The 576,716-nt window shown below is 37.6% G+C and overlaps 2 protein-coding genes, 2 long non-coding RNA genes and 1 other non-coding gene across 8 annotated transcripts; 3 read left to right on the top strand and 2 right to left on the bottom strand.

Annotated features, from left to right (window-relative positions):
- Window positions 1-209,733: 209,733 nt before the first annotated feature.
- On the top strand, window positions 209,734-229,192 carry LOC147368932 (uncharacterized). 2 transcript variants are annotated; one of them, XR_015166919.1, is made up of 3 exons: window positions 209,734-209,813; window positions 211,563-211,679; window positions 227,455-229,192. It is a non-coding gene; the product is annotated as an uncharacterized LOC147368932 (long non-coding RNA). The 2 variants fall into 2 exon arrangements; XR_015166920.1 differs by lacking the exon at window positions 209,734-209,813 and adding an exon at window positions 209,853-210,267.
- Window positions 229,193-267,533: 38,341 nt separating this feature from the next.
- ADAMTS19 (ADAM metallopeptidase with thrombospondin type 1 motif 19) lies at window positions 267,534-544,194 on the top strand. Of its 2 annotated transcripts, XM_086410488.1 has the most exons (24): window positions 267,534-267,605; window positions 269,314-273,089; window positions 273,735-274,378; window positions 335,266-335,431; window positions 347,146-347,318; window positions 348,813-348,896; window positions 349,563-349,720; window positions 367,377-367,420; window positions 407,457-407,562; window positions 431,383-431,523; window positions 432,943-433,093; window positions 447,732-447,833; window positions 453,361-453,491; window positions 454,414-454,586; window positions 460,624-460,751; window positions 464,569-464,689; window positions 471,659-471,739; window positions 491,715-491,872; window positions 496,082-496,235; window positions 505,542-505,677; window positions 510,866-511,070; window positions 513,896-514,048; window positions 540,391-540,568; window positions 542,903-544,194. In XM_086410488.1, the coding sequence occupies exons 2-24, from the start codon at window positions 273,017-273,019 to the stop codon at window positions 543,052-543,054; spliced, it is 3,612 nt and encodes a 1,203-aa protein (XP_086266614.1). In that variant the 5' UTR covers window positions 267,534-267,605; window positions 269,314-273,016; the 3' UTR covers window positions 543,055-544,194. The 2 variants fall into 2 exon arrangements, with proteins under 2 accessions (XP_086266614.1, XP_086266615.1); XM_086410489.1 differs by lacking the exons at window positions 267,534-267,605; window positions 269,314-273,089 and having other exon boundaries at window positions 274,233-274,378; window positions 347,146-347,377.
- Window positions 539,551-539,622, bottom strand: TRNAQ-UUG (transfer RNA glutamine (anticodon UUG)). Its single transcript has one exon. It is a non-coding gene; the product is annotated as a tRNA-Gln (tRNA).
- Window positions 544,195-550,072: 5,878 nt separating the features above from the next.
- Window positions 550,073-555,693, bottom strand: LOC147368929 (uncharacterized). Its single transcript, XR_015166918.1, has 2 exons — window positions 555,128-555,693; window positions 550,073-552,297 (listed from the first exon to the last, which is right to left on the bottom strand). It is a non-coding gene; the product is annotated as an uncharacterized LOC147368929 (long non-coding RNA).
- On the top strand, window positions 553,533-568,406 carry MINAR2 (membrane integral NOTCH2 associated receptor 2). 2 transcript variants are annotated; one of them, XM_086410487.1, is made up of 4 exons: window positions 553,533-554,047; window positions 554,427-554,603; window positions 564,094-564,321; window positions 568,155-568,406. In XM_086410487.1, exons 1-4 carry the CDS (start codon window positions 553,934-553,936, stop codon window positions 568,332-568,334), a joined length of 699 nt encoding a protein of 232 aa, XP_086266613.1. In that variant the 5' UTR covers window positions 553,533-553,933; the 3' UTR covers window positions 568,335-568,406. The 2 variants fall into 2 exon arrangements, with proteins under 2 accessions (XP_086266613.1, XP_086266612.1); XM_086410486.1 differs by lacking the exon at window positions 553,533-554,047 and having other exon boundaries at window positions 554,110-554,603; window positions 564,094-564,399; window positions 568,155-568,291.
- Window positions 568,407-576,716: the final 8,310 nt, after the last annotated feature.

The raw sequence follows: 576,716 nt of genomic DNA, 5'->3' as shown, positions 1-576,716 counted from the left end.
GAACATTGGAATGTGCTCAGTTTACCTCTGCTTGCTGGCATTTTCCTGTGTCTGCTTATGGGTTTTACAACAGAGAAGGTTCTTTTAAAATCTGAAGACCATTTTAGAAATGCTTTGGCACTGAAAACGCATGAAGTCACTCTCAGGTCTCTCTGCAAGGTAGACAATGGTAATAATCTTGATTGTGTCCTGGCTCAGGCACTTGCTGGAAGCAACTCTCCTGAAGCAGTGCATCAGATAGTTTCAGGGCCAAGTGTGAAACCAAGAATCTGACCCCCTCTCTGCTACCATCAAGAAACCGCTGCGTGTGAAAACACTGACCGTGGGTGGGTCAACAGGAAAGGAACTGTGGAAACGTGAGGCTCACAGGCTAGCCTGAGATCAGCAGAAGGAAGTTATGATTTAAAAGGGAGTTCCTTGGTGCTCACTCATGCTCAGATGCCTTTCTCTCTCCTTCCTGAGATAATAAAGGAACACAACAATGAATGAAGTTTTGAAAGTGAAGAAAATTATAGCTGATCATGGAGATTTAGTAACAATTTTCTGCAAATCTGAAAGTACATACGTGGAAGTCTGCTAGTGATACAGACAGACAATAAGGAAACCAAAATGGAGGTGAAAGCCAAGATCCCCAAAGAACCCCAGAATGGCCCAAGCTCAGTGTGCAAGCATAGAGCATAGAAGTGAAAAGAACAAAATAAAATAGTTTTCATTAAATGCCCCTATAGAGCAAATATTTTGATGTGCACACACATATTGTTCTACCTCCTTCTTTCCGTCAGAAAACACATTTAATCTCTCCTAAAACTGTAAAGAGCTGCCTGGAGAAAGCTGTGGTACTGGGTGGGTGCAGATATCCCAGAAATAGTCTTCATTCTGGCACCAGAGGATTTTCAGAGCTGTGAAAATACTCTGTATGGTATTACGTGTGTCCTTAATCATTCATTTGTGTCCAACTCTGTGCGTCTCCATGGACTGTAGCCCACCAGGCTCCTCTGTCCATGGGATTTTTCAGGCAAGAATATTGGAGAGGGTTTCCATGCCCTCCTCCAGGGGATCTTCCCAATCCAGGGATCGAACCCGTGTCTCCTCCATTGCAGGCAGATTCTTTACCCACTGAACCACCATATATGTGGTATTATAATGATGGATATATGGAATTTAAGATACATGAAATTTACATAGAAAACTCATAAAATAGACACCACCAAAAGGGAACCACAAGGTAAACTACAACTTTTGGCAATTATGATGTGGGGATGTACATTCATCCTTGATTTTAAAAAAAGTACGATTCTGATAAGTACCATGATGGTAATGTGGGGAGGCTACACGTGTGTGTATCTCCCTCTCAATTTTGACTCCTTTGAGCTCAAGCTGAGTACGCTTTAGTAGAAGGGTCAAGAAGAACTAGCCATGAGGCACAACAGAATGACTCTATAAAGGTACAAGTTGCCATGGAAACAGTGAGAGAGGTGCAACTGATTCCATTTGCAGTGGTACCCAAAGCTACCTATGGTTTTTCTAGTAGTCAAGTACAGATGTGAGAGTTGGACCACAAAGAAGACTGAATGCCAAAAAATTGATGCTTCTGAACTGTGATGGTGATGGAGAAGACTCTTGAGAGTCCCTTGGACTGTAAGGAGATCCAACCGGTCAATCCTAAAGGAAATCGACTCTGAATATTCACTGGAAGGACTGATGCTGAAGCTGAAGCTCCAATACTTTGGCCATCTGATACAAAGAGACAACTCACTGGAGAAGATCCTGATGCTGGGAAGGGCTTCCCTAATAGCTCAGTTGGTAAAAAATACACCTGCAATGCAGGAGACCCCTGGTTCGATTCCTGGTTCGGGAAGATCTGCTGGAGAAGGGATAGGCTACTCACTCCAGTATTCTTGGGCTTCCCTTGTGGCTCAGCTGGTAAAGAATCTGTCTGCAGTGCAAGAGACCTGGATTCAATCCCTGGGTTGGGAAGATCCCCTGGAGAAAGGAAAGGCTACCCACTCCAGTATTCTGGCCTGGAGAATGCCATGGACTGTAAAGTCCATGGGGTCACAAAGAGTTGGGCATGGTTGAGTGACTCACTTCACTTCGCTTCACTTCCAAAACTACCCAGAACCTGTATCTGAGCCAAGATTGTGCCTTTCTCTTAACAGACATCTCTAGTTTCGGGAGATACAAAAGGAGAGTACCACATTTCTTACTGTCTGTACTCAGTCAAATTCAATTCTTGTTTCTATCCTCAGTTTCCTGCACTGTACAATTCCAAAGAACTAATATTGTACGTCTGGAATTCCTTGCTAATCTGGACACAGGATGTACAGGATATAGTAGACTTAAACCTTCTGTACTTCATGTACAAGACAATGAAGGCCTTTGCTGTTTGGCCAAGAGTGTATCATGTTTTTTTTTTTTTTTTTAAGAAATTCTTAAAATAAATATAAAGATAATTAAAACTCATGATTTTGACAAAAAAAAAAAAAAAACAAGAAAACACCAAAACACATATTTTTAACTTGAGTTAACAAGTTAATCTCACATGCATTTACTGTGAAGTTAAAAGTGACATAGTGTGGTGAACATGTATTCCTGTGACTAAGTTCTCAAGAATGATATCATTTTGATCCTCACTCCAAAAGGTAGACCCTAAGTTTCATAGCTGCACAGAACTTTCTGCCCTGTTACACTCCATTGTCTTCTACTTTGATCACCTGTTCATCCTCATAACTGTCCTATTTGATTATTATCTCTAAGTGGAAAAGAAGGCAAAGTTAAAGCCAAAAATATATAAAGATCTGGAGTGGATAGAGTTGGAGGTGTGGATGTAAAGGGGGAAGAGGTGACATTTTCAGCTGTTTATCTGACGAGATGCCAAGCCTCTCAGTGACTCAGGTGGTAAAGAATCTGCCTGCAGTGTGGGAGACCCGAGTTTGATCTCTGAGTCAGGAAGATCCCCTGAGGAAGGGAATGGAAATCCACTCCAGCATTCTTGTCAGGAGAATTCCCTGGACAGAGGAACCTGGAAGGTTATAGACTATGAAGTCATGAAGAGACTGACACAACTGAGAGACTAACACACACACACACACACACACACACACACACACCCACACCCACACCCACCCACCCACCCCTCTAGCTTAAAATCCTTTGTGTCTTATCTAATAAAATCATGATTTTTTTTCTTCTCCCAAATGTTTCTATTATTAAATAATTAGAAACATTTAATTTTATTAAGCTTACTTAGTCTTTATAACTTAGACTTGAAAAGTCAATGCAAGAAGATACTTCCAAATGATATATTTGTTAAGAGGCTATTATCCAAAATATACAAAGAACTCTTAAAACTCAACATTAAAAAAAAATTGATTTAAAACCTGAGCATCATACCCAAATAGACATTTTTCCAAAGAAGTCATACAAAAAGCCAACAGGCATCATTAAATATCGAGGAAATGCAAGTCAAAGGCACAAGGAAATACCCTCTCATACTTGTTAGAATGGCTATTATCAAAAAGACAAGGGTTTATGAGAATGTTGAGAAAGGGTTGCACTGATGATTCAAATGTAAATTGGTGAAACTAGTATGGAAAACAGTATGGGGTTTCCTCAAAATATTAAAAATATGATCCATATGAGCCAGTTGTTTTACTCCTGGATAGTTATCCAAAGAAAGCATTTAAGATAGAGGCACCTCAATGTTCATAGCAACATTATTTGCAGTTGCTAAGATATGGAAGCAACCTAAGCATCCATCAGCGGATGAATTGATAAAATATGGTGTTTATATATGCAATGCCATATTTAGTTCAGTCGCTCAGTCGTGTCAGACTCTTTGCCACCCCATGAATCGCAGCACGCCAGGCCTCCCTGTCCATCACCAGCTCCCGGAGTTCACCCAGACTCACGTCCATCGAGTCAGTGATGCCATCCAGCCATCTCATCCTCTGTCGTCCCCTTCTCCTCCTGCCCCCAATCCCTCCCAGCATCAGAGTCTTTTCCAATGAGTCAACTCTTCGCATGAGGTGGCCAAAGTACTGGAATTTCAGCTTTAGCATCCTTCCTTCCAAAAAACACCCAGGACTGATCTCCTTTAGGATGGACTGGTTGGATCTCCTTGCAGTCCAAGGGACTCTCAAGAGTCTTCTCCAACACCACAGTTCAAAAGCATCATTTCTTCAGTGCTCAGCCTTCTTCACAGTCCAACTCTCACATCCATACATGACCACTGGAAAAACCATAGCCTTGACTAGATGGACCTTTGTTGGCAAAGTAATGTCTCTGCTTTTCAATACGCTATCTAGGTTGGTCATAACTTTTCTTCCAAGGAGTAAGCGTCTTTTAATTTCATGGCTGCAGTCCCATCTGCAGTGATTTTGGAGCCCCCCAAAAATAAAGTCAGACACTGTTTCCACTGTTTCCCCATCTGTTTCCCATGAAGTGTCATATTACTAAGCCATAAAAAAGAACTGAATCTTGCCATTTCCAACAACATGGATGGACTTAGAGGCTATCTACTGATATTCTAAATTTGCCAGAATTGACTAATGTGTCATAAGTCATAATCATAAATCAGAAAACTTATACTCATGTCATTATAAGTCATAATCATAAGGTATTATCCAATGCAAGGTTCATCTTTTCCCTTTAACCTTGCACTGGATAGTGTCTTATGATTTCCCTTACTTTTTGAGCAGAGAAATAAATGATACTAAATTTTTGGGGGGTGGGGGTGGACAAAAAATGGTCTTTATTTCACCAGCAAATAAATTCAGGTTGTCTCAGGTTTAGTAACTAAATGGATTATAAGAAAACATGTCTGCCCTCAGAGTTTTTAAATTGTAAAATGAAAAAAAAAGGGGGACTGTGGACATATATATACACATAGGCCTTAGAAATTTATAAAAGTATAAATGTATAAATAGATAACTGTGTTGTTGTTGTTCAGTAACTAAGTCGTGTCTGACTGTTTGCGACCCCATGGACTATAGCCCGCCAAACTCCTCTGTCCATGGGATTTCCTAGGCAAGAATACTGGAGTGGGTTGCCATTTCCTTCTCCAATGATAATAAAATTTTAACTCAACTGTTTGTGTGAAAAAGACTCACAGAAAAACAGAAGTTATAGATATTCAGTAATTTTTGAACTTACTGTTCTTATGACCATTTCACATGATACATAGGATATGAAGAACTCAGTGAGAGGTAATTCAATTGGAATTCCAAGGGACTTTGCAATTTAAAGGAATGTTTATTGTGTCACAAGTCTTGGGTCAGAGGTCACCTATGGATAATGCATTCTTAGCATCTGTTTTGTGCTGAAAATATCTTAAAAATTCTGGTGTGATGGGAAAATAGTTGATGAGTATGAAGATTTCATACATACAGTTCTTTCACTCTTGATATCTCTTACTTTGGTTTGCTTTTTTTCTTTTCCCCAGTGCACTTATTAATTTCTATTATATCAGATATTTTACTAATTTATCATCTTATTAATACCTTTCTCTCCATGCCAGCATATAAGCCCCATGCAGGTGGAGATCTTTATCACTTTTTTCATTGTTGAATCCTAAGCATGTTAACAGTGCCTCCTAGAGACATTGTAGGTGTTCAACCCACAGATATTTGTTGAATGAGTAGATTAATAAAGATAATGGGATATTTTTTCCTCAAAAAGGATCATCATCTTGACTGTTATTTTTCTTTTAAACATTTTAGGAATAGATATTTAAAACACTATGGTAACTTGAGTTATTTAATATTAAAATGCTTATTGAATTTATATTTAACTATTCTAATATAAATATTCAATTGTTCTTTAATTTTTATGAGATAATATTGGCTCCTTTATATTTCATGCTAATAAGAAAAATGAATTTATGATATATAATTTGCAATTTATAGACTTCATTTTTCACTCAACAGTGATATTTTTAACCTCAAATACTTTGTTTCCTACTTTAAAGCCCCGAGATTATTTCTATTAAATTGTATTTCTCTGGAAATAAAAGGTTACTCTTGACAAGATCAAGAAAAATTTCATTGACTAAAAGGTAATCTACTCTAGATAAAAATAAGAAATTTAATAATATTCACAGAAAAATACAATGGAAACTTCCTAGCCAATATTGAGATTTTTAATCTAAGATTCTTAACATGATCTCCTTTAAGGAAGGCTGCTTCAAGTGGTGCTCTTAAAAATACAATAATGGTTAAGAATGTACTGTTTTAAACTAGAATATGTATAATCTATTAGGAGATACTACGAATTGACATGCTCTGGTTTATTTTAGAACTACTGCCTATTGCTACTATAAATCACAATATGTTTTCAAGTGTCAGTTCTGATGACAACTGGCAATATGAAGAAGCTAAGATTCACCTATCTGGAAACCAAGTGACTTTAGGTCTATGACTGTGTTCATTTTGGCTCCTAAAACAAAATTATATAAACAGGGTGGTTTATAACAAACATTTTCTTATAGTTCTGAAGGCTGGAAAGTCCTAGGTTATGGTATCTGCAGACTTGGTGTCTAACGAGGGCCTGCTTTGCTATAACCTCACGTGGTGGAAGGGTCAAGGAAGCTTTCTCTGGTCTCTTTTATAAGGGCACTGATTCCATTCATAAGGGGTTTCCCCTTGTGTCCCAATGACCTCCCAAAGTCTCACCTTCTAATACCACCACATTGGGAGTTCGATTTTCACCATAAAAATTTTGGAGGGACAAAAGCATTCAGACCATAGCAGTGGCATTGCTATGAGATGAGATCATTGGGTATCCATTGCAGGCAGTATAACCAACATGGCTAATGTTTCTTGTCTTATGTGCTATTATTCTTCTTTTACTTAATTTATTGGGGAACATAAAAATCAACATCAGAGGAATCTAAATTAAAGATTAGAAAGAAAGATACGGTTAGTCAATAAAGTAACTGCTCTTTCTGACTAATCATTTTTTAACTTGTTGGAAATGAATACCTACCTAAGTTGGCCACGAAGCCTGGTACCATTCACTGATTTTCAGTAAAACTAAAAAAACTTGAGAGCTCCTTTCGAATAAACTTCATTGAGGGATTCTATTACATGTGTGTAGTTTATGTGTGTGTGCTTAGTCGTGGCTGACTCTTTGCCACTGCATAGGCTATAGTCCCCCAGGCTTCTCTGTCCATGGGATTTCCCAGGCAAGAATACTGGAATGGGTTGCCATGCCCTCCTCCAGGGGATCTTCCTGACCCAGGGATCCAACCAACGTGTCTTGTGTCTCCTACATTGGCAGGCTGATTCTTTACCACTAGCACCACCTGGAAAACCTGTGTGTAGTTTGGGGAGCCCAGTCATGACATTTTTATTACCACCACGAAGTTCCCTCAATCCCATTTGCAGTTACTCTTTCCTGCTGCCCCAAGCATCAGGCAACCACTCTAATATAATACTGTCAGTTCTAGAAATTCATAAACTGGAATCATACTGTGTATGCTGGCTGTCTGGGGAGGCCTTACAAATAGCTGTGAAAAGAAGAGAAGTGAAAAGCAAAGGAGAAAAGGAAAGATATAAACATCTGAATGCAGAGTTCCAAAGAATAGCAAGAAGAGATAAGAAAGCCTTCTTCAGCAATCAATGCAAAGAAATAGAGGAAAACAACAGAATGGGAAAGACTAGGGATCTCTTCAAGAAAATCAGAGATACCAAAGGAACATTTCATGCAAAGATGAGCTCGATAAAGGACAGAAATGGTATGGACCTAACAGAAGCAGAAGATATTAAGAAGAGGTGGCAAGAATACACAGAAGAACTATACAAAAAAGATCTTCACGACCCAGATAATCACGATGGTGTGATCACTGACCTAGAGCCAGACATCCTGGAATGTGAAGTCAAATGGGCCTTAGAAAATATCACTATGAACAAAGCTAGTGGAGGTGATGGAATTCCAGTTGAGCTATTCCAAATCCTGAAAGATGATGCTGTGAAAGTGCTGCACTCAACATGCCAGCAAATTTGGAAAACTCAGCAGTGGCCACAGGACTGGAAAAGGTCAGTTTTCATTCCAATCCCAAAGAAAGGCAATGCCAAAGAATGCTCAAACTACCGCACAATTGCACTCATCTCACATGCTAGTAAAGTAATGCTCAAAATTCTCCAAGCCAGGCTTCAGCAATATGTGAACCGTGAACTTCCTGATGTTCAAGCTGGTTTTAGAAAAGGCAGAGGAACCAGAGATCAAATTGCCAACATCTGCTGGATCATGGAAAAAGCAAGAGAGTTCCAGAAAAACATCTATTTCTGCTTTATTGACTATGCCAAAGCCTTTGACTGTGTGGATCACAATAAACTGGAAAATTCTTCAAGAGATGGGAATACCAGACCACCTGATCTGCCTCTTGAGAAATCTGTATGCAGGTCAGGAAGCAACAGTTAGAACTGGACATGGAACAACAGACTGGTTCCAAATAGGAAAAGGAGTTCGTCAAGGCTGTATATTGTCACCCTGTTTATTTAACTTATATGCAGAGTACATCATGAGAAACGCTGGACTGGAAGAAACACAAGCTGGAATCAAGATTGCCGGGAGAAATATCAATAACCTCAGATATGCAGATGACACCATCCTTATGGCAGAAAGTGAAGAGGAACTCAAAAGCCTCTTGATGAAAGTGAAAGAGGAGAGTGAAAAAGTTGGCTTAAAGCTCAACATTCAGAAAATGAAGATCATGGCATCTGGTCCCACCACTTCATGGTAAATAGATGGGGAAACAGTGGAAACAGTGTCAGACTTTATTTTTCTGGGCTCCAAAATCACTGCAGTTAGTGAATACAGCCATGAAATTAAAAGACATTTACTCCTTGGAAGGAAAGTTATGACCAACCTAGATAGCATATTCAAAAGCAGAGACATTACTTTGCCAACAAAGGTTCGTCTAGTCAAGGCTATGGTTTTTCCTGTGGTCATGTATGGATGTGAGAGTTGGACTGTGAAGAAGGCTGAGCGCCGAAGAATTGATGCTTTTGAACTGTGGTGTTGGAGAAGACTCTTGAGAGTCCCTTGGACTGCAAGGAGATCCAACCAGTCCATTCTGAAGGAGATCAGCCCTGGGATTTCTTTGGAAGGAATGATGCTAAAGCTGAAACTCCAGTACTTTGGCCACCTCATGCGAAGAGTTGACTCATTGGAAAAGACTCTGATGCTGGGAGGGATTGGGGGCAGGAGGAGAAGGGGACGACAGAGGATGAGATGGCTGGATAGCATCACTGACTCGATGGACGTGAGTCTGAGTGAACTCCGGGAGTTGGTGATGGACAGGGAGGCCTGGCGTGCTGCGATTCATGGGGTCACAAAGAGTCGGACACGACTGAGCGACTGATCTGATCTGATCTGATCTGATGCTGGTTTTGTCTGCCTAAGTATGCTTTTTAAATTTGTCTGTATATTTGCGTGTTTTATAGTTTAATGTCTGGTTTTGTTACTGAGTAGTACTCATACAAACTTTTCAGTCATTGATTTACCTGCTCATGGACACTGAGATGATTTTTAGTTTTGAGATAGGAAATATTTATAACTGTTTGTCAGAGAAGGCGATGGCACCCCACTCCAGTACTCTTGCCTGGAAAATCCCATGGATGGAGGAGCCTGGTAGGCTGCAGTCCATGGGGTCGCTAAGAGTCGGACACGACTGAGCGACTTCCCTTTCACTTTTCACTTTCATGCATTGGAGAAGGAAATGGCAACCCACTCCAGTGTTCTTGCCTGGAGAGTCCCAGGGACAGGGGAGCCTGGTGGGCTGCCGTCTATGGGGTCGCACAGAGTTGGACACGACTGAAGCGACTTAGCAGCAGCAGCATAACTATTTGTGTACATAACTCTTGACGTAGCCACGTTTGTATTTCTTTTAAGTAAACAGTTGGATGGAATTTTTGAATCATATGGTAGGTGTATCTTTAAAAGAAACTCTCAAATGACTTTACCATTTTACATCATGACAAAGTTTCAAATTTCAGATAGTTCTACATTCCCTCCAAAACTTGGTAAAATCAGTCTTAAGGTTTTTAACCTTTCTAAAGGTGATATCTTCTCATTGTTGTTTTAATTTGTATTTTCTTGATGACTATCAGTGTTGAACATCTTTCTTGTACATACATATTCATGTACGTACAATGTATTTGGTGAAGAATCTACTCAAGTCTATTACCCATTTTTAAATAATAGGGTGTTTGTCTTATTTTTGAGTTGTAGAGTATATCTTGTCAATATTTTCTTCTAGTCTAACATGGTTTTCCCAATGGTGTTTTTTAAAGAACTGAAGGTTTGGATCTTGCTGAAGTAAAAATTTTTTTATTTTTATTTTATTGTTAGTATTTTTGTATCTTGTGTAAGAAATCTTTACCACTATTCACTAGTATTTTCTCTAATGCATAATTCTAAAACTTATGTGGTTTAAATTTTTGTTTGGTCACTAAGATATCTCAAATGAAGTTTTGTGTATGGCATGAGGTGGAACCCGAGGTGGTGGTTCTTTTTTTTGGCTGTGTACCGTACAGCTTATGAGATGTTAAATAGCTCTCTGAACCAGGAATTGAACCTGGGCCCCGAGCTGTGAGAGCAGGAAGTTCTAACCACTAGGGAATTCCCTCTTTTTATTTTTAATATAGTTTCTGCAACATGATTTATTGAAAAAAATAGTTTTTTTCCCTTTAGAATTATATTGGTACCTTGGTACCAATGTCAAAAGGCAATTGACCGTATATGCTTGTGAATTTATTTCTGGACTCTCAATTCTGTTCCATTGTTCCATTCTATACTTTCTGGGAGTTTGGGGGAGACTGTATTAAATCCATAGATAAATTTGAGTAAACTGATATCTTAACACTATCAACTTCCCTTTCCTTGGCTGCTAATTATATTTTGCTCCCTTAGCTGGACCTTAAGGTCTGAAGTCACCTTCTGCTCAAGGAGACCTTGAGAGATGCTGGACAAAAACTCATGTCACTTTTCACCATTGGGCTTCACTATCTTCACACTCCAACTAAACACATTCTCCTTACTGAGCAATGGCCTAGGAAGAGAACACCTCTTTTTTTTTTTTTAATAATTTTCCTACAATGGAGTATTACTCAGCCATTAAAAAGAATACATTTGAATCAGTTCTAATGAGGTGGATGAAACTGGAGACTATTATACAGAGTGAAGTAAGCCAGAAGGAAAAACATAAATACAGTATACTAATGCATGTATATGGAATTTAGAAAGATGGTAACGATAACCCTGTGTACGAGACAGCAAAAGAGACACTGATGTATAGAACAGTCTTATGGACTCTGTGGGAGAGGGTGGGAAGATTTGGGAGAATGTCATTGAAACATGTGAAATGTCATGTATGAAACGAGATGCCAGTCCAGGTTCAGTGCACGATGCTGGATGCTTGGGCCTGGTGCGCTGGGAAGGCCCAGGGGGATGGTATGGGGAGGTTGGGAGGGAGGAGGGTTCAGGATGGGGAGCATGTGATTTTTTTTTTAAAAATAAAATTAAAAAAAAAAAAAAAAAGAAAAAAAAATAAATAAATAAAAAAAAAAAATAATAATTTTCCTAGCAATGTGTGAGATATAATCAGATATTGCTATTAAAAAGATAACCAGTGAGGCTACATTTCAGTTTATAATACATTTAATCAACACTGTTTTTTAATATCAGTCAAATGTACCCATCCTCTCTAACTTCACTCCCTCAGTCTCTGTCCCAGCTCTTAGAATTACTTGTCTGGTTTACTGGTCCCTTAGGATCTACTCTGGAAACCCAGTAATTCATTTTTTACATAGCAGTTATAGACAGGATTTTAAAAAGGAAAATGTTACCACTTGGAGTGTGAACACTTGTAATCTCCCTCTGTATTTAGTAGTGGAAATTATTTATAGATGTAAGAATAGAGAGAGGGAGGAGGGGGAAATATCCTTGAAAGAGAACAAAACATAACATTATGAACAGTTGAGTTTGTTATTCCTTGAACCATACATTGCTAAGGCTTCAGACTTCTCTTCACAAGGTACAGTTGATCCTTGAACAGTGTAGAAGTTACAGTTGCTAACCCTCTGCTTATAACTTTATAGGCAACCCTCACTATCATGACTTTGCATCTGTAAATTCAAATTCAACCAACTGTGGATTATATAGTACTGCAGTATTTATTTAGTGAAAAAAAAAATCAGATATAGTTGGACCCACACAGTTCAAACCTGTGCTGTTTAAGGGTCAATTGTGTGTTCTATGACTCAGTGAATTTTTCACCATCTCTGCCCCACTTCCAGCCTCCTTGTTCCCATCTGATTTACTCAGCATCTTCCCCATTTGTGCACACCTCAGTCTCCCATAACCACTGCCACTCTCAGCTTCATGACTTCCTTGACAGATTACCTGGCTTTGGATTTATCATCTGGGACACTGCCTTCAGAATTACCTCCTTTTACGAACTGCATGTCAGTGACTACCTGAGGACGTCCTTCTACTACATTCAGCCTAGGTTTCCAAATTAGGTTTCCTGGAAGTTAAAAAATTACAAAATAACTTCTCTACAGTTTAGCAGGGGTGGGAGGGAACCAACTAAGCTATCATGTATATTGTCAACATTTATTTAGTAAATATCTATTGTACATTTAATATGTGCCAATTTTCAGTGTTGGATATGCAATAACTAACATATTAAAGTAGTTTTCTATTTTTAGCATGCTTTCCATATGCTGGAGGATATAGTCTGTTACAATAGTGAGGGAATTTCTATGGTAAGGAAGTATAGAGTGTCATTACAATACCTACTTGACATACATATCTCAGCTTAGGAAAAATTTCTTGGGAGAATAATTGAAATGAGTTGGAGTTAACAAGGAAGAAGATGGCGGTAAAGAATCTGCCTGCCACTGCAGAAGGCACAAGAGATGTGGGTTCAACCCCTGGGTTGGGAAGATACCCTAGAGTAGGAAATGGCAACTCACTCCAGTATTATTGCCTGGGAAATCCCATGGACAGAGGAGCCTCGCAGACTACAGTCCATGGGGTCACAAATAGTCAGACACGACTTAGGACACATGCACACACAGAGTTAGCTGATGCAGTCTGAAATAAGATCTGAGAGCTGGAGATCCAAGCAAGTGTAGGCTGTCAATGTGTTAGGACATAGCCATCCAGTATGCCCTGGTAACTTCCTGGGGGAGGTAGCAAGGAAGAATTGGGGGAATGTGTGGAAGAGTATTCAGGAAAAGTAAACAGACATTTGAAAATCTAGGTGAAATGGACCTCATAGCATCTTTATAGTTTGGATGGATGGAAGTCGTCAAGAGAAGAGCCAAGAAAGCTAATTTGTGGGTAGTTCATCAAAAGCCTTTGAGTCATGTATTTGGATTTTATCCTAAAGTAGCAGTTCTTATTTTCTCCCCAAGTCTCAGATTTTTTATTTAAAAAAACACTAAGATAATAAACTTTCTAGACTTTTAGCAGTAATGTGCTGTGCTTAGTTACTCAGTTATGTCCATCTCTTTGAGATGCCATGGACTGTAACCCACCAGGCTCCTCTGTCCATGGGGATTCTCCAGGCAAGAATACTGGAGTGGGTTGCCATACCCTCCTCCAGGAGATCTTCCCAACCCAGGGATCAAACCAAGGTCTCCCGCACTGCAGGAGGATTCTTTACTGTCTGAGTCACCAGGGAAGCCCTTTAGCAGTAAGAGTAGATGCCAAAGTACATGGAACTGTATCAGAGTTTTGAGTGAATATAAATTAGAAATCTAGTGTTCTATTCATAATAAGTCAAAAAAGAATCAATGTCATAAAATTTTTAGCTAGGCAAAAATTCATTAGTTTTCTAAAATATATATTATACATACTATACATACACATAATATATGTACATATATACACACACACAAAAGCTTTTCTACTACACTTGATAAAGGCTTGAGAAAGAATAACAACAAAAAAAAGAGAAATTGGAAAACATAAAATAAATGAAATGGGAGCACTGAATATGAAATAGAAAATGTGAGGCAAACTAGATAAAAAATAAAAGATCATCATAGGGTCCAGTTGCTTTTAAACATGGCTGCTCCTTACGTAGCAGTTCTTGAACCTCAATGCACATTTAAACCAAAGAGAAATTTTGCATTGTAGAGTCTTTCGAGGTTAGTAGTGGAGCTTGCTATTCTGCATTTCTCCAAATTTCTTAGGTATTACTGATGCTCATGGACCACACTTTAAATAGCAGGCCCTGAGGGAAGTAGTAAAGGTTTGAGAGATTTTAAGCAGAACATAAACTATGATCAAAATTGTCTTCTAGAAAGGTCACTTTGATTACAGAATAGAGGATTAACTACAGAAGGGCAAGCTTAGATGCAGGAAGATTTTTGTAGACTATTTTATATTAATTGTAATCTGATATAACAACACCTTAGGCTAGTTGATGGCACGGGTATGGAGAGAACTAAGAAGATTCAAAGATGTTTGGGAACTTAAAATGAAAATCTTGAAAATAGATTGTACTTTGGAATTGGAAGAAAACATAGAAGATGAAAGTTTACTAGGTTTTTGGTTCAGTCAAATCTGTTGCTTTTCACTGTGATATAGGAGATCTGTGGAAGATGTGTAGACTAAAAGATCAAGACATTTTTTTCCTGTGGTTTCACTGAAAACTTTTTCTTGAGTTTTAATGAATTTGGTGTGAGGCACCCAAGGAACCAATCCCATCCACATAGGCCACAGTTTGATATTCTAGTTGGAACATAACTAGTTTTCAATGTAAACTACACTTTGTTTCCACTTTGGATAGAGCACATCAGTGGAGTTTCAGTAAGTAGGAGAAAATGCCTGGATTATCTGCTATGTGAGACTACAAGTTCTGGTCCTGTTACTCACAGATCACATAGGCAAAATGTGGTTAGTTTGAAGGGCAACTTTGCAGTCTTACAACAGGAGCTAGAAATGTCCAACATAAGGGAGTATTGAAGAAGAGGATTTCACCCATGAATCAAGTCTTAAATATGAGCTGGCAAAAGCCCTAACCATCTACCTCCTTCCTAAGCAGCCCATTCCTGGACAATCTGCCTATTTACCACTCAGAAGGCTTTTTGTTGCTCAGTAGCTAAGTTGTATCTGACACTTCACAACCCCATCGATTACAGCATTGCCAGGTTTGCCTGCCCTTCACCATCTCCCAGAATTGGCTCCAACTCATGCCCATCGAGTCGGTGATGCCATCCAACCATCTCATACTCTGTTGTCTCCTTCTCCTGCCCTTCACCTTTCCCAGCATCAGGGTCTTTTCCTGTGAGTTGGCTCTTCCCATCAGGTGGCCAAAGAACTGGAGTTTCAACTTCAGCATTAGTCCTTCCAAAGAATATTCAGCACTGATTTTCTTTGTGATTGACTGGTTTGATCTCCTTGCAGTCCAAGGGACTCTCAGAGTCTTCTCCAACACCACAGTTGAAAAGCATCAATTCTTCAGTGTTCAGCTTTCTTTTATAGTCCAACTCTCACATCCATACATGACCACTGGAAAAACCATAGCTTTGACTAGATGGACCTTTGTCGGCAAAGTAATATAATGTGTCTGCTTTTTAATATGCTGTCTAGGTTAGTCATGGCTTTTCTTCCAAGAAGCAAGTGTCTTTTAATTTCATGGCTGCAGTCACCATCTGCAGTGATTTTGGAGCCCCCAAAAATGTTCACAATTTGATCTCTGGTTCCTCTGCCTATTCTAAATCCAGCTTGAACATCTGGAAGTTCACAGTTAATTTACTTGAGAGAGTCAATTCCTAGGCAGATTGGTAAGAAGTCCAGGGTCCCCAAGGAGGAGAAAGGGGCCTGGGGCTCTCAAAGTGCAGATAAGGGTCTGGAATTCTCAAGGAGGAGGAAAGGACAAACATTTTTGTCTACATTCATTCAGTTCAGTTCAGTTCAGTCACTCAGTCATGTCCGACTCTCTGCGACCCTATAAATCACAGCACGCCAGGCCTCCCTGTCCATCACCAACTCCTGGAGTTCACGCAAACTCATGTCTGTTGAGTCAGTGATGCCATCCAGCCATCTCATCCTCTGTCGTCCCCTTCTCCTCCTGCCCCCAATCCCTCCCAGCATCAGGGTCTTTTCCAATGAGTCAACACTTCGCATGAGGTGGCCAAAGTATTGGAGTTTCAGCCTCAACATCAGTCCTTCCAATGAACACCCAGGACTGATCTCCTTTAGGATGGACTGGTTGGATCTCCTTGCAGGCCAAGGGACTCTCAAGAGTCTTCTCCAACACCACAGTTCAAAAGCATCAATTCTTCGGTGCTCAGCTTTCTTCACAGTCCAACTCTCACATCCATACATGACCACTGGGAAAACCATAGCCATGACTAGACAGACCTTTGTTGGCAAAGTAATATCTCTGCTTTTCAATATGCTATCTAGGTTGGTCATAACTTTCCTTCCAAGGAGTAAGCATCTTTTAATTTCATGGCTGTATTCACCATCTGCAGTGATTTTGGAGCCCCCCAAAATAAAGTCTGACACTGCTTCCACTGTTTCCCCATCTATTTCCCATGAAGTGATGGAACCAGATGCCATGATCTTCATTTTCTGAATGTTGAGCTTTAAGCCAACTTCTTCACTCTCCTCTTTCACTTTCATCAAGAGGCTTTTGAGTTCCTCTTCACTTTCTGCCATAAGGGTGGTGTCATCTGCATATCTGAGGTTATTGATATTTCTCCCAGCAATCTTGATTCCAGCTTGTGCTTCTTCCAGCCCAGCATTTCTCATGATATATTCTGCATGTAAGTTAAATAAGTAGGGTGACAGTATAGCCTTGACGTACTACTTTTCCTATTTGGAACCAGCCTGTTGTTCCATGTCCAGGCCTAACTGTGGCTTCCTGACCTGCATATAGGTTTCTCAAGAGGCAGGTCAGGTGGTCTGGTATTCCCATCTCTTTCAGAATTTTCCACAGTTTATTGTGATCCACACAGTCAAAGGCTTTGGCATAGTCAATAAAGCAGAAAGAGATGTTTTTCTGGAACTCTCTTGCTTTTTCGATGATCCAGTGGATGTTGGCAATTTGATCTCTGGTTCCTCTGCCTTTTCTAAAACCAGCTTGAACATCTGGAAGTTCACAGTTCACGTATTGCTGAAGCCTAGCTTTGAGAATTTTGAGCATTACTTCACTAGCATGTGAGATGAGTGCAATTGTGTGGTAGTTTGAGTATTCTTTGGCATAGCCTTTCTTTGGGATTGGAATAAAAACTGACTTTTCCAGTCCTGTGGCCCCTGCTGAGTTTTCCAAATTTGCTGGCATATTGAGTGCAGCACTTTCACAGCATCATCTTTCAGGATTTGAAAGAGCTCAACTGGAATTCCATCACCTCCAACTAGCTTTGTTCATAGTGATGCTTTCTAAGGCCCACTTGACTTCACATTCCAGGATGTCTGGTTCTAGGTGAGTGATCACACGATCATGATTATCTGTCGTGAACCTCTTTTTTGTACAGCTCTTCTGTGTATTCTTGCCACCTCTTCTTAATATCTTCTGCTTCTGTTAGGTCCACCATTTCTGTCCTTTATCGAGCCCATCTTTGCATGAAATGTTCCCTAGGTATCTCTAATTTTCTTGAAGAGATCTCTAGTCTTTCCCATTTTATTGTTTTCCTCTATTTCTTTGCATTGATCACTGAGGAAGGCTTTCTTATCTTCTCCTTGCTATTCTTTGGAGCTCTGCATTCAGATGCTTATATCTTTCCTTTTCTCCTTTGCCTTTCACTTTTCTTCTTTTCTCAGCTATTTGTAAGGCCTCCTCAGGCAACCATTTTGCCTTTTTGCATTTCTTTTTCTTGGGGATGGTCTTGATCCCTGTCTCCTGTACAGTGTCACAAACCTCCATCCATAGTTCTTCAGGCACTCTGTCTATCAGATCTAATTCTTTGCATCTATTTGTCACTTCCACCGTATAATCATAAGGGATTTGATTTAGGTCATACCTGAATGGTCTAGTGGTATTCCCTACTTTCTTAAATTTAAGTCTGAAGTTTGCAGTAAAGAGTTCATAATCTGAACCACACAGTCAGCTCCCAGTCTTGTTTTTGCTGACTTGTTTGCCCCAGGTCAGTCTATCTTAAACTAGCCACTACTTTTTTCATTTAAACATCCAACATTTTCCAAGTAAGGCTAATTTTTCACTGATTTTTCTCCTAATAGTTGTGGGGCATTGAATTTTTAGCATCTGAAGGCTCTTAACTAATGCAATTACAGCTAAAAATCTCTTTATTTTCTCCTGGTTATTGCCTTTCTGCCCTGACATTGTTTAGTTATGCTCTTTGAGTAGGTAAAGGATTATGACAAACATCTAGTTGTAAAACACTAAATTCTTATTTCCCAAACCTACTGATGTTGAAAGATTTTTTTTCTCCAAATATTTTTTAAGACTAACATACTTATTTTACAACTATTCATAGTCTAGTGGGATAGCTACTTGTTAGTTCAACAAGTAATTGTTAGTTCAACATTTCTGACTAAGTAAAACAAGTTATCCAATATGTAAAAATTCAGTTATCACCTGGGCTCACTTTCCAAAAATATTTTATTTTGGAAAATGCATGTTCATGAAGGAAGGTTCTTAGAGAATATGTAATGATTGGAATTTATTATAGTTCCCATATTTTTCTTCCAAAGAACAGAGTTTTAGAACAGTTATTTGACCTTGTTAGACTCACTGAGCCAATTATGGATAAATCCCAAGATGAATAGTTTGCTTAAGTCAGAGCTTTGGAACTTTCCTTATCATGACCATCACTTGGGGTGCTCCTTAAAAAACACTTTTTCCTGATTATTCCAGAAATGAATTAGAATGTTTAGGAGATAAACCTAGTGTTAGGGTTTTCCATAGAAACTGAACCAATAGGATATGTGTGGCTGTGTATTTGTATACTTATGTGATTTATTATGAGAAATTGGCTTACATGATATGGAGACTGAGAAGTACAACAATATGCCATCTGCATGATGGAGAACTAGGGAAGCTGGTCATATATTTCAGTTCAGGTATGAAGGACTGAGAACCACAATAAATGATGATATGAATTCAGACTGATGCTGGAGATAAGATGTCACAGCTCAACTAGTGAGGCAGGAAAAAGAGGCAAATTTTGCTCCCTCCACATTTTGTTCTAAGCAGCCCTCAGCAGATTGGATGATGCCCAACCACATTGGGCAGGGCCGTTTACTTTATTAGGTTTGCTGATTCAAGAGCTAATCTTATTTAGAGAAACATACTCAAAATTATTTTGAGAAACATACTCAAAATAATCCCCCCTCAATGAGATAGAATGAAACAGAATCTAGGCACCCATGGCTCACTCAAACGGACACATACAGTTACCCTTCACATCTCCTCCTTTTGTTAACTTGGCACACATACTCATCTCCTTAAATTATACTTAATATGCAACCAATGAGATTAATAAGACCACAATTCTGGCTATTATGCCGCAATTATCCTGTGTACAAGCTTCCCTGGTAGCTCTGCTGGTAAAGAATCTGCCTGCAAAGCAAGACACCAGGGTTCGATCCCTGGGTTGGGAAGATACCCTGGAGGAGGGAAAGGCAACCCACCCCAGTATTCCTGCCTGGAAAATCCCCATGCACAGAGTAGCCTGGGAGGCTGCAGTCTGTGGGGTTGCAAAGAGTCAGAAATGACTGAGTGACTAAGCACAAGTACGATCCTGTGTACAATTGAAAATGCACTGACTGCTTCACCAATAAAGTAGGTAGAGTTCTTGAGTGATAGTCTTCTCTTTAATAATCTATAGCTTATATGATGATGTTAATACTTAAATATATGTTATAAAGTCAGTATGTTTTGAGGACCTAAACAGCCTCTTGATGAATGTAAAAGAGGAGAGTGAAAAACCTGGCTTAAGACTCAACATTCAGAAAAACAAGATCATGGCATCTTGGTCCCATTACTTCATGGCAAATAGATGGGGAAACAATGGAGACAGTGAGACACTTTATTTTGGGGGGCTCCAAAATCACTGCAGATGGTGACTGCAGCCATGAAATTAAAAGACACTTGCTCCTTGGAAGAAAAGCTATGACCAACCTAGACAGCGTATTAAAAAGCAGAGACATCACTTTGCCGACAAAGGTCCATCTAGTCAAAGCTATGATTTTTCCAGTAGTCATGTATAGATGTGAGAGTTGGACCATAAAAAAGGCTGAGCACCAAAGGATTGATGCTTTTGAACTTTGGTGTTGGAGAAGACTCTTGAGAGTCCCTTGGACTCCAAGGAGATCAAACCAGTCAATTGTAAAGGAAATCAGTCCTGAATATTCATTGGAAGGACTGATGCTGAAGCTGAAGCTCCAGTACTTTGGCCACCTGATGCAAAGAACTGACCCTGATTCTGGGAAAGACTGAAGGCAGGAGGAGAAGGGGAGGACAGAGGACAAGATGGTTTCATGGCATCACTGACTCAATGGACGTGAGTTTGAACAAGCTCTAGGAGATGGTGAAGGACAGGGAAGCCCGGCATGCTACAGTCCATGGGGTTGCAAAGAGTCAGATACAACTGAGTGACTAAGCAACAACAGCAGTATATTTTACCTTACATGATGAGGAACTAAGAGAGGAAGGAGAGCAAGCCTGCCTATGTGTATATATATATATCTGAGAAACAGCTCTAATTTCTGCAACTGGTCACATGGTTTTAGCTAGTATTTATAGCTACTTTTTCCTTCTGTGTTCCCTTTTCTTCACCAGGCACCTCAGCTGGTCATGGCTCTTTAACCAGTAGGGTAATCCGAACGTTCATTCCTGAAGGGTCTTGACAATTACTGGTCCTGCCTGGATTTTGGTTAGTTTAGTGTAGTTTTCTATTGACTTTAATCACAAGATATGGTGATGCTAAGTGTCACCCTAAGAGATTGACTGTATTCAAGACTTACTCTTCCTTACTTCCATTGTAGAGAGGTACAATTTCCTCTTGGTGTGAGATGTTTCCCAAGCTTATACTGAAATTCCCTTCTTTGTTGATTCAGAAGCATGAGGAGTCAAACGTGGCCAGTGGGGTGGCAGCATTATTAACTTCCTGGTCAGTGGAATAATTGTTGTCACCTGGTGAAAGCATTCCTTCCTCTAAGACCTTCAGTCCAGTGGAGTATATAGTCTCAAGAACACACAGCAAAAATTTTACTAGTAGGTACCAAGGGTAATATTGAATGGACCCATGACCATTTGTACTCCTTGACTTCTGGACCTGTGACTCCTGGCTTTGGGAGAAATAGCACCATATATTGGATGTTGATTTAGAGCTTATGCAGCATTATGGAGGAGCTTCCCTGATGGCTCAGCAGGTAAAGAATCTGCCTGCAATGTAGGAGACACAGGAAATGTGGATTTGATCCCTGGGCCAGGAAGATCCCCTGGAGATCAAGCCACTCCAGTATTCTTGCCTGGGAAATCCCATGAACAGAGGAGACTGGTGGGCTCCAGTCCATGGGGTCACAAGAGTTGGACATAACCTTAGTGACTAAACTACCATAGCCCGTGCTACAGCTTTACAAGGTATTGCAACCTTGCTGGCACTGTAACTGAATCTTCAAAAGACCATTACACCATTTGATCAAGCCAGCTGCTTCATCATGGTGAGAAATATGGTAAGACCAATACATTCCATTAGCACGGGCCCTCTGTTGTCCTTCTTTTGCTGCAAAGTGACTTCCTTGATCTGAAGCAATGCTTTGTGGAATACTATGATGATGAATAAGCCATTTGTTAAGACTGTGGATGGTAGTTTTGGAAGAAGCATTGAGTGCAGAGAAGACAAATTTGTATCCAGAGTGTCTGTCCCCAGAAGTACAAAGCACTGCCTCTTGCATAATAGAAGTGGCCCATTGTAATCAATCTACTACTAGGATGCCATAGTAAGGGCTCAGAATTGACCTCTGTTGCTAGCAGATGAGGAACTCAGTGGTGGTCATAGCCAGATTGGCCTCAGTGAGTGGATGGCCATATCGCTGAGACCAAGTCTAAACTCCATCCCTGTCATCATGGCCCCTTTGTTCATTGAGCCCATTTGGTGATGACACGGGTGGCTGGGGAAAGGGACTGACTGGCATCCACAAAACAAGTCATCTTATCCACTTGATTATTAAAATCCTCCTCCACTGAGGTCACCCTTTGCTGAACATTTACATTGGATGCAAATGTCTTAATGTTTTTGCCCAATCAGAGGGGTCCACCGTGTACTTCTTCCCCAGGTTTCCTCATCATAAATTTTCGCATCATATTTCTTCCAAATCCCTGTCATCTAGCCTAACTATTGACCACAATCCATGAGCCAGGTTATAATTGCACATCTGACCATTTCTCCTTCCAAGCAAAGTCAACAACCATGTGCCTGCCTGAGGCCACTCATGTATATACCACTTCCATTTGATTAGAGAGTGTTGCTATCCATGCCCAACTGTGTAACTTGGTGGATCAGATAATACCTAGGCTAAACTAGTTATTTCTTGCTCACTAGTTCCAATAAGCAAAATATCATCAGTGTAATGGACCTGTATATTTTCTTACAGAAAATGTGATCAGCATCTTGGTCTGTGAGCTAAGTTATGATACAGGGCTAAAGAAAGGTGATATTCTCTTGAGATATGACAGTCAAGGTATAATGCCAGCCTTGCCAGCTGAAAAAAAATCTGCTCCTGGTGGAATTTATTTATGGACAGGAATGGAGAAAAGGGTATTTGCCAGGTCAGTAGCTGAACACTTGATACCATGGAATGTGCTAATTTGCTCAAGCAATGAAGCCGCATCTGGTGCAGCAGCTGCAATTGGGTTCACTATAGTAGTCAAGCTTACAATAATCCACTATCATTCTTCAGAACCCATCTTTCTTTCGCACAGGCCCAAATAGGATTGTTGAATGGAGATGTGGTGGGAATCACCAATCCTGCACCTTTTAAGTCCTCAGTGGTGGCACTGTTCCCTACAATCCCTCCAGAAACATGATATTATTTTTTGGCTTACTATTTTTTTAAATAGGGAGAGAGTGCTAATGGCTTCTGGTTGGCCTTTGCTACCATAATAGCCCTCACTCCTCAGCAGATGTTGATGTTGTGTATACAAGTTTGGGTATTACTGACTTACATTATCGGTAGGCACCAAATTTGTTGTAATGTTGTGTAAAAGTTTAGTAAAATGATGTCCCAGATATGCATGGTCTAAGAAGTAGACAAAATTAATGAAACTATAAGCTCTTGAGAAAAGAAATGTTTGGGTGCTTAAGGTTGGAAGATTCACTTGGCTACTTGTATTATAAAGGAGTACCTAAGCAGAGATGATAGCACAGTTAGGAAGTACAGTTTAGAGTGTGGCAAGTCAAAGTAGTTATAATTGTAAGCTATATTGGTAATCCTTTTATTTGCTTCCCGTTTTAGGATTGCTATACTGTGAATTACTGAAAAACTTACCAGCAGGTGGTAGCACTGTTTAACAAATATATCCTGATCACAAAACAAGCATTTGTGAATGAATTATTAGCTACAAAAGCAGCAAAATTCAAACATGTCAGAATATTGGATTGTGACCCAAAAAATCCAACTCCTGGTCCCAGTGGTGTTTTTAATTATTGGCCTTATAACCTTGCAAAATAAATATCATAGGGTTTAAATAACATTGTAAATAAAATTAGTATAATAATAACTATCTTGGCATTTGCTATTTTAAGGATGGGAATAGAAAATGATTTTTAAAATTATTAAGAGAAGGGTAGGAGGCTATGTTGGAGAAGGCAATGGCATCCCACTCCAGCACTCTTGCCTGGAAAATCCCATGGACGGAGGAGCCTGGTAGGCTGCAGTCCATGGGGTCACTAAGAGTCGGACACGACTGAGCGACTTCACTTTCACTTTTCACTTTCATGCATTGGAGAAGGAAATGGCAACCCACTCCAGTGTTCTTGCCTGGAGAATCCCAGGGATGGTGGGGCCTGGTGGGCTGCCGTCTGTGGGGTCTCACAGAGTCAGACACGACTGAAGCAACTTAGCAGCAGCAGCAGCAGCAGCAGGAGGCTATGTAAATGCAAATATCATTTCTCTGTGTTTGTTTTTTATTTAGGCATTAATTTTCATGCATTAATTTTAAGGTATTTTCTTGCTAGTTAACAATGATGGCCATCATGTTGGACCTTAGAAGATCTAACATAAATGTAAAATGATTTCTCATTGGTCATGTAGTCAACTGTTTTTTGACCATTTTCCCATCCTGTTTCATTTCCATGTGGTATAAGATGTCAAAACCCCAGATTTGTTAGGTCTGAGGAGGAGTAGCTCAAGCCTCTCAATCCTGTTTTGCACATCCACTGCTTGCCTAACCTTTGTGTGTTCACGAGCTAAGGAGGAAAAATCCAATGGGAGCCCAAATAACTTCAAGGTTTTTTTTTTTTTTTTAACGGAAGTAACATCTATTTAAAGTATAAGGAGCATAGTGAGCCAGCAGTTTACTGAGCATTTACTGTGTAGAGAAATGTACTAACCACTGAAAGGATTAAAAAATACAGACTCCTAAAAGTGAAGAACGCTTTTTTTTGTTGTTATTTTGTTTCTTCACAGATATTTACTGATCACTATCAGTAGGCCAGGAACTTTACTAGGTGCTGGGGATCCAGACCGTATGAGACATACATATTTTCAAAAGCTGACATTTCTCTAGTTGAGTTGAGGATTACCTATCAATAAGAGTAAACAGATATAGTATATGAGACAGGAGATAAGAGTTGTCAAAGGGAATGCACAGCTGGAAGGCAGTTTAGATTAAAGCCAACCCGGGCAAAATTGAAGAGGAGAAGAGATTCTAGGTGTATAATGAAACTTACAGATACGTGAGGTAAAGGTGGTAGAGTATACAGTTAAGACTATAGTCTCTGGGTCAGAGTGATCTGTCATAAAATAATAATTCTGCCACTTACAAACTGAGTGAATTGTGGCAGGTTACTCTGATTTTTTAAGTCTTGGTTTCTTCCTCTGTAAAATGTAGGTGATAGTAGGACATCTATTTTGTAGGGTTATCGTGAGAATCATATGTGAAAATTAGTGTACAGTAAACTCTAAATAAGAAAGACAGATTTTTTTAAAGTCTATAAAACATAAGAACAGTTGACATAATGCACTGAATGCTGGACACTTAAGTTTGTATTTATTATAGCAGACAAAGGGAAGTGTAGATTCTTGCATAGCAAGAGATGTAGTGAAAAGATACTTAAAAGGTTTTATAGGAGTTTGTACAGAGTGTTTTAGAACAGAGAAGTGGAGGCAGAAGAATCAAGGTCATTCAAAGAGTTTGAGTATGAGATCATAAAAGCTTACATTTGAGTAAAGCACTTGGAATGATTTGGTAATGAATTGGATATGAGATCAAAGGAGAGAAAGGATTAAGAAGTCATTCCATTAACTTGAGCCTGGGGAATTGGGGTCTCTTCCATCTCCTGCATTGGCAGGTGGGTTCTTTACCACTAGCGCCGCCTGGGAAGCCCAGGGAACTAGGGGGATGGTTGTACCTTTGGCAAAAATAGGAGTTTCTTTATGTGTGAGTAAAACAAATATATTTATATTCTTATGGGAAAGAAGGTATAAGAAGACACATGACTAAAAGAAGAAGGGTCCAAGATCAAGGCTGGACATTTCAGTTGGGAATAATCTGCTGATTTTGAAAGTGTTCAATGAAACCAGCTGCTATAGAGTGGCTGAAGGTACTAGAAAAGAAAGAAAAGGGAAAGTCACATAAGTATATTCTAAGAAAGAATATCCTTTGTGCTGACAGAACATTTGAAAAAGTGATAAACTTACAAACATCACAGCAGGTCAAACTCTACTTACGTGAGCTCAGAAGAGCAATTTCCTCTTCCTGTGCAGGGTTTTTGCCCAGGTCCTTAAAGTCTCTGTAATGAGGACATGAGTTGACTAATAATTCTCATACTAACACATTATAATGAGTTTAGTATCTGGCTAAGGCATGTACAGTAATGTCAAATAGCTGATACTTCATTTTCTGTTAAAATGAGGTATTTTCTGTTTGTGTTCTTTAGAAAAAATTTAGTTTCCCCAGGTTTTCCTTGTAAAGGGAACGGACCATCTCTCTGGAAAAAGTTGACCACCGATAAAGCCTGCAAAAAGATGAAACAGTAAAATCCCTTTCAGAGGCTCTGGGAAGACTTCTCTAAGATGCTATCCCCATCGCCGTGTTGGGCAACGATCCTCAATATCAGAGTGACATGCCACTTTTACCAGCATGCTTACAATATTGTGTAGGTATTATCTTCTTAGATGAGACTGTGACCCTGATGTGAAAGGCCTTAAGGACAATAAAGACTTGAAAATAGCAGTATTAAAATCTGATTTATATAAAGTCACCAACTTTGCACTCTCCCTCTCTATATATATACACACATATATGCATATATATGTGCACTCTAGTGACCACTATGATAGTGGTTTGTGGTGTAGACCACCTCCATGACTCTGAAAATTCCCTAATACTCCTTTGTCATCAATGCCCCCCCACGTCTGGCCACTGGCAATCATTATTAAGCCTTCTGTCTCTATAGTTATAACTTTTCTAGGATTTCATATCAACAGAATGGTACAGCATATATTCTTCTGCCTGATTTCTTTCACTTATCATCTTACTTTTACAATTCAGCTTTATTGTTGCCTATTTCAGTAATTTGTTCCTTGTTTTTCATTGACTAAACTTCATACTTGAAATTAATTTTTCCATAATATACGTTTCCAGGATCCAATCCGGAATATCATATTTCATTTAGTTGTTATGTCTCTTTAGACTCATTTGGGCTATAGCGATTCCTCAAACTTTTCTTATTTATGATGACCTTGACTTTTTTGAGGAGTACTAGGGCTGCCATCTCTGGGGTCGCACAGAGTCGGACATGACTTAAGCGACTTAGCAGCAGCAGCAGCAGTTGGGTATTTTAAACAGTATCTTGTTTTGGTTTCTCTGGTGGTTTTCTCATGGTTAAGGGTTTTTCAGAGTATAACCATAGAGTGAAGTAGTTCTTAATCTGTCTTGTCAAAATGACTTACTATTAATGATAATAATTTCTATCATTTGGCCAAGGCAGTGCTTTTTTATTTTTTTAATTTAATTTTATTTTTTAACTTTACAATATTGTATTGGTTTTTAATATTCTGCTCTGAAAAGTCACTTCTTCTGTTTCCATTCTGTACTCTAGAAGCAAGTTTCCAAGTATAGCCTGTATTTAAGGGTGGAGAGTTAAGCTTCACTCTCTTTAAGGGGAGAGTGTCTATACAACTTACTTAGAAATGTCTTGCATGAGATATTTGTCTCTTATCCCCTATTTATTTATATAATCATTTATTATATCCATATGGTGGTGGTTTAGCCACTAAGTCATGTCTGATACTTTTCGACTCCATGGACTATAGCCTGCTAGAATCCTCTGTCCATGGGATTTCCTAGGCAAGTATACTAGAATGCGTTGCTGTTTTCCTTATGCAGGGGATCTTTTGGACCCAGGGATCGAACCCACATTATTATATCAGTATAGACTCATGTTTTTATTTTATAATTTGGGTTATCATGCTAATACTACATTATGTATTTTATTGCTCAGGTTTTTTCAGCTTTGGCAGTTGGGAACTCTTTCACTAAATAAACATTCATTCTTTCATTGTTAATTATAGTATTGGCTATAGAGATTTTGTATATGTGTTTTATCATTTTGTAAAAGTTTGTTTCTATTTCTAATTTGTTGAGATTTTAAAAATTTGGAATAGATATTGGATTTGGTAAAATAGTTTTTCTGCATCAATTGAGTTGATCATATGATTTTTTTCTTTTTAATTTGCAAATATTGTGAATTGTAGTCACTTTTTTTTTCTTTTTTGGAATGTTGAATCAACCTGATATTCCTGGGAAAAACTCCACTTGTTTATCATTCTTAACCTTTTTTGTATAGCTTTATTTATTGAAAACTTTGGAACTTTTGCATATTTATTCATGAGAAATATTGGTCTTTTTCTTGTGTGTCTTCGTCTGATGTTGGTATCAGGGCCTCATAGAATAAGCTGGAAAGCATTCTTTCCTCTTCAATTTTTTGAGACAATTTTGTGTAGAATTGGAATTAATATTTCTTAACTGTTTAGTAGAATTCACCTTTGAAGTAAACTGGGCCTGGTATTTTTAATGTATGGAGGTTTTTAATTATGTTAAATTTCTTCAATATATTTAAGGCTATTCAGATAAGCTATTTCCTCATTAGTGAGCTTTGTTTGTCTCTATATTTCAAGGAACTTGTCCAGTTCATCTACATTTTTGGGCTTATTTCTGTGAAGTTTTTTCATAATATTTTATTTTGCTTTTAATATCTATAAATCAATATTGATGTCATATCTCATTTCTCTTTTAAAATTTAATTTTTGAATAAATAAAATAAATAAAATTTAATTTTTGAATAAATAAAATTTAATTTTTGAATGGATAAAGAAGATGTGGTACATATATAAATGAAATATTACTCAGCCATAAAAAATAATGCATTTGAGTCAGTTCTAGTGAGGTAAATGAAACTAGAGCCAGTTATACAGAGTGAGGTAAGTCAGAAAGAGAAAAACAAACATAGTGTATATTAATGCACATATATGGAATCTAGAAAAATGATATTGATAAATTTATTTTTACTTGGAGAATAATTGCTTTACAATGTTTTATTGGTTTCTGCCATACATCAACATGCTGTTGCTGCCAAGTCGCTTCAGTTGTGTCGGACTCTGTGCAACTCCATAGATGGCAGCCCACCAGGCTCCCCTGTCCCTGGGATTCTCCAGGCAAGAACACTGGAGTGGGTTGCCATTTCCTTCTCTGATGCATGAAAGTGAAAAGTGAAAGTGAAGTTGCTCAGTCGTGTTCGACTCTTCGTGACCCCATGGACTGCAGCCTACCAGGCTCCTCCATCCATGGGATTTTCCAGGCAAGAATACTGGAGTGGGGTGTCATTGCCTTCTCCAATACATCAACATGAATCAGCCATAAATCTACACATGCCCCCTCTCTCTTGAACCTCCCTCTTACCTCCCAGCCCCCACCATACCCCACTAGATTGTTACACATATCTCATTTTTGATATTGGCCTTACTTGCTCAGTCTGGCCAGATATTTATGAATTTTATTGAACTTAAAAAACATTTTTGGTTTAGTGATTTTTCTCTATTTTTTCTCTTTTATTTATTTCATTGATTTTTTCCCTCTAATCTTTTATCTTCATGATTTGAGTTTAATTGGCTTTTTCTAATCTTCATCTGGAAGCTTAAGTCATTGATATCTAATATCTTTTTCTTTTCTAATATAGGCATTTACTGCTATAAAGTCTTCATGATCAACAGCTTTAACAGCATGTCATATGTTGTCTTTTCATTTTTGTTCAGAGAAAAATATTTTGCAATTTGCCTTTTGATTTCTTCTCTGAACTATAGACTATTTAGAAGTGTTAAGTGCTATATAGGCTTTTGTTGTCGTTCAGTCGCTAAGTTGTGTTTGACTCTTTGTGACCCCATGGACTGCAGCACACCAGGGTCCTCTGTCCTCCACTGTCTTCTGGGGTTTGCTCAAATTCATGTCTTTTGAATCAGTGATGCTATCTAACCATCTCATCCTCTGCTGCCCCAAAATTGTCTCATTTAAATCTTAGAATTCAATGACTTGTTTTGTATGTTTACAGAGATAACCATAGCCACGATCTAGTTTGACATTTCCATCACCTAAACAGATTCCTGATGTCTGTTTGCAGTAAATCCTGGTTCTCATTCCCAGGTGCTGGTGATCTGATCTACATTCTATCTCTATAGAGTTGCCTTTTCTGTGTATTTCATATCAACAGAAACATAATGTGTCATTTAGAAGTATGTTGTTTAATTTCTAATATTTGTGAATTCCATGAATTTCTTTCTGTTATCGACTTGTAATTATATGCTTTGTATGATTTTTATTCTTTTAAATTTATTGAGGCATGTTTTACAGCTTAGTATATCATTTATTCTGGAGAATTTTGCATCTGCACCTGAGAAGAATATGTGGTTTTGTGTGGTGAATGGAGCATTCTAGAGATGTCAGTTATGTCAGGTTGAGTGATAGTGTTGTTCAAGTCCTCTACAACCCTGCTGATTTATTGTCTAGTTCCTCTCTTCTTTATTGAGAGTGTAGTACTGAGACCACCGATTTTCATTGTTGAGATCTGTAGTCTTCCCTTTAATTTTGTCATTTTTTTTAATGAGATGTGTTTTGGGGATATGATGTTAGGTACTTACGTTTTTATGTTTTATATTTTTCCGTTGAATCAACCATTTTTATCATTTTTTGGTCTGATGGTAGAGTTTCTTCTGATACTGGTATATTCATCTCAGTTCTCTTATGATTACTGTTTGCCTGGTTCAGCTTTCCCTATTCTTTCACTTTAAATCACTTTGTGTAATTGAATCTAAAGCTTATCTCTTGTGGATAGAGTACAGTTGGTGGTGTTTTCCAGTCGTTAATTTGTGTCCGACTCTTTGTGACCCCGTGGACTGCAGCACTCCAGGCCTCCCTGGCCCTCACTATCTCCCAGAGTTTGCCCAAATTCATGTCCATTGAATTGGTGATGCTATCCAACCATCTTATCCTCTGCTGTCTTTTTCTCCTTTTGCCTTCATTCTTTACAAGCATCAGGGTCTTCGGAGTTGTATTGCTGTTGCTCAGTCGCTCAGTCATGTCTGACTCTTTGTGACTGCATGGACTGCAGCATGCCAGGCTTTCCTGTCCTTCATTGTCTCCCAAAGAGTCTCCTTTGACTTTTGTTCACAAAGTGATTCTGCTTTTTAATACACTGTCTAGGTTTGTCATAGCTTTTCTTCCAAGGAACAAGTGTCTTTTAATTTCATGGCTGCGATCAGTTGTATTACATTATCTATTTGGTCTCAATTTTGCCAAACCATGCCTTTTGATTAGATTGTTAATCCATTTAAATTTCATGTAATTATTGATATGGTTAGATTAATGTCAGCCCTTTTGCTATTTACTTTTCCTCCTTTACTACCTTATTTTGCTTTAAGTGGGTTTTGAGGGTATCGCTTTTTAAAGTTAGTTTCTCAAAAAAAAAATAAATAAAGTTAGTTTCTCAATTATACATCTTAATTTAAAATAACCTGCCTCAGATTATTTCTAACTTAATTGCTATGAAATGAATTCTGCTCCAGTATAACTCCTTCCTCTCTCTTGTTCTTTGTGATATTACTGTCGTATATATTTATCCTGAAGTATTATATGATAGAAGTTATAAAATATAGTTTTGCAATAATTTTTATACTTTAACATCAGTCAAATGAAGAAAAAAGTATTCTTACTTTCTCTTATATTTATCTAAGTAAACTTTCCTAGGGTTCTTTATTTCTCCATGGATTTAACTTACTGTCTGAGGACACTTCCTTTATGCCTCAAAGACTACCTTTCGTATTTCATGCAAGGCAGGTTTGGTAGCAACGAATTCTCTGGTTATTTGGAAATGTCTTCATTATTTCCTTCTTTGAATAATTGTCTGAATTCTCGATTGTCTTCTTTTTTATATCATCTAGGCCTTATTGTTGTTAGGAAGGTCTGGTCTGGTTCTTACAAGTAGTCTATGGTATTCTCCTATTAAATATAACAATTTCGCAGAGCACCAGCATCACAAAGTCATTCTGTCACTATATGAATTGAGAAAAATGAAACAATTCTCTAGTCATGTCTGAACACAGATGAAAAAGAGAACACTGCCAAAACCACAAAAATGCTCAGACACATCCCACCCATGGTTAGTATGAGTAACTAATGCTACTTCACCAATTATAGGTTAGTCTTGTTTCATTCTTCCTATTTTGCAGATAAAAAACTTTTAAGATATGATCACAAAATTTCCTCTGCTCATGAAATCATCTAATTCTTAGCCAAGCCATATTTCCTTGAGCTTTCTTCCAAATCACTTAACACAAACCCAAATCCTGTAATATCCTCTTACTGAGACACTCTGTAGTTCCCCATGGTGTGTGGTCTCCCCCACTACAACACATTATAAACCTAATTTTGTTCAATTACACATGAATTCCCGGTCTCTTTGGCCAAGGGGCATTGACACCTGAATTAGAAGGGATAAAAGTTAGGATGGGCAAAAGACATACCAGTTAAATGCAACCAAAACTAAATTATGGATAGTAACATTAATATCAGAAAAGTATTAATTCAAAGTTAATAAAAGTGAACAATAAAGGATAAAGCTTACAAAAAAGATTTGCTGAAAATCTGTAGTTATTCAAAATGACATAAAAATGAGAAAGAAGATATGCCTGGATTACTGTAGTTCAAGATTAGCATTGAGCAAGATTTTTTGGTAAAGGGCCAAATTAGTAGACATTTTCAATTTTGCAGACCAGGTCTCTTCAAGTACTCAGCTTTGTCATTTTAGTGTAAAAGCCACCATAGACAATACACATGCAAATGAACATGATTGTGCTTCAGGAAAACTTTATATATGGATATTGAAATTCAAATTTTTATATAATTTTCATGTGCCACAAAGTATTCTTTTGATTTTTTAAAAAAATAATTGCAAGATGTGAAAACCACCTTTCCTCATGGGATGGTACAAAAACAGGTGATGGGGACCTGTGAATCTTGCTTGCTACTTCTTCTCTAGTCATTGTATAGCTCACAGCCTCATATCTTACTGTAATGTTACTTCTTCAGTGGGCTCACAGCCTCACATCTTTACCATAATGTTCCTTTCTCAGTGGGCTTACCTGGTGGCTCAGATAGTAAAGATCTGCCTTGCAATGCAGAAGACAGGGTTCAATTCCTGGGTTAGAAAGATCCCCTGGAGAAGGAAATGGCAACCCACTCCAGTACTCTGGCCTGGAAAATCCCATGTATGGAGGAGCCTGCTAAACTCTTTGTGATAGGGTCACAAAGAGTCGGACATGACTGAGTGACTTCACTTCCTTTTCTCTCTTTCTTCTACTTTCTCAGTGGGTGCCTTCTCTAATTACCTTTTAATACCACTCTTTTCTACTTTTCTACTTTTTGTTCCGCTATTGGACTTAAAAAAAAAATTAAAGCAATTAAATAAAACTATATGTTTAATTCATTTGTTTGTTCTTTGACCCCTGCCTCCCACCTCCACTAAAATGTATGCTGCTGCTGCTGCTAAGTCACTTCAGTCGTGTCCGACTCTGTGCGACCCCATAGACGGCAGCCCACCAGCCTCCGCCATCCCTGGGATTCTCCAGGCAAGAACAGTGGAGTGGGTTGCCATTTCCTTCTCCAATGCATGAAAGTGAAAAGTGAAAGGGAAGTTGCTCAGTCGTGTCTGACTCTTAGCGACCCCATGGACTACAGCCTACCAGGCTCCACATACTTCTTGAAAATTAAAATTTTCAGTTTTGTTTACCATTTCAGCCCCTTTGCCTAAGAGTGTCTGGTGTGTTGTAAGCACTTAATGAATATCTATACAATGGGAACATCAGAATGGGAAGAATCACACAACAGATGACAGTAGTCACGTGGGTCTAGGGTTGGTCAAATGTCAGTGTCTCCAGTTTTTGAGAATATATTTAGGAGACCCCTTTACATTGCTGTTTTGAGAACTCAGGAAATAGTTTGGGGAAACCAAGGGCAGGAGCATGAGAGCTAAAAAAAATTAAACTTTTATTCAATGGTCTGAGATACCAGAAGAGATTTTTCAAATCAGAGAGTTTAGCCTAAAGATCTAGTCTGGATTAAATATTTGTTTCTTTATTACTAGCTGTAGTCATAAAGAAATAGATATAAACTATATAGATAGAAAGATATAGATAAAAACTATAATTTTATTTTCTGAGTTCTCATATCAATAATTTATTCATTCTTATCTTAATTAAAAAATAAGGAAAGAGTAGAAAGAGCATATTAGTAGTGATTGCCTTACAGGAGCACTGGGGATTTAACTCAGGAGAACTCTTCATTTGTGCATACATGCTCAGTCACTCAGTCGTGTCCAACTCTGTGATCCCATGGACTGTAGCCTGCCAGGCTCCTCTGTCCATGGGATTCTCCAGGCAAGAATACTGAAGTGGGTTGCTATGCTCTCCTCCAAGATATCTTCCCAACCCAGGGATTGAACTTGTGTCTCTTCTGTCTTCTGCACTGGCAGGCATGTTCTTCATCACTAGCACCACCTGGGAAGTCACTTTTCATTTGAATTATTTAAACAGCATTTAAAGGGAGGCTTCTGTGTGTTAGAGTCTTAGATTGCTACTCTGATTTGAAGATGTGCAGGTAGTAAGCTTTTTTGGGTATGTTTGTATAGCAAACACACTTTAATTGCCTAGAGCAATAGCTTAGGAAGTGTGATGGATACCATGAAGATCTAAAGCCACTTGAAACCACTTTGTGGGGCTGGATATAACAATTTGCATATTTTTTTTTAATTTTTAAAAGCTAATTTTCTAGAAGTAGACATGAAAATAGAAAGTAGATCGAAGTATACAAATCAGAATGTCAGATATCCAGGAAAAATATCTTCAGTGATCACAGTCCTTATTTCTAGAACAACAAAGAGTAAAATATGTTAGTTTCTAACGTGTATTCCTCATTTGCCTGATAAGCAAAGTTAGGGATTTTTTCCTGCAGATCTACTGTTAAGGAGTATAAGACTTTCTAAGTAGATCCACTCCTGGTTTATGAAGTGGACTATGACTCTGGGTCGGAGGACAGAATTCTGAAACTTCTTTGTCTTTGAGAAGAACTACTTACTTTCTTAATCAATTTAAGAACAAATCAGGCTAGCAAATCAGATGCATTCAGAGAGGTCTGTTCATATAGATGCAGGGAACACGGCTGGCTGTAGGATGAGGAGGAAGTGGCAACCTGGACGGGGGCACCACCATTGGAAAAACTTAGTTGTGTCCTCTGTCCATGTCACTCCTTGGAGTTAGTTGCCATTTCCTCGTCCAGGGTATCTTCCTGACGTAGGGAGCGAACCCAAGACTCTTGCGTCTCCTGCATTTTCAGGCAGATTCTCACCACTGAGCACCTGGGAAGCCCCTCTTAAACAACTATCAAAGTGCATTCACAACACAGGCCTGGTCTCACCAGTCTTGCCATTTAGTAAAAGAAGGTATCTAAATTTGTATGTGAGATCTTTCCAATTTTTAGATGTCAATGAGTAATTCAAGATATTTAAAAATTCTATGTAGGTTAAATACAGTTCCATGTAGGACTCAATCTTCTGGCTTCCAGCTGGATGGGAGACTTCTGAACAAGTTTATTGTTTAAGCTAAGATTACAGTTTGAGCTATGGTTATGTTCTTTGACATGATCTTAGAGCTACAGTGCAGTACCAAGTTTATAGTATTTGGGAGTATCTTTGCCTTTCTGAGTGTCATTGCTAAGGAAAAACAGAAAAAAGGAAAAAAAAAGGGATGTGGATTTGAGTACATTTGTGTTTCTGGAGTCTTGAGTTAAAATTCTGACTATCTAGGTAAAGAGATAGGTATAAGCCTAGATGTAGATTATAGATAAATTCACTTCTTATTCCTGTGTTTATCTTCCTTGGCAATGGCCATCTGTTAGGGTGGGAAAGACATTTCAGGCAATGTAAACTTCAAATCCTAGTATACTCATGCAACTATGTGAAACAACAACAAAAAGATGTTTTTTTTAGAGTTTAAAGTTTTTGATAGATATCTTGTAAACATTTAAAGTGCTGTGTTGTTCTGTTAGTAGCTCAGTTGTGTTGGACTCTTTGCGACCCCATGGATGCAGAGTAGCCCCCCAGGCTCCTCTGTCCATGCAATTCTCCAAGCAGTAATACTGAAGTGGGTAGTCATTACCATCTTCAGGGAATCTTCCCAACCCAAGGATCGAACCCACATCTCCTACATCACAAGCAGATTCTTCGCTGTCTGAGCCACCAGGAAAGCCCATTTAAAGTAGCAGGTAGTTGTAAATAAAATAGTATAATTGAAACCATGTTTTCAGAACTATATAGGTTAAATAAACTTTTGAAAACCTGAAAGGGGAGTGAATCTGTTACAGCATGGTTTTGGGGAGAGTAAATTCCAAGTAATAAACTATTTATATTCCAAGGAACATTTAAAATGCAGTCCTTTCATAAGGTACAGACTGCCTGCCTGTGGTCTCTTCTCCCAGAGAACAAGATTTGGCCACGAGGAATATTTTCACCATTCTTGGAGCTTAGTGTAGCTGTTGAGCCAAGTTACTTAGAAAGGAAAAAAAAAAAGAACGTGATGTAGGGGTTGGGGGAGCATATTTAATGCTACCTGGGCACCTTAGAAACACAGGACCACACTACATTTGAAAAGCCTGACTGCGATATTTCCTTTTTTTCCTGACCTCCTGATTGGAAACTTCCCTGGTCCTTTTAGGAGACACTTGGTGGAGACCCAGCAAAGAATGACCCCACACAGATCTCACGGGGACCCTGGGGCAGTAGACGGAATTTCACAGGCAATCCATCCTCCCCTTCCCTGGACTTCTGATGCTTGATTTTCCTATCTCACTGCCAGTTTCTGGAGGCTGAGAAAAGTTTTCAGTGTGTCTGGAGTCCCTAGAAATGTGTCAGTCTTGGATAACACATTTCCCTCATTCTAACTTGTACATAGTGGTTCCGTTTAATAATATAGATGTGGCTGTAAAGATACATTTCCATTTACCGTATGGCTATTTCTCACCTCAGTAAGACCATATCCTACATTTTTTATGTCATTGTAAAAGCTTCTTAATAGGTTTCTTCCTAATACTAAAGTGTTAAATAGGCAGTCATCTTTTAGCAAAAAGCATGATAAAGGCACTATGTCAAAATATTAAAACGATCAAAATGCATACTATTCTCTATTGCAGCCTGCAGGTTCTGATACCACATTAACAAGTTGATTGTTTAAGTAGATAGCAGTATTGCTCATCTCCAGGCTTGAAACTTGTCTGTATGGTTTCCGACTTTAAAGCGCTATTCTAGTTTTTTGTAGTATTTCAGGCTCTGTCCTTCCACAGTCCTGCTTAAACTGGACGTGGATCCTATTTACTAAGCAGTTTAATCATGCTCCCCTGTACAAGCTCTTTCAGTCAGCAAATAAAATCCAGTTTCAGACTTTCAAACTTCTCCCAGTTTCCCACGATTACATTAGAAATCAAGCTCTTGAAACAAAGTTTTAGACTAATCCAGTTCCCTTTTCACTTTATATCCATTCCATAGCTGCTTCTCCTTTAAGACCATGTATTTCAACCCCTCCATGGGAAATTTTCAAAATTTTAATCTCAAAAGGTTTTGCTCACTGTGTTTAGAAGCTGGGTTCATCAGCTCAGCAGACATCGGTTGCCTTTCTCATCTTGACCTGTCTGCCCAGCTCATCTCTTCATCTTAAAATGACACGTCTCCCTCCTCCCAAGAAGGCTCATGTCAAAAGCATGCTTCATCTAAAGTGCACACAAAACAGTTTCCCCTTGAATATTCAAATCAGAAACCTCACTCATACAGGGCTATAGAAGAATTATTCTAGGTGATCCTCTGCGCTTCACTTCAAGGAGGCTTCTTTGGTATTAAGTCAGCTCTTTGTTTCTCCTCTTCTCTCTTTAAAAACAACCACACAAGCAAAATCCTTATTTTGGAATTTGCCTGACAACACAAGTAGAAAAATGAACCTGAATAAAGGGGTGTGGTAAGCAGAAATATGGCCCCTCCAGAGAAGTCCGTGTCCTAGTCGGTGGCCCCTGTAAACATGTCACCTCACATGGCAAAATGGATTTTGCACGTGTGATTATGGCCCTTGAGATGGGGAGATGATCCTGAAATATCCAGGTGGACCCGATGTAATCTCCATAGTCCTCCTAGGTGGAAGAAGGACGTAGGAGACTGGGTGTCAGAGTCAGAACTTTGAACATTCTTCTGCCTTTAAAGATGGAGGGAGGGGCCAAAAAGCTAAGGAATGTATGTGTCCTTTAGAAATTAAAGAAAACAAGGAAAGATTCTCCCCTAGAGACTCCAGAAAGGAAAGTGGCTTGCTGACACCTTGCTTTTTAACTCAGTGAGAGTTGTGTCAGAATTCTGACCTCTAGAAATGTAAAATAATAGATTGGTGTAGTTTTAAGCTACTACATTTATTGAAATTATAATTGAAATCTAGTAAAATTGAAATCTAAGGGAATAAGGATACTTTAGATTTCTTTAGTAAGAAGTATGCTTATAGTATAAATATTCTAATTCTTCAAATAGTAAGAAGCCATCTGCCATATAACCATATGTGTATATGTGCATATTTGTATGTACATATTATATATATGCATATATATACATATGAGTTTAGATATATAAATATATATACCATAAATGATAATGTTCTGAAAACATTTCAAAATTTAAAATATACTACCTTAAGATATGCTGAAATGATAATTGTCTTCTTAGTTTCATAGTCCGTTCTGGCCAACAAAATAAAACATCAGGCATATGTCTACACACTGTAACTTAGAGCTCTGTCACTCTGTCAAAGATCTAGGCCAGGTATTCTGTTCAGTTCTGCAGTAAGCCAGCTGTCACAGTTTCAGTTCCGTTCAGTTCAGTCGCTCAGTCATGTCCAACTTTTTGCAACCCCATGAACCACAGCACGCCAGGCCTCCCTGTCCATCACCAACTCCCGGAGTCCACCCAAACCCATGTGCACTGAATCGGTGATACCATCCAACCATCTCATCTTCTGTCGTCCCCTTCTCCTCCTGCCCTCAATCCCTCCCAGCATCAGGGTCTTTTCGAATGAGTCAGCTCTTCACATCAGGTGGCCAGAGTATTGGAGTTTCAGCTTCAACATCAGTCCTTCCAATGAACACCTAGGACTGATCTCCTTTAGGATGGACTGGTTGGATCTCCTTGCAGTCCAAGGGACTCTCAGGAGTCTTCTCCAACACCACAGCTCAAAAGCATCAATTCTTCGGCACTCAGCTTTCTTTCTAGTCCAACTCTCACATCCATACGTGACCATTGGAAAAAACCATAGCCTTGACTAGATGGACCTTTGTTGACAAAGTGATGTCACAGTTTACAAACCATTATTTACACTTGGAGTTTGGATAAGATTCAAATGTAATAATTCATGTGTCTTCATAGTCTGAAAATTACCTCTAAAACTTTTGCTCCCTGATGATAAGCTAAAAATATAAAAATTCAGAAGCACTGTAATGGTAAAAGTTAATTTTTCAATTTTTTAATCAAATAATTAATTCTAACAATTTAACAATTTTAATTAGGATTTCTGTTTTATTTATAAGTGTAACTGTTTTTAGTGAACCCAAGACAATCATTTACATTCTAACCTCTGTTGTTTTTCTTAGCTTTCTTTCCAGTCACTTATTAATAAAATGTTGTTAAACATTCATTTTGAGTAACACTGGGTAATACTAACTTTGTAAGTTTTGGTAGCTATCAAGTGCTCAATGAAGTGTAATCTGGTGGAATAGCCTTGTTTATAATAAATACCATAATATCGTTGATAATATAGTAATAAGAAAGCTAAATTAATTATGATGCAGACATAATATAGGAGTTATTTTTTATAAAAATGGTACATGTCCATTATAAAATTTAAATAAAATGAAAGACTAAAAAAAGGGCAAAACAAATTATTTCAAATGTTGATGTATTACATACATTTGGGTAGAAAATAGAAAAAATGTAACAATGTAATTATATTGCATATGGTATTTCCAGTAAGAATTTTAGATTTTATTTCACTAAAATGTAATAGTTGACTGCACAACTTAAGTTGAAACAAATGCTGATGTTTGACCATTTTTTCTATATCACAAAAGCTGTCAATTTTTTAAGAAGTGCTTTAAGGTCATGAAAAATGGTTAGAAGAATGTTCAGATTGGAGTTATTGGACAGTATGAACATTCATTATGATAAAAGATGAGAAAACAGTGTTCTTCTATTTTTGTTTTCACTCCTTTGATTGGTGCAGACCCACCTCCCACTGCTCTTGCCCTTGTGTGGTTCCCTCCAGCCCTGACTCTCAGGTAATCAGGAGGATACAGTGAAGGTTAAAGGGTATTATCTCCATGATCACATTGTATAGGATTTTAATGTCCATCTTGTGAGGTGTCAGATCCTTGCAGAGTGTTACAATAAGAGCCTCAGTTTCTTGCTGGTTATCCCCACTAGTGCTGCCTTCACTTTCCTCCTCATGAGTCTTTTTAGAAGACAGTTCACAAGATACCTTCTTGATTTGTCAAAGTCAACATGGGAGAGAGTTTTAGTAAGACAAATTGTTTCACTTATGGGTGGTTTTATTTCTGACAAATGAATGACACTGACTCCTAAGTCTCATTCCATCCTTAAAATTCACCCTGTTGAGAAATGCTGGGCTGGAAGAAGCACAAGCTGGAATCAAGATTGCCGAGAGAAATATCAATAAGCTCAGATATGCAGATGACACCACCCTTATGGCAGAAGTGAAGAGCAACTAAAAAGCCTCTTGATGAAGGTGAAAGAGAAGAGTGAAAAAGTTGGCTTAAAACTCAAGATTCAGAAAACGAAGATCATGGCATCTTGTCCCATCACTTCATGGCAAATAGATGGGGAGACAGTGGACACAGTGTCAGACTTTATTTTTTGGGCTCCAAAATCACTGCAGATGGTGACTGTAGCCATGAAATTAAAAGACGCTTACTCCTTAGAAGGAAAGTTATGACCAGCCTAGATAGCATATTCAAAAGGAGAGACATTACTTGGCCAACAAAGGTCCGTCTAGTCAAGGCTATGGTTTTCCCAGTGGTCATGTATGGATGTCATGTATGGTCATGTATGGAGAGTTGGACTGTGAAGAAAGCTGAGCGCCGAAGAATTGATGCTTTTGAACTGTGGTGTTGGAGAAGACTCTTGAGAGTCCCTTGGACTGCAAGGAGATCCAACCAGTCCATTCTGAAGGCGATCAGCCCTGGGATTTCTTTGGAAGGAATGATGCTAACGCTGAAACTCCAGTACTTTGGCCACCTCATGCGAAGAGTTGACTCATTGGAAAAGAGTCTGATGCTGGGAGGGATTGGGGACAGGAGGAGAAGGGGACAACAGAGAATGAGATGGCTGGATGGCATCACTGACTGGATGGACGTGAGTCTGAGTGAACTCCGGGAGTTGGTGAGGGACAGGGAGGCCTGGCGTGCTGCGATTCATGGGGTCGCAAAGAGTTGGACATGACTGAGCGATTGAACTGAACTGAACTGAACTGCTTACCCTAGGGACTGGAGATGATAAGAGTCTGGGTAATGGGGGGCTCAGAAGTTGTTAGACTTCATATACAACTTGGCAGGCAAGCTCCTTACAACCATAAATATTGTTAATTTAATACTTATTCATCTCTTAAAATGTCATCAGTCATTTGAGCAATCTCAGGGCTGTCTGAGAATTTACTTATATTTGGAAGAATCTGCAGTAAAAATCTGTGAGTTTTTCTTAATTACAGCGGTCATAGTTATTTAATTTCAAAAATGAAAAGATCTATCTGCTAAATCAGGCTTCCCTGATAGCTCAGTTGGTTAAGAAACTGCCTGTAATGCAGAAGACCCTGGTTTGATTCCTGGGTCAGGAAGATCTCCTGGATAAGGGAATGGCTACTTGCTCCAGTATTCTGGCCTGGAGAATTCCATGGACTGTATAGGCCGAGGAGTTGCAAAGAGTCAGATATGACTGAGAGACTTTTACTCTCATCTGCTTAATCAGGGAACTTAATTTGTGTAGCTAACATTTGAAATTTTCCCAGGACCCTCATCCATTCTCCCTTTGTGAGTTTAGCTTCTGTAATTTCACTAGATTGCTGTTGGGCTGTCAATCATGTGGTCCCACTTCTCCCACCTTAGAGGTGTGAACACCAGTAGGTGTGATCATGCCCAACACCCCCACCCCAGGCAGTGACTGAATGAGAGAGTGTTGGTGTGCTCCAGAAAGACCACGCATGGCAACTTTGGAAATTGCTATAAACTTTGGGGAAGTTATTGGAATTTTTGTTTAAATAAGTTTTAGTGAAGTTTCTGTCACTTGCAACTGAAATAATTGTGACAAATATAATTTGTTTTGCACTTGGAATTCTTGATAAGAAACACTTTTGCTTTTGGCTTCTTCATTAAACTAGATATATTTGATTTGATTCTCTGAGAATTGTGCCCTAATTTAATTAGTTAAATGTTGGCTACTCAAGTGAAGATGTGTGATTGGATCTCTTATTCTGTGTTCCAGACTGCATGAGAAATATTCAATGAAAGCGTTATTAGTTCTTCATGTCCTCAAATATTTATAGAAATTACATTTAATATAACTCAGTATCTTTATAATTTTTAGAGCATGATTGATACTCAAATTCAAAAGCTAATTTGTTTTTAATAGTCTAAAACATATTTTTTATAATGATTAATCACACATACATTTTCAACTCTCACAAAAATGAGATTAAATAGAAAGAGAACATTTTTAGTATGGAAAGTGGACTTTGAGATGAAATGGTCAGAAATATTTGTCAAATATAATACCATGAAAATAGTAATCTTACATTTTCCAGGATATTTTGATACCGTGTCAACATAACTATGTATTTTCCTTGTTTGGTAAGCATTATGTTTTTAAACATTGTGTAGTGTCACTTCACTTCATAAGTGCTAAGGAGATAGTTTTTATGATCAGAAGAGAGATGTTAAAGGTTTGCTTAAGTAAAATTTTAAGTCTTGGTCTTTTTCATGTTGCTATTTTACCTTCAGATACTACTCATCCTTTATGTTAAGTGCTTCCGTCTCTATTTTTCATTCCTCTATTCATTTATTAAGCAGCTTTCCTGGCAGCTCAGTGATAAATAATCTGCCCGCAAATCCAGGAGACCCAGGTTTGATCCCTGGGTTAGGAAGATCCCTTGGAGAGGGGAATGGCAACCCACTCCAGTATTCTTGCCTGGGAAATCCCATGGACAGAGGAGCCTGGTGGGCTACAGTCCATGGGGTCACAAAGAGTTGGACGTGACTGAGCAACTAACATAATTGATGGTGGGCTGGATGGGCATGAAGGTAGGAAGGAAGAGCTTTCAAAAATGATTGTTAGGAGTCTAACTTTGTGCCAAAAAAATGGATACTGATCTCATTGACTCAAGTAAAGAAACATTCTCCTCTCAAGTATCACAACCTTAGAACCGGTTTTCCTGCGAACTGTCTCCCCTTCTCTCACTTGATCAAAATTTCCATATTCTCCTACATAAAACTACCCAGACCAAACTAATATGTTACCGTGTGGATGACTGATTCACCAGATGGTGCAACAAACTTAAATGAAATATTTTGGGTACTGCAGGGCAGAAATTTCAGGACATGAGAAATTTCAGTTTTTTTCTTTCTTGTTATTTAGATTCATCTAGAAGCCTTGATAAAGGTCCCTAGATGTCATGAGAATAAATATATTGAGGTGCTATGTTATTTGTTCAATATATTTCTCTTTCAGTATCTTACATTACTGACACATAGTACTTTTAAAGTATTGGCTGTTTATTATTCCAAACAAATAATATATCATTGAGTGAATATATCATTGAGTGTGAACAGAAAGTAAATAGAAAGTCATATTAAGTCTCACAGCACCGTCACTTGTTTGATAGATAAAAATTTGAGAATCCATTTTTCATTTTCTCCCAGACTTACAAAAACCAAGCTTCAGTTCAGTTCAGTCGCTCAGTCATGTCCGACTCTTTGCGACCCATGAATCACAGCATGCCAGGCCTCCCTATCCATCACCAATTCCCAGAGTTCACTCAGACTCACGTCCATCGAGTCAGTGATGCCATCCAACCATCTCATCCTCTGTCATCCCCTTCTCCTCCTGCTCCCAATCCCTTCCAGCATCAGAGTCTTTTCCAGTGAGTCAACTCTTCGCATGAGGTGGCCAAAGTACTGGAGTTTCAGCTTTAGCATCATTCCTTCCAAAGAAATCCCAGGGCTGATCTCCTTCAGAATGGACTGGTTGGATCTCCTTGCAGTCCAAGGGGCTCTCAAGAGTCTTCTCCAACACCACAGTTCAAAAGCATCAATTCTTCGGTGCTCAGCCTTCTTCACAGTCCAACTCTCACATCCATACATGACCACAGGAAAAACCATAGCTTTAACTAGACGGACCTTTGTTGGCAAAGAAATGTCTGCTTTTGAATATGCTATCTAGGCTGGTCATAAATTTCCTTCCAAGGAGTAAGCGTCTTTTAATTTCATGGCTGCAGTCACCATCTGCAGTGATTTTGGAGCCCAAAAAAATAAAGTCTGACACTGTTTCCCCATCTATTTCCCATGAAGTGATAGGACCGGATGCCATGATCTTTGTTTTCTGAATGTTAAGCTTTAAGCCAACTAACTCTTTGTAAATTACTTTTCTTTTTCTACTATTTAAATCAAGATGAGTTTAAATCATTAAGACCCTCAGTGTCATGAAACACTTATTTTAAAACTGTTGAAATCTGGGGCTGCTTTGTCAGCAAATCGCTCTGGACATATACCCCAAAGACACTGTCTCCTAGGCTCCTGAGAGAACATGAGTGAGGATGTTCAGTGTGGTGTGATTGTTGGGTGGGGGGACTGGAGAGTCACTGGAGTCATGGGTAGCTGAAATGGGGTATGTAAGTGAAGGAGAATTGTGCAGCAGTTAGAAGCACTAGAATATATACACACACAGGGCTGTATGGTGCACCTTAAAGCATGATGCTCAAGGGGAAGAGGAAGGACAGTATGAAATACATAACCCAGTAGCATTTATTAAATCAACTAATATAGTTTTCAGTTCAGTCATTTAGTTGTGTCCAACTCTTTGCAACCCCATGAACTATAGCATGGCAGGCTTCCCTGTCCTTCCTTCACCAACTCTCAGAGCTTGCTCAAACTAATGTCCATTGAGTCGGTGATGCCATTCAACCATCTCATTCTCTGTTGTCCCCTTCTCCTCCCACCTTCAATCTTTCCTCAGGGTCTTTTCCAATAAGTCAGTTCTTCGCATCCAGTGGCCAAAGTATTGGAGCTTCAGCTTGAGCATCAGTCCTTTCAATGAACATTCAGGATTGATTTCCCTTAAGATTGACTGGTTTGATCTCCTTGGAGTCCAAGGGACTCTTGAAGAGTCTTCTCCAACAACACAAAAGCATCCATTCTTCAACATCACAAAAGCATCAATTCTTTGGTGCTCAACTTTCTTTATGGTCCAACTCTCACACCCATACATGACTACTGGTAAAACCATAGCTTTGACTATATGGACCTTTGTTGGAAAAGCAATGTCTCTACTTTTTAATATACTGTCTAGGTTGGTCATAATTTTTCTTCCAAGGAATAATTGTCTTTTAATTTCGTAGTTTTCAGAGCACACCAAAACTAAGACACACCATAAACACAGAGGAATAGTTACCTATGAAGAAGGATAAGGGAATGAGAGCAGGGACTGAGGATCAAATGGACTGAGTAGTAATGCAAACAAGAGGGAGCATGAGCAGATCTGTACATTGAGGTTTCTGCCTGATTCTTTTCTCCTAATCTGAGGTTCCCACATCACAAAAGATAAAATGCTTGTGTTAGAAATTACATAAAGGTGCAAAGAGAAAAATAAGATAGCCCTACCATCCTTAGGAATTCCTATTTAGATACTGCTTTATTCCTTTCAAATATAATTTAATGCATTTTTTACAGTTAAGAACATGATAAATACACACGTTTATATCTTTTTTTCTCTACAATTTTATATCTCACCCCCCACCCCAATTTACAGAGTAAGAGGTAGTGAAGTCTGATATAGAGTTTTCTAGTTTTGGCATTTAGTAGCTTTGTTACCTTGGGCAAGTTGAGTAACCCTGCTGGTGACAGTTTCTTTATCTATAATAACAGGTAATAATATCTACCTCCCAAGGTGGAAATCTGAAGATTAAATGAGATCATTTCTGAATGGTACCTAATTCACTGCTGGCACAGAGTTTGGGCAGCTTCTGCTTCTAGAAACATTTCCTCATGCTAGTCTTAAAAATAAATATGTTGTAATGTTTCTCTTACAATAAACACTCATATCTCTCATTCCTGGATATTTGGATTGCTTTAAATATTCTATTATTATAAATAAACATTTTAAAATCATCTATATGCTTACATTTTTATCACATCTTATTTCCATAGGAGATTTTTAATTACTGACCAGACATTATTGACATATTTAAGGCTTTGATAACAAAAATGCTCCATTTTCTCCAACAAGCTAATACCAATACATCTCCTTAGTCTCCTTTTTTCATAAAATGCAGATTTCTTATTTTCCTTCTTAGATTTTTTTGTCATTGTATCTTTATCCCTTCTTTCTAAAAGATTTGACTCCAATAAATTATTATTGCTACTTTTATATACCTCTCTCCTTTTTCCTCCCTGCTTTCTTAAGTTCCAGATGCTCTTATTAGTTTGGGGCTATAACTCCATGTTTGATAAGAACTCTATTCTATCTTTTATTGAAAAAAAAAAAGCATGTAATTGGGAATGTTTTCCTAAGTTATTTTTAATCTTGAAAACTACATCTTCATGATTTATTTTCTTTAGCCTTTTGGGGAAAACCTTGAATACTGTCATCGGCCTATTTGTATATAAATTTTATACAAGACAGAGACAGGCTGTAATATTCTTTGTTCTAATAGCCACTATGTTAGCGTTTTGAATAAGTACACTTGAAAACTTTATAAGCAGTTGGCCATTCATTCGTAGTCTTCATATATAATATTTAAGGTAGCAAAGCAGTGCTTAAGATCACTTCTTAGTCTATAGGGAGATACTACACTTGTATTTCCACCCCAGTGTCAAAACATCCAGGAAAAGGTGCCTAGATATCTTTCCTTCATCTGCAAACTGACAAAATCAGCGGGTATGGTTATCACAAGATAAATTTATGCACAGGAATTAATCAGCCATCACTTATTGCGTATAGAGTGTGGGCAGCAGATTATGTGCACTACAGCAGAAGAACTGAAGGAAACAAAAGGCTTGCGCCTTTCCTTCCAAGAACTTTTAATCTGGTTGGGGTAGACAGGACAAAATAGAGAAAAGAGAACTAAGCTTATGAGGTAGCATGTGTGGTGTCCAGGAATAGAAGAGATGGTGCTATAGGGCTTTCAATGAGAAGGCGTACAGACTAGAGGGGTCAGAGAAAGTGTTAGGCCAGCTGAAGTTTGAGGAACAGATAGGATGTAGATGAACGAAGGGAAGGATGATGTGTGCAGTGGGTAAGAGTGGTGGGGGATTGGAGGAGGAAGGTCAAAGTAGATCATAGTGTTTTGGGAATCCTAGCAGTATGACCAAACCGGACAGCAGCAGCCAAAAGCCTTAGTGAGGCTGTAAAATAGAATGCAGCAGGGCTCTAGGGGCAAAAATTCCGCCTAAACACAGAGGTCTCTGCCACATATGTGAGGGAGCATTGTCCAAGCAATTCAAACTTGCAGGTTTATGAGTGAATCAGTTTAGTCACTGGTCAGTGTACATATGGAAACCAGAACGCTTTCTATACTTGGTATTTGATGTGGGTTTTGACTTGTTCGGTAATGATTTGTCTTATTCACAGATGTTATCTGTTCCAAGTAATTTTCAGTGAGCAAGTGAGGGAGGGTAAACAGCAAGGAAAAGGAGTGAACTAACAGGAGTAGAAAAAGACCTAATAAACTATGCCAAGAACAGCTGTGCTTTGGCCTCATAAGGGCATATGTTCTGGGAAAAAAGTACTTTAAGAAAATGAGATTAAAACCAGTGAGATTATGCAGATAGAAATCAAACTGGAACTTGGAATTTCCCAAAGATTGACAACCAAAGATTTTCCCAAAGAAGGAAAATCTACTCCCTACAAAAAAATCACTCAAAGCCAAGTTCAGCCAGGAAAATCCAAGTGACGGGGTGCTGCTTCAGCATTTTCATTCATTCTTAACAAAATGGGCCATTTACCAGTAAGTTTCACAGCGTGATTGATGAGAAAGGGGATAAACTTTTGCCATGAATTACTCAAGTTCTGTTGTAGCGAAGCTTCTGTGGTCAGCTTCTGTGCTTCATTGCTGAAACTTTTAGTAGTTTTAGTGGTGCTGAAACTTTTGTACTGCTTACCTCATGTCTTAGGTTACAGTATAGGACTTTAGCTGGGAATGGAGAAGGTTGGAATCTTGAAGTCTACTTAGTTGAGTTTTTAATCAACGGTTACACAGTTTGCTTGTGACAATCCTCAAAAGGAAACTTGTGTTCTGGAGCTTTCGTAGAGTATGCTTTAGAAATTTTACATAAAAATCGGCCATTTAGTTATAGTTTTCACATACAGTATTTAAGATAGCAAAGCAATGTTTTAGATACCTTCTTAGTCTGTTGGAAGACATCATCTGTAATATTTATTATTACTGATATTAGTATTAGAAAATAATTCACTTAATATTTGAGTCACTTTTAGAACAATGATTGTTCATTTACACTGATTCAAAATGTTACAAGTAAAAGAAGACAAGACTTCTGAACATTTCAAATCTAGGCTTTCTTTAAGTGAATTCAGATTTACTTTCTGCTTCTGTTCGTTTGACTATTTGTGATATGAACTTGAACAAGGTCATCTATGGCATCCCTCACAGTGTCTTTTAGAGATCAGCAATCCTTTTCCATAAAAAAACAGATAGTAAAAATTTTAGGCTTTCTGGGGGGAGTAGGTGGTCCCCATCACAACTACACACCTCTACTATTAAAACCCAAGAGCAGCCATAGACAATAAGGAAATGACTGAGTATGACTGTGATAATAAACTTGACAAAAACAGATAGTGGGTCAGATTTTCCCAGCACATTGTAGATGCCCTTTCTGATCTATGTTTTAAAACCTTAAATAGAGACTTAAGTGAAAGAAACAGAGAATTGGGTTGTTAGTTCAATATTTCAGCTTATTTCCCATTGTATATTTTTCTATTCTTAATGCTAAATTAATGTGATTTCTAAAAATCTATATGAATTATTTATATTACTTATGAAAAGATCTCCATTGGAAGGAAAAGTTGCAAGAAGATAAAACTCTTAATTTTAATCTTGCCTATTTCTTAGCCAGAAAAAGCATCATTTTCTAGAATATGTATGTTATACATATTTAAATCTAGGCTTTCTTTGAGTGAATTCAGATTTAGTTAGCAGTCCAACCAGTCCATCCTAAAGGAGATCAATCCTGGGTGTTCATTGGAAGGACAGATGTGGAAGCTGAAACTCCAATACTTTGGCCACCTGATGCGAAGAACTGATTCCTTGTGAAAGACCCTGATGCTGGGGAAGATTGAGGGCAGGAGGAGAAGGGGACAACAGGGGATGAGATGGTTGGATAGCATCACTGACTTGATGGACATGGGTTTGTGTAAACTCCGGGAATTGGTGATGGACAGGGAGGGCTGGCATGTTGTGGTTCATGGGGTCACAAAGAGTCAGACAAGACTGAACGACTGAACTGAATTGAATCTGCCTTTCTACAAGATTCAAATCAATCGTTTCATGCCCTGGGATGACTGTCCTGGTGCCAAGATTATCTCAGAATACATCTTGTGGGTGAGGGGCCTGGTACCATTCTCTGATTTTTGAGACACTCCTTTCTTTCATTAACAGACTGCTAGTAACTTCTCCTGGAGAAGGCAATGGCACCCCACTCAAGTACTCTTGCCTGGAAAATCCCATGGATGCAGGAGCCTAGTAGGCTGCAGTCCATGGGGTCGCTAAGAGTCAGACACAACTGAGCGACTTCACTTTCACGCATTGGAGAAGGAAATGGCAACCCACTCCAGTGTTCTTGCCTGGAGAATCCCAGGGACGGGGGAGCCTGGTGGGCTGCCATCTATGGGGTCGCACAGAGCCGGACACGACTGAAGTGACTTAGCAGCCTACTTATTGCTCACACACACGTGCTCAGTTGGTCAGTTATGTCCAACTCTCTGTAACCTTATGAAAAGTAGCCCACCAGACTCCTCTGTCCTTGGGATTCTCCAGGCAAGACTACTGGAGTGGGTTGCCATGCCCTCCTCCAGGGGATCTTCTCCTGCCAGGAATTAAACCCACATCTTCTGTGATTCCTGCATTGCAGGTGGATTCTTCATCTGCTGGGTCAATGGAGAAGCTGGGTCAATGTTTATCTTTTGCAATTTCTGAAAATTCTAATAGTATTTTGATTTCCTTATTTTAGTTTGTTAAAACTGTAGGACAAGCTCTCACTTCCAATTTGGATAACGTGTGCCTTAGTTCTTAGTAGAAATTGTGGTGGTGGTGAAGCAGGACCTGGAAAAACATGAAGGAAAAAAAGGGAGAGAATCAATGACATAGCTTAATGCCTTTGCTATTTTTGAAACCAGGGGTTAAAACTTGTGACTACAATGAGTGAATTGTGTGTAAATGGTAAAAGGTGAGTCTGTAAAGTGAAGATATTTTATGGTTTCCCTTATGGTAAGAAGGAAGGGAAGAAGCTAAGAACCACTGAATGCATATATGTCATAGGCATTATGTTAGAGATTTTTTAACTATAAGAGCAAAGTAGATACTTTTAGCTTAATATTTGCAGTTGAGGAAACTGAAGCTTGGAAAAGTTAATATCATAATTAGTTAATAGCTGAGCCAGTAGTGAAACATGAACTATAAAATTAAGAAGCCCAAACTTCTTCCATTGTACTTCATTGTAGAGATTTGACTCACTAAGACAAGTCTGATGAATGAGTCATCAGCATCTATGAGAAGTTCAGTGATGGCTTCGCTATGCAGCCTAGGCTGACTCTCAGTGGTACATGAAAGGAATGATGTTCAGGAATAGCACAGGCTAGGTGATGGCACAAATCTACCAGAGGCAAAGTGGACATAACTGAAAAGTGAGAGATAAATGACTAATTTGGATGTGACTGGCTTGTATGAATGTTTCTTCCCCCGAATCAAATCTTAGCAAGCAAAAGGCTGATGTCAGTTCTTCAATGGAAAAATCACAATTCTTCACTCTGTTTCCAAAGCAAAGCCATTCACTACCCAGATCCCTCTGATTGAAGATTCTTCTGGAAGACCTTGCAAAGCCACAAGTACAAATGATAAACATTCTTCTGATCCATTCCCAAAAGAATGTACAGCCTATTACCAGGCTTACTATGCACTGAAATAAGGGGAATATTCAGCTTGATAAAGGCTTCTCAGCTACAATTTCTGAGCTAACACTGCTACCAGGAGATCTGAAACACCATCATGGTTCTCCAGTTAGGAAGCTCTGGAGGCGCTGGAGTTTGGCACAAGTTAAAGTGGATGGAGTGAGTACCTGTGTGTGGGAAAATAGGGATACACAACCTGATTCAGTAACTGACAGAAGCCTTACATTTTTTCACTGACCTATGAAATAATAGCTAATAAGGGCCAAGTGAGAATGGCCAAATAGAAAACTTTCCATCCTTTCAAACAATTGTCTGAAACAATTTCACATTTCACACAGAATTTCAAGAGATTATTCTGATCTCCAAAGAGTTAAAGGATATAAGATTAGCTGTTCCCAAGATGTCCCCTTTTAATTCACCTACTTGCCCCTTGTCCCCAATACTAGATGAATCCTTGTAGATGATGGTGTCTAAAAGTTCATCCCAGTAGTAATATTTCCAATCCCAGAAAATATACTGAACCTGATATTTTTACTGAAATAGACTGGCAAGTGCTCTGGCATTTGAAATGTGCTGTTCATCCATTATAAGCAGAGTACATAATGAGAAACACTGGGCTGGATGAAGAACAAGCTGGAATCAAGATTGCCAGGAGAAATATCAATAACCTCAAATGTGCAGATGACACCACTTTTATGGCAGAAAGCGAAGAAGAACTAAAGAGCCTCTTAATGAAAGTGAAAGAGAAGAGTGAAAAAGTTGGCTTAAAGCTCAACATTCAGAAAACGAAGATCATGGCATCTGGTCCCATCACTTCATGGCAAATAGATGGGGGAACAGTGGAAACAATGGCTGACTTTATTTCCTTGGGCTCCAAAATCAGTGCAGATGGTGACTACAGCCATGAAATTAAAAGACGCTTACTCCTTGGAAGGAAAGGTATGACCAACCTAGACAGCCTATTAAAAAGCAGAGACATTACTTTGCCAACAAATGTACGTCTAGTCAAGGCTATGGTTTTTCCAGTAGTCATGTATGGATGTGAGAGTTGGACTATAAAGACAGCTGAGTGCCAGAAAATTGATGCTTTTGCGCTGTGGTGTTGGAGAAGACTCTTGAGAGTCCCTTGGACTGCAAGGAGATCCAACCAGTCCATTCTAAAAGAGATCAGTCCTGAGTGTTCATTGGAAGGACTGATGTTGAAGCTGAAACTCCAATACTTTGGCCAACAGATGCAAAGAGCTGACTCATGTGAAAAGACCCTGATGCTGGGAAAGATTGAACGCAGGAGGAGAAGGGGATGACAAAGGATAAGATGGTTGGATAGCATCACCGACTCAATGGACATGCTGCTGCTGCTGCTAATTCACTTCAGTTGTGTCCAACTCTGTGCGACCCCATAGATGGCAGCCCACTAGGCTCCTCTGTCCCTGGGATTCTCCAGGCAAGAATACTGGAGTGGGTTGCCATTTTCTTCTCCAATGCATGAAAGTGAAAAGTGAAAGTGAAGTCACTCAACTCCAGGAGTTGGTGATAGACAGGGAATGCTGTCTGGCATGCTGAGATCCATGGGGTTGCAAAGAGTTGGACACGACTGATTGACTGAACTAAACTGAACTGATTCATCCATTAAATGTATTCTTCTCAATTCCCTTAAGAAGGATCAACAATAATTTACACTTACATGAGAAGAGAAGTGAGACATATGTTCTCTTGCTTTTGGCTGTTAATTCTCCCTGATTTATGTCCCAACAAAGCTTGAAGGGACCTTTCTCATCTTGATATTCTATGGAACATCATGCTGGTAAACTATGTTGATGGCATCATGTTAATTAGACCAGGTAGAAGGATGTGACAAGTAATCTAGAAACATTCTAGAAGTACTAAGAAGTCACATGCATTTGAAAACATGGGTAATAAATCCCATGAGAATTCAAAGGCCGGTTATAACAATGAAGTCTGCAGCTTGGCAGATAATCCCTACAACTGTCCACTAATAAAGTGACAGGATATACTGGGCTTGGCAATAATGCTCATTCCTACTTATTCAGTGACTTAGAAGATCGCCAAGTCAGAGTGGAGCCCAGAGTAGGGAGAACAGGTTTTGTACCCTAGAATATCTATGGTGTTAGGAGTTTCCATGATAGGAAAGAAAGCTATCCCTGACAGAAAGATGCTTCATAAACTTTTAGAAATCTAGACCAAGGTTTTTTTCCTCTTGCAGGAGAGAACTACTCACCATTTTGTAAATATCTCCTGGCATACCATAGGCCTTGGTAAACACTGAATGCCTGACCATGGAAGACCAAATGACTATGCAACTGCGATTTCATATCATGACTTGAGTTTTATTATTAACAGTTACTCTGGGATACCTAGCTTATACTAGAATTATTACAGGCAAACTGGGGTTTAAGGACATTGTACTTCTAGATGACAACTTATGATCAACTGAAAGACTAGGAAACAATTGAGTTTAGTTCTCAGATAAGTTGAACACCATGTTGGTATCAGCTATAAGTGAACTCTGGCACAATACAGACCATTAGAGAAGGGAAATTCCCCTAGAGGGCAAAGCTGAGACCTGTACACTTAGAGGTTCACTTTGCATGTCTCAAGAAATTGCATGAGGTATGCGTATATGTGGACACCTAAGATGTGGCTGATGGCACAAATGGTAAGTCAGGAGACTTGAAGGAGTAAAATTGGAAGATTAGAGTCAAAAGTATATGGAAAATACATTTTGAATGGTCTTACGGGAGTGACTGTTAAGACATGGGTTTTTGTGCCTCATGTTCAGTTCACTTCAGTTCTATCACCCAGTCGTGTCCAACTCTTTGCAACTCCATGGACTGCAGTGAACCAGGCCTCCCTGTCCATCACCAACTCCCAGAGTTTACTCAAACTCATGGCCATTGAGTCGGTGATGCCATCCAACCATCTCATCCTCTGTCGTCCCCTTCTCCTCCTGCCTTCAATCTTTCCCAGCACCAGGGTCTTTTCATATGAGTCAGTTCTTCGCATCAGGTGGCCAAAGTATTGAAGTTTCAGCTTCAACATCAGTCCTTCCAATGAACACTCAGGACTGATTTCCTATAGGATGGACTGGGTGGATCTCCTTGAAGTCCAAGGGACTCTCAAGAGTCTTCTCCAACACCACAGCTCAAAAGCATCAATTCTTTGGCACTTAGCTTCCTTTATAGTCCAACTCTCACATCCATTGGGTCACAAAGAGTCGGACATTCACATTCATACATGACTACTGGAAAAACCATAGCTTTGACTAGATGGACCTTTGTTGGCAAAGTAATGTCTCTGCTTTTTAATATGCTGTCTAGGTTGGTCGTAACTTTTCTTCCAAGGAGCTAGTGTCTTTTAATTTCATGGCTGCAGTCACCATTTGCAGTGATTTTGGAGCCCCCAAAATAAAGTCTGTCACTCTTTCCATTGTCTCCCATCTATTTGCCATGGAGTGATGGGACCAGATGCCATGATCTTAGTTTTCTGAATGTTGAGTTTTAACGCAACTTTTCACTCTCCTTTTTTACTTTCATCAAGAGGCTCTTTAGTTCCTCTTCACTTTCTGCCATAAGGGTGGTGTCATCTGCATATCTTAGGGTATTGATATTTCTCCTGGCAATCTTGATTCCATCTTATGCTTCACCCAGTCCATCATTTCTCATGATGTACTTTGCATATAAGTTAAATAAACAGGGTGACAATATACAGCCTTGACATACTCCTTTCCCTATTTGGAACAGTCCATTTTTCCATATGCCTCATGTTAATACCTGACAAAAAAAGCTCACTATCAAGACATCATTAATCAGTGGAAAGACAGAAAGACTTGCTCTGTGAGATCAGACTTGGCCTCTCTGCTGCTGGAACAATGTCCTGCTCATGATGTGAGATCTTTGATGGCTAACAGCTGGGATTAAAGGGAGAAATATCAATAACCTCAGATACGCAGATGACTATAGGTTCAGATCAATTCAGTTCAGTCACTCAGTTGTGTCTGACTCTTTGCGACCCCATGGACTACAGCATGCCAGATTTCCCTGTCCATCACCAACTCCTGGAGCTTGCACAGACTCATGTCCAATAGAGTCAGTGATGCCACCCAACCATATCATCCTCTGTCGTCCCCTTCTCCTCCTGCCTTCAGTCTTTCCCAGCAGCAGGGTCTTTTATTATATCATTATCATAGGTATCTCTCTCTCTCTGTCTCTCTTTAGTCACTAAGTCATGTCCAACTCTTGCGACCCTGTGGACTGTAGCCTGCCAGGCTCCTCTGTCCATGGGATTCTCCGGTCAATAACACTGGAGTGGGTTGCCATTTCCTATGCACAATTCTGCTCTCTGCAAATGTATAGTCTCAGTTAAACACATTTTACATTAGGAAGTGTGATAATTGGTCCATGGCCAGAGACTCTACTTGTCTTTCGGTCCACCTATGACTTAGATGTGTGTGCATGCTAAGTCTCTTTAGTCGTGTCTGACTCTTTGCAACCCTATAGACTATAGCCCTCCAGGCTTCTCTGTCCATAGAATTCTCCAGGCGGGAATACTGGAGCGGGTTGCCATTTCCTTCTCCAGGGGATCTTTCCAACCCAGGGATTGAACCCGCCTATGACCCAGATGTAGATTTATGGGACAGCTGTTATAGATAAGAAACTAGTTGGAGCAGCTGTTATAGATAAGAAAATAGTTGGAACAGCTGTTATAGATAGGAAAATAGCTTGAGATAAAAACTCTGAGACTTTGAGTTTCTGTCCTACAGGCTGTGGTACATGCCATGAACCAATTAACTAGAATATATTGCTTTGAGAACTAAAGGGGTAGAAGCAAGACTGACTCCTCCTCATCACCTGGAAGTGACCCACTTGTAGAATTGTCATGTTTTTGCCCACAGTTAGTGATATTTCTGGATTCCCAGAAGAATGCTTCTATGAGAGGACATGGTGAAGTTCTTCTGAACTTGAAAGTGTTCAGCTGATGGTCATATGTGCAAATCCTCATGCCAGTGGACCATCATGCCAAGAAAGGACTTAACATATTGGCAACTCAGGTTGCCACAGGGATCTGTTTGATGCCATATAGTGAGAGCAAAGAATCCTGTGTCTGGAAGCCAGGAGAGTCACTGGAGCATCCTTTGATGCCTCTGTGCCCAGTGATAATGGCCATCAAACAATTGCAGCAACCATGGCCTGACAAAAACACAGCCTTATAATTTTCTAATATTAGCATATTATTTGCTTACATTCAATGTGTATTTTCTTATCTACTCTTTTTAGAATGTAAATACAATGCCAGGGTATTTATTTTGTTCATTAGTTTATCTTAAGTGGCTAGAACATAGTAGAGGTTCAATAAATATTTTTTTCAATATGAAATTATTTTCCAGTGGTCATGTATGGATGTGAGAGGTGGACTATAAAGAAAGCTGAGTGCCAAAGAATTGATGCTTTTGAACTGTGGTGTTGGAGAAGACTCTTGAGAGTCTCTTGGACTGCAAGGAAATCCAACCAGTCCATCCTAAAGGAAATCAGTCCTGGGTGTTCATTGGAAGGACTGATGTTGAAACTGAAACTCCAATACTTTGGCCACCTGCTGTGAAGAGCTGACTCATTTGAAAATACCCTGGTGCTGGGAAAGATTGAAGGCAGGAGGAGAAGGGGAGTACAGAGGATGAGATGGTTGGATGGCATCACCGACTCGATGGACATGGGTTTAGGTGGTCTCCAGGAGTTGGTGATGGACAGGGAGGCCTGGCGTGCTGCTGTTCATGGGGTCGCAAAGAGTTGGACACGACTGAGCAACTGAACTGAACTGAAATAAATAATAATATAACTAATGTTGACAGGAGAAGGAACAGAACTGGAAGGTAGCATAAATGTACAAATTGATCATCTTTCAAGTACTGGAATCCTGCTTTCCTCCCTCCTGTTCTCCTAGATATATTAACAGGACACGTTCCAAATCAACTTCTGATAACTTAAATATTTATCTTTGGAAAACAAGGAGTGAGAATTGGATTGGATTTTTTGTAGATTCTCTGCCTTTCTTTTTCTTGGTTTACTCCCTTGCTTGATTTTAAAACATTTTTCTGGGTGAATACTTAAGAAAGCATGGGAGATAATATGTTCGAATGCTTACTTGACTGAGAAATATGTTCATTCCGTCTTCTCTTAGGAATGATAATGTCACTGTATATAGAATTATGGGCTTTGGACTTTGTATTACTTTCTAGCACTCATTGTTTGATTGAGTAGCCAAAAGCATTTCTGATTTCCATTCTCTTTATCGATGCCCCTCTCTGTCCCCCGTCCCTGCCCTAAGAGATTTAGGAATCTTAATCAGTCAATAAGTGACTATATCATTTTCTCTTCCATTCATTATATCAGGCACTTGGTGATCATTTACAGTTTTAAGTTCTCTATCCTTTAGTTCTGATGAAATTGCCTGCAGACCTCCCTTATAATTTGAGAAGTCTTTTACTTTCCTTTTCATGTGTTGTTGTTTTTGCAATCTTCATGCATTACTTCTAAAATTCAGGCTTAAACTCAGGGATTCTAGTGGCATGTCTTTGATGATATGAAAGAAACTAACTAGATGGTAGGAGAGCATGAAGCCCATGTGCAAAAGAAACAAGTGTTAGAAATGGGAAAAGCCTGTACCTCCTGAGTTCCCAATGATCTCTTTGGTTCCTGGTTCTGCTTTTTCTTCCATTTTATGGAGATTCCACACATTGGTTGAACTAGTTTGACTTCTGTTCCTGCTAAAGTGAGTCTTGAATATTACACAGTGTTTTACTGAAATGTGAAAAGGCACTCATTTATGCTATTTGTTTTCCAGAGATGTACAATTTGGTTAAAATTCCCTTGACTCTCCAATTTCCAGCCATGACTGGGAAGCTGGTCCTCACCGAGGTAACGTCTGAGAAGAGACGCTTGTTTTAAAGAATCTTCCTTGGTATTAATTCCATGCCAGGACTTTAAAGTTTAGAAAGAGTGTGTCAAGGAAATTGAAATTAGCATTCTCAGTGTCTTTGAAGTTAAGATAATGTAAGATAATTTAGTCATTAGTATTATTCACTCAATTGCTCAGTTGTGTCCGACTCTTGGAGACCCCATGGACTGCACCCTGCCAGGCTCCACTGTCCATGAAATTCTCCAGGCAAGAATATGGAGTGGGTAGCCATTCCCTTCTCCAGGGTGTCTTCCCAACTGAGATTGAGCCTGGGTCTACTGCACTGCAGGCAAATTCTTTACCATCTGAGTTACCAGGGAAGCCCATATTCCTGCCCAAAGGCTGAAAACTAGATTTAATAATCTTTAAAATGTTTTCCAGGGAGAGAAGTAGAAGGTTTCAATGATAAAAATCCATATACATACTTAAAAGAAAACGTCATGATAAACATACTAAATTGTTTTTTCATCACATGAAATCTAATCAAATATGCAGAAAAAATGCTTAAATCACCAAACATAACTAAACATAAGCATGTTAAATTCTATCTTTATAATTCCATAAACTTTTGACAATTTATAGTATGTATGTGAAAAGAAGAGACGCGAAAAGCAAAGGATAAAAGCAAAGATATACCCATTTGAATGCAGAGTTCCAAAGAATAGTAAGGAGAGATAAGAAAGCCTTCCTCAGTGATCAGTGCAAAGAAATAGAGGGAAACAATATACTGGGAAAGACTAGAGCTCTCTTCAAGAAAATTAGAGATACCAAGGGAACATTTCATGCAACGATGGGCTCAATGAGGGACAGAAATGGTATGGACCTAAGAGAAGCAGAAGATATTAAGCAGAGGTGGCAAGAATACACAGAACCGTACAAAAAAGATCTTCACGGCCTAGATAATAACGATGGTGTGATCACTCATGCTCACCTAGAGAGAGACATCCTGGAATGTGAAGTCAAGTGGGCCTTAGGAAGCATCACTATAAAAAAAGTGGAAGTGATGGAATTCCAGTTGAGCTATTTCAAATCCCAAAAGATGATCCTGGGAAAGTGCTGCAATGTCAGCAAATTTGGAAAACTCAGCAGTGGCCACAGGACTGGGAAAGGTCAGTTTTCATTCCAGTCCCAAAGAAAGGCAATGCCAAAGAATGCTCAAATTGCCACACAATTGCACTCATCTCACACGCTAGTAAAGTAATGCTCAAAATTCTCCAAGCCAGGCTTCAGCAGTATGTGAACTGTGAAATTCCAGATGTTCAAGCTGGTTTTAGAAAAGGCAGAGGTACCAAAGATCAAATTGCCAATATCCGCTGGATCATCGAAAAAGCAAGAGAGTTCCAGAAAAACATCTATTTCTGCTTTATTGACTATGCCAAAGCCTTTGACTGTGTGGATCACAATAAACTGTGGAAAATTCTGAAAAGATGGTAATACCAGACCACCTGACCTGCCTCTTGAGAAACCTGTATGCAGGTCAGGAAGCAACAGTTAGAACTGGACATGGAACAGACTGGTTCCAAATAGGAAAAGGAGTACGTCAAGGCTGTATATTGTCACCCTACTTATTTAACTTATATGCAGAGTACATCATGAAAAACACTGGGCTGGAGGAAGCACAAGCTGGAATCAAGATTGCTGGGAGAATTATCAATGACTTCAGATATGCAGATGACACCACCCTTATGGCAGAAAGTGAAGAAGAACTAAAGAGCCTCTTGATGAAGGTGAAAGAGGAGAGTGAAAAAATTGGCTTAAAGCTCAACATTCAGAAAATTAAGATCATGGCATCCAATCCCATCACTTCATGGCAAATAGATGTGGAAACAGTGGCTGACTTTATTTTTCTGGTCTCCAAAATCACTGCAGATGGAGATTGCAGCATGAAATTAGAAGACGCTTACTCCTTTGAAGGAAAGTTATGACTGGCCTAGACAGCATATTAAAAAGCAGAGACACTACCTTGTCAACAAAGGTCCATCTAGTCAAGGCTATGGTTTTTCCAGTGGTCATGTATGGATGTGAGACTTGGACTATAAAGAAAGCTGAGCGCCGAAGAATTGATGTTTTTGAACTGTGGTGTTGGAGAAGACTCTTGAGAGTCCCTTGGACTGCAAGGAGATCCAACCAGTCCATCCAAAAGGAGATCAGTCCTGGGTGTTCATTGGAAAGACTGATGTTGAAGCTGAAACTCCAATACTTTGGCCACCTGCTGTGAAGAGCTGACTCATTTAAAAAGACCCTGATGCAGGGAAAGATTCAGGGCAGGAGGAGAAGGGGATGACAGAGGATGAGATGGTTGGATGGCATGACCGACTCAATGGACATGGGTTTGGGTAGACTCCAGCAGTTGGTGATGGACAGGGAGACCTGGCATGCTGCAGTTCATGGGGTCGCAAAAAGTTGGACACAACTGAGCGACTGAACAGATGTGATGTCAAAATGTGAATATCAAAATTATTTTTACTATGGTATGTTTGCTTATATTTAAACAATTATTTGGTTCATCAAAATATATGCCGCAAAAAATTAGAATAATCTGTTTTAAATTTTGAATTTTCCATCAATATTTTCTATGTAAAGGGCATAAAACTCCATAGAGTTTTTTTTACGATATTGAGAAAGTGAAATAACTTCCATGAATGGATAGCAAATCAATTTGCAAGTGAGATGCATTCCAATTCCTTGTTGTCCACAAAGCAGGGCACAAAGACAAGAATTCTTTCAGCTTTTAGATTATTAAAAATAATTTCCAATGATAAAATCATCAATCATAAATCATTAGGTGTTATTTGGCATAAAACTGGCAATGAATTCAAAGAATTGAGTGACATTGCTAAACATAACTACTTCTATTCCTCTATTAATAACAACAAGGATTCTTAGCACTTACATCTATAAAAACAATAAATAGGAATAAAAGTGATGCTTTATTCTGTCCATAGACTACTATTGATGGAATTAAATTTATGAAGTCATGCTGAATGGATTTAAAAAAATGTTTAAACAATCCTTTTTAAAAATTATAACCATAGAAAACTTTTAAAATGAAATATTTACAGGTTTGTGTCACCACTAGCAGAGATGTCATTTAAAGATTATCTACCACCCAAACAACAGCAGGTTTCTTTCTTTTATGATTGATGCATGATAGACTCTGGTGGATGATGTGTTTTTATAGGAGAGGATCAGCCTGTTTAAAAAAATAAAAAGGGAGTGGAGAGAAGAAAAATTGTTTTTATCAACATACTAAATCTTTTTCAGTGTACTCACTATTGAATCCAAAATAAATACTTCAACTTTCATTTTTCATCCTTAGATTTCAGTAGCACAGCATTGATCATTTTATGTCACAGTTTTTCTGGAACATCAGTTAAAAGAAGGATTTAGTTCAGGAATGTGCTGTGCTAACATAGTTAGTAGGAGTAATGAATGGAGTGAAACATATCCACACTGTATACTTTCCATCTGTAGAACTTTTAGGAAAAGGAGGATAAGTGGTCATTGGAGCCAAGTGGATACAAGATTTTTTAGTCATTGTGTGAATAAGGAAAATCTTTAAATCAGAGGATGGATTTTGTTAGATGGTAATTGGCATTTTTCAGGAGAAAACGATATTCTATTTTGCAACATTGAACCCTGGCCAATTTGGCAAGAACATAAATCCTACTTCTCTTTCACTAGGTTTTCATACCTTGTGATATGTTTTTAGGTTCATCCAGATTTAAAATTTAGAATAGTCCATTCTGAAGGAGATCAGCCCTGGGATTTCTTTGGAAGGAATGATGCTAAAGCTGAAACTCCAGTACTTTGGCCACCTCATGCGAAGAGTTGACTCATTGGAAAAGACTCTGATGCTGGGAGGGATTGGGGGCAGGAGGAGAAGGGGATGACAGAGGATGAGATGGCTAGATGGCATCACTGACTCCATGGACGTGAGTCTGAGTGAACTCCGGGAGTTGGTGATGGACAGGGAGGCCTGGCGTGCTGCAATTCATGGGGTTGCAAAGAGTCGGACATGACTGAGCGACTGATCTGATCTGATCTGATCTGATCTTCTTGGGGAATAGAATTTCTTTCACTATGAAGGGGTCATCTTTGTTTTTTTCCTTAATGTTTACTTCATCTGATATTAGTTCTATGACTCTCCTTTGGTGACTCTCTGTTTAGTAAAGCTTACTCTATCATTTTACTTTCCTCCTTATGTTTTGATGTGTCTTCTTATAATATACTAAAATTAATTTTTGAAAAATTGAGCCTGACAATCTTAAATGTATTTCATACTGTTTGTCCTGCATGTTGTAAGTTCATCTTTCCTTTGGAGATGATGAAATGTTTTTTGTCCATTTTTTGATGCTGCTAATTTGGAAGTTAAAAACTTTGCTTCTATAATATGAGGTTACTCTTCCATCCTCAGCTATATAAAAATATAGAGCTACGTTTTAAAATTTCCTTATAGACAATACAAGAATATTAGAAAAGGTTGACTTCATTTATTTATTAACCTATTCAAGAACTCAGGTTGCTGTGCATTTTTGACTTGTTTTAATAGCTCAACAAGACTTTGCTATTTTTGTTGTTTTAAATGCCAATGTTTATTTATATTTTTAAATTTTTTCTGAGGTATAATTTGTATACAGCTATTTGCACTGAAATATTTTCTTCTAGTCTGTGTTTTATCATTTTGTTTTCTTACAATAACTTTAGAAGAGCAAAATTATCTTGTCTTTCATACTTTTAGTTTCCCATCTAAAAAAATTCATCTACTCCAAGTTTGTGAAATCTTTCTCCTACTTGTTCTTTGAGGAATTTTATATTTTTAACTTTCATAATAAATCTATAATACATTAAAAGTTAATATTCATATATATGCTATGGCGGAAAAGAAAGTTTTACTGTTGTTTCTACATAAAAGTATCTGGTTGTTTCACTATCATTTGCTAGAAATGTTTTCCGTAATACTTCGGTGTATCTTAAAAACATAATGGAAAATCGATTGACCACGTATATGTAGATACATATCTGAACTTCCTGTTTTGTTCAATGGATCTGTGTAACTATTCTTATGCAGTCTCGATTATTGTAGCATTATTATAAGCTTTGAAATGAGATAATATAATGCCCACAACTCTATTTCCTTTAAAAATTTGTTGTAAGCTACTTTAAATCTTTTGCATTTCCACATAAATTTAAGAATCAGATTTTTATGTGAATAAGTATGCAAGGAATTTGCAAATTTTGTTAAATTTATAGACGAAATTGAATAGAAATGACATGTAAATAATAGTAAATGTTCCAAACTGTGAGCATGATATACTTCTCCAATTACTTAGATCATGTTTAATATCTACAATATTTTTAGCTTAAATTGTTCAGTTCTTGCATATTATTTTAAATCTACTCTCTTATATGTCATATGTTTTGATGTTATGATAAATGATATTTTACAATTTCAATTAATTTAATTTAGATTTTATACTTAGGTCCATTTTCTATATAGTGTGAGGTAATATTTAGGTCCTCTTTTTTCATGGGTCTGTTTCTGGGTGTTGCATTCTGTTCATTTGACCTATGTATTTATGCTCTACTAGCACCATTTCACTTTCATGCATTGGAGGAGGAAACGGCAACCCACTCCAGGTTTCTTGCCTGGAGAATCCCAGGGACGGGGGAGCCTGGTGGGCTGCAGTCTATGGGGTCGCACAGAGTCGGACGCGACTGAGGCGACTTAGCAGCAGCAGCACCATTCTGTCAGATTATACTTTTATATTGAGTTTTAAGATGAAGTAATGGGAGTTCTCCATTTTTTTCATCATCCTTTTGGATATTCTAGTTCGTTTGACTTTTCAGATAGATTTTAGAATAAGCATGTCAATGTTTTTAAAAAATTCTTGCTGGGACTTTGATTAGGATGTATTGAATCTGCAGATTAATTTAAGGAGAGTTGGCATCTCAAATAGTGAGTTTTCTAATTCATAAACATGATATAGTTCTCAATTTATTTAACTCTTCTCTAATATCTTTTATCTTATATGTTTTCAATTTGTATCTATAGATTTTTGGTGTCCTGGTGTAACTGGGGATGATATTGGTTTATTTCTTTTTTATTTTTTAATAGGTTTTTTTTTTTAATGTGAATCAGTTTTTAAATCTTTAAAAGTATGTTTAAAGTATGAAGTATGTGGGATCTTAGCTTCCTGCACTGGAATAGGGAGTCTTATTCACTTGACTGCCAGGGAAATCCCACTGTTCTCTTTTCTTTTTTAATTTCAGGTTTAAATATTTTATGACTAGTATATGGTAATATATTGATACATCTGTTTATTCTTTCATTTGTATTGATACATTGGTCTTATATTTCAATAACTTGATAAACTCAATTATAATATTATTTCTATATATCCTTTTAGGTTTTCTACATAAAGAATCATAATCAGTGAATAAAAATGGTTTCCTTTCTTATTGCACAAATTGAATGCTTTAAACTTCTTTTTCTTGCCTCATTGCACTGGCTAGGACATTGAGCAAAAGTAATGAAAGAGGACATCATTAACTTACTCATGATACTCGTGAAAAATCACTCAATCTTTCATTATGAGATATCATATTAAATGGGGGTTTGGCAGGTGTTCATTAGCAGTTTCCTCTGTTCTTAATTTGCTGAGTTTTTATAATGAATGAATGTTGAATTTTAGCAATTCTTTTTTCTGTATCTACTGAGCTGAACATTGATTTTCCTTTAGACTGTTGATATAATGAATTCTGTTTTCTGAACTTCGAGTGTTAAACCAGTCTTGTAGACCCAGGATAAAACCCACTTGATTATGAGACATGATCTTTTTAATATTTTGATGGATTAAATTATATTAATAAATAATATTACATTAAGGATTTTTTGCAATTATGTTCATAAAGCGACTTAAATTTTATTCTTATATTATTTACTGGTTTTATTTCATAAAATACATTTTTAAGTGTTTCTAATTTCTTGAGAGTTGGTATAAAGTCAATATTATTCTTTAATGGTTTGGTAGAATTCATCAGTGAAATTAAGCTTGGGGATTGCTTTGCTGGAAGTGTTTTAACTATAAATTTAATTCATTTGGTTGATATAAGACTAAATTATTTATTTCTTCTTGAATAAGCTTTGGTGTAGGTTGTCTTTGTTCAAGGATTTATATATTTTAATAAGTTATTGAATTTATGACCAAAAATCAATAATATATCTTTATATCCTCTTAATACCTTTCAGAGTCACAAAAAAACTTCTCCTTTTATTCCTAATATTGGTATTTTGTGCCTTCTTTCTCTCATATGGCTTTTCCTTGATCAGTGTGTCAATTATATCAATTTTATTAATTTCTATAAGAATTCAACTTATGGTTTCCTTGATTTTTTTTTCTTTTTTTGATTTGCAGTTTCATTGATTACTGTTCTTCATTTTCTTTTCTACTTGCTTAGAGTTTAATTTGCTCTGTTTTAGGTCCTTCAGTTTCAAATCTTAAGCACTTAATTCTATAACTGCTAGTTGTGATGGGGCAGCTCTCTGCTCAGCGGCCATCTCTGCCCTATTGGCATGGGGTCTGATCCCAAGTTGCCAGAGCAGAAGCCCTTAGCCCCAACAGACTCTGTTCCCTTTGTGAGTGTATTTTTCCCTTTCTCTGTGGTGGGACCTCCCACCTCCCTGACCACAGTAAGGAAATGCTGAAGCCAGTAGGGCTCCTGTCAGTCACAGACAGAGGTCAGAGTTGTCTCTGATGAGCTATCTCTGCAGGGGTCCGTATTTGCTTCCCTCACTTGGGTCAGCCCATCCCTGTCTCCAGTCTCCAGCACCATGCTGTGAAGCCACCTCCAGAAACACCACCTATTGTACTGCAGAGCCAGTAGGGTTGTGTGGACTCTTGATATGTATTGGCAGGTGAGCTGTGGTGGGGTGGCTGCTGTTAGAAATCTGGGCTGCGTCTACTGTGCTTCTTGAGTAATTACCAACAATGGCTGCTACTGCCTGACCCCAGCGGACTGGGGGACTGGTTTGCCTCTGCCTCCTAGAGTCTTCTCTCTGTTTGTGGCCACCACAGGTCCAGTACTGTGCTATGATGTGGAGTGAGCAGGGCCTCAGCGTTCACTCAGCTTGGGCTGGGTATGTGCCAAGGCAGTTGCCTGCAACCTGGCAGTGGCTAGAGTAGATCTATCTCTGCCTGCCTAATAGGCAAGTCAACATGAGCACTCCTTGTGAGTGGAATCCAGGCTTCTCATAGCCTTTTTGTTAGTCCCCACATTCCTCCCACTAGCTAAGGGTGCTTGTCTCCCCTGTGTATGTAGGACCCCAGGACCAGAGCACTTAGTCTGTAGCTCTCATGGCTCATCCTTTAGGGCAAATCTCTACCTATGTATTCTTCCATTTTCTTGGAGACCCTGTCAGGGACACATGTCCCAATATCACTTTTCTCCCCTTCCTACAGGATTATATGTGCATCTTTCTTACAGTTTTGATTGCACAGGAGTCTTTCTGCCAGTTTCCAGTTAGTTTTCAGTGAGACTTGTTCCACATGTAGATGTATTTTGACATGCTCATGGAGTACCCACATCCTTATAGTCTACCATCTTGATGGATCTCTTCCCAATGATGTTGAATTAATATTCAGTTTTGGGGGTTTATCATCATGAACACAAGGGTTTTTAATATAATCAATGTGTATTCAGTTGCATTCAATATTCATTAGATGCTTAAATTTTTCTATTTTTGTTTAACAAAAGTCCCTGCATGTTCATTTCTATGTCGTTCTAAAATAACTTATTAGTCTTTGATACTTCCTTTGCTTTTCAGTATCGGCTATTTCTTGTTTTATCCATTTGACTTACTATTTACTCTTGACTATTAAAAAATGAAGATATTAGTAAGCTTCTCTCCATATGTGAACAGGAAATATTACCTTTCTTTGAGGATATTCTACTTTCCCACAATACTGATGACTTCAACTCAACTCTCACAAATTGCCCTGCTTGTATTCCAATTCTATTTGGTTTGGGATGATGGTTAATTATAGTAGTGCCAGTTTTGGAAACTTTTAGGAAGCCCACAGGGAAGATTTCCAGTTCCAGACATTGATGGTTCTTTTTAGAATAAGTGATGCTTAGCATCTGTGCTTTTACCTGGGACCCAGTCATCAACTCTGGGGCAAAAGAAATCCCATTTAACCTCCTGTCACAATTTCTGCAAAACATCCAGGCTCATTGGTTGAATTTTTAGTCCCTGTACTACAGGTAAGGTAATACTTGGTGATAATTGCTTTTATGGAGATGGATCAATTCCAGGCACCTTTCCCACACTGGTATGAGGCCCAATTTCCTTTACATTCACAGGTGATATGCCTAATCCTCCTATGAACAATTTTGTGTTAGCTCTGATTACTTTTCCGATTTTGAATTCTCTTTATCCCTGGCATCTAGCTGTGAAGAAGGCTGAGCACTGAAGGATTGATGCTTTTGAACTGTGGTGCTGGAGAAGACTCTTGAGAGTCCCTTGGACTACAAGGAGATCCAACCAGTCCATTCTGAAGGAGATCAGCCCTCGGTGTTCTTTGGAAGGAATGATGCTAAAGCTGAAACTCCAGTACTTTGGCCACCTCATGCAAAGAGTTGCCTCATTGGAAAAGACTCTGATGCTGGGAAGGATTGGGGGCAGGAGGAGAAGGGGACGACAGAGGATGAGATGGCTGGATGGCATCACTGACTCGATGAACGTGAGTCTGAGTGAACTCCGGGAGTTGGTGATGGACAGGGAGGCCTGGCGTGCTGCGATTTATGGGGTCGCAAAGAGTCGGACACGACTGAGCAACTGAACTGAACTGAACTGAACTGAGATGTTTTTTGGTTTCAAGCTCGGTGTAGCATTAAATTTCATTTTTAGCGATAAGCTATCTGTGGTCCTTATGTTTCTTGGTATAGAAGTCCATTCAGTTTCCCATAATGACGGGAAGTTATGAACATCCTAACAAGAGATGAAAATTAGACATTTAAAAGCCTTCTAAATATTTCCTGGCAAAGAAGGGTAAAAAAGTTGATTAAAAACTTTTTTTAACCACTGAATATTTTGAAAATTTGTGAGCGCCATCAAGTAAAACAAAACATAAGTTATTTTAGTAATTATATAGTGAAATACTTCCAGCTTAATATGAAACAGTTAAGATGTTTCTAGTTTACTCCATTTCTAACAACAGTTAAAATGATGCAAAAAACAAAAGTCTCCACCTTTGATGACACTAGTAGATAGCCAACACCCAGTCTGCTTATTGCAAATGGTAGTAGCCACTCCAGTAACTTTGCCTGAAAAATCCCATGGACGGAGGAGCTTGGTGGGCTGCAGTCCATGGGGTCGCAAAGAGTTGGACATGACTCAGCGACTTCACTTTCACTTTTCACTTTCATGCATTGGAGAAGGAAATGGCAACCCACTCCAGTGTTCTTGCCTGGAGAATCCCAGGGATGGGGGAGCCTGGTGGCTGCCGTCTATGGGGTCGCACAGAGTCGGACACGACTGAAGTGACTTAGCAGCAGCAGCAGCAGCAGCAGAAGCCAAGCAGTGTGCGATTCTGACCAAATGAAGTAACGTGCTGAAAACCGTGTATATTTTAGACACAATGACGTAGACAGGAGAATCTTACTTGGAACATGGAAATCTGAGGACATAAGTAGGCCATGTGATTGCTCCATAGTGAAAATTGACATGCATTGAATATAATCTGATACCTTGATTAGAGATGGATACTTCCTTAATGAGGTAGCAATTGCATCTCTGAGCAAATACTGGTATCATGCTCAAGGCTGAATTATTTGAGCTTTTCCATCAAAGTGTCTTTTACTTTTAGTATTATGTAATATTATTGTGGGGTGTGTGTGTGTGTGCTAAACTGCCTCAGTCATGTCCGACTCTTTGTGACCCTATGGACTGTAACCCACCAGGCTCCTCTATCCAAGGAATTCTCCTGGCAAGAATATTGAACTGCGTTGCCATTTCCTTCTCCAGAGGCTCTTCCCAACCCAGAAACTGAACCCGGGTCTCCTGCATTACAGGCAGAGTCTTTACCACTGAGTCACCTTGCAAGCCCAGTATTATTGTAAACATATCAGTAAATGATATTCAAAGTTTTTAGAGTTCTAAAAATTGAAAAGTTGGGGAGGAGCTAAGACGGCAGAGGAATAGGATGGGGAGAACACTTTCTCGCCCACAAATTCATCGAAAGAACATTTAAATGCTGAGTAAATTCCACAAAACAACTTCTGAATGCTGGCAGAGGACATCAGGCACCCAGAAAAGCAACCCACTGTCTTCAAAAGGAGGTAGGAAAAAATATAAAAGACAAAAAAAAAAAAAAAAGAGACAAAAGAGGGAGGGATGGAGCTCCATCCCTGGAAGGGAGTCTTAAAAAGAGAGACGTTTCCAAACACCAGGAAACATTCTCACTGCCAAGTCTGTGCTGAGCCTTGGAAACACAGAGGGCAACATAACAGGGAGGAAAAATAAATAAACAATTAAAATCCACAGATTACGAGCCCTACGGTAATTCCCCCAGTGGAGAAGCAGCACAGACGCCTGCACCCACCACTAGCAAGCGGGGGCTGGGCAGGGAGGCGCAGCATGGGCTGCATCGCTTAGAGTAAGGATCTGGCCTGAATGCCCCGAGTGCTATCTGAGCGAAATAATCTGGGCTAGCAACCCAGACTGTGGGATATCTACCACATGAAAAGCCAGCCCTAACCTAAGACACCACCAGGCCCGCGCTCAGAACAAAGGACTGAACAGAGATGCCGGCTACAGACCATCCCCCTCAGGTGACAGGCAGCCTGAGCCAGAAGGGGGCAATCGCAGCCCCAGAGAGACATTATCTACAAAACTGTAAGCAGGCTTCTTTGCTAACTAAGACTTCTTGGGGTTCTGGACGGTCAACATCCACCAGAGAAGGTGCTCCGGTTGTACACCCATATAACCGAGCAGCGGGGAGGTGATAAGTCGCAGCAACCGCACTCGCCAAACACCTCATCACCTGAGCTGCTCGGACTTGGGAAGGGCACAAAACGCAGGCCTAATCGAGTCTGCGCCTCTGAGGACTACCCAAGTGCCTGAGCCTGAGTGGCTTAGACCTGGGAGGTGCAAGCAGCCCAGGGCTGGCTGCGGATGGTTCCTGGAGGAGCAGCCTAGAGCCTGAGCAGTGTGGGCAGGGAGGCTACGCGCCGTGAGTGGGGGCATGCCAGGTGTGGCTGAGGCACTGTGAGCACATGCCAGTGTTATTTGTTTGCAGCGTCCCTCCTTCCTCACAGCGAGACTGAACAAGTGAGCCTAAAAAACAAAAAAGTGTCCACCACCGCCCCCTTTCTATCAGGGCAGAAATCAGACACTGAAGAGACCAGCAAACAGAAGAAGCTGTAACAGAGGGAACCGCCTTGGAAGCAACAGGCAATAGATTAAAACCCTGTCATTAGTACCGACTACATAGGAAGGGGCCTATAGATCTTGAGAAATATAAGCCAGACCAAGGAACTAGCCCAAAATGAACTGACCCCACAATACCCACAACAACACCAGAGAAAGTCCTAGAAATATTTTTACTATTTTTACGATCTTTCTTTCTTTTCTTTTTTTTTTAATTTTTTAAAAAAATTTAAGTCCTCTATTACTCCTTTAATTTTCACTTTTATAACCTTCTATTACTTTGCAAAAAAAAGACCCTATTTTCTTTAAAAAGCAAACTTCATATATATATTTTTTATAATTTTTGTGACCTTGTTTTTTTTTCTTTTTCTCTTTCTTTCTTCTTTCCTTTTTCTCCCCCTTCTTTTCTTTAACATTGTGTTTTTGAAATTCCAAACTCTACTCTAGATTTTTAATTTTAGCTTTTTGGTATTTGTTATCAATTTTGTACCTATATTTTTTAAAATAATTTTTGTGACTTTTTTTTCCCTCTCTTTCTTTCTCTTCTTTTCTTTAACATTGTATTTCTGAAATTCCAAACTCTACTCTAGATTTTTAATTTATGCTTTTTGGTATTTGTTATCAATTTTGTACCTATATTTTCTTTATAATTTTTGTGACTTTTTTTTCTTTTTTCTTTTTCTCTCTTTCTTTGCCTTCTTCTTTTCTTTAACATTGTATTTTTGAAGTTCCAAACTCTACTCTAGATTTTTAATTTTTGCTTTTAGGTATCTGTTACCAATTTTGTACCTTTAAAAACCCAATCTACAGTACCCATTTTTTAATAGGGAGCGAGATTACTGGCTTGACTGCTCTTTCCCCCTTTGGACACTCCTTTTTCTCCACCAGGTCGCCTGTGTCTCCTCCCTAACCCCTCTCTACTCTACCCAATTCTGTGAATTTCCGTGTGTTCCAGACGATGGAGAACATTTAGGGAACTGATTACTGGCTGGATCTGTTTCTCTCCTTTTCATTCCCCCCTTTTATCCTCCTGGCCACCTCTGTCTCCTTCCTCCCTCTTCTCTTCTCTGTATAACTCCGTGAACATCTCTGAGTGGTCCAGTTGTGGAGTGCACATAAGGAAGTGATTACTGACTAGCCCACTCTCTCCTCTATTGATTCCACCTCATCTCATTTGGGTCACCTCTAACTCCCTCCTCCCCCTTCTCTTCTCCATGTAATGCTATGAACCTCTCTGGGTGACCCTCACGGTGGAGAAACGTTTCATCTTTAACCTAGATGTTTTATTAATGGTGCTGTATAGAAGGAGAATTTTTGAGACTACTGTAAAAATAAGACTGATAACTGGAAGCAGGAGGCTTAAGTCCAAACCCAGACTCCAGGGAACTCCTGACTCCAGGGAACATTAATTGACAGGAGCTCATCAAATGCCTCCATACCTACACTGAAATCAAGCACCACACAAGGGCCAACAAATTCCAGGGCAAGACATACCAAGCAAATTCTCCAGCAACACAGGAGCACAGCCCTGAGCTCCAATATACAGGCTGCCCAAAGTCACCCCAAACCATAGACATCTCATAACTCATTACTGGACACTTCATTACACTCCAGAGAGAAGAAATCCAGCTCCACCCACCAGAACACTGACACAAGCTTCCCTAACCAGGAAACCTTGACAAGCCACCTGTACAAACCCACACACAGTGAGGAAATTCCACAATAAAGAGAACTCCACAAACTGCCAGAATACAAAAAGGACACCCCAAACTCAGCAATTTAAACAAGATGAAGAGACAGAGGAATACCCAGCAGGTAAAGGAACAGGATAAATGCCCACCAAACCAAACAAAAGAGAAAGAGATAGGAAATCTACCTGATAAAGAATCCCGAATAATGATAGTTGAAATTGATCCAAAATCTTGAAATCAAAATGGAATCACAGATAAATAGCCTGGAGACAAGGATTGAGAAGATGCAAGAAAGGTTTAACAAGGACCTAGAAGAAATAAAAAATAGTCAATATATAATGAATAATGCAATAAATGAGATCAAAAACACTCTGGAGGCAACAAATAGTAGAATAACAGAGGCAGAAGATAGGATTAGTGAATTATAAGATAGAATGGTAGAAATAAATGAATCAGAGAGTAAAAAAGAAAAACAAATTAAAAGAAATGAGGACAATCTCAGAGACCTCCAGGACAATATTAAACACTACAACATTCGAATCATAGGGGTCCCAGAAGAAGAAGACAAAAAGAAAGATCATGAGAAAATACTTGAGGAGATAATAGTTGAAAACTTCCCTAAAACGGGGAGGGAGATAATCACCCAAGTCCAAGAAACCCAGAGAGTCCCAAACAGGATAAACCCAAGTCAAAACACCCCAAGACACATATTAATCAAATTAACAAAGATCAAACACAAAGAACAAATATTAAAAGTAGCAAGGGAAAAACAACAAATAACACACAAGGGAATTCCCATTAGGATAACAGCTGATCTTTCAATAGAAACTCTTCAAGCCAGGAGGGAATGGTAAGACATACTTAAAGTGATGAAAGAAAATAACCTACAGCCCAGATTATTGTACCCAGCAAGGATCTCATTCAAGTATGAAGGAGAAATCAAAAGCTTTACAGACAAGCAAAAGCTGAGAGAATTCAGCACCACCAAACCAGCTCTCCAACAAATACTAAAGGATATTCTCTAGACAGGAAACCCAAAAATGGTGTATAAATTCGAACCCAAAACAATAAAGTAAATGGCAACGGGATCAGACTTATCAATAATTACCTTAAACGTGAATGGGTTGAATGTCCCAACCAAAAGACAAAGACTGGCTGAATGGATACAAAAACAAGACCCCTACATATGTTGTCTACAAGAGACCCACCTCAAAACAGGGGACACATACAGACTGAAAGTGAAGGGCTGGAAAAAGATTTTCCATGCAAATAGGGACCAAAAGAAAGCAGGAGTAGCAATACTCATATCAGATAAAATAGACTTTAAAACAAAGGCTGTGAAAGAGACAAGAAGGTCACTACATAATGATCAAAGGATCAATCCAAGAAGAAGATATAACAATTATAAATATATATGCACCCAACATAGGAGCACCGCAATATGTAAGACAAATGCTAACAAGTATGAAAGGAGAAATTAACAATAACACAATAATAGTGGGAGACTTTAATACCCCACTCACACCTATGGATACATCAACTAAACAGAAAATTAAGAAAGAAACACAAACTTTAAATGATACAATAGACCAGTTAGTCCTAATTGATATCTATAGGACATTTCATCCCAAAACAATGAATTTCACCTTTTTCTCAAGCGCACACGAAACCTTCTCCAGGATAGATCACACCTGGGCCATAAATCTAGCCTTGGTAAATTCAAAAAAATAGAAATCATTCCAAGCATGTTTTTGACCACAATGCAGTAGGATTAGATCTCAATTACAGGAGAAAAACTATTAAAAATTCCAACATATGGAGGACGAACAATACGCTGCTGAATAACCAACAAATCACAGAAGAAATCAAAAAAGAAATCAAAATTTGCATAGAAACGAATGAAAATGAAAACACAAAAACCCAAAACCTGTGGGACACTGTAAAAGCAGTCCTAAGGGGAAAGTTCATAGCAATACAGGCACACCTCAAGAAACAAGAAAAAAGTCAAATAAATAACCTAACCCTACACCTAAAGCAACTAGAAAAAGAAGAAATGAAGAACCCCAGGGTTAGTAGAAGGAAAGAAATCTTAAAAATTAGGGCAGAAATAAATGCAAAAGAAACAAAAGAGACCATAGCAAAAATCAACAAAGCCAAAAGCTGGTTCTTTGAAAGGATAAATAAAATTGACAAACCATTAGCCAGACTCATCAAGAAACAAAGGGAGAAAAATCAAATCAATAAAATTAGAAATGAAAATGGAGAGATCACAACAGACAACACAGAAATACAAAGGATCATAAGAGACGACTATCAGCAAGTATATGCCAATAAAATGGACAACGTGGAAGAAATGGACAAATTCTTAGAAAAGTACAACTTTCCAAAGCTGGACCAGGAAGAAATAGAAAATCTTAACAGACCCATCACAAGCACGGAAATTGAAACTGTAATCAGAAATCTTCCAGCAAACAAAAGCCCAGGTCCAGAAGGTTTCACAGCTGAATTCTACCAAAAATTTAGAGAAGAACTAACACCTATCCTGCTCAAACTCTTCCAGAAAATTGCAGAGGAAGGTAAACTTCCAAACTCATTCTATGAGGCCACCATCACCCTAATACCAAAACCTGACAAAGATGCCACCAAAAAAGAAAACTACAGGCCAATATCACTGATGAACATAGATGCAAAAATCCTTAACAAAATTCTAGCAATCAGAATCCAACAACACATGAAAAAGATCATACACCATGACCAAGTGGGCTTTATCTCAGGGATGCAAGGATTCTTCAATATCTGCAAATCAATCAATGTAATATACCACATTAACAAATTGAAAAATAAAAGCCATAGGATTATCTCAATAGATGCAGAGAAAGCCTTTGATAAAATTCAATATCCATTTATGATAAAAACTCTCCAGAAAGCAGGAATAGAAGGAACATACCTCAACATAATAAAAGCTATATATGACAAACCCACAGCAAACATTATCCTCAATGGTGAAAAATTGAAAGCATTTCCCCTAAAGTCAGGAACAAGACAATGGTGCCCACTTTCACGATTACTATTCAACAGAGTTTTGGAAGTTTTGGCCACAGCAATTAGAGCAGAAAAAGAAATAAAGGGAATTCAAATTGGAAAAGAAGAAGTAAAACTCTCACCGTTTGCAGATGACATGATCCTCTACATAGAAAACCCTAAAGACTCCACCAGAAAATTACTAGAGCTAATCAATGAATATAGTAAAGTTTTAGGATATAAAATCAACACACAGAAGTCCCTTGCATTCTTATACACTAATAATGAGAAAAAAGAAAGAGAAATTAAGGAAACAATTCCATTCACCATTGCAACAAAAAGAATAAAATACTTAGGAATATATCTACCTAAAGAAACTGAAGACCTATATATAGAAAACTATAAAACACTGGTGAAAGAAATCAAAGAGGACACTAATAGAAAACACTCTCCGACATACATCACAGCAGGATCCTCTATGACCCACCTCCCAGAATATTGGAAATAAAAGCAAAAATAAACAAATGGCTCCTAATTAACCTTAAAAGCTTCTGCACATCAAAGGAAACTATTAGCAAGGTGAAAAGACAGCCTTCAGAATGGGAGAAAATAATAGCAAATGAAACAACCGACAAACAACTAATCTCAAAAATATACAAGCAACTCCTACAGCTCAACTCCAGAAAAATAAATGACCCAATCAAAAAATGGGCCAAAGAACTAAATAGACATTTCTCCAAAGAAGACATACAGATGGCTAACAAACACATGAAAAGATGCTCAACATCACTCATTATCAGAGAAATGCAATTCAAAACCACTATGAGGTACCATTTCACACCAGTCAGAATGGCTGTGATCCAAAAGTCTACAAATAATAAATGCTGGAGAGGGTGTGAAGAAAAGGGAACCCTCTTACACTGTTGGTGGGAATGCAAACTAGTACAGCCACTATGGAGAACAGTGTGGAGATTCCTTAAAAAACTGGAAATAGAACTGCCTTATGATCCAGCAATCCCACTGCTGGGCATACACACTGAGGAAACCAGAAGGGAAAGAGACACATGTACCCCAATGTTCATCGCAGCACTGTTTATAATAGCCAGGACATGGAAGCAACCTAGATGTCCATCAGCAGATGAATGGATAAGAAAGCTGTGGTACATATACATAATGGAGTATTACTCAGCCATTAAAAAGAATACATTTGAATCAGTTCTAATCAGGTGGATGAAACTGGAGCCTATTATACAGAGTGAAGTAAGCCAGAAGGAAAAACATAAATACAGTATACTAATGCATATATATGGAATTTAGAAAGATGGTAACAATAACCCTGTGTACGAGACAGCAAAAGAGACACTGATGTATAGAACAGTCTTATGGACTCTGTGGGAGAGGGAGAGGGTGGGAAGATTTGGGAGAATGGCATTGAAACATGTAAAATATCATGTAAGAAACGAGTTGCCAGTCCAGGTTCGATGCATGATACTGGATGCTTGGGGCTAGTGCACTGGGACGACCCAGAGGGATGGTATGGGGAGGGAGGAGGGAGGAGGGTTCAGGATGGGGAACACATGTATACCTGTGGCGGATTCATTTTGATATTTGGCAAAACTAATACAATTATGTAAAGTTTAAAAATAAAATAAAATTAGGAAAAAAAAACAAAAAACAAACAAACAAACAAAAAGAAATATACCATGTTCATGGATTGGAAGAATCAATATAGTGAAAATGAGTATACTACCCAAAGCAATTTATAGATTTAATGCAATCCCTATCAAGCTACCAATGGTATTCTTCACAGAGCTAGAACAAATAATTTCACAATTTGTATGGAAATACAAAAAACCTTGAATAGCCAAAGCAATTTTGAGAAAGAATGGAACTGGAGGAATCAACCTGCCTGACTTCAGGCTCTACTACAAAGCCACAGTCATAAAGACAGTATGGTACTTTCACAAAGACAGAAATATAGATCAATGGAACAAAATAGAAAGCCCAGAGATAAATCCACACACCTATGGACACCTTATCTTTGACAAAGGAGGCAAGAATATACAATGGATTAAAGACAATCTCTTTAACAAGTGGTGCTGGGAATACTGGTCAACCACTTGTAAAAGAATGAAACTAGAGCACTTTCTAACACCATATACACAAATAAACTCAAAATGGATTAAAGATCTAAACGTTAGACCAGAAACTATAAAACTCCTAGAGGAGAACATAGGCAAAACACTCTCCGACATACATCACAGCAGGATCCTCTATGACCCACCTCCCAGAATATTGGAAATCAAAGCAAAAATAAACAAATGGGACCTAATTAAACTTAAAAGCTTCTGCACAACAAAGGAAATTATAAGCAAGGTGAAAAGACAGCCTTCAGAATGGGAGAAAATAATAGCAAATGAAGCAACTGACAAACAACTAATCTCAAATATATACAAGCAACTCATACAGTTCAATTCCAGAAAAATAAATGACCCAATCAAAAAATGGGCCAAAGAACTAAATAGACATTTCTCCAAAGAAGACATAAGATGGCTAACAAACACATGAAAAGATGCTCAACATCACTCATTATCAGAGAAATGCAAATCAAAACCACTATGAGGTACCATTTCACACCAGTCAGAATGGCTGCGATCCAAAAGTTTACAAGCAATAAATGCTGGAGAGGGTGTGGAGAAAAGGGAACCCTCTTACACTGTTGGTGGGAATGCAAACTAGTACAGCCACTATGGAGAACAGTGTGGAGATTCCTTAAAAAACTGGAAATGGAACTGCCTTATGATCCAGCAATCCCACTGCTGGGCATACACACTGAGGAAACCAGAATTGAAAGAGACACGTGTATCCCAATGTTCATCGCAGCACTGTTTATAATGGCCAGGTCATGGAAGCAACCTAGATGTCCATCAGTAGATGAATGGATAAGAAAGCTGTGGTACATATACACAGTGGGGTATTACTCAGCCATTAAAAAGAATACATTTGAATCAGTTCTAATCAGGTGGATGAAACTGGAGCCTATTATACAGAGTGAAGTAAGCCAGAAGGAAAAACACCAATACAGTATACTAACGCATATATATGGAATTTAGAAAGATGGTAAGAATAACCCTGTATACGAGACAGCAAAAGAGACACTGATGTATAGAACAGTCTTTTGGACTCTGTGGGAGAGGGAGAGGGTGGGATGATTTGGGAGAATGGCATTGAAACATGTATAATATCATATATGAAACGAGTCACCAGTCTAGGTTCGATGCACGATACTGGATGCTTGGAGCTGGTGCACTGGGACGACCCAGAGGGATGGTATGGGGAGGGAGGAGGGAGGAGGGTTCAGGATGGTGAACACATGTATACCTGTGGCAAATTCATTTTGATATATGGCAAAATCAATACAATATTGTAAAGTTAAAAAATAAAATTTAAAAAATAAAAAATAAAATAAAAATTGAAAAGTTGAGGGGAAAATATTTTCATAGAAAATGTGATTGAATTCTCAGACAATTCAAAAATAAACTGAAAAAAAATATTGAAACTAAGAAGAAAATTAGCAGTAATCAGCCTGATTACAAAACCAATTTGTAATTATTAATTATAGCTAGTTGGAAACTATATTAGATAAAACTTTCTATTCATAATAGCAATAAAAGAGTAAAATACTGAGAGATAAATTTGATAATAAAACAGGACTTATTTAATTGAAACATAAAATGAGATTTGAGTAAATAAAATGAGTTTATTGTTTTTAGACAGCAAATTGTTGTTCTAGAGATTGTTGTGCTATTTACTTGCTAAGTTGTGTCCAACTCAGTCACGTCCAAACTCTTTTGCGGCCCCATGGAGTGTAGCCCGCCAGGTCCTCTGTCTCTGAGATTTCCCAGGCAAGAATACTAGAGTGGGTTGGGTTGCCATTTCCTCCTTTAGGGGATCTTCCTGACCCAGGGGTTGAACCCGTGTCTCCTGCATTGGCAGGCCAATTCTTTACCACTGAGACAGCAGGAAAGCCTGTTCTAGAGATTGCAATGCTATAAGTCACATAAGTTTGATGCTGTGACACTAAAAATAGGAAAGTGATTTTTTGTAACTAACAATGATTAGAAAACTCAGAAAAATAAGCACTTAAGTAAAAATACAGAAAACTTAAGTGGTATTGAAAATCTAGTGGACTTGTAAGATTTATAATATTTCATTAAGTTTCACTGTTGACAGTTTTGTTGTGCTTTATGAGAATATAGATAGATCAATGTATAAAAGAGATAAACTATAAAAATAAACCAACACAGATATAGAAATTTAGTATATGAGGATTGTGAGAAACTTGGTAGGTATTTGGGAAAAGAAAGTTAGAAATCTATTCAGACATTCTACTGAGCACAGAGTTCACACACACTTACACACACTCTATTTCCTATTAGATCACAAACTGAAGAGTTAAAACTAAAACAAAACAAAACTGTGTCTTTGAAACTATGGGCAATTTTTTCTGTAATACTGGTGTAGGGAAGGTCCAAACACAAAATTCATACTCCATAAGGAATAAAAAAATGATACACTTGACCACATGACAATGTAAATGTTATCAATGATATTACAACTCCTAAGGCAAAGTCTAGGTCTTGTAATATGATTGAGGATTGCATTAATTGTAATTCACATCTTTCCCATGTTTCAGCATCTCTAGAATGGGGATGTAGGGAAGCTTCCTAAAATGGCATCACTGTAGAAAGTCCATGGCTGTGAGAGGCAGGGGAGGTGGGGTACCCAACTTGCTTAGCAGCTTTTCTGCAGCTGGAGTCAAAAGCAGGAGAGCTCTACTTAATTGCAGTGTCAGTTTAAGAGCCAAAGACTGGTAACTTGTATATCTTGTAGGGACTGCTTGTAAGGGAAGCTTTAATACCAGTACTCTTGATTGCAGGGAAGACACTTTTATGGAGAAAATCATAGACATAGAGGACTCAGTGTTGTAAGCTGATTCTGAAGAGTCAGACATTGAATTAGAGACAAATATTTTGCTTTATTTCCTGTATATAAATATAGCAAACATTTGCTATGTTTGCTAGAGTGAAAAACGACTAAAACACCTGTTTACTTAAGTGTAAAAGGATTATTTTAATATGTGCGAATTAAAAATTATAAGTGATAAGAAAGCATTTTTTCTTAGTGTAATGAACAGGGAATTTTTTTCCCCTTGTTACAATTAATGATGTCTTAGGTTTGGTGAAATATGGAATATAACGGATTCCAGTGAATCAGTAAAAGATGAAAAAATCCAAATTCACATTTAAAGAAATACAAATGGCCCTTAAAATATAAATGGATGTTAATATTGTTCATAGTTTTGAAAGTTAAAATTAAAACAAAACCCAAAATACCATTTTACCTATCAGATTCACCAAAGATCAAATATAGTGTGCATGACAGTAAGTATAAGCAAAATATCCTTATACAGTTTTGGTGGCAGATTAAACACTTTTCAAAGGACAAAATTATCCTTTTAAAAGATAATTTGATGCCTACCAAAATTAGGGACACCGAGAGCTTTTCACCAGCAACTCAGTATTTGCAAATTTATGTTATAGCTATATTCATAAACATGCATAGATATAACCCCAGAGAGTCCCTGCATTATTTTTATTTGCAAAGAATGAAAAATTAATAGCAAGTTAAATAAATGAAGGAATATCCAATCAACATATTGTCTTGTTCCTTAAAAGTGAGGCAAATGTTTATGTGCTACCAAAGAAATGTCTCAAATATAGTTGCACCAATATGAGACCAGGGTCAGAATAGACCCTGGTGGCTCAGTGGTAAAGAATCCACCTGCTAATGCAGGAGATGCAGGTTCAATCCCTGGGTCAGGAAGATCCCCTGGAGAAGGGAATGACAACCGATTCCAGTATTCTTGCCTGGAAAATCTCATGGACAAAGGAACCTGGTGGACTATAGTCCATGGGTCACAAAAGAGTCAAACACTAATTAGTGACTAAATAACAATAAACAAAATGTGCTTTCATTTGTGGAGAAACCAAAAAATGAAAGTAAACAAATACAGACATCTACATGTACACACACAATTTTCTAATTTTATATACCAGAAAGTATACATTACTTAGAAGTTTAAGTGTTAGATGTGCAGTCGTGGCTGACTCTTTGCGACCCCAAGGACTGTAGCCGGCCAGCTTCCTCTATTCATGAGATTTTCCAGGCAAGAATGCTGGAGTGGGTAGCCATTTCCTTCTCCAGGGGATCTTCCCCACCCAGGGATCGAACCCCGGTCTCCTAATTGCAAGCAGATTCTTTACTGTCTTAGCCACCAGGGAAATATAACTTTGAAAAATATTACATTTCAATCAAAAACACTTGTTCAAAAAAAAGAGTAGACAAAGGTCATTCCTGTGACTTTCTGCACTTTTGGGTAAGTGGCCTCAGCTAGCATTTGGTGTGCATACCCAGTGACTCATACCTGTGAGATCAAGCTGACATCTAACTATTTATCTTGAACCTCTTTAACATCTTTTGTTTCCGTGGTGCTTCCATCAGGGGAAAAGCAGACCTGTGTCACCCCCGTGCCCTTGTAATTCCTTTCTCTAGTTCAGCCAAAGGTGACTGCTATGCTTGGTGCTGTTATGTTTCATAGGTATTTCAGGGATATCTCTAATCAAAGACAGTTCTGGTGTTGTGGTTTTGTTTTGTTTTTCTCTTAAGATTAGTCTTTGGGAGTATGTCAGAGAGTTCCACCCCTTAAGATGGATATTTCTCTTCTTTGTCCTACCTAGGCTCCCAAACACACTGCTGTTAGAGACTAGAGGAAAAAATGTTGTCACTGTAGCTGGAATGTGTCCTTTCTTGCTGGTGATTGTTAGGACAAGCAGTATTATTCTTTCCATTGCCTGAGTTGAATGATTTATGAGTGAACTATTTAATTTTTGGAGCACTTGACATTTTTGACCTCTCATCCATCAACCCTTTGGAATTACTCTGCTTGGGAGATTGAAATACTGCTTCTTTCCTCTGTGGATATTTTCAGTCTTCCTTGTCATAGGAATTACTGCCCTGGGTTTACCCAAGGGAGTTATCTGAGCGGTAAGCAGATAGATGGCTTTCAGAGGCAGCATCATCGGGACACTGCAAAGAACGTCTGTGAAGAACATTGTCCCTGTTTAAGTGCTTTTACAAAGTAACTTTCCTTTCTCTTATACGTTCCACTTTTGTCATCATAACACGACTTTTCAAAAATATTAGCATGATCTTCCTTACAAAGTAATCAAGTTTTATTAAAAGTAAATTTTGCTGTTGTCATGAATATGTCCTTTAATACAGATGGCTTTGTTAGACAACCCACAGGGGCTTCCCTGGTGGTTCAGATGGTAAAGAATCCATCTGTCAATGCAGGAGACACAGGATCAACCCCTGGGTCGGGAAGAATCCCCTGGAAAAATGGCAACACACTTAGTATTCTTGCCTGGGAAATCCCATGGACAGAGGAACCTGATGGGTACAGTCCATAGGGTTGCAAAAAACTGGACATGACTGAGTGACTCACACTTTCAATTTTAATTTTTGTGAGACACTAATGGAAATTGTCTTGCTTTTATTTCGGCTATTAAGCCAAAAGCATCTTGAAATTTCTCAATGGAAAAAAGAATGGTGGTTTTTAAAAACATTTTTATGGAAGTATAGTTCATTTACAATGCTGTGTTAATTTCTGCTGTACAGCAAAATGAATCAGTTATATATATATATACATATATTCACTCTTTTAGATTCTTTTCCCAGATAGGACATTACAGAGTATTGAGTCAAGTTCCCTGTGCTATTCAGTAGGTCCCGGTGAGTTATCTATGTTATGTATAGTAGTGTGTATATGTCCCAACCTCCCAATTTCTCTCTCCCCTTTGTGCCACTGTCCCCTGGTAACCGTGTTTGTTTTCTATGTCTGTGACTCTATTTCTCTTTTGTAAGCAAGTTCATTTATATGATTTTTTAGATTTCAAATATAGTGACATTATATTTGTCTTTGTCTGACTTACTTTACTAAGTATAAAACTATAAAGATTTTTTTTTAGATCAAAATGCTAAGGGAATTTTATTAATTTATTTATTTTTGGCCATGCCTTGTGGCATGTAGGATCTTAGCTCCCTGACCAGGGATCCAACCCACACCCTCTCCTGTGGAAGCTTGGGGTCCTAGCCACTGGACTGCCAAGGAAGTGTAAGAATTGTTATTTGTGCTAAATCTCTAGAATAGACTTGCCCTTCCTTCACAGCACTGATGGTGAAGGCAAGATATTTAAACCTTGGCAACCTCTGTAACTTTCTAAAAGAGAAAGTGGCAAAAGAAACAGATAAAGTCAATGAAGGATAATAAGAAATCTTGGTTATCCACATGTAATTAATGAGACGATACCTTTCATATCTATGTTTTTTCTGTTTACCTATGAGCAGTTCAGTCACTCAGTCATGTCCAACTCTTTGCAACCCCATGGACTACAGCACATCAGGCTTCCCTGTCAATCACTAACTCCGGGAGCTTACTCAAACTCATGTCCATCAAGTCGGTGATGCCATCCAACCATCTCATCCTCTGTTATCCCCTTCTCCTCCTGCCCTCAATCTTTCCCAGCATCAGGGTCTTTTCCAACGAGTCAGATCTTCGCATCAGGTGGCCAAAGTATTGGAGCTTCGGCTTCAGCAGTCCTTACAATGAATATCCACGACTGATTTCCTTTAGAATTGACTGGTTTGATCTCCTTGCAGTCCAAGGGACTCTCAAGAGTCTTCTCAAACACCACCATTCAAAAGCATCAGTTCTTCAGGGCTCAGCTTTCTTTATGCTCAAACTCTCACATCCGTACATGACTACTGGAAAAACCATAGCTTTGACTAGACAGACCTTTGTTGGCAAAGTAATGTCTCTGTTTTTTAATATGCTGTCTAGGTTTGTCAGAGCTTTCTTCTAAGGAGCAAGTGTCTTTTAATTTAATGGCTGCAGTCACCATCTGCAGTGATTTTGGAGCCCAAAAAAATAAAGTCTGACACTGTTTCCACTGTTTCCCCATCTATTTGCTGTGAAGTGATGGGATCCAATGCCATGATCTTGATTTCCTGAATGTTGAGTTTTAAGCCAACTTTTTCACTCTCCTCTTGCACTTTCATCATGAGGCTCTTTAGTTCTTCTTCACTTTCTGCCATAAGGGTGGTGTCATCTGCGTCTCTGAGGTTACTGACATTTCTCCCTGCAATCTTGATTCCAGCTTGTGCTTCATCCAGCCCGGCATTTTGCAAGATGTACTCTGCATATAAGTTAAATAAGCAGGGTGACAATATACAGCCTTGACATGCTCCATTCCCAATTTGGAAACAGTCTGTTTTTCCATGTCCAGTTCTAACTGTTGCTTCTTGACCTGCATACAGATTTCTCAGGAGGCAGGTCAGGTGGTCTGGTATTCACATCTCTTTAATAATTTTCCACGGTTTGTTGTGATCCACACAGTCAAAGGCTTTGGTGTAGTCAATAAACAGATGTTTTCCTGGAACTCTCTTGCTTTTTCAATGATCCAACAGATGTTTGCAATTTGATCACTGATTCCTCTGCCTTTTCTAAATCCAGCTTGAACATCAGGAATTTCACAGTTCACGTGCTGTTGAATGAAGCCTGGCTTCAAGAATTTTGAGCATTACTTTGCTAGCGTGTGATAGGAATGCAATTGTTCAGTAGTTTGAAGATTCTTTGGTGTTGCTTTTCTTTGGGATTTGGAGAAGGCAATGGCACCCCACTCCAGTACTTTGCCTGGAAAATCCCATGGATGGAGGAGCCTGGTAGGCGGTAGTCCATGGGGTCGCTAAGAGTCGAACACAACTAAGCAACTTCACTTTCACTTTTCACTTTCATGCATTGGAGAAGGAACTGGCAACCCACTCCAGTGTTCTTGCCTGGAGAATCCCAGGGATGGGGGAGCCTGGTGGGCTGCCGTCTATGGGGTCACACAGAGTCGGACACTACTGAAGCGACTTAGCAGTAGCAACATTCCATTGCTTCCACTAGCTTTGTTCATAATGGTGCTTCCTAAGGCCAACTTGACTTCACATTCCAGTATGTTTGCCTCTAGGTGAGTGATCACACCATCGTGGTTATCTGGGTCATTATGATTTTTTTTTTTTATATAGTTCTTCTGTGTATTCTTGCCACCTCTTCTTAATGTCTTCTGCTCCTGTTAGGTCCATACCATTTCTGTCCTTATTGTGCCCATCTTTACATGAAATGTTCCCTTGGTATCTTGAATTTTCTTAAAGATATCTATAGTCTTTCCAATTCTATTGTTTTCTTCTTTTTTTTTTTTTTTTGCATTGATCACTGAGGAAGGCTTTCTTATCTTTCTGTGCTATTCTTTGCAACTCGGCATTCAAATGGGTATATCTTTCCTTTTCTCCTTTGCCTTTAGCTTCTCTTCTTTTCTCAGCTATTTCTAAGCCTCCTCAGATGACCATTTTGCTTTCTTGCATTTCCTTTTCTTGGGGGATGGTCTTGATCTCTGCCTCCTGTACAGTGTCACGCACCTCCATCCACAGTTCTTTAGGTACTCTGTCTATCAGATCTAATTCCTTGAATTTGTTTGTCACTTTCACTGAATAATAGTAAGGGATTTGATTAAAGTCATACCTGAATGGTCTAGTGGTTTTCCCTACTTTCTTCAATTTAAGTCTGAATTTTGCAAATAAGGAGTTACCTGTAAAGTCAGGGACTAATTAGACTGTCTGTGGTTTAGTATCTGGACATGTTTGTTGTTTTTCTTTATAATACAGTCAGAATTGTATCTCTGGCCTTGAAGCTTAATTCAGAAGATGTGACACACTGCAAGAGGTCATCCTTACAAGTAGATGCTGGATTGAAAACAGCTGTTCTCTTTATACTGGTGGAGCAAGAGGTCTGGCTTCATTCTTGGCCATGTTTGAGATGTGTTCCCTTGTGTCCAGAAATAGGTGCTGAATTATTCATCTGTCCTAAGGACAAACTCTTGGGATAATATTCAAAGAACAAAATCGAGAGCTTTTTATGGTTCGAGAGTTTTCTAAAATGAGGAAATAGAATGGATACCTAGTCACCAGGAAAAGATGATTTTTTTTCCTGTTTTGTAATTTATAATTGTCCCTTATATAAGACATGTTAAGGAATTAGCATAGTGTTCTGTTCACCTCTATGTCCTTCTTAGTGGCAAAAATCTATTCCATATTAGGACATTTAGGAAAAATCACATCTCTAAAGTTTGAGCCAGTAGAACCCTAAAAAGTTATTCCTGTTTCCAGTCCTACTCTTTGAAGAATATACACACATTTCCCTAAGAATTTAGGGACATAGATTTATTCATCACTAAATATCTGTTGTGTTCCTACTTTGTGCCAGACACTTTCTGTGCATTGAGAATATAGCAATAAATGAGACAAAAATTACTTTCAGGATGCTTATACCATATTAATAGAATTAATTAGAGTCTTTCATGTGCTCAGGAACTAAGAACATTTTTCTACTTGAAACTTCTAAAATAAATGAAGCATATCATTTAAAAATAAGTTCTCAAAAACTTATTCTTACACTTTCATTCCATATTTTACTCTATGACCTCTTAATACTTATTAGTGGAAAACACCTCCCTAAGTGCAAAAAATTCATTTATTCTTAAGAAGTGGAGAACTACTGTTACATGACCTCTATACAAATGATTCTTAAACTGGAAAACTTATGAAAATACAGATTCAGTGTATCTGGGATGGGGCCCCCAAGATTGCTCTCCATTCCCCAGGTTTCCAGGTAATGCTAATGCTGCGGACCCATAGCTATCAAGGCACTGAATATCAAGGCACTATTCAGCATCATCGGGTATTCTCTGGTAGCCCAGACACTGAAGAATCTGCCTGCAATGCAGGAGACCTGGATTCAATCCCTGGGTTAGGAAGATCCCTTGGAGAAGAGTCTGGTTACTCACTCCAGTATTCTTGCTTGGAGAATCTCCATGGACAGAGGAGCCTGGCAGACTTCAGTCCATGGGGTCACAAAGAGTCGGACACAACATACAATAGCATTATGGACTAAATACATGTATTTTATTCTACTACTCAATTATAAAATTCTTTAAACTTTATTTTATTCTTCATAATAAAAGTGGTTCAACATGTCTCTCCAAGACAAGTAGTGATTATTTATAATGTTCCCATCTCATAGCAAAGACTATAAAAATATTTATAGTAAAGATTATGATGATTCAATTTATCATTCAATACATTTATGGTATAGCAAGTAGGGGATTGTATAACATGGTGGTTGAGAGTTTCTGATTTAGAATCAGAAAATCCCTATGAACTACATAACATCAAGCAAGTTACTTAATCTCCCTAAACCTGTTTCTTCATTTATAAAGTGTGGATGACTAATACTACTTGCCACATAGGGTGATTATAAGATTAAATGAGAAAATGCATATAAAAATCTCTCATAATTCCCTGGGTCAGGAAGATCCCTGGTGTAGGAAATGGCATCCCCCTCCAGTATTCCTGCCTGGAGAATCCCATGGACGGAGAAGCCTGGTGGGCTGCAGTCCATGGAGTCACAAGAGTCAGACATGACTGAGTACACACACACCCACACACATACTTTCTGACACATACTGTGTGGTTAATAAATGCTAGTTTTCCCATTATTATATGCAAGGGCTGTAAATGATAAAAAGCAAGGACGACTATTACCCTGTCCTCAGAGAAGGCACACTTTGGCATGAAGATATAACGTGTGTGTTAATAACTAATTCAATGTGGAAAGAAAGAAGAGCAAAAGTGCAGCTGGAGTCTAAAGAGGAAGCGATGAATTCCACTTGGGGAACATGACAGCTGGCCCTTACTGAGGACTCACTGTGCATCCCTCGGTCAGCATTCAAGCGCTTTTTATTAATTCATTAAATCCTCACAACACCCCTGCAGTAGGTTACACCTTTGATCTTCATTTTGTAGAGGAGGAAACCACAATGGAGTAAGGTTGACTTGCTCGCAACCAGGCAGTGGTTGTTTAGGTGCCAAATTGAATCTGATATCTGGGTGTACCTATTAACCACTGCATTTCTGTTGCTGTCCAGTCACTAAGTCATGTCTGAAGCTTTGCAACCCCATGGACTGGAGCCCGCCAGGCTCCTCTGTTCATGGGATTCTCAGGTAAGAATACTGGAATGGGTTGCCATTTCCTTCTCCAGGGATCTTCCCCAACCAGGGATCGAACCTGTGTCTTCTGTACCTCTTGCATTGGCAGGTAGATTCTTTACCACTGAGCTACCAGGGAAGCCAGCCACTGTACTGCTTCTGCTGCTGCTAAGTCGCTTCGGTTGTGTCCGACTCTGTGTGACCCCAGAGACGGCAGCCCACCAGGCTCCCCTGTCCCTGGGATTCTCCAGGCAAGAATACTGGAGTGGGTTGCCATTGTAGTAGTCTCACCTAAAAACAAAACAAAGCTGAGGGTAATCCCTAAGTTTGCCTTTAGGAACCAGGCAATCTCAATTCCTGGGGTGGAAAAAGATGATTGAAGAAAGGGATTACAGAAGCTGAGAATGACATAGAAAAGACAGAGACTGGAAAATTGAAGCAAGTATGGAAAACAGGATAATTTGGGATTACTAGAGTACATAGTAGTAGGAGAACATGAGTGTATGGGCTGGATAACTTGATTTCTCTGAGATTTTATTGACATGATGTTAATCCCCAGGAAATACAGATCGCTTTAGAGCTTGGATTCACGCACATGGTGTTCTTTAGAAAAGACTTCAATGGAAAAGGCCACAAAAGCCTAGCTGCTGATGTATATGTCAGAGAAACATTTTCTATCAGACTATGGAAAATCCAGAATCTTTCTTGGTTAGATTTGAGTGAAATGTGTGTTGTTTTCCTTTCCAGGTCTAAAGAATGGTTTATTCATCCATATATACTTTCAAACCATCTAATGCTGTTTTAAGAGGAATAAATACTTGCCAAACATTAGCAGCAATTTTCATTTTACCATTGGGGTAATTTTGTTTCTTCATCCAGTAGCTAAAGACTTGCGTGGACGGGCTCTGTCCAATCTGTCTGGCTTATTAGCTTGGAACTTCAGCTATGGTTCATATATATAGTCTCTGGCCCATTGCTTCTCTGTTTTCCCACTTCTAAAACTAACTAACTAACTAACTCTCTTTCTCTATCTCTCATTTTCCTGTCATTCCTTCTCTCTCACACAATGGCCATACACACATGATTCAGGAGATTTAAATAGGTTTATAGCTCCAATATTCAATATCAGAATAATGTTGAATGAATAGATTATATTCTCTGGGATCTATTGAAATGCAGTGATACTGACTTTAAACCAAACCAAGATATTTCAAAGTATCATTTGAGAAGAACTTTACATTTCTCAGGAGAACATAATTTCTGGTCTCAGGTGTTATTTCATTTCCAATATTCATGATCTTTTTTTTTTCTTTACAGATGTCATGTTCTAGGAAACACAGCAGATAAATACCCTAGGTTATGCCAGTTTTATATAGGAAAGGCGAGTCTCTAAGCATTTATCATTGAAACATTTGTCTTAGAGACTTGAATCTGGAGAAGGTTTATGTCCCTCCTCTGCTGTTTGTGCAATTGTATCTAATGATGTGTATATACATATATATATATATATATATATATATATATATATATATATGTGTGTGTGTGTGTGTGTGTGTGTCAGAAGTAAACAAGAGGTCTACCTTGGAACTCAATTCAGCAGAACAGTGAACTGAATTTTATCCACTCATCCTTTTCCCATCTTCCTTTTTAGCTATTTTCTACTTTAGAAGAAAATTGTAAATGTTAACAGAGAGAAGTTAAAATATCAGCTCATTTTCATATGACATTTTCATATGTGTATTTTCATGTGGCATTGGGAGCTGAATAATGGCCCCAAATATGTCTACATCCTAATCTCTAGAGTCTGTGACTATGTTACCTTACATGGTAAAAGAGACTTCACAGATGTTAATTAAGAATCTTTGCATGGGATGAGAATTCTGGATTATGGATGTGATTGCAATGTATTCACAAGGATCTTTATAAGAGGGATACAGGAACATTAGAGTGAGAAGAGATGTGATGAGCTAAGTTGGGTTGGAGAGAGGTGGGCCATGAACCAAAGACTACAGGCAGCCTCTAACAAGCTGGGAAAGTCAAGGGAAAAGATTCTCTGTAATAGCCTCTAGAAGAAGTGAAACTCTGTTGACACCTTGATTTTAGACCCCTTTTGGAGAAGGCGATGGCACCCCACTCCAGTACTCTTGGCCTGGAAAATCCCATGGATGGAGGAGCCTGGTAGGCTGCAGTCCATGAGGTGGCTAAGAGTCGGACACGACTGAGCGACTTCACTTTCACTTTTCACATTCATGCATTGGAGAAGGCAATGGCAACCCACTCCAGTGTTCTTGCCTGGAGAATCCCAGGGACGGCGGAGCCTGGTGGGCTGCCGTCTATGGGGTCACACAGAGTCGGACACGACTGAAGTGACTTAGCATTGGAGTTCTGACCTCCAGAACTACAAGATAAGAAATTTGCTTTGTTTTAAGCTCCAATACTTTGGTCACCTGATGTAAAGAGCTGACTCATTGGGAAAAAAAAGCAAAAAACAAAAAACCCAATGCTGTGAAAAGATTGAAGGCAGGAAGAGAAGTGTTGAGGAAGGATGAGATGGTTGGATGACATCAAAGACTCAATGAACATGAGTTTGAGCAAACTCTGGGAAATGATGAAGGCCAAGGAAGCCTGGTGTGCTGCACTCCAGGGGTTACAGAGTTGGACCTGACTTAGTGACTGAAAAACAAGCCATTGCATTTGTGGCAATTTGTGGGAGCAAAAGTAGGAACCAAATACAGCTGTTAGGGGATGCATTGCAAGTATTAGTGCAAACACAAACCTAATCGTTGAGTTTCTACCCCTGTATGTGTACTGTGCTTAGTTGTTCAGTCGTGTCCGACTCTTTGTAACCTCATAGACTGTAGTCTGACAGGCTCCTCTGTCCATGGGGATTCTCCAGGCAAGAACACTGGAGTGGGTTGCCATACCTTTCTCCAGGAGATCTTCCCAACCCAGGGATTGAACTCAGGTCTCCCTCATCTGAGCTAACAGGGAAGCCCTCTACCCCTGTATAATTAGCTACAAATTATTGTTCAAGACAATGTCAAATGTAAAGAATGTTAAAAGTTGTATTATATTTGATCCACTGTAGTTGTCAGGAATACATAATTATATAACCATATTAATGTTATAAAAGAAATCATGAATGTAATAGAAATGGAACAACCAGAACATTCTATCAACAATAAATAGATAATTGAAATTTATACTGATAAAGTTGTATGTTCCTTTTTCATATTTTAATTACAAGATTCTTGTGATGGGATTCAATTTGTTTTTTCTTATATTAGTCCCTATGGTAGCCAGCAAGTGTCATAGGTTGAAAAATATCAGCATTTTAAAAATTACAAGGATGATAGTCATCAAGGTTATGAAAGAAATGATCAAACTCTAGAGCCATAATGTGCTTTACATTTCTTCTGTCATGACTCCCTGTTTCAATTAGATTTTTTTTTTGTACACTCTGGGCTTTGATATTACTCAGTGGAATAAAACAGTGAAAATCTTGAAGAATTTTAAAATTACTTAAACTGACCATATTAATGCTGCTAAACCATAAATTTAAGAGCTTCAGAGACCCTATCTGAATTTCCCATATGGATGAACTAGTGTAAATTATATCAGTTAATTTTAATTCAAGTACAATTTAGGCCCAAGTGTATACATATTAGGGGCTTCCCCAATAGCTCAGCAGGTAAGGAATCTGCCTGCAATGCAGGAGACACAGGAGACACGGGTTCAATCTCTGGTTCAGGAAGATCCCTTGAAGGAGGAAATGGCAACCTGCTCCAATATTCTTACCTGAAAAATCTCATGGACAGAGGAACCTGGAGGGATATAGTCCAATTGGGCACAAAGAGTTGGACATGACTAAACACAGGACACAGCACTGTATACAGATTAAGGCAACCCTACAGATAGAGCCTCCACCTTGGCCAAACACAATCATTGTTGAAATAACTTGTGCACTCAGGTATCAAGAAATACTTAAATAAAACATTACTATTGCACATTATTAACTTAACTGATTTGGGAAGAACAGGTAGGCAACTTTCTGTCTCTTTTATTCCATAGATGTGGTAACCTGGAGAATTGTCACAATAATTTTTCTTAACACTTTATACTTAGAAGTGATATTTTCTTAATCCTTTGAGGTGACTGGAATGAATTTAAAGAAAACGAGCTTAATTTTTATTTTAAGAGTGTATTTCAAGTTATTAATGGAGTTACTGGGTTTTCTAAACCTCTTTCAAGGTTCCTGATACTTAACTGTTCTCTGATAACATGTAACCCATAAATAGTGTGACTATGGGTCTTGGTTTTCACAAGTCAGGCCTGTTACCTATTGTCCCACTGTAATTATTAATGGTTACCTCTTTCAGTCTCTCCCCTTACCCGTGAGCATTCTGGACAACTTGAATAAAACTGGAACTTCGTTCTGGAATTAATATTTCAAAAAATGTAATTGCTTTGTGTAGAAAATATATATTCACTTGTGTGGAACTTTAATAAGAGAATAACTTGTCAAGGTTAATCTTTTTTTCCTTGGCTAAGCTCATAAATTATTTTTTCCAGGTGAACTTCTTTTTTCATTTCTTAAGACTCCATATACACTGCACAAACTATCCCTTCAACCCAAGATTGGCAGTCATATTTGTATTATATTTATTTTTCTCTTAATTTGGAAAGAATCTGCTTCCTTAGAGTCTTCTCATTTAGGAAGATTTGTTTGCTTACATAGGCTTTATGTCCTTTAGTAAAGCTTTAAATATTTTAAAAATAGATCTAGTATATTTTATGTTGACTTTATTCCTGGGAAGCTTATAATTTTTGTTGTACTGCGAGTGGAATCCCTATCCCACTACCTTCTCTAGCTAATTGCTTTTCTTATAAAGAAAAGCTATTGATTTTTCTTGTAGTTGAGCTCAATTAATTTAATTGAGCTAATTATGAATTAGCTCAAATAATTTCCCAGTTGGATCCTTCAAATATTCAAGCTAATCAAATGATCTGCAGATAATTATAATTTTGTTTCTTTTCTTCTAATGGCTGTTGTTGCTTTTGCTTTCTTCACTGTACTGATTAGAACTTTAAATAACCTTTAATGATGGTGATGAATTTTGGATATTCCTATCATTTGTTGAATCCTTTGAAGATAAGACCTCAAGATACTCTTTAACTCAGGCAAATTCCTTTTATTTCTTTGAGTATAATTTCTCCTCTAGTCTTTACTTTATCTCTTTCTGGAACTCTTATTCATATACTACATATCTGAGCTTTCCATCTTCCATCTCTATTTCCTTTATATTTCTTTACTTTCCTCTCATATTTTAGATTTGATTCCCTGGAAGTAGAGTTGGAGACAGGGACTCTTGTCCAGGCACTTACTGAGGGAATGTTCTCAAGGGGAATGTGTAAGAGTGAGCAAAGCTGAATAAGACAGGGTAAGAAGCTAGGCAAAGATGGGGTTCAACTGCAGTCTGGCCTTGGCCTAAGACCATGGGGAGCTCTGATGTATGAATGAGACCACCAAGTTACCCTCTGAAAAACAAGCCCCACTTAAGTACCTCCTTATCAGGAAGTTCCTCCCTGGGAGCCCTGCCTGAGGCTGAGGTTGTGACCTCTCAATTTACAGGGGAAGAATGTGAACTCTTAGCAGCCAACACTTAATAGTAGCTGGAGAGTAGGTACATCAGCCTAACACATTCACATGAGTCAGAAAAATCATCTACTAAACAGTCTACATTTACACATAATATGTACTTGTAAAATATATAAATATTCTATACTAAGAAATCCTCAACAAAAAATAAAGATAATAACAGCATTCATTTCTTCATATTTATGATCTCTAATTGTGCTCCACTTTCATCAAAAGAATATTTTTCTATTCTTAAAATTTTTTCTTAATAAATGTGCTGTAGTTCTAAACCACAAAAATAGGAGCTTTATTCTGTCATCCTGAGCATCAGTTTAATGTTTCACTCATAGTGGAAACCTGCTGATCTTAAAATGGTCTAACTAGCTTTCCTTATTTCCTCTGAGCAACGTCCACAAGGCTAGTTATTTTTAATCACAGAATTAGTAGGGACAAAATTTCTTGATGGGGTCCATTTAGTCTTCTTTTACTGGGTGGTGCTAGTGGTAAAGAACCTGCCTGCCAATGCAGGAGACTCAAGAGACTAGGGTTCTATCCCTGGGTTGGTAAGATCCCCTGGAGAAGGAAATGGCAACCCGCTCCAGTATTCTTTTCTGAGAAATCCCATGAACAGAGGAGCTTGGTGGGCTACAATATTAGAGGAACAGTTTTAGAACTCCCCTGTGCCTATTATAAAATTATCACTTATTATGAAACTATTGCTCAATGAAGCTTCTTTGCTGATAATGAAAATATGAAATAAGGTAAAAGGAACAAAAATGTATCCTCAGTATGAACATACACATATACATGTGAAATATAATGTTTTGCTAAGGATGGTAAAATCAGTTAAATAATAAAGTGTTATTTTATCCAAATATTCAACATTCAGTTAGATCTTCCATCTCTCACTTTTGACTGTGGTTGAGCAGTAAATTTCCAAAAAGAGTCTCATCTTTTCAGTGTTCAAGGAGACATTTTAGTACTGAGCAACCTGAATGAGAAAGGCTTTGTGTAGAACACAATGAGATGATTTCAAAGCTTTCTTCTCCTTAATAGGTGAATGTATTGTTTAGTGGAGTGCTTAAAATAAATCAATACTTTTAGATTACAAAATACCAATGGAATTAGGTAAATATCCTGTATCGTATTTCTTTGGGGTAAAGATACATTTCTATGATCTGTAGATAATGGTCTTTTAGAAAGAATTTAGTTACATTGCTGAGATCTTCAGATAACATTTGACTAGGTCATTTGCCTTACATGAGAGTAACATATTTTGTGGAATGTTAAGCTTATGATGGGCTCAATAAAAGACAGAAAAGATATGGACCTACAGAAGCAGAAGATACTAAGAAGAGATGGCAAGAATACACAGAAGAACTGTACAATAAAGATCTTCACGACCCAGATAATCACAATGATGTGATCACTGAGCTAGAGCCAGACATCCTGGAATGTGAAGTCAAGTGGGCCTTAGAAAGCATCACTATGAACAAAGCTAGTGGAGGATATGGAATTCCAGTTGAGCTATTTCAAATCCTGAAAGATGATGCTGTGAAAGTGCTACACTCAATGTGCCAGCAAATTTGAAAAACTCAGCAGTGGCCACGGGACTGGAAAAGGTCAGTTTTCATTCCATTCCCAAAGAAAGGCAATGCCAAAGAATGCTCAAACTACCACACAATTACACTCCTCTCACACGCTAGTAAAGTAACGTTCAAAATTCTCCAAGCCAGGCTTCAGCAGTACGTGAACCGTGGACTTCCAGATGTTCAAGCTGGTTTTAGGAAAGGCAGAGGAACCAGAGATCAAATTGCCAACATCTGCTGGATCATCGAAAAAGCAAGAGAGTTCCAGAAAAACATCTATTTCTGCTTTATTGACTATGCCAAAGCCTTTGACTGTGTGGATCACAATAAACTGTGGAAAATTCTGAAAGAGATGGGAATACATGACCACCTGACCTGCCTCTTGAGAAACCTATATGCAGGTCAGGAAGCAACAGTTAGAACTGGACATGGAACAACAGACTGGTTCCAAACAGGAAAAGGAGTACGTCAAGGCTGTATATTGTCACCCTGCTTATTTAACATATATGCAGAGTACATCATGAGAAACGCTGGGCTGGAAGAAACACAAGCTGGAATCAAGATTGCTGGGAGAAATATCAATAACCTCAGATATGCAGATGACACCACCCTTATGGCAGAAAGTGAAGAGGAACTAAAAGCCTCTTGATGAAAGTAGAAAAGGAGAGTGAAAAAGTTGGCTTAAAGCTCAACATTCAGAAAAATAAGATCATGGCATCTGGTCCCATCACTTCATGGGAAATAGATGGGGAAACAGTGGAAACAGTGTCAGACTTTATTTTGGGGGGCTCCAAAATCACTGCAGATGGTGACTGCAGCCATGAAATTAAAAGACGCTTACTCCTTGGAAGGAAAGTTATGACCAACCTAGATAGCATATTCAACAGCAGAGACATTACTTTGCTGACAAAGGTCCGTCTAGTCAAGGCTATGGTTTTTCCAGTGGTCATGTATGGATGTGAGAGTTGGACTGTGAAGAAAGCTGAGCGCCGAAGAATTGATGCTTTTGAACTTTGGTGTTAGAGAAGGCTCTTGAGAGTCCCTTGGACTGCAAGGAGATCCAACCAGTCCATTCTAAAGGAAATCAGTCCTGGGTGTTCATTGGAAGCTGCTGCTACTGCTAAGTCGTTTCAGTCGTGTCTGACTCTGTGCGACCCCATAGATGGCAGCCCACCAGGCTCCCCCGTCCCTGGGATTCTCCAGGCAAGACCACTGTAGTGGGTTGCCATTTCCTTCTCCAATGCATGAAAGTGAAAAGTGAAAGTGAAGTTGCTCAGTTGTGTCCGATCCTCAGCAACCCCATGGATCGCTGATGCTGGGAGGGATTGGGGGCAGGAGGAGAAGGGGACGACAGAGGATGAGATGGCTGGATGGCATCACTGACTTGATGGACATGAGTCTGAGTGAACTCTGGGAGTTGGTGATGGACAGGGAGGCCTGGCGTGCTGTGTTTCATTGGGTCGTGAAGAGTTGGACACGACTGAGTGACTGAACTGAACTGAAGTATATGTATTGAATATGATATATGAATATATATATAATTATGTATATATCATATACATTATATATACATAATGTATAATATACAAAATATATTATACATAATATACATAAATGTGAATTTAAGGATTATATTACCTTTAACAGTGAAGTTTTAAAATTTAAAAGCCTTATAGATACAATAAGTTAACTCAACTTTAAATGCAAGGACACTGGAAATCTGAATTAGCCACAAAGCTTATTTTTCATACTGTAACTCTATTCTAATCTTAGATATGTGAAGAGAAGAAAGGAAAATATTTAACAAAATGGACAAATTTATAGATCTCACAATATTGATTTATTAATATTTAATAAGCACAATATTTGTTTCCTATTGCTGCTGTAAAAACTACCACAAAATTTGTGACTTAAAATAACACAGGTTATTATCTTAAACTTTTTTAGATCAGGAGTCTCACAGGGCTAAAATCAGAGTGTAGGCAGAGCTGTATTCCTTTTGGAGGCTCTAGGAAAGCATCCAGTTTCCTGTCTTTTCCAGTTCCTAGAGGTACCTACATTCTTTGGTTTATGGTCTCTTCCTCCTCTTTAAAGTCAGCAGTATTACATTTCTCCGACCCTTATTCCATCTTCATCTCTTTCTCTCAGACCTTAGCCAAGAAAGGGTCTCAGGTGTTAAGAACTCATGTAATTAACTTGAGCCCACATAGATAATTCAGAATAGTGTCCCAATCTCAAATTCCTTGATTTAATCACATCTGTAAAATCCTTTTTGCCATGTAAGGTAACATGTTCACAGATTCAAAGAATTAGCATGAAGACATCCTAGATGGGGAATGCATTGTTCTGCTTACTACATAGCAGATCATTTCTAGGTGGAGTAAAAAAAGATTGAGGCTTTACCACAAAAGTGTCTATTTTTCCTAATACAATCAACCTTCATAGCATGTTTCTAATAATCACATCACTGTAGTGTCTCACATAAAGTTCATAATCAGCTGAAACTGCAAGACAGTTTTCTATCATCATTCAAGGCTAACTCCCGAGTAGATAATATTTATTGCAATGTTTTTTGAAAGAAACTCTGTTTTTCAATCAATGGAATAAAAATGAAAGTTATGATTGATTATTCACTGTAGCTGATGTTCAATGAAGCTTCAAAGTTAGTTACAATCAAAGAAGGAATAACTTCTCAGTCTTGAAATAAATACTTACCTTTGGTTCTTAGAAATGAATTTTAGTGGAACACAATTTAATTTTATGTAAGAAATTGTCACCCTGCTTATTTAACTTATATGCAGAGTACATCATGAGAAATGCTGGACTGGATGAAGCACAAGCTGGAATCAAGATTGCTGGGAGAAATATCAATAACCTCAGATATGCAGATGACACCACCCTTATGGCAGAAAGTGAAGAAGAACTCAAAAGCCTCTTGATGAAAGTGAAAGTGGAGAGTGAAAAAGTTGGCTTAAAGCTCAACATTCAGAAAACGAAAATCATGGCATCCGGTCCCATCACTTCATGGGAAATAGATGGGGAAACAGTGGAAACAGTGTCAGGCTTTATTTTTTGGGGCTCCAAAATCACTGCAGATGGTGACTGCAGCCATGAAATTAAAAGATGCTTACTCCTTGGAAGGAAAGTTATGATCAACCTAGATAGCATATTCAAAAGCAGAGATATTACTTTGCCAACGAAGGTTCATCTAGTCAAGGCTATGGTTTTTCCTGTGGTCATGTATGGATGTGCGAGTTGGACTGTGAAGAAAGCTGAGCGCCGAAGAATTGGTGCTTTTGAACTGTGGTGCTGGAGAAGACTCTTGAGAGTCCCTGGGACTGCAAGGAGATCCAGCCAGTCCATTCTGAAGGAGATCAGCCCTGGGATTTCTTTGGAAGGAATGATGCTAAAGCTGAAACTCCAGTACTTTGGCCACCTCATGCGAAGAGGTGACTCATTGGAAAAGACTCTGATGCTGGGAGGGATTGGGGGCAGGAGGAGAAGGGGACGGCAGAGGATGAGATGGCTGGATGGCATCACTGACTCAATGGACGTGAGTCTGAGTGAACTCCAGGAGTTGGTGATGGACAGGGAGGCCTGGCGTGCTGTGATTCATGGGGTCGCAAAGAGTCGGACACAACTGAGTGACTGAACTGAACTGATGAAAGTTTGCCAGGCTCTTAAAAAGCCACGGCATTCTCATGGCTTACAATAAAGGTAAATAAAATCATGCTGCTTTCACTGTTTACCAAATCCAGCTGGTTTGCAAATCCGTCTATTTTTTTCAGCTTTAAAAACAGTTCTTTAATTTCCTCATTTGCACCTCCCACTTCTGAATTTTCTTTAAAGTCTGGAGCAATCGGCTCTTCCAGACTTTGAGCCATGCTTTGTTGTCAGGCTAATGTTGTAAAGACCAGAAGCTAATCACTCCCACAGCACCACACATCTTTTGCTGGGCTTGCCTCCAGGCAGAAGGAAGAGGCTGTAGGTCAAAGACCCAGGCAAGCAAACTGACATTCTTCAAGGCAGGGTTCGTTAGATTTCGGCAATGACAACCAGCTCTGTTAATGTAAACTGTAAAATTTAGCCTTCACTGACCTTTTTAAGTTTAATGAAAAACAGTCCAGAATGGAAAATAGGACTAGACATTAATATGCACAACTGTATGAGTAAAACTGGCAGTTAACAATTGAAGACAGGAAAACTGACTCATTCTATGATATCTTTAGGCAACTTATATCACAAGTAAACCACAAGAGACAAGAAAATATACAGGAAATGTGTAATGTCAGTTATGGATTGTAGTCCAGTAGAGAAAAGAAGGATAAATCTGCTGAAAATCCTCACTCTTGTTCAAAGATTTTTGTGTATTATTTTATTATTTTAGCTGCAATATTTCTTACATGCAGCCAGGTTGGGCTGAGTGAAAACCACAAAACAAATAACCCAAATTCCTTCTAGGCATTTAAATTTCTTCTGTCCAGACTATTTTTCTTTAATAAATTCTCCATCCCCATATAGGCAGGGCTATAATCACACTTTTCCCTCTTGTAAGGTGACCAATAGTCCCAGTTTGAAGCTGGACTTTCAGTTTTACACCTGAGACTGTCCTAATGGATTCCCAAGATGCAGGACTTTTCATGCTAAAACCAGGAAATTCCTGAGTCAACTGGTACAAGTTGTTTACCCTACCAAGTCTTTTGCCTTGGATCACACTTTAGGACTCACGCTGAAGCTTTGGGGAAGAACTGCCTTTGCTTACTTTAAGGGTCAGTGCCCCGCCACCTTATTACAAGGGTCAATGTCCTGCTACTTGGGAAAGACCATGTCTGGAGAATGAGACAATACTGTGAAAAACTCTACTGGAATGGCAAATTCAAGGGGGGATTTGAATTTAATGGTTGCCTCCCTAAATTCTGGATATATTACCTGGATTTTCAGTTTCTCTTAGCCAGTAAGTTCCATTTATTTTCCTTCACTTAAATGGTTTAATTGCACCATTCTAGGTCATGTCCATTTTACATTTTCTGACATAGTGCCAAATTACATTTTAAAGAGGCTAGGTTAACTATTTTTATATCAGGTAATGAGTGTTTTAAGCAATATTTGATGTTGTCAGGATTTAGCTTTTGCCAGTGGTATTAATGGTGATTGTTGTTGATATAGTTTGAATTTCCTTGAATAATAGTCATATTAAACATTATTTCAATTGCTTACTTTTCCTTAAGAAAGTGTAAATGAAGACTAGTGTTCCAAATCCTTTGACCATTTTGATATTGGTTGTTTACCGTTTCCTAATTGATTAGTTGGGTTTGATTTTTTATGTAATTCTAGATTGTTACCTGTCTTTTAACACTGATTACAATATCTTTAAATATATATAAGTGTTGTATATTGGTATAGTGAAATTTACTGACCTCTTTTTATAGCTTTGTTTTGTGTATGTTATTTGATAAATCTTACCATAACCCTAGTCAGAGATATTATGAATAGTTTTTTTTTCTAAAATTTGTGTTGTTTTTCATATGCAGGTCTTAATTACATCTGAATTTTATTTGTGATCTAGACATCTACACTTATTCCTATGGAAAGTCAGCATCATCTATTCCATCACCAATTGTTATAAAATAATATCTTTTTAAACTAAATACAGGGTGTATCATTGGGTCTATTTTTGAGGCCTGTAGTCTGTTCCTCAGGAAGAAGTTTAAGTTCATTTTATAAAATCTTTTTGATATTTTTGTCAGAACTGCCACTGCTTTGTGGATTTATTTAGGGAAAATTGACACCTTTAGGTCAGTGCTTCTGGTCTTCTTTTCTGTTGTTAGTATAGTTTTACAACTTTCTCCATTAAGACCTTTTCTAACTTTTGTGATTTCTGAGTGAATCCCCAAATTTCCTAACACTAACCGAAGTGTTAGGAAATTTTCTTATTTCTATTATCTTTTTTTAGAAATAAAATTAGAAAAAAAAATTTTCTATTTTCTTATTTCTGGTAGATTGCAAGACTATTTCTTTATGTATTAGTTTTAGATCCTATTTCTAGCTTCACTGACTCTATTTGTTGTCTTTATTTTTTTAACGTAGCCTATTTAAATTTGTGATCATATCATTTTTAAGTAAAGTCAGTGACCTTTATTTCAGGTGTGTGTATGTGTATACATAGATACCATTTTATTTTATTGGCAGGGATCAGTAAAATAGTTTTGAATAATAGTGATTATAGTGAGTATTCTAGCTTTGTTCTATTCAATATTTTGTTTGATGTTAATGAAGGTTTTTGATCCATGTACGTGAAATCTATCTCCATTTATTTAGAACTTTTATTTCTTCCTAAAGTGTTTCATAGTTTTCAGTGTAAGAGTCTTACTCTTCTTTTGTTAAATTTATTAAATATTTTTCAATGCTAATGTGATTGGCGTGCATCCCTAGTCAAATTTCTTGCACTTAATCCATAAATAATATGAATTCCCATCCCATTTTGGGCTTCCCTGTGGCTCAGATGGTAATGAATCTGCCTGTAATGAGGGACCTGGACTCGATCCCTGGATCAGGAAGATCCCCTGGAGAAGGGCATTGGCAACCCACTCCAGTATTCTTGCCTTGAGAATTCCATGGAGAGAGAAACCTGGGGTCTAGAGAGTTAGACAAGACTGAGTAACAAACATTTTCACTTTCATATTTCCCCATCCCTACATACTGCATAAGAAATTCACAAATAACATAAATCAAACGTGTCTTTCTGATGGCAGCAAGAGGAAAGAACTCCAAATTTTAGGCTTTTATCTTTTTGTATTTAGTTTTGCTTTCTGGATTCTCTTCTTAACCGTCCTGCTCAAATTTTGGTGATTTTCAAAGTTGTCTCTTTGGTCCTATTACAATCCAGATCTGTATACATTCTATGGTGATTGGCCCAATGCCTGGGACTTCTCTTATGACAGGGATTCCCAGATGTAACTCTGCCTCTGAATGCATTCATAATCTTGACCCATATTCTCCATCTCCTATTAGAAATTTTCATTTCAACATACATCTGACCTCTCAACCACATCACATTCAAAGCTGAACTCATTATCGTCTACTCAAAAAGATTGCTTAATTGTCTTGGTTAATACTGTTACACACTTCACAGATTGCTTCTTCATGGGCTACCTTTCAGTTCAGTTCAGTTCAGTTCAGTCACTCAGTCATGTCCATCTCTTTGTGATCCCATGGAATGCAGCGTGCCAGGCTTCCCTGTCCATCACCAACTCCCAGAATTTACTCAAACTCATGTCCATTGAGTCGGTGATGCCATCCAACCATCTCATCCTCTGTCATCCCCTTCTCCTCCTGCCTTCAATCTTTCCCAGCATCACAGTCTTTTCAAATGAGTCAGATCTTTGCAGCAGGTGGCCTAAGTATTGGAGTTTCAGCTTCAGCATCAGTCCTTCCAAAGAACATTCAGGACTGATTTCCTTTAGGATGGACTGGTTGGATCTCCTTGCAGTCCAAGGGACTGTCAAGAGTCTATTCCAACACCACAGTTCAAAAGAATCAGTTCTTCAGCGCTCAGCTTTCTTTATATTCCAACTCTCACATTCATGCATGACTACTGGAAAAACCATAGCTTTGACTAGACAAACCTTTGTTGGCAAAGTAACGTCTCTGCTTTTTAATATGCTGTCTAGGTTGGTCATACTTTCTCTTCCAAGGAGCAAGTGTCTTTTAATTTCATGGCTGCAGGCACCATCTGCACTGATTTTGGAGCCCCCCAAAATAAAGTCTGTCACTGTTTGCACTGTTTCCCCATCTATTTGACATGAGGTGATGGGATCTGATGCCATGATCTTAATTTCTTGAATGTTGAGTTTTAAGGCAACTTTTTCACTCTCCTCTTTCACTTTCATCAAGAGGCTCTTTAGTTCTTCTTCGCTTTCTGCCATAAGTGTGGTGTCATCTGCATATCTGAGGTTATTGATATTTCTCCCTGCAATCTTGATTCCAGCTTGTACTTTATCCAGCCCAGCATTTCTCATGATGTACTCTGCATATAAGTTAAATAAACAGGGTGACAATATACAGCTTTGACGTGCTCCTTTCCCGATTTGGAACCAGTCTGTTGTTCCATGTTCATTTCTAACTATTGCTTTAGTGATCAGCAAAAATCCTATTTGCAGAAATTTAAATTCTCATCTTCGTGATTCAGGAGAATTAAATAAAGAACAAGAAAAGAAATGAAGAGAGATTAAAAGTCAAGGTCTTTTTATTGAGAAGTTTCAGAATATAGTTATTTTGGGATGCATGCCCACAAATGACAATAGGATTCTGGTACCTAAATCTCAGGGTCTTCCTGGGTGGCTCAGTGGTAAAGAACTAGCCCTGCCAATGCCAGGGTTCAGTCCCTGGTTTGGGAAGATCCCCTAGAGAAGGAAATGGCAACCCACTCCAGTATCCTTGCCTGGAAAGTCCCATGGGCAGAAGAAGCTGGCAGGCTACAATCCATGGAGTCACAAAGAGTTGGACAGGACTTAGTGACTGAGCATGCATGTACCCAAAGAGCAAAAAAAGATCAGCCAGCTTTTTTTCCATAATGTCTTCAGACTTCTTCCTATTCCTGGAAAATATCCTGGCTGTAGGGTTAACTAGTACTATGCAACCCCAGGTTGTGATCAGGGCTTAGACTTTTTTAAAGTGCTCTCCCACCAAGTTCTTGTCATTACACATGAATTGTCTTCTCATTTACTGCTTCCCTTAAAGTATTTTATTATTCTTTGTAAATAAGTCAGTTTTTATCTCTTATTAACTAATTTCTTCCCAAGACCCAGTTAGTGAAGTCAACTATTATCAATTGCTATGTCTTCTTTAGAAAGGAAATATTAAATAAATTAGAACATAGTCCAGTCTGGGTCATGTTGACCATGGAAATATTACTGTTTATTCATCTACATTTGGAGACAAATATTTCTATTATATAAGTTTTAAATATTACTGTGGTCCTTGTTTTCATCTTCTGATGGAGAAAAAAATTAAAATTCCTAACTCTCCTCCTCTTCTTTTTGATTCTAATCCCAGACAGAGATAATCACCAAAAGAACTTTAAAAAATGTTTTCTAGATTAACCTTTATTCCTTAAAGTAGAATCTTTGTTGTCATTCTCAGCTTCCCTTTCTCCTTCCTCTCTATACCTGATTTATTTTAAAACATGTTGATTCAACAGCAAAAAGATGCTTGCATCTGGTTGATACAATACACTCCATAACTTGGCATATTATGTCTGAAAATCCATCTTCTAGATCTTCTCCCTATGTCCTGTATTGTTGCCTCCTGTTACCCAGACAGGACTTTCTCATTTACTACTGATTTATATGTATCGGTTACTCATCCTGAAAAGCCAACTTCACAATCTCTACTTTACTGTCAAAAACTCACTCCACAGGACTGAACTTAAATGGGGCAGGTAAAGAGGGGAAAACATACTATTGGTCACTGTAGGATGATTTTTCACTGTAATTTCCAAAAAAGCAGGAATCATGTCTGTAACATCTTTGATATATTTTTATTTTTTTCATCTTTCATATATAAAAGAGTCAGATGAGGAAAGGAGTCCCTGGGATTTGCAAAGTGTCAAGGAAAAAGCAGAAAGGAAGGACCTTAAAAAAGTGATTCCATAAAGTTGTGTGTGTACTTCTGAGTTACAGCTGTATGAGTCTGACCTAACCAGCATACCAAAGGCTTTGAGAATTAAACCACTTGAATAGATGACTCTGCATGTCCTAGAATGGCCACTGTGTGGCACACACACAGGACAGATCTGAGTAGCACCAAAAAGGCTTTGACAGTCCAGGAGGACAAACAGGAAATTATAGTCTGAACCTGACCAGGCCAATTGCCTGCTATAATAACAGCAAAAACAGCAAATGAACATTCTTCACAAAACTTAAATTAGACCAATAGTCTCAATAATTTTCAGAATGCCCAATATACAGTCAATATTACTAAACCTATGAAGGATTGGAAAAATAGCAACTGTTCACGAGGGAAAAGAAAATCAACAGACTCCAAACCAGAGATACCATAGATGTTGAAATTGTCATATAAAGACTTTAAAACAACTATTTTACCTGAGCTGTATGAAATATGGGTCACCATTCTAGAAATGAAGTATTGAAAGTCTCAGTGGAGAAACAGAAGCTATAATAAAAGACCAAATGGAAATTTCATTATTGAAAAATATGATACCTAAAATAAAACATTCATTGGATGAGCTCAATGGCAGAATGGAGATGACAGAAGAGTCAGTAAATGTGAACATAAGTCAGTAGGAATAACATACACATGTTACATCTCCACACATTTTAAAACCAAAAAAAAAAAAAAAAAAAAGAGTACAGGACACATTTTTCTAAAAACCGCAATGCAAACAGTAAGAAATTTATATTGCTTTACAACTAAATATTCATATCTGTTTTCTTTTTTTTCCTACTTGTGTTTCCTCCTTTCCTATCGCCCTATTTAAGTGTTTTGTCAGTTTTCCTGATCATTGCATAAGGGATGGAGCTGGGTCAAGCAGAAATTCTAGCTTTAATGGTGAAAAATTTAAGCTTTGAAATGAGATTGATCAAATGTCTTGGACAGAATCAGGGGTTAGTGGAGGTCATCTCAAACCAGAGAGAAATTCTCTAGGATTGAGAGAAGGAGAGCCATGAAAAGAGGCTTAGGACAGATGGTGGTGCAGCCTTCCCAACATGCCCTGAGCCAGGCAGCAGCGCCCCAGGGAGGAAATGCCTGGGGATTGCATCTAGGTACATGAGGTCATGGACAGTTTTCAAACAAAAGATTCCTACGTCTTAAGCAGGGCAGTTTTGTGAGTTCTGAATTGCTGTGTTTATGGGAGGCAAAGCTTGTTTGGCCAAATGAATCAATGAATCAATGATATGGACTGTTTTCCCAAACTTTGGCATTGTGAGAGTCCCTGGAACCTTTCACATTCTCAAGGAGACTAGAGAGAAACAAAAAGACTGACATGAGGTTTCCTAGCAACCAAGCAGGATAGGGATTAAAATTAAAAACTGAGTCAAGAAAAGCAAAATTATAGTTTCAACACTTCTGAATTTGCAAACTGAAATTTACATCTATTATGAAATTTTTTAAAATGCAAGAGTATTAACATTTCAGAATAAAATAAGGACTTTTTAAAAATACGGATCTTAATGAAGCTATTCTAAAAGAAACATCAAATCCAGAAATGCAGCAATCAAAAGATTGGTATATTTAAGATTTAAAATATTTAAATTTCTACACAGTAAAGGATGTCATATAAAGGATAGCTTTTTAAATATATGGGGCTTCCCTGTTGGCTCAGTGGTAAGGAATCTGCCTCCCAGTGCAGGAGATGCAGGTTCAATCCCTGGGTCTGGAAGATCCCCTGGAGAAGGACCAAGCCTGGCAGGCTATGGCCATGGGGTCACAAAGAATTGAATATGACTCAGAGACTAAACAAAAATAATTTTAAATGTATACAGTGCTTTTACAAAGTATTCAGAGAAGACCATTAGGCAGTAGAGAGATGAGCTAAGTTATAAAGCAGTCACTTGCAACAAAATAAATTCGAATTTTAAGAATTTATAAACATATTTAGTATTAGTAAAATTATTAAAGTAGAAATTAAAACATTGAGAATTTTTTTCTTTTGTTCAAGTAATATCGATGATAGCAATATAGTAAGTTGTTGTTGTTGTTTTGTTGCTGAGTCATGTCCAACTCTTTGCGACCCCATGGACTGTAGCCCACCAGACTCCTCTGTCCATAGAATTTCCCAGGCAAGAATATTGGAGTGGGTTGCCATTTCCCTCTCCAGGGCATCTTCCCAACCCAGGGATCAAACCCACATCTCTTTTATTTCCTGCTTTGCAGCCGGATTCTTTACCACTGAGCCATCAGGGAGTAGGAGTAATAGTAATAAAAATATATGACAATAGTAAATGCTTACTGAGCATTTGCTATGTGCCAGACACTAAATTCTTAACATGAATTGATTCCACACACCCTAAGGGGCAATTAATTGTTATTGCCCTCTAGAGTTTAACCTTCATGGACATAGGTATACTTGTCTGTTTTGTTCACTGTTGAATCCTCAGTACTTAGAACAATACCTAGCTCACAATATGTCCCCTGTGAATGTTTATTCATTGAATAAACTTTTGTTTTACAAAAGAGGTAACTGAGGCACAGAGAAGTTTTCACCCAAAAATACATAGCTGATGAGTAGCTGAATTCATTTTGCTCCCAAGCAATCAGTCACCAGATTTTGTACTCTAAATAACTATACAAAACTACTTCACAGAAAAACATTTCAGAATATAATAATGCAGCATCCAGAAGATATGAGTGGGAAGATGTTATCAAAACTTTTCTGACTTCTTTGCAGAGCAATATATACCTAAATGAAAAATATACCTTTTAACTCAACAATTCTACTGCAGATATACTCACTCATGTATACAAAGATATACTACGAACTCTGTTTAGTGATGACAAAAGACTTTAAAGAACCTAAGTGTTTGTCAATGGCATTGGGCAAATTAAGATACCACTCTGCTATGCAGCAGTTAAAAATAATGTCATTTTCCACGTGCTGATTTGGCAAGATCGTTAAGAGGAAAATGCAAGGTCCAAAAATTAATATATTCTGCTCCTCATTGCCTAAATTAATCCAGTATACTCTCTCTTTTCCTATCACTATGCACACACCTTTCATATATACATATAACACATATATCCATGTACAATCTCACATATATAAGCTTACAATTTTTCTTGGAGAGGGACTTGGAGTCTGTTTATGGAAAGAGGTCTATGTTTGTATATGCTTTGGTAGTCTTTGAACTTTTCCATGTGTAAGCACTACTTTTAAACAAAAAAGCTAAAGCATAAACTAAATATTTTCGTATACTCAAATGTATTTATATTAATCTATGAAAATTTTCTCCCGGAAAAATGAGAACAGGAGGAGGGTGGTGGATTAGAGGCATGGATGCAGACGGAGGAAGTTTTCTCTTCATGGATGCTGTTTAGTTGTTTTATAATAAAAACTTATAAATGCAATATGAATTCTGTTTTAGAATAAACTTACAACTTTTCCTTTTAGTCTGGAGATGTCCACTTGCATATATAAGGTTAAACTTGAAATATTAAAAATTTAGAATACTAGGTTAAAACTGTAAAACTTGAGTTGTTTTTAAGGATATAGATAAGATTTTTCAAATGTGGAAAATATTTATTCTAGCAATTTAAATCTGGATGATATTAAGTAATTTGTGAAAGCAAGATTACTGTATACTCAAATTCTATGTTGTATTGGTGTTTATTTAAGATATTACAGTTTATTAGGTTGGGATCAGTATTACTATATTATGATTAACATGTGAGACCTAGGACAATACTATGGAAAAGTTTAAACAACACAGATTTTGTGGCTGTGATTTTTTTTCTGTAGGACTTTTTTTATTGTAATTAAGGAAAAAAAGGTAAAAATAAGTGTTCAAATTTCACGTATTTCTTCCACTCTGTGAAACATTATTTCTTATGCAATAGTAAAGAAAAGAAACAAAGACATTTTTTTAAAAAATTCAAATGATGTCAACCTTCCTGTACTTTATTTTTACAAGAAAGGATCCAAGTGAATTATTTAATTTTTTTTATGACAGACTGAAAGGTAAAATGTAGATATACAAGCAAGGTACTCGCAATTAATATTTATCAATTATTTAATCTTGCATTCATCCATTCATGTATTTAGCCACTGGGCCACCAGTAGAGTCAAGAAGGATTTTCAGGATCTGACAATCTGATACAACTCATCTAAGCCAGAATAAAGAGAAATAGCAGAGCATGTACTCTCGCTCCTATAAGCTTAAGTTCAAGTTTAGGAGATAATATAAAGAAAATAGATGTAAAAGTGGAAAAATGGAGTAATAGAGTAGTCTTATAATTTTTGAAATTATAATAGCAAAGAGTAATTTGAAATACAGGGTGATTTTCTGAGTGAAAACTGTCAAGGAAGACTTACTTCTTTGTAGAAAATTTAGTTAGATAAAATTTATAATTCAACTCAATCAAGATCTAAGATATTTTATACCACAAAAAAAGAATTCTCAAGTACTGGGGAAATAAATGTGAGAATATCTTTCATTTCTTAAAAGAATTTTAATCTTAGGACTAAAAATGCTATCATTGAAAAGTTCTTTGGAGACTGACATAATTGACTTATAGGTACAGTAAAAGAGTGTGGCCATTTATGGGGATGAAAACATGTCAACTGAACAGAGAAGCTGGAGCAATCAGGTGTGAGATAAGGAGAGGGCTGGCTTCACAGATGACGAGCTGTGCTGGGTCAATGTAGAAAGGAGATGCGGTGGTTTCAGGCCAACCAAGAATGCTAGATGAGATCTTTACAATTTAATCCAAAAGACAATAGTGACTCATTATTGCTCTTGAGCAAAGCAGAATTATGAAAGGGCCATTTTGAAGATCAATTCATGTAGCCAGGAAGACCAAGTTAAGCCAATGAGGATTGTTTTACAACATAGAAAAAAAGAAAATGATAAAAAGTTACAACAGTGAGATGGCTCTAAACTCAGAAAAGTAAAAATTCAGGTACATTTTAGAGAAGGAATTGGAGTAATCTCCAATCACAGAGGCACTGCTTGCTATATAATTCGTTTGCTTTTATGGAGAATCTCTTCAGACAGCCTATGTTCTTTGGTATATATCAAAAAATTGGATGCGGGAACAGGAGATAATCCAAGAGATATGAAGAAAAGTGGAAAAGAGTAATGCATAGGGAAATATAAGAAAACAGAAGTAGAGCAAGATGCAGACAGAGGCAAAAAGGCCAAGAGGTGAGTGGAGAGAAGAGAAGAGATTTTCTTACCTTTCTTCCCCAGCCTCCTTTTCAGATTCCCCCCAAATCTCTGTACAGCTCCCGTTTTCTTCTGTAACTCCATCTGTATCTGGTACATACAGATCATATGTACCACGCTAGCTAATACTGGTTAGTGTGGGATGGAAAGAAAGCTTATGAGATGACCATCATACACTAGATCTTCCTCATCTCCAGAGATGATCTTTGAGATATTATTTACTCTTGGAAGACATTCTTGTCTTACAAACTTCTGGGACCAGGAGGACAAATTTCAAGGTTTTCTCTATAAACTCAGAAAATGGTTTCTCCTGATGATAGATGTGGAAATCTGAGCCAGTTGCTTGCTCTGTATCTCTTAAGGGGTGAAGCAGGAACAAGACCAGTTAATCTGGATATACCAGTTACTGATGGTATTTACCAGGCTTTAAAGATCTTAGATGGCTGTCAAAGTGGGTTTAGTTGACATAATCTCCTATATGGTAGCCAGTTAGGGGCTTTATAAATCTATCCCATCATTGAGAAAACTGAAGCATAAACACATTAAAAATTGGCTTGGCAATAAGGTTCATTTGGGTTTTCCCATAACATCTTATAGAAAAACTCGAATGATCTTTTAGACTAACCCAAGACTTTGCTCCAAAGATAGAAAAAGCTTCACAGACAGTGAGGTATGCAGTCAGAAGTAGAATTCTGCCAATCTGAGTCGAGTGCCTCAGTAGCATATGCATGAGTATGATTATATATCAGGTAAAGAAGTGGCAATAAAATTTAGCAAAATCATCATCTTGGCATAATCATATGAATGTTTTAGAGGTCTTGTAAGAATTTGTTTTCAAATTAGAAGTAAAAGAAAATTGCCTAAATGAAAAGGTAACATTTTCTCTGTTAAATGTCCTATCCTCACTGTTTACTGGGAATTAGTGTAAGTTACTTTAAAATGTTACTTTTTTACATTGTCATTCAGTGTTCATTTCAAACCAATCTATAAACTTTTAGAAATTTGTTCCCTTTTGAGAAATATTTCCTTAGGATTTGCTTTCAGTTTTGTATGAAGCTATTATGAAATATAAACTATATTAACCATGTTCTCTTTGGTAAAATAATATTTATTAAGCACTTATGATATGCCATGAAAGCATAGCACTGTGCTAAATTAAATGCTAAATAGATAGGTATGTGAGTGTATTTGTGTGTGGTGTGTGTATATGCTCAGTTGCTCAGTCATGTCCAACTCTTTACAACCCTATGGACTGTAGCCTGCCAGGCTCCTCTGTTTATGGGATTCTCCAGGCAAGAGTACTGGAAGGGGTTGCCATTTCCTTCTCCAGGTGTGTGGTATATACATATGCATAATTTAGCCTCATTTAGTTATCATTATAATTCAGCAAAGTAGGTGCTATATCGGAGAAGGCAATGGCATCCCACTCCAGTACTCTTGCCTGGAAAATCCCATGGATGGAGGAGCCTGGAAGGCTGCAGTCCATGGGGTCGCTGAGGGTTGGACACGACTGAGCGACTTCACTTTCACTTTTCACTTTCATGCATTGGAGAAGGAAATGGCAACCCACTCCAGTGTTCTTGCCTGGAGAATCCCAGGGACAGGGAGCCTGGTGGGCTGCTGTCTATGGGGTCACACAGAGTCGGACACGACTGAAGAGATTTAGCAGCAGCAGCAGCAGGTGCTATATGCTATTTATTTAACATATGAGAAAAATGAAGCACAGAGGTGTTATGAACTCGGGCTGTAAAGACAGTCACAGAGCTACTACTGAAACCTAGCCAGATCACCAGAGGCAATGATCTTAGTTATTACATTTATCTAAGATGTAGGACTGTCTTTGCATTATATATTCATCATACTGATTTTCTAGATACAATTTTGTCTTTTCTGTTTTTTTAAAAAATGTTAGTAGAATAGTTAGCCTTGTGATTTCTGGGACAAAAGAAAAGTCTGTCCTGCTAAGATTCTAAGTAATTGGATAATATCTGAAATTCCACATTGAGTGTTTGATTTATTTTATCTAGGCTTTCTTTAAAATATCAATGACATTGTGAAGCACTTCAAATGTTTTTACTCATTTCTTAGCTAATACAGATGGATTTGGGGAACTTGTATGACGGCTCCTTTTTATGGGAAAGAGGGAGGGAAAGCAGGGAGCATGCCAAGTGCAGACAGTAGCAGAAGAGTAGGAGGAAAGGGAGAATGGGAACAGATGTTCTTATATCTGGCCCCAAACTTCTGTCTCTGGCTCTCTTGAAACTCATTGTAATGCTTTATAATTAGCACACTAAGGTTGAATCACTAGTTTGGCTTCTCAGTGACCTAACGTATTTGCCTTTTCCTAATGTTCCATAAGACCATAATATAGGGGAATTCCAGGAGTCATCAAAAAGTGTTTAAAGATTACTGTATGTTAAGAATAATTTAGTTTTTAACTGGGTGTTAGTGGTTAACTTAAAAAATATTTTGCTAAAAATAAACAAATGGGACCTAATTAACCTTAAAAGCTTCTGCACATCAAAGGAAACTATTAGCAAGGTGAAAAGACAGCCTTCAGAATGGGAGAAAATAATAGCAAATGAAGCAACTGACAAACAACTAATCTCAAAAATATACAAGCAACTCCTACAGCTCAACTCCAGAAAATTAAATGACCCAATCAAAAAATGGGCCAAAGAACTAGACATTTCTCCAAAGAAGACATACAGATGGCTAACAAACACATGAAAAGATGCTCAACATCACTCATTATCAGAGAAATGCAAATCAAAACCACTATGAGGTACCATTTCACACCAGTCAGAATGGCTGCGATCCAAAAGTCTACAAATAATAAATGCTGGAGAGGGTGTGGAGAAAAGGGAACCCTCCTACACTGTTGGTGGGAATGCAAACTAGTACAGCCACTATGGAGAACAGTGTGGAGATTCCTTAAAAAACTGGAAATAGAACTGCCTTATGATCCAGCAATCCCACTGCTGGGCATACACACTGAGGAAACCAGAAGGGAAAGAGACACATGTACCCCAATGTTCATCGCAGCACTGTTTATAATAGCCAGGACATGGAAGCAACCTAGATGTCCATCAGCAGATGAATGGATAAGAAAGCTGTGGTACATATACACAATGGAGTATTACTCAGCCATTAAAAAGAATACATTTGAATCAGTTCTAATGAGGTGGATGAAACTGGAGCCTATTATACAGAGTGAAGTAAGCCAGAAGGAAAAACATAAATACAGTATACTAACGCACATATATGGAATTTAGAAAGATGGTAACAATAACCCGGTGTACGAGACAGCAAAAGAGACACTGATGTATAGAACAGTCTTATGGACTCTGTGGGAGAGGGAGAGGGTGGGAAGATTTGGGAGAATGGCAATGAAACATGTAAAATATCATGTAGGAAACGAGTTGCCAGTCCAGGTTCGATGCATGATGCTGGATGCTTGGGGCTGGTGCACTGGGACGGCCCAGAGGGATGGTATGGGGAGGGAGGAGGGAGGAGGGTTCGGGATGGGGAACACATGTATACCTGTGGCGGATTCATTTTGATATTTGGCAAAACTAATACAATTATGTAAAGTTTAAAAATAAAATAAAATTGGAAGAATTAAAAAAAAAAAAACTAAAAAAAAAAAAAAAGATACCATCTGTCAGATTTAGAAAATACTTGAAGAAAATACTTGCGGTATGAATAATAAAAGCCTTGATGATATTTAAGATCTGGAAATCAGCAATGTATCAGTGAAATGTAAAACAAAATTAAGCAGCTCTAAGACAAACCTATCATCTGATTTAAAATGTTTATGAAACCTGGTATTATTAAGATTGTGGAGAACTAGATACTTATAGACACTCTAGTGTGTGAATGCAGGCTAAGTTGCTTCCGTTGTGTCTGACCCTTTGTGATCCCGTGGACTGTAGCCCACCAGGCTCCTGTGTCCATGGGTATTCTCCAGGCAAGAACACTGGAGTGGGTTGCCACACCCTCCTCCAGGGGATCTTCTCCACCCGGGCATTGAACCCACGTCTCTTACGTCTCCTGCATTAGCAGATGGGTTCTTCACCACTAGCACCACCTGGGAAACCCACAGACACTCAAGTATCAACATAAAATTGTAGAGTACATGCATGTCTTATTCTGTTGCACTTTGCTTTATTATGTTTTGCAGGTATCGAATGTTTTTTTCTTCTTATAAGTTGAAGGGTTGTAACAAACCTGAGTTGTCAGATGATTAGCATTTTTTAGCAATAAAGCATTCCAAACTAGGATATGTGCATTGTTTTTTATGTGCTATTTATTACAGCAGTGCTATCAAACACTTAATGAATTACAGTATAGTCCATAAACGACAGAGGTCAGTCTTTTCATTTTGATCTTTTAAACTTTCTCTCTTATTTATAGATAGAGATAGTCTATAAATTATAGGGGGGGAAAGGAATCTAGTTCATCTCTTTTTAGTCTAATAGCTTCATCATATATCTTCACCATTTTGTTATCTACATACTTCCCAGAAGATTTGGACTAGTTCTTAATATACTATATAAACAGGAGCTGTAATTTTCTAGAAGACTTCTTGGTCTTGTACACTTATACCAAGTAGCTTCCTTTAACTGAAAAACAAAAGCAGCAAAAACTCTTCAAGTTCCTTGTCTCACTGAGTGTCTTTTGAACCATGTCTCTCCATACTTGCCTCTGAGGTCATGTTGTCTCATTCTCTCCTTTTTAAGTTTATATATGTTAGATCACATCTATAGAGATCCATTTATAATCTACAGGTAAATTTGAAGCTTCATCTATTTGCATTGACATTATTATTTCATTACATTTTATATCATTGTTTTTCCTGTTCAGTTGGAGAATGTATTTGGTATATAATGCATATACATAAGTAAGATAAATGTTTTAATTTGGGTAGAAAACAGCACAGGGCATACTGTGCAAACTGCACAACATACAATTAAAGACTGTCTTAGAGGATTTTCATCTATCCATTCATGCAAAACAATGAGGACTTGCACTTCTTGAGATGGTGGAGTAGTTTACTGGAGATCAGCACACACACACACACACACACATATGTGTGTGTGTATGTATTCTGTTTGCGTTTTAAACAGTCAGAACTGCCTGGTGACTAGAAGTTGAGGGTTCTATCTTCCCCAGAGTTGCTAACCACAGAGAGCTACTTTAGTCCCAGGTATTCAAGGCAAGAGGCTGAAGACAAAACCCTGGCTGAGAGACAGAGGACACAGAAAAGCTTCAGGCAATTCTTGGTGACACGTGACGTTTGGATCTGCCAAACAAATCCCCCAAGGCTGGAGGACCAAAATATCATGAAAAGAGTAGAAAATGATACACTTCAATCTGGACTGTTCCCTTAGGGAACTGGCCAAATTCTTCAACTCTACAGGACAAGAGGCTTAGGTATTAAACAGAAAACCTCTGAAAAGCAGAGTGGGGGTGTTCAATATTCTCACATAGTACTGAGGAAAGAAAATTGGAGTTTAGGATCAGCCAGGAGAGAGAGGTTCTATTCCATACTCTATGCTCTTTGTTTGGAGCTCTGAAGAAGTTTCAAACTTCTGTCTACTTGTAGACAGAAATTTGCAATAGTAATATCTAGTCCAAGTCAGCCTGGTCTCTGATTGGATTAAAGTGCTCTGTACTCACAGGATAATCCCTCTCTGAAAGAAACATTATCCAGAGTCTCTAAAATTTTTTTAATATATAGGGTCTGTTAATTTTCAAATTGCCCATAATACTTCAAATGAAAGAAGACTGAGAGGCAGGGGGAAAAGTCAGGAGAAAACAGTCAGGTGAGCCAATTTAGGATTGCATCTGTGATAAGAGGCTCTGATCACACCAACCACCCATGCATCAGGTCTGCGCATTGGAACCATGACACCATCTGTGTGCACATACATACTCTCTTTGAGTGCCACCCATGAATGGGGTTGTGATGTAGATACCATGCATGTTTGAGCAGCACCAACATATAGAGTTAACCCATCTTTCATTCAGCTATGTGTTTTCTCATCCTCTGTTTAATTGTGTCCAACTCTGCAGCTCCATGGACTGTAGTGGACCAGGCACCTCTGTCCATGGAATTCTCCAGGCAAGAACACTGGAGTGGGTAGTCTAGCCGTTCATCAGTGGATCTTCTCGACCCAGGAATTGAACCCAGGTCTCCTGCATTGCAGGCAGACTCTTTACCAGCTGAACTACCAGGGAAGCCCCTGTAACTCCTAGAGCTCTGTATAAAGGTCCCCTGGAGCTTGCAAGAGCCTCTGTACTGCATTTTTTAAAATCTATCCCACATGTGTTCAACATCATGGGAACCACTAGTATATGAGCCCTAAGAGGACATACTGTGTAGTCTTCCACTGGTCTGTGCCCCTCTCAAAATTTGTAGTAAAAATAGATAAGGATAGTAGTCTCTAAAAGTATATACGGCCTTCAAATCTGAATCAGATTGCCAAATTCTTTGCCTCTTTCTTAGCAATTGACAGTATGAAGTGCTCTGGACCTTGAGAGGCCTATCGCAGTATAACTAAGACCTTGAAGTCATTGAGTGTGCAACTGCCTCTGTTGTGATTAGACCTCAAACAGTGATGATTTTTTGGGAAAAAATATCCACTTGGAATATCCTAACACAATACTTTACTCTATGGGACAAGAAGCCATTGTGGAGGTTTTGCCAGCCCCTAAGTTTTGGACTGGCCAAAAAGTTGGTTCAGGTTTTCCATGACATCTTATGGAAAAACCTGTGTCAACTTTTTGGCCAACCCAATGCATCCATTCTGATTATGCATTCAGACAATGACTGCCAGGTAGACTTTTGGATCCAATGGCCTCACTATGAAATGGATATGAGCCAGAACTTAAAAAAAAAAAAGAAAGAAAGAAAAAAACAGCATCTAGGGTCTTTTGGTATCAATGATAGCTCAGATGCTGCATACACAGGCATTGGAAAGATCTAGACATTTTCTCATGGATACCCTTTTATAACTGCACACACTTTCCTTAGTATTACAGTGTCTCTCCTTAACCTTTAATCCTCTCTTTCTATCAGGGCACTGACTCTGAGAACCTGCTCAAGAATGGAAACTATGCAAAAAGGAATTGGAATTCTCTCTATATTGGGAGAATGACATCAGTGTATAAAAAGCAAGGACTTGCTTGGCTTCCCATCTTCATTTTCTCTGTGTTTCAGTCAGTCAGTCAGTCGCTCAGTCATGTCCAACTCTTTGCAACCCCATGGATTTCAGCACGTCAGGCTTCCCTGTCCATCACAACTCCCAGAGCTTGCTCAAACTCATGTCATCAAGTAGCTGATGCCATCTAACCTTCTCATCCTCTGTCATCCCCTTCTCCTGCCTTCAATCTTTTTCAGCATCAGGGTCTTTTCTAATGAGTTGGTACGTCATGTCAGCTGGCCAAAGTGTTGGAACTTCAGCTTCAGCATCAGTCCTTCCAAAGAACATTCAGGACTGATTTCCTTTAGGATTGACTGGTTTTATCTCCTTCCAGTCCAAGGAACTCTCAAGAGTCTTCTCCAACACCACAGTTCAAAAACATCAATTCTTTGGCACTCAGCTTTCTTTATAGCCCAAATCTCATATCCATACATGACTACTGGAAAAACCACAGCTTCGACTAGACGGACTTTTGTTGGCAAAGTAATGTCTCTGCTTTTTAATATGCTGTCTAGGTTGGTCAGAGCTTTTCTTCCAAGGAGCAAGTGTCTTTTAATTTCATGGCTGCAGGCACCATCTGCACTGATTTTGGAGCCCCCCAAAATAAAGTCTGTTACTGCTTTTACCTTTTCCCCACCTATTTGCCGTGAAGTGATGGGACCAGATGCCATGATCTTAGTTTTCTGAATGTTGTGTTTTAAGCCAGCTTTTTCACTCTCCTCTTTCACCTTCATCAGGAGGCTCTTAAGTTCCTCCTCTCTTTCTGCCATAAGGGTGGTGTCATCTGCATATCTGAGGTTATTGATATTTTTCCCTGCAATCTTGATTCCAGCTTGTTCTTCATTCAGCCCAGCATTTCTCATGACACACTCTGCATATAAGTTAAATAAGCAGGGTGACAGTATACAGCCGTGATGTACTCCTTTTCCAATTTGGAACCAGTCCATTGTTTCATGTCCGGTTCTAACTGCTGCTTCTTGACCTGCATACAAATTTCTCAGGAGGCAGGTAAGGTGGTTTGGTATTCCCATCTCTTCAAGAATTTTCCACTGTTTGTTGTGATCCACACAGTCAAAGGCTTTGGCATAGTCAATAAAGCAGAAGTAGATATTTTTCTATAATTCTCTTGCTTTTCTGATGATCCAAAGGATGTTGGCAATTTGATCTCTGATTCCTCTGCCTTTTCCATTAAAGTCCCTTGGTTAGCAATAGTCTTGTTGAAAGCTATAGTAATTCCATCATACTTGTATCTACCTCTCCAATTCCAGGATCCTATCATGCCAGTTGTCAGTACAGATCTCAGTTCTGTAACACCATTCATACCATCAATCCCATCCATCAAAGGACAGCAATCATGGAGCTGCTCATTGTTGCACATTTTTTTATGTATTAGTGAAAAGGATTTTCTACTTGTCCTCCTGAAGAACATAAACCTGTGATATGTTCTTGTGTCTTATATGACAGGTACATTCTAGCAAATTGCATTTGTGAGGCTGTTGTTCCCTTTGCCAACAATGCCAAGGCAGTTCTAGCACCTTCACTTCATCAGGATTCACCTCTGTATGAGTTTTTGCAAGTACATTGTATGTAAGTTGGGGAGAATATCTCCAATCAGAAAACCCTCCATTATTCAGCTATACATCTACTCTGGTTTAGTCCTCTCAGGTCTCATTACAAGGTTCATTCTCTCAGTTCCTGTTGGAACTGATTTGCAAGGTCCTGAGGAAAGATAGTTGGAGAAGACACTTGAGAGTCCCTTGGACTGCAAGGAGATCCAACCAGTCCATTCTGAAGGAGATCAGCCCTGGGATTTCTTTGGAGGGAATGATGCTGAAGCTGAAACTCCAGTACTTTGGCCACCTCATGCGAAGAGTTGACTCATTGGAAAAGACTCTGATGCTGGGAGGGATTGGGGGCAGGAGGAGAAGGGGACGACAGAGGATGAGATCGCTGGATGGCATCACTGACTCGATAGACATGAGTCTGAGTGAACTCTGGGAGTTCAGCATGCCAGGGAGGCCTGGTGTGCTGCAATTCATGGGGTCGCAAAGAGTCGGACATGACTGAGTGACTGAACTGAACTGAACTGACTGAGGAATGATATACCCATTTGCATGCAGAGTTCCAAAGAATAGCAAGGAAAGATAAGAAAATCTTCCTCAGTGATCAATGCAAAGAAATAGAGGAAAACAATAGAATAAAATACTAGAGATCTCTTCAAGAAAATTAGAGATACCAAGGGAACATTTCATGCAAAGATGGGCACAATAAAGGATAGAAAAGGTATGGATCTAACAGGAGCAGAAGATATTAAGAAGAGGTGGCAAGAATACACAGAAGAACTATACAAAAAAGATCTTCATGACCCAGATAATCATGATAGTGTGATCACTGACCTAGAGCCAGACATCCTGGAACGTGAAGTCAAGTGGGTCTTCGGAAGCATTACTATGAACAAAGCTAGTGAAGGTGATGGAATTCAAGTTGAGCTATTTCAAATCCTAAAAGATGATGCTATGAAAGACCTGCACTCAATATGCCAGCAAATTTGGAAAACACAGCAGTGGCCATAGAACTGGAGAAGATCAGTTTTCATTCCAATCCCAAAGAAAGGCAAGGCCAAAGAATCTTCAAACTACCACACAATTACACTCATCTCACATGTTAGCAAAGTAATGCTCAAAATTCTCCAAGCCAGGCTTTAACAGTACGTAAGTGGTGAACTTCCAAATGTTCAAGCTGGACTTAGAAAAGACACATCCGCTGGATCATCAAAAAAGCAACAGAGTTCCAGAAAAACATCTACTTCTACTTTATTGACTATGCCAAAGCCTTTGGCTGTTTGGATCCCAACAAACTGTGGAAAATTCTGAAAGAGATGGGAATACCAGACCACCTGACCTGCCTCCTGAGAAATCTATATGCAGGTCAGGAAACAACAGTTAGAACTGGCCATGGAACAACAGACTGGTTCCAAATAGGAAAAGGAGTTTATCAAGGCTGTATATTGTCACCATGCTTATTTAACTTACATGCAGAGTACATCATGAGAAATGCTGGGCTGGATGAAGCACAAGCTGGAATCAAGATTGCTGGGAGAAATATCAACAGCCTCCAATATGAAGATGACACCACCCTTAGGGCAGAAAGTGAAGAAGAACTTGAAGAGCTTCTTGATGAAAGTGAAAGAGGAGAGTGAAAAAGTTGACATAAAACTCAACATTCAGAAAAATAAGATCATGGCATCTGGTCCCATCACTTCATGGCAAATAGATGGGGAAACAATGGAAACAGTGACAGACCTTATTTTCTTGGGCTCCAAAATCACTGCAGATCATGACTGCAGCCATAAAATTAAGAGACGCTTACTCCTTGTAAGAAAAGTTATGACCAACCTAGACAGCTTATTAAAAACCAGAGACATTACTTTGCCAAAAAAGGTCCATCTAAGTCAAAGCTATGTTTTTTTCCAGTAGTCATGTATGGATGTGAGAGTTGGAACGCAAAGAAAGCTGAGTGCTGAAGAACTGATGCTTTTGAACTGTGGTGTTGGAGAAAACTCTTGAGAGTCCCTTGGACTGGAAGGAGGTCCAACCAGTCCATCCTAAGGGAAATCAGTCCTGAATATTCATTGGAAGGACTGATGTTGAAGCTGAAACTCCAATACTGTGGCCACCTGATGTGAAGAGCTGACTCATTTGGAAAGACCCTGATGCTGGGAAAGATTGAAGGTGGGAGGAGAGGGAGATGACAAAGGATGAGATGGTTGGATGGAATCACTGACTGAATGGACAGGAGTTTGAGTAGACTCCGGGAGTTGGTGATGGACAGGGAGGCCCAACGTGCTGCAGTCCATGGGGTTGCAAAGAGTCAGACACGATTGAACAACTGAACTGAAATGAACTGAACAGATCTTTATGTGAATAATCCTTTATGTTTTGGTGAAGTCAGGACTTTTCCATTTGGACTATGCTGAGTTTTTGATCCTAGTTACTGGTATAGTAGCTAGAAGGAGAGATGGGTGGACTTTGGGTAAAGCAAATATTTTCTTGCAAAAGATATACTTGAACTGAGGCTTACGCATGCACTCTAAGTTGGGTGTTTGTGTGTGTGTTGGGGGGTGAGTTGTGTGTGTGAGGAGGGGCCACTTATCCTCCAGCTTGTTAATTTCACCTGTCAGTGCATGTTCTCCTTAGTGAAAATTCTTGAAAAATAATATCTGCTTGGGCCAGCCTCCCTCATAGAACTCTCTAAGTTCTATGTTCTATCACAACTGTGATCAGGAAGGCACTAACTTGATCCTAGGGTTCAATAAATCAGCAGAGAATGTATGAAAGCTCAGTTCTACAGAACTGGGTTTGGGCTTGGTTAACACCCTGAAACACATCTGTGACAACAGTAACGATGGAGACCTTTTCTCAGTACAGGGACATGTGGAAGCTTTTTAACTGCCGTACTAAGGTACAAGGTAGGTGATGTTTGTTCTTTTCCCAAGATTAAGGCATTTGGGAACTGTGTAGATTCTGGGGTTAGTTTTGAATTCTAAATCATGCCTGCTATTTCTATTCCATATTAACACTAACAAAATGAAAAGCCAGTGAAAAAGACTTTGAAGTATCTTCCAACTAGGTTTTATAATGCTTGAATGATCATAAAACAAAGTTGATTTTAAAAAATATATTTATGATTCATTTCAATATTTGGCAAAACCAATACAATATTGTAAAGTTTAAAAATAAAATAAAATTAAAAAAAATAAAAATAAAAAATATATTTAAAGTAGTAATGATAGGGTCAACTATTTTTTCATAATTCTTGTCTTTTTAGGAATTTGACCCAATACTTTTGGCTGTGACCTATTTTTAGCAGTTTTTCAGAATATCTGGTGCCAGGAAGTAATTTTTAAAGTGGCAAAGTGTCTGAATAAGAAGCTAGGTCTTATAAGTTCCTGAACTGTGCTCAGCCTCTGAGGAGCTTGGATAAAACAATGAGTAGGTCTTGTGGTCAAGGAGGGCAGTGCTTTCTCAGTAAACAGCATACTTTGGCCACCTGATGCAAACAGCGATCCATTGGAAAAGACGAGGATGCTGGGAAAGATTGAAGGCAGGAGGAGAAGGGGATGACAGAGGACGAGATGGTTGGATGGCATCACTGACTCGGTGGACATGAGTTTGAGCAAACTCTGGGAGAGATGAAGGACAGGGAAGCCTGCTGCAGTCCATGGGGTCACAAAGAGCTGGACATGACTGAGCGACTGAACAACAACAAAACAGGAAACCTCTCACTACACCTAGCAGCTATGTGGAGTAGAAACAGCAGAAATCAGCTTTACAGATGAATGTTAGCTTATTGATACAGTGCTTACAGAGAAGGCAATGGCACCCTACTCTAGTACTCTTGCCTGGAAAATCCCATGGACGGAGGAGCCTGGTAGGTTGCAGTCCATGGGGTTGCTGGGAGTCGGATACAACTGAACGTCTTCACTTTCACTTTTCACTTTCATGCATTGGAGAAGGAAATGGCAACCCACTCCAATGTTCTTGCCTGGAGAATCCCAGGGACAGAAGAGCCTCATAGGCTGCCATCTATGGGGTCGCACAGAGTCCGACATGACTGAAGCGAGTTTTAGCAGCAGCAGCACAGGGCTATAGCATTTTTTTCTTTCCAGCTGTTTTTAAGGTGGGTAGAATATAGGAAATTCCAAAGAAATTTAAAACTAAGAAGCTAATTTTTTTTCACTGACTATTAACCTACAATTGATTGGATGGTCAACACTGACTGATTGTTTGCCCTCAAACTTCATAGCAAATGACAGCCCTGATAGTTTCTCAGAAGTTGCCTATTTTAGCTCATTCTATATAGAAAATGAATATCTTCAAAAGTTAGATTTTTTTGGTTTATGTTTTCATTTTCTTCTCTCACACATTGGTCCTTAGACCAACTATCATTTGTAACATATAAATGTTTATATATTATAGAAACCACAAAATATCTGCAGAAATTCCTTAACTTCTTATACAGTGTACTAAAATGGTTAGTTATAAAAATAAAACTATGTGCAATATGTTCAACTTTGAAGGTAGGTGAGAATAAAAATCCAAATTGGAGGCTAAAGGGAAGCTACACTGCTAACCTTCCCCTTAGAAAGATTTGTGTGGTTTTGGTATTAGGGTGATGGTGGCTTCATAGAATGAGTTCAGAAGTGTTCCTTCCTCTGTAATTTTTTGAAGTAGTTTCAGAAGGGTAGGTATTAACTCTTCTTTAAATGTTTGATAGAGTTCAGCTCTGAAGCCACCTGGTCCTGGACTTTTGTTTATTGGGAGTTTTTAACTCACAGATTCAGTTTTAATGCTTGTCATTGATTTGTTCATATTTTCTATTTTTTCCCGGTTCAGTCTTGGGAAATTGTACCTTTCTAAGAATTTGTCCATTTTTCCTAGGCTGTACATTTTATCAGCATTTGGTTTCTTGTAGGAGTCTCTTTTGTTAAAATGTATTTGGGGCTGTGTTTGGTCTTTGTTGCTGTGCAGGCTTTTCTCAGGTGGTGGCAAGCGGAGGCTACTCTCTCATTGCAGTGCATGGGCTTCTCATTGCAGAGCCTTCTCTCATTGTGGAGCACAGAGTCTAGGGCATGCAGGCTTCAGGAGTTGTGGCTCCTGGGCTCTAGCGCTCAATAATTGTGGCTCACAGGCTTAGGTGCTCCAAGGCATGTGGGAGCTTCCAGGATCAGGGCTCAAATCTCTGTTTCCTGCACTGGTAGGCAGGTTCTTTACTGCTGAGCCACCAGGGAAGCCCTGTAGTAGTTTGTTAATGGTCCTTTGTATTTCTGTGATGAGAGTTGTAACTTCTCCTTTTTCACTTCTGATTTTATTGATGTAAGTTTTCTCCCCCTCTTTTTTTTTTTCTTAATTGCAAGGAGTTGGACATGACTGAGTAACTAACACAGACACAGACATAAGTCGCTTCAGCTGTGTCCAACTCTTTGCGACCCCATGGACTGTAGCCTGCCAGTCTCCTCTATCCGCGGGATTCTCCAGACAAGAATACTGGAGTGGGTGGCCATGACCTCCTCCAGGGGATCTTCCCAACCCAGGAATCTAACTTGCATCTCCTGTGGCTCCTGAATTGCAGACAGATTCTTTACCACTGAGCCACTGGGGAAGCTCAGTCAGTCAGTCAGTTTAGTCACTCAGTCGTGTCTGACTCTTTGCAATCCCATGGACTGCAGCACACCAGGCCTCCCTGTCCATCAACTACTCAAGGGGTTCCCAAACCACTACTTTGAAAAACACTGCTTGGTACCTTGTTTGGAAAATGATGTTTGAGCAAAAGGATGTTGACTTTATCAGATTTATCAATATTGTTTATTATCTTTATTGCAAAAATAGTATATTTCATTTATGGAAGAACATGTTACATTCATATGGGAAGTGTGTGTGTGCGTGCGTGTGTGTGTGTGTGTGTGTGTGTGAAGTAGGAAAAAAATAGCAATACAACAAACCTGTTTCAGGAAGACAAAAAAAGCATATCTTTACCTCATAGAAGTAAACACTCTTCAGCATACCAGGCTTTGGGCCCCTGAGTATGGAGCGCCTCCTCCAAACTGTAGTCTTTTGCTGATGAACCCTGAAGTATTACAATTCTGTACTCAGGAATTCAATTTGGGGGAATGAATAAAGTATAGGACTTGCAGAAAGGACTAGATTCCCAGGTCAGAATTTCCTCTGAAGGTAAAAGACTAATATCTCTTGAAGAGGGGTAGAGAGTTTCACAGAGAAGATTAAAAACAGAATTTACTTTTCACAGAGTGGAGAGTAGATTGTTATACAGAAAGGTAACAGCTATAAGATGGAGGTTTGCCATAAGGAGCTCCTTTGTGGAAAGCTAACTCTTCAGTTCAGTTCAGTCGCTCAGTTGTGTCCGACCCTTTGCGACCCCATGAACTGCATCACGCCAGGCCTCCCTGTTCATCACCCACTCACAGAGTTTACTCAAACTCATGTCCATTGAGTCAGTGATGCTATCCAACCATCTCATCCTCTGTTGTCCCCTTCTCCTCCTGCCCTCAATCTTTCCCAGCATCAGGGTCTTTTCAAATGAGTCAGCTCTTCACATCAGGTGGCCACAGTATTGGAGTTTCAGCTTCAACATCAGTCCTTCCAATGAATATTCAGGACTGATTTCCCTTAGGATGGACTGGTGGGAACACTTTCCAGTCCAAGGGACTCTCAAGAGTTTTCTCCAACACCACAGTTCAAAAGCATCAATTCTTCAATGCTCAGCTTACTTTATAGTCCAACTCTCACATCCATACATGACTACTGGAAAAATCATAGCCTTAACTAGATGGACCTTTGTTGGCAAAGTACTGTCTCTGCTTTTTTAATATGCTATCTAGGTTAGTCATAACTTTTCTTCCAAGGAATAAGTGTCTTTTAATTTCATGGCTGCAGTCACCATCTGCAGTGATTTTGGAGCCCCCAAAATAAAGTCTGTTACTGTTTCCACTGTTTCCCTATCTATTTGCCATGAAGTGATGGGACCAGATGTCGGACCTTTTTTTCCTGAATATTGAGCTTTAAGCCAACTTTTTCACTCTCTTTTTTCACTTTTATCAAGAGGCTCTTTAGTTCTTTGCTTTCTGCCATAAGGGTGGTATCATCTGCATATCTGAGGTTGTTGATATTTCTCCTGGCAATCTTGATTCCAGCTTGTGCTTCCTCCAGCCCAGCGTTTCTCATGATGTACTCTGCATATAAGTTAAGTAAGCAGGGTGACAATATACAGCATTTCCTTATTTGGAATCAGTCTGTTGTTCCATGTCCAGTTCTAACTGTTGCCTCCTGACTAGCATACAGATTTCTCAAGAGGCAGGTCAGATGGTCTGGTGTTCCCATCTCTCAGAATTTTCCACAGTTTATTGTGATCCACACAGACAAAGGCTTTGGCATAGTCAATAAAGCAGAAATAGATGTTTTTCTGGAACTCTCTTGCTTTTTCAGTGATCCAGCGGATGTTGGCAATTTGATCTCTGGTTCCTCTGCCTTTTCTAAAACCAGCTTGAACATCTGGAAGTTCACGGTTCACGTACTGCTGAAGCCTGGCTTGGAGAATTTTGAGCATTACTTTACTAGCTTGTGAGATGAGTGCAATTGTGTAGTAGTTTGAGCATTCTTTGGCATTGCCTTTCTTTGGGATTGGAATGAAAACTGACCTTTTCCAGTCCTGTGGCCACTGCTGAGTTTTCCAAATTTGCTGGCATATTGAGTGCAGCATTTTCACAGCATCATCTTTTAGGATTTGAAATAGCTCAACTGGAATTCTATCACCTCAACTAGCTTTGTTCATAGTGATGCTTCCTAAGGCCCACTTGACTTCACATTCCAGGATGTCTGACTCTAGGTGAGTGATCATACCATCATGATTATCTGGGTAATGAAGATCTTTTTTTGTACAGTTCTTCTATGAATTCTTGCCACCTCTTCATAGTATCTTCTGCTCCTGTTAGGTCCATACCATTTCTGTCCTTTATTGAGCCCATCTTTGCATGAAAGATGGGCTTTTTTTTTTCTAGGACTCCCCATAGTATCATATTTAGCGTATATTTGTAAAGGTATCTCTACATGCATCTTTGTTATAATACTTTCTAGATATTCCTGATATTTTATTAGAGTGGAGGTTTCAATATGTGGAGAATGAAATTCAGAGGTTAAGAGAGAAATGGCACCATGTTCCATCCTCTTTAACTGACATGGGCATAGCAGAAGCAGCCTGGTGTCAAGGAGAGCCCTCCTGGGAGTTGACCATGAATTCTATCAGTGAATTATGCAGTGATCATGGACCAGAGAAACGGGAGCAGTGGGGGTCGATGTAGAGCAATAAATGGAATAACTGGTGAGTGCCTGTGAGACAGGCTCTTCTTTCTCAAATAGTGCACCAAAGAATATGACCCCTGACAGCAGGAAAGGAGAGTAGCAAGGAGAATATTCTGGTGCTTAAATTTTCTTTTACTGTCACTGCCCTTAAAAAGTGACTTCCTTAGTTACATCTTGGTACTTGCAAACCATTGTCATCTTTTGGCCTTTAATTTATGCAGATCTACAACCTGCAATCTTTCAACTAACAATATGAAAAACTAGCATGCTGGTTTTGAAGGGATTTGTTTTGCATTTAACTTTGAATTGATTGTCCTTTTTCACCTGTCTATTCAAAACACTCTCATCTCTCAGTTATGAACTTATTTAAATAGCAGATTAATTAGCTTAGTATCTGTGCTGATAAGAGAAATAACACGGCTACAGATCTAACAATATTAAAAATTCTTTAATCTATGAACTGTTTCTCTTTATCCTTTCCTAAAAATTGTTCTCTATCGCTAATAATGGCATTGTGATAGAAATCAAATATTATAGTAAAAAATTATATATATCTACCTATATCCTTTTTTTATATAAGGACATCAGATCAGATCAGTCACTCAGTCGTGTCCGACTCTTTGCGACCCCATGAATAATAGCATGCCAGGCCTCCCTGTCCATCACCAACTCCCGCAGTTCACTCAGACTCACGTCCATCGAGTCAGTGATGCCATCCAGCCATCTCATCCTCTGTCGTCCCCTTCTCCTCCTGCCCCCAATCCCTCCCAGCATCAGAGTCTTTTCCAATGAGTCAACTCTTCGCATGAGGTGGCCAAAGTACTGGAGTTTCAGCTTTAGCATCATTCCTTCCAAAGAAATCCCAGGGCTGATCTCCTTCAGAATGGACTGGTTGGATCTCCTTGCAGGCCAAGGGACTCTCAAGAGTCTTCTTCAACACCACAGTTCAAAAGCATCAATTCTTCCGCGCTCAGCCTTCTTCACAGTCCAACTCTCACATCCATACATGCCCACAGGAAAAAAACCATAGCCTTGACTAGACGAACCTTTGTTGGCAAAGTAATGTCTCTGCTTTTGAATATGCTATCTAGGTTGGTCATAACTTTCCTTCCAAGGAGTAAGCATCTTTTAATTTCATGGCTGTAGTCACCATATTTAATTTTTATTTTAGCTTTAATCTATAAAACACAGATAATAGAATGTATTATATGTTAAACATATTTATGTACTCTTTTTCATTAAAAAACAGTGATAAGCAGCATTGACCATCAGGAAATAATATATACTACATTCAGTGCAGCCCTTCAGGTCTTCAGTCTCTCCAAAACTGTAATTACAAATCCAGATGGCATTTGGAGCAGGTATTATAGCCACATCTGTCCAATGCATCTTGTTGCATCTATTAATCTTTTATGCAGGATACTTAAAAATTTGCTAAAAATAAAGCATTCTTTACATGTAACTAGAGTATGATTCATTTATTTTTATATTTCTAGGGGCCATTTCTAATTAAAAATAACATTTAAATCCTCTTGTACAGAGTGTTCCAGTATTAATTAAAATATACTCTCTCAGATTACTCTTAGAAAACTATTTTTTTCCACAGCCTCACTTTAATGGTGCAGTCCTGTACTTCTACTACAACAGTGCATGTGAATAAGTGGAAATAAGTCTCTCTTTTTCTTTATTCTAGTGTTGCATATCAGGAGTTAATCATAAAACAATGGACTCAATATTAAAAGATACTTTAATGAGTCAAGACCACTCAAAACCTCAAATCCTTTTTGAATTGAAGTACGGTTAAATGAAAACTGCTCAAAATACATTAGGTGGCAGTATCATGAAACATAATGAAGCTATTCTTATATGATCACATCATATTCATCACTCATTATTAAAATTCTTCACCGATGTGCAGTGCTTCGTGAGGACATTCAGTACTTCCTCTCTTTTCATCATTTTGTGTACAAAGCTTTCCCTGTGAGATTTTAATTAAGTGATTAGGAAACTAAGCTAAAAGCCATTATACTTTCCCCCCAAAGGGGAAATATTGTTATTAATAAGTCTTAAATTGTCAAAAATGAAAACCTTACTCCTCGTGGAAGACTCTGAAGTGGTTTAAATACTTTTCCTCCTATAAAGACTAAAATACCACAGAATATTTAGAGTTCCTTCACTGTTCTTTGAGAGAGAAGTGGAAAGCAGAAAGGAAAAGAAAAATATTAGCAGAGCAACTAGAAATCATATTAATACTAAGGTATTAATGCTTTATCAAGGGATTACTGTAACTTGGAACAAACCCTGTATTTGTTTTTCTTCTTTTACATTATAAAAAATACATGAATATCATTTGCCCACAAGAGAAAATCTTTTCCCATAATCTTCCACCCTATTATATTGTATCATATTCACTTGGGAATACAAGTAGATGATCTTTCTCCTTTCTCATTATTTTGACCAGCATTGTGGGCACTCTTACTGGTCGCTAAGCACTCTGCAGGCCCTCTTTCTAGACTCTCAGATGGTAGATTGCATTACTGGTCTCAATTCTTCACACTTCCCCGAAACCACTCAGCCATGTGCACTCCTACCTCCTCTAAATAAAGAGATGCAATTGAATTCCCTAACCCTTGAGTCTGGACTTTCCTTTGGCTGACTGTGGCCAATAGTGTGAGCTGGAAATGACTGTGTCAGTGCCAAGCTTAACTCAAGAGGTATTGCATGTTTTCCTCTCACTCATGCACTTTGCCATTACTGTGAGAACGTGCTTGGTTTAGCTGCCTGGAGAGCGAAATAGCAAAACCAAGTCATCTCAGTTACCCCAGAGAGGGCCAGCCTAGGTTAGCCAATGAGCCACTGATTCCTGTCAATGTGAGTAAGCTTATTGTTTTGTGGACTTCTGATGTTATTCCTTTTTGTCACATAAATGCCTCCTATAGGGGTCAGCTTTTTAGAATTTTAATTTACTTTGTGATAGCTTATTACTTGGTCATTTTTTATCAATATCCAATACATGTTTTAAATGAGAGTGTATTTCCTATTGTATGCAGAGCTATCTTTATATCAGATAAATCTTAAGCATATTATTTAATCTGCTTTATACTTGCTTAATTTGGATCTGTTTGATTTATAATTTCTTGATATGATTTATATAACATTTTCTCAATATGATTTCTAATTTCTTCCAGTAGAATCTCAGTTTTAGCTTTAGATATTTTAAAACTTTGATGTTACATGCCTCAAGTTGTATGACTGATCATTTTCCTAATTAAATAGTAGTTTTCTGATGACCATTTTCATGGTTTTAATTTTATATTTCATTTCATCTTTATGGTATTTTTTTTTTAGTTAAGAATATCCTGGGGATTTACCTATTTGTTAATCATTTCAACCAATTTTTTAATAAAAATACTGAAGGACTTACAGTAAAAGATTTGAGAAATATTAACTTTGTGTCTTTTATGAAGGAAATTATTGGTACTTTTTTTAAAAGATTAATGCAAATAGACAAACTTTCTCTGAAGTTGAGAAAGAGAAAATTTTAAATTCAAAGTAAAAAGGAATAGTTACAAACAGCAGAAAGTACAAATTATTTATAATATAGTATACAGTATAATATAGTAGATATAATAGTATACAGCAAATTCCCATTGGCTTTCTATTTACAAAAAAAAAGAATAGTATAAGAAACCATACTAGAATGATTAAAATCCTGGGTGAGAAATTTTAAAGGGAGAAATATGAAATGCCAGATTGGCACAAGAAGAAAACACAAATAGACCAATAGTTCTTGAAAATCTTGGATTGGTAATCGGGAGCCTTTCCAAGACAGAACCAGGCAAACAGATTACAGCTCAGTTTTAGCAGATGTTAAATTTATAAATTTATAGGATAACACTTCTAAAAGTTTTTCTGAACACAGGATATCTAATATTTCTGTGATACTAGAGAATATTTGAAAACAGAATTACATGAAATAAAATCATATTTAATTTCATAAATAACCATAGTGATAAAAATTCTATACCAATTACAATATACTTTTAATGACTAATATACCAAGAGTTTATCCCAGTAATGTAAAGATATTGCAAAGTCATAAAGTTGTATTAGTATAACTCATCATGCCAACAGAGCAGTTAGTTAGCACTTTTCTTTTTCTAATTAGCACTTTTGAGTATTATCTTTCTATGTGTAATCTGTCATTTGCATGATTTTGAAGTCCTTTAAGCTTACTAAAGCATCTTCTCACTATGTCGCTTAAAGGCAAGTAGCATTAATCAATTTTCTAATGTTAAATAATCCCTGCTTTCCTGGGAAAATATTCATTTGGCCATTGTGATTTTTAAAATATATTGTATATTTTAAATATATGATGTTTTATATAGAATTTTTTCTATTTGTGTTCTTTAAAAAGATTCACTTATAATTTTATACTCCCTTATTACCTTGTCCAGTTTGGATATCAAAGAAACTTATATCTCTAAGAGCTGTTTGATTTCAAATTTAATACTATTTCTACTTAGATTCTATAGAAGATGCAAAAACAAGATATATTAGCCCATTAATTCTATGTTCCTTAATTTTACATTCTGTAGATGAGCTTATATTTTAGGATTATTTATTCCTTGATTGAATATGGGTACTCACTTCTAAAATTATTTGGGTCCATGTTTTCTTTTAGGAGGAAGGGGAAATAGTATACATTTTGAGTTGTTTTCCTTAGTGGTTATGATATACTCTTTTTTGCTGTCTTTTTGAACTAGTTTTAATAGATCATATCATTCTAAGATAAATTTTAGATTTAAAATCTATTTGTACTCATTTTAATGTTTATTACCTATGTTTGTTATTCCGTTAATTTTAAAAATATGCATGTATCTTCAGTAAAGTATTTTTTATTCCATATATTATTTGCCTTCTCTTTTTGATTTCTTACTGAATCATGCCAAAGATTCATTCTTATATTAGTCTTTCCTAGGAGGACTTTGAAAAAATTTTGCATATCATAGATGCCAATTAATAACAAAAGGCACTTTGACTCATGTGTTATTTAGAAGTGTATCTTAAAATTTTCCCCAAATGGACTATTTTGAATGTTGCCTTTATATTGATAACCCACTTAATTTTGTTGTGGGCAGAGTTTAACAGCTGTTGAGACTTACTTTGGTACATGGTACATGTTTGCCAGTGTTCCATTTGTGCCTGAAAAATATATATTTTCCTCATTTATTAGGTTTGGTGTTGTACTTAGAGTCTTTACATCAAGCTTATTTGGCTAGTGTGTATGCCCAAGTTTTAGTAATTACTGGGTATTATACAGATGGTGACTGCAGCCATGAAATTAAAAGATGCTTACTCCTTGGAAGGAAAGTTATGACCAACCTAGATAGCATATTCAACAGCAGAGACATTACTTTGCCAACAAAGGTTCGTCTAGTCAAGGCTATGGTTTTTCCTGTGGTCATGTATGGATGTGAGAGTTGGACTGTGAAGAAGGCTGAGCCCTGAAGAATTGATGCTTTTGAACTGTGGTGTTGGAGAAGACTCTTGAGAGTCCCTTGGCCTGCAAGGAGATCCAACCAGTCTATTTTAAAGGAGATCAGCCCTGGGATTTCTTTGGAAGGAATGATGCTAAAGCTGAAACTCCAGTACTTTGGCCACCTCATGCGAAGAGTTGACTCATTGGAAAAGACTCTGATGCTGGGAGGGATTAGGGGCAGGAGGAGAAGGGGACGACAGAGGATGAGATGGCTGGATGGCATCACTGACTCGATGGACGTGAGTCTGAGTGAACTCCGGGAGTTGGTGATGGACAGGGAGGCCTGGCGTGCTGTGATTCATGGGGTCGCAAAGAGTCGGACACGACTGAGCGACTGATCTGATCTGATCTGATATTAAAATTCTTACTATGATGATCTGTTTATCAGTGTTTCCCTGCATTTGGGTCAACTTTGATTTTTTGAGGTTGTGTTATTAAGTATATATAATTTTAGGAGTGTTTTATCTTCCAAATGATTTGAATTGCTTTTATTATGTATTAACTCTCTCTCTATGCCAGCTTTTACATTAATAGTCATATCAGTCTTTATTTTGTTAATATTTGCATGCTATCTCTTTTTCAATAATTTGACATTCACCCTTTCTCTTGTCTTTATGATTTAGCTTTGTCTGTTGTGAGCAGCATATGGCTAGATAAAGATTATCAGATTTGGAGGAAATGTCTAGTAGATGGTCATGCTAACCCATAATGACTGAATGTCAATCTTAATATTCCAAATAATATTTCTTGTATGAGAAATATTCTTGTATAAGTTTCAACATGTAAAAACTTTATGTCTTACATTATATTTCATTTCTGAATCAAAATACAGACTTTCCATGATACATCACGTTTTTTAAACAGAAAAGAATTAATAGAATTTAATAGTAGAGCTAAAGCTAGTTAAGCTTTGAGGTATTAGAAAAAAATTATCAAAAATTAATGTTAATTTCCCCTTCTCTTCTGGATATTTTAGATTGGCATTCAAACGTGCTATGAACGTATCCCCTTATTAAAAACTCTCTGCCATCTCCCACCCCACACTCCCCAGCCTCTACTCCATCTCTCTGCTCTGCTTCACAGTAAAATTCCTTGAAAAAGTTTCCATAATACTTATTTCCAATTCCCTCTCTCTTTTTTTCTTGAACCCTTTCACATCCTCTCTCCCACCCAAATTGCTCTTTCAAAAATCATCATGATTAATATTCCATCTTCATCTTACTGACTTATCAGTGTTTTACATAATTGATCATCTTGTTTTCCTTAAGGCACTTTTTCATTAGCTTCTGGGATATCCAATTGATTTTCTTTCCACTTACTGCTACTTCTTGGTCTCATTTGTTGATTTTTCTTTTTCTTCCTAAATTGCAAGCATCAGAATACTGTAAGACTTAATTCCTAGAATTCTTTATTCTTATATATACACTCCCTCTGTGAGCTTATCCATTTTACAAGCTTGAATTCCCAAATTTGTATCTCTTTTCCAAAACTCTCTTCTGATCTAGTGAAAATCTCTACTTGACTGTCAAATAAACATCTTAAACTTAATACGCTCAGAAAGAACTCCTCCCCTCACCCTCCCACCCCCCAGCTTTTGACAAACAAGTTCCACCAGTAGTTTTTCCTAATAAGGTTAATGCAACAGGATCCTTCTAGTTAATCTGACCAAGAAGCTTTGGAGACACTATTTGCAGAGATACCTAACTATCTCCCATTTTAAATCCTCCATTTACTTATGGATTCTTCTCTACCCATGTTTTATTTAGCTGCATATATTCCCAGCTTGAGACTACATTCCAGATTCTTTATAGCTGTAAATAGCCATATGGCTAGCCATTCCTCCAATGAGACATGAATTAATGTGAAGCATGCAATTTTTACTTCATGTTCTTAAAATTGTTTTTGTTTGACCTCTGTATTTTCCCTCCCTTTCTACAAGTTGAAAATTGACTTTAGTTCTTCTGAGCTACCTAGTAGATTAGATACATTTAGGAAGGCAGAGCCCCCTTCCAAGCTGGTCCCAGGTTGACTCATTTGAACAGTGCTCACCAACACACTCTGGATTATTTGTTTTATGTGTGCAACTCTTTTTATCTTATGAAACAAAAGTTAACTGTCCTTCAGCTAACACATCATACTTGAGTCAAATCGTTCCAGTCATTTTGATTTTGCTTATGAAATACATCTAGAATAAATCCTGTCCATCACCAACTCCCAGAGTTTACCCAAACTCATGTCCATTGAGTCAGTGATGCCATCCAGCCATCTCATCCTCTGTCATCCCCTTCTCCTCCTGCCCCCAATCTCTCCCAGCATCAGGGTTTTTTCCAATGAGTCCACTCTTCTCATGAGGTGGCCAAAGTATTGGAGTTTCAGCTTCAGCATCAGTCCTTCCAGTGAACACCCAGGACTGATCTCCTTTGGGATGGACTGGTTGGATCTCCTTGCATGAGTTTGCGTAAACTCTGGGAGTTGGTGATAACCAGGGAGGCCTGGCGTGCTGCAATTCATGGGGTCACAAAGAGTCGGACACGACTGAGCAACTGAACTGAACTGAACTGAGGATCAACTTTCCACTCCTGGAAATGTTGGGAGACATATTTAGTTGTCACAAATCAATTGAGAGTTTGTTACTGGCATCTCATTAGAGATCAGAGAGGCCAATAACCATCCTACAGTGCATAGGACAATCCTCACAAAACAAAATTATCTGGCCCAAAACGTCAGTAGTACCAACATAAAGAGATCTTGCTCTAGAATGGGATCATTTCTCATCACCTCTTTTCCTACTTCCTGCTGCCTTCTTTTCTCACCCATTATTGCTGGGTTGCTACTGAGAGTTCCTATGTTCACTCTCACTCCTTATAATCTATTCACTATAGCAGCCTAGTGGCCTGCTAAAAATTATCATCTCACATATTCATAATCTTCCTATGGTCACCCAACTCATTCAGAATAAAAGTCAGAGTCTTCTTGTTTGTAGCTGTACCATACAGCTTACAGGCTCTTAGTTCCCCCACCAGCAATTGAACCTGGTTCCCTGGCAGGGAAAGCACAGAGTCCTAACCACTGGACAGTCAGGGAATTCCCAAAAGACAAAGTCATCTACAGGGCTCTCCATCATTTGAACCCTACTCTCTCACCTACTTTTTACAACATTTCAGTCACATTGGTTTCCTTGTTCTTCCTCAAACCAGCCAGACACATTCCTGGATCAAGAGTTCGCTTTGCCCTTCTCTCTGTCTGGACCACTCTTCCCACAGAGGTCTACATGGATTGCTTACTTCTGTTAGGTCAATGGAAACTTTCTTGATCCTACTCCCTTTTCCCTTTCCACAACACTTCATAGCAGCTTTAACTTGCTTTGTTTCTTCCATTGCACTTGCCATTACCTAACAAACTGTATAACTTACTTTTTGCTATTTATTTTCTGTCCCCTGCTACTAAAATGTAATGTGCATGAGGACAAAGATCTTTGTTATTTTTCAGCACTGATATATTCCCAGAGCCTTCGAATAGTACCAGGGTACATAGTAGGCACTCACTAAATAAATATTTGTTGAATGAATGAATGATCAAAATTATCTTGGCTGTTAGTACCATACATTAAATAGTGTGGTATTTGTTCAAGAGAGTTTACCTAATCTACCCTTGTCTCTAGCCATAGGCAATTTGCATCTGGTTGCTCGGACTTTATTTCTAGCCTGCAAGGCTTGGGTTTTGTTTCAGTAACAGTTTTTTTCCGACCTAATTCAGAAGTTAAGTGTTTTAGGATAGACTTGCCTTCTGACTTTATTATGGGCTCAAATTGGTTTTATGATGTGGCTCTTCAGCTCCTGAGGCAGTTTGAGTCAAGATTTTCCTTGCAAAATTTGCCATCAAGTCTCTTCCCGTCTAAGACCACCCGGATCTGGCTGCTGTGGTTTTGTGCCTGCATACCACGGCCACCATGATCATCAGCAATTTTATGCATTTACTGCTTAAGCACTTCAATAGGCACGTGAAGTTACTTAAGAAGTTCTCCTAAACATTGAACCGTTTATACTTTTTCCTCTCATTTGTCTTCCCATTTAGGACCCCCTGGTCTGCCCCAGTTTTATGTAAAAAGAAAAAAGGAGGACATGACAGGATGTATTATTTCACAGTGTTTGAACAGGGTTGCTTTGGTGTTGTACTCAGCTATTTCATCTCCAGATGGTTTTAAAGGCACAGCTAGAACAATTGGACAAAACTGATGTTAATGTCTGTTTTTTCCCTAAACGGTCTACACTAGCCCATGAAAATCGATTTACCTACATGCCTCCGTGAAAAAAATCTGATGTTGCCTGTGTTATAAATTGTCTTAAAAATGCTAACCGTTGAATGATTCTGTTTGACTGTCCTGAACCCTTCCGGGAATAATGACTTTAGAGTGAAGTCCTCTGTACCCCCAGTATACCAGTTGTATATGTGGGCTCAGTCGTATCTGACTCTTTGCAACCCTGTGGACTGTAGCCTGCCAGGTTCCTCTGTCCGTGGAATTCTTCAGGCAAGAATACTGGAGTGGGTTTCCATTTCATCTTCCAGGGGATCCTCCTAGCCCAGGGATCAAACCCACATCTCCTTCATCTCCTTGCACGGGCAGATTCCTTACCACTGAGCAACTGGGAAAGTCCTGTACACCAGTGCCGTTATCTTATGTTCATTTAAGATAACGCAAGTATGTCTTTTATAGATATGCCTTCTTATCAGAAGATAATATAAATAGGAACATAAGTTGCCTTTTTCAGGCTCAGGGCATAATATCAATGAAATTCAATTAAATTCTTCAAATTTCAGTCTGTGCCAAAACAAAATTTTATGTTTGGGGCACATTGTTCATGCAAGATTTGATTTAGAAAGGTAAATTAGAATCTATATGTATAATTTGAGAAACATTTGGCTTAAATTATGGCACGGGTAACATAATGCAGTAGCTTTTATTCTGGAATATAGGCATTTGGATTTTATAAAGTAATTTTACAGTTTTGATGTAACAAGAAAGTAAAGGCTTTTTTTCTTTTTTAAGATGACATGATTAAAAGGACTCTGATCTGTTATTCATCAGTGCACAACTGCTGGCTTTTTATTTGTTTTTGACATTATGAGAAACATGATACTCTTCTATTGTTTAATGAAAAGAACCATTCATTTTGAGTTACTTTGCTTTGAGGTGAAATTAGAAATCCATGAGGCCTAAATGAATATGAGATAGAAATTCATATCAAAATGTATTTCTTCATAATAATAACAAATATTAAAAAGCATCTTTGGTCTCTATATTTCTTATCTGTTTAAGGAGCAAGGTTAACCAGGGATAGGAAGGCTAAAAAACTAGTTTGGCATGGGAAATAAAACATGTGGTCATAGTCCATAAATTCATAGAAAACATATTTATTGAGTAACTGTGAAGTCATTTTAAGCTTTCATTTTGGTCCCCCACGAATTTAATGTCTTGCTCTTCTAAAAATTTTTAGTGGCTAGTCATCATAATTTGTTCTAAATTTTCTTAACATTTGGATGTATTATTAATACTTAAGCAACTCTCTTAATTTTTCAATTTCACCTTTCCAAATCATATCACTGACCAAATAGTTTCTCTTATAACCAGCCACTACTTACTAAAGACTAGGACAAAATCATGGTTGCTATTTTTTTCTTATAAAATTTCTCTAATAGGTTCTCTTTGGTAGGTGGGTGGCTTTAAGTAATTAATGGAAAGGACAATCCCTGCTCTTCTACCAAAGTGCTCAGTGACCAAAGGGAAGGCCCAGCATTTCATTTGTAATTTTTGAAAGTAGGATTTGATCAGTTATTTTCACTGACAAGGAAAAGAAGAGTTGGAACAACTAAAAGATTTTCAGAAACACTACTTCATCCAAAAGTTACCAACCTTTAAAACCTAGTAGGGCTATGGAAATGTGAATCTTTTTGCCATTTATTGCCAAAATAATACAGATAATATTTTGTTTTTGTTGTAATAAAGCAACATAAACAGACTATGCTCAAGTGTTTGATTTCCCAAGTGACCTTTGAATCATATTTGAATTTTAAATACCAACCCTTGAGCAATATAAGTACAGTGTTTAACAATAACACAAAGCATAGTGTGCTGCTAAGTCACTTCAGTCATGTCCAACTCTGTGCGACCCCTAGACGGCAGCCCACCAGGCTCCCCTGTCCCTGGGATTCTCCAGGCAAGAACACTGGAGTGGGTTGCCATTTCCTTCTCCAATGCATGAAAGTGAAAAATGAAAGTGAAGTCGCTCAGTCGTGTCTGACTCTTCGCGACCCCATGGACTGCAGCCTACCAGGCTCCTCCATCCATGGGATTTTCCAGGCAAGAGTACTGGAGTGGGGTGCCATCGCCTTCTCCGTGTAAATAAAGGGAATTTCATATGGGAAGTTCTCCTCTGTGAAGAATAGTACAAAGGAGATATTAGGAAAAACTAGATGGGCAGATGGTAAATGAGTGTGTGCTCAGTCATGTCTGACTCTTTGTGACCGCCTGGACTATAGCCTGCCAGGCTCCTCTGTTTGTGGGATTATTCTGGTTGCCATTTCCTCCTCCAGGAGATCTTGACCCAGGGATCGAACCCACATCTCCTGTGGCTCCTGCATTGGTAGGCAGATTTGTTTGTTTGTTTGTTTGTTTAACCACTGAGCCACCTGGGAAGCCTGAGCCATCATTGGAAAAGAAATTCTGGAGAAGTTGAGGAAGAAGTTGAGGAAGACTCTAAGAATATTCAATTCAATTCACTGTCTTGTCCAACACAATGTGGGAGTGGAAGAACCAGGGCAGATGGCCTAACATCCATAGCCTACAATTAGTGTGCCAGGTCCAGGAATTCCCATTTGTCTAGTGTAGAGACATAACAGTGCTAAGAAAATCAGTGGAACAACTGAAGCTTGTATCCAATGTTAGAAAACCATCAGGAGACAAACATTTTGTGCACTACAAACTTCATCATGAGAGCTGGTTTGACAGTCCAAAAGGCCAGATAAATGAGTCACGTGAGTCACGCATGAAATGCAGGAATCGTATGTGTCTCGGGGCACTTGTGATCACCAGGAAAGCACAGCACATGCACCAGGGTCCTTTCCCCAGCCACACATAAGCTTCCCAACATTTGGTCTTGGAGGAAAGGAGTGGGCAAGTGAGCCCTTTGAGAGGAGACAGAATCAAATAGCGAAATAGTGCATCTCTAATGGTAGATGTTTAATTAGAAACAAAATAAGCAATAAAATACCATCTTTGTGGAATGGGAGCTCTCCTAATTGCCCCAAAGATTACATCTTGCTAATTCCAAATTAAAAGATGACCTATTAATTTTCTTTGTATTGCTAGCTAATTTACAAATGACCACACTCAGGTTCTTCAATGTCAACAAACTTCTGAAGATGAGTGTTAGAAACATGGAGTTTCCTGGTTGCAGTGAAGGCTGACCTGGAAGTATTTTTGGAGGCCAGCCTGGCTGCTAAGGAAGGGTGTGAGTAACAGCCGCAAATACTCACATAGACAGCATTTTGGTCCCTTCTACTCAAGTAGTTCCTCTGCAGCTGCTGCCTCTGAACTTAGTTGAATCAACTGCTTCCCACTACTTAGGGAGACAAAATTTAGTAATACAAGCCATCAAGGTCTTTTTTTGGCCACCTGGTAATTGGTAGTTCAATATTACATCTGATTTTTTATTTTGTAAGGTACATTCTTAATAAAAGTATATTTAGTATGATCTTCAAACTCTGTTTTCTCAACATGAAATAATCAAAATAATATTCTTCTTAAAAAACTCTCCATATAACTAGCCACATAGGTTAACATAATCACACAGGTAACTCATGCAAACATGTTTACACATGGATACTTATCAAAAATTAGATGAAATAGTTCCATTTAACTCAAACATATTTATTTAACTCATAAATAATTGGTTAAAAGTCAAACATTTAAATACTATAAACATGTATTTAGTGCTGCTGCTGCTGCTGCTGCATCATTTTAGTCATATCCAACTCTGTGCAACCCCATAGATGGCAGCCCATCAGGCTCCTCTCTCCACAGGACTCTCCAGGCAAGAATACTGGAGTCGGTTGCCATTTCCTTCTCCTATTTAGTGCATACACAGATATAAACAGCACCAGATTTCAGGGATATTACTACTGAATAATTCCAGGATTGTCAATTCTTTTTTTTTTTTTTTTTTGGTCTCAAAACAAGCAAAATGAGTAAAATGTTTCCTAGTTGTGCTTTGTATATGCATGGCTTAGTCAAATAAATGATTCTGTTTTTATGATGAAATGTTCTGTGCCTTAAGTTAGCGTCTCCAAAAGCTGAGCCAAGACAGGGGTGAAGGTACATGAAGTTTATGAGAGGTGTACCTGTAGGAGATGGGAGATATAAAACAAAATGATCTTTTAAAGATTTGTTTTTAAACAGGTTACCCCTTGGGCAACTAGAACTTAATCCTTCTAGGAATGCCAAGAGATGGTGTGCAACATCCCTTATTCCTTGGAGAAGAAAATGAACCCACTCCAGTATTCTTGCCTGAGAAATCCCACGGACAGAGGAGCCTGGCAGGCTATGGTCCATGGGGTCACAAGAGTTGGACATGACTTAGTGACTAAACCACCACCACCACCACTCCTTATCCCAGCTGAGGGTGGGGATGCTGGGGTGAGTGGACAAACTCCCATCAGCCCTTGCTTGAAGGTTGTTCCTAGAATGAAGAGGGAGAGAATTCATTTCTCAGGACAAAAAGCCTAGGACTTGTGACCTGTCTCTTGCATGGCCTGTGATGGCCAGAGAATAGCTTCAGACAAGAATTTCTGGTCAAAAATAGCAAAATATCTTGGGATATAGGGCAGGAAGTGGTATTTAAGTCAGCCTGATCATGCTCAGTCCCTCAATTGTGTCTGACTCTGTGACCCTGCCAGACTCCTCTGTCCATAGGATTTTCCAGACAAGATTACTGGAGTAGGCTGCCATTCCTCCCAGGGCATCTTCCCCACCCAGGGATCGAAACTTTATCTCCTACATTGCAAGCAAATTCTTTACCTCTGAGCTACGGGGGAAGTCAGCATGGTAAAGATGTTAAAAGAGTATGCCATGCAGAAGGAAATGTATATACTAAGGCAAATAGATTGAAGGTGTTGGCTATCTTGAAAAACTGAAAGATCAGCTTGGTGGATTCTGGCAGGCTACTGGAAGCATATTATAAAGTAAGGATGGAAAGATTAAAGACAGATTATGTAAGACTTTGCTGACTCTGTTTATAATCTGGATCATATTCTATATGTGACAGGGGACTAGAAAAGAATTTTCAGTAGTGAATACCATTAAATTTTGAGACCATCTTTGCTATTATGTGAAAATGGGATGGAGGGAGGCAAGAGTACATAGAATAGGAAGATGGCAAAGGAGACATTTGTACAGTCCAGGATGTAGGTGGCAGAAATTTGAAGTAGATGGAGACTAGGAAAAGTGAACAATTGTGAAGTACATTTTGGAAGTAAAGTTGAAAATGTTTATGATGGTGATGACAAGGAGAGAGCACAGTTTTCTGATTGTACTAGTGGATTCATGAAGGTGCCATTGATTCAGATGGAGAAGTCTAAAAAGGAAAAAAAAATCTAGAGATCAGATTTGGAAAACTTAAAGCTGAAGTGACCCTGAGACATACAGGGAAAATGTGAAACAAGTAGTGAGGTATATGAATGCTCTGGGTTGAGAAGTAATTCTAGTTCAGTTCAGTTCAATTACTCAGTTGTGTCCGACTCTTTGCGACCCCATGAATTGCAGCATGCCAAACCTCTCTGTCCATCACCAACTCCTGGAGTTCACTCAAACTCACATCCATTGAGTGGGTGATACCATCCAGCCATCTCATCCTCTGTCGTCCCCTTCTCCTCCTGCCCCTAATCCCTCCCAGCGTCAGAGTCTTTTCCAGTGAGTCAACTCTTTGCATGAGGTGGCCAAAGTACTGGAGTTTCAGCTTTAGCATCATTCCTTCCAAGAACACCCAGGGCTGATCTCCTTCAGAATAGACTGGTTGGATCTCCTTGCAGTCCAAGGGATTCTCAAGAGTCTTCTCCAACACCACAGTTCAAAAACATCAATTCTTCGGCACTCAGCTTTCTTCACAGTCCAACTCTCACATCCATTCTAGAAGTTAGGGAGTACTTTTCTGTAAATCATGAGTGTGTCAGAAATTACTATTCAGAATTACTGTTCATTCTCTAATGTAGAGAATTCAACAAAAGAAAGGGAGTCAAATATTTTAAAAAGGAAATAAAGCAAAAGGAGAATCTTACATTTATGTATGCTATTTATACATATTTATGTATTTATCTGTATATAATTTCCTATGTGTGTGTGAGTCATTTACTTAAAAGGCTCACTGTGTTGAAATATTGTTCTCAAACTCAATGTCTTAACATTTGTCTTGGTTTTTTAGTGACAATAATGACTATATTCTCTTCACAAGCTCTATTTAACATGTGAGCTTCATAGTACATGGTATAGCAGTAAAAGATGGTAATTTTGAAATTTTCTGTAATTGAGTAGGATCTGTTCTTCGGGAATTATCTTGTAATGTACAAAAGGAAATCAACCCTGCATATTTATTGGAAGGACTGATGCTGAAGCTGAAGCTTCAGTACTCTGGCCACCTGATGCGATGAGCTGACACATTGGAAAAGACCCTGATGCTGGGAAAGATTGAAGGCAGGAGGAGAAGGGGATGACAGAGGATGAGATGGTTGGATGGCATCACTGACGCAATGGACATGAGTTTGAGCAAATTCCGGGAGATGGTGAAGGACAAGGAAGCCTGGCATGCTGCAGTCCATGGGTTACAAAGAGTCAGACATGAGTGACTGACCAACAGCAAATGTATAAAAGTAATCCCTCAATTATAAACATAATTTATATGTAAAAGGGGTTTATACAATTATAAACCCTGCCCTTCAAGTCCTAGGCTGATTAGGGAATCCCTGATGCTGGCAGAGTAGGTGGGAGAAATTATAGCTTAAGACAATGATTCCCTGGATCTGAGGAAATGGTGTTGAGCATATACTATGAGGGTTAATACCTAAGCCCATAAACCAGAAAAACAGCCTCAGAAACCTAGATGGTCAGGAGCAAGTGTTGATGTAGGGCAAGCAGTTTAGAAGTAAAACACAAACAAAGCTGGCTTATCAGAAACTGGCTTGTTTTTGTTGGTCATATGTAAGACGGAAGAAGGCTGGACAACTCCCAGGAGCAATAGCTGACCTACTAGAAATCAGAGTTGACATTTTGTGCTTAACACATTGTGATCTTTTGTTAGTAGAATGTTTCATAATCTTCCCATATACTTAATACCTGATGATAACACATAGCTCCATGAGGTTCAATCTTTTTTTTTTTTTTTAATTTTTTAAAATTTTTGGCTGTGCTGAGTCTTCATTGCTGTGTATAGGTATTTTCTAGTTGTGGCAAGCAAGAGTTACTCTCTAGTTGGGGTGGGCAGGCTTCTCACTGCAGTGGTTTCTCATGTGGAGCGTGGGCTCTAGGTACATGGGCTTCAGTTCTTGAGGCACACAGGCTCAGTAGTTGCAGCTCTCAGGCTCTAAGTGCTGACTCAGGAGTTGTGGCACACGGGCTTAGCTGCACCTCAGCATATGGCATCTTCCAGGATTAGGGATCAAACTGGTGTCCCCTGCACTGCAAGGTGGATACTTAACCACTGAACCACCAGGAAAACCTGAGGCTCAATCTTGAAGTGGTGCCACGTTCAGAAGAAATGTATCCAGCTCCAGGAGTTTTGAAAATACAGACTTGTATTTGGGGCTTCTTTAAGAGGGCTAGCTTGAGTAGTTTATGCTGCATGTCACATGGAAAGCTTCTTTAAGAATCTTGTTTGGAGACTCTTCCTTAACACCATGGCATGCTCAAAACTTTTCACTGTTTCTCCTCTCTGTCTGATCTCTACTCCCACTCTTTTTTGTGTGCTTAGGCCCTTTACCTTCACAGTCTACCACAAAAGGATTCCAGAAATGAAACCAATACACAGCGATACATATTCACTGCGGAGAGAAAAGACAAGGAAAACTCACAAAGGGGATAATTTTGGATCCCATTATTTTTTAGTAATTTTATACAAATTTACACATGACAAATATTAACCTTACTTTAGCACACATTTCTGATGATTCTCCCACCCAAAGGGGACACTGGTGCTGAGTCAGCACTCTACTCTTGAGAAATCCTGAGAAGTCTTATCATTCAGCGAGTCACTCTATATTTTTTAGTCTTAGTTTCCTAATTCAGCAGTTTAGGAATACTTGTCTATCTTGAATCAGTCAGTTCAGTCGCTCAGTCGTGCCCAACTCTCTGCGACCCCATGGACTGCAGCAACACCAGGCCTCCCTGTCCATCACCAACTCCTGGAGCTTGCTCAAACTCATGTCCATCGAGTTGGTGATGCCATCCAACCATCTCATTCTCTGTTGTCTCCTTCTCCTCCCACTTTCAATCTTTCTCAGCATCAGGGTCTTTTCCAATGAGTCAGTTCTTTGCATCAGGTGGCTAAAATATTGGAGTTTCAGCTTCAGCATCAGTCCCTCCAATGAATATTCAGGACTGATTTCCAATCTCAAATAAAAACATTTAAAAAACATTTTTCAAAAGTGTAATATCTTAATGTTTTAAAAATATAATGTATGGAATTATATGAATCCATACTATGAAAGTATATTTAGTTTATGTGTAGCACTCAGTATAAAATCTGGCACAGAATTGGCCTGTAGTAGGTATTTATAAGTGAATAGAAATCCTAAAATAAAAAGTAACAAGTTAATCACTTTATACCTTTGTAAAAATACCATTAACTCAATTCCAATTACTACTAATGGAATGTTTTATTTTTAGGATAAGCCATCACACTTGTAGCTCAAGATATCAAGCTGAATAGCATATATTAATACATACATATGTATGTATATGCACATATATTTGTACACATATCTGTATATACATACACATACATACTGTCTTTGGAGAAGCTCTGATAAGCAAATGGAGGAAAAATAATACCACAAATAAGTGATTTATTAGCCTTAAAAGTTTCATTGTCAGAGACTTTTAAAAAAAGTCACCGTTTCTCCTCTTACATCTATAACTTAGGACAGCAGCTGACAGCTCACCACAAAGATCCTGTCTCTCTCAGAGTATCTATATTCTAGAAAGTGAAAGTGTTAGTCACTCAGTCAGGTCCAACTTTGCGACCCCATGAACTGTAGCCTGCCAGGCTTCTCTGCCCATGGAATTCTAAGGCAAAAATACTGAAGTGGGTGGCCATTCCCATTTCTAGGAGATTTTTCCAACCCAGAGATCGAAACCAGGTTTCCTGCATTGCAGACAGATACTTTACCATTTGAGTCACCAGGGAAGCCCAATATTCTAGGAGTCCTTCTGTAAACTTAGACTGTGAATGAAATAATTTCTGCTTTTGTTATGTTTCTTTGTCTCTCGGTTTGATTGCACAGTATCCCCGCATGGGTTGTTTAATTAGAATTCAAAGGTAAGACTTAACGATCCTCTACTAAAGAAGCTGAACTCAGATTAGAAAGGAAAAGACCTTAGACCAGGAAACACTTCAAAGCACACTCTGTAAACAAGATTGCAGCCCAGCAACTGTCTCAGAGATGGGAAATGCCTCTTTTGGTTTAGCTGGAAAGTAGATGGCACCGCAAGTCAGTATTTGTTTTTTTAATCTCTTCTCAACGGTCTGCGGGTTTTGGCTCCTGTGTATCTGCTAAGTGGTAATTCTAATCTTTGAAAATCCATTTTCTTCCCTCTCTAAGAAGGCTTCCTGTGATCTGAAGCCAAGAAGAGCTGGACAGAACTCAAGGTTGTTATCACATTTATCGTATAGCACATAGAGTTTCAGGACAGATTACAGACTGATTTAAATGTTAAGGGGAGGGAAAGGGGTTGGAAGGGATGGGGCTGAGAGGAACCGGAGAAAGGAAAAGATACTTCAGTGAAGCTGTTCAGGAAACAAAAAAAGCCTTTTACCTCATATTAAAAGTAATCACAGAATTCCCCTGCTCAAGTAAATGAAGTAAGATCCAGTTCAACCCTCTTTATTGTTTTATCAATATCACACAACCTGTACTACTATCCTAGTGAATTCTCAGCCGAGTCTCAGAAAACTACCATCTGCATTAGCTTGTGAGCAAATTTAAAGGAGATAGTTACAGAAGACCTGAGCAGAAACAGAACTGAGGGACTGAAAACATAGACAGCCAATCCCTTAAAGATTGTACTAAGATTGTACTAAAGATTGTACTTACGTGTGTCCTAAGATACATAGTTAGGTAAGTACACAGCTATTAAGAGAATTTTGTATCAAATGTGTTTGATGATTTCTGATTCCACTACTGAATTATAAAGCCAACCAAAATAGTGATTGGGCACTTGCTCAAACAAAACACTGATTCACTTAGTTCTAATTAGGAGGTTTATGCAAAAGCTCATCCCTTGTGTTATACTGGTTTGAGAAATACATAAACAAAACCAAAAGGGGAATGGGTACAAGCAGTGATGCAAATTGTGGCATACCATTGGAATAATATTTATTTTCTAATCATAAATTTGCATGTTTGTAAATTTTTGCAGTATAAACTTAAAATAAACCATTTTCCTTATAGTGATTTGCTTACTCCTGAACACTTGAAGTTTTGAAGAATTTTCAAATAAAGGTCAGGTTCAATAACATTCTGATTGCCACGTTGCATGAAACTGCATGTGAGGCTAAATCTTGTGCGGCTTATGCAAGCTCCCGTGGTATAGAAGATACTTAATATCATGTGTTAATAAGAATGCTTCAAGTTTTATATAACAGAAATCAGATTATACTAGCAGAAAAATGAAGAACTTAAAAATTTTGCCTTTTTAAAATAATATACCCACAAATAGAGCTGGTTTCAGATGAGGCTAATTAAGTGGTACTATTTTGGTGTCTGGGGCTTCCCAGGTGGTTCAGTGGTAAAGCATCCACCTGCCAATGCAGGAGATGCAGGAGATGTGTGCAGTCCCCGGGTAGGGAAGCTCCCCTGGAGTAGGCAACCCACTCCAGTATTCTTCCCTGGAAAATTCCATGGACAGAGGAGCCTGGTGGGATACAGTCCATGGGGTAGTAAAGAGTCGGACATGACTGAGCACACACACACATATCCTGGTATCTAAGACCTTTATTTTCATCTCTGTGCTCAGATTTCCCGGAGAAGGCAATGGCACCCCACTCCAGTACTCTTGCCTGGAAAATCCCATGGACGGAGGAGCCTGGTAGGCTGCAGTCCATGGGGTCGCAAAGAGTCAGACACGACTGGACGACTTCACTTTCACTTTTTACTTTCATGCATTGGAGAAGGAAATGGCAACCCACTCCAGTGTTCTTGCCTGGAGAATCCCAGGGACGGGGGAGCCTGGTGGGCTGCCGTCTATGGGGTCTTACAGAGTCGGACACGACTGAAGTGACTTAGCAGCAGCAGCAGCAGCTCAGATTTCCATGATTTAGCTATATACTTTGGCTGACTACTTCTGGGGATCTGAGATGGCTTTCAGCAACTCTGTGTGCTAATTGTGCAACTAACTAAAAAGTCAACAATAGCTTTTCCAGCATTCACAGCAAATCACTGGTATTCTTTCCACTTGCACTGCTTCAGGTCACATGGTCAACTTTCAGCCAGTTACAGGGATATGAGGTTTGCTGCTTGGCTGAAATTAGATAATGAACTGGGTGGAGTCAACCTTACCAGAAACTATCTAAAGAGTTTCCCAAAAGGAATTAAAGATTGTTGAGAAGGAAAAAGAGGTGAAAGAGAAAATGAATGCTAAGAAAGTAACAAAAAAGTACCTGCTACAAGAGTCTTAATTTTGGTGACAATTATTGATATTCAGGGTTCTTATTTTCAAACAGTGCTATGATTAAATTTTGAAACAAAGATGGTAGAACTCTGAATTAGGCCATGTACAAGTTGTATAAATTGTTATTTTAAAAGAAACTGAGAACATAGATGATAATAAAATAATACTGTTTTGAAGGTGACATTTTTAGTGATGACTTTTAGTTGGGCATATTTATATGCTTGCTTGCTAAGTCACTTCAGTTGTATCTGACTCTTTGCAACCCTATGAACTGTAGCCCACCAGGCTCCTCTGTCCATGGGATTCTCTAGGCAAGAATATTGGAGTGGGTAGCAACATTCTTCTCCAGGGGATCTTCCTGACCGAAGGACTGAACCTACATCTCTTAGGTCTGCTCCCTTGGCAAATGGGTTCTTTACCACTAGCACCACCTGGTAAGCCCCTTATATTTATGTCACTAAATACATGAATGCCAAAAAAAACCCAAAACACCTTTAAGGTTGTTGATGAACAAATCATGCATTATATTTACTGTGAGATTATGTGGATTTAGTTTGCTTTAACTGTCGTAAATTTCAAACAGAAACTATGTACTTATTTTTGTAGCATGAGCTAAACTAATTTTTGGCTTCTGAAATTGTTTGATATTATGGTTAAACTCTATCAGTTATAATTCTAAATCCTTACTCCGAGATCATTAGCCAATGTTTATACTATCATTGAAAGAGATTTCATACTCAGTTTAATCACTATCTCCCTTATCTTCAAAGCTATGCATAAATTGCCTATCTGGTTCAGAATTTTCTTTCTTACTAGGGGTTGTTGTTGTTCAGTCACTGACTTGTATCCTCCACTTTGTGACCCCATGGACTGCAGCACTCCAGGCTTCCCTGTCCTTCACCATCTCCTGGAGCTTGCTCAAACTCGTCCATGGAGTTGGTGATGCCATCCAACCATCTCCTCCTCTGTTGTCCCCTTCTCCTCCCACCTTCGATCGTTCCCAGCATCAGGGTCTTTTCCAATGAGCCAGCTCTTCATATCAGGTGGCCAAAGTATTGGAGTTTCAGTTTTAGCATCAGTCTTTCCAATGAATATTCAGGGTTGATTTCCTTTAGGATTGACTGGTTGGGTCTCCTTGCAGTCCAAGAGACTCTCAAGAGTCTTCTCCAACATCACAGTTCAAAAGCATCGATTCTTTGGTGCTCAGCCTTCTTTATGGTCCAACTCTCACATCCATACATGACTGCTGAAAAAACCATAGCTTTGACTATACAGAACTTTGTTGGCAAAGTATAGCCAGCAGATTATAAGAACCACCAACTTTATAGTTCTTACAAAATTAAAAAAAGATGAAAACAAAAAATGGAACTCCTTGTAGCCACTGATACATAGTTAAATATATTCTTACTGTTTTAACTTTGGCACTTAAAGGCCTATCTAGATTAGCTTCCAAAAGTATTTCACATATGAACAGAAATATATGGGCTCTATGGACAAACCTGTACTGAGAATAATTTGGGAATGCTGAATAATAACAAGATATATTTGTAGCCACTAAGTGCTGGATTCTTCATAAAGTAGTTATTAGTATTATTACTATTTTACATATGAGGAAATGAAGCCTAGAAATGTGAGATAACATTTCTCAAGATAGTAAATGGTAGAGAAGGACTCAAACTCAGTGTGACTTTCAGGAGAGAATCCTTTCTGTCTTTTTTTCCTTTTGCTCATTTGTTTGGTAAAAATTTTCATACATGAGACTGAAAATATTGTATAATAAATGACTACTTACCACCTTTTAGCATGTTATAATATTTGTTGTATTTATATTAATATTTCTATTTTAAAGCATTTTAATACTTTCTAAGCATTTGAAATGTGGGCAACATGACATTTCATTGTTACATATTTCAATATGCATTTCCTGCAAATGGCATTCTTTTACATTTCCACAAGAAAATAACTCACCTAATAAAAGTAATATTTCCTTAATATTGTGTCCAGCCAGTGCTCAAATTTCTACCCTTTTCCTCTAAGTAGATTTCACATCTGGCTTGTTGGAATCAGGATTTCATTACAGTTAATGCCCTGCGTGTGGCTGTGATGGGAAACTGTTCTAAACCACTACATAAAACAGTCTTGAGGGTTTCTCAGATTGTTAGTAGGAGAACTCAGAAAACTGCACTTGTAGGCTACCTCTATAAATACAGAACTCTGCTAGAGTAAAACAGATCTGGTTATTAATTACAATTAACCAGTTACTACTAGATTTATGTCTTTGGGCGAGTTGTTTGATCCCTCAAAGCCTTTTTTTTTTTTTTATCTGATAGTTGTTAAAGGAGTTATTGTAGGCTCTGTACTTAGAAAAATAACTTGGTTTGTGTGGATTCAGATTAGGGGTGGGGCAACCCACTCCAGTACTCTTGCCTAGAGAATCCCATGGACAGAGCAGCTTGGTAGGCTACATTCCATGGGGTCACAAAGAGTCAGACACGACTGAGTGACTCCATTTTCACTTTCTTTATAACCTTGATTAAAGGTATAAGTATATGGGAGGAAATTTTTAGTCAGCATTTGGTAATCTTAGCCATGAAGATGATACTAGTAGGGAAAAGGAGGAAAACAGTCCTATAAACTCACAGCTGTGGCCCAGATAGTCATGAAGGGTGGGAAATTGTTTCTAGCAGTGCTGCACTAGTGTGTGTTGGGTTTTTTTAATTTATCTATTTTTGGCTGTGCTTGGTCTTTGTTGCTGCATGGACTTTTCTCTAGTTGTGGAGAGTGGGAGTGACTCTCTAGTTGTGGTGTGCAGGTTTCTCATTGTGATGGCTTCTCTTGCTGTGAAGCACGGGCTCCAGAACACAGGCTCATGAGTCATGGCACACAGGTTTGGTTGCTCCATAGCATGTGGGGTCTTCTCGGATCAGGGATCAAACATGTGTCTCCTACATTGTCAGCTGGATTCTTTGCCACTGAGCCATCAGTGAAGCCCTGGGCTTACGTTTTTGATATATGTGAATTCTAAATGACAAAGGAATTTAGAATTCTAAATTATAAATGACATCTTTACATTTTCACCACCTGGTGAGTCAAGACAGTAGGCAACTCCTTGAATTAGGGTAAAGGATCTTGATTGGCATTTCATTATGCAATAATCTATTTTCCTCTTTCGAAGTGGAATTAAAAAACAATTTTCTTTCAGTTCAGTTCAGTCGCTCAGTCACGTCCGACTCTTTGCGACCCCATGAACCGCAGCACGCCAGGCCTCCCTGTCTATCACCAACTCCCAGAGTTTACTCAAACTCATGTCCATTGAGTCAGTGATGCCATCCAACCATCACATCCTCTGTTGTCCCCTTCTCCTCCTGCCCTCAGTCTTTCCCAGCATCAGGGTCTTTTCAAATGAGTCAGCTCTTCGCATCAGGTGGCCAAAGTATTGGAGTTTCAGTTTCAGCATCAGTTCTTTCAATGAATAGCCAGGACTGTTCTTTAGGATGGACCGGCTGGATCTCCTTGCAGTCCACAGGACTCTCAAAAGTCTTCTCCAACACCACACCAAAAGCATCAATTCTTCAACTCAGCTTTCTTTATAGTCCAACTCTCACATCCATACATGACCCCTGGAAAAACCATAGCCTTGACTAGACGGACCTTTGTTGACAAAGTAATGTCTCTGCTTTTGAATATGCCATCTAGTTTGGTCACAACTTTCTTTCCAAGGAATAAGCGTCTTTTAATTTCATGGCTACAATCACCATCTGCAGTGATTTTTGAGCCCCCCAAAATAAAGTCAGCCACTGTTTCCACTGTTTCCCCATCTATTTGCCATGAAGTGACGGGACTGGACGCCATGATCTTAGTTTTCTGAATGTTGAGCTTTAAGCCAATTTTTTCATTTTCCTCTTTTACTTTCATCAAGAGGCTCTTTAGTTCTTCTTCACTTTCTGCCATAAGGGTGGTGTAATCTTCATATCTGAGGTTATTGATACTTCTCCCAGCAATCATGATTCCAGCTTGTGCTTCTTCCAGCCCAGCATTTCTCGTGATGTACTCTGCATATAAGTTAAATAAGCAGGGTGACAATATACAGCCTTGAACCTTTAGAAAAATATAGTAAATGTATCACAATAGCATAAGAAAGAGATGCCTATCAGAGTGATGAGATAGGTAGTCACAAAGAAAATAGGTCTAAGTTTTTTCATTTGTATTGTTGAGTGTTTCAACAGTGGTGTTCATCTCATCTTTTTAGCCTGTGTGTGGTACCGTACCTGTGTTTATCATGATACCTGTGATAAACCTATGAGAGGTAAACATGAGGTAAACATATAAGAATCACGTGGGGAGTCTGCATCCACTTAAATCATGTATTTTTATGCCTTAATATGCCAATGAAAATTCACTTTTTATTTGGCTGGCAGACAGGGAATACATTGTTTATGTATTCTACACTTGTAGTAGAAGCAAAATGTTATAGTACCATGATATAAGGTCCACTTAATCTGTAACCCGGTAGGAACTGATATTTCATCATGGCCCCAGATTCAAAAGTTAGCTTCTATAGACATAAAGGTAAAATATATTAATTTCAAAACCAGGCAAATATAATCTTCATCATTGTACTGATTCCTTTAAATTCTTCTGCCTAAAACAATGTAACATCTGATAAGCCACCAGCTATTTAAAATGTGTACTTTGGGCAAATAAAGCATTAAAATAAAAGCTTATATGGCTTCATTTGAATGCTGTTCAAGGACTGTGGTTGCTCATTTTTCAGAAACTCCCTCTATATCATCAAACTGTTACATCTGGTCTCATCATGGACACTGTGAAGCTGTTTCTCCAGACTATTGGACACAGGTCCAAAATTCTTACTCTCTTACTAGCTGTTCCTGCCAAGTCAGGGGAATATTTCACAATCAAGGCAGTACAAAACCCCCATTTCTACTTTGGGGGAAGAAAGTCAATACAGCTATCATGGTCACAGAGGAGAGATGTTGCAAATTCCAGAGAAGGCTGAATGGATATGGTTCTACCACAGGCTCACTTATACCTTAGCTTTGAAGTATTGTTTTCTAGGACTTTGTTATATAGACCCTATTGTGTTTTTATGTGTTTCTTCTTGAAAAAACTGTACAAGCCCAATGAGTGATGTAGTTGGGTTATTTGAGTGTTTGTTTTGCTTTTGTTTTTTGTTAGGTGAATGCTAGTCAAAATGTTTAGTTAGGTTTCATTAGTTTTATCACTGTTATTTTTTCTATGTTTAACTTAAATGAACCCACTTAATTCTGGTGTGACTCTGAAAAGTAAAATAAATTATACAATAGGGAATGAACTGCTGATGAATAAAATATAGAGTAGCACAAAAATCTGAATGTCTTAAAATCTCTCAGGTTTTAAAAATTAATTTGAAGAGAGGACGAATCATCATAAAAACAATTAAAAAATTATAAACAGGGAAAAATGAAACAATCACAGACATATCATTAGAAATCATCAGAATGAATACATACACATGGCTATATACTTATGGGTTTGGGAATTACAGGTTAATACATGGAAGGAACCCTATACTGGTCACAAAGATTTATGATTTTGAAGACAGCACTGAAGAATTCATAAAAAACACAGTAGAAAGATTCATAGGAAATACCATAGAAGGATGTTAAGAGAGGAAAAGAATAAAAGAACAAGTTAACAAACAGAAAAGCTAGATTGAAAGATCTCAAATGTACATATATGAGGTAGAGTGTATGCAGAAATGTAGAGACTATATTTTTAGACATTGAAATTATTAGAAGAAAATACAAGATCTTCTCTGTATGACCCTTGATATGGGTAAGAATTTCTAATGGGATCAAAATCTAAAAACCAATAATAAGACAATGCCCCAAAATGGATTTTTAAATGTTTTTGCTGCTTATGGTATTTTCATTAGCACCATTCACTTTTAGTCAACATGTGCGTGCACGTGCTAAGTAGCTTCAGTCGTGTCCGACTCTGCAGCCCTATGGACTGTAGCCTGCCAGGTTCATCTGTCCATTGGGATTCTCCAGGCAAAAATCCTGGAGTGGGCTGTCATGTCCATCATGGGATCTTCCCGACCCAGGGATCAAAACTGTGTTTCCTGCAGCTCCTGAAATGTAGGCAGATTCTTTACTGCGGAGCCACCAGGGAAGCCCCTTTAGTTAACATAGGTCATTTAAATTTTATTAAACTTGTTTTGCTTTTCTCTTCGAGACTTATCAGCATTGTATTTTTATATGGAATTTTGATGAGCCTATGGAACTTTTAATATTGTGATTTTTACTCATAGTTTATGATATATTGATATATGTTTTCCTTTTCTTTTAGTTAAATATATTTTATCATTTCCTTAGTGATATTTTGACCCCATGGATTATTTAGAAATACATTTTTCAGTTTCCAGTTTAATTCCATTTGGACCAGTATACATAATTTGTATGATCTAAGTCCTCTTAAAGTTATTTTCAATTGTTTTATGGACCATGAAGTTGTTTATTTCTGGACTTTCTATGTGTACTTCAAATGATTATGTGTTCTGTGGTTGGGTGTGGGATTTTATGTATGAATTAGAAAAAGCTAGTAGACAGTATTAGTAGGATCTTCCATAGCCTTACTAACCTTCAGAATTCTTATGCTCTCTGTTACTGAGAGTTGTGTACAGGAAGCAACAGTATAATTGTGGATTCATCATTTTTAAAATTCTGTCAGTACTTTGAATTCCTATTAGTAAGTGCATATGTTTTGGAATCTTTAATTCTTCTTACCAATATATTATTATGAAATGTCACTTTCTAGACCTGACTATATTTTTGTCCTAAACTCTACTTTGCCTTATTAATAAAGCCATTCCACCTTCGATTTTACAGTATGTGTGGTATATATTTTAATACACACATGAGATTTTCAGGTAGCTTATTAGAGAGTATGCATATTTGTAAAAATAAATTGTGTGAGACCAATACTAAAGTTTGTATCCATCACTAGTTTACAATATATAAGTGAGTTCCTATGAGAAAATTAAAAAGTAGAAAGACATGAATAATAAGTAAGATTAACAATGTACTGCGAAGAGTTGACTCCTTGGAAAAGACTCTGATGCTGGGAGGGATTGGGGGCAGGAGGAGAAGGGGACGACAGAGGATGGGATGGCTGGATGGCATCACCGACTCCATGGACGTGAGTCTGAGTGAACTCCGGGAGATGGTGATGGACAGGGAGGCCTGGCGTGCTGCGATTCATGGGGTTGCAAAGAGTCAGACACAACTGAGCAACTGAACTGAACAATTGTTGAAACTGAGTGATGGATATATGGGGGTTTATTATGCTAGTCTTTCTTCAAGGTTAGTTTTTCCAATAAAAACTTAAAAAGTAAAAGGACATATGTAAGGTAAGGGACTATAATAGAAGATGAAAAATACTAATTGGATTGTAGCAGGCAGAAAAATGTTAAGTAATATAATTTAGCAAGGGGAAAATGGTTTTTGCATTGAAGAAAGTGACAAAATTAGTCACAAAAGAAAAAGAATAGGATTGTAAAAACAAATCAAAGTAGTTCTTTTTAATAAGGAATTAAAAATCAATTAAAATGTAGACAAACATGTGGAAACACTGGTCAGTAAAATAATGAGGGGTCAAACTGATCTAATGTGTTAGGAAAACTACAGGTTCTCAGTAAGAATAGAACTCAAATTATAAGGAAAGTAAAACTATGTGAACAAATATCCTGACTGTCAGAAAATACATCTTCAAACATAATGAAAATGATATCATAAATTGTTAATGATAGTTAAATACAACCATTTTTTTGTCACTTTCTACATAATTCAACCAACTCAATGGACATGAACTTAAGCAAACTCCAGGGGATAGCGGAGGACAGAGGAGCCTGGCGTGCTGCAGTACATGGGGTTGCGAAGAGTTAGACACGACTTAGCAACTGAACAACAGCAAGAGCATTCCTGAGACTTTGCACACTATAGCTGTAATCATCGAAAACTCCCTGTGAAGGCCGGTGGTAGCTAGCTTACTACAGACAGGAAGTTCCCTTCTCCATTTCAGTCCAGAGGACTTCTCCAAAGCTCATCTAGTTAAAATAAAGTCAGTGCAGAACTATGTATTTTCCTTTATTTGCAAAAAAATATGCTTGCAGAAATTCGGCTGCTGAATTAGTCAGCCAGACAAGTTCCATTTTCTTAATATAAACAATGAAATATTCTATAATCAATGAAATATTCTAACCTGAAGGGATTTCCTTTGCTTTGTTTTAGCTTTGTCTAATAGAATATCAAACTCAGAGGCATGATTGCAGGATTAGCATGACTTCTCCTTTGTTATATTGCAGTCGTAAAGAATTTACTTACAAAAAAATTAGCGTCACAGACAGGATATTCAAACTCCACCACCAACCTCTTCGAGAATCACATTGATAATTCCTTCTACTTATTATTGCTTCTCAGTAGCTCAAGCCTATAAGCTGCAAAGAGTTTCTTTTTGATATCTAGTTTTAAATGTTTAGCTTGCCCTTCTGTATTATTTTTTTTCATAGAAGTCTGGAATGGAGCATGTACAAATTATTTAGAGTTATTCTAGCATTTCTTTTCTGATTACTTGAAATTAAACGTAAAATGAACCTTTCCAGGTACAGAAACATTAAATCAAACAACTGCTAAGAATATATACTTCCAAATTAAGCAACTATGACTTTGGAAATGGAAGCTTCTGATATGAAGCTATAACACACCAGAAGAAAACTGCTGAATTCAAGTATCCTAACCTTATATACACCTATACTATAAATTTAGCACTAACTTTAACCTTCATGCTTGCTAAGTTGCGCCAGTAGTATCTGACACTTTGTGACCCCATGGACTATAGCCCGCCAGGCTCCTCTCTCCATGGGATTCTCCAAGCAAGAATATTGGAGTGGGTTGCCATGCTCTTCTCCAGGGGATCTCTCCCACCCAGGGATATAACCCATATCTCTTGTCTCCTGCATTAGCAGGTGGGTTTTTGATCACTAGCGCCACCTGGGAAACCCAACTCTAATCTAGTTGTAGATTAATTTTGTTAACTCATTTTTATGGGAAAAAAAAAAAAGTAAGTTCTTCTCTCAACATAAAACAAAGTACCTCTGTGGAGTGATTATTTTATCATCAGAACACCTCTGAATCTTAAATTTTTTTAAAGCACACCCTCCTTCTCTTGAACGCATACCCCGTATGTATATTTTTAAAAGCTTTGAAAAAGGATCTACTGTGGCCTTTATGTTAATGCTCTATTTCTGTCTAAATCTTGTTTATTCATTAAATGTGTAGCTTGTATAAAAGGCTAAGGTGATTTTTTTTCAGAGCTTGTATTTTAAAGCCTATTGCTACACTACAGCATGAGAATAACATCCTGTTAATTTCCTAAGTGTTTTTTAGGTGAAGCTTTATCCTTCACAAATATTATATTCATAAGATATTTAATTTCCTTTTGTATCTGCAAGTAGTCATCAGAGTCATTCTGAGATTTTGCTAAAACCAGATGAATTTATTGTTTGTTCCAAAAGTAGTACTAACATAGCTGGTTTAGATGAATCCTGTTTTATGGCATAATAGCTCTGATACTGCATATATACTCTCTCTCTCTTTTTTTATTGTTTTGTTAGTTGCTATAAATAGTATGGGCTTCCTCGGTGGCTCAGTGGTAAAAGAATCCTCCTGCAGTGTAGGAGACTTAACAGAACCTGCACTTTTGATCCCTGGGTTGGGAAGATCCCCTGGAGAAGGAAATCACAACCCACTCCAGTATTCCTGCCTGGAGGATCACATGAGCAGAGGAGACTGGCAGGCTGCCGTTTGTGGCATCCCAAAGAGCTGGACATGACTTAGCGACTAAACATAAACGCACACACACAGACAGAGTATATATTAATATTAAATGGCTATACACAAGTAGAAAAAAGAAATAGAATTATTTTTTAGTTGTATTAAATCAATTAAAATTTATAGGCATAAGAAACATATGATACCAGAAATAAAATAATTCAAAGCAAATGTTTTGTATTTCCTTTACAACTTTTTTTCCACACTGTTTTTTTCATATTTATCTATGTCTACATGTACATTTTCTTCCTTTATTTTATATGTTTAAGGAGTCAGAAGTTGGCAAAGAGATATTGTTCGGTATAATACATTATCTGACTGTATCCCAGTGTATGTTTGAATAAGAGAGTTTTCTAAGTTTTATACCCATAGGGAGAACTGCTAAGTCAGAAAACTGCATTTTCAACCTATTGATATTTAGATCAGTCACAGTGTTCTTGACCTTGATACACTAATTAAGCTCCTGAGCAGACCAGCCCCTTATTTTCTTAAATAAAAGCAGTACCCTTTTTTTTTTTTAATTAACAATCTTAAAATTTCTGGTAAGAATGAGCATCTTTAAACAGTTCTGGCCAGTTGTATTTCTTATTTTAACTCATTTTCATCACCATTAAGTACAGTAGGTTTTTAAAATTCCAGTGTAAGTTCTACTCTGGACTGTACTCCATTTGTTTGTTGTTGGTGGTGGTGGTTTTCTATTGGTCAAAGTTTATTACAATATCATGAGATATAATAATCTCATGTTTTTATACTTTTAAAAATTCCTCACTAGAGTACATGTTGCTCTTGTTATTACTGTTGAGTTGCTAGGTTGTGTCTGACTCTGAGTCCCCATGGACTGCACCACACCAGGCTCCTCTGTCCTCCACTAACTCCAGGAGTCTGATCAAATTCAAGTCCTTTCAGTTAGTGAGGCCATCCAACTATCTCATCCTCTGTTGTCCCCTTCTCCTCCTGCCTTCAATCTTTCCCAGCATTAGGGTCTTTTCCAATGAGTTGGCTTTTCACATAAGGTGGCCAAAGTATTGGAGATTTAGCTTCAGCATCAGTCCTTCCAATGAGTATTCAGGTTTGATTTCCTTTAGGATTGACAGGTTTGATATTCTTGCTGTCCAAGTACTCTCAAGAGTCTTCTCCAGCACCACAATTCAAATACATCAGTTCTTTAGTGCTCAGACTCCTTTATGGTCCAACTCTCATATCTATGCATGGCTATTGAAAAAACCACAGTTTTGACCTTTGTCAACAAAGTGATGTCTCTGCTTTTTATTAAAAAAGCATATTATGCTGTCTAGGTTTGCCATAGCTTTCCTTCCAAGGAGCAAGTGTCTTTTAATTTCATCACTGCATTCTCTGTCTGCAGTAATTTTGGAGCGCAAGAAAATAAAATCTGTCACTACTTCCACTTTTCCCCCTTCTATTTGCCATGAAGTGATGGGACTGAATGCAGTGATCCTCGTTTTGTTAGTGTTGAGTTTCAAGCCAGCTTTTTCATTCTCCTCTTTCACCCTCATCAAGAGGCTGTTTAGTTCCTCTTCACTTTCAGCCATTAGAGGGGTATCATCTGCATATCTGAAGTTGTTGATTTTTCTCCAGCCAATCTTCAGAAACATAATGATTTTCAGTATATACATTCCGGCATCTTCTGGCTCGAATTTTCTTTTAGCAATAGTCATCTTGCATTTGGATTGACAATCACATTCATAAAACACATCATGCAGCAGAGTTTTCTCAGCTTTAAGAAAGACTGTAGAACAAAACATACCAACAACACAGCTGAGGTCTCATGACTCCTGGGCATAGTGTCTCATGCCCTTTCATACTTGAGGAACGTGTGGTTAGAGATATGAGATTGATTGGAGATGGGCAGTCTCATTTTGAGGAAAGCCACCAGCTCTAGGATTGCTTCAGTTTTTGTATAATGTTAGTCACATGCCATCCGCAAGTGAACATGACTCTTGACCAGTCTCTAATTGTAGTTGAATCTTCTTCAGTACTGATTATTCATTACTTGAAAAGGAATGCCAATAATGAGGAGCAGGTGCTTAGTTTGGTACATTATCCTCAATTAGATTCTGATTTATCTTGGATGAAGTATGCAGGTACTAAACCATGAACTTCCAGATGTTCAAACTGGATTTAGAAAAGACAGAGGGACCAGAAATCAAATTTCCAACATCCATTGGATCATAGAAAAAGCAAGAGAGTTTCAGAAAAACATCTACTTCTGCTTTATTAACTATGCCAAAGCTTTTGACTGTGTGGATCACAACAAACTGTGTAAAATTCTTAGAGAGATGGGAATACAAGGCCACCTTCCTGCCTCCTGAGAAGTCTGGATGCAGGACAAGAAGCAACAATTAGAACTGGACATGGAACAACAGATTGGTTCCAATTTGGGAAAGGAGTATGGCAAGGGTGTGTATTGTCACCCTGCTTATTTAACATCTATGCAGAGTACATCATGCAAAATTCCAAGCTGGATGAAAGAACAAGCTGGAATCAAGATTGCTGGGAGAAATATCGATAACCTCAGATATGCAGATGACACCACCCTTATGGCAGAAAGTGAGGAGGAACTAAGGAGCCTCTTGATGAAAGTGAAAGAGGAAAGTGAAAAAGTTGGCTGAAAACTCCGCATTCAGAAAACAAAGATCATGGCATCCAGTCCCATCACTTCATAGGACAAGATAGGGAAACAATGGAAACAGTGAGAGATTTTATTTTGGGGGGCTCCAAAATCACTGCAGATGGTAACTACAGCCTTGAAATTAAAAGACTCTTGCTCCTTGGAAGAAAAGCTCTGACCAACCTAGACAGTGTATTAAAAAGCAGAGACATTACTTTGCCAACAAAGGTCCGTCTAGTCAAGGCTATGGTTTTTCCAGTAGTCATGTATGGATGTGAGAGTTGGACTATAAAGAAAGCTGAGCACTGAAGAATTGATGCTTTTGAACTGTGGTGTTGAAGAAGACTCTTGAGAGTCCCTTGGACTGCAAGGAGATCCAGCCAGTCCATTCTAAAGATCAGCCCTGGGTGTTCATTGGAAGGACTAATGTGGAAGCTGAGACTCCAGTACTTTGGCCACCTGATGCAAAGAACTGAATAACTGGAAAAGACCCTGATGCTGGGAAAGATTGAAGGTGCGAGGAGAAGGGGATGACAGGGGATGAGATGATTGGATGGCATCACTGACTCGATGGATGTGAGTTTGAGCAAGCTTCAGGAGTTCATGATGATCAGGGAAGCCTGGCGTGCAATCCATGGGGTCACAAAGAATCAGACACAACTGAGTGACTGATCAGAAGTATGCAGGAGATGGGGGTCGGGAAGATCCCCTAAGTAAGAAATGGCAACCCACTCGAGAATTCTTGCCTGGAAAATTCCATGGACAGAGGATCCTGTCAGGGCTGCATTCCACGAGGCCACAAAAGTCGGACGTAACTGAGCAACTGAGCGCACTTGCGCGTGCACACACACACACACAAGTATAGGTACACTCCTATTAATTTTATGAGCTAATGTTACAAGGAAGATTAAGCCAATGCCTAAATACTCAGGTGTCCCTGAAGCTATAAGAAAGGCTACAGAATCATCTATCTACCTGTATTTCAGTTCCTTCCCAATCCTTGTCAATATTTTTGTTACTTTTCATCCATCTTTGCCTTATAATCCTTAATATAGCACTTCTAAAGTATTTGTTGCATAAAAGAAAACATATTAACATATTAAACCATCAACAATTACCCCGACCTTTAGTATCTAATGAAGAGTTGGGGTAAAAAGTATATTAATTTGATTATACAAATTTCTGATATTTCCTTACCAATTGGACTACCCTTTTACCCCATTTAAGCATAGTTGTTTGTAGCTTTGTAAAGGTTTGTACTGAGGCATTCACCTGTATGTGCAGCTTTTTCAAAACTAGATTTGTGCTTTGATTCAGTCCCATGATTTAATACATGGGTTCCCCAAACCCCAGCTTTTTCTCATGGTATAATGGGGTCAGTGTTGAGTGAAATGCCAAAAAGTGTTTGCTTCTGAGTACTTATGGCATGAAATTAAAAGACGCTTACTCCTTGTAAGGAAAGTTATGACTGATCTAGACAGATTATTAAAAAGCAGAGACATTACTTTGCCAACAAAGGTCCGTCTAGTCAAGGCTATGGTTTTTCCAGTAGTCATGTATGGATGTGAGAGTTGGACTATAAAGAAAGCTGAAGATGCTTTTGAACTGTGGTGTTGGAGAAGACTCTTGAGAGTCCCTTGGACAGCAAGGAGATCCAGCCGGTCCATCCTAAAGGAGATCAGCCCTGGGTGTTCATTGGAAGGACTGATGCTGAAGCTGAAACTCCAATACTTTGGCCACCTGATGTGAATAGCTGACTCATTTGAAAAGACCTTGATGCTGGGAAAGATTGAGGGCAGGAGGAGAAGGGGATGACAGAGGATGAGATGGTTGGATGGCATCACCAACTCAATGGACATGGGTTTGGGTGGACTCTGGGAATTGGTGATGGACAGGGAGGCCTGGCATGCTGTGGTTCATGGAGTCACAAAGAGTCGGACATGACTGAGCGACTGAACTGAACTGAACTCAACTTATGGCCTGGGTGCAAATCAGGTGTCTTGTGGAGGACTTCTAGTTCTGATCCAGCATGGAAGGAACAGTAAAAGGCCAAATAAGTTGGAAAACCAACAGCTCTTCTTATATATGTTGAGTAGTGAGATCACTCTCCTGACAGCTGCAGAGACAGACAGGCAGATATGAATCACGACTTCTCAGGGTGAAAATCCATGAGTAGAAACCTCTGTGGTAATTACCAGTGTAGGAAAACTTGCAATGTAATCGATGAATTGTTGGAGGCTTAGTGTAGACAACTCAGACTTAAAAACTTCAAGGGAATTCCCACACTTGTAAGTTTTTCCTTGGAGCACTCTATCAGGTTCTCTAAGAGAATAAAAGAGAAAAACCTCCTGTGCTTTCAGCCAGGAGAAGGCAAAAATAATCAATTGGGAGGATATCAGGATATTCTGCTCTTAACAAGGCCAGCCCTCAGGACAAAGTAACCAATTAGAGCCTAGAACCTAACCAGTCAGAATTTTATAACAGCATAACCAATCTGGGGAACGGGAAATATCCAACTCTAGCTCAAGGACTGAAAAGCACTTGGGAAATTCACAGCCTAGGAACACAGGTCCGCTGAAAGACTGAGATATAATCATAGGACTGTAGAAAGCTCCCCTTTGCCACACCCTTCACTATTACATCGCTGAAGGCCTACTTACTGGAGTTTCTTTCACCCATTATATAATGCACAGCTTTCAATAAAATATCACAATTACATTAAGAGACAATAAAAAGCACAGTTTGAAGAGAGGGCAAATATCAAAACAAGAGTCACATCTGACAAAGATATTGAAATTATCAGACCATGAATTTAGAGAAACTATGTTTAATAGCTCTAGTGGAAAAGTAGAAACATGCAAGAACAGATGGAAATGTAAGCAAATAAAGGGAAAGTCTAAGAAAGTGGCAAGTATATTGTATATCCCCCCAAATATTAAGTGTTCCGTGAGATTATCAGTAAAGCATGTTCTACTTCGACTTGCTGTTCAGTTTGATAATTGTCACAGGACTTCCAGAATAATCTATTACACGAACTGGGGCAAATTGCCAGTGATGTGTGACTGCGATATCACGGCAATAGTCACCATTTTGCATGTCTAATTCTTTAAACTCCCTTTTGCGTAGCATCTTGTATACATTCACACACAGTAAAGCTTTTGATAAGTATACAGAGCAAGTGCTAACACATGCTACACTTCATACTCTGGGTAGTCACTTTAACAAACAACATCCTGATTCATACAAACACGTGAAATTAGTCTTAAGCTAGCAGCATCAAGGGATGCTGGTTGGTATCTTTCCTCTGAACCTTCCAGAGAGACTTCTTGGATAAATCTTATAGACATCTTCATTCAAATACCTTTCTCAGCAGAATATGAATCCATGGATTTCTTCCAGCAGTGGCCATGAACTTGTCCTACATCTAAAGGAAACAACTGAGAAAATTACTCTTCTGACTAGAGATGTTCTCTTTCTTTAAGACATTATCACCAATTTAAATGGCCACCTGCTGGGGACACTGTGAGACTTTTCTAAAGCCATTGGTCTCCAGCATTCGAAGCAGAGACTACCTTACCTTTACAAATTATTGTGATAGGACCCCAGTGATGGAAGAACAATATTGAATGTAGGTGGCAGAGGCAACCGTATTTTTAAATTATCTGTGAAAAAGGTGGGGAAATACTGAAGACTTACGGTGGTATAATATGAAAATGACGCTGTAGATGTGTTTGCAAAATATTTCAAATTCAGTTAGTCATTCCTACATACCTTTCTACACATATCAGACCTTCCATAAAACAAAATACATGTTTCCACTCAATATGAAGCAGTTAATGACCTTCCTTCTCACAAACATGCTCTTAGAATTAGGAAGCATCACTATGAACAAAGCTAGTAGAGGTGATGGAATTCCACTTGAGCTATTTCAAATCCTAAAAGAGGATGTTGTAAAAGTTCTGCACTCAATATGCCAGCAAATTTGGAAAACTCAGCAGTGGCCAAAGGACTGGAAAAGATCAGTTTTCATTCCAATCTCAAAGAAAGGCAATATCAAAGAATGCTCAAATGCACAATTGCATTCATCTCACACCCTAGCAAAGTAATGCTCAAAATTCTACAAGCCAGGCTTCAACAGATGTGAACCGTGAGCTTCCAGATGTTCAACCTGGATTTAGAAAAGGCAGACGAACCAGAGACCAAATTGCCAACATCTGTTGGATCATCAAAAAAGCAAAAGAGATTCCAGAAAAACATATACTTCTGCTTTATTGACTATGCCAAAGCCTTTGTGTGGATCACAACAAACTGTGGAAAATTCTGAAAGAGATGGGAAGACCAGACCACCTGACCTGCCTCTTGAGAAATCTGTGTGCAGGTCAGGAAAAAACAGTTAGAACTGGACATAGAACAACAGATGGTTCCAAATCAGGAAACGAATACGTCAAGGCTGTATATTGTCACCCTACTTGTTTAACTTATATGCAGAGTACATCATGAGAAATGCTGGGCTGGGTGAAGTACAAGCTGGAATCAAGATTGCAGGGAGAAATATCAATAACGTCAGATATGCAGATGACACCAGCCTTATGGCAGGAAGTGAAGAAAAACTAAGGAGCCTCTTGATAAAAGTGAAAGAAGAGAGTGAAAAAGTTGGCTTAAAGCTCAACATTCAGAAAACTAAGATCATGGCATCCATTCCCATCACTTCATGGCAAATAGACGAGGAAACAATGGAAACAGTGAGAGACTATTTTGGGGGGCTTCAAGATCAGTGCAGATGGTAACTGCAGCCTTGAAATTAAAATGCTTGCTCCTTGGAAGAAAAGTTATAACCAACCTAGACAGCTTATTAAAAAGCAGAGACATTACTTTGCCAACAAAGGTCCCTCTAGTTAAAGCTATGTTTTTCCAATAGTCATGTATGGATGTGAAAGCTGGACTATAAAGAAAGCTGAGTGCTGAAAAATTGATGCTTTTGAGCTGTGGTGTTGGAGAAGACTCTTGAGAGTCCTTTGGACTGCAAGGAGATCCAACCAGTCCATCCTAAAGGAAATTGTAAAGGGTCTTCCCTGGTAGCTCACATGGTAAAGTGTCTGCCTGCAATGTGGAAGACCCAGGTTTGATCCTTGGGTTGGGAAGATCCCCTGGAGAAGGAAATGGCAACCTACTCCAGTACTCTTGTCTGGAAAATCCTATGGACTGAGGAGCCTGGTAGGCTACCGTCCATGGGGTCACAAAGAGTCAGGCATGACTGAGCAACTTCACTTTACTTTTACTTTACATTCGTTGGAAGGACTGATGCTGGAGCTGAAAACTCCAGTATTTTGGTCACCTGATGCAAAGAATTCTCATTGGAAAAGACTCTGATGCTGGGAAAGATTTAAGGCAGGAAGAGAAGGGGATGACAGAGGGTGAGATGGTTGGATGGCATCACTGACTCAATGGATGTGAGTTTGAGTAAACTCCGGGAGTTGGTGATGGACAGGGAAGCCTGGGGTGCTGTGGTCCACGGTGTCACAGAGTCGGACGTGATTGAGCAACTGAACTGAAAGAGGGAAACAGAAATCTCAGTAGTCCTTAGGCTCATCTTTGGAATGTGGTCCTGACACCTATCTCTACAATTAATTCCTCTTTAGTTTAGTCAAAATCTCATCTCAGTTCTCTCCAATGCAAACACCAAATCATTTTGTTAATTAGTACCACTTTGCTATACAAAATGAAAAAAGGGAGCATTAGTTAGAACATATTCTATATATGAGTATGTATAATATTCAGTTGGTGTGTTAGGTATTTTTGCCCAGAGACTTTTAAATAGGAAAAATTCATATCTTCTTTCCCTTTCTACTTTTTATTTCACACACACACACACAAATGATTTCACAAGTCCTGGTCATCTTCATGATAATGTCACATCCACCAGAAGTTTAATGACCTACATGTTCTCTTCTTTCCTCTCCTACTAAGGAGAGTATATGGGCTTTATTTCCTATACCTGATCAAGTTTATTGTTTCTAAAATAGTTTTTCCATTCCTACATTTTACTTTTAATGATAAGGTCATTATTACCCAAATATGCAGGCTGTTCTATGAAAGAGAAGGAGGGTTATTAAACTGTTTTTTTTTTTTAATTAATGATCTACCAAGATTCCTTTTTAAAAAGGACTCACGGTGATGTTGTTGATAACTGTTGCAGGCTGGGAGGAGACTATTTCAAAAATATTGGTGTTCTGACCACAGATTTTGGAGGAACTCCACAATTTCCTTTTAAAACTCTAAGAATGCCTGTATGGGAATAAAAGAGAATATGGTCATCTGGGAAAAATCAGCGCTGGCCTAATCCAGGAGAAGGATGCCTGAAAGTAGGTCACTTGACTAATAGCTTGAGGGGTGACTTGTATTATTTTCTCTTCTTTTAAAATGAGAAGTAAAGAGGAATCACAACTGAAAACGTGCTTAATAAATAAAACAAATGAAATTTGTCTCTCCAGCTCTTGAAGTCATCTGATTTTTATCATGTGGGAAAACACCAATACCATTGCCATCGTTTTCCCGTTTGGATCTAAGTGCACAGTGTATAATTGAAGGAGACAGAAACAGTATTAATCTGTTAAATCACTCGGGATGCCAGTCTCCTAGATACTATATATAAGAAATCATTTAGGGATTTCTTTAGGTGGATTATATGGAACCATGAATAGATCAAGAGACTAATTGGAATTTTTTAAGTTCCAAAATTTAATATGAAAACATACACATCTCAAGGATAATTTTTATGGCAACATTATTTCAATATTTTATTTTATTCATACTTTTATGTGGTAAGATCATATCATCTGTGTAGGGGCTGACTGGTTCTTTAAAAGGAAAGCATTTACTTGATTAAAACCATAATTCTACTCTGTGTGTCCTTAGGGAAATTGTTTGCCAACAAAATTCTAGAAAACACACTAAGAAATCAGTTCGAAGTTTACATTCAAATTAATTTACCTAAAAAGAAAATGCTTATGATGATCAGCTTATTAGTCCTTCTCAAAGAACAGAATGAGATTTAGGACTTATTTCTCAACTCCAAGAGACTGCTTCATATTTAAGATCAAAATAGTTGCTTAAATTAGACCATAGATTTGTTAAAAGCAATCTCTTTTCTCTTTGTCTTTTTTTTTTTCTTAAGACTCAAACTTAGCCCACCTTGGAGAGAATGTAAGTCACATGTTAGCAAAAGAAAGAACCTCTGGCAAGAGGATTCCTGCGTACTGAAACTGGTCAACTTACTTCAAAACATACACAGCTGCTGTTTCAGTTATAATTGAGGGCTTTGATTTCTGAACTCTGGAGAGAGAATTATTGTCTTTGATTTTAATTGTATTTCACTACAGCTCAAGGCATGCCTTACTATAGGGATTAATGTTTCCTTTAATTTAATGAAAACCTAGTGAACTGATAAAAAAAATACACAAATGCATAAACAGCATAAAAATACATAAATTTTTCAAATTTAGTACTCTTTTTATTTTATTTTTATGCTATTCCATTAATGAATAAAAAGACTGATTTTAAAACATTTATTCTTTTATTATTATTTTACATGACAAATATAAGCTCCAAACATGAGTAAGAGCTATATTTTCTAGTATTTCTGTAAAGAGTTGATTGTAGAGAAAACTTTTTATATATATATATTTTTTTTTTTTTAACAGTATAACAGGATTTCAGATTTAGTACTAACTGATTCACAGTAATATTTTTAATAATTTTACACCTCTTCTTGAGCATGAAGTATCTCTTATATGATGTTCTGGGATCAGTGATTGGAGAAAGAAATGGCAACCCACTCCAGTATTTTTGCCTGGGAAACCTCACGGACGGAGAAGCCTGGTGGGCTACAGTACATGGGGTGGCAAAGAGTTGGGCCCAACTTAAAAACTAAACAACAACAACAATGCTTCATAGTAGTCTCTTATAATCCTATGTATTTCTGTGATATAATTTGCAATGTTTCTTTAATTTTTAATTTTATGTATTTGATTCTCCTCTTGTTTCTTAGTCTAGCTTGTTTTGTCAGTTTTATCTTTTCCAAAATCAGTTCTTAGTTTCATTTATTCTGTTTTTCCCTAGTCTCTATTGCATTTATTTTCCTCTGATCTTTTTTATTTCCTTCCTTTAGCTAACTTTGGGCTTAATTTGTTCTTCTCTTTCTAGTTCAATGAGATGTACAATTAGGTTGTTTGAGATCTTTCTGATTTCTTAATATACGCAATTTTTTGCTATAAACTTTCCTCTCAGAACCACATTTACAGCATCCCCTAGCTTTGGTATGCTGTATTTCTACTTTCATTTATTTTTAATCTTTTAACTTCCCTCTTGACTTCTTCTTTCATCCATTGGTTATCCAAAAGTATGTTGTTTAGTTTTCACATATTTGTAGATGTTTCATCTTTCCTCTTTTTGTTGATTTCTGTTTTCATAGCATTGTGGCCAGAAAAGATAGTTGGTATGATTTCAGTCATCTTAAATTTACTGAAACTTGTTTTGCATCCTGCTATATGATCTATTCTAGAAAATGTCCTGTGTACACTTGAACAAAATGTGTATTCTGCTGCTGTTGGATGGAATGCTGTATATAAGTCTATTTGGTCTAAAGCCTGGTTCAATTGCAATGTTTCTCTGTTGATTTTTCTGCCTCTAAGATCCGGAACAAGACAAGGATGCTCACTGTCACCACTCTTACTCAATATAGTGCTGGAAGTCCCTGCTGGTGCAGTTAAGCAAGGCATCCACATCAGAAAGGAAGGAGTAAAATTGTCATTATTTGCAGATGTTACAATTTTGATTTGTTAGTGCAGTGAGGTAAATAAGGACTCAGTTGTCTGCTGTTTGTTTGTTTTATAGCTTTCTGGACTGACTATCTTTGTATATTAGTGATAATCATATTCTTGCATGATAGCGTTTCAATCAGGAAGGAAAGAACTTTTATGTTCTCTTGACTTCACTCTGACCTTTTATCTTTTCCAGGAAGACTTCCACTTTTATTTCACTAGCAAGGAATGGGTTAGGTCCTACCCTACTGCCAGTGATGCCACCTGTAATTTTCTTGGGCCCTGAGGCTAGGCACACTGTTGTTCTGTTGGCTGGAAAGTAGAGAGAATGGCTGCATGGAAGACAAAAGGGGTATTTGACAACTTCAGCAATCAATAAACCTAATTTTATTCAGATCAACAAGAATATATTAAATTTCCATTGTTCCAGAGGCTCAGATATTAAAATGAAAAAAACCCATAGTCCCTGTGCTTAAGGAGCTCACAGTATGTCCATGCATTTAGAAAAATAAGTAAAGTTGTGATAAATCTATTCATAAGTGAAAACGGAGTTGTGAATGGGGCTGAGGAGAAAGGGACTCACATTGACAAGTGGGAGGGGGAACATATTACCATTTACTAAACTTCTTGTTTCCAACTTTATAAGTATATATTGAATAAATTAGTTGAGTGGAAAATAATCATCACAAAGATATGTCATTTGGAGAGCTGAGATCATTAATAAATATTGGTATAGAACTCATGACTCTAGACCCAGGGCCAGAATACTTTTCATCATGTATTCATTCATATGCTTAAAAAAAATCACATTGTAAAATTTTTCTAATTGCCTAACCATAAACCCACACTCCCCTTTTGGTTCAGGATGGGGAACACATGTATACCTGTGGTGGATTCATTTTGATATTTGGCAAAACTAATACAATTATGTAAAGTTTAAAAATAAAATAAAATTAAAAAAATAAATAAATCAAAGTGTAGACATTCTACTTTACATATAAACATTTTTAACAGAATTAGTGCTTTGGATCAGATCAGAATGGAGCTTATTTAACTGGATTTTGGTCACACCCAGTAAATTCACCAACCCAGTATAACACTATTGGTCTCAGTTTCCCATTGGGATAATCAAAGGACACTGGGCTTTATCAGAGATGAGAGTTGATTCATATAAAGGAAGAAAGAAACATATTCATAAAATTAAATGACCTTAAAGTTTTCTACAGTTTATCTCAAAAGTATCTTGTTGAAGGGCTACTTTAAAAAATGAAGAAAATTTTATGTTAATTGGAAGAACTATTATGTGATGCCAATTACATCAACACAGTGTGTTTATTCTTAGTGTATAATATTCATTAGATCTTCTAAGTCCCACAGAAAAGTTCTGAAACAGGAGAAAAGGCTCAATTCTAATTAGAAGTGGGTCGATCAGAGGAATTTATTTAAGGGGGATTAACTATCCACTCAGAAACAAAGGGCCAAATGCTTATTCCTTCTTAGCTTCAAAAGGATCTCCAAGCAAGTGAGACAAGTGGAGTGAAGAGAAGGAAATGGACTCTGGCTCCATTTCTCATCTTTCTAAAAGTGCAAAGGGATAAGTGACTGCCTTGAGCTAGATAATTAGAAGTCTGAGTTGCAAACATCAAGCAGTAACATTGGATATTACACTTTCAGCTCATCTTGAAAGTTTAAATTAAAATGTTGCTTGGGAGCAAAACCTTCAAAACAGCAAATACTCTTAGTGATTTTTCCAGGTCATTGACTCAATATATATTATTTGTCTTTTGTCTGGAATTTTCAGAATATATTTGCTGTTTTACAATATAATATTATATTGTGCTGCTATGTACTAACTTGGAAGATGATGGCTACTAATGATTTTATGTTTGACATTTTAAAGTAAGTGTTTCAAACTATTACTGTTAAATTAACATATTTGAAGTGTGTTTTCACTTGCAAAATTAACTTTTTTCTACAATATGAAAACTTCAAAATAAATAAGCAAAAACAGTAAAAGGCTTTTAGAAGTATTGACTTCAAACGTTATGGTGAATTAATTTATTACAAGAATAGTCTTTTCACAGAAGAAATAATAACTATACCTACTTTTGATCAAAATATATAATGATTTTTAAAACTGCAGTGATTATTGGTATCTATTACAGAATGAAAAATCAATCAAGTTCTAAACAAAGTAATAATCCACTCAGTTAAGTACCAAAGGAAAATGTTCTAATAAGCTTTTCCCTATGTTTTCAGAAGATCTCAGGTCTTCCTTCTCAGGCCTTCCTTCCTTCTTTCCCTAGAGAGATAATATTAAACTTCAGATTTCTGACAGGTGATAGAGAATATATTCCAAATTAGTTTTTCTCATGAGAAGAATGATTTCCCTTGAAGAAATTCCTACATGGAATGTCATAAATAATTGTTACTGTAAACATCTTCACTATTTTCAGGCAACTATGTGAATACAGAATAATAAATTTACTTTCAAAATAGCATTGGCTTGAGATGAAACCCCTGTTAAACTTGCTATGGGGCTTTACAGGTGGCTCAGTGGTAAAGAATCCACCTGTCAATGCAGGAGACGCAGGAGATGTGGGTCAGGAAGACCACCTGGAGGAAGAAATGACAACCCATTCCAAAATTCTTGCCTGGAAAATCCCATGGACAGAGGAGCCTGGCAGGCTGCAGTCCATGGGGTCGCCAAGAGCCAGACACGACTGAGCACACACACAGACTTGCTGTGGCTGAAAAGGGATAAAGAAGTGTCATTTCAAAATTACAAAAGAATAAGATACCATTAACAAATAAGACCCATTTTTCCATTTAACATGGCAGATGGTTTTCATCCTTTTAAAAAATACATAGAAGTAATAAGTGCCTTTTGTGAAAAAATGTTAACACTCTGAAGTATTACATAAATATTACAAATCCTCTCTCCCAAGCTCAAACTGCTCACCCAGGGTATGTTTTCTTCTGTATCCCTCCAGACCTGTCAGTAAAACCACACTATAAATAATGTTTAGGAACTGTCTCTTTTCACCTGACATAACTTATAATTCTTTTCATTGCTAAAAAAATTTTATTTTAATGATTATCAAGTATAAAATGGTGTACAGATCATACGATTTATCTAACTAATCCTGTTTCCAGGCTACCACCTTTCCAAAGGTGCTGCAGATAATCTCTATGAATTGTTAAGCTATTTATATGGATAATTTGTAGAAATTAAATTTCTTGGGGGCTGAAACAATAACAACAAAAACCCTTTGCTTATACCGTAGTAAAAATTTTTCCTTGATCTTTTTCAACTTATTTCTGGTAGAGTTCCTTAAGTGAGTTAGTAATAAAATTTTAATATTTATGTAATTAAATGCACCTTGTGGATAGCTTTTAGGTTTCTATTGTCCTTGTGAAGGATATACTGTGCCTTTAGATTAAAACAACATTACCTCTTCTTTTATTTTTTAAAGGACATATACAGTTCACTGCTTTGGTGTTAATATTAAGGTAATAGTTTAGAATGTCAGAAAATTAGCATTGAGAACATCTCACAGTTCGCTGAACTTGGAACATAGATATCCTTGAATTCAACTTTCTTTTATTAGCCCAGTAATATTCTTAGGAAAGGAGTGTCATAGATTAAAATGGTTTTAAGATTTCTAGTGAGGCTCTCTTCTTGTTTGATTTGTCTTCAACATTGACTTAACAATTCCTTAGATGAGAAATCAGTCAGAATATTTCTAAATATATGAAATTTATCAAAAATTTTATTCACAGATATAGTTTCTGTGTTCCCATGAGATAAAATAGCCAATAGTAAATATTTATTGAGTGCTTACAAAGGGCCAGATACTGCGGTAAACGATGAAATGGGATACACTTAGCAAAAGAAGAACAAGAGCTGCATTCCTGGGTTCTTATCCATGGACCTATAAGATTTACAATTCATTCAAAAGTATCATCTTTCCCTTGACATTTGTCCTTGGAAAAATTATCTATATTTTCTAATGGAAAACTAAATCATCAGTCCAAAAGTGATATCTAAATCATAATAAAATATTAACAACCTTTTAACCATTTATTGATATGTGCAAGTACCTATACTTTGCATATCACATTTGTCACTGCCTACAACCTTAATTCGTCAGAAGTGGGTTTCTAGTTTAGAGATGTTACATTTAGAAAGCCTAAATATTTTACACAAAGATACAAAATACCTCTAATCTGTATCTTTGGGTAAAATGATTTTGAGATGTAAATTAAGTCTACGCCAACACAGTTAATTCCTGCATGTTGTCAAGAATAGACCACAATTCTTTATTTTTGGAGTTATGCAGTTTTAATGTTGACTTTCAAATTAAACTGGCTTGGGATCTATTTCCATCTCAGTTCTACCTTTACAGGCTTTTTAGCAAGATTCTGACATTTTATGACTTTAAATGACTTGACATATGATATCAATCTAAAAACTAGACCAGGTTTTTATATATTTTGAATCTTTATGATAGTTGAGAAAATATAAGACATCAAGAATGTTTATAAGTATGTATGTATTTCTGGGAATGGTTATGTATTTTACTTACTATTTCTATAATGCATATGTTCATATATTAAAGTAAACTTACACAAAACTTTGGCTTTCCTGATAGCTCAGTTGGTAAAGAATCTACCTGCAATGCAGGAGACCCTGGTTTGATTCCTGGGTCAGGAGATCCACTGGAGAAGGAATAGGCTATCCACTTCAATATTCTTGGGCTTTGCTTGTGGCTCAGCTGGTAAAGAATCCCTCTGCAGTGTGGGTGACCTGGGTTCGATCCCTGGGTTGGGAAGATCCCCTGGAGAAGGGAAAGGCTACCCACTCCAGTATTCTGGCCCAGAGAATTCCATGGACTCTTCCAAGGTATACATAAAACTTTGAAATGTAGTTTCATAAGCCACTAATTTTCTGTAGATTGCTGATACTGAAAATTTTTTTACCAGTTTTGATGATGTTTCTTAAGTTGGAAGGCTATAATAGTGGTTCACTCCCTTTGGGGAAAATTTAAGGAACAGTACTATTTTCATTTGAAATAAACATTTTTATTTTATCCAAGTAACATATAATTCTAAAGCTTTAGTATTTCTAAATATATACTGTTAAATACTTCACCTATTCTCTAGTCAGGTATTTTAGTTCTCTGAAACTCAATTTCTTTTCTGTAAAAAGAGAATAACACATCATATGGCTTGCCATGAAACTGAAATAAAATATCTACTTAAGTATATATAGTGCCTTATACTTACATGCTCAATGAATGGAAATGACCATTCTCCTTGACAAGGACCAAATTTTTCTCTGAGGTACTATTTACAAAAGAGAAAACTTCCTGACAATTAGAAGCATACATTAAAATTATTAAGTTTTGATTTAAAAATTGATGCTAATTTTATATTTAGCTCCATCATAAGAAAGGGATGCAATAAAAGGTGGTGATTAAACCATAGACTTTGGAGCAGAACAGATAAGAATTCAAATCTAGGATATGACCCATCTAGCAAAACTGACAGAGAGATATCTCACATTTACCTTGGCAAATACTAATAGACAATGACAGTATTTTCATAAAAAATTTATTATATTGATGTTATGATTTTAGATTTTCTCCAAATGCATTGGAGATGAGAAGATTTAGCATGGAGCTACTTGATTCCACAAATGTTACATGTAAAAATATTTGGTTTTGTAGATTACTCTAGTCTGTGACCTACAGAACTGATTTTACTGCTCTAACAGACTGAGTAAACAAGAACTTTAGAAACAGACATTTCTTTCTCTCTTGTGTAAAATTACAGCAGTTGGTCCAGGACTATAGGGATGCATCACAGTTAGGAGAAACCCAGCATCTTCCTACTGGGTTGCTCTGCCCTGTGTAACAAGAATCTTCCATCTAGTAGTCAGTAAAAGTTGCCCCAGTTCTTACTATTATGTTTCACTCTAGGTAATAAAGTGGGACATACAGAGAGAAGGGCATGATCCTTTTAGGACATTCTGTCCAAGTTGCACATGTCCCTCTGGGTCACTTTTCCTTGGCCCTTACTTTCTGCAGTGGAGAGTGGAAATTATAGTCTTTAATTTAGTAGCTATGCACACAGGTAACAAGTGAGGAGCCTGTAATTAATGCAAGAAGGGGAGCATCCATAATAGAGGGACTCTACCACCTCAATTACAGTCTCATTTATGTCCATGCCAGACAAGAAGAACTCTGAAGGTAGGGGTCAACATTATTCTAGATTACATTCTGCTTTGATTTCTACTGCCAGTTCCCACCAGATTCCTGAATCACCCAGGGAAAAACACCCAGGCATGGCTGCCTTGACTTGTGGCTCTTCTCTATACTGACATTTTCAAAACATCATGGACAAATTGGAATATACTCTAAAGAGCTAATTGAAAGAGGAACTTCAGTAAAACTAAACAAAACAATGAAAGCATTTAGAGAGTTGAAAATGAAGTAGATCAAATAACATGAAACAAGCAACGGAATGGTTGACTGGATAAATATTCCTTAATTGGCCTTGATGTTAGATAAAGATATACATCCAAATTCAGAGTACGCAGTGTTCAGGTCTACTAGAAATGTCATTCCATCTGAGAAACTATGAATTTTCTTAGTTAAATCTTGTGCCAATTCACCAGATTTCTGTTCTTACATCCCTGGGACCTCTGGTTACATCTTGACTCTTTTGCTGATTTTTTTTTTAAACTCTTGAAGCCTGTCCTTATCGCTGGGTTCCCCCCACAAATATTTTTCTATATATTATTTTAAAAAGTTTATTCATTTTTAAAATGTTGGCTCTGCTGGGTCTTTGTTGCTGCCCACAGGCTTTCTCTAGTTGTTGTAAGCAAGGACAGCTCTCTAGTTGTGGTGTATGGGCTTCTCGTGGTGTCTTCTTTTGTTGCAAAGCACAGGCTCTAATGCCCAAGCTTCAGTGGTTGTGGTACACAGGCTTACTTGCCATGTGGCATGTGGAATCTTCCTGGACCAGGGATCGAACCCATGTGCCCTGCATTGGCAGGTGACTTCTTAACCACTGGACCACCTGGGAAGTTCTATACATTATTTTAACCTGTTCTTTTGTTAACCTGAATTTCTTCTTTTTTGTTTATTTGAGATCTTCTGGTCTTTGTTTTCTGAAAACCTACTGTGAATCCTACCTATGACCTTCAGTCATATTATAGCCTCTGAAATTGCTGATTATCCAGTTTTGAGGCCTGGTGAAATGATTTTCTTTAACTCTTCTCTACAGCAATAGGACTACTTAGTTCTCCTTGACAAACATCATTTTCTAGAGCTGACTACTGTGATCTGAATGTTTGTGTCATCTCAAAATTCATATTTTAAAATCCTAACCTCCATAGATGTCAGTATCAGGAAATGGGGCCTTTGGGAGGTGCCTTGAAGGCAGAGCTCTTCTGAATGGGATTAGTGACTTATAAAAGTGGTTCCAGGGGGATCCTGGTCCCTTCCACTATGGAAGGACACAGGACAAAGATATCATCTGTGAACTAGGAAAAGAATCCCTCACCAGAACACATCATGTTGGCACCTTGATCTTTAAGTGCCCAGCCTCCAGGACTATGATCAGCAAATTTGTCTTTTTATGAAGGCACCTACTCAATGGTGTTTTGTTATAGCAGCCAGAATGGACTAAGATGCTAACCATTCTTGATCAGGCCTTCCAGGAAACCAGAGACTGACTCTAATCCCTTCCTATTTCAAAGCCTATGGGAGTTTTTAGAATGTCAATGATCTTTACCTCTGAGATACTTAAAACTCTAAACTAATTTGAAAGGATTTAGCTTCAGATTACCAGACTTCCTCGATCACCCATGGCTTGCATATTCTCTTAACAAAAGATGATTTTCTAAGATTGCACAATTGCCAATAATTCATTTATTTCCTACTATTTGATTATCAATAAAACGTGTTTTACTAATTTTTGTAATTATTTTTCATCTCGTGTGAACTTCAGGATCTACATGGTTCTCTGTGGCACTTTCCTCTCTGCTACACCACTGGACTCCCTACTGACACTTCCTGTTGATGTGTGCTGCTGATACATTCAAGACCAGTTCACTTGTATGGGTTTCACTGGTCCTTCATGCACACCTTTGCCCCAACTTGGTTCTATCTCTTAGACCACTCCTAGATTTTACCTGAAATTTCAAGGGGCAATTGAAATTGAATGCCCATATCCCTCATCCCAGCAGCCTTATGGCAGAACTGCTGGCCCAGTCCTCATCTGTCTTTTATCTTCCTACTGAAAACACATGAAAATTTCTGAGAAATTGGTAAGCAACATCTCTCTCAACAATTTGTAACTTGCTATCTAGTAGCACATGTTGTATACAAACTTCATTAAACAGATTTAAAATTTTTCCATTCAGTACTCAAGCAAGCCAAAAACAAGACTCACTGCTGGGGACTCTCTTAAGTTTGTTTGTTTTTTCCCAGCCATTACCCTCTCTCAAACCAGATTTTCAGTCTGGTTTGAGCTGATGGTTTGCTCCTCACATTTCTCTTTCTGGACAGCTCTGTTTTATTGCCCTTGGAAATATCTCCATTTACTCCATTTTTATGAATAGGTGGGACTTTCCTGCTTGATATAGTGAGTTTTCTTGTGACTTGAGTTAAACACAATATTTTCAAATTATTACATCTGTATTTTCTGCTAACATAGATAGCTCATAATTCACAGAAAAAATTTAAATATATTAAATATAAGAGCTGAAAATATTATGAAATCTCTCCCAGGTAATTACAATCAATATTGCACATAATTCTCAAACTTTTTCTATGAATATGTTGTCATTTGGCTGTATTATATCAATGTAATTATATACAGATAAGAGCATACTACCCATATATTTTTGTAAGTCATTTCTTTAATCTCACAACAATTCTTACAGATTTTGTCTATTAATGAATATAGAAAGACATCGTTTTTCAAAGGTATGCTATATTCCAGTTCATAAAAGGGCCATAGTTCATCTTTTTAATCCTCTATCCATGTTGTTGTTTAGTCACTAAGTCATGTCCAACTCTTCTGCGACCCCATGGGCTATAGTCCACCAGGCTCCTCTGTCAATGGAATTTCCCAAGAATACTGCAATGGGTTTCCATTTCCTCCTCCAAGGGATCTTGCTGACCCAGGGATTGAACCCATGTGTCCTGCTTAACAGGCAGATTCTTTACCATTGAGCCACCAGGGAAGCCCTCTGTCAGTATTATGATTTAGTAAAAAAAAAAATATATATATATATAATTTTAAGTTGTGTGTGTATTTTTAACTTTTCTTTTTTGTAATCTTTTAGCTTGACTATTTTATAGTTGAATCAGCATTATGAAACTATTCAGCTCTTTTTATAAAATAAAGAAGATATTAAAAATTTTAGAGCTAAAAAATTACTAAATGTCACAGAACCACTGAAATCTTCATAGCCTAGAGTTTACCCTCAGACTCAGTTCCCAGGGTTGTGTAAATAAGTAGAATATAACTGAACAAAATTATAAATGTCTTATATATTTGTTCTTACCCGATCACTTTCAAAACACTTTCACTCTTTGAAATATAGAGATTTCCAATAACTGTCTGAAGTAAAGGCATGTATGTCCTGGTTTTCCATTTGAAATTAACAAAGAGCAGAAAGTGAAACTATATGAAATCTATAGTTGTTAAAATCATGGGCTCTTGAACCAGGCTGCCTGAGTTTAATTTCTGAATTTATCCTTTACAAGCTGTATGATCTTTAGCAGATTCCTTAATCTCTTGTATCTCATTGTGCTCATTTGTAAATTGAGACTGACTATGTCTTTACCTTATAAGGTTTTTCTTAAAGCTCAGAAGATTTCCCTGGTATTATATGAGCATTTATGAACTCCTTATTGCAAAATTCAGAATTAAATTGAAGAAAGTAGGGAAAATCACTAGACCATTCAGGTATGACCTAAATCAAATCCCCTATGATTGTACAGTGGAAATTAAAAAATTGATTCAAGGGATTAGATCTGATAGAGTGCCTGAAGAACTATGGACAGAGGTTCATGACATTGTGTAGAAGGTGGTGATCAAGACGATCTCCAAGAAAAAGAAATGCAAAAAGGCAAAATGGCTGTCTGAGGAGGCCTTACAAATAGGTGAGCAAAGAAGAGAAGCAAAAGGCAAAGGAGAAAAGGAAAGATATACCATTTGAATGCAGAGTTCCAAAAACAAGGAGGAGAGATAAGAAAGCCTTCCTAAGTGATCAATGCAAAGAAGTGGAGGAAAACAATAGAATGGGAAAGACTAGAGATCTCTTCAAGAAAATTAGACATACCAAGGGAACATTTCATGCAAAGATGGGCACAAAAAGGAGAGAAACAGTATGGATCTAACAGAAGCAGAAGATATTAAGAAGACGTGGCAAGAATACACAGAAGAACTATACAAAAAAATCTTAACGTCCCAGATAACCATGATGGTGTGATCACTCACCTAGAGTCAGACATCCTGGAATGTGAAGTCAAGTGAGCCTTAGGAAGCATCATTACAGACAAAGTAGTGAGGTGATGGAATTCCAGCTGACCTATTTCAAGTCCTAAAAGATGATGCTGTGAAAGTGCTGCACTCAATATGCCAGCAAATTTGGAAAACTCAGCAGTGGCCACAGGACTGGAAAACGTCAGTTTTCATTCCAATCCCAAAGAAAGGCAATGCAAAAGAATGTTCAAAGTACCACATGATTACACTTATCTCACACACTAGCAAAGTAATGCTCAAAATTCTCCCAGCAAGGCTTCAACAGTACATGAACTGAGAACTTCCAGATGTTCAACCTGGATTTAGAAAAGGCAGAGGAACCAGAGATCAAATTGCCAACATCCATTGGATCATGGAAAAAAGCAAGAGAATTCCAGAAAAACATTTACTTCTGCTTTATTGACTACACCAAAGCCTAAGACTATGTGGATCACAACAAACTGTGGAAAATTCTTAAAGAAATGAGAACCAGACCACCTTATCTGCCTCTTGAGAAATTTGTATGCAGGTCAAGAAGCAACAGTTAGAACCAGACATCGAACAACAGACTGCTTCCAAATTGGGAAAGGAGTATGTCAGGCTGTATACTGTCACCCTGCTTATTTAACTTATGTATAAAGCACATCATGCGAAATGCCAGGATGGATGAAGCACAAGCTGGAATCAAGATTGCTGGGAGAAATATCAATAATCTCAGATATACAGATGACACCACCCTTGTGGCAGAAAGTGAAGAGAAACTAAACAGCCTCTTGATGAAAATGAAAGAGGAGAGTGAAAAAGGTGGCTTAAAACTCAACATTCAAAAAACCAAGATCATGGCATCCTGTCCCATCTCTTTATGGCAAATATATAGGGAAACAATAGAAACAGTGAGAGACTTTCTTTTCTTGGGCTCAAAAATAAGTGCAGATGGTGACTGCAGCCATGACATTAAAAGCCACTTGCTCCTTGGAAGAAAAGCTCTGACAAACCTAGAGAGCATATTAAAAAGCAGAGGCATTATTTGCCAACAAAGGTCCATCTAGTCAAAGCTATGTTTTTTCCAGTAGTCATGCACAGATGTGAGAGTTGGACCATAAAGAAAGCTAAGCACCAAAAAATTAATGCTTCTGAACTGTGGTATTGGAGAAGACTCTTGAGAGTCCCTTGGATTGCAAGGAGATCCAGCCAGTCAATCCTAAATGAAATCAGTCCTGAATATTCTTTGGTAGGACTGAGCTGAAGCTGAAATTCCAATATTTTGACCACCTGATGTGAAGAACTGGCTCATTGAAAGAGACTCTGTTACTGGGAGAGATTGAAGGCAGGAGAAGAAGGGGATGACAGAGGAAGAGATGGTTGGAAGTCATCACTGACTCGATGAACATGAGTTGGTGATGGACAGGAAGCCTGGTATGCTGCAGTCCATGGTGCTGCACAGAGTCGGACACGACTGAGTGAGTGAACTGAATACGTTGTAACAATAAAACAATTATTACTTCTGGTGAAACTGGAAATCTGCCACAGTCAGGAGCCACACTCTTTGAAGAAAACCTATAAATGTAATGAAAAATGGGATATTGTATAATATGAATTCAGTAACACTTGCAGATCATTATTATCACGTGAAACCCTTCACATCATGTTCCACGCTCTGAGTATCCAATCTAATGGCCCCTTGCTTAGAATGGCACTTGAGGGAAGCCTCCCAGACTCCCATTTGACATACAGATGTGGAAGATGAGACAAAGATGAGTGGGGCAATGGGCTGGTTAACAATATGTCAGAAAGTGAAAGTGAAGTTGCTCAGTCATGTCTGACTCTGCGACCCCATGGACTGTAACCTACCAGGCTCCTCTGTCCATAGGATTCTCCAGACAAGAATACTGGAGTGGGTTGCCATTTCCTTCTCCAGGGGATTTTCCCAATCCAGGGATCGAACCCGGGCCACCCGCATTGAGGGCAGACGCCTTACCGTAACTCAGGGTGAACAGGTTATAGCTGCTGATTTTGATTAGAGCAAGAGAAATTACTACCAAATCTGGCAAACACGGCCATCGTACCAAACACCACCATCACACCAAACACCATATTCCCAGGATGCCCAACATTTTCTTGCCAAGCTAATTTAGACTCAGACTGCCCCCCAGTATCTGGTAGAAAAGTGATAGGAAGCTTTGGGTCCGTAGGTGAGCCGTCTACCGATCCAGCTTGTTCCCCTGCCTGACCTGTTTCTCATACCATCTTTTAACAAAGACCTGGCCAAGAAAAAGGTTTTCCTTTCACAGATGAGTAATAGAAAGAAATCAGCATGAGGTCTGTGCAAAGGTAAGAAAGGAAGATCATAGCCCAAGATGCCCTAAATCCCAAGGACTGGTATGCATGATATACACTGATAAGAACAACGCATAGGATAATTTATACACACTTGTATTTATAACACAGAAAAAATAAATCTAAACACTAAACTCAAGTTGTTATAAAAAATATACCTAGCAAAGTCAAAAGTAAGAAAACTTATAATTAAAAATAACTATAAAATAGAAAAGAAATAAAACTCATTTATTAAAATTTAAAAAAATACAAAGCCAAAAAAAAAAAAAAAGAGGGAGGGGACATATGTATACCTATGGCTGATTCATGTTGATGTATGGCAGAAACCACCACAATATTATAAAGTAATTATCTTCCAATAAAAAATATTTTTTAAAAAAAGAAAAAAATAAAATGTAAGGAGATAATGTTCTAACTAACATGATGTTTTTAAAAGAGATGGAGGGGTGATCAGTGTCTCAAGCACGTTATGTGTTCAGGGTGATCAGTCTAGAATCATCAGTGTTTCTGTGATCATTGCTTTCAGTCTGGTTAGTCTGAGCAATTAGCCTCTTCCCAGTTGGCCAACTTAATTATGTCCTTTTATTCCTCTTGCACCCCTCGTGTCTTCCCAGAATGTGAAGGAAGCTACATACCATCTTTAACATTAATATCATTTTTAGCCATAAACAGTGAATCATTTTCTTCAGCCTCAAGGGAGGCAAACCGAAGACCAAGTCCCATCTACCCACGTCCTCTTTCCGGAGTTCAGAATCTGGTATTTCTGGGTATGGTGTAGTCCTGTCTTATAAGTCACATATGCCTTCCCACTGTGTGTGTGTTAAGTTGCTTCAGTAGTGTCAGACTCTTTGCGACACTATGGACTGTAGCCCGCCAGGCTCCTCTGTCCATGGACTTCTTCAGTCAAGAATACTGGAGTAGATTGCCATTTCCTCCTCCAGGGGATCTTCTCAACCCAGGGATTGAACCCACATCTCTGACTATCTCCTGCATTGGCAGGTGGGTTCTTTACCACTGGTGCCACCTGGGAAGCCCTCCCATTGTCCAGAGATAAACTAATAGACGAGTCATACACCTCCTCTCTCCTCATTGCATGCATGCGTGCGAAACACACACACACACACACACACACACACACAAAGTGAATATTGGGATGGGAGCAGATTAACAGAAAAAAAAAAAAGCCCCAGTCAGCAAAGGGAGTAATAGGAAACACACCACAGTCACTGATCCATACCAAGCAAGTCCTGGCAGGCAGGAATTGTGAAGACCTCCCAGACCTGGTAACAGAGTAAGTTCCTCATTTAAAGCCTGGTTCTACATGCTTGTGTGAACATCCTTAATCTCTTGAGCTCTTGATTTTGTTCTCTTACAGACTTTTGCTTGAATATGAAGTAGCTACTGAAGGCTATACCTTCTTTGCAGCTTCTTGTCTTTTGAGCTTAGCTCTCTGCAGGTTTAGAAGCCTGGAGTTTGCCTTAAGATTTGAGCAGTCATAGGCGTTGCAGGTCAAGCTTGTGATTTCTTTGGCAATATTATTCCTTTTTTAAAAAATAAACAGGTAGGTGCCCATCTATTTATTCACAGTGAGCTTCATATGAAATCAACTACAACTACTATCGCCTCCCATGTGGAGCAGTGGTAAAGAATCCACCTGCCAATGCAAGAGATGCGGTTTTTATCCTTGGGTTGGGCAGATCATCTGGAGGAGGAAATGGCAACCCACCTCCAGTATTCTTGCCTGGAAAATTCCATGGACAGGGAGCCTGGTGGGCTACAGTCTATGGGGTCACAAAGAGTCAGACACAACTGAGCGACTGAGCACGCACTGAGCACACAGCTAACATCTCATCTGGTCATAATTTTTAACAGCTTCATGGAGATATAATTCACATATCAAGTAATTCACTTATTTAAAGCGTTTAAAACACTTTAGAGTATTAAAAATATTTAATGGTTTTTAGCATATTCAGACCCTGGAGGAGGGCATGGCAACCCACTCCAGTGTTCTTGCCTGGAAAATCTCATGGACTGAGGAGGCTGGGGGCTACAGTCCATAGGGTCGCAAAGAGTCGGACACCACTGAAGTGACTGAGCATACGTGCAATGCAGCATATTCAGAAATTTGAGCAACTATCATGATAATCAATAGAGCATTTTAATTACCCAAAAGACATCCTTTACCCACTCTCCTCACTCTCATGAACCCCCTCTCCCACCACACACCACCAGTCCTGGGCAACCACTAATCTATTTCCTATCTCTCTATATTTGCCTGTTCTGGCACTTTACATAAATGAAATCATTCACTTTCTGATCTTTTGAGACTACTTTTCTTTCACTGACCATACTGTCTTCAAGGTTTATCTGTGTCATGAGATATTAGTGCCTCGTTTCTTTTTCACTGCTTAATAATATTCAATTGTATGGGTATAACACATTTTATTTATCCATTCATCACTTGATGGGTATTTGGGTTGTTTCTACATTTTGGTTACCATGAACAATGCCAGTATAAACAGCTGAGGACAAGATTTTGTGGATACGTTATTTCTCTCAGGTATATACTTGGGATATATATCTTAGGCATGTCTTAAAATATGCGCTAAAGAATCCACCTGCAATGCAGGAGCTGCAGGAGACATGGGTTCAATCTCTGGGTGGGGAAGATACCCCCTGGAGGAGGGCATGACAACAATCCCCATGGACAGAGGAGCCTGGCAGGCAATAGTCCATAGGGTCTCAAAGAGTCAGACATGACTGAAGCAACTTAACACACACACATAGATCATATAGTAATTCAATATTTAACATTTTGAAGAAATGCCAAACTCTATCTCCAAGTATCTGTTCCAATTTATATTCCAACCAGCAATGCATGAAAACTCTGATTTTTTTTTTTACCATTTTTGTCAACACTTGTTATTATCTGTTTTTGATTATTGCCATCCTACTGGGTATGAAATGATAGCTCATTATGACTGCTCATTATTTTTAAGCCTTAACCTGTTTCCTTGGTTATCTTTTGTGTTTGACCCATTCTCCTCACTCTCAATTTAACAGTGCCCACCCTGATGCCTCCTAAATGTATAGACCAGGATGGTAAGTCAGGGTTTTACTGCTGAGCTGGTTCCTATCATCTGACAGAGAAAAATAATGGGAAATCCTGTGAGTAATCTTCTTATATCCTTTTGTTTGGAGCTATTGAAGCAGTTGGCTTTTTCCTAAATTACTGAAGCTTCAATCAGTTTAGATTTGGGGCCACAGGTAGCCTGAGTAGAGCTCTTGCTTCTTTCTGTGGCACCACAGCCTTACACTATTGTACCCCATCATCTATAATAATTACATAGGAGAAAAGTGGTACTTATCTGCAAATTAGCTGATTATTTCCTATAGTGTAGCATCTTAATAAAAGGAGCAGTCAACCTATCAATATTTTCATCTTTAAAAAATGCTTGTCTTACAGGTACAACCTCCATTTGCATATAATTTTACCTTCAGAGCTCCCACAGGTAGAGATTTGCCAATGTTTGTCATAATATAACATGGATCATCAGTTTTCCAGGATGTACCATCCTGGAACCATTTTGTACCAACCTGGTACCATTTTCTTGCTGCCCATCACAAAACAAATAAATCAGTATCACAGGTTGTCATGTAGCAGTACATTTCAGGAGCCACTTTCTAAAGAAAGCTAAGCTTCTTCCCCAATAACTCAGTTGATAAAGAATCCACCTGCAATGCAGAAGACCCCAGTTAGATTCCTGGGTTGGGACAATCCCCTGGAGAAGGGATAGGCTACCCACTCCAGTATTCTGGCCTGGAGAATTCCATGGACTGTATAATCCATGGGGTCACAAAGACTCAGACACGCCTGAGCAACTTTCACTTCACTTTAAGCTTCCAAATAAAGCAAAACTTCTATAAAGGAGCAACTAAAAATATAGTAGCTCATACAAAATAGAAGCTTATATTTTTCTCAATAATTATCCAAAATTTGGTGATTGGTCTTTGGCAAATAGATGGCTCTAAGACAAAAAGATATCCAAGAAAAATCATTTTCTCTTATTACTATTCTATCAGCTCTCAGTTAAGGATATGTTCTCCTTAATTGCATCCCACAAGCTGACTCTTCTGCATCAAGACCACATTTCAATCTGTAGAAGTTAATAAAAAGAATAATATAAAAGACAGTACTTATGACTCTATTTCAGCCATTTAACGTTTACATCATGTTCTGTCTTTTGACTTTTACCTATCAACATGTATTCACATGTAAACACATATAGCAGAGAAGAGCTGCTGATGAAAGTTATTTCAAAAGCATTTAGATACTTTCAAAACCTATTGTGATTGCTATGTAAGTCTTAGCAAAACATAAATGTATAAGAAGCCTTTTGAGAAAATCATGTAAATTTTTTTCCTTTAATCTTTTTAGGTGATAAATTACATTAGATGTCTTTATATACCTTGCATAAACACTGCTTGGCCATGATGTGCTTTTTCCATAATCTTCAGGAATCTATTTGGTAATAGTTGATGTCAAATTTATACATGGATTAATGGATAACATTCAACTATCTACTTCTTGGACAGTCTTTGTTCTATTTTCATACAGATGTTATAGAACTTTTATAAAATGAAGTTGGAAGCTCTTCCTCTTTTGTATTTCTTTTCTATAGTTTGTACTCAGTAGAGATAGCTTCTTCCTTAAGAGTTTGGTCAAGCCTGTCCCTTTCAACATCTAGGCTTTGTGACTTTGGAAACTGAGATTTAGTTTCTTTAATGATTACTGGTCTTTTGTAATTTTCTTTTTCAGCATATTTTGCTTGATAGTTGTCCAATTAAATCTGAGTCGACACTCTACAATATGTCTCAAATCTATCCCATCTTGAATACAATGGAATGTGACCAAAACAAAACATAATTCTCTCTTCCTAGACAGTTGCAATGCCATTTAATAATAATTTTCCTTTTCCTACTTTTTCCTCTTCAAGTTATTTTCCAGCCAATAATGTAAGTGATCATGTGAAAACATGAAACAGACTGTGTCATTCCCCTGTCTAAGACTGAGCTCTTAACTTGGCCCTCCAACGGTCCAAAGATATTTGTCTGTTTATTTCAGACTCATAGATCTGTGAGTCAATATCTTAAAGACTTACTCCTGCATCAGTTGTTCAGAGTAGCTAATTACATTCTTTCAAAAGTGTTCAAAGGCTGTTTTTATCTTGATGTTGATTCCAAAAGACCAAGCCTCCAGATTTCTTTGAGGAAAAGTCACCCACATCTTTTAATAGGACTGTGTGTATTGTATCGGAGAAGGCAATGGCACCCTACTCCAGTACTCTTGCCTGGAAAATCCCATGGGCAAAGGAGCCTGGTAAGCTGCAGTCCATGAGGTCACTAAGAGTCAGACACAACCGAGCAACTTCACTTTCACTTTTCACTTTCATGCATTGGATAAGGAAATGGCAACCCACTCCAGTGTTCTGGCCTGGAGAATCCCAGGGACGGGGGAGCCTGGTGGGCTGCTGTCTGTAGGGTCGCACAGAGTTGGACACGACTGAAGCGACTTAGCAGCAGCAGCAGCAGCAGCAGCAGCAGCAGCAGTGTGTATTGTATGAGTTCCCTGCACTATTTGACCATGTTATCGTGCAACAAAGGAGAGCCAAAGATCATAAGTGATATCATTGGATTTAGGAGTTAGCCTTTTCTAACTTATACAGCCAACTAACTGACAAATAAATTGATGTGTTTGTAACTATAGCTATGGACATTACATTGGGCCTGGGAAGTTCAACTGTTCTGGAAAGTTTGGCTCAGTTTAACATGAGAATTCCTTCCATTCGCCTGCAGATCCTGAATGGTACAGACCTAGGATCAGTAAACATTTTTTATAAAGTGTTAGATAATAAATAATTTATAAATAATAAACAATGACTTGTGAACCATGTGGTATCACTGGTAACTACTCAATTCTACTGTTTACCATATAAGTGGTAATAGATGATATGGAATGAATTTCTGTTCCAATAAAACTTTAGTTTTAAAAACAGCAGACTGGATTGTCCCATGAGTCATTGTTTGCCAACTCCTGGCATAGGTATATTTGATTAAGTGGTAGTGTTTTGTAGAATTTCTTAATGACAGTAATTCTTAAGGTAGCTTAGAATTTCGCAGGCAAGAAACATGAATTTAGGATTGCGTTTTTGCTGTTCTCAGAGTTGTAACTCTTCAAGAGAGAAAGGACTCATCATATTCTGAAATTAGGCAGACAACAATGAGAGCACATTCATATTTCATAGCACAGGGCATTAGTATGGAGTCCATTTGAAGGTATTTACATGGGATCCTGTCATTTGACTTCTGTCCGTGTCCCATCCTGACAATTTTGCTAGAATTGTGCTGTTGGCAGGTGAGGCATGGACAAAAGACCTACTTCTTGATTTTTTTCTAAATTTGCCTACTACGTTGCTTTGTTAAAATAGTGGTCAATTTATTCCCGCTGTGGTGGAAAGATCTCACGTAAAATCTTAGCAAGTTTTCACATGACCTCTTCTGCCTCAACCAGATTACTATCCTGAGAATGTAGTTTATATCCAGGTCATTTACCTTTTTTTTTTTTTAATCTGATATCGAGGCTGAATTGTAGCATTCTATAATGGTAACTTTGAACTCCACTGAAGTCTTGGTTTGGGGAGGTAATCACAAATCTCTTTGCAAGAATGGCTTGGAGAGTATAGTGACAAGCAAGGAGCTTCCCTTAGCCCTGAGATAAGTTCATTTTTAAAGACTCCTATGAGTACCTTTATAATAGAAACTTCCTTTGCAGCATTAGAGTGTCTACAGAAGTTCCTTGCTTTGTCCATTGTTTTAGGTTCCTTCTGAGATTAAGGAGACTTACTATTTTCAAAGTATCTCAATTTCATAGATGCCCAGAGATATATCTACAGTGTGTTTATAAGTCAGCTTTTTTCCCCTAACTAGTTGGAAACTTCTAAGAAGGCAATCAGTTTTGTCATTTGAACTGATTTACTCCTCACTATGGAATTGACTGAAGCGACTTAGCAGCAGCAGCAGCAGCAGCATGGAATTATAATCTGAGATGAAGTCAAATCTGTAATGGAACAGCCAGACTAATCATTTCTAATTTCTGTATATGATCTATTAACAAACAGAATCAAGTCTAGATTTTTCTAAGGAGTTTCTTACAAGTATCTGGGGCATGGACAATTCTCAGACAGATACTAAAGAGTTACTTGTTGCTTCCTTTTGATAGAAAAAGGAGAGAATTTGCCGTTTGTATGTTACTGTGATGAACAGTAATATATAAAAGAGAATATAATAATTTTCATGAAATGTAAGCCAAGTTGTAATGAAATAAGTACTTTTCAGTAAATTTCAAGGATTATCCCAGTCAGAAAATCACTGGATTCGTGAAAGATCTCAAAATTATGTCAACAGAAGCCTTCCTGTGTTTTACAGCAGCTTCCACAGCCTGAGGAAAGATGAAAGCCTTTGTTCATGGATCAAGAGAAAGAGTCTAATTCACTATAAACTTCACCAGATGGTTTATGAATTCATGGAGAAATCTGTTTGTGAGTTAGGCAAACCTAAAGTAGGGAGTTCTTAGAGATAACTTCAGTTTGTAAAATGCAGTCTCCCGTTGGGAACATAACAGGAGAAAATGATTTCTGAGGAAGTGGGAACCCAGTGTTAGAAAAGGCTGGTGAGAATTCTGCTGAGTTGTCTGCCTAGATGTGCTTTCAATGACTTAAGGTCAATTAGAGGCAAAGCATATCATGGCTCAGTCAGGCATCATGTTTGTTTTTATTTTTTTTTTCTTGACACTTTGTGGGTTTTTTTGTGGCAGGTGAGTTTTAGAACACTTTTTTATCTTCAGTTTGCAAAAGATAACCCACATTTTTGGATGAGAGTGGAATTTGTGGTGAATTTGGTGTCCTTCAGAGCCTGTATAAAGACAAAGCTCATTAGTTCTTGGTGGTATGATAGTCCATGTATACTAGTTGATTCTCTCAAATATTGACTGCTGCTGCTAAGTCACTTCAGTCATGTCCGACTCTGTGCGACCCCATAGATGGCGGCCCACCAGGCTCCCCTGTCCCTGGGATTCTCCAGGCAAGAACACTGGAGTGGGTTGCCATTTGACTACCTAAATGTAAATGGATTTGAAAGAAAGCAGAATCTCAATCCATGACTATAAAATATGCTTCCAGTGGAGTTGAAGGAAAACCAATATTTATAAGAACTATTGGATGGAATGAGTCATTTGTCTATTATTCCTTCTTTTGCTTCTGATTTCAAATGGTGTACAAGTTTGGGGAAATGTTTGGATGTATCAATATGTACTTGCAGGGGTTAGCATCAATAATCTTACTGATACAGGTAGAATTTTTGGCTCAAAGGGAGTCTATTATAGAGATCTTAAGGCTATGTCTGTTTAAGTGCAAAGTAAGTCTGTGTCCCTAACTGTAAATGGACTAGGAATAGGAAGACCTCCTAAGTTAAAAGGAGAGACTTTTTGACAATCTCTTCATTTGGCCTTTGTACATAATAAATCTTTTCTGATTAAATTGTTTTATATGACACTATAGAGGAAAAATGGAGAAGGCAATGGCACCTCACTCCAGTAGTCTTGCCTGGAAAATCCCATGGATGGAGGAGCCTGGTAGGCTGCAGTCCATGGGGTCACTAAAAGTCAGACACGACTGAACGACTTCACCTTCACTTTTCACTTTCCTGCATTGGAGAAGGAAATGGCAACCCACTCCAGTGTTCTTGCCTGGAGAATCCCAGGGACGGGGCAGCCTGGTGGGCTGCCGTCTATGGGGTCGCACAGAGTTGGACACGACTGACGTGACTTAGCAGCATAGAGGAGAAAAACATTTTTAAAGCAAAGGATAGCAGATAGTTAACCAAAAATTAATAAATGTTTCAGTAATCTAAATCAATAGATTCCAGGTGAATAGTCCTATGCTAACTTTGTATATCCCTAAAAATCATAGACTCAGAGAATGTAAAGCTATATGAGACCTTTAAAGTACATCTATTTTCACCCTTTTTATTTACAATGAGGACCCTATAATTTTGAAACAAGAATAACATTCTACTTCTCTTTGTATCTCTTTCCAACATTTTTGTAGACAGTTTTTGACTCAGATACAGTGCCTCATACAGAGTTTAAACACTCAGCAATTATTATTAATTTAAGGAAACCAAGATCTTACAGGATGATCAAGTTTCTGCTGAAGTTATTGTCCTGGAAGAAAACTAGTTGTGTCATTACCTTATTTAAAATTATTTTCTACTTTTGCATTTTTTCAGAATAATTTTCAAACCACATAGCTTGGGTTACATAGTCATTTACAATATGGTACCCAAGTACTTCTTTAGTCACTACCCTCTAAGTGTCCTACACCATCACAATGCAAATCTTAACACTTATCCAACAAGTTCCAGTGTGTTGAATATTTATTCATAAGGTGAGTTAAGAAAGGAAATTTTCCAAACCTCTTGACAATTGTTCTCATTATTAGCATCTGTAGTTAAGAATTTTCTACACATTTATATTTTAAATGCATCTTGTTATGTTATGACTATTTTGTTTTCTTCACTGAAGGTTAAAATAAATGGTCCAAACCTACAGTTTTATAATGTACTTGAAGGTATGCAGTTAGGTACTCTTGGAACTTTTCTTCTTAAATCTAAATAAATGTTTCAATCTTAGAGCATTTATCTGCCTATTTTTCCCCGTTGAGTCACTATTGTAGTTTTCTCTATACTCTTTCCAAGTTCCTTTCACAAAGAAAATGTGATGTATCACATAAAATTGTTTATAGTATTTATCAAACATTCATTATAAGACTTAGCCTAAAAGAGTGATGATGTAATCTACCCTCCTGTTTATGCATGAATATGTATTATGTTTGCACTTTAACAGTGGCAGTCCATGACTGATTCATGGCCACTGATGAGTCATTTTCTGGATTACTCATGGTAGGCCTGCTTTGATCTGTATGACAAAACTACGTGATATGCTTAGTTGGATTCTATAGTTTAAGACAAGAGTAGATATTCAGAGCTTGTATTCAGACTATTAAAAGATGTAACCAAATAATAAGTCATCTATGATATCTTTTTAGAGCAGTTTAGCCACAAGCACTGCCTTATAAGGGCTTCCCTGGTGGCTCAGAGGTTAAAGTGTCTGCCTGCAATGCGGGAGACCTAGGTTTGATCCCTGGGTTGGGAAGATCCCCTGGAGAAGGAAATGGCAACCCACTCCAGTATTCTTGCCTAGAGAATCCCATGGACAGAGGAGCCTGGTGGGCTACAGTCCACGGGGTCGCAAAGAGTCGGACACAACTGAGCGACTTTACTCACTCACTCACTCACTGCCTTATAAAATTTGAACTCTGAGCTCTACTGAAGAATGTTGCTGTTTCTCCTCACCTACATTCATGTTGGAAAATGAATGACAACAGTTGTTTTTTATAATCAGTTTAGCTTAATTCCAGTCATGTTTTCTAACAAATTAAATTTTGATTATAAAAGGCGTTTCTTTCCAGAGACTTCTATCTTACACGATGAAACTGTGATGCAGGTCATAATATTGTCCTGGTTACTTCCTGTTTGAGTAGCTATTACTTCCTCTGCCAATGATATTCTGTATATATACTCCCCACATATATATTCCATATTATTGTTGACACTGAAAGAGCCATATGACTCGAGTAGGTGTAACCTGCCTCTTCCTTGGCTCCAGGCCTGTCAGCACAGTATGCTCAATTCTTCCTTAATTAATGAGCCTTATCTTTTATGATGTTGTTGTGGTTCCTTAGTGTCCATGAATTCAGATACCTGACTGTTTTGAGTTTCCTTCTATGAGAGAGACCGACCTAGGTTTTCTTCCTGACTCTTATGAGAATTGTGGAGTTGGAAGATGATATATATTGGAGAGCTATCTAGCCTATAAATGTTTTTGATGTTCTGCAAGTTATTTCAGCATTCTAGAGCAAATTACTTTCCTTACCAATGATGAGAATTGGAACAGCTATCTATCTTTGTGTGCTCTTTTAAGATAATATGCATGAGAAGTTTTTATTTGTTTTTAGTTTAAAATCTTGTGTGCTAAGTTGCTTCAGTCGTGTCTGACTTTTTTATTTCACTTCCCCTTCAATTGGGCTTCCCTGGTACCTCAGACGGAAAAGAATCTGCCTGCAGTGCAGGAGACCTGGGTTCAATCCCTGGGTTGGGAAGATCCCCTGGAGAAGGAAATGACAACTCACTCCAGTATCCTTGCCTGGAAAATTCCATGGACTGAGGACCCTGTCAGGCTTCAGTCCATGGGGTTACAAATTGTCGGACATGAGTGACTTAACTTTCTTTCCCCTTCGGTCAGTGCCCACTACTGGTTATTCTTTTCAAGAAACCAGTTAGAGAGATCTGCATCAAGGTCTGGAAAAATGGCAGACTGGAAAGGAGATGAGCTGTTAGCAATTACAGAGCCTGGCTCACTTTGATCTGCTAGAGCTTCTTCACATATTAAGATCTACACACTTATTATCAAAGTAATATAAAACAGTCCTAAGACCTCACACTTATCTATCAATACAACAGATTAAATGTTTAAATGCTTGCCATTATAATATTTATGAAGTGAAAACGTGAAGGTGAAAGTGTGAATCGCTCAGTCGTGTCCAACTCTTTGTGACCCCACGGACTACAGCCTTCCAGGCTCCTCCGTCTATGGAATTCTGCAGGCAAGAATAATGTAATGGGTTGCCATTCCCTTTTATATGGTTTCCATTCCATATAAAAAGAAATATATCCTTTTTCCCATTCCTCTCATGGAAACTGCTCTGTAGATTAGTACTTAGGGTGAATGAGTTACCTCCTGATTTACTGCTTACTGGGCTATCCAGGTGGCTCAGTGGTAAAGAACCCACCAAGAGACCAGTGTTCAATCCTTGGGTTGGGAAGAGGAAATGAGAAGAAACCCAATCCTTGGACTGGGTTCCTCCCTCCTCTGGGGAGGAAATGGCAACCTGCCCTAGGATTCTTGTCTGGAAAATTCCATGGACAGAGGAGCCTCGTGAGCTACAGTTCATGGGATTGCAAAGAGGTGGACACAACTGAGTGACTGAGCACACAGCACATTTTATGTGAAGACTTGCTTATGGTTTTCCACTTCCTCTGGTCTCCACTTATTGTGTTTTATACCTGTCCTTTGGAGTAATTTTTTACCTATTTGATAAATAGTTATCCACTAGTAACAATTTTTCAACTGAAGTGTGTCAGAAAACACTTTTATTTTGCCTTTATTTTTTAACTTTGTTAAAATAAGCATTTTCCTACATGGTCAGAATATTATCTCATTGAAAGTAAGAAATCCTTACTTATAAGAAATCTTATTTATAAGGTAATATAGAGGTCATATTGTCATTTCTTTTTTAAAATGTATTTATTTTTGACTGCAGTGGATGCTGGGTCTTTTTTTTTTTTTTTTGCTGTGTGGGGGCTTTCTCTAGTTGGGCAAGTGGAGGCTACTCTCTAGCTGTGGTGCATGAGCTTCTCATCACGGTGGCTTCTCTTATTGTGGGGCACGGGGCTCTAGGGCATGAGGGCTTCAGTAGTTGTAACATGTGGGCACAATAGTTGTTCCTGGGGCTCTAGAGTGAGGGCCCAGTTATTGTGGTGCATAGGATCAAGCCCGTGTCCCCTGCATTGATAGGGGCATTCTTAACCACTGGATCACCAGGAGTGTCCCTGTCATTTCTCATTCAGACTTTTCCCAACTGCCCACAATGTCCAAAACAACTGAAGTTCAATACCATGGATTTAATTTACTTCTTGTGTCTTTTCAATAATGATCATTGACAGTTGTTGGACTTTTCCCCATGCAAGCAAAAAGTAATCTCTAGTGTATGCCTTTTGTGCTATACAGATAGATGTTCAATCTCCCTTCCTCCATTCATCTTATGGTTTCAACACCAATTGATAGTTGTTGCCAGATTTTTATTGTCATCAAGATCTATAATAATCAATCATTCCTCCTAATTCTTTTTCAGGATTTTCTAACTTTCTCTTATTAAATAGGGCTACTTAGTTCCCTAAACTACAGTTGCTATTGAAATGAGGAACAAATTTTTAACTATTTCTCCTTAATCACCAAATTTCAGAGTCAATTAGTAGTTTCTTTGAATAGACACTTGAGATTTCTTTTCTATTAAATATCATCATAGGCCCAAGCATTTTCATTGATGGTGTTGCAGTCATTTATATTAATTAGTCTTTATTAAAGCCCAACCCAAATTGTCACAAATTTGACTAAAGTGAATACCTTTAACTTTGCACCTGTCCCAGCCCAAAGTGAATTTAATTCCATGTCTATCCTCAGACAATAGATGAAGCACAAACCAATTACACCTAGTACTCAAAGTGAACCTCACAGGGGAAGATAACACACCTGAAGTAAGCTGCAAGAGAATTTAAAGATACATCTAAAATGTGTAATGGAGAGAACAATATGAGGTTCTGAGTACTATTATTCATGTCCTCTGACTTTTGTTGAGGGGATTTTAAATTATTTTTCATTCATTCATTTGTTGAGAAATTATTAAGTTCTCACTGTATTCCACCAATTCTGCAAATTGTTGAGGATAAACTAAACCCAAACATGTATACTCTCTGTCCTCTTTGAGATTTGTTGTAGTGGTGAAGGATCCTTAATCAAAATGCTTTATTAATAAATTTTAAATGATCACTCTGATGGGTGCTGTGAAGGAGAGAGTTTGGGGAACCAGCTGACTTGGTCTGAGACTGCAGAAAAGTTCCCTAGAGAATGTGATACTCCATCTGAGAATGCATGTGTAGCACTTGCATAGGTGGAGTTAGGGAAGAAGTGGAGCAATCTTTCAGGCTACAAAAAAAAAAAAAAAAGACTAATTCTGGGCAATGGAAGATGAGAATATTTCAAATAAATAAACTTCAACAGTCAATGTCATTAAGAAATCGGGTGAACTGATACTAAAACCTTGTGAAAGCCTTTTTGATACAAGGTAAAGGCATTTATTTGTATACAAAGTAAAATCTCTGAAAGTATATCTCATAATTCTTAATAGAAGTTTATAATGGGAAAATTATGCTGGGAATTGAAGTAGAGCAAAAGGGAATTGTTTGTTTTTTATTTTAAAGCTTTCCTAATGTTGGAATTATTTTCACATATAAATATTATTTTTCAAATTAAAAAAAAGGAATTTGCATACAACTCATAGGATTAAATTCCCAAATCTCTTTTTGTTCATTAAAAAACTGTAAGACAAAGTAAATGTATCATCTGATATTTTCATAATTCCATAATGTATCCATGTATACAGAAGAATATAGACGATTACTGTGCAGGCAAACTAAGATAATTCAAGTAAGTAAAAATAATTTTTAAAATAAAAACTCCTCTATACACCTAGAATAGGTACTCTATACTCCTGCATCTTAGAGTTTTGTTTTTGTTACTCTTTCTTAAAAAGCATTTTGGCAAGAATAAGAATATTAGAATTTTACTGCACCCAGTCTTTATTTTGTTGTGTAGAGTATCCTGTAATTCAATTGAGAAGCTCTGATTTTCTATCTGCAATTTTTTAAAAAGAGAACTAACCACTGAATTCACAAATGAAAGTTTTAAGCATAAGGAATTTAGTCTTTTTTCCTAAATGTATTATTCGCTTCATTAATTTTTGGAAGAAACTCCCCTAAATGGAGAAAGAGAAGAGAGACTTGAAAACCACACAGTTCTTGAGAAAGACTTCCTTTGCATAGAATCGTTCATCAATTTCAACCGTAACAGAAAGTAATGGAAACGTGATCTGAATGGGTAGCTGAAAACTGAGTAATAACTTAAAACTCCATTGAAGCTGTTCATCAGATATATAAGGTACAGCTTGTTCCTTGCATTGTAAATGTTTAAATGTTGTGGGTATTTTGCCAAAATTAAAATATTTTCCCAAATGAATAGTAGTGATATCATGTGAGTATAGTTAAAAGCAGTTAACCTTCAACGGGCAGAAGATTTGTGGCATGTTTTTATAAATCATTTAAAGTAAGACCTAGTATAGTCACAGATACGTGTCTTTTTTTAGAATATATGGGAAACTATTCCATCTGAAAATTTAATCTTCTTTTTTCAGGGAATAAAATAAATTTAAAGCTAGAAATCTCTGGCACAGAGGGCAGATTTTTTTGTTTTAGGTGCTCCTAGTTGTGTACTGTCCACCCACAATTTCAGTAAATTTTTTCAGATTTTCTTAATTTTGTACATATACCACTTATCTCTAGTTTATATGCTTATATTTATAGCATTTTGTAACTATTGATTCTGTGCCTGTCTATCTTCTTTTTGAAAAAGCTTAGAAGTTAAGTCTAGAAATATTTTTAATGGAAAAGCAACATATTAAGAATTAATTTATGGTCCCAAGAAAAAGAGACAAGCAAAATCCTATATAATTCTCCAGGTATTTCCCCTGTAAATCTTTGAAAATTGTTTAATCTTTTGGCCTTTCTAGTGATTGGTATATTGATATTTAGAAAGTATGGAATTATTATTCCAAAAATATTTTTTAAGAAAAAAAGTCTCTTGGTGGGTTTGGTAGAGATTTGCTTCTCAAAAAATAAAAGAGAGAAGAGCTGACTCATTTGAAAAGACCCTGATGCCGGGAAAGATTGAGGGCAGGAGGAGAAGGGAACGACAGAGGATGAGACGGTTGGATGGCATCACCAACTCAATGGACATGAGTTTGCGTAAACTCTGGGAGTTGGGGATGGACAGGGAGGCCTGGCATGCTGCAGTTCATGGGGTCACAAAGAGTTGGACACGACTGAGCGACTGAACTGAACTGAACTGAGGCACCATCAGTAGCTCCACCCCACTGCCATGATTCAGGATCAGACAAGGGTCTCAGTGTTCAATATGATCATCTTACATATCCAGCTCACTTTTTAATCAGCAGTTTTACATTTCCTAAGCATCGTCCTGGCTTAAGATTTTAGTGCAGGTCTTTTTATCTTAATTTTTTTTTTTATATAGCCTTATATTCCCTATCACTCTTAGGGTGTAACATTTCTCCTCTCTTGGTGCCAAGGAGGTTGTTATCTCTCCACTACCACAAAATCAGAGTATCCCATCTTAACTGCTTTAACTTTAATTTTTACCCAGATATCCATATCCATGCCCAGATCTTTTGTCAAGAAGGAGTAAGAACAAGAGAGGAAAGGAAACTTTTATAAAACACACAGAGACCTATTATATCCCAAGAGGCTATATGTAAGCCTCTTGGTAAGCAGTGTGCTTAGCAGGTGGTCACTACCCTTGTGATCTATGGTCATATCAGTTCAACAAAAAAATCCTGATATCCAAAAGAGAATCTAGTTGAATTCCTTAGATCCTCTTTGGCCAGGCTGTTATTTGGAGAATGTACCAGCTAGGCTGGTCTGAGGTTCCCATCACTAGAAAGAAAAGAACATCATGTCTAGAAATGGTCTTGGCAGAATTCTGAATTTTCCAAATGAAATTAATGTATAATTAATTCTGTTCTTTTGGGCTTGATCATTACCCAGGAAGTGGCCAAAAGGAGATAACCCTTTTCTGGAGTCACCCACACTAGTGACCAAACTGTTTTATGACATTTGAGGACCAGTATGTGTTCAGGGAGGTAGAGTCAGAGATGTTTTGGGGGTTGATTATGAAAAGAACTTTCATTACATTGATGAGCAGAGGTATGAAATACCTGTGCATCATTTTCAGACTGAAAATGATCAAGAAAGGCAAAAATATGAGACAGATTAGTTTCAGGGGCCACATTGATGTGTCCAGAGCTGACTGATGAGACTAGAACAGCAACACTAACCTAAAATGGTGTCATCACTGGTTTAAGAAACCACAGGAAAATCTCAAAGTAGCCAGGGTTCTAAAGATTCAATCGTCATGGTGATTGTGAATTTACTTCTCTCATTCAGCTTACCCATGAGTCTCTGTAACCATTGTCTCCCAGTTCTTAGCCACGTCGATCACAAGATAAGACAATATTTATTTATATATACTTTCTTCATGTTATGACACCTTTGACATAATTTGATGTCTTAAACCAAAGAGTAAATTTATCCTGTTAGAATTTTAGGTAGGGCAGAAAATCTCCATATTTGAGCTCCTATGGTACTATCAGATCACAAGTTTGCAACCATTTACTACATGAGACCAACTATGATGAAGGATGTTACTGGCTTTGCTACTTCATCCAATGACTGCAAGCAGTTTTGGTCACAATAATAGATATACTGAGCACTTGGAAGATACTTCACATTTCACAAAGCAACTTCCACATTATGATTTCATTTACTCAAGCACCCTTGGCAGTGACAGTTAATCACTAAGTCATGTCCAACTCTTGTGACCCCATGGACTGTAGCCCGCCAGGTTGCATGGGATTTCCCAGGCAAGAACACTGGAGTGGGTTGCCACTTGCTTCTCCAGCGGAATCTTCTCTGACCTAGTGGTTGAACCCAGGTCTCCTGCATTGCAGGCAGACTCTTTACCACCTGTGCCACCAGGGAAGACCTTTCAAACACCCTTAAGAAGGTGAAATCCCTTTTTATAAATAATAAAAATGTATCTTGCCCATTATCACACAATCTCAAAGCAGCAAAACTAACACAAAAACTGGGATTTTTGATACTGAAAATCTGGTGCTTGTCCAGAGTTATCATTAAAGCTTTCCTCTGAGAAGGAAATTATGACTAAGGTCTTTTGTTTTGCATGTGTGGAGACCTTGCTATATAACTTGTAAATGTTCAGGAAAAGCTTGGGGATTTTTGATACTTAATTACAAGATTGGGTCAACGAATACAATGGCCCTGGATTCTCAAGTTCTCATTAGATACTTTTGATGTTGAAGGTTATTGTGTGCAGCAGTGGGTGCAGAAGGTTGATTTGGCCCAGGCTGTCATTCTACCCGCCCCGTTCCCCCAATTACCTGCATGATGTACTGGTCGGGTGGGCAGTGCTACTGAAGAGTTCTTTCATCTGAGAGAGAAGATGAAAACAAACCAGTGAGTTCTCCCTGCATTGTTCACTGGGTCTTTGTTTTATCTTCCAAAGGTTTGATGTTTGATAATGAATAAATTAGGATAAAATATGAATGCACCCTCTGTAAGGACCCAGCGGGAAACATTGGCTGTTGAGCCAGATCTCAATCAACGAAAGAAAGGGGTTCATTTTGGCATCAAGACCAAGCTTGGGAAGCCTGCTTATTTAGAATAAAACTCAAGATGAAAGAAGGAAGTATGTGTGCATGATGTCTATGTGTATGCAAGACAGATAATAAGTAGGCTTAGAAAAGTTTTAGTTTTATGGAAACATCACAAATTTTGTAATGTGTATAATTTAAGTAATTTCCTTTTCATATAATTTAGTCTTTAAAATATTTGTTAAGGAATTATATCCCCATTCTTAATGAAATTAGCATAATACTTTTACTAATGTCTCTTGTAGGCTGAACATCTTTTGAAGTTTATGCATGTTTATTAATATAAAGTATCTATTGCTCACATAAACTGTTGCTCAGCCTCATAGAGACAGCTGGAGCTAATTGTAAAAAGAAAAAATTTTATGGAAACTGGCTTTATGTGGAATATTGTGAACAGTGTCATATACTTGGTGCTAATATATCTTTCGCCTTATTGTCAAATTTAGATCTACTTCTCTCTTCCTAGTCTCCTACACATATAATACTTCTTTTAAAGGTTGCTATGGGTTGTTATTCTGGGAACAGTGCTGTAAGTGATCCAGTCATATTTTAAAGCCAGGATCTGGGGTAAGAGCACACATATCTAGGATGGTGTGTGGTTCTATGATGTTACCATGCACCTCACAGCTGCCCTACCATGAAAGCTGTCACAGGAAGTTAGCAACTCCCAACTCTTTCTGTCACTCAGCTTGTAGATAGAGGCTGGCTTTTGTCTGCAGCGCTCCCTTCATCTAGGACAAGCCTGAAAGTAAGTGACGGAAACTTTGGCATGGGTTTCAACTCTAAATTATGCAAGAGGGATAAAGTTCACCCAAGGAAATGTCAAGTGGGCAAAATTTTTTCCTGGCATCTGGTTTTGTGTATTTTCCCCCTCTTTACTGTGTCCTTCTTTTTCTCCGATTTCAGACTCCAGGACGGCTATGAAATGAAACATTAGAAGAGATTGTGATATAGGTGGAGAAGCATTCATCCATATTGTACATGAATGAAATGAGCTTACTACTTCCAGACTTATTTATGTTAGCCTCCTTTTCATAACTGTACAGCCCAAAAGTTAATTTTTTAGTTGAAATACAGCTGACATACAATATTATGTTAGTTTCAGATATATACTACGTAATGATTTTATATTTGCACATGTTATGAAGTGATCATCATGAAAAGTCTGATAATTATTTGTCCCAATACAAGGGTATTACAATATTATTGAACTTATTTTTAATGCTGTATGTTAGTTATATCCTTGTTCTGGGAAAATCCCATAGACCGTTACGGTCCATAGGGTTGCAAAGAGTTGTACAAGACTAAAGCAGACTGAGCATGCACACACACAAGTTACTTATAAACTGGAGATTTGTACCTCTAAATCCCCTATATTTCATCTACTACTGAGCCCTCTCCTTTCTGGCAACTACACCTTTGTATCAGTCTCTGTGTTGTGGTTTGTTTGTTTTGCATTGTAGATTCCACATGTAAGTGAGATCATGTGCTACATATCTTTCTCTGTCTGACATTTCTTTTAGCATAATACACTCTAGGTCCATACATGTTGTCCCAAATGGAAAGCTTTTTATGTAATATCCATTGTGTTTATATATTTGTATGTTTGTATATATGTGTATGTGTGCATATATGTATGTATATGTCTGTATGTATATATGTGTGTGTATACATATATAAATATATATAAATATATATATAATGTTTTGTTTATCCATTTGCCTATTGATGGACACAGGTTTTTTCCCTGATAGCTCAGTTGATAAAGAATCTGCCTGCAATGCAGGAGACCCCAGTTCACTTCCTGGATTGGGAAGATCCCCTGGAGAAGGGATAGGCTACCCACTCCAGTATTCTTGGGCTTCCCTTGTGGCTCAGCTGGTAAAGAATCCGTCTGTAATGCATGAGACCTGGGTTCAATCCTGGGTTGGGAAGATCCCCTGGAGAAAGGAAAGGCTACCCACTCCAGTATTCTGGCCTGGAGAATTTCATGGACTGTATAGTCCATGGAGTCACAAAGAGTCAGACACGACTGAGTGACCTTTGTTTCTTTTTTAGGTTGTTTCCATATCTTGGCTATTGTATTATTAAGTAATGCTGCAATGAACTTTGGGATGCCTGTATCTTTTTGAATTAGATTTTTGTTTACTTCAGATAAATATTCTGAAGTAGGATTGCTGAGTCATAGGGCAGTTCTATTTCAGATATTTTGATGAACCTCCATATTTTCCATGGCAGCTATACCAGTTACATACCCATGAAAGTACATGAGGATTTTTCTTTCACATCCTCTCCAGCATTTGTTATTTGTTGTCATTTTGATGATAGTCATCTGACAGGTGTCAGGTGGCATCTCAGTGTGGTTTGCACTTGAATTTCTCTAATGATTTGTGATGTTGAGCATATTTTGATGTGTTTGTTGGCTACCTGTAAGTCTTCTTTGGTAAAATGTCTTTTCAGATATGTCCTTGTTTTAATTGGATTGTTTGAGTTTTCTTGATGTTGAGTTGTATGAGTTCTTTGTATATTTTGGATATTAATCCCTTATCAAATACATCATTTGTAAATATCTTCCCTAATTTGGGAGGCTACATTTTTGTTCTTCTGATAGTTTCCTTCACATTGCAAAAGCTTTTGAGTTTTGTAGTTTCCCATTTGTTTAGTTTTGCTTTTTTTCCCCTTGCCTGAAAAGATATATCCAAAAAAACAAAAATACTGCTAAGACCAAGGTCAAAGAGCATACATATTTGTCTAGGAGTTTTTCCAGTACCATTTACTGAAGAGGTTATGTTTTCCTCATTATATATCCTTGCCTCTTTTCTCATAGATTAAGCCCATAGAAGAGTGGGTTTACTTCTGGTCCATTCATCTGTGTCTGTTTCTGTGCCAGTACCCTACCATACTGTTTTGATTACTACAGCTTTGAATTAGAGTCTGAAATCAGGATGCATGATACCTCCAGCTTTGCTCTTTTATTCACGATTGTTTGTCTATTCAGGGTCTTGTGTGTTTCCATACAAAGTTTATAATTATTTACCCTACGTATGACATTGGTATTTTGATGGAGGTTGCATTGAACCTTTGGATTGGCTTGGGTAATATAATCATTTTAACAATATTCATCCTTGCAGTCCACGGACATGGTAAGTCTTTTCATCAGTTTATGTCACTTTAGGTTTCTTTCATCAGTGTCTAATAGTTTTCCAAGTACATATCTTTTACTTCCTTGGTTAAATTTATTCCTAAGTATTTTATTCTTTTTGATCCAATTGTAAATGCAATTCTTTCCTTAATTTCTCTACCTGACAGTTCATTGTTAGTGTTAAAAAGTGCAACAAAGTTCCATAAATTAATTTTATATCCTGAAATTTTACTGAATTCATTTCTTAGTTCTAATAGCTTTGGGGTGGCATATTTAGGATTTTCTATATGTAGTATCATGTCATCTACAAAGAATGACAGTTTTACTTCTTCCTTTCCATTTTGAATTCCTTTTATTTCATGATTAATTGCTGTGGCTAGAACTTCTGTCCTATGTTGAATAAAAGTGATGAGATTGGGCATCCTTGTCTTATTCCTAATTTAGAGGAAAAGCTTTTAGTTTTTCACCACTGAATATGATGTTGACTGTAGTTGTTATATATAGCCTCTATTATGTTAAGATACGTTCTTACTATATCTACTTTGTTAACGGTTTCCATAAATGAATGTTGAATTTTGTCAATGCTTTGTTTGCATCTATTTAGATGATCATGTGATTTTTATTCTTCAATTAACATGTATCACATGATTGATTTGTTGATATTGCACCATCTTTGCATCCCTGGAATAAATTCCATCTGATGAGTATGAATGCACTGTTGAAATTGGTTTGGTAATATTTCATTGAGGATTTGTATAGCTATCTTCATCTGTAATTTTTACCTATAATTTTCTTTCATTTTTTTGTGGTGTCTTTGTCTAGTTTTGCTATCAGGGTGGTGGTGGCCTCATAGATAGAGTTGGGAAGCATTCTTTTTTATGTTCAGCTTGGGTGATTTTCCACTACTTTGTCTTCCAGATAATTGATCAATTTATTTACAGTGTATTTTTAAATTTCAGTTATTGTATGCTTTAGCTCTGTTCAGTTCTTTATATTTTCTAACTCTTAGAAAATACCTTTATATTTTCTAACTCTTAGAAAATACCTTTATATTTTCTAACTCTTAGAAAATACCTTTATATTTTCTAACTCTTAGAAAATACCTTTATATTTTCTAACTCTTAGAAAATACCTTTATATTTTCTAACTCTTAGAAAATACCTTTATATTTTCTAACTCTTAGAAAATACCTTTATATTTTCTAACTCTTAGAAAATACCTTTATATTTTCTAACTCTTAGAAAATACCTTTATATTTTCTAACTCTTAGAAAATACCTTTATATTTTCTAACTCTTAGAAAATACCTTTATATTTTCTAACTCTAACTCTTATGTGTTTCTAACTCTGGAATTCTCACTGTGTTCATCCATTCTTCTCCTGAATTCATTGAGCATCATTACGATCATTACCTTGAACTCTTTCTTGGGTTAATGGCTTATTTCTACTTCTTGTAGTTCCTCTCCTGAGGTTTTGTTTTGGTCCTTCATTTGGAACATTTCCCTTTATTTCCTCATTTTGCTTAACTTTCTCTGTGTTGTTTTTTTTAAATATAAATTTATTTGTTTTAATTGGAGGCTAATTACTTTACAATATTGTATTGGTTTTGCCATACATCAACATGCATCCGCCATGGGTGTACATGTGTTCCGCATCCGGAACCCCTCTCCCACCTCCCTCCCAGTACCATCCCTCTGGGTCATCCCAGTGCACCAGACCCAAGCATCCTGTATCATGCTTTTATTTCTCTGTATTAAGTTAGTTGTTCATGTTTCCCAATCTTGAAGAAGTGGCCTTGTGTAGGAGATGTCCCATGGGGTCAAACCACACGCTCGCTTCTAGCCACCAGAGCTAGATGCCCTAGGGTTGTCCCTATGTGGGCTATGTGGGTCTTCCTTCTGTTATGGCTGACTTCTATATGTGTGCTGGTGGTGCGGGCTGACCCCTGGCCTGCTCAGTTGTTGGGTCCTGCCTGTGTGGTGGCTGTCAGGGCTCAGGACCAGTGTCAGCCCACTGATGGGTGGGGCTGAATCCTGAGGTAGTTGCCTGTGGGCCTGACTGGCCCAGAGCTGGTGCCAGCCTGCTGGCAGGTGGGGCTGAGTCCCTACATGACTGGCTGTGTAAAGTGGGGGTTCCCAGTACCAGTGCCAACCTGCTGGTGGGCAGGTAAGCCCCAGCCCTAACAGGCTAGAGGAAGGGCTCCAAAATGACATTTGTCAGCACCAGTGTCCTCATAAAAGGGTGTGCTCCCCCAAATGGCCGACATCAGTGTCTAAGTCCCTAGGCGAAGGAGCCCCAATTGTCTCCTGCCTCTCAGAGGCTCTCCAGGACTGTAAGTGGGTCTGGCCAGGAAACATTCAGTTTATTTCCTCTGTGCTGGGATTTGGAGCAAGTGAGATCTTGTGCATGCTCTTAAAACTGGAGTCTCTGCACCCTGCTGCCCTCTGCCTCGCTCATGTTCAAGCCTGGCTACCTTCAAAGGGAGGTGTTCTGGGGCTTCCTCTTCCCAGTGCAGGACTGCTGGTCTGGGGAGGTTTATGTAAAGCACAGAGCCCAGGTTCCTTGGGGAGAACCTCTAAAATTGTGATTATCCTCCCATTGTGGGTCACCTACCCAGGGATATGGGTCTTAACTATACCTCATTTCCACCCCTCCTACTTGCTTCATTGTGCTTTCATGCTTGCTTTTTTATGACTTTAGCTGTGGAAAAGTCTTTTCTGCAGGCTTCATGTCTTTCTCATTGGCAGTTGCTCTGTAAATTGTTGTAAATTTTGGTGAGTCTGGGCGGGTCGGGGGGAAGGTAAAGTCAGGGTCTTCATACTCTGCCATCTGGACCACAAGTCTCCCAAATTTAATTTCTAAATTACAAATTCTGGAAGTCTAGCTAGCAAGTTGTAGAGATATTGTGGGTACTTCCCAAAATAAGCTATCACTCATAATTCCTTATACTACATTTATGTGTAACGTGCCATAAATGAGTGATAGTCACTTAGTGGTGTCTGACTTTGCAACCCCATGGCCTGCCAGGCTTTTCTGTCCATGGAATTCTCCAGGCAAGAATAATGGAGAAGATTGCCATTTCCTTCTCTAAACATGTCATAAAGACAGTACAATTTTTGTTTAGAAGGCAATTGAAGATTCTGTGCCCTCAGGTTACTAGTATAGTCTGTTCTGTCATTGAGCTGCTGCTGCTAAGTCGCCTCAGTCGTGTCCGACTCTGTGCGACCCCATAGACGGCAGCCCACCAGGCTCCCCTGTCCCTGGGATTCTCCAGGCAAGAACACCGGAGTGCGTTGCCATTTCCTTCTCCATCAATCATTGAGCACACAATACTAATTCTTCTCCTTACTTAGTTTGCATAACATGATAAGTGACCTGGCTCAGTGTAAAATAAATTTATTTTCAAGTAGAGTCAACATGGAATATGTGAAAAAAGGATGTAGCAAGTCCTTTACTTCATTTAATGGACTGAAATTACAGCATTTTTTTCCTCCCAATCCATAATCAGATATATAAGGTTTTTTATATCAATAAATATGAAGATATAGATAAGGCAGCTTATTTCTGAAATTGTGGTTGAAGATATTAAAATAAATTAAGGCTTTTCTATTCCTTTGAGAGAAATTTTAGACTTAAGAATGTTTTAATAATTAGCATTTCTTGAAGGTACAGGAAGGCAACACAAGCTATATAACTATGTGTTATACCTACAGTAAGATTAAAATACATTATATAAAAAGTAATTTCCTTTTGCATTTTATCTAACTGTAATTGACATTTAATATATTTACTTAAACTTTTCTCTTGAACTTTTTTCTTTTCACTTCCTTTTTTCTTCACATAACCATGAAAACAGAGATTTTTATCTATTAATTAGTAGCACAAAGTTATGTTACAGTTGCCTGAGGCAACCATGCATCAGTGATTTAGTACTACACTGCTACCATATAATTAATTAACTTTCAGCACTTAAGGAAGAGAGGGAGGAAGAGGGAGAGGGAGGGGAAAAGATAGATGAATGAGAAAGTTGTTGAAGGAAAAGTGTATACTGTAGGAAAATGTTTTATAGTTATTAATAAATTGTAACCTGCAGTTCCTTATGATATCACTAGGTGGCATGTGACTGACTTGAACAAAAATGAAAATGAAACAAGAGAGGAGCCAGGAAAGTTATGATTTTAAACAACAGCTATATCTGGAAATTTTCAGTATTGATTTTCTTACCTATTTCCACAGTTCATAATTCAGATAGCTCAAATTTGTATTAGGGATCAAATGATATAATACATGTAAAAGTGCTGTTGGTGCCTGGTGTACAAATAGTGCTCCATATATGTGAAGTTGCTTTTGTGAGATTAATCAGAGAAGAAAGTGGGGGTTTTTGCTGTTTATATTACTACAAATATATAACCTTGTTCATGAAGGAGACCAGGAATATCCTAACTGGTAATGTGTTCCCAAATGATTCATAGAATTGTTGAAAATACAAAAAAGAAACCTGCTAATTAACAAATTTTCTGGGGTAGTCTATTAGAAACACAACCGGTTTTCATGAAAATGCATTCACTATTAATCACAGTTTTACAAATGAAGATATTTTATGTATTGTATGTGGAAATGCCTTTCATTGACACTGGAGATTTGTTTTATGATACAAATTTAAAGTAGATCAAAGTAGGGAAATCACAAATGGTACCTGAACAATAGAAGAGTAATTTAAAATGTTACCAGTAACACTTGGGTCCAAATGATTATTCATTTGGAGAAAAACTAGAAAACCTGTGGCTGAAAAAAAAAAAAAAACCTGTGGGTGAAATCACGTGATGTGAGAATACTCAAGAGTGGAAAAGAGAGTTAAAATTGACCCAGTCAAAGCCTGGGAAAGGATAGAGCCCCACTGGGGTAAGCCTGGGACTTTTGTTGTTGTTGTTGTTGTTATTTTTTGCATCTCCAAGTATATACCACTCAGGTCAGGAGAGTCAAGATACTCAGAGGTGAAGTTAGCTGCAGTAGACTAGCAGATGGGGATTACAGCCTGGGAATCTCCAAAAGAGGAGAAGTTGGAAGAACTCTCACTGCAGAGTCCCACCCTAGGGTGAGAGTGATCTCTGTGTAGAAAAACCCCTCCAGAGACTGCAGTGCAGGCTCAGTAACCCTCAGTAGCTCAAGCTGGAGTGAGGCAATCCCAGATTTCAAGTTCCCCCATGCAGCTAGCAGCTAGAGGCAAATAAAAAGCCTTTGGAACAAAGTAACAGGTTAGGTCTCAAGTCATTTCTCCAACTGACTTTTCAAACAGATATCCGAATTATGCAAACAAACATCCCCCAAATCCTGTGTTGAAACATCATTCCCAAAGGTAATGGTATTAGTAGTTGGGGCTTTGGGGAGGTGATCAGGTCATGAGGGTAGAGCCCTCATTAATGGGATTAGTGACCTTATGAAAGGGACCCTACAGAGTTCCCTTACCCCTTCCACCATGGGAAGGTACAAAGAGAAGGCAGTTTGAAAGATGTCTCTTGCACAACCAACCATACCTGCACTCTGATCTTGGACTTCTAGGCTCCAAAACTATGAGAAATAAATTTCTGTGTTGTTTTGTTTTTTCCTAAGCCATCCAGTCTGTAGAATTTTGTTATAGCAGCCTGGTGGGCTGCCATCTATGGGGTCGCACAGAGTCGGACACGACTGAAGCAACTTAGCAGCAGCAGCAGCAGCAGCAGCAAACAGAATAAGATCTATAGAAGCAGAACTACAGGAGCTGCAAATATCAAATAAATTTTGAAATAATTATGCTCTATGTAGGGTGATAACAGCCAGAATTGAAATTTTCAGGAGAAAATTGCAAATTATATATTTTAGAAAGTAGAAAGTCTAGAACCAAAACACAGAGAAACTCAATGTATGGTTTAAGAACAAATTAAAAGCAGCTGAGAAACAATTTGTTTAGTGGGAGAGCAAAGTGGAAGATATCTTGAATAATACACAAAGAGATAAAGATAAGGCAAAAATAAAACAGCAAGACAGATGGAGGGTAGAATAAGAATGTTTAACATAATTGTACTTGGAATCCTAAAGGACAGAAGAGAAACGCAATCTTTGTGAAACTGATAAAAAAACAAATAGATTTTTCAAAAAGACTGAGCAACAAACAAGGTTAATACAAAAGAAAACCCACAACGAATCATATTAATAACTACTGAACAAAGAAAAATTTTAAAGCCATGAGAAGATTAAGAAGAAAACTTGAAGGATTATGTTCTAATGTGTGACAGTTAAATTAAAACCTAACTTCTCTACAACTTCAGTGGAAAATAAGAGATAAATGAATAATATTTTCAAAATGCTGAAAGAAAGTAACTGCCAACAGAATTCTATACAAGCAAAAGTGCCTTTCAAAAATTAAAGCGGAAAATTATATTTTCATGCAAAAAATGCTGAAATAATTATTACAAGTAGAACTTACTATTGGGAAGAAAAACACCTCTTTGAAAGGAATATATTTAATTTGTTTTGGACTTTTTTGAGACCTCTTGGGCTGTAGCCCACCACACTCCTCTGTCCATGGGATTCTCCAGACAAGAATACTGGAGTAAGTTGCCGTTTCCTAATCCTTCCTGATCCAAGGATTGAACCCTGTCTCCTTCATTGCAGATGGATTCTTTACCAATGAGCCACCTGGGACGATCTTGAAGGGAATAAACAGGATTTCAAATGGAAGATCTGTGATGTCAAGTGGCAGGAAGGGAAACCAAAATGATTAAAATGAGAGTAAGTCTAAATAAATTTGGATAGTACAAAATGACAATAATATTAATGGTTTATGTTTCATATATTATGTATAGTTTGATATGTGATGATAATGTATTTTTTACATATTTATTCACAATGGCTAAGGAAAAAAAAGCAGATAAATTGGAAGGAAGTTGTATTGTGTTATAAGAAACTAGCTCACAGACAGAGAGAATCCATGTTCAGAAACTGTTAAAAGTTGTTAAGTCATTTCCTCCCTTTCCCTTTCCCTCCTCTTATTTCCCACTACTGTTTTAAACAATTCAGTTTAAAGCCATCCAGTGGAGATAAGCAAATATCTGCCATGACCCAGAGCAAGTATCAGAGTTATAAGAAAAGGGGATCATATTATAAAAAAACAAGGACTTACTAAAATATGTACTTCTGTTTGAAGTTCTGTAGGGAATTTTTCCAAACGTGTACAGAAGCTGATGATGAACAGTTAAAATATCCAGCTCCTCATAATATAAACCCAATGTCTCCTAGTCACCAGAATTACAACCGTAAAAAGCTTGCAGACCATTATGGCCAAGTTTTTCTGAGATTTGGTTATGAATATGATTCATACACTGACTGAAATGTGCCCACGTTTTACTAACATGGTCTGTAAGTCTTCTGTCTTATGGTAGCAAGAATTTTGAGTTTAGTGTATTTACACTTAAGGAAGAAGGTAGCATTCCTTAGGTATGAAAATCATGCCAGCTCTCATGCCCCAGGATATAAATGGGCACTGTAATCAATTTTTTAAGTGCACACTCAGGAATGCCTTTCTACTAGGAAGTATCAACTTCAAAAGAACTCATTGTAGAAACACATGCCGCAGACCACTAGTGGAAATGCTTTTTATGATGGCTTATGGGGCATTTTTTGTGGAAGCAGCCAACCACATGTGACTTGATGAGGCATGTCTGTTTTGTGGCACTAGTTGGAAAACCTTCAAATCAAAGGATCTTTATGATTCAGGAACTAAGATTCATGACAGATGAATCTTCATGGATGGCATGGAGATAAAAATGAGTTCTCAGTATTTTCTTCTCTGATGATTGGGTGTCTTTAATAGATATTTAAAATCAAGTCATGTTTGGTTCTTTTTTTGCTTGAAAAATATTATTCTAAGTTGGTAAAAAAAATGCTTTCGGAATAAAATTCATTATAGCGTTCTCAGTATGTTGACAGATGGTCATTTTAAAGTAGGAAATTCGAAAGAAGGAAGTCATATAATTACATAATACAGCTCAGCAAAGGGGACAAGTTTGGGCTGCAGTATAACATGAACTCTGCTTCCAAGCTGTGTCCTGCTATGGAACTTTTTCTAATTCACACAATGTCACTATACAGATGAGTCTTGGCTCTGAATCACCTTCCAAGTATGTGTTTGTACTGACCTACCTGGCGTTACTGTGGGTGGTCGACTGGCCTCTAAGCATTTCTTATTCTAACCACTCCCAGGAACTGTCCAGTCCATCTCCTTCTGATGTGCATCTTCGTGGCAGGGAGACGCTATGCAGGCCCACTCCTTCAAACTTTCTGCCCACATGGGACACACAACACTCTTTACATGTCCTCCAATTCCTCTGTAGGTATGTGAGAAACTTAGGGTTTTTCTCCAGAACTCTTTTACCTGGGCTCACCATGTGAGTGTGAGTCAGTTGTGTCCAACTCTGCGACCCCATGAACTGTAATCTGCCAGGCTCCTCTGTCCATGGAATTTTCCAGGCAAGAATACTGGAGTGGGTTGCCACTTCCTTTTCCAGATCTGGGCTCACCTTGCCTCTCTAAATAATTTTCTCAGTTTTAACTAAATCCCCCAAAAGTCAAAAACAAAACAAAATTTAGCAACTACCTGCACACTTCAAAACCAACTACTACACTCCTTATTTTGAGCTCATAGAAGTACAAATCACCATTTTTGTAATGATATCTAGAAAGAACATATCAAAGAACTGAGGTTGAAGAAACTCAGAGAGATGTCTTAGCAGAGGTGCATTGAAAAATTGTGTAATGTCCCCTCCCTGGCTCCATCAGAGAGCCATCGTAAACATCCTAGACATTTACTTCAAACCCCACAATAGAGGCTTCAAGAAAACCATTCAGAGAACACTCCTCTGAACCTAGGAGGTTTGGCATCTTTTCAGATGCCATGTGACTATTCCTCCTCACCACACATTCCCGTGTATCACCATTGAAATTAAGATGGACCTTAGAAGAGAAGAATAAAAGCATGATAGTTGACCTTGTCAGTAATTAGAGTCCACTGTGATAGAGTCCAATAAAGGCTCCAAGTTTTACGGGACTTAATTTTTGTTGTCCTTGTTCAGTTGCTAAGTCATGTCACTCTTTGTGACTCCATGGACTGCAGCACACCAGGCTCTTCTGTCCTCCGCTATGTCCCGGAGTTTGTTCAAATGCATGGCCATTGAGTCAGTGATGCTATCTAGCGGTATCATCCTCGGCCACCCGCTTCTTTTGCTTTCAGTTATTCCCAGCATTAGGGTCTTGGAAAAGAGAGTTAAAGGAAAAGGAATGATGAGTCTAGCTTAGAGGACTCTATGAAAACGGATGAGCAGAATAAAGGATTGGAAGGGATAATATTAATAGAAGGTAAATTGAAGTTATCCAGCAAACCAGAGAAAATTTGGCAGAAACAAGAGGCAGGGTGCCCTTTCTGATGAAAAAGAGACTAGGCTTGCTTGGATAATGGCATGAGGGTAAATGTTGCTGAGGTATGGGGAGCAAGGATGCCAAAGAACATGATTGAGAATGGACTGGAGAAGCAGATAGAGGGAAATTTGATGGCTCCCTGCCTTGATCAGATATCCTAGAAAATTCTGAACTGAGACTGTGTGAGTGGAGTAGTTTTTCCTGTGTAAATTAGAGGTGAAATTGTCACTAAATCTGATGATGACAGTATTTGACAATTAACAGTAAAATGTACATTGTAATTTAAACACTATGTGATTTACAACCAATTCATGTTAGACAAGTCAATAGGAATACTGCTAAGTACTTAAAATGACCCCTGGGAGAATTATGAAGCTCTGTTTTTTTTTTTTTTTTTCTCAGTACCAGAAATTTTCAGTGAAAGGGTCAGTGGGTCTGCTGTAGGTGTGGTCTTTAGTCACACCTTTTATATTTTTATTGAAAGACATTTTACCTAATATATCTGGGGAAATATATTAAAGGAATACTGAAATACTTGATTTCTTCTTGAGCTGATTGTCTTTATAGTATTAAAATGCCATAAAATGTAGGAAATTTTCTCCTAATAATTTAACTCACTAAGTGCTAGGTCAAAGCTTTTAGGTATGAGATTTATAAAATTTCAGGTATGAGATATATGCCTCATAGGAGAGGAAATTGAAGATGGGATATATGATGTTCCCCACTGTATTTACTGACATCGATAAAAAATAATCAAACTTCCCTAAAGTTACAGGAAAATGCTTTAAATTCTTCCGGAGATCCAAATTCATGTTCAGTTAACTTTGTTGAAGTAATCTTTCCGTCTAATTTTAAGTGTTAGAGTTGACTTTGTTGGAATTTGCCCTTGAGGCTACTCTCTAAAATAACTACTTCCACAAACATTCTTTTCAAATTGTCACATCTAAAGATCCTTCAGCTGGTTCATTTATAATCAGGTGCCTCCCTTCTCAGTGTGAGCTTAAGTGAGAGCATAGGGCTCACCAGGAAAGCTTCTAGCTGAGTTGAATACTGATGGAGTGATAACTTCAAAGACATGTCGTTGGTTCACCACAGCAGGTTGGCAGCTGCAGTACAGGAAACTCAAGTGGTATGTCCTCAGTGATTCATTGTGATTGTGGCATAGATTTACAGGGTGATTTCTCAGTTATGCCATCTGTCTCCTGCTACCACTACTAACATGAGAGTTACTAAGAGATATATAAGGAACGGTGGCCTCTCATCTCAGAACACAACTGACATATAATATAACTCTGTCGACATTTTCAAACTTTTGTGATGTCAGGGCTTGTCACTTGTCTTTCAGTTGTCCTTTTATTAAGCTACATGTAATGCCTTTCACTAATGCAGAGTCTGAGTGATGGGTATGTTGTCATTTGCCTTTGGTAAAACTCCCGAGTCAAAAAAAAAAAAAGGAACGGGAGGGCTAGTTTCCCCAGATCTTTCCCACTTAACTTTCTTGTCCCTCCTATTCCTCCTAATATAATTGCCAGTCTTTTCACTGGGCATCCAAGTTAGAAGATAAATCCATGACCCATGTCACATGAGCGTTTCTGTCACTCCCCTTAAACATGAATATACATCAAACCAATTAATTATGGCCATATTTGGTAATTAAAGACTAATGAAATTCACAATTAGTATTGTAAACAATCACAGCAATGAAAGCACATTATGTGGAACAAAATAATGTTTGACACAAAACGAGAACTCAAAGCATACATTCTATAGACAGTAGATCAGAAAACAAGCTACAAGCAGAAAAGAGATGTATTTCATTAAAATCCTAAAATCCTTCAGAATATTCTTACTGTGATTTTTGTATGAATTGGTACTGCATATATAATATAAATATATATATAATACACAGTTTGAGTATGCATTTAATTTATTCCTTCATGATATTTTAGTGGCAGCCAAGGCTGCTTTTGAACACTGCTTATTAACATTGCATTTTCAGATTTAGAAGAAAGCTCTCTAATTCACTTCCATGAAAGCAAATTTGGTTGAACAATTTTTCAAAGTGATATTGGTAGTTAATGGAGATTAGTGCTTCTCTTTTCAACTCATATTCTTATAAGCTAAGACAAAATACAGAGACTAAGGAGTTATTGCTAGAAAGCCAAGTCTATAAATCTAGCACAATGAATACTACTTAACATTCAGCCTCAATAAGAACATTATCACATGCTAAGTCCAATCGGCTGAAAAATTAGTTCACACACAATCTATGAAAAGTCTTATCTTGCTTATCTACTCCTCCCTCCCCAGTATTATGACTCTATGAAATATCTACCTAATATTTGGTCTCTTTCATACTCAATAAATTCAAACAAATGAAAACTTTCTCTAGAATCCTAACCAGAAATTTCCCCCAAAGACTCAAATGTTAAATAGTCTCTTTTTCCCCAACTTATTTCCCATGGGGTAAGGGTTCAAATTTAATTAGCATGTTATTAAATGCCTATTACGTACCAGGCACTGGTTTACACACTTTCACACATGTAATCTCATTCAATTTTTAACTGGCTTAAAAAAAAAATCACTCAGTATCATGAGTAAGAGAGGAATTGGTTGAGATTTTTGAAACCACTAAAGCCCTGGGTTGGGTTACACAAAATGTGAGTAAATATGCTTTCATAGATTGTGTTCTTGGAAAGCTTTTGGCTTGATTGTTTGAATAGGTCTAGTGGCCATGCTTCCTGAAACAAAGTGAATTTGTTTCACATCTGTTCTGTGTCCACAGTACTTTACACTATCTTGATATAATGGACATTTGTTTTGCTTACTCTCAGCCTGTAGCCTTTAGGTCTGCTTAGTATTGCTTCACATGTATCCTAGACGCTTCTCCGGTTTCTCCAGGAACAGTAAAAAAGGTATGCACATTATTACCGGTGCTGTTTCTACTCTGATCTTTATCACTACATGTCTCAGCTTTATCTTTGTTCACATTCTCACCACTGGAATTTGTAGACAGCACCTCAGCTATGTGCATGGAATAAGCTTCCCTAAATCTTACATGAAGGAATTTAGTGGGAAGCTGGGGAGGAATTAGAAAATTTCTAGAGTTGAAAAAGTGATCATACTCCTATTTCTACAGAGACATGGTGTTGGAGTATATTATAACAACAGTTAAACTTCAAGACCCCTCCTCCTCTACGTCTCTAGAACTTTGCTTACTGTCGCCACCTATCATTCCTAATTCATTGCTCTCTTCTGAACCAATCATTGCTGGAGAAAAATTACCTGTAGCAACATAAAAGTTCCCTTGACCCCTTTCCCCTTCCATTACAGTTTCATTTTTTTCCTTTCCTATTTGTAAACAAACTTTATGGAAAATGCATAAATGTGTCCTGCCTCTATTTCCTCACTACCTATCCACACCTTAGTTCTTTTCAGTTTGGCTTCTGCTTCTAGCATAACTGCAAAACAGTTCTAACCAGTGCCTTCCACTTTTCCAAATACAATTACATATTTTTGAAGTATGCTGCTGCTGCTGCTGCTAAGTCGCTTCAGTCGTGTCCGACTCTGTGCGACTCCATAGACGGAAGCCCACCAGGCTCCCCCGTCCCTGGGATTCTCCAGGCAAGAACACTGGAGTGGGTTGCCATTTCCTTCTCCAATGCAGGAAAGTGAAAAGTGAAAGTGAAGTCACTGAGTCGTGTTCGACTCTTCGAGACCCCATGGATTGCAGCCTACTAGGCTCCTCCATCCATGGGATTTTCCAGGCAAGAGTACTGGAGTGGGGTGCCATTGCCTTCTCCGTTTTGAAGTATAGTTGATTTAAAATATTGTGTTAGTATCTGGTATATGGCAAAGTGATCCATATATACTTTTTTTAATACATTTCCCTTTATAGGTTATTATAAGATACTGAATGTACTTCCCTATGCTATATAGTAGATCCTTGTTGGTTATCTGTTTTATAAATAGTACTTGTATCTGTTAATCCCAAACTCCTAATTTATCCCTCTCCACCTTTCCCCTTTGGTAACCATGAATTTGCTTTCTATGTCTGTGAGTTTGTTTCTGTTTTATAAGTTCTATTCAGCTTAAAAAAGAAGGCAGTCTTGCTATATGAAACAACATGGATGAACCTTGAGAACGTTATGCCAGTTGAAACAAGCCAGTCAAAGAAAGACAAATAATACATGATTCACTTATATCAGGCATCTAAACTTTGACTATTAAGTAAAAAATTCATATAATCAAAGAGTAGAACCGTGGTTACCGGGGTTTAGGGGTCGAGGATAATGGAGAGTTATTGATTAAGGGACATAAGTTGCAAGTCAAGCGATCTGTTGTACACAATTGTACACATAATTACCAATAATGTATTGTACATTTAAAAATTTGTTAAGAGGGTATGTAAGTGCTCCTACCACAATAAAAAATAAAGTAATACAAAATAAAATGATTTTTATGATAATAAGTGTGCAAATATATTATTAGCATGCATGATATTTTATATTTGGCTTTTTAATGAAAGATCCTGACTTTGATGATGACATGGTGATGATGATGATGGTAATAACAATAATAAATATTTGAGCATGGACTCTGCATGAACTATGGACTATGCTCGGTGCTAGGCTCCTGCAATGTATTTTCCCATTAATATGATACTCTGATGCTACTGCTAATATTATTCCAAGAAGGAATTGAGGTTTAGATTCATAAAGTAATTTCCTCAAGAGCATGAAGGTAATAAAGTGGTTTAGTTGGAATTCAACTAAGGATCTATGTGATTCCAAAGTCCATCAATGCTCTTACTCTCCAGGCTGCCCTAAACAGATTGGTTCAGATTTGGAGGCTCTCCAGCAGAAGCCTTCCTCCTTTCCATGGCCAGTTCTTTGCTTTCTTTTGTCAGTCTCTGAACACACTTTTTTGTTCTACACAACTCAATTAAAAAAATTATGTTGATAGTAGTCCAAAAATGGCGAAAACCATCAGCAGTAACGAGAGTAGAAATAAATCTGCAAAAAAAAGGAAAGAAAGGAAACCAAGCTAGAGAGCAATGTTGCACTTTTGAATTTACAATAATTTGGCTTTATTAGAAGCTGAAGTATGACTGTGGCAGAAACATTGCCTCTGGACACTCATTATTTCTCATCCTTCCCATTTAAAGAGGTGGAGAGTTAGTTTGCCAGTTAAGATTCCCATGTGAAAAAGTGAGGTATGTCAGAGTAACAAGGGAAGAGTCCCTGGGACTCGGTTGGAGCTTTAATTCCAATCTTCTAATGTGGACATTTTGATTTTTGAAGGCCTATGAAATGATTTACTGCATAAGTTGTAGAGTTGTACTGGTTTTTGTTGGTAACTTATTATATTCAGAATAAAGAAGTGATAGAGTTGTTGAGCTGCAGATGAAACACTGGAATGAATCTAATTCTAGTCTATTCCTTTGTTTTAACCATGGAAAATTATAATAATGAATTCCAAAGTAATAAAATTGCTAGGTCAAGCTTCTATGTCAAGCTGGAGTAGATGAGACCAGAAGCCAGTATAGTTCTCTTTTCACTAAAATTGAGTTATGAATAGAAACATGAATATTGATCTCTTTGTATAATGTATAAATAGTGCTTTTGGGTAAACCTTTACTCATCCTAGAAAATATCTAATCTTAAAATTTCTAGTTCAAAATTTCATAGAAAGCTAGTCTATATCAAATATTTTATGATGAATTTCAACCTATTTGTGTTCATACATCATGCAGTACTTAATCCAATAAATCATTTGCATTGTGGGTTTGTTTTATTGTTATGGAAATTCTAAAGCATAATTCTAAAATAATAAAATAAACCTCTGTGTGTGTATTTGAAAGCAAAAAATTGAAAATAAAACAGTGCTTCAAGTTATTTGACTACAGAATCAGAGATTGCTTTAGAAATGCATGAAAAAGAACACAGAAGTCTGGCCATTTGTGTATCCATGGTCAGCAATTAGACTCCACTACTCAAACTAGGCTATGCTATGTGCCACAGAGATAAGTAAAGAGGCTAATATATTTCCTGAAATTTTGTCGTGCAAAGTGTTTCCCTGTTTACAGTATTTTTCTGCATCCCAAGATATTGCTCTGGCACAGTTAATGTGGACAAAGAGCCTGTTGTTAATACAAAAAGTTCCCCCTCCCATTTTCATGATATTTGATACCTCATGACCATGAGTGATCTAAAGATGTCCGGGTGCTGAAGCAAAGAAGCGGAATGAAGCTGTTAGGACTTTTGTACTCAAATTCTTAGGTGGGAAAGTTAGTAAGCTCTGTTTTGTTTTGCAGCTTTATATAGATTACAATCTGTGGTGTGTTCACTTTACCTTGGCCCCTTTACCACATCCTCACCCAAATCATGCCATTAAGTATAGGAATGTTTTTCCTTGATCCCTGATACCTTCACTTGAGTGGGAGCTCATTTGTGGATCTGAAAACACAGTCTTTGCTTTTGTTTTATGTCATTGGGAACTGTAGAGCATCATGTTAATCCTGGAGCTCCTTGGACTAAAATAAGAAAGGGATACTTAAAGGTGCACCCATGGCACAAAGGAGGAACACGTGGAATAACTGTCTGCAAAGAGAGTCACCAACAATTTCTCTTACCCCTGTTCACACACGCTGCTCCTTCCATCAGGCAGTGATGGTTCACCCTTTGAATCTAGACCTGCCTAGTGATTTGCTTTCTTCAGATGGTATGAGAGTGAAGGGATGTCCTGGGACCTCTCAGTCCAGACCTTGAGAGACCTTGTAGGCTTTTCTTTTTTTTCACTATCTTGAAAACTGGCTGCCACTTACAGAAGTCTGACGGTTCCTGCAAGATGAGAGACTCCAAAGAGAGAGAAAGAGGTCCAGATGGCCTCCAGCCATTTCAGCCCGTCCCGCTGAGGCAATAGACAAATGAGTGAGGTCATCTCGGGCTTTCCAGCAGACTCTATGTAGACCAAAAGTACCGCCCAGATGAACCCAGTCACTCCTCAGAACCATGAGAAATGATTAATTGTGGTTGTTTTAAGCTCCTAGTTGAAGGGTAATTTGTTATGCAGCCATTGATAACCAAAACAGAATCCTTCCACAGTTGGCACAGTAGGTAGTCTCACTTCAGCGCATTACCCTCAGCGAATCTGTTCTGATTTTCTTGTGTGTGTGATTCCCCACTGCATTTAATTCTTCTGATAAAGGCTTTTCCAAACTTTGATTTCTGAGTCACCACTCTCTCTTGATTCTCTTCTAAACGCAATTCTTTTTATCTCCATTATCAGGCCCTTCCTTATCTTACCATTAAATATGGATGGTTCCAAGATTTGAATCTTGTCTCCCTTCCCTTTTTGTATTTGTGGAATATATTCCCACCATATATATCCCTCCATAACTCATGACTTCTGTAACCATCTATTTTCTAAGTCTCCAAATTTTCTAATTCAAACCAGATTCCTTTTCTGTCATTTAGCTTTTTGCCTTCAACTGTGTGCTGGAAAACTCTGCCTGAAGATGTAAGAAGTTCAAACATGGTCCTAAACTAAGCTCCTAAATCATTACCCCAAAATTATGTGTATGTGGGTTTTTTTTTCAATTATTAATCTATTTATTTGCTTTGAGGTATGTGCACACTCAGCTGTGTCTGACTGTGACCCCATTGACTGTAGCCCACCAGGCTCCTCTGTCCATGGGATTCTCCAGGCAAGATTACTGGAGTGGGTTGCCGTGTCCTCCTCTTGGATATCTTTCCAACCCAGGGATCGAACCCATGTCTCTTGTGTCTCCTGTGTCTCCTGCACTGGCAGGCGGGTTCTTTACCACTGGGCCACCTGGGAAGTCCAGTATTTATTTACTTTGGTCTCTAGCTATTCCTCTGAGTCATACATCTGAGGTGATCTTCCTATTGCTCCTGTTTCATAGCTAATCAGTCACTGCTGCTGCTGCTAAGTCGCTTCAGTCGTGTCTGACTCTGTGCAACTCCATAGACAGCAGCCCACCAGGCTCCCCCGTCCCTGGGATTCTCCAGGCAAGAACACTGGAGTGGGTTGCCATTTCCTTCTCCAATGCATGAAAATGAAAAGTGAAAGTGAAGTTGCTCAGTCGTGTCTGACTCTTAGTGACCCCATGGACTGCAGCCTACCAGGCCCCTCCGTCTATGGGATTTTCTAGGTAAGAGTACTGAAGTGGGGTGCCGTTGCCTTCTCCAGTCACTACATTTTTACAACTCTAACCGGCATGTGTCTCTCAGATCTGTCCCTTCCTTTTTTTTATGATTTAACCTAAGGCTGTCAGTATTTATTACTTGAATTTATTCAGTCGTCTCCTAAATTCTTTCCTTGTCTTTATTCCTTCAGTTTAGTGGATTTTTCCAAAATGCAGATATAATCATGTAACTTCCTGTCTTAAGTCATTAAATGGCTCCCTTCACAAGAGCACACCTTTCTGTCTGGTATTGGACACAGTTATGTGTGTGCACAGTAGTGAGTCTATAAATGTTTGACAGCTTGCTCTCCATGAGGAAACAAATGTAAGCATATGAATAAGATATATACACGTATGCTTGTATACGTACATATTATATTGTATTATACAATATTATACTATGTATACATACATAGTGTATTTTACTGATGCACAACACACAATTTACAAATAATTTTTTTACCGCACTGTCATTCCTTGAAAATTCAGTATAGCCAATTGATTCTCAAGGGTGGCTTTTGATTTTTGCTGAACTGTTGTGTTTAGATCCAGGCTATGGTGGAAGTTGATAAGCAACTATATAGTTCTGATGTGAATGTTAATGATATTTTCATTTACATTAATGATTAAAAGGAACATGAACATTAATGTCATGTTGGAACTTCACTCGTTAGTCGATGACATAATCAACTTCTTTGATGAATCGCATAAGAGTTTTCTAATTATGGAAGTACGCATCCTCAGTTTTTTGGTACTCTTCACAATGAAACAGCTATAACTATGACATCCTTTACATGTAATCCACATTATTAACATTTTCTCCATATCTAACTTTAAGTTCAGATGACCAACACGATAATAAATAAAACTATGATTTGTAATGTTTGCTGATTTTTCCTGACATCAATACTCCCACCATGGCCAATTTCAAACTACTAACGTGATGTCACTATAAGAGGAATTGGAAAGAAATGCACAGGAGCACACAATGATTGAGTATCTCTACTGTTCAGATACAGTAGACGTAACCTCAAAAGCACACATAAGAGTAAGACATAGTAAAATAGCTGGGAAGTAATAAGATTTGAATATTACATTTGTTTTAATGTAATGTATTTGACTGTAAGTTTATAGAATGTGCTATTTAGCAATGGGTATGTTTTTCAACCAGCCTGCAAAATCCTTCAGACGTGAACAGTTGGCTCCCTTTAATATGTATTACGGAGAAGGCAATGGCACCCCACTCCAGTAATCTTGCCAGGAAAATCCCATGGACGGGGGAGCCCGGTGGGCTGCTGTCTATGGGGTCACGCAGTCGGACATGACTGAAGCAACTTAGCAGCAGCAGCAGCAGCAGCAACATGTATTATTAGCTGCATTCAGCACACCACTTGGTGAGACCAAGAGTTTCACCTGCTTCTTCTAGAGGAAGCTTTTGGGGTGAGGGTCTCAGTGACACCTGAGTTCTTGGCCCTCATCTGAGAATTCCTATTACCTTTTCACATCCCTGATACCTCAGTTAGTATCCACTTGCAATGCAGGAGACCTCGGTTTGATTCCTGGGTCAGCAAGATCTGCTGGAGAAGGGATAGGCTACCCACTCCAGTATTCTTGGGCTTCCCTTGTGGCTCAGCTGGTAAAGAATCCACCTGCAATGTGGGAGACCTGGGTTCAATCCCTGGGTTGGGAAGATCCCCTGAAAAAGGTTAATGCGACCCACTCCAGTATTCTAGCCTGGAGAATTCCATGGACTGTATAGTCCATGGGGTCGCAGAGAGTCAGACACAACTGAATGACTTTCACTTCACTTCACTTCACTTTTCACATCCTGTATGAAGCTTCAGTGTAATTATCCCTTGCCCAGGCAAATGGAGATGACGTCTTCCTTTATGCCCTACTCTGTCTACTTATCTTTCTATACCCCCTATAACATTTAGCACATATATTATGATTCCTTCTTATTTCCCTACTACATTAAGTCTTAAGAGTCTGTAACAAAACACTGTGACTATATTATTACATACTTAATTTATTGTCTTGGAATAAATGTATGAAAGTTGAGTAGGCTGTTAGGGCTGACAGAGGATAGGAAATTGAAAATGGTCCCAGAATGCAGGACTCACTCTACCATCCTGGACAAGCTGACTTTCACTGACATCATGTAGCAGATAAAAACCAAAGCCACTCACTTTGATCAGGGTTAGTGAGATAGTCCTGAAGAATAACAGGGAGCTGTCTGTCACCACTCTCCTTAGTAAAGGATCGGTAAGCTCCTTAGAAGACCAAAAGGACTTCAAAAGATTCTATTTCAAGAATCTGGCAACATACTACATTATAAACTTAGTGAGAAATGTTAAAGAAATAAGAGCAGTCAGAAATAACAAAATTCTTAACCTTACAGGAGCCTTACCTTGTATGCTTCTGGTTATTATTTTCTTATTATATGCAGAATGTGAAGATCAATGAGCAAATAGCACCCCTTAGAAAAAAGAAAGTAAAACACCTATAGGAAACACCTGTGGAGCATTTGTGACTCCCCAGTCGTTACTCTTGCCTGGAAAATCCCATGGATGGAGGAGCCTGGTAAACTGCAGTCCATGGGGTCGCCAAGAGTTGGACACGACTGAGAGACTTCACTTTCACTTTTCACTTTCATGCATTGGAGAAGGAAATGGCAACCCACTCCAGTGTTCTTGCCTGGAGAATCCCAGGGACAGGGGAGCCTGGTGGGCTGCCGTCTATGGGGTGGCACAGAGTCGGACACAACTGAAGCGACTTAGCAGAGCAGCAGCAGTCATTACTCACGATGTACTTTGAGTTTCAAAGCAATGCAGTAAAGGCTGAATCCTATACACATTGACCTCTACCAATGCTATGCGGCTTTGTGTTTTAACTTGTTCTAGGGAACACACCACCTCTCTCACTTCTTATGCTGCATTTGGCAAAACATGAAAACCAGTGAGGCTGATAATAGAGAGCTGAAACTAAGCCAGTCTCTTATCATCATGGCTGCATTACTTTCAAACCCACTCTGCTGGACTGCAGAAAGGTTGGCAAAAGATGATAGCACCACTGAGGTCCTCTTCCATGTCCTTGGGAAGTCTATGCCAACAGTACAGAAGAATCTCCACAAAGACTATTTAGATACCTGACTGTGGTGCACCCTGAAGCCATATGATCACAGAATTACCAGCTTGGCATGATCACTTTTTGTTCATAGAATGTGAACCTTTTAGGTTACCACAGATCCATAATCATAAAAATAAAGACTTCTGCCAAACACCCACTTTATTCCATGGTGAGTATCACTAACTTTGTAAAACTATTAAAGCTAAATGCCTACAGTGAATTAAGAAATTTACCAACAGATTGTATATTTTCATACTGTATCAGGAACTTAAAGAAAATCTTATACCTGATATAAGGTATATTTATTTTACATATATTTAATTTATTATACATTTGTTAATAAAATCCAGACTGCTGAAAGTAAATTTACTCACTCAAGATCACAAAGGTTGGAAATGGCAGAGTCAAGTCTGTACACAGTACCGTGTAACTCGACAGTTATATTCTTCGCACTATACAATTAATAAACATATGCTTTGGGGCTTCCCTGATAGCTCAGCTGGTAAAGAATCAGCCTGCAATGCAGGAGACCCCAGTTCGATTTCTGGGTTGGGAAGATCCGCTGGAGAAGGGGTAGGCTACACACTCTGGTATTCTTGGGCTTCCCTGGTGGCTCAGCTGGTAAAGAATCCACCTGCTATGCAGGAAACCTGGGTTTGATCTGTGGGTTGGGCCCTGAGGAAGGGAAAGGCTACCCACTCCAGTATTTTTTGCCTAGATAATTCCACAGACTATCCATGGGGTCATAAAGACTTAGACACAACTGAGTGATTTTCAAAGAAATGCTTTATACATTAGACATTAAAGTTCTACTGCTGCTAAGTCGCTTCAGTCATGTCCGACTCTGTGCAACCCCATAGACGGCAGCCCACCAGGCTCCCCAGTCCCTGGGATTCTCCAGGCAAGGACACTGGAGTGGGTTGCCATTTCCTTCTCCAATGCAGGAAAGTGAAAAGTGAAAGTGAAGTTGCTCTGTCGTGCCCGACTCTTAGCAACCCCATGGACTGCAGCCTACCAGGCTCCTCCGTCCATGGGATTTTCCAGGCAAGAGTACTGGAGTGGATTACCATTGCCTTCTCCGAAAGTTCTACTAGTCATCACTCAATAATATTAGTCATAATGTGAGAACATTATCTTTAAGTACAGACGCTAGTGTTAAGAATATTCCTTATTTCACTGCAGGCTAAAATATAAACATCTGGAATATTTGGATATTTATTCATGTCTACAAATACTCAGTCACATCTGGTTCTTTGCAACACCATGGGCCATAGACCCCAGGCTCCTCTGTCCATGGGATTTCCCAGGCAAGAATATTGAACACCAGTTGCCATTTCCTACTCCAGGAGATCTTCCCAACCCAGGGATCAAACCCATATCTCTTGTGTCTCCTGCACTGGCAAGAAGACTCCTTACTACTATGCCACCTGGGAAGCCCAATCCTAAAATCCAAATAATGTGTCACTACTACTGAGGAAAATAGCAGTAGCATCGATAGTGAGCATATCTGAGGCTTTCTAGGAAGGAAAAAAACATTGGTAGATGTTAACATCAACCTCTCTGCCTAATATGAATGGCTTGAAAAAGAATCAATGCTTCCATTCAAAATTATGCACTGATTGATGTTGCAGGTGTTATGAAAAAAGGAAGAATTTAACAAGTGATAACCTTTACTTGAAACCTTAGTGTCTGTCAGTAACGTTTTGTTCTTTATAGGTAGCTAATGAATGACTTTTTGTTTCTATTTTGGAAAAGTAAACTCTTCTTTCTGCCATGGAGACCGGATTGCAGCTACAGACGTTTGCATCAGTGGGCTCCCAGGAATCATTAGGAAAAGCGGCAGGACTGGGTTGGAAGAGCCAAGTGCCCTGGCCAATCTGGATCCCCAGTCACTATGATGTGTTCTTCTACAGGTCATAATCATTTTTTTTTTTTTTACAATGTCTAAAATGAGAGTATTGCATCATTCACCAAATGGTTACTGAGATTAATTCCAACTCTAACAATCTCTGATTTTGTGTTCAAATTCAAATAAACTATATATAAGTATGTGAATGATATATATTGAATGATATAGGAGGAGATTTGTGAAAGTAATGTGGCACATAGACCTGTCTGTTTAGGAGATCTGTGAATATTCTGGATATTGGTTCAGAAAACATCTTAAAGTCCTTTACTATGAATAGCGTATGACTAGTTAATGATTTTCTAGTCCAGTGTATTCATCTTGAAGAGATAACTGCAGTGCAGAGGCATGAAGGGCTCACCTACTCTGCTAGTGGCAGTGACCAAACTGAAACCAGGGCTCCAGACCTAACCCAGTTTTCTGTCTTTCAGTTTAACTGCGGCTCATGTCCTGTCATATATTAATTCTTAAATCTGAGTCTGCCATCTTCTGTTTCTGTTCTTATTTCTGTTTTTCTTTATTGTTCATTATGAACTTATTAATATTTTGAAGATAGAATTCAACCAATATCATGATAAACTTATTGCTTATTTCAGACCATATTTCCAAGTCAGTGCCCTTGTAAAAAAGTGTAGGGGAATATGTAATTTAATTTACCTGCTTTGCTCTTTCATGTTCTTTTTGAACTCTGCTCTTTTCTTTTAATGATAAAACCAAGTCCTACACTATCATTGAAATACTGATAATTTTCTGTTTACATAGATTCTCAGATTTTATATATGACATCCAAGTCTAGCCACATACAAAAACGAATTGTTTCACAGCGCTTTTTTATGAAGTTGTTGTTTATACCATTACCAGAAAATAGAGAAGCAAAAGAGGACTTTTAATCATGAACATTCTTTTAAAGTTCTCTGAATATCCTGGATACCCAAAAGACATAGAAACATATGCCTGAACAAAAACTTGTGCAGTAATATTCATAGCAGCATTATTCTTAATAGAATGGACACAGAACAGATGTCCAGTAAAGGGTGAACAGATAAACAAATGTGGTGTTTCCAGACAACAACATATTATTCGACAATAAAATGGGACGAAGTACTGATATATAATATAATATGGATGAATTTTGACTATTATGTTATGAGAAAAAATTAGAATATGATTGTATGCTGTCCAGATTCTCATAGTGAAGATCAGAGAAAATTACCTTGGGGGTTCCAGTATGGTATGGGAATGTAATTTCAAAATATCTCAGAGCATTCTGTTCTTTTTCCTAAATTTTAGTTTTATTAGAGTATAATTGATTTACAATATTGTGTTAGTTTCAGGTTTACAGCAAAGTGATTCAGTTATACATACACATATATTCATTCCTTTTAAGATTCTTTTCATTTAAGTTATTACACAATATTGATTATAGTTGCCTGTGCTATTCAGTTGGCCATTGTTGGTTATCTATCTTAATATAGACTGAATCATTGGCAGTCATGATATAGATCAATTCCTTCATTTTACAAATGTAGTTCTGTTGGCACTAGGTTTTAAAGAAGTTAAAGAAGTTTAAAGAAGTATGGTACGGGGAGGTAGGAGGGAGGAGGGTTCAGGATGGGGAACACATGTATACCTGTGGCAGATTCATTTTGATATATGGCAAAACCAGTACAATATTGTAAAGTTAAAAAATAAAATAAAAAAGAAGTTATGTGAAGTTGCACAAAATCACATAGTAAAATAAAACAAGGTATTTTCTTTAGTATTCTCAATGATAAGCCATCAAAAGCTTTTTCATTGTTTTTAAGAAATAAAATTTGGATTTTTACTTTTTTCCCTTAAAGAACTTCTTTGGTTCGTTGTTGGACTAAAATATATCTCATTTGAAATAATTTAATGTATTCAGTCTTTATAGGTTTATTTGTTTCTTGTTCCTTAAAAGGGGCAATTGGATAAAACCTAAAGACTCCACTCTGGGCTCTTATAATGATCATCTGACCTGATAGAAACTGAAAATAAATTTTTTATTTAATTCAGTTTAAATTCTGTAAATCATCCCCAAACTTTGAAGACACACAGTGGGTGAACTTCAGTTTTAAGGAAATTTATTAAATTAACCATTTTTACCCAGTTATCTCTAATTGGAATGCTATTAAAGAATTGTAACATAGAGTTGAAATGCTCCATTTTCCAGGTATAATATGATTTAGAAATAGAACACACTCAAATATAAAACAGTTCAGTAGTTAAATGAAATACTTTCTGCTAGGTTTTTTGTTTCATGCTTTTGATTCCTAGGTCAGGTTTAAATTGATTCAGGAAAGTAGTCACAAAATTCTGTTTACTTGCTGAGCTAGGAGACAGACAGCAAGAAAGACAGGAAGAAGCAGGAGACAGAAAGAAAATGACAAAAACATAGTAATTACACTCCTTAGCAGTTTTGAAAAGAGTAATGTTATTTCATCTTGATGTAACTCCATGCTTGTGTCATAAAGCAGTTACATAACAATGTCTCTGGACTGGAATGCAAAGTTTTTTAGCTGAAAAGCAATTTATCTAACTAGTCTTTAAAATTCTGAAGTCATTTAGAATGTAAACTGAAAACCTTTTTAAACAGCATTTTTCCTGTATGGAAATAAAAGGGATGAGAGCAAAATACAAACTTTGAGATTTGACTGCATTTATAATCCTGACACATTTGGTAAACATTTTGATAATGTTGAGTTCAAGTTTAAACAAATGACAAAGATAGGTATAAAACTTGTTTCTTACTTAAACTTTATCTTTCTATCTAATTAGTTACATCCCTAACTTTTTACATCACATCCCAAAATGAAAATATTTGATTAATGCTAGAATCAATAGTCCCAATTCCAGAGTTCTAAAATTTGCCACATAAATAAAGAACAAAGAAGGGGTAGTTAAGCTAAGTCAATACTTGAAGAGTTTATTCTAGTTGTTCATCTTTATTTTGTGTGTGTGCTTAACCTATTTTGAGGGACATTCTACCAGCTCTTCTTTTGGTTTTCCTAACGAGACGTCTAACTTAAGCAAACAATTCTGGAGATGGAAAAGTAACCGGACATGGAGCGTACCTCCCCCACGACCATATCGAAAATACATCTACAGTGTGAAACAATTCTCACTGAAAACGAATTCACAACTGATGGAAGGACTTCTGTACAATTAAGAGTGCAAGAAAGATACATATGTAAGTTGGGTATGGAGAGAAGAAAAGCAATCAGGTTGAGACCTGTGTCCCCAGTAGGGAGAGTACAACAAGCAAATATCCACCCTAGGCAGTGAGAGCCTTAGGTTGAGTGACTCAGCCCTAAATTCCCCAAAGCGGGGAAAAAGTGCCTTTGCTGGTTGGAGGGAATAACAGGAGGGTTGTGCTAAGCCTGGACTCTACTGGTGAGGAGTGTGCTCATGCTAGCTCTCCTTCAAGACTGGGAGGAGACAGCAGCTGCCAGGTTTCCTGGGAGCCCCTTGACATGTGCTCCCGCTTGAGTCAAGTGGATGCTCTGGTCTTGGTCACTCCACATCGTAGCAAGACATTAGATCCAGGTAGGCCAGGCTGCTGCTGCTCTTTAGTCATTAAGTCATATCTGACTCTTTTGCGACTCCATGGTCTATACTCGCCAGTCTCTTTCCACAGGATTTTCCAGGCAAGAAAACCTGGGTGGGTTGCCATTTCCTCCTCTAGGGAAGCTTCCCAACCCAGGGATTGAACTTGTGGCTCCTGCTTGGCAGGCAGATCCTTTATCATTGAGCCACCTGGGAAGCCCCAGAGAGGCCATGACTGGGGAGAAAGTATAACCATGGGACACAGAAGCCTAGGCCACTGAACGGCGGAGGCTGGGTGGCAATGGCAGATACTGTTGGTACTTACTCAATTAGCACATCAGAAGCAGCCTGGATCTCTGTCTGCAGCCCCCCTCCCTCCACCAGCACACCTCCCAACACACACCAAGGGTCCACATGGACCCTGCCAGCTCTGAGGTGTGGTTTAACAACCAGATGAGAGCAGCAAAGGCTGGGGTTAGTTACCAGCTTTGAGGGATAAAGAGGACTTGGACTCAAGGCTTCATCTGAGTGAAGCAAAGGAAACAATTGTGGGTGCTTACACAGTATTCTTGCCTGGAGAATCCCAGAGATAGGACCCTGGTGGGCTGCCATCTATGGGGTTGCACAGAGTCAGACACGACTGATGTGACTTAGCAGCAGCAGCACGCAGGCAGCACGTCGAAAATAGCTCAGACCTCAGTAGCCAATATGAGCCAAGACCCCTTGTGTACACTAATTCCTTAGATGCTGCTCTTCTCAGGGGAAAGCGCCCCAGTGAAGGGAAAAGGGAAGGAACATACTTAAAGGGAACAGAGCCAGCTTGGGCGTGGTCCTCAGGGCTTCAGATCCATATCTTGGGATCAGACCTCACCCCTGGCAGCTGGCAGGGCAAGGAAAGCCACTGAGCAGAAGGGAATTCCTGTCTCACACCCAGCTCTAGATCTAGATCCTCCGTCTCTGGCCACACCCTCTACCAAGGTGATAGCTAACAGCACACACTGAGGATGGACTTGTGTCCATGTCAAATCCAGCTCCCCCGTCAAAGGCACTGGATACATGCTGTCTATGGTAACGCTCCCACACAGGCACACCCTGTCAAGACTGCAGTAGGTACAGTCTCATCAAAATCCATAGAGGCAGAGAACGGGTTAAGCACAATGAAAGGGAAGATGAACTGCTCTCAATTAAAAGAGCAAGGAAAAAACCCTGAAAAAATAAATAATGAAAGAAACAACTTACCACAAAAAGAATTCAAAGCATTATTGATGAAAATGTTAAGTAAATTAGGGAAAAGAATAGATTTGCATAATGATACGTTTAACAAGGACCTAGAAAATATATTTGGGACAGGGGAGCCTGGTAGGTAGGGACCCCGTCTATGGGGTCACACAGAGTCGGACACACTGAAGTGACTTAGCAGCAGCAGCAGAAAATATATTTAAAAATCCAGATCATACAATTCTGGTTTCCTCAGTGTGTATGCCCAGCAGTGGGATTGCTGGATCATAAGGCAGTTCTATTTCCAGTTTTTTAAGGAATCTCCACACTGTTCTCCATAGTGGCTGTACTAGTTTGCATTCCCACCAACAGTGTAAGAGGGTTCCCTTTTCTCCACACCCTCTCCAGCATTTATTGCTTGTAGACTTTTGGATCACAGCCATTCTGACTGGTGTGAAATGGTACCTAGTCTTTTGGACTCTGTGGGAGAGGGAGAGGGTGGGATGATTTGGGAGAATGGCATTGAAACATGTATAATATCATATATGAAATGAGTCACCAGTCCAGGTTCGATGCACGATACTGGATGCTTGGGGCTGGTGCACTGGGACGACCCAGAGGGATGGTACAGGGAGGGAGGAGGGAGAAGGGTTTAGGATGGGGAACATGTGTATACCTGTGGCGGATTCATTTTGATATATGGCAAAACCAATACAATATTGTAAAGTTAAAAAATAAAATAAAATAATTAAAAGAAAAAAAATCCAGATCATAAATAAAGAATTCAACAGCTGAAATTAAAAAACATGCTAGAAAGAATGAATAATAGACTAAATGACACAGAAGAATGCAGAAATAATCTGGAAGACACAATGGTGGAAATCACCCAAGCAGAACAGCAAAAAAAAGTGCTTTTAATGAAAACAGTTTAAAAGTTCTCTGAGAAAACATTAAGGGTACCACATTTGCACATAGAGATCCCAGAAGGACACAAAAGAGAGAAGAGGATCAAATTTTATTTGAGGAAATTATGGGTAAAAACCTCCCAAACCTTCAATATTTCATGATAAATCATAATGGAAAGGAATACGAGAAAGAATGTACATATATATATATATATATATATATAGAGAGAGAGAGAGAGAGAGAGAGAAAGAGTCACTTTGCTTTACAGCAGAAATTAAACACAACATTGTAATTCAACTATATTTCAGTTAAAAATTTCCCAAACCAGAAGAAGGAAACAGATATCCAAGTACATAAAACATATGAACAGTTTTATGCAAACAAATTGGACAATCTAGAAGAAATATACAATGGACAAATTTCTAGAAACATCCAACCTGCCAATACTGAGTCAAGAAGAAACAGAAAATTTGAACATACTGATCACTATTAGTGAAATTGAATTTTTTAAAATTCCAGAAAACACAAGTTCAGAACAGGTGAGGTCACAAGAGAATTCTACCAAACATACAGAGAAGAGTTAATATCTATCCTTTTCAAACTATTTCAAAAATTGAAGAGGCCAATACACCACCAAATTCATTCTACGAGGCCATGTTTACCCTGATACTAAAGCCAGACAGGCACTACAAAAAAACAAAAATGACAATTTCATATCTTTTATGAATATTGACACAAATATACTCAACAAAATGTTAGCAATTAAAATCCAACAATATATAAAAAAGGATCATATATCATGTTCTAGTGAGATTTATTCCAGGGACCCAAGGGTAGTTAAATATTGCCAAATCAATCAATGTGATATATACTACATTAACAAAAGGAAGGATTAAAAAGCACATGATCATCTCAATAGATGCAAAAAAAAATCTGATGAAATTCAACATCCATTCATTATACAAAGTTGCTGTAATCAAAACAGCATGATTATGGGACAAAAAAAACCCAAACAAACACAGACACAGATGGATGGAACAGAATAGAGAGCCCAGAAATAAACCCACACATCTATAGTCAATTAATCTGTGACAAAAAAAGGCAAGAATGTACAAGGGAGAAAAAAACAGTCCCTTTATTAAATGGTGCTGGATAGCTACATGTAGAAGAATGAGATTAGACATTTCCTCACACCATATGCAAAAATAAACTTAAAAGGGATTAAAGACCTAAAAGTCAGGATGGAAACCATAAAACTGGAAAAGAACATAGGCACTCTGACAAAAATTGTAGCAATGTTTTTGAGGGATCTGTCTCACAAGGCAAAAGAAATAAAAGTTAAAAAAGACAAATGATACCCGATTAAACTTAAATACTTTTGCACAGCAAGGGAAACAGTCAACAAAACTAAAAGACAACCTATGTAATAAGAGAAAATATTTTCAAATGATATGACCAATACTAGATAATATCCAAAATATACAAACAATTCATACAGCTCAATATCAAAAAAACAAACATCCTGATCAAAAATGGGCAGAAGACCTGAACAGATGTCTTTTCCAAAGACATACACCTGATTAACAGGGACATGAAGTGATAATCAACATCACTAATTATTTAAGAAAATGCAAATAAAAACTGCAATGAGATATCACCTCACACCTATCGGAATGGCTATCATCAAAAAGTCTACAAATAACAAATGTTGCTGAGGATGTGGAGAAAAGGGAACCCCCTTACCCTTTTTGGTGGGAATGTAAATTAGTGCAGCCACTACGGCAAATAGTAGAGAGGTTCCTCAAAAACTGAAAACAGAACTACCACATGCAATTCTAGCAATTCTACTCCTAAGTATATGCAGGGAAAAATTGAAAACACTCACTCAAAAAGATATGTGCACCTCAGCACTATTTCCAGTAGCCAAGGTAAGCAAGCAATCCAAGTGTCTATCAACAGATGAAAAGATAAAGAAAATATGGTGCATATATGCAATGGAGTATTGCTCAGCCAATAAAAAAAGAATAAAAGTTTTCTTTTCTGCAATACAGATGGACCTAGAGACTGCTTATGCTTAGTGCAATAAGTTAAAGACAAATACTGTGTGATATCATTTATATGTGGAATCTAAAAAAATAAATGTATATTGTAAACAGAAACAGACTCACAGATACAGAAAACAAGCTAGTGGTTACTAGAGGGAAGTACAAAAAGAGGGGCAAGATAGGGGCGTGGGCTTGAGATACAAGCTATTGTGTATAGAATAGATAAGCAACAGGGATAGATCATATAGCACAGGGAATTACAGCCATTATCTTGTAATAACTTCCTTTTACATCAATTTTTATTGGAGTATACTTGCTTAACAATGTTATGTTAGTTTCTAATATACAGCAAAATGAATCAGCTATATGTATATGTATATCCCCTCTTTTTAAGATTTTTTTTTTTCCTATTTTGGTCCCCACAGAGCATTGATTAGAGTTCTCTATGCTATGCAGTGGATTTCCTTGGTGATTTAGATGGTAAAGAATCCTCCTGCAATGTGGGAGACCTGGGTTTGATCCCTGGGTTGGAAATATCCCCTAGAGAAGAGAATGTCTACCCACTCCAGTATTCTGGCCTGGAGAATTCCATGGACGAAGGAGCCTAGCAGGCTGCAGTCCATGAGTCAGACACAATTTAGCAACTAAACAACAAGGTCGGGTTGAATAAGTAATTGTGTGACATTAAGAAAGATGGCAACAGGATGTAGTAAAGTTAGGCATATTCTACAGAAAGTAAACTGATATGGGACTCTATTCTACAGTTCACTTAATTTTCCTCTTTTGGGTATCATAATTCAGCAAACTCTGAAGCAGCCATAGGCATTTTGACACACTGCTAATCTGTGCTCATGTCTCACAGAAAGAGATTATCTGGGGTTTGTGTGGATCTGAAGCTCCTGGCGTTTTGCCCATTTTCCAGCCTGATTGTAAAGACCTGTGCTTGTATGCTTCCTTATGGTGTCTCTCCTAGATGTTTTCAAGTTTCTCTAGGACCTCAGTCTGGGTACTGTGTTTCTGGTCTCTGAAGAACAGCTTGAAGGCATGGCTCATGTGTTGTGTGACAAAGCACGTGTTCTCACAACTTATGTGGTCTTATAGAACCCGTTCTGAAGGCTTCCACATCTCAGTTTTATAAATAAAGGCATTCGAAAAGCATAAATCAGTTCCATAACATTTGTTACTTTAAATAGGCCAAGAATAATGGAATCTTTCTCTGTTCGAGGGAAGAAGCAAAGAAGATATTCATCACACAATTTGAATGAAAAATGACTGGTAGTTTAATTTCCTTTCTCTGAGAAATTTGGATTTTGTTGCGAGACTATTCTATTTGGAACATGAATCACACAAATCACAAAACCATTGATATGACAAAGTCATTTTAGAATAAATTTTCATTTTTTGCATTGTTGATTCAATACTGTTAAGAAAAGAAGTAAACTATATAATTCATCACTTATACTCTGGAGATTACATTAAAAGAAAGAAGTGCATGTTAAAGACATACATGTCATGTTCGTTAAAAATTCTACAAATTCTCTTTTATTCTGTGAAAAATTTCAAATTAAAGAATCCCTTTCAGTCAGATCCACCTACAAAGCATAAATTTTCTGTATTAATGGATTTAAGGATTATGTGTCCACTTACATCTCTGGACTAATGAGTGCTTCCTCCTCTGGCTCTATAACACTTAAAATTCATTGCTTTGTTCTGGTTAATTTTCATATTTCTGCTATGTCAAGGGGTCTCTCAGGGCCGTTATGAGTTAGGTGCTCAGTTGCCAAGTCATGTCTGACTCCGCAAACCCATTGACTGTATCCCGCCAAGCTGTCCGTCCACGGGATTTTCCAGGAAAATATACTGAAGGAAATGGGTTGCCATTTCCTTCTCCAGGGGATCTTCCAGACCCAGGGATCCTATGTCTCCTCCATTAGCAGGCATATTCTTTACCCCTGAGCTACCTGGGAAGCCCTTTCTGAGTAGTATGCACTTACTAAATATTTCTTGTCTGCTCGCACTATAAAGCTTGAAACTTTACAATAACAGATGAACTTTCAAAAAATCACTACAAGCCTATTTTGTTGTTTGTCTTTAATAAATGTTTCATACTAGATTTCTTTCTGTTCTGAAAAAAACTAAAAAAAAACAAAAACAAAAACACCCAGATATAATGATTTCATGAAGCGTGTTAACACTGACTAGTAAAATGTATTCTGCTGCTGCTGCTGCTGCTAAGTCACTTCAGTCGTGTCCGACTCTGTGTGACCCCATAGACGGCAGCCCATCAGGCTCCCCCGTCCCTGGGATTCTCCAGGCAAGAACACTGGAGTGGGTTGCCATTTCCTTCTCCAATGCATGAAAGTGAAAAGTCAAAGTCAAGTCGCTCAGTCGTGTCTGATTCTTCTCGACCCCATGGACTGCAGCCTACCAGGCTCCTCTGTCCATGGGATTTTCCAGGCAAGAGTACTGGAGTGGGGTGCCATTGCCTTCTTCAAATGTATTCTATCTTTCCACAAACAGGTAACATTGGTCCATGGATTTTTTTATCTTCAAACATTTACTACAGTTTCAACAATTATCCTCCAATAAGCCTATAGAATTTCATCTCTAGCCCTACCAGTTTCACAATTCCTATCCCAGTTAGTTTTGATGGGAAGTCACCATTTGCACAGAACATTCCTGGTTTTGGCACTGAAAGTTCCAAGACACAGGATACCCTCAATCTTGGGCAAACTGGTACCGTGTGTCACCATAGCTATTCTATCAGTTTTCTAAATATTTAAAAGTATGTATCTCTTAAAAACGAGGAATCTTTCTTTAAAAGAGCAATATTATTAGCATACCTAAAAATCCTTACTATCATCAAATAGTCCCCCCAGTGTTCACTCTGTCACATACTTTTTTAAAACAACTTATTTTCAAATTAGGGTCTGGCTACGGTATATAAATTGGTTGATACGTCTCTTAATTTTTAAGTTTTATTGTTTTGTTTCTAATATATAGTGTCTGTCTTCATCTTCCCCTTCCTGCCCTTGCTCCCTCTTACCCTCCTTCACTCCCAGATGTTGTTATTAAAGAAAGAGGTTGTTTATCCTGCTCAGTTTCTCACAGTTCGTATTTTGCTGATTGCATCTTCACAATACAATTTAATATGTTCCACTGACTCTTATTTATCTTGTAAATTCCAAATTAGATGTAGAGTCTTGGCCGCATTCTAGTTACAGTTTGGCTGGGGAGGACAGGACTACATCACATGATGTTCAGTTCCATCACCCATGTCGTCTGGATGGTATCACCCATTGGTTAAATTGCCTGGATGTATACATCATCTTATAATATCTGATCTAGACAAATCCAAAGAAAGATATTGCAAGAGTTTCTACCTTTCCACCAAAGGTGGAAATTGTTGCATTATTTTTGTTGTTTCCAGCCAATTGCAACTCAAGTTTATTAAAGAAATCCTTCTTCTTAAGTGAATTATCACCTTAAAAGGAAGTTCTTAAGGCCAAAAAAACCCCGGCACCTATATTAAGTTATACTAGTGTAGAAGTAGGAGGGAAAGAAAGTATCGCAAAGCATGGCCTTGCTTTGTTGCCCTTTCTAACAATACCTCATAAGCAGTCATGTAGGGGACTTTCTAATTTATGTGTGTGTGTGTGTGTGTGTGTGTGTGTGTTTGCATGTGCTCAGTCGCTCTGTTGTATCCAAATCTTTGTGACCGCATGGATACAGCCTGCCAGACTCCTCTCTCCATGGAATTTTCCAGGCAAGAATACTGGAGTGGGTTGTCATTTCCTACTCCAGAGGATCTTCCCAGAGAAATACTTCATTTATTGATGATATGAATCATTGTGGTATACTGTATATATTGCAAATATTTTTCCTAGTGTTCATTTTTTAAATTTCAAGGTGTTTTTGGCCTTCAGAAGTTTTCAATTTTGATTTTGCTATCTATCAAAATGTTCCTTTAAGCTTTCATGATTCTCTTTCTTCCTTAATAATGATTGCTGCTGCTACTGCTAAGTCGCTTCAGTCGTGTCCGACTCTGTGCGATCCCATAGATGGCAGCCCACTAGGCTCCTCTGTCCCTGGGATTCTCCAGGCAAGAGTACTGGAGAGGGTTGCCATTTTTAGGGGCTGGTAATTGTTCAGAGATTGAGTGTTTCTAAATCAAGCTTAGTTTCTATAAGCAACTTTAATAAAGTAACAGAATGTACTGGTGAATAGAGTAGTTCATAGCCAATAATTTTAGTTATTCTATCCCAAAGAAAGGCTGAAGTACCAGATTCATTAACTTAATGAGGTTACATTAATCACTTGGAGAAAACAGCCAGCACCAAAGGCAACAGTCCAAAAGAAATGGCACGCTGATGTCAAGTAGGTTTAATTGTGAGTGCTGGCTTAGGTTTGTTGGTGGTGAGACCTGAAATACCATGCCATGAGTATTTGTAACTATGAACTTCTCTGGATTTAGGGAGAAACAAAACTATGATTAAGTAATTATATCAACAACAGGACTGGAAAAAGGGAGTGAAGGTACGCCTGCCATTTGTTTGCTGATCCTTTCCAAAATCAATTCTTTTTTAGCACTATCATTATTATTTAAATTGGCTCCCTAAGACCACCACCAAATCCTAGATGTATGGAAGAATGTGAGAAAGTGTGGTGGTAGTTTATTCACCTGATGAATAAATTAACCTTAACAAGAACAGAAAGTCTGCTTGCTAAATATTATTGCTTGAAGCCTTTTTAAAATGTACGCAGGACTTGTTTTGCATATTGCAGTGATACTCTAAGAACCAACATAAAACTGAGGGAATTCTTACTGAGAAACTATTCAACTCATATGGGTATCTCTTGGAAAAGGTAAGTTCATTTCATGATAGGAAATGCACAAAACTAGCCAACAGGCATCTTCCTAATCACTGGGCTGTATTTTATGGGAATGTCAAAAGTCTCCAAACAAAGTGTAATGAAAATGACCAGAATCCTGTCAACTGAAAAAAAATGCACAACCTAAAAAGTTGAGAGCTATGTTTTATTCGGTGGACAAAACTGAGGGCTTACACCCAGGACATAGTATCTCAGATAACTCCAAAGAGGCAAGGTGGGGAGTCAGGATATATAGACTTTTGTTTGTTTGTTTGTTTACAACAAAGGCCAGATACTTGGGGGTAGGGGTAGAGGGTAGCTGCAGAGCTTGATAGTCTGATAGCAGATATTATGTTTGCATTCTGAGTTCCCCCAGGGCCCACAGGCAGGGCGGCTGTAGTGGCTGAGGGTTGCACCATCATCTGTTTACTGGTATAGTACACAGCATTCTAGGCTCACAGTCATAATTACACCTCAGAAAATATGGGACTGCCCTGTTTCTTAAGATCCAAAGTCACCCTACCAACTGTCTTCTCAAAAGTGTGAGCTTACCAATCTCTATTCTGCTAATATTCATTAGCTACTTCTCTGTTGCTTCACTTTGTATGTCTTCATCTCAGGTTTATTTTCCCTGTACAAAACTGAAAACTCGATCTTTCCTACGAAGGTATTTTTGGCTTGTGCTTACGCGCGGATTCTGTTTATTCCTGTCCACCACCGCTTATTGGTCTCTTTTTCGTCTCTTTCACTTTCTATTTCCACCAAGCAAATGACCTCTGGCTATTTACAGTTCAGATTACCAACAAAAAGGAAACGCTAATTTTTGTGCAGCTTTTTCCAAGCTATTGATTGGCTGCTCTTGAGTTACAGGCCAATTATAATGTAATCATGTTTAAGCAGAGGGATGGCACCCATACAATACTGTCATGTCAACTTACCCACAGTGAACTTCTGGCTTTCGGTGTAATGCACATTTACTTTTCAGGATACTCAGATTCACTTATGAAATGTACATAAGTCTGCAGTTTATAAAACACACATGAAAAAAATGTTACATGTTTAAAGTAAGCAGTAAGCAAAATGTTTATTAGAGGTAAGCTGATTCATAGGATGTATTCAACAAATACTTCTTAGCATATTAGTCTTTGAACACTCCAAAGCAGTGGACAGTGTTCTATTATATGAATATATCATGTTTTCTTCATCCATTGATGGACGTTTGGGCTGTTTCCATATCTTGGCTATTGTGAATAAAGCTGCAGAGAATAACGGCAGTTTTGATGTTTCCTGGGGAATCCCAATTTCAATTCCTTTGGATAAATACTCAGAAGTGTGATTACTGGATCATATGGTAGTTCTACCTTTAATTTTTGAGGAAATTCCATACTGTTATCCACAGTGATGGCCCCATTTTACTTTTCCACCAACACTGGAAAAGGGGTCCAATGTCTCCATACCCTCACTCATCCTTTTTTTTCCATAGTCCCAGTTGGAATCTTTTTTATTTAACTTTTATTTTGTATTGGAATATAGTCAGTTAACAATGTTGAGATAGTTTCAGGTAAATAGTGAAGAGACCTAGCCATACATACACATGTATCCATTCCCCATCCCAAATCCCCTTCCCATCCAGGCTGCCACATAACATTGAGCAGAGCTCCATGTGCTATATAGTAGGTCCTTGTTGGTCATCCATTTTAAATAGAGGAGAGTGTACATGACCTTCCCAAAGTCCCCAATTCTCACAAAGACTTTTTACCCATTTGCAGCAACATGGATGAACCTGAAGGAAATTATGCTAAGTGAAATAAGTCCTCAGAAGGGAAAAATCTTCCATAATTTTACCATGATGGGGTATCTAAGATAGTCAGACTCACAAAAGCAGAAATCAAACTTGCAGAGAACAGAATGGTGGTTGGCAGGGTCTGAGGGGGAGGGGAAATGAAGAATTGTTCAGTGTGCATAAAGTTTCAGTTGTGCAGGATGAATAAGTTCTAGAGACCTGCTGTACCACATGGCATCTACAGTTAACAATATTGCATTGAACGTTTAAATAGTTAACAGGGTAGATCTCATGTTAAATGTTCTTTTTTTTTTAATTTTATTTTATTTTTAAACTTTACAAAATTGTATTAGTTTTGCCAAATATCGTAATGAATCCGCCACAGGTATACCTGTGTTCCCCATCCTGAACCCTCCTCCCTCCTCCCTCCCCATACCCTCCTTCTGGGTTGTCCCAGTGCACCAGCCCCAAGCATCCAGTATCGTGCATCGAACCTGGACTGGCTACTCGTTTCATACATGATATTATATATGTTTCAATGTCATTCTCCCAAATCTCCCCACCCTCTCCCTCTCCCACAGAGTCCATAGGACTGATCTATACATCAGTGTCTCTTTTGCTGTCTCGTACACAGAGTTATTGTTATCATCTTTCTAAATTCCATATATATGCGTTAGTATACTGTATTGATGTTTTTCTTTCTGGCTTACTTCACTCTATATAATAGTTATAACAGCAAAAGAAGTATGAGGAAACTTTTAGAGGTGATAGGTGTGTCTATTGTGATTATGATTTCGCAAGCGTACGCCTACGTTCTAATTCATCAAATTGAATATATTAAATATGCACAGTTTTATATATCATTTATAAATAATTAAAAAAATAATAAGTCAAAAGATACCTAATATTCATGAGGCCCTGGGTATAAAATATTTGCAATATACTAAATATTGAATATGTACTAAGTATACATGAAATAAATGAAGCATTTGACAATCATGAGTACTTAATTTGGACATACATTGTTGATACTCATTCTGACCCCATATCTCCTCTGTTCAAGTGATACAAATAAAACGCAAGTCTGTTTAGGAGGCAAAATGACAAGGTACAGCTCTGACCGGGCACTTGTCTCTGTGACTCTGTCCTGCCTGTAAGCCCTTTTGCTCAAACCTAAGTTCTGGTGCCAGTAACCACATTATCAGCGAGGAAAGCAGAGGGTGGAGAAAGACAGGAGATGAGCATGGCACACCCCAGGATTCAGGTAGTGTGGTGCTTTCATCCTATTTGTACGTTGTTATATGTATTAACTTGCTCTGTCTCTCTCCCCTTGCTTCTGTTTATGTGTTCTAAATATGACTTGTGCATTTACATTTGCTGTGAGCCTTTCTGTTCTGTTACCCTCTGGGATAATATTTTTGGCACTGTACCTGGAGGCTGTCATTGCATCAGAGTACTTTCCCACATGATATTTGACTTGCCCGAGACTCATAAATAATACATCTTTGCTTTAGGTTTGTTGCTTAATATTAACTAAGTGGAGCATAACAGAAGAAATAAAATAATCGTGAACTCAAAATGAGAGGGAGAGCCTTGGAAAGAAAGGAATTTAATGCTCACCTGTTCGTATTCTTTTCAGTATGAACTAGGAAAAAGACCTGCACAGCTGGTTATATTTAAATTGTCTGCTCCGTTACTAAGAGTGATACAGCTTCTAATCAGGATCTCTTCCTACTACTTATTTAAGTAAAATCCATCATTACTTACATCCTCCAAAATAATAACAATGATATTATTATTATAGTCAAATTTGCTTGATAAACCCAATTGTTTTCACCATCTCATTTTCTAAATAGCTAACTTTCACAGCGTCCCATAGGTAGTTCACAAAGAATATGTATCAGTAACACACTCTTCACTCAGTCTTACTTTCCCTATTATTGCCTTCACTAGTCCTTAAAGTTGGAACTAATATCTAAATTATGCTTATGGTTTCTATGTACTCTGTATTCATTTTCTCTGGGTGCCATGATACATTACCACAAAGTTAGTGGGTAATAACAACACAATTTTATTTTCTTAGAGTCCTGTAGGTTGGAAGTCCTACCCAGGTCTTGCTGGGCCAAAATAAAGGTGTCAGCAGAGCTATGTTCCTTTCTAGAGAAGGAATGGTTCCTTTCTAGAGAAAGCTATGGTTTTTCCAGTAGTCATGTATGGATGTTGAGAATTGGACCATAAAGAAGGTTGAGCACCAAAGAAGTGATGTTTTTGAACTGGTGTTGGAGAAGACTCTTGAGAGTCCCTTGGACTGCAAGGAGATCCAAGGAAATCAGTCCTGAATATTCGTTGGAAGGACTGATGCTGAAGTTGAAGCTCCAATACTTTGGCCACCTGATGTGAAGAGGTGACTCATTAGAAAAGACCCTGATGCTGGGAAAGATTGAAGGCAGGAGAAGGATGGGATCACAGGGGACGAGATGGTTGGGTGGCATCACCAACTCAATGGTCATGAGTTTGAGTAAGCTCTGCGAGATGGTGAAGGACAGGGAGTCTAGGGAGCTGTAGTCCATGGGGTTGCAAAGACTTGAACACGACTGAGTGACTGAACAATGACAAGAGAAAGAATGAGCTCTGCTTGGGCCACATGATCTAGTAGAACTTTGTGGTGTTGGAGTTACCAGTAATGGGAAAGAGACTGTCTCAAGTTTATGGAAACTCCTTTAGGAAAAGCCAAATGAAGAGCTGTGAGGTTCTAGACCATGGTCATGTCATCTGCAATAGGAACTCTACATCTGTTGAGAAAGAGCCACTGGCCTGTTAGTGGGCCTTGGTAAGGGTGGAGTGTATGACTATGGGATATTAAGTGAGGATGTAACCAGACCTGCCTATCAGGAGCTAGGTCCTATTGGACCCACCAATTCATAAGTTGGGCAGACCCATTAATAACTCATCACCACTTGAAAGAGATATATCTAGGATCAAGTATGAGCAATACCAGGGAGCACAAGCAAGTTGCACAGGAAGCAGCCCTAATCCCCAGGGCCCCACCATTGATGTGCTTGCATCTCTCTCTCAGATCATATCTAAGGATGTTGGAGACTAAGTTAGTATATAAGTGCAACATGGAGGGGACTGAATTAGCATCTAATTCAGGATTGGCCTGAGAGAGTGGAGCAATAGATAGAGAAAACCATTTTAATTAGCGGGGCTTCAGGTTGTGAATCTGATCATCTTTTACTATGGTAATAGAAAAAAGGGGCTAAAGTTAGAATATGTAAGAATTCACTGGCAGTGACCAATGCTTTGGATGACTGACAAGTGCCTTGAAGGAAAAGAAAGAATTATTTAAAGAAGTACAAGGAGATAGGAGGTAGGAGCAGATTGGGTGAACATATGAGACTAGGTGTGGGGGTGTAAATTTTGTTGTATTCTATGCTAATGCCCACAAAAGAACATCCCCCACAGAAGAGGGGGGTCAAGTGACTTGACCAGAGATATTAGCCAATCTCTTTCACTGGCTACTCCAGTGCCACTACAATGGGCACATGAATAAGGTGGCCCTGATGACTGAGGTTGAGGTAATGTATGTGCCCAACAGCATTTGCTCCTGCTAGATAATCTAAAACCAATGTCAAACGTCCAAATGGCCAACACCAGAGACCAACATTTAACCCTCATTTTGGCACCATTCCTTGAGGAAATCAGTTCATAAATTGGTACCATGTTGCCTATACTTGATCCCTTCCATGCTGGAAAGGCCAGTAATTTGTTCTCAAATGAATCAATAAATATCCTGAATTTGGGTTTGACTTTCCTACACAAACTGCTGCTGCTGCTAAGTTGCTTCAGTCGTGTCTGACTCTGTGTGACCCCATAGACAGCAGCCCACCAGGACAGCTCTGCCGTCCCTGGGATTCTCCAGGCAAGAACACTGGAGTGGGTTGCCATTTCCTTCTCTAATGCATGAAAGTGAAAAGTGAAAGTGAAGTCGCTCAGTTCTGTCTGACTCTTCGCGACCCCATGGACTGCAGCCTACCAGGCTCCTCCATCCATGGGCTTTTCCAGGCAAGAGTACTGGAGTGGGGTGCCATTTCCTTCTTTCCTACACAAAGGATCTCAGTTAACAGTACTATTTTAAGTTTGGTGGAGTGATGAATCCAGTACCATGGTATCTCACCTTGTATTGCATCAGACCAAGAGACCAACTTTATAGCAAAAACAGTATTTTCTTACCTGGTGCATACAGCACCGGATACAATATTATCTTGTAAGAAGATTCAGCTATAGTATTTTGAAAAATTGCAAAAGGTCAAGCATATGCTAGCATCAGAGTGTGTAGTTCCAGTGGAGCTGCAGTTTTTCCTCTCTGAACCCCAGCAGGTAATCAAACGGAAGACTGAGAGGACTTCTGAAAACACTCCTTAGTAATGTCAGCTGGGACAGATGACAGAAATCCCAATCAGACCCATCTTCCCATTCTTCCTTTTACAACAAAAGCATAATTTTCAGGGGAAAGAGCAAGAACAACCATCACCTTACTACAATGGAATCCCATTTCAAACAGGAGAAGAGAATGGGGTTGGTGGAAAACGATGCAGCAGGGCAGAACTACTTGTTAAGCCCTGCACTCCAGTTGTAAGGAGGGCAAGAGCAACAGTGAAGGTCATACTCACAAGTTCATAGAGGCTGCTAAGACGGAGGCTTAATCATCATGTCTGAGAGGATCTTTCTTCTGCTGTTTCCTGTCACTAAGGTCACAAACACTAAGTGAAAACGACAGTGGAATATAGCTGGAAGAGCTGGAAGACACAGATTATCCTCAGGGAGCAGATGCTGAGAAGTAATCTCTGGTACACCAGCCCACACTAAGTTTTCCAAGACTATTCTTTCAAGGAATGTGAAGCCTCTGGGGCACTGAGCGTAAACATGGCAACACCAAATTTCAAACCCAATCCCAAATTTGCCTAGTTTTACACAAATCCTCACACTAAAGTTATAGAAGAAGGAAAGGTATGCTTATCTCCAAGCATAAGATAAACTTGCCTCAGAATTTGCTGTGCTCTTCATGTCTAGCTTCCAGAAAAAGTTACAAGACATTGGAAAAGTCAAGAATAAACAAAGTCTGAAGATACAAATTATCAGAACCAGTCTTGAATATGCTGAAACTGACAAGAAATTTAAAATAACTATGAATAATACGTTCTAAAAGTACTAATTGAAAAGTTAGATAACATGCAAGAAGTGAAATGAAGTGAAGTCGCTCAGTCATGTCCGACTCTTTGAGACCCCGTGGACTGTAGCCTACCAGACTTCTCCGTCCATGGGATTCTCGAGGCAAGAATACTGGAGTGGGTTACCATTTCCTTCTCCAGGGGATCTTCCGGACCCAGGGATCAAACCCAGGTCTCCCGCATTGGAGGCAGATGCTTTAACCTCTGAGCCACCAGGGAAGCCCCATGCAAGAACAGACGGGTAATTTTAGCAGAGAGCTGGAAACTATAGGAAAGAGTCATATGGAAATACTAGAAATCAAAAATATGGCAACAGAGATGATGTTTTCTATATACTTCGTTTTTCGGAGATCTAAAAATAAAATTAAACTGTTATTTAGCTTCTTACTTTACACTTCTACCAATACAAAAATTTAGATGAATTTATTATGAACTTGGGCAAACTCTGGGAGATGGTGAAGGACAGGGAGGCCTGGCATGCTACAGTCCATGGGGTCGCAAAGAGTGGGATATGACTTAGCGACTGAACAACAACAAATCTATCAAGTGTTTTAAATTTACCTTTACTTCTATTGGATTGCTTGAGTAAAAAATATGAATAAAAACAAGCAAATCCAATAGAAAGTTATTTACCTGATTCAACTGTGTTCAAGTATGTGTGTATGTATAAATGTAACTTTAAACTCATTTTATCAAATTTAATCAAAACAGCTGAATTAACTTCTGCATAAAGCCACTAATTTTCCATAGTTGGGTTTGAGTATAAAGGTGAGAAAGGGCCTTGTGTCTGAAACTAAGAATGCCAATCATTCTAGAAATTTCTATATATCAGAGAAGCATGCAAACTTTCAGGCAGTAAAAATTTACTATTTCCAATTAGACTAAACTTCCCAGGGAATTCCATTTATTGGATTATTCTGTGGAAACACAACACTGTGATATAAACCTAGATAGACAAGGAAATCTGAGTAAGTTATGCCAGTGAGTGCAAAGCTTTGCATCTTACATTCATCTATAAATTTCTCTTCCTTCTCACTTTATTTTTTCCCCTTTATTCTTGTAAAACACTATATATCAAGTAAATAGATCACTGAAAATTTTTTCACATTTCTCACTGATAGTTTACATTAAGCAAATCATATCTTTTATTTGTAATATACAAATTCTTTAATATCATTTAAGCAAAGATCACTGACAGCTCTTCATAGGGAATTTGAGATTAAATCTATAAATATTTGTGTTTTAATAAAAATATTTTAAGTGCTAGAATTATTTTCTCCTCATTTTCAGAAAAGTGGGCTATTTTGATGAGATAACAAAAAAGAACAAGGAAGCAAGAAGGTGTATTAACTATACACTATTTATTCATAACTATTTGGTTTCATTGTTCTCGCTAACAGTTCTTCTGTACTGTATTTAAGCCTTTGCAAGTGGGTTTTATTCTAAAACAAAGTTTCCTGAATAATTTTTTTTAAAAAAGCTTTTGAAGTAATAAATTATATTCGAAGTAACACATATATTTTTAAGTAAATTTTTTATTTAAGTACATAAATACAGTATAGAATTACACACTGAACATTTGGAAATCATGAGTTTAATGTGATATAAATTAACTGTTTAGATCAACAGAAATACATTGTTGCCTTCATAAAGAGAACAGCACCATTCTTCACAAAGTATTTTAAAACAAAAGTCAAGATCTAGCGCATACATGTATGCTTCTGAGATGGAAAATCAGTTTATAATCTATCTTGAATTTTTATAAGAGTTTATTTATCCTGCGATAATATTTGAAACGCTTTCCAGAAACAGGAAGACATAAGTTTCTGGTTCTAATTTAAATAGTCATATGATATGTGACCTTAATGTAGTAAGAGGTATTCCGGCCAGGGTAGTTTCTTCTATGGATCAAGTGTATTTTTGTTAAATTGTAAAAATTTAAAACAAATGTCTCCCAAGCTGGGGGAAAAAAAAACCTCAAGGGCATCATCAGTCATAGGTTTAAAACACATGCCCAAATAATTAACAACTAAATCATAGTAGGAAAAAAAAAAGAGCTTTTCCTGAATAATTTGTGGTATTATTTAAAGTCTTCTCTTAGAAGGCAATTGTTCTAGAATGACTGATTTTTTCTTTGCACTTTCACTCAATAAACATTAATAAGTTAATTATGTAAATGTAGAAATAAAGCAAAACAGAATCACTGAGCACTTTGAATTGTGTTTTTTAAATTATAAGAAGACTTTGTTGGAATTTTTAAAAGCTACAGAGAATTAAATGACACAATTGTTGATGTTGTTTAGTCACTAAGTCGTGTCCGACTGTGACCCCAGGGACTGTAGCCTGCCAGGCTCTTCTGTCTGTGGGGTTTCCCAGGCAAGAATTGTAGAAGGAAATGGCAACCCAGTCCAGTGTTTTTGCCTGGAAAACCCCATGGACAGAGGAGCCTGGTGGGCTACAATCCATGGGGTCGCAAAGAGTTGGACACGACTTAGTGACTAAACCACCACCACCACAGGCGAGAATACTGGAGTCAGTTGCCATTTTCTTCTCCAAGGTATCTTCCCAACCCAGGAATTGAACCCTAGCCTCCTGCATTGGCAGGCGGATTCTCAACCACTGAGCCACGAGGGAAGCTCAAAATGACACAACAGAAAACATGAAAAGTTTTTCTCTTTTTTCTTTTTTAGCTGTCCCTATTACAACTAACATCCTTTATACATTCTCATGCTTTTGATATATTTCAACAGTTTGTTGTGTATTTTGCCATTCAGTTCAGTTCAGTCGCTCAATCATGTCCGACTCTTTGCGACCCCGTGAATCGCAGCACACCAGGCCTCCCTGTCCATCACCAACTCCCGGAGTTCACTCAGACTCATGTCCATCGAGTCGGTGATGCCATCCAGCCATCTCATCCTCTGTCGTCCCCTTCTCCTCCTGCCCCCAATCCCTCCCAGCATCAGAGTCTTTTCCAATGAGTCAACTCTTCACATGAGGTGGCCAAAGTACTGGAGTTTCAGCTTTAGCATCATTCCTTCCAAAGAAATCCCAGGGCTGATCTCCTTCAGAATGGACTGGTTGGATCTCCTTGCAGTCCAAGGGACTCTGAAGAGTCTTCTCCAACACCACAGTTCAAAACCATAAATTCTTCGGTGCTCAGCTTTCTTCACAGTCCAACTCTCACATCCATACATGACCACTGGAAAAACCATATAACTTTCTGCATATTCTTTCAAATATGTGTACCCACTATATAGCCAAGGAAATATATTACATTATGACTTTTAAAAAAACGTTATAATATAGTGCACCTTTTTTTCATACCAGCAAAGAAAGGTCAATGCTTTTTGAAAGTAAATTGTTTCATCATTTGCCTAACAATGGACCTAGAGGCTGTTTCCCAGTTTAGGGCTTCCCAAGTGGTACAGTGATAAAGAATTTGCCTGCCAATAAAAGTGTACCATAAACATTCTTATCCAATATCTTTAGGTGTCTGTGTTTCTCTCTCTCCCACACAGATTTCCTCAAGTGCAATTGCAGGATCAATGATACATGCCATTTTACACTTTGCTGAAGATGGCCAGTTCCATTTCCAAAGAGGGCTTAGCACCCACTTTCAGAAGCAACAGAAGAAGACTGTTCCCACCTCTCACACTTCACCTGCACTAATTTTTATCACTCTTTTTATTTTAGGGTGTTAAAAAAATTTTTAATAACAAATTAATTTAAAAATTAAAGAAATAAAATTAAAATATTATATTTTATAATAATCTCCATTATTCTCCTTAGTGGTTAAGTTAAGCAACTTTTCACACAATTTTTTTTCCATTTGCATTTCCTTTTTTCTCAGTGATTTATTCTATCTTTTATCTATTTCTTTCTTTGTGACTGCTGGTCTTCTTCAAAGTTAATTCATAGGAACTCTTCCTGTATTAGGGATATTAACCTTTTGTCTGTCCTGTGTGTTTTTAAATTTTTTATTCATTCATTTTTTCTACAACATTAATACATTTTTATAAAATGAAGTCAAATGTTTTATTAAAATATTTTCATGTATTATCAATTATACTTAGCTTTATTCCCATAATGAGCACTATCCAGAAAATTTATTTCCTATTTTAACAATATGATCATAATCAAGTCTTTTAGTATAGATGGCATTTACATTTCAATGAAGATAACTTCATTTCTTGTTTTGGATATTTATGTTTGAGCGTGCAAAGTTGCTTCAGTCATGTCCAACTCTTTGCAACCCTATGAACTGTAGCCTGCCAGGCTCCTCTGTCCACAGGATTCTCCAGGCAAGTATAGTGGAGTGGGTTGCCATGCCCTTCTCCAGGGCATCTTCCGGACCCAGGGATCGAACCTGCATCTCCTGTGACCCCTGCATTGCAGGCAGATTCTTTACCACTGAGCCACTGGGGAAGCCCTTAGATGTCTGGGGGACATCTTATTTTTTTAACACTTAAACCTAAGAAACACAGAGTCTCCTATTTATTGATTTAATCTAGGTGTATTATTGTGTAAACCATTCAATAGTCTGACTTTAAACATCTAAATACACTCAAACTTATATTTTTCTTCTCCATTAATATGGACATTCAAAACAGTTGGTTTTATGCCTTTCCATATTGTTTCAAAAGCTTTCCCAACTGAGGATCATTCAAACACTCCCCTATCATGTAATGATATTTTTCTGCTGGCATATTAGGGAATCAGCAGTAGTAGAGACTGGATAAATATTAGTGAGGGAAGTAGATACTGCAAGTTAAGAAAGATCTTCCATACATGCCCCAGTGCTTTTCAGTTAATCACTCCCTGATCAACGACCAGTAAGGGCAGAAAGAGGCTGGCTAATGTCATCAGTGAGAGCTTTTTTGTATAATCCTGGGATGAGCCTCTGTTTCACAGAGGAGGGCTTTTGGGGAGTAATCGCATGGGACACAAACGTCTTCCACTCTGGAAAGTTCTTGAACTTCCACTTCCAGAAATTCACACACCGAATTCTTACACAGGCTTTCTTCTCACTGATCCTTTAATCAGATTCCTTCCTGCTGCTGCTGCTGCTGCTAAGTCACTTCAGTTGTGTCCGACTCTGTGCGACCCCATAGACAGCAGCCCACCAGGCTCCCCCGTCCCTGGGATTCTCCAGGCAAGAACACTGGAGTGGGTTGCCATTTCCTTCTCCAATGCATGAAAGTGAAAAGTGAAAGTGAAGTCGCTCAGTCGTGTCCGACTCTTCGAGACCCCATAGACTGTACCCTACCAGGCTCCTCCATCCATGGGATTTTCCAGGCAAGAGTACTGGAGTGGGGTGCCATTGCCTTCTCCAAGATTCCTTCCTAATTTCTTGCAACCTTGGAAAACCATTAATCACCATTTATTAATCCGTACAGAAAGTTACTTCATGCCATGCTGTTTTCCAGCCGGGTGGACAAAAAAGATGTACAGCTTGAGGTTCAGCCCACTGTCCTACAGGACAGCCCCAGAGTTGGGGTGTAACCTTGCAACAGTCTACTTGTGGTTGGTGCCAGCAAAATGCACAGAGAAACCTATGAACCAGGGCTGAATTTGTTCCTCTTCGATTTTCAACTGGTCTCAGAGGCCCTCACATGAAGCAGTAGATAAGGTTTGTGGAAGAAACTTCAATGAGATAACCATGCTCATATTTTGAGAGCATAGTATGAGAAATGCGGCCTTCAGGAGCTGTCTAGACTTAATCCTGTATGGGCAAGCTCTGTTTAGTGAGAGTGTTTCTGGACAAGTTTAGGTAGATTCCTCCCTCCTGCCCTTCTTTCTTTCCTTCCATCTCCCCTTTTACTTCTCCTCCATCTATCAGAAAATATCGACAAAGCAACTATTATATACAAGGCATCGTTGCAGAACTTGGGGAATGGTGGTGAGCAAGACGGGCCCATCCCTTCCTTTATTAACTCACATTTTGGGATCCTAGTAGAACAGAATAGCACTCGATTCCTGATGAGCAGCAGCTCAGTTTACCTGGTCATCTGCTATTCTAAAGTCAGGTTGTATGTCTCCATTATGGCCTGGGAGAAAGCTGTTCTTTTTCAAAGGATGGAACAGTTATTTTAGTAGAGGACACGGCGAGCCTTCGTAACTTCTAGGGCTTCCATTTTGATTTTCTAATCAGTTTTGCCATTGCTCCAAAAAAGGATTAAGATAATACAGCAGTCCCTAACCTTTTGGCACCAGGGAATGGTTTTGTGGAAGACATCTTTTCCGTGGACTGAGTGGCGGGGATAGGGATGGTTTCAGGATGATTCAAGTGCATGACATTTAGCGTGTACTGTATTTCTATTATTATTACATTGTGAGATATAGTGAAATAATTATACAGCCCATCATAGTGCAGAATCAGTGGGAACCCTGAGCTTGTTTTCCTGTAACTAAGGAGTACACAACCAAGATCCCTGACATGTGCAGTTCACAGTAGGGTTCGAGCTCCTTCAAGAGTCTAATGCAGCTGCTGATGTGACAGGAGGCAGAGCTCAGGTGGTAACGCCGGCAATGGGGAGCAACCGTAAATACAGATGAAGCTTCACTTGTTTGTTCATCGCTCATCTCTTACTGCGCGACCCATTTCCTAACAGTTGGCCCAGGGGTTGGGGACTTCTGAGATAACACACACATTCCTGATGCCCCTGTTAATTTCCTGGATCCATACAGTAGCGAGGAAAAGCTATTTGCACCCCAACCGGACCAGCTGGAGAAAAGTTGGTTGCTCTGAACCATGGTCAAATTGTGTCAATCTTTGGATCAACTAGCAAAGAAGTTGGAAGGGATTATTTAAATGAAGTATATTTTTTCCAAAATCCGAGGAACCCACTAAAAGTTTTTCTTACTGGTGGAGGTACAAGGTACAGCAAAATATTTCTTTACTTTGAAAAGAAGATCCTCACTTGTCCCAAATTACTGGATCCCCAAAAACTTCACTGAAGCAGTAGGCCCTTCATCTCTCTCTCTCTTTATTAATGTATGTGTTTTTCATCAAGAATAGCTACATCACACACTCCATGTACTGTCAGCATTATTATTAATTTAACGAACAAGCATTATGTCCCTTGGGGAAATATAAACTTCACTGTCCCTGTGCACTAAGTTAGAGAAAGCATTAGAGAGTAATCTAATCTAGGAGAAACATGCACTTTGATAAACACAAAAAATTAGTTTTCAGGTGAAACAAATTGTTTCCATTGCTTCATGTGTTAGAGTTAAAGGCATAGCTATTACCAGATCACTAGCTATCTATTAGGGAGCAGGCAATGGCACCTCACTCCAGTACTCTTGCCTGGAAAAGCCCATGGATGGAGGAGCCTGGTGCACTGCAGTCCATGGGGTCGCTAGGAGTCGGACACGACCGAGCAACTTCACTTTCCGAGCAACTTCACTTTCACTTTTCACTTTCATGCATTGGAGAAGGCAATGGCAACCCACTCCAGTGTTCCTGCCTGGAGAATTCCAGGGACGGGGGAGCCTGGTGAGCTGCCGTCTATGGGGTCGCACAGAGTCAGACACGACTGATGTAACTTAGCAGCGGCAGCAGCAGCAACAGCAGCTATCTATTAACTGTTGGAGGCCATATTTATTTGTCCAAATGAAAAAAGGCCACCCCTAGAAGAGCAGCTAAAATCAATGAAATATATAGCAACCACTTATTATTCTTTATCCTCCAGGGCCCATCTGTCATCTGCACAGGGGAGCTAAATAGGAATCAGAGGAAAATCAGCACCTCTGCATCTTCTAGGTCTTTGTTTGACAGAGATACCAATCTCTACAGTTTCACAGTAATTCAGGGTTATTTTGATTTATAATTTTGACTTGGAGAATTTTAGTGGTTTCCATTTGGCCTATTTTCCTTCTAGCCCCTTACCCTGTGTCGGGAAGCCCACGCGAGAGGTCTGAGGGCTCTTAGTATTTCTATTTTTAGTGCATATTCAACAAGTGGAGAAATAGCGCAACACTGTGACAGAGATTGCCAGGTTTCTCCCCAAAATGTACTTCCTCTTTTGCCTCCATAAACTGTTAGGTGCTATTTGCTACCCTCCCTTGTATACAGAAATGATCCTGTAGTCAGAGTTTGCTAAAAGACTGCAAAGGTGAGATGTATACCCTTCTAAGGTTTTTGGAAACATGTCTGCCTCTTCACACGCCTTCTTCTTCCATAAACTGGGAGCGGCTGATAAGACGGAAGAGCTCTGAGAAGGAAGGGGGCCTGGGGCCTGAGGCATAAGGAGCCCTGCCTGAACTGTCACCTACGTGAGGAACATTTCTATCGTGGTTCAGCTATTATATATTTGGGAATATATATTTGTTACCATAGTCTTATGAATACAGTGTGGATTCAGGACTTCACTGGTCTATCATAAGCTGACTCAAAGCAAATTCATTTACAATTTTCAGAAGCTCCCACTCTTAACATGTAAATTACAATGGGTGGTGAATCCTCAGGTATTAGTGGTTTCTCAGAGCTTATATCCAACCATAAGACTCAAAAGCTGGACATATTCTATTTTCCAAAGCAAAATCATCTTAGTAAAGATTTGCACATTCTTTTCTGGCAGGCAAGAAGGAAGATTTGGCTTGCAGACACCGTTATTGTCTGGTCTTCTCAGAGGTGTCCAGGCTTTCCTTCATTCAAGTGACTAACGGTGATGTATGGAGTCAGGTCCAGGAATTTGTTAAGGAGACTACAGTCCTTTTTTGTAATGAATCATCAGACAAGCCGTTTTTTTATTTGCTTGTTCTATTTTGTTTTCATATTTTTAAAACAGATCAAATGGGGTTTAGTAGGCTCTTATCCATTCCATTTCACTCCTAATAATCCTATGATATGTTAGAAACCACCAGCTCTCTAAGGGTTAAGCCATTAGATTACATTGCCAGTAACCAGAGCCTTACCCCTGAGTAAGTGCCACCATGTCACCCAGGGTCCCACTTCCCCAGTAGAGTAGACTGTAGGTCATATACAGTGGTTTTTGTCTTCAGACAAATGATCATTACAGAGATCATCATTGCTACTTAGTAGGATACTGCTCAAAGGGATACCAAAGAAAATTCCAAGAAGGGAACTCTTGGCTGTAGATCAGTATTTCTTAATCTGGGGACTGGAGTCCCAACAGGTATGTGTAAGTAATGAGTAAACTTTCAGTGGCAAAGAAACATCATATACAAGTGGTAGATAAAAAAGCAACCTAGATGCCCATCAGCAGATGAATGGATAAGAAAGCTGTGGTACATATACACAATGGAGTATTACTCAGCCATTAAAAAGAATACATTTGAATCAGTTCTAATGAGATGGATGAAACTGGAACCTATTATACAGAGTGAAGTAAGCCAGAAAGAAAAACACCAATACAGTATACTAACGCATGTATATGGGATTTAGAAAGATGGTAACAATAACCCTGTGTACGAGACAGCAAAAGAGACACTGATGTATAGATCAGTCTTATGGACTTTGTGGGAGAGGGAGAGGGTGGGGAGATTTGGGAGAATGGCATTGAAACATGTATAATATCATGTATGAAACGAGTTGCCAGTCCAGGTTCGATGCACGATACTGGATGCTTGGGGCTGGTGCAATGGGACGACCCAGAGGGAGGGTATGGGGAGGGAGGAGGGAGGAGGGTTCAGGATGGGGAACACAGGTATACCTGTGGCGGATTCATTTCGATATTTGGCAAAACTAATACAATTATGTAAAGTTTAAAAATAAAATAAAATTAAAAAAAAGGTCTAAATTATGGCCTTTTTGACGTACTTTACTCATTTGAGAATTGAGGACCCTCATTTATAGACTTTAATCCTTGCCTCTTTTACTACTAAATGACCTTAAAACACCTAAAAACAACCACGCACCCTTGTGCGTGCATGGTGCTAAGTTGCTTCAGTCGTGTCTGGTTCTTTGTAACCCCATGGACTATAGCCCACCATGCTCCTCTGTCCATGAGATTCTCCAGGCAAGAATACTGGAGTGGGTTGCCATGACTTCCTCCAGGGGATCTTCCCAACCCAGGGATTGAACCCTTGTCTCTTAAGCCTCCTGCGTTGGCAAGTGGGTTCTTTACCACTAGTGCCCCCTGGGAAGCCCCAAAATCCTCTTCAGGTAGAACCAGTTCCTGTAGTGAGTGTTAATTATATATAATCCAAGCAAAACTGTGACACCTCAAGGCCTGTGAGCCTTGAGAAGTAAGATACAATTTCCATATCCCCAATCCTTTTTTTATTGGTAAGAGACTATCAATACAATGTTTATATACTTTGGAATGCTGAAAATTTTGTAACATGTTTGTAACATATAACAAAGCTTTGTAATAATCTTTTTTCTTTTATAAATAGTTTCAAAGTCCATTTATCACAGCCTAGAAATTGTCACTATGACATTTTGTCTCATTTCCTCTAAAAATTCAGGGAAACTCAGTTTTCACAGGACCTTTTCTTTCCTGTTACTTCTTCATTTTCAGATATGCTTTTCTTATAATTGTTCTTTGCTGCATTTGGATTTGAAAGACCAGGCTTCATCTTATTAACCAACTACTTGGTCCGTGTGCTGAGCAGGGGGAATTTAGCACTTCTTAGAAGGCAAGAGGGAGGGAAGTCTTTGTATATTTCTATATTTTAATTTTGTCTGTCATATAGTATTATCTCACACTTTTCAATATGTTTTCATTTTATAATAGTCTGAAAGGCTCAAAACTAACAGTGATTATCCCATGGGAGAAGAACTGTGGGGCAGTGAGAATTACAGGGACAGAGGGGCCTGGCAGACTACCATCCACAGGCTCTCAAAGAGTCGAACACAACTGAGTGACTAACACTTTCATTTTCAACACTTTCTGGAGGGATTTGGGCAAAGTCAGATATTGAACAGACAATTACAAATAACAACTAGATCACAGAAGGCTATGAGTAGAAGATCAGGTACTATTTTGGCACAGAGAAATGAGACCAAATGGTCGACTTATGCTGAAGGAAGGGAAGAAGCATGTGTCATGAATAAGTAGAAGTTATCTAAGTTAATATGCAGAATCAGTTCAGTCACTCAGTAGCATCCAACTCTTTACGACCCCATGAATCCCAGCACGCCAGGCCACCCTGTCCATCACCAAGTCCCGGAGTTCACTCAGACTCACGTCCATCGAGTCAGTGATGCCATCCAGCCTTCTCATCCTCTGTCATCCCCTTCTCCTCCTGCCCCCAATCCCTCCCAGCATCAGGGTCTTTTCCAATGAGTCAACTCTTCACATGAGGTGGCCAAAGTACTGGAGTTTCAGCTTTAGCATCATTCCTTCCAAAGAAATCCCAGGGCTGATCTCCTTCAGAATGGACTGGTTGGATCTCCTTGCAGTCCAAGGGACTCTCAAGAGTCTTCTCCAACACCACAGTTCAAAAGCATCAATTCTTCGGTGCTCAGCCTTCTTCACAGTCCAACTCTTACATCCATACATGACCACTGGAAAAACCATAGCCTTGACTAGATGGACCTTTCTTGGCAAAGTAATGTCTCTGCTTTTGAATATGCTATCTAGGTTGGTCATAACTTTGCTTCCATGGAGTAAGTGTCCTTTAATTTCATGGCTGCAGTCACCATCTGTAGTGATTTTGGAGCCCAGAAAAATAAAGTCAGCCATTGTTTCTACTGTTTCCCCATCTATTTCCCATGAAGTGATGGGATCAGATGCCATGATCTTATTTTTCTGAATATTGAGCTTTAAGCCAACTTTTTCCACTCTCCTCTTTCACTTTCATCAAGAAGCTCTTTAGTTTTTCTTCCCTTTCTGCAATAAGGGTGGTGTCATCTGCATATCTGAGGTTATTGATATTTCTCCCAGCAATCTTGATTCCAGTTTGTGCTTCATCCAACCTGGCATTTTGCATGATGTACTCTGCATATAAGTTAAATAAGCAGGGTGACAATATACAGCTTTGACATACTCCTTTTCCTATTTGCAGAATGGGAGGGGGCAATTTTCCACCAGAGGGAACAGCATGTGTAGTCGTAAGGCTAATACGTTATATGTTTTAAGAACTGAGAAATGTCCAAAAGGGAAAAGAAGAAGGTGATGAGACTGAAAATATGAAGTGACTGAATCACACAGGGCCTTTAGGTTGTGTTAAGGAGATCAAAGTTTGGTCCTTGAGCACTAGGAAGCCACTAAAGGATTTTAATCAGAGGATATTATTTTCATTTGAAATGACCACACTGTCTACAGAGTGAAAACCAGATTGAAGTGGAGACAAAGGAAACACAAGACAGGTGAGTTGGTGTTACAGTGCTTCCAGTGAAAGACAAATGCATCCGGTTATGGCTAGAAGACTTGGGGAGAGTAAATGAATTTTGAAGCTATTTAAAAGGAAAGAAATTTTATGACAATGTCTGATTACATGTTGGTGACAAAAAAAGACTAATGAGTCAAGGATATATGCTTGGGCTCATGGTTTGAGTATCTGGATGATGGACAGTGTGAGCTCTTACCTGGAAAATCCTGCAGGAGCATCCCTATTCCCTATGCGTATACTCACTGACACCTAAGACCAAAGCACTGGTAATGTAACATATTCCTCTTGTCTTTCTTTAGATAACTCTTTTGAGATTTAATTTACACACAGTAAGTTTCACCAATGTCAAGTGCACTATTTGAATGAGTTTTGAGAAATATAGTCATGTCACTGGTACCATAATCATGATAAGGAACATTTCCATCACTCAGGAAAGGTCTCTCACACCCATTTCCCCTTGTGCCTTCAGGCCAGTCCTGGCTCCTGGTATTGATCTGCTTTCTATCCCTTTACCTTCTCTAAACTTTCATATAAATGAAAGCGTCTTTCATTTAGAACAATGCTTTTGAGATTCATACACATTGTTGCATGTATCAGCAACATATTTGTTGCTGCAAATGTTTGCTTCATTTTATTCCCTGAGTGAAATTCCACCACAAAGATACAGTAAAATTTGTTTATCCATTGAACAGTTGGTCATGTGGGTGTTTTTTTCCCCAGGTTTGGGGCTATTATGGATAAAAGTTTGGTATGAAAATTCCAGTCATCTTTTGTATATACATGTATCCATTTCTCTAGTAAATACTTAGAAATTGGGTCACTGGTGTATGCTCAGCCGTTCAGTTGTGTCCGACTCTTTGCGACCCCATCGACTGTAGCCCACCAGGCTCCTCTGTCCATGGAATTCGACAGGCAAGAATACTGAAGTGGGTAGCTATTTCCTCCTCCAGGGAATCTTCCTGATCCATGGATGAAACCCACATCTCTTGTGTCTCCTGCACTGGCATGCACATTCCTTACCACTGTTCCACCTCTGTTATTGGGTTGCAAGATAAATGTATGTTTAAGAAACATCAGAAGCTGTCAGTTTTTTTTTTCCCAAGTGGCTGTATCATTTTGCATTCACATCAGTAAGCATGAGAGTTCCAGTTGTTCCACACTCTAGCAAATACTTTGCATTATAGATATTTAATTTTTTTTTCATTCTAATGGGTATGTAGCATCAACTACCTGTGGTTTTAATGTTTATTTCTCTAGTTGTTAATGATGCTGGATATCCATGTATAAAAATAGGAAACTTTACTTCAGCTCAATTACTGAAATTAGATCAAAGTGGATCACAGACCTTCCTTAATGTCAGAAGAAAACCTTTTAAACTTCTAGAAGAATATGTAGGAGAAAGGCATTCGATCTTGGGTTATGCAAAAATGTCTTGCGAAACCAAGAGGACAAACTATAAAGGACAAACTAATAAATTAGACTTTATTAAAAGTTTATTAAATTAGACTTTATCAAATTTAGAAGCACTAGCTTCTCAAAAGACATTGTATAGTATATGGAAAGGCAAGCCACCAACAAGGAGAAAATATGTACAAAATATGTATCTGCTAAGGGAGTCTCTCTCCTTCTCCCTCTTTTCCTGAATCCCTCTTTTTGTTTGCATGGGTTGTGATGTAAATTCTGCTGTCATTCTCACCTTTGTTTCTCTATACAATGTTTGCTTTCCTCTGATCACTTTTGAGATCTTCTATTTCCACTTTTTATTTTTAGCAATTTGATCAAGATATACGTCGGCATAGTTTTCATTAGGTATGCTCTGCTTGCATGTATATGTCTATGGTGGTGGTGGTTCAGTCACTGAGTTGTGTCCGATTCTTATGACCCCCTATGTTTATAGTTTTCATTAAATTTGGACAATTTTCAGCCTTCTTTCATCAAATAATTTCTCTTCCCGCATCAATTTCTTCTCTCTTTCCAATTACTCATATGTTGGATCATTTGTTATTCCCATGGCTTACCAATGTTCAAGTCACTTCTATTTTTCTCTTTGTGCTCCACATGGGATAGTTTCTATTACTATGTCTTCAAATTCACTAATATTTTTTTTCTGAAGTGGCAAATCTCCTTTTAACATCCATTGTGTTTTTTTATTTGAAATATTATATTTTTAAACTCTAGAATTTCCAATTAGTTCTTTTTAATTTCCTCATCAGGTTTAGTTTTCCTCTATCTTCTTGTAAAGTTACAGAGTATCTATAATAGCTGTGTTAATGATTGTGTTGGCTCATTCTATTACTTCTGTCATGTCTGGATCTGTTTTTACTAATTGATTTTCTTCCCTGTTATGGGAAACATTTTTGTGCTTTATGCATGCCTGGAATTTTTTTATTGGCCGCAAAAGAATGAGAATTTTACATCCTTACCGCTTATTATTATTATTCCTTTAAATACAATGGACTTTATTCTAGCAGGCAATTAAGTTACTTGGAATCAGATGGATCATTTTGAGGCTGACTTTTAAGGCTGGTAGGAATGGGCTCAGATGAACTTTAGTTATTAGTCTAATTTAGCCCCACTACTAAGTGGATCATTTTATCAGAGTACTATCAAATGCCCCTGGCATTTTGAAGTTCTTCCACTCCAGCTGGTGGGAATACACAGAACTTGCAGTATTGTTTATGCTAGTGCTTTTTGCCTCCCCCTGGCCTAGACTGCGTGCAGTTTCTTTACACACGCACACACAAATCAGAACACAAACAATTATTTCAAAGTTCACTCAGCAGACACTCAGTGTCCTCTTCTTCTGGGTAATTGTGAGGATATGTCCACAAATTCTCTGATATTCCTCCCATCAGATGGTGGGCTTTGGTTCTCTTCCTTTAGAGTATGAGTGACCCATGTCAGACAAATAGATTATAGCAGAAGTGATGGGGTTTCACTTCTGTGGTTAGGCTGTTACAATACTGTGGCTTCCCTCTTGCCTGTACTCTCTTGCTTCTTCTTGGATAACTGCTTTGAGGGAAGCCAGAACCTTTAGGCCTAGTCAGATCCTCAGTGACTGTAGCCTATAACTCAGGCCAGTACTTTAGTTGCAATTTTATGAGAAATCTGGAGCCAAACTACATAGTTAAGCCCTTCCTAGATTCTTAACAGTAAAGAGACTGTGTGGGATGATAAACGTTTATTTCTTTAAATGCTAAGTTTGGGGGTAATGTTAGTTATGTAATGGGCTTCCCTGGTGGCTCAGATGTTACAAAATCTGCCTGGAATGTGGGAGACCTGGGCTCCATCCCTGGATCGGGAAGATCCCCTGGAGAAGGAAATGGCAACCCACTCCAGTATCCTTTCCTGGAGAATTCCATGGACAGAGGAGCCTGGTAGGCTACAGTTCATGGGGTCTCGAAGAGTCAGACATGACTGAGCAACTAGCACTCACCTACCCTATGTAGCAACAGATAGCTAATACATATGTTGGTACTTTAAAGTAGGTGCTGCTGTAGCAGCAGCTTATATTTTGAGAATGATCCTGGAGCTGGGTAGTGGGCAATGAGGAGGGTATCACTCACCAAAAGCCTAAAATACTTTGAAGAAGAAGCTTTTCTTGAGGTTTTATTTTGAAATAATTTTTGCTCAGAAAATTTGTAAAACTAATACAGATATTTTCTTTTCATCCTTCTTCCATTTTTATCAATGATAATGTCATATACCATAGTATGTTACCAAAACCAAGAAACTGACATTTGGAACTTAATAATACAATATTATTAAGTATAATAATATATAATATTACAATATAATAATAATACAATATTATTAAGTTTCAAATAGGAAAAGGAGTATGTCAAGGCTGTATATTGTTACCTTGGTTATTTAACTTATATGCAGAGTACATCATGAGAAATGCTGGGCTGGATGAAGCACAAGCTGGAATCAAGATTGCCGGGAGAAATATCAATAACCTCAGATATGCAGATGACCCCACCCTTATGGCAGAAAGTGAAGAAGAACTAAAGAGCCTCTTGATGAAAGTGAAAGAGGAGAGTGGAAAAAGTTGGCTTAAAGCTCAACATTCAGAAAAGCAAGATCATGGCATTTGGTCCCATTACTTCATGGGAAATAGATGGGGAAACAGTGGAAACAGTGTCAGACTTTATTTTTTTGGATTCCAAAATCACTGGGGATGGTGACCGCAGCCATGAAATTAAAGACGCTTACTCCTTGGAAGGAAAGTTATGACCAACCTAGACAGCGTATTCGGAGAAGGCAATGGCAACCCACTCCAGTACTCTTGCCTGGAAAATCTTATGGACGGAGGAGCCTGGTAGTCTGCAGTTCATGGGGTTGCAAAGAGTTGGACACGACTGAAGTGACTTAGCAGCAGCAGCAGCAGCAGACAGCATATTAAAAAGCAGAGACATTACTTTGCCAACAAAGGTCTGTCTAGTCAAGGCTATGTTTTTTCCAGTAGTCATGTATGGATGTGAGAGTTGGACTATAAAGAAAGCTGGGCGCTGAAGAATTGATGCTTTTGAACTGTGGTGTTGGAAGAGACTCTTGAGAGTCCTTTGGACTGCAATGAGATCCAAGCAGTCTATCCTAAAGGAAATCAGTCCTGAATATTCATTGAAAGGACTGATGTTGAAGCTGAAACTCCAATACTTTGGCCACTTGATGCAAAGAACTGACTCATTTGAAAAGACCCTGATGCTGGGAAAGATTGAAGGTGGGAGGAGAAGGGGTCGACAGAGGATGAGATGGTTGGATGGCATCACCAACTCAATGGACATGAGTTTGAGTAAACTCTGGGAGTTGGTGATGGATAGGGAGGCCTGGTGTGCTTCAGTCCATGGGGTCGCAGAGTCGGACACAATTGAGTAACTGAACTGAACTGAACTGAATGTCTTATACCATAGTATATTACCAAAACCAAGAAATTGACACTGGTACAATATTATTAAGTAAACTACAGACCTTACTTGGATCTCTGTGTGTGTATATGTGTGTGTGTGCGCGTGTGTATAGTTCTATGAAACACTATCACGTATAGATTTATGGAACTACAGTCATGATTAAGACACAGAACTGTTCCATTATCATAGTAAAACTCCCATTGCCATTTATTGAGAGACACAAACACCTCCCAAACATAACCCCTGGCAGCCACTGATATGTTCTCCATTTCTATAATTTTCTCATTTTCAGAATAATATGTAAATAGAATCATATAGTATGCAACATTTTGACTGATTTTTTCATTTACCATAATATCTTTGAGATCCATTCTGTAGTTCATTCAGTGTATGAGGTTTCCAGTTGATTCCACAGCCTTGTCCTCATTTGAAGTTTTCAATATTTTGTATGTTAGCCATTCTAATAGGCATGTGATTAATATTTACTTATGCTTTTAATATCTATTTCTCTACTGATTGGATTTCCCTTGTGGCTCAGCTGGTAAAGAATCTGCCCACAATGCAGGAGACCTGGGTTCAACCCCTGGGTTGGGAAGATGCCCTGGAGAAGGGAAAGGCTACCCACTCCAGTATTCTGGCCTGGAGAATTTCATAGACTGTACAGTCCATGGGATTGTAAAGAGTTGGACATGACTGCTCAACTTTCACTTTCTCTACCAATTAATGATGTTTAATATCTTTTCATATGCTTATTGATTCTGCATATTCTTGTTTTTCAAGTCCTTTGTCTATTTTCTAGGTGGATTGTTTTCTTAGTAATTATTTCAAAGAGGTTTTTTTTGTTTTTTGTTTTCAATATTCTGAATATAAATCCTTTGTCAGGTATGTGGTTGTCAAATATCTTCTCCCAGTTTATGGCCCAACTCTTATTAGCGTCTTTTTTCAGAGAAAAAAACCTTTAATTTTGATGAATTCCAATCTATATTTTAAAATTAATTTATCTTTATTTTTTAAATTATTATTACTGTTATTCTACAGATTTTGTGCTTAGTGTTATATCTAAGAACTCATGAAGACTAAAGACTGTGTTCTATGCTTCCTTCTAGAAGTTTTGTGTTTATTAGCTTTTACATTTTACATTGAGATCTATGATCCATTTTGAGTTAATTTTTGTGTAAGGGATGAAATTCAGTTAAGAATTTTTAAATTATTTTTTTGTTTTTAGTGTCCAGTGGTTCCCAATAAAAAGATTACCTTTCTCCACTGAATTATTTTTGTACCTTTTCCAGAAATTAGCTGTGTGCTTTCTAAGAGTCAGACATGACTGAGCGACTTCACTTTCACTTTTCACTTTCATGCATTGGAGGAGGAAATGGCAGCCCACTCCAGTGTTCTTGCTTGGAGAATCCCAGGGATGGGGGAGCCTGGTGGGCTGCCGTCTCTGGGGTCGCACAGAGTCGGACACGACTGAAGCGACTTAGCTGCAGTAGTGTGTGAAAATATTTCTAGATTCTTTATTCTGATCCAATAATCTATGGAATACCATAATCTATTGGTTACTGTTGTTGTTTAGTCGCTGAGTTGTGTCTGACTCTTTTTTTTTTGTCTGACTCTTTTGTGACCACATGGACTATAGCCCACCAGGCTCCTCTGTCCATGGGATTTCCCAGGCAACAAACCGACGTCTCCTGCGTTGGTCGGCAGATTCTTTACTGCTGAGCCACCAGGGAAGCCCCAGAGGCTACTGTACCTATAGAGAATACCTTAATATCAGACAGTAATAGGTCCTCAGACTTTATTCTCTTTTTCCAATTTTTCCACTATTTTAGTTTTGTTCTCTTTCCATATATATTTAAATTTCAGTTTCATATTTATAAAATAATCCTGATGGGATGCTGATAGGAATTTCTATAAAAAAGATAATTTGGACTGAATTGTCACCTTTAGAATGTTTATTCTTCCAACCTGTGAACCCAATGTCTCTTCATTTATATAGGTCTTTATTAATTTTTTAATGTTTTATGGTCTTCAGCATATAGATCCTATACGTTTGATTACACTTATACCTAAATCTTTCATTATTTTGGAGCTAATGTAAATGTTATTAAATTTTAACTTTAGTTTCCAATTTGTCACTAGTATACAGAAATTTGGTTGATTTCTGGTGTTGAGCTTGTATCCTGTGATCTTGCTTATTAGTTTAGGAATTTTTCAATGTTTATGTTGAGGATTTTCTATATAGACAAACATTCATTGGTAAACAGGGATGGTTGTATTTATCTTTTTCCATTTTGTATTGCTTTTCTTTTTTTTTGCTTTATGGTACTAGTTAGAATTCCCCACACTGTGCTGAATAGGAGTAGAGAGAGTGGACAGCCACGCCTTGGTCTCAGTTTTAGAGTGATACCATTCAGTTCTTCACTCTTAGTTGCAATTTTAAAAAGCAAATATTCTGTACCCAGTTGAAGAATTTCTCTTCCCTTGCTATTCCAGTTTGCTAAGGGTTTTAATCATGAATGGCTATCGAATTTTGTAAAATGCCTTTTCTGCATCATTTGGTATAGTCATGTGGTTTTCTTCTGTGGCCTGTTGTTATGGTGGATTACATTGATTGATTTTGGAATATTGAACTAGCCTTGCATTTCTTAAATAAACCTCACTGGTCATATTACATTATTTTTCTTATATATTTCTGGATTCAATTTGCTAATATTTTGTTGATTTTGCATCTATATTCATGAGAGATATTGGTCTGTATTTTCCCTTTTTGTACTGGCTTTGTCTGGTTATGATATAAGGGTAATGTCAGCCTCATAAAATTAGTTGCAAAGTGTGGTCTTCTATTTTCTGGAAAAGATTATGTAGAATTGGTGTTACTTTAAAAACAAATGTTCAGTAGAATTAACCACTGAAACCATCTGGAACTAGACATTTCTTTTTTGAAAGTTTTTTAACTACAAATTTAATTTGTTTAATACCTTTAAAAAGCTTTTACTTGAAGCCATATGACATTCAGTAAAGCAATAGGTAAGGGTTTGTAGGAAAGTGAGGTAAATATTATAGAAAACTAAAGGAAAAGGAATCCTTTTTATTTAGGAACAGCATTGTCTGCAGCAGGAGAATGTACTGGTTCATCAATCTAAGAAGACTTCCAAAAAAATGCTGAAGGTACTACTTGGTTTATTTCTTCTTATAGAAAATGTGAAAGAAGAGAGATAAACTGAATAAAAACTGTTAATAAAAACCAGCTATATCTTGATGGCTCTGAAAAATTTCAGACTTTTTCTGGAAAATAATGCTGAATAATTAAAATCAAATAATTACTTTAACAATTAAGATAATTATGATCAAATTGCATCAGATAAAAGAGGTACAGGTACATGGTTTCAGGAAACCATGATCTAATGATGAAGCCAAAGGTTTGGTTGTAAAGTCCCTTGTTAAGATTACATGTGGCCACTCAGAGTTTCCTAGAGTACAGGCCCTTGAAAGTGTTTCAATGTGTATCTCCCAGATCCTTTCAGTCGAACAACAGGGCTCCTAAGAAGTCTAAGAGTGCTGTCTCTAACAGTTTCATCAGAAACTCAAGGTAGGGAAGGGTTTAAGCTTATGGAGGTTTGAGAGTATACCTGTGTCTAATGAAGTGACCCCCCATTAAAGATTTGCAGAAGACACAAAGTTTGAAAAATAGAATTACATTTGCAGAAATATTTCTGGCCAAAAGGGGGCAGAGATTATATAAAATGCTATGAAGTTGTTGGAACCATGAATTCTACTGTCAGGCCATCAAGTGAGAAAAGTTCTCAGCTGCAAATTCTTACTACCTTTCATGAAAATGAAAGGATGACTCAACCAGGGTAGATATAAGTTCTCAGAGGGCAGAGCCCAGAGCTATGGAGAGTTGTTCTCAGACCTTCAGGCATAGTCAAGGAACTTTACATTTTGACAATAGGATTTCAGAATTGCTGTGAACAAGTGCCTTCTTTTCTTCCTTTCGAGCATAAATGTCTATAGCAATTATCCTCTGCTTGTTCTACCACAATATAGTGGGGGTATTGAGAGGCAGATAAATTGCTCCTTTAGATTCACAAATGTATATATAGAGAGGACTAAATTCAAAGAGCTCTCCTTAATGAACTTTGAGCTAATGTTCAATAAGATGAACCTTTTGATAGGAGACTTAGAGGATGAGTTGGAGAAGGAAATGGCAACCCACTCCAGTATTCTTGCCTGGAGAATCCCATGGACAGAGGAGCCTGGTAGGCTACAGTCCACGGGGTCGCAAAGAGTCGGGCACGACTGAGCGACTTCACTTTCACTTTAGAGGATGAGTGTATTTTACACATGAAGGGAGTGCAGATAATTTTTTGCCAGAAGTCATAAGTGCCCTCTTACGGTTTTAAAAATATGTCCATAAATTCTTCGCTACTTCTCCCTTTGAGTGTGAGCTGGATGTAGTGATTTGCTTCCAATGAAGAGAATATGGTGGAAATAATGGTATGTCATCTTCAATATTGGGTTATAAAAAGACCATAGCTTCCAGTTTTGGTGCAGTATCTCTCCTGCATCACTTGTTTGGAGGCAACACATGTAATGAGAGGCCCTATGGAGAAGTCAATATGACAAAGATTCCTGTCAACTGTTATGTGACTTTGAAAATAGAACCTTTATCTTTACTAAGTCTTCAGAAACCATAGTCTTGGTCAGCAGTTTGACTGAAATGTTGTGTGAAACCCCAAGCAGAAATATTCAGTTTAGCTACTTGTAGATTCCTGATCCTCAGAAACCATGTGAGATATAATGTTTGTTGTTTCAAACTGCTAAGTTTGTTATGCAGCAATAGCTAATCACTACATTCTCTGTGTGGGCTTTCCAGGTGGCATTAGTGGTACAGAACCCACCTGCCAACGCAAGAGACATCAGATGTGAGTTTGATCCCTGGGTGGAGACGATCCCATGAAGGATGGCATGGCAACCCACTCCAGTATTCTTGCCTGGAGAATACCACGGATAGAGGAGGCTGGAGGACTACAGTCCATAGGGTCGCAGAGTCTGACACAACCGAAGTGACTTAGCATGCGTGTACACTCTCTATGCTACTCTCTCCTCTCTGGTATATGGTGTCCTGTAAATTCTAGCCATCTTGCTCTGTCTTCTCAACTCAGCTAGTCTTCAGGACTCTGTTTAGATTTCTCTTCCCTGTGCTGAAGCTTCTAAGTTGCTACCAGGTAGTATGCTGGGGAAAACAGTGTTTTTTACATTTTGTCTGTTTTCTAATTGCTTAAGGCGAGAGTTAAATCTGGTTCCTGTTACTCTATCATGGCCAGAACTAGCTTAAGTCTTGATTTCGATTTAGATGGAGTGCTACCTGGAGTTGATATCCTCATGCAGCTCAGTGAAAGGGTTCTTTGTATTTTCTTAAGATTTTAAAGTTTTTTGGAGTCAGGAAAGGATTTGAAACTAGCTTTAGGTCATGAGAGGCTTAGGGCCAATGAGTGAAGAGAATGATGAAGAGCTGAAGGCCTCAAAGTCAACTTTCTACATAAAGAAGCATGGGTTATAAAATGCAACACGTGAGCACCCGGGGTATAAGAACAGTTGGTTCCACTTACTCTGATGCTTTGTCACTTACCTCCACCCCATAAAAGCAGGGCTTGGTTGACGCTAGCTACCATCTGGTGACATATGTAGTGACCTGTCTTTACTAACATATTTTTCCCAGCTGCTCTTTTCTTCCTCTAGGGTTGGTAATGCACACACATGTCACAGTCCTGCCTTTTCTCCTCTATTTCATCACGTACAATCCAATAAATTCCAAATCAGGCTAGTTCTCTTTTTTCACGTACATACATACTCACACCCAATTTAACTGATGCTCTTACTTGCACCTCTTGAGTCTCTTCTACTTAATCAAAAAATCTTCACACAAGTCATTTCTCTCTTAGACTTATTCTCTCTGTAAGATAGATAAATCATGCTGATAGTAACTGATCACCAACAGATATAGCCTTGTAATTCTGGATCAAGGAATTGGAATCAAATACCACACAGAAATCAATCTCTATCATCTTCTAAAGCATCTTAGAGAATTTCCTGAGAATTTCCACACGCATTTGGTAGATAAATCTCTGTATTAGACAGGGTGATGTAAAGAAAGATATACAAAAGAAATAATTCCTACCTTTCCAGAAAATTGATAGTCTAGTAGAAGAAATATTTACACGAGTCATTACAACCCAAATGATTTATAAAAGCCTTTGAAAATAGACAAATAAATTATAAGAGTATTTCAAATAGGAGAAAGAGTAGAACCAGCTGGGAGTTAGGCAAACTTTTCTGTAACAATCAGTATTAACCTTTACTGTAAGGGATTGGGATGGTTAATGGCTGTTATATAGCTGGAGAAAAGAAAAGGGAAAGATGAGAACTTACATAGGCAATCTGTGCTTTTAAATATAATCATACAGCTCATCTAGTTTTAAGGAATCACAAATGTACTCCAACAAATACACACAATTCAATGGGCATTTCTTCTACAGTTTTACATTGTTGTTGATGTTTTGGTTAAAATTACATGAGAAACGCTTTAAGATTCAAATCCTTGTGGAGGTGTTTCGTTGAAACTAACCTTCAGTGTTAAAAATTTGCTTTATTTCTTAAAAATAAACTGCCTCTGATTTCTTGCCTAGTTTTAACTCCATATAATTGAGTCCCATAAAAACGAGGGTGTAGGCGCCTAAGCAAACCAGATACTTCTTGAGTGTCTGGAAACCCACACCCACCCTAGTTACTCCAGCTCTAGAGATTTTACAAGACAAGGTTTGGAGACAGACATACCTAGAGTGTCTTTGTGTTTGTTTTGAAATTCCGGACAACTCAAAGAAAGTATTCTAGGACTCTGCTTATTCAAACAATGGGTTTCCTTTGAAATAAGATCATCTGCCTCCCTTAAAGACAGAGTAGTCACCTTTGACACTAAGAACAGAAGGTAAAACAACAAAGGATGTGGGGAACCAACCTCAGTGCTGGAATTTTAAAAAACGGATTTGCATTAACTCTTATTTATAGGCACCTGGCCTAGTTCTGAGGCTGCAAATGGCAGGCTAGATCAATCACCCTGGAGCCTGATGTGAACGTTTCGATGTGACCAAGAGAAAGGTGGGGGGGGGGGGGGAGTAGGAACTACGAAGAGCTGCCACAGAAGAAGCAAGAATATTTAAGGTTGAACTGCTCTTCAAAGACAGAAGTACTAAAAACATCTTTTTTTAAAGGAACAAGGGCAAAAGGTAAAAGGGCAAAATAAACTCACTTGGCTTGAGATCTTTAGACTACAGTATTTAATGCTGGTTTCCTTCATCTTACTGTTGTTTGGAGTGTGTATGAGAGAGAGAAAGGGAGAGAGAGGGAAACTGATAGCACTCACGAATGGAAAGCCAGAAAGATAAGGTGGGACAAGGGCTCTGAAATGTCAGGGTGTCTACTGTCCTGGGAACCTTTGAAGCACACTCCATGACGAATTACATTATCTCCAGGCGTAGAAGATTCCTAGAGACAAAGATGGGAAGAAAAATCAAAGGTCGTTGGCAAATGGGGCCGCTGCTTTGTGCTCCAGTCTGCACTAAATTTGGCTTTGTGTGCTGTGCGGATGGGTGGGGAACTCCACTGAAAGAGGAACCCCTTGTAAAGGGGTGGGAGGTGGGGAGGGGACGGCCCTTCTACCTGCACACACCTCAGCAGGGAGAAGGAGGTGCAGCCTAAGGATGCAAATCCGCCTCCCAGAATGGCCAATCAGGAGTCAGGTGAGGGAATTTGGGTCCCCACCCCACCCCAACCGCGCGTGTGAGCACGTGTGCAGTGTTCTGGGACCTTTGTCCCGCAAAGTCACGGTTGGCGGCCGCCCCTTGGTTCCTTTTTCTCGTCGGATCTGCCTCAGTCTTTTTTTTTTTTTTTTTAATCCTCTCCACACCCACCTCACGAGTAGTGTCTTCCCCTCATCCCCTTCCAAATTCCCTGCCGCGCCGCGGCGGGTGGGAACCCGGAGCCGGTCCCGAGGAGGGTGCGGAGCTTGGCACAAGCCCGGCTGCCGGGACCGTGGCACCAGCCCCTGGCAGTTCCGCGCGGGTGCCGGCGACGAGCCTCAGCTCGGACACTGCGGCGCTCCTGCCCGCGCGGGGCCGTCCTCCGCCAGTCCTGAGGCAGCGCTGCCCGCCTTGCGCCTGCCGGCTCTCGGCTGACCGTGGCGGGGCTGTCCTGAGGGGCTCCGGAAACTCCTGCGACATCCAGAACACAGAAAATAAGACTCCTCACCTAATTCGCCGGGGAGCCGGGGCGCTGCGGGGCCGCGGCGCTGCCTGCCCCCGCTCCTCCCCCACCCCACCCCCAGCCGTGCTCCGGCAGCCTCTCGGAGTCACAGAGCACCCCCCACCCCACCCCCCGGCAGACAAAGGGCCTGGGCAAACTCGCCGCCCGGCCTCCTTGCGCTCCGGGAGGCGGCGGCGGCGGCGGAGGCGCCGGCGGTGGATCGCGCAAAAGGAGGCGCGCGCGCGGCCCGGGAGCGCGGTCTGGGGAAGAGCCGCGAGATGCGCCTGACTCAAATCTGCTGCTGCTGCCTCCTCTACCAGCTGGGGGTCCTGTCGAATGGGATCGTTGCAGGTAAGTTCTTCCGTGACTTTGGGCTTGCTTTTCCAATTTCCCCAGCCAGAGACCAGGAACGCACGGGTCGCTGGGGCTGGCGCAACTGTGCGCGGTGAGCAGGGCTTGCTGCTGCTGCAAAGTCGCTTCAGTCAGCGGGCAGCAATTTAAAAAAAAAACAAAACCCAGAGTGTGGGCAGAGGGTCACGCTCCTGAGCTAAGTGCACTTCTCGTGGCCTCATTTCAACAACGTGAAATGCTTAGTTTTCCTCTCCTGAGAGTTAATATGTGCAAAGGTACGTTTACAGCACCTGGAGGAAATCTGGGAAGTAAAGAAATTGCTCTGGCAGATACTGAAGGAAAACTTTTAATTGTGCTGGAGCCTTTGCACCGGTTTTCTTTTCTGCAACTAAGTGCTGTCACCAAACTTTGCAGCCCCGCTTTCCCCCTCCCCCCGCCCCGATAATCGTACTTTTATTTTGAAAATGCTGGGGTCTGTAATCTGATCGCCAGACTTCAGGGGTTGTAAGTTTCAGGGGCTAGACGGGTGGTCTCCAGCGCGTTAGCCGTGAGCCCTGTGTGTGTGCGGAGTGTGAACTCTGGGATGCTTGTGCAACTGAGGCCGCGGCTCTTTAAGCCCCGCACTTCTGTCTGCCCCGCCCGCAGGGCTGCAGTTCGCCCCCGACCGCGAGGAGTGGGAAGTCGTGTTTCCTGCACTCTGGCGCCGGGAGCCGGTGGACTCGGCCGGCGGCAGCGGGGGCAGCGCGGACCCAGGCTGGGCGCGCGGAGCCACGGGCGGCGGAGGCGTCCGGGCGCCGGCAGCCAGCAGCTCCCGCGAGGTGCGCTCCGTGGCCCCGGCGCCGCCCCAGGAGCCTGTGGAAGGCGGATCTGAGCCGCGGCCCCGACCCCCGCCGCCCGGGGGCGAAGAGGATGAGGAGCTCGAGTCTCATGAGCTGCCGCGGGGATCTAGCGGGGCTGCCGCCCTGTCCCCGGGCGCCCCGGCCTCGTGGCAGCCGCCGCCCCCGTCTCCGCCCCCAGCCCAGCCAGCCGAGCCGGACGGCGACGAGGTTCTGCTGCGGATCCCGGCCTTCTCCCGGGACCTCTACCTGCTGCTCCGGAGAGACGGCCGCTTCCTGGCGCCGCGCTTCGCTGTGGAACAGAGGCCGAGTCCGGGCCCGGGCCCGGTCCCCACGCGGGAGGCAGCCGCCCCGCGCCCTCCCGCGCCGCATGACGCCGCCTGCTTCTACACCGGGGCTGTGCTGCGGCAACCCGGCTCGCTGGCCTCTTTCAGCACCTGCGGAGGTGGCCTGGTAAGCCCCTTTCCTTCCCCAGCTCTCCTCTTCCCCTGCCACTCCTCCCTCTCCCCTTGTAGACCAGGCAAATTTGCCTGCACCTCATCCCGTTCAGAGCGCGCCCTGAACTTCGCCCAGCCTACACCACCCGAGTCTCCACCATTTAGCGCCCACAGAACACCTCCAGGGCAGTCAGTGAATCCGAAATCTAATTGAATGGATTAATAATCTTCTGCTAGATGCTTATAAATTTTTTTGGAATTACTAGGTAACACTGTCTCCTTGCAACCCTTCCCACTGGTTTTGTTTCTGCTTTTCAAAATAAGCCCACCACGTGGTGTCTTTTAGGAGACTGGAAGATAACAAGTTCGTTCTCTGCTCAATCTCCTCCTCCTTGCCTCCGCCTCCAGTTTCTCATCTATTATCTCATAAGTTTTTTTTTTTTTTTTTCTTTCTTTCTCATGTCCTACTTCAGAGTTGTCAGAACAGTTCCCTAGGGAGTTATATTCTGACATCTGTCTGGAATTTAGACACATCCACGCTCACGCGGGACACCTGTTCACTGTTCTTGTGAGAAACGAGTGGAGAAGGAGTTAAGTCAAAGGCCACGAGCAGCTGACTAATGGATGACAGAGAATCCAATCAGAACTTGAAGGGTTATGATTCTAAGATTTAACATTTCTAAGGTTTACATACTATTTGGCCATAGTTTCTTTTCTTTTTCTCCACTCCAGGGAGGAAAGTAGCGCGGCTGAGAGCCTGGCTCAGAGGCCAGCTGGAACTAGAAAATAAAAGCCATTTGCTCTATCTGAACAATAGTGACTTCCACCCCTTCTGTTTTGACCCAGGGTGTGGGATAATTGTTACCTCCTGTTACGTTGGCCTTTACTTTGTGGTAGACATAACTTGCAACGTAGAAGTACCATCGCTATAGGTCCATTTCAGTGGAGTTAAGTACATACACCTTGTATGGCCATCATCACTGAAAACTTTAATAATTCTTTAAGGCAAAATCCGCAAAATATTATAAACACCCATGTGATTTGTGTCTTCATTTTGATATTCCAATTGAGCCATTGATGAGATCCACAAGGACTTCCCTAAAAGCAACCTGCTCATTTGGAGAAAAATCCAGTAGTAATGGACAGCAGAAGACATCAGCACAGTCAAAGCCACCCAAAGCCATGAGATGGAAAAAATGGTTTAAAATCCAAACAAAATGAAACTGGAATTTTTTACCTATGCCCTTCTAAGGTCCCATAGCAAAAGTGATGTAAAATGCTGAATAGGGCTATATTTTAGCAGATGCTCATAATAGTGAATATTCAAATATGGACATTTTTAGCCATAAGTGAAAAAAATGACATGGAAAAATTACATGAAAAACTTTAAAAAATGTTTTTTGTGGAACTAATGTTTGAACACTTCACTGGGGGAGACATTCTGTAGGGATTTCATTGTCCACTGGATTTTGGCCAGGGATTAAATAATTACATATAAAAAGTTCCTGATGCAGTAGAAGCAGTAGGGGATAAAGCATTTCTCTGTGTTCAGTGTGGGCTTTTGGTCAGATTTTCCAAATGAACTATGCCTTCTCTCCATCCTTAGAGGAGCAAAGTTACAATTATGAGTAGGTTTTTCATAGACTGAATAGGAGTTTGACATACCTCGCTGTTTATCATGTTGGACTTTTACTCACTTTTCCTATTAGCCACATATATGTATTCTGAACTGGGAAGTCTTTGTTGTTGAGGAAAACTGAGTTCACCAGAAATACAGTGTAGCAGTCAGACTTGGAGTAAAAATTTAGGCAAATAGCCAAGAAGGGTAGGTTTGTTACTCTAGACTCCACTATGCCAGCCCTTTCCCTTTGAGGGTGGATTAGGAAAGAGAAAACATAATTTGTTATCTGAGCTCTGACATTGGCCTATTCCCTGAAGATTGACAAGTTCCTTACCTCTCTGGGATCCAGTTTTCATAAGTAAAATGAGTATCTGATGATTTAATTGAAATTGGATGATAGAATGAGAATTTTCCTGCATGCTAAATATATCCTAGGGGCTTGCAGATTAGAACATCATATACAAGTAGATAGGATATAAGTAGTCATGAAACAGTGACATACCAGCATGATAAATCAAATGTATGCCTGAGGCTAAGTCATGCTTGGGGAGTTTGGGAAAGCTTCCCAAGGGAAATAGAGGTTCAGTGGATTTTGAAGCAGGAGAAGCCGAATTTCTCCAGGCACGGAAGGGCTGGGAATGCTGAGGATAGAGGGAAGAGACTGAGTGATGTGAAAATGTAGAGCCTATCAAGGGAGTGGGAAAAAACAAACAAACAAACAAACAAACATGTTTCCTCTGAGGAGGCCAGAAAGTGCAATAAGGGGAAGTGATCCTAAACTGTCAGGTGAGAGCAGACCTCAAACGTCTTGTCTGCTAGGGCCTGGACCTTTTCTGTTCAACTGTTGATTATTGTAGGACTACATTGTTGTTCCTCTCCGTTTCCAAAATTCTGTGATCCAGTAATTCTAATGTGAGGCATCCTGATGTCTTTATATGAAGGTGCACACCACTCTAGTACTCTTGCCTGGAGAATCCCATGGACAGAGGAGCCTGGTGGGCTGCAGTCCATGGGGTCGCTAAGAGTCGGACACGACTGAGCAACTTCACTTTGACTTTTCACTTTCATGCATTGGAGAAGGCAATGGCAACCCACTCCTGTGTTCTTGCTTGGAGAATCCCAGGGACGGGGGAGCCTGGTGGGCTGCCGTCTCCGGGGTCACACAGAGTTGGACACGACTGAAGTGACTTAGCAGCAGCAGCAGCATTCTTTATAAATGCAACTCCTTTAGTTTGCACCAGTTTCTTCTCAGTAAAAGCTTTCTGGTTGTCAGTTACATAAAGAAGAGTAGATCAGGAAGTATACTTTCCTTTCCCCTCGCTCAATAGTGAATTTTTTCCACTTGTGCTTGAATTCTTCAACACCTTTTGGATTATTACATATTTGAAAGGTTCTAAAGGTCTCTATTGGAGAAGGAAATGGCAACCCATTCCAGTGTTCTTGCCTGGAGAATCCCAGGGACAGGGGAGCCTGGTGGGCTGTTGTCTCTGGGGTCGCACAGAGTCAGACAGGACTGAAGCGACTTAGCAGCAGCAGCAGCAAAAGTCTCTATGAAAGGAAATAGATCATTAAGGAAAGAGTTATCAACTCTTGCAGAGTGGTGAGTATTATGACTGGCCAGTTCATTCTCCAAATATCAATCTAACTTGTGCTGTGAAGGGAGAAGTGGTTGAATGGAGATTTTGGTTATAGGTTCTGGTATTGCTTCTTCTAAGTACTTAATGTTTCCGGATCCCATTTCTCCTATTTATAAAAAGCACAAATTGTATATCTATCACTTAATGTATGACATGTTCTTATGATTTATTTTCCCTTATTAGTCTCTAATGGGGGCTTCCCATGTGGTACCATGGTAAAGAATCTGCCTTACAAAGCAGGAGACACAGGAGACCTGGGTTCGATCCCTGGGTTTGGAAGATCCCCTGTAGGAGGAGATGGCAACCCACTACAGTATTCTTGCCTGGAGAATCCCATGGACAGAGGAGCCTGGAGGGCTACAGTCCATGGGGTTGTGAAGAGTCTAACATGACTGAGTGACTGAGCACACACATTAGTCCCTAATATTGAAAAATAATCTTATTTGAGCCATGTATTAGATCTAATGAGCACATTAATAATAATACATAATTAAACATTTATTGAACGACCCTTTTGAGCAAGGCATGGTATACAAAGAGAATACAAAAAGAAGATGAGGAAGGCTTAGTATGTTTCAAGGAGATCCCAATCTGGCTTGCCAGTCACAAATATAAATAGGGAAATAAAGTAAGTTGAGTTACGTACAAATGTAGGAATGTCCCAAGTGCTATGTGATACTCTCTTGTTAATCTCTTCATTTTCAGAACGTTGTAAGATATCTAGTTTTTAGAGACAACCAGTAAAAGTCACTAAATAAAACTACGCATATGGTAGTTTATTCTGTTTTAAATAGTAATCTCTAAAAAAAAGTACAAGAAAGCAACAAATTAAATTCCGTGAAAGACTGAAAAAATCATGTTTGTTCAAAATTAACACTTAAAAAAAAAAAAAGCACACCTCAGCACTGGGCCAAGATAAACTAGATCAGTGCATTCCTTGCCTATGATTCTCTTTAAATGAACTATTGAAATGGCTCTCAGTAATATTTAGATTATTTTCCCAGAATGATAAAGAGTAAGTACTAAACCTTAAATTTGGAGTTTTGTAAGTTTAGGGTTTTACATAGTAGTTGTTCTGAAAAGCTCTTGATACAAAATCTGCAGTCCTGTGTGAATTTCAGGTTTTTGAATTTACTCTCTTATGTAAATCAAAGTATTCTGAGCTATGGCAAGTTTAGAACACATATATTTGGGAGCATCCTTTTTGGACAAGGAGCTTCACCAAGTACCAGTACAGAAATAGGAGAGGAGGGTATGAGGATGGGGAAAGAGTAGTGCAGATCCAGGAGAACTGGACTAGAAGTAGAATGAGTATCCAAATGAAAAAGTAAGATTGCAGACTAGTTTCACACATCCAGTGACTTTGTTCAAGACAAATCTTAGGAATGACAGAGACAATATATTCTAAATAAATCTAAAGCAGTATTTGAAAAGAATGCCATCAGTACATCAGAAATTTTGAATATCTCCTGAAAGACTGCAAATCTGTGGATCAGATTAATGGAAAACATATAGGTATTAGAGAACATGTATGAATGGTGGCAGGTACGGCAGAGGTGCTACTGCACACATGGGGAAATAGAAGGCCATGAACGGAAGGGGACCCTGGAACAGCAACACTCCTGGGCTTGTCTGCCATCTAGTTGCGCCAAGCAACAGAGGCCAAATGTGTGTCCCTGGACAAGAGCGGAGAGAACAGAGGTAGAGCTTTCCTGACATGTACATGATACTGGAGGACAGACAGTCTCCACTCTCAGAACCTGAGCCATTGGCTTCCTGCATCCAGTAGATGGTCCCACGTGGCTCTCCAAGTAACTAGAGGCAAGCTGGTCACAACAGATGGGTGAACAGGAAACCATAGAGAGAGGAGCTGACACCTATGAATATCACACTCTTAAGAAATCATATAAAAGAGGGTCATCAAACTGGTTGATTAAAACCATGGAGCAACAATCTTAATAGATGACATAGCATACTTTAACTGAAATATAAGAAGGGATATATATCCTATGGACAGAGGACCCTGGTAGGCTATAGTCCATAGCGTCACAAAAAGTGCTCAGGGCTGGTGCACTGGGATGACCCAGAGGGAGATGGCATGCGGAGGGAGGTGGGAGGGGGGTTCAGGACGGGGAACACATGTACACCCATGGCTGATTCATGTCAATGTATGGCAAAAACCACTACGATATTGTGTAGTAATTAGCCTCCAATTAAAAAAGACACAACTGAGGCTACTTAGCATGCATGGGATAAAATCCAGGACCAGTGCTGTCCATAAAAAATGATTAGATACAACAGAACTCACATTATATGATCATTAGAAATAAAAATTATATAGATGAACTGGTAAGTACGTTTGTGACCTAGAAGGCAAACCTAGAAATTATCCCGGAATAGAATATAAAGGACAAATGGATGCAAAACAGAAAAGAAAAGTTGTAAGCCATGAATCAGATCTAGATGGTCCAAATTTCTTTGGTGGGAGTTAATTTAAGAAAGTAAGTTAAAGGATAGAGTTTTTAAAATGCATACAAATGAGCCCTAAACATTTGATTCTAACATAAATCACCAGAATATACATTCATTAGCTAATCTTTGGGTGTGAGGCCAGATACTATGCCTTTGAATGTAGGTCAGCTAACTGGTACTCCAGGTGAGCCTTACTCACCATGCGCCAAAACCATTTTCCAATATAGGTTGCTATATTTGGAATAAAAATTAAAAGACAAATGCAAGGCAATTTCTGTGTAGAACCCTGGACATTTGAAACTTCCAAATCCTGTACAGTTTCATCCCAAACAAAATTATAGCACTTTTTTTTTAAGCCACTTAATCTTTCTCTGGTTTTTCCAGAACTTTCATGAAATCAAAGACATGTTTTGCACTTCTGTTTCCCAGACGTTAGTATTTAGGGTTTGATTAAATTATGTGATTACTAAATGTTGTGAATATGTGTTCAAACAACTATAGTTGATTCGTGGTGAACACAGTGCTGACTGGTGGGAGTAATTGTGTGCAGCAAGACCAGGGAGGAATTAATTGCTGTGAGCGTTGAGCATATTGCATATGTTAATTCATTCAGTGATTTGAGATGAATTAGCTGATGGAACCTGTGTTGGTTAGGTAGAGGGTAAGAGCTTTCTATGATGTCAATCAAATTTGCCCCAGAGATAAAGGAGGTTGCACACCTTCAGATGGAAGCATCAACCATTGAACTCAGAGTAGCATAAATAGAGGCCCAAACCTAGACTTACTGTGGCAGAATATTAGAAAGTCAAAGAGAAAGAGACAAATTCTATGTGTTTAGTAAAGGAAAGGTTATCTGCATGAAAATGTATGAAGTTGATAGGAGAGATTGAATTAGTAATGCTGAATGTGAGAAGGTCATGAGTTGATAGCTTCAGATTTCTGAGGAAATGTGATTTTGAATCCTGGATTCAGCCAAACTGCCACTTAGGTTTTTAAAGGGAGAATAAACTCATTTTCAAAATTGTAAGGACCGAGACTTTACCACACAGCACCTCCAAAAAGTTATGCAACAAAACAATCTTCCTCTAAAACCCTTTCCCCGGTTATTAGTATCCCATTCCAGAGGTGACCGGGCTTCTCTGATAGCTCAGTTGGTAAAGAATCCGCCTGCAGTGCAGGAGAGCCCTGTTCAATTCCTGGGTCGGGAAGATCCCCTGGAGAAAGGATCAGTCTATTCTCTAGTATTGTTGAGCTTCCCTTGTGACTCAGCTAGTAAAGAATCCACCTGCAATGTGGGAGACCTGGGTTCCATCCCTGGGTTGGGAAGATCCCCTGGAGAAGGGAAATGCGACCCACTCCAGTATTCTGGCCTGGAGAATTCCATGGACTGTATAGTCCATGGGGTCGCAAAGAGTCAGACACGACTGAGCGACTTTCACTCACTCAGTCACTCCAGAGGTGACCAGGGTTATTATAATACTTTCTATTGTGTGATTCAGAGGTAATTGATTCGTAAATGAATAAAATGTATATATAAAGAGCTTTGTAAAGCCACATTTATCCACACACGCACTGACAGGCAAGATTATCACATATGAGTGCGTAAAGAGAATCTTCTTTCTTTTTTGGTTGTTCTATCTGACTACAGAAAATGCCATAATCACCTTAATCAGTTCAGTGTGGATATATATTTGATTGATTCCAGTATGTTCCTGCTATGATCAGTGCTAAATAAATAGTGCTATGCCATTTTGCCTACGTCATGTATAACCTTGTTAAAGGGCATGTGTGTTGGTATTTTGGGGCAAAATTGCCAGATTGCACCCCATGGAGGTGGGTGCTGCTTTACTTTCTGAGGTCAGCAGAGAACCAGAGTCCATCTTTCACATATGCTGTCACCAGCATGGGTATTATTAAACATTTTGATCCTTGTAAAATCTAATAGGCAAAGAAATGAAGTTATCTCAAATTAGTTTTAATTTGCATGTTTTTGTATTATGGTGTGACTGACCATCTCCACATTTTTTTCTCGTTTCCTATCCTGTAAATTTTGTGTTCATATTCAACTCATTTTTTGTTAGGTTTTTGGTCTTTTTCATTTCTAATTCCAGGCTCTTTTTCTATTAGTATTTTAAAAAGAAAGGCTAATGACAAAATACTACAAGCTGAGTAGAGACAGTTTAAAAAATACATAAATTTACAAGTCATCTGTAATCTTACCATCCATAGATAAGTGAATATGCCAAAAAGGAAATATAAATATTGAATGGAAATTCACTGTTTTTTCAAATGTATAGGGAAGCAGGGAGAGAAAATTTCTTCAATAACCATTTTTGATTCATAGATTGGCACAGAATATGAAGATAAATAATATCCAGTGGGCATGCTTGGGGAACACAAACTTATACATTGTAGGGAAGTAAATTGGGTAGATCTTCTTGTATATATTTAAATTTTGGACATGTTTATTTTTCAGCAATTGTAGGAATCAGTGTTAGAGGAATATTCACATATAAGCAAAAGATTTATATATAAGCCTATTCATTGCAGCATCGTTGCTTGTTTCAAGGTCTTTATAGTTTTTAAGGAACCGTCACTTTGCCTCAACTTGTCCTGCCTGTCTTTTGCACAGTTCTTTGACTTAGTAAGTGTTCAGTGTTTTATCAACTGTAAATGCACATCTCCTTAAGACATCCTATGATTTTCCAGTTTAAAAGTCAGAACGCCATGGGTGATCATGTTTCTGCTGACAGTGACACTGGAAGAAGTTTCTATACTTAGAGTGGCCAAATGCAGATACCCTGGTCTTTTTTAAGAAAATGATATAGTGAATTCTAGTAAGAAGACTCATTGTGCTGATGGAAAAAGCAATATTATACATTAAAAGTTAATAACCCCTTTAATTATATGTTAATCTATGTCTTAGGGCCCTAAGAGACTTCAGACATGGACCAGTTTTGTGAGAAGAAATTTTGTCTGTTTAATAGGATTTGTTTATTTGATAATATTTAATATGAATATACACTTACTTGAAATTTATTGGCTGAATCATAAAAGTAGTATACCTTTTTAAATTCAGGAAATTCTGAGTAGCCGTCTTAAAACACTTTTTATGCAGTACTAAAACAGAGCACATTTTTATTGAGCTCATGCACAATTGAATGTTTCCGCTTAATTACAGTTACATTTTTACCCAGATGGTTTTATGGCTTTGTGTTCGCAAAATAAAAACTATCAGAGGAGTTCCAGGTTCCTGATAGATGGGAAGCGTATTGAGTTAGTGAAGTAATCTTGACGGGTTTTAAAGCAATGGGAGAACCAGTAGTCCCTCTTGGATTATTATTTTGGGGGGAGGATGTTTCCTGCAAGGAAATTTTAAGATTTCCTTAGCCAAGTGAGGACCATAATTTGATGCAGAGTGCATTTAGGGTGCAGCCGTAGTGAACACATCATCTTGTCTCCATCTCATCTTTATTCTAATGCCAAGCCTTCGACTGAGAGAAGTGAGAAAATGGGAGCTCAGCCATTTCAATGCTACCCAGATATTCGTACAGCATTATTGCATGGTGGTGTTAGAAAGGCCCTTGGGAATTAGATAGTTCAGTGCTTGCCTTTTCCAGCTGATTTCATTTCATAATTAACGTCTATATATCTGCAATAAATTATTAACTGTTTCGGCTTTAACTCAGATGATCAGGGAATGGAGCTGAGGAGGAGCACAGGCCAGTTTTAGCTTTATTTAAGCAGCTTCTGCTTTCTTACAGCTTTCTAATTTAAAAAGTAAGACCTAAATATTTTTTTCTCCTTCAGAAGCATTTGAAGATCTTTCACTCCAGATTTTTCCTCTTCCCTCTGCCTGGCTTCACCTAAAATATATGACCACTTTCTGCAGTGAGCCCACACCATCAGCTTTTGGCTCATACTTCTTGATGCCCTGTTTTTTAAAGTCTGGTGTGCAAACACCTGGATCGAGATCATGGCTTTGGGGAGAGGTACTAGGGGCTGGAAATTCTCCACTTAAAAATCAGAATCCCAGATTGAGCCTCAAAACTAAGAAATGTATTTTATAAAAATCCAAGGTAATTATTATACAAGCTCAAATTTGAGGGCAGCCACGCTAGTGGCTCTAAAAACTCCAGAGCTCAGGAGCTTTAAGGACTGGATTTGCATGCATCAAACTTCATATCCTCTGTGTCTTGAATGAATTTTAATACTCTTTTACCTCCAGTTATAGTAAACTTGGATACCTCCTGTCCTTGCTTTAACATCTTCCCAGGACCCCACTCAGATGCCATTGAGCTAGATAGGAGTTTATGACTCAGTTATTCAATAGTCTGCAAGTGTGAACTAGTTGGGAGATGATATAATGGGACCTAAATGCTAGTATGAACGTTTTCCTACTCTTTAGGTGAAAAAGTATTCAGAAGTTGAAACTTACTTCCTATTTTAGAATTTAGAAGTAAATAGAACTGAATTATTTCAACAGTTTTATGGATAACACGTTGTTCAGTTGCTCAGTCATGTCTGACTCTTTGTGACTCCATGGACTGCAGCATGCCAGGCTTCCGGGTCCTTCACTATCTCCTGGAGCTTGCTCAAACTCATGTCCATTGAATTAGTGGTGCCATCCAACCATCTCATCCTCTGTCATCCCCTTCTCCTCCTGCCTTCAGTCTTTCCCAGCATCAGGGTCTCTTCTAATGAGTCAGTTCTTCTCATCAGATAGCCAAAGTATTGGAGCTTCAGCATCAGTCCTTCTAATGAATATTCAGAATTGATTTCCTTTAGGATTGACTGGTTTGATCTCCTTGCAGTCCAAGGACTCTCAAGAGTCTTCTCCAACACCATAGTTCAAAAGCGTCACTTGTTCAGTGCTCAGCCTTCCTTATGTTCTAGCTCTCACATCCACATATGACTATTGGGAAAACCATAGCTTTCTCTAGAAAGGAACGATTCCTTCTCTAGAACGAGACAGCAAAAGAGACACTGATGTATAGAACAGTCTTATGGACTCTGTTGGAGAGGGAGAGGGTGGGAAGATTTGGGAGAATGGCATTGAAACGTGTATAATATCATGTATGAAACGAGTTGCCAGTCCAGGTTCGATGCATGATACTGGATGCTTGGGGCTGGTGCACTGGGACAACCCAGAGGGATGGTATGGGGAGGGAGGAGGGAGGAGGGTTCAGGATGGGGAACACAGTTATACCTGTGGCGGATTCATTTCGATATTTGGCAAAACTAATACAATTTTGTAAAGTTTAAAAATAAAATAAAATTAAAAAAAATGCAAAACAAAAAACAAACAAAAAAAAAAAAAAAAAGAAAGGAACATAGCCCTGCTGACACCTTTACTTTGGCCCAGCAAGACCTGGGTAGGACTTCTATCCTAAAGAACTCTAAGCAGATAAAATTGTGTTGTTATAACACACTAACATCACTTCTTTGGTGCTCAGTCTTCTTTATGGTCCAACTCTCCCATCCATACGTGACTACTGGAAAAACCATAGCTTTGACTATAGGGACCTTTGTTGGCAAAATAATGTCTCTGCTTTTTAAAACATTGTCTAGGTTTGTCATAGCTTTTCTTCCAAGAAAAGCATGAGATTTATTCTGGCTTCTGTAATAAAATGAAATTTATTAGAAATAAAGGAAGAAACATATCTTCAGAGTGAAAAGGACCTAAGATACCACCAAGTTTAGATGTGGCTAAATGAAGACTGAAGCGTATTGTAGAGGAATATTAAAAAGTTCATGAGAAAATTGGAAACTCTTTTTGAGAGATTATCTGCACTGGAATGGCAAAGCAGTGTAGTTAGATTAAGACACTTTGAAGATGTATGAGGATTCAGTGGTAAACTATCTCAAATGGCAAAAGTAACCTAACATATCTTATCTACTTATTCACAATGCAAGAATTTGGAGGTTAAGAGTCCTGTAAAACTCATTAGGGTTAACAGTCAAAAACCATTACCATGCCGAGTGGCCAGGCAGATAATTATATCAGCTAATGTGATTAGTGCAAATTGTCTATCTCTATTCATTCAGTTGGCTCCAGATATCTGCCATAAGCTATTAAAACAGGCGTATGGGCTTCCCTGGTGGCTCAGATGGTAAAGAGACTGCCTGCAATGCAGGAGACCTGGGTTCGATCCCTGGGTCGGGAAGACCCCCTGGAGAAGGAAATGGCAACCCACTCCAATATCCTTGCCTGGAAAATCCTATGGTCAAAGGAGCCTAGCAGTCTACAGTCCATGGGGTTACAGAGTTGGACACGACTGAGCAACTTCACTATCGCTATCACTGTTATAATTTGTAATTGAATGCATGTAAGAGCAACTAAAATGTGATAGGTACATTTCCATTATAAATGTATTATGTTACCAGCAAATATTTTAGCATGCCCAGTTCAAAGATAGGCAGTTCAATTATGGACAGGAACTTATGTATAAATAGCATAGGGTCTTCCTGTTGTTGTCTGGATGTGTGCTTATGGATAAATAGAACTTCAGTAGTTTATTACAACAAAATGGAAAGTCTGAGTAATTCATTGTGGAAGTATCTGTCTTTTAAAATTTAATTATTTAATGCCCAATGTTATTTACTAACATGGATAATTGCATGTCTGTGTAGATTTCCAGTTAGGATTTTGTCACTTCAAAATAGATGGTTATAATTAGTAATGTTTTTGAGAGTATTAGTATTTTATGATGAAAGTTCCTACACAGAAATTTTTCTAAGTAAAACTTAATTATTTCTCATTAGTAAGATAGATTCATGAATATGTCAAGCTGATTTTTCTAGGACAAATCATTATTTAACATGTGACAATTCTAAAGGATATGTGAATGCTTCCCACGCAATATCTTTTTTTCTGGTACAATTTACATACCATAAATTCATCCCAATGTGCAACTCAGTGACTTTTTTGTCTGTTTACAGAACTTCACAACCATCTCCACAATTCAGTTTTAGAACATTTCTTTCACCCCAGAGGTGTCCCTCATATCCATTTGCAGTCATTCTGCTCCAACCCCTAGTCCCAGGCGGCTATTCATCTGCTTTTTCTTTTATAGATTTACTTTTATGTTTCATGTAAGTTAAATCATATAAAATTTGGTCTTTTGTGTCTGGCTTCTTAAACCTAGCATAATATGTTTGAGGTTCATCCTTGTGGTAGCATGGATCATTAGTTCATTCTTTTTTTTTTTGCTGAATCGTAAGTCATTCTTTATCCGTTCGTCACTTGATGTGCATTTGATTATTTCTACTTTTTTGCTATTATGAATGATACACAAATATGTATAAGTCATTGTGTAGATACATATTTTCATTCCTGTTGGATAGGTACCTAGGAGTGGAATTGCTGGGTCATATGGTAAAGTTATGTTTAATATTTTAAGAAACTGCCAAATTCTTTTACAAAATACTGCACCTGTTTACATTCTCACCAGCAATTATTAGGGTTCCAGTTTTTCTACATCCTCATCAAAACTTTTTATTATCTCTTTTTGATTAAAACTATTTTTGTGGCTGTGCAATGGTATTGTGATTTAAATTTGCATTTCCTAATAACCATGTAGAGGATGTTTTAATGTACCTTTTCATAGCTATTCATATATTGTCTTTGGTGACATCTTTTGCCAGTTTTAAATTGGTTTTTTAAAAATCTTCGTCTTTCTGTTTAGTTTTCAGAGTTCTTTGTATACTCTAGTTGTAAAATCTTTTGTCAGACCTAGATTGTTCTTCATGTCTATAGAGGTTTCTGTTCATTTTCCTAATGGTGTCTTTCAAAGATAATTTTTATAGATTTTTAAAAAGTCCAATATCTTTTTTTTTTCCTTTTATGGAATGTACTCTTAGTGTTGTAACCAAGAACTGTATGTCTAACTCCAAGTCACATAGGCTTTCTCTTATATTTTCTTCCATAATTTTGGTTATTAAATGTAGGTCTGTGATGCATTTTGAGTTAATTTTTGTATATGATGTGAGATAAGAGTTTGAATTAATCTCTTTGTATATGCATATTCAGTTTTCTCTCAGCACCCTTTGTGAAAAGACCATCCTTTCCTCATAAAATACCAGAGAACTTTTGTCAAAAGTCGATCATAAATGAGTTTACTTTTGTACAATTAACACTGTTTTTTAAAATCTATATGTTTATCCTTATGTTAATACCATATTCCCTTGATTTAAGAGGCTTTATATTTTTATTTGGGGAAATTCAACTTGGTTTCCTTTGTAAAAGCTTTTTTTGTCTATTCTGGATCTTTTGCATTTCTGTATAAATTTGGGGACCAGATCATCAGAATCTGTGAAGCATCTGCTGGGACTTTGATAGGGCTTGTGTTTAAAGATAAATTTGGGAAGAGTTTCCATCTTATAAACAATACAGATGATTTTTCTGCTACCTGAAAATTACTATCTCAGCATTCATTAGGGGATATTTTTCAATATTCCATTGACTACTAAGGGGTAACATTAGCTACTGATAGCCTGTGTTATAGTGGACATGCTTTAAAATTCATAAATAATTTATGAGAACAGATACTCAAAGTCACTCATTTGGAGTGATATAAATAAAGCATACAAAATAGGAAATTATAAAGACTTAGTGTCTGTAGGATTAGGACATGAAAACACATCAAACTCTGATTTTTTTAAGTATTCTATTTAAGTGCTTCTTTATTTACTTATATTTCTTTTCCATGGGCTTCCCTGGTGGCTCAGACAGTAAAGAGTCTGCCTGCAGTGCGGGAGACACAGGTTCGATGTCAGAGTCAGGAAGATCCCCTGGAGAAGGAAATGGCAACTCACTCCAGTATTCTTGCCTGGAGAATCCCATGGACGGAGGAGCCTGGCAGGCTACAGTCCATGGGGTTGTAAAGAGTCAGACATGACTAAGTGACTTCTCTTTCTTCTTTTTCTTTTGTTTATTTATTTTCTTTTCCATATAGTTAGTTCCCTGGGCTATACGGTGGGCCCTTGTTTATCCATTCTGTGTATAATAGTTTACATATGTTAATCGCAAACTCCCAGTTTACTCTCCCACTTCGCAGTTTTTCCCTTGGCAATCGTAAGTCTGTTCTCTATGTCTGTGAGCCTGTTTCTGTTTTGTAACTAAATAAGTCATTTTCTGTCATATTTTAGTTTCTACATATACGTGATATCATATGATATTTGTCTTTCTCTGACTTCACTTAGTGTGATTATCTCTAGGTCCATCCATGTTGATGCAAATGGTATTATTTTACTGTTTTTTAATGACTGAATAGTATTCCATTGTAAGTATGTACTGCACCTTTTTTCTCCATTCCTCCGTTGATGGGCATTTATGTTGGTTCCATGTCTTGGCTATTCTAAGTATTGCTGCTGTGAACATTTCAGTGCATGTATCTTTTCAAATTATATTTTTGTCCAGAGGTATGTTCAGGATTGGGGTTGTGGATCATATGGTAACTCTATTTTTAGTTTTTGAGGTATGTTCATACTATTTTCCATAGTGGTTGCACCAATTAACATTCCTGTCAATACTGTAGGAGGGTTCCCTTCTTTCCACACCCTCTTTAGCATTTATTATTTGTATAATTTTTAATGATGACCTTTCTGACTGGTGTGAGGTGATACCTCACTGAAGGTTTGATTTGCATTTCTCATAATTAGCAATGTTGAGCATCTTTTCATGTGCTTTTTGGTCATCTGTATGTCTTCTTCAAAGAATGTCTATTTAGGTCTTGTGTCTTTTTTTAATTGGATTGTTTGTTTTCTTGTTATTGAGTTATTATTGAGTTTGTATATTTTGGAAATTAAACTCTTGTCAGTTATATAATTTGTAAATATTTTCTCCTAGTCTGTAAGTTGTCTTTTCATTTTCATTTCACAAAATGAAAAGATAGTTCCCTTTGCTGTGCAAAAGCTTTTAAGTTTGATTAGGTCCCGTTTGCTTATTTTTGCTTTTATTTCTATTGCCTTGGAAGACTAATCTAAAAAAATATTGGTACGATTTATGTTGGAGAATGTTTTGCCTGTGTCCTCTTCTAGGAGTTTTATGTTTCATATTTAAATTTTTAAGTCATTTTGAGTTTATTTTTGTGTATGGTATGAGGATGTAAGACTCAAGTATTGTTTCATATATTCCATTACTTTGAAAAAGACCAAAGTTGTAGGTTCATGGTTCAAATCAAGTTAACAAATAAATACAAACAAATCCAAATCAACCTTTTCAGGAAATAGATTTTAGTCACAGATTTTTGGAGTTATTCTCTAAATGTAAATGTGTATACAAATTATTGTGTGTGTTTAAACAGCCCAAAATTCTAAAATTGCACTTTTTTTGCTTAATAGCTGTATTTTTATTTTTATATTTTTTGAAGAATAGTTGATTTACAATGTGTTAGTTTCAAGTGTACCACAAAGTGATTCAGTGATTTTTTTGCAGACTCTTTTCCATTATAGGTTATTACAGGATATAGAATATAATTCCATGTGCTGTACAGTAGGTCCTACTATGTAAAAAATAGATGAATAACAAAAATCATTTATTTTATATACAGTTTTGTGTATCCTACATTTTTCTAAAATTGTACCTTTTATTAAAAACCAAAGCAGTAGGCTTTCTCTGTTATTGTGACTTTGGGGAGATGCCTGCCAGCTGTAGCAATCACAATTGGGGAAATGTTAGGGAAATAAAGTCCCTTAAATAGTTATCGATTAGATATTAATTTAATAATATTACACAGAAGGCTACTAAAGTATTTTGTTAATTCCAGTAGATTCCTTTCCACATTTTAGCAACTCTTAACATTAGGGTTGTGTCATAACACTGATAGCATCTTAGGACTGATGAAATTTGATATGAAAGCTAATGTGGAACTGGTGTCATTTTAGGAAGTGAACACTTATGAAGGCCTAATGGTGCTGCTGTCCTAGAAAAACAGCTCAGAAAGTAAAAGGGAATGATATCCAAATGGTTCATTGAAATATTTGGTTTTGAATAATAATACAGAGAGATGTAGACAGGAAACATTTATAGTTTGTTTTTTCAAATGTGCTTAAATTTCTTCTGCTTTGTCAGCGTTGAACCGAATTCCTGTAAATCTTATATCAACTCTAAACTTTAGGGAATAAAGTGATGGCCCAAAAATTCTATCAGGAGAGATGTTTTGGAGTGTTCAGAGGAAAATGAACAAGACATACATAAAGATATCACTTGGAAGTTGTGTCCAAATCTTAGCTGGGGAAATGGTGAATTAAAGAAATACAGTATTTGATTACTAACTCAATTCCCATAATTGTTTATTTTGCATTTTTAGTTTCTATGGCACCTACTCTTATCAGGTCTCAAGAGCTTACATATCTATGTGAATTGACAGGATCTTCCTTTGAAGGGGTAGAGTCATGAGATGGGGTCACTGGGTGGAAAGAAGAAGTACATTCACTGATTCATATTAAGAATGTGTTTTAAGCTTGAGACTATGAAAGCCCCTTATTTTATTTGAAATGCTTTTAGTTCAAGATACTAAAGCATCCTTGGGGACAGCCTAACACTGCACATTAATATGGTTTAAAATGTCTCCAAACCTTTGCCTATAGTTAGTTCAGTTGTAGTATTTTAGTAAGTGTTCTAATAACTTGGCTGTTCTTGCCTTTGGCTGTGGAGTCTCCACAAGTGCACAGTGTCCAATTTGGGGGTGCTTGGTCACATGATCTTACGTGTTCTGAACCTATTAATAACTCACCATAGGCTTGTAAGAGAGAGAATACATCACACTCTATATTGGAACTGCATAATCAACTGTCTACTTCATCCTTCTCCCATTTCTTTCCATTACCTATTCCTCTAGAACATACACATTCAGTCCTGTGTTAAAATTTGTATCTCCTCCGACTCCTTTAATTCTGAAGTAGATTTCAATAAATTAGTCTTGGAGAGGTAAAAAATAATACAATATAAATAAAAGAGAAAAATATAAATGGTTATAACTGATAATAACATTGGGTTAAAAGTACATTACAGCTTATAAATTACATGTACAAAATCTTTTGGTTTGTAGTATTTCTGCACAGTCTTAGAAAATAAGTGACTTGCTCAAATAGATACATATAAATCTAGTTTTTATTAACTGAATTATATTTTAAAGGCCCTTTAGGATGTACCTAGGTAATGAAAACAGATCGTGATTTTTTGTAAATAAAATAATAATCTGGGCTTCCCTGGTGACTCAGGGTTAAAGAATCAGCCTGCCAATGCATAATTCAATTCCTGGTCTGGGAATATCCCACATGCTACAGAGAAATTAAGCCTGTGTGCCACAGCTATTTAGCCTGTGCTCTAGAGTCCAGAAGCGACAACTGCTGAGTCCACTGTTGCAGCTACTGAAGCCCATGTGCCCTAAAGCCCATGCTCTGCAACACGAAAAGCCACTGCAATGAGAAACCCGTGCACTGAAGAGTAGCCCCTGCTCACTGCAACTAGAGAAAAGCCTGAGCAGCAGTGCAGACCCAGCACAGCCAAAAATAAATAAACAAATAAAAAACAAACCCTAACTTAGTATCACTTTCTTAGAGCAAATCTGTCTTGGAAAATGCCTGATACTTTTTACCTTTAAATAATTTTGAATCTACTCATTTTATTCAATTTGAAAGTATCCTTAAACTTTATATGTGAAAAATTGGGAGAGCTTTCTATGCCAGGGCTATGGTAGAGAGTGAATGATTAGATATATACCTGCAAGAAAGAGAAAAGGTACTAGAGTCTCCCACTAAGTATACCTACAAGGTCAGGAAGCAAGTGATATCTTCACCTTTTCCCCTGTGAAATTAATAAAGATCAGTAAATGGAGATACTGCTATTTCTGTTTGCATCAATTGAAAGATTTCAGGCCCAAAATAAAAGGTTTCAGGCCTAAAATAGCTACTATTGTTTAAGCACTAGTGTATGGCATACTTATACTGCCATAAGGTATGGTTGAGTTTCTTAGAAACCCTTTAAAATACGTACTTTCATTCAATTTTATAGGTAAGGATATTGAAGCTTGTGGAGATTAAATGCTAGCCAGCTGGTAAGGCCTGGAAATGAAATTCAGAGTCGTGTACATGTGTGTGTGTGTGTGTGTGATGAAAATATTTTTTAGCTTTAATTTTATTTATCAGTGATGTGTAACATTCACATCATTTTAATTCTTTGATACAACAGTCCATGGGGTCGCTAAGAGTCGGACATGACTGAGCGACTTCACTTTGACTTTTCACTTTCCTGCATTGGAGAAGGAAATGGCAACCCACTCCAGTGTTCTTGCCTGGAGAATCCCAGGGATGGGGGAGCCTGGTGGGCTGCCGTCTCTGGGGTCGCACAGAGTCGGACATGACTGAAGCGACTTAGCAGCAGCAGCAGCAGCATGGGGTAGAAATCGATATGGAAGAGATAGGGGAACTGAATTTGACATAGTAGAAATGACTGATTTTTAGTGTAGTCTGTCTTCCTTCTGCATCTAGGTCCTGTCTAATATTAGTATTCTTTTTAATTTTATTTTATTTTTAAACTTTACAATATTGTATTGGTTTTGCCAAATATCGAAATGAATCTGCCACAGGTATACATGTGTTCCCCATCCTGAAGCCTCCTCCCTCCTCCCTCCCCATACCATCCCTCTGGGTCGTCCCAGTGCACCAGCCCCAAGCATCCAGTACCGTGCATCGAACCTGGACTGGTGACTCGTTTCATACATGATATTATACATGTTTTAATGCTATTCTCCCAAATCTTCCCACCCTCTCCCTCTCCCACAGAGTCCATAAGACTGATCTATACATCTGTGTCTCTTTTGCTGTCTCGTACACAGGGTTATTGTTACCATCTTTCTAAATTCCATATATATGCGTTAGTATACTGTATTGGTGTTTTTCTTTCTGGCTTATTTCACACTGTATAATAGATTCCAGTTTCATCCATCTCATTAGAACTGATTCAAATGTATTCTTTTTAATGGCTGAGTAATACTCCATTGTGTATATGTACCACAGCTTTCTTATCCATTCATCTGCTGATGGACATCTAGGTTGCTTCCATGTCCTGGCTATTATAAACAGTGCTGCGATGAACATTGGGGTACACGTGTCTCTTTCCCTTCTGGTTTCCTCTGTGTGTATGCCCAGCAGTGGGATTGCTGGATCATAAGGCAGTTCTATTTCCAGTTTTTTAAGGAATCTCCACACTGTTCTCCATAGTGGCTGTACTAGTTTGCATTCCCACCAACAGTGTAAGAGGGTTCCCTTTTCTCCACACCCTCTCCAGCATTTATTATTTGTAGACTTTTGGATCGCAGCCATCCTGACTGGCGTGAAATGGTACCTCATAGTGGTTTTGATTTGCATTTCTCTGATAATGAGTGATGTTGAGCATCTTTTCATGTGTTTGTTAGCCATCTGTATGTCTTCTTTGGAGAAATGTCTATTTAGTTCTTTGGCCCATTTTTTGGTTGGGTCATTTATTTTTCTGGGGTTGAGCTGTAGGAGTTGCTTGTATATTTTTGAGATTAGTTGTTTGTCAGTTGCTTCATTTGCTATTATTTTCTCCCATTCTGAAGGCTGTCTTTTCACCTTGCTTAGAGTTTCCTTTGTTGTGCAGAAGCTTTTAAGTTTAATTAGGTCCCATTTGTTTTGTTTTTATTTTATTTTATTTTTAAACTTTACATAATTGTATTAGTTTTGCCAAATATCAAAATGAATCCACCACAGGTATACATGTGTTCCCCATCCTGAACCCTCCTCCCTCCTCCCTCCCCATACCATCCCCCTGGGTCGTCCCAGTGCACTAGCCCCAAGCATCCAGTATCGTGCATCGAACCTGGACTGACAACTCGTTTCATACATGATATTATACATGTTTCAATGTCATTCTCCCAAATCTTGCCACCCTCTCCCTCTCCCACAGAGTCCATAAGACTGTTCTATACATCAGTGTCTCTTTTGCTGTCTCGTACACCGGGTTATTGTTACCATCTTTCTAAATTCCATATATATGCGTTAGTATACTGTATTTATGTTTTTCCTTCTGGCTTACTTCACTCTGTATAATAGGCTCCAGTTTCATCCACCTCATTAGAACTGATTCAAATGTATTCTTTTTAATGGCTGAGTAATACTCCATTGTGTATATGTACCACAGCTTTCTTATCCATTCATCTGGTGATGGACATCTAGGTTGCTTCCATGCCCTGGCTATTATAAACAGTGCTGCAATGAACATTGGGGTACACGTGTCTCTTTCCCTTCTGGTTTCCTCAGTGTGTATGCCCAGCAGTGGGATTGCTCGATCATAAAGCAGTTCTATTTCCAGTTTTTTAAGGAATCTCCACACTGTTCTCCATAGTGGCTGTACTAGTTTGCATTCCCACCAACAGTGTAAGAGGGTTCCCTTTTCTCCACACCCTCTCCAGCATTTATTATTTGTAGATTTTTGAATCGCAGCCATTCTGACTGGTGTGAAATGGTACCTCATAGTGGTTTTGATTTGCATTTCTCTGATAATGAGTGATGTTGAGCATCTTTTCATGTGTTTGTTAGCCATCTGTATGTCTTCTTTGGAGAAATGTCTATTTAGTTCTTTGGCCCATTTTTTGATTGGGTCATTTATTTTTCTGGAGTTGAGCTGTAGGAGTTGCTTGTATATTTTTGAGATTAGTTGTTTGTCAGTTGCTTCATTTGCTATTATTTTCTCCCATTCTGAAGGCTGTCTTTTCACCTTGCTAATAGTTTCCTTTGATGTGCAGAAGCTTTTAACGTTAATTAGGTCCCATTTGTTTATTTTTGCTTTTATTTCCAGTATTCTGGGAGGTGGGTCATAGAGGATCCTGCTGTGATGTATGTCAGAGAGTGTTTTGCCTATGTTCTCCTCTAGGAGTTTTATAGTTTCTGGTCTTACGTTTAGATCTTTAATCCATTTTGAGTTTATTTTTGTGTATGGTGTTAGAAAGTGGTCTAGTTTCATTCTTTTACAAGTGGTTGACCAGATTTCCCAGCACCACTTGTTAAAGAGATTGTCTTTAATCCATTGTATATTCTTGCCTCCTTTGTCAAAGATAAGGTGTCCATATGTGTGTGGATTTATCTCTGGGCTTTCTATTTTATTCCATTGATCTATATTTCTGTCTTTGTGCCAGTACCATACTGTCTTGATAACTGTGGCTTTGTAGTAGAGCCTGAAGTCAGGTAGGTTGATTCCTCCAGTTCCATTTTTCTTTCTCAAGATCGCTTTGGCTATTTGAGGTTTTTTGTATTTCTATACAAATTGTGAAATTATTTGTTCTAGCTCTGTGAAGAATACTGTTGGTAGCTTGATAGGGATTGCATTGAATCTATAAATTGCTTTGGGTAGTATACTCATTTTCACTATATTGATTCTTCCAATCCATGAACATGATATATTTCTCCATCTATTAGTGTCCTCTTTGATTTCTTTCACCAGTGTTTTATAGTTTTCTATATATAGGTCTTTAGTTTCTTTAGGTAGATATATTCCTAAGTATTTTATTCTTTCCATTGCAATGGTGAATGGAATTGTTTCCTTAATTTCTCTTTCTGTTTTCTCATTATTGTATAGGAATGCAAGGGATTTCTGCGTGTTGATTTTATATCCTGCAACTTTACTATAGTCATTGATTATTTCTAGTAATTTTCTGGTGGAATCTTTAGGGTTTTCTATGTAGAGGATCATGTCATCTGCAAATAGTGAGAGTTTTACTTCTTCTTTTCCAATTTGGATTCCTTTTATTTCTTTTTCTGCTCTGATTGCTGTGGCCAAAACTTCCAAAACTATGTTGAATAGTAATAGTGAAAGTGGGCACCCTTGTCTTGTTCCTGACTTTAGAGGAAATGCTTTCAATTTTTCACCATTGAGGATAATGTTTGCTGTGGGTTTTTCATATATAGCTTTTATTATGTTGAGGTATGGTTGACCAGTTTTCCCAGCACCACTTGTTAAAGAGATTGTCTTTAATCCATTGTATATTCTTGCCTCCTTTGTCAAAGATAAGGTGTCCATATGAGCATGAATTTATCTCCGGGCTTTCTATTTTGTTCCATTGATCTATATTTCTGTCTTTGTGCCAGTACCATACTGTCTTGATGACTGTGGCTTTGTAGTAGAGCCTGAAGTCAGGTAGGTTGATTCCTCCAGTTCCATTCTTCTTTCTCAAGATAGCTTTGGCTATTTGAGGTTTTTTGTATTTCCATACAAATTGTGAAATTATTTGTTCTAGCTCTGTGAAGAATATCGTTGGTAGCTTGATAGGGATTGCATTGAATCTATAAATTGCTTTGGGTAATATACTCATTTTCACTATATTGATTCTTCCAATCTATGAACATGGTATATTTCTTCATCTATTAGTGTCCTCTTTGTATTCTTAATGTTTTAAAGCAAGAGTTTAGCATACAGTAGATATTTCCTTTAAAGTATACCTGACAATCCAATATCATTAGTACTTCAAGAAGCAAATAATTTATTAATTTCACCTGCCATTACATTGTTGGAAAATTGTGTTGTTGGAAAACCTTGGCATCTTGGAATTGATCTTGGTTTTGTTCTCTGAAATACAGAGAATGCTGTATCACCATACAGCAATTCAGTGGCACCAAGTACAAACAACCATAATAGTTTATGAATCAGTTAAGTTTGGGGCATTGTACCTATGGTTCTTAAGAGTTGCTAATTAGTTTTTACAGTAATTGTGTCAGGAAGGTATAATACACCCATTTTGTTGATTAGGAAGTTAAGCAGTTTGCCTAAGTCACCAAGAAAGCAACCTGGAAATCCGGTCCAGTCTTCTTGACTTCAAAGCTAATACTCTTCATAGAAGTGGTCTGAAGACTGAGTTCCCCAGAACTACACATTTCTGAAGTATTTTCTTGGGAATTGCTGTGCTTCATGTTTTGGAGAAAAGTGAAGGGGCATCTTAAGAGTAGAAGGTGAACTCCAGTCTCATCACACTTTGGTGAGATCAAATCTACTGTTTTCTGTTTAATATATTATCACTTTGATAAAACATTTAGTTTAAAAACGTATCCAAGTGCAATAAAGAATAGTTTAAAACTACTGGAACTTCCAGTTCCAGCATGATGAAATAGGAACTAGAAAATGAGACAAAATATATATGAAATCTGTTTTAGGTAGTTGGAAAAAGGTAGCACATGGCAGTAATCCCTGAGAAAAAAGAAACAAATGGAGAATCTGTGTGTATGTCCCAGTTTACGGTCCAAGAGAGGCTATATAGGCTGTAGCACTGAAAGACAACAAAGGTAGAGTCTTTTGGTGAGTTGAAGAGAAAAGGTTTGGGTTTAAAAGAGGCCAAGGAAGCTAGAATTTGCAGAAGGAATACTAAAGGAGGAGCAGTGCGAAAAGGTAGCTGTCATAATCTACAGAGTGTTCTGTAGTATTTGAGTGAATACAGATCTGATTGACATTTGTAGAGCATTTAACCCTACCACCCCAGAACACACTTTATTTTTCAAGTGCATGAAGGATATAGTCCAATATAATACTTTATTCTGAATCATAAAGTAAATCTCAGTCAATTTAAGGGGAATGAAATAATACAAAATAGGTTTTCTTTTTTAAATATTTTAAGTATAGTTGATTTATAGAGTTGTGTTAATTTCTACCATTCAGTGAAGTGATTCAGTTATACATATGTATGTTTTTCTTCATACTTTTTCATTATGGTTTATCACAGGATATTGGATATAGTTCCCTGTGCTATACAGTAGACCTTGTTTATTCATCCTGTGTATACTGATTTGCATCTCCTAATCCCAAACTCCCAATCCTTCCTACCCCACCCCTCACTGGCAACCACAAATCCATTTTCTGTGTCTTTGAGTCCATTTCTCTTTCCTTAGATAAGCTCACTTGGGTCATATATTAGATTCCATCTACAAATGATATTGTATTTGTCTTTCTCTTTCTGATTTACTTCACTTAGTATGATAATCTTTAGGTCCACTCATGTTGTTGCAAATGGCATTATTTCATTCTTTTTTATGACTAAATGATATTCTGTTGTGTGTGTGTATGTGTGTGGATATACATACACACACACCACATCTTCTTTATCCATTCATCTGTCAGTGAACATATAGGTTGTTTCCATATCTTGGTTATTGTAAATAGTGCTGCTAGAAATATAGGGGGCTCGTGTATCTTTTTGTATTATAGTTTTGTCTGGGTATATGCCCAGGAGTGAGATCGCTGGATCATATGGTAACTCTATTTTTAGTTTTTGAGGAGCCTCTACACTTTTTTCCATAGTGGTTGCACCAGTTTACATTCACACCAACAGTGTAGGAGGGTTTCCTTACCCTCTCTAGCTTTTATTATTTGTAGACCTTTTAATGGTAGCCATTCTAATGGCTACCACATTGGATGTGCTACCACATTGTAGTTTTGATTTGCATTTATCTAATAATTAGCAGTTATGTGCATCTTTTCTTGTGCTTTTTGACCATCTGTATGTATTCTTTAGAGATGTATTCTAGGTCCTCTGTTAATTTTTTAATTGGGTTGTTTGATTTTTTTTTTTTATTACTGAGTTGTATGAGCTGTTTATTTTGGAAATTAAGCCCTTGTTGGTTGTATCGTATTTTGCAAATATGGTTGTATGGTTGCAAATATTTTCTCCCAGTCTGTAGGTTGCCTTTTCATTTTTTTGATGGTTTCCTTTGCTGTGCAAAAGCTTATATGTTTGATTGGGTCTCATTTTTTGATCATTGTTCTTATTTCTGTTTCTTTGGGAGCCTGACCTAAGAAAACATTGGTACAATTTATGTCAGAGAATGTTTTGCCTGTGTTCTCTTCTAGGAGTCTTAGGATGTTATGTCTTATGTTTAAGTTGTAAGCCATTTTGAATTTATTTTTGTGTGTGGTGTATAGGTATGTTCTAATTTCATTGATTTACACATTGCTGTTCAACTTTTCCAATATCAGTTGTTGAAGAGATTGTCTTGCCCATTGGTATATTCTTACCTCCTTTGTCAAAAATTTATTTTCCATTGGCATGTGGGTTTATTTCTGGGCTCTCTATTCTGTTCTGTTGTTCTCTATGTCTGTTTTTCTGCCAGTACCATGATGTTTAGATTACTATAGCTTTGTAGCATTGTCTGAAATCTGGGAGTGTTATACCTCCTGCTTTATTCTTTGCTAAGGATTGTGTTGACAAGTCTAGATCTTTTAGGTACATTTTAGGATTATTTTTCCTACTTCTGTGAAAAATGTCATGGGTAATTTGATAGGAATTATGTTTAATCTATAGATTGTTTGGGTAGTATGGGCCTTTTAACATTAATTGTTCTAATCCAGTAGCACAGAATAGCTTTCTATTTCTTTGAATCATCTTCAGTTTCCTTTATTAATGTTTTGTAGTTCTCAGTATATAACTCTTTCACCTTCTTGGTCAGGTTTATTCCTAAGTATTTTATTTTATTTTTTGATGCAATTTTAAAAGGGATTGCTTGTTTACATTCCTTTTCTGATGTTTCATTGTTAGTGTAAAGTAATGCAACCAATTTCTCTACGGTTAATCTTGTATCCTGCTACCTTACTGAATCCATTTATCAATTCTAGTAGTTTTTGTTTGGAGTCTTCAGAGTTTTCTATGTATAATATCATGTTATCTGCATAAGTGATCATTTTACCTCTTCCCTTCAATTTAGATACCTTTCATTTCGTTTTCTTGTCTGATTGCTATGCCTAGGACTTCCAATTCTGTGTTGAATAGAAGTGGTGGAAGTGGGCATCTGTATCTTGTTCTACATTGTAGTGGAAAGTCTTTTAGTTTTTCACAGTTATTTATTGTCTGTGGGTCTGTCATAAATGGCTTTTATTATGTTTTTATATATTCCCTCTAAACCCACTCCAGTGTTCTTGCCTGGAAAATCCCATGGCCCACCAGGGGAGCCTGGTGGGCTACAGTCCCTGTGGTTACAAAGAGTAGGACACGACTGAGTGCGCACACACACACACATTCCCTCTATACCCACTTGGTAAGAGTTTTTATCATGAGTGGATGTTGAATTTTATCAAATGCTTTTGTTTTGCATTTATTGAGACTGAGTGGCACACACACACACACACACACACACACACACACATGTTCCCACTATACCCATTTTGGTAAGAGTTTTTATCATGAATGGATGTTGAATTTTGTCTTGCTTTTTCTGCATTTATTGAGACAATCATGTGATTTTTGTCTTTTCTTTCATTAATGTGGTGTATCACATTGATTTACATATTTTGAACCATCTTTATGAACTTGGGATGAAACCCATTTCATTGTAGTGTATGACATTTTTCTGTGTTTTTGGATTTAGTTGGCTTATATTTTGTTGAGAAGTTTTACATCTGTATTCATCAAAGATAGTGGCCTGTAGTTTTCTTTTTTGGTGGAATCTTTCTCTGGGCTTGTATCAGGATGATGGTGGGTTCATAGCATATTTTTGGGAGTATTTCCTCCTCTTCAATCTTTTGAAGGAGTTTGAGAATAAACAGTATAAGTTCTTTGTATGTTTGGTAGAATTCACCTGTGAACACATCTGGTCCTTTACTTTCGTTTGTAGGAAGTTTTATTTTTATTATTACAAATTCTATTTCATTTCTAGTGATTGGTCTGTTTGTTATCTTTCTCTTCTTGATTCAGTTTTGGTGGGCTTTATGTTTCTAGAAGGTTGTCCATTTATTTCTAGGTTGTTAAATGTGTCATCATGTAATTGTTTATAGTATTCTCTCTCTCTTTATTTTTGAATTTCTGTGATATCAGTTGTGATTTCTCCTCTTTCATTTATTATTTTGTTTATTTGAGTCTTCTCTCATTCTTCTTAGTGAACCTAGACAGAAGCTTGTCAAATTTGTTTGCCCATTGAAAAAACTATAAAACACTGGTGAAAGAAATCAAAGAGGACACTAATAGATGGAGAAATATACCATGTTCATGGATTGGAAGAATCAATATAGTGAAAATGAGTATACTACCCAAAGCAATTTATAGATTCAATGCAATCCCTATCAAGCTACCAACAGTATTCTTCACAGAGCTAGAACAAATAATTTCACAATTTGTATGGAAATACAAAAAACCTCGAATAGCCAAAGCGATCTTAAGAAAGAAAAATGGAACTGGAGGAATCAACCTACCTGACTTCAGGCTCTACTACAAAGCCACAGTTATCAAGACAGTATGGTACTGGCACAAAGACAGAAATATAGATCAATGGAACAAAATAGAAAGCCCAGAGATAAATCCACACACATATGGACACCTTATCTTTGACAAAGGAGGCAAGAATATACAATGGATTAAAGACAATCTCTTTAACAAGTGGTGCTGGGAAATCTGGTCAACCACTTGTAAAAGAATGAAACTAGAACACTTTCTAACACCATATACAAAAATAAACTCAAAATGGATTAAAGATCTAAATGTAAGACCAGAAACTATAAAACTCCTAGAGGAGAACATAGGCAAAACACTCTCTGACATACATCACAGCAGGATCCTCTATGACCCACCTCCCAGAATATTGGAAATAAAAGCAAAAATAAACAAATGGGACCTAATTAAACTTAAAAGCTTCTGCACATCAAAGGAAACTATCAGCAAGGTGAAAAGACAGCCTTCAGAATGGGAGAAAATAATAGCAAATGAAGCAACCGACAAACAACTAATCTCAAAAATATACAAGCAACTCCTACAGCTCAACCCCAGAAAAATAAATGACCCAATCAAAAAATGGGCCAAAGATCTAAATAGACATTTCTCCAAAGAAGACATACAGATGGCTAACAAACACATGAAAAGATGCTCAACATCACTCATTATCAGAGAAATGCAAATCAAAACCACTATGAGGTACCATTTCACACCAGTCAGAATGGCTGCGATCCAAAAGTCTACAAATAATAAATGCTGGAGAGGGTGTGGAGAAAAGGGAACCCTCTTACACTGTTGGTGGGAATGCAAACTAGTACAGCCACTATGGAGAACAGTGTGGAGATTCCTTAAAAAACTGGAAATAGAACTGCCTTATGATCCAGCAATCCCACTGCTGGGCATACACACTGAGGAAACCAGAAGGGAAAGAGACACGTGTACCCTAATGTTCATCGCAGCACTGTTTATAATAGCCAGGACATGGAAGCAACCTAGATGTCCATCAGCAGATGAATGGATAAGAAAGCTGTGGTACATATATACAATGCAGTATTACTCAGCCATTAAAAAGAATACATTTGAATCAGTTCTAATGAGATGGATGAAACTGGAGCCTATTATACAGAGTGAAGTAAGCCAGAAGGAAAAACACCAATACAGTATACTAAGGCATATATATGGAATTCAGAAAGATGGTAACGATAACCCTGTATACGAGACAGCAAAAGAGACACTGATGTATAGAACAGTCTTATGGACTCTGTGGGAGAGGGAGAGGGTGGGAAGATTTGGGAGAATGGCATTGAAACATGAAAAAAAAAATACTTTCTCCTCAGTTTGTTGAAATACATGAAATGATATCAAAGAATTTCATAAGATGAATTTCATAAGCCATACAAATGTTATTTTATGAATAAATGTATTCTGGTAAATTAAAAAAAAAAAAAAGAAAAAACCAGCTCTTGTTTTTATTGATACTTTCTAATCAGCCCTGGGATTTCTTTGGAAGGAATGATGCTAAAGCTGAAACTCCAGTACTTTGGCCACCTCATGCGAAGAGTTGACTCATTGGAAAAGACTCTGGTGCTGGGAGGGATTGAGGGCAGGAGGAGAAGGGGACGACAGAGGATGAGATGGCTGGATGGCATCACTGACTTGATGGACATGAGTCTGAGTGAACTCCGGGAGTTGGTGATGGATAGGGAGGCCTGGCGTGCTGCGATTCATGGGGTCGCAAAGAGTCAGACGCGACTGAGCGACTGAACTGAACTGAGTCTGTTTTAAAATCTGTGTTTTATTTATTTCCTCTCTAATCTTAATTATTTCCTTTCTTCTACTGACTTCAGATTTTGTTTGTTCTTTTTCTGATTCTTTTAGGTAGTGGGTTATGTTGTTCGAGATTTCTCTTGTTTCTTAAAGAAGGCTTGTATCACTATGAACTTCCCTGTAAGAACTGCTCTTGCTTCATCCTGTAGATTTTGTATGGTTGTGCTTTCATCATCATTTGTCTCAAGATATTTTTTAAATAAGTTCTTTGATTGCATCATTGACACAATGGTTTTTTTTAAAGCATGTTGTTTAGTCTCCATGTAATATTTTTCTCATTTCTTTTTCTGTGGTTGATTTGTTTCATACCATTGAGGTTCAGAAAAGATGCTTGCAATAATTTCTGTACTCTTAAATTTGTTGAGGCTTGTTTTGTGTCCTAGAATGTGGTCATTCAGGTTTCCCAGGTGGCACTAGTAGTAAAGAACCTGCCTGGCAATGCAGGAGACATAAGATTTGTGGATTTGATCCCTGCATTGGGAAAACATCCTGGGGAAGGGTATGGCAACCCACTCCAGTATTCTTGCCTGGAGAATTCCATGAAGAGTGGAAGCTAGTGGGCCACAGTCCCTAGGGTCGTCAAGAGTCAGACACAACTGAATTGACTTAACACACATGCTTGCATGTAGTCAGTCATGGAGAATGTTCTTTGTACACTTGAGAAGAATGTGTATTCTGCTTTTTTTTTTTTGGCTGTAGGGTGCTGAAAATATCAATTTAATATAAAGTGAAAAGTGAAGTCGCTCAGTCATATCTGAGTCTTTGTGACCCCATGGACTGTAGCCTACCAGGCTCCTCCATCCATGGGATTTTCCAGGCAAGAGAACTGGAGTGGGGTGCCATTTCCTTCTCCAGGGGATCTTCCTGACCCAGGGATTGAACCCAGGTCTCCCTCATGGTAGGCAGACACTTTTACTGTCTGAGCCACTAGGAAAGTCAATTTAATCTAACTATTGTATAATTTAGAATCTCTCTTGCCTTACTGATTTTCTGTCTTGAAATCTGTCCATTGATATGAGTGGGTTCTGAAAGTCTCCTACTGTTACTGTGTTCCCATCAATTTTTTTCCTTTATGTCTGTTAGGATTTGTGTTACGTAAATGAGTGCTCCTATATTGGGTGTATGAGCTTCCTGGGTGTCTCAGTAATAAAGAATCCAATGCAGAAGATGCATGTTTGATCCCTGGGTTGGGAAAATCCTCTGGAGAGGGAAATAGCAACCACTCCAGTATTCTTGCCTGGGACATCCCATGGACAGAGAAGAGCCTGGTGGGCTACAGTCCATGATGTTGTGAAAGAGTCAGACGTGACTTAGTAACTAAACAACAGCAACAGATAACATATTGGGTGTATATATATTGATGAGTGTAATATCACTTGTACTGATTCTTTTATCATTATGATGTCCTTTATCTTTCTTTATAGCTTTCATTTTAAAGTCTATTTTGTCTGATATGAATTTTGCCAGCCCTACTTTCTTGTCATTTCCCATTTTCATGAAGTATCTTTTCCCATCGTCTTACTTTTTCATTCTGTGTGTGTCCTTCTCCCTAAAGTGGGTCTTCTTTCAGTTCAGTTCAGTTCAGTCGCTCAGTCCTGTCCAACTCTCTGCAACCCCATGAATTGCAGCACACCAGGCCTCCCTGTCCAGCACCAGCTCCCGGAGTTCACTCAAACTCATGTCCATCGAGTCATCATATAATAGGCTCTTGACTTTTAATCGAGTCTGCCACTCTTTTGTTTGGAGCATTTAGTCCGTTGACATTTAAGGTAACTACTGATAGATATGTACTGCTATTTTAAACCTTGTTTCTTGTTGATTTTGTATTTCCATTGTGTCCCTTTCTTTTACTTTCTGTTTTTCCTTTTGCAATTTGATTGTTTTCTTTGTATTATGCTCATATTTTCTTTTTGATTTTTGTGAATCTGTTGTATGTTTTTGATTTGTGGTTACCCTGTTTTCTAAGTATCTTACCCATTTCCTATATCTGTTTCTTTTAGACCAGTAGTCATATAGCCTCATACACATTCTAGAAAAAAACCTGAACCTTTTCTTTCCTCTCCCACATTTTATGATTTTGATGTCATTTTTACATCTGTATCTGTTTGCTTCTTATTAGCTTATAATCACTTTTACAGAAATTGGCTTATTAAAGAATTTACTTTCCATTTATTTTTTTCTTTTTCCTATGGTTTCTTGCTTCTTTTCTATTTACACAAGACCTTTCAATATTTCCTTTAGGGTAGGTTTAGTAATGCTGTATTTTAGTTTTTGATTGCCTGGGAAATTCTTTATCTCTCCTTCTAAATGATAATCTTACTGGATAAAGTACCTGAAGTTGCAGATTTTTCCCATTCAGGACTTGGATATATCTTGCTACTCCCTTCTGGCTTGCACCATTTCTGTAGAGAAACCAGCTGATAGCCTTAGTGGATGTCCCCTTATAATGAACTCTTTGTTTTTCTCTTGCTGCATTTAGGATCCTTTCTTTATTATTCATTTTTGCAATTTATTGTCATATTTCTTGGTGTAGGTCTGTTTGGTTTATCTTGCTTGGGATCCCCAAGGTGGCAGCTGGGGCACACTATCCTAAAGCCCTCAGAGGCGAGGCCAACACGTGGAGAAAGAGGTTACTAGTGCAACCCCCCCTCCTCCCTTTGCTTGCCACTTAACAGAAAATAGATTTCTCAATTCCCAGTGATCACAATGATTTAAAAAGATGTTCCATCATATCACAGATAGTTTTGAAAATTTTAAAGTTAAGTGCTTTAAAGATGTATTTACATTGCAAAAGAACTTACAAGAACCAAGAACTGTTATAATTCTTTTCCTCGTATCTTTGTCTGTAGTGAATGTTAATACTCTTTTTATATTCAAGCATATTTTATGAATTTTAAATGTTTATTTCCATAATTTTTCTTTCTTTTATACATTGCATACACATTATCTTTGCCCATTTTTCCATTAATCTTTTACTTACTAAAAGCTATACCTAGATTTCCAATTACAAACTGTTCAAGTATACAGAGAAGCATAGAGATTAACAGAGCTGACACCTCATTTCACAAATGTTAAATGTTACCATTTTTGTTAAGGAACTTTATTTTTAAATTTTGCATATTATGTTGAAGCCCATATGATATTCTCCCATGTGCCAATTTTCTTTTTGATTTTCCAGATGTAACCACTATTCTCAAATTTGTATACATATTTTCACCCATATTTTAATAATTTTATTTAGGAAGTATGCATCCATTAAAATATACATAGCATGTTTTATATTTTAAAAATCTATATAACTGGAATCATACTGTACAAATCCTTCCAGGACTTGCTTTTTGAAAATTCCTATTGTATGTTTGAGATTTTCCAAGTTGACCCTTGCCCTTTTACTCCACCCCTTAAATTGCAATATTTGTTTGAGTATTACAGTTTTTCCCTATTGATGGATATTCATTTTTCTTTCTTTTAAAAAGCCTTTTGGAATGACAAACAATATGATAATGATCATCTTTTTGTAACTCTCAGGTATACTTGTACAGGAATTTCTCTTTGATAGTTAACCATTATTAATATTCTGGCTTGTGGGTATCCAATCTTTGTACTTATTATATATTACCAAATTGTTCTTTGTGGTGATTTTAATACTTCATCTTCTTGCCAGCTGTTTATTTTCCCACATCCATACCAACAATTTCTGGTATCGGTAGGCTATTATGTTTAGTCTAACCTTTACTTACATCTCAGTAATTGGTAGAAAAAATAAGCAGAGAGAAAAAAAATCTTTGTAATGAAAGACTGAATAATAGTATCGAACTGCTAACTGACACTTAAGAAAATCTTGAATTTAATACACATGGAATATTCATCAAGATAGATCATATGTAAAGGTAGAGGGCATTTTCCAGTTTTTTTCTCCTTTTCCTATAGCACTCTCCTCCTCATTCATTCTTGTCAGCAAATACTATGTAGCTTACTACCTGTGAAACTTGAATGAGATATGGTTTCTAATATTATAATTACTAATAAAGCAGAGTAAAGTTTGCAGTAACCAAAAGAGAATCTAGTCATTTATTTTAATTCCTAAAGAGTTTCAAGATTATTTCCTTTTCTTCAAAGCAATAGTTCAGCCATGTCTGACTCTTTGTGATCCCATGGATATAGTCCATGAAATTCTCTAGGCCAGAATACTGGAGTGGGTCGCCTTTCCCTTCTCCAGGGAATCTTCCCAACCCAGGGATTGAACCCAGGTCTTCTGCATTACAGGCAGATTCTTTACCAGCTGAGCCTCAGGGGAAGCCCAAGAATACTGGAGTAGGTAGCCTATCCCTTCTCCAGCAGATCTTCCCAACCTAGGAATTGAACCAGGGTCTCCTGCATTGCACGTGGATTCTTTACTGACTGAGCTATCAGGAAAGGCCCATAACACAGAGTAAAGTTTGTGGTAAACAATAGAGAATCCAGTCATTTATTTTAATTCCTAAAGAGTTTCAAGATTATTTTCTTCTTTTCAGAGCAATAGTTGGGCACTGTTAAGGTATAGTGAAAAAATTTTAGTTAGGGCTTAAAAAGCAAGACAATCATTTTTCAGCATGTGGTGCTATTTATTATATAAATAACAGTGCATTTCAACATTAAAATTCAACTCTTATCACTTCAAGTTTCTGTAAATTAATAAAGTGTAAAAACTTGCTTTGCTATAACTTAAGTAATTTCTATTTTATGGTCTTTAAGGTTTATTTTTTAATATAATAAATGTGTTTCAAAATATGTATATTTATACATTTTTACCATTCTGCAGTCTTTTGTGTAGACTTTTTTTCTTGAAGTATAGTTTGTATGCAGTTTTATATGTTAGAGGTGTACGATGTAGTGACTCAGATTTTTTAGAGATTATACTCCATTTTTGATGATAAAATATTGGCTATATTCTCCATATTGTCAGTATATCATAGCTTATCTTATACATAGTAGCTTGTGTTTCCTAATCCTTTACCCCTACTTTGCCCCTCCCCCTTGCCTTTTTCCATTGGTAAACACTGGTTTGTTCTTTATATCTTTGTCTGCTTCTTTTTTTTATTACATTCTCTAGTTTCTTGTAGTTTTAGATTCCACGTGTGATATAACACACTATGTGTCTTTCTCTGTTGGACCTATTTCACTGAACATAATGCCCTTACTAATTTATCCATTTTCCTGGAAATGACAAAATTTCATTTTTTTTTTCACTGCTTTTTTTTTTTTGGCCTCTTCTTTATTCATCTGTTGATGGACCCTTAGGTTGCTTCCATATTTGGCAATTGTGAATAATGCTGCTGTGAACATTGGGTTGCATGTATTTTTTTGAATTAGCATTTTCATTTTTTTCAGGTACATACCTAGGAGTAGAATTGCTGGGTCATAATGTAGTTCTCTTTTAGTTTTTTGAGAAGCCTCCATACTATTTTCCACAATGTCTGAACCAGTTTACATTCTTGGTAACTATGGAGAGTTCCCTTTTCTCCACATCCTCACTAGAGTTTGTTATTTTGCACAGTGTCTTGATCCGGTTGTCAAAGGTCAGGCTTTTGTTTGTGGATCATAATATACACGTAATATATAACATAATTAGCACATATATGCTAATTAATATACCTGGACTTTAAAGTTTTATGCAAAATAATAATTGCTTTTATACTTGGTAGCCTTAGTGAATTAGCATACCATTTTCTGAATGAAGTTTTCTCGGTTTGAAGTAATCTGTTTGTTGAAATAATCAATTTCAGTTGGTAGGACTGGTCTGGGTCCTTACTAATAAAGAATCTAATTCAGTAAAATGTGTATCTTCAGCTCTTTAAAACAATATATTTGGGCACATTCTGAATTAATTAAAACCGTAATTTGTATGTATTCTTATGGGTAGTGTTGAATTAAACTTGAAGGGATTCATACCTGTATGTGGATTTGAAGTCTTCATATTGGACAAGTTGAAATAATAATGTCACAGATAAATTCTAAGACCAAAAGGAAGCGTGAGGCAATGCTTGTGGGCAGAAGTATTTTTAGGCCTCTGGCTTTACCTCTTTTTTTTTAAGAGACCCAATTAATAGTTGTAACAAAGAAAATATAACAGGATTTTATGTTGAAATGAAAATCTTAATTATCTAGAGGTAAAATCCTTAGGACTTTGTAAAGCACAGGGATAGTTTACTTTCTGTAAGGATTTATAGTTGTGTAAAGTGCTTCCACATGTATCATTTCATTTAATGGACAGGAAGTGATATTTGTAAGATAGGAAAGGATTGCTTTAATTTCATTCATAATGTTACCTTTGTCCTGACTAAGCTTTACACAGCCACCTACATACATGTTATCTGCCAACCGTCAACCCAGATCCTAAGGCTGAAAAGTGAACCCAATTTGGCATGAGTGCTTTAAACTAATGAATAATGTTTAACGATATTAATCCAAAGTATGGATTCTATTTTAAAATGTTAAAAAGCCTCAGTAATCTGTGAAGATCGGGCTTTTAATGTTACAGCTGAGCCTGTGTAGCTTTATTTCATAGTTTTGGCTTACTATCCAAGCCATGTGTGCGTGTCAGTTGCTCAGTCATGCCTGAATCTTTGTGAGCCTTTTGGACTGTAGCCTGCCAGGCTTCTCTGTCCATGGGATTCTCTAGGCAATAATACTAGAGTGGGTTCCCATTTCCTCCTCCAGGGGAACTTATGGGCCCAGGAATTGAATCCGCATCTCCCGTGTCTCCTTGGATTGGCAGATGGGTTCTTTACCACTAAGCCACCAGAGAAGCTCCGCTACTCAAGTCTGTAGATAATGATTTTGATGTCACTATCATTTAAGGCCAACATTTGTTGAGTGCCCATTATGAAATATAGAGTATGATTTATATACTTAATTAAAATAATTTGTGGCTCTTCTCAATTTGAATCTTTTTATCATATGGAAAAAAAAAGATGTGACATGGCAGAAGTGAGAGAATACAGTGCGTGTTGAAGGAAAGAGTTACTCTGAAATGCGATTTTGTGTCCTGTTCCTTGTGTTCCTCTTCCTGATTTAGAACATGTTAGTCTATAAGGTCCTTCTGGTGACTAAGGTGATCACATTTCAGCATGTGTTGGGATGCTTCATGAAGTGGCAATGAAGAAGCCCATGTGGCAGCTTCAGTTTACAGACAGAACTGCAGAGCACCTAACCTTTCATTTTTGAATTCAGTGATCTCTAATCTTCCATTTTACCTTTTTATGAAAATCTCATCAGGGTCATTGGCTCTTAGTTTTCTGGGTGGATGAACTCAGTTATCATTTCCTGGGACAGCTTGTTTTTATATTTTAGGAAGCATATTTTGAGTTATGCAAATGCTTTGGCAGTGTATCCCTTTTGTAATTAGGGCTTTGACACATTCTCTAGACTAGTTCAAACTGTTCATTCTGTACATTTTGGTGGATGAGAACTTTTTACAGAATAAACTGTCAATTTTCAGGAGTTGTGATCAACATGCCTTAATATTCTCACTGCTAATTGGAAAAATAAGGACCACTGAGGTTATATTGTTGGAGAAGGCAATGGCACCCCACTCCAGTACTCTTGCCTGGAAAATCCCATGGACGGAGGAGCCTGGTGGGCTGCCGTCTATGGAGTCCCACAGAGTCGGACATGACTGAGCGGCTTCACTTTCACTTTTCACTTTCATGCATTGGAGAAGGCACTGGCAACCCACTCCAGTGTTCTTGCCTGGAGAATCCCAGGGACGGGGGAGCCTAGTGGGCTGCCATCTATGGGGTCGCACAGAGTCGGACACGACTGAAGCGACTTAGCAGCAGCAACAGCAGAGGTTATATTGTATGCTTAAGCTTGCACTGGTCCCATGTGATGGAGCAGATGTTGGTTTGACCTTCCAGTGTCACATTCTTTGCCTTTTCCTTTTTCCTTGAGATTTCCTGTGGGTAGGTTGAGTTGTTCGAAATTGTTAGTATGATTATTTGACCTATAAGAAAAAGCAATTCTATATGCAACAGTCTATAAAAAAACAAAACAAAAAACTTCCGTCCATTTAGGGAAAGCTCATTTTACATGCCACTAAAAGTAAATAGTTTTTTTGTTGTTTGCTTTTTAGAGTTCAATAATAAGTTTGAAGCCAAAAATCTTAGTCATTAGTGTTTAAAAATAAAATGCCAGAGCAAAGTGTTTTCTTTTGGAGTACTCTTGACATCTTTAAATTAGGAGTTTGAACTCAGGAGCCAAAGTGTGTGGTTTTGAATCCACACTTCCCTATTACTACTTTTCTATCTGTGTTACTTTTGACAGTTTACTTAACCTCAAAGAGCCTCCATATCTTTATGTTTTAAGATTCAGTAAGTTACTTAGAATGTGTCTATATCTGGCATCATTGTAAGGATTATAAATATTTGTTAAATAAGATGGAGGTGAGAAATAAAGATAGAAAATATTTTGGTCAATTCAGTAGATAATTTTCTAAATCTTTCAAAATGCTACCTATTAAATATTTTGAAATAAATTAAGTGAATGGAGAATCTTAAATTAGGTTAATATAAGCAACAGTGTTGGAGAAGGCAATGGCACCCCACTCCAGTACTCTTGCCTGGAAAATCCCATGGACAGAGGAGCCTGGTGGGCTGCAGACCATGGGGTCTCGAAGAGTCGGACACAACTGAGTGACTTCACTTTCACTTTTCCCTTTCATGCATTGGAGAAGGAAATGGCAACCCACTCCAGTGTTCTTGCCTGGAGAATCCCAGGGACGGGGGAGCCTGGTGGGCTGCCGTCTATGGGGTCCCACAGAGTCGGACACGACTGAAGCGACTTAGCAGCAGCAGCAGCAGCAACAGTGTACCCCTCTGCAGTTTCCACATTAATTTGTTTAAATAGGTCTGAGAGGAAACATATAAAACTAATTACCCCTGCATTCCAGGAAATGTCTGTTGGCTGATTGAGCAGTTAAATAAAGTTTTCCCACAAATTCTTTCTCCAAAATTCCTTTCACATTTTTAGTGCAAAAATGCTATCCAGGAACTGATGTCCAAAAGAACTCTTAACACTTGCCCATTCAAGTACAGATAAATGATATAGTGATTTCCCATGTCCAAGAGATCAAAGTCACTATAGATGATGGGTTGATTGCTTGTTTTCTTGTAGCCTTCAATTTCCTATAGGTCCTTCAAACATTTCATAAGACTGTGTAGGAAACAGAAGAGAGAAGAGAACATTCATTGGTATGTTCACAGTCTAGGGAGTGGGCTACTTTGCATGGGAAATATAAATCCATATTATTGTATGAAAGGCAAATGAAGCACTCAAACAAATATGCTGGCTCTACCAAATCAACTAAAACCAGTTAATTAAAACAGTTCACTTCAAGCATGTGAAAGATAGAGTAAATGCAGGCCAAATGGAACTGAAGTCTAGGCAGATAGTGAGATAAGAGAACCTGTACTTCTTCAAATAAATCCATGTATTCTTGTGCAGATATGTCATTTCAAGTTAGAGAGTTTGTGAGGTAAATATAAATACTGAAGAGCTATTACTTAACTTTGAAAATGCATATTTTATAGCAGTCTCATAGACTGATCCCACACAGAGGTCATTTAGGTTGTTCTCTTATTTTTGATGTCAAACAATTTGCACTCCCAGTCTTGTACTTAGCCTTTCACTTAGACATGTGTGCAAGTATTTTGTTTTCGGTGAAACTGCTGAGCCATTAAATATACACATTTTCTTTTAAGACATAGTACACAGTTGATCTCCAAAGGGTTTATGCTGATTCTACTTCTACCACCAACACCTGTTTTAGAGTACTTGTTTTCCTAATAATCTCTCAAACTTTGATATTCTCCAGTTTTAAATTTTATTTCCATGTAGTTGACTGTCAAATAGCATATTATTCTTTCCATTTTAATTACTTTGGTTATTGGACAGGTTGGTCATCTTTTTATGTCATTAGCCAGTAGGGTTTCTTCTGTAAGGATTTCCTATCACTTAATTTGGGAATCTTTCTACTGGGTTACCTTTCTGCCTCAGAATAGAAAGAGTCAAGTAAAGAAAGAGTAAAGACTTTTATCTCAGTAAAGAAAGATCTTTTGTTATGTATTTTGCCAGTACTTTCTCCCAGGCCTTTCTTCCAGTCTGCCAGATTTGTTTATATTTTGTCATACAACGTTTCTACTTTTAATGTGGTCAGATTTGACAATATTGTTCAACATGAAGGCCCCATTTTGTTTCTTCTTTAAGAAGGCCTTTCCTTCTCCAAAGTTGAGTTTCAAGAAATTGTAAGTTGTAGAACATGCATAAGTTACATCGCTATTCATGTTAAAAAGAGCTTACTATGCATTTTCTTATGGGTGTCTACATATATATGTATAAAGATATAAGAAGATATAGAAAGAACCAGATGAAACTGATAATAGTGAATATATTTGTAGATAAGTGCTAGGATTGAGGATGATAATCAAAGAGATCTTTAAACATAATCTTGAAAACAATTTGATGAAGACCTTGTGTATTGCTTATATAATTGAAGATCAATGTCAGTTCAGTTCAGTCGCTCAATTGTGCCCGACTCTTTGCAGCCTCATGGAGCGCAAGCACGCCAGGCCTCCCTATCCATCACCAACTTCCAGAGTTTACCCAAACTCATGTCTGTTGAGTCGGTGATGCCATCCAACCATCTCATCCTCTGTCGTCCCCTTCTCCTCCTGCCTTCAATCTTTCCCAGCATCAGGGTCTTTTTAAATGAGTCAGCTCTTCGCATCAGGTGGCCAAAGTATTGAAGTTTCAGTTTCAACATCAGTCCTTCCAATGAACACTCAGGACTGATCTCCTTTAGGATGGACTGGTTGGATTTCCTTGCAGTCCAAGGGACTCTCGAGTCTTCTCTACCACCACAGTTCAAAAGCATCAATTCTTTGGTGCTCAGCTTTCTTTATAGTCTTAACTCTCACATCCATACATGACTACTGGAAAAACCATAGCTTTGACTAGACAGACCTTTGTTGGCAAAATAATGAATATGCTGTCTAGGTTGGTCATAACTTTCCTTCCAAGGAGTAAGCGTCTTTTAATTTCATGGCTGCAGTCACCATCTGCAGTGATTTTGGAGCCCAAGAAAATAAAGTCTGTCACTGTTTCCACTGTTTCCCCATCTATTTGCCATGAAGTGATGGGACCAGATGCCATGATCTTAGTTTTCTGAATGTTGAGCTTTAAACCAACTTTTTCACTCTCCTCTTTCACTTTCATCAAGAGGCTCTTTAGCTCTTCTTCACTTTCTGCCATAAGGGTGGTATCATCTGCATATCTGAGGTTATTGATATTTCTCCCAGCAACCTTGATTCCAGCTTGTGCTTCATCCAGCCCAGCGTTTCTCATGAACGGTTTATGAAGGTCAGTGTATGTGTGTAATATATATATATATTTAATATACTTATATACATATTTATTTGAGAACAGTGTAACCACATAAATTTTTTTTTTTAAAAGAGAGATGTGTTTTCATGTTCCTCCTATTTATAAACACTGTTGTAACTTTGGTATGTTGTTTTTATTACCAATTTGTTTCCCTATGAATTTTTGCGTTGTTTTCTCAGTTCAAATTAAAGTCCATGTCCATCTTTAACATTGTCACATTGACTCTGTAAAGCCACATTTAAAGAGGATATGGAATGCGTTTTTCCTGAATATATCAGAATTTAGCTCGTCATTTCCTTAATAGTGGACTCAACTGGCTTCCATTTATTTTACAGATTTGAAAAAGTGAATATTATGTGATTGCCACCTTGCATACATCTTTAAGATTTTCCCTACTCCAGTTATAATAATATGTCTTCCATATATTTTTAATACTTTTTATATGTTTGATTTTAATTAAAAAAAGCAAAATGTCTTATTTTGAGTGTGTTCAAAGAATACATTACTAGAACTGCAATTGCTGATTCCAGAACTGTAAGTTGTGTGTTTCTACAAGGATTTATTAGAGAGAACTAAGCTATTAGGCCACCAACAAATTCTGGTTGCTGAGGCTGACTATTTTAGCCAACTATGAGATATAATCTTAAGTGCTTATTTTTTAAATTACTATTTGAAATGGTGAAATTGTTCCTGATCATTGTAATTTACATTTCTGTAATTACTAACCAGGAATGACCACTGTTCTATACCTGTTTCTCTATTTATTTTCTTCCTTTGTGAATTATACATATCATTTACTCATTTGGCTGTTAGGGTCTTAGCTATTGTCATTTATAGAATTGATGTGCTATAAGCACATTCTAAATGTTTTCTCAATTCATTTTGTATTTTTAGTTTAATTTCAGTTCTACACCTCCTTTCAGAGTTTGAATTACTTTTTTTTTTCTTTTCAGTAAAATGCTTCATAGCTATCTTTTAAAAGTAACTCGTTAATCATTATGGATGAGAGTATTTGGGTAGATTTCTAACTGTTTAAATGAGGGTATCTAAAGAATATTAATATCAACCAGGAAAGAGGTTTCTAGAAGCATTAGACTTCTGAATGTAACTCTTTCTATACAATAATTTTAATCAGTCTTTTAGATAATAACATTAATATGATCCTCATTCAGTTTGGCAATGCTTAGAATCTGTAAGTAGTTGCCAATTTTTTGGTTTATAAAGTTAAAAATCCCAAAGTATTTTTAACGGCTTGGCTGCATATAACAATATAAAACTTACAAGAATAAATAAGTTCTACCATCAGTTTAAATTAAAACTTTAGATGGAATAAACTGACATAATTCTTACACTGCATTGTAACCAAGATGGATGACAGAAGTGAAAATTACCATGGATTATTTGTTTCAAAAGAATTATACCCCAGTTACTTTTCTGTCTGTTCATAGTGGAGTGATCTCAAATGTTTTATTTTTCTTCATATTTCAATTTCCTTTAAAACTGCAGAGATTCCTCCAGCAGTGTTAAAGTTGCAAAATCCATAAATATGTGTGATGAATTTTGAGATTGGATAATTTCCCCATTTATGCTAAATTTATATTGCATTTAGCATTAATGAAATAAGAAATTGAATGGTAGTTGTATCGAAATTTTTATTCAAATTATAAAGAAATAAGTGTATATTTCAGAGTGAAAGTTGCTCGGTCCTGTCTGACTCTTTGTGACCCACAGATTCTCTAGGCCAGAATACTTTCGCTTCTCCAGGGGATCTTCCCAACCCAGGGATTGAACCCAGGTCTCCCGCATTGCAGACAAATTCTTTACCAAATGAGCTGTCAGGGAAGCCCCATATTTCCGAGTGGTTAACGCAAAGGACAAAGGATATGCAGTTGACAGAAGTGTTTACTTAGGTCTTCATCTTCTCTGTCGCAGCACTGGGAAGGGTTAACCATGCCCACCCTCCTTCTTAGTGTCTGCTTTTATCACTTGCCATCCAGGATTTCATAACTCTGCTTTCTCTCAGGCTGCTTCATTGACTGTTCCTATTCTCCTTGCCATCTTTACACTCATATGCCCTAGGGCTCAGTCCTGGGCCTTTTGTGTTTTTTATGTATACCTTTTTGTTGATCTTATTCATTCTCAAGGTTTAAATGCCAACTATACGTCAGCGACTTAGCAGCAGCAGCAGCATACATCAGTGACTCCAAAATAAGTAACTTTAGTTCAGACTACTCTGTCCAAATTCAGCATGTAGAACTATTGATTCCATCCCCACCACCCCAGCCCTCCCATCCTGTTCTCTCCACTTTATTCTTCATCTTATTAATGGTCACCCATGTAGTTCATTTGCATGCGTGCTCAGTTGTGTCCGACTCTGCGACCCCATGGACTGTAGCCTGCCAGGCTCCTCTGTCCATGGAATTTTCCAGGCAAGAATACTGGAATGGGTTGCCAGTTCCTACTCCAGTGTAGTTCCATCTGGCAAAGGTCAAAATCATACTGTGGTTCTGAATTCCTCTCTTTCAAACTGCACATAAAAATATTGTATTTTATGTTCACTCTACCTTCAGAATTTATCCTGAATCTGATCAACTCCATTGCCATTAGTACCATCCTAGCTGGAGCCACCAATCAGTAGCCTTTCTCCCTCTTTAGTCTATCCTCAATTCAGCCACCAGAATGAACCCTTTTAAATAGGTCCAAGTATGTTCACTGATGGAGAAGGCAATGGCACCCCACTCCAGTACTCTTGCCTGGAAAATCCCATGGACGGAGGAGTCTGGTGGGCTGCAGTCCATGGGGTCACTACGAGTCAGACACGACTGAGCGACTTCACTTTCACTTTTCACTTTCATGCATTGGAGAAGGCACTGGCAACCCACTCCAGTGTTCTTGCCTGGAGAAACCTGGGGATGGGGGAGCCTGATAGGCTGCCATCTCTGGGGTCACGCAGAGTCGGACACGACCGAAGGACTTAGCAGCAGCAGCATGTTCACCGATACACTTGTAATAGCAAGACACATGAAGTGAAAATTTAAAACGTGAGTGCAAAAGATTGCATTGTCTTCAGTGTAGCAGTCATCTCTGAGCAGTAAGAGAAAGGGATTTGTCTTGGGAAGGTGTGCAGATCCACTTCAACCAAGTCAATGAATTGTTAGGTTTTTTAGAAATGATCTACAACAAATAAATGTTAACATCTTAATTACTCAGAGTGGAATACTGGACATTCTATAGCCTATACATTTCTGAAAATTTGAAGTATTTCCTAATAATGATAAAATTAATAAATGGAAACACTTTCCATTCTATTATCCTATACCAGTCTGTGCCAGGTTTTTAATGTAACTTGCAGCCTATTTCAACTCATCCTCTGTGCTAAGGATATGTTTCATTTGATATTCACTTTCATACTTTAAAATAAAAAAAGGTCAACCATAAGAGTGGACATTATAAACTAAAGAGTTACCAAGTAAAATGAAAAGAATGAAAAAGGTAGGGAGCCCATTTCATATCAGAAATACGTAACCATTAGAGTTACATGTTATAGTAACTGAGCACATATTTGTCTTCTATATAGAATGTAAAAGGGGCTTAGAAAGCAGAATCAGGATGCATGGTTTAAAGGAGCTTTGCAGAAGCCTTCTGGCCCTTCTGCAAAAATCTTAGAGTTATCTCTGTCCAACAGAGGCCTAGGTTGCTTCAGAGTGGTGATTGTTATATTCATGATTGAAATGCATAAGTAGAATATCAAGTATTAGTGATGTTGAATGATTTCTTCTATGGATGGGGTTTGGAACACACTGACCCCTAATTTCTTATCTGGATATGCTCTCATTTATACTGTGATGCTGAGGCTTAATATTTTTGATGTGGTCTGATTTGTGTGGAATGCAATGGGCTTCCCATTTATACCTGATTATTTCACCTCTTCAGGTATATGACCGCCCAAGGTAATCTCTAGTAAATCAACCTGATGTTACATGAGTTTCTTGAGCCTCTTTAGTCACAGATGGGACATATATGAAAGAGAGAGTAAAGGAAGAAAGGAAAAGTGTGTTCTTCCTACTCTCCCTAGTCAGACATTTGTGTTTGAGGATCTTGTAGTTAAGAAACAGGCCATGCGAGGAAGAACTTTTGTGGTCCAATATTTAATGCTCCCTTTAAGGGAAAAAAACAACAAGGTAATTTCTTGGCTGTTACTTAATGCCATCAGAATAGGGCAGGGGAGACTATTTAAATTATCCAAGGTCCTACATGGGAAAAAAATCCCATGTTTTGCCCGTGGGGTTGCATGTGAGAAATAGGACTTAACATCTATAGTAAGTAAACCCCTTAATTATTATAAAAGAGACTTAAGTTTGTCTGTTTTAAAATGACCGTTTTGTACCCTGCTGTGTTTCCAGAATCTAGCACAAGAGCTGACATAGTGTGTGCTCAGTAAATATTGTTGAACATGTGAATTATTGTATTTATTTGACCTTTCACTGAATCTGGAAAATAAGTTGCAGCACATTTTCCATGTCTCTGAGTACCCGTGCTATGGTCCTTGAGTAGTTTGCTCCACTAATCTTGTTTCCATGGTGAACTGAGTTCGTATCTACTCTCTCGGGGGATGTAGGAGGTTGGCAACATCTCTGTTAATTGTGAGGTCACCAGTAAGACCTGGCAGTGGTGAGTACTTCCCCAAATCGCAGCTGTGCGGCTTTCTCAGTGGTCTCATTCAGTTCCACTTCAAGCACATAACTGGGCTGGAATTGCATGAGATTTAAGTGGTGCGAGTGCTCATCACTGTGGTGAGTGACTCTGAACAATCGCCCAGTGACTAACCCTTTAAGGAGGAGGTGCACAGCTGAATGTGTACCAGCTCAGTAAGTGCCAGGGTAGGTGGCAAGTTGGAAGCAACCTTTTCCTTAAAAGAAATACAGGTCAGGCAAAGTTAGTTAATACATTTAAACTCTCCAGTGACTCAACAAAGTGGAACATGTAGAATTCTCTCATTTGCATTGGAAGAAAGTCACATTGTTATGACTGTGAGAACCCTGATTGATACAGGCAGGAGAATGTTCTTTGGCTCCGTTTTTGTTGTTGAATTTAGCAGCAACATGAACATGTGTGTTTGACCATCTTGTGCAGGATGACTCATTTTTAACCTGAACGCTATGGGTTAGACAGGGCAAGCGCATCTTCAGAGTGAACCGAGTAAGAACTTATTCCCGTCTTTTCTTCAAAGCCTCTTCTGCTGCTGCTGCTGTTGCTGCTAAGTCGCTTCATTTGTATCCAACTCTGTGCGACCCCATAGACGGCAGCCCATCAGGCTCCCCCGTCCCTGGGATTCTCCAGGCAAGAACACTGGAGTGGGTTGCCATTTCCTTCTCCAATGCATGAAAGTGAAAAGTGAAAGTGAAGTCACTCAGTCGTGTCCGACTCTTAGCGACCCTATGGACTGCAGCCTACCAGGCTCCTCTGTCCATGGGATTTTTCAGGCAAGAGTACTGGAGCAGGGTGCCATTGCCTTCTCCAAAAGCCTCTTCTAGAAACAGTTAATTCTGATTTTAAAAGTCAGCCGTACAAGTTCCTACTTTTCCTTTAACCTTCCTAGTCCTTCCTCCTCCGTGTCCTTTACTGATTGTTACTCTCCTCAGTGGTAGGATCTTCAGGTTTGGTCTTAAGCTCTCTACCGTTCTCCCTCTTTATTCTCTTTCTGGATAACGTCACTCATCACCATGAAATGAAATACTATCTTTATGTTGGCAGTACACAGATGCATATCTCTAGGTTAAAACTCTCTACAAAGCTCCATATACCATCTGTCTATTTTGATTCCTCTGCTAGGGTGTTTCACAGTTATATCAAACCTAAGACAGCCTCATCAGAAACTTTGATTATCTGCCCCGAAAATCTATTTCATCTCAGTATTTGACATTTTTATCTCAATTACAAAATTTATCTCCCTTTCTTGTGTACCTAAGACAGACACTCTGGAGTCATCTTTAATTCTCTGTGTTATTGTCCCTCTATGGAACAGCATTGAAAAACATTAACAGATTGAGGTGGTTGCTCTCTGGTTTGGGTGTGAAACCACAGTTAATCTCAAATGTGTTTACTTTGTGTCCACATTCTTAGTTTGAACACGTGTTACTTTCTTGGTCTAGCCATCATGATCTTGCACTTGAACTAGTATGCTGCTGCTAAGTCGCTTCAGTCGTGTCCGACTCTGTGCGACCCCAGAGACAGCAGCCCACCAGGCTCCCCTGTCCCTGGGATTCTCCAGGCAAGAACACTGGAGTGGGTTGCCATTTCCTTCTCCAATGCATGAAAGTGAAAAGTGAAAGTGAAGTCACTCAGTCGTGTCCGACTCCTAGCCACCCCATGGACTACAGCCTACCAGGCTCCTCTGTCCATGGGATTTTCCAGGCAAGAGTACTGGAGTGGGGTGCCATTGCCTTCTCCTGAACTAGTATAACTGACTTCAAACTGATCTCCCTCATTCTACTCTTGTCACCCTGTAATCTGCTTTTCAAAAAAGAACAAGAATGACTTTCTTCCAAATGTAACAGATTATGCCATACACTGTTGCTTCCAGTTACACTTCAGATGCCATCTAAATGTGTTTGATGTTCTTCAGAGCTCTACATAAATCATGCCCTGCCAACCTCATCTGTTCTGTATTTGCTGCTACAATTATTTATTTGTGACTCCCACCTCTGCTTCCGACTCCACATCACTCCTTTAACTGTTCTGTCTATAGGTATTTCTCACGTAGAGTTTACACTGATGCCACCATTATTTATTGCTTTGGTCACTGCAGTGACTTCCCAACAAGAACCCTCCCAATTCAACCTCTCTTAAATTAAAATGTGATGTAAGCCATTCATGTACATCGTTTGAAAAGTCAATAAAGTTATAAAAATTACAGTGTAAAAAATAAATTTTTTTGCTCCCTCCTCTCCAGCTTTGATTTCTTTCCTTAAGGAGCAATTGCCTTTCTTTTAGCATTAACACTTACTTTGCTTTTATATTGCTAAGTAATACAGTCATAATGTTTATTCTTTCTTATTTTTAAAATGTGATGTAAACATGACACACAAATATATATGGTTATAAATAATCATTTAAAATTGTACGCTTTTATAAAACTCAAAGTTGATACATTGAGTTCCTCCTACCTATTTTCCAGAGTTATAGCCTTGGTATATGGCCTCCTTCACCTAAAATACCACTGTTCTCTCAATTGCATTGTTTTCTATGGCTGGCTCCTTCAGTTCTTGTCTCAAATGTGATCTCCTTAGATAGGTTTTATTGGGGTACCCTCTCTGGCATCTTTAGTTCAGTTCAGTCGCTCAGTCATGTCCAACTCTTTGCGACCCCATGAATTGCAACACGCCAGGCCTCCCTGTCTGGCATCTTAACCTCTGCTATATTTCTTTCAGATCTCTGTTTGCTTTTTTAATGATACTTTTCCTACTTTATAATATCTTAAGTATATTTTTCTGAATAGTTCACTTTTTCCTGACTTTTTGCATAATGTATAAGGTCTGTGAAGATAGAGATTAAATCTGTTTTCATCTTTGAATCCTCAGTGCCTTGCCTCTTGCCATATTGTGGGTATTCAGTCAGTACATTTGTAATGAAAATTAAATAAGCACCAGAAAGATACAGCAAAACTAAATAGCTTTTGGCTAGACTGGTTGATAAACTTAGAAGTAGATTTAAAACTGAATTTGCTCTCTTTTTCTCAGCTTGTTGTTTTCTTATTTTAAGAATGCATAGACACCCTAGTGGATTAATGAAAAAATATAACTAACAAGAGATTATATTAAAGTGAATGGAATATAAAAAAAATACGAAAATCAAGTTTTTCTTGATATGAGCAAAAATTCTCCTGTAAAATGAGAAAGTAACCATTATAATAACCAAAAAATCAATTAGTTTTGGATAATGAACCATTAGGATGGGGTATTCATTTTCAGCTCTACCAGTTTTTACCACTTCCTTTTTACTTCTTCAGCATAGAACAGCTTCTATTTATTATCATACTGTGATGTTGTTTATAATGACATTGCAATGTTGTTGATAAAAAGGACATTTTTGAAATTGTTTTTAAATCCATATTTCTGTCAAATGTTGGGGAGAAGTTAGAAGAAGGCAGTGGTTTTCAAGAAAATAGGGAAAGCATTGTAAGAGTAAAGTCTATTCTTCTTACAAATTAAGTATAATTGTCATGTAGTTAAAATAATACCGTTGACAGAGCATAACCCAGAAGACTGTCATGAGGTGTTCCATAATAAAATCTGTAACCAGGGTCTGAGGAAAGATAGGTGGTCTAAAAACAGAAGTAGAATTTTATCAGGGTTTATTTCTGAATATGAATCAAATAAGTGACACTGCTATGGATTAAGGCCCTGCGTTCCTTCTTAATTATCATTTCCCATATATCACTTAGCTACAGCTGCACTAGTTTTGCTTTTCCTTAAAGTGTCTAAATTTGTTCCCCTCTCAAGGATTTGTTTCTCCCTTTGCCTTGCATCTTGGCCTGACATCTCTGATACGCTAGATTTCTGCTTAGATATCACCTCACCTGAAAGGCCATCCCCACATCACTGTCTTACCCCTTTATAACATTTGTTGCCTGAGTTCATATTATACATATATAAGTGTTTATTGAATAAACAGGATTCAAGGTGTATCAAAATAAAACAGATTGTTTGCCTTTTGATTGTTCATATTTGTTTTTCTGGTCATCTGGTGTTGTTTATTCTTGGGTTGTGAGAAGTCCCATGGTGAATTTAGTCACAGAAAGTCTCTGGTAATTAAAAATATTTGTCCCATAATCATCAAACCATCCAAATTCATGTAAATTTAAAATTTCTCTGAGATGCATGCTCTCCACATTCAGGCTTTCTGAGAGCTCATCATTTGCAGTGAGGAATGGGGACGTGGAGTTAGAGTCCTCATTCTCTCCCATGTAGAGCTGTTACTTCTCCTGCTCAGCACGCTGGGTTCCTCTACGTTCCCTGGGACTGAAGCTCTAAGGGGAAGGAGAATGGCGTCACAGATGGTGTGACTGAGCTTTATGATGGGTGCTTGAAGTGGACACACTCTTTCTCTGTCACAGTCCATATTCATTGATTCTTAGGAGGCTTTCCTCCTCAGAGCTGCCCCTGAGCCCCTGAGGGCAGGGGCTTACTTGTTCACTTACTTGTTCTTTGAGGAGAATTAGTTCGTCTTTTCCAAATGGTCACTTTCAGCTCCTGCTTTCTTCTTTAGGTAGCTGGTGGGATACTTCCAAGCTATATTGTCCCTTGGCTTTTATTGTGAAATAGAACACAGACATAAATAAGCGCACACATCATCAATGTAAAGCTTATCTGATCTGATCTGATCTGAGTGGAGAAATTGCAAGTTTGACCTGGTTGAACAAATAACACGTTGTCTCCCCACCTGGGGTATGAGTTGGTGATGGGCTTGTCAGTCTTGTTCACTGCTATACAGCTCTGGCTGTTCAAACTTCATTCATACTCATAAGCATTTTATTGAGTAGAGGGTTGAGTGAATGAATAATAAGATTGTGATATATTTAGAACATAAGTTACTATTCAGCAATAAAAACCAACTTATAAAGACTGTAATACTATTGGGGTTTTGGTACGATATTATGGAAATACCTAAACAAACTTTTGGGCCAGTCCAATATTAAACAAAATAGTTACTAAGCTTTTCTTAGATGGGAAAATAGAGTAGAACATAAAACTTTAGAATATGTATATGTGTGTATAGGTACACACATGCACAGATAGAGAGACACTTATGTGTATATGTTAATAGACCAGAAAGAAATATATGCATACATATTGATATATATATACACACTTCTGTATGATGAAATTTGAGATGACTGTTTTCTTTTTTCAACTGTATTTTTAAAATGTTCTGCTATTTAAAAGTTCTGATTTTTATGATCAGAAAACATTTTAAGAAAAAGAAAAGAGAATTGAGAGAAAGGAAGGAGGAAAGAAAAACAAAAGCCTTGAACTGTTCTCCCAAATCTGCCGTGGGAGAGAGATTGAGTTTCCGCCATTGGAGAAGGCCTGGAGATGAAAACCTCCTCACTCAGAAGGCCAGTATGCCTTTGGCAGCCCACATGCCTGTCACATAAAACACCTCTAGATAAAAACTCAGAGCCTAATGTGGTATTTTGGTCTTCTGCTTTGTGAAGGATGGGGCCTGGCCTTGCTCTTTTTTTTCTTTAATTTATTTTTTAATTGAAGGTTAATTGCTTTACAGAATTTTGTTGTTTTCTGTCAAACATCAACATGAATCAGCCATAGGTGTACATATGTCTTCTCCGTCTTGAACCTCCCTCTCTATCCCAACCCTCTAGGTTGATACAGTGCCTCTGTTTGAGTTCCCTGAGATGTACAGAAAATTCTCATTGGCTGTCTATTTTACATATGATAATGTAAGTCTCCACGTTACTCTCTCCATGTATCTCTCCCTCTCCTCTCCTCTCCTCTCCCTGTGTCCATAAGTCTGTTCTCTTTTGCTCCATTGCTGCCCTGCAAATAAAATTTTCAGTACCATTTTTTTAGATTCCATATATGTGTGTTAGTATATGATACCTATATTTCTCTTTCTGACTTAACTTCACTCTGTATAATAAGCTCTAGGTTCATCTACTTCATTAGAACTGACTCAAATGTGTTTCTTTTTATGGCTGAGTAATATTCCATCATGTATATGTACCACAACTTCTTTATCCATGGGGCTTCCCTGATAGCTCAGTTGGTAAAGAATTGCAGGGTCTCCTGCAATAGACCCTGGTTCAATTCCTGGGTCAGGAAGAACCCCTGGAGAAGGGATAGGCTACCCACTCCAGTATTCTTGGGCTTCCCTTGTGACTCAGCTGGTAAAGAATCCCTCTACAATGTGGAAGACCTGGGTTCAATCCCTGGGTTGGGAAGATCCCCTGGAGAAGGGAAATGCTACCCACTCCAGTATTCTGGCCTAGAGAATTCCATGGACTGTATGGAATTCCATCAGGTTGCAAAGAGACAGGACTGAGCAACTTTTAGTCTCACTTTCACTTTTCTTTATCCATTCATTTGTCGATGGACATCTGGGTTGCTTCCATGTTCTAGCTATTGTAAATAGTGCTGCAATGAACATTGGGGTACTTGTGTCTTTTTCAGTTTTGGTTTCCTCAGGGTATATGCCTAGGAGTGGGATTACTGGATCATATGGTGGTTTTATTCTTTAGTTTTTTAAAGAATCGTCATACTCTCTTCCATAGTGGCTATACCAGTTTACATTCCTACCAACAGTGCAAGAGGTTCCCTTTTCTTCATACCCTCTCCAGCATTTATTGTTTGTAGACTTTTTGATAATGACCAGTCTGACTGGGTGAGATGATATCGCATTGTAGTTTTGATTTGCGTTTCTCTAATAATGAGCGATGTTGAGCATTTTTTCATGTGTTTGTTAGCCATCTGTATGTCTTCTCTGGAGAGATGTCTGTTTAGGTCTTTTCCCCACTTTTGATTGGGTTGTTTGTTTTTCTGATACTGAGTTTTATGAACTGCTAGTATATTTTGGAAATTAAAGTGGGACCTAATTAAACGTAAAAGCTTTTGCACAGCAAAGGAAAGTAGAAACAAGGTGAAAAGACAACCCTCAGAATGGGAGAAAATAATAACAAATGAAACAACTGGCCTTGCTCTTGATATCAGATTTTGAGCATCTACCATGTGTGAGGTGTTGTGCTTGACATCAAATGCTCAGTGCAGATTTTTAAAAGATGAGAGTTATTTGGAACAACAGTCCAAGCAGGTCTTGCCTTTTCAGATAGCCTCACAGAAGAGGCAGCACATGTTGCAAGCCCGGTGGTCTTTGGTTTGAACCCTGTCCTCACCATACACTCATGCACAGTAAGTCTTTTTGAAGCTTGGCTTTTTCAACTGCAAAATGGGTGACATTAACAGAGTTATCCCAAGCTGGCTGTTTGATTAAATTAAATAATGTACATATAGTATCTGGCATACTGGCATGTTATTTTCTTCTATTCTTGTTTTCTTGTAAACATTTCAAAGTAAGTTTGAAAAGGGAAGAAGAAGGGACTATATAGTTTATTTTAGCCTGGCTAACTAGAAAAGAGTCATGTAGAGAAATACCGACTTAAAGAGGAGGTGCTAGTTTTGGGGGCAATTATAATGCATCTAAAGTGAGATGAGGAGTAAGAGACAAGGAGAAAGGATCTTGAATAGAAGCAGTGGATCTGGAAGGAGGATTTGGGAGTCATTTCCCTGGGGACTTATAAATTTGTTGGAAGTGATAAATGCAGAGAAACAAGACCTGCCTTGTGGGTGAGGAAAAGGACCTGTTTAAGGAAACAGAAACAGTTGCTAGAGAAGAAGATAAGTGGAGCCATGGAATATTCTTGGAGGAGAAAAGTGGTCAAGGGTCAAATGCCCAAGGGAGGAGAATAAAAGGAAGGACACGGTGGGTGGCCTCAGAGCAGTTTTCCAGTCCAGTGGGGGAAGCTAGAATGCTGGTGGAAATACAAGGAGAATGTAGGTGGCGAGCAAATTCAGTGCTGTATTAAAATCAATTTGGAAATTGGGAGGCTTTAGCTTCTATCCTTGACATTCCCATGAACTCTCTGTGTGATTTTGGGCAAGTCATACAAGATTTCTAAGCCTTGGTTTTCTCAATTTTAAAAATCCAGATGGCCGGATGAGTCTAAGTTTCCTTCTACCATTGTTGTTTCATGATTCTTTTTGAAGCCCTTTGGCAGGGAAAGTAAATGGAATGATGTTAACAATGTGGTCACATGAAAACTTTTCCTAAAGATAAAACTTGGACACACAGGAAAGCAACACTGGAAATGCCAAGAGGGAAGGAATCAGATTGAAGTTTTGCCTCAGATGGAGTCACAGGTAGAGTGTGGCTCAGAGCAGCAAACGTATCTATTTTCTTTTCTTTCAAAAGCAAAAGTGAAATTAACATTGAGTGAGCACCTGCTCTGTACCAGGCCCTGTGCATCGAAGGCATGGTGACAAGCACTGAGCCCCAAGCCCTCCCTGGAATAGCTCATGGTCTCATCAGACAGTCATGCAAACAGCGTTCAAAGGGGGCCTAAGTGCAAGAATGGAAAAGGTGGATAGAGGAGATGGTGGTTACTTTGGAGAGGGGACAGGGTCAGCTTGAATTTGAAGAAATAATTTTCCATACCAACAGTGACTTTTCTGGGAAGAGAAACCAGCAAATGCAGTGTACTAAGATGTGACTGTGCAGCTAAAAGTTATTCTGAAATATGTTAAAATGTAAAGTTTGTTTACACAGTAAAATTTGTCTGTAGTGGTTATATGTGAAGTTTCAATGGAGAGGCAGGCAAGAGTTTATCATAACTGTATGACTTATATATCTTCATTTGGAGTTGATCCTCACAGTCATAAAGGGAAAACTGAAAAGATTGAGTCAGGAGAGTATTTTAGTATGATATGGTAAAAAGATAGATATGGGATCAGACGTGTGTTTTCCTACAGATTTATGTCTTATGTATAGTAAGAGTTGGATATGACTGAAGTGACTGATCATGTATGCATAGAATACATAAAAGCTTGAAAAACTACTCCCGCTTAACAGTAATATTGGAAACGAAGTTTCATTTGAATAAAGCATAAAAATGAACTTACAGTATTTTAATTTATGTCAATCCCTATGTGATGCTTATGTTTTCAACTATGTATTTTATTTACTTAATGAGATATATGCTATAACATTACCATACAAGAGAATATTTTGGAAAATATAACCAACATATTCACATCATGTAGCGTATAAGACATTTGTGTGAAATGTTGTTATAAACAGTGTGCAGATGCCAGATCCCTTTCAGCCTCTGTTACTGCTGTTTAGAAGGCAAACACTTATGCTTCTTCCAGTGGCTCATGGATTCTCTAATATACTTTCCAGTTAGATAATAAACTAATCATCCTCAAACCTTCATTGACTTTTTCTGTCAAGAACTTTGTCATTTGATGTTTTCAGTTATATTGATTCATCTTATTTTGGGGCTACATTTACCTGTTTCTCTACTCAAATCTTCCCTAATAGCTTCTCTGATAGCTCAGTTGGTAAAGAATCTGCCTGCAATGCAGGAGACCCTGGTTCGATTTCTGGGTTGGGAAGATTTCCTGGAGAAGGTAAAGACTACCCACTCCAGTATTCTTGGGCTTCCCTTGGGCTCAGCTGATAAAGAATCCACCTGCAATGCAGGAGACTTGTGTTCGATTCCTGGGTTGGGAAGATTTCCTGGAGAAGGTAAAAGCTACCCACTCCAGTATTCTGGCTTGGAGAATTCCATGGACTCTGTAGTCCATGGGGTTGCAAAGAGTTGGACACAACTGAATGAGTTTCACTTTCACTTTCTTCTCAAGTCAGACATCTTTTTTTTTTTAATACTTGTTAAATTAATTTTTATTGGAGTACAGTTGTTTTACAATGCTGTGTGTTCTACTGTTCAGCAAAATGAATCAGTTATATGTATACATATATCCCTTCTTTGAAAGGATACCTGATAAGTAGGAAGCCAGGCATCCTTTTAACCAGTTTCCTGGATTTCACATCTTCTTTGCCTTTCTGCGAATGCCTCTTCTCATAAGAAGTAACTTTTATCCAAATTCTACTATCCCGCCAGATAGCAGAGTCATCTCATAGCCTGAAATTATAATGATCTACCACAGACAGTATTTACTTCTTGTGATGTGCTGTGTATTTTTTAAAATAGGATATTATTAAAGATTCTTGCCATATGTAGTTTTAGCCCTCAGATATATACCTTCAACTAGTCAACTGAAAGTTCATGTAGAAAACTGAGGTCCTGGGAAATAAAACAAATTTCCAAAAAAGGAGAATGGAAAAAATAAAAAGAGAACTTGAGGTAATTATATTAGTAGTGCATCAGCTGATTAAGTGAATAGGAATTAAGGTAGGGGAAGTGAAGTAGTTAACCTAGTAAGAGTAGCAACTTTAAATTTTTAGTTATTTTTATTTATGCTTACATTACTACTTTAGAATCTGTTCATCTATTTAATAGACTGTAGTTGATCTGAATTTGAACAACTGAAACATTTGCATTAGGTGACTTGAATCAATGATATATAAAAATCCATGCACATTTGTCAGATCAAATTTCATGTTGTGATTAGGAATTGGTGGCCGTGATAATACACTTATATGGAGATTAGTGTATATGGCTGTTTTAAAAAACACAGGAGTATCTAAATGGAGAGATAGTAAAATATCAGAACCAGTAAGGCAAGAAACGGCTGGTAACTTATTTTCAAATAAGCAGTGGTCAATTTGCAAAACACTGAAATGCTTGCTAAAATGTCAAATCAAATAAAAGCGTTCAATACAATAGGAGAGATGCCACTGTATGAGAAGACGCACATAACAACAAATAAGGCAGTTAACTTTTAACTAATTTCATTTCCAAATGTTTGCATGAAATACCTCAACATTGTTAACATCATTTTGAAAAATCTAAGAAGAAGAATCTTGGAGAAAATACTTATATAGTTCACATTTATTTTGGAGAATGTATTGTGCCATTTTAATGCACTACTAATTTTCTTTCCTTCTAAAATTAAACTTTGGGAGCAAACTCCGAGAGAGAGTGAAGGACAGCAAAGGGAAGCCTGGTGTGTTGCAGTCTGTGGGGTCGCAGAGAGTTGGACACGATTTAGCGACTGAACAACAACAACAAAAATTAAAAGGATAATGTTTCCTGAAGTGAATGCTGTGTAATTATGCATTGTTAAGCATCGATGTGTGTGTTAGTCACTCAGTCGTGTCCGACTCTTTGCAACCCCATGGACTGTAGCCCACAGGGCTTCTCTGTCCGTGGAATTTTCCAGGCAAGAATACTGGAGTAGGTTGTCATTTCCTTTTCCATTATCAAGCATAGGAGAACTTATAAAGAGACTTTGATCTAGATTTATGTTCTTCCATGGCTTGTAAATTCACAGCACAGATAAGATGATCCATTTTGTTATTGGAATAGGTCCCCTGTTCATGGGGACATAGAAAACCTCATGACTTCCCTGCTTGACAGATGCCAACCCAAGCTAGAGAACTTCCTGTGGCGTAGGATAGTACTGATCTCAGATAGGAAGCCCTTGCCTGAAGAGAATCTGAATACTTGATGCTAAATATGCCCCAAAGTGAACTGAGTCTGGCACATGGGGTCAGACAGCAAATATATATTGAATGAATTAGTCATCATTTATAATTATTCCAAGGCTAGCCACTCCAGTATTCTGGTCTGGAGATTTCCCTGGACTGTATATCCATGGGGTCACAAAGAGTCAGACACGACTGAGCGACTTTCATTTTCACTGTAATTATTCCAGCTTCCCTCATAGCTCAGTTGGTTAAAAATCTACCTGCAATGCAGCAGACCCGGGTTCGATTCCTTGGTTGGGAAGATCCTCTGCAGAAGGAAATGGCAACCCACTCCAGTATTCTCGCCTGGAGAATCTCATGGACAGAGGAGCCTGGCAGACTATGGTCCATGGGGTTGCAAGAGTCGGACATGACTTAGCAACTAAATCACCACCACCATAATTATGCTAACAATTTTTTTTTCAAAGTGACCTTCTTGTTTTTAAAAATGTATATAGATAAAATCCTAACACAATAGAGAATTGTATGTCATGAAGAGTTTTCCAAATCGTATCTTAAAAAAAAAAACACATCTACTTGAAACAATATTTAATATGCTAATATGGTGATACAAGAGTTGCGAAGAGTTGGACATGACTGAGCGACTTCACTTTTCTTTATGGTGTTACAAAAATTTTAATTTTTTGGATTCTCGGAGCTCTTCAGTCCGCTCTTAAATGTTTGGCTGCTATATTTATTATAATTATATTTATGAATAACATAAAAATTATGCCGAACATTTATTAAAAGGTTACCCAGCATCAGATTCTATGCTAGAACATAGAACAAAATGTTCGTTTTGTTGTTGCTATTTAGTTACTAAGTTGTGTCTGACTCTATTTGTGATGCCATGGACAGTACACCCCGCCAGGTTCCTCTGTCCATGGAATTTTCCAGTCAAGAATACTGGAATGAGGTGCTGTTCCTTTCTACAGGGGAACTTTGCAAAAGTGATTGAACCCCCATCTCCTGCATTGGTAGACAGGTTCTCTACCACTAAGCCACCTGGGAAGTCCTTATGATAGGAACATTACATGTGCTTAAAGATGCTTTAAAAAAAATCTTCCAAAGAACACTATGAAGCTGTTGTATAAAGACACTGTAAGTTTTTCATACTTACATGGTAGTGATAGGTTATAAACCCAAATAATCTTAAGTCTAGAATCTGTTCTTGATGTTATTAAATTTTATATGATAGTATGCAATTAAATTTTATAGGATTTGTTATTATAACTCTTCCCATGCTTATAACCTGTTGAAAGAATATATCAGATTACAAATTTATGATTTAGGGAAACTAAGCATCATAGCTGGCATGCTGCAATTCATGGGGTTGCAAAGAGTCAGACACGACTGAGCGACTGAACTGAACTGAACTGAACTGAAACATCATAGCGGTTATTATTTTAGTCATTAGCTACACTGTCAGTTTTATTTGTGGCTTTGGATACTGACTGAATCTCAGAATCATACTTATTCAAACAAGAGAAACATATTTCTGTATTTTCATAATCTCAATCAATGATAATATGACACCACTTATCCTCAATCTGACTTCCCTGGTGGTTCAGTTGGTAAAGAATCCGCTTGAGATGCAGGAGGCTTGGATTCAATCCCTGGGTTGGGAAGATCCCCTGGAGGAGAGCATGGCGTCCATTCCAGTATTCTTGCCTGAAGAATCCCCATGGAGAGGAGCCTCGTGGGCTGCAGTCCGTGGGGTTGCAAAGAGTTGAACGTGACTGAGCGACTAAGCATACATTCTGTCCTCAATCCATATGTAGATGTATAATAATCATTATATCTTTAATGAGTATTATTTAAATTTAAAAATATTTGATATTCTCTCTTATTCCCATCAAATTTGACTCTAGGGAAAATTTTATGTGTTTCATGTATCTAATTAAAATTGAAGCTGATTTCATATTTGAGAGAATGAAAACATGTATAGAGAGTAAAAGAACTCATTGGAAGTTAAACTTAACAGAAATGCCCCAAATACAGATATGCCTGATATTTTAAAAGAATCATTAGAATAGAAATGTTTTGCATTATCCCCACCCACAAGTGATATGCGTGTGTGTGCATATGTGTGAAGAGGAGACGGAGAGGTAGAAACTGAGAAAGAGACAGGGAAAGGAAGGAAGGGAGAGAGGGGACGGGGACACAGAGAGGTGATGGAACTGCTGTTCCAGTAGTTAAGAATTTTACTAGTGATATAAAACCTCAATAAAATGAAATTGGTAAGGATTTTTAGATTTTATTCTTCAGGTATCTTATAATGTCAGTTCTGTACAAAATAAAATGTGATAGCATATTGGCAGTCACTTAGTCTTTCCATATAGAAGATGCAATACACTTTAGTAATTCAAACAAAACAAAAAGCCTTTTTTTCTTAGGAAAAAGTTTTAGCCTAAATTAAAAAAAAATATACAATGTGGAACAATGACTATATCTGAAGAAATAATTATATTATGATGCTAATTATATGTGAAACAAAATGAACTATATATAATTTTTATAAAATTAATACAAAATGGTATTTGAAAACTTTAATATTACCATATCATGTATGAATAATTCAGGTTCTAAGGGATTACTTCTTCAAAATTGTTTACTAATGAGTTAACAGTGTAAGTAATCAAGTATGCATTTTATATATTAATATATATTATAGTAGACTAAAATAATAAAAATTGGAAAGATCAAGTCATGTTTTCTTCCATGTAAAATATTTTCCTAGTTATAACTTAACTTTATACTCTAAAAAAGAAAGGGAAGAAATGACTAGGCTTAGCTTTAATATGATAAAAGAATACTTATTTGTTATAAGTTCATCTTGCTGATTATAACTGAATTTTATAGTTTTTAGCCCCCTGTTCACAACTGGCTAACTTTAAAATATGGTATTGTATGAAATTAAACTTGTTTATGTAAGTGATACTTCCTTTTTCTGTAATTTATTGTTCAAGGGTTTAAAAAAATGTTTAAAAGAAGACTTGAGAGTATTTTATATAATAACTGTAGTGCTATATATCCTACATTTTTTGTGGTGTATTACATAAATTACTTTATTAAATAATGATTGTCAAAAAGTTGGACTGTGTGGTGTGTGCAATTAAAAACTGTGTTGCTCTTCTGTACATGCTGTACATATAAGTGACCCCATGGGTCTCCCAAAGTGAGCCTTTAACATTCCAGAATTTTTACTGTGCATCTGTTGCTGGCATCTAGCCTCCCACCCACACAGGCTAACTATATGAAGTTTATGCTAGTGCAATAAAGTACCTGAAGATGAAGTAATAAAATGGGAAGACAGTTACCTTATTAGTGGGGTTGCTAAAATAGCTTCACTAGAAAAAAGTATGCATATACATGGAAGAAAATAAAGTGTGTGTGTGAGTGGGAGAACTAGAAAGTAACTTAATTGAATAAGTTACTTAATTGAAACTAACTTATGAACAGGTATTTCATGTGTATCTTTCTATGTTATATATTCCAGATGGGATTTATACAGCTTAATGAGGACTTCATATTTATTGAACCACTCAATGATACAGTGGCCATCACGGGTCACCCACATCGTGTATATAGGCGGAAAAGGTCCATGGAGGAAAAAGTTACAGAGAAGTCTGTTCCTCACAGTCATTACTGTGGTGTTATTTCAGGTAATGCCTTGTCCTGAAAGGGTTTAATTAAATATGCAATGTGAGATGAATCCTGGAATAAATCCTCCCACCCTCCTCCCTTCTTCCCTCCATGCCACTCTCCTACCCCGTGCTTTTTTTTTCCTTGCCTTCCTACCTTGCCCATCCTTCCCTCTCTTTGTGTCTATCCATCTCTCCACGGCTTTATCTTTTTTTTTTTTTTTTAATGTGGAATCTCTCTTGGTTAATGACAATTACATATATTTTTTTTGACTTGTTTTCTATGAAGTAGTATATTTTAATATAAAAATGGAATAACTTCAGATATTAATACAATGCATGCTCTATATCCCTCTTGAATTGTGAAGTGTTCCTCATGGGATTCTGTTCACCTAACTGGAATAGAAATGACACTGAGAGAGCTCCAGATCCCCTGAAACTGAATACTGTGAGCTCATGGTCTTATTTTAGTTTACTTCTATGTGAGCATCATAGAAATCTCTGTACTTTGACCAGAAGATCTTGCACTTTCTTCTTTTTCTGTTTGATTCAAGTAAAAATCATCTTGATGGTTAATATTAATAGAGGAATAGGAAGAAGAGTCCTATTCCTAGGAATAGGAAGAAATTCAAAGATTTACTTCTTTGAATTTTATTCTCAGTATCAGAATATCTTAAATCTTAAAGTTTAAGTGGCTCACAAACATCTCCAACCATCAAATCCTAGTCTCTGTTTGTCTGCCAATTTTTCACAGAAATAAAATGGGGTTGCTGTTTGGTACACGTCCTTATTACTTCCTTTGGCAGAGATATGTGGCATTAGCAAGAAGGGTAAGGAAAAATGAATGATTTCTATTACATAAATAGGACCTAAAAGTTATAGCCAACATTCAGCAGTTTCCCTAGTAAAAATGTTTGGACATCTAATCCAGACACCTCTGAATATTCACTGATATGAGAAATAGCTCCATTTAGAATCTGAGGAAATATGAATTTATTGAACAATTTTTGGTGTAAAGGCTTTAAAATTGACTTGGAGATTTAGAATTAGGTATTAGCGTATTTAGTGCCAAGATAGCAACTTTAAAATTGGTTATAGTATTTGAGATTGATTTAGGTATATAAATTGTGATAATAAGTAACATTTTCAGAGGCCTTGGCATGTTCATATCATCAGTTGTCTAGGAGGATCAGATTCAGACAGGATTTCAGTATGTTTCTGTTTAGAACTACTATCTCAAATTAATCTCTGATCTCTGTTTTCTTTTGCTAAAGCTCATGGTATCAGTCTGTATGAGAACTGGTTCAGAATTCTTCAGAAGTGGTTAAGTGAATCTACCTCTGTGTCACATTATTCAAAGCGCATTATCAAGTCATTTTAAATAAGACACACCCATCTTCTCTATTCTAAGAAATATAGACACACTGGAGATAAAAAACAGCTGGACAAAAGTCATAGTCTGAAAAAGCAAAAGAAAAGTTTTATATTGTGAGACAATAACAGCAACGATTGGATATAGTCCATTTAAGGAGATTGCCTTGTGTGAGTTACACTGAAAATCTGCACTATGCAACTTTTGAATCATAGTAAGTTCCAGCTGTTCTAATTACTCATGTATACAGATGACATAAAGTAGGCTTTATATTGCAGTATGTATGGAGGAAAGATTTCTAGAAAATTCTTATTTTTGATGGGTTTTATAAAGCATAAATACATGGTTCATATTTGACAGACCTTGTTCATAAACTTTCTAATTTTTTAAAGACATGACTTATATTTTAATTAACCTGTTTGGATCAAGCACTTGCATGCAAGGATTGCTAAGCTGTTTTCTAAATTCTCTTAACTATCTTCAGTGTTTTTTAAGGGAAATTTAAAAATCATTTTAAAATTAGCAATCTGTGAAATAAAATATCCATTTACTTATACTGATATATCTAATTGTAGTTCTTCCCTTCTTATTTCAGGATAATATATTAGCATATTAAAGAACATTCAGATCTGGATAATGTTGCAGCAACTGCCTTTGCACAATGGAATCATAAAGTTTACTTGTATTCAACTTGGTCTTAGCCTATTCCCCTTCATCATGTTAATGTTTTAAGTGTATTGTGTTTATGTGTATTGATTCTATAAATGCTTTTTCCTAAACACATACCTTCATAGTTTAGTATGACTTTGTCATGTTCTTTTATTAAAAGATAACATAAAAGAAAGAAAGGCGCAGGAGATTGAGAGTCAGAGGCACCAGGTTCAAGGCCTAGCTTCAGTCTCAGTCTAGCTAGCTACTCTTCTTCACTTCCCTTGAATTTATGAACCTTAAAATTCTTTATTTGAAACATAGGAGAACCAGTCATGTCACAGGAATGTAGAGCTAAATGACACAGCTCTTATTCTCACGAGGTGGACCAATGTATTATTTTGGGCAAACTTGTAAATGAGTAATTAGGCTATCTATAATAAGCTCAGTTCAGTTCAGTTCAGTCGCTCAGTCGTGTCGGACTCTTTGCAACCTCATGAACTGCAGTATGCCAGGCCTCCCTGTCCATCACCAGCTCCCGGAGTCCACCCAAACCCATGTCCATCGAGTCGGTGATGCCATCCAGCCATCTCATCCTCTGTCATCCACTTCTCCTCCTGCCCTCAATCTTTCCCAGTATCAGGGTCTTTTCAAAATGAATCAGCTTTTCATATCAGGTGGCCAAAATATTGGAGTTTCAGTTTCAACATCAGTCCTTCCAGTGAATACCCAGGACTAATCTCCTTTGGGATGGACTGGTTGGATCTCCTTGCAGTCCAAGGGACACTCAAGAGTCTTCTCCAACACCACAGTTCAAAAGCATCAATTCTTTGGTGCTCAGCTTTCTTTATAGTACAGCTCTCACATCCATACATGACCACTGGAAAAACCATAGACTTGACTAGATGGACCTTTGTTGGCAAAGTAATGTTTCTGCTTTTGAATATGCTATCTAGGTTGGTCATAACTTTCCTTCCAAGGAGTAAGTATATTTTAATTTCATGGTTGCAATCACCATCTGCAGCAAATTTGGACCCCATAAAAATAAAGTCGGCCACTGTTTCCCTGTCTATTTCCCATGAAGTGATGGGACCAGATGCCATGATCTTCGTTTTCTGAATGTTGAGCTTCCAACTTTTTTACTCTCCTCTTTCACTTTCATCAAGAGGCTCTTTAGTTCTTCTTCACTTTCTGCTATAAGGGTGGTGTCACCTGCATATCTGAGGTTATTGATATTTCTCCCAGCAATCTTGATTCCACTTGTGCTTCCTCCAGCCAGCATTTCTCATGATGTACTCTGCATATAAGTTAAATAAGCAAGGTGACAATATACAGCCTTGATGTATTCCTTTTCCTATTTGGGACCAGTCCGTTGTTCCATGTCCAGTTCTAACTGTTTCTTCTTGACCTGCATACAGGTTCTCAAGAGGCAGGTCTGGTGGTCTGGTTTTCCCATCTCTTTCAGAATTTTCCACAGTTTATTGTGATCCACACAGTCAAAGGCTTTGGCATAGTCAATAAAGTAGAAATAGATGTTTTTCTGGAACTCTCTTGCTTTTTTGATGATCCAGCAGATGTTGGCAATTTGATCTCTGGTTCCTCTGCCTTTTGTAAAACCAGCTTGAACATCTGGAAGTTCACAGTTCATGTATTGCTGAAGCCTGGCTTGGAGAATTTTAAGCATTACTTTACTAGTGTGTGAGATGAGTGCAATTGTGCGGTAGTTTGAGTGTTCTTTGGCATTGCCTTTCTTTGGGATTGGAATGAAAACTGACCTTTTCCAGTCCTGTGGCCACTGCTGAGTTTTCCAAATTTGCCGGCATATTGAGTGCAGCACTTTCACAGCATCATCTTTCAGGATTTGAAATAGCTCAACTGGAATTCCAATGCCTCCACTAGCTTTGTTCGTAGTGATGCTTTCTAAGGCCCACTTGACTTCACATTCCAGCATGTCTGGCTCTAGGTGAGTGATCACACCATTGTGATTATCTGGGTCATGAAGATCTTTTTCGTACAGTTCTTCTGTGTATTCTTGCCACCTCTTCTTAATATCTTCTGCTTCTGGTCCCTACCATTCTGTTCTTTATTGAGCCCATCTTTGCATGAAATGTTCCCTTGGTATCTCTAATTTTCTTGAAAAGATCTCTAGTCTTTCCCATTCTATTGTTTTCTTCTATTTCTTTGCATTGATCGCTGAGAAAGGCTTTCTTATCTCTTCTTGCTATTCTTTGGAACTCTGCATTCAAATGGGTATATCTTTCCTTTTCTCCTTTGCTTTTCGTTTCCCTTCTTTTCACAGCTATTTGTAAGGCCTCCTTAGACAGTCATTTTGCTTTTTTGAATTTCTTTTTCTTGGAGATGGTCTTGATTCCTGTCTCCTGAACAATGTCATGAACCTCCATCCATAGTTCATCAGGCACTCTGTCTGTCAGATCTAGTCCCTTAAATCTATTTCTCACTTCCACTGTATAGTCATAAGGGATTTGATTTAGGTCATACCTGAGAAACCTAGTGGTTTTCCCTACTTACTTCAATTTAAGTCTGATTTTGGCTATAAGGAGTTCATGATCTGAGCCACAGTCAGCTCTTGGTCTTGTTTTTGCTGACTGTATAAAGCTTCTCCATCTTTGGCTGCAAAGAATGTAATCAATCTGATTTTGGTGTCGACCATCTGGTGATGTCCATGTGTAGAGTCTTCTCTTGTGTTGTTGAAAGAGGGTGTTTGCTATGACCTGTGCATTCTCTTGGCAGAACTCTATTAGCCTTTGCCCTGCTTCATTCTGTGCTCCAAGGTCAAATTTGCCTGTTACTCCAGGCATTTCTTGACTTCCTACTTTGGCATTCCAGAGCCCTATAATGAAAAGGACATCTTTTTGGGGTGATATTTCTAGAATGTCTTGTAGGTCTTCTATAATAAGAACCATGACCAACTTGCTACACTAGATTCTAAGCTTCTGTTATTGGGGAGGAGGGTTGGGTGAATCTCAGATATCAAGTAAAACTTATCCAGACTACAGGGAAGAAAGGGAACAGAGTATGCAGGTTAAGAAAATGAACTTTAGAGTCAGCCTGTTTGTGCTCACATCTTATGCTTGTGGGACTCTAGAAAACTTTCTTGCTTTCTCCAAAGCTTCATTTACAATATACAAAATGAATGTAGTGGTACCTGAACCTTAGGGCTCTTATCATAATTAAATACAATTATGTGTAAAATGGACATGGAACAACAAACTGGTTCTAAACAGGAAAATGAGTGCGTCAAGGCTGTATATTGTCACCCTGTTTATTTAACTTATATGCAGAGTACATCATGAGGAAATGGACTGGAAGAAACACAAGCTGGAATCAAGATTGCCGGGAGAAATATCAATAACCTCAGATATGCAGATGACACCACCCTTATGGCAGAAAGTGAAGAGGAACTAAAAAGCCTCTTGATGAAAGTGAAAGTGGAGACTGAAAAAGTTGGCTTAAAGCTCAACATTCAGAAAACGAAGATCATGGCCTTCCGTCTCATCACTTCATGACAAATAGATGGGGAAACAGTGTCAGACTTTATTTTTGGGGGCTCCAAAATCACTGCAGATGGTGACTGCAGCCATGAAATTAAAAGACGCTTACTCCTTGGAAGGAAAGTTATGACCAACCTAGATAGAACATTCAAAAGCAGAGACATTACTTTGCCAACAAAGGTTCATATAGTCAAGGCTATGGTTTTTCCTGTGATCATGTATGGATGTGAGAGTTGGACTGTGAAGAAGGCTGAGCGCCGAAGAATTGATGCTTTTGAACTGTGGTGTTGGAGAAGACTCTTGAGAGTCCCTTGGACTGCAAGGAGATCCAACCAGTCCATTCTGAAGGAGATCAGCCCTGGGATTTCTTTGGAAGGAATGATGCTAAGGCTGAAACTCCAGTACTTTGGCCACCTCATGTGAAGAGTTGACTCATTGGAAAAGACTCTGATGCTGGGAGGGATTGGGGGAAAGAGGAGAAGGGGACGCCAGAGGATGAGATGGCTGGATGGCATCACTGACTCGATGGACGTGAGTCTGAGTGAACTCCGGGAGTTGGTGATGGACAGGGAGGGCTTGCGTGGTGCAATTCATGGGGTCGCAAAGAGTCGGACACGACTGAACGACTGATATGATCTGATGTGTAAAATGAAAAACATTTGTGAAAATTTAGTGGATGTTGTTAGGTGGGGAAAGAACATTTTGGGGAGAAGGGAGAATAAATACAAAAGCATAAGGGCAGAAGAAATCATCTACTAGGCGAGCTGAAGCCAGTGTCTGCAGTGTGGACAGGAGGTTCAAGCCTGGAAAAGTAGTCACAGATGAGATAATGAAGGGCCTTGAGTACTGTGGTAATAAAGACTTTGTCTGGAAGGCAAAATGTGGTCTTTCAAGACTGTAAACAGGCCAGTGGCCATCAATATTTATAAAGTTGTGAGTATGCCTAGGACTCTATGCAAACAAGAACGAGATTTATAGCATTGAAGAAGACCATCTATTCGATCAGGATAACAGATCGTCTGTGTTCGTAGAGCTAACTTAACCCAGCCACTACCGATATAGTTTCCATATGCCAGGCGTGACATCGTGGAGATGATCATCAGTGTGTGGAGGGTATTATGGGGAGCACATAGTGTCCACCTGTATATCCTCATTTACAAATGTCTTTTTTAACTGGGAGTGTGTGGTATCAACTCTATTGTTTTGATGCATGCATCTGGGTAGAAAATGATCTCAAGGATTGAAGAGATGAAGAAAGAGCTCAGCATGCTTGATATGGACAATGAAGACATTCAAGAAAGCCACTTAGTAAAAAGATGACTTCAACATGCATGATTTTCACACACAGTGGCTAACTCATATGACAGAGTCAGAGAGTCATGGTATTGAGATTCTTAAGAAAACTAAAATGTTCCAAATAGCCTATTTAAATTAACACACAAATATGGATGGAGTACACTGACAGTTTGGGGCCAAACACAGCTGTCATTAGTTGGGGCAATAAAGGGAACAAAAGCTTTACTGTTTCTCCTTTACATGGTCTCTTAATCACTCTTAATGTGATTGAAAAGCACCGAATGTTATTTTTTTCTTTCGTCTCTGTCTCCTCCATGGGCATGTCTTCTTCCATATATATACCCCCTAAATGTAGGCATTTCCCAAGACTTCCTCCTTTTCTTTCTACATCTCATGCCACAGGCTTCTCTGGAATGATAGAGTCAAAATCCATGGGTCCATCTTTACTCACACATTGTTTTGTTCCAAACTCTACCCCCATTTTAATCTCTCTCCTGACAGTCAGGTGTTTAAGTACCTCCTACTCCCGTGTCTCTTAGGCACCTCATACTTAATAAATCTGTGGCTGAACCCATCATTTTTCCTCCCAGATTCCGCTGCTGATACTCCCACTATCTACCTGGTCACTGAAAAATAACCACCCTACCCACTTCCCCCAACCCACACACACATAAAACAAACAATAGCAAAAAGAAACAATAATCCTAACCATTATCATTTTTCTCTGTTTCTTCTGATTAATTTTACTGGGCTTCCCTGATAGCTCAGATGGTAAAGAATCCATCATCTGTGTAAGAGATGAGGGTTTGATGCCAGGTTGGGGAGATCTCCTGGAGAAGGGTATGGTACCCCACTCCAGTATTCTTGCCTGGAAAATCCCTTGGACAGAGGAGCCTGGCAGGCTACAGTCCATGGGGTCACAAAGAGTTGAACATGACTAAGAAACTAGCACTTTCACCAAAGGTGATATCTACTTTCTAATATTTTGCCTATTATCTCTTCCTTTCTGTTCCTACCACTGTGTGATTTTTACCCAGAAGACCATTGATGTATCCATTTAGGAGAGATGGTAGATCTGTGTCTGTGTATCTATATGTCTACCTATCTTTCCTCCACAACCAACTTATTGGGTGTTGACCCTGCCAAGATGAGCCTTTTCATATACTTATAGGAATGTCTCCTACTAAAGACTTTAAGTTTATATGATGATATACTAATATATAAGTAGGATTGTGATTACAATGGAAAAAAAAAGAAACTACAAAATTCATTCCTAACTGTTGTAGATCTTAAGATACTAATACAATTAGTTTCATTTGCTGTCCTTCATCAGGGTCTTTGGTATTAACTGCTGGTACTAAATATGGATTCATAAAATTTACTTTTAACTATAGTGATTCTGATCTTGGGCGGCCTTGACCTGCAACAGCTTGAAGTGGAGGTTGGGTACCCCCCAGAGACTGAGGCCAGGTCACGGCAGTGAGAGCACCAAATCCTAGCTGCTAGAGCAGTGGTCAGTGACAAGGCTCTGGCTTTTTGACTTCACAGGAAAGAATTCCCACTGAGTCACTGAGTTGTGCCCTCATGGCAGGCTGAGGGACTTCCTTACTTATATGGGGCATTTCATCTGGGTTTCCTTTGCCAATCATTTTGTTTTGCCTGATTCACAGTCCATATTTTGTTTATCTTAGGATCCTTCCATGTGTGCATATGCAGCTGTTAGCCAAGATGGATTCGATCAAACAGTCCTGTGGGTAGACTGGCATCAGTTAGCATCACTCCCTTTTTGAGTGCCAGGGAGCCTTTCTGCCCATGTATAGTTGGGGAGGTCTCCTGTCTCTGAGAGTGAGAAATGTGTTCTGGGCAGGGCCCAGCCTCCTCTCTCAATTAATCCTACTATTCTCATCTTGGAGTTCCAGTCCACAGGGAATGAATCTCCAGTCACTGTGCCTTGGAGGCAGGGGCTCATCTACCTCCTGCCTCAATTCTGTTGCAGATGGCTCCTGTTGATTTTGTCATTTTTGCATTTTCCTGTTTCATGATATAATGCTTATTTTTGTTAAATAAGGGCTCTTTGCATTTTATTTTCATGACACTTTGGTTAACTTAGGTAACTGATCTCCTTAACATTTGGGTAAAACTTCATTTGTTGAATAGATTTTTAGTTTGTGTCCCCATGAGAAAAAAATGAGAAACTGTAATTTATGGAGATTTCTGAGAACTGTGAAGTTACCAGCAATTGTGATGGAATCTACTTCACATTAGACCTCAGAGCTAACTTATTTGGACCTAGAAGTTAGTAATAGAAGGAACCCAGAAGTTTAATAACAGAAGAGATAAACTAATTGTGGCATCATGAAACTGTGTTAGAAGGGAAGTAAGGTGGAACAAGTAGTAGAATAGAATAAAATACACACCAAAGTCAAGTACCTGGAACAAGCCTCTAGAAAAGGAATTTATCAGAAACCAAGAGGATGAACTAGAACTACGAGCATACACACCTCACGGTTCAAAACAAAGTTAGATATGTCCATGTAAACATGACTAATTGGACATACTTGTTTATATTCATGGGATTCTGTTAAACACACATGTTGACTTCTGGGGATTCCACTAAAATTAGAATAAAAAAATTTAAAAGATGTTGGCCAACAAGTACAGATTTGGGAAAGAAGATGGCAGTTATTTAGTAACATCAGCAGAATTTCAGTAAATGGCAAGGAGAAGAGCAGATGATAGCTGATTTAACAGTAAATGGTGGAGATGGCTGTGCAGTTATAAAAAGTTGTTAAAACTAAATGAATTGTACACTGAAATGGCTACATGTTATGGCATGCAAATTATACCTCAAGAAAGCTGTTAAAATTACAAATTCATTATTAAAGCACAGCACACACATAGGAAGTTGTGCAAACGATGTGTCCGACTGCTGAATTTTCCCAAAGTGAAGCATAAGTAGGTACTACTCGGATCAAAATGTAGAAAGTATCAGCACCATAGATGTTGCCCTTGTCCCCACTCTTCGGCACTAATTTCTCTTAGCCCTAGATCGTCACTATCCCGACTTCTAACATCCCATCTTCCCAGTTTGTGATGTTCCTATAAATGGAATCATACACTGCCTACTCTTTTGTAATTGCTTCTTCTGTTCAGCAGTATGTTTGTGAAGCTCATCTGTTTTCACTGCTCTATGAAGTCAAGTGAAGTGAAATGAAAGTCACTCAGTCGTGTCTGACTCTTTGCGACCCAATGGACCATACAGTCCATGGAATTCTCCAAGTCAGAATACTGGAATGGGTAACCTTTCCCTTCTCCAGGACATCTTCCCAACCCAGGGATAGAACCCAGGTCTCCCATGTCGCAGACAGATTCTTACTTAACCAGCTGAGCCACAAGGAAAGCCCTCAGTGCTATATAGCATTCCATTTTATGAATAGGACAGAATTTCTTTATCCATTATACTATTGCTATTGATGGTTAGTTGAACCATCAATAACACTGCTATGAGTAATTTTTACACCTGATTTGCATGTATTTCTAATGACTATGTACTTTAGAATGTTGATCATTGGGTGTGCAATTATTCAGCTTTAGTGCATACTCCCAACCACTTTTTCATTGTTTATCCTAATTTAAACTCCCAGCTCATATGAGTATGGGACTTCCAGTTGTCCTTACCTTCTTGTTAACACTGAATATAATCATGTCTATCATAGCCATTCTGGAATTGTATTTAAATTATTGTGGTTAATTTGCATTTCCTTGACCAATGAGACTGAGCACCTTCTCCTATGCTAATTAGCTTTTTGAATCTCCCTTTTGTTAGAAATGCCTGTTCAGATTTGCAGCCAGTTTTTCAGTTCAGTTATCTGTCATTGACTTAGAGTAGCTTTTCATTTATTATGGAAAAGTTCTGTAATTATCTTCTACCACTTGGTTGAATGATTTTCATTCTGATAGTAGCATATTTTCGTAAACAGAAATTTTCCATTTTTATATAAATGTATAAAGATGTTTATTGGTGGTTGCTAAGTCGCTTCAGTTGTGTCCGACTCTGTGCGACCCCATAGATGGCAGCCCACCAGGCCCCGCCGTCCCTGGGATTCTCCAGGCAAGAACACTGGAGTGGGTTGCCATTTCCTTCTGCAGTGCATGAAAGTGAAAGTGAAGTCGCTCAGTCATATCTGACTCTTAGCGACCCCATGGACTGCAGCCTACCAGGCTCCTCCATCCATGGGACTTTCCAGGCAAGAGTACTGGAGTGGGGTGCCATTATTGGTGGTTACTGGTTTTATTTGGCCTTGTTTGAAGAATCTGCTGTGTTGAGGTCATAACTTCTGTATTATTCCAATGGATGACAGAACCAATTCCTTTGTAGCCCATGCATAGTTGGAGTAATAAGAGGCATTTACCTGCAGAGGAGCCTGGTGGGTTACAATCTATGGGGTCTCAAAGAGTCAGACACGTCTTAGTGACATTAGGATGCATGGAGCAGTCACTTCAGGCACTTCTGGCAAGTAGACCTTTATCTTATTGCTGGTTTCCAAAAGAAAACCATGATGTCTTTTATTTATGGAATTATTTTATTTATACATACTAATGTGATCTTATTATTGGCCCATACAACTCTAGAAAGCAAGTGTTACTGTTATTCATTTTACAAATGAGGAAACTAAGGCTGACTGAGTGATGTTAGTTTCCCGAGGGGTAGAGTTAATCAGGGGTAGAAGTCCAGTCTGTCTGATCCCAAAGCCAAATGCTCATTTAGGTTCCATGCTTGCTCATCACTATATCATCAGCACATGTTGGTATTCAATAAACTTTCTTTTTAATTATTGAAGAGGTGGAGATTTTTAATCATTTTGCTAAGATAGAGGCACATTTGAAAATTCATTTCTGTGTTGCAGATAAAGGAAGACCTAGATCTAAAAAAATAACAGAAAGTGGAAGAGGGAAACGATATTCATACAAATTACCTCAAGAATACAACATAGAGACTGTAGTGGTTGCAGATCCAGCAATGGTTTCCTATCATGGAGCAGATGCAGCCAGGAGATTCATTCTAACCATCTTAAATATGGTAGGCAAACTTTAAAGTGCGCTTGGAATTTTTTCAAGAAAACTCTAAGGAAGAAATGTGTGAGTATAATGAAGTTCTTTAAAAATTAACTCATTACTATTCCTTTCTTTTATTGACATCAGTAAGAAAAAATAGGTGTATCAAATTGATCCATCTCAAGAAAGATATCAAAATAATAATTGATACCTTCTAGTAATAAAACCTTATTGTTAATTTGATGTGGCAAAACTCTTTTTCTATTATTCTTTTATCTCTTTTTTTGTGCCCTTCTTTTCCTTCTTTTTTATAAAAGGCCATTTGTTGAAATAGCAGAAATGTTGTATTTGTTTATATGTATGGCCCCACCCAAAGTACTGTAGATTATGAGGTGGAACAAAAATGGAGGTTGGTGATCCACTGAGCTCTTACGTAGGTATGTAAAATTGCATGTCAGCTATAATACTAGTTGATGAGTAAGATGTGTTAGCTAAAGCTAACTTTGGTTGATAGCTTTTGGACCAAAGAAATCTAACTTGTACCTGGGATTTGAATCCTTGTACCTTCTGCCTGAATCCTTTGACTTAACTATATACCCTGTTGAGTAAACTTCCTTCAAGGCAGAATGAGAAGGTTTTCATGGAGAGTGTTTCTTAGGAGAGAGTAAACAAAAATGAAAGCCAACGGCAGATGTCCATTTATAATTTGAGTTGCCATATAAGGCAAGATAAGAACCACTAGTACAAGGATAAATACTTAGCTACTGAACAACCACTTCATCAGCATTTTGTAAAGGGTAGACAGGCATAGCCTACCAACTTCAGTCTCTTTTAAATAGTACTGCCTTGGAAAGTGTGGGTTTAGTATGCCAATTTTAATTTTCTGTAGTAAGTTAAATAGTCAGTTTAAAAAAAAAAAATCAAGGTACCGCATAAAAAATTTGCCTTGCTTTCCAGCATTGTTACATATGCCATGTTTTGGAAATACCAGTTATAATGGTGACCTGAAACCGTTAAGCAACAATAGCATGTCTTCATGGGCAGCATTGAAGGGGAGGAGCTTTGAAAATCCTGTTCCTGTTTGGCAGTTGTCCTGGGGAGAGTAAAAACTGTAAAGGATAAATTGGGAGGTGGCATAAAGCAGGCTGTTTTGGGGATATTTTCTCAGAAGAAAGGACACTGGCATTTTGTGATCTTAAGAAAATTTCTAGGATTTAGTTACTAAAATTCTTCTCTTCACTATTGTGGAAAGCCCAATCTTCCCTCTGCCCCCACCCCCATTAAAATGCTTAGATTATCGATTGCAGTGTATATTATCAGAATGCTAGGTCTAAATTTCTTGGTGTCTAAAGTGAATTAGTTATTGCTTATTAAGCTAATTTTAAAGTAATTAAAAATTTTTTTTTGAAATATATAAAATTGCTCAACTGAATTGAGACTTCTCCCTGTTCTGGGCTTTAAGAAAAATTAAGATGTCTTTCAGTTTTATTTTAGGATTTTTATTTTTATTTGCTTTTAGGTTTTTAACCTTTTCCAACACAAGAGTCTTGGTGTGCAGGTCAATCTTCGTGTGATAAAGCTTATTCTGCTCCATGAAACTCCAGTAAGAAAGTCTTGAGTTTTTTGTTCAATTCAGTGGGTGAGAAGTTGTATCCAGGTACTTTTAAGTAAAGGGAATGTTAGGGATTTACTTTTTATTGACTTAAAATCCAGAAATATCCACTGAGTCACTTGAAATGTACATAAAACTGGCCATTAGTTTTAGTTAATACCTCAATTATAGTCAAGAAATGGAATGTTTGTAGTTTCCAAGAATCCTGACAACAAACTTAACTTTGCAAAATGCAATTTTTAAAAGTAATTTTTAATGACAGTTTTGTTTTCTTATTTAAACATGTGCTTTATCTGTAATTCAATTTAAACAGAGACTGTTCCGTGGCATTATTTTAACATACTGCTTAGCTTTGTAAAACCTTTGTTAAAATTGTAGAAATAATGAGTGATTTAAGTCTAAAAGTTCCACATTCTTAATATTCCATTGCAACTCTCTTCTTTTTCACAATAGCATTAAACAGGTTTTGTAATTATTGTACCTTCACAAAGTTTTAAGATTTTTTAGCTCAGGAAAAATTAATTCTGAATGTCTTCCAGGTTCTAATTAATGTTATGGTCAGCAGTCGGCTCTAGTAATTCAAGAAGTCCCCTTGGTCTTTAGTTTTCTGTATATCTGAGAATAATTTGCCTTGAAGTGAAATCTCTTCTTTTTCAGGCAGATCTTTATATTGGGCATCATGGAGAGAAAATGCTGGAGAGTTTTTGTAAGTGGCAGCATGAAGAATTTGGCAAAAAGAATGATATACATTTAGAGATGTCAACAAGCTGGGGAGAGGACATGACCTCAGTGGATGCAGCTATACTTATAACAAGGTGAGTTTTTTAAAGCCAGTTAAATGACATTCTTAATTTGATGGCCATGCTGTTAATCCTATTAATCCCTTCATAGAATGCTTTTATTCCAGATTTTGTGTTCCAAAAAACTTTTGGCATAGTGCTGTTAGTCATTTCCCTCAATTCATAATAACTGATTTCTGAACAGCCACATATTGGCTGGCATAGTGACTAAACATTTGGTTAATTAATATAAAAAAAGTTACCTTCTATTTTTGATGCAAAGACATAGCCATTGATGATGATAAATGAAAGCACTGATGAATTTTGGTGGAACTTTGAAGTTATAAACCTACATGGTATGTTTTTCCATCATCATCATCATGGAAAATGCCCAGTATGTTAAACTGAACAATTTCTGGTTACAAGAAAAAATTTTAATTAAGTCTCTAGCTAGTTAATTTTGAGCTGCATTTGTATTTCAGCACTGAGTATAAATATAAGGTGAAACAATGTAGAACAGTTAACTCTCTATGAACACTCTGTATAAACTTACAAACTTAAATATAAGCTTATTTTGCTTAGAGCTAGTAATTAATGGTAGTTCATTGTTAACTAGCAATTTAATTTTTTTTTATCAATGTTGACATTTCACCTCACAGAATACACAGTGACGTTTAAACATGATTTTCTGTAATGAGTCTATTGAATTCATAATGGCTTCTTGTTGCTGAATTGTGTAAAAACTATTCAACTTATAAATAATTCATAAGGATGAAAATAATCTCTATGTAAGAACACAACTAGACTTCCATTTCCAGCTATGTAGGTGTACCTGATACTAGACCTCTGCAATAAACAGCTATAAAATGGAAAAACATTTATGAGGCAACTGCTTTCAGTTATTGAAGAAATAGCAGTGCAGTCTCTAAAAGAAGGAAAATTTGCTAAGTGAGGCCCACAGCCAACCCGACTTTGCCTTGGGACAATTTTTTTAATGGTACAGCAAGCTGGAATCTAAGTAGAACACAGTGCTCCTGTTGAAAGCACCAGAGACGAGGATACTTTGCAGGCAGAGGTGCCAAATTCTTGTGCAGGTCATCTGTGAGGACTTTGCAAAGGCTGGTCTAGCTACACATAGAAACTACCCAAAATTTATCAGGGTGCTGTTGCTATGGAGTTAAGGTTCTAGAAATTGAGCATATTTGGGCCATGGGAGTAAAGCAACCTTGCTAATACCTTGTTTTTACTCCTGGCATTTATCTGAGGAAACAAAGGCACCATTTAGAGGCATTTATCTGAGAAAACAGAGGCACCATTAAGTGGCCTTCTTAATAGGCACCATGATCCAGAGAAATGCCCTCTCTTGACCCTCTCTTAACAAAGCCTGAAACCAAGCCCAGTTTGGAGTTTGAGTCTCACCAGTTTATGAAGGCTTGGGAATCATCTTGAGCTTTTGGTATATTCTCCCTACTAAAGAATAAACTCAAACCTACCTACATTCAGAGTGACCAGCAAGTAAAAAAGACAAAGCACTCTTCAGAGGAATATAACTGAATCTTGAATCTCTATAATATCATCTACAATGTCTGGAATATAATGAAAATTAGTCAAGCAAAGGAACATGAAAATGTGACCCATGGTCAAAGAAAAATAATAGAATCAGACCCTGAGATTGCTTCAGTTCAGTTCAGTTCAGTCACTCAGTCATGTCCGACTCTTTGCGACCCCATGAATTGCAGCATGCCAGGCCTCCCTGTCCATCACCAACTCCCGGAGTTCACTCAAACTCATGTCCATCAAGTCAGTGGTGCCATCCAGCTATCTCATCCTCTGTCCTCCCCTTCTCCTCCTGGCCCCAATCCCTCCCAGCATCAGAGTCTTTTCCAATGAGTCAACTCTTTGCATGAGGTGGCCTAAGTATTGGAGTTTCAGCTTCAGCATCAGTCCTTCCAAAGAACACCCAGGACTGATCTCCTTTAGAATGGACTGGTTGGATCTCCCTGCAGTCCAAGGGACTCTCAAGAGTCTTATCTAACACCACAGTTCAAAAGCATCAATTCTTCAGCTCTCAGCTTTCTTCACAGCCCAACTCTCACATCCATACATGACCATTGGAAAAACCATGGCCTTGACTAGGTGGACCTTTGATGGCAAAGTAATGTCTCTGCTTTTGAATATGCTATCTAGGTTGGTCATAACTTTGCTTCCATGGAGTAAGCGTCTTTTAATTTCGTGGTTGCAATTACCATCTACAGTGATTTTGGAGCCCCCCAAAATAAAGTCTGACACTGTTTCCACTGTTTCCCCATCTATTTCTCATGAAGTGATGGGACCAGATGCCACGATCTTTGTTTTCTGAATGTTGAGCTTTAAGCCAACTTTTTGAGATTGCTTAGATGTTGGATTTACCAAATACTGCTGGCATTGGAATCTCAGAAGAGAGTTGAGAATGTGTAAGAAAATTATTTGAAGATGTAATGTCAAAAGTTTTTCACAGATTTCATAAAAAACCTAGAGACCTAGACCTAGTTATTTTCATAAAAATCAACTTAGAGACTGAGGCATCTCACAGGAAAATTGGTGAGAACCAAAGATATAGAAAAAAATGTTGATTGGCTAGAGAAAAGGGATACGTTACAATAGCGGAGACAACATTAAGATCAATAACTGACTTCCTGTCAGAAAGAAAAGATCCCTGAAACAATGAAATGATATCACTAATGTACTGACTGAAAAAACCCTATCAACAAAATTCTTAATGAATTCATAAGGGTACTTTCTTAATCTATGAAAGTGTGTCTACACCTACTTACACACACAAAATCTATAGCTAATAAGACTGGAAGCAAGGCAAGGGATGTCCACTCTTAGCTCATCTGTTCAGTGTTGTGCTGATGGTTATAAGTTAGGGGAACGAAAGGTATAAATATTGGGAAGAAAAATTAAAAACTGTCTCTACACAGATGACATGACTTGGTACAAAGAAAATTTTAAGAAATCTAGTGGAAAAATTGCTAGACTTTACAACTGAAATTTACAAGGCTATGGCATATAAAGTCAATTTAGAAGAAGAATTATATTTATATATGGGGGAAGTGAACAGTTGGGAAGATTTTAAAGTAACTTCCAAAATCATAAAACACTGAGAATAATTTAAGAAAATGAAATAATATTACATAGTCCTGCTGAGAAAAATTAGAGATATAAATAAAGGTTTATTTATTGGAAGACAAAGTCTTAATCAAGATGTCTATTTTCCCTAAATTGACTTAGGGAGTGACTATAATCCCAATGAAAATCTCTGCAGGTTTTTCATTTGGTTTGGTTTGGTTTTAAAAATTACAATCTGATTCCAATATTTATTTGGGAAAGAAAAGGACCTAGAAGAGTTAAGAGGTTTTGTAAAAGAGGAACACATCAGGTGGACTTACATTTTCTGATTTCAAAACTTATTATAAAGGTTTGGTAGTCAAAACAGTATAGCTATGACAGAACATTAGCCATACAAATCAATGAAACAGAATAAAGAGTCTGGAAATACACTCACATACATATGGTCAATTGATGTTCAGTAAAACCATTAGCATAATTCAGTGATGAAAAGATAGTCTATTACATATGGATAGTCATTTGAAACAAAATGAATCTCAACCCTGGTTAGCACCTTGTATGATGTTAATTCATAATGGATCATAGAAATCTACAACTATAAGACTTTTATTAAAAACAAAATCTTCATGACCATGAGAAGACAGTAATTTCCTAGATAGGATACAAAAAAGCAGTAAATAAAAATTATTAATCATTTGGGCTTCCTGAAAATTAAAACCACATCATATCCAAAAATATTGATATGTAAATGAAAAGATTAGATACTTGCAATAGCATCTTTAATGGATAATTTGTATCTATAATTATATGTGTATTTATGTATATACGTATATGATATATAAATATATAGAACTTTAAGACTAAGAAAGATAATCAAAGAAACATGACCTGTGTTTACCCAAACAGTAGCTGATAATCTTGGAGTTGACTGTTTGACCTCTGTTTGTCTCATTATGATGAGGCTAATAGTACAGAGAGAAGAATATAAGACATCTTCTATAACATCTAACATAAAGTGACCATTCAATAATTTTCCAAGCATAAATAATTGTATAAAATCCTGTGCAAACTTTTATTAATGTGGAAGATATACTATCAGAAATATCTTTTATTCTAGTATTATATAATAAATGTTTTTAATTGCTAGTTGGTCAGCCCATGGTTATTATTACATTCCTCATTATCTTAGACACAGTTGGGAATCATTTGCTGTGGCTGACAGTATTGTCGAGTGACAAAACAGTTTTATGGGGTTAGTGTGATATACTCGATATTACCTGTAGTAATTTTCTGAACATGTTACAGTTTAAATTTAAATGAGAAAATAATATGTAAAATTCCTGACACCTAGGAATTCTGAAACAAGTATCAGTTCCTTTTTCTTCTTTTGGCTGTTTATATCTAGTGAAAGTTTATTTAATAATTTACACTTTACATTTCTATAGGATGAATGAAATACTGAAACATATAGTGTTTTATATGTTTGAAAGACTATAAGTCTACCTTATATACTAAAGCTATTGGATTTTTACTACATTATTTATTATTTATTTAAATTTAATTTTTATTTTATGTTAGAGTATAGTTGATTTACAATATTGTGTTAGTTTCAGGTGTACACTCTGCTGTTATTTTCAGCAGTGATTCATTTATACATATACATATATCTCTTGTTTTCCAGATTATTTTCCTATGTAGGTTTACAGAATATTAAGTAGAGTTTCCTGTGCTATACAATATATACATATATATTTATGCTATACATATATTTATGTGTAATAGTATGGATATGTTAATCCCAACCTGCTAATTTATCCCTGCCGACCTTTCTTTTTTGGTAATGATAAGTTTGTTTTTGAAGTCTGTAAGTCTGTTTCTGTTTTGTAAGTTCATTTATATCTTTTTTTTAGGTTCCACATATAATTGATATGATACAATATTTGTCTTTCATTGTCTGATTATGAAACTTCACTCTCTATGACAGTCTCTAGGTCCATCCATGTCTCTGCAAATGGCACAGTTTCATTCCTTTTTATGGTCGAGTATATTCCATAATATTCCAGTAATATACCATAATATTCCATAAGATATACATATCACATCTTTTTTATCCATTCCTCTGTTGATGGACATTTAGGTTGCTTCCATATCCTGGCTGTTGTAAATAGTGCTACAGTGAACACTGGAGTGCATGTATCTTTTTGAATTATACTTTTCTCTGGGTATATACCCAGGAGTATGATTGGTAAGTCATGTGGTATCTCTCTTTTTAGTTTTTTAAGGAACCTCCATACTGTTCTCTACAATGGCTGTATCAATTTACATTCTCACCAATGGTGTAAGAGGGTTCCATTTTCTCCACACCCTCTTGAATATTTTGTTGTTTGTAGACTTTTTGATGGTGGACATTCTTACTAGTTTGAGGAGGTACCTCATTGTAATTTTGATTTGCATTTCTCTACTGATTAGTGAGGTTGAGCATCTTTTCGTGTGTTTTTTGGCTGTCTGTGTATGTCTTCTTTGAATAAATGTCTGTTTAGACCTTTTGCCCATTTTTTGGATTTTTTTTTAATATTTAGCTTCATGAACTATTTGTTTATTTTGGAAATTAATCCCTTGTCAGTCACATTGTTTGCAACTATTTTCTCTCATTCTGAGGGTTGTCGTTTTGTTTGTTTATGGTTTCCTTTGCTTTGCAAACATTTTTACATTTAGTTAGATCCTATTTGTTTATGTTTGTTTTTATTTTCATTACCCTAGGAGGTAGATCCAGAAAGATCTTGCAGCAATAGATGTCAAAGAGTGTTCTGCTTATGTGTTCCTCTAAGAACTATATATTATCCTGTCTTACATTTAAGTCTTTAATCCACTATGAAGTTTATTTTTATGTATGGTATTAGACAGTGTTCTAATTTCATTCTTTTACATGTAGCTATCCAGTTTTATCAGGATCACTTAATAAATAAACTGTATTTTCTCCATTGTATATTCTTGCCTCCTTTATTGTAGATTAATTGACCAAAGGTGTGAACGTTTGTTTTGGGGCTTTCTATCTTGTTCCATTGATCTATATATCTGTCTTTGTGAGAGATCATACTGTTTTGATGATTGTAGCTTTGTAGTATAGTCTACAGTGAGGGAGCCTGATTCCTCCAGCTCTGTTTTTTCTTTCTCAAGATTGCTTTGGCTATTCAGGGTCTTTTATGTTTTGATACAAATTTGAAGATTTTTTATGTCCTAGATCTGCAAAAAAAAAAATGCCATTTGTAATTTGATAGGAATTACATTGAAGCTGTAGCTTATCTTGGGTAATATAATCATTTTGACAATATTGATTCTGCTAATCTAGGAACATGGTATATCTTTCTGTTTGTGTCGTCTTATATTTCTTTCATCAGTATCTTAGAGTTTTCTGAGTACACATCTTTTGTGTCTCTAGGTAGGTTTATTCCTAAGTATTTTATTCTTTTTTGATGTGATGGTAAATAGGATAATTTATCTATTAAATCCTTAATTTCTCTTTCTGACCTTTCATTGTTAGTGTATAGAAATGCAACAGATTTCTATGTATTAAGCTAACAGGAAGCTAACACACCCATATTTGGTCTGTATCATTTGGAAGGAGAAACAGACATACTGTTTTATTGCATAGAAGTATCCTAATTTATGTGACGACTCTATATTTTTATAGCTTTCTGAATTTTCACAAAAAAGTGTATTAACATCTTTATCTATATATGATTGTAAACAAGTGCTAGTATTTGTTTAGAATAATTACAGTGTACTGGCTCTTGTGCTTAGAAATAAAATCTTTCATTATTGTCAAAGTGAAATTGAAAGTGAAAGTCACTCAGTTGTGTTCAACTCTTTGCGATCCCATGGAATGTACAGTCCGTGGAATTCTCTAGGCAAGAATGCTGGAAAGGGTAGCTATTCCCTTCTCCAGGGGAATCTTCTCAACTCGGGGATTGAACCCAGGTCTCCTGCCTTGCAGGAGGATTCTTTACCAGCTGAGCCACCAGGGAAGCCCAAGAATACTGGAGTGGCTAAGTCTATCCCTTCTCCAGGGGATCTTTCTGACCCAGGAATTGAACTGAGTTCTCCTGCATTGCAGATGGATTCTTCACTAGCTGAGCAACTAGCAGAGCCCATTTTCATTATTGTCAAATTTTGCTCATAAAATGCAATTGAACTACTTGCTTACACATAGGCTAGTATAACATATTAAAAGAATAAATCAAAAGTAGTCATATCTGGGATTTGTGAGAATATTCTAGATAATATTCTACAGTAATATTTGTGTTTTTTCAAAATTTTTAATTGCAGGATAATTGCTTTACAGTATTTTGTTGGTTTCTGCTGTGCATCAACATGAATCAGCCATAGGTGTACATATGCCCCTCCCTCTTGAACCTTCCTCCCACCTCCCACCCAATTCCAACCCTGTTCATTGTCACAGAGTTCCTAATTTGAACTCCCTGCATCTTACAGCAAATTTCCACTGGCTATCTGTTTTTACATTATATGTTTCCATGCTATTCTCTCAATTCGTCCCACCCTCTTCTTCCCCAGCTGTGTCCACAAGTCTTTTCTCTGTGTCTGCATCTCCACTATTGCCCTGCAAACAGGCTCATCAGTACTATCTTTCTAGATTCCATGTACACGCGTTAATATATGATATTTTTCTCTTTCTGACTTACTTCACTCTGTATAACAGGCTCTAGGTTCATCCTGCTCATTAGAACTGAAAACCTGTTTTTTATAATCTCAGTTTGCTGGCTCAAGTCAGTTGTAAAATAATTATTTGTCCTCAGATTTTCAAAACTTGAACTACTAGCAAAGGACTAAATATGTACTCTGTAGGCCCAAACCATGGTTTTTAAAGATAAGACAAAATAAAGGATTGTTCTTTCTAATGTATCATCATCAATGAAAACTAAAGCTTCACTTGCTAAAAAGCATTTCTACTCAAAACCTGATGGAAAAACTTTTTTGGGAGACAAGATTTGCTGTAGTTTTGCTAAGCCATTTCATGTTTCATGGAAAAAAAGATTTTTGTGCACTTCCTAAACACTCTAGCAGAAGTGTTGATCAGTTTTGTACCCCTTGATAAATAGAGCCTAGAATGGGGCTTAGCAGATTGCTTCTGTTTTTTGGAAAGCAACAGGTATAAAAATCTAGTTGGAAAAAAAAAAAAACCTGTCAAATGATATATGCATATAACATATTGATAGATACTGATATAATTTTGCCTTTACTTTCCTGTGGGGCTAAAGTTTATTTGGAGGATCACTTTTCTCTGTATTACTGCTTCCAGTGCCCTGAAAAAGTGAAGTGAAAGTGAAAGTCTCTCAGTTGTGTCTGATTCATTGCAACCCCATGGACTGTAGTCCATGGAATTTTCCAGGCCAGAATACTGGAGTGGGTAGCCTTTCCCTTCTCTAGGGGATCTTCCCAACCCAGGGATACAACCCAGGTCTCCCATATTGCAGGCGGATTCTTTACCAGCTGAGCCACAAGGGAAGCCCTCCAGTGCCCTAGTAGTAAAAATTAGCCCAATGTAAGGAAAGGTTTACTTCTCTAAGTGACCTTCCACCATTGATTAGGAAAGTCTAAATGAATGGTTTGAGTTATCGAGGAAGAAAAAAAATCCCTTTTTAGTAGGTATAATCATACAGATAACCAGATCTTTAGCTTTGTAAAGAAAGAAAGAAAGTGAAGTCGCTCAGTCGTCCAATTCTTTGAGACCCCATGGACTGTAGCCTACCAGGCTCCTCCATCCATGGGATTCTCCAGGCAAGAATACTGGAGTGGGTTGCCATTTCCTTCTCCAGGGGATCTTCCCGACCCAGAGATCAAACCTGGGTCTCCCACATTGCAGGCAGATGCTTTACCCTCTGAGCCACCAGGAAAGTGAAGTTATAAAAAATAAGATAAAATTTTTAATCTCTGTGTATTCCATGGTCTTATCCATATTTTACAAACTGAACTCATAAACAGCCTGCTGCTGCTAAGTTGCTTCAGTTGTGTCCGACTCTGTGCAACCCCATAGACGGCAGCCCACCAGGCTCCCCCGTCCCTGGGATTCTCCAGGCAAGAACACTGGAGTGGGTTGCCATTTCCTTCTCCAATGCATGAAAGAGAAAAGTGAAAGTGAAGTCGCTCAGTCATGTCCAACTCTTAGTGACACTATGGACTGCAGCCTACCAGGCTCCTCCATCCATGGGATTTTCCAGACAAGAGTACTGGAGTGGGGTGCCATTGCCTTCTCCCATAAACAGCCTAGTATCTTGCAAATGCTCATCTTAGGTCATCATTAAATGTTGTATGTTATGTGAGCACATTTACAGGAAGAGATAATAGCTCAGTTATTAATTTTGGTTTCAACTCAAGTAAATAATGTATGTATCAGTCCAAACCTATCTGCAGTCATTTATTTGTTAAATTGTTCTGTGTGACACAATGAAGTAAATAGTTTAAAGCTGACCTAGTTCTATGGGTTCATAGTAACAAAAACACAAAACATTTTATCCCAACTATCAATTCCATGATTTCTTAGTGTAATTTTCACATTTCTCTTTGAAATTATAGAGAAGAGACAAGTCTTTATATCTTGAAAATACTCTTTAATTTAGCATTTAATTTTAATAATGATACTTTTGTTTTTCAGTATTTACTAAAATGCTTTTGGTACAATACTTCCAAAAGTTAGTTTCAAAATAATGCCATTGGCTAGTAAGATAGAAGGGGTAATAAAATAGAGACATGGCAGAAATACATTAATTTCATACAAATCATAGAATAATTTTTGAATGAATCATTTATAGGTATATCCCAAGGCACTATAAAATTCTACAATGAGACTTATTCTCAGATGAATCTTCACTCTTGGAAATTAAAGGCTACATTTCATTTTTTTCAATATAAATCAGAACTTAAGCAGGATTTATTGACCTTCCCAGTTGCCAAAGTCTAATAGTATCATTTCCATAAACTCACATAATGAAACTCTGTGATGCAGACTTCAGGCACACAGAGCCAACATGAGCCAAAAATGAGAGAATTCAAATCCACTTGATCACAGGTCCAGGCAGCAAACACATCTCTGTCCCCCTTACCCCTCACAATCTTTGAATATTATGAAATTGGGATTACATTATTTTGATCCCCTGAAAAGCAGTGTACAGTTGAAGAAGATTAAGAATTACAGTCTGATCTGAAGTTTTTAGAATGCTGTTGATGATTTGTCTTTCAATGGTACTAAAAGATATTTCCAGGCCTTTAGGATATAAGACCTTGAATTTTTTGGGAAAAAAAAAATGTGCTCTATTCATTTGTTTGCTGACTGAACGGAAATTGGCTGTGTGATAGACTCTTAAGTGCCCTTGACAATAAGCAGTGCATTTCTCATAGTTTTATCATGTTGTTTAGTTACAGATGAAGTCCCTTGTTTCACATTATGTAAATCAAAGTCATCTTGAAGCCTTATGCATTATGATATGTACATTTAGAAAAAGCACATAAAATATCTTTCCCTCTACATCTGAATATACTTTATGCTCCATGATTCTTGGCCCTAAGGTAAAGATTTGATTTCATGTGATTCTTTAATTTTCTGGATTGCCATATTGTTCAGTATCATCTGTTTTGGGTGTTTCTCTCTCCATTTGTTTTCTGGCAAAGGCAGTTGCAAAATAGGACTATCTCGTATTTATTACAGTTCCCCAGGCTTCTTCCTCACTGATCCTAGGCCCTTTACACATTACAGAGGTGATTTTATATCATTCTCTTCTTTGCTTTCAGTGCAGAAGCCTTTTTGAAATTTAACTTCTTATTTCTCTTCCCAAGTGCTTGGCATGTGAGAAGCACATAATGAATCCTGTTGTATAGGCTGTGCACTGCACAACAGTACAGGGAGTCATTTACATTGTTGTGTATGTAAAGGAGGCATTCGAAGTAAGCAGTGCACAACCTCTACAACTAGGCACGGTGTCCTTGTGATAAATTTGATTTCTAGATCATCCGTGTCTGGTCTTTTACTTGTTACAAGAATGTCAGCAGACCTTTTTCATTCCTCTTCATCTGTAATTATATTCCATCTCTGGATATGTTGTACCATCAGGAGGTATATTTTTATATATCATTTGGGGTTGGTTTTGAGTCACAGAATCCGGTGTGGACCAAGTTGAACACAAGAGGAGGTTCTTTTGGATTCTTTTTGATACATGGAGAAGATTCTGTGTAGTATTCAGAACTAAAGGAAGAACAAAAGAACCAAACATCAAGAAAAATGGTGAAGAGGAAAACTCGAAGTATCTGCCTGCGTTTGAATGATCCAGGGCCATTCAGGTTCTCTTACTATACTGTCTACTTCAGATCCTCTGAAAAAGCAGTTTTGAGTTGAAGGGGGGTGTCATGTGTGTAAATTTTGTTATTTAAAGTCAGTGACCACTGTTTATAATAGCCAGGACAGGGAAGCAACCTAGATGTCCTTTGGCAGATGAATGGATAAGAAAGCTGTGGTACATGTACACAATGAAATATTACTCAGCTATTGAAAAGAATGCATTTACATCAGTTCTAATGAGGTAGATGAAACTGGAGCCTATTATACAGAGTGACGTAAGTCAGAAAGAAAAACACAAATACAGTATATTAATGCATATATATGGAATTTAGAAAAGATGCTTAATGATGACCCTGTATGCGAGTCAGCAAAAGAGACACAGATGTAAAGATGAGACAGCAAAAGAGACACTGATGTATAGAACAGTCTTATGGACTCTGTGGGAGAGGGAGAGGGTGGGAAGATTTGGGAGAATGGCATTGAAACATGTAAAATATCATGTAGGAAACGAGTTGCCAGTCCAGGTTCGATGCACGATGCTGGATGCTTGGGGCTGGTGCACTGGGACGGCCCAGAGGGATGGTATGGGGAGGGAGGAAGGAGGAGGGGGAGGGAGGAGGGAGGAGGGTTCGGGATGGGGAACACATGTATACCTGTGATGGAATCATTTTGATATTTGGCAAAACTAATACAATTATGTAAAGTTTAAAAATAAAATAAAATTAGAAAAAAAAAAAAAGAATAGTCTTTTGGATTCTGTGGGAGAAGGTGAGAGTGGGATGATTTGAGAGAATGTCATTGAAACATGTATATTACGATATGTGAAATGGATCACCAGTCCAGGTTCGATGCATGAGACAGGGTGCTCAGGGCCGGTGCACTGGGATGACCCTAAGGGATGGGATGGGGAGGGAGGTGGGAGGGGGGTTCAGGATGGGGGACACATGTACACCCATGGCGGATTCATGTCAATGTATGGCAAAAACTGCTACAATATTGTAAAGTAATTAACCTCCAATTAAAATAAATAAATTAAAAAAAAAAAGATCTATGAACCAGAAAATAAATAAATAAAGTCAGTGACCAGGAAATATGACATATTTGAAGGTAGCTTCCTGGTGGAAAGGTGCTAGGGGTTGGGAATAGTTAAGGTTAGGTACTAGAGTGGCTGTCAAAGAATCAAAGTTTTTTTTTTTTTTTTTTTTTAAACAATTTGGTTATAACTAACAGCAGTCTTGTTTTGCCCAGATTCTTAAGGTTTTCAGTTTTGTACCTTGAATATTCAAGGCAGTGCCATCCATTAGTTTAACTTGAAAGTTTAGGCTAGGATAACTTGAGTGGTTACATTTATGGGATAAAATTTGAGTGCATCTTTGCTCATTTTTCTAGAGCTGTTCTAATTTTGGCATGTATTTTCAGAAAGATAATTTTTTTACTAAAATGGCATAAATTTTAAGACCCATCTGTGCTGATGGGCAATTTGATTGTTTCAATTAAATTTCTCTCTCTCTCTTTTTTTTTTTTTTTTTTTTTGGCTATTTCCTTTCATTCAGTTGGGACAGAACATTTTTAAGGCATATGCAATTTCCTCTAAAGTCAGGAACAAGACAAGGGTGCCCACTTTCACTATTACTATTCAACATAGTTTTGGAAGTTTTGGCCACAGCAATCAGAGCAGAAAAAGAAATAAAAGGAATCCAAATTGGAAAAGAAGAAGTAAAACTCTCACTGTTTGCAGATGACATGATCCTCTACATAGAAAACCCTAAAGACTCCACCAGAAAATTACTAGAACTAATCAATGATTATAGTAAAGTTGCAGGATATAAAATCAACACACAGAAATCCCTTGCATTCCTATACAGTAATAATGAGAAAACAGAAAGAGAAATTAAGGAAACAATTCCATTCACCATTGCAATGGAAAGAATAAAATACTTAGGAATATATCTACCTAAAGAAACTAAAGACCTATATATAGAAAACTATAAAACACTGGTGAAAGAAATCAAAGAGGACACTAATAGATGGAGAAATATACCATGTTCATAGATTGGAAGAATCAATATAGTGAAAATGAGTATACTACCCAAAGCAATTTATAGATTCAATCAATCCCTATCAAGCTACCAACAGTATTCTTCACAGAGCTAGAACAAATAATTTCACAATTTGTATGGAAATACAAAAAACCTCGAATAGCCAAAGCTATCTTGAGAAAGAAGAATGGAACTGGAGGAATCAACCTACCTGACTTCAGGCTCTACTACAAAGCCACAATCATCAAGACAGTATGGTACTGGCACAAAGACAGAAATATAGATCAATGGAACAAAATAGAAAGCCCAGAGATAAATCCACACACATATGGACACCTTATCTTTGACAAAGGAGGCAAGAATATACAATGGATTAAAGACAATCTCTTTAATAAGTGGTGCTGGGAAAACTGGTCAACTACTTGTAAAAGAATGAAACTAGAGCACTCTCTAACACCATACACAAAAATAAACTCAAAATGGATTAAAGATCTAAATATAAGACCAGAAACTATAAAACTCCTAGAGGAGAACATAGGCAAAACACTCTCCGACATTCATCACAGCAGGATCCTCTATGACCCACCTCCCAGAATATTGGAAATCAAAGCAAAAATAAACAAATGGGACCTAATTAACCTTAAAAGCTTCTGCACATCAAAGAAAACTATAAGCAAGGTGAAAAGACAGCCTTCAGAATGGGAGAAAATAATAGCAAATGAAGCAACTGACAAACAACTAATCTCAAAAATATACAAGCAACTCCTACAGCTCAATTCCAGAAAAATAAATGACCCAATCAAAAAATGGGCCAAAGAACTAAATAGACATTTCTCCAAAGAAGACATACAGATGGCTAACAAACACATGAAAAGATGCTCAACATCACTCATTATCAGAGAAATGCAAATCAAAACCACTATGAGGTACCATTTCACACCAGTCAGAATGGCTGCGATCCAAAAGTCTACAAGTAATAAATGCTGGAGAGGGTGTGGAGAAAAGGGAACCCTCTTACACTGTTGGTGGGAATGCGAACTAGTACAGCCACTATGGAGAACAGTGTGGAGATTCCTTAAAGAACTGGAAATAAAACTGCCTTATGATCCAGCAATCCCACTGCTGGGCATACACACTGAGGAAACCAGAAGGGAGAGAGACACGTGTACCCCAATGTTCATCACAGCACTGTTTATAATAGCCAGGACATGGAAGCAACCTAGATGCCCATCAGCAGATGAATGGATAAGAAAGCAGTGGTACATATACACAATGGAGTATTACTCGGCCATTAAAAAGAATACATTTGAATCAGTTCTAATGAGGTGGATGAAACTGGAGCCTATTATACAGAGTGAAGTAAGCCAGAAAGAAAAACACCAATACAGTATACTAACGCATATATATGGAATTTAGAAAGATGGTAACAATAACCCTGTATACAAGACAGCAAAAGAGACACTGATGTATAGAACAGTCTTTTAGACTCTGTGGGAGAGGGAAAGGGTGGGATGATTTGGGAGAATGGCATTGAAATTCGTATAGTATCATATATGGAACGAGTTGCCAGTCCAGGTTCAATGCATGATACTGGATGCTTGGGGCTGGTGCGCTGGGATGACCCAGAGGGATGGTATGGGGAGGGAGGAGGGAGGAGGGTTCAGGATGGGGAACACATATATACCTGTGGCAGATTCATTTCGATATTTGGCAAAACCAATACAATGTTGTAAAGTTTAAAAATAAAATTAAAAAAATAATAGTAATTAAAAAAATAATTTAGAAAGTTATTATTTTTTATCTATGAAGTATATTGCAAGTGAAGATTACATTTAAATAAATTCAAATTTTATATGGATGAAATGATTAGCAAGCTTTGTGAAGTGATTGAATAATGAAAACTTATCCTTTTCCCAATGTTAAAAAAAAAGGCAAATGGTATTAATAGGATTATATATCTGTCATATATAAAGGAAAAAATTTTGTGTAGAGTGAATATTAACGTATCGAGTGGTAATGGCCAATTTTTAATTATCCATAATGAATTAACTAGTTTATCAATAGGTTTATCACAATAAAAGCAATACCATTTGAGAAAAACAGTAAGGTTTTTACAAATTAATGAAACATGTACTGTTTCTCTTGTTTAGAAATATACAATAAGCTGTAGATAGCATAATGTAACACTGCTGCTGCTGCTAAGTTGCTTCAGTCGTGTCCGACTCTTTGTGACCCCATAGACAGCAGCCCACCAGACTCCTCTGTCCCTGGGATTCTGCAGGCAAGAATACTGCAGTGGGTTGCCATTTCCTTCTCCAATGCATGCATGCATGCTAAGTTGCTTCAGTCATGTCCGACTCTGTCTTTCCAATGAATATTAAGGACTGATTTCCTTTAAGATGGACTGGTTGGATCTCCTTGCAGTCCAAGGGACTCTCAAGAGTCTTCTCTAACACCACAGTTCAAAAGCATCAATTCTTTGGTGCTCAGCTTTCTTTATAGTCCAACTCTGACATCCATACATGACTACTGGAAAAACCATAGCCCTGACTAGACAGACCTTTGTTCGCAAAGTAATGTCTCTGCTTTTGAATATGCAGTCTAGGTTGGTCATAGCTTTCCTTCCAAGGAGCAAGCATCTTTTAATTTCATGGCTGCAGTCACCATCTGCAGTGATTTTGGAGCCCCCCAAAATAAAGTCTGTCACTGTTTCCACTGTTTCTCCATCTATTTGCCATAAAGTGATGGGACCGGATGCCATGATCTTAGTTTTCTGAATGTTGAGCTTTAAGCCAACTTTTTCACTCTCCTCTTTCACCTTCATCAAGAGGCTTTTTAGTTCCTCTTCACTTTCTGCCATAAGGGTGGTGTCATCTGCATATCTGAGGTTATTGATATTTCTCCCAGCAATCTTGATTCCAGCTTGTGCTTCTTCCAGCCCAGCGTTTCTCATGATGTACTCTGAATAGAAATTAAATAAGCAGGGTGACAATATACAGCCTTGACATACTCCTTTTCCTATTTGGAACCAGTCTGTTGTTCCATGTCCAGTTCTAACTGTTGCTTCCTGACCTGCACACAGATTTCTTAAAGAGGCAGGTCAGGTGGTCTGGTATTTCCACCTCTTTCAGAATTTTCCACAGTTTGCTGTGATCCACACAGTTAAAGGCTTTGGCATAGTCAATAAAGCAGAAGTAGATGTTTTTCTGGAACTCTCTTGCTTTTTCGATGATCCAACAGATGTTGGCAATTTGATCTCTGGTTCCTCTGCCTTTTTAAAACCAGCTTGAACATCTGGAAGTTCACGGTTCACGTACCGTTGAAGCCTGGCTTGGAGAATTTTGAGCATTATTTTACTAGTGTGTGAGATGAATGCAGTTGTGCAGTAGTGAGCATTCTTTGGTATTGCCTTTCTTTGGGATTAGAATGAAAACTGCAAGTTGATGACAGACTTCTTTTTTATAAATGCTAGAATAAAAGGAAATATCTTCAGTGTGTTGAGGGCTGATAAAGTCAGCCTGTAGTTCTACAGTCACCATACTCTTCCACTGTGAATAAATGCAGACTAATGAGAATTAAGGAAACGGTCTGGGGCCGTTTAGTAGTATTCATAGGTCCTCACACTTAAAGAATTATAGTCTCTCTAGAAAGTAATGATACAAGATATTACTGGGAAAAGAAATTGCCAGATATATAGGTAAATCTAAACGAGCACTAATGGTTTAGAAAAAACTGTCTAACTTGAGATGTCAAAAATTGAAATGGAGTTAAAGGCATGCCTTGGAGATATTATAGATTTGGTTCCAGGCCACTGCAACAAAGCAAGCCACATGAGTATTTTGATTTCCCAGTGCACACAGAAATTATGTTTCTAGTAGTCTATAGTCTAGTACATATGCAATAGTATTATGTCTAAGAGCTTACCCTGTGGTTCAACTGGTAAAAAAATCTGCCTGCTGTGCAGGTAACGGGTTTGATCCCTGGGATAGGACACAGTGTTTCAGGATTATATCAGGTAAAAGGTATGGTAATTTAATTATTCTCACATTTTCTTAGAATCAAAAATTAGTTAATCCTATTTTCAGTTTTATTAAATTCTTAGAGATAAAGAGTGTCATTCAGTTGTTCATTATAACTGTTAAAAATAAGTCATAGACTTTGTGGAACAAACAATATTTTCTGTTTTTCTTTCTAGGAAGGATTTCTGTGTACACAAAGATGAACCATGTGATACTGTTGGTAAGTGTATGTAAAAATTTTTATACTTTGGAGGAGATCTGGGGAGCTTAAACACATAATTTGTTTAAATGTCGAAAATTATTTGAAAGTGCTAGTTACAGTGAAATATTTTTAGAATGTCAGTGATGTATATTTTCAACCTATTGTTTAATTACTTGTCACCAATTCAATTACTAGTGAAACAAATTGCAGACATATGTGTACTATATAGTGGATAAAAGTTTAAATGATGCTTTAAAAATATCATGAGTTATTCTTTGTGTTTTTTCTCAGAAATATATATATGCATTCAATTAAATTGTTATTATTCATAAACTGAGGCAAATATGTTAATGTTAGTAGAGTTGACTAATGGATTCATTTTTGAGTTACATACATTTGAAGCTTTTTGCAGACTGTGTAAAAGTCCATCTCATTTGCCCAACTAATGAGGATTTTCTCTACATAAAGTAGCAAATTTTCTGTATTTTGTCTTGGATATCTAAAATCCCTAAGGCATATCTGTATAGCTAGTGGAATCTGTAAACCACAGTTTTTAATTTTCAGAGAATGGCCACATTTATGCTAGTATAAATGCATGTATATAAACTGACTTATCCAAACAGATGAAATTGTAGATAGGTAAAATTTTATAACTATATATATGTATAGTTTTAAGTCATGTATCCAGACAGAGAGCTGAAACTATAGATGTATAAAATTATATAACTATTTATATATATGTTTAGTTTTAAGACACTGTATAGGTTTAATAAGATATTGCTATTGGGTTATTGTTAAGATACATTTAAGAGTTTGATCTGGTTTTGATATATCATGTGGGGTTCATCACTTCAGTGTAATAAGTATTTTAATTTAGCCGTTACTGAAGTATCATTTATTTCTTGTGAGGCAAACAATAAAAAAATGGGAAAAAGAGAATAAACTATTTTTTTAAGTATCAGTGGTACTTAAAAATATAATTTTAACTAACTAGTTCTGTTAAGTTCTTACCAGCCTCCTCAGAAGATTAAATCTGAGATAATAAGTGAAAAATAGTTATAATAGTATAAAGTGGAGGATGATGGAATCAAAGGAATATTTGATTCAGAAAGGACTGGAAAAGTAAAACAAGCTGGACACCTAAGGAAAAGCTGAATAGATCTAGGGATGATCTTCCTAATGTTAACTAACTTGCTTCCTGCTGTTTTCTTGGCTGAATTTTCAGAAATTAAATCTTGATATATAGTTTTAATCTACCTAACTATGGAAGCATTTGATTACTAAGAAAGCTTATCTCAAAATAATTACCTTTTCCTCTGCTTAAACAGCTATGTTGCCCCCAAAACCTTGTAATATAGACAGATCAACTTTTTGCCTTATTAGAGCTGAGAAAAATCAGCAACTCAGGCAATATATTCCATAATTGTGGTCTGTAACCACCTCTTTAAAGCATGTACACGTGGGCATGCTTTAAGAAAGCAGTTACTCATATGAGGAAAACCAATTTCTTTTTGACTATGACTATGTTTTATATCTTGCTAAATCTGCTAATTGAAAATTGGATCGGATCAGATCAGTCGCTCAGTCATGTCTGAGTCTTTGCCACCCCATGAGTCACAGCACACCAGGCCTTCCTGTCCATCACCAACTCCCAGAGTTCACTCAAACTCAACGTCCATCGAGTTGGTGATGCCATCCAGCCATGTCAACCTCTGTCGTCCCCTTCTCCTCCTGCCCCCAATCCCTCCCAGCATCAGAGTCTTTTCCAATGAGTCAACTCTTCGCATGAGGTGGCCAAAGTACTGGAGTTTCAGCTTCAGCATCATTCCTTCCAAAGAACACCCAGGGCTGATCTCCTTCAGAATGGACTGGTTGGATCTCCTTGCAGTCCAAGGGACTCTCAAGAGTCTTCTCCAACACCACAGTTCAAAAACATCAATTCTTTAGCACTCAGCTTTCTTCACAGTCTAACTCTCGCACCCATACATGACGACTGGAAAAACCATAGCCTTGACTAAATTGAAAATAGCACGCATATTTATTCTGGGTTGAAGTACATTTGGATAATGAGGAAGCTTGGTATACTTGGAATTATGAGTGTAATTAGAATATGTATGGTTCATCAGCAAAGTGATGTAACCATTTCCCAGATCTGTTCACTTGTCCATTAAGAGCTTGATAAAAATTGGTTTTCAATATAGCATACTATGTGAAAAATCTAATGTCCTTTCTGATATCCTCCTCTGTTTCTGAGTGCTTATATCTTCATGGTATCCTCTGGCATTGCTAAATTCTAGTTTCCCCTCTGTATCTTTTGGCATTTCTTTTTCTTATCCCAAATATGAAACAGAGGTCTTTGTTCATATTTAATCTTGAGCAGAGTAAAAATATGTGATTTTTTCCCCAGGGGACGTTAAATGAGAAAACTTTTAACCACCAAATCAGAAGAGTAGACTTTTCATCCCTGTCCCTGTCTCCACATAAAATGTCTTTTCACATGAACCATGCTTCTGCCTAGAGACCTACACTGGTAAGATTTATAAAGACATTAGTGTGAAGTAGGTGTGGTGGTTGCCACCCTATCACTCCTACATCCACTACTGTGCAGCCACGATGCCAGGTAGAAAAGGATACGCTTCTGTGGATGGGTCATGATTCATACAGGCTCATCAGAGGGATCATCTCTAGGCCTCAGGCCTAAGCCAGTCAGCATATGGCCTTGCCATGCTTGGGACATGTGACCTGTAACATGCCTCGTGAATCTGAAGAAAGGAACATTTGTCATGCCTGAAGCTTGGTCATATCTGTCCCACTGCATGTAGACAAGAAAGGATGCAACCCTGATCAGTATAGTCACAAAGGAAATTAGTCTTCAGATAAATATGAATTCATACACTGCACAATGGAGAGATGAAGGGTGTCTTTATCTTCAAGGATACTGTTGAATCATGGCATTCTCCTTGCCTTGGACCCAGTCTAGCCTTTGAGCTTCTGAATGTGTAAGCCAATAAATATCCTTACTGTGCTCAGACGCTCAATCATATCTGAATCTTTGCTACCCTATGGACTGTAGCCCACCAGGCTCCCCAGTCCATGGGATTTCCCAGGCAAGAATATGGAAGGGGTTGCTATTTCCTTCTCTTTCCAGAGATTGAACTATTTCTTTCCAGAGATCGAACCCACAGCTCTCATATGTCCTGCATTGGCAGGCAGATTCTTAACCATCAGTGCCACCTGGGAATCCCCAGATGTCCCTTTCTATTTAAACCAATTTAAAGCTTTTCATTTCTGGAAATTGCAGCCTAAGGCATAGAGCTTCCATGATATTTATATTCTCTTTTATAAGAGAAGAAGAATATCGGGCAATATTAATAATTTCTACTCTTATTAAGGAAGTACTGATAAACTGCTCTGTGATTTGTCACCCAAATTAAATAAGCATGTGTAGCCTACTGGTCATCTTAACAGCTCTCAATCTCTAGCATAACAAAACAGAAGAGATTTAGGTCTTAATTTAATATCTGTTGATACACATTTGTAAATTTATTCATGCACTATTATGATTTTTTTTTTTTTTGGTCAGATGCTTTCTTAAGTCTATATATGCCTTCTTCTTTTATCTATTTCTGATGTGAAGTCAGTTCATTTCACACTGGATACTATAATGAAAATACTGAAAGAATAGGAGAAAGGAAAGAAGTGGATTTAGTATTTATTGGTTTGGATAATATGGGCCTGAATGATTACCATGAAAATTTCCCCTGCTCTCCTAAGTATACTGAGAGGGGAAGGACAGTAGTTAAAAACTTTGAATTCAGGTTATTAATTTTAATTGTACATGGAGAGAAATGCCTATATTTTAAAAGCAATGTGATGCTGATACTGCTCATTATAACTTGAGAAACACTTCCATGGATATTTTCTCATTTAATTTCTGAAACTCTGTATTTTTTTTTTTTAATCATTATTACTTTACAGATGAAGAAAACTCTGAAACAGAACAGAGCGTGGATGTTTAAGTCAGACATCTAGATTCAAATCAGTTTCTGCTGCTTTTTACAGGCATGAATGTGGGCACATTATTTGACACCTTGAACGTTTGAATTCCTCACTTTTAAATTAGATTTCACAAAGACTGTATTACTGATTTCACAAAGACAGCTAGTTTTTAATCAGCACTCAGTAGGCACTAGTTCTATCACATGATTTTATTCCCTGTGGACAGGTTACACATTTGTTCAGCATCAGTGTTAGTAAATGCCGCACAGTTGAAATCACTGTCTCAGATTTTTCTATGATGAGAGACAGCTTTCCTTTATAGCATGGTGCATCTGTGTTGTTATTGTTCAGTCACTCAGTCGTGTCCAGCTCTTTGCAACCCCACTGACTGCAGCATGCCAGGCTTCCCTGTCCTTCACCATCTCCTGCAGCTTACTCAAACTCATGTGCATTTAGTCAGTGATGCCATCCAACCATTTGTCCTCTGTCATCCACTTCTCCTCCTGCCCTTAATCTTTCCCAGCATCAGGGTCTTTCCAATGAGTTGGGCTCTTTGCATCAGGTGGCCAAAGTATTGGGGCTTCAGCTTCAGCATCAGTCCTTCCAATGAATATTCAGGATTGATATCCTGTAGGAATGCCTGCTTTGAACTCCTTACAAGGGACTCTCTCCAAGGGACTCTCAAGAGTCTTCTCCAACACCACAGTTCAAAAGCATCAATTCTTTGGCACTCAGCTTTCTTTATGGACCAACTCTCACATCCGTACATGACTAATGGAAAAACCATAGCTTTGACTAGACGGATCTTTGTTGGCAAAGTAATGTCTGTGCTTTTTAATACACTGTCTAGGTTTGTCATAGCTTTTCTTCCAAGAAGCAAGTGTACTTTAATGTCATGGCTGGGTTACCATCTGCAGTGATTTTGGACCCCAAGAAAATAAAGTCTGTCACTGTTTCCATTGTTTTCCCTTGTATTTGCCATCAAGTGATGTGACTGGATGCCATGATCTTAGTTTTTGGAAAGTTGAGTTTTTTTGTTGTTGGTTCATTACTTTAATGTATCTTTTAAACTCATATCACTTACTCTTCTTGACTTTAATACACAGATATTAAAATAAACAAACAAAAATAACCAACATTCTCCTCTTGCCCTTCTTCCCCCAGCATACAGATGATCTGGGATCATCTGTATGCTGAAATGATGCTGAAATGAAATGTATGCCCAGAAATGATCTGGGATTTGCCAGTCTTAATGCCAATAACAATGGTAACTTTTTAATATAATGTACTCAACTCAGAGGACATATTTCCTTCAATATAGGAAACACTACTCTATCCAGAGACATCTTTCTTTCCTGACCTTTACTTTTTTTTTTTTTTAATTTTATTTTATTTTTAAACTTTACATAATTGTATTAGTTTTGCCAAATATCAAAATGAATCCGCCACAGGTATACACATGCTCCCCATCCTGAACCCTCCTCCCTCCTCCCTCCCCACACCATCCCTCTGGGTCGTCCCAGTGCACCAGCCCCAAGCATCCAGTATCGTGCATCGAACCTGGACTGGCATCTCATTTCATACATGATATTTTACATGTTTCAATGCCATTCTCCCAAATCTTCCCACCCTCTCCCTCTCCCACAGAGTCCATAAGACTGTTCTATACATCAGTGTCTCTTTTGCTGTCTCGTACACAGGGTTATTGTTACCATCTTTCTAAATCCCATATATATGCGTTAGTATACTGTATTGGTGTTTTTCCTTCTGGCTTACTTCACTCTGTATAATAGGCTCCAGTTGAGTTTTAAGCCAGCTTCTTTGTTCTCCTCTTGTACCTTTATCAAGAGGCTCTTTAGTTCCTCTTTGTTTTCTGCCATAAGGATGGTAACATCTGCATGCCTGAGTTATTGATATTTCTCCCAGCAATCTTGATTCCAGCTTGTGCTTCATCCAGTCCAGCATTTTGCAAGATGTACTCTGTATATACATTAAATAAGCAGGGTGACAGTATACAGCCTTGATGTATTGCTTTCCCAGTTTAGAACAAGTCCATTGTTCCATGTCCAGTTCTAATCTTTGCTTCTTGACCTGCTTACAGGTTTCTCAGGAGGCAGGTAGGGTAGTCTGGTATTCCCATATCTTGAAGTCAGTTTTCCACAGTTTGTTGTGATCTACACAGCCAAAGGCCTCAGCATAGTCAGTGAAGCAGAAGTAGGTGTTTTTCTGGAATTCTTTTGCTTTTTCTGATCTAGTGGATGTTGGCAATTTGATCTCTGGTTCTTCTGCCTTTTCTAAATCCAGCTTGAACATCTGGAAGTTCTCGGTTCATGTACTGTTGAAATCCAGCTTGGAAGATTTTGAGCGTGACAATGCTAGCATGTGGAATGAGTACACTTGTGCAGTAGTTTGAACATTCTTTGGCATTGCCCTTCTTTGCGATTGGAATGAAAACTGACCTTTTCCAGTCCTGTGGCCACTGCTGAGTTTTCCAGATTTCCTGGCATATTGAGTGCAGCACTTTCATAGCATCATCTTTTAGCATTTGAAATAGTTCAGCTGGAATTCCATCACCTCCACTAGCTTTGTTCATAGTGATGCTTCCTAAGACCCACTTGACTTCACACTCCAGGGTATCTGGTTCTAGGTGAGTGATCACACCACTGTGGTTATCTGAGTCATTAAGATCTTTTTAGTTCTACTGTATCTTCTTAACCATTCTTCTTAATGTCTTCTGCTTCTATTAGGTCCGTACCATTTCTGTCCTTTATTGTGCCCATCTTTGTATGAAATGTTCCCTTGGTATCTCTAATTCTCTTGAAGAGCTCTCTAGTCTTTCCCGTTCTATTTCCCTCTATTTCTTTGAATTGTTCACTTAGGAAGGCTTTCTTATGTCACCTTGCTATTCTTTGGAATTCTGCATTCAGATGAATATATCTTTCCTTTTTCTCCTTTGCCTTTCACTTTTCTTCTTTTCCAGCTATTTGTAAGACCTCCTCAGACAGACATTATGCCTTTTTTTCATTTCTTTTTCTTGGGGATGGTTTGATCATTGCCTGCTATACAGTGTTACAAACCTCTGTCCATAGTTCTTCAGGCACTCTATGAGATCTAATCCTTTGAATCTATTTGTACTTCCACTGTATAATCGTAAGGGATTTGATTTAGGTCATACCTAAATGGCCTAGTGGTTTTCCCTTCCTTCAGTTTAAGTATGAATTTTGCAATAAATGCATCTGTGTACCTAGGGACAATACAGCTAGAAATCTGAAGATGAGAAAAATACCTTTGAATGAAGTTTTAGAATAAAATTATATACATTAAAATATAGAAAGAAGTGGCAAATATAATACTGGAAAGTACTTTTGCTTTCAGCATGTAAAATTTGAAGCAATAGGGTGTTTTGTTTATTTACTGGTGTAAAAGATATGTGTACTTTAAGGACCCAGACTGTATCAGTGTTATGGAATATTATAAATAAATGTTTCAGTTGAAAAGTTATACTTATTTATTAAGTTTATGTTTGAAAAGCTGTTTAGAGGGTAAAAAGTAAAAGTTGTTTTACCACCTCTTCAACCACATTCTTTCTTGTTTGAATTAGGCAGGTTAGTTGGTAAGTATAAAGATACCTGGAGAAAAAAAAAATGCTGTTAAATATTTTAACCAACAGAATGTCAGTTCTCAAATGTATGTGTGCAGTTTTAACATCCCTGAAACTGAGATTAGTTTTGAAGTCAGTGCCCTATTAGAATTGTGTCATAGTTTAAGTCAGAGTTTTTAGTTCCTAGGTTTGGATGAACTATGATGCTATTCTTAAATTTAAAGAGAAATAAAGTGTAATTCTGGATGCAGGTCCCAGCTATTGCTAGTGAAGTTACCTGACTTTCTGGGCAGGCAGAATAAGGGTCACTGAAGATGTTCATGTTTTAATGGACCTGGGACCTGGGAATATGTTAGGTTACATAGTAAAGGGAAATAAAGCTTGCAGATGCCACTGAGGCTCCCAGTCGACTTATTTTAAAAGAAGGAGATTATCCTAGGCTGTCTGGTATGCCTAGTGTAATCACAATGGTCTTTAAAAGTTGACCAGGGAGGCATAAAAGCTCAGAGTTGGAGAGAGATGATTCCAGAAGAAAGGCACAGAGAGAGATGTGCCTGTAAGAAGGATTCAGCTCATTATTACTGGTTTTGAGGATGGAGGCAGAGATTCTCAGGTGAAGAATTATCTAGAACCTGGAAAAAGCAAGGAGACAGAGTCTCCCCTAGAGCCTTCAGAAGGTAGCACAGATAGCCTTGTGATACATTGGTTTTAGCCAGTGAGATCCAGATCAACCTTCGAATGTAGAGAATTGTAAGATAATGAATTTGGGTATGTTAAGCAATCAAATTTGTGATATTTTGATATTGCAACCATAAAAAGGAATGTACTTTCTAATAATTAATTATTCCCTCCCATAACTTATAAAGAAGGAATAAGGAAGCATGGAATCCTTAAGCCTTTGGACTGTGGGATCAAAAATTGTGTCTCTATAATTAGTTTTAAGAACTGGTGAAGGGTTTGGGGTTAGATAAAAAACTAAAATTTGGATCATGATACATGAGTATATATAAAGAGCAACAAACTGTGTCTGTACTAACAAGCATGATTAATTATAGTCGATCATTTCTAGCTAAGCAACTAGACAAAAATTACCTTATATCATTCACTAACAATCTACCAAAAATAATCAGTTGTTTAATATATTTCTAAGAAAATGCTGAGCCCTGATGATTTCACAGAGATTTCTGTTAAAATTCCAAAGAGTGGATCATTCCAATATTATACAAGCTATTGTAGACAGCAGGAAAAAGTGAATTAAAACCATATAAATTTCTTACCATATTCTAAAGTGGACAGTGTAAGAAGGAAAAATTATAAGCCATTCTCACTCAGGAAATAAAAGAATTCTAAATCGAACATTAGCAGATATTATCTCACAATGTGTTTTTAAAATAACCAAGTAAGGTTATTTTATTTAAGATTTATTCCAGAAATAGAGGGATAGTTTAACATTAGAAAATCTTAAAATATAAGTATGTAATCCAATTAAAGATAAAAACCATATGATCATCACAGTGGATAAAGAAAATATCTTTCAGGCAATTCAAAATAAGTTCATGATAAAAAAGCAACCTCTTGGCAAAATAGGACAAAGTAGGAACTTTATTAACAAGGCTAAAGATATTTACAAGAAAATATACAAGTGTATTTTTTAAAATAGTGAAACATTAAAAGGATCCCATTTGAAATCTGAAATAAGGAGAGAAGTTTATTTTTACTATTTCTGTTCAACAGTGAATTGGAACTTGAAAGGTATTTTAACTGAGTGTAGAATCCTAATATTCAAGATACATTGTTTTGTTTCAGCACATCACAGATCTAGTTCACCTGCCTTCTGGCATCCATTGTTGCCATTGAGAATTCAATTATCAGTCCGAACTCCTTTTCATGTGATCTACATGGGTTCTCTATCCTGCTCCATTGATCAATGTGTCTGTTTTTATGCTGGTACCATACTGTTTTGATTACTATAGCTTTGTAATATAGTTCAATATCAGAAAGTATGATGCCTCCAGCTTTGTTCTTCTTTTTAAGATTGCTATGGCTGTTCAGAGGTCTTTTGTGGTTTCATATGTATTTTCGAGCTGTTTGCTCTAGTTCTGTGCAAAATGCTATGGGCATTTTGATAGGGATTACATTACCACTATAGATTACTTTGAGTAATGTGGACATTTTCATAATATTAATTCTTTCAGTCCATGAGCACTGTGTATCTTTCCATTTGTGTATGTTGTCTTCTATATCTTTCCTCAATGTCTTACAGTTTTCAGAGTACAGATATTTCACCTCTTTGGGTTAAATTTATTTGTAGTTATTGTATTCTTTCTGATGAAATTATAAATAGGATAGTTTTCTACATTTCTCTTTTAATAGTTTGTTATTAGTGTATATAAATGTAACAGATTTCTATATGTTGATTTTGTATCTTGCAACTTTGCTGAATTATTTTATTAATTCTGTTTTTTGGTGATGTCTTTAGGATTTTATCTATCTGATATCATGCCATGTGCAAATAGTGACAGTTTTACAGCTTTCTTTCCATTGTGTATGTCAAGTCACTGTCTTTGTGTCAACGTGGTGTCTAAAGCTGAGTACCTTTGGATTTGAGTTTGGTGAATGCCCTCAGGCAATCAAGCACATTAGTGCCAGCTCCAAATTGTACATTTTACTTTTTATTTCTTTAGGCCCATGGGAGTATTTGCCTTATTTATATACCAAGCCTTGCATTTAAGATGTTTGCTATTTATTTTAGCATTTGTATGCTAGAAGTGAAATTTCATAAAAAAAAACTTTTGAAGTATTATTGTATATATTTTTATACATGCTGCAGCTGCAACTTGGTCACAGATCCACTTTCTCAATATTCACGTGTGCCATGGCACTGATTTGGAGAATTGGTGTTAAACAAAACAAAACAAAACAGTGAGAAGACATGAATTTGTTTTATATTTTTGCAAATCGCTTTAGATCTGGCTTGTAGAAGGGAGCAGGATCTTATATCTGATTCTGCATGTAAAGTGTTGGTATTTGTTATTTTAGTCTAAGTGTATGAGGAAAATCTGGCCTCATAAAGATATGTAGTTCAAAAATGAATGGGTATTTTCAGATTATTGAGAATGTTCTTTTTTGAAAGTACACGAAAACTCAGTGGTAGTGTCTTGATTATTAGTGGGTTGTAGCATGTAGAATCTGAATATATATCAGTAAACATTTATGCTCTGTTACATTATTATCTGTTGGTATATCTTACAATTTAAGTGGATGTTTTTACTATGTATAGCATTTTAGAGCATCATTGGTTGCAAAACATTGGTTCGCTGAATTAGGCAAATCTAAATGTTGACACATTTCACTCTTAAGTCACATTTGTCAGTATCACTATCGATCTCATCAGAAAAATTCTTCACATTTTGGGAAGCTGTGAAGCATTCAGTGGTAGATAAAAGTTTCCCAGTATTCTAATTTCACTTGAAAGCTTGAATTTTATTATTGCCAAGTACCATCAGTTAGTTTCCTTGGAGTGACAGATTCACTTTGTTCATTTTTGGGTGTCAGCCAGATCCCCAAATCTGCATAACCCTTTTTTTTTTTTAATGTTTGTTAGACTTTCTTTCAAGTAAAAATGGTGTTCAACGAAAAGCACAGTGAGTTTAGCTCAGAACTCAGACATCTCCCAGTAGTTTTCTTAGAGACAACATGATATTTTAGTCTGTAGTGAAAATATTTTATCCTTACTTCTTTGGGCTATGTAAAACATTAAAAAAAATGCATATTCTCAGGAGTTCAGATTTAACAAAATTACATATTACTGCTTCATCTGGGACATATAAAAAGTGAAATTGACATTTTCCCCCTGAGAGTAAGTTTCAGTGAAAAATAAAATGACTGACAGTGAAGACAATTTTACCTAGCATTGCTTTTGCACCATTAGTGTGAATGTTGACAGTTTTGACCTTGTGGGCCTCTTAGAAAGATCTTAGAAGACCCCCTGAAGAGATGCTACATCTCCTAGAATTCTGCAGAACATACTGTGAAATTCTGCCATAACCTGGCAACGATTGGTAATCAAGGATTATTGTTTTCATGAAATCTTTTAAGGACTTTATATTTTATATATAGAAAATTGGTAAATGCTTGGTGCTGGCAAAGGCCCATGTTGATGAATATGAATTCCCAGCCATGAATATTCTTAGATACATGTTGATAAAAGAAGCGACGCATTTTTTAACCACCAGATATCCAATTCATGGATACTTTAATGCTCCCTGCATTCTACTGCTTTGTTATTATTAATAAACTTTTTTCTGACTTTCAGCAGGTTGAAATGATGGTTTATTCTTCTGTAAGCTTCTGAATAATTCTGATTTTATATACATGCAAATTGTCAAACAGGCATGCAGACCACCTAGGAAGCAACTGCCACAAAAGAAACATATTCAGAGACTAAAATATACTGAAATAATCTTTTTATGTTGACACTGTTCGTGTGAGAATTTCCAGACACTTCCCTTTTCAAGCACCAGTGTGTTCTCCAAACCACATTTTAGCAGAAGTAGTCATTTTTATTGGGTGAGAAGAAGACGTCATGCCAGTTTCTTTTAAGTAGCCTAATTTTCATTAAACAGCAGTTATGGCATTTTCTCTTGCATTGTGGCACCTAAAGAATAGAGAACTTCAGAGACTGAAAATGCTTAAAGAAATTACTGACTCTCCTTTAATACTCTCTTGGTTAGAAATGTGTATTTTTTCTACTGAAAATCCATAATTTACTATTTTGATATTTGTAATTTTGGGGGCTAGGCAAACAATTAAGTTAATTTTTATTACAGAGGTGCCCAAGCCCTAGGATCTAATGCCTGATGATCTGAGGTGGAGCTGATGTAATAATAATTGAAATAAAATGCTCAATAAATGTAATGCACTTGAATCATCCTGAAACCCCCAGGTCCGTGAAAAAATTGTCTTCCACTAAACTGGTCCCTGATGCCAAAAAGGTTGGGACAGCTGCTTTTATTATATAAATCTTTCTAAATGAATTGGCAGCATAATTATGTCTTCAAGGGAGTTCAAATACATTTATTGGGGATGATATTGGGGGAGATTTGCCCACTCAATCTAGTGGGATGTATAATTAGAAACTATCAAATATATTAAAGAATGTATCAGCCTTAAATGTATATAATTTTAGATAAACTAGTGCCAGGTTTGGATACCCAGAAGTCCTCATATTTGTGTGAGATGTGTTGTCATGAGTGTTTGTTGCTCAGTTGTCAATGTAGATGTTCTCAGAAATGCAGATGAAATGTATTCAGTGTGGTATACAGAATTCTAAAGATGACACTCCTAAGATTCCTATACCCTGGTTATTCAGTCAATCACTAATCTAGGTACAGCTGAAAGGGATTAATTACAGTCCCTCAGTTAAACTTAAGGTATGAAGGTCTAACCTTAAGAGCAGAGACAAGGAACTGAATTGTGCCAACAACCTTGGAAGCTGGTACTGACCCAGAGCCTTTAGATAAAGAGTCCAGCTTGGATGATATCTTGATTTTGGCCTTTTGAGACCCTCAGCAGAGAACCAAGTTAAGCCATCCCAGACTCCTGACCAGTAGAACTGTGCATTAATAAATAGGGGATACTTTAGGTCACTGTATTACTTAAGTAATTTGTTATGCAGCAATAGGAAAGTAACACATTCAGACTAAAGAATTCATATCATCATACATCAATTTGGGATTTATACGCTAGAAGAAAATGACACCATTATAGATGAAAGTAGAAAATATGACCCTCTTGGGAAAGCAGAATAAGAAATAAGAACATGTTTGTTAAGTTCGGGGAGGGGATTCAAAGAGATATTCACTTATCAAACCAACAGGACAGTGCAACAGTGGTAGGATTTCAAGAGGATTTTATAAGGATTTACTACATTCCTGTAATCTTTGCAAGTTCTCCACATGTAATATTTCTTTTCCCTTGTCTCATCATTGATGAGCAAAAACAAACTAAAGTGAAATGGGTCTGAACACCTGTGGAGCAGGAAAAAAGAGGTGGGGAAAACTGGTTTCAAAGAAGGTAAATTGGGTGGTACCAGCATAGAATATAGGAAAATGCACCAATCTTTGGGTCTCCAGCAAAGAAAAAAAGAAAATGCAAGGGAATCCGGCTGGCCCAGGGCATGACTCAAGCTTTGAAATATAAATGCCTGTAATGTTCATCTTAGGACTTCCCTGGTGGCTCAGACGGTAAAGCGTCTGTCTTCAATGCTGGAGACCCAGGTTCAAACCCTGGGTCAAGAAGATCCCCTGGAGAAGGAAATGGCAATCCACTCCAGTACTCTTGCCTGGAAAATCCCATGGACAGAGGAGCCTGGTAGGCTACAGTTCATGGGGTCACAAAGAGTCGGACATGACTGAGCGACTTCACTTCACTTCACTTCAATGTTCATTTATTGATAAGGTGATCCTATCATAATTAATACTAAGACACTTAGAAAAGTTAAAGGAGGCATAATTAATAATTATGCTTGGAAAAAAGCATAAAATGGATTGTCCCAGGCAAACTGCCTATATGATCATTCTGTTGTTGATTAACTTTTTTGAGACGGTTTTACACATTAATTAGAATTGTAGCTTCCCTGGTGGCTCAGACAGTAAAGTGTCTGCCTGAAATGCGGGAGACCCGGGTTCGATCCCTGGGTTGGGAAGATCTCCTGGAGAAGGAAATGGCACCCCACTCCAGTACTCTTGCCTGGAGAATCCCACAGATGGAGGAGCCTGGTAGGCTACAGTCCATGGGGTCACAAAGAGTCGGACACGACTGAGCGACTTCACTTTCACTTTTCATATGATATATTAAAAAGTACATATTTCAGAAATCTTTATCTATAACTATTACTTTGGTAATTTAAATACTTAATTACTTAATCTGTCAGTAATAATAATAATTAAACTTACTATAAATCAACATATGAGCTTCACTGTGTGTATTAGAAGCTGGTTTCACATCATTCTTGGCAGTCCTGCTTTCTTTCAATCCAAATTACCACAAAGTATTGGTTATTGGTACATTATTAACATGTGAGTCTCAGATATATCAGGTATAAAAATGATGATAATCCTCATCATGTTCTAAATTCTGATATCCAAAGGTCTGGAAACATACATAGATGATATTAAGAACTGTGCTTCCTGTTTGTCCTTCTTAGGCAATTTTTATTGATTCATTTCAGATGGTCTTCTACTTCTCTGTCTCCCTCTCTGTATATATATATTTCACATACTCAATTTTCACTAATATTTTGGAGCGCCTACTCTCTGCCCCAAAGTATATTAGGTTCTAGATGCTAGAGTTAACAGTGGTCACTATAATGAAACTTATTACACATTTTAAAAAGTCTTTTCTTTCTTGCTATGCTTTCTTACTGTTGAGTAGGTAAGTGAAAAAAAAAATCCCATTTTCTCTCTTCTTCTTTTCATTGTAAGCCAGCTTTCTCTCCACAATTAGTTTTTCATGACTTTTAAGAATAAATGCATTGGTACATGTCTCATGAGTACTGAAAAAACTTAGTTTTTTTAAAAAAATCTGCATATTATCTGTCATCAAAGTTTAATAATCTTTTTATGATCATAAGGCCTGGTCTTGATCTCAGTACAATTTTTTTTTTATAATTTTTTTTTTAGGTAAAAATATTGAAGTTGATAGCTTTTATTCACCATTTTTTGCTTATTAGTATGTAATAATATTAAGGTAACCTATATTATTTTAATGCAAATGGTTAATTGTGCACTTCTGTCATGGTATATAGAATATTATCAGTTATTACATGGTAAAAATGCAGAAACTATATACATTCATACAGAATAAAATGCTTTTCCAGACATTGCAAAGTAAATCTTTAATGTCTTTAATACTTAAATAATCTAATGAAGCAGCAAAATTATCAGTTCAGTTCAGTCGCTCAGTCATGTCCGACTCTTTGCGACCCCATGAATCCCAGCACGCCAGGCCTCCCTGTCCATCACCAACTCCCATAGTTCACTCAGACTCATGTCCTTCGAGTCAGTGATACCATCCAACCATCTCATCCTCCATCATCCCCTTCTGCTCCTGCCCCCAAACCCTCCCAGCATCAGAGTCTTTTCCAATGAGTCAACTCTTCGCATGAGGTGGCCAAAGTACTGGAGTTTCAGCTTGAGCATCATTCCTTCCAAAGAAATCCCAGGGCTGATCTCCTTCAGAATGGACTGGTTGGATCTCATTGCAGTCCAAGGGACTCTCAAGAGTCTTCTCCAACACCACAGTTCAAAAGCATCAATTCTTTGGTGCTCATCTTTCTTTATAGTCCAATTCTCACATCTGCACATGACCACTGGAAAAACCATAGCCTTGACTAGACGAACCTTTGTTGGCAAAGTAATATCTCTGCTTTTGAATATGCTATCAAGGTTGGTCATAACTTTCCTTCCAAGGAGTAAGCGTCTTTTAATTTCATGGCTGCAGTCACCATCTGCAGTGATTTTGGAGCCCCCCAAAATAAAGTCTGACACTGTTTCTACTGTTTCCCCATCTATTTCCCATGAAGTGATGGGACCAGATGCCATGATCTTCGTTTTCTGAATGTTGAGCTTTAAGCCAACTTTTTCACTCTCCTCTTTCACTTTCATCAAGAGGCTTTTGAGTTCCTCTTCACTTTCTGCCATAAGGGTGGTGTCATCTGCATATCTGAAGTTATTGATATTTCTCCTGGCAATCTTGATTCCAGCTTGTGCTTCTTCCAGCCCAGCGCTTCTCACTTAGCATTTGCCATTGCCTTCCCAATTCTGGTCTTTAAGTGATGGGACTGGTAATGACTCTATAACATATTGAGATGCTTCATTTGCACTGTAAAAGAAATAAAATTCCACAGATAATTTCTTTAAAATTAGAAGATGCTTGTTCTTGCTGTCTTTTTTTGCCAAGAAGAAACTGTCTAGTATTGGAGTAAACACAATCCATCCTTCTCTTTCATTTAATGCAACTATTAAACATGGAAGAATGGAACAGCTATTTGAGGATTTTAAAAAGTAAATAGTATCATGCAGATTGAGAAGAAGACAAGAATTCGACAAGAATTTGAAATACCACCAAACCAGCAGTGAGTTTATTATTTTTCTCTCTCTCTTCTGGACTCCACACAGCCCAAACTTCAAATGTGTAGAGAGAGCTCTCCATAGAAAATTCTGAAAGAGATGGGAATACCACACCACCTGACCTGCCTCTTGAGAAACCTATATGCAGGTCAGGAAGTAACAGTTAGAACTGGACATGGAACAACAGACTGGTTCCAAATAGGAAAAGGAGTACGTCAAGGCTGTATATTGTCACCCTGTTTATTTAACTTATATCCAGAGTACATCATGAGAAACGCTGGGCTGGAAGAAGAGCAAGCTGGAATCAAGATTGCTGGGAGAAATATCAATAACCTCAGATATGCAGATGACACCACTCTTATGGCAGAAAGTGAAGAGGAACAAAAAGCCTCTTGATGAAAGTGAAAGTGGAGAGTGAAAAAGTTGGCTTAAAGCTCAACTGTCAGAAAACAAAGATCATGGCATCTGGTCCCATTCACTTCATGGGAAATAGATGGGGAAACAGTGGAAACAGTGCCAGACTTTATTTTTGGGGGCTCCAAAATCACTACAGATGGTGATTGCAGCTATGAAATTAAAAGACGCTTACTCCTTGGAAAGTTATGACCAACCTAGATAGCATATTCAAAAGCAGAGACATTACTTTGCCAACAAAGGTCCGTCCAGTCAAGGCTATGTTTTTTCCAGTGGTCATGTATGGATGTGAGAGTTGGACTGTGAAGAAAGCTGAGCACTGAAGAATTGATGCTTTTGAAGTGTGGTGTTGGAGAAGACTCTTGAGAATCCCTTGGACTGCAAGGAGATCCAACCAGTCCATTCTAAAGGAGATCAGCCCTGGGTGTTCTTTGGAAGGAATGATGCTAAAGCTGAAACTCCAGTACTTTGGCCACCTCACGCAAAGAGTTGACTCATTGGAAAAGACTCTGATGCTGGGAGGGATTGGGGGCAGGAGGAAAAGGGGAAGACAGAGGATGAGATGGCTGGATGGCATCACCGACTCGATGGACATGAGTTTGAGTGAACTGCGGGAGTTGGTGATGGACAGGGAGGCCTGGCGTTCTGCAATTCATGGGGTCGCAAAGAGTCGGACAAGACTGAGCGACTGAACTGAACTGAACTGAGAGAGAGCTCTCAGGCATATTTCTAGCTTAAATCAAGGAAGAAGATCTCCCTAATGCTCAGAGAAAGTAGGGGAAATATCTCCTTTAATAAAATTACCTACATTTTCTCTTGACCTGTCTGCAAAACAATTCATTGATAATGGTGGTGGAGACAACAGTGGCAGGAATAGGAATCACAAAAATCTGAGACAGGAACCTTCCTCTCTGATCTGCAGAGCTTTTATTCTCATTACCTTTTGCCTCTGTCCTCCTATTACTGAGACTCAGAAGTAAATATAGTCGTGCAAAGTACACAGCTTAGTGAAGTAGTGTTAGTCACTCACTCGTGTCTCACTCTTTGCGACTCCATGGACTGTGCCTGCCAGGCTCCTCTGTCCATGTGATTCTCTAGCCAAGAATACGGGAGTGGGTAGCCATCCCCTTCAAGGAATCTTCCCGCCCCATGGATTAAACCTGAGTCTCTTGCATTGCAGGTGGATTCTTTATCGTCTGAGCCACCAGGGAAGCACTTAGTGACGTAACTAGAACCCAGGCTTTCTGGAAACAGAAATAAAATGAGAACCACACGGTTATGGAAGATACCAGGGAGAAAATGGAGAGGAAGAAACTAGGGGAAGTAATCCCATAAAATTGTTTACCAACTCCTTTGCTCACCTTTAAGTTATGTATATGTGAATATGATCCTAAAATTTCTTAGAGAAATCATCTACTAACCACGGGGCTACCTCAGTCCCATGTTGACAAACACATAGGATAGATTTGAATATTAATGAAAAGGCTTTGAAAATTGATAGTGAAAATTTGACAATGAAACGAAAAGCCCCCAGAAGCCTTGAAAGCTTGGAACATGAAACCTGAGCCCAACTATGTTCAGTTCAGTTCAGTTGCTCAGCCGTGTCTGAGTCTTTGTGACCCCGTGGACTGCAGCACTCCAGGCCTCCCTGTCTATCACCAAATCTCAGGGGTTACTCAAACTCATGTCCATTGAGTCGGTGATGCCATCCAACCATCTCATTTTCTGTTGTCCACTTCTACTCCCACCTTCAATCCTTCCCAGCATCAGGGTCTTTTCAAATGAGTCAGCTCTTCACATCAGATGTCCAAAGTATTGGAGTTTCAGCTTCAACATCAGTAATGCCAATGAATATTCAGGACTGATTTCCTTTAGGATGGACTGGTTGGATCTCCCTGATGTCCAAGGAACTCTCAAGAATCTTTTCCAAACCACAGTTCAAAAGCATCAATTCATTGGCGCTCACCCTTCTTTAGGGTTCAACTCTCACATCCATACATGACTACTGGAAAAACCATAGCCTTGAATAGATAGACTTTTGTTGGCAAAGTAATGTCTCTGCTTTTTAAAAAAAATTCATTATTTTAATTGGAGGCTAATTACTTTACAATATTGTAGCAGTTTTTGCCATACATTGACATGAATCAGCCATGGGTATACATGTGTCCCCCATCCTGAACCCCCTCCCCTCTCTCTCCCCATCCCATCCCTCAGGGTTGTCCCAGTGCACCGGTCCTGAGCCCCTGTCTCATGCATCAAACCTGGACTGGCAATCTATTTCACATGTGGTAATATACATGTTTCAATGTGATTCTCTCAAATCATCCTACCCTCGCCTTCTCCCACAGAGTCCAAAAGACTGTTCTTTACATCTGTGTCTCTTTTGCTGTCTCACATACAAAGTCATCGTTACTATCTTCCTAAATTCCATATACATGCATTAATATACTGTTTTGGTGTTTTTCTTTCTGACTTACTTTACTCTGTATAATAGGCTCCAGTTTTATCCACCTCATTAGAACTGATTCAAATGCATTTTTTTTTAATGGCTGAGTAATATTCCATTGTGTGTATGTACCACAGCTTTCTTATCCATTCATCTGCTGATGCACATTGAGGTTGCTTCTGTGTCCTAGCTATTGTAGACAGTGCTGTGATGAACATTGGGGTACACGTGTCTCTTTCATTTCTGGTTTCCTCAGTGTGTATGCCCAGCAGTGGGATTGCTGGGTCGTATGGCAGTTCTATTTGCAGTTTTTTAAGGAATCTCTACACTGTTCTCCATAGTGGCTGTACTAATTTGCATTTCCACCAACAGTGTAAGAGGATTCTCTTTTCTCTGCACCCTCTCCAGCATTTATTGTTTGTAGAATTTTTGATAGCAGCCATTCTGACCGGGATGAGATGGTACCTCATTGTGGTTTTGATTTGCATTTCTCTGATAATGAGTGATGTTGAGCATCTTTTCATGTGTTTGTTAGCCATCTGTATGTCTTCTTTGGGGAAATGTCTGTTTAGTTCTTTGGCCCATTTTTTGACTGGGTCGTTTATTTTTCTGGGATTGAGCTGCGTGAGCTGCTTGTATATTTCTGAGATTAATTCTTTGTCAGTTGCTTTCTTTGCTATTATTTTCCCCCATTGTGAAGGCTGTCTTTTCACCTTGCTTATAGTTTCCTTCATTATGCAAAAATTTTTAAGTTTAATTAGGTCACATTTGACAACTGCTTTGATTTTTCCCACAGATCCCTGGGACTCTGTTCATAGTTTCTCCCAGTCGTTTTCTCTCTACTCATACTGAGTAATTTCTTCCAATCAATCGTTAAGTTTGCTGACTCTTTCTCTCTGTCATCTCTATTTTACTATTCAGCATATCCAGAGAAATTTATATTTTGGTTATTTTTTTCTTAATTCTAATATTTACATTTAGGTTTTCTTTATATAGTATACTTGTTTGCTGAAACTTTTCATCCTTCCATTCATTTCATTAATGTTTGTACTTGCTTGTTGGAACACCATTATAATTGATATTTTAGTCTTTGTCAGATAATCCCAAACTCTATGCCATCTCAAAGTGGAAATCTATTGAATGTCTTTTCCCATGCAAGTTGAGATTTTCCTGTTTCTTTACAGAGGGTGTAATTTTGGATTGTATCCTAGACATTTTTAATATATATTAGAACACCGTCAGTCTTACTTAAATCCTAGAAAGAAGAAAGGTTTTTTTTAGCATGAAATCAACATAGTTGGAGAACATAGGTGTTCTCCAACACAGATAGAGAAGCTCTATACACTCAGCAAAAATACTCCTGGGAGCTGACTGTGGCTCAGATCATGAACTCTTTATTGCAAATTCAGACTTAAATTGAAGAAAGTAGGGAAAACCACTAGACCATTCAGGTATGACCTAAATCAAATCCCTAACGATTATACAGTGAAAGTGAGAAATAGATTTAAGGGACTAGATCTGATAGACAGAGTGCCTGATGAACAATGGATGGAGGTTCATGACACTGTATAGGAGGTGGTGATCAAGAGGATCCCCAAAGAAAAGAAATGTTAAAAGGGAAAAGAGTTGTCTGAGGAGGTCTCACAAGTAGCTGAGAAAAGAAGAGACGCAAAAGGCAAAGGAGAAAAGGAAAGATATACCCATTTGAATGCAGAGTTCCAAAGAATAGCAAGGAGAGATAAGAAAGCCTTCCTCGGTGAGCAGCGCAAAGAAATAGAGGAAAACAATAGAATGAGAAAGATTAGAGATCTCTTCAAGAAAATTAGAGATACCAAGGCAACATTTCATGCAAAGATGGGCTCAATAAAGGACAGAAATGGTATGGACCCAACAGAAGCAGCAGATATTAAGAAGAGGTGGCAAGAATACACAGAAGAACTGTACAAAAAAGATCTTCATGACCCAGATAATCATGATGGTGTGATCACTCACCTAGAGCCAGACATCCTGGAATGTGAAGTCAAGTGGGCCTTAGGAACATCACTATGAACCAACCTAGTGGAGGTGATGGAATTCCAGTTGAACTATTTCAAATCCTAAAAGATGATGCTGTGAAAGTGCTGCACTCAATATGTCAGCAACTTTGGAAAACTCAGCAGTGGCCACAGGACTGGAAAAGGTCAGTTTTCATCCCAATCCCAAAGAAAGGCAATGCCAAAGAATGTTCAAATTACTGCAGAATTGCACTCAGCTCACATGGTAGTTAAGTAATGCTCAAAATTCTCCAAGCTAGGCTTCAGCAATACGTGAACCGTGAACTTACACATGTTCAATCTGGTTTTAGAAAAGGCAGAGGTACCAGAGATCACATTGCCAACATCCGCTGGATCATGGAAAAAGCAAGAAAGTTCCAAAAAAATTTGCTTTATTGACTATGCCAAAGCCTTTGACTGTGTGGATCACAGCAAACTGTGGAAAATTCTTAAAAAGATGGGAATACCAGACTACCTGGCCTGCCTCTTGAGAAATCTGTATGCAAGTCAGGAAGCAACGTTAGAACTGGACATGGAAAAACTGACTGGTTCCAAATAGGAAAAGGAGTATGTCAAGGCTGTATATTGTCACCCTGCTTATTTAACTCATATGCAGAGTGTATCATGAGAAACGCTGGGCTGGGTGAAGCACAGGCTGGAATGAAGATTGCTGGGAGAAATATCAATAACCTCAGATATGCAGATGACACTACCTTTATGGCAGAAAGTGAAGAAGAACTAAAGAGCCTCTTGATGAAAATGAAAGAGGAGGGTGAAAAATTGGCTAGGGCTCAACATTCAGAAAATGAAGATCATGGCATCTGGTCCCATCACTTCATGGCAAATAGACAGAGAAACAGTGGAAACAGTGGCAGACTTTTTTTGGGAGGGCTCCAAAATCACTGCAGATGGTAACTGCAGCCATGAAATTAAAAGATGCTTACTCCTTGGAAGAAAAGTTATGACCAACCTGCTGCTGCTAAGTCACTTCAGTCATGTCCGACTCTGTGCGACCCCATAGACAGCAGCCTACCAGGCTCCCCTGTCCCTGAGATTCTCCAGGCAAGAACGCTGGAGTGAGTTGCCATTTCCTTCTCCAGTGCATGGAAGGGAAAAGTGAAAGTGAAGTCACTCAGTCGTGTCCAATTCTTTGCAACCCCACGGATTGCAGCCCACCAGGCTCCTCCGCCCATGGGATTTTCCAGGCAAGAGTACTGGAGTGGGGTGCCATTGCCTTCTCCATGACCAACCTAGATAGCATATTAAAAAGCAGAGACATTACTTTGCCTAAGTGTTTTATTCTTTTCATTGCAATGGTGAATGGAATTTTTTCCTTAATTTCTCTTTCTGTTTTCCATTTGTTAGTGTATAGGAATGCAAGAGACTTCTCTGTGTTAATTTTATATCCTGCAACTTTACTATATTCATTGATTAGCTCTAGTAATTTTTTGGTGGTGTCTTTAGGGTTTTCTATGTACGGGATCAATCTACGTAAAGAAACAAAAGACCTATATATAGAAAACTATAATACACTGATGAAAGAAATCAAAGATGACCCAAATAGAAGGAGAAATAAACCATGTTTGTGGATTGTGAAAATGAGTATACTACCTAAAGCAATCTATAGATTCAATGCAATCCCTATCAAGCTACCAATGGTATTTTTCACAGAACTAGAACAAATAGTTTCACAATTTGTATGGAAATACAAAAAGCCTCAAATAGCCAAAGGAATCTTGAGAAAGAAGAGTGGAACTGGAGGAATCAACCTGCCTGACTTCAGACTATGCTATAAAGCTACAGTCATCAAGACAGTATGATACTGGCACAATGACAGAAATATAGATCAATGGAACAAAATAGAAAGCCCAGAGATAAATCTATGCACCTATGGACACCTTATCTTTGACAAAGGAGGCAAGAATATACAATGGAGAAAAAACAATTTCTTTAACAAGTGCTGGGAAAACTGTTCTTTAATGAGTGCTGGGAAAACTGTTCAATCACTTGTAAAAGAATGAAACTAGAACACTTTGTAACACCATACACAAAAATAAACTCAAAATTGATCAAAGATCTAAATGTAAGAGCAGAAACTATAAAACTCCTAGAGGAAAACATAGGCAAAACACTCTCTGACATAAATCACAGCAGAATACACTGTTGGTGGGAATGCGAACTAGTACAGCCACTATGGAGAACAGTGTGGAGATTCCCTAAAAAACTGGAAATAGAACTGCCTTATGATCTAGCAATCCCACTGCTGGGCATATACACTGAGGAAACCAGAATTGAAAGAGACACATGTACCCCAGTGTTCATTGCAGCACTGTTTATAATAGCCAGGACATGGAAGCAACCTAGATGTCCATTGGCAGATGAATGGATAAGAAAGCTGTGGTACATATACACAATGGAATCTTACTCAGCTATTAAAAAGAATACATTTGAATCAGTTCTAATGAGGTGGATAAAACTGGAGCCTATTATACAGAGTAAAGTAAGTCAGAAAGAAAAACACCAATACAGTATATTAACGCATGTATATGGAATTTAGGAAGATGGTAACGATGACCCTATATGTGAGACAGCAACAGAGACACAGATGTAAAGAACAGACTTTTGGACTCGGTGGGAGAAGGCGAGGGTGGGATGATTTGAGAGAATCACATTGAAACATGTATATTACCACATGTGAACTAGATCGCCAGTCCAGGTTTGATGCATGAGACAGGGCACTCAGGGCCAGTGCACTGGGATGACCCTGAGGGATGGGATGGGGCGGGAGAGGGGAGGGGGGTTCAGGATGGGGGACACATGTATACCCATGGCTGATTCATGTCAACGTAGGGCAAAAACCACTACAATATTGTAAAGTATTTAGACTCCAAATAAATAAATAAATAAATTAAAAAAAAAATAAAACACAGTTGTCAGAGGTCCCAGAAGTCAACAAAAAGAGACAAGAAATACAACTGAAGACTTCTCAAATTTGGCTAAAGATTTAAACCATCAGATTCAAGAAGCCAAGTAAACTCCAAACAAGAAATACTTGAAGCCGGAGATATCACAGTCAGAATTACCACAAACACTGACTGCTAAAGACAGAAAAAAATGACACGGAGAAACAACGTCTTATTTCTGGGGGAACAGTGATTCTAATGACAGCAGATTTTTCCTTGCAAACCATGAAAGTCAGCTGATGGCACACCTTTTTGAAGTAGTGAAAGAAAGGATTGACAAAATAGATAGTGAAATTCAGAATGAATTTCTGATATGACAGATTGCAGGAATGAAAGAACATTCTCAGATGAATAAAAATGTTATAGCTAGAAAGACCTGCTTTAAAAGCTGATACATTTTGCAGATTTTAGGTGAGTATGTTCCAATGTATTATTTTAGAATTTACAAGAAGAAGGCTATTTCTTTGTTGTTGTTGTTTACTCTTTTTATCGCTGTGGAAACTCTACCCATCCATCAGAACCCTGATTAATTCCACTTGTAGCCTTCCGGATCAGCTCTCACTCTATACATGTGCCTGGCAGACTTTAGCACTACTTTTCTTGTAACTCATTCTGTTCGCTCCCTCTCCCTCTAATCATTTTGTGGACAATGATCTTGCTCAATGCTTGCTTTTGCCCTCAGTGCTTAGTGTAATGATTGAGCATCCCAGGTGCTCAGGCTGTGTATTTCTGCATAGAACTGAATTCATGATAGGAAAATGGTATCTTTTCTTGGTTTATAATAAAAGAAAGGCTGAGCTTATCTTGTTTTATTTCTTGGCTGCTAGTGTATTTCTTATTAGATACTGGCCAGAACATAAATCAGATACTTTATATTTCTACTTTGGCAAGACATGTTGTAGGGATAAGACTGGGATACATAATTCTTAAGGAATTATTATGAAAAGTGGTTATTCTTAAAATATTTCTCTTCTCAAGATGCTTTACTGTTTAAGCTTTATTTTAATTAGAATATTATTTGTATTAGAAAATATTTTAATGGTGCTGTTTAACATGGTATGAATATTAAAATATGATGAGCATAACTTTGCAAAACAAAAATCATTTTAACTTAGAAAACTCCCTGAGGTCCTCCTTGTAGTTTTTAAGAGTTCTTCTTACTATAAGCATCTGAAAGTACAGCTTAGGCTCACAGTATACTTACACAACATTTTCAGTGAACCATAATACTTGTTAAGCATCTATTCTGTGCTATAGTTTTTCTAAAATGTCACCTCCTTTAACCTTTTAAGAGTTTTCTATCAAAAGAGATTGTTACCTCATTTTACATGTAAGAAAGCTAAGTTTAATGGTTAATGGTTAGCATGTTTCAGATAGGCCATCGCATGTTTTATCTAAAATATTTTATCTAAATTAATTAGCATTCCTAAGAAAAATGATTGCTTTCCTAATTTTACTGTTGGGAAAACTGGGGTTTCGGAAACAGAACTTTCCCATATCACAGAGCTAAAATCTGAGGTTTGGATTCAAACCCTAGAATATTTGACATAGAGCCTCAATTTTTAAGATTTCATTTTTTGCATTTTGCCTTTTTTATACTTAATGCAGAAAACAGGTCATGAAAAATTTATTATTAAATTCCAATCAAGACTTTAGAAAACATCAAATCATCTTTGAGAAAAATTTTTACCATCTCATTTATTATCAATTGCCTCAGTATATAGACGTAAAAAACTGCAATCTTAATGTATCTAGACTTGGAATCACTTGTCCTTAAGTACACATGTTTTATTTGACAGATTATATCAAAGCAGTATATTAATAATATTTAAGAGCATCAGATATTTGTAATTGTGTTATAATTAAAATTATATTCTTTAAATTTCTCCAGTTTATAGAATTATTTCTTTACTTGAATAAAAGTATTGGCCATATAGTAGAAAGCAAGTTTTGAAAAGTAACAAAATGACTAAAATTTGGCAAGGTGAAAAAAGAATGTTGTGTGAAACTGTTTTGAAATTTGGTTTGTAGTTATGAATGCATGCTGTCAATGATTTTACTAGGGTACTAAAAAAGCAATTTTTTACAGCTTTTTAGTAGCATGATATTTTTAGTTTTAATTGTCCCTGTTTAATGCCTTCAGGATATGATTACATTATAACATTATAAAAATGCGTTAGCCAAAATTCCTGATTTATATGCAATCAGAACACTTCTAAATTTTTCCAGCTGTATCCTTAAACTTACTTCACAAGAATCTTTAACTGTGTTTCATCTTACCTATTTTTTAAAGTCATGACAGTTTTTTAATTTCCAAGACAGATGATATCACTAACGTAATTTTATTTGTTATGTATAAAGCCTAAGAACTCTGATTTATCTTTTTTAAAATTAACCTAGGAATGAGGATACCAGTTTTAGCCATGTTTGTGATTGACTGCACAGTAAAGGTCTCATTACTGATTTACAAGAGTTAGATGTGTAATCTACCACATGTGGCTGTTTGAATGTGCCACTGGATTTATATTTTCAGAGTTTCACTGAAATCTAAGTTAAGAATTTCAGATGGTATATATTATTAATGATATATAAATATACAATGATGTACATTGGAGTTTGGCTTCATTAAAATTCTCTAAGGATTTAAGAGTTGAACTTCTAAAGCTGTCCCATAACTCCCTCTTAAATTTTCTGAAGAGAGATGTGAAGTAGATGTGAATGGATGTGAAGTAGAATAAACCTAGAATACAATAGCAGGAGCACAAAACTAGCCTGTAGGCATAAATTTTCTTAATTGTTCTGCCTTCCATACAAAAGTAATCCTTTTCATTACCCTCATGTGGAGAGGAGGCGGGTCAGGTTAATGATGCGACTTAATAAACCTTAAGGAAGGTCTGTTGTTCAGTGGTTAAGTCACGTCAGGGTAAAAACAACAAAAGCACCAACAAAATCTGTTTTGAATATGTACTGTGAAGTTCTCTCCATCTTTCAGAAGGACAGAAGTATTTAGAAATTGGCCACCTCTGCTCACCCTACATACCACTCTCCCTCAGAACTCCCTTTCTTTCACTTTTTCTAAACATTTACTTAAACCATCTTTCACCTTCTTCTTTCTGCACCATATTAATACTTCATATAAAAGCTTGCCAAGGATTTCAAAGTGGTATATATACATTGTCTGGTGCACTGGTGCACTGCCTTAGATATCTCCATTGCACCTTAAGGTAACAAAATAAAATGAGGGATTACTTACTGTCCTATTTTTCCTTCAGAAGTCCATTAAAAATATAATACGCACAAACTTTTTTAACATGCATATTCCCATTTGTAGTTAATTTTGTCTCAGTACACAGAACAATACTAAATTAAGCAAAGAAAATGTTACATCTAGCTTTCTATGGAGAAGGCAGTGGCACCCCACTCCAGTACTCTTGCCTGGAAAATCCCGTGGGCTGAGGAGCATGGTAGGCTCCAGTCCATGGGGTCGCTAGGAGTCGGTACGACTGAGCGACTTCACTTTCACTTTTCACTTTCATGCATTGGAGAAGGAAATGGCAACCCACTCCAGTGTTCTTGCCTGGAGAATCCCAGGGACGGGGGAGCCTGGTGGGCTGCCCTCGATGGGGTCTCACAGAGTCGGACACGACTTAAGCGACTTAGCAGCAGCAGCAGCTTTCTATAATATATTAAGATTGTATCTTTCACAAGTTCCTACTTGATTCCAAGTGGCTGAAAATATAAACTTGTCAATTAATATTTTTTCTAGTTTAAATTACTACCTTGTTTTTGCTTTTGTTTGCTTTTAGCTCATATTCGTTTTGCCAGATAATCCCCCAAATTCTCATTTGATTCTTTCCAAGTAGCCTGGGTGATATGCTGTAGATCAGAAATCACCATTCTTTCTCTGCCCTTGGAGATCTTTAGGTCTTTGTTGCTTCACAGTGAAGAAAGTCCTAGTTTACATGGCAACACAACACACCACTGCACTTGGCTCCCAGGAATGTAGCTGGTGGAGTCAACTCAAGAATATTCAACTCAGGGTTCTGTAACCTTCCTATTCAGGTCTCTTCACCCGTTCCTCACCTTCCCACCCATCCCACTCCCCACCCTTCCAGCTTCTACTGGAGACACTGCTCAGCTTCTAGTATGTCATCTCTGTGTGTGTTTGTGCATGTGTGTGTGTGTGTGTGCATGTGTGCTCAGTCATGTCCAACTATTTGCAACCTCATGAATTGTAGCTCCTCTGTCCCTGGGATTTTCCAGGCAAGAGTACGGGAGTGGGTTGCCATTTCTTTCTCCAAGATATCTTCCCAACTCAAGGATTAAACCCTAGTCTCATGCATCACCTTCATTGGCAAGCAGATTCTTTACCACTAGCGCCACCTGGGAAGCCCCCTGCATTAAACCACCCACCCCTTGACAGTGAGAATCAAAGTAGGCTCAGAAGTGATAGTTAAGTCTCTCTCTATAGTCACATCATATTTTCCTTAATTCCCTATTTGAGCCATGCTATATTGACCTGGGATTTCCCAATCCATATCCTCTACAATTCCAATAGAATACCAGTAATCCTAATCCCTTCCAACCTGCTATCAGAGCAGAGTCTTTAGATGACTAGGAAAACATCACCAGTGTAGAAATACAAAGTCTTATGGACTCTGTTGCAGAGGGAGAGGGTGGGAAGATTTGGGAGAATGGCATTGAAACATGTATAATATCATGTATGAAACGAGTCGCCAGTCCAGGTTCGATGCACGATACTGGATGCTTGGGGCTGGTGCACTGGGACGACCCAAAGGGATGGTTTGGGGAGGGAGGAGGGAGGAGGGTTCAGGATGGGGAACACATGTATACCTGTGGCGGATTCATTTCGATATTTGGCAAAACTAATACAATTTTGTAAAGTTTAAAAATAAAATAAAATTAAAAAAAAAAGAATTGTGTATTGGTGTACTTTAAAATTATTATCACTGTATATACAAAACATAGTCTATACATTGTGAATAAACAAATTGATTTCTCAGTGCTTTCTTGCCCACGTGACACATACTGAAGGAGAGATGGTCAATAGTCATGGTAAATAATTAGATTAATTGGTATGTTAAAAGATAAAAAGGAAATGAGGCATTAAAAATGAAATAAAATGAAGCATAGAAAAAAACAGTAGATCTAAGGAAGAGATAACCTGGGAACACCAGGGTGGAAAGAAGAGTATTTATAATTATATTTTATTTTATTTTTTTTGCAGTCCCGGCCCCTCCCTATTTATAATTTTAAATGTGGTAATCCAGAAATGCCTTACTGAAAAGTGTTGTTGTTACAGAATGGAACTTGGGTTTGCTCACTTGTGCACGGTAAAACCAATCTACTAACACCAGGTTGTGGTGAAGAAAGTGCAGACGTGGAGTAGGTGCCAGACAAGGAGTTGAGAGCAGCTAATGTGCAAAAACTACAAACTCACTGATAAGTTGCAGGGAAGCATTTTAAAAGGAAAGATGAGAGAGAGGAGTTGCAGGAGATATGATCAGCTTGTGCACAATTCTCTGATTGATTGGTGGTGAGGTAATAGGGTGTTGTCAGAGGGCTTAACATTATCAGTCCTCAGGCTCCAGTTGGACTGGGGACTACATGCTCATGGTCATCATATAGTTCTTCCATTTGGTAGGGGCTGTAATATCTATAAAACAACTCAGGAATGTGCATCAGATACAGTTTCTATATACATCAGGGAGGAACTAAAGATTCTGTGACTGCCATATGGCTGACTTGTTTAAATTGTTATAGCCCCGCTGGTCCAGCTGTTGCTTTTGTCACTGTGTGTTCACAACTTTTCAATCATTAATTTTTTTTTGTATATGTTAATCCCAAATTCCTAATTTATCACTCATTAATTCTTGAGCTAGGCTTTTGTCACCCAGGGGAGGCCTGGGAGATTACAGGTTTACTGCGAGAGGCAGGTAGAGGACATGGCAAGAAGGGTCTCCCCCAGGAAAGCACCATAGGATCCTGCTTGGTTACGATATTTTAAAAAATTGGTAGATGATGTAGAAAGAGATCTATGTAGAGAATGTTCCAGACAGGTGAAAAGCCAGTGAAGAAGCCTTGAGGTAAAAACATGCTTGTACATTTGAGAAATGACTCCTACCCCTCACCCCAAAAAAGCCAATATAGTTGGAGTACAATGGAAAAAGGAGGTTATTATAGAAATTTTTGATTTTGTGTTTCTTCTTGTGACAACTTTGGTAAATTGTAAAATTTATTAGCATGCTATTTTATATATTACCGTATTGTCTTTAGGATTTGTAGAGACATTTCCGTATTCATTTTTGATGGTAGTGTATTTATATTTGTCACGCTTTTATTCTTAATCAGTTTACTAGGAAAGTTTCCATTTTTGTCAGTTTTCTTCTACATTTGTTTTATTTTTCCATGATTTTCCTCTTTATTATTTCCTTCCTTCTGCTTTCTTAAGCTTTGATGCTCTCTTCTTTTCCCATCTCCTGGGAGGAATTTTAACCATTGATTTTTCAGTCTCTTGTTTTTTTCCTAATATACACTAAGAATTTTCTAAGCATTGTCATTGCAGTTCACATATTTTTGATGTGGTTTCTTTTTATTATAACTATGTGTAAAGTACTTTCTAATTTCCATTATAAATTCTTTGACTTGTGGACTGTTTAGAAGTATCATCTCATGTCTAGACTGTTTGGTTTTTTCTGGTTATCTTTTTAGTTCTTTAGATTATTTACATCATGACCAGTGAACATACTTTGGATTATTTCCACATTTGAAATGTATTGAGTGTTTTCCAATACTCACTAAGTGGTCAGTTTTATAAATATACCATGTACACATAAAAAGAATTTGACTTTTGTTGTGTGCAATGTTCTTAGGTCAGTTAAGACAGACATGCTGATTTATTGTTTGGATTTGTTATGTCCTTAGTGAATTTTTTATGGTTGTTCCATCAGCTGTAAAGAGACACATTAAAGTTTCCCAGTTTAATTGTAGAATTGTCTATTTCTCTTCTTAATTCTATTCATTTTGCTTTATGCATTTTGAGCCTATAAGTTGTGATATTTTTGTTGTAGAAATCCTTTTATTATAAAAACAATCCTCTATCTTTGATATGCTTGTGGCTTCAATTCACTTCGCTATAATTTGCACAATTGTAGTATTTATATGATCTCTTCTACTCTGTTTTGGTTAATTTTTACATATTATACCATTTTATTTTCTTATACTTTTAACTTATCTATGTCCTTATTTTTAAAGTGTATCTCTAGGAAGCAGAGTACAGCTAGGGTTTATTTTTATTATGCAATTCTATCATTTTAGTTTGAGTTTACTATATTTAGTCTTTTATATTTAATTAAATTTTTGGTATGAAATGTTATCTGTTTTATTTTTCACTTTATTTCTTGTTTCTTTACCCTTTTTTGCCTTTTTATATAAGTAAATCCAATATTTGTATTCCATTTTCTTTACAATTGTGGGTTATATATTATTTTCCTATTCTTTTGAAATTACTGTATGTGTTATGCATGTCTCCTTTTACTGGTCTCCTGATATTGCTAGACTTTTGAACACTTAAACTCCATTCATTCCCCCCACTATATTCAGTTCTCTGTGTTTTAAAATTGTAGAACATTAAAATCAGTGTTTTGTATACTTGATATTTATTTACAGTTTATGTGTTTATTCTTTATTTTCTTTGCATTTTCATGTTTCATTATGAGATTTTTTTCCTTCTTTTTGAAGAAAGTTCTTTAACATTTCTTTATACCGATAATTTTTGCTGATTAGCTTTTTAATGTATTAAAGTATCGTTGGTTTATAACATTATGTTTCATGCATACATTATATAGTATTTCAACCTCTGTGTACACTATATTATGCTCATTACCGTAAGTTTAGTTTCATCTGTCACCATGCATTTAAACCCCTATTTTGCCCTCCCCATTGCCACTTCCACTTTGGTAACCCACTACTCTGTTGTCTGTATCTTTTGGTTTTTATCTGGTTTTGTTTGTTCATTTATTTGGTTTTTGTTTGCTTATATACACATGTGAGTAAAATCACATGGTATTTATCTTTCTTCATCTATTATACTTATTTCACTTAGCCTAATTCCTTCAAGGTCCAAGCATATTGTCACAAATAACAAGATTGCATCTCTTTTTTTTTTAATAATTGAGTAGTATTGTGTATATGTAAGACATCTTCTTAATCCATTCATCTATTGATGGGCACTTAGGTTATTTCCATATCCTGATTCTTGATGGAAAACAGTATGGATATTCCTCAAAAGGTATAAGAATAGCATTACCAGTTGATCTAGTATTCCATTTCTGCATATTCATCTGAAAGATGAAAGCACTAATTCAGAAAGATAGATGCATTCCTGTATTTATCACAGCATTATCTATACCAATATTTTGATATAATGTACCATTAGAAGGGGTTTCTATCTCTAATTTACAAAAAGATCCATTTGGTTTGTGGTGACCCAGTGAATGTGGATTCAGGTTCCATATCTTTATGTTAAAAATGTCTTTATTTCATCACCATTTATTCTCTAATTTTAATATGGAAGTGACTTCTCTCTCACAGTGTACCCTTTCTTTACTTGGCTGGTGATTTTTATTTGTGATCTTAAGTTGACTTTCCTGTGGGAATTTTCTGTTTGCTGAGATGATATCATAGTGATATTTCATTTGTTTTTACTTAACTGACAAGGAATTCTGTAATCCTTGCATGATCCCCAAATTGTATGATCAATTTGTACATTACATTCATGGCTTAGTATTCTTTTGGCTTTACACTTATGCATGATGATGGCTTGGGTTTTGATTTGTTTATGAAGTCTTTTCTAGCATTCCCAGAATTTATTTTGAGCCAGAGTTCCTTGTTGCTTCCCTACATATGGATTTTTAAAGTTATATTCAAGTCTGTTTCAAAGTCATTAACAGCATCAATTCCAGGCTTTCTTATTTGTATATGGATCTTAGTTCTTTACTCACTAAATACCTGTCATGCAGATATTTTGGAACCACACCCATTATTTAATAAGACTTGTGTCTTATATGATACCCAGGTTCTGACAGCATTAACTCATGATCTTATCACTCAGGCCTTGAATTTTTTAAGCTTTGTTCCTGTACTTGGAATTATTTTTACATCAACCTTAGCTATATATTAAAAAATTTGTATATTGTATATTATTTGACATTTCTATGTGGTTTTCACAAAAGAGTCTCATTCTCCCATGATATAGGAACATACAAACAACATTTTAATGTCTAAACAATATTTTGCCTTATTTGACCACAGAGCCTGTTATGCTTTTTTATTAAACTAATACTGTTTTGATTATTCTTAGGAGTCACTTTTTTCATAGTATTTGTAGAAACTACACTGTTAAGAATGTTACAGATGACTTAAACATTTAAGAGGATCTGGAAGCCTATTCTTAAATACCTTTATAATTATAGTGATATTAAACTCTTAACTTACATACTTATAATTTTATATTCCTAGATCATCTTGTCTCTTAATGGAAGAGAGGCAGATAATTTGCAAAGTAGTAAGGCGAGTATTTGTTTTAAAATATGTTCAAAGCCCAATTTGAATATTATCGTGTAAGTGAATTTTACATTTTCAGGGCACCATGATTAAGTTATTATAAATTTTTTTCTAATTGGTGGATGAAATACATTTGTTTCTTCTAAATTATATTTTTTTTTTCAAAGCCCTCAATCGACTCACATTTTATATTAGTCTTTCTATGCTTTTCCTTTAAAGTGCCCCTTACTGAGAATGTGCCAGATACCGTGCTGATGCAGAGATGTACTACATGGCTTGCATATTTAAAGAACAGAAGCTTCCCCTCCATCAGTAACATCAATTCCCATAAGAATTTGCTTACCCTTTTCCATAATCAATCCTTAGTTCAGAAATTCCACACCCAATTTTTACTTCTTTCCCTGACTCACCTCTTCCCACTCAGTGATACCACCAACCAGTTTCCCTCTCTAAAATTGTTTCCTGCTTTGATTTCCCCCTATTCAGTGTCTTAAAAAAATGATCCCATAATATCCTATGTATGTCTTTATGTCTCAGTGATAACATTTTTAAACGGGTGTTTGTGTAGCTTATACTCCTGAAGGCAGAGCTCAGTATGTACCTTTGGCCCTTGTCACATACATTACATTAGGATTCAAGAAATAGTAGGACACATAGATAAATAACTTACCTCATAGGGTGCAATCATAAGATAAATAACTTGCTAGGATTGTGCCAGGAAAGCTAGGATTCTGAACTGAGGTGGTTTACCCACTGGCTAAAAGCAACAGTTCTGCAGCTGGAAGACTTACTTTTGGTAGGATACACCCATTTGATCATATACAAACTCAGGGCACTCAAAACCCAGAGGGATGGGATGAGGAGGGAGGTGGGAGGGGTGTTCAGGATAGGGGGACACATGTACACCCTTGGCTGATTCATGTCAATGTATGGCAAAAACCACCACAATATTGTAACATTATTAGTCTTCAGTTAAAATAAATTAATTAAAAAAACACTCTGATTTTCTAATTAGTCTGTTATTATAGCATGCATCCTGTAGAGTGTTAAAGGTTTCTGATTATCTTGAAGAGGTATATCATATCATGTCCAGTGTTTTGTTTTCAGATGTGAAATTCTCTTGACTCCTGGTATATGATTTGATTAATTTTTAGTTGAGAAATTAGAAATTGTTTTGGTTTCCTTTGTCTTTTCATAAGTTTTTTATATTGAAAAAGTGCTTTAAAAAGGACCTGTGTTATATCTATCTTTAAATAACAGCTGTGTTAAATCCTTTCCCCTCCTAACCTCTACCCCTTATTATAATAGGAAACATGTGGGTTCTTGAAAGGACCTGAAAAGCAAGGGCTTTTAAACAGAATAATGCAAGTCATTTAAATTAGTCATGGTTACAATTATTCTCCATAACTTTCAAGTCAAAGAAAATCTCCTTTGTGTGCCAAATGTAAGAACAATGAAATTCAAATTTATTAGAAACTTAGTTGAAGATTTTGACTTTACACTTAAGTAAAAGAACAATAGGAGAGGATCTTTTTTGGTTGTTAAATTACATTCTGATGTAGAAGACATTGTATTGATTACTGCTCAGATTTCATAGACATGAGTATAATTTTCTGTCTTTAATTTTCTCACTGTAAAGCTATTTTAAACACATGAACTTGGAAAATGGGAAAAAAGGAAGAAAAATTACCTATAATCACTTCACATAATATAATTGATATTAACAATTTAGCATATTTATGTGGTCTTTTTGTTCTATGAAAATGTGATTTGAATTTTTTGACACTTGGTTGTAATCATTCCTCTATCAATATTTGAATTTTATTTCATAAAATATTTTATAGTATAAAATGTCTTGTGTATTGTAAAGATCATTTTTATCACCATATATTTTAATATGACCATACTATAGTTACTGATTTCCCATACCTAGTGGGAGAAGGCAATGGCACCCCACTCCAGTACTCTTGCCTGGAAAATCCCATGGACGGAGGAGCCTGGTAGGCTGCAGTCCATGGGGTTGCTAGAAGTCTGACACGACTGAGCAACTTCACTTTCACTTTTCACTGTCATGCATTGGAGAAGGAAATGGCAACCCACTCCAGTGTTCTTGCCTGGAGAATGCCAGGGACTGGGGAGCCTGGTGGGCTGCCATCTATGGGGTCACACAGAGTCGGACACGATTGAAGCGACACAGCAGCAGCAGCAGCGGTGAAGAATTTAGTGTCCCCAGAGAGGTCACTGTTTATTCTTTCTCATCCTTGTACCACAGGGCGGGTGCTGGGAAGATAGCAAAGTTTTACACTGTTGCATTCCCCCTGCTTCCCACTGCTGCTTCTAAGTCAGAATCTCTCCTATCCTCATGTAAAAACTCACCATTTGAAGCTGAAACTCTGATCTTTGCCATCCTATCCTTCACTGTCACTGTGACTCCTCTCTCTCCTTGATCCCTGCCCACATTTCCTGTGGATATTGGCTGTGTTTCCCACCTTCCTGAGTTAATTGTGATCAGGTGCAATTTCATGTTCATGGTATCAGTTCCCTGAGCACTACTTAATGATTCTTTGACCTCAACCTCTACCTCTGCCCTTTTCTACCTTCATGGCAATACCTAAGTCGTGTCTTGGAATTTCAGCTCTGAAATCTAAAAATCCCTAAATACCTCTCGTGTCACAGTCTCCAGTACTTCTTTGGAAAGTGTCTCTTCTTCTACTTCATTGATGACTCCATTCTCCTGACCACTGTATTCATTTTTAATGATCAGGCTCCAACCCTTCCTCTTTAATTATCAAGCATAGAGCCGTTGCAAGTTCTATCTTTTCTCTGACTCTTAAGTTTTACTGTAATCTCTTACACCCTGGGATTCTTCCTTTATACCTGATCAACAAAACCTCAGCCCAGATTTCATCCACACGTTAGCCTTCTCTGTGTCAGCCATTAGGTTGTATACCATTCAACTGGGCATGTTAGTACCACCCAGGCTCTTGCTCTCCATCCACTGCAGAACCATATACTTTCTGATCCATTTACATTAAGTATTTCCTGACTTCTTCATCAGCTGTCTTTCCTGTTTCTCTCAGTTGCTATTCCAAGTTTCTATTTCTTTTCCAAAAAGTATTTCCAACTCCCATTCACCTTTGACCCACGCCTCAGATAACATTGCCTCTTTTTTTCACTTAGACATACAAAAATGTTAGAAACTAAGCTCCTTTACTTAATAAGCTATATCTATGAAAATTCTGTAGGAATCATCTTCCATTGTAAATCTGTAAACATTCCTCCTAAAGTCAGCAGGGAAAGTGAAGAGCTCAATACCACGGAAATTTCAACAGTACATTGAAAATCCTGGCCGGTGTAGTAATATTACAGAAAAATATGGGAAAGCATATAAGAAAAAGAATAATGGAGAAAATACAGGAATTTAAAAACAAGCTACAATACGGTCTTTATTTGGGAACAATATATTTGAATGGGTATGGGTGAAGAAATATAATACTTATTAAAGTGATTAAATTTGATATGTACTGGTCCACATAGCAAAGGAATATATGACATGACAACACACATTGGCTGAATTTTAATCTACATATGGTGATGAAATTATTTCAGTTGTGAAAAACATGAAGAAGTATATGGGCATCCTAAAGGAAATTTTGTACCAAACAGTGGTCATCGGCATGTTAATTATAGTTGAGCTTGATTTAGAATTTTTGCAGAACATTTAATCTCAAATTATGTGTTTTTAAAAGTCTTAAAATGCTCAAGAGAATTTTGATATCCTTTTAAGAGGGGGTACTTCACTTTCATCCTGCATCTCTCTCTCCATTCTTTCCACCTCTCTTCTTCCCTTCAGTCAGGACACAAGTTCAGTTACTCCTAAATCTTGATTTTCCATCTCTTGTTGTTTTAATAAGACCATGCCTTATCACACTCAGGGCTTCCCTGGTGGCTCAGACAGTAAAGAATCTGCCTGCAATGCAGGAGACCCAGGTTCGATCTCTGGGTCAGGAAGATCCGTTGGAGAAGGCAATGGCCACCCACCCTAGTATTCTTGCCTAGAGAATCCCATGGACAGAGGAGCCATGACTAAGTAACTAACTTTCATTTTAGCACTGATAATATTCATACTAAAGTTTAAGAATTTTTAAAAGTTTTTATTTCACTTATTGTTGAATGGAACTAAACAACGTGTTTCTCGCCTCTTCCTTCTCTTCTTCCTTCTGCTCATTATTGCCTTCATCTTTCCTTCTACTTTATCTAGATTTAATCATAGCGTAATTTCAATTGCCTTAATAAGCCAAATAAAGTAGGACTTATCATCTATTGATCCATTCATATGTCCATCCACCCATCTATTAATAGAGAAGCTATTCATCTCTTTGTGGATTTGGAATGTCTGTAAGATCTATTTTAATTTCTAAATACAATGAGAAAATAACATCTTTATACTTAATCTCTTGACCATTTCTTTCTCTAGTTCTGTTTTTTAAATAACACGTATATACTACATTTTGCCTAACAAATATATCTTCATTTTTCTGATAAACCAGTGGATACCAGGCCTTGACATTAGTATGAAGGTTTGAAAGAGTAGTTAAGGATATACTTTGAACTAATCTCCATTTTCAACCCTCCAGCAATGCCTTTCCTCAAACCTGTGTGTTTCAGTCTTGAGCCTCTCTAGGGTTCTACTGTGCTCATAAACTCCTTCTTTCCTATCATTTGAGCTGTGGCTCCACTAAATCAGTCCATCTTTCTTCACGAATCTTCTCTCCCCAAAACATGGTCAAGATGATTTGTCGTTTTATTTAAATTTAATTATTCCTTACCATTATTCTTCAGATTTCTGAAGAGAGAAAAAAGTCACAGCATTCAGCTAACCATCTTTCATTAGCGTGCTCTAAATTGTAATCAAAAGCAAAATAAAATTAGCTGGTGGATGGATTCATCCTTGGTAGTCATGTGATCTTTGGCAAATCATTTTACCTGTCCATTAATTTTTTTCACAAAATGAGATTACATGTATTTTAAAAGGAGATGAAATTTAGAAAGCATACAAATAATTCAAAAAATATATATTTCTTATAACAGATATCTTGTTACTTGAGAATACATAAAATATACTCTTGGATGATTATAGTACCTTGTATTAAATAATATTTATTGAAATATATGTCTTAATTAGTAAAATAGTATATAAATCTTTGACAAATGAGTATAAGTGATTTCATATATTATCATCTTTACTAATAATTTAAACCAAAAGGTCAAATGTTTTGCTGAAATTTTTGTCTTAATATTTCAGTATCATGTACTCTGGATCAGATCATCTTTATTAGCTAAGAAATTTTCAAAGGAAACACTTTTAGTTTTCCAATTACCATGGATAGTTTTTAAGTTACATTAGTTAAAATGATATTTTACAAAATAAAATTTCAAAATGTTACTAACTCAGAATATAAATGTGAGTTCAAGAATCTTCTAAATGTAATTTATTTTAGGGTATTTCTTTGAAATGAGATTTCAAGATTTGAGAAATGCTTAAATAATCATTGCTTTTTTATTTACATTTTCTAAGTTGTGACTATCTTACATGATGATGAAAAGTGATATTTATAAAATGTATTTTTATGGTATTCCTTGGAGAATTATATAATTGATAAAATTACTCCATCTAAAATATGAAATTTAAAAGACTATTAACAGTTTATTGAGTGACATATATATATTTCTCCTGAAATTATTTATAGGGGCTGGATATCACAGTTTAATAGATATATTTGAGGGTGAAAACTGTCATTTTTCTTTTCTTCTATTAATACCAAACATAAATATTTGGACTTTAATTCTGACATTTGATAATTAATGTTTGTGTTTTCTAGGTATAGCTTACTTGAGTGGAATGTGTAGTGAAAAGAGAAAATGTATTATTGCTGAAGACAATGGCTTAAACCTTGCATTTACAATTGCTCATGAAATGGGCCACAAGTAAGTAAAATTCCTGGCTATGCTAATATAACTTTGTAATTTGAGGTATTGAATTGCCTGCATATCTTTCCATTTTTTTGTTTTGAGCCTAAGATTTTTAAAATTAGGGAAATGAAGGAGGGAAGATCATTTACATTTGAAGAGTATTTTCTGATTATTTTAACCATTCCTGATATTTTGAATAAAATCTTATTACGTTATTAAAATCCTCATCAGAACAGTCATTACATGGCACATGATTCATTTCAATACATATTTTCAAATGATATAAACCTTGCAATAATCATGACACTAAAAAGATATGCATTATTCAAGCATCCAAGGAAAACACTACATACAAGTAAAATGCTTTCAACTTTTGACAGTTCCTGTTTGTTATTACCCAGTAGAGAGCAAAAGGAGTTATCTGCACAGTTTAGAAGTAATGCATTTGAAAGAGAATTAAACTGGACACACAGTTCATGTGTAATGAACATTAAGTACGTCTCAGACATAATTCTACGCACTGTACATAGATTAGCTCACTTAAAACTCATACAAAGCAAGGATTTCATTTTACAAATAATAAAAATAGCAATAATAAGTGGTGGTAGCAACACTTACTATAGTCTTGCTATGTGCCAGACACGTTTCTACATGCTTTATATATCCCCACAACTTTCCTGTCAAATAGACTGTTAGAGTACCCATCTTATAGAGAAGAAACCTGAAGTAGAGAGGGGTTATCTACCCTCCTAGAATGATGAAAATACTATCTTAGAGGAAAAATTTGATCATGTCATCTAACTCAGGTCATACTGTTCTGAATTTCTACACTAAGTTGTCTACTGTCTGTAGATCTTGAATTCTTCATCAATAAAATGGGGATAATACCTGTATTATGAAGTTTGTTTGAGATTCAAATGACGTAAGAAATAGACTGTATTTATGGAAATTGGGCTTCCCTGGTGGCTCAGATGGTAAAGCATCTGGGTTGGGAAGATCCCCTAGAGAAGTGAATGGCAATCCACTCTGGTATTCTTGCCTAGAGAATTCCATGGACTTGGCAGAGCCTGGCAGGCTAGAATCTATGGGGTCACAAAGAATCGAACACAATTGAACAACTAACAAACTAACACTTTCAGACTTTCACTACTTTACAGTAAATACATTATAGTAGAATGGTGTGGGTTAGGGAATCAGACCTAATTTTGACTGTAGGCTTCTCTACGTGCTAGCAGTATCAGCAGCACAAATGAAAAGTATTTTAATTGAACTCAGATTTACTGAAGCCCTATTCAGGGAGGTGATCTTTATGGAGGCCCCTTTGGTCAAAGGCATATTTGGTTTGGCTGCAGTATTTCAAAAATTGTATCAGTTGCCAACATTAAAAAATATAAATTTGACATAAAAATTCAAATTTCCAGACCTGGCAGCGTTAGACGCACAGTCCCATATGGCAGCCATCCCTTGGAGCTGAGCAGCGTCTGTACCCTTTAGGCTGGGCCCATCCTCCCCAGCTCATCACACGCAGCAGCACTTTGCTACCATTCATCCAGCTGACTTTGTTTTCATCATATAGCTGGACTCTGTAGACAGTTGAGTAAACTTGAGTTGGCAGTGGAATTTGATTGGTAAAGGAAAACTTTGATGAAAACTTATATAAGACTTAATGGTTTTTATTTAAAAAAACCCTTTTTTAGTCAAGTAAACTGGAATATATAAAAATGATCCGGTCATAATTATATAGTCCTATAAATGATCAAATATTGAATGTACCCATAACCTAGGGCAGGAAATAGAACATTATCAGCAGTGATTGGTTTTTTGATGTCATTATTTTTAAATGTAGAAACACTTTCATTTTCTCTTATGCAGGCTTTCGGTTGTCATTTGAGTGCTCTAGGATATGTGAGGGGTTTGTTACTTGAAAAAGAAGAAAAGATAAATATACTTTGAAATCATCATCCTTTAGGGAAAGTATACAATACAAACGGAGAAGGCGATGGCACCCCACTCCAGTACTCTTGCCTGGAAAATCCCATGGATGGAGGAGCCTGGTGGGCTGCAGTCCATGGGGTCGCTGAGAGTTGGACACGACTGAGCGACTTCACTTTCACTTTTCACTTTCATGCATTGGAGAAGGAAATGGCAACCCACTCCAGTGTTCTTGCCTGGAGAATCCCAGGGACGGGGGAGCCTGGTGGGCTGCCGTCTATGGGGTCACGCAGAGTCGGACACGACTGAAGCTACTCAGCAGCAGCAGCAGCAGCAGCATACAATACAATGACCTCATTCAGTATTTGATACCAGGAATGATAGGATTTAGATTCTTAATTCCAGTACTGATTTTATACTTTAAAGATGTTTCAGTTTAATCATAATAGGAAAAAACCACATGTATCATTTGAATGAAGAATGCTGAGAAATAGTATTTAGAGGCAAGAAAAAGTTATTATTAAAAACATTTTAAGTTAGGGCAAATTAATCATAAATATAATTCCTATAAATTAAATTCAAGTTTCTGAATACTTAAAATTTTCACTTCAACAATGCATTAACAATTTGGTAGCTGATTACCTTTTAATGAAACAGACATTAATGATTTTGTCAAGTACCATGAATACTAGAGGGTTCACTTTAAAAAGAAATTTTACATTATAAAAGTATACTTCTCTTTGATGTGTGCTATATTCTAAAATGTAGGAGAAACAGTAATTAAATGAACAAACCACAGTACAAGTTGCTTTATTAACATGCAAAAGGTTGATCAAGAGCTTAAAAAACTATATGATATGATTTAAGGAAATGCCACTTCAGCTTTATGTAGTAGAAACATTGGTTTATGAGCAGAAACTCAGGTCGGAATGGCTAAAATGGTAGTAAAATATTATTTTATTTGACTTTTATAGAGCTGCACCCAAAATCAATAGAGATGTGCCAAAGGTATGTGTAATGCTTGATGGATTAATCCCAGGACATGTGATATATGTTGAACTACTTAGTTACTAAAAATTCTCCTTACCAGGAAGCAGTGTTTGTCTCAAAAGTATAGGCCAAAAAATTTCTTGATGCTTGAGAGGGAGACAATAGCAGTGAGAATAATGGTGTCTTTATAAAGATCAAAAGAACAAACAGCAGGAAGTTCATCTATATAAATTACATCATCATCCACTGTAAAATATAAAACACAATGAAACAAACATGTAGGAAGAAGAAATAAAAAACAATGTTCATGTACACATAGCCTCTTAATAGGGGAAGTTTTCATAGATGTTAGATAATTATATGGATCTTACATGTGCACGTGTACACACACACACAAATACACACACAAGCACACCAACAGAATTCTTTTACTTAGCGGTATAATTAAGATTAAGCTGCTTAAGTGAAGCTGTTAATTCTTATTTTTTTTATTTCTTTTTTTTTCAGTTATAACTTCTTCTCATATACTTCCTATAGGCAGAAATGGATCATTTAATTTTTCAACCCAGAATTTAAGAATGGCAGAATGATTCCATTTTAACTTGTTCATATTCACATATGAAATGTCTCTAAATTGATTTGAAATGGATGTATTTATGTTTGTTGCCTTGAATTTGATTTCTGGAAATTCCCAGAGCAATTCCACATATAGCTGGAAAAGTCAGTATGGGTCACCAAGTAATAAAACTGACTCTTGCTGGTAGGGTGAGAATTTTAGTAACTGAAGTGAACAAAAAAAAAAAAAGAAAGAAAATCCTTCTTTTACGACTGCCAAAGAATCTTAAATAATGTCTGCAAAAATCTATTAAGTTTTTCCTTTGGGAAGTTACCAATTATAATTTTATGTGTAATGTAAGTAATACTTGTCATAATTATAGGTAATGATATACAAAAGTGTAAGTTCAAATCCATAGCAAGAAAGAGGAAATAAGTGATTTATACCAATGTTTTATGATTACTTTTCCAAAATTATTTTTCTTTCTAAATGATAGATCAAGGGAGTGTTTATTTTTCTTATAACCCCAAATTTCAGCAATAGAATGTTTGATAATTATTTAATGTTTTTATACTTATGAAATACAGATAGGACTTTCATTAATTTACTCTGATGAAGGCTAACATTTTATTTTTATAAATAAAAATACCTTAGGAAATTGTTCATAATTTTGACAGGGTTTGTTGAGTATATACATATATACATGTTCACTATATTTTATGTCTTAAATCATCTCTATGAACATAACTTCTTAAAGCAATAGATTATACTTTGATTTCAAGTTGTAAATTACTATGCATATGTTAACTGGTTATATTACTGTGTGAGGGGAAAGTCCCTGAGAGTCTCTGGTTCAATGATTTGCTAGAAGGACTCATAAAATCCACCCAAGCTGCTTTACTTATAGTGATAGTTTATTACAGTGAAAGGATGTAGATTAAAATCAGCAATGGAAAAAGGCACATCGGGCAGGGCCCAGGAGATACCTGGCTCGGCACATGCTTCCTCTTGTCCTTTCCCAGTGGAATTGTGTAGAAAATGCTAATTCTCTAATAATGTCTGAGAACACGTACATTGTACTGCCAACTAGAAAAGCTAACCTGAGCTTTGGTATCCAGGGTTTTTGGTGGAATTTAGTTATGTAGGCAAGGCTGACCACCCATTCCCTACAGAGGTCAAGCTGTTCTAAGTCCCCACCACAAATCACGCTGTTAGTATTAACTACTGGACATATCTCAGGGCCCCCGTAAACAAAGATACTTTTTTATTAGACGGGATATTTCAAGGGCTTAGAGTTTGATCCAAAGAGTAAGACAAATCCTAGACCTTTTTTAGAATGTGCAGGTTGGAACCCAGACTTGTGGTGTTAACTCTAAACTGCAAAATTACACAATATTTTTAAGTTTAAAAATATCATATTTACATTAGGTTGAGAAAGGCTATCTAATAAAAATTAAGTCTTTTATTATCAGATGTTGTATCCGTTTATCCATATCTAATAAATCTCACAGAAGTCTGGAACTAAGTATTATTGTTATCACTTTTTTGCAGATGAGGAAACTGAAGCTAATAGAAAATAATTTTTCAGAATTTTTTTGATGTTAAGAGCATTCTTTTTTGATCAGTTATAAGACTGGAGAAGGCAATGGCACCCTACTCCAGTACTCTTGCCTGGAAAATCCCACGGACGGAGGAGCCTGGTGGGCTACAGTCCGTGGGGTCGCTAAGAGTCAGACACGACTGAGCAACTTCACTTTTCACTTTTATGCACTGGAGAAGGAAATGGCAACCCACTCCAGTGTTCTTGCCTGGAGAATCCCAGGGATGGGGGAGCCTGGTGGGCTGCCGTCTATGGGGTTGCACAGAGTCGGACACGACTGAAGCGACTTACAGCAGCATTGTTAAGAGCTTCCTAGTTCTCTTAGTTTAATCATGTCTTTTAAAGTTTTTGACCTGCAGACTGTTTTTAAATAATCAAATCTCATATTTTTTTTCCTATAGTTTTTAGCAATTGCAAATGCTTCCTCATTCTGCAATTAGGAAAACATTTTTGCCCAGTTCTTTTCTATTTTCTTCCCTTCACCCTGTATCTCACTCTTCTTTATTGCCATATAATCTTAGAAAGTCATCTAAAGTCTACATTAGTGTATGTAATACAATTTTCTATGTTAAATTTTATTTTCTCATTAACTGCTCAGTGTGCTGTGCTGTACTGTGCTTAGTCTCTCAGTCATGTCTGACTCTCTGCAACCCCATGGACTGCAGCCCACCAGGCTCCTCTGTCCATGAGGATTCTCCAGGCAGGAATACTGGAGTGGATTGCCATGCCCTCCTCCAGGGGATCTCCCCAACCCAGCGATTGAAACCAGGTCTCCCGTGTTGCGAGCAGATACTTTTCCCACCAGTATCTGCTGGAGTCCGTAGTCTGTTCCTTTTCCAGGGGATCGTCCCAAACTTCTCAGTAACTGATCTTATATTGAAAGTGTGGCCTCTGATGAGCTAAGAAGCTATGCCAGAATACAGCACATTTCTGGCTTTGTTGAAAAAGCCTTGACTTTTTTTTTAAAAAAGTCAGTTGAACTAAATTGTGTGCTACAGTGATGTAGCTGATTTACATTGTAGTGCACTTTCTGGCAGCCAGTGCCCAGACCACACTTTGAGTAGCCTTGTAACATAACAGCTATATACTCTGCCAGTCTTGCATAGGAGTCACATATGGTTGCCAGAGGGAGGAATGTTTTTATTTTTAGCCTGAAAGGTGGTTTTTCTTTGAATTGTTTCTCTCTCTCCTCATGTATTTTGGCTTTACTTGTGGCTAGTTGGTAAAGAATCTGCTTGCAATGCAGGAGATCTGGGCTCGATCCCTGGGTTGGGAAGATACCCTGGAGAAGGGAACAGCTACCCACTCCAGTATTCTGGCCTGGAGAATTCCATAAACTATATAGTCCATGGGGTCACAAAGAGTTGGACATGACTGAGTGACTTTCACTTTCATATATTTCATATGGTCCTTTTATAGACATAAATACTGTGATGCAGTCCATTGCAAATAACAAAAGTTGGTTTTTTGTGCAAATATTTAGTAGTGTTTTAGATTTGTTTGTTATGTAAATTACGTATAATTTACATAATATGATTGGACTTCCCTGGTGGCTCAGACGGTAAAGCATCTGCCTACAATGCAGGGGACCTGGGTTTAATCCCTGGGTCAGGAAGATCCCCTGGAGAAGGAAATGGCACCCCACTCCAGTACTCTTGCCTGGAAAATCCCATGGACAGAGGAGCCTGGTAGGCTACAGTTCATGGGGTCACAAAGAGTCGGACATGACTGAGCGACTTCACTTTCACTTTTCACGGTGGTGGTGGTGGTGGTTTATGTAATGATATATCATTTACATAAAAAAATCTAAAACACCACTAAATTATGAAAATTATGTAATTTATATATAATCATTCACTATTCATAGTATGATTATCTACAAATTATATAATTTTCATAATTTAGTGGTATTTTAGATTTTTTGTTATGTAAATGATATATCAAAAATATGAATATATAACATATATGTACTGTGTATACGTATCACGTACTGTTTTATTTAGGGCCACAAATAATTTAGCTCTCTCTGTGAATTCCAACTAAAAGTAAAATAACCCCTTTTATATCAGGTAAGCCTTTACTGAAACTTAGCCCCAGGTTTTATATTTTATTATAAAATATATAACTATCAGGGAAATAATAATATGAACTATAATTAATAGTAATATAACCCTGTGGGTATTTTTCTGACCTTGCTGTATCTGGAGATTTATTGACCAGGAAAACTTTACACTGACTTAGCTCATTGAGACCAAAGACTTCTGCCCTCCACTCCAAAAGAAGGAAGGCAGTAATATTAGCTTTATTTTAGGGATGGTGACTGCCAAAACTCATACAGCTAATAAGTGCCTGAGTGGATGTTCAAGTCTGTCCAAATCCAGAGCCTGTGTTGTTAACTACTATGCTATGCCAGAGATCTAACTTACTCAGCTCATTTCTGGACTGCCTCTTTATTATCTAGCTCCAACCTTGTATCTTCAGCCATACCTCACCCTATGCTCCCTCTCATTCTCAGCACTGCAGCCACAATAGAGTTTTTCCAGTGTTTCTAATGGATCATGGTTCTTTGCACTGCACAACATTGGTACATGCCACACCCTCTGCCTTACAAGGATGGGAACAGCTTTGAGAAATTATCTCCTACTGATCATAATTCATACATCTTATCAGTAAGCCATTTTCCTGTAGGATGTGTTCTGTAAGTCATGTCTTTATAAATGTACATTCATTCATCTTTTTATCAGTTTATTTTATTTTTAAACTTTACAATATTGTATTAGTTTTGCCAAATATCGAAATGAATCCACCACAGCTCCAGAGGGTAATGAACCATGCCCATTTTTTATTATCATGAGATTCCTAATCCATTTGATAGTTGTCAATGCATATTAGGCAATCAGTGTCTGCTTGCATTGCGGGAGACCTGGGTTCGATCCCTGGGCCGGCAAGATCCCCTGGAGAAGGAAATGGCAACCCACTCCAGTACTCTTGCCTGGAAAATCCCATGGATGGAGAAGCCTAGTGGGCTACAGTCCATGGGGTCGCAAAGAGTCAGATACGACTGAGCGACTTCACTATAGTAATTATAATAAGTAATAATTGTAATTGTCTTAGTAAAATTTTTGCATAGAATGTTAATAAAAAATTATTATAGAAAAAGTGTTGTATGCACACTCATTCTTTAGAATATTTTCAGCTATTGTATGAAACTTTTAATAAGTTCTTAGTTAAAGTTTTATTAAAATAATATCATGTAGTTTCACATATACCCAAGGTTACATGGAGTGAGACTTTATTCCAGCATGCACATTGCAGAAATGATTCCCCACACACTAGAAGTGCTCCCTCCTGAAGTCTTCCTATCACAATAAGCAGAAGCTCCATCCTTCCAGACACTCAGCCAGACACCATGAAATTATCCTTGAGCCCTTTCTGTTTCTCGCTCTTCACGCTCTCCTCATCAGCTGTTGACTCTACCTCTATAACATATCCAGAATCTGATTGCTTTTCACTAATCTACTACCACTCTGGGCCAAGTCATTGCCGTCTCTCTTCTGGATTAATCCAGTGGCTTCCTAAATGATCTTTATTTTTCAGCCCTTGCCTCCCATAGCCTATTTTCAATTCAGAACCAGGGAGATTCTTTTGAAACAAAGCAAATTACCTGCCCTCATGGCTCAAAATCTTCCAGTAACTTCCTATTTCACTGGTAAAATCCCTGGTCTTTAAAATAGCCCACAAGGCCCTGGAATAGCCTCCTCCCCTTCAAGCCTTCCATTGTCCTCCTTACTAACAGGGTTTGAGATGCATCAGCCTCTTTTCTATAACTCAAACACATGAAGCACGGATCCTCTGCCCTTTGCTTTTCCTTCTGCCTGCAATATCCTTCTTCAGAACAGTCACATGACTGTCTCCGTATTTTTTTTTTTTAGTTCTCTGCTCAAGTGTCATAGTGAGGGCTTTCTGAATACATTTCTTAAAGCATAATAATAACCACACCCCCAATTTATATTCCTCTACCTACTTTAATTTGCTTCATAAAATGTTTCCAATTCTAGACATATATTTATTTATCTGTATGTATATGTTAAATTCTTGACTCCTTAGTTCAGTATTATATTTCCAACCTCTAAAACAGTAGTACTTGCTTACTTGGCACATAGTGTGTACTTAAAAATGTATTTACTCAATAAAGATAAATTTATTAAACTTAACAAATTTATTAAATGTATAGAATATATAACCTCCTAAATTGTGTAGAACAGCTGAATATGTGAATGTACTGTTTGTTAGAAATGAATTAAATAATCCACTTGAGGAAATAAATTGTTATATCTAAGTAGTAAGTTGGCATTGATTTTCACATTAAAAATTTACATTGGGATTAAGATTATGATTTGGATTGATAGATGTTGTAAGGACATTGAACTCTCTCTTCCCATTTTAAATACCTGAAAATTCCAAAAATAAATGTTTTAAATAAATAGTTAAGCTAAAGGGCCAGAGAGAAAAATTTTTACATACTAGAGATAGAAGTAATCTACTGATATAAAAGAGATGGAATTTCTCACTCACAGGAGGCTAAGTCTTAATGCTGGTTGGAGGATCTGAGGGTTTAATGTACTCTGGTAAATGGAAGCCAGAGCTTCACAGCCCCTTACATGGCAATGTGTATCTCCAGAGGTGGCAACAGATGTTTTGCTTCAGGATATGGTGTGAAAAAGAATCCATCAGGGAGTCTGGGATGAACCAGATTCTAATGACATAGTTTCAGAGTATAAAGGCAAACATTAACAAAACAGAGATATAATTACAGTCATAGTGGGAGTTTTTAACATAGCTCTCTGTGACTGATAGATCAAGTGAGCAGAAAGATCTATATAGAAAACATTTGAACAACTAAAAATTTGGGGCAGATAGAAAACCTACAGTGAATTATTAAAGAATACCTAATCTTTTAAAACCTATTGGATAGTTACAAAGAATAACCATATATTGTTTTATTCTGTAAGTCTAAACAAATTTCTAAAGATGAATATACAGATGATTTTTTTTGATCATAGTACAATTAAGTTAAACACCTAGTAACAAAAAGAAAACTAAGACTTTTACAAGCATACTTTTGAAAAACGCATATATCCCAGAAGGAATCATTAGGGAAGCCAGAAAATTTTCAGATTTAAACAACAGCAAATATACTATTTAGAAAATACAGCTTGCAGATAAAATAGTACATAGAGGAAAATGAATAGCTTTCAGTTCAGTTCAGTCACTCAGTCGTGTCCGATTCTTTGCAACCCCATGAATCACAGCACACCAGGCCTCCCTGTCCATCACCAACTCCTGGAGTTCACTCAAACTCATGTCCATCGAGTCAGTGATGCCATCCAGCCATCTCCTCCTCTGTCGTCCCCTTCTCCTCCTGCCCCTCATCCCTCCCAGCATCAGTCTTTTCCAATGAGTCAACTTTTCACATGAGGTGGCCAAAGTATTGGAGTTTCAGCTTTAGCATCAGTCCTTCCAATGAACACCCAGGACTGATCTCCTTTAGAATGGACTGGTTGGATCTCCAGAGGGGAGTCAAAAGCATAATCTAACAAAAGATGGAAAAGCAAATACTTCTATTAAAATTAATTAAACCTGTATCAGTGGACGTATAGCAATTGTTTGTGGATAAATGAAATATCTTACAGATGTCAGTTCTGCTATAAATACTTCAGGGGTTCATGGAAATTCCAGTGAATATACTTATTTCTAACATTTATATATAAGTACAAATAGCCAAAAATAGCCAAAACATTTTTGGAAAAGCCATGAAGCTGGAGGCAAAATTAAAAGAGGAGGAAGGGTAGAATAATATGGAAATCTTTCTCTAACAGAAATGAAGACCTGTTATAAAGACTAAAGTAACCGAGACCTTAACATTTACACATATAGACAGTCAGTCCAATAAAATGCAGAATCATAAAGAGGCCCAAGTTTTCTTGAAAACCTGACTGACCATGTGTCATTGCAGATCAATAGAGAAATTGAGTATTAATAAAAATGAGATAGTATGATTGGTTTCCCACATGTGTAAAAATAAAATTGAACACTTTCTTAAGATCATTTCTAGAAATCAATTGTGGGTAAATAAAGACTGTTATAGTACAGATGAGACTTCTAACAGAAAATATATGAGACTATCTCTAGGACTTCAAGATTGAAATGATTTCTACAACAGCACACATTTTATGTGCCTTCTTCTTGAAGGCAGAAGCATGAGACCTGATAAAGAATTTGGTCATGAATCTTAGAATTTGTCTTGTTCACCCTTAATGCTTGTTGTTGTTGTTGAAAGTATATTTGATTTATAATGTTGTGTTAAGTACAACTGTATAGCAGTCATTTCCTTACACATACATATACATTCTTTTTTTTTTTAATATGTTCTTTCTGTCATGGTTTATCATAGGATATTGAATATAGTTTTCTGTGCTGTATATAGAAGGACCTTGCTATTTATCGCCTTAATACTTGTTATTTAGATTGCATAACAAATTTAGACACACACATAGTGTAATGTGTATGCACATATATATTGCATGTATTTGTTTTTGTGAAATATTTAATAATTAAAAAATAAATATAATACTAGAAAGGAGGGGCAAAATAAGTATCATTTGTATAAATGGAAAACTTGAGACAGTCTACTAAAAAAACCATTAGAGCAATAAGAAAATTTTAGTGGCTTTTTACAAAACTGTAAAAAATTTTTGCTTTCCAAAACATGAACAAGAGCCTTTTGCAAACTATAATGAAAGGAAAAAAAATACATATATATTGAAGATAGCAAAAAATAAAATAAAAATTAAGATAAAATATCTAGGAATATATTCACAAAGGGATGTATAAAACTTGTAAAAAGAAGAATGTATAGCCAAACAGAGTCATAAAAGTGGTTTAAGAAATGGAAATACATTTCCTGGTTTGGGATAGGAACATCAATACCATAAAATGCCTATTATCTGTATATAAACTAATATAATCATCTGCCCAAAATATCAATTTTTTTTTTTTTTTATTTTGGTGATGTTGTTTGGTTGCTAAGTCATGTCTGACTCTTTGCAACCCTATGGACTGCAGCATGCTAGGCTTTTAGAGTTCATGTGGAAAACTCAACATAAGAAATATCTTGTTTAAAAAAAGTAAAAACTGGGAAGGAGGAGGGTGAACTTTATCAGGTATTAATGTATTTCAGAATAAATAAAGCAGTTTATGCTGGTGCTTGAATAAGCAAGCAAGTCAGGGTAAGAGAGAGTAAGGAAATAATCCACTTATAAGTAGGAAAATATGTGGAAATGTAGTGTATAATAAAAGCACCTATAATCAGTGGATGGAAACAAATTTAGTAACAAAAGTAACAGGGATCTCTACGTTCGACAGTACATCAGAATACACCAAAATGATTCTATTCTTTTTTTTGTTGGCTTGCTTGCTTTCTTTTATTTTTTTTTAAGTCTTTTAATAGAGAATGTCAATGATTCTCGGTGTGAAATCCAGAAATGTGTAAGGAAAAGTCACATAAAATTGGGCTTCCCTGGTGGCTCAGACAGTAAAGCATCTGCCTGCAATTCAGGAGACTCAGGTTTGATCCCTGGGTTGGGAAGATCCCTTGGAGAAGGGAGTAGCTACCCACTCCAGTATTCTTGCCTGTCCAATATTCCATGGACAGAGGAGCCTGGCAGGCTACAGTCAGTGGGTTCGCAAAGAGTTGGACATGACAGAGTGATTGACCTACATTTGAACACACATACAGTTAGTGACTTGCAATTAAATAGCAACACAAGCAAGAAATACAACAGGTAGAAGATAAATCACAATCAGTGCAAGTATTTGCATCATGTGTAACAAAGTAATATTTTCTTTAATATTATAAAGAGCTCTTAAAAATAAATTTGCAAAATAACTAAAGACCCATTTGAAAAATGGCAAAGGATATTACCACATACATCAAAGATATGTTTCCGTGGCATATATGAAAATATCCTAGTATTGTTCATAGGATGCCAATCAGACCACAAAGCAATTATCCTTCCAACTATCCGATTACATGAATTTACACAGATAAATCCATGTTTACTCCCAGTGTAAAGACCATGTACTTCCCTTGGCAAGAAAACTCCCTGCCACGTCCCTCATTTTTCTCTTACTCTTCTTTCAGATCATTTCTTCAGAGAAGTACTTCATGGGTAGGTTAAATGCCTTCATATCTGCTCTTATAAATGCTATGTAGTTTTTGTCCCTAATCTTTTCACAGTCGTAGGTTTACATTATTCGTATGATTATTTGATGTCTATCTCTAATTAGATTGTCCCTCTTGAGGACATGGGCTGCACCTTGTTTTGTTTTTCTGTTTATGCCTGTTGTCCTTGCTGTTTAACATTGTATCTGTCACATCTTTCAGTTGTGCTCAATAAATAGCTGTTAAATGATGTTTCAATAAGAGCATAAGTGAAAAGTGTTGGTCTATGAAGAAACAGATACTCTTGTACATTTTTGAGAGGAGTGTAAAGTGGTGTACTGTTTTCGGAGGTTATGTGGCAATATTTATCCAAATTTAAATAGAGGACTGCTTGTGAATACAGCTTATTTTACCAGCTTTGCATTTAGCACATGTTAAATTATAATTTAATTTGTATTGGTTTCTTTGCTTACTAGAATTCTTGAACATCTCATCTTTTTTTTTCAATTGTTAAATTTACCCATTACTTTAAAAATAAGTAGCCCATAAAAGTAATCATAAGGACTTGAAAATGAATACTGGTTTATATTAAACAATAGTATTTATTTTTGACCATTTAGTATCTGATGCCTCAGTGCTTTGTGTTTCTAATTATAAAAATTGCTCTTTTAAGATACATTTATGTTCTTGAAATAATACAATGGACTTTAGGTTGTGGGCAAAATTGTTGTGAAACCAGTATATGGTTTAGTTTTGTAATTTAACTTTAGCACATTTATGTTAATTTATACTTTGAGTAGACAGTGTTAAAAAGTTCTAGCAGAGTTCTGTTATTTTTATAAGTTAAAGAAACTACATTAAACATATAAGATTCATTTACTGATTAAGGATCTCATACTGTAATTAGATAGCCTACTTCATAGAGATGATGAGTGGATAAAATTACATAAATTAGGGGAAATTACTTATAAATTATGTCATTATAAACACACAGAACATGTTTTCATGTGACCAAAAATGCCTGTATGATTTTGGATTTTGTTTAGCTTTTTGAACCAAGTGGAAAAAAATCTAATATATATTATTCCTTGGTGGCTCACATGGTAAAGCATCTGCCTGCAATGCGGGAGACCCAGGTTCGATCCCTGGGTTGGGAAGATCCCCTGAAGAAGGAAATGGTAACCCACTCCAGTACTCTTGCCTGGAAAATTCCATGGACAGAGGAGCCTTGTAGGCTACAGTCCATGGGTTGCAAAGAGTCGGACACAACTGAGCGACTTCACTCTCACTCAAACTTTAATAGTTAGCTTAATCTAACTATTGGAGAAGGCAGTGGCACCCCACTCCAGTACTCTTGCCTGGAAAATCCCATGGATGGAGGAGCCTGGAAGGCTGCAGTCCATGGGGTCGCTGAGGGTCAGACACGACTGAGCGACTTCACTTTCATTTTTCACTTTCATGCATTGGAGAAGGAAATGGCAACCCAGTCCAGTGTTCTTGCCTAGAGAATCCCAGGGACGGGGGAGCCTGGTGGGCTGCCGTCTGTGGGGTTGCACAGAGTCGGACACGACTGAAGTGACTTAGCAATAGCAATAATCTAACTATTAAGCTAGAGACATGGCTTTTCCACTAAGTTGTTAATTCAGGAGTTTCTTTTGGAACTGAAAGGCTAATGAGTCAAAAATTATGCAAAGTTAGCTCCTTGAAGGCAATGAATATTTGGGGCACCTGCTAAAGTTTTCAGGTATTGCCAGAGTACCAACAATGCAGATGCCTTGTAACTAGTAAACCATTGAAATCAATGGCATTTGCATATGTGCTTTGATGTAAAGTGTACCTGGATAGAACCAAGGGTATGGCCAGGTTATAAACTCACTTCTTCAGACATCTGCATTTCTATTATTGGCATATTGTTATGGGTTCTTATACTGAGACATCTAAAACATCTTTAACTCTTTATCATCTTGTCTCCTCCTATTATCAGTTGTTAAATTCTGTTCCTTGTTTATCTGAAATAGTTATCCTGTCAGTCCATCCCCCTTTCCTTATTCTTCCAGCTTAGACTATCGGAATACACACCTTGCCTTGACACCTTATCTTTCTAATCTATCTCATACTTTCACCAGATTCAACTTACTGAATTGTGGTTCTGATTTTCAGCCCAGAAACCTTTATTGGTCCTTACCACTTAATGAATACATTCCAATTCCACACTCAGATTCATGACTTTTGTAGACTGGTCCCAATCTGTCTTTCTAACTTTATAATCCTCTTCTTTATTTCATGAATTTAAACAATCCATAATTTTCAAGCTTCGTGTCTCTGTTAATGCTTTTTTATTCCAACTCCAAACCCTACTGATTTATACCTTTTTCAATTTTACTTATCCATTAAGTAAAGACAAATGAATCTATTTAATGGTCAAGACAAATGTAATTCCTTTTGTGAAATTAGACCTGAAGGTCTATCTGGAAATATATCTCCTTTTTTAAGTCCCTTACACTGTTCATTGTAAATATCACTTGTTGCTTAATTTCTGATATGCATATACTAATTTATACTGATACACACACACGCACATACTCCGTACTAGACAGGAATCTCTATAAAATAGGGTTACTGTTTAATACACTTTTTCCTCATACACTACCAAGTTGAGTGCACTGTATATTATAGACACTCAAACATTTGTTGTATGAATTAATAAACATTTGCTTTAGGAATACTCATCTGTTGGACAGTTATTTTTAGATTCAGGGTAGAAAACAGTTGCGTTTCAGAGGTAGAGAAAGATAAATTAGTTTGGGTCAAGGAATGCAATTGCCTTGGCTGAGTAAAAGAAAATATGGTTTTATGACTTTACAACTATAGATATGGCAAAGTATTTTTCCTTTCTGGCATGTGCTAATTTGATTCTTATATAAAATGAACTATGTAGAAATACGATAGTTAAATTACACATCAGTTATGATGAGTCTTCTCTAAAGTCGGGTTACAGGCCTGCTCAAGCAGTTCATGCATGTCCTGAAGTCACAGACTGAGAAGGGACAATTCCAGCAGTTTTAGCAGTAGTACAATGTAATCTAAAATTCTGCTAATTGAATAAGAAGCCAGCATATGCTCCAGAAGACATCGAAGAGCATAAATTTGGCTAATCTTTCTCAGTTTGCTGGAGGAGTCCTTTAGAAGGAAGTAAAATATTTGTCCTTCATTTTGAATTGATACCAATCAGCATATCTACTATAAGAAAGAGAGGAAATATTCTAAAGGGAGAGTAGACAAACAATTCGAAGTAAGTAAAAAAATGAAGATAAAGACATCATCAAGGACTCTTGGGGTGGGAAACAGATAAAATGAAAAAAACAAATATATTTTTACTTGTCAAATCCATTGCTTGTTAAAATATTCAAATTTAATTATTCTGTAATGTTCTTTGACCCATTAAAATTGGTAATAGTGACGTGTCAACTCACCTTCCCATACTGTATGCTTTAGAATTCCATACAGCAGAAGTCACAGGTAGTACACACACCTTGGTTAAGGTTAGAAACTACTCAGTGAGCAGATAAGCGAGAAAGCAACACAGGACTTGGTCTTGAGTTCTTGTCATACCAGCTACTCTCTGAATGAACTTTGGGCCAGTCAGTCTTATCTGCCTTTACTAATTTTCTTCGCTCCCAAAATGTGGTTAAGTTTTCCTCTCAAGGTTCATTGTTAGGTTGGTGATGCTCTAATCGCATGGCACATTTGTTGATTTGTAACACTAAGTGGATAATAAACAGCAAGTGAATAGTAATAATTATTAGTAGTATTATAATTATTTTTATAAATGCTTCAATGTAAAGAGGAGGTTTTCCACCTGGTGGCCATACATCTCTCTGTTCATTCAAGGAATGCTTTTTTTTTTTTTTTTTTTTTTTTAAAACTTTACATAATTGTATTAGTTTTGCCAAACATCAAAATGAATCCGCCACAGGTCATTCAGAATTTTTAATGGATTAGCAGGAAGTGTACTTATTATGGAGATTCTTATAGAGCACTAACACAGGTTTTGTATTTGATACTTTATTTAGACAATGATAGCAGTTAGAGTAATAAGTGGTTTGTCCAAGTTATTAATCATAATGGGAATTAAGCCAGTAGACGAGTGGCAGCACTCCCATATGAGATTCTCTCCAAATGTAGGCTTGGATGTCATAGTGAGTAGGTGGAAAAGGAGAAAAATCACGCAGTTAGTGAACAGCCACACAAGAGTTGGCTTTCTGTTTACATTTCTCTAATGCATTCTTGGCAAATGTATGGTCTAGGGTAAGCCTAGCAACCTTCCTTGGGCAGATCACCCATAGACTTTTCAGGTTTATTGTTATTCTAAGTCAGTAAGATGCCACGTTAGTTTCAGCTTTCCATCAAATGTACAGAATATTTAGTTGCTCCTGTAATTCCATATCAGCTGATAAATCTATAGAATTTATTTACTATGGTATTGAAATAAATAATTCAAGGAATTAAAAGGAAAATATGACAGTTCTTGTTTTCTGAACACTTATGTCTAGGTATATATATATAACTTGTATATATTACAAGTTATATATAAAATTCACCAGAAATAGAAGATGGTTCTGATATCTTATGTGCCATATATTTGAAGGGTACAAAACTTACAAGTCATGAGAAATATGTGTTAGAATTTAATGAAGAGTCTTTTATAGGGGAAGAAGTTGGCAAAGAAGCTGTAAAAAGCATTTTGACAAGAAGGGACTAAGCAAATACAGTAGGCTAGAATGAACTGTTACAGTGGAAATCAGAGTGAAACCAGTTTTCGGTTGCTTGAAAACCAGGACAGAAAGTTTGGATTTTGAACTTGTAGCTCATTAATTCTCAGAATTTTAAGTACAAATCATCTAGAAAATGTGTTAATGCCGCTTCTTACGTATAAATATTCTCTTTTGATTGGTTGCCGGTGGGGCCCAGGAATCTGCATTTTAACTAGCCCCATGGTTCATTATTATTTACTTTTTCAGTATTGTTGCTTGCCAAGGAGAATGGAAAGATTTTACCTGGGGAACTAGTTTTTGTATTAATGTTTGCATAAGGGGAAAAGTAATTAAATCATGGTTTAATAAGGCAAAGAGTTAAGGGGCAGGAGTTAAAGGGTTATTACAACAATCCAAAAGTGAAGTAACTCAGCTCGTCTTGGTTAATGGAAGTAGTGGTGGAAAAGGAGCAGTGGGTGGGAGAGCTTTATGGAACATAGAAGAACAGGATTCAGACATCTTTAGCTGCCTGAGGGTAAGAGTATTCTAGCCTCAGTAGATGATAAACTCCTTGAGGGTAAAAACTGAATCTTACTCATATTTATGACCCCAGCCCATACAGTGCCCAGTACTTAGTGTGTTCTTAACAAGTATTTGTTGAATTGTTAAATATATCTTTTACGCAACACACAGCAGAGTATGTTTTATTTTTTAACCTCTGATTTTTTAGCCTGTTACTGACTTACTTTTCATTGCCTTTGACTTGCCAGTAGAAGTACATATTTGTTTTGTGCAAAGTTAAATGATTTAAAATATAAAAAGTAATGAAAATGTCTCATATTTTTTAATGTTGGGCATTTTTCCATGAGTGCACATCAGTGAAGTTACATCAAATCAGATACAGTCACTGAATCATAAGAAATTGTGTCATTTTATGAAAGTGTAATCTACTTTCAGTTAGACATTGTAATAGTTTGTTTCCTTTTTTTTAACCAGTTTTTTTATACATGATATATAGCTTTTAGTGGGAAGATACCATGACAACACGTTTAACGTGTTCAGCCCCCAAAAAGTTTACCCTTTTAAAACATGACTGTTTACAAATCAGATCCTTTCCAAATTATCCAAAAAATGTAAGTGAATTCATAAGCGTTCTCTTCTCTAACTCATTAAACATCAAAAGGGACCATCTTCAAAATGCAAATGCTTCTCCAGCTTTCCGCAGGATATCACAAAACTTCCTGGCAGGGACTTTTAAACAAGTTGAGAAGTTTTATAAGATAAAAATATTTTCTCAGTTGACTTGACAACCATGTACAATGTTAGTGGAGAGTTTATTTGCCCAAGGCTCTTTGTCAAAATGAATTTAAACTGAGATTATTAAAATGTAGCTCCGTTGCATAGTGTGAGGAGAGGTGTTGCTAATATCTTACTTGGGGAATGTTTTCCATACAGTGCACGCAAGTCAGTTCTGGGACTATACCTGTGGAGGTGTGTTTCTGCTAACGAAGAGGAGACATTAAAAAATCATTCCGAAAATAAATCTTAGACATAATGGAGACTTTTGATCTATAGTTTGGTGATTTAAAGTTCACTGTTTTTGACCAACAGACTGCCTGGGTCTGAGTCACAGCTCCAACATTAACTTCAGTGCCTTCCTCATCTGTAAAATAGAAGTCATGATAATAAAAACATTCTGGAGGTATTGTGAGGATTAAATGATATCATCACTGAAAATGATTAATACAGTGACTGGCACAGATAAAGGTTCACGATTGTTTTCTTTCAAATCTGTAGAATCAAAACTAAGCAGTGTCTCCTGATAGTTCCAGATGTGTGGTTATAAAAAAAAAAAAAAGCCTGTCCCAATTTAATGATAACTTCTGTTACAAGTTAAATAGCTTTAGGAAAATTTAACTAATGGTAAACAATGCTTGAATCACCAGATCTCTCCATGGCTGTAGCTAATTTCTTACATGAGAATCCGGATCCCTGAAGGAAAATGATCATCTGGATGAGAAGTTGTAATCTTCCCAATTTGGAAAATCACATTACATTGCTTTGGGAACATGTCCAAATTGCTAAATCCTGGAAGGAGTCCCTCTTCTTCTCTCAAACGGACACAATATTTAAGAAATTTTATTATTTCTGAAAAAGACCAGTTGCCTTTCAAAACTAAAGCATTTGTATATGACGTGAAAGCCTGCACCAACATAGATGGAAGAGCTGAGTATGTTCCCCGTGGCAAGTGGCTGTTGTTATAACAGGGTCACCCAGCGACGTGTGCTGCAGAAGAGTGCCTGGTGGAGGCCAGGTGGCGATGCAGGCAGGGACAGCTTTGCAACCATACAGTGCGTTTAGGCATCTTTACCAATCTGGGAGACTGTGCCATATGTACAGTTTCTTATTTTAGCTTAGCACCCAAAGTAACTTCAGGCCATTATTATTTACTTGAATTTTCTTAAATTCCCACTTTCATGAAATTCAGTACAGTAACTTGCCTTTAATAATAGTTTTTGTGTGTGTGTGTGTGACAAATAAGAGAAATAAAACATCTCTGATTTACTGCCCCAATTTCAAAAAGAAGTTATTAATTCCTTCTATTTTCCAAGCACTGTGCTAGGCATTTTACATCATCCTCATGTAATCTTTGCAACCATTCAGGAAGGTATATTTCACAAACAAGGAAACCAAGGCATGCTTATTTCTTATTTCTTTATTATTATTTAAATTGCCTCTGGTCACATGAATAAGATGGAGATAGAAGATTCAAATCTAACGCCTATGTCTTTCACTCTACCCCACACTAAGTGAACTGACCCCTGCTTAGTCCATATCATCTGTTAGTTTTCCTCTTCATCTTCAAAGTATGAAAAAGATGTTTCTTCCTGTTTTCTCTATCAGTCATTCTATTAATATGTGTTGAAACAGACCCTATTTAAAGACATTAATTAGATGAGAAAAGAGAAATATAATTTACCATATAGCTGAATTTTCCTAACATTAAAATGAAAAAATATAGTCAATAATATATTTTTATTTTATTTAGCTAATTTTCACAGTCTTCAGGTTGGCAAACTTAACTTCTAATTCATTACTCTTCTTTATAAATTAATTCATCCTATATAATTTTCCTTTTTCAAAAACACATTAATGTAACAATTTTTATTTAAAATTTTAAATTATTTAACTGAAAATATAGTTCAATAATTTTGAAAGTTTTATTTTCGTATGAGAAAATATAGGTAGTTGTAATTTTTAACAACTTCTATAACAATTCTTTTATTTGTGTTTTAAAATACAGAATAGATATTCTTGTTATTCACAATATTTTAATGAAAACTGTTTTAGTTATTATCTGTTACACAATGAGAAGAAAGGAGCATTGGACTATCTTGCCATCTTCTCAAACATAACATGTACAAAACCAAACTTTCCTCTTTCTACATCTTCAGTATTAACTCTCTCACAAACAGTTACTTTAATTACTTCATTATGAGAATTCATAGGAGATTATATGCAACTTTTACTGAAATAGAAGTGATTCAACATGCTGGCTTGGTTCAAATGTAATTATCATTTATAGAATATGATTCCAGTATGCCAGCATTTTAGAGTGATAAGTCTCTAGCAGTTAGAAATTAGAGAGATAACCAAAAGTAAAAACATATAGTACACTGTAGAACGGAGAAAGCAATGGCACCCCACTCCAGTACTCTTGCCTGGAAAATCCCATGGACGGAGGAGCCTGGTAGGCTGCAGTCCATGGGGTCACTAAAAGTCGGACACGACTGAGCTACTTCACCTTCACTTTTCACTTTCATGCATTGGAGAAGGAAATGGCAACCCACTCCAGTATTCTTGCCTGGAGAATCCCAGGGACGGAGGGGCCTGGTGGGCTGCCGTCTCTGGGGTCGCACAGAGTCGGACACAACTGAAGTGACTTAGCATGCATGCATGCATTGGAGAAGGAAATGGCAACCCGCTCCAGTGTTCTTGCCTGGAGAATCCCAGAGACAGACGAGCCTGGTGGGTTGCTGTCTATGGGGTCGCCCAGGGTTGGACACGACTGAAGCGACTTAGCAGCAGCAGCAGCAGCATAGAATTATTTAATTGAAGTTTATATACTCCTTTTTACGGTGTATGACACTTAGAAAATGACACATAGAAAGTTAAAGAGAATAAGGAACAACATAATATTTGGGAAACTACAAGTCATTTGCTCCTGCTGAAAAGAAATGCAATAAATGGCTTGGAAGGAGATTAAGAAACTACGTGCCATGGTAAAGAGCTGGAAATTGCTATATAGGTAATGGAAAAGCAGACGAAAGGCAGCCCGATTGTGTTTTTAAATAGATCTCACTGGAGCAGGGCAGGAGGAGAAGGGAGAATGCTGCCCAAGATTAGAGGCACAGAACCCACTTAGAATGCCATAGTAATTGTCAAGGTTAAATAATTTTATAATCCTCTTTAATAGTAACAAAAGGAATTGAAAGGAGGTCAGAGGGGAAAGACATATTTAGAAAATAGATTAGCAGGGCTTGCCCTTAACAATCAGTAAATAAAATAGCTTGGGTGATAATTTGGAAGAGGAAGGAATAAATTATGACCTGAAGATCCTTAGTTTGGCAAACTGTGTGGCTAGCAAAGGCACAAAAAAGAGAAAAGAGGGAGAGAATACAGGAGTACGTAGAGGTTTGAAAGAGAAAATATTAACAGCAGTTTTTAGACATACTGAATTTAATATTATTTTAATACACCCATTAGAAGATAAGTCCGAGTTTTAGATCAGAATTCCAACTTAGAGCACCAGATAGGATTCAAGAGAAAAGATGAAGATGACCGAGAGCATGAAGGTTTCCCAGGGACAGTTTGTGGGAACAAGACTTTAATGTGGCTTCAGATTTGATAAAAGGAATGAATAAAGGATATTCAGGCAAGAGCAGGAATCTAGTGTGGTTGAATAGAAACTGCAGTATTTCTGTGTTTCATACCTACTACTGTGTGGAAAATAACATAGATTATACTGACACAGGTGAACTAAACATGTTATTTACTGACTGGGAAAATTTTTTAATAATAAAAACATTGACTTTTAATCTAGAAAATGTTTTTTACTAAATAAAAACATTGACCTTTAATCTAGGTAAACACAATTTAAAAAATAATCAATATGAAATTAATTTTATTTTTACATTTAAAACTAATTTCTCTCTGAATAGACTGGTGGTTGCCAAGGGAGCAGCGGGTAAGAGAGGGATAAATCGGGAGTTTGGGACTAGCAGATGTAAACTGGTATATATAGAATGGATAAACACCAAGGTCCTACTCTATAGCAAAGAGAATTATATTCAATATAATTTTCCATCAGGGTGTATCACATTCAATATAATTGAATATAATAAATATATCAAATATAATTATATTCAACTATATTGAATGTGATACACCCTGATCAATATAATAAATATATTGAATATAATTATATTCAATTATATTGAATGTGATACACCCTGATGGAAAAGAATATGACAATGAATGTGTGTATATGTGTGTGTATATACACACATACACATATATACATATATATGTATAACTGTCATTTACCATAAAGCAGTAATTAACACAACATTGTAATTCAGCTATACTTCAATAAAAAATTAAAATTAAAAACTAATTTATCTCATTTTAATGATTTAGCTGTCATTTAATTGCAGGTATAATAAGTTAAAATATCTATCTAATATAATTTTCAAATTTTAACTATATTCCAAATCAGCATGGGGATTAATCATGACAATGACCACCCATCATGTGCTGATGGTCTTCATATCATGTCTGGTGAATGGATTAAAGGACAAAATCTTGGTGATGTCTCATGGTCCCGATGTAGCAAGGAAGATTTGGAAAGATTTCTAAGGTACTGAGGTCATTTGCTGTTGTTGTGTCATGAATGTGTGTGTGTGCCTGCTTCCTCTACCACCCTGGTGTGTGGCATGGCAGAGTGGAAAGGGCATGGATTAGGAATCAAGGTGCTTGGTTCTAATCCTGGCTCTCCACTGGCTCATGATGTCAATGGGACATATTATTCAACCAACTCGTGTCTTAGTTTCCACATTTTCAAACAAGACAGGAGGCAAGATGATTTGTAAGGTTTAAAATTATTGCAATGATAAAAAATGTTGTATAATATTAAATTGGCTCTTCAGAAATTCTCAGTGGAAACATTCTCAATGCTCATCCCTCTACATCTGTTGTTATCAAAAACCTCTTTAATAAAAGCTCCACCTTTCTACTTCGTAATTCTAAACTCTGAGTCTTTTTGCATTAACCCATAATTTTCATCATTATTATAGTCCTTGATTCTCCTCTTTTCAACATTCAGCTGGCAATATTAGCTTTTGCCTGTTTGGGAAGAAAATGAAAAACAGTATTATTGTTCTGATTTTCACTTTAAAGCCCTGTTCTTTACTTATTTCTTCAGTAATAGAAGGGAAAGCTGAAGCAGTACCAGTAGGAGATATGCAAAGTCCCAGTCACTAAGTGAGAGAGAAATGCTTAAAGTATTCAAAAATCTAAGTAAGAAACATAGAAATACCTAACTAGCTAAATTCACTACTCAAATTTATTTTTCCATACTATTTAAATTGTCAAGTTAATTTTTTGTCAAATGAATAAAAAATCTACTAAAATGTATTTATTACATTACTATAGCTCTTTCCAGAAACACGTGCAATGTCATCTGTGCGTGCTCTTCCTCACTGAAGCAACAACTCCTCTGTAGGCCCCCGTGAGTGTATGGTTTGGCTTAGTTGTCTTCTCATGAATCAGAACTATGATAAAATTAAATTTTACCCCATAAATAGAAGTTGTGGTGCAGTGTCAAGTCCAAAAATATTCCTACTATTAATAGTCACTTGAGCATGATTTTCCTAGATTCTTTAAATCCTTGAATATAGTTGATTTCTTACCTTCATACATTACTTTTAAGCAGTTACTCTCTGAGACTGAGCTTCTTCACCTTACAAATGTGTAAAATAATAACCACCTCACAGTGTTGTGTAGATGAGCTTAATTAATTCAAATGAAAGATCTTTAAAATCAAAAAGTTCTATTAACTTGAACATTGTTTTATTAATATTGATAGGATTATTGTAATAATTGTAAACATATGGTTCTCATATATGAGATAATTTCCATGAGCATTCAATAGAAGAGCTTATAAATAAAAGCAAGAACATATTTAATAGTATTAAAATGTTTGCTATTGCTACATTAACTAATTATAACAACTTTTTGCAGTTAATTCAGAATGTCACACATATCTGCATATTGCCAGGTCAAAGGCCAGTAACTGCTTGCTGCAGACAAATCCCCACAGTGTCAATTCTGTGATGGTTCCTTCCAAGTTGCCAGAGATGACATACACTGCTGATGAGCAATGTCAGATTCTATTTGGGCCATTGGCTTCCTTTTGTCAAGAGATGCAGGTAAGAGTTGTATTGAGGTGCAACTTCTTCTAAGTGTGTATTCATCCGTTATTTAGAAGTATTGGTGCTCCAAAGAACCCCAGCATCGGAAAGATGGATTTTTCTAGAAAAGGTTTCTTCATTTTTCCCCTGCCTTTTTGAAAGTGGTAGAAAATGGTGTCAGTATTGAATCAGTTAGGAAGGAATGATCCAAGAATTTCTACTTCAAAAATGACACTTAAGTCAGGGAAACCTTTGCTTTTTGACAGTTCATTGCTTTTATTTTAAATGTCTCTCTTACATGGTAGATATGTGGGCGAAAATGTAATAAAAACAATGTATGAACATGTAATTACAGAGGATGGATTATTTAATGCTTTATGAATTATTTAATCCTGAAAATAAATATATTCTATAGGAATAGAAATTAGAGAGTACATTTCTGATAGTTAAACTAGAAGCAAAGGGTAAATGTCTGATGGTAAACTAAGCAATGTCTGTATATTAGTATTCAAATTAATTACTCAGAGGGTCCAATTTTCCCATTCTAGGATAATCTGAAAGATTGAGCAAAATGACTCTCTTAATTGATGTAAGAAATTAGCTCTATTTAGCCTTTCTTTTGGAGAAGGCAATGGCACCCCACTCCAGTACTCTTGCCTGGAAAATCCCATGGATGGAGGAGCCTGGTAGGCTGCAGTCCATGGGGTCACAAAGAGTCGGACCCAACTCAGCGACTTCACTTTCACTTTCATGCATTGGAGAAGGAAATGGCAACCCATTCCAGTATTCTTGCCTGGAGAATCCCGGGGATGGGGGAGCCTGGTGGGCTGCCATCTATGGGGTCGCACAGAGTCAGACACGACTGAAGTGACTTAGTAGCAGCAGCCTTCCTTTTCTCTTTTTGGCTCTCTTCCTGCAGCTCATCCCTTTGCTGCCCATTTCTTCCTACCTTTCTAGTACACATGCTTGCACATTCTTTGTATTTCAGGCTTAAACTCATAGTCATGCTTGGAGTGAATTGATAGCTATATTTCACTGTACCTAACTTTCTTTGATTGCCTGAAAGGAGTTTTGCTTTGTTGAAGATAATGCTGTCTTGAATTACTGGCAGAATAATTAAAATCCATCATAAGGAAAAGATTATATGGCATTATGACATATTTTATGCTCTCTCTGCTTTGTTGTTCTTATCAGAGTTGTTGTTATTTTCCTTTTATTAACTCTCTACCTTAGTGTGTAAGCTCCATGAGGGCAGAGTGTTTCTCTAGTGTTCAGTCCAGTGGCTGACACATGGTAGGCACTCAGTGAATATCTGACTTAAGGTTAAAATAGGCGAATGTATAAAGAAGTTGGAGCTGTGTTAAATGTGACATGTGAAAGAATGTGTAGACTGTAATAATCATCAGCAACAACAGACCTCCAGAGGAATTGATATAGGTGTGTGATTATGAGTGGACACACAGGATTCACATGTGGCAGACCTGTGGATGCTCGGACCTTGGCATTGGGTGTGATAATTATGATAGTAGCCAGGTTGACCATCTGTTATCTGTCGTAATATCTCTGATCTCATCTACCGATCTTATCCACTCCACTCTTACCTCCACGGACTTTACACAATCAAAAATTGGGTCACAATCTTCTTTCTTGAATCATCATGGTAAAATGAATGTTTTGAGGTCAAATAGTTTGATTTTGCAGGTAGACACATCTACATGCAGAAATTAGCATGTTTTGGAAAACAGTAAGCTGTCTATGATTGCTATTGTACTGTTGGGTCAGGAGATGGTTTCAGTTCATGTGCTATACAAAATTGAGAGAGCTGAACAATGGAAAATGTTTACATTTTATAAAGTACCTGAAGTTTTAGAAAAACTCAGCAAATGATCAATTACAAACATAATTTTGGTTAATTTTAGATCATTTTTCATAAATACTATTTCTAAAAATTTTAGAAATTATTTTGAAGTCTATATTGCAGTTGGTTAAATTTTACTAGTATCATTCCACAGTATTTTGAACTTTAAAGTGGATGACACTATATTTATATTTATATTTATGATCTGTTTTAATTCGTACAGCAATTATATGCCATAGTTATTATTCAGTTCTACATTATAGGTTAGCAGTTTTGAGTCTTGTAGAAGTTAAAGTAGCACAATTAAGTGATTACGCTTATGAAGAGGGTTTGCTAGATGCAAATCCAAAGAACAGAGTATATGCACCTACTATGTTCTACTGCTTTTTATGGAATTCATACTTTTTTACATTGTCTTTTGTCTGAGAAAATCCTTAGATTAGATCCTGTGTTTAAACTGAATTTTCTTTATTCCCTAGAGCACTACACTATCAGGGTCAAGAAATATTTTAATTGATTTTTAAAAACCTTTTTTAGGCTGTTTGCTCTATTCATATTGTTGCTTCTCACTAACCTACCTGCGTGTATTTTTCTTCTACCTCTGATGAAAGTGTAACAGTTTGTTGCTGCTGCTGCTGCTAAGTCGCTTCAGTCGTGTCCGACTCTCTGTGAATCCATAGACGGCAGCCCATCAGGCTCTGTTTCTTAATATCCTAGGATGTTGCTTTGTTTTAAACTAGGCATTTTGCAAACAGAATTAAGTTTTAGGTTTTAAGTATCCAGAAATGTTCTCCTTTTTTCCCTTGAAATTGTGTGTGTGTGTGTGTATGTGTGTGTGTGTGTATACATACATACAGATACATATACGTATATATATGTGTATATATATATATATATATATGACACTTTTATTCATGAAAGTCGTTCAGTCATGTCCAACTCTGCGACCCCATGGACTATACAGTCCCTGGAATTAAAGCCAGATTTTTCTCTAGTTCAACCTGTGTATAATCTTCATTAAGGACAATTTTAAAATAATGCCAGAAAGGTTTGGGCTGCTGTGGGCAACCAGGAAAAAGCAACGTCTCCTAGTCAGGGTGTAGGTTGAAGAGCACTAACTGCAAAGGCGTGAAGCCTGGGCTCTGACAGTGGTTCTGTCTCTTATTAGTGGTTTAACATTAGTCAAACCTGTTTTTCTTCTAAGCGACAATTTATTGAACAAGAAGAGGAAGTGTTATAGAACAAGAAGAGGAAGTGTGTTATCTCTTAAAGTCTCTTAGGGCTAAGAGGCTGGACTTAAGTTCCAAAATCCAAAACACCATTCTGATACCAGCCTTGAAAAATCACCTTTTCCATCCCAAACTGGTGGAGCTTGCAAAACATTAGGTAAGTAGGTAGGTAGCCAGGTAGGTGGGTAGGTAGATAGGGCCATAGAAGAAATTAAAAAAAAAAAAATTAATCATTGATTTGATAAGTATAAAGTATAATTGAGTTCCAACTACTTTTTAGTCGTTGTTCTATGTACTAATAACACAGTAGGAAGTAACGTCCACCTTCATGGAGCTTGAAGTTTAGCTGGGGAAACAGACAATATGTAAATACGTATGTAATATGCCATTTGGTAATAATGTTTTGGAGAAGCATAAATTCGGATGAGCAAGGTAAGGAATACAACCAGGGATAGGAGAGTGGGAATGGTGCTATTTTATATAGGATAATCTGAGAAAGCTTCCTAAAGAAAGGGATGTTTGTTTAGAAATCTGAAGGAAGTCAGATAGCAAACCATACATTTATCTTGGGAAAAATATAACAAGAAGAAACAGATAGCAAATGCCCTAAAATGGAGTTAGATTCATGTTTTAAGTTTAAGATGTCCATTGGACATCCAAGTAGAGATGTTAGTAGGTCCAGGATAGATATCTAGAAGCCCTCAACAAGGAGATGATACTGAATTCATGATACTAAATTATTTATGACACTATGAAATGAGTTAGAAGAGGAAACACTCAAAGTCTGAGAACTTAATCACTACATTATTTGGAGGTTAGGAAAATAAGGAGAAAGCTATGACTAAAACTCTGAAGAAGTCTATTGGTAGGAATAGAACCAAGAGAAAGTAGATCTTGGAAGCTAAGTGAAGACATTTTTCAAAGTGGAAATGTTTAAAAGTTCCAAAAGCTGAAGACAAGGGGAGTAAAATGAAGTCTAAAAATATGCAATAGCTGTTTTTCCCACTGAGTTTGGGACAGTGTTACTTGAAGTTATCTTGACATGCATGAGCACCTGAGTATCAGGAGGTAGAAGTTAAAAATATAAAGTGAAGTAATTATAAGTGTAGGAGATAGAAGAATTCTGTGAGTTAAGCCACACTCTTACACGTTCATAGAGAAGGCAATGACACCCCACTCCAGTACTCTTGCCTGGAAAATCCCATGGACAGAGGAGCCTGGAAGGCTGCAGTCCATGGGGTCGCTGAGGGTCGGATATGACTGAGCAACTTCACTTTCACTTTTCACTCTCGTGCATTGGACAAGGAAATGGCAACCCACTCCAGTGTTCTTGCCTGGAGAATCCCAGGGACGGGGGAGCCTGGTGGGCTGCCGTCTGTGGGGTCACACAGAGTCGGACACGACTGAAGTGACAGCAGCAGCAGCAGCTTACACTTTCAGGTGGAAACATGTGAAGTCACCACATCTACCAGTCTGTAATCTAGACTTTATCCAAAACAAATCTCCTAGAAGGCAAGCTCCATAACCTCAAAAGCATCATCAGTCCTTTTTATCATTGTACCTCTGTCTCCTAAAGAGTGTTCAGTAAGTATTTGTTAAAGCAATAAAGGAATCAACTGAATGATGGAATAATAGCTTTGAAATTTTACTCATAAAAATAATAATCAATTACTCACTGATTCTTAGCTGTATAATGTGTCCAGAGAATACGAAGGTAACCTTCTAAGATATTCATTCAATAGCTACATAAAAAACAACTTATAAGAATATATAACTTATGTTTCACAGCTTACACATGAGTTATCAGATATCCTTATGACCATCTTATTTCCAATAAGTTATAAATACGTGTTGAGTTGCAGGAGTAAGAATTCATAGAAACTTTTCAACATGTGTGTTTCTGGTGCAATCTGAGATAATGGCAGTTGGCCCACAGTATTTGAGTTGGATGCTGCTCTTCTATTCTTCCTAACAGACAGCTATATACAAGCACTAGGGACTCCAACATTACGTATGTGCTGATCTAATTAATGACATAAATTTACCCTTGAAATAGCAGCTTACATCTGCAAAATGTTTAAAGGCATAGCTGTAGAGATGCTTGTGAAACATCTCACCCCTCAGCAATAGTTGCTCACTCTTTTGCATGAATACGCTAAATTCTTGGATAGCCTTGTTCCTGGGTCCTGAGCATTGGTACCTCCAAGTCCATCTGGCACCTTGTGCCTGAGCCAGCTACAACTGCAATAAGTTCTCTTCATGGCTACCTAAAATTAATTTGTCTGGCTAAGAATGCAGAGGTATGGATGCTTCCTCAGAATCAATAAGAAGTGTCTGCTTGAGGGTTACATTATTTGTGAAAGAAGAAAGTTTGCTAAAAAAGAAAAATAAAAAATGAAGGCCTCCAGGAAACTTAAAATTCAGCCTTGAGTTTTGGACTAGGCACACTGTGAGTTACATATATATTGTATAAAAAACTTTCCAGTGTAATTGAATCATATGGTGACTTAAAGTACCATAGAAAGACCAGTTTTATCATTGCAGCACTGTTTATAATAGCCAGGACATGGAAGCAACCTAGATGCCCATCAGCAGATGAATGGATAAGAAAGCTGTGGTACATATACACAATGGAGTATTACTCAGCCATTAAAAAGAATACATTTGAATCAGTTCTAATGAGGTGGATGAAACTGGAGCCTATTGTACAGAGTGAAGTAAGCCAGAAAGAAAAACACCAATACAGTATACTAACGCATATATATGGAATTTAGAAAGATGGTGACAATAACCCGGTATACGAGACAGCAAAAGAGACACTGATGTATAGAACAGTCTTTTGGACTCTGTGGGAGAGGGAGAGGGTGGGATGATTTGGGAGAATGGCATTGAAATACGTATAATATCATATATGGAATGAGTCGCCAGTCCAGGTTCGATGCACGATACTGGATGCTTGGGGCTGGTGCACTGGGATGACCCAGAGGGATGGTATGGGGAGGGAGGAGGGAGGAGGGAGGAGGGTTCAGGATGGGGAACACATGTATACCTGTGGCAGATTCATTTTGATATATGGCAAAACCAATACAATATTGTAAAGTTAAAATAAAATTAAAAAAAAATTTCTCTTATGTTGACTTGATACATCAAAGTATGTAGGACTCCTAAAACCTCTCATTTGATCTAATGAACAGCCTGGCATTGAAATAAGTACCTTATGTAGAATTCCAGAAGATTGAGTCTCTGTGATTTGGCATTGTGAAATTTCAGAGGCAAGAAGAATTTGGACTAAAAAACCTTATCATGAAATAACTCGATGATAAGGAGTTGTTTGGGCAATGAATATAGTATTGTTGATAAATTTATTGCTGGTAAATAAATACTGTATTGTTGATAAATTTAGCATTGATAAATTATTGTTAAAATTGGTAAAGTTGAAGATTTTTACTATTCTTTCTTCCTATAAGTGGGTTAAAACTACCAGGAATTAAATCTGCCTCTTTTGCCGTCTAATCAAAGCTTCATCCTATTCTTTGAGAGTTAGTACTATGCACTATGTGAGTCCATGAGTTGGATGGCAAATTACTTGACTGGATAATCTAGCTCTTTAATTTTTTCCCTTAGCACTACTTTTTTATGACTTCTTATTGGCATGGGCTTTTATTTTTTAGGTCTCTTTCTCTGTAAATTACCTATTTACATTTTGCCCATTTTTTAAGCTTTCTGTTTTTGTTGAGTTGCAGGAGTTCTTTCTATATTCTATATTCTAGGTGAGACTTTCTTGTTACTTATAAAGTGTGTCATTATGTCACAAAGTGTGTCAAAGTGTGTCATTAGCTGTTTATACACAATGTCCTTCTACAGTTGTGAAGTGGTTGAATCCATCAACTTTCTGCACTAGGCTGTGCTATTTTTGTTTTTGTGTGTGTGTGTATTCTTTTTCAGAATATTTTCCATTATAGGTTATTACAAGATACTGAATATAATTCCTACTGTGCTGTACAGTATGTCCTTAGTGATTCTCTATTTCATATACAGTAATGTATATCCGTTAAACCGGAACTCCCAGTTTATCCCTCCCTTTCTTTTCCCTTTGGTAACAATAGGTTTGTTTTCTACATCTGTGAGTCTCTTTCTGTTTTGTAAATAAGTTCATTTGTCTCATTTTTTAAGATTCCCTATGTAAGTGATATGATATTTGTCCTCCTCTGACTTATTCCACTTTATATCATAATTTGTAGGTCTATCTATGTTGCCACAAATAACATTGTTTCATTCTTTTTATGGCCAAATAATATTCATATATATGCGTGTAGATATATATATATACACACACACATACATAAATACACACACGCATACCACATCTTCTTTATCAGTTCATCTGTCAACCGACTTTAGGTTGCTTCCATGTCCTGACTGTTGTAACTAGCACTGTGGTGAACATTGAGGTGCATGTATCTTTTTGAATTGGGACTCTTCTCTGGATATATGCCCATATGTGAAATTGCTGGATCATATAGTAACTATTTTTAGTTTTTAAGGAACCTCCAAACTGTGTTCCATAGTGGCCATTCCACTTTACATTCTCACCAGTACTGTAAGCGGGCTCCTTTTTCTCCACACTGTCGCCACCATTTTTTATTTGTAGACTCTTTGATGGTGGCCATTCTGACCAGCCTGAGGTGATATCTCACTGTAGTTTTGATTTGCATTTCCCTAGTAATTAGCCATATTAAGTATCATTTCATGTGCCTGTTGACTACCTGTATGTCTACTTTGGAGAAATAGCTAGTTAGGTCTTCTGCTAAAGAATGTATGGTTTTTAAAGTTCATTATCTGTGACTAAATCTTGAAGCATATTAATATTATTATTCAAAATATCTGTTTATTTTTATTTGACTGATCTATTAATGTTGAAAAGTTTAACAGATGTGTTCAAATACCCAACTCTAACAACTGATTTATTTTTCTCTGTGTTTCTGTCAATTATTTCCTTATATATCATTTGGTTATATTACAGGTACATACATATTTATGACTTTTATCTCTTGATCTGTTTTTCTCTTTTGCATGTTTTATGGCTTGTGCTGTAAAATCTATTTTGTATGTCATTAAAACCATTATCCTAGTTAATATTTATCACATTTTTATCTTCAACCTTTCCAGATAAAATAGAATCACAGATATGAGTATGGCTAGATGGATATGTTTACTAGAGAAAAGCAATCACTAGATTTTGTATTTTTCTATTTAAACCAATGTAATAATTTTTTGGCATTTTCATCAGCTAGTTTAACACTTTCTATGTTGATTTAAATTAGTTTTATAAAAATTTTTGTCAACTTGTTTGTGTTTTATACTTATGCTCTATTTTTTGTGATTGTGTCCTCTACTGCTTTACATTTACAACGACATTTTCTTATACATTCAAAAGTCAGACATTCTTTATATCTGTTTATGAGTATGACTGATCAGTTCTTTTTTCTTGATGAATAGTATTCCACTGCAACATAAACTGTTGTGTTTATCAGTTCACCTCTTAGTAGACATCAGTATGTTAGCTATTATGAATCAAGCTATTCAGAAGATTTATGAATGTTTATTTGTATATACATGTTTTCATTCTACATTATTAATACATTAACATGTTATATATCAATGCATTAGTTTTTTTTTGCAAACTCTGGGTTAGGTACTGGTGGCCTGTTTTTATAAATGAAGTTTTATACATTTAAAACTTCCAGAAGGTGACTGGAATACAGTCACCTTTGTTCACACATTTTCTTTGGCTGCCTTCAAACTACAGTGAGTGATAAATAGTTGCCACTGAGATCCCATGGCCCACAAGCCTGAAGTATATGCTGTATGGCACTTTACAGAAAGCGTTTACTGACCCCTGTCACAGCACATACTCTGCATTTAGTTATATTCCTCCAAAGAGTGTTTTGAGTTTTGTTTTCACAAACAATTAAGTTTGTTAGAATCAAACTGGAAACTATCTTATCTGCTGTGGATAGCACTTCATATGTTACATCAGCTCACTTTTTCCTTATTTCGAGTGTGTCCCTTGCATGCATGGTACAGATGCCACAGAAAGACCTAAGCTTCTCTGACTCTCTTCTTTTTGGGGTTTCCCTGGTGGCTAAAGAAGATGGTAAAGAATCTGCCTGCAATACAGGAGACCCAGGTTTGATCCCTGGGTCGAAAATCTCCTGGAAAAGGGAATGGCAGCCCACCATGGGCATAGAACCCTGGTGGGCTACAGTCCACTGGGGTCACACAGAGTCGAACATGACTGAGCAACTAACACTTCAAGTTTTGACAGCTTTGACCGCATCCGTTTCTGTCTTTGTGAGTCTAAAAGATGGCGTGTGTTACTTTAACCATTGTGTCATGCCATGACCACAATCCACTGTCAGATCAAAGCCACAAAGACGATGAACTCAACTTGCGCTGATTCCTTAAGCTCCCCTAAAGAGCTGATCTGCCTTTGTTCTACATTCTGAAACTACCAGAAAATTGGTTTTTGCCATCATTCCACAGTTTGTGTTTGTTAGCTACAGGAGGATTGGTCTTCTGGGAACTTATCCCACCATTCCAGAAGGGGAATATTTTTATCTTATATTTCTCATTCTTACAAGGAAAGTCTGAATCATTTTTCTTTCAAATATTTCAAACAATTCCTTCTCACTTTTTATTCTTTTCTTTGCATGCATGCTCAGTTGTGTCCAACTCTTTAGGTCCCCATGACTGACTCTTTGCAACTCCATGAACTGCAGCATGCCAGGCTCCTCTGTTCTTCACTATTTCCCAGAGTTTGCTCAGATTCATGTCCATTGAGTTGGTGATGCTATCTAACCATCTCATCGTCTGCTTCCCCCTTCTTTTGCCTTCACCACCACCTGGGATTCATTGAGTATGTATCGACAGTTCTTCATTCTCTATATTTCTCTCACTCCTTGATTTTCTTTAACACACCAAGATGTGTTCTAATGAGGGGTCCTTTGAAGCTTGCTGCTACATTTGTTGGCTATCCGTAGACTATATTTTTCTTGACATCTGTTACTCTACTTCTACCACCAGCAGTCATGAAGCATGTGGAGTGAAGGAAGTGAAGTAGACAAGATCAAATTTACTAAGCTGTCAGTGGTCAAATTATTTCTGCTAAGGGATAAAGTTTTTGAGATGTAAATGTGATAGATTTCTAGTATTTCTTCCTATTAAAAATGTTTATAATAATGACTGAAGTCCAATTATTATTGTTTTATGTAGTAAATATTTATTTAGATTTATCATCATTTTTGTCAGGTTCACAAGTGCTTTTCAGCCCTTCCCTATGAGATCATATTCCTCTTGAAGTATAACATTTAGAAGTTCCTTTGGGGAAAATCTGTTGGTAGTAAACACTCAGTTTTTGTTTCCTTGAAGAGTCTTTATTTAACCTTCAGTCTTGAATAAAATTTTAGCTGAGTTCGTAAGTCTAGATTGACAGTTATGTTCTTCCTCTCTCTACTATGAATACATCACAAATTCACTTTTTTTTTATGTTTGTCCCAAGATGCCATCTTCACTATTTTCTTAATCTTAAAAGGAAACTTTCAACATTTTATGGGTTTTTTGGTGATGTTTGTTGTAGATTTTGATAGATGTCCAGATGTCCATTAACTTTGAAGGTGTTTCCTTCAGTGGCTAGTTTGCTAACTTTTTTTAACGAATGGATGTTGAATTGTGTCACAAGCTGCATATCGAGAGATACAAAAATCATAGATTTTGAACTTTTTATGTACTTGATTGTATTAACCAAATCTCTAATATTATAGTAGCCTTGTATTCCAAGAAAAACCCAACATGATTGTGATGGTACATTACATTTTTTTCATGGATTGCTGGGGATTCAGTTTGTCAAAAAATGTGCAGCATATTTCAATCTAAGTTCATAAATGAAGTAGATCACTATTTTCATTTTCTTTTCAGATTGCTGTCTGGTTTGGGCATCATGATGTGTGTTTAGAAATATTATCTCTTTTTCTGTTCTTTAGATAGTTTATGTAAATTGAGAATTTAAGTGTTTAGATCAGTTCTATTCTTTGTGGGAAGATTTTTAATAATCACTTTGGATTATTCTGTGGTTACACAGTAGTTTCAACTTTTCTATTTCTTCTTGGATCCATTTTACCAAGTTTTTAGTAAATTTTTAAAAAATATTTCTCCATTTCATATACATTGTAAAGTTCTTTGGTGTAAAGTTGTTCACAGTGTCTCTTCCTATTTCTGTAAGCCTTTACATGATCAGTAGATGTCCCTTCATTTTTTTTATTCTTAATAGTATTTATTTTTGCCTTCTCTTTTTTGTTGATTAGTTTTAATATTGGAGAAGGCAATGGCACCCCATTCTGGTACTCCTGCCTGGAAAATCCCGTGGATGGAGAAGCCTGGAAGGCAGCAGTCCATGGGGTCGCTGAGGGTTGGACACGACTGAGCAACTTCACTTATTATTTTCCACAAAGAACTACATTTCAGCTTTTTCTTATTTCTTCTGAACCTTTGTATTCTATTTTTTGAATACCTCTCTTTCTCTTTCCCTTACTTTGTCCTCTTTTTCATCTTTAATAATACCAAGGTGCTCTCTGATAGAAAAATTATTTTTGAAAATATTATCCCATACTGATTTACACTTACAGTCAGACATTACATTCTTGAAATTGTAGTTTGGAAGATAGTTTATGGACAAACAAGGAGTTACATGTTCAAGATTTAATTGCTGCTTCCATGCATATGCACTTAATATTTTTTATTTTAACATAAAATTTAGAACATGTTAATGGATCTATTTGCTATAAAAAAATGGGTACACGTCTTCGAAGATAAATTTTATGATATCTATACATGGACTGTTAATCTTCCATTTAAATTATTCCATTGAAAAGATATAGTTTTTCATGTAAACTTTTTAAAAGCCTTCTTGAGATAAACATCCAACTTCATTTATGCTTTTAATGGTCATTTCTTATTATAGAGGAATAAAAAAAGAATGTTATATTATTTTTGTTAGTTTGTTAGGAGAAGCTGGATTACACATTTCTGTCCTGGATTCCTTTGCACAGCATTTTAAGTATTAAAGTTCTTAATCGACATATTAAGAGATTTCACTAAGTTGAAAGGAATATTTGACTCTGGCCTGTGAAACACACAGAGAGCATTTGCTTCTAACAAAATACACAACCCTTCTTAAGAAAGAGTTTGGTGTTACATAGCTCTAATATCACATATCTGAGGTTTTACACTTCTCAAGGTGAAAACAGTCCATCCCATTTCTTCCATATTTTATTTTTTCACTTTTGACAGTTTGGTTTGAAATCCTGAATCTGAGTTACCTTTCACAATGAGGTTATAATTTACTTACAGTAAGATCCCAGAACTATAGAACATAAAGAGGAAAGAGATCTCCTCTATGAGAGATTTATTCTACATGACTGTGCTTATCTTGAAAAGCTGCCAAGTTTGCTTTTATGCTCTCAGTGCCTCAAGTGGGAATCAATTAGAGTACCTGCTGTTTTGAATAGCAGATAATGGTTGAAGGTCAGAATTCAGACCACCAACAGTGTTCAACAAGCAAGCATGATTTTAAAACTACAACATAAACAAGATTTGTTTTTTAGTTCAGTATGCATTGGTTAACTAACAAACTTGATTAAAATAATTCATGTTACAATACAACTAAGTTTTATTGAAAATAAATAAAGCAAAATTCTTCTTTGGTGGAAAATTCATCATTTGACCCCATAATTATAAAATTTTATTAACAAGATTGTCTTGGAGGAAAAAGAAAACTTTTAGGAACTAAAATCCTCAGGTTAGATATCCACTAATTCAAATATAAATATGTCCACAAAAGTACATGATAAACAGTTAACATCTCTGCTTATTTTCAAGAGTCAAAAATATTACAGAGAAGCTGTTTGATTTAGGCATTCTTTAAAATTAGTTCCTGGATAAATTTTTGATGAATGATATATGCAAACAATAGTTCATATATTAAACTAAATCATATTCTAAATATAATAAATATAATGTTTATTAAATAAATATTAATAAAATATAAAAATTTTAATTTTATTTAAATATAAATATAATATTTGTATGAAATAGTTTTAGGCAGAAAAACTATCTGTCACAGCAGGTAAAATTGTGTAAATAAAATATATCATACTCCTGCCATAGAGTATTGAATTTTTAAGAGCTTAAAACAGTTCTAAAATCTAAATTTTTAAATAAAGAATAGGAAAATAATATTTGGATATTTGTAACAAATTCGGAATTGGAGATGTGACAGACCTGCTTGAAAATTTAGTTTAAATATATCATCCTCAAAGTATTTAGTAGATTTGGGTCATAAGTTAATTTTAACATGCAGTGATTTTCAATCTGTTTTGAATACCACTGCCAGGGTAAACCTCCTAAAATAGCCTTTTTATCTTATCAACCTGGTTGTCAACTGCTGAGTGGCTTCTTTTTCCCTCCAAATATGGAGTCCCTAGTCCATCCTGGCACTCAGAATCTGGCTTTTCTATCTTTAAAATCTTGTTCACTACTCCCTTCCCTTATGTACATCCTCTCATCTGACTGGTCTTCTCACCAGTCCAATTTCAAAGACTGTCTTTCACATTGACACTTATTCTGTCCTTATCGACCTGCTTGCTTCTGCCCTTTTCTCCAAATATCTGGATAGGTAGTCACACAATCATCTTCAAGATAGATCACTCTAGTTGCTTTAAGTATGCCACACGGATTTCATGTTTCTGTGTAATTTGTTAATAACATGCTTGTATCTCAGAAACATCATCCATCCTATAGACGTAGAAAGTCCTTAAGAATGTGGTGGTTGTGCCTTTTTATCTATCTCTCTGGGCTGCCGTGACTATAGGATTCTCTTCTTTCAGTGTTGCTCTGTTTATGCTATTTTATCCCAGTATTTTTGTTTGGTCCTTCAACTTTTCCCTAGAAAAAGTTAAATGTATTCTGGGTATCTAGGATGCATTCGTACTGTGGAAAATTGACTGACAACAGTTATGGGAAATGTGCCCACTGAGAATCCCTGTATCACATCAGGGGCCAAGGCGATGTAATGAAATAGTGAAGTACTAACACGGCAGGCGGCATACAGCAAAGCATAAGTGAGGACAGACTTTAAGATAGGAGGCATTAAATTGAGACCGTAGGCACATTACTTTGATTCTTCCAGGTTGGTTCATATAATGTGGTATAAATAATGATTCTTAGCTTACAGTTTTCTGTTGAAGCTACTTAATCTTGCATAATCATACCTGTTTTTATTTTAAGAAATTTTAAAATACTTAAATTTATGAAACATTTTATCTTTATATTAGTCTTCTCAGCACTATAAATAGGCCATAGACTATTTCAACTGTAAGTTTAATAAAGGTACTCAGGATATTTTCTTCAAATCATCTCTGATGTTCTATTAAAATTGCTCTCTCAAACCTTGTAGACTTAACCTCAGAAATGTGATGCCTTCCCCTTATAGTTATTATACCCTTGTTTTCAGCATGTTATTTGCACAGGGTTGTGGTGCAAGGTGGAAGGGGAGAAAGAATGCAAAACCAAACTAGATCCACCAATGGATGGAACCGATTGTGACACTGGTAAGGTAAGTTATTGGTGGTGCTATCTGAAGTATAAGACTATGAAGTGAAACTTAAGAGGAAACTTACATTTCTCCTATAAGTATAACCAGTGAGACATTTTCTTCTGCCAGTTACAAAGGTATCTATCTTAACACTAGTGGAGTACTTTTATTATATATAAAAATTTCAGCATTTTATCTGTTTTCAGTTTTAGCACATGCCTGTTTTTTAAATATCAGCTGTATTTTTTATTGTTGATTATAACGGTGTGGAGAATTGGATATATGTATTACTTTAACAAAAATTAAATATTTTTACTATTAAACTTAAATATAAGTATTCACAAATTAATAAAAACTAAAATTTCTCAGGGCTAATTAATCCTTTAAAGTATTATCTTAGGAGAGCCACTGAGTGTAATTTTTCCTTGTCATTTCAAGCATCATGAATAAAATATTCTAATTAACATTTGGGAGATTAGTAAACATTTGACTGTCTTAAGTTGTTAAATGTATTTCATAAGGCTGTAGAAATTTATTAGTGTATATTTCCAGATCATTTCAATTGCTATAAAAATTAATTTTCTTTGACAAATATGAAGGAATTAGATCCCATATAAACTTATAGCTAATATAATCAAAATATAGTACACTAGTTTACATAATTTTCCATTTTTTATTCTATGAAGGGAAAGTAGAACAGCTATTACTTACTCATTAGATGTAAGATCAGAAAACTTGCCTCTGAAGACTATGAATTTTCATTACATTTGAAACAAATCAACAACATAAAGATTACTTGGGGTGAATTACTTAGTGAAAAAAATTATATAGCTAGTTTAAAAATGCATCCACATGAAAAATGGACAGAAATGGAAATCTAGCAATTCCACTTCTAGAATTTTGTCCTAAATAAGTTCTTAACACATGTGCACAAATATAGGCATGTTTGCATGTACACACACATATACTTATGTGAGGATGTCACCTGCTATGGTGAGAAATAAGAAAAAACAAAATATTCATTGGAAGAGGAATGGTTCCAGTATAGCTGATCACAGAATGAGGTAGTTATATCTGTATTAACTTGAAAACATCTACTAGACATGGTGGTTAGTATAGAGACATGTCAGAAAAATTCATACTTTATATGGTACCATTTGAGATTTAGGAAAAAAATAATTTGTGTACAAATGTGAGTATACACACAGGGTTTATATATTTTTAAACTCATAGAAAGTGGTTTGAACACATAAACTCCAAATTGTAATTAGTAGTTAACTCTTGGGAGGGAGTTGAAATTGATGGATGGAATAAAACAATTGACAGTAAGGGTGAATGCAACTTTTCTCCTGACATTTCTGGATTATTTGACATAAGCCTGTAGTCATTTATTACTTCTATGATTTCTTTAATGAGAAAAAGAAAAATGTACAAATTAAGTCCCAGATAATAAAAAAGGACTAGAAATATTTTATCACCCAATACAATCAGTAAGAAAACGGTTTCTTGATAGAGAACTTCTGTGAAATATCAGTCAGTTGTTTACAGACTGCCAAATGTGTTTTCTGTGAGCTTATGCAGAGAGTCAGAATTTGGATTTGTTTTAAATTATACACAAAAGTGCAATAATGTGTGTATATTGGGCAAGCCTCATGGTATTATGCTGAGTAATTTATTGCTTGAGTCATAAAACTCTGCACCAGCAATAATTTTCGTCATCCCTGAAACACGAAAGCAGTAATAAACAGAGATAACCAAATATTCAGCCACACGTCTTCAAACATCACGCAGTCCATTTGTCTTACTTAGTTCTTCATTAGCAATTTAAAATCTGTTCATTTTTATAATCTGGTGTCCTAAATATTTTTCTATTGTTTTTTTCTTCCAATATTTATGAGAATAAATTGCATTCTTGAGTTCTCTAAGGTAAACTTATTCTTTCAGCAATCAAAATTGTAATTATTCATTAAAAATAAATGTTTCATTTCCCTATAATTGTGCTAATGATATTCTCAATGGTTCTGTAATGTTTTATACATTGAAATAACTAATGAACGTCTTGGTTCCTCAGGCCATGTGGGCTTCTTCAACTCTCCATCTGTTCCAGCTGTTGTAGGAGCCATCATGAAAATAGCTTCCAACACTCTGTAATTGAGGGCTATAGGGCTAAAATATTTGGATGCTTGCAACCTCATGCTGAACACTGCTAGCTCAGTACACGGCAATCTGAGAAACAAAGCTGAGAATTTTGTAATGTGTTACACTCTAATGATGTTAATTGAGCTGTATAAGTAGTTCACCTAAGAGTATATAATTAAGTCTGAGAAGGTTCCAACAAGAATTTTATGATTCATAGTGATTTTGGAGATAAGGATTTATCTACTGTTTATGCACAGCCTTTTCCAAATTAAAAGCAGCCTGTTTTCTTTCTCATTTTCTCTTTATAATACTGGCATCTGTGTTTACATTTATATTAACAGAGGTCTGTGAGTTGATAAATGATATGCTTAAAATCAAGAAGTGTATGTTTTTTACTTAAAATATTTTCTAGGAATGAGAGGATGGAGAAGGAACACTAAATACCAAGTGACTAAAATATTAGACTGTTTCGAAGGATGCTGCATAATATATTTTAATTATTTACTTTCCTAAGTTCTTAAGTGATGAAATTATTATCATCATGCTTTATTGAAAAAATGAATGTTATAATATCCTTAGTCACAAATTTACATAAGGGGGCAGTTTATTGCCTTCTTTCTTTCTCTTATTTCATCTAACAATATATATTTACAAGAGGATTTAATTAGACATTAATATTTCCTTTGTCATTTTCAAGGACCTCTTCCAATTGGCTGTTTTCTTCAACTTTCTAGGCATATTCACAGAAATTAGAGAGAATAGAAATATAGTCAAACTTTTTTAGGTCATGTACTGTTGCAGAAAGAATCTATATTATAAATTTCCTTAGCATTTTCATAGGTCATACTGAATTATTCAATATGAGAAATTTTGAGTTCTTTAAATCTTGTGTAATATATTTTTTAAAACTAAAAAATAGGAATGAAACAAAACATGCTACTAGAAAATTCATGAAAAGCATTAGGATCATTTTACATATAAACCCAATAGAATATATTATATAATAATTAAACAAAGCACTTAAAACTTTCCCCAGTGTTGAAACAAAGCTCCACCTAGAAGACACAAAAGCGGGTTTTCCATAGTTTCACCCAGAGTTGGTTATCTGAAGTTAGTGGACTTTAACTATTATACTATGCTTTCTTTGAATTTCACCAATTCCGGGATGCAAATTTAGCTTGTATATCTGTTTCCATTTCTCTTCGTCTGCCAGACGTGACTAGTTTAAATGACATGCAAGTCTAGATCTGGGTCTTTCCCAGAATATTTTTAAGTTCACTGTGAACTCTAGCCCAGCCTTTCAATGCCAGCTTACCACTAAATGGGCAAAGAGCTGTGATACGCACTTAGGGGGTAAAAATAAATGCCCTTCATGTAGGTCAAATCTACTTGACCAATTGAAGTTTGGCAGGATTCACTTTGGGTTTTTTTTTTTTTTTTTCCCGCATGAATGGCACAACATCATGAAATCCCTAAAACCAGTAAATTATTTCAAAGTTTTCACAAGGTTTGTTTTTTCCCCCTTTTACAACATTCAGGCTGAATCTTCCTACAAAAATCTCAGTTTATTTAATGTCAATCTTAGCATGTCATTATACTCTGAATTATTGAGGTTTTGTTTTGTTTCTTCCCAAACCTGGATGTAAAACTCTTTGAATCTGAAAGAGATTGAATTTTGTTTTAATTTTATTGAAATATAGTTGACTTACAATGTTATCTTAGTTTCATGTATACAGTAAAGTGATTCAGTTATTGCATATACATATATATATTCTTTTTTAGATTCTGTTCCCCTTATAGGTCATTACAAAATACTGAGTAGAGTTCCTTAAATTTGACATTATTAGAGAAAATCTTCAGGAACTATTTATTACATAGAAAAGGACTAACTGGGCTCACACAAAACTTCATAGCATAGTTTTATAAATTCTTCTAAAAACAGCATTTAAACACATATTTTCAAAATAAGTTTTAAAGAAACAGATCATTTAAAATCATAATAGAATTTTGGTGAGATTTCTGGAAACTTATTGATAAAATTAATATAATGATATATAATTTGGTGTTATTGGTATTTTTATTTTGGTTAATCTTTATTAAATCGTCAGTATGGGCTATGCATTGTGCTTAGTTTCATTCAACCTCTGCTAAGTCTATTAGCTATATATGATTTTCATTCACATTTTGAGATGGGAAAACTGAGGATCACAGAATTGGTATGATTTCTTCACAATCCCTTATAAATCATGTTGCCACTGGTACAGAAAATTGTTTAGAACTAGTATGAACATCTTGCTCAACTCCTGTCATTATACAATCACTTATCTAAATTTTTAAATCTTTACTTATTATTTCCAACATTTTTTTTTGTTCAGTTAATTTTTACCTTTAATATCTTTGCTGTGATCATGATAGATCTGATTTTCCAGGAATAAGGAGAAATTGTTGTGGCTCAGCTGGTAAAGGATCCGCCTGCAATGCAGGAGACCTGGCTTCCATCCCTGGGTTGGGAAGATCCCCTGGAGAAGGGAAAGGCTACCCACTCCAGAATTCTGGCCTGGAGGATCCATCATCTGAATAGTCCATGGGATCACAAAGAGTTGAACATGACTGAGCAAAAAAAAAAAGAGAGAAATTATAATAATCTCTCCATCAAATTCTGGCAACTATTTCTCAGTGACCACCAAAAAAAAAAAAAAAGAAAATTCTTTGGCTGCTTTTGTTTAAAATTAATGATAAATATAAAAAAGAAAATGAACACACTCTTCTCTTCTGTCATTGCTGTCTTTCTCATGATGGAAACTTAGGGAAAAAAGAAAGAAAAAACAATGTAAATGAAAGTAGTCATAAGCTTTGTTTCTAATTGCAAGGAGAGAGAGTACCCTGAAACACTGACATTTCAAATAAAAATGGGTGGATTTGCTAATGTCTGCTTCATTCTCGTCAAAGACATTTGTATCTCACCTACCATTGATATCTTTACCTCCATTTATATTACCTCCATTTATATCTTACCTACAAAATATGAACCTATTTTTCATTCTTCTCTATTAAATTATTATTTTTTTCTAGAGCATGTTAGTTTTTCTTCCCTGGCTGTACAATCCCCACTCCCCCATTCACCCTGTCTCTGTCACAAGCACTGAATTCTCAGGGCTATAATACAAATACCCGTGTCCTATTTTTATGACAAGACTGTGTGACCTGACATGAGAGCTGGGAGAACTGGACCAGTGAATTATTACTGTGACATTAAGCACGTGCCAACTAATTTTTGGTCTTTTTCAATTCCACACGTTTGGGGCTTTAGCTGACCTGATTTAATCGCAATTCCAGTGACTCGATAGGCCAGTGAATGATTTTCCATTGTGCCCTGATTTGTTCACCTAAGACATAACTTTTGGAATAGTGGTGTAAGGCTGGAGAGTGTACCAGCAGGACCGCAGCACCCGGACTCGCGGCTGGAGAGTGGAGCATGTGGAGTCCCTGTACCCGAACCTGCAGTTCTGGGATCAGCAGTCGAGAGCGCAAGTGTCCTGGGTAAACGCAACATTCCTGGATTGGGGGAGGGCATTGTTTTCTTCAAGTGTGAAATAAAAAAGGTTTTACTGATAAACCATGTCAGGGACCAAAGACACTTCTTCAAACCCAGTCCACTTGGAAGACAGAAAAGTCTCTCAAATTATTATGTATAAGAACTCCCTTTGAAGAAGAAAATAAGACCAACCCTCCTAAGAGCAAATAGTTAAACACCACACAGGTTGTTTTCTTGAGAATAAATCAAATGAAAAACTGTGTTGACCCAAGCAGGGAGACATGTTAGGAAAAGTACGTCACCGTTTAAAAGATCCGTGAGAGGAACCAGTAGCTGAGAGGACTTCAGGAACGGAGGGAATGAGGGCAGCGTGAATGTCAGTACAAGCTGAGGATGAGAAAGCAAACTGTGCTGAGCATGTGTACAGACAAGGAGCATCCAAGACCAGCTTGTTTGGCTCCATCTTTCCTAGTGGTGATCCTAGGAAATGTGTGAGAGTCATTTCAGTTTTATGCTTTGACTTTGGTATGGGTTCAGTGGCCCAGTTCCTCAGCAAATGATTTTTTAAAATGTGTGTGAAAACCTTAGAAGCATCTCATTGGAATTTCTTGGCTACACTCCTCAACGGGAGTGTATTTTGCCCCCAGCTTCTGTCCTTTACCCTTCTATATCATTTTCATAGCAAACGGACTTTTGTTTCTCCTATATTTTGGAAATTAAATGGATCAAATATTAGAAAAAAATACACATTTTTAAATAAACATATGGATTTCCTACTGTTACTAATCATTTAATCTGTCCACATTTTCAAAAGTAGATTTAATAGAAAGGATTATCCCTTATTAATACAATGCCTTTTGATTTTTTTTTTAATGAGTAGTTAACATAAAATAAGATAAAATTGATTATTTGTACTATCTTTTCTAGGCTAGGTTCTGAAGCAAGGGATTGTAATGGTCCCAGAAAACAATACAGAATATGTGAGAATCCACCTTGTCCTGCAGGTTTGCCTGGATTCAGAGACTGGCAATGTCAGGCCTATAGTGTTAGAACTTCGTACCCAAAGCATGTACTTCAGTGGCACGCTGTCATGGATGAAGGTATGACCGACCAGATCACCACCGTCTTAATTAAGCAGAAGTCTAGGTTTGCAAAGTGCTTTACACTAATGGTAAATGTTGTTTTGTAGTTTATACTATAGGTATTTCAAAACTCTGCTTTTTCTGCCTTTATGACATGCCTCGGATGGCAAAGAATCTGCCTGCAACGTGGGAGGCCCATGTTCAATCCCTGGGTCGGGAAGATCCCCTGGAGAAGGGCATGGCAACCCACTCCAGTATTCTAGCCTAGAGAGTCCCATGGACAGAGGAGTCTGATGGGTTACAGTCCATGGGGTCACAAAGAGTCACTAACACTTTCACTTTTGTGACATATAATAACCGCAAGCACTAACTAAAAATATATTTTTTAAAGATGGAGGTATTATTATACACAAACAATTTTAAAAGGGTGGCAGTACAAAATGCTGGTTAGGATGAAGAGAAACGATCTCTCATGCGTTGCTGGTAAGGTAAAATGGTGCAGCTGCTCTGAAAATTAGCTTGGCAGTGTCTCAAATAACAAAGCATGCACATTAGAAAACGCAGTCGTGGTTATTTATTTCGGAGAAATAAAAATTTACAACCACAAGAAAATGCTGTACATGAGTGCCCATAGCAGTTTTATTTTCAATAGCCAGAAACTTGAAGCAATCAAAAAGTTTCTGAGTAGCTGCAGGATTAGCAAATGAAGGTTTATGCGTGCGGTAGGATGTTACACAGCAGTCCAAGGAACACACTGTTAAGGTATGCAGTGACCTGGTGGATGTCAGAACGTTATGCAGAGTAGACAAGCCAGTCTCAAAATGCCACGTGCTGTATGATTCCTTTTTTTAACATTCTTGAAATCACAATAGTATAGAGATGGAGAACAGATCAGCCGTTGCCAGGAGTTGGGGGTGGTGGTGGGAGAGGGGTCGAGGTTCCTGTAAAGGGGTGGCACAAGGTAGAACTCGTGCTCAGTTGCTCAGTCATATCCCACTCTTTGTGACCCTATGGTCTACTGTGTAGCCCACCAGGCTTCTCTGTCCATGGGTTTTCCCAGGCAAGAATACTGGAGTGAGTTGCCATTTCCTTCTCTAGGGGATCTTCCCAACTCAGGGATCCAACCTGAGTCGCTAGCATCTCCTGCATTAGCAGATGGATTCTTTACCATTGAGCCACCTGGGAAGCCGCCAACTAGAGATCTTTATATAAAATGCAGATTGGTTCATATCGCCTTCCCACCTTAAGCATTTCAGAGCCTTCCCATAACTGTCAGGTAAAGACCAAATTGCACAACATGACATGCTCAGCAAGACCTTCCTTTGTCTGATTCCTTCTCTTGTCTCCTACCTCATCTAAGAGCTTACTCTCTTTCTCTTTGCGCTCCAAATACTGCCCTTGCTCCACTGCTTCAAACATATCCTGCTTTCTTCCCCAACATATAGCCTCTAAATGTACCATTTCTTCAGTTAAGTGAAAATAATAACACAATCTTCTAGTCTCATCATCCTTTTAATAAAAGTTAATTCTGTATTCACAGTTGCTTTGACCACAAACTTTGGAGTCCTCCCTTTCCTTTACGTTCTCTTTTACTATGCCTTTGAAATATCAGTAAAGTCACATTATCCCTATCTTTAAAATACCTCCAGAATCTAATGATTGCCCAGTATCTCCAGACCTGACCCCCTGATATAAGCCACTGTGCCTTACCTGTGTGTTTATAGTAATCTAACAGGTCTTTATGTTTGTGTCCCCATATTTCCTTCAGTCTCAATCATAGCCAGAAGGATACATTTAAAATATCAGTCATGTCACGTTATTCTTCCATTCTGAAGGCAACAGAATGAGTTTTCCCAACTCACTAAAGGTCCAAAGTCCTTCTAATAGCCTATGAGGGCCTTTCTCCCTGGCTTCCTGTTGCCCTCTTGCTTCATCTATACTTACCATCACACCCTTCCACCCACACTGGCTCCCTTGCTCTCCCTAGAATCAGTCCAGGGCCTTTCTGTCTTAGTATCTTGGAAAGTATTATTTTTGCTGGTGACTCCTTCTGGTCTTTTCTTAAATACTGACTCAATACCTTTCAATACCCTGCCTTATTCTTTTTTTCACATAAGCTATAGTGATCTGTCATAGTATTTTTATTTTATTAGTTTCAGTTCAGATCAGTCGCTCAGTCGTGTCCAGCTCTTTGCGACCCCATGCATCGCAGCACGCCAGGCCTCCCTGTCCATCACCAACTCCTGGAGTTCACTGAGACTCATGTCCATCAAGTCAGTGATGCCCTCCAGCCATTTCACCCTCTGTCGTCCCCTTCTCTTCCTGCCCCCAATCCCTCCCAGCATCAGAGTCTTTTCCAATGTTTTTCTCCCCAAATAATGATTGTAAGAGCAAGACTTGTATTTTATGCATTTCTCTATCTTTAGCTCTGTAAACAGTGCCTGAACAGAGTAGACAATAAATATTAAGTGCAAGAATAGTGTCTCTTTTGGGAAGTGACCTATCCTGGTCCCTCTTCTCACTGAATGTTCCTCTTGGGATGATCTTACTTATTCACTAGGTTTTATTTATCATCCAAATGCTAAAGGAACACAGGCATTTATCTCCAACTAGATCTGTCTGTCCTGAGCTCCTTAGCTGTTTACTTGTATGTTGCTTGAACTTCTCACTTAGCGTCCCGTTCATCTCTAACTCAACATGATTCAAGTTGAACATATCCCTTCCTCCATTCCCGTGTTTCACTCCCACCATCTGCTCCTCTTATTATTCTCTCTCACGGAGAATAACATCACGATTTGCCTCATTACCAAGCTAAGCTAAACTCTTTCTGCCTCAATCTCCATCTGCCTGTAATCAATAAGCAAGCCCTATTTGTCCAAACTTCTCTTTGTTTGCCAAGCATCTTTGTTCATGATTGCACCATCTCTGACCTGGATTCTTCAAACAGCTTTCTTACTGTTTCTCTGACCGTCCTCCAGCTCCTGCTCCTCATTTCAGACAGGCTGGCCTTTTTGAAGATCAGAACTGTTGGTCAGGGTGCCAGTGAGTACCCTTCCATGAGTCCCGTTACCATCAGGGCCAGTCTCAAACTTTATTGCCTGGTTCAGAAGGCCATTCTTGTGGCCTGTCCACTTTAACATCTTTGGCCTCGCTTCCATCTCCAGCACAGCCAGGCTGAATTTCATTTCCTCCCTCATATACATCATGTTTTCTTATTTCTGGACCTGTAAACATGCAGGTTTCTTGGCATGATATCCTTTCCTTCTCAGGCTTTAACCTCTTTCCCCTTTTATTTACCTTGAAAACTTCTACTGATTTTTGGACTCAGTCTATGTCAAGTACTCCAGCAAAGAAGAATACCTTGGTCTTCAATGTTGGATCTGTATATATCCCTTCCAAGTACTCCAGCAGACCATGTTGTCGCAGATTTAAATGTCTCTATTCCCACTGTTGTCTGTGCCTAGAGTACTGTCTGGCAATTATTAAGCTTCTGATGAATATTTGCTGCATAATATTTAAATATCTTGGGTTGACCAAAAATTTCATTCTTGTTCCTGAACAAACTTTTTGGCCAGCCCAACAGTATTTTTCTTTGTAGAAATAAAATCAGTATGACAATTCATGAAAATCTTCATCTGATCTTGGGTTAATCCTATCTCTGCCTCTAAGTAGCTGTGTGATTTGATAATATTTAATTCATTTCAAACCTGTTTACTCATGTGAAATAAGAAATAAGAAACAGTTTCCCTCCAGATTAAAAAAAAAAAAAGGTAGGATAGGGGGGAAATTCCCTCGTGGTCCAGTAGTTAGGACTCTGAGCTTCCACTGCACGAGACATGAATTCAGTCCCTGGTTAGGGAGCTAAGATTCCCACAAGCCAAGTGGTGCAGCCAATAAAGAAAAAAATCAGAGTTGTATGAGGATCAACTTAAAATACCAAAGCTCTTATAAAGTGTTGTTTATCATCAGAATGATCTATAATAGATACATCATTAGCAGGGTAGCACTTTTGGATAATTTTGCAAAATGTACTAATCAAACACATCAGTCAGTCTATGATGAATAAAATACATAATAGTTTTTATGTATTAGAGCAGTATGGAACAAAATGAAATATATAGGTCTTATAAAAATGCCCAAGTCTTTGGCACTTGAGAATGGAAGTGGCTATTTCTGTTAATACACGAATCTCTGGCTAGGAGAATTATAGTGAACATTTATTTTTAGAGGAAAAAAAAAAGATGCATAGCTTTAGCATTCAGGTATTTTGCATGCTCTGTGCTGAAATTTGGCTGATATCCATGTTTAATGCATATTTTGGAAAGGGTTGATCTCTTAAATCAAGACAGAGCCTGCCTGCCAAGTACTGGCATGTTACATGGATCACTATAATGTCACAATCTCAAGGGTACACTCCAGGAAGGAAGATTGGTATCAAATGTTTATGTCATCTATAAAGCTAAAGTAAGTACAGTGAATTGACAGTATGTTGTAAAAGGAGAAATACAAAGATTTTTTTATCTGATTTCATGCTTAGAATGTGAATGAAATTTTTTTGACTAATTCCTTTTGACATTATTCATATATCTGGTTTGCTACTCTCTTCAATGAAGACTCCAGAAAGAGAATTTTATATATATATATACATACATACCAGTATTAAAGTGTTGCAATTACAGCAGCTGTTTTTAAGTCCAAAGATATGACATAGTAAGCAGTCACTGAATAAACATAACCTACTTTGAGGTGTGAGAGCACATTGAAGTGCTTTATTGCAGCTTATAATGGCATCTTAAAGGAAAATTTCAAAACCATGCACATTAAAGGCCATGTTCCAACTCCCCAAAATTATTCAGAGCAGTATTCAGAAGCCACATGTGAAAACTGTTTGAAATGTTCAATTCTGAAGGCTCATTTAACTGTCTGTCTTCTCTTTGCCAAGTGATACCCTGTTCCATGCCTCTGGCTGTTATTTGGTATTTATAGAATCCCATCAGCATACGTGGAACTTTACTGAAGACATAAGTGAAGATCAGTGTCAGAGACTGTAAACTATTTTCCATTCTATTTATATGAGCTTAATAAACAGTAAAGGGCCTGACTGGTGTCAAGCCAATAGAGTAGTAATGTAGCCTGGAAATTGCTCTGAAGTTTCAGATTTGGATAATCTTACTACTGGTGTTACCAAATACTACAGCTCCTCTGCAGAATATTTAGAAATAGAAACAGCACTTTAAAAAATATTCTGCCAGTCTTTGACTGAGCCTGAAAGTCAAGTTTTTTTACTCTAATCACCCTCCTTTATTGCTTAAGGAAGCTCTGAGGAAGATTGCCAGCCATTCAAGAATTCTTTACCTAGAACAGTAAGTCTCACCCTAGTCATCATACATCCCAACATGCTTTCTGAGTAGACAATAAAGAGGGTTGACTGCTAGCTAGCACTTCAGCAGTTGGACATTCTAGTGCATGTTCTCATGGGATTGTATTGCATTTCTAAACATCCTCACAGTGGAAAATCTTATAAGAATTGTTCATCATAGAAGCTCTTCTTTCTCCCTTTAGTAATTTTTCTCTTAGAAATGCCAAATACGTAGGATTGAAAATTAGTGTATTGGAATTTAGAAATGAGACATCAAGAAAAGCTTCGTGAATAAAATAAATCTTAAATAAGCAGAAATTGGATATGTTCTTATAATTAAAAGGGGTTCATGCCAAAAGATATAAGCAGAAATTGGGAGAGTGCAAAATATTTTTCACAAAGAATACTTGGTCTGTGTGTAGTAGAAGTTTAGTGCCAAAAATAATAAGTGATATACTTAAAAATAATTTGAAGACACAATTCTTAAGAAGGAGGTTAATATTCACTGGATACCTGTTTTTTCCCGGCATCATCTCATTTACTACTCATAATAACCCTCTAGTATTATCTACTCTAGTAGTACATTACTTATTTAACATATTATATTTTTTACTCAAAACTATTTTGAAAAATAAAGCTTGAGATAAAAATACTTATGGATCGACTTTTATTCATTTCTTTTTATCCACTCTGTAGAAAAGCCGTGTTCCTTGTTTTGTTCTCCTGTTGGAAAAGAACAGCCTATTCTCCTATCAGAAAAAGTGTTGGATGGAACTTCTTGTGGATATCAGGGATTAGATGTCTGTGCAAATGGCAGGTGTCAGGTAAGACTTTCCAAAAGGGTGAGTGTCTGCACTGAGGGAGGCTTGGGGGACCTTGGAGCAGCTGCACAGTATGGTGGAAAGCTCTGTACTAAGATTCAAAAGATTTTAATGTAGTCCTGCCTCAACTGTGATCTTCAGCAAGTCTGATCAACTTTGAAGTCCATTCTTTAATCTGTATAGTGAAGGGTTCAGACTGGAAAATCTATAATGTCCATTTCTAGTTGAAAGAATCTGACATATTTATTCAATAATGTATGTATTACAGGCCTGAAAAATTATGACACTTTGGGCATTTTATGTCAAAATATTCCAGACCAAAAACTCAAGCACTCCACTTCTCCATGTCTTGTGTCCAAAACTGAGCCATGTGGCAAAAACCTATAAAATCAGTCTTATTATTCATTACTGTTAAAATATTATCTACATTCTTGTATCAGCTGATTTTTAAATGTATATTCAATTTTTATTGTACTTAAACATGTCATTTGTCTTTTTGTTTTCTTTTTAAAAATAATCTCCATCTGTTATATGCATGTATGTGCTCTTCTTTATCATTAGAAAAGTAGTCATTCTGTTCAAATAAGTAGCATAGTGGAAAGATCAATGGCTAAAGCTCTGAATTTTGCCAGTTACGGGTCTGCCACTATCACAGTTGCCTTCCCCTGGATGATAAATATGCAGGAAATTTAATGTCAAGTGTTTTCATGATCAATATGTATATAGAAGGGAAAGGAGGCAGGACTGAGCACAGGGAGCAATTGGGCTGGCAGTCACAAGACCTTAGCTAGCTTCATTTGCTAGCTTCATGTAGTTGGGATGGCTCTTCAAAGTTGTCTCCATCCGGGGAGAGAAAACCAGACCTTTTTAACCCTTATTGTCTACTAGTGTTTGGATATAAACTGTCCCAGGGGATGAGGGGGCTATGATCTTGGGAAAGGCAGTTTTCTTTAGGCTAGGCATTTCCTTAAAAGGGATGAAGGTTAAGAGCCATAAACTGATACATTTCCCAGGCGTGGGAGGAGAATGTGCATCCTTTAGTAATGAGAGAGGTATCTGAGTAGGACAACACTCAGAATCCATGGCAGCCACTAGGAAACTATATTCTTGGGAAAATCACTTAAAATATGTGTGCATCCATTAACTAATCTGTAAAATGAAATAGGCCAGTGATCATTGACTTTTTTGTGTAATATACTCCTTTGAGAATTTGATAAAAGTTTTGGTTTCTTCCTCTAAAAATGCATGCCTGACCACACAAGCGCACACATACACCAAAATTTGAAAACAATTACAAACTCTGGATTGATCAGTCCGTGGTCCAGTAGAAGTATATAGACTTCTGGGTAAAAACTTGGAAACAATCTGAAACTTAAATGGTTTACCAGCTCTTAGATTCTTTATTTTGCCAGCATGCTATAATATTTAAAGCATAGAATCATGCAATATAATTGGATATAAGAAACAGCCTTATAATTACATATTAATTTCCTTAGTAGCCTGGAATATATTTTTCATTTGTTTAAAAATCATTGCAATTATTTACCTATAAACACTTGGTTTTCAGAGCTCTAAGTTGTGCAGTTAAAACTTTCATCTTTATTTCATCATTTTATGTAAATGTCAGATTAGTATGACTTAAATGAGTTTATTTTTCAAAGAAAATTATTTTCCCAACTATATGCCAAATACAATAGCTTACATTGCTATGCTTTTCACTTAACAGTATTGTGTAAGCCAGACCTTTTATAGAGTCCCTAACTATTAAAATAACAGCAACAACAACACAAAATTCTGTGTAAGTGTTATGTGAGTCTGATGATTGTACTTAAAGTTCTGTGAAGTGGACTGTGACTTCTGATAGCTTTGGAATACTTCACCATTCTGGCTTTTTAACTAAAATGCCTCATTCAGTCTTTTAATATAATTAAAAACATGCTTCCTTTTTTTCTTTCTGACAGCTCTGTATACTGAGTTTGGCTGGAGTGTTTTGTTTTATCCTAAAATATACATTGACGTTGAAAGTAAATTTCTAAACTTGATGAGTAGACGAAGGAGAGCAATTGAAAAATAGACAGCTTTCTCCTGGTGACCCAGTTGGCCTCCCTGCCCTTTATATCCTGGAAGAGCATAGAGAAGGCTGTCTTCTACATTATTGTGCTATTCCCCTGTCTTCAGCTACCAGTGGTACCTCAGGCACCTACCACCAGTTAACCAGTGTTGTCTTTTCCAAGACATTCATCCTCAATTTTTGGAGTTATGTGGGCATATTTTGAAAAGTGTGGCTACTTGTAACTACTGATTACAAAATGTGAATTTTTTCATCCTTATTTTAAATCTACATGGTTATTGAGCCATGACATGATGTCTATCCCTGCCTTTAATTTTAGGTTTTAGAAACATATACTGTCCCAGTTACAAGGGTTACAAAGCTAGCAGACAACTAGGTACTCGTTTATTCAATCATTGAACTACTATTTATTGAGTTTATTGTATTTACCAAGAAAGAAGCTAGATGCTATGGGTAGAATAATAAAGGCGTTTCTATCATTTCAAAACCACTGTAATCTCTCAATTTGCTCCTCATTTGTACATGAAGGAGAGATTTTTATCCCCAGGAGTCGCTGGTCTTTTCATGGCTCTTGCTTAGTGAACTCTTCCCACGGCTTTGTTGTATTTTGAGAATTTCCTGTGGTGGCCACCTCTTTCATCCAGAATCATTCTATTTCTTCCCAGATAAGCTTTGATTCGCTGATCAGAGTTCTCCACTACTGCATCGCTTTGTCTACTTCTTGACACTGATATACCCGCCTTGACAAAAAGAAAGGATACCTTTTTTATGCAGGTTTAATGTGATTTTTGGTTTCTCGGGATATTCATCCTGCAGCTGTGTTTTCTAATCTGCTTCTTCCCCCACCGAACACCAACCACAGAAAAAGACCCTAGTTTTGTTTCTATTTTATCTGATATTTTCAAATTTTATTTAAGTAATTTTAACTTGTTATAAATGGATGTATCGTCAGTCAGTTTTGTAGCTTCTTCTTGATCAGAGCTAATGGTATAATTCTACCATTTATTTCAGCTACCACCAACATACTAACTTCTACCCTTTGAGTAAATATCATCTTTTCTGAATATCAGTGAGAGACCCATATTATTCACTAGAAAAGAGTCTACATTTTAATCTAAGAAGATGCATAGTTAACATAGTTAACATTAGCATAGTTCTTCTGGGAACATATAAAATTAATTATCCCACTGTTAATATTTTCTTATAGCAACCATCGGTTATAAGCAGTTCTTGGTCACTTGTGTTAAGATTCCAAAGAAGGCAGGGAACAGAAATTTGTTCATGAACTGTGATGAGTACAAACATTTATGTTTGGTTTGCACAAGTTAATATTTAATATTCAGCATTTATTCAGCAGCCTCTTTAGGAGTAAAGCCAACCATACGGTAAAACCCATCTGTTCTATGCTGAGTAGAATGAATTTGATCAATCATGTTACATTTAGTAGAAATGTGATTTCTTTTGGGGTTTATGTAAATTGCATTTGTCTCAATAAGAGTTTTCCAAATTACTTTCAGATGTCATTTAAGTTTTAATATAGGAAAATATAGTTTGATCACTGCCCTACTATTTGGTCACTTTACAAATGATATTATTTGATATAAGCTTGCTATGTTAGTTTGCACCAGCGAATGTGGAGTTTTACTAGTTTGTCAAATAGATGTGTCAAGTTTGTAGACTAGGCTTGTCCTGAAGTAGTCGTTAGAAAAGAAGCTCACTTTATGATGTACTGTCATTCTCTTGTTGCAGAAAGTTGGCTGTGATGGTTTATTAGGGTCTCTTGCAAGGGAAGATCATTGTGGTGTGTGCAATGGCAATGGAAAATCATGCAAAATCATTAAAGGAGATTTTAATCACACCAGAGGAGCAGGTGATTATTTTTTTTTTCAAAATTACTAATCCAAACAGTCTTTGGGGATAGAAATTACATTGAACTTGACTTAGAAATCACATTTCTGATTGTTGAAGACTTTTGTAATGGGTACTGAATGATTTTTCATGATGACATATAAAACATATGATATGAGCCAAAATGCTAACAAGCCCATTTCCCAATACTGAGAATATGAAATCATCTGTTGTGTATTTAATAAATTGGAGCAGCAAGGGAATAATCTAATTTGCATTGGCTAATATTATCAGATTTCTACAGGCCTTATCCTCCAATGCACAGTATTGATGTCTAACAGAGAATAATAATTTTTAACAGCCTGAAGCAACTATTGAGAGTATTAGTCTTCAGGTTTTCAGCTTCCATTTTTTTTTATTATTTTCTTAATGTGTTTACTAAGTTCCAAAGAAATACATTTTTGAAAGCAGAGTCTGTAGCAGTGTAGCATGTTGGAAACTATAACAGAAAATCAGAAGGTGTGGGCTGATAGTCCAGATATATTAAGAGCAGGAACACATCCTCTCTCATTTTCTTTCCTCATCTATAAACACTCATAGGGGATATGAGGATGAACAGACAGTGAATGATCTATGTAGTGTGAATTTTAAAGTGATCCACAACAAAAAGTGATATTATCTGTACTGAAATATAATGACTCACAAGTAAACTTTATATACAGAAAATGCTTTAAACTCAAGCCTTCAAGTTTACTGGGAGGAAGCAAATATTTTATGTTTACATTGGTGTCTTACCTGGACATCTGTTTATTGAACTATCTTAGTATTTATGATTGATTTTCATTGTCATTTATATGCTTACACTACATATATCAACTTTTTTTCCTGTTTTAAATTTCTTATTCAGAAACTGAAAGATGTGCCCCCAAAATATATATTTTAATATGAAGAATAAGCCATTTATATTTGAATAATCATGAAAAGTGAGTTCATGCTAGGTTTTAAAAAAAAGCCCCTAAGAGAAAATTAGACACAGCCCTCAAATATATAACCTTTCTCTTGGCCCCAGCAGAATAAAAGATAAGTGAGCTCGAAGAACTTGAAGCCTACAAATAACTAAGGCCCAGGGTAAATTGCAGATCAAAATCTCAGTCTCCGAAGTTGTGAAAAAAGGTGACAGATTCTGAAAGTCAAAATCTGTCAGAACTCATTGAGAAAAGGTAGGCAAAGCTGTAAAAGGTTCCCTGGCTTCCAGCTAAGAAGTACAGTCGTAATAAGCTTTTCAGCCTGATCGTGATGGGAGATGTTTTTATCATGCAAAAGTTAAAGTGATGTCTGAAGAGATTTAAAGATACTAGAACTTTTGAAGCCTATTCCTGCATAATTGTTTACCTGCACAGAGACAGTTCACCGAGGAATACTGATGCACATTCAGCACTGGTAGCTTTTGTTTAGTAATAATAACACTTAATTTTTCAACTAAACTTAGATAATAGAAATTGCAGTTAAAAACCAGTAATGTTGTTCCTTCTGACTACAGTTAGATGAATACATTCCTCCCCACCTCCCCAATTTCTACTTTAAATCTCCTTTGTTTTTATTGCACTTTTAATTTCTACTTATGTTTTATTAGTTTCTAAATTATATTAACAGCCTCTGATATTTGGAAGATGTCTAAAGTGCCTACAATACTGGGAATATCAGAGACTAATACTGTTATTTCCTTACAACAATCTGTTGTGCTTGTAGTTCTCTGCTAGTTTAACACCGTTCATGGAAGAAACTAAAATTCTAAACTTGAACCATAAGACTTTGTGTGGTGTTGTTCCTACTTGTCTTTCTGGTATCAACTCTGCCGAGGTCACTTTCCTACTCTAAGCTGCAACCAATAGATTTGCTAGAGGTGCTCAAGCTGACCATGCTCTCTCTAGCACCTTGCATTTAAAAATATTGTTCTGTTAGCTTCGCCTGGTTTTGTTTTTCAGTCGCTAAGTCGTGTCTGACTCTTTGCGACCTCATGAACTGCAGCATGCCAGGCTTCCTTGTCCTTCACTATGTTCCTGAGTTCGCTCAAACTCATGTCTATTGAGTCAGTGACGCCACCCAACCATCTCATCCTCTGTCACTCCCTTTTCCTCTAGCTCTCAATCTTTCCCAGCATCAGAGTCTTTTCCAATAAATGAGTCCGCTTTTCACATCAGGGAGGCCAAAGTATTGGCACTTCAGCATCAGTCTTCCCAATGAATGAATTATCAGGGTTGATTTCCTTTAGGATTGACTGGTATGATCTCCTTGCTTTCCAAGGAACTCTCAAGAGTCTTTTCCAGCACTACAATTCAAAAGCATCACTTCTTTGGTGCTCAGCCTTCTTTATGGTACTCTCACATCTGTACGTGAATACTGGAAAAACCATAGCTTTGACTGTACAGACCTTTGTTGGCAAAGTGATATCTCTGCTTTTTAATAAGCTATTTAGTTTTGTCATAGCTTTTCTTCCAAGGACCAAGCATCGTTTAGCATTCAGGTCTCAGTACAGATGTCACTTCTTCAATGAAGTGTTCCATGAACAGCCTCCACATCCTATCTCTCTGTATGGATACCCTACTGGTATCCACAGAGTTGAGTTGTAAGGTAATTTTGTTTTACACTCTTTGATCTTTGCTTTCCTACTATAAAGATCAGTGAGGAAAAATATCATGGCTATTTTTTGTTCAATACCCTAGTCCTAATGACCAACATAGTGTGTGATTCATTAACATTTATTAGTGTAATGAATAATGAAACATTACATCATTAAGAACTTTAAAAAACAAAAATCTGTTTGAATCTTTAATTATGCTGTGGGCTTCATCTACTTGTGACTTTAGGAATGCTGTATTCATTTCTCTTGAGACAATTTTATCCTTATAGTTTATGGACTCCCTAGAATTTCTTGAAGGAACTGCAGCCCTATTTTGGTCCAGTTGGCCCTACACACTGTATATATTGTATGAGTAACACATGCGCAGACACATGTGGGTGTTTTCAGTCCCTGTGCTCTATTTAGAGTTTGCTAAATCATTTTTGTTCAAACTAGAAAATCAACTTAAGGGAATTTTTGTTCCTTAGCACATATATCACGTATTTCATTTTAATTTGCCTGGACAGGGGTTGATTTGTTAAGGGATTTTTAAAGGTAAATTGTATATTTGGCCACTTGTGGAACTATATAGTTATCAATATACATTTAGAAGAGGGTGGGCATAGAATCTGTTATTCTTAGTACGAGAGATGACGACACTAATCCAGAACAAGAAATGCATGCTCTTAGACTTTTTATTTGTATGTTTGCCACAGCAATAAGAGAGTCATAGTGTCATGTATTCTACTCTGTGAAATAGTAGTAGTGGGCTCTAGCTGTAATCAGACAGATCTGAGTTCGAAGCTTGCATCGGCTAATTAGTGACACAGCAGTCTTGAAAAAGGCAAGTTTTTCTTTTTCTCTACCTTTATTTTCCAATCTATTAAATATCTACCTTGGATGATATCATTATGGCTGAATGAAATAATTTATATCAACTATCTACAGTTGTGACTAGCACATAGCAATTGTTCAAAATATAGCATTTATCATTGTTACTACCATGGAGATAATGATTACCTTGGGCATTTTAAGATGGCCAATTAAGAATGGGATCTCTGGTTGTAAAAGAGGATGTTCCTATGTATATATGATGCAAACTGTCCAATGTGAGGATCAAGTTTATGACCTTGACATCATAGTCTTTATTTCAGCTTCTGAGCTCAATTATAGCCACTCATATGTCCACATCTTTTAAAAATATGCAGTCTCAATTGTGAGACTTATTTACTCAAAAATATCAAGACCCCAGACTTTAGCTATCCTTTATCAAATGTCTTTGCTTAATATTTTCCTTCCTTTCTTTCTTCTTTAAACGCAATCTAACTCACCTCTCCTCCAAGCTGTTTCTATTGAATAACAGAGAATTGCCCTGGATATAACTGTTGTCCTAAAATACAACATATCTCTGGGTTTACTGCTAAACTCAAACAGGAATTTACAGTTACTGCCTCTACTTTTCTGTATCTACTCTTCATTTTTAACAATCCTGAAATTTATCTTCTTCAAACACCTAATTTGCTCAGAGATGAATGGTTACCTCTTGTTTGTGACATCCGGTGGACTCCCCTTAGTCACCTTTCTCTTTGATGTCTGTGCAGATTTTTGTACCAGTACTCTTCTTAAAATGTTCTAATCTATAAGATCCCACTATACCAAAATAGCCAGATTTCTACTTTCTTGGGATTATTCCTTCCTGTATTCTTTCTTTTCTTTTTTTTTTTTTTCAATCTTTCTATTAAAAACCCATAACTGTCACCAAGGTTAAGTCTTTGACTTCCATCTCTCAGTTTTCTCCATTTACTCCTGTGGCTTCAATTACTGCCTCACAGAGGTGAGGGAAGCCTGACCTTACCCTGGAGTTCCAGATTCCCAGAGTTCTTACTGGATATTTTTTATTAGTGTATTATACTGGTTTGCTGAGTACAAACTGCAAAACTTATCAGATTATTACCCAAACTTGACTTTCATGTTTTTATAAATGATGACTGCATTCTCACATAAGTAATAATAAAAGATTGTGTCATGTCCTCACTTTCTGTTGGTTCTCAAACTCAGAGTTTTTTTTCCCTTTACAATGCCTTCTAGATTTTCCTCCTTAGCCTCTAGCACTCCTGGATTTTTACATTGGCCTCCTGATACTGCTTTCCACAGCTGTATCACTGAGGCTCTTCCAAACTATCAGATAAAACCTCTCCAAACCAGTATCTGATTACATCCCTTGCTGTAGAATGTTCAGTAGCTTCAAGTGGTAAATTCAGCGTCCTGGGCATGCATTTAAATTCTCTTAATATAGCCATCTTCTTACATCTTCTCATTCTGTCAGTTATTTTGTGTGGTACAAAAAATACCACTTACCATGTTACTTTTCTCTATATATGGTGAACTCACTCTTTTTTATATACAGTTAACTCTCAAATAATGGCATGGGTCCACTTATATATGGATTTTTTTTTATAGTAAATACTACAGTACACACAATCTGCAGTTTTTAAGTCTTCAGATGTAGAACCATAGATAAAAAGGAACCACGTATACAGAGGGTCCACTACTTATTATACTCAGATTTTTTACTACAGGGCAGATCAGCACTCTTAACTCACGCATTGTTTTGTTTAAGGGTCACTTGTATATCCAAATCCTATCCATTCTTCAAAGACAGTTAATCTTTTTGCTTCTTTATGAAGCTTTCCTTGACTATATGAAATGTTCTCTTTTCTGAAACATTGTGATTCCTACTGGTGCCAGTGTTACTTGAACATCAGTAATGTATGCTGCTAAGTCACTTCAGTCGTGTCCGACTCTGTGTGACCCCATAGATGGCAGCCCACAAGGCTTCCCCGTCCCTGGGATTCTCCAGGCAAGAACACTGGAGTGGGTTGCCATTTCCTTCTCCAATGCATGAAAGTGAAAAGTGAAAGTGAAGTCGCTTAGTCGTGTCCGACTCCAGCGACCCCATGGACTGCAGCCCACCAGGCTCCTCCGTCTATGGGATGCTCCAGGCAAAAGTACTGCAGTGGGGTGCCAAACCACTTAAAGTTGGGGGTGGGGGGGGGCGGAAATCCCACTTCTGAGTTAAAATAGCAGCAAAACTTCTGACTGGTGATGTCATCAGATAAGGGGGATGGTTTAAACAACTTTAATTTACATTCTTCATTGGAAAATTAGCCATTTTATTTTGAATATGATCTTCTAAGCTTAATTTTGGAAGCTTTATTTAACTTATTTTTATGTAAGATATTTGTCTCTTTCCAATTCGATTCTAAACTCACTGAGTACAGAAATCATGTTACCTCATTTCTGTATGCAAATAGGAAGTAAGTGTTCGTTTCTATTTTCATTGCTGCATACTGCGTTCATGTAACAAAATGGAAGTACTTGTATGATTTAGTGTTACTGAAAATTTATTCTCTATTGGAAATGCTGATTTGAAAAGCACACACCTCTAGTCCCAGGCACTGCCACCAGGTGGGGTGTCTGCTACCTTTTGATAAACAGCAAATAATTGTCAACAGTTTCAGGAATTTGAATAATTAATCAATAGGAGACAACTCTAGGATTAGCTATTATACCTTTTTATCAATAGCTTTGAAAATTAGATTTTTATTAGAACTATGTGTGGCTATACAGAAATACTGAGAAAATGAAGTCTTGATTTTGACTTTTTGTGTGTACTTTTTCTTCTATCCAACTTTATCTTACCCTCTTGTTTCACTTCAGGCATTACATTCCTAACCACTGCTAAACTGTATTTCCTAAAATATACCTAATTGTATCTTGCTCCTAGCCATCTGATCCCTTTCAGGGTGACATCAGATTGTCTGATGTGGCCTTACTTATTATTTTATTAATTATCTTATTATCTTACTTGTCTCCAGCTCAAGTTTCAAAACCCTTTGTTCATCTCCCAGGGAAGGCTTGGTCTTTCTTGTCCAATACTCAACTATTTCAGGAACACACATCCACCATCTGTATGCTCTCCAGCTATGTTTCCTCCTGCCTACACTTTCTGATTTACAGGAGTTCCATGAGCAGAACTTAAGATAATTTGCTCTGTTCCAGGATTCACTGTGTTTCTAACCAAGCTACCCATTGTGCTTTTTCTCACCTTATAATTCATAAGCTGTTGGGAAGCTTTTTAACATAGAATACAGTCACCCATTTGCTCATGATAGTTTTGTATTCTCAGTGTTGCTCCAAAAAACTTCTCAACTTGAATTTATGACAGCTTTTATAGATATTTTTTTTCTTTATATAGGTATTGAAATAACACATCAAAAGCCAAAACCAAAAGAAAATAGGGAAAGTCAGTGAAGAAAAAAGAATTAGAAGAAACTCAAGATGTATTTCATGTTTTATTGACTTTTACAGGTTATGTAGAAGTGCTGGTGATACCTGCTGGAGCAAGAAGAATCAAAGTTGTGGAAGAAAAGCCAGCACACAGCTATTTAGGTAACCTGTGTTAAAGACACAGAGCCCATCCAAGTTCAAGCTTAGCTGTCTTGCCCTGAGAGTTCTGTAATGACCAGAACGTCAGTGTGTTTCTAGTTACATATATGAATTTCCCAGGAAGCACCTCTTGTCAAGTAGGAATTTTTTTCCTTCCCTCCCAGAGACTTCCCTGGAGCAAAAGCAACGTGGTTGACTATGTTTTTTTTGGCAGCAGAGGCAGGGGGGAGTTATTAATTACTTCTTCATGTTAATCCACATTAAGGAACAAATACTCATTGGAGGATTTGGATATGTTTTGTTTCATATCCACAAATATATTTCACATGTGCATACACATAAATATACACATATCCATGTTTGTTGCATGTGCAAATGTATACATAGATGTGTGTGTATGTGTGTGTGTGTGTATTTGCTGATTGCTCTATAATTTGGAAATCTTGTGGGATTCTTAAAAAAAAACTTCTATGTACTAAGAGGACTTGCTCTTTTAATGGAAGACAGTGAGTCCCTTGGAATGCAAGGAGATCCAACCAGTCCATCCTAAAGGAGATCAATCCTGGGTGTTCTTTGGAAGGACTGATGTTGAAGCTGAAACTCCAATATTTTGGCCACCTGATGCGAAGAGTTGACTCATTGGAAAAGACCCTGATGCTGGGAAGGATTAGAGGCAGGAGGAGAAGGGGATGACAGAGGATGAGATGGCTGGATGGCATCACCGACTCGATGGACATGAGTTTGGGTGGACTCCGGGAATTGGTGGTAGACAGGGAGGCCTGGCGTGCTACAGTCCATGCGGTCACAAAGAGTCGGACACGACTGAGCGACTGAACTAACTGTGCTCTCTTTTGCCTCACTTCAGGTGTATGCATCTATGAAGAAAGTTTTTTGTTTTTAATTGTGAAATAGAAAAGTTGGCTTATGATATTTTGATAGTTTCAGGTGTACTGCATAGTGCTGACATATGCATACATTATGAAATGGTCACCACGATAAGTCTAGTAACCATCTGTCCCCAAAGTTATTACAATGTTATTGATCACGTTCCTTATACTATATATTATAAGACCTACATTGCTTATTTCATCACTGGAGCTTTTTATCTCTTAATACCTTTCATCTATTTCATGTACCCACTACCCCCTCCCTCTGGCAGTCACCCCTTTGTTCTCCGTATCTAAGAGTTTCTTTGTATTTTGTTTGCTTGTTTTCATTTTTAAAATTCCGCATGTATGTGAGATCGTACAGTATTTGTCTTTCTTTGTCTGACTTATTTCATTTACCATAGTATCCTCTAGGTCTAAATATTTGTTGCAAATGGCAAGATTTATTTTTCTTTTGGATGATTAATAGTCCATTGTGTATATAAACCACACTGAAATACTTTCCCACACCATATTCAGAAATAAACTCAAAATGGATTAAAGTTTTAAATTTAAGACCTGAAACCATAAAATTCCAAGAAGAAAACATAGATAGTAGTTCTTTGACAGCAGTCTTAACAATATATTTTTTGTTTGTTTTTGATTTGTCTACCTAGGCAAGGCAAACAAAAGCAAAAATAACCAAATGGGACTATGTCAAACTAAAACCTGTTAACAAATGACAGGTTCTATCTTCTTTATCTATTCATCTATCATTGGACACAGACGAATGAACACTTCTATATCTTGACCATTGTAAATAATGCCACACTGACCATCAGGGTGCTTATCTCTTTTGGAATTAATACTGTTATTTTCTTTGAGTTAATACCTAGGAGCAAAATTGCTGGATCATATGGAAGTTCTGTGTTTAACTTTCTAAGGAATCTCCCTACTGCCTTCCATAGTGACCACACCAATTACACTCCCACCAACAGTATAAGAGGATTTTCTTTTTTCCACATCCTGCCAACACTTGTTTTTGTCTTTTTGATGATAACCATTCTGACAGATGTGAGGTGATATCTCACCATGGTTTTGATTTTCCTTCTCCTGATGATTAGTAATTCTGAACATCTTTTTATGTACCTGTTGAGCATCAGAATGTCTTTGAAAAATATTTCTCTTCAGAGCCTCTGCCCACTTTTTAACTGGATTGTTTAGGGATTTTTGATGTTGATTGTATGAGTACTTTGTACATTTTGGATATTAACTTCTTACAGGATATATTGTTTGCAAATATCTTCTCCCATTCAGTAAGCTGCCTTTTCCTTTGTTGGCACATTTTTAGTTTGACATATCCCCATTTGGTTATTTTTGCTTTTGTTTGCCTTGCCTGAGTAGACAAATCCCCCCCACCCCTCAAAAAAAAATATTGCTAAAACTGCTGTCAAAGAGCATACTACCTATGCTTTCTTCTAGGAATTTTGTGGCTTCAGGTCTTAAATTTAATACTTGGATCCATTTTGAGTTTATTTCTGTATACGATGTGGGAAAGTAGTTCAGTTTGGTTCTTTCGCATTGGTTGTCCAGTTTTCCCAACACCATTTGTAGAAGAGCTGTCCTTCCTCAATGTATATTCTTGTCTCCTTTGTCATAGGTTAATTAACCATAAAAACATTAATTTATTTTTGGTCTTTCTGTTCTGTTCTCAGAGAAGGCAATGGCACCCCACTCCAGTACTCTTGCCTGGAAAATCCCATGGATGGAGGAGCCTGGAAGGCTGTAGTCCATGGGGTTGCCGAGGGTCGGACACGACTGAGCGACTTCACTTTAACTTTTCACTTTCATGCATTGGAGAAGGAAATGGCAACCCACTCCAGTGTTCTTGCCTGGAGAATCCCAGGGACGGGGGAGCCTGGTGGGCTGCCGTCTATGGGGTCACACAGAGTCGGACACAACTGAAGTGACTTAGCAGCAGCAACAGTTCTGTTCTACTGATCAATGTCTGTCTTTCTCCATGTTTGGTACCAGACTCTTTTAATTACTGCTGCTTTGTAGTATCATTTAAAATGAGGGTATGTGTGTTACCTACAGCTTTATTCCTCTCTTTCAAGATTGCTTTGGCTATTCAGGGTTTTTTTGTTTCCAAATAAATTTTAGAATTATTTGTCCAAATTCTCTGGAAAGTGCAAGCAGTATTTTGATAAGTCTTGCAGTAAATTTGTAGATTTGCCTTACGTGGTATGGTCATTTTAACAATAAAAATTCTTCCAGCTTATGAGTTCAGTCTATCTTTCCATCTCCTTTTGTTGTCTTCAGTTTCTTTCATTAATGCCATATAGTCTTCCAATACAAGTCTTGTACCTTCTTAGTTAGATTTACTCTTAAATATTTTATTCTTTTTGATGTAATTATAAATGGGATTGTTCTCTTATTTTCCTTTTCTGATGATTCATTACTGGTATTTAGAAGTGCAACCGATCTCTGTATATTGGTTTTGTATCCTGCTACTTTTCTGAATTCATGTATTAGTTCTAATAGTATTTTGGTGGCATCTTTAGGATTTTTTGCATATAGGATCATGTCATATGCAAAGACTGATAGTTTCACTTCTTTCTTCCAGTTTGGATTGTTTTTCTTGTCTGACTATGGTGGCTAGAACTTCCCATACTATGTTGAATGAACATGGTGAGAGTACGTATCTTTATCCTGTTCCTGATTTTAGAGGAAATGCTTTCACCTTTTGACCATTGAGTAAGATGTTGCCTGTGCTTTTGTCATATCTGGCCTTATTAAATATCGAGGTATATGTCTTCTCTTTCCACATCGTTAAAAGCTTTTATATTCTAAATAATTGTTGATTTTGTCAAAATCTTTTTCTGCATCTTTTGAGATGACCTTTTTTTTTTTAATTGTTCACTTTATTTACCTGGTGTATCAGGTAAATATTGATTTGTGAATATTGCACTACCCTTTCACCTTTGAGATGGACCTAACTTAATCATGATGTAGTGATCCTTTCAATGTATTGTTGAATTTTATTTTCTAGTCTTTTTTTTTTTGAAGATTTTTGGATCTATGTTCATCAGGAATATTGACCTGTAATTTTCTTTTCCTGTATTGTCTTTGTCTGATTTTGGTATCAGGGTGATACTTGCCTCATGGAATGGATTTTGAAGTGTTCCTTCCTCTTAAATTTTGGGTAATAGTTTGAGAAGGATAAGTGTAAACTCTTCTTTAAATATTAGGTGAATTTACCTGTGGAGCTATCCGGACCTTGAGTTTTGTTTATTGGAAATTTTCTGATTAATGAATCAATTTTATTACTGAGAATTGGTCTTTCATACTCTCTGTTTCTTCCCGATTCAGTCTTGGGACATTGGATATTTCTAGGAATTTATTCATTATTTATAGGTTATCCAGTTTTTTGTATACAATTATTCATACTAATCTCTTATAATCCTCTATATTTTGTGGTGTTGATTGTAACTTTTTTTTTCATTTCTGGTTTTATTTCATTGGGAGCTTGAGAAAATATTTCTAAATTTTTTAAGTATTGCTTCTGGAAAAAATTGTATCAGCTATTTTACTTAGGCCAATTAATAATTTTTAAATATATGAAAGAAAATAGTATATTGTCAAAATATATATTGCTTATAAATTAATATTTCAAGCTAATTAAGTCATGTAAAATTCTCTTTTATCATCTTGGCATTCACTGACACCTAATATTACCCGTCTGGCAAAAGGCTATTCTTCCAGAATTTAAACATCATATTTATATTATCTTTTTTCAAATTATTATATTTTTAGCTTATATTGGAGTAGGGCTTCCCAGGTGGTGGTAAAGAACCTGCCTACCGATGCAGGAGATGTAAGAGACGCAAGTTCAATACTTGGATTGGTAAGATCTCCTGGAGAAGGGCATGGCAGCCCACTGCAATATTCTTGCCTGGAGTATCCCATGGACAGAGGAGCCTGGCAAGCTCTGGTTCATAGGGTCACAAAGAGACATCGCTGAAGCTACTTAGCACAACACGCACAGCACATAGTTGATTTACAATGTTGTATAAGTTTCAGGGGTACAGCAAAGTGAAAAAGTCATATTTCACCTTTTTCAGATTTCTTTTCCATTTAAGTTTACAGAATGGAGGCTTCCCTGGTGGCTCAGACAGTAAAGCGTCTGCCTGCAATGTGGGAGACCCAGGTTCAGTCCTTGGGTTGGGAAGATCCTCTGGAGAAGGAAATGGCAACCCACTCCAGTATTCTTGCCTGGAAAATTCCATGGACTAAGGAGCCTGGTAGGCTACAGTCCATGGGGTCGCAAAGAGTCGGACACGACTGAGCGACTTATCCTCACTTTCACTTATTATAGAATATTGAGTAGAGGTCCCTATGCTATACAGTAGGTACTTACTGATTATGTATTTTATATAATAGTGTTTGTGTTAATAGCAACCTCCTAATTTATACTTCCCTTCCACCTTTTCCCTTTGGTAACTGTAAATTTGTTTTCTAAGTCTGTGAGTCTGTTCCTGTTTTCTAAATAAATTTATTTGTATCACTTTTTTAGATTCCACATATAAGTGATATCACATCATATTTGTCTTTGTCTGACATACTTCATTGAGTATGATAATCTCTAGGTCCATCTGTGTTGCTGCAAATAGCATTATTTCACTATTTTTTATGACTGAGTAATATTCCACTGTATACATGTACCACATCATCTTTAATCATTCACCTGTCAGTGCACTTTTATGCTGCTTCCATCTCTTGGCTATGATAAATAGTGCTGCAGTGAATGTTAGGGTGAATGTTTCTTTTCAAATTCTGGTTTTCTCCAGATACATGCTCACAAATGGGATTGCAGGGTCATATGATAGCTCTGTTTTTAGTTTTTAAGAAACCTCCAGACTGTTCTCCATAGTGGATATACCAGTTTACATTCCCACCAAAAATGTTAAAGCGCTCCCTTTTCTGTACACCTTCTCCAGCACTTACCGTTCGTAGACTTTTTGATGATGGCCATTTTGACTGATGTGAGGTGATAACTAACTATAGTTTTGATTTGCATTTCTCTAATAATGATTTTGCATATAAGTTAAATAAACAGGGTGACAATATTCAGATCAGATCAGATCAGTCGCTCAGTCGTGTCTGACTCTGCGACCCCATGAATCGCAGCACGCCAGGCCTCCCTGTCCAACACCAGCTCCCGGAGTTCACTGAGACTCATGTCCATCGAGTCAGTGATGCCATCCAGCCATCTCATCCTCTGTCGTCCCCTTCTCCTCCTGCCCCCAATCCCTCCCAGCATCAGAGTCTTTTCCAATGAGTCAACTCTTCGCATGAGGCGGTCAAAGTACTGGAGTTTCAGCTTTAGCATCATTCCTTCCAAAGAAATCCCAGGGCTGATCTCCTTCAGAATGGACTGGTTGGATCTCCTTGCAGTCCAAGGGACTCTCAAGAGTCTTCTCCAACACCACAGTTCAAAAGCATCAATTCTTCAGTGCTCAGCCTTCTTCACAGTCCAACTCTCACATCCATACATGACCACAGGAAAAACCATAGCCTTGACTAGACGAACCTTTGTTGGCAAAGTAATGTCTCTGCTTTTGAATATGCTATCTAGGTTGGTCTTAACTTTCCTTCCAAGGAGTAAGTGTCTTTTAATTTCATGGCTGCAGTCACCATCTGCAGTGATTTTGGAGCCTAGAAAAATAAAGTCTGACACTGTTTCTACTGTTTCCCCATCTATTTCCCATGAAGTGATGGGACCAGATGCCATGATCTTCATTTTCTGAATGTTGAGCTTTAAGCCAACTTTTTCACTCTCCACTTTCACCTTCATCAGAGGCTTTTTAGTTCCTCTTCACTTTCTGCCATAAGGGTGGTGTCATCTGCATATCTGAGGTTATTGATATTTCTCCCGGCAATCTTGATTCCAGCTTGTGTTTCTTCCAGTCCAGTGTTTCTCATGATGTACTCTGCATATAATGATTTTGAACATCTTTTCATTTGTTTTCTGGCCATCTATTTGTCTTCTCTGAAGAAATGTCTATTTAGATCTTATGCCCATATTTTGACTGTTTTCTTATATTGAGTAACATGAACTGTTGGCATGATTTGGAAATTAATCCTTTGTAAGTCACACCATTTGCAAATATTTTCTCCCATTCTGTGGGCTGTCTTTTTTTTTTATGATTTCCACTTTTTAATTAGGTCTGTTTATTTTTGTTTCTCTTTTCATTAATCTAGGAGGTGAATCCAATAAGATGTTGCTGCAATTGATTTCAAAGAGTGTACTGCATATATTTTCCTCTATGAGTTCTATAGTTTCCAGTCTTACATTTAGATCTTTAATCCATCTTGAGTTTATTTTTGTATCTGGTGTTAGAGAATGCCTACTCAGTTACCCATTGTTGTTTAGTAGCATATCATTTAGCCTCCATATATTTGTGGGTTTTACACTTTTTTCTTGTAATTTATTCCTTATCTCATAGTGTTGTGGTTGAAATAGATGCTTCAGATGATTTCAGTTTTCTTAAGTTTACCCAGGCTTGCTTTGTAGCCCAACAAGTGGTCAATCCTGGAGAACATTCCATGTGCCTGTGAGAAGAACGTATGCTTTGCTGCTTTTGGATGGACTGCTTTGTATCAATTAAGTCTGTTCAGTCTATTCTGTCATTTAAGGCCTGTGTTTCCTTACTGATTTTCTCTCTTGATGATCCGTCCATTGATATCAATGAGGTGTTAAAGTCCCCCACTATTACTGTGTTACCGTCAATTTCCCCTTTTAGGACTGTTGTTCAGTCACTCAGTTGTGTCCGACTCTGCGACCCCATGAACTGCAGCACACCAGGCTTCCCTATCTTCACCATCTCCTGGAGCTTGCTCACACTCATGTCCACTGAGTCGGTGATGCCATCCAACCATCTCATCCCCTGTCATCACCTTCTCCTCCTGCCTTCAATCTTTCCCAGCATCAGGTTCTTTTCTAATGAGTCAGCTCTTCATATCAGGTGGCCTAAGTACTGGAGCTTCAGCTTTAGCATCAGTCCTTCCAATGAATATTCAGGATTGATGTCCTTTAGAATTGGCTGGTTTGATCTCCTTGCAGTCCAAGGGACTCTCAAGAGTCTTCTCCAATACCACAGTTCAAAAGCATCAATTCTTTGACACTCAGCCTTCTTTATAGTCCCAACTCTCATATATATACATGACTACTGGAAAGACCATAGCTTTGGTTATACGGACCTTTGTTGGCAAAGAAATGTCTCTGCTTTTTAATATGCTGTCTAGGTTTGTCATAGCTTTGACTGTTAATGGTTGCCTTATATATTGAGCTGCTCCTGTGTTGGGTGCATATATATTTACAATAGTTGTATGTTCTTAATCCCTTGACCGTTATCTAGTTTCCTATTTATCTCTTGTAACAGCCTTTATTTTAAAGTCTATTTTCTCCGATATGAGTGTTGCTACTCCAGTTTTCCTTTTTTTCTTTTTTTTTGTCTCTCCTCAACAGAAGGTCAGCAAATGCCCTCTTTTGTTGGATTCTCAGTCTCCACATGATTTCCCAGAGTTCCCATGCTGTGGGGCTCAAGCCTGGGCCCTGCTGTATTCTCTGCTATACTATCTCTCTCAGGAATCACATTTGGCTCCATTCTTTACATTTTTATTTGATGTAAATTATCAAATTTTCATGTACACCTCAGAAATAATGTCTAAATCAAAAACTTTATTTTCATCTGTGCAGAAACCTGTTTTTTAGTTTTCCCATTATAGTAAATGTCAATGTATCAGTGTCCTATGACTGTTGTGACTGTTACCACAAACTTGGTGGTTTAAAATGAAAGGAGTGTAATCTGCCAAAGTTCTGGAGGCCATAATCAGTCTTACTGGACCGAAAATCAAGGTGTCTGCAAAACCATGCTCTCTTTGAAGTTTCTAGGGTGGCATTCATTCCTGATCTCTTCCAGATTCTCTGCTACCTGCATTCTTTTCCTTTGACCATAACACTTCAATATGTACCTCCCTAAAATCAATGCCTTCTCTTCTTTTTCTGCATTCCACTCTTCCTTCCTATTAAAAAGCTACATGTGATTGCATTTTAGGCCCACTATGGTAATATCCAGGAAAATCTCCCCATCTGAAGACCCTTGATTTAATCATATTTGCAGTGTTATTTATTTGCCGTATAAGATAGAATTCATATATTCCAGGGATTCCAACATGAATATCTTTATTCCCCTTAAAACCCTTTTATAAAAAAAACACATATAACAAAATTGACATCTTACCTATATTAAGTGTATAGTTTGATGGCATTGAGTACATTCACTATGTTGTACAGCTACCACCATCCATCTCCAGGACTCTTAATCTCGTAAACCTGAAACTCTGTACCCATTAATAGTAACTCCCCATTCTGGTCTCTTCCCATTCCCTGGTAACCTCCATCTTGCTTTTCTATCTCCATGAATTTGACCACTCTACATATCTCATACATATGGAATCACACCATAATTGTCCTTTTATGACTGACATATCCCTTACCATAATTCCCTCAATATTTAGCTATACTGTAGCATAAGTCAACATTCCCATCTTTTTAAAGGCTATTATTCCAATGTGTGTATATATATATATATGTATATATGTGTGTATATATATACACATATATATATGTAAAACACCTTTTGCTTATCTACTCATTCATTCATGTATTCTTGGGTTGCTTTCACATTTTTAGCTATTGTGAATAATGTTGCTATGAATATGAATATACGAATGTCTCTTAAAGAGCTGGCTTTTCATTCTCTTGAGTATATACCCAGAAGTAGAATTCTTGGATCATAGACTAATTTTATTTTTAATTTTTTTAGGAACTATGTGACATTTTCCAGAGTTACCACACCATTTTCAATTTCTACCAACAGGTTACAGGGGTTCCAGTTTCTTCATATCTTCACCAACACTTGTTTTCTATTTTGATAGTAGCCATCCTAATAGCTATGAAGTGTTATCTCATTAGGGATTTGACTTGTATTTCTCTAATAATAAGTCATGTTGAATATCTTTTCATGCACTTGTTGGCTTTGTATAACTTCTTTGGAGAAATATCTGTTCAGGTCTTTGCCCATTTTTTATTTAGCCTGTTTGATTTTTTTGTTGTTTTTGATCAATTTTTTTCTATTTATATATATTCTGGATCTGAATCTCTTTATCAGATTGATTTTCAGTTTGTGGGGTTTTACTCTATTAATAGTGTCTTTTCATGTAGTTTTCAATTTTCATGAAGTTTGTCTGTTTTTCTTTTATATTCTGTCCTTTTGGTGCAGTGTCCAAAAAATCATTGTCAAATTCAATGTTGTGGAGCTTTTGCCTTTTATTTTCTTGTAAGACTTTTATAGTTTTAGGTCTGACATTTAGAACTTTGATCCATTTTGAGTTAAATTTTATATGTAGGATTAGAGTCCAGCTTCAGTTTTCTGCATGTGGATACTCAGTTTTCCCAGCACTGCTGGTTGAAAGACTGTCCTTTCTCCACTGAATGATCTTGGCACCATGTAGAAAGCATTTGGCCATATATGTGAAGGTTTAATTCTGGGATCTCTGTTCTATTCCATTGGTTTGTATGTCTGTTTTTATGCCAGTAACACAGGTTTTGATTACTGTAGCTTTCTAGTAAGTTTCGAAATCAGGAAGTGTGAGTCTCCAGCTTTGTTCCTATTTTTCAAGGTTGTTTTGGTTATTCAGGGTCTCCCGAGATTCCCTATAAATTTTACGATAGATTTTTTTAAATTTCTGCACAAAAAGCCTTCAGAACTTTGATAGGGATTGCACTGAATTTGTAAGCCACCTTGGATAATACTGACATCTTAACATTTTTAAGTCTTCTAAGTTATGAATCTGAGATGTGTTTTCATTTATTTATCTTCTTTAATTTCTTTCAGAAATGTTTTGTAGTTTTCATTGTATACATATTCACCTCTTTGGTAAAGTTAATTCCCAAGTATTTAATTCTTTTTGATGCTATGCTACTGTAATGATAAATCTTTTCTTGACTTCCTTTTGGATTGTTCATTATTAGTGTATGCAAATGCAGCTGCTTTTTGTGTTGACTTTATATCCTGCTCCTTTACTGAATTTATTCATTACTTCTAATGAGTTTTTTTTGCAAAATCTTTAGTGGTTTCTACATATATCATCTGCAAACAAAAATAACTTTAATTCCTCCTTTTATGCTTTTTGTGCTCCTGAATTTGGTTCAGAAGCTAGTGTTTTGTTGAGGATTTTTGTGTTATTATTCATGAGGAAAATTGATCTGTAGTTTTCGTAGATGTGTGCTATCAGGAAAATGCACAACAACCGTGGGAAAAATTCTCACTAAAACAGTTTAAAATGTTGAGCAGAGTACAAAATGAGGGGGGGAAAAAAGGAATACTTTTTAAAGTTACCTCTGACCTGGAAAGAAGTTAGGATCCCTTACCTGCCAGAAACCAAATGAGAACAGGAAGCCAAAGTATAAGGCTGAAGCCCCACTTACGCTTAATCCTGGTGATCAGTTTAGACGTTGAGAGCCAACAGGAACTGGACAGAAGACAAAGCCCAGGATCTTTACAAAGTAGAAACTCAAGACCTCTATGTAAAGGGGGACCCCAAAGAATTTACAAACTCAGTGTGAGCTCAGTGTGAGGAGACACCCTATGTATGTTTCCTTTGTACCATAAAAGGAGAAAATCAAGAAATGTCTCTGTAGTAACTTTGGCACTGAGTGAAGGTAGAAAAGCTACTTTCCTGAGCATTTGTAAACCAAAGTAAATGTTCCTATGGATTTCTAGCACCAGTTTACTCTATGAAGTCCAAAATCCTCAAGACATTTCTTTTAATGACGTTACCAAGGTGGCTGGTATGTGCAAATGCAAGTCCTTTTTGAAGATAAGTCACCTTTAAACCAGGCCTCAAAAGAATTCTATAAAGTTCAACAAATACGATTTTAGTTAAAAAAAAATGTTTAGGAAACACAGAAGGAAATAGACATTATAAGCAGAACACAGTAAAAAATAAGGGAGAGCACAATCAGACATATATATTTGTATCATATACATAAAACAAAAAAATATTATGGCAATGTTTTTAAATATATAAAGGAGGGATTTAAAAATAAGAATTAACAAAGGTTGGCTAAATTTATATTTAAAGAAGCGAATGTAACTTTTAAACGAAATTTTTAAAACTCAGTAGAAAATAAAATAGGAGACAAACACAAATATTCCTAACCAATAGGTTAGTTATAATGGAAACTGTATGTAGATGGTAGTATTTATTAACTACCTTAAGAAAAATAGCATTATTAGTAAATTTGGAGAACCGTCTGCCCTTGCTCTTCTATTTTATAGTAAATATTATATTAAAATTGGTATTCTTTTTTCCTTATATATTTGAGCATTGATATTTTCTTTCTGGGAAGGCATTATAATTCCCAAACCTAACTTCTTTTGTGTGTGTGTGTGTTTATAACTATCCAGATATTCTTTTTTTCTTGTGTCACATTTGTTAATTGGTGTCTGAAGAAAACTAATACATTTAACTTATCAAATTTATTGCCTTGAATTTGTTTATATTATATCCTTATTACACTACAGTGTGTGTAAGTATTATAACAATATTTATCCTGTCATTTCCGATATTAATTTGTCTTTTTCTTAATCAGAGTTTTGTCCATTTTTGCTCTTTTGAGATAACCAATTTTTAGTGTTATGAATTGCATCTATTGTTAATCTGCTTTCTATTCAATTGACTTCTGGTCTTATTTTCATCTTGCTTATTTTAGGTTTAAATTGCTGTTGTAAATGCCATTTTAAGGTAGAAACAGGTAATTGATTTTAGTCCTTTCTTCTTTGCTAATATGACAGTTTTTCTGTCTAGGCACTGCTCTAGCTGCATTCCACAATTTTTATAGGTCCTACTTTTGGTTTAAAATATTCTGAAATTACCATTGTGATTTCTCCTTTGACACGTGGGTAATTTGTAAATATATTGTTTATTTCCAAATATTTGTACATTTTCTAATAGGTATTTTGTTATTGATTCCAGTTAAATCTGTGTCTAAAGAGAATTTACAGTTGATCCTTGAACAACATGGGGGCTGAGGGTGCCTCCCCTTCACAAAGCCAAAAATCCAAGTATAATTTATAGTCAGACCTCCCATATAGACTTTTCCTTCATATATTCCATTTCTCTCTATCTGGGTTCAATTCAACATTTGTGAATTCAACCAACAGAGGAGGCAGAGATGGCGATCACGTGGTAGTGAAGTATTTAGCCTTGAAAAAAATCCACATACAAGTGGCCCACGCAGCTCACATGCCTGTTTTCCAAGGGTCAGTTGTTCTGGGTATGATTTCAACTGAGGCTTATTTCATGGCCTAAGGCCTATATTGGTCAATGTTTCATTTATATTTGAAAAAAATCATATTCTGCAGTTGCTGATTCTTCTCTAATACCATTTGGCTCCATTTGTTCTATTTTTGTCTCAGGTGTTCTATGTTCTTATTGATTTTCTACTTTTATCAACTAAAGAAAAAGAACTATTGAACTCTCTGATTAAGTTGAGGATTTTTCTGTATCTCCTTTCACTTATGTCAGTTTTTGCTTCATGCATTTTGATGTTCTGTGATACACTTAGGATTATATAATTGCCTTCATAAGTTATAGATGTCATTTAATATTTTACATTTAGAGTAATTTATATTTAAATGACATTTAAAAAATTCTCTTTTGATCTCAGAATATTCCTTGCCCTGAAGTCCATGCTATCTAGTATTAATATAGATGATACATCTGTTTTTTTAGTATTGAGTGCTTCTTTCCATCCTTTTAGGTTTAAGCTCCCTATCTTTTATTTTTAAAGTGTTAGTCACTCAGTCATGTCCAACTCTTTGTGACCCCATGGACTGTAGACCACCAGGCTCCTCTATCCATGGAATTCTCCAGGCATGAATACTGGAGTGGGTTGCCATTCCCTTCTCCAGGGGATCTTCCCCACCCAGGGATTGAACACAGGACTCCTGCATTGCAGGCAGATTCTTTACTATCTGAGCCACCAGAGTAGTTCCACCTACCAAAAAAGTACATTCTTGCAAATTGAATAGCCAGTCATTTTTTTCTCTGTGGCCTGAAAATCTCTCTCCTTTAACTAATATTCAGAATACATTTAAATGTAATTATGGATGTATTGAATTTTTCTGTATATTCCATTCCTTTTTATTTATTTTTTCTCTTTATCTGACTTCTTGTTGGAGTATTTTTCAGTATTCCATTAGTCTCCTTTATTTGCTTATTAGCTGCATATAGCTCATGTTTTATATTTTCATTTGTTGCTTTAGGATTTACTATATGGATTTTTAACTTATTATTGTCTCCCTTCAGATTATATTGTGTCACTTTACATATAATACAAGTTCCTTAAAACACTGTACTTCTCTTTACTTGCTTCTTTCCCCTTCTTTGTGCTATTATACATTTTATTTCTACATTTTATATAATCAATTTATTTCTATATTTGCTTTCAGCACCAAAATACAATCTAGCCATTTATGTTTCAAATAGTCAATTATATGAAAAATAATTAGTGAAAAAATTATTTTCATATTTTTGTACATGTGTCAACACCAACATTCTTCATACCTTCACTTAGAAACCCGTTTCCATCTGAACCATGTTCTTTCAGCCTGAAGAACATCCTTTAATACTTATTGTCAAGCAAGTCTTCTGGCAGCAATATTTCTCAGGTTTTGTTTTTCTGACAGTTTACTTTGCCTTCATATCTGAAATACATTTTCACTGTGTTCACTATTTTGTGTTGTTGGTTTTCCCCCCCCCCCCACTTTAAAGATTATGTTTCCTTGCATTAGTTCCAACGGTGTATCCAGGGGATTCTTACGTCTTTCCCCTCCTATATTGTTTTCCTGTTTCCTTTCTGGCCACTGTTAAGATTGTTCTCCCTATCATTGGGTTCCCGCAGTTTGAATACGTTGTGCCTTGGTATGACTTTCTTTATGCTTATCCTATTGCAGTTCCAGTGTACTTTTCAGATCTGTAGGCCAATGGTTTATATAAAATTTGGAAAAATTTTGAGCATTATGTCTTCAAATAAATTTTTGTGCCTATCCTCTCTTTTCAGGGAACCTTAATTCTAGGACTCATCCAACTTCATTTCTAATTTGCCAGCCGTCCTAGGTTCTCCTCTGAAGAGTTTATATGTTCAGGAAGATCTTTCACTCTGATAGCAAAAGATGCATGTTTTCCAGCCCTACACAAGCTCCAGGAGGTGTGCAGTTTACAAGTCCTAGGTAGTCAGTCTTTTCTCAACCTTGAGGAATCTCACTCCACTTATTTGCAGCTTAGTATTTAGTTTCAGGCTCAAAGGGACACCTTTGCAGATTTTTTTTTTTTTTTTGCTTTTGTAATAATGGTATTTTATGTTTTGGTTGTTTTTTCTAATTACCGCATCTTAGGGGGGGAAATGCATTTTGTTTGTTAATGGCTCTATTTGTTTTCTTGAAAAATACTAGAACTTTTAGAAAAAATGCATTTTCTTCTTACTTAAGAGTGTAGTCAGTAATAATCAGCAGTTAACATGGACAGAGGAGCCTGGCAGGCTACACTCCTTGGGGTCGCAAGAGTCAGACACGACTTAGCGACTAAACCACCAATCAGCAGTTAAAGGATGTAACATTTAGGATTTATAGAAACACAAGATTTAGAAAGAATAGTGCAAGTAAATTGAGATCATTCTCCTTTAAACTACAATGACAGTTTCTGCCACAAAGATTTTTGGTAGATGAAGGACGAAACAAATGAAAGGCTTATTTTAGAGTGGCTCTAAAAAGTTCTGTTGTAGAACTTTAAGTTGCCAGTACTTGGTATAATACAAAGCTTCTTGATGTTAATAGCGTTTTAAGAGTTAGAAGGTAGTCAAAATTCTGTAATAGGAAACAAAAAGAAAATTTTGAAATAGCAGACACTTGACACAAACCACAAGATCCCCCACTTCCCATATTCTGTATGTTCTCTCAAAACTCTACCAGGTACCCATTTACTCCCATTTCTTTCCATCGTGCCATTACGTAAACATTTGAGGTTAAGGAAAGCTCCAAAGGAAACAAAAGTGGAAAAGACTTTTAAGAGCTCTAAAACAGTAATATGAACTGGTAAATGAAAGGGCTGATGGTTAAGTGCAACCAATAAGAGTATAGAAGACTGTGACAGGTTAAATATGGATAAAGGTCTCTACAGCAAGCGTAAATAAATGAGGTGCTCTAGGCTATGTCCCTCCCTCACACCATGTCAGTGTATGAAATAGTTTGAAGCTCATCTTTGTACCACTCCCTCTTCTCCAGTACTCCATAATACAGATTCCAGCTGCCTTAGTCAGTTGTACTCCTTTCTTTGTGTCCTCATCTTGCTGAAGCCCTTGTTATCTGTGCTCTGCTGGAGTTACCTCTCTATGTCCAACTCTTTGCGACCCCACGGACTACAGCATGCCAGGCTTCCCTGTCCATCACCAACTCCTGGAGCTTGCTCAAACACATGTCCATTGAGTCAGTGATGCCACCTAACCATCTCATCCTCTGTCATCCCCTTCTCCTCCTGCCTTCAATCTTTCCCAGCGTCAGGATCTTTACCAATGAGTCAGTTCTTCACATCAGATGGCCAAAGTATTGGAACTTCAGCTTCAGCATCAGTCCTTCCAATGAATATTCAGGACTGATTTTCTTTAGAGTCTGGTAAATATCGTCAGGCAGAAGTCCAGTAATTTTAGAGGTTGCCTTTGGTCTCCTCCTCTTAGGGAATCTGTTCTCTGTTGTCCGTTGAAACAATCGTTTCATATATTGTCTGCTTTTCTGGTTGTTTACAATGGGAGAGATAATGAAGCACCAGTTATTTAGATTTGGCCAGATATAGATTTTCTAAAAAACACATTTTTAAAGCTAATGAATTGAAAAGCCAAGAAACACTACTCACCCAGAATATTGAATCCGCCTATGGGGTTGCTCTTAATGTCATAAGTTGTGTGGATTTTCAAGTACATCATGTGGCATTTCGGGAAAGAGGGGATGCTGCATTCCAGAAGACCAGTTGAGTCTCAATATGATGCTTTAGTCACCACAAAAAGTTTTTAAGGCATTTTTATTAGAGATTTTCAGGATATATTTTATAATAGTGCCTTGAATGTATATTGAAAGACAGGAAAAAGAATGAAGTTATACTGGCCGTTAGTACAAATTTGGGCTGAAAAGACTCTCAGAATATTTAATAGACCTTAGAGAAATACAAGGAAATAGTTTAACTTTTAGGCAAAATCATTAATTTTTAATCAGTCTAGCATTATCAGAAGTATGTCTATTTGTAGCTGGTAAAAGCTATTTGCAAGGTGTTGAGAGTTTTCTGGCAACATATTTCCTTTTCACATTTAAAATTCAAGGTAAAATTAATACTTAAATAGTTTTCATACATCTAACAGTATGTATGCTTAATATTTCATCAAAAATATTACCCCTTATATGTAGTATGTAGGAAAAGTATTATTTGGTAGAAATTGAGGTAAAATTTTAATACTTTTATTAATACAGTGTTCATAATAATGGAAATATAAACACCAGAAAATCTCTTAGTTGACCAGAAAAAAACAGATAATATATGATTTATTTAATTATTTTAAATTTGAAAGGCAGATAAATAATAAGCAAATGAGAAACATCTTTAACCTCAATAGCAAAAAAAGAGATTTTTTTTTAAGAAAGAAATCTAGATTGTTCAAAATTCAACTCCTGATATTTCTCCTCAATCATTTATTTTTCTAGTCTCTCCTATCTATGTGCTATTATAACCACTGTTTCTCATACTAGAAATCTGTCATCAGCCCTGACACTTCCTTTCACCCAGGGCAACCAAATCATCAGCCTATTTTATCCATTTCATCTTGAATTCCTCTTCATACTTCTACTGTCTTAAGTCAAGCCACTATTACTTTCCAGTGGGATACTATGTTAGTGTGGTATCCTGTCTTCTCTATACAAATGTGTCCTATGCAAGTCCATTTTCTGCACAATATTGTTCAAAACCTTATAGCTTTATATTTTTTTCCTTAGGAAAGAGCTTCTAAAAATTAACACAGTCTGTAAAGTCTGGTTGTCCCCAACTCTCCAGTCTCATCAGCTCATGATCCACATTAGGACACGTGGCATCTGCACATTGTCACCTGTTTCACACCACACTATGCTGGTGACCTTTGCACCTGCAGTTCCCTCAGTTTTGAACGCTCTTTCTGTGCTTCTCTTTTCCCCTGGCTAGTGTCGTTCATAAATGGCATCCTTCAGACAAGCCTTTCCTGACTCCTCCCTCACAAGATTCAGTGTAATTATAATTAATTATTAATAGTTACTTATTCCTTGATTTGGAGAAGGCAATGGCACCCCACTCCAGTACTCTTGCCTGGAAAATCCCATGGACGGAGGAGCCTGGTGGGCTGCAGTCCATGAGATCGCTAAGAGTCGGACACGATTGAGCGACTTCACTTTCACTTTTCACTTTCATGCATTGGAGAAGGAAATGGCAACCCACTCCAGTGTTCTTGCCTGGAGAATCCCAGAAACAGAGGATTCTGGTACAGAGGAACCTCCTGGTAGGAGGCTGTCTATAGGGTCGCACAGAGTCGGACATGACTGAAGCGACTTAGCAGCAGCAGCAGCATGCCTTAATTAATCTCTGGTTTGCCAGTTAGTTGATTAGTTCTATGAAGCCAGAGAACACATTTCTATCGTTCATATGGGGATTCCCAGAATTTTGAATATTCCCTGCTGTATAGCTGATACTTTATAAGCAAATATTTAGTCATTATTAAACATTATAAAAAGGTGCTTTCAAGGAGGTGTTCAGAAATGGACACTTTCATAACTTATGCAAATTTTATGAAAATCAATTTGAAATTGTTTTTTCAGATCTCTAAATGTTCAGTTTTTTTACTCTGAAATTCCAAAGCTGGGAATCTATCCAAGGGAAATATTCAGATATACAAATAATTAGTGTATAGTGTATTTATCTGAGTGTTATTCACAATATTAAAAAAGTTGAAAAATCCTCAAGTGTTCAATAAATAGAGATTAGTGCAAATAATATTTGAAAAGATTTACCAGCTTAATTTGTCAGAACATTGTCATAGAATTATGACATAAAAGCTTTCAGTGAATCTTCATGTAAATGTTTTTGAAAGATATTCAATTGTATGAGAGTGCCTGAAAGCTTAAATAAAACATAAAATCATTTGTAAAAAAAATAGAAGGAATCCTTAATTTTAAATGGTTATCATAGCATCTCATTTCCATGTTATGGATCTTATTTAAGTTGCAGCACAAATCAAGTCAAAACAGAGAAAGAGAAAAATTATAGGTAAACAAAATTATTCTGTACAATTCGCATAAATGATGGCTGTTTATGGGTCAGAACTAGCATTTATGTCTATTCTTGTACACAGTAAATCACAAACTAGGAATGTTAAAAGGTCCTGAGTTCTGTTTTTAAAACCAACACATTATATTTGAATTGTTTTGTGTTGAACATAACTCTCATTTTGAGCTGTTAGTTAACATGCCATTTAACGATCTTTCTGTCATCACACCCTTTTCTTGGGTAGCATGGGAGTTACAGAGCATGTATAAGATGTAGTACTAGCCCTCACGTTGTTCATAGAATCATTGCATAGACAACACAGACACCTCTAACCTTAATATGTTAAAGAATAAATGACTACGGGACAAAATAAGGTTATAGACATCAAGTGTTCAATGGAAATTTTGAGGAGACAAAGATGAATGTGACTGCATGGTAGTGGGCAGCTTTAGGAGAGAAGGAGAATTTCCTGTGGCATTTGCTGTGATTATAGATTTTCCCAAAGTGGAGATGCCTCGTATTTTACATCAGGGAGTATTGACCATTTAGTTTAGAAATGCACGAAATGCTTTTAACAAAATCATGCAAAAGGGACAGTGATTGATCATGCTGACTTGCTAATCTCATAATATTTTATAACCTCTTTATAGCTCTCCGAGACACTGGAAAACAGTCTATTAACAGTGACTGGAAGATTGAACACTCTGGAGCATTCAACATAGCAGGAACTACTGTCCATTATGTAAGACGAGGCCTCTGGGAGAAGATCTCCGCCAAAGGTCCTACTACAACGCCTTTACACCTCCTGGTATGAGGGATGAATCCATAACACTGCATAATCAGCTTCCTATGACAAAGGACATTCCCACTATGCTTTCTCTTTCTTCCAAATTTGGATTGTCAAGTAGATATTTAAAGTTACTTAAGAGGTGGGATTTTAGGGGGATTTTTATGTGTGTTTGAAATCAAGATGGCTAAAAGTGGAAATTTTTTAATTGAAAAGAAAATTTTACATTTTAAAAAGGGACATGATGTTTTAGAGAATTCTCAGCCCACAGTAGAGGTAAACTAGCAGGCAATAAGGTTCCTCCTTCCCTAAAAGCATATGTTTACTGATCAGAGTAGATGCCTGTAAAGATCAGAGTGCTTCCCAGGTGCTGTTAGTGGTAAAGAACCCGCCTGCGCATGCGGGAGATATAAGAGACAGGTTCGATCCCTGGGTCAGGAAGATCTCCTGAAGGAGAACATGGCAATCCACTCCAGTTTTCTGGCCTGGAGAATTCCACGGACAGAGGCGCCTGGCCAGCTACAGTCCATAGGATCGCAAAGAGTCGGACACGACTGACGCAACTTAGCATCCATGCTTGCATGGCAAGCTGTCGCATTTCATACATCTGTGAAATGGGTACCACCTGAATCTATATAAAATGCCCTTGAGAAAAATGATATTGGTCCCTGGGGAAAACACTTGCTAAATATTTAACAAGGCTTCCAATTACCTGTTGTGTTCTTACTAGGTTAAGTGATTCCTGTAAAAAATTATGATAACTTGAATGTTTGGGATAATAAGTTTCTTTACCACGTAGCAGAAGACTAGGTCTGAGTTTGGAGCAAACCAATCAGGACACTGGGGCTCTGCACCCATGGGCTGGCAGGTTCACTTGCCCTTTTTGTCCTTGATCATGGCATTCAGTGCTGATGACTCAGGAGCCAGAGGACTGACTACACAGCTAGTGTGCTTTTCATGCTGGTGGCAAAGTCTGAGATTCACACACTTCAACATCTGAGTCCACACATAAAAACGACTGTAAAACACAGTCAACTGACTGTTTATTTGGAGTGTGATGTGCCACACTGTTTAATATCTCCAAACAGTTTAAGTGGAATTTGTCCTCAACTGGAGACATCTGTGTTGCCAGTCTAGGTGCCAGAGGTTCAAATCTCATTGGCCCATTTGCTTTTCCCGAGTTGAATGTGCCTGCAGATCACCTGAGGTTCTTGGTCTTGTTCTTGTTAATGTCATTGGTCTGCCACTACTACTGGTTCACTGACCACATTTCAAGTAAGACTGTTTTGTAGAACTGCAGTCAATAGGCTTTACCAAGAATGCATGAAGGGAGGGATGCATAAAGGGAGCGAGGTGAGTTCCATGAGGCCTTCTGTTCAAAATCTTAATAATAGTAATAATATACACCATTCATCAAGCACTGAGAGCAGACCCTGTCCAGAAGTGCTTTACATTCATTATGGCATTTAATCTTCAAAATAACACCGTGTGATATGTATTATTATTATTCCATTTTACAGATTTAGAAAACACTAAGTATTTAAAGGATTAAGTACTGTGCTCAGTATCTCCTAATAAGTGACTTTGTTGTTGTGATTCAGTCACGTCCAGCTCTGTGACCCTATGGATTGCAGCACTCCAGGCTTCCCTGCTTTGAATAAACTAGATGTTAATCCATCTTCTGTGCTGCCTTTCCTGATACAAAGATCAAACCTAAGTTCTTTATACCCGAGAGCTTTGGATCGTAATTACGCATACACTTCAAATAATGTTTTGTTCATCTCCCCACAGTTACTTTGGATCCTGTAATTTGAATTGGAAACTCCACTCTGTGCCCTCTGCCATCTGGAGAGAGGGGGAAAAATGACTAAACAAACATCATGTGACCAATACCTGGCTCTTTCCATGATTGGGTCACTTAGAATAACAATATTATCAACAACAAACATATGTTTAATGATTTGGTTGCTGAAAATGCCATCATGTTGCCTCCCTTACATGAGTGTCACCTACATATTTTTATGGAACAAGACTGAGGCTCTTTTAGTGAGCCTCTAATTCAAAAATTAAAACAGTGTATGTGAGACCTTACTGTTGGGCAGAGGGAGTTTCCTTGCTGCAGAATCCTTAATCTGACTGGTAATTACCAAGGTTTTTCCTGGAAGCATGAAACATAATTAAAGTCAGTGAACTATGTCTAAAAGAAGGCATCTATGTGACCTGGATTTATTCAGTAATCCAAAGGAAACTGCACTTCTAAAGATATTTTTCTTTAATGACTATTACAGATTGAAAGCCGGTACTGAACTTTGAAAGGCAATACCTTCTGTGCCATGCTTCAGTATGAGCCCCTCAGCTGTAACTTTCCTTCTTGCAAAGAATGCTGCCAAATTCAGATGGTTTAAGAAAGAGCTAATGATTTTGTAACTAATGTCTTTATGTTAATGGAATTAGATGTTCAAGGACAATCAAATGTCCTATTAATGAAAAGGTAGTTTTTTAAGAAAAACAGACATGTTTTCATGTAATTAAATAAGTTGACAGATAACTTATTTATATGTTCATTTCATCAATTTAAAAATCATGTAATTGTCTGGTCTGGTTGATAAACAAGGTGACTTCATCTCTCTCCCTTTTTTTTTTTAGCTTATTGAGCTGAAAAGTCACCAGCAACATGAAATGAGATATTTAAAGTCAAACACTGTCATGTGCTTACAATCAGTATCCAGCATGTTACGTATATGTGACTTTTAAAAGTATTATTTTTATTGTTGATCTAGTTGATTCATAATGCCATCAAACTAATTCCTCAGTCCACATATTAAAATGTGTCATAGTATTTCTGTTAATATATTGAGGCAAAATCTTAAGGAAAAAAAGTAAAAAAAATTAGCCTTGGACTCCTTTTTTTCCCCATTAAATGTTAACTCTATAACCTATCATTGCAACTACCTTGATATAGATTAAATATCAAAATTCTCTAATATTTGAATAAAATTTAAAATTTAAATATATATATTTTTATATATCACATCATGTTATATAGATTGCTTCCCTTGTGGCTCAGCTGATAAAGAATCCACCTGCAATGCCCTGGGTTTGATCCCTGGGTTGGAAAGATCCCCCTGGAGAAGGGAAAGGTTATCCAATCCAGTATTCTGGGCTGGAGAATTCCATGGACTGTATAGTCCATGGGGTCTCAAAAGTCAGACACAACTGAGCCACTTTCACTTTTCCATAAATCCTCAGATCCATAGATGTCATATATCCCATGGGCTTGTTTGACATATTTGATGGAAATGAATTTATAAGGAAACATATATTCTCATTCATTCTTTTATTTTAAATGAGTATATTTCATGTATTTTTTTTAATTTAAAATATGTATGGTTGCACCATACATGATGATACACTTCTAAGCTTGATATTGTGTACTATGGGATAACATCACAGACATGGTTACTGCTTATGATTTAGTCCAGTGTAACCCGCAGTTCAACCATTCTCATACATCCTTTATGATTTATACTGTTTACGTACGTGTGCTGTTTACATACATGTACATAACTGTACCATTATTACTTGGCATTTAAAAGTTTTTTTAACATAAATTTCTTTTCAAAGGAAATGATCTTTACTGTAAATGAAAAGTTAGTAACCTTGCCAAAATTAAAGCTTAACTATAAGCATACATGGAATAATATTCTTGTACTCCAATTGGCTTAGAAGGTCTCTTCCCCTTATGGAGTGAAATGACTCCCAAAGTCTTCTGTCCTCTTCCTCTGTTGACACAGGGACTTATCATTCATATTTTTCTAATATGAGTGAAAAGGCTTCATTTGATACTAGATCGTGGGTTATATTTTGATGTTATATAGGACACATGTCCCTGTCCCCCCCTACTAAAGTCATCTCATACATGTACCATGCTTTGGAAGACTGTGTAGCCTATTAACTTGGGAGAAAATAATATGGTATCTCTGACCTCATTCAAATGGGCTATTTTTTCATACCACCGTTAGCTCAGAGGTAAGTGTATAATTCCAGTGTTTACAGAAGTAGGACAGTTTCCGCATTTAAGTGATAAGGTCACAGATCTACTATGCATGAAAGGAACATGCACACCATACCAAAAGCATTTTAAGGTGTCCATATCCGTAATTTTATGTTTCACATTGAATATGCTCTGATTTGACCCGTCTGCTTTGAACCCTTCTATATATATTATAGGTGCTGCTGTTTCAAGACCAGAATTATGGTCTTCACTATGAATACACCATCCCATCAGACCCTCCTCCAGAGAATCAGAGCTCCAAAGCACCTGAACCCCTTTTCATGTGGACACACACAGGCTGGGAAGACTGCGATGCCACATGTGGAGGAGGTGAAGGACTTTTCATTATTTATCTTTCCAAAATAGCTGTTTTCCAATTTAACTGTTGACAGTTAGGACAGATCCATAATCCCTTATCTAAAATTTCAAACTCCACGAAGGATTGGAAATTGAAAGTCTTTTGAAACATGTTTCATGTCTAAATGCCTGAACTCTTTTGCAACAAAATCTGGCATGAATTAAAGAAAGGCTGTTTACAGTTGTTGCATATCTCACTCAATATGATTACTCACTGCATTGCTTTTCATCAGTACTAACACTTATGGGGGGTGCCCTGTACATCATGCAGGTTGTTATATGATATTCATACACTTTTATTTGTACTTGGGACACTATGTCCTTAAGAGTTCAGACAGATGAGAAGAAACCAACAAAACATTAAAATAAGTATCCAAAAGACTAAGTGGAGTGGATTCAAGAGAAAATAGCATGTGATGAATTGAAGAAAGGATTCATGGTAACAGGAAATGTTGTTGAAAGAATAAAGCAGAGAAATGTGGCATTAGCTGGAGAGGAATATGCGTCAAAGAGTCTATTGTTTTTTTAATGAGGAGAATTATACATGATTGCTTGCCAGTGTATGTTTTCTAGAACAGAACAGAACAGAAAACTAGTGATGCAAAGGAGAGAGCAAAACTTTTCTGGAGTGATGTCTTAAGTTGGCAAGGTGGATGGAATAGAATAGGGCTTCAGAAAGAAGTATAGATAGCCTAGTAATAGGAGAAAAGACAGTATTTTGAACAAAATCAGTTGTTGGAAACTTACAGTGGTACTCCTTTTGGTTGCATCTATTTTTATCAATATAGTCCATTTTTCTGGGACTAAAGGTGGAAAAGGAAATGTTGGAATTTTGAAAAGAGAGGAAATGTGAAGTGGCCACTTAAGAGAAAAAGAAAATGAATGAAATGGTACTTGTTTTGACCATATGGTAGCACTGATGGTCCATCTGAAGTTGATGTTCATGAATCCAGCTCGACACTTATGTCGGAGTGGTACATTACCCTCCAGGTATGTATAGCATGGAGATGTACTTGTGGTGTAAGTTTCGGAATTGCCATGTGAGTATAATAAAAGGAGAATTCGTTTGACCTGAGGTTGTATGTAAGGAGCTGAAAATGATTGACCATGGAATTTAGTTGTATATGGAGAAAAGCAAAGATATGATGAAGGACTTGGAGGACAGTCAAATGGTGGTAGAACTAATGAATTTTAGGGCCTGGTGGGGTTAAAGAACTTTTAGACTCAGAAGATTTTTAGACTTAAGAAGAGGGCTGGAAATACAGGAGATGGTGACAGAAAATAGAGCTGAGAGTATAGAGGGGATATAGTTATTAGTAATAACAAGACCAGGAGAGTTAGTGGCTTCAGTGAAGTGAAAGGACACATCTTTGGGATGAGAAGAGAGCCTGGAACTGAATCCTCGGTGTTGAAGAATCATTCAAATGGCTATAGTAATTACAAAAAGAATTGTGTTATTGGATAGCCAACAAGGGCCTATTGTATAGTACATGGAGCTCTGCTCAACATTAGTGGGAGGAGTGGATGAGAGCGGTGTTGGGGAGAATGGATACATGAATATGTATGGCTGAGTCTCTTCGCAGTTCACCTGAGACTATGACAACATTGTTAATTGGCTATCCCCCAGTACAAAAGTAAAAGTTCAAAAAATTAAAAAAACAAACCAAACAAAAATGTATAGGGAGCAGTATTGGAAAATAGAACAATAATCCAGGAGCGTAAACTCTTAGAGAGAAAAGAGAGATTGATCCAGGGGTTGGTGTTTGGCTGCATCAAGAAGGGGACGGCACCGCATGGTCTGCCCCAAAGCTGTAGGTTTAGGAAGAAAGGGGAATGGTCTGCCTCTAGATGCAAAAGTATGGAGTGTAAGCAAGAAAATGGCCACCCCACTGGCGACCATGGAGAAAGCAAGAAATGGTTTCTTCAGGAGACAGGAGAAAAAGGTGCCGGGAACATCCAGAGTTTCAGAGACAGGGGAGTAGCTGCTTTTGCTAGAGCACTTGGAGCTCTGGAACTCTCCCCTGGAACTCTGAAACTCCAGGAACACACGGCCCCAGAGTAAAGGCAGTGTGGTAGGCCAGGAAGGGGAAGATTATACAGAGCAGGCTTTGCTCCTGGGGTAATTATAACAAAAGAATTTCTAGTCACAATTTAAAAGCTTGTAGCAGTCATCCTCGGAGAAGACGATGGCACCCCACTCCAGTACTCTTGCCTGGAAAATCCCATGGATGGAGGAGCCTGGTGGGCTGCAGTCCACGGGGTCGCGAAGAGTTGGACACGACTGAGCGACTTCACTTTCACTTTTCACTTTCATGCATTGGAGAAGGAAGTGGGAACCCACTCCAGTACTCTTGCCTGGAGAATCCCAGGGACCGGGGGGGCCTGGTGGGCTGCCGTCTGTGGGGTCGTACAGACACAACTGAAGCGACTTAGCAGCAGCAGCAGCAGCAGTCATCTTTGGCACAATGAAATTTCCATTGGCCGTAGTTCTTCAGGGCCCCATTATCACCATGTAACTTCGATCCTGTCTCCTCTGGTCCTCTCCTGCGGATGTTCCCATGTACACCCAAATTCCTGTGCCTCCACTTCACCCATTTCTTACTGATGCCAGGGCCCATAGCACTTAAAGGGCTCTGCTTCACATCCCCTCTCCATAAAAAAGCAAAACACAGATAGAAACAAACATTTAAAGTGAAAATCCACAGAGTTCTTCCTTCCTTAGTATAACTCAGACAAGAATGACCAGCCACCATCCCATGGTGAGTCATGAGGAAACTGAGCAATGAAAATGTTGCTGGTTCCTATTACTGCACCGAAAGGCAGTCGTTAAAATCTGTTTACATTTGAGACTCTAGACAGGAAAATGTTTGCCCAGTGAATTTTATTATCCTCATTTTTTTTTTCATTCTGCTGTGATTATGGTCTAGTAAAAGCTTCAGAAGTAAACATATAGAACTTGTCAGTCTTCAGTTTAAACAAGAAAATTTGGGGGTTAAATTTTTTTTTCCAAAATCATACAGCCTAGAATATGTTTTGTCACTTGCTAGGCCTTAAGAAATAGAAGTTCAGTATAAGTTACTTTAGGTTCAAAGTCAGAAGGACTTTTAGATATTCTTAAGCATGACTGTGTAATTATTAATGTGAGAAAATCGAAGTGCATAGAGATTAAGTGCCTTTGCAAGGCCACATGTCCAGTGGGAGTGGAGCCAAGATTAGAGTCCAGGACTCCTGAGTTCAGATCTTCTTTCCTCTTTGTCATCCACTTCCTTCAGGAGCAGCTCAGGGATTTAGTGATTTCATCCCACAAAACATAGCATGTCCCTTAAAAAGATTACATAGGTTTTCTTTGGATTCAAAGAGACGTTTTATTTAATCTGTTAAATAAAAATTTAGCTATGTCCTTACTTTTATTTCAAACAGCTTATTTTATAAAAGTCCTAATTATAAGCAACTTCTATATGACTTGCACTTGAACAGACCTTCTCTCTCAGATCTGTTCCATTGTGTTTAGTCAACAGTTTTCAATTATCTCTGACTATGTTAATAGAATGTATATTCATTTCAGTGCCAAAATGTTTCTGGGCATTTGGATATTATTTTCCTTTGCAGTTCATAAATAAAGTGGATGGACAGGGTTTCAAGAATCGCATCATTTCTGACTCTGTTTTGTCGATTTTATAGCCAGAAAGAGCTTTGTAACCTTTCAGCATATTCATGAATTAAATGAGAGTAAGTTCAAAGCACAGAACATTGGAAACAGATTCAGGCAAAATTTATCTTCAGCAGCAAAGAAGAATAATAAGACTATTCTACTTCATAGGAATATTAAGCAAAAACGAGCAAATAAATTATCACAGGGCAGTATACAATTTCAGTGTTTGACATAGGTGTTTTTTTTTTTTTTAAACACAATTTTAAGGAACTACACTCCAGCAATAAGTGGGAACAAGAAATGTTTTTTTAAAATGCCTAGTTTCCAGTAGCTAAATTTTTATTATCATGATCTTTTATATCAATATCTCTTAAGTTTTAAAATAACCCGTTAGAGTTCCTTTATTATGTGTGTCTATTAATTTATTGATACAAGTTATTATAAGAAAAGTCTGAGATAAAAAATTTTCTTCTTTTAGAAGAAATATTACTTTAGAATATCCAGTAATGCTGGTGATCTTAAGTAAATTTTTCCAGAAGTTTTTAACATGTACATTTTTCATCACAATCTTAGAAATCATACTCCTAGAAAACTTCAAATAGATGTATCACTTTGTACTTCAGCCCTGATCATTGATATTGGTCCTTTTATTTTCAAACATCTTAAAACATATTTGTGAAGTAAATATTTACTTTGTGTTGGTGTTCTAAAATATCTAAAAAATCTTTGAAGGAATATTTTGGCACCTCAGAAGTACAGGTCAGTGGATAAAGGATTTTTTTTTTTTAATAAAAGGTTGTTTGAAATGATCTTGATCTTCAGAGGCAGTAGCGATCTATAATTCCATAATAGCTGAAGGTTTTTTTGTGAAATCCACATTCTGCATACTACATACAGTAACTGCATTACTCTAAGTCTCATTTTTAATCTAGTAGGTGAATTAATGACATAAAACCTAGAATGAAGGCCCTCAAATTTAATAACCTGTTTTGAAATAAATGAAGAGTTAAATATGCTTTTAGAAAATCTGAACACTTTGAAGGGGAAAAAACAAGTCAACATTCCACATTCTTCACATTAATCCAAATCCTGCTAACTTAGGACTTTTATGCTCTTAGCCTTGCATTGTGATATCCTCTAGACACGGCTCTCCTTGGCCATGGTCAGTCCCTGGATGCACCCAAGCCTTTGGGTCCAAACTGAGGAAATCTCTCAGTATACAAATGCCTGTATCTTATTAAGGGTGCTGGATTTTTTCTGCTTTTCCCTTTCACAGGCACTTTGCTTGTACCAATGTAAATGTTATTAGCCAAAGAAAATGCACCAAAATATATGTTTGCTCTTCTCTGCATTATTTGGATTCAATAATATTTCATGTCATTTCATGTCCTAGTTTCTTTAAATAAATTAATAGGAACAGTTGTATTCATGTAAACTCTTTATAACGTTGAATTGTAACACCAAAATGATAATCCATTTGTTTGATTTGCTGTATATAATTATTCCCCATAATTGGTCATTGAGTTTGCAAATGATTTTTTTACCATTTTAGGAAACACGATGTTGAGATGACTCTCTTACTGTGGCAACTGCTTTGGGCTTGAATTACATGTTTCTATTTCATTTAGTGACCCCTTAACCAATACTGACTGTACTTGTACTTTTGCTGGATGATTCAGAGATGAGTACTTTTTGTTTTTAGAGAATTTACTGTCCTCCCTGGTAGGGGTTAGATAATAATACAAGCACCATACAGAGTATGTACGGAGAGCTGTAGAAAGCCTTCCAGGGATATGCATAAGTGCAAAGGCCCTGAGGTTAGCGAGAATGTTTATTAGTCAGGGGCAAAATATGAGAATCAAGCCGTGGGAAATTATTTGACAAAAAAAAGTAGAAGCCAGTTTGTGAAGATGTTAGGCACTCAAAATATAAAGACTAATGAAGTACACACCAGATATGAAGTTGTTTGATATTCTTAATAAGAGAACAAACAGGTCCCTTCACTTATCTGGCCTCAGTTTGCCCCTCAGACATTCAGCTTCCTTAGCAGAAAGGTGTGGTGTTAAATTAACCTCTACTGGATCTGCTTGAAGAGGAACAGTAAAGAGAAGGGAAAGTGAAGCCCACATCAGTTGTTTCATTTTGTTGCTTGTTAACAGGAAAACAAAGCAAAGACAGTAACTCTTTCCTGTTTTCTGAGCCAGAGAGGCCAGGCCAGTTAAAGTGTTAGGCACTCAAGTTAAATTTAACTTGAAAGTTAGGGGGTACCATTAAAATATTTGTGTGTATGGAAATGACAAGATCAGACTGGATTATTTGTTGAGTGTTAGGAACAATGCAGAATACATTTTTTTTTCATTAAAATAAAAATGAAATTGTCCTATTAATGTTAAGCCCAAACCTTGTGGGGAAAAATGTTTTATAGAAATGTAAACAGAATGACTGAGAACGAAGGGACATGACATGATTTTAGAAGCTGCTCAAGTTAAAAAATGTATGCTTGAAAAATTAGCAGCATTCTACATTCTACTCAGAGAAAAGACCTTTTTCCTCATTTAATTATTTTTACTTTTGGCTTAGTTGCTTGCTAGTCATTGTTAGTTTAATAGGAACTATATTAATTAAAAATTATAAGAGAAAATTGTGAAGACAAATGAATACATAGAGTCTTTCATATAGAGTTCCCCAATTTTAGTGAAAAGTTTGGAATGTACTTACCTTTCTATGGATGATATGTTGAATAAATTGTGGTCCATTCACAGCAGGAATTACTAGTTGTCAATAACAAGGAACAAATGATTGATATAACAATGAAGATGAGCCTCCAAGGGGATCATGCTGGGTTATACGGTCCCCAATAGTTATACACTGTGTGTGATATTTTCAAAACATTCTTGAAATGAAAAAAAATCATAGGAATGGAGAATAGGCTAGTAGTTGCTAGGACTAAACTGACTGGTGGATGGTAGGGGAAGTGAGTGTGGCTCTAAAAGGGTAACTGAAGGGATTCTTGTGGGGATGGAAATATTGTACATCTTGATGATATCAATGTCAGTCTTTTGGTAGTGATGCTGTAGTATAGTCTTGCAAGTCATTACCATTGCGGGGAATTGGATAAAGGGTATTCAGATCCTCTTATTTCCCAAAGTAGATGTGGGTAAAAAATTATTTCAAAAATAAAAGGAAATTTTTCAAAGAAAAAGTTTGAAATGTCCTATAACATGTAGAGAATTTCAGTTATGCATCCTGAAATACTCAACCTACACCTCAAACTGTTTCCACATACATGATGCAGGTTTTAGAAATGTGATCTACCTGAGTAGAATAGAGTTCTATTAGAAATAGCCATTTTATGGATTAAATATCTAGCATAGAAAAAAATACCAGCTTATCTCTGAGACTGGAAAAGAAGGAACACAACATAATATCTAGTTTTTGTTAACTGTCTTCAGAGAACAAAGAATCAGTAAATAAAAATTACCCTTCCTTTTAAAATTTTGCCCAAATTTGGTGATAAGATGAATTCGTAATGGTTATTGTATTTGGTTTATAATTAATTTAGAACATCAAAACAGATTTCTCCAATAATAATTTAGCGGGAATGACCCAGAGATGAAGTTAATTGCCATAAAGCAAATAATACACTGTCAACAGCTTGCATCTACTCAAGATTCAGGCAGAAGGCCAGTTACTTCATCACTTTTCTGTTCGTCCCTTGGTTCCACAGTATTGGATGCGTTGTAAATACTGCTATTAGATGCTAGAATGGAAATTTCCTGTGTTGGCTGGGACATAAAAATATATAAAAGAAAAAAATCAAACAATAACATTTCCATATGGCTTTAGGATCCTGGTTGTATTTTCATAGGCATAATGTGACTGTAGCTGAGCATTAGATTTTTTTTCCCCCTTGATTCTTCTGTTTTTGTTCAATGAAATTTTTTAAAAGTAGGGCTAAACCCTCTTCTGTCTGCCAAAAAACTTACGATATGAGCTTATTTGCTACAGTGTGGATGGAAATGTCCCAATTCTTACTCACACAGCTTCATACTTTGTTAGAACACCAGTAAGGCACTCCACGTATTGGTGCCAATACCTGTATCTTTTTCGATATATCAGTACTTGAAAGATTTTTGTCATTAGCTCAGTATGTCACCTCTGGGCCAGCATAACTAAAGTTAGACGCTTTCTGAGTAAATGAAAAAATGCAGTATAATTAGCTCTGAGTTATTCATTCCGTGACTACAGTGAATTTCAGCAAAAGCTTTCTGGATATTGTCTGATTGTCATCCTTCTGTGCTGTGGTTGTGAAAAGCATTAAATGTAAATTAATTTAGACAACTCCATCTAGTCTGTAAAAGAGTGCCTTATGACTATGAGGTTTTAAATTAGATTTTAAAACAAATATTTCAAAAAAACAACATTTATTTTAATCCTGCATTTAGGTAAGCATCATTGTCATGTAGAAATAATGCATACATATGCTAGCATTATACAAAATTTGTGTAATATCTATTCATTATCTGGGTCAGGTCATAAAAGAGCACTTGAAGCATAGGGAAACTAGGCAGATGTTGACCAAAAATTTCCTGAATTCTCACATTTAGGTAACCGCTACCTAGTAAGGCTGGTTTTCTCTGTGAAGAAAACTTAACATTGTAAGTCATTTCTGCTTCTCTGAGTTTCCTAATTATTATTGCATGACAGTCATAGGACCCTAACTAATGGGCCCTTCAATAGTGATACAAAGACTTGTGATTTTTTTTTTCCTTAATCCTTCATGACCTGTCTGGCTTTACAGTTATTGACTGATTTAATTATTTTATAGGGTCAAACAAGTTACATTAGATTATTAAATCCTATATAGATATTTAGACTGTTTTAGGAAAAGAGAATCAGCACATATGTAGTTGGCTTTTTCAGTGTAAGATGAAATAATATAAGTGTTGTCAAGTAAGAGTGCTTACAAGGTTCTGAGCGAAATGAGTATCACGTACAAATAGTCATTTTTACCTCTTATAATCAAACTTCATCTTACCAGAGAAAGGAAAAAAGCCCATTTTCTGAAATCTTGTGAAAAATGGGAAAACTGCCATGGTTTTTCTTAGAGAACAGGATAATCATTAGGGAGTATTTCTTGAATTCTTGGGTTTTTTACCAAAAGTGACAAAAAAGATTTGAGTTATACTCGAAATAAGCTTACCTCCTAAAACTTACCCCCATGGTGTACAGCCAGGTGATAAATGTTCACACGTTTATATGAGTGTTTATGTGCTTTTGTGACAGCACAGAGACTTTATAAAAATACAGCTTTCCACCACTGAATGCTAAAAGATGATACAGTCCTTTATAAGTATCTTTAATTAATGTTTTATCAACTCATGCTACCATAATCTTTTTGTATTATAAAGCTTTCCATTTAGTTGCTAACAATTAAAAAAAAATTATTCATCTTACTTAAGCCTAGCGGTACATTTTGTTTTGCACATTATAAATAATATCATTTTCATTGATCTAATCTAAAATTTGTTTAACATATGAAAAGTACAAGCCTAAGAATACCTCCTAAGTCCATCACATAGAGGCCTATAATAACAATTCTTTTGATGTTTATTTGCTCTTTTCAGGAGAAAGGAAAACAACAGTGTCTTGCACAAAAATCATGAACAAAAATATCAGCATTGTGGATAACAAGAAATGCAAGTACTTAACAAAGCCAGAGCCACAGATTCGCAAGTGCAACGAGCAGCCATGCCAAACAAGGTAAACCTGTCTCAACACTCATTAAAGAATCACAGTGTCTTAAAAGCAGTACAGTGTGTTGTGTACCAAAATGAAAGGCTTTAAATAAGCAGGGTCTAAGAAAGGAGCGTAATCAACTCTAGGGAACGGGTGTTGGAGAAGCAAGGCTAGGATTGATGTCTACCTTATCTACTGCTCACAGGGTGAAAACAACTCCTAACTGAGTAAGGAAGGAGTAGTTAAAATTATTTGGTAACCTGTTGGTCACCTCTTCAGAAATCTAACTATTTGGCTGAATTCAACTACTCATTCCCAAATTCTCCAAAATGATATGTTGCTGCTGCTAAGTCGCTTCAGTCGTGTCCAACTGTGTGTGACCCCATAGACGGCAGCCACCAGGCTCCCCCATCCCTGGGATTCTCCAGGCAAGAACACTTGAGTGGGTTGCCATTTCCTTCTCCAATGCATGAAAGTGAAAAGTGAAAGGGAAGTCACTCAGTCGTGTCCGACTCTTAGCCACCCCATGGACTGCAGCCTACCAGGCTCCTCCGTCCATGGGATTTTCCAGGCAAGAGTACTGGAGTGGGGTGCCATCGCCTTCTCCAAAATGGTATGTTAGGACCTGCCAATGATGATATAAAATAAAGTGGGACTGACCAGGACCCAGTCCCTGACACAACAATGAGAGCATTTGGTCCTTCTGGCCCCCAAGTTTAGATTCTCACTTCTTTGCCCCAGAGACAAACTGATTCTTGATCTCTGATCACCAGATTCCTGACCTGGGTCCTAGCTATTAGAAAATTGGTTCCTTTGGTCCCCTGTGACTTTCTCAGTGAGTAACAAGCAACAAGGCAGGCAAGAAACCCATGAGTAGGGGATAGAACAGCCATGCTGAGCAGCTTAAAGTGATGTAGAAGGAAGGATACCCCTTAGTAACCATCAGAGATGGGTGAATGGAACCTAAGCATGATTTTGGAGCAAGGCTGTGCAGAATGGTTTCTGGCACAGGGCTCCTGAAAAATCACTGTGGTCTCATATAAAAATTGATGTTGGGCTTGAGTGGGACTCAGCCCCAGTGTCATTCGTTCTCACAGCTTTGAAGGATAGAGTGACAAAAAGAGTCTGAGGCTGGGTTGATTTCTCTGGAATCTGGAGACACGGACTTTTATTCTATCCTGACACTCAGTGTTGAAGCTCAGTGAGTTAGGGTGTATGCATGAGTTCTTAGGGAGTCAAACAATTGATCTCCTGTCCCAGTAGTTTCTGCAGTGGAGTCACAGTGAATGTATACATCTCGGATATTCAGAGAACTCGTAGCTTTGGGGTGCTCTCTAAGATAAGCTTCCTCGTGACCTTCCACCACAATGTATGGGGAGCTAAAGGAGAAGGAGCAGGAGAGCTGCCAATTAACTATATTTAGGCTTTTTCTGTCTTCAGTAATCTCTCTGGGAATTAGTGTCACATAGGCTAATGCTCAGTTCCTCTGGTTTCTCTTTTCCTCTCCACCTTCCCCCATCAGATGTAGCACTGCATCCGAGTTCCCTCTGTTTCTGGCTTATTGCAAAACTCTCCATATCTGGCTCATGCTATGTTAATGAGAGCTTAAAAGAATTTGGATAATCTTGTCTTCCTCTACAAAGCTGAAATTTCAAGACTTGCTTTTCTGTAGACTCAGTATATTTAAGGTATCAAAAGCTGATTACTACTTTTTCTTTGCTTTGCATTCATGTTCTAACAATCCTACCCTCCTCCCTGACAGGGGAAAATATGCTCCTAAAGAATAGAATATTAATATGTAAAAGAATATCCAAAAGAAAAAAGTATACTAAAGTACTTTCAGTAATGTTTAACAGTCCCTTTGCTCCAGCCAGACTATATTCTTTTAATCCTAACTCTGTGGGTGAACCAATTAAGTGTTTTTGTAAGGCAGAGTACTAATCAACAGAAAGGGTGACCTAGGGAAATATTGTTGCCTAGAGTCAGGTCTTTGGTTCTTTTTCATTCGGTACTAAGCAGATAGATACAGAAGTTGAATTTTTAGCTTTTGCCTTGTCAGCTAAAGAACTTGGATTTTTTGTTGTTATTATTACTATTCCTAAGAATTATCTTTTTCATTTTCATCCCTTTTAATAGACATCAAATGCTAATTTGCCTTGTGTTAAATAATTTATTAAAATGTTTCAAAACAGCATTTGTTTTATATACCATATAGCTTTGCCATCTGGGTCAAAGAGCAGTGGCTTTTTCTGGTCTGTCGGGAACATTGAATGAGCTGGGTTTGAGGACTCTAGGGCATTTTGTCACTTCCATACTGGGTCTGTGAAGAATCGAGTGTACACTACAGGCCAGTTATTGTTCATTCACTGACCTCAGCTATCTTGGGGAAAAATGCCCTGATAATGACTTGGTAAAATGAATGGTTTTAAAAGGCCAGTACATTTCTGAGTGAAAAATTTTTTCAGCTGGAGACTGGAATCTCTCTTTTTGTTAGAGATTATTGTCTACTTTCCCTTGGAAAAGGAGGTGGTATATTTTAAACCACCAGGAAGCAATGTCAGTGAGGTTAACCAAAATATTGAAAAGCAAGAAATGGACACAGAAATTATGAGGACTCATCACAGGAAAACTTGCCAAGACTTATTGCCATAGCACAACTTTCATTCCTCTTGCTTTCTTTCCCCCACTGTGCTGAGAAACATTCTAATTGCTATTGACATTTATTGAAAAAGTCACCAAATAGCCTGATGTAACCTTGTGTACCATATAGAAAATACACTGATGCACTAGCTGTGTAAGCAGTAGTCTTGCAGATAAGAAAATGAGATAATTCCAAATTAGATGAATTCTAAGATACAAAATGTTTTCCTTCACTACACAATGTGTTACATATTTTTGTTCTTATTTTTCAGCAGTTTTCCAAGGAATGAAAAAAAGTGAATTTTTATCGTTGCACTATGGGTTTCTAAAACTTACTTTATTTAAAAAAATTGAGATTTCATGAAATTGTAAATACTTCTCTTTTCAGTACTGTCTTCTGTAGTTCCATGGTTGGTTCCCTAGTTTAGGGGCAAGACACATAGATGGGTTCATATTGTTCTTATAACCTAGGTATTCTTGTGGGGAAAGATGAAGCAGAAACAAATAAACTTGGAAGATAAATATTCACTTTAGGAAAAATCCACTAGGGGACTCCATAGCAAACTGGTAGGTCTGCATCATACTTGGTAGACGAGCAGACAGGAACTTTCTTAGAGGCAGTATTGGAGTGCAAATGTTATGGTGATGTTTTCTTCTTTTTTAGAAATAGGAGCATAGACTCATTTAGGATTGAGCCATTATACAGATGCAAAAACTAGGTGGCCTGAGCATATGACTTCTCAAACTTTGGAGCATTGCCACAAGCCAGGTGACAGAGGGCAGAGGATAACAGAGTCCTTGTGGGATGGATGGAGAAAGTACTCCAGGAGGAAGGGTCTTGGACCTGGATGTTAAGGATCTAGGCTGTGGATGCTTCATAAATAAGTTCCATAAGGTGAAATAGAAAGGTCTAGAAGTCAGTTGAGCATATGGTTTATGTTCTAAGATAAACATAGAGAAATATAAGAATAATTATAAATACACTCTGGCATATATAGAACATACTATATACTCAATGCCTTTTGTATGTCAGACACTATAATAATAAACACTAACAAATGAGAAACATGGAACTGTAGCAGCTGCTAAGTATTGTGTCACGAATACGGATAGTAAGGAAGCCAGCTTGATGCTCATGGCTTCTGATTGCCCTGTGCTGTGCTGTAGTGTTACGTAGATCATTTAGTAAGGGGTTTAAGTCCCCCTCTGTGCATGTGTGCTGAGTCGCTTCAGTCCTGTCTGACTCTTTGTGAACTTATGGACTGTAGCCCACCAGGCTCCTCTGTCCATGGGATTCTCCAGGCAAGAATACTGGGGTGGGTTGCCCTGCCCTCCTCTAGGGGATCTTCCCAACCCAGGGACTGAACCCATATCTCTTATGTCTCCTGCACTGGCAGGGGTATTCTTTCCCACTAGCGCCACCTGGGAATCCCAAAATCCCCCTATAAGCTTATCTAAATAATCCGAAAGGCCCAGAGGGCTTTTTTTTTTTTTTGACAGGAATCATGCAGAAACAAAATTTTATGAATCACTTTTCTGTCATAGGCCTTGGCTCCTTCCTGAAATAAATTTGGGGAGATGTTTGAATGAGTGGTCCTTAGGGTTGATCCCAGTTCATTAGAAATGGAAGTGGCATAGAGATGCATCACTGCCCATAATGGTTGTTTGGAAAAAGGATCTTCATCTATGTATTAAAATACATATGAATTGGCAGAATCAGTGAAATCTGAGAATAATATTGAAGTCCTGAGAACCTCTAAAATCAGCTCACTTTGCATGTAGCCTGTCACTTTGATGCTAATGATCACATTGTAACAAGATAGCAGCCAGCCTAAAGAAGCGACTTTGGCTCTCCGTGGAGGGTCCACCCCAGACACAAAAACCTGGTTGCAGGTGATGGGCATAAAACATTAGTGATTGCTTCCCCAGGTAAGTGGGGTTCTCCAAGACAGACTTCTTTTATTTGCCAATACCTGCACGTGTCCCCTTGCGAGGTAGTCGGCAGTCTCATTTCAGTTTCTGACTCCACAACTTTGTAACCTTAGGGAAGTCACTACATCTCCCCTTGCCTCAGTTTCCCTTTCTGTAAATGGCCGCAGAAGTTGTAGAACTTAACAGGTGGGGTTATTGTGAAGGTTCTAAATGCAGAGAATAGGAACAAACTCATTTATGCTATGCAGTTTTATTCTTGTTAGATCTCTCAATATGGCAATGGGACAGGCAGTAGCCAGCAAAGCATGCAAGATGACAGGGCCTGAGTCTGATAAGTCCTTTGAGATTCTAATAAGAGCAAGGCTCTGAGATAAGAAGTACGGAGAATTCAGAGCAATAGAAAGCCTTGGTGTCGTAGGAAAAAAACTCAAATATTAGTTAAAAAAATATTCATTTTGATATTTGGCAAAACTAATACAATTATGTAAAGTTTAAAAATAAAATAAAATTTTAAAAATATTTTAAAAAAATACAGTGGTGCAAACACAATGTATAGCATTCTGCCAATTCTAGCCATGTCAAAATATGCAGTAAGTAGATATCTTTTAGTTTGTCTCACTGACTCTTGCTTTACTTTTAGGTGGATGATGACAGAATGGACCCCCTGTTCACGAACTTGTGGAAAAGGGATGCAGAGCAGACAAGTGGCCTGTACCCAACAGCTGAGCAATGGAACCTTGACCAGAGCCCGGGAGAGGGACTGCGCGGGGCCCAAGCCGGCCTCCGCCCAGCGCTGCGAGGGCCAGGACTGCATGACTGTGTGGGAGGCGGGCGTGTGGTCCGAGGTATGGTCTCTGCCCCGATGCTTCTCCGTTTTCTTCTGCCTTTCTGACTCTCAGCCTGTATAAGGTTGTGTTGTATCAAAATCAGAGTCTCTGTGCATGGCAGTTTTAATACTGTTTATTGATTTTTTTGGTGATAAAAGGAATACATTCATTTCAAATAATTTTGAAAGTAGGAAAAACACCGATTTACTTTTTATACTGTGAATATCGTAACATAATCACGAGCATATATTATGTACATTTTAGAATCCAGATTTTTTATTTCTATGCCATAAGTATACTCTATAGTGGGCACATATGAAAATACGCATTGACTCATCCTATATCTCTGAGCATTTAGAATAGAAAGGAGAAGAAAGGATATTAACACTTAACAGTCATTTCTTGTGAACAGGGCTTCTGTTTTTACCTCATATTTAGTAACTTTTTGATATTTAATCACCAATGCAGAGAAGTTAAGTTTCACCATTTTATAGTACTTTGGCTCAGAGAAATTAGTTTACTTAAAGTCCTACTTAAGTGCTGGACCTGAGATTTGACCTCAGTACTACCTAACACCGCATATGTACCCACCAGCTTATCACGTGTAGCATACAGCTTTGTCCCGTGCCAAACCGTTTGCTTATTTTGTTATCGTGGTACATGTCTTCTCATGATGATTAACACCAGTCAATACTTATATTTACTAGCCACTCCAAAGTGTTTTAGGTGGGCTTGTGGGTGCATGTACATGAACACCCTCACACTTGTATACGAATATACATGTGCAAAGACACATGTGCATGCACATCCATAGCCGAAACATTCATATGCTTGATTTCAAAATATTAGTTGGGATGTAAAAACGACAAACTGAAAATGCCAAGCTGCGGTAAGTAGCCATTCGTTTGAAAATTGAGGACAGAGTAGCTTAGATAATAAGGTTTGGGGATATTCTTCAGTTAACCCAACCTCCCCCCAAAAAAAACACACTAGCAAATAGTGTATCTTTCTCTTGTCTTATTTCTGAGCTTTACGAGCCTTTTTAGTAGAGACTGCAAGAGCGTAGCCTTCCAGGTCCTCAAAGCCCTGGCGAGGCTGAAAATGGTAGAAAAGGACAAAGAAGGGGGTTGCAAACTGAACACCTCAGGGACAGAGGGGTCTGGACAAAATATCCAGACAGGTGGCGGCTGCCAACACGGAGCATTAGAACAAATTAATGCTGGATTAATAAATGCTTCATTCATTAAAAAAAAAAAAAGATTTTGTTGAAAAGATCCTTCATCATGTATGATATATATCAGTTTTACATCAAAATGGATCAGTTCAGTCTGGAGAAATGATTCACATGAACATCAGAGAAACAGAAATACCCTACCTTCATCTTAAGTGTAACACTTTTGCAAACTCTTCAAGAGGGATTAGGTCAGAAATGTTCTAACATACTGATTTTTGGCACCAGATGGGAGAAGTAATATGTCTCAAAGTAATATACCAATCTTGAAAATATCTCTTGTTTTTATTTAATATAAAAATTGAATTTATAGAACAGGATTAGTTTCCATTGGAAAAAATGTGCTAAGTCACTTCAGTCATGTCTGATTCTTTGCAACCCCATGGACTGTAGCCCATGAGGCTCCTCTGTCCATGGGAGTCTCCAGGCAAGAATACTGGAGTGGGTTGCCATTCCCTTCTCCAGGGGATCTTTCTGACCCAGAGATCGAACCCTCATCTCCTGTGGCTTCTGCTTGCAGGCAGATTATTTACCACTGAGCCACCAGGGAAGCCCCATTGGAAAAAAAAAAATTTAATGTAAATATTAAAATACCAAATCACACGTGTAGTCTGCCTTAAGGCTCAAGACATTCAAATACAAACTAAAAATTATGAGACAATGACTCATTTGTGCCAAATGTATTATATTTAAAATCTCATGAGTTCTATGCTTCAGTTTTCAGAAAAACAACTGCTGAAATCTGCTGCTACATCCTTGCTAACTGTATCGCTGTAGCTCTTTCTTTGGAACTTTTCCAGATATAAATATAAATTGGAGTTTTCAAGTTTTGCCATGTCTCTCGTCCCTTCCTCCCTCTCAGCTGTCATACCCAATGGCATTTTGGTTCCTGTGTCCAGATAATCAGTGCTGCACACTCTTGTAAGACTGAGAAGCTTTATACATGTTCCTTAATGGGGAGCATAAATGTAAAAGAGAAGGTTAGTTATATCCTACAGGCCTCATACCTGTTATATCACATCAGTTATACCTGTTAATCAAGCATCATACCTCATACCTGTTAATCAAGCATCAGTTATTCATGAGATGAACTGAACTTTTTGAACTGAATTTTATTTTCAATCCAAACAACCATTTAGAATGATGATTTCTAGAAGTATACAATTATGTAAAGAAACTTTTGTTTTTGCTACATATTCTCTGTTTTAACTTTATATCCTCTTAGAAATTGTCATTTTTTTACAAGCACTTCTTAAGGCTAACACAAACTAAGTCTTCACCAAAAATACTTGCATAATTATATATGATAATTTGATGTCAGTTATTAGGTTAGTGTTTTACACTTTGACCACATTTATCTGTCTTTCATAAGCAATCACGGTGTTACAGAACTCTCTGTAGTAATGGTCCTGTGTTCCTGAAACCCATTCATTTCTAGCACTGTGCCTGAAGCACTGTCTGGCCTCTGATGCTAGGGCATAGCCTTCATTCTGGCCTTTGTGTAGGTGATAGGTGTATGAGAGATAAGAACCAGTTCCTAATGTAATTTGATCATCAAGTCTATATCTTGTAATCACCAGCTTTATCCACAGTCTCTGACGTTATTTTCCAGTGTTCGGTCAAGTGTGGCAAGGGTGTACGTCATCGGACTGTGAGGTGTACTAACCCTAGAAAGAAATGTGTCCTCTCCACCCGACCCAGGGAGGCTGAAGACTGTGAGGATTACTCCAAATGCTATGTGTGGCGGATGGGTGACTGGTCTAAGGTGAGAACCTTTCTGTACATTCTCAGTATTAAGTTTCTGTATTGTCAGCATTGCCCTGAGTACTATAACCACACGATATGAAGTACAGGAGGCATAGAAGATAGAGCTAAGGTAGAGTATTACATATGTACGTGTGTAGTTGCAAAGTCATGTCTGGCTCTTTGCAACCCATTGGACTATAGCCCCTGGGCTCCTCTGTCCATGAGGTTTTCCAGGCAAGAATACTGGAGTGAGTTGCCATTTCCTCCTCCAGGGTATCTTCCCGACCCAGGGATAGAGCCCACATGTCCTGCATTAGCAGGTGGATTCTTTACCACTGAGCCAAGAGTATTAAATACTACAGTCCAAATCCTATTTTTCTGTCTATGATAATAACTCTATAAAACTGTTCTAAATAATAAGTATCAGTAAGATAGAAACATGTAAAGTACTGAACACCATTTTTGACACAAAGGAAGCTCTCGACAAGTATTACATATTATTATTGTTTTGCCGCTTGTAATGTTGATACTGATTTTGCTCAGAATATTTTTTGTATAAAACTTGTCTTAAAAAAAAAAAAAAAAAAACTTTTCTAGTGAGTAGAATACTACCAGATAAGTTCCTTTGAAATATAAGGTAGATAATGACAGGACCAAAGAGAATTCCCATCTTAATATGTAAAGGGTATTGTTTTCCCCACCATTATTTTGGATTGTACATAGAAGAAATTGAAAGGAGCAGAATTCTTGAAGTCCTTTATTCAGATCAGGTAGACACAGTTTCGTTCACAGGTGAACAGTGAGTTTATTCATTTAATGGTAATATTTAAAATTTATGAATTAAGTAGAACTTTATGGGTTGTAGAAAATAGCTCAGATAGTCACTCTAAAAGTATTAATAAATCCCATGTTTTTAGATACAATTCTGATCATATCTGAGTGAAAATAGCTGTCAAATACTATTTAGAAGTTTTAGTCAGATGATCCCTTGTGCCTTGCTATATTGAACCTGTTATCATGGAATCTAATGTTCTAAGGCTTACAATAGACATAATAAATCTACTTTATAAATTCCCTGTTGTATTACAAATAAAAAAAAATGGTGCCTGCCATGGCATGGAGGGGCAAGTGATAGCTGTTCATGAATAAACCTAAAGGATATTCTGAAAGAAATATTCTCATTGTACAACTTTCTTTGGTTAGTCAGCCTCCTCATTATTACTCAAAAAGAAATCCATGACATTTAAAATCTATTTTCTTATGATTTTTCATGCCTTTATTCTCCAGTGAAAGTTTGTATATTAACTTTGCATATGAATTCTCACTGAACTGTACTGTTTCCACATCTTTGAACATTGGGACTCTACAAGGTACATTTGTCAACAATGTAAATCAGCCCCTGACTGCAGAATTAGGAAATAACCCAATCCATGCAGCTTTTAGCTGGTGAACCATATAAGGAAACTTCACACTTCAGAGTAAGCAACCTTTAGACAAAAGAGAATTCTAAATTGACCATAAATAATTTATTTCATGTTCAGGCTTTAGAGTTCCCACTTCTAAGAGACAAATAGAGTGATGGGGAAAGATATGGCTTGCAAGTCAAGAACATGGGGTACAGTTAGGACTCCCTCATTGACTGCTTCTGTGTCTAATTCCTTAAGAGTGAAATAAGGAAAATAGATAACACCGTTATTTTCGATCCATTTTTATATTAACACCTCATTTGACACTGAAAGTTTAAACTAGGTTGAGGAAATGAATGTACTCCTTGCGGGAGTGTGTGAAGGATCACCTGTTGATCAGTTGTAGAAACTGCATTTGTTTATTTTGGCTAGCTAAATTCTAGATGTTTTCCCAAAATGAAATAATTCTGCTCTAAGAAAAAGTTTTAAAATGACTGGAATAAATGAGCAATATTCTTCCAACTTCATTAATAGAAATATTCTAAGTGATAAATGTTAATCCCTAGTTAACTATAAAAAGCAAAATTATTACAAAAAATAGAAGGTCCAGATATAATTTGTGACCCAGAATGCTAAGCTCCCACATTGCTGCATATGGAAATAAGGCTAGCAAATCTTATTTCCATGACGAATACTATTGCAATTGATTAATAAATGTGCCTGTTTTGTGGCCTCTGGTCAAATCTTAAGCAAAATCAAAATTAACAGGGGAGATCATAAAAAACATTGATTTGTGCTAAGCCTGAAAAAATTTTTTTTTCAATTTTACCACCATTTACATGTACGTAGGACTTCCCTGGTGGCTCAGTAGTAAAGAACCTGCCTGCCACTGCAGGAAATGGGGTTTCCATCCATGGTAGGGAAGATCCCCTGGAGGAGGAAATGGCAACCCAGTCCAGTATTCTAGCCGGAAGAATCCCACAGACAGAGGAGCCTGGCGTGCTGCAGTCCATGGGGTGGCAAAAGAGTCAGACATGACTTAGCAGCTAAACAACAGTTTTTAAATAGGCTTGTATTGAATTAGTTTAAATTCATCTTTGTTATGTTACTCCATTGCTACCTAGCTAGAATAGCCTTTTTGAGTAAAGAAAGTAATGGATAGATCTAATAAATACTCATTTTTACTCAGTGACTTTTAACCTTTGTTTGTTGCAGTTTGTTTGCTTATGTAGAAGATCCAGTTATACTGTGTTTTCTACCCTTTTTATGAATGTCTGTTCTTTCCCTTGAAGCTGTTTTCTTTCTTTCTTTCTTTCTTTTTTTTTAGTCTCAACATAACAGTTTCAAACAGCATGCACAAATTAAAGCCAGTGGCTCCATGCGAGCTTTATTGATTTCTCCCCTCTTGTTTTACCCTTAATGTATCACTTTCATGTTCAAATGAAGACCATCCCAAAATAATTACCAAGAAAAAGAATGGTGCTGTGATTATTAAGTTTCGGTGATTAAAGCATTCATGGGCAGAGGAAACACATAGATCTCTTATTTTTATCAGCTGTGTTCCTGGAATCAGAATAACAACAAGATGTGTGCAATTATGGGTCAATCTCTGTGGTCCTCTGAAGTCAGTTAATCTGTCAGTTTCACTCAAATTCTACTAATATTTTTAAACACTTGATAAACCTAAATGGACTTAAAATTAAATCCTGGGTTGGCTTTAATCAGGTTCGTTCAGTGGACTCTCCGTAAGGTCTAAGCTCTGAAATCCTGCTTCTCCCTCAATAATATTGATGAATCATTAGCAATTCAGTAAAATATGTATATGTTCTCAGATTTTTCCAGTCTAAAAGCCACTGACCACTGTTGAGCCAAGGTAATATTGGCTAAATGGAGGGTTACTAAGAATATGGCTTATGCCTCAAACTGTGTTCACAGCATTTGTATCAGCCTATATGATTTCTAGCATTTACGATTTGATGATTTTGTGTACACAGTGGGAAAAATTGCTCTCAGCTGAGAGGAAAAAAATTATAAATCCAGGTATACCCAAAGAAAAATTTCCTATCATATAATTGTTAGCTCTGATTTTGAAGTAGATGTAATACAGCCTTTATTAAACATTGCTAATGTTTATTTCATTGAGACTAGAAAGTTGGCAAAAATAAGGCAAAAACAATCTGGTTGCTTTGCTCTGGCCTGAGTTAACTGTTGAAATAATCATATGCCACATTCTGATATATATTCGGCCTTAGGGTCTTTCCTGGGAAAGCAAAACATGACCCATCTGTTTTCTGGCATTATAAATCTGTATTTACTCATTTAAACTGTCCTAAGGATAGAACACTGACTTGAAAAAAATAATGTAGTCTCTTATGCTTAATGAAATGCCATATTTTCTGGCTGAATTTGATCTTTCTGCCTTTACTTAAAATTCTGAAACTTCTTGTTTTCATTATTGGAGGCCAGTAGAGGAGCAAATAAGAGTATTATTTTATCTACTTTCTATACAGAGTTTGGTCCTTCATCAAGCTTCTATAGAGTAAATTTTTCTGTGCAGTATTAAGAAATGATTTATACTTATTCAAGTGAACTTTAAAGACCAAACAAAACACCTTGGAATTGCACATAATTGTGGCTTATTCTTGGATTCCATACATAGTGTACAATTTAAACTTAATATAGCCCTTTAAAATTCCAGAAGGTGACTAGATTTGGCCACATTCCAAATTATGACATGATTAATAGAGTTTTGGGTAAGAGATTGTGAGTCTTTTGTAATTATATAATAGAAAATAATGCAGTGGAAGCACAATAAATCATTCTGAGTGATTTAATTATATAGGTAATATGGTATAGCTTTGTTTAGAAGTAGAAAATATTTAAGCTTGCAGTATGGTGAGTTATTTTTAACTTACCTGCAAAAGGAAACCACAGTTGTATTCAGTATATTCATTTGAATAGAAGAAGAATCTAAAAACGAAGGTCATTTTTTCTAACGAATAGGGGAATTACATCAAACTAATACCCGCTTTCTAACTATAAAAATAACATTGAAGTTGGGACTTCCCTGGTGGGCCAGTGGCTAAGACTCCACATCGCCAATGCGGGAGGGCCCAGGTTTGGTTCCTGGTCAGGGAACTAGATCCCACTTGCTACAACTAAAGATTCCACATGCCACAATTAAGACTGGAGCAACCAAATAAATAAATACTTTAGAAAATAACACTTACGTTAATAGGAATTCTTCTCATTTTGAGATCATTCTCATAGTAAAGATTTTCTAAAGCAGTCTCAAAATGGCATTTTATGATGATTTTTTTGCATTTTCTCTGAGAAGCGTTATAACTAAAACTCAAATCATATTGATTGCTTGATAATTCATTTCTGTAACTGTGAAAGACTTGACTATATCTGGATTATTTTTAGTCAGAATAATTTTCTTAATACATATGCTTCAAATACCATTAAAATCTACCTGGTGTATTATATTGTCCTAGGACTCAGTAATAGCTATGGGAAAATAAGTGTGCTATTTCCTGTGTCATTACCTATCTAATTTTTTAAAAGAAGTTCAAAAAGAGAGTTAAATTATCATGTAAATCTTGCCAGTATTCTAAGTAATGCTCTTTGGGTAATCAAGATATATAACCTTAAAGTAGTCTCATACTGCATAATTATTAAGTTAAAGCAATTCATAACAGGCACTTTATCCAGATTGGTCAGCAGTCAGTATAAATAAGTGGCTTGGTGGTTTGCACCATTTCACATGTCCCTGGAAAAACATTCTTGTATTTCTTGCTGTTTGTTACAGTGGAGTCTTAGACGAATTGCCTGTTCCCAGACCTCGTAGGTCCTTGGCCTGATAATTTGCCTTCAGCTTTCCACATAGAAGCTTGTCACTCCAATTAACACTGACACTGGTAGTTGTGACTTACACCATTTGTAGGAAATTGGAATAATTACATAAGACATTTCACTGAAGGAAAACTTAGGAATCAATGAAGGAAACTTAAAACTTGATCAGAGCAATCAAGAGTATCCTAAAACAAATTACTAGATGATACCACATTTTTAATCATGCATCTCTACAGCCTAGTGTTACTATATTAAAAGAAAAGGAGCCAAAAAAAAAAGAAAACCGAGATCCAAAAATTGAAGAATAGGGAGTTCTTGTTACCCAGTGGCCAGAATAGAACCTTTTGACTATGGATTCTTACATAGATGGACTGATGATACAGTGCTTCATATACCCCACCCCAACTCAATCAACTTATAGAATGTTCCAGAATTCAAATGAATATATGTATAGATCCCTGGTTTTAATACAGCTAAACTAAGTGGGCTGTTACAGGTTAGTAGAAGCTCAATCACTTGTTAGAAGGATTTCCCTTTCGAATTTAAAGAAATTATTAGCAGTAACAGTAAATAAATTAAATATCTTACTAGAATGTAAAAATAGAAATGTTAAGTATATTCTGAAACTAGAGAGTAAAAAGAATTAATAAAATGAGAACTGCTAGATGGAGAAAATATATTGTTAAGTAGATTGATTAGTAAATTTAGTATTTACCAAAGACCTGAATGTCATCATTTTATAAGACTGAATTCATATTAATTTATGAATTCTTGCATTTCCAGAATTATATTCCATGGGAAACTCATTCATTAGGATGTGGTTTCCATGTGAGAGAAATACTGTAGTTAAAGACAATCAAATAATCTATGCTCAGAAAATTTTCAGATCCTTTAGCATTCTTCTGTACATGGCAGATCCCAAAGAGAGACTATGTGAGGTGAAAGTCACTCAGCCGGTTTCAAGTTTTGCGACCCCATGGACTATAGCATTCATGGAATTCTCCAGGCCAGAATATAGGAGTGGGTAGCCTATCCCTTCTCCAGGGGAACTTTCTGACCCGGAAATTGAACCAGAGTCTCCTGCATTGCAGACGGATTCTTTACCAGCTGAGCTATCAGGGAAGCCCTAAGAGAGACTCTGGTATTTCACTTTTCTTTTCTTTTTTTTTTTACCAAGAATCACTTTTACAGAGTATGTAGCTAGTTTGTTATTTAGTATAACACACTTTACAAAAGCTTACAATAGATTAAATTTCAAAATCTAGCTTTGTAAATCTTTTTTCTACCTTGAGAAAATTTGTAGATTGAAACCAAACTGAAATAGTCTGTAATCCAGAAAACTGTTCTTGAGATGGATTAGCATTTCTATTTAGTATTATTTTCTAATTATATCTACCAGTCTATTGATATTTGGAGAAGATAACTGCTTACCATTTTTATGCTAATAGATAATCTCATAAGATAGGAAAATTTGAGCAGCTGTACAATTAACAAATATGAATCTATCATCTGTGCGCATGCACTCAGTCGTGTCCGACTCTATGTGACCCATGGACTATAGCCTGCCAGGCTCCTCTGGCCATGGAATTTTCCAGGCAAGAATACTAGAGTGGATTGCCATGCCCTCCTCCAGGGGATCTTCCTGACCCAGGGATCTAACCTGCGTCTCTTGTGTCTCCTGCATTGGCAGGCAGCTCTTCACCAGTTGAGCTAGCAGGAGTGCCTCTGAATCTATGATCCTGAGTTCTATAATTGTTAACTCAGTCAGTGAATTAAAGAAAGCAAAGACTATGGGCTTCATTTTAAGCATATAGGCATTGAGAAAACCTATCCCACAATATCCTAAAGAAGAGATATTTTGCATTATAGGAAAATTTACTTTAAAAATGCACTTATCTCTGAGTAGGCTGTTCATACTGAAGAAATTCCTCAATGATATAGAAGATGCTTCTCCTCAAAAGAGACTTTCTATTATTTTGTTTAGATACATCCACCAAGCATTTACTCAACTTGGTACTTCCCATTCTATCTGAAAAAGATAGCCATCTTCTAAACCATGCACAAAATCCCTGAACTGTCGGCTATCAAATTGTTTTGTCTCTGTCTCTATGTACTGCCAGAGAATGGGACAGTTTTGCATTGTTATCATTTTTATTTTTAAGATCTCTTCAGAGTCTTGTCTATTGCCCCAGATATATTTTTAAAAATTGAGTTTTCAAAATATTCCCAGTTATTCAATGTAATTAAATGCTTTTGGCTGGTATAATTAAACATAGCAGAAATATATTAGCTTAAAAAGAGTGAAGCACACATACTATGTGTATGTCTTCTATCTAAAGAAAATGTATAATTTAAAGAGATTGAAATAAAAAATATATTTAAAAATATATATAAAAAATATAAAATATATATATTTTATATATATAAAAATATATAAAAATATAAATATATATAAATATATATATAAAATATAAATATATATAAATATATATATAAATATATATTTATATATATATAAAATATATTTATATATATATTTAATATATTTTTACATTATATATATATTTTATATATATATAAATATATATTTATATATATATAAATATATTTATATATATATAAATATATAAAATATATATATTTATATATATATAATATATAAAAATATAAATATATATAAATATATTTATATATTTATGTTATATATAAATATATATATATTATATATATAATATATATATTATAAATATATAAATATAAAAAATATATATAAAAAAAACTGAAATAAAAAAAATAAAAAAATAAAAAAAATAAAGAGATTGAAGGAGTGTCTCTATGTACATGTTCATTGTCAATATTTTTTAACATCTTTTGGATTGGAAAATAGGGAGAAATATTTTTTTTAATCCACAGGGTTTAAAAATACTGTCTTCTTAATAGATCCTTGAAAAGTCACTAGAATCTTAAAATAGTGTTGTCAGTTCTTTTGTGTGGCATACCAGGACATCTATAATTTTACCTTCTAAACCATACCCAGAAGTAATTCAGCAAATATATATCATTGAGTTAAAAATTATTCTTGATGTCCTTTATAAGGGTGGAGTATGAAGCAGGCCAAAGCTCATTTTGGGGACACTGAACTTCAATAGGTGGGGCAGGGTAGAGTTTCACATAAAAATATAATGCAATTTGATGGCTGTATAAAATTAAAATCAGCAGTTTTAGCACTGATTGTTTTTTACTTAGATTTAGGAAAGTATATGTTCATCAAATACCAGAGGATATCCAGAGATAGATATAACCAGACCACCAGGACACCCAGGGAAGGAGATGGATACAATACAAGGAAAAATATGCAAATGATCAGCTAGTTAGAAAGGCATCATGCTAACTCACTTCACTCATGTCTGACTCTTTGTGACCCATGGACTGTAGCCCACCAGGCTCCTCTGTCCTTAGGATTCTCCAGGCAAGAATACTGGAGTGGGTTGTCATTTCCCCCTCCAGGGAATCTTTCTAACCCAGGGGTCGAACCTGCATCTCTTGCATCTCCTGCATTGGCAAGTGGGTTCTTTACCAGTAGCACCACCTAGGAAGCCCAGAAAAGCATCCGATGGATGCATAACGTAATGAAGGGGAAAATTGTCTTAACAAACAGGTCCCTGCTCTGCTTCAAGTTAACTCTGGCTCTCCAGCCTCAGTACAGCTACAGTGCACAACCTGCAGCAGTCTTCTATGCAGAAGAGCAGGTCCGTAGGCCCCCTAACCTCAGCCCCCACATCTGCAAAAGGTGCCAAAGCAACTGAATGTCTCCCTGAGTTTCAAAATACTCTGTGCAAGTAAAAGTAATAGTTTTCTGGTCTGAAAAACTTGTAGAGATAGTGGTTCTATGTTATGAGATAGGAAAGCCTAGAGATGAACCAAGTTGGAGGGGAAGGACTATGAATTCTATTTGGGCTGTGCTTCATCATCTTTTATGTCAGTGATGTGTATAGTCAAAGGAAAAACATTGTTGAGTTATGCAAACACCTTAGGAGACAAAAGCACAAATAACAGAATGGATTATAAAAATACATACTTTATAACTTTATGTACTATGTATAGAATATATACGAGTCCATATAGAAGAACTAAAACGAACAAACAAGTTTAAAAAATAAACACACACACACAGCTCCAGGGCTCAGCAAGGCAACAAGAGAAGTGGGTTGGGGGATAGCCTGGGTCTGCCATACAGAGGAAGCAGTTTCTACTAAATTCTGCCCAGTTGCTTCCACATACGTTTTCTCACACTGCTTCTAAAATTGGATATTATCAAATTTTCTATCATTTTGATACGTGAAAAAAAATCTTATTTTGAAATGTACACATTCTTAGACTCAACAGCTCCACTGTCATAGAATTTTCTTACAGACATTCTCACATAATTTACTCACTGTATTTATGAAGATGCTCATTGCGGTCTTGTTTGGAACAACACACACTTGAAAATAACCCACCCATCCATTAACTAGTTATATGACTCATAATACTATACACAGTGGAATACTGTCATTTTTAAAAGTGTATTTGTATATACATAATGATGAGAGAATTTCTCCAAGACCTACTATTAAATAGTAAATATTATGTAGAAGAGTTACATAGTGTAAACTAAAGTTATTTACATGTATTGTTTTTATACATATTAACATTTCTCTACACAGATAAACAAAGAACAATTTATTTGAATTACATTGAAGGAAAGGGCCTTCTGTACTCAAAATTCTACCTCCCATCTCCATAAATTACCTTTCATTTTATAAACTGGTGAATGGTTTCTGTCAGAAATTAAAATTCTTTCTTAATAGTTACATTTTTCATGCTGCAGTCTCAAAAATGATTGATGTCTTAAATATAGACAGATGCTAAGCGAATACTATATAATTTCTATGAAGGGGAGAGGATTTTGTGAGTTAGGTAATTGATGAGACAACTTGGTGTTGTCTTGGAATCAGACAGCCCTGGGTTTGAATTCAGAATGTTCTGGTCAGTAAATTACTGAAGCCAGATGAAATCATTTATGAAGAGTTATTAGCAAAGTATCAGTTACATAGTAACTAAATAAATGCTGACCATTCATATTGTAGTGTCAGTAGAGATAGGGACAATGGTTGGCTTTGAGAAACTGTTATGAGGTTAAAATGAACAGAAGCAGGGTTGATCTTCTGTGTGAGGTGAAAAGGAGGGAGGGATTCATGTGTTTAAAAGGAATCCCACATTCACATGAGATAGGAAATCCTAGAGATGAATCAAGTTGGAGGGGAAGGATTGTGAATTCTATTTGGACTAAGTTTCATGCACCCATAAGAGAATTGAATGCTGGTATCTAGTAGGTAGATCAGAGGAAAGGAATGGGATGGAATATACATTTTGGAATCACCAACGTGTAGGCAGTGTTTAAATCTTGAAGTATAAGTGGGCCCGAAGAGAGAGTGTAGATGAAGAAGAAAAGTGGCAGCCATGAAAAACTCCTTTCTTTAAAGACATGTGAGGAAAGAAGCACCTACTAGTAAAAGGGACTGAAAAGGGGGTATTCACAGAAACAGGAGGAAAAGTCATGAGAAACAAGAAAGAAAGGATGCTTAAGAATGTTCAATGAAATTGAAGCTCAGAGGGACTCGAGGGGACACTGGTTCTTTATTCCCAAACATTAGCTGCTATAGGACTGTGCCAGTGGCATTCTCGTATTTTCTCAAAACAAAGTTCTTCATTTTGTTTCCTTGAAACATATCCCACTCCCAGTTTCCTTTTTCTTAAAAAATGTCAATGCCATCTTCCCAAACACACATGCAGAAGGTATCCTTCACACTTTTTGTGCTATTCACAAGTAGGGTGTTGCTCTTCACTCTCTTTTAATAAATACTTTTATTAAAAAATAAAGGCCTTTTAATAAATATTTTCACCATGACTAGAGTTAACAACTTCTAATGTGCTTCTGTACCCCCAGACTGCCCTCTTACAGATTCATTCATTCATAGGGATGGCTTCACCACTCTAACCAACAGTTCAAACAGTTTCAGAGAATTGGCATCGGCTTTACTGTCAACTAAAGGACTTTACTGTCAACTAAGACTCCCCTGGTGGCTCAGATGGTAAAGCATCTTTCTACAATGTGGGACACCTACGTTTGATCCCTGGGTCGGGAAGACCCTCTGGAGAAGGAAATGGCAATCCACTCCAGTACTGTTGCCTGGAAAATCCCGTGGACGGAGGAGCCTGGTAGGCTACAGTCCATGAGGTCACAGAGAGTCAGACACAACTGAGCGACTAAAACTTGCACTTTCACGCACTCACTCTGATGTTCAAAGCTTTCTATTGCTGATCTTAACCTACCTATTGAGAATCGTCTCTTTGTTCTCATTAATTCGGTATCTCCAGTAAGCTCAGACCTGAGCCGTTTGTACTTTTACAATCTCCACGTCTTGGTGTATACACCTTGTCACCTGAATGTATTTGTTTTCCAACCATCCAAGTCCTTTAAGGACTACCTCAAGTACCTCATCTCCCCAGTAAATAACAAAATGTGTTTTGTGCTTATCGACTCATTTTTCTCAATATTTATTGCCTTACATTGTTGCTGTTTCATTGTCTTAACCCTTTAAGCCCTTTCACATATTCCTCTGAATGAACATACCATAGCATGACAAGCAGTGATTTTTATTGAATAAACGACTGCTTAAACTTTTTCATCGAGTAAGCAAAAAATGTATGATACATCTAAGCATTGCATTTCTTTTCTTCTGATCTATTTTTCTGACTCTAGTTCTATAACAATTACAATGCTTCATATATTTTACTAGGAAAAATTAGTCACTAGCTTATCTTTCTCCAGGAATATTAAGGTAATCAATACAATTTTATGTAAACATGCAACTCCCTTGACCTTTTTCTGTATGGTATATCAAACTACTTAAAAATGTGATGTTTTTAATTAAACAAAAGTAAATCCAGCCATATTTGAGTAACATGCTATTTAAACCTAAAGGAGGCTTCAGGTTGAACTTCAAGGAAGCTGGCAGACCTGTTTTGCATTGTCTGGAATTCATGTGTCAATACCTGACAAAAGGTTGGAGAGCAGTTATCTAACCTAGAAGGAAGGCAGCAGATAGAAACAAAGCACAGTTAAGGATTTTCTCTGTGAACTGGGAAATATGTGGTATATTTCAGGTTGGAATAAGTTAAAGGTTGCTATATAATGTACTCTGTACTATTTTAAATCAAGATTTTATTTACTAAAAACAAAAAACACACACTTACTCTAACATGGCCCCAAAGGATCTGATCCCTTTTTGACATAGGGTTGTTATACTAGACCTGGAAAGTATTTAATTGGAAAAGGAAATTCAATCACTGTCTTTCCAAACAACTGTCTCTGGTGGGAAGATGTTTCCCTGGGATGATAGTGATAAAATAGAAACGTACTGCTGGTCTTTTTTCACCTCTGCAACAGCCTGTGATTCATAGGCTCCACACTGACAGAACTGCAAATGTGCTCAGGACTTTGTATTTATTAATTGCTTCTTAATGCAAAACATCTTGTTTTAATTCCATCATTGTGGTGATCAATGTATATACTTTGATATAAAAAATGATTGGGGCGATTATTATGACCTTTCATAACACATTCAGTTCTCTGCTAATCATTCATAAGCAATCCACTTGATTTTTGCCACACACATTTCCTTGATTTGCAGTAACTCTATGCAAACATTTTCATGAAAGAGACAAAAATAGTTGAACTGTAGAACCAAGTGATGAATTAATTAAATACATATGCAAAAAATCCTCAATGTCTGACCTCTAGGAATAGATTCAATCCCAAATATCCATGTGTTAAATAAAGCAGATGAACTGTGTTTAAAGATGTTGCAACACTGACCAAAATAAATTGCAAATCTTAAAAAACAAAGCTAACTTTTGTTCCTTAGTATGCTTGTTTCACACTCACTTTATTAAAAAGTTTAAAGATGGAACTGCCAAACATATACATAAATGAATAGGAATGCTGTGCTAATAATTTCCAGTAGAAGTCATCATTTAGTTTCCTTACGAGGTCCACACTCCACTGTGAATGCTACTTCACTCTCGTTAAACTACTTTGGAATAATCCATTTATTCCCAAAGACAAATTATCCAAGTCAATGCTGTTAACCTTGTTAGAGATTGGCACTTATCATTATAAATTATATCAGGTTCTAGAAGGTTGTCTATTATATTGGTTAAAAAAAAGTTCTGTCTGCCAGTGACAATTTTCTCTTAATTTAGGAATTCCTATTTCTTACAGAGGCCAGCTGGAAATGAGTAAAGCATTACAGAGCCTTCCTTAGCTGTTGGCCTGGAGAATACACATTCTCTCCAGAATATATATCTTTGGCACAGTCTAGAAGGAAGGAATCTCGGGTAATCTCTGTGCTGGCCAAGTGTGAGAATTATTATTTTTAACCCCTAAATATCCTGAAATTTGGGGATTTTTTTCAAGGAATTTAAAAGTAGACTAGTTATATTTGTTATCCAATAAAACTCCAAATAAATACAGTAGTATTTTTATTTCTGGGATCCTGACTCTTTGGTATAATGTTTAAAAGAATATTTTATGGGATTCAGCATGTTGAAGAGTTTTACAGTAACTTCAGAGTTAAACATGCATAGATTAACAGGCAAACAAGTTGATTATTTAACCTAAGTATACAAATTTACTTAGATCACAGTGTCCTGATTGGTTCCCAAACGTAGGTTATCTAAATATTCAGAGTAAGAACTAGCACTGAGCATTGCCTGTGTGCCTATTCTGAAGTCCTGAAAGGAAAGGTGGAAACTAATATTTAACCAGTAACTTTAACGTTTGGCATTTTACCATAGGATCCCAATACTGAAGACTAGATAGGGAAATCTTTTGCAGCTGAAAGTTGCATATGCAGAATATATCTACTTGATCCTAGAACCCATGGAGCACAGAAGCAGTGCAAAAATCAGACATCAATGGAAACAATGAGTGTCTCTTCTCTATATAGAAGAGTAATTAAGAGATATTTATAGATATCCCATTCATAAAGGGTTTTTAGGTGAAATTAAGTTGTTCAGAAGCACGTAGGTTACTCCTTAGACAAAAGGACACTGTTCTTTGGTAAATTTGGCAGAGACGTATCAGATAGATTATATCATGAGCCCTTATGGATATTCCTACATGATTCATGAACTTTCAGTGACAGATAATTTTGCACTTTACAAAAGTGGATTCAAGTGATGCTATGGATGAGCTTTGAGAGCCTCCTAAAGTCATGTTCACTGTTTTTGTCCCTCGTTTGACACTTTATAAACTTGTAGATACCTATTTATTAGTGCCTGTACAGTCATGTTTTACTCAAGTCAGTGTATTACAGAGCATGTTTGCTTTTATTCACTAGTAGTTAGAGGATTTATGCCTCTAAGCATTGTGGTATTCATAGACATTTGGGGGAACAATATATGTAGATTATTTTAAAAGATACATATTCTTGATAAGCATACTCAAAGCCATCATGAAATGAATATTTCTATATAATATAATAAAAATTTAGTAACAGAGTATACTCATTCCTTATATGTTTATTTGATCCACCAAAATGTATTTATACCAATATGCTATATAAGAGCTATTTATCCTCAGTGTATCAGATTAGGCTTGAAGAAAGATTTCATCAGGCCACAGTTATTTTATAGCACACACAGCATAGTGAAATTATAACATCAATAAAATGTCTCAGGATAAATGGCCTTTCCCTAAACACCTAGTATAAGGTGTTTACATATTTTTCCAAGTATTAAACCAAGATCGTAGCAGCACTATTAATGCTATAAATAATTCTGTTAGGAGTGAAATGTCCATGGTCAGTCTCTTGCTAAAATTTGAGCTTACTACAATTTTTGAGCTGTGGTGGAAGCTCATCCATCTTTATGGTGGAAGAAGGAATTGCACACCGTGGCTGGTCCATGAGATGGACTTCCTGGCTATTCAGAGTTCATTTCAACCTTTTGTTTTTAGGACAATGCCTCAGTTGAGAATTTGTTAAGAATTTTTTGAGTTTGTTTTGTTTCCTACTTTTTTTTCTATGTCTCTCATTTATTTACATTTATTCACAAACCACAAATTTGTCAGATCATGCTGGCATCTTAACCTGCATTTATCGGCAAACCCTGCCCACTCAGGGTTAGCATCTAACTTAGTAAATATAACTTTCCAAGACTTTACATCTCGATCACCAGACCCTTGTTGGCCATTGTTGGAATATGATAAACGTGTGAGTTAGGTAAGCGTCCACTGTACTCTTCCATCAGCTTGGATATTGCTTATTCTTCCCCAAATATTTCCTTTTCAGTTAGTTTATTCAGATGAAATTTCCTTAGGTAAAATAAAGTTAAAGCCGTGGCACATATACACAATGGAGTATTATTCAGCCATTAAAAAGAATACATTTGAATCAGTTCTAATGAGGTGGATGAAACTGGAGCCTATTATACAGAGTGAAGTAAGCCACAAAGAAAAACACCAATACAGTATACTAACGCATATATATATGGGATTTTAGAAAGATGGTAACAATAACCCTATTGTTATACGAGATATATATATATATATATATATTGTTTTTTGATTGATATATATATATAATATATATTGTTATATTATCTCGTATATTGGTATACGAGACAGCAAAGAGACAATGATGTATAGAACAGTCTTTTGGACTCTGTGGGAGAGGGAGAGGGTGGGATGATTTGGGAGAATGGCACTGAAATATGTATAATGTCATATATGAAACGAGTCGCCAGTCCAGGTTCCATTCACGATACTGGATGCTTGGGGCTGGTGCACTGGGACGACCCAGAGGAATGGTACGGGGAGGGAGGAAGGAGGAGGGTTCAGGATGGGGAACACGTGTATACCTGTGGTGGATTCATGTTGATATATGGCAAAACCAATACAATATTGTAAAGTTAAAAAAAAAAATAATAAAGTTAGTTAGCTCTTATTGTGTGGTGTAACAATGACAAAAAGAAAGTTTTAAATAATGGAAATAGTTTTAAGGGTCTATAATACATGATGTGAAAGTGTTAGTTACTCAGTCATATCCGACTCTTGGCAATCCCAGGGACTGTAGGCCTCCCAGCCTCCACTGTACATCAAATTTTCCAGGCAATAATACTGGAGTGAGATTGGTTCCAAATAGGGAAAGGAGTACGTCAAGGCTGTATACTGTCACCCTGCTTATTTAACTTATATGCAGAGTACATCGTGAGAAACTCTGGGCTGGATAAAGCACAAGCTGGAATCAAGATTGCAGGGAGAAATATCAATAACCTCAGATATGCAGATGACACCACCCTTATGGCAGAAAGTGAAGAAGAACTAAAGAGCCTCTTGATGAAAGTAAAGGAGGAGAGCGAAAAAGTTGTCTTAAAATTCAACATTCAGAAAACTAAGATCATGGCATCTGATCCCATCACTTCATGGCAAATAGATGGGTAAACAGTGGAAACAGTGACAGACTTTATATTTTTGGGCTCCAAAATCACTGCAGATGGTGACTGCAGCCATGAAATTAAAAGACTCTTGCTCCTTGGAAGGAAAGTTATGACTAACCTAGACAGCATATTAAAAAGCAGAGATATTACTTTGCCAACAAACGTCCGTCTAGTCAAAGCTGTGGTTTTTCCAATAGTTATATATGGATGTGAGAGTTGGTCTATAAAGAAAAGTGAGCGCCGAGTAATTGATGCTTTTGAAATGTGGTGTTGGAGTAGACTCTTGAGAAACCCTTGGACAGCAAGGAGATCCAACCAGTCCATCCTAAAGGAAATCAGTCCTGAGTGTTCATTGGAAGGACTGATGTTGAAGCTGAACCTCCAATACTTTGGCCACCAGATGTGAAGAACTGACTCATTTGAAAAGACCCTGATGCTAGGAAAGATTGAAGGTAGGAGGAGAAGGGGACGACAGAGGATGAGATGGCTAGATGGCATCACCGACTCAATGGACGTGAGTTTGAGTAAACTCTGGGAGTTGGCGATGGACAGGGAGGCCTGGTGTGCTGCAGTCCATGGGGTCGCAGAGTCTAACACGATTGAGTGACTGAACTGAACTGCGTAGACATTCCCTTCTCCAGAGATCTCATTTTAAGAGAGAATATAGTCTTCTTGCTAATTTGCTACCATTTGCATTCATTTTTCTCATTCATTAAACTATGTCTCTAATCATTTTAATAGTTCAGACTGTTTGAATTATTGAAGTTTCCTTTGTCATATTTAGTGTTTGACATGAAAACGAATGTAGACATAATTTAATACAAGCTTAGAGATTGTCACTAAATATCCTAGGTCAAGAAAGAGTTTATTCCATTTTCGGAGAAATCTATAATGACCTTATCTAAAGATAATGCTCAAGTGCAGGGAATGTCATCATTTTCTCAGGTAGATTGAAATGATGAATACATTATGTCAAAGCAAATTTTGTTTTCAGATACTTTAGGTGGAAAAGGGCGATTACCAGCATCATTTTTTTTTTGTTGTGCCTTGCTTATTTAAGTTTGTTCTAAAGATTACTGTTTCCCTTTTTTACTATGTAAACCTAGTACATCAGGATTGTGTTTCCTGTTTAGAATTAAAGACTTCTAATTCATGGAACTGATTCATGAGGTGCTTAGTTTCAAAGGTCCTTCAGGGCAATATTAAAACTGTTTGGGGAACAGATTACTTGTCAGACAGTACAAGTCTCTCTTTTTAAATAACTTTAGTCAGGAAACATTCCTTGTAAAAGAAAGATCAATGGCGACTTATCTGGTACACCCTGTGTTTTTCTTTTTCTTTTTTTGACCAGTTGCTGGCAAATTGATTTTGACATTTTAGCATTTTGGCATTCAGTGGATGTCTAGAGTGCTGCCTTGTCTCTAATATATTTTAACCTAGTACATATGTGAAGAAGTTTAAAATGTATTAGAAAAAAGATTGAAGGGAGGGAGGGAGGGAGGGAGGGAGGGGGCAAGGAAAGAAGGAAGGAAGGAAGAAAATGGAAAGAGAAATTCATTGAAATTGATCCAAGATCTGTAAAAACACAATGGAAGGAACATTGTATTTGGAAACAGAAGATTGCATTTGAGGTTTGCTTCTCCTTCACATGGAATATGTCTTTGTCACTTTCTCCATGAGTCCTTCCTTCCCTGATCATCCCATTTGAATTGCTAAACCCCATAGCCCAAATTTTCTCAGTCTGCCTTCCCAGCTTTAGTTTTTCTATAGCACTTGTTAATATCTGATATACAATGTATTCTTGACCTTTTCACTTCCCACTATTAGAGTGTAAACTGATTGAAGGCACAGATGTCTGTTTCGTTCACTATTATTTTCTGGTATCCAAAAGAGTATTTGACACATCATCAGATCAGATCAGATCAGTCACTCAGTTGTGTCTGACTCTTTGTGACCCCATGAATCGCAGCACGCCAGGCCTCCCTGTCCATCACCAACTCCCGGAATTCACTGAGACTCACGTCCATCGAGTCAGTGATGCCATCCAGCCATCTCATCCTCTGTCGTCCCCTTCTCCTCCTGCCCCCAATCCCTCTTCGCATGAGGAGGCCAAAGTACTGGAGTTTCAGCTTTAGCATCATTCCTTCCAAAGAAATCCCAGGGCTGATCTCCTTCAGAATGGACTGGTTGGATCTCCTTGCAGTCCAAGGGACTCTCAAGAGTCTTCTCCAACACCACAGTTCAAAAGCATCAATTCTAAAAAAAAAAAAAAAAAAGCATCAATTATTCAGTGCTCAGCCTTCTCCACAGTCTGACTCACATCCATACATGACCACAGGTCCTTGACTAGATGGACCTTTGTTGGCAAAGTAATGTCCCTGCTTTTCAATATGCTATCTAGGTTGGTCATAACTTTCCTTCCAAGGAGTAAGCGTCTTTTAATTTCATGGCTGCAGTCACCATCTGTAGTGATTTTGGAGCCCAGAAAAATAAAGTCTGACACTGTTTCCACTGTTTCCCCATCTATTTCCCATGAAGTGGTGGGACCGGATGCCATGATCTTCGTTTTCTGAATGTTGAGCTTTAAGCCAACTTTTTCACTCTCCACTTTCACTTTCATCAAGAGGCTTTTGAGTTCCTCTTCACTTTCTGCCATAAGGTGTCATCTGCATATCTGAGGTTATTGATATTTCTCCCAGCAATCTTGATTCCAGCTTGTGTTTCTTCCAGTCCAGCGTTTCTCATGATGTACTCTGCATATAAGTTAAATAAACAGGGTGACAGTATACAGCCTTGATGAACTCCTTTTCCTATTTGGAACCAGTCTGTTCCATGTCCAGTTCTAACTGTTGCTTCCTGACCTGCATACAGATGTCTCAAGAGGCAGATCAGGTTGTCTGGTATTCCCATCTCTTTCAGAATTTTCCACAGTATATTGTGATCTACACAGTCAAAGGCTTGGGCATAGTCAATAAAGCAGAAATAGATGTTTTTCTGGAACTCTCTTGCTTTTTCTATGATCCAGCAGATGTTGGCAATTTGATCTCTGGTTCCTCTGCCTTTTCTAAAATCAGCTTGAACATCAGGAAGTTCATGGTTCACATATTGCTGAAGCCTGGCTTGGAGAATTTTGAGCATTACTTTACTAGCGTGTGAGATGAGTGCAATTGTGCAGTAGTTTGAGCATTCTTTGGCATTGCCTTTCTTTGGGATTGGAATGAAAACTGACCTTTTCCAGTCCTGTGGCCACTGCTGAGTTTTCCAAATTTGTTGGCATGTTGAGTGCAGCACTTTCACAGCATCATCTTTCAGGATTTGGAATAGCTCAACTGGAATTCCATCATCTCTACTAGCTTTGTTCGTAGTGATGCTTTCTAAGGCCCACTTGACTTCACATTCCAGGATGTCTGGCTCTAGGTCAGTGATCACACCATCGTGATTATCTGGGTTGTGAAGATCTTTTTTGTACAGTTCTTCTGTGTATTCTTGCCATCTCTTCTTAATATCTTCTGCTTCTGTTAGGTCCATACCATTTCTGTCCTTTATCGAGCTCATCTTTGCATGAAATGTTCCTTTGGTATCTCTGATTTTCTTGAAGTGATCCCTAGTCTTTCCCATTCTGTTGTTTTCTTCTATTTCTTTGCATTGATCGTTGAAGAAGGCTTTCTTATCTCTTCTTGCTATTCTTTGGAACTCTGCATTCAGATGTTTATGTCTTTCCTTTTCTCCTTTGCTTTTCGCTTCTCTTCTTTTCACAGTTATTTGTAAGGCCTCCCCAGACAGCCATTTTGCTTTTTTGCATTTCTTTTCTATGGGAATGGTCTTGATCCCTGTCTCCTGTACAATGTCACGAACCTCATTCCATAGTTCATCAAGCACTCTATCTATCAGATCTAGGCCCTTAAATCTATTTCTGACTTCCACTGTATAGTTTCACTAAATATCTGTTGATTGAGTGAATGAAAATGGGCTTTCTCATTAGCTCAGCAGCAAAAGAATCCACCTGCAGTGCAGGAGCCCCAGGAGATGCAGGTTCTATTCCAGGGTCAAGAAGATCCCCTAGAAGAGGGCATGCAACCTGCTCCAGTGCAACCTTGACTCCTGGAGAATCCCATGAACAGGGGAGCCTGGCGGGCTACAATCTGTGGGGTTGTAAAGAGTCAGATATTAGGTTTATGAGCAAGATTAACCAAAATATTATGTGTAAAAGCATATTAGATAATGACTGGATTATAATAGGTATTTCATGTGTCCATTTACCATCTAATACATAGATCTGTCAGTAAGTCATCTATAGATAGTGTGACAGTGTATCCCAGATTACCCAGGACCATCCTTTTTTATGCCCATAGTCTACGAATAGTTATCAGAACTTCTTTCACAAGTGCTCTGATTTGGATGTTAAATTCTATGATCACTGTGTCTAAAGATAAAGCATGCTACTTAGTTGACCTTACGGCAAAAGAGTTTATCTCATACCACGTAGCCTGTGTTATAGTAACACAACTCCAAAAAAAAAAAAAAAAAGCCTTCTAATTAGGATAAGAAGTTATTCTGCAGGATAGAGAAAAAAGAAATATTTCTGTTAACATAAAGAGAAATATTGGCAATCTTCTAGTATCGAGTAGTCTACATGTCCCATCTTTGACTTTAGTACATATTAGTTCAAACTCCAGTACCACCACTTCTTAGCTGTGAAACTGTGTGCACTTTGTTTCACTTATCTGAGCCTCTCTTTTCTCCTGTGTGTAAAAGGAGTAATAATAGTGCTCATGGGCTTCATATGAGATATTAAAGTAAATGTAACCTGTATCTGGCATATAGGTTATGGCATATAATAGAGTTATATGCCAGTATCTGGCATCTAATAGATCCTAAATAAACACCAGCTTCATAGTATTGATCATTTCTGCTGTTTTTAGCTTCTGCACAGAATCCTGAACATGGTGGGTAATCGGTAAATATTTGAAAAGCCAATAAACAATTGAATGTTCTGAAACATTCAGGCAAAATATAATTTTGAGACATCATTTAGTGGACTGCTATCATACCAATGTTGGATAGTACAGTGAATAATTAGATAATGAATTTGCAGTCTTTACTGTTATGCAGTGTCACTGCTTAAAAATTGCCTGACTGCAGTAACTTTTAATAATAAATTATTTGGAGTGTTTCCTTTCATAGTAATTTAGACCTGAAAGTGTAGCTATGATCTACTACAGTGCCTTACTTAATGAAAAGGAAAACTAAGTCCCAGGTACATTAGATTCTAGAGACAGTATTAGAGCCATGGCACCCCACTCCAGTTCTCTTGCCTGGAGGATCCCATGGACGGGGGAGCCTGGTGGGCTGCAGTCCATGGGGTCGCTGGGAGTCGGACACGACTGAGCGACTTCACTTTCACTTTTCACCTTCATGCATTGGAGAAGGAGATGGCAACCCACTCCAGTGTTCTTGCCTAGAGAATCCCAGGGATGGGGCAGTCTGGTGGGCTGCCGTCTGTGGGGTCGCACAGAGTCGGACACGACTGAGGCAACTTAGCAGCAGCAGCAGCTCTTCATTTCAAGCCAAAATTATAGTGACTTTTCCTTTTAATATTTGTCTGTCTTTAATCATAGTGATGTGATTTGAGAAGCTATCCAATTATTCAGTAGTACCTTCTTTAATAAAGTAGAAATAGTTTAGAAGATACTTTGGCATTTCAAGTATATCTGTTTATTTTTCATACATTTGTAATAAATTTTTACCACATGTATTTTATAAAGAAAATAATTACTATTAAAATCTTGATGGTTTTATTATTGAAGTATTCTAATAAAAATAATATTCTAAAGCTATTGGGCTAATTTCATAATAAAGCTTATGCCATTAGTTTCACAGGCAGAAATGATGCGATTTCAATTAAATGAACTTTTTTCTCTTAATTTTCTAAAAAACAGTTTATGGGAGCACTCTTCAACCATTATCTACTAAAATTGTGTATTCTAAGTTATCATGTATATATACTTTGTGATCCTGGAAAAAATGACGTTACTTTGGTTTACACATGTCCTTTGGAGTTAATATAAGATTAGTTGAAAGGGTTGGTAATAGTCTATGATTGATTACTAGACTTCTTTGACATATGATTGAGAACCTTCTCTATTACATCAAAAGGAGTTCATCTATTATAAAACTTCTGTTGTTCTTTTCATGTCTCCAATATTGTGATTACTTTCAAGATCTACAGAAATTTTAGAAAAGCAGATACTAGAATGATATAGTTCCACATAAACTTAACCACTTAAAGTTTTTAGTTTAATTATTTTGAGTTTTCCTGAAAATATTTCTAAGAAGCATGGTGTTTGTATGCATATATCTATTGAATAATATTAAGAATCTTCCAAAGGACAAAGACCATGTAAACAATGACTCCTCTTATAATAGCTTTTAAATTATAATAAAGCTTAAACTAATAGAAGCATTTAGGTCCTGTAGAAGTTAATGAGAAAAAAAAATCAGATTTAAAAGGGTGTAATATCTAAGTTGTTCTTTAATCGGCTATTTGTATAAAGCTAGAATTCGTCAGATGCAAAGAAGGTTTTATGTAGAAGTATTTATAGAATTTAGAAAGATCAGTTATCTGTAAAGTAGATGCATAAATAGCATGCACATACAATTGTTATTGTGTTATTCTTAGCTATTTTTATACACGATATGTAAGTTTTATTACTGAAAGTGATATGACTGCTGCTCCTACTACTGCTAAGTCACTTCAGTCGTGTCCGACTCTGTGCGACCCCATAGACAGCAGCCCACCAGGCTTCCCCATCCCTGGGATTCTCCAGGCAAGAACAGTGGAGTGGGTTGCCATCTCCTTCTCCAATGGATGAAAGGGAAAAGGGAAAGTGAAGTCGCTCAGTCACATCCGACCCTTCGCGACCCCATGGACTGCAGCCCACCAGGCTCTTCCGTCCATGGGATTTTCCAGGCAAGAGTACTGGAGTGGGGTGCCATCGCCTTCTCCGAAGTGATATAACAATGAGCTTAATTTCAAGAATTTACCTAGAGACACACTAGATGTCTGAAATTTACCAAGAGACACACTAGATGCATGAAAATATATTGATCAGAGATAAGAAGTAATACAAACTGGGTTACATCAAATGTAGAATACATACTATAGATCAGTGTTTTCCAAACTCAGGCTGTGCAGCAAAATGACCTAGGTACTTTTTTTTTTTAATGTATATTCCCAGATTCCATCTGTTTCCTGCCTTAGAAATTCTAGGCCTTAAAATATATAGTTAAAAAGGTTTTTTTTTCCCAAGTGATTCTAAGGGATAGCCTCAGATAGATAGGTATATGGTTTTAAACCATAAATGTTGCATAAATATGCATGAGTAGCTGGGATAATTGTGGAACACTTCGTGAGGGTAGTGGATTTGAGATTGTGATTTGAAAAGAGGCCAGGCATCTGGAAAGGAATCCTTCTATGAGCACGGTTCTAGTTGTGGGAGTAGAAAGTACATGGACATTAGTGCTTTATAGAGCAAATGATTCCTAAAGCAGAGAGGTAGAAAATCAAATTTGAGGAGGTAGATAAATGCCAGCCTGGACATTCGAGGATATTGGGCTTTATCTCGTAGGCAATGGGCAACTCAATAATTGAAGTTTCTCCAAGGAGATTATGTATATAAAGCAATTTTAAGAGAATACATATTCTCTGTTAATATTTGTAATTGACTAGAAGGCTGGAGGCTAAAGACAAAGTGAACAGTAGCATACAGACTTGAGGTGATAAGGGTTTGTGTAGAATGCTTCTGCTGATGAAAATAAAAAGAGTTGGAACCCAGGATGATAGTAGAGGAAGAATTGAAAATTCTTGAGAAGAAAATGAAATCCTAACAATGACTTGGTAAAATATGAAGGGAAATGGTTATAAAACTTGTGCCTGCATATCTAAAAGATGACAATCAGATAAAGTATTGACCAGTTTTCAAGTAGAATGTGTCAAGATCATGTTTTTAAATAGATCTAAGTTTTAAGAACTATTTGGCCAAATATGAATAAATCTTTATTGCAAAGAAAATATAACTAGTAAATAAAAATTTTTGAAACACAAGCATATTCCCTCTCTCATGTGTAATTTTTGTATTTTCTCACTCATCTAGACCTCAGCTTATCTGTATAACAAATTAAATCTAGTGATATACATGGACCCAAGAGACTTCTTTAATAAACAGACATTGTACATTAAATATGTTCTCTGAAATAACTTACAAATAAAAACAAACTATATTTAGCTGAGATACAGGTATATTACATTTTTTCATTACAGGAGATATGTTAAAAGGCTGTCTTACTAGAAAAATACAAGATTTTCAAATATTTGCACAATTTTTGATATCATGTTATCTGCCAAGATGGACTTCTTAGGTGGCTCAGTGGTAAGGAATCTACCTGCCCATGCAGGAGATGTGAGTTTGATCCCTGGGTTGGGAAGATTGCCTGGAGAAGGCAATGGCAATCCACACTGATATTCTTGCTGGGAAATCCCATGGACAGAGAAGTCTGGAGGGCTACAGTCCGAGGGTCGCAAAAGAGTCAGACACAGTGACTAAACAATGACAACAATCTTCTAAGACATAGCAATTATTTCATTAACACATCAAGTTGATACACCATTTGATTTTTTTTTTTTTTTTTTTTTGTGGCAAGTCTTGCAAGATCTTAGTTCCCTGACCAGGGATTGAACCTGGGTCCCAACAGTCAAAGCATGGAGTCCTAACCACTGGACCACCAGGGAATTCTGCCCTGTTGATGTTATTAATAAACATTTTAAGGCCAGAGTGGATGAGTACATTGAAAGACTATAATGAGGATTCAGCTCCACAGTTCAGTTCAGTTCAGTTGCACAGTCGTGTCTCTTTGCGACCCCATGGACTGCAGCACACCAGGACTCCCTGTCCTTCACCAGCTCCCACAGTTGGTGTATAACTACACAGCTCCACAGTTGGGCATATCTAACTGTCAAGCATCAGTGACTAAATTAAAGAACAGCAAGTCATTTGTTGCAAACTAGATATTAAACCTTTAAAAACTGTCGGTCCAAGTGTGTTACTGGTATCACCCACCATCTTTCCCAAGTCATACTCTCAAACTTTTTTTCATTTTTATGTTACTGAAGTTTAGTTGATTTATACTATTGTATTAGTTTCTGCTGTACAGTAAAGTGATTCCATTATACATATGTATGCATTCCTTTTCATATTCTTTTCCATTATGATTTATCACAGGATACTGGATCTAGTTCCCCATGCTCTACAGTATGACCTTGTTGTTTATTCATTCTACATCATCATTCATCACTCAAAGCTCTGCCTTAGGTCAGCTAGGTGTTCTAAACTGCATTGTGTCCAGTTTATGAGCAGCAGTGTTTCTGACCCTTGTTTTATATCAACCCTGGATGTTGTGGCTCATGTCAGTTTTAACAAATATAAGGAAAAGGTGACTCACAGCCCAGAAAAAGGAAACAGCAAAAAGAACAGTTGACAAAACCTTGTATCTCTCCTAGTGCTCAATTACCTGTGGCAAAGGAATGCAGTCCCGTGTTATTCAATGCATGCATAAGATCACAGGAAGACATGGAAATGAATGCTTTTCTTCAGAAAAACCTGCAGCGTACAGACCATGCCACCTTCAGCCTTGCAATGAGAAGATTAATGTAAATACTATAACATCACCCAGGCTGGGTAAGCAGATCCAAAAAAAGGGAGTGATTTTGACAGACATAGAAATGATCATGGCTTCTTCTGTTTTATGTATCACTTTAAAGCTTAGTTATCAATCTATACTAATTAGTTTGCTTCTGACTAAATTGGATCTATTCAACCATATAGTCCAAATGAAAACTATTTTCGTTCCTGAGCTGTCACTTCAGAGCCAGGCTGTGGAAATGCGAATGCCGTAATCACTCAAGATCAGCCTAAAAAGGGTTGGCGGATGTAACCATATTTTTTATTCTGACCAGTCCCATGGCAGAACCCTCAGTTAAGGTAATGTCGGTGGAAAGGTGAAGCTATAGTGTATATCTTGGATCTCTTCATTGTTAATAGCCTTCCTTGTGATCCTGGGTACAAATTATCCTTTGGAGAGAGAGAGAGTAAAAAACTCACTTTCAAGGAGAGCAGGTACATGGATCTACACCACTAAACAAAAGGTACTGATTTTTTCACACTTAAGGACATAATATTAAATATCAATAAATAGTAGTAGCATTGATTTACATAGTTTTATGTTATAAAATGCTTTCACATATATTCTCAGTTACTGTCAGTCAGTCTAATACAACATCAAGAAGTAGAGTATGTATTTTAAGTAATATATCCTGTATTTGCATAAAAGTATTCATGAATGCATTAGCCTTTATTTTTGTGGCAGTTAGCAGTTTTTCATAGCACTGCTGCCTGGATGTCACTGGGTTCATTTGTTTAACATTATGTGTTGTTTTTAAAATTAATTTTTATAGTAGTGTGGTTGATTTCCAACGTTGTGTTAGTTTCTGCAGGACAGCAAAGTGAATCAGTTATACATATATCCACTCCTTTATGTTCTTTTCCCATGTGGGCCATCACAGAGTATTCACTAGAGTTCCCTATGCTCTACAGTAGGCCCTTATTAGTTATCTATTTTATATATTGTGCTGTGTGTATGTCAATCCCCATCTCCCGATGTAGCCTACCCCCTCTCCTTTCCCTCTTGGCACACTGAGTGAAATAAGTCAGACAAAGAAAAACAAATATCATATAATATCACTTATATGTGGAATCTCAAAAAGTGATGCAAATTAACTTATTTACAAACATAAATAGAGATACAGCTGTAGAAAACAAATGTATGGTTACCAGGAGGGAACACCTTCAGTTTTAATTTGTATGTATAATCTCCAGGGGGTCAGTTAAATCATACAGAATAATATTGCCAAAATTCAAAGAGCTAACTTGTCATAGATACTTCTCCAAGCATAAGATTCAATCAAATGGAAAAGTTTGGTTCTTCATGGAAATATAAAAATTCTCTTTTTTAAGCCAAATAATTAACATTTCTAAGAAATAATCAGTTCAAGTAGAATTAAAACTTGAAGTTAAGCAATCCTAGAGCAGATGTGATAAATCCTTGTATTCAAAAGCAACATAATCCCTTTCTCCAACAATTATTTGGAGTCCTTCTTGACATAAAATGTGGCATAAAATAATGAATTAAAAGAAGAATTAAATTAAAACTCCATTTTCTCTGTTTATTTTTTCTTGAAGGACATCCCCAAACATAGAAGCACAGTGGTTGGAAAAGCTAAGGTTTTTAAATGTAAAATAATGAATCATATGAGAATAGTGGCAAAAGAAACAGTTGCAGTAGACTGTCTTTCATTATACATGCCAGAACACGCTATTTCTTCGGAAAAACTGGGGCCGAATTTACCTCACTGAATTTTTTTATACCAAGAACTCATTTCAAACACTTCATTACTGTAAATTTTAGTCACTTTTGTTAATCAGCCTTGATTTTAAGGATGCCTGAAATTGTGACTCTTAGATATCACAGCTAGACATGTCTGCTGTCTAGGAAACGAGGAATGTGAAATAAGTGTAAGCAGATTTTTTTGTTTTGCTGTTTCTTTGCAAGTTCACCCATAATAGCACTTATTAATTTGTATTCTCATCATGGTGAACATATTGAACACACTCATTTTTCTTTTTAATCTTCTCAACTAAAAATCCAAAAGAAGATTAAATAGAAGTCATGAAATGGAAACTTAAAAGCCATTTGCAGGACCCTCAGTGGCTTTGGGAAATCTATCTTTAATAAGTCTATAAAAGCTCATGAGTAAGGCCAGTATTCATTCACTGTACTCCTTTATTATAAAGTGTGTTTGTGTGTTTGTTTATCTCTGTCTTTTATGTGCTGGGAGGTTATGTATATGAGTCAACATGAGTGTACAAAACCCCCCCTTAAATGATTGCTGTTTGTTTCTACTCACGACACCTAGTTTACCTGCATGTATTAAGTTCCCTGTGTTTGTTTCACAGCTGCTCTGACTTTCAAGTGCCTGGGAGATCAGTGGCCCGTGTACTGCCGGGTGATACGTGAGAAGAACCTCTGTCAAGACATGCGGTGGTATCAGCGCTGCTGTGAGACGTGCAGGGACTTCTATGCCCAAAAGCTGCAGCAGAAGAGTTGACCTCTGGCAGGCTGGCTGGCCAACAGCTCTTTGCAATTACATTATTTATAAACACACACACTAGCATGTTGTTCAGACCAAATATTATCAGATTACATATAATTTAATCAAATTAATTAATTTATTTTTTTTTTTTTTTGCCTGCAAAACATCCAATATGGTGTTTGCTTTGATTCTACAAACATTTTGATTTATACTATATGGCTTCATAAATAATTTTATATAAATAAGTTGGATCCAGTTTCCAGAATAAAAATAAAAAGGGAAAAACAAAAACCAATCAAGATCTTTAGACTTTAAAAAAAATTTTTAACAAATTTTTTTTTAAGTTAGGGCTGTCTCTAAGGTGCTATTCTCTCCCTGACAATACCATTGAGTTATCCAGAATATATACTAATTTAGCCTAATAGTTTAGTTATATATGGAGAGATACCATTTTTTTTTTTCCTTTGGTATCCTGATGCAGAATTTGCCCATTTTCTGTAATCTGCAGGAGATGTGTAAGCATAACAAACCTCATAGTGTTGAACAGGTTTTTAGAGAATGTATTATGCGTTGGGTTCAGATTTAGAGATATCCATAGGAAAAATTCTACTGTAATTATAACCTTATTTTAATAATGGAAAAGAAAAGTCTGAATAGAGACTTTGATCATGTTCATGAACATGTACTTGAACACAAGTATTGTAACAATGAAACACTGTAATGATTTACACTGAATCACCATTGCACTGTTGCTATAGTGTAGAGAAACCGTTATAGAAATGGTAACATCCTACAAAAATGTGTATTATTTTAACATGTTGTCATTATATTTTAGCTTTTTAAAATATTTTGAACAAAGAAAGCGTTGATCCACCCATTTCCTTGTATCTTTTTAGCAGATTTATTAGAGTATAGTACTTAGCCTCACAAATCATAATGAGAAGATTTACTGTTTTTCAGCCTTTTCCCTAGGAACAAGGAAAAACAAAAATCTTATAATACTGTGGTAGTTTCATTGTGTTTTTCTTTTTAAAAATTAAAATGTTTTACAATTCTGTGAAACGTTTAAAAACCAGTTTAAGGTTTTCTTGTGAGAAAATATTGTACATGATTCACATGATTTCTTAGATTTTTCAATAAAATATGTGAAACTTCCTGTTGGGAGGCAGTTCTTCATGAGTCTCTCACATTTCCACATGTCTTGGCACTGTCTGCTTTTGTTCTGGACTGTCTTCTAAAGGATGTTTGTGTAATGAACAGCCTTGGAAGGTAAAGATAGTGTCTTTTTTGGAGCAAATGGCAAACATGCTTATTTCTCATTATGAAAGTTTCAAGTTCCCTAAAATTGGGATCTCTCTCCTGTAACACAGTTCACTGAATGTACAGGTCCTGCCTGGCTCCCTTCATGTCATCCTCTGGGAAGTGGGGCTCAGGGAACTAGTGATTCTCTGGCTACTGCTGTTGCTGTAAGTAATAAAGTTCTTTGTCTCTAACCCAGGAGTTTTGTGTCTTCTGCCCTGAAAGTGTGGCAGGCTAACTTGATAGATTGGAAGTAGAATAAAGCCTCAAAATCCTTATAGTTCTTAAGACTTCCCTTATTAATATTTTCACCTTCATTTTCATATAAGGTACAGTTTGTTTCTAGATTGTCCCTTACTATGGGTATCCTTTAGTTTAATTGCTGAGATATAAAACCAGTCAATTTCAACACATCTTATGGAAGATAGTAGGGGAATGGGAGAGGGAAAACTTACACAGTGAGAGAAAACATTCTTAAGCCATCCCTTGATTCCTGAATCCATGAATTGGTGCAGAAATGTCACCATTTACTGATCGATGAATTAGACCCTACACAACATCTTTGAGAACCTCCAAAATGTCTTCACCCAGAATTGAACACTTGGGGAAGAAAAGGCATTGCTGCATCATTCTGTCAGGCCATGTGTTCAGGGTGATGGGGGACATGGTAATTAGAAACAATATATCATATGGAACACCCTAATAATGAATGAGGCTTTTGGTAAGTTCATGGATGGTATTTTGCAGAAGCTTTGCAGGCTGGCGATACACATCCGTATTCAGGGTAAGTGGCTATTTCTGTGAAAATAGTGCACTGCCTGTTCGGTGATTAAAGTGATCTAATGTAATCTTACTGCAATCCAGATGTTTTGCAGGACTGACAAGGACTTGGAAGGAGCATGGTTTGAAAATGGGTGATGAGGAAATTTTGAAGAAAAGGTATGTGAATAACTTACATTCCATTTAACTGCACACCAAAGAGAACTGTCAGGAGGGAAGACTTAGTCACCAGTTGGACAAGTTGACAAGTTCTGTGTATGTTGGCCAGTCTCTCTCATTAGCCACCTTTGTCCTTGCCCATGAGCCCAGGAACAGAGACAGTAGTGGCAGAACTAGAGATTATGCATGGGTTCAGTAACATGACCTTCCGCTCACCAAGACCCCCTCCAGCTACAGCCACCGCAAGGGCTCTGCCTAACAATAGCAGAGAAAATATTATTCCCCAACATGGCACCATTCTATGGCAGGACTACCCCACGGCCTTGTAAGATTACATTAGTTCACTTTAATCACCAAACAAGCAGTGATTTGTTCTCACAGAAATAGCCACTTACCCTCAGTATGGATTTGCCTCCCCAGCCTGCAAAGTTTCTGCCAAAACACCATCCATGAACTTCTCAAATGCCTTGTTCATGGTTGGGGTATTCCCTACGGCATGGTTTCTGTTCAGAGAATTCATATTACAGTAAATACCATGGCGGTGGTCTCATGCCCATGTGACTATGGTACTGCCATGTTCAGCGTCACCTTGAAGCAGATGGCCTAATAGGATGATGCAATGACCTTCTTTTTTTTTTTTAATATTTTGTTCTGGCACCAGCTGAATGGAAAACATTTTGGGGGGCCTCTGAGATGTTGTATATGGTCTGATTCCTCTGAGTTGTTATGTATGGCCTGATTCATCAACCTATACATGGTGATATTTCTATCTAGATTTATGAATTCAAGAATCAAGGGGTGGAATTGAGAATGTCTGCTCTTCCTGTGCAATTTTTCCCTCGCCCATCTGTTTAAATTTGCGATAATCCGGTGTAATTCTCCAAAATCCATCGATCTTCTGTAAGGACAATAGGCAGAAAGAGTGAAAGAATGAATTAATGAATTTATCATTCCTGCATCCTTCAGATCCTCTTTGGTAGAAGTAGTTCTCATCTCTTCATGAACACCGTATTGATTTTGTTTCTAATTTTGATATGCAAGGGCCAGTTCTAGGGACTGACAGTGCTGTTACTACCATAAAAGCCCTCATTCTACAGATCATGGAGTTAACCAGTGAAGCAGGAATTCTGCCAGTTTCTGAGTATTTCTCCTCCAAATGTACCTTTCAGAATTAGGAAAATAACTGTCGGATAGGTTTAGGGACTCTGATTCAATATGAGACAGATTTAAGCCAAAGCATAGACTCTTGCTCTGACTGTGGGACTTCAGTGGCAATTCAGGTCACCGTCAATTAGTATCAATTCAGAGTCAGTAATCTAGAAGTCATCAAAAAGTCTGATTATTTCCCTCTTCCCAGTACACTCATCCCATCAGGGAAGACTAGAAGTTAGATTTACAGTATGAACTTTGGAGAATTTGCAGCAGAATCCTTCCTCTAAAAGATATAGCCTCCCCTTTATTCAGAAAGTTATGGGTCTGTGAACCTGCTGTCACATGGAATGGATCAAGGAAAAGGAATTCCCTGGTGTGGTGATTCAGGTCATAGTTACTTTCATCAAGTCTAGAGATTAAATGCTTATACAAATTAAGCAGGGCTTTAGTAGCATGCTCATCTCTTTCAGTACTCTGGCCTCCGTAATCAATTAACCAATGCCAAAAATCTTTGTAGGTCAAACCTTTACCCTTACCCTTTTGACTCTGCTTACCCCTTAAACCATACCTATCTGGTTCCTGGAATTTAAATGCCCTTGTAGAATTCCATCATCCTCATTAAATTCAAGAAGCTCTGTTCTGTGGCAGCATTTCCCAATGTCCTTTCTGGTTTACAGAGAACAGCTACTAAGAAGCTCTTTAAGGATTCCAGTACTACCTTCACCAATGTATTTTTCAAGTCCTGGTGAAGGAAATACCCTTTGGACCCTCTTAGGGGACAAATTTAACACATAGATGAGCACATCTATGTGGGTTTTTTTAATCTCTCTAAATTCGTGTATACTTTCTTCTTTATTACAAGGAAGTTATAGCAAGGAAGCTTTAGTATCTCAGTTTCATTCAGTGTAGACCACCATTGGGTCCAGTTTTCAGTCTTATTGTTAGAGTTACTCCCAGACTTATGAACTAACAATTTGAATCCAGAATCTCAGCTTAGTGAACCCATATTAAAAGCAATTAATAGAATATTGTATTCCTTTTACCGTAATTTATATCATTAAAAACATTCCTATACATAAATTTTGGGCTTTGGTTAATGTGAATTGGTGAAATCCTACAATTCCTTTGGCCTGTATGTTAACACCTTAGAGTCATACTTTTTATCTGGTTCTGGATCTTCCAGGACTTGACTCTGAATATAGATTTAGATGATATCACAGGTGGTGGGACATCAGCAGTATAGTTAAAAAGGTTTTATTTCAAGGCAGTCATAAAAGCTTTCTGGTTCCCAACTTAGACCTTGAGCTGTGAATGTAAAACCCCAGGTGTATCTCTTTCTCTTAAGTTCTCCACCTGATTTAGAAGCAATGAATCCATCCCCAAAGTCCTTATTCTATTTGTTTCTATGAAAAATTTTTATTGCAGCAGGTATTTCGTAACCCAGAACCTTGCTTTCTCTAGGTACTTCACTCCAGGTAACTATCAGTGAGAGTTTATATAACCATTCTGCCCTGAATGACCAGGCTCCCACTTACTACTTGTCATTAATGCCTTTAGGTCTAGTCATATGAGAGAACTAACTCCAGGGTTCATTTGTAAAATTCTGTTCCTTGGAAGCACTTCTGATACTGGTAGTTGCCAGGGTTCAATCAGCAAACCTGTGTTAGGGGATGACAGATTTGAACTCATACAGCTGCAAGAAGAGTAGGGGAAGTAAAAGTCCGTAAGAAGAGTTGAAGGATCAGAGCAGTCACCAACCAGTCTGAGCAGCCAGGCACAACTAGCTAAGTGTAACTACGAAGGAGTGATTTGTAAAGATGTCTATGAGATGCTGTTGCCTCTGTTTAGCGCCTTCCTTTGTAGGACCACAGCCAGATATTGGGTAGCGGATCTATTTCCTGATGGTCATCAGGACCTACAGTTAGAAATAAGAAATGGACGTGGAACTCAGGAGAGCAAAGGCAGTCTAGAACCTGCCACTGCCTCTGTCACTGTATCTGATTGCAAAAAGAATTTCAGATGAATGGATGCTGCCATTTGGCCTTCCAAATCTCAAGCCAATTTCTCTTTCAGCCACTTCTAACCCTGACTCACAGAAAGAAGGGGATTCTGGAAAATGAAGTTGGCCTTTTCAATGATTTTTTAAAAATATTTTTTACAGTAGATCCTTGTTGGTTATCTATTTTAAATATAGTAGCATGTCAATTCCCAATGAAGTTTGCTTTTTAACTGTGGATGATAGAACTTCAGGTCTTCCCAGGTGGAGCTAGCAGTAAAGAACCTACTTGCCAGTGCAAGAGACATAAGAGACATGGGTCTGATCCCTGACTCAGGAAGATCCCCTGGAGGAGGGCGTGGGAACCCACTCCAGTACTCTTGCCTGGAAAATCCCATGGACAAAGGAGCCTGGCAGGCTACAATCCAAAGGGTTGCAAAGAGTCAGACGTGACTGAAGTGACTTAATACACACGCACGATGACTTCAAATGTCTTTTGTTTGCCCCCATTTTGCTTTATATCAGAGATGACTAAAATGAAAATCCATTTCTTAAGCTCTCTTAAAATAACAGAGAGCCTTTATTAAGCACTTAATATATGCTAAGGGTTCTCTTAACCACTATACCTATTAAATCTCACAGCACCCTTGTAAGGAACCATTAATACTTTCACATTGTAGCTGAGGACACTGAGACCCAGAGAGACTCAGCAACTTGCCCAAGAGCACAGGTTAGTTTCATGTCACAGAGACACTCTGACTTCCACTTCTGTGCACTCAGGTAACCTGATTGCCTCCCTTATTCATCAGTTTTGAAAATGTTACATGGTAGATTCAGAAGGATTTATAATCTAATCACAGGCTTTCTTTCTAATCAAAACTATCCAACTAATTTTCAAAGTAAGATAATTTTATGAACCCAACTGTTCATCTGAATATTGTCCAGACTTTGTCAGTGGAAACATTTTCGGATATTTCAGTTGGTTTGGCATAAGAAAGGAAGGGACTGAGGAAGGATGAGGAGAAGAAAAAAGAATATGCCTAATTAGTATTAGATAGTTTGGCCTAGTGAACCACATTTAGTTCTATTTTTATCATTCTCATGTTTCAAAGGACTTCTAGGCCCAAATCCAAGGAGAAATGATGCTTTTATGAACATTTGTTTTAAAGAAAGAGAACAAATGATTAGGTGCATGGTAAGAGTCGAGAAGGCCCAGATATCCAGGTCTCTACCAGATTATTCCTACAGTATAGCTACTTATATTTATTTATACTCTGTTCCTCGAGAATGAGGGTGTTAGTGACAATGAAGAAATAGAAGCCCTAAGACAGTATTTATCCAATCACTCTCAGGTCAATTTTTTGTAGTGTTGAAAGGAGAACAATGAAATGGGTGTTAAGTGATCAAATAAATTTGGGAAAATCTAGCATTAATGACATTGGAGAAGGAAATGGCAACCCACTCCAGTGTTCTTGCCTGGAGAATCCCAGGGACGGGGGAGCCTGGTGGGCTGCCGTCTATGGGGTTGCACAGAATTGGACACGACTGAAGCAACTTAGCAGCAGCAGCAGCGGCAGCATTAATTATGTGGAACTTCTCATTCTTCCGTGTGAGTCTGTGCATTATAAACGATGAGAAGAGACTATGGAGTATGTCATAAATATATTTAGCAGTGGGATCCTTTTTTCACTGTGCATGATTGATGAAAAGCAGAGCACTAAGCCATTTTTTAATCTAATGTAATTGCATTATCAGTTTCCAGTCAGAGGAGAGCCCTTTTAGGGCTCTGAAAGAGGTCAGATCAGATCAGATCAGTCGCTCAGTCCTGTCCGACTCTTTGTGACCCCATGAATCCCAGCACGCCAGGCCTCCCTGTCCATCACCAACTCCCGGAGTTCACTCAGACTCACGTCCATCAAGTCAGTGATGCCCTCCAGCCATCTCATCCTCTGTCGTCCCCTTCTCCTCCTGCCCCCAATCCCTCCCAGCCTCAGAGTCTTTTCCAATGAGTCAACTCTTCACATGAGGTGGCCAAAATACTGGAGTTTCAGCTTTAGCATCATTCCTTCCAAAGAAATCCCAGGGCTGATCTCCTTCAGAATGGACTGGTTGGATCTCCTTGCAGTCCAAGAGAATCTGAAGAGTCTTCTCCAACACCACAGTTCAAAGGCATCAATTCTTCAGTGCTCAGCCTTCTTCACAGTCCAACTCTCACATCCGTAAATGACCACAGGAAAAACCATAGCCTTGACTAGACGGACCTTTGTTGGCAAAGTAATGTCTCTGCTTTTCAATATGCTATCTAGGTTGGTCATAACTTTCCTTCCAAGGAGTAAGCGTCTTTTAATTTCATGGCTGCAGTCACCATCGTAGTGATTTTGGAGCCCCGAAAAGTAAAGTCTGACACTGTTTCCACTGTTTCCCCATCTATTTCCCATGAAGTGCTGGGACCGGATGCCATGATCTTTGTTTTCTGAATGTTGAGCTTTAAGGCAACTTTTTCACTCTCCACTTTCACTTTCATCAAGAGGCTTTTGAGTTCCTCTTCACTTTCTGCCATAAGGGTGGTGTCATCTGCATATCTGAGTTATTGATATTTCTCCGGGCAATCTTGATTCCAGCTTGTGTTTCTTCCAGTCCAGTGTTTCTCATGATGTACTCTGCATATAAGTTAAATAAACAGGGTGACAATATACAGCCTTGATGAACTCCTTTTCCTATTTGGAACCAGTCTGTTATTCCATGTCCAGTTCTAACTGTTGCTTCCTGACCTGCATACAGATTTCTCAAGAGGCAGATCAGGTTGTCTGGTATTCCCATCTCTCAGAATTTTCCACAGTTTATTTTTATCCACATAGTAAAAGGCTTTGGCATAGTCAATAAAGCAGAAATAGATGTTTTTCTGGAACTCTCTTGCTTTTTCTGTGATCCAGCGGATGTTGGCAATTTGATCTCTGGTTCCTCTGCCTTTTCTAAAACCAGCTTGAACATCAGGAAGTTCACGGCTCACATATTGCTGAAGCCTGGCTTGGAGAATTTTGAGCATTACTTTACTAGCGTGTGAGATGAGTGCAATTGTGCGGTAGTTTGAGCATTCTTTGGCATTGCCTTTCTTTGGGATTGGAATGAAAACTGACCTTTTCCAGTCCTGTGGCCACTGCTGAGTTTTCCAAATTTGCTGGCATGTTGAGTGCAGCACTTTCACAGCATCATCTTTCAGGATTTGGAATAGCTCAACTGGAATTCCATCACCTCCACTAGCTTTGTTTGTAGTGATGCTTTCTAAGGCCCACTTGACTTCACATTCCAGGATGTCTGGCTCTAGGTTAGTGATCACACCATCGTGATTATCTGGGTCGTGAAGATCTTTTTTGTACAGTTCTTCTGTGTATTCTTGCCATCTCTTCTTAATATCTTCTGCTTCTGTTAGGTCCATACCATTTCTGTCCTTTATCAAGCTCATCTTTGCATGAAATGTTCCTTTGGTATCTCTGATTTTCTTGAAGAGATCCCTAGTCTTTCCCATTCTGTTATTTTCTTCTATTTCTTTGCATTGATCGCTGAAGAAGGCTTTCTTATCTCTTCTTGCTATTCTTTGGAACTCTGCATTCAGGTGTTTATATCTTTCCTTTTCTCCTTTGCTTTTCACTTCTCTTCTTTTCACAGTTATTTGTAAGGCATCCCCAGACAGCCATTTTGCTTTTTTGCATTTCTTTTCTATGGGAATGGTCTTGATCCCTGTCTCCTGTAACAGCCACCATTATTTATTGAGCAAACGGCTTTGTGAGGTTCTTCAGACATGATTCATGTGAGGATGGGAGCATCCAATAAGGCTGCTCTTTCATGATGTATCCAGTAGAGCGGCTCATAAACTAAAAGAGAGAAATATATTATCAAACAAAAGATAGTAAGAGGGCAAACAGATTACTCTGAAATTTCAAAGGAAGAAAAAATCATTTCTCTTATTAGAGAAAATATGTGAAGTTTCTGTGAAAGGCTGGGTGTCAGCCATGGCCCGTGATGTATAATTGGGAAGTGGTCAACATCCAGGGTTGGGAAGAAATGATTTTAGGCAGAAGGACTGGCCTCAACAGAGGCATGATTTAGGGGTGGAGTGAGAGTGGGGCTTGGCCCATAGCAGAAGCGGGAGGAGAAAACGTGATTTTCTGATTGTCAGTCATGTAGGCTACCCGTAGGGATAGTAGTGAAAAATAAGAACTGATGGTTTAGGAGTGATGGTAGACAAAGGATGGTGGGAGAAGATGGGCAGTCTGAAACTGAACTTATAAAAGGAAGGAGATAGTATACAAACTTCTGAGCATCTAGAGCACAGTGGAGGAATCTAAAAGGAAGGACGCCTAAGGAAAACCGATGGCTCATTTCACCTACCTCATACTTTGGCTAAGGAAAGGATCTAATCAAATATATTTGGATCTGGGTTTTGTGTCTCCACTTGCCAATGTAGAGAGCCAAAGAGAAGTAAGGTTCTTCTTGAAGATGTGTGTTATTCCCCAAAGAATCTTTTAGGAAAAGCAAACAGCCTGAGAAATATTTGTTCATTAGATGTGTTCTGGCAGCAGCCAGAGAAGTCCAGAGAGTACCAAGGACATGTACAGACACATAACACACTTGATTCTTCAAACACTGATGATTTAACTCTTTTGTTATCAACTGTCATATGAAGTCCTTTTTACTTTCTCTGGTAAGTGTACTGATTTAAAAAACAAATATTTTAAGTATTGTAAGACAGTGATAGAGTTTGGGTCCAAAAATTATTGCGGAAAACACTGGTTGTTTAATCCAGTTTACAACTATCAGTAGGACACATGATTTTTTTCAATACCCTCATGTTTATTGCCATGAAGAAGGGAAGGACTCTCTAGCGTCTGCTTGATTCGAGAACATCCTGGCTGCTGAGTCTAATAAGCCATAGGGCACTCTTCTGAAATCTGGTGCTGATATATTCCGCATGTAACCCCATTACCTTTGTAAGAAAATCCTTCCTGCTGAATCAGATGGGTTTGCATCTGAGGCACAAACATAACAGGCTGTGTCTTTTAAACACTGCTGATGTGTCTATCCTTTGCCTTCTCTTTTTCTAGATGAAAATCCATATTTTCCTGGTGAGAAGTATGGTTTGCCAGAGACAGAGTGGCTTGTAATGAGAGAGCTTATCTACCTTAAAGTCATCATAACTTCCTGGCTTGAGATAATCTCCATAACCCCACTCCCACCTTGTCTCATTGAATGGCAGATGGGTTCACTGAGGACTGCATGTCATCCAAACCCAGCCGCCATATTCTCCTCCCTTTCCAAGTCTGCTTTGTGAACAGCTAAGAGCAGAGTCAAAGAGATCTCAGAAAGCGAATGGACCAAGGCAGTAGTTTGGGGCACTAAATTACTGTAGCAAACGATCAAGCAAATTCTTGCTATTTCCCCCTCAAGCTGAGGCTGACAACCTAAGCACGGTTAGGTTTCACATAACCCTGAGACTCTGGGAGTCAAAACATGAGAAGAAACAAGATCCTGCATATCACATGTGAGGCTGTGGAGACAAGGCCAATCCAGCTGGGTCAGCTCAGCAGTGTTCAAAGAGAAGTATCAATTAACGCCTGTCTACAGGTGACTGTAGCATATGCTCCAAATTATGGACTGGGACCCTGAAATTCTGGTAGCCTTGATCCAAAGAGTATTTCTGCTTAAGCTGTTATTTCTGTATGAAGACGCATCTTCATTCATCCTTTACAATTGAATAAGTATGGGCGCAGATGTTCCATTCAAGCATCCGAGGGGATAGAGAGAGAGAGAGTGTGTGTGTAGTGTGAAGGGTAAGTCAGGGTGCTCCACTGTCCCATGGAGCACACTTGAGCTGTCATTTTGAGAGTGGTTTCTGAGCACAGCCCACAGCCGTGTTTCACACGCCCGGCGGGCACCCTCAGGCTCATTAATAATGGACCACTCTGAGAGCAGCAGCCTTGCTCACCTCTGTTTTCCACTATAGATGCAGGGAGGCATGGATCTCTCTGTTTTGCCAAATAACAACCATCCTGACAAGTTCCTGCAGCTCGATGTGAAGTCTTTAATGAGGAACTCAGCCCTTCTCCAGGCCAGCCTGGTGAGGTTTCCGGGAGGGAATTACCCTGCCGCACAACACTGGCAAAACCTCGTCTACTCACAGGTAAGGTCTGGGAGCACGTATATATGCGGATGGGGGCTTGCTGCCTTCTCGGCATCTGCCACTTCATCATTTGTGCAAAAAAGCTACAGGCAACAGAGTACAGGGTAGCTGCTCACTCTTGCCATAGAAAGGGGCTTTCTCTCTTCGTCAAGGGAAGGAGACTTTCTCTGGTCACTTGATCAACTCTATGAACTATCCCAGCCATTCATTTTCCTTCATGCCCCAGCTTCTCCTACTGTCTTCTTTTTAAATTTTTGCCTAGCCTTCCCTTCAGATGTTTTCAGATCAATTACTACATTTGCAGATAAGGCTCTGGGTGGAACCCCACCTCTGTCTTCTGGTGTAGTCTAGGCATAAAGCATCCGAAGATTACACTGTGGCCTCATACATGGCCTCTAAGACAACTGAATCTTGCTTCCACCTCATTTAGACTGGCTCCCTTTCATCTTGTGGCAAAGAAACTCAAACAGTGAAACAATGGAAACCTAATGATGGAAAGAAAGAAAATAGAGGGAACTCTCTACCTGAGAAAGGTGCTGGCTGTTTTTGTAGAGGCTCTTTGTTTCAGCGGGTATCCATGTAGACAAGACTTAACAAGCAATCTTCAAACCCAGACTTCATTTCTTGCTCTCTTCTGCATCTTCTTTTTTGCTAACCACAAGAGAAGGATACAACTGATGAGTTCCATGTGCTGAAAGAAACATAAAGGCCCTGAGTGTTGCACAGCTCATGAAATAGGAATAATCTTTGTTTTAAGACATGAGGGCTAACGGGGTTAAGGGTTAGTCCATTTAGAAACAGGAAGAAGCATTTCATTTCAGAACAGATGTGAATGACCTACAAACCCCTGCAAATCATTAAATCCTTTGGAGTGGTTCAAATTCCCTGAACAGAAATTTGTTTTCTTTTAAGAAACAGTTGCTACTCATGAGTCCTGGTGTAAAGTGACTCCTTTGTGGTGTGTTTGTGGGCTTCTCGGGACCTTTATCATGAGATCATTCAGAATCAAGTACACTTGGATAGTTATGTAAGTGTTTCCTCCACCTATGAGGTTTTTAATTCATTTCCATTGTAAGGCAGCCTGTTATGACAACCGACTTTTAAAAAATTTTACATCCTTCCTTTTGGTAATTTTCAAAACCTATCCATACACACCTTTTTGATGGCTGCTTTTTGTGTGTTTTGCTTAGTTTAAGTTAAATGTGATGAAATTCCTCCTTTGTCTTTCTTACTGTTTATATCATGAACTAAAATAATTCAAAAGTCAGCTTAGAATACCTTGGCCCTCCTGTGCTATGAAGTTTAGTCTAAGAAAACATATCCAATAAATTCCTTTGAGGTTGGAACACACCGATCTAACATCTTTTGTTTAGTACTGGAGTTGACCTGTTTCCTTCATGTGGAATTTCACAATTTAAAGCTCCGTGAATGTTGTTCCTAAACCTGAATGAAATGCGAGTTTTAAAGGGCATTTTTTTCCCCACAGGCCCTGAGGTATAGAAATAGTTTTACAGGGCAAACCAAGGATGTAAAAATCTGTTTCCTATGTCTTTGAATGTGTCGTTGGTAATCGCAAACTATAAATAAACTTGATTTCGTTATAACTTTACCCTAAAAAGAAATGTCTAATGACTGAATAAAGGCCGATACACTACTAAATAATGTTTGCAGGGAAGAAGTAGATCAATTACAAATTTAGTTAGTTGGGTACATGTGGCTCACATGAGTAAAAACAATTATATTTGCTACTTTAGATTGCAGTATGTCAATAAATAATGCTTCTCTCCTTGGTTGGGTCTTAAAAATCCAAGAGTGGTAATATTCATTGGTAAAAAAACAAATCTAAAAGAAAAGAATGTATGAAAGTTGTAAGTCTCTATGGTGATACCTGGAATAAGGGCACTGAATACACCAGGTGGACTAAGGTACCAGGGCTTCGAGAGGTGGCAGGCAGCTGTCAGTAGCTCTTAATTTAAAACCCTCACCTTGTGGGCTTCATGTCTCACTCTGTGGGGACACATTAAGCCAATTGAAGAACATTGAATAGGAGATTTGAAGCTTGGTTTCTTGTCTCAAATCCACAATAAACCAGTCTGAGAGGCATCAATTATCGCCCTTATTCAGTCCATGCTTTAGTATTTCCACTTGCAAAATTAGTGTAGTATTCACTTTACGTAGTTCCTTAAAAGTGAGAGCAAATAAGGTAAAAGCAACTGACAGAGTTTCCTTTAAGAGAATAAGAAATGGGCATCATGTCGTCATTTGCTATCAATAGTATCCCCAAATGTGTTTAAATTAGCCTATCATTAGAATTTGGAATAGCAGATAAGACCACTTGCATTCTTTGATATATACCGTGGATGGAGGGGTGTGTGTGTGTGTGTGCATGTTAGAGGGTGTAGTCAGTACTTCTATCAAGCTCTCTGGCCAAATCAAGCAGTTAGATTATATACTTCCATGAAATCCACACAAATTTCAGAGTTGTGTTAGCTTACCTTTTTGGCTCATAGTCCATCCGTCCCCACCCCAGGTACATAGTATTTAGAATTAAGCCTACCTCAAGAAATGTCAAAGGACTTCACCTACAAACATTGCCCTCAACACTGGTAGTAACCGAACAGTTGAAACAAGAGACCTTCTAGGGACTTCCCTGGCAGTCCAGTGGCTAAGACTTTGCTTCCACTGCAGGAGCCAGGTTGGGGAACTAAGATTTCACACGCTGCGCAGTGCAGCAAGAAGGAAAAAAAAAGTAGTGTATTTATATCCATGATTTATGTTTTATGAATTTCAAAAAAATTCACATTCCACCTTCAGAGGCAATTTTCTAAGCCATTTTATATGAGCAGAAGCAATACCATGCATATAGGAAAGTAAGCAAGGATGTCCCCAGGCACGCCAGCATCTCAGGACACTGTTCATTCCCTTTGTGAACATGCATACACAGGTCACCTGTATCTGCAGGTAAAGAGTACAAGCAGGTACTTCTTGATTTAACTAGATTTATACTTTTTCTTTAATTCTTTCACTAGAGAAATAAGGCTTCTTGATAAAGTTCTTCTCAATGCAATGAACAAACTTTTGCCAAAATCTAATATTTCTGGTTGTTGAAATAATTGGGGGCATGTATTTGATGAAGGCACTTGGAATTATATTCCAAATATTTCTGCCAGTCCCTTTATGCTGTTGCTGCTGCTGCTAAGTCACTTCAGTTGTGTCCGACTCTGTGCGACCCCATAGACGGCAGCCCACCAGGCTCCCCCGTCCCTGGGATTCTCCAGGCAAGAACAGTGGAGTGGGTTGCCACGTCCTTCTCCGATGCATGAAAGTGAAAAGTGAAAGTGAAGTCGCTCAGTCATGTCTGACTCTTAGCGACCCCATGGACTGCAGCCTACCAGGCTCCTCCATCCATGGGATTTTCCAGGCAAGAGTACTGGAGTGGGGTGCCAGTGCCTTCTCCACAATCCCTTTATAGAGGAAGGTAAAAAAAAAAATAATTCCTTTTCTTTTGGTATAAATGATAAAATATATTTTTTCAGATACTGTAGTGGGATTTTTCTTCTGATTAGCAGTTAGACTTCAGAATCTTTCTAGACTAATCTATTTGTTATATCTTTTCCTGGCTTTTATGATGTCTGTTTGAGAACCCAGGGGATTTCTGTACTATACCTATGAACTAGAGCAGAAGATCAAAGCTAAGGAGGTTGCTCTTCCCTTGGTTTCTAGACAAGGTCATTTCCTGGGTGTATTTCCTAATCACCTTTGCTCACTTTTTTTTTTTCAGTCTTAAAGCTCTCTTTTCCCTTTAAATTCTAATATTTTTTCTTTCTCCCTCAGCTTTGTTTTTGTGTATCAAAACTATATTTCACAATCTGTGTGTGAACACACATGTCATGCCTTCTCCAGGACTGTCTCTATTCAAGTATTCCATATCCTATTTCAATAAGAGCAGCCTGTATAAGCTTATATTTGGGCAAAATGTTGTCGGCATTTTGAGGTCCGTAAATTATTGTCTAGGAAGTAGGAGCATCATTGAGTTGCTCAGAATTTTACTTGCAGTTATCAGAACATGATTTTATCAAGTTATGCTAAATTTATGTAATTTACAAAATCTCCAGTGGGGTCAGAAATTCCCCCTTGGGTGACAGTGCTGCCAGAAGCATCACCCGCTTTGTCCCATCACTGCTCCTCAATGAGACCCAAATGCCTCTGGCACTGAAACCTTATTAAAGCACGGTGTGTGTCACAGGAGCACATGTGGGGCTCCAGAGCCCTGGTTACTTGGAGGGGAAGGCCGAAGAAGAGGTTCCAAGAGAGGTCTGGGTCAGACTGGGAAGGCTTGATGCGTGTGGTATGAGATTTCAAATTTTATCCTGAAAGTTTGGAGGGGTTGATGGAAAATTTTAAGAGAATCACATGATCAAATCTGTGCTTCATAAAGGTGACCATTTAGTAATTTGGAAAACAGAATTAATATGAACAGTGGGGAGCAACTTTCTAGGAAAAGTTGTCTGTGGGCTCACATGTGAAATACAAACAAAATATCCCGTTTGCATTATGATTATGATAGGAATTACATTGTTAAGTGTAGACCACATTGGGGAAAATGGAAATCCTTATAATCTTGATTTTTCCCAATTTGTGAACATGATATGCTACAGTCCATGGGGTCACAAGAGTCAGACACGACTGAGCCACTGAACTGAACTGAACCTTTTCAAAAAGAAACAGCTTTCAATATCATTGATTCATTCCATCATATATATGGGTTATTTTCTTTTAATATTTATTGATCTCTCCTGCTTTATTATTTCATGGTGACTATATTCTTAATCTGACCAATATTCATCCCTCACCAGAGGCAGTGACTAAGTTTATCCAGTGCCCCATCCACACGGTCCTATAATCTTTGCTGCACTAGAAATGCAGTTACTGCAGAAATTCTTCCTTCCTGAATGGGAAAAATGAAAGAACGCAGACACTGCTCCAAAGTAATTCTGAGATTCTACTGGGAATAGTTCATGTGGCCCTCCTTCCTTGATGGTGGGGAAGATGGATTAGGCCAGGACTCTCCTCTTTAGAAGATATCCTGGGGCATTGTTCTCTAGAGTTCCTGGTCCAGCGCACTAGGAAACATTCCCTTGTTCATCAAAGTTTTTTGCCATATCACAGAGGGACACCCTCAAGGCTGTAGAGGCTTCAAAATTCACTCCTATTAATCCATTAATAATAAATACATCCATATTTGGAGGCATCGGGTTACTGTTGTTTTGTTGGTTTTGTCTGTAATTTTTAACAATCTTAAAAACTTTTAGGTCTAGGCTTGTGGTTTCTCTAGTAAAACATTTCTTATAAAACTTAGTGTGAGCTATATATTAACGTAATCATTTCTATTTTGTTGTGGTCACTTCTATATGTCAGTAAGTACACCTTAAGTTCTTTGAAGGCGTTGATCTCAAATAGGCTTTAACGGTTTGCTTTTCTGCCTCCATTTCTCCTCCTTTGACTCAATGACAAATGCCTGGAGACAGTCAGGAGTAATAGTTATGAAACCACACCCTGACGTGACCTCTATCCTGAGTCGCTTCATTCTACTAGGAAATTTAAATGGGCTTTTTTTTTTTTTTTCTTTTGGCTCAAATTGTGTTTGGAGTCTATAAACAGTCAGATTTTTAACAATAGAAGGCATCAAATTTCCATAGTTTCTCTCTTTTTTTCTTGCAAACAATTCAGCTCTTTCTATCATTTCATCTCTTTCTTATAATACAGCAATACTCTGATCCTTGTGCGTGTATTACTTATCCCTCATAGAGCTACAGGGGATTAGATTCCAAACGACCACAGATAACACACCAAACAGTTCTCACTGTATGCTATGAAGAGCCATCCATCCAGCTTCTGATACTCCTCTCATCCCTCTCTTAACTGCTAAGCCAATGCCAACAGTTGTAGAATTTCAAGTGATCACTTTCTGTACTAAGGGGAATGTAGGCTAGGCCACACTATGATGACAAAATATCAATAACTAAAAAGAAGAAAAACATTCTTGTGCATGGAAAGTCTGAGAAAGGACAGATAGGTTGGCGAGGTGGGCAGGGGTTGGGCAGCTCTTTTCCAAGCAGTATCCCAGAGCTTGAAGTTCTTTCATCTTGTATAGCTCTGCCAGCTCAAAATCCTTGCTTACAGTGATATAATAACAAATGAGAAGTGAGGACAGGTGAGCCAAAAAATCTTGTTGGAGAATTCAGGGGCTTGGCCTGGAAATGATCTCTGTTACTTTTGACCCCACATCAACTACTAGAAAGAGTGGGCCCAGTTGAACGTCAAACAGGCTGAGGAAGGCGGTCATGCCTTGTGCTCAGAAAGGGAAAACACATTGGTGAGGATTTAACCTGTCACACCACCAGCTCTTCTTTGTTTATATTTGCCTGCTATATATTTTTATGTGCTTTCACTCTCACTTTTTCTGAGTTCCTGTATTTTAAGTATTTTAAAAATCTCATATGAGGTCTCTGTTATTTAGAGGGTTTCATCTATTTATTTAACATGATTGTTTCCACTTTTTTTCTGTTTCCTAAGATTTTCTCCTCTGTATTCTTTGTTTCAGGTTTTTTATCTTTTAGATTAACTTTCTGTCATCATCTTCTGCTCTACTGATTTAGAATCTACATCTTCTTTCTCTATTTTTAAGTAGTATCTCCATCCTCTAAGAGAACTTATTTCTTAAAATTTCATAATTAAGGACTTCTCAAGTGGCCCAAGGGTCTACACTTCCACTGCGGGAGCTATGGGTTCAACCTCTTGTTAAGCGACGAAGATCCCACGTGCTTTGTGGCCAGAAAGAAGAAAAGAACTTTCCCAATCAAATATAACTGTTAAAGATTTCACTGTTTAGTTTTAGGTTTCTCTTAAAACTCACAAATTAGTGATTATTATTTCTATTTTACCATAAAATCAGTGCTTGCTTAGATTTCTGTCTATATTCATCAGCTTTTTTTTTTTCCTTTTGTTCTTTTTCTTTGTTTTTCCTAGCATTTATTCTTATACATCTTAACCTTCCCTAATATCAGGTTTCTTCTTCCTGAAGTATATTTTTTAGAAATTCCTTCTTTATTGGCCTATTAATTGTATACTCTCAGTATTTGTCTGTTGAAAGTCTATTTTATTCTTTTTATTAAATGATAGTTTACTTATACATAAATGGCATAAATATTGACTAAAGTGTATAAAGGATATGTGGACAAAGTAATGGTTAATACAGAAAAGCCTAGGTAAGCTTTGAAGCTTATTTACTTAAACAGTATTTTTTTAACTTTACAGCCCATATTGTTAAAATAATGAAATTACTATTGTGCTTCCTTTTGATAAATGTAGTCCATGTAAAATGTAGAGTGAAAAATTAAAATCAAAGACATGCTTTGGTTTTCTTTCTGAAGAGATTTTTTTTTAGTTTATCAAAATATAGAAGAACCTCAACCACAATTAGTAATTCTGTTTCTTCCATAAAATTCTTAATAAAACTATTCTATTAATTTTCCCTTCACATGTCCTTCAGACATGAAATTGTCATACAGTGCAAAAAATGGCACTAAATTCTAAACCTCAAACATTCAAGAATACTGTTTAGAATTAAGACCTTGAATGTTCTTTTAAAAGTAGCTCTGATTATTTTTTCTATCTTTTGTATATTAGTTTTTCAAGGTTTGTATACATTGTAATAGAGGGTATTGTGTTTTTTTCTTAACCCCTAAAACTATTTTTCTGATTTATAGAGGTTTCTTATTTAGGAAACTCAAGGAATAGTCACGCAGGCAAGAAAACAGACAAAGCCAATTTTTCAACATCAGAAGGATTATTTCTCTTCAAAGAAGATCACAGATATCTAGCCTTGAAGCAAAAAACTTGAGTCAGAATTATGCTAAACTTAAACTATCTAAATTTTATATCAAATTGTTTTTTCTCAGTTCCAGAAACATTTTTCATGAGTTTCATCCATCTTAAAGATGAATGCTAAGTCAAGATGATTTATTATTTCATTGCAAACTTTAGTATTATAGAATATAAATTGATTTTGAACAGACCAGCAATCTAATAAAGTCAGATAAGACCTCCAAGTTGATCTCTACCTATCTAAAAAAAGTCTGGATTAAGAAAATTAGGGAAACTTAAGGCCAAAGAGAATATGAATGAAGGTACCCTTTATCTAGATGATTTTGGGGGGGCTACCAGCCATTTCAGAAGGAGCTACATATATTAGTTTACAACTTTGCTATGTGACCTATATACCCCAATAGATATGAGGGAATCAGTGCACTGATGATTATAAATATAACTCAGAAAAATATTAATTACTACTGAAACTTCTCTGATTAGGAAGGCTGAAATATGTGAAACACATTTATTGAAAAATTGCTGTAAGATAATGAAATGTGTCACTAGTTCTTAAGAGTCAAACCTAAGTGTTCTGAAAATTAACTTATGTGGAATTCCTTTCCCTTGATGCCCTATGATAAATAAGACATTACTCTACAGGCTTTCTGTTTCTTCTCCAGTTTATTTGGTCAATGAATAAATTTTAATCTGAAATTTTTCTATCTTCATAATAGGTTTGTAGTCATAAGGGGAAAAAAAGGCAAAGTAAAAATATGAAGGTCATACCAGACACAGAAAAACCACATTGTTTTTGTATAATCCATTTATATAAATGAGTACAGACTGACCTGTGATGGGGATTCTGGAGATACTGATTATCCTTGGGGAGGGGAACCAAGAGTAATTAGAAGGCAGTGTGGGGTATGCTGGTATGGTTTGTTTTTTGGTAGTATCTTGGGTTTATTTGATATGTGAAAATTTATCGAACTCTACATTATTACATACGTACTTTTCTACATGTATATCATGGTTTAATTTTTAAGTTTTTAAAGATCTGAAAGTTAGAATTAGAGCTATCCAATACCCAGCCTGTCTATAGTGACATATAAGAGGGCAATGCTAAGTTAGTCTAGTTCTCCAAGCTATCTAAAATCGGAGTCCCAAGGGAGTTCCCATGAAAGCCAAAGCATAACTATAAAATGCCTTTTAATCTTGACTTTGCTGGATTAATACCGCAATGTTAATTTTTTTTTTTTTTAAGTCATAGAATGCACAAGTAGAAAGAGGTAACAGGTCATTAAATCTCAGTGCAAATGATCTGGGGAAAAGTTACTTTCTTCAGAATTCTACTGTTTGAATTAAGGAATGCTGTTCTTTCTCTGTCATTGTAAAATAGCATTTTAATGAATGATTACTGAATCTGAACACGATCACATGCAAAGAAAGAGCTCAGTGATAGAATCCTAAGTCAAACTAGATCCTAGAATTCTTCCTTCATTCATTGTCCTAATCTGTTGGGTCCAGGCAGAATCATTAAACTTTCCGGTATAGTTATTTCACATTTTCCTTCCCTATCATCACCTCTTGGTAAGAGAGACTTTGTTACTGTGTTTCCTGACAGAGAGAAAAGAAGAATATTACTGCTCAACACGTGAGGGGATCCAGTGTGAAGGGCACCATCACCGTTGAGAGCCCCCCACCATCCTTATCATCTGTTCTGAAGAATAACCCACTATATGGTGATGTAAGTTTTGAGGAAGCTATGGAAGAAAGAAAAAAGAATCCTTCATGGACCGCTGAGGAATATGACAAGCGTTCCCTGCATACCAACCTCTCTGGGCATCTGAAGGTACTCAAGGCAAAGAATCAACTCCTTTAATTGATGACGGAGATCAGTTACATAATCCTAAAAGAAATGGGTATTAAGGTGAGAGGCAGTCTTCACTGGGCATAAAATCTCCAGAGTTGAGGTTATTTTGACCTCTGGCTTTACCTTCTCTCTCCTAGTCAGTATTTGTGTTTATTTATGTGTTTTATAATTTCAGCAGTTACCAGCATCACTACAGTGTAGAGAGAAAGAAATGATGTGACAAGAAGAAGGGTTTACCTGGAAGGTATCAGTTTGTGAAAGTCAATTTGTAAGATTAAGTGTTTTCCCCTAGTTTTGAGATCATTTATGTTTGTGAATAGCTGAGTTCTTTATTCTACATTTTTTCAAATATATTGATTAATTGCTGTGTCTTAGGCATTGTGCAAGGCAGTTCTCATCAAAGATCATTTTATTTCAAGCCTACTCGGTGATTTAAGATTGCAGATTTACATTTTGGACATTTTCCTGTGTCTCAGTAACAAAACAAAACAAAAGCATTTCAACACAGGAAAAGTATGCAATGAACTCATTCACCCAGCTTAAACCCAACTCAAGTTTTTCCTTTTCTTTCCCCTGGTGTCACCCTTCAAAAAGTCTAGGAATCCCTGAAAAGCGGGAAAGGTGACCCTGTTTTCCGAGTGGACTGGATTCCTACCCAACCTTGGCTGGCCTCTGCCTGTCCTAGGGCCAGAAAGGCCTGACATTTTCCAAGTGTGACAGTGTATGTCTGTCCTAAGCCTCATACCCTAGTCACCTACAGGCTTTTCCTTCTGAAGGAGACAGCATTACATTTCCTTAAAGTCTTATATTTTAAAAAATCTCAAATGTGCACTCCTTTAAATATTGTCCAGAATCTTTGAAGTTTCTTTATCTCCCAGTGGATTTAGTGTATCTCATCCTTAACGTAGCCTATTCTCCAGAGATGTTTCCATAACAGATGCTTCCCCCTAGCAACAGTAATCTTGTGTTTTTTAATCAGGAATCCAAATATCAAGACCTCTAGGAAATAACCTTCTACCACTAGGAAAGATAGATTGATATAGTTCACAGACATTTCTTGACTAGGTGCTAGAGCCTCCGTTCTTCTCTTTGTTGTTTACATGAATGACAAGGGTACTGTAAAGAAGAATATTCTTGCCCTCCAAAAGTTCATCTGAGTGAAGTATTAACAACAAGCAGTAACTCTAGGACAAGAGAGAGGAAGACAGTGACTATATGATTCGTAGAAAGTGCTGGGCAGATTCAAAAGAGGACAAAGTCACATTGAATTATAAGAAAGCTTTGGGGAAAAGTTCATTGAGGCTGGACTTGAAGGATATGTAGAACTCCAGATGACATGGGTCGTTTGCATGAGAGGAGAGGCTCTATTCTATCAGAAGTAACAAGAATAAAGGCACAAATATAAGAGAGTAAGAGAGTTTGTCAGAGCAATAGGTAGTCCATTTTTGCTAGAGCTACAGCTAAAGTAATAGAAAAATGGGGGAAATAAGGCCAACAAACAGATTCAAAATAAACTTCAAATGTAAGGCTAAAGAAACTGAATGTTATTGGCACTAAGGGGTAATTTTTTGTCGGCAATACCATGACATGTTTAGGAAGACTGAATGTGAATATGATGTATATATTGCTTTACTAAAAACAAGGCTGGCCCTCTTCCCACCCATCTGTTACCTGCCCACTCACCTCAGAGCAGAGGCCCCTCAGGTTGGAGACCGGTGGGCAGACCTCATAAAGTCATAACTTTGGTTTGTATTAGTATCTCTTCTTGCTGCTGCTGCTAAGTCACTTCAGTTGTATCCGACTCTGTGCGACCCCAGAGACGGCAGCCCACCAGGCTCCCCCGTCCCTGGGATTCTCCAGGCAAGAACACTGGAGTGGGTTGCCATTTCCTTCTCCAATGCATGAAAGTGAAAAGGGAAAGTGAAGTCACTGAGTCGTGTCTGACTCCTAGCGACCCCATGGACTGCAGCCCACCAGGCTCCTCTGTCCATGGGATTTTCCAGGCAAGAGTACTGGAGTGGGGTGCCATTACCTTCTCCAAGTATCTCTTCTTACACCTCATCAATTCAACTTACTTCATCATCATCCCTACCCCATCTCCTAATTAGCACATGGAATGTCCAACTTAATTTCTGAAACCTTTTCAACTACTTTACAGGCCATGAAAGTTCCATGTGCTTTTGGTCACTCCCATTTTTCTGAATTACTAAGTTTATGAATAAAAAAGGAGAAAAAAATCCCATATTTAGTTACCAACGCAAGCTATAAGCAGAATGTGGGAGTGGATAGTCTCCATTATGGAAGTTCTTACTGAAGAATGAGGCATTAACCTTGCAGGCAAAGTGCAGGCCTCTGATTAGGACACAGACAAAATGAAAATAAGAGTGAAGTCAGGCAAGGATTTTTAAATCGTCTATCCTTCTGCACAGATCATTCAAATTTTATTTTAACAGCTTTCCTAAGACTGGACTTTGAAACTAAAAGCGATGGAAGAGTTACAGTGTCATCACCGAATCCACCCAGCTCGTTATTACCAGGGTAATAAGCTAATTCATTACCTGGCCGTGGAAGCTGGCTAACCTGAAGTCACTGAGACTAGAGAAGCCGAGAGGGGGTGGGCAGCCCAGCTACAAGCCATTGCAATAATCCAAATGAGAAACAATAAATCTTGAAATGGATTTGTGAAAATAGAGATTCAGCATTCACCATAGATTGTTTGTTTGTCTACTAGATGCCAGGCATAGACACTGAATCTTTAGCACTGAAATAAGGGCTTCCCAGGTGGTACTAGTGGTAAAGAATCCACCTGCCAATGTAGGAGACAACAGAGACATAGTTGGGTTAGATCCCTGGTGTGGGAAGATCCCCTGGAGAAGGGAATGACTACCTACTCTAATATTCTTGCCTGGAAAATTCCATGGACAGAATAGCCTGTTGGGCTACAGTCAGTGGGGTTGTAAAGAGTCAGACATGACTGAGTACACACATACACACACACACACACACACACACACACATAGCAGGAGACAACAGGGAATTGTGTGTGTGTGTGTGTGTGTTTTAGATGTATGGACAGTAGAGTTTGCAGATGATTTTGGGACACAGGAGATAAATTTGAGTTGAAGACAATTCTGTAGTATGGAAAGGGAGACAAGGCCTGTGAAAGAATCAGAAACATGGGGATAAATAAGGATGGGAAAGGATATATCGGGTCCTTTATGCAGAAGGCTAACAGTGCCAGAGCTTCTTCATGCTAACATGCTGTAGCCCTCTACACGGAAGGCCAGAAATTTGAGAAGCACAGAGAAGACTTTGGACTCTCAGTCTTACTCCTCCTTCCATGGAACTCAGCTTCTGGATTTACTGAAAAATTCAGCAAACATCTTCATTCTTACTATGCCAACAAAATCAAAACCCCCAAGATCATCTGAGGCAAGGAATTTTAATTTTATTTCAACTCACTAACCTGATGGACACACACTGTTTATAAATTGTAAGAGACACTAAGTTGGCAAAAACATGGCAGAAACACTCTTGTGTTTGTGACCCTAGAGTGTGAGCAATTTATTCGGTAAACAGTGAATCGTCATGCAGACCTACAGGTTGAAGCTGAGGATTCCTGGTCAGCCAGGAGGCTGTAGCTGCATGTTGCAGCTGTTCAGAGAAGCCTAGCCTCTGGTATTAGAGCTCTGACACTTAAACCTCACTCAAGGTTTGGAATATGGATGTAGATTACCTATACTCTCTTATTCTGCAATCTCAGTTAGTCTGCAACATTGACTGATCCTATCCTCCATGTAATTTTCTTTTAGGAAAATCCTAATGACCTACGGTTTTGGTTGGGAGAAATGTACACACCCGGTTTTGATACCTTACTGAAGAAGGAAGAAGAACAAGAGAAGCATTCAAAATATCGTCGTATAGGCCTGATTCTGCTCCTCGTAGCCTGCGTCTTGGTTTCCATAGTGACTGTTAGCACTTTCTTCATCTAAAGAGACTACCCCCAGACACAGTCACTTCAAATTTCTTTAAAATCTTTCTAAATAAACAATTGCAGAAAAACATGTTCATGGAGTATACATGTATTGTTGATGGTTTAGTTAAATGTACTTGTCTTGGAGAATGCAAACTTCGTTTGAGATAATGCTGGCTTTCTCTACTGTGTTCTGTGAAACCTTTGTAAGAATCCCCAACCTGAGCCTAGGCCTTTGGGCATCAGGAATTCTGGGGATCGTAACCTCTGAAAAGTATGAAGTGTGGATTAAGACAACCAAAATTAAACATTTTAATAGAGAATGAAACAGCACCAACAATCGTCAGCAGCTTTGTCTTAATGTTTACATTATATTCACCTTATTTTGAAAACACTATTACCACACTCCTGTCATCACTGGAGAAGTTGAACAGATCATTTTGTGGCCAACTACCAGGTATATAGGATAAAAACTTCTGGTTGTGTGGTCTGTTGGGTTGAATTCATGCTGTTTTATCTTCCTTTATTCTTGTTTAAGCCAGAAAAAAAGGCCGGGGGAGGTGCTGTGGAATATCCCAACATTTTTCTTTTCCCAGCAATCCTTTATAATGCCCCAGTCTCATGTTGCGATTTTAATAGACCTAAACTTGGACAGGCTACAGTAATATAATTAATCGCATTTAGATCCAGCTGTGCTTACTGATTGATCCACATTGGCTAGTGTGACCCCTGGTAGCAATCAGGATGTAGCTCTAGGATTTAGCATGCTGGCCCTAAAAAATCAGAGAGGATGCTGCTAAAAGAACAGATCTTGCATCCTGATTGTGCCTTTTGCTAAATCTTGCCCCTCTAGCAAGTCCTATCCAAGAAAGGATATCACCTGCCCAGTAGGGCTTGCCTTATGAGTAACTCCTGCTGCTGCTGCTAAGTTGCTTCAGTTATGTCCGACTCTGTGCGAGCCCAGAGACGGCAGCCCACCAGGCTCCCCTGTCCCTGGGATTCTCCAGGCAAGAACACTGGAGTGGGTTGCCATTTCCTTCTCCAATACATGCAAGTGAAAAATGAAAGTGAAGTCGCTCAGTTGTGTCCAACTCTTAGCGACCCCATGGACTGCAGCCCACCAGGCTCCTCCATCCATGGGATTTTCCAGGTGAGAGTACTGGAGTGGGGTGCCGTCGCCTTCTCCAAGAGTAACTCCTGGCCCCTGGTAAGTCGTTGGCTAATTAACTATGGTTGTTTCAACAAATTTGAGTTAACAGCACCTGAGGTCACCTTAATTGTGTGCAGGCACCTGGGTAATGGCTCAGGGCACAGAAGGAGAAGCAGGTCACCACTGTTTCCTCCTTTCTAGGACACCCTTCCCTAAGTCCCCCATCCATGTTCCTTTCTCCTCTTAGAAGACTTCTCCCCACCCCCAGACTATCTTGGGCAGAAACAAAAAAGGGATTTTTCTTCTTCCCATTAGTCAGATTTCGCCTTTGGGGTTGCCGTATAATTTTCTTGTTATTTCTCTTAAAGATGCTTGAACATTGAACAAAGTACTTGAATATTAAAGTACTACGTGACTACAGTAAAATCATTGTGTGTAAAAATTGTCTTAAGCATGTTTCTCCTTTACTTCTTATTCCTACTCTCCTTTGTGATAGGTTCCAGTCCCATTTAGAACTGAATCAAGAAGCAGTGAAGGTCTGGGGGCTTCCTGAGGGTAAGCCCCCCGACCACCACGACTGGCTTATAGACAACCACTTGCTATTACTCTGCTTTCAAAGCTTGAGTGTCCAGTGTTTGCCTCTAAGGGGTTCAAACATGTTCAGATATCTGCTTCACATGGAAAGCATTTGGACCATGGCAGGTTACATTGGGCTGTCCAGGGCCACAAACAGGAAAGGCTCTCTAAAGGCATGAAGCAGAGGTAAGCATAGATGTGTGAAGCTGCCCACCTGAACTCCTGGCCCCTTCACCTCATCCTCTCGTTCTTCTCTGGCCCTCCTATTCTCGCCTACCATTCTCTTCAGTCATTTCTCTTTCAGCTTTAATGAGTTTTTACTTTGCTATTACTCCCAAACCAGTCTTCATTTTCAGCCTTCTGTGTAAGAATCAAATTATATTATTGTCCCTCATCAGGTTAATGTTTTGTCTCTCATGAGAGGGAAAGAAAGTCTTAAGTAGAGACAATACATCCATGTGTGCACTAAAAATCATACTATGAGGGTAGTTCCAATTTCTCCTTCAGTATGGGTTGTGAAAATGGCTCAAGCAGAAAAAGCATAATAAGATCATGGAAAATGCAGAGATGATGTCCCTAAATAAGCTTAAATTCAAACCTGGGCTTTCTTAAAAAGCTCCAATCCAGATTCAATAAGCTAATGCTTTAAAAGCATCTAAATACAACCCTTAGCACATTAGTGGTCAGTAAACAACAGACTGGTTCCATTTAGGAAAAGGAGTATGTCAAGGGTGTATATTGTCACCCTGCTTATTTAACTTCTATGCAGAGTACATCATGAGAAACGCTGGGCTGGAAGAAGCACAAGCTGGAATCAAGATTGCCGGGAGAAATATCAATAAGCTCAGATATGCAGATAACACCACCCTTATGGCAGAAAGTGAAGAGGAACTCAAAAGCCTCTTGATGAAAGTGAAAGTGGAGAGTGAAAAAGTTGGCTTAAAGCTCAACATTCAGAAAACGAAGATCATGACATCTGGTCCCATCACTTCATGGCAAATAGATGGGGAAAAAGTGGAAACAGTGTCAGACTTTATTTTTCTGGGCTCCAAAATCACTGCAGATGGTGACTGCAGCCATGAAATTAAAAGATACTTACTCCTTGGAAAGAAAGTTATGACCAACCTAGATAGCATATTGAAAAGCAGAGACATTACTTTGCCAACAAAGGTCCGTCTAGTCAAGGCTATGGTTTTTCCTGTAGTCATGTATGGATGTGAGAGTTGGACTATAAAGAAAGCTGAGCACTGAAGAATTGATGCTTTTAAACTGTGGTGTTGGAGAAGACTCTTGAGAGTCCCTTGGACTGCAAGGAGATCCAACCAGTTCATCCTAAAGGAGATCAGTCCTGAATATTCATTGGAAGGACTGATGCTGAAGCTGAAACTCCAATACTTTGGCCACCTGATGCAAAGAGCTGACTCATTTGAAAAGACCCTGATGCTGGCAAAGATTGAGTGCAGGAGGAGAAGGGGATGACAGAGGATGAGATGGCTGGATGGCATCACTGACTCGATGGACGTGGGTTTGAGTGAACTCCGGGAGTTCGTGATAGACAGGGAGGCCTGGCGTGCTGCGATTCATGGGGCCGCAAAGAGTCAGACACGACTGAGTGACTGAACTGAACTGAAACAATAACTATAATTATCTTCAAAGCAATAACTATTTTAATCACTTATTTTAAATTTTTTAAATTGGGATAAGAAAGACTGGGAGCTGTAAACTCTTAAATAATAATGGTTTCAAACAGTAGTCTTTTCCAGGTTCTTTAAAATGTGCACTGCCGCTTGCCCCTCAAAAAAGTTTTGGGCATTTTGTTTTGGTTTTGTGTATTAGGTTAGTGTATGGGAGGTCTAAAGCAAATGGTAAATTCTAGAGAAAAAATTTCCAACTGTAGATACTTTTTTAAAGTGCTACTCTCCGATTTAAAAGAAGAATTAATTTTTTTTTGTATAACCCATTAATGACTATTCCAATTATATTCATGTTGCTGTCACCTAGCGGAGAGTTTGTGGTTGAAAGACAGAGAAGGGTGCAGGGCCGCTCCATTCATCCAGAGTGCACTCCTGCCCCCTGGTGGTGACATTTATTGTGCCTGCCCTTAGCCCATGAAAAAGCGTTTTACCAAAGGGGCATTTTACAGGTGGCAGCCTGACTTTGCCTCTGCAGTTACAATCAGTGTGACGGGATGGCCGACAGCTCCTGTCTTCCGTCTTACAACTACCATCTCATCTTACAAGAAAAGAAATACGACTGACCTTAAGTCATCCTGACATCTGAAGGCAGAGCTGCGACCCTCGGCATGAAGTCCTGGATCTACTTTCTGTACGTGATTACGCTAAAGCCAAAGGTAGCAGTGTTTTCAGAGATCACCCCTTTCCTAAACCTCCTCCAATTGCTTAATATGCCAGGAATATTAAATAATTTGCTGTTTATTTCAGAGACAGTATAGCCTGAATGTCTGCTTTTTCAGCTCTCTGTATTGAGTGTGTCTTTATTTTTAATTCCTCTTTTTCCTATATCTATTGTTTCTTACCAATTTTTCATTCTCCCCTCATGTAACTGAAAAAAGTAATTTTAACATCTATGAGAAATCATTTTTAAAACTGTCATTAGATAGGGCTATTAAATCTCAACCCCTCTGGATTTCTACTTACACAGACAAAGGCACACAGACTGTGCTTTTTCAGAGGAAAGATAACTTTTTTTGGTTTCTTCCAAATAATCACTTAGTCCAGGCTCTTGCCCAACTTGAGGTGAGAATATTCCACCGAAGTGAGCAACTTCAGAGACTGAACACAGCTTTCTGCCAGAGCAGTTGTTCTGCTCTCATTTTATGGACACGGTGACTCATGTACCTGATCAAATTTCCCTCTGTGCAGGCTGCTGGAAAAATTCAGGACCAAACTGGGCCTCTCTCCTTAAAAAGTATGAGGACTTCCTCGTGCGCTTTTCCTGTCCTTTTCGTGGCTCCATTTCATCGTCCATCCTGTGCTTCAGCTTCCTCACTGCCTCAAATCTAAGGTATCTCCACAGTGTTCTGCTTTTTAAATGCCTTAAACCTATTGAAAGATGCTAAGAATACAGAGATAGGATACAAGGAGAACTGTGTGTGTGTGTTCATCCTGTATGCATCCATAGGTATATCAGAACCAAATACAAAAGACTCTCCTTCAAAAGATTTTGAAATTAAAAATATAAAGAAGAAAATGCTTTTTTTTTTTCATATAAAATACTCCCTAACTAGGTTTTCTAAGCCAGATGAAATGAGATTCATGACTCACAGTTTTACTTTATCTATACCACTGTTTTCAAATTCCTGACAAAGAGGAGAGGAAGAATCCTTCTGCTCATTAAACCTGTTCATTTTTCACAATTAAGAAATAAGTGTTAAAATCTCTCACATTTGAATTAGCTTTGAGTTTCGTAAAACACTGTATAATTACCTGAATAATAAAAACAATGACTAGGCTAGATTCAAAACTTTATCAGCAAGTATGAACAAAAGAGCAGTTAACTAAGCCTCTTTCTAAAACGATATTATTTAAAAGCCAAAACATTTAGAATCAACCCTTTATAGCTAAAAGTAATTTTACTGTTCCTACTGCCATTGTTTTGCCATTTTTTTAATGTAATAGTCACAAATGTCTTTCATGAACTCTAAACATAGCAAATTAAAAAAAATTGTATCATCATCAACACATAGATGCACAACTTTTGGAGCCTTTTTTTTTTTTTTTTAAGTTATTCAGAAAGATTCCCAGTGGATACCCAAGGACATCAGTGTCTCGTGCTACCCACGCACCTGAAACTTTCCTCCTGGCCATCATTGGAACTGATATAAATCCATGGATACAATCATACATCCTACATTTCATAATTTCAAAACCCTTCTACTTCCAGAATCTCACTCATCTCAATGATAATCTTGTAAGATAAGTATAAAACCTGCATTTTGCAAGAGAAGAAATGGAGACTTTTAAGGTCATCAAAAGACTTGTCAGAAAGAAAAATGGAGTGAGAGCTCAGATCTTCTAAACCTCGTTTGGTTGTTCTTTTCACTCTAGATTTTATTTTCTCACGACTGTCATGGGAGTTTGGTATACACCCGCTGTTGACAAAAACAGGAGAAGTTGAACTGTCCTCCACCCACAGCCATTCATACAGGCACGTTCTTTTCCAGCCCCAGTCTCAAGAGTCAATCTAGAAAATGCACAGTTTAACTGACACGATGGACGTGAGTCTGGGTGAACTCCGGGAGTTGGTGATGGACAGGAAGGCCTGGCGTGCTGGGATTCATGGGGTCGCAAAGAGTCGGACACAACTGAGCGACTGAACTGAAGTGAACCGAAGTGAGTGCAAACACAGTTGTGCCCAGAGGGCCGGGAAACCTGAATGCCATACGGGTGCGATGTTTTGTCAGTGTAGATTCACAAGGCTTTTTTGTAAGATAAAAAGCAAACCCTGGATCCCACTATTAAGAATTCTCATGGATTAATGATTCTTTATCAGTATGTAATGTTGATAGAATGTCTTTTTCCTATCACAACTTTCCAGAGTACAGGACCTGATATATTCAACCTTGCCTTGGCTCATCCCTAAATTCAGTGCCAGCCCGAGGATGCCCCAACTCCTCTGGCGTTGGGACAGGAGCCTGGTACCAGAAAAGCTGACATCAGAGCTACTCTGAGGAGAACAGGACCTCCTGCCCTGAGATGAATCCCTCAAACACCCACTCTTCAAGTAAGGCGCTTGCCGGGTAAGGCACCAAGGCATCTTTATACTTTAAAAAAAAAAAAAAAAAAAAACCGCACCTTTTACATTTTACAGTGACCAAACACTCTGAGTTGTTTACCATGGAGAAAAAGCAGAAGAAAGGAGAAAAAAATTTTCCCTGTATCTTGGTGTTCATTTCTCACCACCAGATGGCAGGTGAGCACCAGGATGTGAATCTCCTGCCAGTCCAAGTTGAGGACGCTGGTTCTTTAGTGTTGAAACAGAAATCCACACGAGTGAGTGGAGAATTTCCAAAGAATAGGAGTGCTTAGCTGCTGATTCAGCCCTGGAGTGGAGAGCCCGGGGCCTGCGGAGCCTGTTGAGTGTGCATCAGCGCAGGGAAGTGACAGTAATTGGGGTTCCTTACTGCGAAGGCTTCAGACCGCTGCGGTTCAAGCTGCGCAGCCGGAACTCATTAACCAAGTCCTCCGTGGTGTCTTTACTCAAACTGAGGTTCATGCTTGTTAAAAAATGCAGAAACCCAGGACAGCTATACCGGAAACTTCGTGTTTAACAGGCTCCCCGGGTGATTCTTCTCCTTCTTAAGCTTGGGAAAAGAACTTGAAGAGTGCAGGGTCCTGGGTAAAAGCTTTTCAAAGCTAGGGCTCGGGTGTGTGAGGGCCCATGAGACTCCTGGGCTGCACTGGGAGTTGAAGAACACTCACTCCAGGCTCCCAGGAAGCTGTGCTCCACTTGGTAGCATCTCTCTCTGATACAAAAAGGCAGACATAGAGCTATAAGTCATCTCTTTGCCCTGGCAGCGTCCCTCGACTCTACCCTCTCCTCAGGAAAACAAAATTCATAAACAGTTTAACCCTTAAGATACTTAAAAACTGATCATGATTCAATAGATACTTTATAATTAAAGCATTTAGCTGAAATTGGTCCTGCATTTTAGATGAAATCTTAGTAACACGGTTTTCAATTGAAGGAAGCCTCAGCCATCAGGGATAAGGAGGTACCCAGGTCTCACTCATCAGCAAGATTTTGGTGTGAGTCAGAAGTTGGCAGTCCAGCCACAACTGGCTCAAAAGCTGGTTTCTAGGCTTCAAGGTCAATCTGTCTGACCCTGGACATGCGTAAGAGGTTTCAATTCTACAGTCACCAGTTTGAGTGAGAAGAAAAGTAATGCCCAACCTGCCTCCAGAAAAATAGTATTGGAGTAAATTCAGTTTAAAATCATTTATCAAGATCACTAATTCAACCAAGTCAAATTTTTAATTCTTCATTTTATTCCCTAAATTATCTCATTTAAATCTAAATGTACTTACGGCTGCTGCTGTTGCTGCTGCTAAGTCGCTTCAGTCGTGTCTGACTCTGTGCGACCCCACAGACAGCAGCCCACAAGGCTCCGCCGTCCCTGGGATTCTCCAGGCAAGAACACTGGAGTGGGTTGCCATTTCCTTCTCCAAAATGTACTTATGGAAAGGGGTGCGATTCTAAGAAGGACAAGCCTGTTCAGATAATTGAGCACACACCCATGGCGGGAGGGAGAGCTACCTCCCCCCTTGTTGTTCTATAGCATCGGTGCTATGGGGTGCTGGCTCCTGCAGGTAATACCACGGTTACCCGCACAGTAGACTGGACTTTCTAGCCATCAGCTCCCTCCTGAAGGTCCACATACCTCCCTGTCACATGCTTCTCCTCCATCTATGACTTTCCTTTGGCCAGATGACCTCTGAAGATGGTCACCAGCTCAGCCTCCAGGCTTAGTCCTCATAGAGCTTGAATTTTTAGTATTATTCCAAGGCAGGAAGACTATCAGTTTGATCTCTTATACCCATTTTGAGTCTGTCCTGTTTTGTGATAAGAGCAGCATCTTTGAATGATATGATTTAGACCAGGGCCCCTTGATCTCTTGGGAAGTCTTCACATCTGTCAATGCAGTTTGAGATACCT

The sequence above is a fragment of the Bos grunniens genome, chromosome 7 (assembly GCF_055505025.1).
Source record: "Bos grunniens cultivar Pamir isolate PY7600 chromosome 7, Bosgru_T2T1.0, whole genome shotgun sequence".
Taxonomy (NCBI): Eukaryota; Metazoa; Chordata; class Mammalia; order Artiodactyla; family Bovidae; genus Bos; species Bos grunniens.
This window is presented reverse-complemented; position numbering and strand designations above follow the sequence as displayed.

Bases quoted from the DNA above. Each gene is read 5' to 3' on its own strand.
- ADAMTS19 (XM_086410488.1), top strand. From the start codon at position 273,017: ATGCGCCTGACTCAAATCTGCTGCTGCTGCCTCCTCTACCAGCTGGGG. The intron at 273,090-273,734 runs GTAAGTTCTTCC...CCCCGCCCGCAG, and splicing joins GTCGAATGGGATCGTTGCAG to GGCTGCAGTTCGCCCCCGAC. The intron at 505,678-510,865 runs GTAAACCTGTCT...CTTTACTTTTAG, and splicing joins GAGCAGCCATGCCAAACAAG to GTGGATGATGACAGAATGGA.
- MINAR2 (XM_086410487.1), top strand. From the start codon at position 553,934: ATGAGAAGAAACAAGATCCTGCATATCACATGTGAGGCTGTGGAGACA. The intron at 554,604-564,093 runs GTAAGGTCTGGG...GTTTCCTGACAG, and splicing joins AAAACCTCGTCTACTCACAG to AGAGAAAAGAAGAATATTAC. The intron at 564,322-568,154 runs GTACTCAAGGCA...ATTTTCTTTTAG, and splicing joins ACCTCTCTGGGCATCTGAAG to GAAAATCCTAATGACCTACG.